Source organism: Salvelinus alpinus, chromosome 9 (assembly GCF_045679555.1).
Source record: "Salvelinus alpinus chromosome 9, SLU_Salpinus.1, whole genome shotgun sequence".
NCBI classification, from domain to species: domain Eukaryota; kingdom Metazoa; phylum Chordata; class Actinopteri; order Salmoniformes; family Salmonidae; genus Salvelinus; species Salvelinus alpinus.
Genome location: NC_092094.1, coordinates 51,966,232 through 52,399,879, shown reverse-complemented (window position 1 = coordinate 52,399,879; position 433,648 = coordinate 51,966,232). Strand labels below are relative to the sequence as shown.

The 433,648-nt window shown below is 43.4% G+C and overlaps 7 protein-coding genes and 1 non-coding gene across 35 annotated transcripts in view; 7 read left to right on the top strand and 1 right to left on the bottom strand.

The window, feature by feature from the left end:
* Window positions 1-24,114: 24,114 nt before the first annotated feature.
* On the top strand, window positions 24,115-77,386 carry LOC139584011 (phosphatidylinositol 4-phosphate 3-kinase C2 domain-containing subunit alpha-like). Its single transcript, XM_071415551.1, has 33 exons — window positions 24,115-24,206; window positions 34,940-36,183; window positions 43,831-43,931; window positions 44,635-44,795; window positions 48,439-48,559; window positions 51,628-51,739; window positions 52,273-52,352; window positions 52,493-52,556; window positions 52,839-52,985; window positions 56,192-56,216; window positions 56,388-56,637; window positions 57,909-58,031; window positions 58,563-58,730; window positions 58,905-59,013; window positions 59,400-59,542; window positions 60,777-60,965; window positions 61,215-61,308; window positions 61,417-61,511; window positions 67,187-67,367; window positions 67,898-68,002; window positions 68,925-69,017; window positions 70,479-70,608; window positions 70,738-70,874; window positions 71,321-71,490; window positions 71,950-72,106; window positions 72,668-72,777; window positions 73,312-73,519; window positions 73,736-73,860; window positions 74,205-74,322; window positions 74,673-74,754; window positions 75,138-75,247; window positions 75,476-75,601; window positions 75,785-77,386. The coding sequence occupies exons 2-33, from the start codon at window positions 35,029-35,031 to the stop codon at window positions 75,965-75,967; spliced, it is 5,172 nt and encodes a 1,723-aa protein (XP_071271652.1). The 5' UTR covers window positions 24,115-24,206; window positions 34,940-35,028; the 3' UTR covers window positions 75,968-77,386.
* A 1,149-nt stretch (window positions 77,387-78,535) lies between these two features.
* LOC139584010 (small ribosomal subunit protein uS15-like) lies at window positions 78,536-89,743 on the top strand. Its single transcript, XM_071415550.1, has 6 exons — window positions 78,536-78,656; window positions 82,783-82,831; window positions 86,636-86,714; window positions 86,974-87,143; window positions 89,038-89,138; window positions 89,667-89,743. The coding sequence occupies exons 1-6, from the start codon at window positions 78,544-78,546 to the stop codon at window positions 89,698-89,700; spliced, it is 546 nt and encodes a 181-aa protein (XP_071271651.1). The 5' UTR covers window positions 78,536-78,543; the 3' UTR covers window positions 89,701-89,743.
* LOC139531195 (small nucleolar RNA SNORA19) lies at window positions 89,286-89,413 on the top strand. Its single transcript, XR_011666297.1, has one exon. It is a non-coding gene; the product is annotated as a small nucleolar RNA SNORA19 (small nucleolar RNA).
* A 262-nt stretch (window positions 89,744-90,005) lies between the features above and the next one.
* On the top strand, window positions 90,006-94,205 carry LOC139584009 (protein phosphatase 1 regulatory subunit 15B-like). Of its 2 annotated transcripts, none has more exons than XM_071415548.1 (3): window positions 90,006-90,473; window positions 90,913-92,123; window positions 93,580-94,205. In XM_071415548.1, the coding sequence occupies exons 1-3, from the start codon at window positions 90,290-90,292 to the stop codon at window positions 93,817-93,819; spliced, it is 1,635 nt and encodes a 544-aa protein (XP_071271649.1). In that variant the 5' UTR covers window positions 90,006-90,289; the 3' UTR covers window positions 93,820-94,205. The 2 variants fall into 2 exon arrangements, with proteins under 2 accessions (XP_071271649.1, XP_071271650.1); XM_071415549.1 differs by having other exon boundaries at window positions 90,062-90,473; window positions 90,979-92,123.
* Window positions 94,206-98,843: 4,638 nt separating this feature from the next.
* LOC139530321 (NACHT, LRR and PYD domains-containing protein 12-like) lies at window positions 98,844-118,804 on the top strand. Of its 3 annotated transcripts, none has more exons than XM_071326618.1 (11): window positions 98,846-99,261; window positions 101,363-101,523; window positions 102,019-102,141; window positions 104,981-105,103; window positions 110,982-112,367; window positions 112,633-112,806; window positions 113,665-113,838; window positions 114,387-114,557; window positions 114,684-114,857; window positions 115,084-115,257; window positions 117,013-118,804. In XM_071326618.1, the coding sequence occupies exons 2-11, from the start codon at window positions 101,426-101,428 to the stop codon at window positions 117,038-117,040; spliced, it is 2,625 nt and encodes an 874-aa protein (XP_071182719.1). In that variant the 5' UTR covers window positions 98,846-99,261; window positions 101,363-101,425; the 3' UTR covers window positions 117,041-118,804. The 3 variants fall into 3 exon arrangements, with proteins under 3 accessions (XP_071182720.1, XP_071182719.1, XP_071182718.1); XM_071326617.1 differs by having other exon boundaries at window positions 98,846-99,304; XM_071326619.1 differs by lacking the exon at window positions 114,684-114,857 and having other exon boundaries at window positions 98,844-99,304.
* Window positions 118,805-136,932: 18,128 nt separating this feature from the next.
* LOC139584006 (pleckstrin homology domain-containing family A member 7-like) lies at window positions 136,933-300,671 on the top strand. Of its 20 annotated transcripts, XM_071415527.1 has the most exons (30): window positions 136,933-137,172; window positions 137,291-137,367; window positions 137,534-137,591; window positions 232,004-232,087; window positions 242,311-242,425; window positions 250,920-251,024; window positions 252,429-252,501; window positions 257,228-257,328; window positions 265,630-265,811; window positions 272,121-272,687; window positions 273,286-273,865; window positions 273,999-274,082; window positions 277,256-277,519; window positions 280,278-280,331; window positions 283,673-283,756; window positions 285,368-285,433; window positions 288,158-288,238; window positions 288,496-288,645; window positions 289,434-289,535; window positions 289,880-289,991; window positions 290,342-290,469; window positions 290,933-291,127; window positions 291,646-291,742; window positions 291,896-291,987; window positions 293,077-293,310; window positions 295,855-296,064; window positions 296,567-296,700; window positions 297,780-297,925; window positions 299,757-299,794; window positions 300,136-300,671. In XM_071415527.1, the coding sequence occupies exons 1-29, from the start codon at window positions 137,090-137,092 to the stop codon at window positions 299,777-299,779; spliced, it is 4,281 nt and encodes a 1,426-aa protein (XP_071271628.1). In that variant the 5' UTR covers window positions 136,933-137,089; the 3' UTR covers window positions 299,780-299,794; window positions 300,136-300,671. The 20 variants fall into 20 exon arrangements, with proteins under 20 accessions (XP_071271628.1, XP_071271627.1, XP_071271626.1 ...); XM_071415526.1 differs by lacking the exon at window positions 299,757-299,794 and having other exon boundaries at window positions 136,935-137,172; window positions 289,883-289,991; XM_071415525.1 differs by lacking the exon at window positions 299,757-299,794 and having other exon boundaries at window positions 136,936-137,172.
* Window positions 300,616-304,037, bottom strand: LOC139584008 (small acidic protein-like). Its single transcript, XM_071415547.1, has 5 exons — window positions 303,841-304,037; window positions 303,204-303,287; window positions 302,813-302,873; window positions 302,502-302,611; window positions 300,616-301,966 (listed from the first exon to the last, which is right to left on the bottom strand). Exons 1-5 carry the CDS (start codon window positions 303,892-303,894, stop codon window positions 301,772-301,774), a joined length of 504 nt encoding a protein of 167 aa, XP_071271648.1. The 5' UTR covers window positions 303,895-304,037; the 3' UTR covers window positions 300,616-301,771.
* Window positions 304,038-336,225: 32,188 nt separating this feature from the next.
* LOC139584005 (transcription factor SOX-6-like) overlaps window positions 336,226-433,648 on the top strand; it is a 153,377-nt gene continuing 55,954 nt past the window's right edge. Inside the window, exons 1-6 of one of the 6 annotated variants that reach the window (XM_071415523.1) lie at window positions 336,226-336,515; window positions 369,474-369,539; window positions 401,247-401,303; window positions 401,419-401,638; window positions 404,004-404,214; window positions 429,725-429,814. In XM_071415523.1, coding sequence (XP_071271624.1) covers window positions 401,420-401,638; window positions 404,004-404,214; window positions 429,725-429,814 — 520 coding nt within the window. In that variant the 5' untranslated portion in view covers window positions 336,226-336,515; window positions 369,474-369,539; window positions 401,247-401,303; window position 401,419. Of the gene's footprint in view, window positions 336,516-337,045; window positions 337,474-338,168; window positions 338,192-369,473; window positions 369,540-401,246; window positions 401,304-401,418; window positions 401,639-404,003; window positions 404,215-429,724; window positions 429,815-433,648 lie in introns of those variants that run through there. The other 5 variants (XM_071415522.1, XM_071415520.1, XM_071415524.1 and 2 more) reach the window with 5 other exon arrangements.

Genomic DNA, 433,648 nt, shown 5'->3' with positions numbered 1-433,648 from the left:
CAGAGCTAAAGTTCAAACTAGACACTGGTGCACAAGTAAACATTATTCCTCTGAATAAGTACCACAGCTTGACATCTGAATGCGAGCTACAGCCCACCACGTGCAGACTGACTGGTTATGGTGGTGAACAGCTCTCAGTAAAAGGCACATGCACTTTCAAATGCAAATACAAGGAAAGTGACATGATGTTGGACTTTTATGTTGTTGACACTAGAGCACCTGCAGTGCTAGTTCTTAAAGCATGTTTAGACATGGACCTCATCAAGCTAGTTTTATCAGTGACAGCACCAGTAGAGACAGACAATGTACTGGAGGAGTTTGCTGATGTTTTTACAGGAATAGGATTATTCCCAGGAGAATGTACCATTCACCTTGACCCAGACGCAACCCCTGTGGTCTACCCACCGAGAAAGATTCCCCTTGCTCTCCGTGCCCGTCTGAAGAAAGAGTTGGAGAGCATGGAGCAATCTGACATAGTCACCAAGGTTATAGAACCGACTGACTGGGTAAACGCCTTAGTGGTGGTGGAGAAACCACGCGCAGGCAAGCTCAGAGTATGTCTCGACCCAAGAGACTTGAACAAGGCTATCAAACGCCCCCATTATCCTTTACCGACGCTAGATGGCATCACACACAAGCTAGCGGGAGCACACTACTTCAGTGTCATGGACGCTAGATCAGGCTACCAAGCTCACAGAAGAGTCATCTAAGCTCACAACATTCAACACACCGTTTGGACGCTACAGGTTCCGTCGCCTGCCTTTTGGGATTATCTCAGCCCAAGACGAGTTTCAGCGAAAGATCGACGAAGTGTACGAAGGCCTCGACGGAGTTGTGGCAATTGTGGATGACATCCTTGTCTATGGTCAAACCAAAGAGGAGCACGACCGAAACCTCCGCGCAATGCTGCAAAGGTCCCGCGAGAGAGGAGTCCGGCTCAACCCCGAGAAGAACACAGTCCGCGCTACAGAGGTCAGCTACTTCGGACATCTTCTCACAGCGACTGGAATCAAGCCAGATCCACAGAAGATCTCAACCATAAAATAAATGGAGCCACCAAAGAACCGTGCAGAGCTGGAAACAGTGCTTGGCATGGTCAACTACTTAGCCAAGTTCGCACCCAGCCTCTCCAATGCTAATGCACCCCTGCGTCAACTGCTAAATCAGTCCAGTGAGTTTCTCTGGGACAAGCAACACGACATTGCTTTCCAGAATGTGAAAAACTTGATCACGAGAGAACCAGGACCAATCCTTGCCTACTACGACCCCGACAAAGAGCTCAGACTCCAAGTGGACGCGTCGAAGTATGGACTAGGTGCAGTGCTACTGCAAGAAGGAAAGCCCATCGGCTATGCTTCCAAATCTCTCACAGACTGTGAAATCAACTACGCTCAAATCGAAAAGGAGCTCTACGCCATTCTGTTCAGATTTAACGTTTCCATCAGTACATATATGGACGACAAGTCATTGTGGAATCCGACCACAAGCCCCTTGAGTCAATTATGAGGAAACCATAGCCGCAGCCCCGCCAAGGCTACAGAGAATGATCCTTCAACTACAAAAATACGACTTCACAATCACTCACCGTCCAGGCAAAGACATCCCTGTCGCAGACACACTCTCCAGGAAGTTTCTTACCTATAAGGACAGCAGCCTCAGTGAAGGCATGGACATGCAAGTGCACACTGTGTACAGCAACTTACCAGTTAGTGACACAAAACTGAAGGAGATCCAAGCAGAAACAGAAAAGGACTCGCAACTCGCACAGCTGAGGAAAGTCATACAGGATGGATGGACTGAGGGGAGGAGAAAATGCCCTCAGAGCGTCTCAGAATTCTGGAACCATCGTGATGAACTATCACAGATCAACGGAATAATTTTAAAAGGAGAGAAAATCATTATTCCTACCAGTCTCAGAGAAGAGATTTTGACAAAGATCCATGCTGGACACATGGGCATGGAAAAGTGCAAACAGAGAGCACGGGACATTTTGTTTTGGCCCGGAATGTGCAAACAAATAGAGGACATTGTTGGTAAATGCGCCATATGTCGTGAACGACGCCCCTCAAACACCAAAGAGCCAATGTTACCTCACTGTATCCCAGACCGACCCTGGCAGGTCGTGGCAACCGATCTGTTTACCTGGAACAACGAGGACTACATCGTAACAGTGGACTACTACAGCAGATACTTCGAACTCGACAATTTTCACAGCACCACATCTGCAGCTGTGATACACAAGCTGAAAGCAGCCTTTGCCAGGCATGGTATTGTAGAGACTTTAATATCTGACAATGGGCCCTGTTACAAATCAAATGAGTTTGAATCCTTCCTATTTGGCCCTGTCCGGGGGTTTCTTCGGATGGGGCCACAGTGTCTCCTGACCGCTCCTGTCTCAGCCTCCAGTATTTATGCTGCAGTAGTTTGTGTCGGGGGGCTAGGGTCAGTTGGTTACCTGGAGTACTTCTCCTGTCTTATCCAGTGTCCTGTGTGAATTTAAGTATGCTCTCTCTAATTCTCTCGTTCTCTCTTTCTCTCTGAGAACCTGAGCCCTAGGACCATACGTCAGGACTACCGGGCATGATGACACCTTGCTGTCCCCAGTCCGCCTGGCCTTGCTGCTATTCCAGTTTCAACTGTTCTGCCTGTGGTTACGGAACCCCTACCTGTCCCAGACCTGCTGTTTTCAACTCTTAATGATCGGCTATGAAAAGCCAACTGAGATTTATTCCTGATTATTATTTGACCATGCTTGTCATTTATGAACATTTTGAAAATCTTGGCTCTCTCTAATTTTCTCCTTCTCTCTTTCTTTCTCTCGGAGGACCTGAGCCCTAGGACCATACGTCGGGACTACCGGCCGTGGTGACTCCTTGCTGTCCCCAGTCCGCCTGGCCTTGCTGCTATTCCAGTTTCAACTGTTCTGCCTGCGGTTATGGAACCCCTACCTGTCCCAGACCTGCTGTTTTCAACTCTTAATGATCGGCTATGAAAAGCCAACTGAGATTTATTCCTGATTATTATTTGACCATGCTTGTCATTTATGGAAATTTTGAAAATCTTGGCTCTCTCTAATTTTCTCCTTCTCTCTTTCTTTCTCTCGGAGGACCTGGGCCCTAGGACCATGCGTCGGGACTGCCGCCCGTGGTGACTCCTTGCTGTCCCCAGTCCGCCTGGCCTTGCTGCTATTCCAGTTTCAGCTGTTCTGCCTGCGGTTATGGAACCGCCACCTGTCCCAGACCTGTTGTTTTTCAACTCTTGATGATCGGCTATGAAAAGCCAACTGAAAATTATTCATGATTATTATTTGACCATGCTTGTCACTTATGAACATTTTTGAACATCTTGGCATAGTTCTGTTATAATCTCCACCCGGCACAGCCAGAAGAGGACTGGCCACCCCTCATAGCCTGGTTCCTCTCTAGGTTTCTTCCTAGGTTTTGGCCTTTCTAGGGAGTTTTTCCTAGCCACCGTGCTTCTACACCTGCATTACTAGCTGTTTGGGGTTTTAGGCTGGGTGTCTGTACAGCACTTCGAGATATTAGCTGATGTACGAAGGGCTATATAAAATAAAATTGATTGATTGATTGATTGAATCCTTCACAAAAGCATGGGAGTTCACACATGTCACCACAAGCCCTCATTACCCTAAAAGTAATGGCCTTGCTGAAAAATCTGTGCAGATTGCTAAATCACTCATGGATAAAGCAAAAGCAGACAAGAGAGACCCCTACCTCAGTCTCCTTGAATACCGCAACACTCCAGTTGACAACTTCAAATCACCAGCCCAGCTGTTGATGAGCCGCAGACTTCGCTCAATCCTTCCCAGCACCAACCAGCAGCTGCAACCTGAGGTCGTCAGCTACAAGGAAATGCATGGAAAACGTGCACAGAGACAACAACAACAAAAGCGATACTACGACAGGTCAGCTAGACCACTGCCACCACTGATCGACGGAGAGTCAGTTAGAATCCAAGAGCATGGCCTCTGAAAGCCAGCAGTAGTCATCCAGCCAGCTGACACTGAACCTTCATATCACGTCCGCACCGCAGAAGGAGCGGTGTACCGCCGCAATCATCGTCACCTACTGAACACAAAAGAACAACACACTGATGAGATGAACTGTTCCCCTGAAAGAGAACGTGATGGACTAAACACACACACAGCACAACATACATCATACTTACCTGCAACACCACAAGAGATGTTGACTGACACAGAAGCATGCTCAGCATCATATCGCACAAGGTCAGGAAGAGAGGTCAAGCCCAGAGCTGTCCTAGACCTGTGAAATGTCAAAGGGTGTAGGCGGATCGCTGCCCTAAAAGAGTTCCAGACTGTAAACTTGTTATTGAAAGTTCACTTGAAATGCTTTGGTATTGTGTTTGAAATGTTAAGATGTATTTCTACTGTGAAAGCTGAGTTGCTGAGAATCCCTTGTTTGAAAAGTAACAGTATGTTGGATCATTGTTTCAGAGTCTATTTTGATTCAGTTGGTGTAGTATGCAATATAAATGGTTACTTACCTTGAGTTCAAACTGCAGAGCATATTTTCAAAAGAAACGCTTAGAATATGTAAACATTTTTCTTTTGTTTTAAAAGAAGGGGGATGTAATATTCATATGTGTAAACATACTGAATTATAATTGGATGCATTTTACCGCCGATGACTCTATGTACAGTACATAGGGCAGCAGTCTCTGAGGTGCAGGGTAGATTACTGGGTGGCAGCCGGCTAGTGATGACTGTTTAACAGTCTGATGGCCTGGAGATAGAAGCTGTCTCTCGGTCCCAGCTTTGATGCACCCTGTCTCCGCCTTCTAGATGGTAGCGGGGTGAACAGGCCGTGGCTCGGGTGGCTAAAGGTCCTTGATGATCTTCTTAGCCTTCCTGTAACACCGGTGCTGTAGATGTCCTGGAGAGCAGGTAGGTTGCGGGCGGGCGGTGCAGTTCCCGTACCAGGCGGTGATACAGCCCGACAGAATACTCTTGATGGTGAATCTGTAGAAGGGTTTATCATAGTCCAAAAAATTTATGCGTATGCACAGTAGTGTTCTAAAATATTGGACGGTTGGCTTTCATACTTTTCTCATTCTCAGTGCAGCTCAAGCAATTTCTCCAACTGGCAACACATTCAAATTAATAGAGGAAGCTTACTGGAGCAACACTGATTGGAAATATGCTTCTGTGCATCTCTGCTAAAATCTAGGTAAAAGATTGAAAGGAATGTGAGTCTTATTTAGTACATTTAGTTATTGCTTGCTTTTCTAAAGTCTACCAACCTTGCCAGCAGGCATGACAGCTAAAATAGTTATACAAGCTAACTTGATTGTTAGCCTGAAATGGCTTCTTGGTAGATAGGTTCCCAATCTCTTAACCTCATAACTATCTGGGCTAGCTAGAGCCTACTTAATAAAATTGCTAGGTGGCTACTAGTAGTATTTATTACAGAGAAACAACAACAGAAGTTTTTTTATTTTTTATTTAACAGGACAAATCTGACAAGGTACATGCCCTTGTGCCCTCTATTGGCATGACGCCACTGTATCCAGGTGTTGTAAGGCCTGGGCAGAGGAACAGGGACTCCTTCCATATAAAGTTGTTTTTGTCACGATTGTCATTATGAATGGACCAAGGTGCAGCGTGGTAGGCATACATATTCTTTTAATAAATGAACACCGAACAAAAACAACAAACTACCAAACGAAACGTGAAGCTAATAATAGTGCTGACATGCAACTATCCATAGACAAGATCCCACAAAGCACAAAGGGGAAATGGTTGCCTAAATATGATCCCCAATCAGAGACAACGATAAACAGCTGCCTCTGATAGGGAACCATAACAGGCCAACATAGACACACAAACACCTAGATGACCCACCCTAGTCGCCGGAAGCTCCGGACCATGGGTCGTCGCCGGAGGAACCGGACCGTGGGTCGTCGCCGTAGGAACCGGACCGTGGATCGTCGCCGGATATTCCGGACCGAGGATCGTTGCCGGGGACTCCGGGCCGCGGATCGTCGCCGGGGACTCCGGGCCGCGGTCCGGAGCCTCCCGTCGCAGGAGGTTCCGGACTGGGAACTGTCGCCGGAAGCTCTGGACTGGGACCTGTCGCCGGAAGCTCTGGACTGGGAACTGTCGCCGGAAGCTCTGGACTGGGACCTGTCGCCAGAAGCTCTGGACTGGGAACTGTCGCCGTAAGCTCTGGACTGTGAACTGTCGCCGTAACCTCTGAACTGGGAACTGTCGCCGTAAGCTCTGAACTGCGAACTGTCGCCGGAAGCTCTGGACTGGGAACTGTCGCCGGAAGCTCTGGACTGTGGAGGCGCACTGGAGGCCTGATGCGTGGGACCGGTACAGGTGGCACCGGGCTGATGACACGCACCTCAGGGCGAGTACGGGGAGGAGGCACAGGACGTACTGGACTGTGGAGGCGCACTGGAGGCCTGATGCGTGGGACCGGTACAGGTGGCACCGGGCTGATGACACGCACCTCAGGGCGAGTGCGGGGAGGAGGCACAGGACATACTGGACTGTGGAGGCGCACTGGAGGCCTGATGCGTGGGACCGGTACAGGTGGCACCGGGCTGATGACACACACCTCAGGGCGAGTGCGGGGAGGAGGCACAGGACGTACTGGACTGTGGAGGCGCACTGGGGATACAGCGCGTAGAGCCGGCGCAGGATATCCTGGTCCGAGGAGGCGTACTGGAGACCAGGAGCGCTGAGCCGGCACAACCCGTCCTGGCTGGATGCTCATTTTTGCACGGCAAGTGCGGAGAGCTGACACCGAGCGCACAGGGCTGTGAATGCGCACTGGAGACACAGTGCGTATCACCGCATAACATGGTGCCTGAACGGTCACACGCTCCTTAAAGCGAGTGTGGGGAGTTGGCTCTGGTCTGAAACCTGGCTCTGCCAACCACCCCGTGTGCCTCCCCCCAAAAGTATTTTGGGGCTGCCTCTCGTGCTTGCGTCTTAGTTGCGAACCCCGGTGTCGTCGTTGTTCCTCCCTTGCTGCCTCCATCTGCTCCCATGGAAGGCGATCCTTTCCAGCCAGGATCTCCTCCCATGTCCAGGATCTCCTCCCATGTCCAGGATGTCTGCTCCTCCTGGCCACGCTGCTTGGTCCATTTGTGGTGGGATCTTCTGTCACGATCGTCATTATGAATGGACCAAGGTGCAGCGTGGTAGGCGTACATATTCCTTTAATAAATGAACACCGAACAAAAACAACAAACTACCAAACGAAACGTGAAGCTAATAATAGTGCTGACATGCAACTATCCATAGACAAGATCCCACAAAGCACAAAGGGGAAATGGCTGCCTAAATATGATCCCCAATCAGAGACAACGATAAACAGCTGCCTCTGATTGGGAACCATAACAGGCCAACATAGACACACAAACACCTAGATGACCCACCCTAGTCACACCCCGACCCAACCAACATAGAGAATAAAAAGCTCTCTATGGTCAGGGCGTGACAGTTTTTGACTAAAATGAAAACGTATCAGTTTGTCACTTTCACGAGGTTGGAGTAATAACATGTTCAGCTACTTAAGACATTGGCTCAAATCTAGGTTGTGCCTATAGATTTCAATTAAAAGTACAACTAAAGGAAGAATTTTACACTTCTCTCATTGGGTGTGTTTGAGTGGATCACTTTTGTCAAGTCCTTCAAAGTGTGTCAAATACAGGCTTCAGCTGAGACTGGAATGATACAGTTGGACCCGTTGGTTGGACCACTTCCCAATTCAGCATCTCTTTGAACGTGTTCGAGCGGATCACTTTTGTCAAGATGGTCATTGCCTTTAAAAGTTTGTTTCATTATGGGGATACAAATTGTTCGGCTTGCGCAAACATGTTGACTGCATGAACTTTACAAAAGCCATGTGATCAAAGGTCATGAAGTTTTGACTGCAGCGACTGCAAGTTTCTGCAGTTGCTCTTCACCAACTTCATACTGCAGCTATCGTCTGCATAGTGTGAAGCTCTATTGTCAACCAATCATTAGTGTGTTTTTGTTAGACCTATGTGAAGGTGACCATATATATGACTGAAACAGGAACCAAATTTGTCGCGATTCATGTATATAGTGAATATATATACAAATTAATGTGACATTTGAGGCTCTCTCGCACTAATTGATTGTAGAATGAACACTGATTTCAGTTTGTGAGTGTGTGATATGGGGGTTGGAAAAGTTAATTTGTACATTATAAAGAAAAACTTTAATAAACAATGGCAACACTGTCATGTTGATCTGAGACTTGCTGTTGGAAAACTTTCAACTGTTGCAGATGCACCTCCCCTGACTTCGCTCCTTGACTCTCGTCTACAGTCAGTTACTTTACATGCTGACCAGACAGCACGCATGTTGATTTTGTCCACCCACACCAGACGTGATCAGGACGCACAGGTTGAAATATCAAAATGAACTCTGAACCAACTATATTAATTTGGGGACAGGTCGAAAAGCATTAAACATTTATGGCAATTTAGCTAGCTAGCTAGCTTGTTGTTGCTAGCTAATTTGTCCTGGGATATAAACCTTGGGTTGTTATTTTACCTGAAATGCACAAGTTCCTCTACTCTGACAATTAATCGACAGATAAAAGAGTAAACTGAGTTTGTTTCTAGTAATCTCTCCTCCTTCAGGCTTCTTCTTCTTCTTTGGACTTTATATGGCAGTTGGCAACCAACTTGAAGGTTCATTACCACAACCAACTGGACTGGAGTGTGGACCTCAGTTCATCTTTCAATCACCCACGTGGGTATATGCTCCTTAAAACCAATGAGGAGATGGGTGAGGCGGGACTTGCAGCTCGTCACAAATAGAACCAAGTTCTATGTTAGCGCCTGGCAACGCAGACGCTCGTTGACGCGCGTGAGCAGTGTGGGTGCAATGATTGAATAACGTATGTGTACATTTATTTTGCGGCGCGAGCGGTGTGGTCAGCATGTTAGCCTTACCACTCAAACGTGCCCATATACTTCTCAAACCTTGATCTGGTCTACAGTCTGCTTCACAAGCGTTACCGGAAGTCTAGTGATGTTGGGCCTCGGTTTAGAACCGAAAGTCTAAACGGGATCCTTTGGACGTCCGAACTTTGACGTCACTCCCACTGAAGTTGGCATTTAGGGTTAAGTATGGAACGCCATTTGGACGTTCCAAGGATCTCGGATACCACTAACCGTTTAGAAACTCTTTGCCAAGATGGTGCAGTTACAGCAGAGCCAAAATGCTTGTTTGATTGGTAAGGCGAAAGCAACCGACCGTAGACGCAATTCGATGAGTGTGGGAGGTGGATCTGCGATAGCCGAAAGTCGGACACTGATCAGGTTTTCCAACAGCAAGGCTCAGTGCAAACTGCAGTGTTGCCGTTGTTTATAAAAGTTGTTCTTTATCATGTTGAAATAACCATATCTTCAACCCTCATACACTCCCTCACAAACTTAAAATATATGTGTGTACATTGTACAGTCAATTGGTGAAAGAGAGACTCATATCATAATCATTTGGATCCAAGATGGCGTAGCAGCAGGACGTGTGTGTTTGTCTTTGTCTTATCCCGTGTCTTATCCCGTGTAAATAGCCAGTCTTTTTTGTATATATCTTAATCTCACTTTCTACCTACGAACTAAATATACTTTCCTGCAACCCGCCTCACCCAATGTGGTACGGATCTGCTATTTTTATTCCTTATAACTGGAACTTCCACCAGAAGCTAGCCAGCTAACTAGCTACTAGTCTTTGTTAGCCACAGCTAGCGGTCTTCACCTTTTTCTCGGTCACCAGCCAGCCTTAGCTCGGACAACACCTGCCAGTCTGCTCTTTTGCTGCTCTTTTGAGCCTATGATCACTCGGCTACACAGCTGATGCCCCCTGGACTGTTTCAATAATACGGTACCTCATTTTGTTACCTGTCGGCCCCAGCCTCGAACTCAGGTCCTGTATGTACCTAACTGACCCGCTCTGCCCATTCATCGCCATTTACTAGTTGTTGTCTTGGCTCTCCTGATCAACACCTGTAATTGCTTTAAGCCTCTCTCTAATGTCAATATGCCTTGTCTACTGCTGTCTTGGCTAGTTCTTATTGTTTTATTTCACTGTAGAGCCCTCAGTCCTGCTCAAAATGCCTTAGATAGCTCTTTTATCCCACCCCACACACATGCGGAGACCTCACCTGGCTTAATTGGTGCCTCCAGAGACAAAACCTCTCTCATCGTCACTCAACGCCTAGGTTTACCTCCACTGTACTCACATCTTACCATACCATTGTCTGTACATTATGCACTGAATCTATTCTACCATGCCCAGAAATCGGCTCCTTTTATTCTCTGTCCTCAACGCACTAGACGACCAGTTATTTTAGCCTTTAGCCGTACCCTTATCCTACTCCTCCTCTGTTCCTCTGGTGATGTAGAGGTTAACCCAGGCCCTGTAGCCCCCAGTTCCACTCCTATTCCCCAGGCGCAATCATTTGTTGACTTCTGTAACCGTAAAAGCCTTGGTTTCATGCATGTTAACACCAGAAGCCTCCCCCCTAAGTTTGTTTTATTCACTGCTTCAGCACACTCCGATAACCCTGATGTCCTCGCCGTGTCTGAATCCTGTTTTAGGATAGCCACCAAAAATTCGTAAATTTCCATCCCAACTACAACATTTTCCGCCGAGATAGAACTGCCAAAAGAGGCGGAGTTGCAATCTACTGCAGAGATAGCCTGCAGAGTTCTGTCATGCTATCCAGGTCTGTGCCCAAACAGTTCGAGCTTCTACTTTTAAAAATCCACCTTTCCAGAAACAAGTCTCTCACCGTTGCCGCTTGTTATAGACCCCCTCAGCCCTCAGCTGTGCCCTGGACACCATATGTGAATTAATTTCCCCCCAATTATCTTCAGAGTTTGTACAGTTAGGTGACCTAAACTGGGATATGCTTAACACCCCGGCCGTCCTACAATCTAAGCTAGATGTCCTCAATCTCACACAAATTATCAAGGAACCTATCAGGTACAACCCTAAATCTGTAAACACATGCACCCTCATAGATGTCATCCTGACCAACCTGCCCTCTAAATACACCTCTGCTGTCTTCAATCAGGATCTCAGCAATCACTGCCTCATTGCCTGCGTCCGTAATGGGTCCGCGGTCAAACGACCACCCCTCATTACTGTTAAACGCTCCCTAAAACACTTCAGCGAGCAGGCCTTTCTAATCGACCTGGTCCGGGTATCCTGGAAGGATATTGACCTCATTCCGTCAGTAGAGGATGCCTGGTTATTCTTTAAAAGTGTTTCCTCACCATCTTAAATAAGCATGCACCATTCAAAAAATGTAGAACTAAGAACAGATTTAGCCTTTGGTTCACTCCAGACTTGACTGCCGTTGACCAGCACAAAAACATCCTGTGGCGTACTGCATTAGCATCGAATAGCCCCCGCAATATGAAACTTTTCAGGGAAGTTAGCAACCAATATACACAGTCAGTTAGGAAAGCTAAGGCTAGCTTTTTCAAACAGAAATGTGCATCCTGTAGCACAAAAAGTTTTGGGACACTGTAAAGTCCATGGAGAATAAGAGCACCTCCTCCCAGCTGCCCACTGCACTGAGGCTAGGAAACACTGTCACCACCGATAAATCTACGATAATCGATCATTTCAATAAGCAGCTGGCCATGCTTTCTCACCTGGTTACCCCGGTCAACAGCTCTGCACCCCCCACAGCAACTTGCCAAAGCCTCCCCCATTTCTCCTTCACCCAAATCTAGATAGCTGATGTTCTGAAAGACCTGTAAAATCTGGACCCCTACAAATCAGCTGGGCTAGACAATCTGGACCCTCTCTTTCTAAAATGATCTGAGATCCCTAAAGATTGGAAAGCTGCCGCGGTCATCCCCCTCTTCAAAGGGGGAGACACTCTAGACCCAAACTGTTACAGACCTATATGTATCCTACCCTGCCTTTCTAAAGTCTTCGAAAGCCAAGTTAACAAACAGATCACCGACCATTTCGAATCCCACCGTACCTTCTCTGCTATGCAATCTGGTTTCCGAGCTGGTCATGGGTGCACCTCAGCCACGCTCAAGGTCTTAAACGATATCATAACCGCCATCGATAAAAGACAAGACTGTGCAGCCGTCTTCATCGACCTGGCCAAGGCTTTCGACTCTGTCAATCAACGCATTCTTATCAGCAGACTCAATAGCCTTGGTTTCTCAAATGACTGCCTCGCCTGGTTCACCAACTACTTCTCAGATAGAGTTCAGTGTGTAAAATCGGAAGGCCTGTTGTCCGGACCTCTGGCAGTCTCTATTGGGGTGCCACAGGGTTCAATTCTTGGGCCAACTGTTTTCTCTGTATACATCAATGATCAATCATCTTGCTGCTGGTGATTCTCTGATCCACCTCTACGCAGATGACACCATTCTGTATACTTCTGGCCCTTCTTTGGACACTGTGTTAACAAACCTCCAGACGAGCTTCAATGCCATACAACACTCCTTCCGTGGCCTCCAACTGCTCTTAAATGCAAGTGAAACTAAATACATGCTCTTCAACCGATCGCTGCCCGCACCTGCCCGCCCATCTAGCATCACTACTCTGCACGGTTCTGACTTAGAATATGTGGACAACTACAAATACCTAGGTGTCTGGTTAGACTGTAAACTCTCCTTCCAGACTCACATTAAGCATCTCCAATCCAAAATTAAATCTAGAATCGGCTGTCTATTTCGCAACAAAGCCTCCTTCACTGATGCTGCCAAACATACCCTCGTAAAACTGACTATCCTACCGATCCTTGACTTCGGCGATGTCATTTACAAAATAGCCTCCAACACTCTACTCAGCAAATTGGATGTAGTCTATCACAGTGCCGTCCATTTTGTCACCAAACCCCCATATACTACCCACCACTGCAACCTGTATGCTCTCGTTGGCTGGCCCTCACTTCATATTCGTTGCCAATGACTGCCGTTGGCTGGCCCTGTAAGAAATTGTAAATGATACTGGCAACTTGTTTTAACAACTTCTCAACACAAGCTATACTTGACACAACATGCACCCATCCCCCTCTATACCCCCACACTTCTTACCCTTATAATAACCACAGACCCACACACACTCCCCTCCCCCATGAACAGGCCCCTGCTAAAACAAACGCACATGCATTCTGCTCGAGGTTGAGACTCTAAGACAAAGAACTATGTTAAGAGCCAATGGAACGTCGACATCAGGCCCGGACAGGACTACCCACGACCCAGATTGACTTATCGGAAGGCCAGACTACAAGATCAACCTACTTTATTTGTTGCATATATAATCAGCACAAAATGTTTAGAGGTCTCTTTTCCGACGATTCCATACGAGTCAGACAGAACGGATCCGTGCTGCACGATTTCAAAGATATTTTTACCTGTGAATAAACTGCCTTATTATACAATTATCCACCTCGTCCTATGTCTCAACTTGATCTCCTGTCTCCAGTAAATGTTTTATCAACAAAACTTGGTATGTAGAGGATGGTTTGTTAAAACCTTTGAATTCGGTCCATAGAAAGTTGATGAGACAGGAGACGAGTTGGAGAAAGATTCCAGAAGGAGGGGTGACCTGTCCGCAGGAGCAATTCGGTGATTCAACTCGCCTCAAGAATACTGATCAAAGAGCTCGACAAATATAAGGTAAGCAGAACCTGTTAAATCGAAATCTGCATATTATATTATAGTCAAATACCCAAATTAAGATCAGTGTTTCTGAGGCTGAGTATGGATTACTGTTAAATTTTATGTGAAAACTGTCCGTAACCGAAGGCATTGTGTAAAGATATCTGCGAAGTATAAGATCAAGTCGTATTAGTAATCTGGAACTAGTTGAATGGTGCTTCAATTAGGAGTATCGGTGAGAAATCTAAGCTTGATGTAGTCTGATCAAGTCGTATTAGTAATCTGGAACTAGTTGAATTGTGTTTCAATTAGGAGTATCGGTGAGAAATCTAAGCTTGATGTAGTGTTGAAATGTAATGTAATCTGTTCAAGTCGTATTAGTAATCTGGGACTAGTGGAAATGGCACCCCACTAGGCGCATCGGTGAGAAAACTAAGCTTGACATTTCGGGATTCAAGTCGCATTAGTAATATGGGGCTAGTGGAAAAGGCACCCCACTGGGAGCATCGGAGAGAAATCTAAGCTTGAACTAGGAGTATAGGAATTAAACCTGAACTCTCCAAATTAATGTAACTGCTTGACCGTTTCACGAGACTGATTGTTAACTACTGTTATTCTACAGTAAGGCTGTGTTAAAAGTGACCGCTGAGTCAAAAAGTTTAGGCCGTTGTGAAGCTATTGCGCTGAAAGTTGACTTGATTTTTCCCTCTATTGCGCTGAAAGTTGACTTGATTCTTCCCTCTTGTGCTGTTGGTTTTGCCTTAAGGACTAGAAATCATTTGATAATTATTCTAGAAGCGCTAGGATATACTAATATATTGTCCCAAAAGGACACGTTTGAAATACTTTGGGAAAGTATTTAATTAATTAGTTGAATATGTGATAATAATATTTTTTGAGAAAAATGAGTCCTAGAATTAATTAAATAATTATTCTAGAAACGCTTGAATTTACTAACATATTGTTCCAAAAGGATATTGCCGAAATACTTTGGCAAAGTATTTAATTAATCGAAAAAGTGAAAAACAATAATAACTTTTGGGAAAAAGTTCCTAAAATCTTTATTCCAATTATTTTAGGAGCGTTTGAATATACTAATATATTGTTCCAAAAGGATATAGCTGAAATATTGTTGGAAAACGAAAAAAAAAAAAAATAGTATAGACCCAGACATAGCTTAACGACAAAATGGCCACGACCACCGTCCCCAAACACAAATTCAATGAATACTTAGATCAGAGAATAAAAGACAGAGCAGGGGGAAAAATACAGTATAAAACAATAAAAAAGGTGTGGGAAGAAGTGAGGCTAAAATGGACACAGGCAGGTTACCTTAGTGGAGCTGCCCCATCAAAAGGGCAACTCCTCACTATGGAGAAAGAATTAGAGGAAGCAGTGAAGGAAGGGATAGAGAGTGAAGTTGAAAGGAATAAGAACCACTTATTCACAAAGGAAGGTACAAAACATAGGGAGAAAGCAGAGGCAGAACTAAAAATAGGCACGTGGGTGATTGGAGAAATGAGAAGGGCACTCCCATACAGAAAACCTGACATGATGGGGGTGGTCACTGGAGCCCCAACTGACATCAAAGAGGGCATGTCCAACAATAATGACGCCCCACCTACCACCACAACCGCCCCATCGGCCCCAACCCATCTATACCCAGAACTGCCACAGGGAGAGAAAATAACACCACCTCCCTATTTTCTAAATCCATTTACCCACCTCCCTCAAAACCCTTTTCTGACCCCTGCTGTGATACAGGCACCGGTGTTTGTGGTGCATGAAGGACACCTAAAAGGTAGCATGACTTTGGGCATCCAAGAAGGGCAACTCGTGTGTGAAGAGAGGCCTGATCATCGAGAAAGGGAGGAAAGGGATAGAGCGCACACACAGGGACGTGGGGGGGGTTCGAACCCCGCCTCACTACAGGGACATGGTGGGTCTCTACCAACCTACCCACAAGGACGGGGTGGTGGGTCTCGAACAGGCCTTTTGAAGAGAGAAGACAGAGAGCTGATTCAGTTTTCTTCCACTCCAAACCCAGACTGGTTTAGAAGCAGAACACGGGGGGATAGTCAAATAGTCACTGAAGGGTCATGGTCGCCACCAGGACAATGCTCCTCTGGGGCCTCATTAAGAGGAAACCACAGCAAGGACGATGAAGGTGAGAACAGATTAGGACAAGATGAAGAGGAGGTGGAGCGAGATTACACACCAGACGGCTATCCGTCTACATGGGGACAACAACCAAGGAACATTGGACCCTGGGGGAGCTGTTACAATTGTAAGCAGACAGGACATATGGCTCGTCAGTGTCCATACCCAGTGACAGCGGCCCAAAACCAGTGGATGGCGAATAGGGGACGAGGATACGCCCCGAGACCGAGGGGAGGAGTCCGACCAATGATGTACCAACCACGTGCGGCCCTTCAACCCGCATACAACCACCCGAATCCAGACCCAAATCAGCAGCCACCTCCTCCCTTCCAGGGCATGTCTGACGAATATGCCCCATGGCCCTGAAGCTGCCCACCACTAACCTACACTCATCATTGACCTGGACTACTGAAGCATCAAAGGCTTTTGCACTCTTGAAAACAGATCTCTCAGTGGCAGCAGCCTTAACAGCACCTGACTACAAAAACAAGTTCCATCTGGATGTTTCTGAAAAAGAAGGATTTACATCATCCATCCTTTTCCAGAAACAAGAGGGGGAGAGAAGAGTGTTGATGTATCACTCCTCCAAACTGGACCACATTGAAGTGGGACAAACCACATGCTCCAGGTATGTGGCTGCAGTGGCAAAAGCTATTGAAAAAACAGCCCACCTGGTAATGTGCCATCCATTGGAAATCCACACCCACCATGGGGTTGCAGCATATCTGATGAGCAAAGAATTCACGTTCAGCGCTGAAAGAAAAACAAAAATCCAGAATAAATGCACACAATCACACATCACTTTTGTCAACACTGACAAAAACATGGCAGACGCACTCAATGCTGAAGAAGGTCTACCCCACTCCTGTGCAGAAAGAGCTGCACAAGAACTGAAACTGAGACCTGACCTGGGGAACGAACCACTCACTAACCCGGACCTATGGTTATACACAGATGGATGCTGCTATAGAGGAGAGGAAGGGAACATAGCAGCATACGCAGTGGTACAACAGCTTCCAGACGGGTCACACGTGACCTTGGAATCTGCCATCATCCCACAACCTGCATCGGCCCAACTGGCAGAAATCATAGGTTTAACACAAGCTTTGGAAAAGGCTGAAGGAAAGACTGTAAACATCTACACCGACTCAGCGTATGCTCATGGAGCAGTCCATACTGATGGACCACAATGGGTTAGACGCAACTTCAGCACCACAGGAAACCTTCCAATCAAACACAAGGCACAGCTGGAAAAACTGATTAAATCGGTCTCACTACCTGAGAAGGTGGCCATCATGAAGTGTAAAGGACATCAACAACTGAAAAAACAGAGTCAGCGAGGGAAATGATGCAGCTGATAAAGCAGCCAAGAAAGCTGGCAGATACACCCCGAGACAAATGGTACTACAGACCCAACCAGCTCGGACTGAGCTCACAAAGCAACACATAAAAGAACTCCAGTTCACAGCAGGACCCTATGAACACTCAGTATGGGGACAGAAAGGGGCCACCAAAGGACCTGATGAACTGTGGAGATGTCATGATGGCAGACTAGTGGCCCCAGCAAACCTCTGTCCAGAACTAATACGAGAAGCTCATGGGCCCACACACGAAGGCAAACTAAAGACTTTACAGAAGGTGTCCCACATCTGGTGGCACCCACACATGAAAGACATGACAGATTTATTCTGTGATAAGTGCGGCATTTGTGGTAGCCACAATCCAAAGAAACCATATCAAACGCCCATGGGTTCATACCCAGTCCCTAACGTTTGTTTTCAGGACAGAAGAATAGATTACACTGACATGGAGCCAGATAATGTGACATATGGGAAAAGGTACCTTTTGGTAATGGTAGACAGGTTTTCCAAATGGGTCGAGGCAATACCAACAGCACATGAGGATGCCAGGTCAGTCATTAAGTGGCTGCAGACTGAACTCATACCAAGGTATGGAGTTCCAAGGCAAATCCGATCCGACAAACGGGTTCCATTTCAGTAACCAACACCTGAGACAGGTGGAGGAAAGATTGGGTATTGTGCACAAGTTTGGGTTAGTGTACAGGCCACAATCTCAAAAGCCTCGTGAAACGCGCCAATCAAATGTATGTGCAGGTTTGAAGTTGATTTGGGTTGAAGCCCTGCCCCTGGCGTTGATGGCCATGAGAGCCTCTCCAGGTGTAGGCACCCATCTCTCTCCTCATGAGATAATGGCTGGAAGAGTCATGCCTGGTCCACCAAGGGAGGGAGGTAATATGCCCGCCCTTGATGTACAACAAATTGTAGTGTCTGATTATGTGAGAAAATTGACGGAACTTTCTGCAGCTCTCTCCACACAGATTCACAAGGTCCAAGAGGGGGAGCTGACGGGAGATCCGCCACCACTGAAGGTAAAAAATTGGTGACTGGGTGGGGTTAAAGTCCACAAGAGAAAGTGGCTAGAACCCAGGTGGACTGGACCATACGAAGTGAGGGAGGTTACTTCACACTCAGTCCAGGTCAAAGGTAAATCAGGCGCACCTTGGCACCACCTCACACATTGCACTCCAGCCCCAATCCCTTCTAGAACACTGACAGAAGTCAGAGCTGATTTAAACAGCTTAAATTCGATTCCAAATGAAGACATTCCTGACTCAGGGGATGCGGCATCAAACTCCGCCTCCCCTGAAAAAGGAACCTCGCCCAGTTAGAGGGACATTTCTCCCTCCCTGGGCAAGGCTAGGGATATCTGGCCCCTTATTTGTGATATTCCTACTGATATTTGGGGTGTCCCTGGGCACTTTCACATGGTTAATAGAATAACTATAACCGGATCCCCATGGATGTATGTCATGGACACTCTAGTCTAACTAGGTAATAACAGATAAAATAAAAAAATAAAAAAATCTAAAATTATAAAACAACAGTTAAAATAAGAAACTAATATGGCTCAAATTGAGAAGGTTGAATAGAGCGGGTGGAGAGCTGTGCAGAGAATGGACAGAAGATGGCAGTATTGCAGCACTCAACGGTCTCCCAGCCGACGGGGAGCCTGGTTGAATGCTGGTGACATAATTTTGTTTTTGTAGTAAACGTTTAGGTTAAGGGTTTCCGTGTTCCCAGAGATAAGATATCTTAAAGGAGTACACTTATATATATATTAGGAGGATTATTTTCTGAGTTTTATTTAGACAAGGGATTTTTTAAGATAAAGGGTTCTTTTAGTATGTCTAGATATAGTATGGAACACGAATGTAAGGAGGTGATGTAACCTTTTGACCTATCTTCATTGCATTTTCATGTGGTTTGATCACCCACGGGGGAATGTAGTGAGGATAATGAAATTGTGGTCATTTGGAATACTAATTTTGAGGTAAATTGATTATAATAGAGTTTATAACTCTTGACCATAATTGTAGTTTTAACCACAGAGGAGTCAGGTTTCTGTTTTTAAACATTGGCTATGACGGTTTTGAATGGGCTGTTATTGATTTGGTAATACAACAGAAAAAATCCCATTTGTCATCGATAATAAATGGGGGAAGATATGATACATTGAGGTGTGAACAGGAGATATTTTAAGCCTATAGGGCAGGAAAATACATAAGCATTTAAATATAAGAATATTTTACTAATCTTACCTAAGTCAATATTAAGAGTAGGTAAGGTGTACATTGTGGTCTAGGATAGGATTGGGGCCTATTGGATAATAAACTAATTAAAAATTAAAAATTACTAGCTAACAAATGGGTATAGAAGTTAAATATATAATCAGATAGAACAAATGAGAAACTGTTTGTTAGCCAAACTTGTATGTCCAGGATTTTATGCGTTACAGGTGAATTCAAGGAGAAGGTGATTCACTCGACCTGGGGGCATATCGCACTTGGAGGGTGAGACACACTGACACTGCCGAATGATCACAGAGTTAAGGAGAAGAACCGTTGCTAATAGAGCTCGGGGATCAACTCCTTAATGAAGAATCCCTGACCCCGACCTCTCAACACTGTGTACGTTTATAGAAGTGAAAGTGTTGCTTGATCTCTGGCTGATGATGTGTTCTCTGGGAGAGGGTGGGGTTTTTACAGGACTGCTTGTAGTCCTGAGCTGTCTGATTAGGATACGATGGGGATATTACCATCACAGTACTGCCAGTTCCAACGGACCAGGGTTCAGCCGGCCTCCTCCACCACTTCAAGACCAAGTCCCACACCACCACCTAAGCTCTCCAATCTGGTACAGGTAATAAATGTAAAAGACATCTCAGATAGTGAACAATTGGGGACTGAAACTGGTCATGAGGAAAGGGAGAATATGTGGTTGGCCTATATGAGATACACAGCTAAAACACTTAATAGAAAGGACTGTGTCGTATGTGGACATGCCAGACCTATTCTGGCTGCTCACCCATTTGCCCTAAGTAATGGGAAAGGTTGGATGGGCATATTGGAAAGTTTCTATTATAATAAGCCAAATTCAACCCTGTGTAAAACTCTGAGTCTTGTGTTCCCAGAAGTACCTCCCACAAGATACCATGGGGGGTTAAGGCATATGGGGGATATTACAGCTGTATCACTGGTACAGGTAGAGGTATAGACTATGGGAGGCTCCCTACTACTGCCTGCATCACTAATGTCACTATTAACTAGAGGTGTTGCTGATGTATGGTGGATGTGTGGACCTGCCAGGCGGTTGACCCCACATTTTGAAAGGAGATTCTCAGGGTACATGTGCTTTGGCCAGTCTGATAACACCATTGACTATTATTGAGGTTGCAGCTAACCACCTCCTGTGATCTGCACATGACACAAAGGCTCGGGGCCAACCCAGGAGACGCCAGAAACGTGACGCTCCTTGGTCCGAGAGTACAGATAACATTCACACCAACCTATTGGGTCCCAATAGGGGTCCCCCACGAATTCCAGACATTAAACAGGAATGATGGCCTGTGGCATTTATTGCCCATTATTGGCCCAGCTATTGTTGATGCTAAGCAGAATGCCTGGATCAATTATATCTACTATAATCAACAATGATTTGTTAAATATACCCACACAGTACTTGCGGGGATGGCTGAACGATTGGATGCTACCTCTCAAACCAGTAGACAAAATAGACTAGAACTGGACATGATTCTGGCCAACCAGGGAGGTGTATGTAAAATGATTGGAGAACAGTGTTGCACGTTTGTCCCTAAACAATACTAGTCCGGATGGGAGCATTTCAAAAGCTCTGAGTGGGTTGGCAAGGTTATCAGTGGAGATGAAGGGTCTTGCAGGTGTGGAGGAGAGTGGACTGTTCCCCTGGCTGGGTGGTTGGTTTGGTAAGTACACTACAATGATGGTTACTGGATTTCTGACTCTAGTTGTTGTTGTTTTTCTTATGCTCATGTGCTGTGCTGCCTGTATCATACCTTGTTTGAAGAAGTCTGTTACAGATGTGGCAAGGACCTCTGGTATGATGCCGTTGCTTGATGCTCCAGTTGGAGAGGCTGATACGGAATCAAGCTTTCGCAGGAGAGTGGGCCTGACAGAGGAGGACCCTTGGTTTGCTGTAGTAGAGGTTGTCGAATGAATAAAAAGTGATGTTTGTCCTCCCTGTTGTGAAGGTTTGAAGTTCCCGGGTGGCGACGAGCCCACCTGGTACAGGTTGTATAGAGGGATGGACCTGAGGGTTTAACATTTTTTTCGTTTTTTGGTTAATAATGTGTGATTTTGGACTCAACAAGGCTTCGAGGCGGTCAATGGCCAATTGGCAGCTACATCCCTGATGGCATTTCAAAATAGAATCGCGGTTGATATGTTATTGGCAGAACGGGGGGGGGTCTGTGCCATGTTTGGTGAGCAGTGTTGTACTTTCATTCCCAACAACACAGCTACGGATGGGAGTCTGACTGTAGCATTGGAGGGACTTCGTACCCTTAATGGTAAGATGAAACAGCATTCTGGAGTGGACACTTCTATGTGGGACTCATGGATGGATGCTTTTGGTAAATATAAGACGCTGGTTTCCTCTATCCTAGTATCTATTTCCGTTTTTGCGGGCATTCTTGTACTTTGTGGATGCTGTTGCATTCCATGTGCGCGCACGCTTGCTAGCCGTGTTATCACTGCCGCCATAGACCCTAATCAGGAAAGGGCCCAAATGTTCCCATTGCTTGATGATGGGGAAGCTGGACCTGTCTATCTATTTGAGGACTAAGAAACTTTTATGTCACGTCTCTTGTGAGACGTGAAGAGGGGGAATAAAACATTTCTCTTCTGACAAATTTTATCCCATAGCTTTGTCTTTTTTACTTTTATGTCACATCTCTTGTGAGACGTGAAGAGGGGGAATTAAAAATTTGTCTTCTGACAAATTTTAACTAGTTTATTCACGTCTATAAGACGTGAAGAGGGGGATTTGTAAGAAATTGTAAATGATACTGGCAACTTGTTTTAACAACTTCTCAACACAAGCTATACTTGACACAACATGCACCCATCCCCCTCTATACCCCCACACTTCTTACCCTTATAATAACCACAGACCCACACACACTCCCCTCCCCCATGAACAGGCCCCTGCTAAAACAAACGCACATGCATTCTGCTCGAGGTTGAGACTCTAAGACAAAGAACTATGTTAAGAGCCAATGGAACGTCGACATCAGGCCCGGACAGGACTACCCACGACCCAGATTGACCAATCGGAAGGCCAGACTACAAGATCAACCTACTTTATTTGTTGCATATATAATCAGCACAAAATGTTTAGAGGTCTCTTTTCCGACGATTCCATACGAGTCAGACAGAACGGAGCCGTGCTGCACGATTTCAAAGATATTTTTACCTGTGAATAAACTGCCTTATTATACAATTATCCACCTCGTCCTATGTCTCAACTTGATCTCCTGTCTCCAGTAAATGTTTTATCAACAGCCCTCGCTTCATACCACGCGCTCCAGCAGGTATATTTCACTGGTCATCCCCAAAGCCAACCCTTTCTTTGGCCGCCTTTCCTTCCAGTTCTCTGCTGTCAATGACTGGAACAAATTGCAAAAATCACTGAAGCTGGAGTCTTATATCTTCCTCACTAACTTTAAGCATCAGCTGTCAGAGCAGCTTACCGATCATTCCACATGTACACAGCCCATCTGTAAATAGCCCACCCAACCCATCCCCATATTGTTTTTTTCTCATTTGCACCCCAGTATCTCTACTTCCACATTCATCTTCTGCACATCTATCACTTCAGTGTTTAATTTCTAAATTGGAATTATTTCACCACTATGGCCTATTTATTGCCTTACCTCCCTAATCTTACTACATTTGTACACACTGTAAATAGATTTTTCTATTGTGTTATTGACTGTACATTTGTTTATTCCATGTGTAACTCTGTGTTGTTGTTTGTGTCGCACGGCTTTGCTTTATCTTGGCCAGGTCGCAGTGGTAAATGAGAACTTGTTCTCAACTGGCCTACCTGGTTAAATAAAGGTGAAATAAAAAAATGTAAATACAATTTTGTACATATCCACTGCATACATGCCATGCGGCAAAGTTGGTTCCTGTTTCAGTCACATTTTTGGTCACGTTCGCGTAGGTCAAACAAAAACTCCATAATGATTGGTTGACAATAGATCCTCCCACACTGTAGGTAAATGGCTGCAGGATGCAGTTTGTTAAGAGCAACTGCAGAAACTTGCAGACGACTACAGTCAAAACTTCATGATCTTTGATCACAGACAATATCCCCATAATGCAACAAACTTTTAAAAGCGATGACCATCTTGACAAAAGTGATCCGCACGAACACGTCAAAAGAGATGCTGAATTGGGAAGTGGTCCAACCAACTGTATCATTCGTCTCAGCTGTAGCCTGTATTTGAGATCCCAACGATCTCGGGTAGCACTAACCGTTTAGAAACTCTGTGCCAAGATGGCAATGCACAGCCTGTGTGTGTGAGAGATAGAGAGATATATTTTCTTGAGGTGACACAACTATTCCTAGTTATGTTATTTGAATAACCTACCTGGCATTCTGTTTGTTATTTTCTCATAGCTCTCAAGCTATCAATAAAAAAAAACAGACTAAAAATGGATCATACAAAATAAAATTGCTATTCATATTGTTTGGGAACCTGACGACAGTGACACAAATATCATGCATAAATAAATAAAAATATATGCAGAGATGTAGATAACTTCATCAATATTGTCCAGAGATCTTTCCTGCATTATTATTTTAGTGTATTTTATGCCACATGGTGACGCTGTTTCATCATTTTTTATTATTTTGGTGAAATGTGATCGAACTACTTCAACAGGAACTGACGTTTATCTGCGCGAGCGGGTGGATGGATGGAAAACAATTGCAGCTGCAGGAAAATGATTACAAACATCGTACCGCTCAAAGGTGAGAAATTATATTTATTTACCGGAAATATATGTATTTAAAAGTTAAGATACCGAGAGCTATTGGCAGATATCCGTAAGGTATTCGAGCCTTGCTCGTACTCAAAATCCTGCGTTTCTTCCTTCTTGTGTTTCACTTTGTTGGCAGGTCACTGAGTGCTTTAAATGATAGAACCAGTGATGCGCAAAGTTCTGTTCATCGAACATAAACATTTGACGCCTCGAGCACATTATTCCAAGACAAATGGCACGTAGTTATGCCACGCGTGTCCTCATTGATTCGACGTTGAAATATATAGATATATTTCTATGTCTATTTGAACTTATCCACTGAAGCCAAACTATGTTGACAACACTTTTATTCACTAATCAGTTCTAGCTAAGTTAGTTAGTCAACTTTCCCAAAAATGATCTGATGAGTCTTCAATTTACATGTGTGTACAACAAAGTCAAAGCAGGGAAATTATTTGTGGTAGAGGAATTCAATTGAGAGCTAGTAGGCTTCAAAGTGAATTCAGCTCGAGTCCGGTGTGCCTTATTTTTTTAAGCACTGGTGGTATACACTTACCCCAATGTAGGCCCCTATGTGGATAGTTGAGATAAATATGTGATCTGTAGCCCAGACTGTCGGAGAATGAATTTGTGCCAACGGAATGAAGTGTCGATGTTTGTCTCAATCAAGTCGCAAATCCAAAGCCCTTTCAACATCAAATTAGAAGTTGCTGAAGTTATTTTCCACATTCCCCAGTGAACATATAACTTAAACTTCTCACAGTCTGTAGTGTTGTTTTTTTGCTGTTGCTGACTGCCTGTTGCATCCTGCTTAGTTGTTATCATGGCTGCTGCTGATCAGGGGGTGAGCTTCCCAAAAACATGAAGATACTTTTTAGAATTACGATCATCATTCCTCCATTGCCTATCAATTATTTTAGTGCCAAAGATGATCTTTGTTTTTGGGGAAACTTACTTCAGTATAGTTTGTAGTGTACTACAGAAAGACTCCTTTGAGTGGTCGATATCTATTTGCCCACTCCCAGAGGGAAAGGCTGGATCTGTGTCTGTGAGAGATTTTGCAACTGGTAACCATGAGCATGGAAGTGCATATACCGGTATTGTACTGAGGTTATGACCTGACATTTGTAGTGGGGAGTTAGCCTATCATCAATTGCCACTTTGTTTCCTACTTTTACTTCAAATCGCATTTACATGGACAAAATTTGACATAGTTGTGATTAGGTTATTGGGACTCTACTGTCAAGCATGGACACTATAAAGTCTTGCCAGTTTCTTTTTATAGGATAGATGTTAATAATATAGCAGACACCTTTATCCAAAGTGTGTGGGTGGCCCCTGGAATCGAACCCACAATCCTGGCATTTCAAGCACCATGCTCTACCGACTGAGCCCTATGTTCTGTACAAGCTCTCTGTTCGACCCAAAGCAGCAGGAAGATCAGCATTTGAGATTTGTCCCAGTCATTGGCCATCATTGTACAAACTGAATCTATAAAAGCTATAAGCATGACTTGGTTACTTAGTCCTGTCTTAAAGATGTTATTTTGTACCTTGATCCGCTGCCCCGGTATGTCTGCTTCAGATTGGTAGTGGCGGCCTGCTACTTGCATTTTTATTAGGCAATTTGTAAAGAGACCATTCTACTCAATCCAGTGAACAAATTATCTCTGAAAGTTCCAAACTGACCCCTGCATCCTTAAATTATTCCAGTCAAGCAGACATTTCCACTGGAGAAGAATGGTAGTAGCTAGATCCCAGTATCGCCTGTCTTTTTAGCCCAAACTACTTTTAGGGGAAACGAACAATGTTCTCAGATCCGTTTAGAAGTCGTTAGGGGAATTTGGCCAAAAATTGTTTACAGCACCATGGATATATATATATATTTTTTTTACTTTGAGCTATTCCTATTCCTTTTCTCCAACTTTTTAATCTTTTTACCCATTGCCTTTTAAGGGCTTCTAAAACATGATGGCATCTCAGGTCAGGACCCTTTGTTCTGGGGATTAGGTTTAATGGCTGAAGGTTTAGCCTGTCTTCCTGTAGCCACTCATAGTAATATGTAGGCTAAATGTAAGAGACATTTGGGTACATTAAGTTTTGAACTCTATTGGTGAGTCATGTCCACACATTTTTATGGCATAGGCCTACATTCTCTCTTTCTTCTTCAATGACCCTTCATTTGAATGGGATGGGTAGTTCAAAGCTTCAAGATGAAAAATGTATATAGGCCTGATCCCTCACTATATGTAGCCTAGCCTATAACATTTACAGATACCATTGTCCACTGCATCTACTCAGAGTAGGGTTTAAGCTACTGTTTGAAGGGAAGACTGAGGTCAAAACCGGACACGCTGCAAATTTGAGGCAGGGTTACATGATGATGAAGAATCCAAAAAATGAATCCAGTACCACCACAGTCTGCCTACCTCTTTCCTTTACCCAGATCAAACTCAGTTGACGTCTGTCTGGCAGAATGTGGCTTCACTAAGCTGCTAGACAAATGTTTGAGCGCTGCTGCCGTTGGTTTTCCACCACCGGAATCTCTGCCCAGGCTCTGATATTAGCACAGCTGATAAGACACCCTTGGGCCATAGAGTACACAATGCTACAGAGAGAGAGTGAGAGACCCGCCTGGCTGCCTTACATGCCAAATTCCTCACACACATTAGTGCTAGGCTAGCTAGAGAGAGCCCGGGCTCAGCTAGCCTTCACCACAATGGGAGGTGGGAGGGAAACTCAGGAGAGGCCTGTGTCGCCTGATAGAAAGTATCTGACTGAGGGACTGGGTAGTGATAAGAATTTGTTTATTTTGTTTTAGATCTGTCGTTTGAGGAACTCGATAAATGCACACACATGTTGCCGGTTTCTGACAACACATAGTCCTGAAGATGTTCTACACCCACCCACCTGCACCATATTGCTGAGATCTTTTACAGAAGAGAACAAACTGTATTTTAAAGAGCTTTTGTAGATAAGAAATAGGCTATATCCAATATTTTAAGAAAGTCTTAAAAAAAAATTATACGGCACTGGCGTCATGGTAATATAATTTAGCCTGTGTCAGTGAAGTTTCTCATACGACATCATTTCATTAACTACATACCCATATCATTATGGTTGTTTGATCATAAACTGTGATGTCAGTTTTCACAAGAAACAATGCCACTAATGACATTGCCATTCCTTGCTGCTGTATGAGACAGACAATAATTTTCAATGAAAATGGCATGCAGTTGATGTGTGTTGGCCTACAGTGTGAACTGATTCTCGACTCATAACACACAGGCAAAATAAGTAGGACAAACGCAATACGCATAACAGTCAACCAATACATAGATCTGTATTGTAGCTACAGCCAGTCAAATCAATAAGGAGGAGGTTCTTATTTCGAAACACATTGTTCTGTAGTGTACAACCCATGTGACAGTCCTTGTGCTAGCCAGGCACACTAAACTTTAACAGGCCTTTTATGGACTCCCCTTTACCCTGACTGTGCATAATTTTGTAAGTGGGGTTGTCATGGATTTCTGAGGCAGCATGACTCAAGTAAATTTAAATTATTTTCCCTTTCCTCCCTGCTGTCGCTGGTCATTTCCATGTACAAGGACCCATTAGCAGAAACATGTGATATTTATAGGAGCATATCAAATTTGGTGTCAAATGAATGCCAATAGTGTATATTTTTGAGAAATGAAGGCATGATATGTTTTTCAACCATTTCCCACCCTAAAAATGTGGAATAAGCAAAGGCTTTGATTTCTGGTCACACAGATAGTCTTAAAAAAAATTAAGTCTTAAAAGGTATTAGAAATACACCAAGACACAATAATGTTGAAGTGAAGGCGCCTGCCAACTAATTTCAACAGCAAAGATACAGGTGTCCTTTCTAACTCAGTTGCAGGAGAGAAAGGAAACCACTCATGGATTTCACCATGAGGACAATGGTGACTAAACCAGTTACAGAGTTTAATGACTGTGATAGGAGAAAACTGAGGATGGATCAACAACATTGTAGTTAATCCACAATACTAACCTAATTGACAGAGTGAAAAGAAGGAAGCCTGAAAAGAAAAAAAATATTCCAAAACATGCATCCTGTTTGCAGCAAGGCACCAAAAAAAATCCAACACATCACTGAGTACCACGCTTCATATTTTCAATCATGGTGGTGGCTACATCATGTTATGGGTGCGCTTGTCATTGGCAAGGACTAGGGGTAAAAAATAACTTTAGGATAAAAAAATAAACGTCTGCTTTCCAAAGGAGATTGGGAGACAGTCACTTTTCAGCAGGACAATAACCTAAAACACAAGGCCAAATATACACTGGAGCTGCTGACCAAGATGACATTAAATGTTCCTGAGTGGCCGAGTTAGAATTCTTACTTAAATCATCTTGAAAGTCTATGGCAAGACTTGAAAACGCAAAATGGTTAGGCCTATATCGGTTATCGCGATATTTAGAGTAGCATATCGTAGAAAAGGTCTCCCCATATATCACCCAACCCTATTAGTTATAGTATTTTTGCTGCTAACAATTTTGTTTATGAATTATGATTAATGCAGCCCCCCGCACCTTTGATTCAGAGGGGTTGGGTTAAATGCAGAAGACGCATTTCAGTTGAATGCATTCAGTTGTACTGACTACGAGTCCCCCTTTTCTTTTCCAAAATCAGTAACAGAATGGCCAAAATCAGTAACAGAATGACTGCAATTGAATTGGCCACAATGGGAAATCATAGTCACAAACCACAGTTGCAGTACAGTAAAGTACAGTAAAAGTAGAGTATCGTTCAGTACTGTACAACATATTGATTCTCCTTGACCTGAGTGCTGCTTTTGACACAGTGAGCCATCAGATCCTCCTCACCGGGCTTGAGGGTCTGGGTGTTGAGGGCACCGCAATCTCCTGGCTACAATCATACCTCACCAACTGGACACACTACATCTCTCTCAATGGCCACACCTCAGCTGCAGTTGTACAGGTTGTCCCCCAAGGCTCTGTGCTGGGTCCCTTACTCTTCATCATCTACATCCTTCCCCCTTGGTCAGATCCTCCGTCACGTCAACCTTGACTTCCACTGCTATGCCGATGACACCCAGATATACCGTGGCACCAAATCCCTCCTCAACCTACCTCTGACCCACATTGAATCCTGCCTCTCTGCAATAAAAACATGGATACAACCAAACTTACTCAAGCTCAGCAGTGATAAAAACGGAACTCCTCCTCATAGGCACCAAATCTAGAAACTTCACCCTCACTGTCTCTCCCTCCCTCCATGCACACAACTTTGGAGTCATCCTGGACTCCCCACTCTCTTTTGACCATCACATAAGACAGACTGTCAAATCCTCATAATTCCACCTCCGCAACATTGCCAAAGTCAGGTCTTCCCTCTCCTGTCCTGCCGCTGAAACCCTCATACATGCGTTCATCTCCACCCGTCTTGACTACTGCAGGTCACTACTCTCCGGCATCAACTCAAGCTCCCTCCATAAGCTTCAAATGGTTCAAAACTCTACAGCCGGCTCCTCACCCACACTAAGTCCTGGTAGCACACCACCCCCCCTGTTGTGAACTCCACTGGACCCCTGTCTCCCAAGCATTCATTACAAGATCCTCCTTCTGACCTACAAAGCCCTTCACCACTTTGTCCCCCTTACCTTTGATCCCCTACAAACCCCCACACACGCACTCCATTCCACCACAGCAGGCCACCTTGCCCCCCCTTCATTATTATTAATAATAATAAAAAATTGTGTGTAGATCAGCTTTAATATTGCAGATAGATTGTGGCTTCTTTCAATGTAATTGTCTGCATTTCCAATCCCCCATATATTTTTTTGTGTATGTATTTTATATATATATATTACAGATTTTTGCCTTGTCAGCTCGGGGATTCAATCTTGCAACCTTTCGGTTACTAGTCCAACGCTCTAATCACTAGGCTACCTGCCGACCAGACCATGACGGACCCTCCACCTCCAAATCTATCCCGCTCCAGAGTACAGGCCTCGGTGTAACGCTCATTCCTTCGACGATAAACGCGAATCCAACCATCACCCCTGGTGAGACAAAACCGCGACTCGTCAGTGAAGAGCACTTTTTGCCAGTCCTGTCTGGTCCAGCGACGGTGGGTTTGTGCCCTTAGGTGACGTTATTTCCGGTAATGTCTGGTGAGGACCTGCCTTACAACAGGCCTACAAGCCCTCAGTCCAGCCTCTCTCAGCCTATTGTGGACAGTCTGAGCAATGATGGAGGGTTTGTGTGTTCCTGGTGTAACTCGGGCAATTGTTGTTGCCATCCTGTACCTGTCCCGCAGGTGTGATGTTCGGATGTACCGATCCTGTGCAGGTGTTGTTACAAGTGGTCTGCCACTGTGAGGAAGATCAGCTGTCCATCCTGTCTCCCTGTAGCGCTGTCTTAGGCATCTCGCAGTACGGACATTGCAATTTATTGCCCTGGCCACATCTGCAGTCCTCATGCCTCCTTGCAGCATGCCTAAGGCATGCTCACGCAGATGAGCAGGGACCCTGGGCATCTTTGGTGTTTTTTCAGAGTCAGTTGAAAGGCCTCTTTAGTGTCCTAAGTTTTCATAACTGTGACCTTAATTGCCTACCGTCTGTAAGCTGTTAGTGTCTTAACGGCCGTTCCACAGGTGCATGTTCATTAATTGTTGATGGTTCATTGAATAAGCATGGGAAACAGTGTTTTTAAAGCCTTTACAAGGAAGATCTGTTTAGTTATTTGGATTTTTACGAATTATCTTTGAAAGACAGGGTCCTGAAAAGACAGGGTCCTTCTTTTTTTGTTGAGTTTATATAACGTAGGTACATGGCGTAATAAAGCCGCGTAACATTTTGCGCTACACGTGCCTCACAGCATTAAGTGAAATAAATATTTTTTTATTATGTTTTACTGGTAATGGGGACATACGTAAATGCCAACAAAATAACTTTTTGATGTGTGTGTAACCTTTATTTAACTTGGCAAGTCAGTTAAGAACAAATTCTTATTTACAATGACGGCCTGGACGACGCTGGGACAATTGTGCGCCACCCTATGGGACTCCCAATCACAGGAGGATGTGATATAGCCTGGATTCGAACCAGGGACTGTAGTGATGCCTCTTGCACTGCGATGCAGTGCCTTAATCTGCTGCGTCCATGTGTGTGTGTTAACTATTTAACTGTACTAGAATGCTTACATTTTTAAATATCGGTTATCGGTATTGGCCAAGAATGTAATGTTGGTGCATCATACATACATACCGTTCAAAAGTTTGGGGTCACTTAGAAATGTCCTTGTTTTCCATGAAAACATACATGAAATGAGTTGTGAAATGAGTTGCAAAAGTAATATGAAATATAGTCAAGACGTTGACAAGGTTATAAATAATGATTTTTAATTTAAATAATTGTGTCCTTCAAACTTAGCTTTTGTCAAAGAATCTTCCATTTGCAGCAATTACAGCCTTGCAGACCTTTGGCATTCTAGTTGTCAGTTTGTTGAGGTAATCTGAAGAGATTTCACCCCATGCTTCCTGAAGCACCTCCCAGAAGTTGGATTGGCTTGATAGGCACTTCTTACGTACCATATGGTCAAGCTGCTCCCACAATAGTTCAATGGGGTTGAGATCCGGTGACTGTGCTGGCCAATCCATAATTGACAGAATACCAGCTGACTCCTTCCCTAAATACACTGCTCAAAAAAATAAAGGGAACACTTAAACAACACAATGTAACTCCAAGTCAATCACACTTCTGTGAAATCAAACTGTCCACTTAGGAAGCAACACTGATTGACAATAAATTTCACATGCTGTTGTGCAAATGGAATAGACAACAGGTGGAAATTATAGGCAATTAGCAAGACACCCCCAATAAAGGAGTGGTTCTGCAGGTGGTGACCACAGACCACTTCTCAGTTCCTATGCTTCCTGGCTGATGTTTTGGTCACTTTTGAATGCTAGCGGTGCTTTCACTCTAGTGGTAGCATGAGACGGAGTCTACAACCCACACAAGTGGCTCAGGTAGTGCAGCTCATCCAGGATGGCACATCAATGCGAGCTGTGGCAAGAAGGTTTGCTGTGTCTGTCAGCGTAGTGTCCAGAGCATGGAGGCGCTACCAGGAGACGTGGAGGAGGCCGTAGGAGGGCAACAACCCAGCAGCAGGACCGCTACCTCCGCCTTTGTGCAAGGAGGAGCACTGCCAGAGCCCTGCAAAATGACCTCCAGCAGGCCACAAATGTGCATGTGTCTACTCAAACGGTCAGAAATAGACTCCATGAGGGTGGTATGAGGGCCCGACGTCCACAGGTGGGGGTTGTGCTTACAGCCCAACACCGTGCAGGACGTTTGGCATTTGCCAGAGAACACCAAGATTGGCAAATTCGCCACTGGCGCCCTGTGCTCTTCACAGATGAAAGCAGGTTCACACTGAGCACATGTGACAGAGTCTGGAGACGCCGTGGAGAACGTTCTGCTGCCTGCAACATCCTCCAGCATGACCGGTTTGGCGGTGGGTCAGTCATGGTGTGGGGTGGCATTTCTTTGGGGGGCCGCACAGCCCTCCATGTGCTCGCCAGAGGTAGCCTGACTGCCATTGGGTACCGAGATGAGATCCTCAGACCCCTTGTGAGACCATATGCTGGTGCGGTTGGCCCTGGGTTCCTCCTAATGCAAGACAATGCTAGACCTCATGTGGCTGGAGTGTGTCAGCAGTTCCTGCAAGAGGAAGGCATTGATGCTATGGACTGGCCCGCCCGTTCCCCAGACCTGAATCCAATTGAGCACATCTGGGACATCATGTCTCGCTCCATCCACCACAGACTGTCCAGGAGTTGGCGGATGCTTTAGTCAAGGTCTGGGAGGAGATCCCTCAGGAGACCATCCGCCACCTCATCAGGAGCATGCCCAGGCGTTGTAGGGAGGTCATACAGGCACGTGGAGGCCACACACACTACTGAGCCTCATTTTGACTTGTTTTAAGGACATTACATCAAAGTTGGATCAACCTGTAGTGTGGTTTTACACTTTAATTTTGAGTGTGACTCCAAATCCAGACCTCCATGGGTTGATACATTTGATTTCCATTGATAATTTTTGTGTGATTTTGTTGTCAGCACATTCAACTATGTAAAGAAAAAAGTATTTAATAAGAATATTTCATTCATTCAGATCTAGGATGTGTTATTTTAGTGTTCCGTTTATTTTTTTGAGCAGTGTAGTTATGGCATAGTTTGGAGCTGTGCTTTGAGTCATTGTCCTGTTGTAGGAGGAAATTGGCTCCAATTAAGCGCCGTCCACAGGGTATGGCATGGCGTTGCAAAATGGAGTGATAGCCTTCCTTCTTCAAGATCCCTTTTACCCTGTCCAAATCTCCCACTTTACCACCACCAAATCACCCCCAGACCATCACATTGCCTCCACCATGCTTGACAGATGGTGTCAAGCACTCCTCCAGCGTCTTTTCATTTTTTCTGCATCTCACGAATGTTCTTCTTTGTGATCCGAACACCTCAATCTTAGATTTGTCCAGTGTCTGTGTTCTTTTGCCCATCTTAATCGTTTCTTTTTATTGGCCAGTCTGAGATATGGCTTTTTCTTTGCAACTCTGCCAAGAAGGCCAGCATCCCGGAGTCGCCTCTTCACTGTTGACGTTGTGACTGATGTTTTGCGTGTACTATTTAATGAAGCTGCCAGTTGATGGGTCTGTTTCTCAAACTAGACTCTCTAATGTGCCTTTCCAAATCATGTCCAATCAATTGAATTTACCACAGGTGAACTCCCAAGTTGTAGAACCATCTCAAGGATGATCAATGGAAACAGGATGTACCTGAGCTCAATTTCGAGTCTCATAGCAAAGGGTGCGAATACTTATGTAAATAAGGTATTTGTTTTTTATTTGTAATACATTTGCAAAAACTTTTAACTTTGTAATTATGGGGTATTATGTGTAGATTGCTGAGGAGCATTTTTTTTATTTAGTCTGTTTTAGAATAAGGCTGTAACGTAACAAAATGTGGAAAAAGGGAAGGGGTCTGAATACTTTACAAATGCACTGTATACAATGTCGGTATCAAATGTCTTAGAGTGATGGACTGTGCCTTCCCCGTGGCCTATGCGATGGATTAGTCCAAAGAGACAGGCACGAATCAGACAATTGTATTGTGCACCATAAGAAAAAAAATAAGGATTGCGACTGCTCGACTAAAGAAATCTCAATCTCGGTCGACCAACAGCTTATCGACCAAACAAACGACCAGTCGACTAAATGGTGTCAGCCCTAACGTGTATGGTTTGTTAAATGGTGTCATGTTTTTTTGCTTGGCATACATTTGAAAGTGAAAAAGTGAGTCTCGGCGTTACTCTGTTACTGTGGAATTGCCCCGCCCCCATGTTAAAGGACGGTGATACTGACGGATGTCAGTTGGTCTTGTGCTTGGATATTTGTACAAGCCACAGTCAAAGGTCCACTGGTGTTTAAAACACAGATATATCTTGGTAATAGATTTGAAACAGCCAAGCTGTAATTATATAGTGAGCAATACAAATGCATTAGTATCAGCTAGTTTATAGTCGTGCAGACGTTGCCATTAGCTATGGACATCGCTCTCTAAATGCAGAACAAATGCCTGTCAGACCACTTCATGGTTGTGCAATGTTCCTGGTGTTGTCTGTATTGTGACTTGTGGTCGTTTCCCATCCTCTCCCAGGTGTTTGAAGAAGCAGAACTCCTGTCTGACCTGTTGACACCAGAGCTGAACTACAAACTCTGCGTACATGGCACCCTCAAGTTGACACCATGGCCCAGATATCCAGTGGTAATGGGTTCAAGCTGGATGTGGCCCAGCCAAAGGGGGTTGTGGGTAAGGAGGAGGCCCTTCGTATGGAGGCGGAGGCCTTAGCGAAACTACAAATGGAGAAGAGACAGACGCTCCCGGCGACGACCTCTTCTGCTTCCTCACAAAACAAACTTCATCCTGCCGCCGCTCCCAGGCCTACTCCTTCCTCCAGCAACCGACCGGAGAAGGATCTCATCGTCTTCCCCGAGGCCAAGACGCAGGCAGAGAAGGACAAGTTCCGGGACATCGACGTCGACAAACTGACCAACCAGGAGCTAGAGAAGCTCCTGCTGGACGACAGCTTTGGGGCCAACAGCAGCAAGGCCTCGCGGCCCTCCTTGCTGCTGGGGTTCAACCTCAGCGCTTCTTACCCGGGGGGCTACGCCACCTGCAGCCCCTCGCCCTTCCACAGGGGCCAGTGGACGCCCTCCATGCTCTCCACGCCCTCCAGTTCGGGCGTGTCCACACCCACCCACCAGCAGGCTCCCATGTTCCCTTCTGCTCCGTTCCCTAACCCCGAAAACTTCTCCTTCCACAATGGCTTTTCACCGGCCATGCCGCCCTACATAGGCCTGCCCGGCCCGCAGACCTCATTCATGGCCTTCACTCCCATCCAGCAGCCCGGGGCCATGGTGTTCCAGCAGCCCACCGTCACCCTGGAGATGGCCAAGCTCTTCGACAAGATCCACAGTACCTCGGAATACTTGAAGAATGGCAGGTCGGCCAGCACTGACCTGGATTCTTCGTCGACCAGCGTCGCGTCCCTGGCGCCCAACCCACCACAACCTGCCGTGGAATCCCCTGCTTTCAGCCGCTTCGAGTGGCTGGACCTGGACCCACTCAACAAGCGCAAAGCCGAGGGCGAGGAGGGCTCCTCCCTGGCATCGCGCGGTACAGTAATGGTGGTGGGAGGGCCAGCTGGAGGGGACCCCTGGGATGCCGTGCTGCTCGACGAGACAGAGGGTGTGGCTGGTGGCAGCAGTCCACCCGTGGAGGTGACGGGTCAACTCGCGGGTCGCTCTCAGCCCCGGAGGTCGTCGACGGGGGCAGCGGTCACCAGGAACCACTCCCTTACCATCCCAGCATCCTCATCACAGCAAAAGCCAAACAATCAGGTACGTCTAGTCATCTAACGGTAAAAAGAATCGTACAATCTCTCTCCAAAGCAAATCTGTACACTACCACACTACAGCCTAAACAGGCAGTCATAACACAGCCAAAACAACCAAGTTCTACCATGGCTCATTCAAAATAACCCAACGTAATTAACGCCTAAACAAATGGGTACGATTGTAGCTGAACCAAAATATCAACAGGTTTATCAAAAGCCCAGCCAAAACAACCAGGTCAAGTCACACATCAATGACATCATACCGGCACTGCCAAAACATCCATTTTGGTTTCCAAAGCACATACCTTTAGCCAAGTAAACGTTCCACACCTCGCAATGCCCACACCTTGTGAGGGCGATTCTAAGCCAGCAGTAGCAGAAAATATTTTTGGTATTTCAAATTATTCTGGCAATTCTAACATATATAAAATGCTATGGGAGAAAGGTGTTTTACATTTGTATCACAAACAATACAATTTAAAAAAATGCGATTTAAAATTTTAGGACCTTTTTAGACCTATACATGCCTCCTGTATTACCCTATAATTTTTTAACCATACATGATACAGACAACATCTTGGTGACATTATACCCCTTATATTGTGTGCTCTCCAATATGGAGTATGTTTAGATTCTAAAATAAAAATGTTCACATTCATTTATACATCTCAAAACTGTTCTTTTATGCGTTTTTGTCATGACTGTCACAACCCTGTGTGTGTCCCCATGTGTGTCGACCAAGTCTGTCTGCCTCGCTACCAGGCAGCAGTACTTGGTGTTGGTATAGCCTAAGCAGGGACAAGATCATACAGCTCCCCAACATGCCCCACGGCGGACTCATCTGACAAGCCCCAGAGCGACTCAGTGTTGCCATGGCAGCAGGCGCTCTCATTTAGACCGAGTGTGAGACTGAGTGTGGCCGGGCGAAGCACTACTCTCAACCAGCGGGGCCAGCACAGAGTTACCTTCTACAGACCCAGTCACCCCTTATCGGTTTCCAGCCCCATAGTAATCTTTCATCAAACGTGTGTTTGTGGGCGGCTACAGTGCCTTCAGAAAGTATTCACACCCCTTCATTTTTTCCCCCACGCATGAGAGGAAGGAAACCGCTCAGGGATTTCACCATGAGGCCAATGGTGACTTTAAAACAGTTACAGAATTGAATGGCTGTGATAGGATGCATCAACAACATTGTAGTGACTCCACAATACTAACCTATATGACAGAGTAAAAAGAAGGAAGCCTGTACAGAATAAAAATATTCCAAAACATGCATCCTGTTTGCAATAAGGCACAAAAGTAAAACTGCAAACAAATATGCCAAAAATGAACTTTGTCCTGAATACAAAGCGTTATGTTTGGGGCAAACACAGCACATCACTGATTTTCAATCTGTATCATATTATGGGTATGCTTGTAATGGGCAAGAAATCACAAGTTTTTTAGGATAAAAATAAACGGAATAGAGCTAAGCACAGGCAACATCCTAGAGGAAAACCTGGTTCAGTTTGCATTCCAACAGACACTGGGAGACAAATTCACCTTTCAGCAGGACAATAAGCTAAAACACAAGGCCAAGTATACACTGGAGTTGCTTACCAAGACAACATTTAATGTTCCTGAGTGGCCTAGTTAGTTTTGACTTAAATCAGCTTGAAAATCTATGGCAAGACTTGAAATTGACTGTGATCCACAACCAAAAGAATAATGTGCAAATATTGTACAATCCAGGTGTGCAAAGCCCTTGGAGACTTACCCAGAAAGACTCACCGCTGTAATCGCTGCCAAAGGTGATTCTAACATGTATTGACTCAAAGTTTCACCATATTAAAACGAGAGTTCACTTCACGCGACAGGGTTTCGGTTAAAATGTGTTATAATGAAAGCAACAAAATAACAAAGGCTTTACAATGATGGTGAACACTTGGATACATCTTGGGGTTAAGTGGGTTATATTCTTCAAGGATGTAACAGGGAGTGCACAGAAGGATGTCAAAATGCTGAATTTTGGCGCTTTATCAAGTCTTTTAATATTAAAAATCTGTTCTTTCATACACTCTGTGGTGGTGGATAGATAGGCCTACAGAGTGACATATATGGCTAAAAGTAAACTCAGTGACTCAAGTCAATTATCTCAGTCTTCTCCACCCCTCATCTTTCACCCTGTTTAGCCACAACAAACAGGAAGTGCCTTGTGGGTGGAAATGGTAGTTGAGAGCCAGACACTAACGGAATCCTCTGAATCAGCTGATTTATGTCCTAGATGATAACAACAACCGCAACCTTTGTTGAAAAAGGACATTCCTAACCTCCACTGTGACATTATAGAATAGAGGAATCCCTAACTTTCTGATTGAAAGAGGAAGTCAAACTTTACTTGGTTCACTGGTTCTCCTGATGTAGCTTATGCTAGAGAGTGTAAAACTGGAAGAATTAAATTAAATTGTGTTTTTCATATGCGCCGAATACAACAGGTGTAGACTTTACCATAAAATGCTTACTTACCTTCCCTTTCCCAACAATGCAGAGTTAAAAAGTAAGGGAAGTTGCTAATAAAAATAGAGAAATAATAACAGCATAACTAACAATAGTGAGGCTATATAGAAGAAGTACCAGTACCAAATCAATGTGCAGGGGTACGAGGTAGTTGAGGTAATATGTACATGTAGGTAGGGGTAAAAGTGACTAGGCATTGAGTATAGATAACAAACAGAGTAGCAACAGCGTACAGTGCTTTCGGGAAGAAGTCAGACCTCTTGGCTTTTTCCACATTTTGTTACGTTACTGCCTTATTCTAAATTGGATTAAATCGTTTTTTCCCCGTCATCAATCTACATACAATACCCAATAATGACAAAGTAAAAACAGGTTTGTAAAATAAAAAAACATTAGAAGGGCCTTGGTCATCTCTGCAGCCATCCACCAATCAGGCCTTTATGGTCGAGTGGCCAGACGGAAGCCACTCCTAAGTAAAAGGCACACGACAGCCCGCTTGGAGTTTGCCAAAAGGCACCTAAAGGACTCTGACCATGAGAAACAAGACTCTCTGGTCTGATGAAACCAAGATTGAACTATTTGGCCTGAATGAGAAGTGTCACGTCTGCAGATAACCTTGCACCATCCCTATGGTGAAGAATGGTGGTGGCAGCATCATGCTGTGGGTATGGTTTTCAGCGGCAGGTACTGGGAGACTAGTCAAGAACGAGGCAAAGATGAACGGAGCAAAGTACAGAGATCCTTCATGAAAACCTGCTCAGGACCTCAGACTGGGGAGAAGTTTCACCTTCAAACAGGACAACGACCCTAAGCACACAGCCAAGACAATGCAGGAGTGGCTTTGGCACAAGTGTCTGAATGTCCTTGACTGGCCCAGCCAGAGCCCGGACTGTGCAGCGACGCTCCCCATGCAACCTGACAGAGCTTGAGAAGAATGGGAGAAACTCCCCAAATACAGGTGTGCCAAGCTTGTAACTTCATACCCAAGAAGACTCAAGGCTGTAATCGCTGTAAAGTACTGAGTAAACGGTCTGAATACTTATGTAAATGTGATATTTCATTTTTAATTTTTTTTTAAATAAATTTGCTGAAATTTATTTAACGGTTTTTGCTTTGTCATTATGGGGTATTGTGTGTAGATTGAGTGGGGGGGAATTATTTAATAAATTTTAGAATAAGGCTGTAATGTAACAAAATGTGGAAAAAGTCAAGGGGGGGACTGAATACTTTCCGAATGCACTGTGTGGAGAGTGTGAAGTTGTGAGTGAGCATGTGGACTTGTTTAAAACACACTTTTTAGCTTTGCTTTTCCTTAGGGTGTTTTTTAGCCGTTCAGTTTTTGTTTTAATTTTATTTTGATCCTCTTATGTAAGTTGTGTAGTAAATATTTCAGCTTTATTTAATAGTTTTTTTGTTTGTATTTTCCTGTAAAGCACATTGTTGTATTCCATGTCTTAAATGTGCTGTATAAATAACGCTTGATTTGATTTATACTACCGGGACATTTTGTTAGTCCCCACAAGGTCAAATGCTATTTATAGGGGGTTTAGGGATAAGGTAGAATTAGGGTTAGTTTTCGGGGTTAAGGTTAGGTTTTGGGGTTAGGGGGTTACCCAATAAGGTTACTTAAACGAGTGTGTGTGTTGGAGTCCAGTGAGTGTGCATTGAGTCAGTGTAAGGTTGAGGAAAGTAGAATAGACTCATGTCAATGGAAGTCTACAGTATTAGCAAACCACTAAAAACCTGGGCCAGTGAAGTGGGTACCATTCTAGGACTGTATATACAGGCAGCAGACCGGCACAAGCCTTGGACCATGAAGTGGTGTACTGTACCAGTTTAAGACAGACCCAAGACAGAGGAGCTGTTAAGCAGACCGGACCTGACTCAGAACAGTAGGGTGACTAGACCAAAGCCAACCAGAACAGATGAATGGTGTGAGTCACATGGGCCATACCCATCCCCTCAGGCTCCAGTACTCCTCCCCCCCCATTAAAAGCTGCTCAGAGGATGAAATGGAGAAAACAAAGACAGGCCTGTGTAACTGTACAGCCTGGTGTCTGTCCTGCAGGCTGTGTGTGTGTGTGTGTGTGATCATCTCCGCCTCATTGGATTATCTCTGCGTGTTTGTTTTCGATGAAAGGATCTTGTCTCAAAACACGAACACAGCTAATGCCTCTCACTCTTTTCCTGCCAACTGGAGACCTGGCTAGCTGGGATGCACAAGTTTTCTCTGAGAGCGAGAGATTGCCATCTCAGCCGTGTCAGAGCTACAAACACACTGATTTGTAGATATGTATCAGTTTTGTGATATTTTATGTCAAAACAAGAATGTGTTCGTCTCTGTAAGGGTTCTCCGTAAAATGGGTCGTGTTGATTAGGCAACGCAATGGAAAACGTTTTAAAACGCTTTGCGATGGAAAACAACAACAAAAAATGAGCATTTTCTTATTGGACAAGTCCAGGTAGTCCCTCCGTAGTTAAGTCCGTTTTCTTCCTTTTGGTGCCTAATGAACACAACCCTGATGCCTTTGCTTGTGGAGTGAAGTTTTTATAGGAACCGCAAAGCTGAGCAAAGTAGCTAATAAAATAATGCTAAATCTCCCGTCGTCGTTGTCTCTCTTTTTGTTCTGGCCACCGAAAATGACAAAACATAAAGAAGGCAAACTGATATGTTGCGATATATCATTAACGTTGTATTTCTCATGAAAGCAATTACAAATAGACGCAGTCATGACATCCTATTAACATAAAACATCTGTAAAGATGTGACTTTTTCTGAAAACAAAACTAACATTACATTTTTCCCCATGAAGTGTGTGTGTGTGTAGGCTGTGTCGTCAGTGGGTGTTAAAATGAGGTTGTGTATTTTAGATTTTTTTTTTTATATAAGGGTAGTTCCACGAAATGAGTCCCTTTAGGGTAGTGTAGCTTGTTGAACAAAAATGACCTGTGTTATTTCAGAAAATGTTTACATTCTGTCATGATGAGCACATGTTCAACTTAATAAAAAACCATGTTTTCCTATCGCAAGAGGTTAAATAAATCAGTGTCTGTAGTAAGTGCCAAGTAAAGTAAGTGATCATCACAATATTGACGATTTCATCTTAAATCAGCCATGAGTCTCTTTGTGACAGTGGGAATGTAAGCTCATTGTGGCCAATAGGGAGGACAATTAAATGCCAGCTTCACCAAAACATGTACATTGTTAAAAGATTTCTAGCCTGTCTATTTATGGCTAATAGGGTTGACGTGTTATGCTCGACCCATTCAGTTTTTCACCACGAAACACCAGAAGTTTGGGAAAAAGAGTAGAACACATGAAGTGTGTGTAGATCATGTTTAGATGGCTGTATTTTGCGTACGAGTCACTGAAGTGTAGAATGGGTCAAGAAGTGCAGTTACTTTGACAGTGGTAGCTATGCTGTGCAGTATGCCCCGAAAAGCTGTGCTATGTTGGTGAAAAATATTATTATAATTTTTTTTTCACTTTTCATACGTGCACTAGAAATCACACATTTGTTTTTGTTTTCAAATGTCTGCAACAAGTAACAACACACGAAAGTAACTCTGCATACCAGGCATTTTTGTAACCCTTCCCTATTCCCTCAGAGCAGAATCAAAGTCTTCCTCTGTGTGCATCGTGATGTCATTGAATTCCAACGCCTGTGTGTGCTTTTCTGCTGACTCACAGCAGACCAGGGAGAAGAGGCGGGATTTTAACTAGTAATTTCCTGTTGCACAGGAAACACATTCTTAGCCCCAACTAGTTAGTCAAATTATGGGGCGTTCCTCCTGCCAGTTCCCGGCAGCTTTTTCACTGCATCCAGGAATCTCTGAACTCAATTCCTAGAGGGGCCCATTTAGTGTGTGAATGTGTGTGTGTTTACCTTTTCCCCAATAGGAAAAATTCACTTGATGGGGATTCATTGCCTTCATATATCAAAATGTATCTGTTATTTTAGCTGCCTGCATACACCTCACTTACTTATATCAAAATGTGTCTGTTATTTTAGCTGCCTGCATACACCTCACTTACTTAGCACAATGCACAGGACTAATATAATCGAGCCTCCGTCAGTTTGTATAATGTGTAAATGTACACTCACCGGACAGTTTTTATTAGGTGCACCCTTCTAATACCGGGTCGGACCCCTCCTTTGCCTCCAGAACAGCCTCAATTATTCGGGGCATGGATTCTTCAAGTCGAAAACATTCCACAGGTTAGTTGGTCCATGCTGATGCGATGGCATCACGCAGATTGGATGGCGGTACACCACTGCCACCAGCCTATACCGTTGACAGCAGGCAGGATGGGTCCATGGACTCATGATGCTTATGCCAAATCCTGACTCTGCCATCAGCATGACACAGCAGGAACCGGGATTCGTTGAACCAGTCTATGTTTTTCCACTCCTCAATTGTCCAGTGTTGGTGATCTTGTTTTTAACTGATGGGAGTGGAACCCGGTGTGGTCGTCTGCTGCATCCGTGACAAGGATCGACGAGTTGTGCGTTCCGAGATGCCGATCTGCACTCCACTGTTGTACTGCGCTGTTATTTGTCTGTTTGTTGCCAGCCTATTAGCTTGCACGATTCTTGCCGTTCTCCTTCGATCTCTCTCACTAACGAGCTGTTTTCACCCCCAGGACTGCCGCTGACTGGATGTGTTTTGTTTGTCGCACCATTCTCTGTCAACCCTAGACACTGTCATGCGTGAAAAGCCCAGTAGGCCGGCCTTTTCTGGGATATTGGAACCAGCGCAACAGGCACCGGCGATCATACCACACTCAGTCACTTGTTTTGCCCATTCTAACGTTCAATTGAACAGTAACTGAATGCTTCGATGCCTGTCTGCCTGCTTTATACAGCAAGCCACGGCCTCGCGACTCACTTGTCTGTAGGAGTGATCCATTTATGTGAATGGGGGGGCGGTGAGTGTATACGTGCGTAGGTCCAATTAGGTGTTAAGGTCTTACTGCAATTGTACTTTTTGTATTTAATGTGTACCTTCCTAAACGAATACCAATTTAATTCCAGTTCCATATTAATTTAACACCAGTAAACCTATACACTTCCTCAATTGAGGTTGGCTCATGCACCTACTTCTTGTTTTGCTCACCATTTTGTCCCCTATGCTTTGTCTCATTGTCTCGCAGCACGATAAGGGAAGTGGGAAAGCACTGGCAAAGTACACTGCCCTGGAGGAAAAGGAAGCCCAGAACCTAGAAGTTGTAGCCTTCTGTGAAGACGTAGCAATGTAAGCTGTGTGTGTGTGTTCAGTATGTGTGTGTGTTCTGAGCACACACTTTAGTACTGTGTGAGTGTACGCAAAGGAGTGTGTGCACGCACAGTACTGTGTGTGTGCTGTAATTGCATGTTTGTGTGACTGGGTGTGTAGCCTCACTCCAGTCCTCTGGATGGAGTGATGATGTAGCTTTGCTCTGGAAATCGCTCTCCAGCATGGTGACATAACATCACCAACAAAGCAGTACACCATACACGCACACAGTGTAAAAGCTGCCCCATCTACCCCCATCCCTAATGGGAAAGCCATCGTTATAGACCACGAAGAGTCTTCACATGTAAATGAGAAGTATAGAGGCAATTGAGAGTAATCTCGATGACAGTTCAGTAAGCATCAATACATTAGTTCCTGAGTAATTATTCCATTCAGTAATGCTTTATTGGCAGAAAACACAGTACATGTGCAGCAAATATCACCAACAAGCAGAAGAGCTTTAGAAGAACTTTAGATCCCACAAGGAAGTACGGGAGGGGGAAGTTAAGTAGGAGAACTAATCACAGGAATTTAGTCAGTCCGTTATCTATTAGTTTATGCATGTGTAATAGGCCAGCAAACTTCCAGATTTGCAAACTAAGGTAATAAAAAGTAGAGAATCAATTCTATGTAAAGGTGACGTACTGGATTTCAATTGGCTGATTTTTATTAATTTTTTCAGACTGAGGTCAAAGTTTGCCCACGATGACCTCCACACCAACCCGGGGTACGTGCTGAGCGCGGTGATCCCCCAGAGGGACGGGGGAGGGGACAACGGCTGCAGCGTCAAGGTGTCCATCGAGATCTCTGAGTCCCAGGAGCCTGTCACCTTCACCTGCGACGGTAAGGACATATCACAACACCCTTACTAGGCGTGCTAAATTCTGATACCTCGGTTGGAGAATTCCAGGATTCAGGACCGAACACGTGGAGACACAATCCTCCAAATGGGATTTCTGGATAACCGAGGGATTTTGGGAACGTTTCTAAACTGTTGCAACCCTAACCCATACAGAGGTGCTCAGTGTCCTCAACCCTGGACCCTGGGTGTGCAGGCTGGTTGCTAAGATGCCTTTATAACCATAAAAGTAGGTTATTACTACATGCAATGACATCAAGGGGCCTCTTTAGAATGGAGCTCTCCCAGGTCTAATTAACCCAACTGCAAAAAAAAAGACAGAGCTCTTCAGATGACAGATAAGAATACTGGGCCAGAGGTCCAAAGGAGGAAGCAGCATTCGGGACAGATAGTTTTTTTTCTCCTTTTCTTTTTTTTGTGGAAACACGCCACATTCCCTCTCCTCACAAATAAAAGGTTGTGCCACTGCCCTGGAGCAGCTATGTCGGCCAAAGGGCTTCTCTATATTATGTTCACTCATTCGCCCACTGGGCTTTTGGTTTGATCTCTGGGGGTGCGTTGTCATTGGCTGACCCCAGGTTTGTAGCGCCGCCCCTGGATCCACCCCTCCAATGCCAGTCACTGATCTCTCTTGGCCTGGCCCCCTGTGACCAAGTTCTCTAATGGAGTCTGCTCTGAACTCCCTGGGTCCTGGCAGCGAATCAACACCAGCCTTTTGTGTGTGGATTCTATCTGTCCTTAATTGCTTTTTTATTTTAAAACCAAACTGGTATTGCTTGCTCGTTCCTGTGTGTGTGTGGCCAGTCCCACTAACCCAGTCTCTCTGTAACCAACCAACTGGTTATGCTGCCTCTTCTTTCTCATGTACTGTACAGCCAGGCCTGATTCGCTGTACAGTACAGATTCCCCCGATTGGCCACAATGGGGAAAAGCCAGGGTTGTATGTCGGCACACAGGAACAATGGCCTTCTCTCTCTTTTAGGAGGGGGGGGGAGTGTACGGGGGGGGTACAAGAGCAGGCTGAAAATATATTTTCTTTACCTCTTTCTTGTGTAATCTGTCGCGTTTCTCTCTCGGTCCTCAGGCAGGCCCCTCTGTTCTACTTCCACCTACATTCCACCAGCTTCCTAAATTTGGCGTGTGGAAAAATCTACCGGGGGTGAACAAAAACGCATTCCCAGATGACTCTTTCCCCAACTGCTACTGTTACAGCTTCTCTGCTCTGCTCTGACACTCTTACTGTATTTAACAGCCAGACAGAGCCGAGCTAGCTTCTGTTACCGGGGAGAAAAAAAACAATTAGTTCTTTCTTAGGCTAGAATCTTCAACTGCACGATTTAGGTTAGAGATTCCTTGCATACCTTGGCGTGGGGAGAGAGGAAACCCAGGGAACTGGCTGAGGTGGGTGTCTGGTGGCTTTGAGTGTGTTGGATGTCACCTTAGTCAAACCCCTCGTTTTTAGCTCTGTCTGCTGCAGTTCTCTGATCTGAAATGCCCCGCTCCCTTTGTCTTTTGATCTCTCTTGCCATCATACTCTCTCTCTCACTGTCTTGCTTTCCCTTATGTTCTCTCTCTCTTGCTATGTTGCTCTCTTTTTTTCTCTTTAAGTTCCTTTTTAAATCTGATGAAGAAGTAGACAGTAAAACGCAGAAATGGAGTTGTTTAAATTCCCTGTATTGATGATGAGAAATGCAGTTGTTCCTGTCCCTGTTGGTGCTGAGGTAATATGTCTGGGTTCTGCTTTGCCCTGGCAGGATCGCCCAGGACCTGGCCCCTTCCTGGCGGCTGATTGGATGTGAGCCCTCAATTGACGTCACTCATTGGCTGGGTATTCAAGTGCTAGCTAACGAGTTGCTAGAATCCTGCTGTGTTTCGAGACTAGTATTGTAATCATCGACACCAGTCCTGTCATAGACTGTTCTCCTTGCTACCGCAAGGCAAGCGGTACTGGAGCGCCAAGGCTAGGTCCAAGAGGCTTCAAAACAACTTCTACCCCCAAGCCAGAAGACTACTGAACATCTAATCAAATGGCATCCCAGACTATTTGCATTGCCCCCCCCCCCCCTCTTTTACACTGCTCCTACTCTGTTATTATCTGTGCATAAGTAACTTTAATAACTCTACCCACGTGTTTATATTACCTCAGTTACCTTGACTAACCGGTGCCCCCGCATGTTCTCTGTACCGCTGTATATAGTCTCGCTATTGTTATTTTACTGCTGCTCTTTAATTATTTGTTACTTTATTTCTTATTTTTGAGGTATTCTTCTTAAAACTGCATTGTTGGTTAGGGGCTTGTAAATAAGCATTTCACTGTAAGGTCTACACCTGCTGTATTCGGCGCATGTGACTAATAACGTTTGATTCGATTCTCCCGCTTTAGACCAGACCCAGCCCCTAAGCACCTATGTTGGTGTGCGTGTGTGACCACGCAAGTCGCAAACATTCCAGCACCATGTGTGAGTTCGTAGCGACACGCAAGAGGGCTTTTTTTCAGCACACACTCTCTGGAATGCCAGCCTGGTTCCAGATTTGTTTCTGCTGTCTTTCATCCTCCAATGACCATAAGAGGCAAGACAGCACAAACAGATCTGGCAACATGCTCCCAAAATGCCCTCTCTTCGGTTGTTGACCAGTTAGCCTGACAGGGATCCTTAGAAAGCCACCTCACAGCACCCACCCACTACCAAGATGTGACCAATCATAACGCACTCTAAATTCACCAATAGGCCTTCTAGTATTGTTTCCTTAATACTAAGTCCAGTCCATTCCTCTGTAGGGTGTGGGGTTGTTATTGCTGGAGAGCCCGGGGTGGTCTGTGTGTGTGTGCTGGCATCAAACGGAGGAGAAACCAAGAACCCCCCCCCCCCCACTTCTAGAAGTGGCAGAACAATCTGTTTTGTGTCAGGTTACACATGCGTACACACAGTCACATACACACGTTTCATTCTCCGCCAAATATTTCCCAGGAAACATGCCCATGTATACGAACATAAGGCTTTTCCAATAACACAGTATCGTAATGCAGCCTGAGATCATTCACTGAACCGTTTTAATTCGATTAAGATAGGGGAGATCAAATTAGCCTGGTCTCAGATCTGTTTGTGCCATCTTGCCAACTCATATACGCTCATTGTCACGCCAGTGACTAGGAGTGGGCGAGACGGCACATACAGATCTCGGACCAGGTTAGGTATGAATATAGTTTGACTTGAACCACCCACACTGTAATCCCATCTGAGAGGACCTTTGCGATATTGTTTTATGAAACTGCTATCTGGACAATTATTGACTCCTTTTTCCATGAGCGATAGTTTCTGACCGTTCCGTCGGGCCTCTTGGACTTGAAATCATCACTTTATTGGGTGGATCAGAAGCTCTTGATTCCTTGTTTATTGAGAATCTGGCTGCTTCTTCTTCTCCTACCTGTGGCCTAGAGGTGGACAAACGGCACCTTGCTTTATTAGTGTGGTGGTGTCCTTGTGTTCACCTGTCTAATCAATGATTTTTTCAAGGAATGGAGGAAGGAAGGATGCACTTTTAAAGAAATTGAACAGGAGACTTTGTATGCCATTGTGCTTGCTGTAACTCTCACTCACTCTCCCCACCTTTCTCCTCCTCCCTTAGTGAGTTCTCCTGTAGAGCTCCTCATCATGCAAGCCCTGTGTTGGGTCCACGACGACCTCAACCAGGTGGACATCGGCAGCTACGTCCTCAAGGTCTGCGGCCAAGAGGAGGTGCTGCAAAAGTGAGCACACACACACACACAAATGTAAAACCCTGGCCTCCACATTTCCCACAATCCTACACGCACACACACAACCACACACACACTGGCACACAACCCCACGCTGACACCTGCGTTTCCCACAATCCTGCCTCTAAGTGTCCTCTCGCCCTCGCAGAGAGAGGAGAAGAGGAGCGAGATTAAACAAGAATATCAACAAGCTCACTGCCAACATTCCTCAAGCAGGGAGCCATTTGTCTTTAATTGTGTTAGGGAAATGTTTCCTTTTGGCCATTTTGCCAGTTCTGTTGCAAAAGCAACAGTCAGGAGGGCAGGGGCTGCTTTTACTAATTAAGAACAGAGGGGTTGTGCAAAAGCAGGTTTTGTTTTAAAGACTTCTTTGGCATAAATACTCTTAGGTCAAGTGTGTGTGTTGGTGATGTGTCGGGTTGACTCATAACCCGCAGTTATATCCACTGGGCCGGGCAGGTTTAGGGTGGTGAAATATTGTGCGGCTGATGGGGTGCGTGGGTGACGGGCAGGTTGAATAAAGCAAACTCTGTATTATAAATGTGTCATTCTTGTGCAATTTATACCTAGGCTACATTGAGGTTTTTATTCCATTATTTATCTCTAGTGTTAGTGCGTAAGCCTAAACTTCAGGGCCTAACTGTATGCGTGCCAAATACATGGCTATTGCCAAGTGCTTTTGGGAACTTAGGCAGAAAATGTTGACTTCGATCCACTGAGGGGAAAAAATGGACAATGTTGGAGTTGAATTCAATTTAAAAAAAATTAAATACAAAAAAACTGGAAAATAGCGAGGTTGAAAATAAAGAGAAGGGAGGGCCAGAACAGTAGGCTAATGTTTGGGAAATATGTTGTGTGATTTGTGAGGTGCTATACAAATTCGACAGTCAGAAGACGGGGACTTCAAGTATGGTACGTCAAGGGAACTGTACTGTTCAGATGGGTTAAATGGAATAGTAACTGAAGTCCGGACGCTCACTGTAGGTCTATAACCTCTCACATAGCCTAATCTATTAACTTCGGCAGCATTAAGCAGTTTTTTTTCAGTAAAATGATACACCAAATGTACATTTTCACTCGAACAGGAGTGGAGAAATATTATTTATTTATTTCAGCATCTTGAGAGAATGAATGTGTGGTTAGGGACCGTCTGTAAAGTTGCTATCTTTATCAGCATCATAAAAGCTGATTTAGTATTACAACCACATAAAATATGCATCCAAGCCAAACTGAAATCTTATCAGAAACATGTTGGGTCATTTTCACAGCTTTTAATTCCCTTAAAAACCGGTCAAACGGATGTTTGGATGGAAACTCATTCCCATTTTTTTTGTTTTGTTATTGCATTTTCTCCACGGTTCTTCAACATCTTTGCTGCAGGAGAGAAGAAGAGATGAATGAGAAATTGACCAATGTCAACTAGATTGAAGCATGCGTTCTATCGATGTATGACATATTTTCTGGTGAGCAAGGGTTTATTTAGTATTCTAGGGCAACAAGTAATGAAAGAAGAGAAGCTGCATGTATCTAATTATAGACAAGTTGACTAACAAATAGTCTACCAAAGTGTTGAAAATTATAAGCAGAAAAATAGGCATATCTAAATTGAGCTTTAAAAAAATCCTGCACCCCCGACAACAAAAGAGTTTATTATTTATTTATTTATTTATTTTTACCCCCTTTTCTCCCCAATTTTCGTGGTATCCAATTGCTAGTAATTACTATCTTGTCTCATTGCTACAACTCCCGTACGGGCTCGGGAGAGACGAAGGTCGAAAGCCATGCGTCCTCCGAAACACAACCCAACCAAGCCGCACTGCTTCTTAACACAGCGCGCCTCCAACCCGGAAGCCAGCTGCACCAATGTGTCGGAGGAAACACCGTGCACCTGGCTCCCTTGGTTAGCGCGCACTGCGCCCGGCCCGCCACAGGAGTCGCTGGTGCGCGATGAGACAAGGATATCCCTACCGGCCAAACCCTCCCTAACCCGGACGACGCTAGGCCAATTGTACGTCGCCCCACCGACCTCCCGGTCGCGGCCGGCTGCGACAGAGCCTGGGCGCGAACCCAGAGTCTCTGGTGGCGCAGCTAGCGCTGCGATGCAGTGCCCTAGACCACTGCGCCACCCGGGAGGCCCTAGACAACAAAATAGTTTTGGTGCGGGCCTCAAGTTTTCACTTTATCACATATAGTCAGGCGGTTATGAATGGGTTATTAACAATTGCGGGAGGCTGCAGGTGATCAAATAGTTGACCCGCGTAGCACGTGTGTGTCTTTCTGTGTGTGTTGCTTGCATGCACTACATTTTTAGAGACTTGGGTCAGTTTCGCTTTGTGTCAAGCTACAAATTCCCCAGTGTGTTTATCTGTACTCTCCCGGCCTTGTCTGGTCTTGGCAAGCCCTCAGAAGGTCCTGGAATGTTTCCATTGCTCCCAGACCCTGCTAAGCATAGCATCTCTCTCAGGTCAGGTCCCCCTCTGGCCCTTTAGATTCATTGGAACTCTTTAACTTTTAAGTGGGTTTTAAGTGTTTAGTTCTAAGTTACTCTTGGGTTTAATGTCCTTGTGTACACCAACGGCCTTAACCGATGAATCTGAATTACTATGGCCTAGTTCCATTTGGCCTACTTCCTTACCATTCAACGCCATTGATTTGAAAGGTTAGATTAGGTGGAAACCAGATGACGGACGTTCCACCATAACCTATTGGAAGGCTAGTTGGAGCCACTACCATATTGCTGATTCGTCCCTTTTCCCATAATTTTAGATCTATGAACACCAAAAGGAAAGGTGGTAAGGGCTTGGGGCTAAGTGCTGAAACGGAACTGGGCTCATTCCTCACAATGTTCCGAGCATAATGCTATAACTGCTGGGTGTTGTTCATTTGGGCACGCAACGGGAAACCTTTGTAAACTTCTTGAAATAAAAACAAACTTGTGCATTTCTTATTGGACCAAATCCAGGTTGTCCCTTTGTTTCCTTCTATTTGGTACCTAATGGACAAGACCCTAATATCATATTTGACCTTAGACCCCCTGTGGCCCTGTGTCCTCTCCATAGTAAGCACAGCCTGGGCAGCCACGAGTACGTACAGAACTGCAGGAAGTGGGAGGCAGAGATCAAGCTCCAGCTGCTCTCCCAGAGCACCATGAGAAGGGATCTGGCACGAACGGTAAGACCTAACCAACCTACCAACCTACCAATCAGTGATGTAGCACTTTGATGTGTGTTTAAAGCTCAAAAGTAGAATAAGACCAGCTAAAGGTCAAAGGCCTGGAGGAAAGTTAATGAAATAGACAGATGCCTAGAAAAGAGAACTTCAAACTTGCAGGGACGGGCAGACTTGCAGGGAGACGGGCAGACTTGCAGGGAGACGGGCAGACTTGCAGGGAGACGGGCAGACAGGCTGGCTATCATAAATACCTCGTTAAAGCAAACATTCAAGAAATACTGACCTTATTGGTAAGACCGACACACGCCATTTGAAACCTAGCAGTGTCAGGCCTGTAAGTTCAAGGTTCTTCCTATATACTTCAAAAGCGTGTTCACTTCAACAGTGACGTCGTTCACGGTAAGATGCAATCATATTAAGACCTTTCATCAAAAGCTTGTCGAACTGCACTCCAGAAATGAGCCGACTTTGAAACCCTAGTGTGATTCGAGGGAGGCCGCAGTGAAATGTCATGGTTTGTTGTGTGCACGCAGGCGGAAGACGACACCTCTCAGGTGGACTTGGAGAGGCACTTGGGCCAAGTGGAGAGGCCGTTCAAGGAGAACGTCACCAGGTAGGAACATGCCTTTCTTTCTGCTCCTTATCGCGTCATCTTAGCCATTGTCTGAGGCCAAACATGGCCATCTAGAATTCCCGATAACGGCTGAGATTTCTGTGATTGGATAATTCGTTCTCTCTCTCTCTCTGTCTCAGACAAGGGCTGGCTGACTATCTGGAAGGCTATCACAATCAAGTCAACATCTGCCTGCAGAATGAGGTAGCTTATGAAGTTAATTCACATCTTTGACACTGCACTGAAGACCCTAAATGTTTCTGTGATAGCGGATGGTTGTGGTGTAAAATTGCTATCAGGCGTTGAGTAGTGGTTGTTCATTGTGTGTATAGTTCACACATGCTTGCGACAGGCCTATAAATTCCTGGATGACATGTGCTCTAGAAATGGCACATCTGTTTCAAGAATCACTTTTGAATTGTTGAGTAACTGAACAGAGATTGTGTACGCCCACACACACTTGACAATGACTTTGTTCCACCACAGAGCACCCAATATAAGACGGTGGATCGGGTGGTGCAGACAGTGAAGAACCTTTGCTGTGCCCTGGACGAGGTGGAGACGCAGGCCATCACAGAAGCAGTGAGAAGGGTTAAGCATTCTGTCAACCTCCCCAGGACACGCTCGCCAGAGGTGGGTCCAATGATGTCTAACCATCATATGAATATGTAAAGGCACAGTACCAGTCAAAAGTTTGGACACACCTACTCATTCCAGGGTTTTTCTTTATTTTTTATTTTTTCTACATTGTAGAATAATAGTGAAGACATCAACACTATGAAATAACACATATGGAATCATGTAGTAACCAAAAAAGTGTTAACTTCTCTAGGGTAGGGGGCAGCATTCGGAATTTTGGATGAAAAGCATGCCCAAATTAAACGGCCTGCTTCTCGGGCCCAGAAGATATGATATGCATATAACTGGTAGATTTGGATAGAAAACACTCTAAAGTTTCCAAAACTGTTAAAATAGTGTCTGTGTCTATAAAATAGTGTCTAGTGTCTGTATAACAGAACTGATTTGGCCAAAAGCCAGAAAAAATGTAGCACGCCAAATTCAAATATATTACTATAAAAATCAATCTTTCATGAAATCACACATGAAAGATACCAAATTAAAGCTACACATGTTGTGAATCCAGCCAACATGTCTGATTTCAAAAAGGATTTACGAGGAAAGCACACCAAACAATTATGTTAGCTCAGTACATAGCCACAGAAAAATACAGCCATTTTCCCAGCAAAAGATAGTAGTCACAAAAAGCAGAAATAGAGATAAAATTAATCACTAACCTTTGATCTTCATCAGATGACACTCATAGGACATCATGTTACACAATACATTTATGTTTTGTTCGATAATGTGCATATTTATATCCACAAATCTCGGTTTACATTGGCGCCATGTTCAGAAATGCCTCCAAAATATCCAGAGAAATTGCAGAGAGCCACGTCAAATAACAGAAATACTCATCATAAACTTTGATGAAAGATAAATGTTTTACACAGAATTAAAGATACACTTGTTCTTAATGCAACCGCTGTGTCAGATTTAAAAAAAAAACTTTACGGAAAAAGCACGGCGCTCAGATTTAACAACATTTCTCCGCCATGTTGGAGTCAACAGAAATACGAAATTACATCATAAATATTCCCTTACCTATGATTATCTTCATCAGAATGCACTGCCAGGAATCCTAGTTCCACAAATTGTTGTTTTGTTCGATAATGTCCATTACTTATGTCTAAGTAGCTACTTTTGCTAGCATGTGTAGTACACGTGTCCAAACGCTCGCGCAGATGCAGGCAAACGTCGGAGGAAAACTTCATAAAGTTATATTACAAGTCGAATAAACTGGTCAAAGTAAGTAGAGAATCGATCTTCAGGATGTTGTTATCATATATATCCAATAACGTTCCAACCGGAGCATTCCTTCATGTCTGTAGAAGTTATGGAACGCAAGGCGATATCATGAGGAAAGCGCATGACCAGGAACTGGCAATCTGCCAGACCACTGACTCATTCCTCTCTCATCCGGCCCCACAACACAGTATAAACTTCATTCAACGTTCTACCGACTGTTGACATCTAGTGGAAGGCGTAGGAAGTGCAAACAGATCCATATATTACAGGGAATTGAATAAGCGATGAGTTTAACATGGACCAGCCTCAGAATTCTCTTTTCCTGTTTGGATTTCCTCTCAGGTTTTTGCCTGCCATATGAGTTCTGTTATACTCACAGACATCATTCAAACAGTTTTAGAAACTTAAGAGTGTTTTCTATCCAATAGCAATAATAATATGCATATATTAGCATCTGGGACAGAGTAGGAGGCTGTTCAATCTGGGCACGCTATTCATCCAAAAGTGAAAATGCTGCCCCCTATCATAAAGAAGTTAAAGACCAAGTCCATATTATGGCAAGAACAGCTCACATAAGCAAAGAGAAACGACTGTCCACCATTACTTTGACTGACCTTCATGTCTTAATGTGGAAAATTTCAAGAACTTTGAACGTTTCTTCAAGTGCAGTTGCAAAAAACCATCAAGCACTATGATGAAACTGGCTCTCGTGAGGACCGCCACAGGAAAGGAAGACCCAGAGTTACCTCTGCTGCAGAGGATAAGTTCATTAGAGTTACCAGACTCAGAAATTGCAGCCCAGAGTTCAAGTAACAGACACATCTCAACATCAACTGTTCAGAGGAGGCTGCGTGAATCAGGCCTTCATGGTCGAATTGCTGCAAAGAAACCACTATTAAAGGACACCAATAAGAAGAGACTTGCTTGGGCCAAGAAACACGAGCAATGGACATTAGACCGGTGGATATCTGTCCTTTTGGTCTAATGAGTCCAAATTTGAGATTTTTGGTTCCAACCGCCATGTCTTTGTGAGACGAAGAGTAGGTGAACGGATGATCTCTGCATGTGTGGTTCCCACCGTGAAGCATGTAGGAGGAGGTGTGATGGTGTGTGGGTGCTTTGCTTGTGACACTATCTGTGATTTATTTAGAATTCAAGGCACACTTAACCAGCATGACGACCACAGCATTCTGCAGCGATACTCCATCCCATCTGGTTTGCACTTAGTGGGATCATTTGTTTTTCCACAGCACAATGACCCAACTCACCTCCAGGCTGTGTAAGGGCTATTTGACCAAGTAGGAGAGGGATGGAGTGCTACATCAGACGACCTGGCCTCCACAATCACCCGACCCCAACCCAATTGAGATGGTTTGGGATGAGTTGGACCGCAGAGTGAAGGAAAAGCAGCCAACAAGTGCTCAGCATATGTGGGAACTCCTTCAAGACTGTTGGAAAAGCATTCCTCATGAAGCTGGTTGAGAGAATGCCAAGAGTGTGCAAAGCTGTCATCAAGGCAAATGGTGGATACTTTGAGGAATCTTAAATATAAAATATTTATTTGGTTACTACATGATTCCATATTTACATTTACATTTTAGTCATTTAGCAGACGCTCTTATCCAGAGCGACTTTGTGTTATTTCATAGTTTTGACATCTTCACTATTATTCTACAATGTAGAAAATAGTAAAAATTAAGAGAAACCCTGGAATGAGTAGGTGTGTCTGAACTTTTGACTGGTACTGTATGTCTATTGGTTGGTCACTTCTACCACTCACTCACTCACTCACTCACACACACACACACACACACACACACACACACACACACACACACACACACACACACAGACATATTGATATATAGCTGTCAGACATACACATCTGTCTCACTGCAGCGAAAGGGCGTAGGATAGTTTAACAGGAGATGGAATTCTAGCAGTTATCATATCTGTGTACTTTTCTATCTCAGGTGGGCTCCAAATCCTCAGCAAATGGTGAGTGCTACAACAACAAGTCACATTTTTCACACACATCAAAAGTTTTACTCCGCAATATGACTTTGATCAGTCCATAATCACACACAGTGGGGCAATTCCTGCTTCCAGAAATCAACAACAAAAACAGTTCAAATCCTTTGCGCTAACGTAACCCTCTGACCCATCCAGGTCACCTCAGCCCCGTGGAGGAATGCATGGGCTTCCTGACGGATGCCGTCTACGACCTGGCCAAGCTTTACCTGCGCTCCTTCTGCCCCGCCGCCTCCTCTACCTCTTCCCCCGACCCCTCCAACTCCCAGCATGTCGAGGGGGAGTCTGCTGCGGAGGGGCGTGGCAGCAAGGAGGCCTCGGGCACCACGGACCATCTGCAGTTCACCCTGTTCGCCATGCACGGCATCCCCGCTGTCTGGGTCAGCAGGTGTGTGTAACCCCAGTCCAATATACCATTTTACGTTTTCTGGATTGCAGTAAGGAAGATACCTGAGACTATAGTTTCCACCTTTTTAAGAAGGACTTGGCCTCAGAATTGATACTCTTGTTGTCTTGCTCCTCCGTTGTTTCTCTCCGTGTCTTATTTCCCCCATCACGGTATCCAATTCCACCAAGGCTTTAATCTATTTATGGTGTCTTTCTGTCTGGAATAGACTTGAGCCAACCTTTCCATTCAGTGAGCATAATCTTGCACGACTTGGGGACTTGGGGAGTGGCACATTTGGCGACTCTCACTCCAGGGTTGTGTTCAATATGGTTCACAACAGAAAGCGTTGTAAAATGTAAAATGTTTTGCAACGGAAAACAACAATGTGCGTTTCTTATTGGACAAGGCTAGGTAGTTCCTCCCTGTTTCAGTCATTTTTTTCCGTTTGGTGCCGAATGAAAAAAGATCCAGGCTTGATGGGAGGGAGGAAGGTCCAAAATGCCACTGTAAAACGCCGTCCAGGACTCAAGTATTTTTATGGTAGGCAGACGACCGCTTCAAAAAGAGAGGATCTGGTTAATAACAGGCTGTTTCTTTCTGCCCGTCATCCATAGGGCCTCGTCCAAGAGCTATTTTTAGGAGATATGGAAAACATTTTTGAGCACCATACCAAAGGAGGTCTGAAAATATTTATCCCATAACACAAGGCCAGAAGTGTTCCCCTGAAAATGTTTAGTCCCGAACTAACAGCTACTCTGTGTTCCAAAATGATTGCATTGCTGGACTCGTCCCTCGTCATCATGGCTTGAGTGCTTTGCTCTTTTGTGGCTAGCGTCCTATGACAAACACACATGCAAACACACACACACACCATCTGTAGGCACAGTGATGCATCATGTCACCAGCGACAGTGGAGGCACGCATACCATGCTGTGTCGAAGCACAAGACTCATGGCATTGAGCAATAAGAAATATTTTGGAATCCCAAATGGTTCACTGCCTGGTATTGTGCTCATAAAATGCAATGTCTTTCATAATGTGAAAGACATGGAACTGTTTAAATAAGAGGAGCCAATTTAACAAAATCTGCATTTGATAAATGGTTCTGAGAGCTCTGTTAGTAGTGTATTAAAGAATGCACTAGTGTGGCTTAATTAGGTACAGAGGACGACTGTGTTTTATGGACAAGAGTCTATTCTCTCTGTGTACATGGATGGGAGTTTAACTTGTTCATTCATAATTTGTTCATTTCTTCCTCCCTTCTTTTGCAGCTATGAGAAGTACTATCTGATGTGTGCTTTGACTCACAACGGCAGGAACCTGTTCAAGCCCATCCAGTCCAAGAAAGTGGCCACCTACAAGAGCTTCTTCTACCACATCAAATGGGACGAAATGTACGTGAAATATAATGGCTAGTTATAGTAGTGTTTATGTTGAATGATGTGCCTCTTTAGGATCAAAATGTAGACTAGGGTCAAATGTTCTTCGCTTCTGTCATGCAGGCTCCAACACAACGTACATAGCATGACAATAATACAAACTGATAGCCAAGACATGATAACATTAAAGGCGAGGTCTGTTACCCATAATCAGTGTGTCGTTCAGCCTATCACTGGATACAATTACTAGTAATAGATAGCAGATTCCACTTGCAGACACTTTGATCCAAAGCATCTTGCAGGACAGTGAGGGATACTGTACTTGTTTTGTATGTGATCCTTGCGGGAATTGAGTCCTCATACCAACTGAGCCACAAACAGTATGATGATGATCTAAGAATATAGTCACAGGCTAGTGGGAATACAGACTCACAAGCTATGCACATTCATACTTATTCACTATTCTCACTCCAATCCCTCTCCATTTTCCACCATGATTCCCACTCCATTTTCCCCCCTTATTCTCACTCTGTTCCCTCTTTCCAGGATCAACTTTCCAATGGCGGTGGCCCTGCTTCCATTGGAGTCAATGCTGACTCTGTCCCTCTTTGGGGTCCTGAACCAGAACGCCAGCGGCTCCCCGGACTCCAACAAACAGCACAAGGGACCAGAAGTGCTGGGCAAAGTCTCCCTGCCCCTATTTGACTTCCGACGGTGATGCGCAACACATTTAGTAGTGTGGTTGACTGTGCAATTGCTGTTTGTGTGTTTTGTTGTGTTGCATGGCATTTGAATGAGTGTATTTCAAGAGTTGATTGTGTAAATAGCTGTCTGTTGGGGTGCTTTGTGTGTTGCTATGCATGTTAATGCTTACGCGTGTTTTTCCAGGGTGCTGGCGAGGGGAACCAAGCTGCTGTGTCTGTGGACCTCTTCTCAGGCTGCCTCTGCTGCAGCCGGGATCCGGAGGAAGAACCTGGCCGAGAGGATCATACTGCAGGTGACTCCACGACTCTACACAGCAATACTGTACCCATAGAAAATTACTAGAGCGCGCTTTCCCGTCCAAGTCGATGTTCTGCGATTTTCTTATGTGTAGGTCCTGTTCAAATGCAAATCTTCCCTCCTTTTTCAAAGCAATCAGTGATTCAACACAATTGGACAGGTGAAGCCAAGCACCTGTTCAATCATGTTAGATCAGTTTTAACCTCAAGCAAATTGAAGAAAAAGCTTTTTTTCTTTTAAAAGTACTTCAAACAGGCCCCAAAATCTCTCTTAAACTCCCCTATCTCAAACACATTTCCCATTTTGTGGTGTCCTAATGTGTGTGTACCCATGCACGTTTGTGTGTCTGCCTAACCATTCCGTGACCCCCCCCCCCTCCAGGTCGACTTCCCCAGCCCAGTGGTGGACGTGCTGTACGTTGGGCACCAGGAGAGCCCCTGCCCTGACCCCAACACCCTGGAGGAGCTGGACCCTGACCTGCGCCGCCGGGTGGAGAAACTTTGCAGCCGAGCCTCTACCTTCGGGTACTGTGTCTGTCGTCATGATATAATACATGAGTTATGATGACACAAACTGTTATGAACCTTCCTTCATAAGGCCCTACATATCACGATCATAATTATGACACAGCAGTTGTCACAAACCGTCATGGCCGCTAGTCTCTCACGGTTTATGACAACTGCTAGGTCATAATTGTGATCGTGATATGTAGGGCCTTATGAAGGAAGGTTCATAACAGTTTGTGTCATAACTTTGTCAATAGCTGACACCAGCTGCCATTATGACAACTGTTATGTCATTATTATAATGGTGTTATGTAGGGCCTTACGGAGGCTTTATCCCCAAATGACTCTCCAGTCCTCCCAGACCATAGATGGCTGTCTGTCCTCATTCCAGTGTCTGTTCCCCCAGACGTTTAACTGTGGGCATATAAATGCCCACTTAAACCCACCCCAGGCTGCCAGCCAGATTCATTACCCTTTTCCCAGCCTCCACAGAGAGCAATTTCTTCTAAAGCGCTAATCCCTTTACTTTCTCTGAGCTTTCTCTCATTTACTCCGATTATAACCACATGGTTTTGCTAGGGTGTATTTCCGAGTCCTAAAGGTTATCTCAGAACAAGAGTGAAGCTAACCTGAAAGGCTGTCCACGGCATAGTCTGTAGATCAGGGGTTTCCCAAACTCGGTCCTGCACCCCCAAACCCCCCCCCCCCTGGGTGCATGTTTTGTTTTTTGCCCTAGCACTACACAGCTGATTCAAATAACCAAGTCATCATCAAGCTTTGATTCTTTGAATCAGCTGTGTAGTGCTAGGGCAAAAACCATAACGTGGCACCCAGAGGTGTCCCCATGACCTATGCAGTAATATGCCATCAGAGGGGATGAGCATTATATGAGCTGTTGGTGGGGTTTGTGGCAAGAGAGTGCTGCACTGCCGTCTATCGTATAGCGTTCATTTATAGTGTTCATTACCACACCGTAGCAAAATGTTTTGCAACGGAAAACAAACACAAGCGCTTCTTACTTGTCAAGTATAGATAGTTCCAACCCATTTGACTTTGCTTCAGACCCTTTTTTTTGTTTTCGTGCCTAACTGAACATGACCCAGATGGTGATGACCATAAATTACGTATAGCATCTGAAGAAAGTGATTTCTAATAGGGTCTTTGTTGTGAGAACCCTGTCAGCGGTAGCAGTGGTCTATGTTCTGACTCACCGTATCACCCCCTTCTCTCTCCTCCTCCCTCCCACCCCCAGGTTGACGCGGGCTGACCGCCAGCTGCTGTGGGACCAGCGGCACCACTGCCGGGCTCACACCCACAGCCTGCCCAAGGTGCTGGCCAGCGCCCCCAGCTGGGACTGGGGCAGCATAGCTGAGATTCACGCCCTACTCCACAACTGGCCCTCACTCCAACCCGTCTGTGCTCTGGAGCTGCTCGACTCTAAGTACGTGTGGTGTACACACACACACACACACACACACACACACACACACACACACACACATAGAGGCAGACACACACACTCCTTAAGTTTGAGTGTGCAAAGCTAGAGTTTAAGCAGTGGTCAATAGAAACCTGCGGTAGATAAGTCGTATGTGTAAAGTGGGAGGTGTGCGATTTGACGTTTACGTGAGTATGTAGGTTAAAGGTCACACTCAAGTTTGACCTGCCTGTCTTGGTCTCTGTCCTGCAGGTTTGCTGACACAGAGGTGAGGAGTGTGGCTGTCAGCTGGATCGAATCCAGCAGTGATGACGAGTTGGCCGACTACCTGCCTCAGCTAGTGCAGGTGAACAGTCTGTAGTACACACACACATACACAGGTAAACAATTTGTTAGTGACCCTGAATGCTTTTCTCAACCACTTATCCTTTTCGTGTCCTTGTCGCTCTCTCAGGCGCTGAAGTTTGAGTGTCACCTGAATAACGCCCTGGTGATATTCCTGCTGTCCAGAGCACAGGGCAACGTCAACATCACCCTTTACCTGTACTGGTGAGTCTCCACCGGGCCCTAAAATTAACACTGGCCACCAGCCAAATGCGGGTCAATTTTTGGCATTGGCGGGTAAGAATGTAGAATTCACCAGCCTTGTTGGCAGGTGGTCACGCTCAGGGATATACAGTGCGAGCAGCTCATAAAAATAGTCACGTATGGGCACAAGTGCAAGTTGTGATTTATAGCTAAATAAATGCTGCAGTAGCTGTTTTCAAAGTATTTCTGCCATTTTGTTTCATATCTGGTAATGTACAAAGAAATCAGAATCCTAACGTTATAGCTATCCCACCATGCGAAGCAACACTGCCTGTCTGAGGGTCTGTGAGCACTGTGAGTGAAGTACACATAAAAATGTGTTTTTGGAAGCAATGCGCACAGGCATATTAGTTGGTCTAATTTACCCGAAAGTGAGACTTTGTCTTTGTGTTTCTTGGCTATTTACATTATGTTCACAAGCTATGGTTGCTTGTCAATGTTTGAGTTTGCTTCCACTGCTAGCAAAAAGTGACTGTAGGCCTCTACTAGTGAGATTCTTACAGACACATTGACAACCGGAGTGGGTGGCCCTGTTACCAAGGTAACCTTAAAGGGACAGCTGAACATTTTTGTATGATATTTTGGTTTAAAGACTCAGGTCACAGAGTATTAAAGTATTAAATCAAACAATATCACTTCTTACTAGTAATACATTTCTTGTTTTAGAAGCATGCTAATCCATAATTTATATACCTGTCACAGTGGTTGATAGACTAAAAAGTTAGTTTTAAGCCCTGGTCTACACATACTGAGGAAACTAGTGGTATAGCATAGTATAAAGCAGGGACCTACTGAGGAAACTAGTGGTATAGCATAGTATAAAGCAGGGACCTACTGAGGAAACTAGGGGTATAGTATAAATCAGGGACCTACTGAGGAAACTAGTGGTATAGTATAAAGCAGGGACCTACTGAGGAAACTAGTGGTATAGCGTAGTATAAAGCAGGGACCTACTGAGGAAACTAGGGGTTTAGTATAAAGCAGGGACCTACTGAGGAAACTAGGGGCATATAGTATAAAGCAGGGACCTACTGAGGAAACTAGTGGTATAGTATAAAGCAGGGACCTACTGAGGAAACTAGGGGCATAGTATAAAGCAGGGACCTACTGAGGAAACTAGGGGCATATAGTATAAAGCAGGGACCTACTGAGGAAACTAGGGGCATATAGTATAAAGCAGGGACCTACTGAAGAAACTAGGAATATAGTATAAAGCAGGGACCTACTGAGGAAACTAGGGGCATAGTATAAAGCAGGGACCTACTGAGGAAACTAGGGGTATAGTATAAAGCAGGGACCTACTGAGGAAACTAGGGGCATAGTATAAAGCAGGGACCTACTGAGGAAACTAGGGGTATAGTATAAAGCAGGGATCATCAACTAGACCCAATTTTTTGGGGGGGAGCCGATGGTCAGGGGGCCAGAACATAATTACAAATAATTTGTAGACCGCAAATTGGCCGCAAGAAGCCCAAACAGATTTAACATTTGACTAAAACATAAAACACATCATTTCAAACTTTGCTTACATTTGTATACAATCACATATCTATAATGTGTGGGATTAATTTGGAACAGATTTCCAAAATGAAAGTAACTTGGAGCTGTTTTCTTGGTGTTTTTACAGTCTTTTATGTACCAAGAAAATACAAATAAATAATTATTCAGAAAACTTGGTGGGGGGGGGGGGGGGGGTAAATAAAATCACCACCAGTTGGAGATCTCTGGTATTTGATTTTAATTATTTATTAGTATCCCCATTCGCCGACGGCTAATCTTACTGGGGTCCGACACATAACGAAAAATACATTACAGACACACTTTACAATTTACATACACTGCTGTTCAAAAGTTTGGGGTCACTTAGAAATGTCCTTGTTTTTGAAAGAAAGACACATTTTTCCCCCCATAACAATAACATCAAATTGATCAGAAATACAGTGTTAATGTTGTAAATGACTATTGTAGCTGGAAACGGCTGATTTGTTTAATGAAATATCTACATATGCGTACTGAGGCAACCATCACTCCTGTGTTCCAATGGCACGTTGTGTTAGCTAATCGAAGTTTATTCTTTTGAAAGGCTAATTGATCATTAGAAAACCCTTTTGCAATTATGTTAAAACACAGCTGAAAACAGTTGTTCTGATTAAAGAAGCAATAAAACTGGCCTTCTTTAGACTAGTTGAGTATCTGGAGCATCAGCAATTGTGGGTTCGATTACAGGCTCAAAATGGCCAGAAGCGAATACCTTTCTTCTGAAACTCATCAGTCTATTCTCGTTCTGAGAAATTAAGGCTATTCCATTCGAGAAATTGCCAAGAAACTGAAGATCTCGTACAACGCTGTGCACTACTCCCTTCACAGAACAGCGCAAACTCGCTCTAACCAGAGTAGAAAGAGGAGTAGGAGGCCCCGGTGCACAACCTAGCAAGAGGACAAGTACATTAGTGTCTAGTTTGAGAAACAGGCCTCACAAGTCCTCAACTGGCAGCTTCATTAAATAGTACCCGCAAAACACCAGTTTCAACGTCAACAGTGAAGAGACGACCCCGGGATGCAGACCTTCTAGGTAGAGTTGCAAAGAAAAAGCCATATCTCAGACTGGCCAAAGATTAAGATGGGCAAAAGAACACAGAAACTGGACGGAGAAACTCTGTCTAGAAGGCCAGCATCCTGGAGTCGCCGCTTCACTGTTGACATTGAGACTGTTTTGCGTGTGTGCCTTGAATTCTAAATAAAGCACAGACAGTGTCACCAGGAAAGCACCCCCACACCAATACACCTCCTTCATGCTTCACGGTGGGAACCACACATGCGGAGATCATCCGTTCACCTGTCTCATAAAGACATGGGGTTGGAACCAAAAATCGCAAATTTGGATTCATCAGACCAAAGGACAGATTTTCACCGGTCTAATGTCCATTGCTATTGTTTCTTGGCCCAAGCAAGTCTCTTCTTGTTGTTGGTGTCCTTTAGTAGTGGTTTCTTTGCAGCAATTCGACCATGAAGGCCTGATTCACGCAGTCTCCTGAGCAGTTGTTGAGATGTCTGGTACTTGAACTCTGTGACGCATTTATTTGGGCTGCCATATCTGATGCTGGTAACTCTAATGAACTTAGGTAACTCTGGGTCTTCCTTCCCTGTGGCAGACCTTGTGAGAGCCAGTTTCATCATAGCGTAACACCTTTTTGGTTACTACATGATTTCATATGTGTTATTTCGTAGTTTTGATGTCGTCACTATTATTCTACAATGTGGAAAATATTTCATTTTTTCATTTTTTTTCTTTTAAAAATTTTCTCCCCTTTTCTCCCCAATTTTCGTGGTATCCAATCGCTAGTAATTACTATCTTGTCTCATCGCTACAACTCCCGTACGGGCTCGGGAGAGACGAAGGTCGAAAGCCATGCGTCCTCCGAAGCACAACCCAACCAAGCCGCACTGCTTCTTAACACAGCGCGCCTCCAACCCGGAAGCCAGCCGCACCAATGTGTCGGAGGAAACACCGTGCACCCGCCCCCCTCGGTTAGCGCGCACTGCGCCCGGCCCGCCACAGGAGTCGCTGGAGCGCGATGAGACAAGGATATCCCTACCGGCCAAACCCTCCCTAACCCGGACGACGCTAGGCCAATTGTGCGTCGCCCCATGGACCCCCCGGTCGCGGCCGGCTGCGACAGAGCCTGGGCGCGAACCCAGAGACTCTGGTGGCGCAGCTAGCACTGCGAAGCTCTAGACCACTGCGCCACCCGGGAGGCCCAAAATATTTCAAATAAAGAAAAACCCTGGAATGAGTAGGTGTCCAAACTTTTGACTGGTACTGTACATGTAATTTACAAGTCAAAAATGGATGTAGCAACTACAGATTGTCCCTTTTTAAGTCTATCACAAAAAGTGTGCGAGTTTGAGTATGTGTCCATTATTTATTTATTCATCAGCATGAATTAGATTGAGCAATAAAAGCCCCACTTTTATTCCATAGGCTGGGAATAAAAGTAAAATCTTGTTTTGTATTTAACGCCACTTTAAATGTGTACATGACACTGCAACAAAATTTCCCCATGGGGACAATAAAGTAAGTAAGTAAGGGATCCGCACTATGCAGCTGTTGCCAGAACGCATTTTTCACTGGCTGTCAACTGGTTTCCAAAAATAATGATTGATTGGCAGCTTAAACTTCTTGAATTCAAACATTTATTGGGTTCAAATACACATTTAAATTTGTGATCATTCATCCACAACATCCACAATCCGTAAGGCGCAAATAGCTAAATGAGAGAGCAGCAGTGTGATTCACATCAATAATAAGTGATATCCGTATCGCCGTAGTCTACAACACTGCTGTCATCCTGACCTCCAAGCGTTTATTCAAGTTGGATAATCTTTGGATGCCGACAGCAGTCCCACCATTGGAAGACAGCTTGGACTGTAGCCTACAAAAGCCTATTCCTGCTCTTTTCCCGCGATCCATCAAACCCATTTGGTGTGTCATCATAGTAGTCTCTGATTTGTGGTCAGACTTGCTCAGGTGGAAGAAACTTAAACTCACGCCTTTTTTCAATGCTGATTTGAATGTCATTGAGAAAACAATGACAATTCTTTTTTCCGCAAACATCCTTTCTGAATTGAAGTAATCATCTACTTTTTCAAAAGTATCTGTAATCTGATTACAATATTTCTGCTGGTAATGTAATGGATTACAGTTAATGTTTTTTGTTGTTGTAATCACTTACATGTAATACGTTACTCCCCAACCCATAAACTCCCATGTATGGGCTTTCGAGTGGCGCAGTGGTCTAAGGCACTGCATCTCAGTGCTAGAGGCGTCACTACAGACCCTGGTTCGATTCCAGGCTGTATCACAACTGGCCGTGATGGGGAGTCCCGTAGGGCGGCGCACAATTGGTCCAGCGTCATCCGGGTTAGGGTTTGGCCGGGGTAGGCCATTGTAAATAAGAATTTGTTCTTAACTGACTTGCCTAGTTAAATAAAATAAAACCTGATGTCAGTACATACACACGACAAGTAGGTCACATGGGGGAGTGTCGTTGTGCCGTGAGGTGTTGCTTTATGTTTTTTTTAAAACCACATTTGCTGTTCACTTGCGTTTTATAAGAGGGAAGGGAGTTCCATGCACTCATGGCTCTGTATAATACTGTACGTTTCCTTGAATTTCTTCTGGACCTGGGGACTGTGAAAGTAGTGTTCTAGTAGTGTGTGTGTGTGTGTGTGTGTGTGTGTTTATAAAGCATAGTATATAGAATAGCATAGTTTGTGCATAGATATACTACAGCCTCTGCTAAGTGGTATAATGTAGACTTTTATGGAACAGGAGGTACCCGAAACTGATTTTTAAATGGGTGTCTAGGCTGGGAAACTTCATCCTTGTACTCCATAAACGCAAGGTCGCTGGTTCCCTCAAATGCTGCAATAGGTAGTCAGAAATATGAACTGAGACTTGTTCATTAGGGCACGGAATGGAAAACATTTGAAAGCATTTTGAAAAAGGGTTGTGTTCTTTCTTACAAGTCCGGGTAGTCCCTCCTGGTTTAAGTCAATTTTCTTCCGTTTTGTGCGTAATGAACACGACCCTGGTTTGTCCGATACCATTATCCTCCCCTCACTCTCCCCACCAGGCTACTGAGGGATGCGGTGCAGGACCCAGCGTTTGGCCGGAGGTACGACCAGGTGCTGGGGGCACTGCTTTGTCTGTGTGGGGCCGGCCTCCGGGCCGAGCTGGACAAACAGACCCGCTTGGTCACTCTGCTGGGGGCGCTGGCCGAGAAGGTCCGGCAGGCCGGGGGCTACGCACGACAGGTGAGAGGGCCAGGAGGCATTCGAGCACACACCGACAGACACACGCCAACAGATACACACACACACACACACACACACACACACACACACACACACTACTAGAATACTATCTACAATATCTCACGAGCCTCTAAAAGGGCTTGATAACACTTTATTTTACGGTCTGCTGTTGGGGCGGCAGGTAGCCTAGTGGTTAGAGCGTTAGACTAGAAACTGAAAGGTTGCGAGATCGCATCCCCCAAGCTGACAAGGTCAAAATCAGTCATTCTGCCCCTGAACAAGGCAGTTAACCCACTGTTCCTAGGCCGTCATCGAAAATAAGAATGTGTTCTTAACTGACGTGCCTAGTTAAATGAAGGTAAAATACAAATAAAATCTTGTTTTTAGTTATGGTCCGGACGTCTTGTTTAACTACTTATGTTAATTTTGGTACCAGTTATTTACCAGTTATGTTTAAGTGCCCATTTTTTACGTCATAATTTCAACCGTGAAGGCTTGACATTAATTAAACTATTTGTGTGTGTGTGTAGGTGGTGCTCCAGGAAGGTCTGGAGAGGGTGCAGTCATTCTTCCAGAGGAACAGCTGCAGACTGCCCCTCAGCCCCAGCCTGGAGGCCAAACAACTCAACATCAAGGTACGTCCATTGTCCAACAATGGAGACAGTGACCCAAAGCACGACCAGCCTGGTCCCAGGTCTGTTTCCTATGGTCATTGTCATACAAGACGGCACAAACGGATCTGTTACCAGCTTAAAGTTTGACCATACACTCAACAAATGCCCATTTGACCATGGGTTTACTTGTTTGGTCCGTCACTTACTGGAGGCTGACATATCAACTGATCAGCATCATTTCCTCCATTTCAACAACAAATGGCCATTTCACTATGACCCATACTGTAGTTGTCCAAGTGGCTGATCAAGCTGTCATAACCTCCACCATCCAAATGCTAACTGGCACTTAACCTACAGGTCACTTCAATTACTTCCTAGTTACCCCCCCCCACCACCTCTTGTAAGAGGCCATTGACTAGAATACACTATCTAGGCCTGTACATCTACTGTAAGTGTGTAAGAATGCAGGCATGCTCTTCCCTGTCCTCGACGGCTCCCCTTTTCCTTTCTGACTGAGCGTTGTGCTACGTCCGCACACCCCCGCCATGTTTCTCACAGCTGGGCAAGTGTGTGTGGGTGTGTGGATGCGTGTGTGCGTTTTGTATATGAGATGATCTGTATGTGTTGTTAGTGTGTGTTGTGCTCACCGGTGTATCTGACCCCAATCTCGTACCAGACAATCCAAGGCGATGCCCCCTCACTGAATAAAATCCTCCCCCCCTTTGTCTCCCAAAAGCAGGCCAGTGCTCCCATGGCCAAGGCAGGCTTGTATAACTAACCACAGGCACTCTCTCTTCTCTCTCCCCTTTCTATCCTCTCTCTCTTTCTTTTTCTCTCTCTCTCTTTTCTCTTTCTTTTTCTCTCTCTCCCTCTCTCCCTACTTTCTTTCTCCCCCCTCTCTCTACTCTTTCTCCCCTCTCTCGATCCCTCTCTCTGTGTACAGTCGTGCTCCTTCTTCAACTCCAATGCGGTGCCCCTGAAGCTGGCCCTGGTGAACGCTGACCCTCTGGGAGAGGAGATCAATGTCATGTTCAAGGTGGGAGGCTGGGCTGGGAGTGCAGTTTGGCCTTTTAAATCATAATAAATAAGAGGGGGGGACCTGATCCTAGATCAGCACTCCTAGACAGATTAGACTACTAGATTATTTTTCTGTGACGCCAGACTCAATGAAATATGCACTTCCAAGTTCCATGAACAAGCAATTTATCAGAGGTGTAATACTTAGTAGTCCTTGACATGTCACTGGAAATACCTCGACACATTTTCGAGCCGTTCTCTTCATGAATTAATGGACAGTTAGTCATTGCTTTGGGAGTGTTTGAAGCATGGAGGAATGCAGGAATACATTCTAAAGAGTTCCCTTGGTTTTGATTTGCTGCTTTAGGTGTCATTTTTTCCAACATAGAAAAGAGATCAGTTACTACACTCGTTTGCATCTTGTCTTTGGTTTCGTACTTAAAACAGCACCACCTGGTGGCATGACAATAACACAACATAGGGCTCTGTCAATAGAATGTGTAGGGAAGCCTTTACTTGACCAGACATTGACACATAGATGGAAAGAAACTCTGAATGAGAATAAAATAATATGTCTCTGTGGATGATAACTTAGGGGTGGCAGGTAGCCTAACGGTTAGAGCGTTAACCGAAAAATCTCAGAGCTGACAAGGTTAAAATCTGTTGATGTGCCCATGAGCAAGTCACTTAACCCTAATTGTTCCAGGGTCGCGTTGATAATGGCAGACCCTGGCTGCAACAAACACATTTCCATGTCACACATACATATTAATACGCATGAATACACGCTTGTACATCTGTGAAATAGGACAAATATAAGCACCCACCTAATTATAAATATTCTAACTAACGTGAGTCTTGGTCTGTGTGTGTCTGCCTGCGTGTGTGTGTGTCTGCGTGTGTGTGTGTGTGTGTCTGCCTGCGTGTGTGTCTGCCTGCGTGTGTGTGTGTGTCTGCCTGCGTGTGTGTGTGTGTCTGCCTGCGTGTGTGTGTGTGTCTGCCTGCGTGTGTGTGTGTGTCTGCCTGCGTGTGTGTGTGTGTCTGCCTGCGTGTGTGTCTGCCTGCGTGTTTGTGTGTGTCTGCCTGCGTGTGTGTGCGTGTCTGCGTGCGTGCGTGTGTCTGCCTGCGTGCGTGCGTGTGTGTGTGTCTGCCTGCGTGCGTGTGTGTGTCTGCCTGCGTGTGTGTCTGCCTGCGTGTGTGTGTGTGTCCGCCTGCGTGTGTGTGTGTCTGCCTGCGTGTGTGTGTGTGTCTGCCTGCGTGTGTGTGTCTGCCTGCGTGTGTGTGTCTGCCTGCGTGTGTGTGTCTGCCTGCGTGTGTGTGTCTGCCTGCGTGTGTGTGTCTGCCTGCCTGCGTGTGTCTGCCTGCCTGTGTGTGTGTCTGCCTGCCTGTGCGTGCGTGTCTGCCTGCATGCGTGCGTGTCTGCCTGCCTACCTGCCTGCGTTTCTGCCTGCCTACCTGCCTGCGTGTCTATGTGTGTTAGGTGGGAGAGGACCTGCGGCAGGACATGCTGGCTCTGCAGATGATCCGGATTATGGACCGCATCTGGCTTCAGGAGGGACTGGACCTGCGCATAGTCAACTTCAAATGCATCTCCACTGGCAAAGACAAAGGCACTAATACACACTAGAATTCACAACATACACATCCGGTTTACTAATTGTAATTCAATGCGTACTCATGCCGTGTCTGTAGTTGTGACGGAGTGTGTGTGTTGTGGTGCTGTGTGTGTGTATTGCCAGGTATGGTGGAGCTGGTGCCGTCCTCAGACACACTGAGGAAGATCCAGGTGGAGTACGGCGTGACGGGCTCCTTCAAGGACAAGCCCCTGGCAGAGTGGCTCCGCAAGTACAACCCTGCTGAGGATGAGTACGAGAAGGTAACTGTCTGACCTCTAAGCTTGACCCTTTAATCTTTGGACCCAGACTCCGACAGAGGATGAGGTTGAGAAGATGAACAAGTGGCGATATTATGATCTGTTTATTTCTCGTCTGCCTGCAATGTGCATGTTACACACAGGTTTTTCCTTTATCACTGCACTAATTGGCTGAGAAGTCCCAATTTCAGTATGCAGATCTCTAGTGATGATTCAGCTTATTAGAGGGAGAACCAAATACTGTAGGACTTTTTACACTGCGCTGAATCGAGCCAAGTCAAACTGAGCTGTACTGAGCCGGCCCGGTTACACATCCACCAGAGTTGCTGGGATCTTGCTGAAGAGTACAATGTTAAAAGAAAATATCTATGCCAGCGCAGTCTGGTTTGGGGCTGCACGATAGTGTGAAAATGGTATGTGTGTCTCACTCCTCCTCTCTGCCCCTTGAGGCGTCGGAGAACTTCATCTACTCGTGTGCGGGCTGCTGCGTGGCCACCTACGTGCTGGGTATCTGCGACCGCCACAACGACAACATCATGCTGCGCTCCACCGGTCACATGTTCCACATCGACTTCGGCAAGTTCCTGGGCCACGCCCAGATGTTCGGCAGCTTCAAAAGGTAAGCGCTGTTGCCTGGGGTGGTCTAGCAGTCTAAACATCTGCCTCCAATGCTAGCATGGGTTCAAATCTGACCCACTGCTCCTCCAGCGCACTCTCTCCCCTACCTTTTAACTGTTTCTCGCTAACCTATTCCCTCTCTTTAGTAAAAGTCAAATGTTTCCTCAGTACTAGGAGTAAAGCTTTATTGACCTGTAATGAGAAAATGTAAAGATACCATTTGTGCACTGTGCTTGCGCTCCAGACGGTGCCTGAGTGTCTGCTGGTTTTGGTCAAGTCTTTCAAATCAGTGTTCTGATTCAGACCTGTGCCAGACAACGTGTCATGTAGCCTGGTTACGCCAGACCGAACGCTCCCTATTTTAACCAGGCTACATGACACGTGCGTTTTTTTAAATTCTCCGTCTCCCATGTTTTAGTAAGCTTTTCTCTTTCTCTCTCTCCCCTGCCCCTTCTCCCAGGGACCGTGCTCCATTCGTGCTGACCTCTGACATGGCCTACGTGATCAACGGGGGAGAGAGGCCCACCAGTCGCTTCCAGCTGTTTGTGGACCTGTGCTCCCAGGCCTACAACCTCATCCGTAAACACTCAGGCCTCTTCCTCAACCTGCTCTCACTGGTAAGATAAGGCTCTTCAGTCAAGTCCTAGTCCTGGTTCCAGATCAGTTTGTGCTACCGCTATGGTTGTTGTCATGGTAAACATGACCATAGGAGTGGGCAAGACGGCACAAACAGTTGACGTGGAATAACTGCATTGGCCTTTTCTAGGAATTCACCTGGCATTTAAGCTTGGCATCACAAATAATTCACAAAAATGGAAACCAAGGTGCACAGGACCACTGTCAGATAGATAGATGGGGCACAAAGCGTGTTTCTAAATCGTTTTTTTTTTCTCAAAGTGTGACGTCAACTTGATGAGTTACTTTGGTGTTGCCTGGGTAATGCCCTTTGTTAGGCCTTGGTGATGGCCCTCTTCTTGGTCTAAGGAATTTATTGAGTGTACCGTAGCGATTCAAATGCTCTATTCTAGCCTCGTGAATCAAAGCTCCCTTGTTACAGTATGACCTTCTCTAAGTCATCGGTTTCTAATAGTCTTTTGTTAGTAAATCCTTTCGCTGTACATTAATGGATTGTAATTGTGTGTGTGTGTGTGTCTTTGTATGTGTGCGCAATTTGACAGATGACGTTGTCAGGCCTACCAGAGCTTACTGGAGCTCAGGACCTTAAGTACGTGTATGACGCGCTGCAGCCCCAGACCACCGACGCTGAGGCCACCATCTTCTTCACCAGGTACTGTCTGTAAAAGTGTGTTGTTTTTCCACCAAGTCTTTTATGAATAGCTTTGAACATGGTGCACCGCTCCTCTCTGAGCCCCTGCCACAGTCGTTATTCAGCCTCCCAATGCAAAAGGCACAAGAATACGTCCTCAAGCCTTACTATGTTTAGTAGCTTGAATGGCTTACGCTTGAACGACCGATGTGAAAAGGCGACCAGGAGCCACAAATGAAATATAACTTTTATTTTATTATTGCGTTTCAGCAGTGATAATGAATGCAGCGCTATAATTGATTTGCAACTAACGACTGCCCCACCATGCCCAGCTGGTGGCAGAACAATGTCATCACGAACGCCATAGAACTCCCAGTTGCAATCCTAAAACATTCATGTGAAATGCTACTATTTATCAATTTCTTCTTCCATTTACCTCCAGTCTCTTTTCGGTCATTTTCACAGAGGCAAAGCAGGAAACACAACTAATAGTGTATCATTCAAAAAACATACTCCCTTTGTCTTCACTCTCCCGCCCTCCCTCCCTCCCTCCAGGTTGATTGAGACCAGCCTGGGCAGCGTGGCCACCAAGTTCAACTTCTTCATCCACAACCTGGCCCAGATGCGCTTCTCAGGCCTGCCGTCCAACGGCGAGCCCATCCTCTCCTTCTCCCCCAAGACCTACACGCTGAAGCAGGAGGGACGCATCCGCGACGCCTCCATCTTCTCCTTCCAGAAGAGATACAACCCCGACAAGCACTACGTGAGTCTCCAACCATAGATGTACATGTGTTCATTGGTCTCACTGCTGCACTGACCGGGCAAAGCTGCCCTATAGGGATACCAGAAGAACACATATCTGGCATATCAAGAGTTTGAATAAATCTACATATCGAGAAGTCATAACATGAATGTCATTCTAAACAAGATAAGCTAAAACCCTATTTTTTTCCTCCCCCTCGTCTTCCTCCTCCTGTAGACGTATGTGGTGAGACTCCTGCGAGAGGGGCAGAGCGAGGCCCAGTTTCTCTTACGCACCTTCGACGAGTTCCAGGAGCTCCACAACAAACTGTGCATCCTCTTCCCTCTGTGGAAGCTGCCAGGGTACGCACACACGTGCACACGCACATTTTGGGAGAACCCACATTTTGTAGGTGTTGCTCATAGTACCTGAAGCTGTTTGGAAGTGGCATAGCAGCACCCTGTTCCCAAAAACACTTTGAAAGTATGCCATATATTACCTTAGAAAGCCAAAGGTAACCTCAGATTTTACAACAACAGTAATAATATTGAGAACGATTAGCATTTTTTTTTGTGCTTTAACTCGAAGAGCCTTACATTGTATGTGGGTGAAGCTTCCCTTCCACCCCCAAAAGTGTATCCCACACTTCTACTACAAATGCACCTCTTCTTGTTAGTGCACTAAACTTTCCCCGTCCCCTCCCTAGGTTCCCTAATAGGATGGTGCTGGGCCGTACACACATCAAGGACGTGGCGGCCAAGAGGAAGATTGAGCTCAACAGCTATGTCTACAACCTGTTGAGGAGCTCCACAGAGGTCACCCAGGTGATTGACACACACACACACACACACACACACACACACACACACACACACACACACACACACACACACACACACACACACACACACACACACAGTTATAAAAGCCCAACACACTCCATTTTCACTCATTATTTTGGTCACATTTTAGGATAGTCCATCTGTATGTGCTCTACAGATGGTCCTACTATCCGTTTGATAAGAAATTGCTTCCTACGGTTAGGGTTAAGTTTAGGGTTAGGATAAGGGTTAAGGTGGGTTAGAGTTAGTAGAAAGGTTACTGATTAGTCCATTTGTAGATGCTCTACAGAGTATCCAAATAAAGGGTTCCCAATATTTTCTCTCTCTATCAGTGTGATCTTATCTATACATTCTTCCATCCGATCGCGAGAGACGACAAGACGGAAGGATTCGAGGCGATGTCCAAAGCACCAGGTAAATCTGAGTCCTATTGTGTATATGTCAAATCACATTTTATTTGTCAAATGCGCCGAATACAACAGGTGTAGTAGACCTTACTGTGAAATTCTTCCTTACAAGCCCTTAACCGACAATGCAGTTAAGAAAATATTTACTAAATAAACGTGCGGGGTTACAGGTTAGTCAAAGTAATTGAGGTAATATGTACATGTAGGTAGAGGTAAAGTGACTATACATAGATAATAAACAGAGAGTTGCAGCAGCGTAAAAATAAATAAAGGGGGGAGGGGGTAAATACAAAAATAGTCCGGGTAGCCATTTGATTTGATATGTATAGCCATTTGATATGTATAGCCATTGTCGCAGCTACAGTTTTGAAAGAGTTAATTGTCCTGCAGATGCGCCACCATTGAGTCCCACCTTAGGCAGAGTGGAGGGGGAGGTGAAGCTGTCTGTTTCCTACAGGAACAGCACACTCTTCATCATGGTCATGCACATCCGAGACCTGGTGAGTAGGGTGGCTCACAGGGCCCAATCCTAACTAGCGCACAACTCAAATTTTTGGAAGTATAATTAATTGATACCTGTATCCTTAGCCCTACATATCTCAAGGGCCATTTATTTGCCCCTGATGGGATAAATACAAATGTATGGATTGAATTACATATGTGAATCCTCAGTTTGGCCTTAGTTAATGCTCCACTAAGCATGCCCATGTCCATCTGCCTGCTTATAGGTATCTGAGGAGGGGACAGACCCTAACCCTTATGTGAAAACCTACCTGCTCCCAGACCCCCACAAAACCTCCAAGTGCAAAACAAAGATATCCAGGAAGACCAGGAACCCCACTTTCAACGAAATGGTGAGTGAAATCAGTGTGGCACATTTTCATTAGGCCACCATAGAAAATTGTCATAGCTAACGGCTTTGTGTCCTGCCCGACTGTCACTTTGTAACTGTTCTCCTCATATGTCTTTGTGACGAATGCTAACTAATACAAATTGCTGCCAACTCGTGTTAACTGCTTTGACTACCTCCTCCTTAGCTGGTGTACAGTGGCTACAGCAAGGAGACCCTTGGGCTGCGGGAGCTACAACTGAGCGTGCTTAGTGCCGAGTCGCTGAGAGAGAACTGCTACCTGGGCGGCGTCACGCTCAAACTCAAGGACTTCGACCTCAGCAAGGAGACGGTCAATTGGTACAAGCTGACCGCCGTGCCCTACTTCTAGACGACTCCACCTGGGAACAACTCCACTTCTCACCTCTTCAAAAACTCCAGAGATACACCCATCACCCATATAAGGGCAACGGAACTGGCCACCCCCAGGGGGGGTGCTTCTAAACTCCACCCCCTTCCTCCTCAAGCTCACCTCATTCCCAACCTCTCTTTGACCCTGTCCAGAAACCCCTCCTACCCCCGAAGGCCGTTCATGTAGATCCTAAAGAATTATAAGCAATATGGTTGTAGCACCGACCTTTCAGATCTACACAAGTGCCTAAGGGATAGGGGCTAGGCTAGCGGTTGTTTCTGGGTGTGGGGCCTTTCTCTCACTCTCACTAATCATGGTTGTTTTCTCATCGTAGCAAACAATCTCCACTTATTTTGTTTGTTCCTAAACTATAACACGAGAGCTGTAATGTTTTGTACATTTTGACATTAGAGGACCAAAATGGCTTACTTTCAGAAGAGTATATATAGATTGACACATTTATTTTTTAAAAAGGGGCTCATTTTTACATTTAACTTTTTTCTACGTAGACAAATAGGAAGCGTCTGGTTTCCTGCTAAGCTAGCTGAGAATGTCTGGGGATGTGTCCGTCTCAAACCAGACTCCAGGAAAGAGAGTGATCTTGTGTTTCCCAATCACGTGCCAAAAGAACTGATGATGATGGCAAACCACTCTTCCAAAGGGGAACCGAACAGGGTGCCTTGTTTGTGTTCACAATCTCTACTACGCTCCACTTTAACCTTATCACAGTATATTTGATACAAATTGTGATACCCCAATTGAAAAAGAAATCTATTCTGTCAAATAATGTCAACAGTTCTTCCACTGTGAGCAGGGTTCAGGACGAGCATCAGGACTAGCATCAGTGTTGGAACGATCAGCTCCAACTTGTCTGCACACCACCATGTCTTTTTAATGGTAATTACTTGACTCCTTTTCGGGATTTGTATCACGAACACTCTTGTCGTGCATTTGATGGTGTAGGATAAGGTTGCCTCTAAACACTGATCTAAGGTCAGATGTTATATTGCCACCTATTTGTTTAAGGGTAGAATTTGGGGTGGGGTAAGCTGATCCTAGATCTGTGCTGTAGGGGTAACTTGACCTGGAGCCATATGGACAAAAAAAAGGGAAAGACATCCAGGGCAAGAGATACGCTGCTTCCTCTGAGCCAACTACAAAACTAAAGATGAAATAATGAATTTATCCTGGAGGGGTTTTAAAGAGAATATCAACAAAGACAAATAGTGACTTGATCCACTATTTTAATGACTGTAAAAATAAAATAAAAACATGCTGAGTTTGTATTATTAACATGGCCAGTTATTTATTCTTAATTGGTTACCTTAACCCGAATGAATCGGTGTGTACTGTAATCCCTTCTTTCCTAAAGCAAATTAAATGTTTTTTGAACAAAGACTGACGTTCATTGTTTTTTTGTTTATGTTGGCAAAGGGCCAATCGAATCAGTGATATTGATTGTCATTGATCATTGTATTTCTATGCACCTGATGGTCTCTTTTTCAAATCAAATGTCATTTGTCACTAAACCGGCGCTGAATACAACCGGTTTAGACCTAAAAGTGAAATGCTTACTAACCAGCAATGCAGTTAAGAAAAATACGTGTTAAAGTATTTACTAAAATAAATCTTCAGTAAAAAATAGAGGGAAAAAAAAATAAGAATTAAGGAGCAACAATAAAATAACAGTAGCGAGGCTATATTACAGGGGGTACCGGTACAGAGTCAATGTGCGGGGGTACAGGTTAGTCGAGGTAAAGTGACTATTCATGGCTAATAAACAGATAAGCAGCGTAAAAACGGGGGGGAGAACGATGCAAATAGTCCCGGTAGCCATTTGATTAGATGTTCAGGAGTTTTATTTAGCTGGAAAAGTCAGTGAAAAGCATTCTTATGACATAGCCCCCCAAAAACAGTACCACACATTTGACCGAAAATATAAGGGTGTTTGAGAGTGGTTGTTTCTCTAGCGCCATCGCTCACCTTTACAGCCAATCTAGTGGCGGGGCTGCAATTCAGTTGTCTGAAAACAGTGCGGGATTGTGGCTTTCTTCTACTCAAGCGCATCTGACGTAATTTCCCACGCAGGCGCAAAGTTGTTCTTTCAATCGCGTGGAGGCATTCATGTTCATTACGAATATTTTCAAAGAGCCGGATTATTTTGCTCCGTTCACCTAAGAGTCGTTCATTTGGCTCCCAAACGGCTCTTCGTTCAGTAATGCTTAGAAATTGCCCTAAAACCATGAACAAATTCTAAATCTGTAATTTAAAGCCTAAAACGTTGCTTACCGTTATATCAGATCGTGAAACGTGAGTTAAAATAAATGTTTACCTGATCAAATTAATAGATTGCCTGTAAAAAAGAAAAGAAAAACCACCTTCACCATATTGTTGCTGCACTGAGGAATTACCATCTTCAGACAATGTTTTTATAATTTATATCCAGATAATAGATATCTGGAGCTCAAAAATCAATATTAACAGCACAGAGTGAACAATGAGGTTTTGTTATAAAAATCTTTGATTAACAGTATGCAAATCAGTGAGCCAAATGAATGGCTCCCTCGGTTCCCAATGTTCACCAAAAGAGCTGTTCGTTCACGAACGACCCGCCGTCCAAGGCTCTCTCTTTCTCTACTGCTATTATGGGTCGCATGCACGCTCCCGGGTAAGCTTTATTTTCACCGTACAAAACAGCTTTTTAAACATCAGTTATGAAATATATTTACAATTTATGCAATGAGAATATATTGTGTACACATGACATCCAAATTGAACCGTCTAAATTGCCCCAGTCCCAATAAATTAAGAGTTTGAACATTGCCCCATTTAGCAAGCTAATTTAGCCGGCAACAAGCTAGTTACAGCCAGTCGTATAACTCTGGTTACTGCTAGCTAACGTAAATTAGACAACACACTTCCCTGCATTTCTGTGGGATGATGTAAAGTCAGAAAGCTGAAGTATCCACCACACAAACACTTTGTCACTAGCTTATAACGTTATGAGCTATCTAACTCCGTTTTTTCAATTTAGTCTTGTCTCAATGGTGCCATTTTAGCTAACGTTAGGGTGTTATAGTGGTAAAATAAACATTGCTTTTAGGGCTGAACGGAGCATACCAAATGACACAACAGACACTCAGAAGCACAGTGTGGTCAGATTTTTTACATTTAACCAGGTAGGCTAGTTGAAAACAAGTTCTCATTTACAACTGCGACCTGGCCAAGATAAAGCAAAGCAGTGCGACAAACACAACAGTTACACAGAGTTACACATGGGATAGACAAAAGTACAGTCAATAACACAATAGAAAAATGTAAATACAGTGTGTGCAAATATAAGATTAGCGAGGTAAGGCAATAAATAAGCCATAGTGGCGAAATAATAACAATTTAGTATTAACACTGACTAGAGTGATAGATGTGCAAGCAGAGATACTGTGTTGCAAAAGAGCAACCAAAAAAATATAGGGACTAGGTAGTTGGGTGGACTATTTACAGATGGGCTATGTGCAGTGATCGGTAAGCTGCTTTGACAGCTGATGCTTATAGTTAGTGAGGGAGATATAAGTCTCCAGCTACAGTGACTTTTGCAGTTCGTTCCAGTCGTTGGCAGCAGAGAACTGGAAGGAAAGGCGGCCAAAGGAGGAGTTGGCTTTGGGGATGACCAGTGAAATATACCTGCTGGAGCGTGTGCTACGGGTGGTTGTTGCTATGGTGACCAGTAAACTGAGAAGGCGGGGCTTTACCTAGCAAAGACTTCTAGATGACCTGGAGCCAGTGGTTTGGCGACTGATATGCCAGCCAATGAGAGCATACAGGTCGCAGTGGTGGGTAGTATATGGGGCTTTAGAGTGACAAAACGGATGGCACTGTGTTAGACTACGTCCAATTTGCTGAGTAGTGTTGGAGGCATAGGTCAATGGCAAAGCCTTTTCCAAAAATAGCACCAAAATGACAGACTCGACTGACTAACAAACATAAACTGGGTGTTTCGAGCCCTAGCTGAATGCTGATTGGCTGAAAGAACAGACTTTAGCCGTGGCATATTGGCCATAAACCACACCTCCTTCGGCCTTATAGCTTAATTATAATGGGTGGGTCTAATCCTGAATGCTGATAGGTTAAAAGTGCATTTCAGACAGTGTCTTTACCACAAGTTAACACCGGCTAAATCTATGACGTTAAAATGCCTATTTACTCTGTTCCATCTGACTGCGCAATCCACTGTCTCATCAGCCCAGGCAGGGAAGTTGATCTCCACTATTATAAAAAGCATGTAGACATTCTCACATAAATTTTAGACTTAATATTTAGTTTTTGACAGCGGAAATTTGTATAAACTGTCTGTCTCCAACATTGTTTCCATATTCAAATTTGGTCTCCAACAAGCCGGTGTTTGGAGGATATATTGGCATTGTTTGCCGGCCCTCCACGAACAACACCCGTTTTTCTTCCAAACACCGGCTTCTCGGACATTATCACTTAATTATACCATGGAGTTGTTAGCCAATGCTCTCTGATTGGCTTTAAGAGTGTTCTAAAGCGTGCATTATTTCCATATAACGCTTGGTATATTTGCACGGTAGAATTCAATGGCTATAGTAAAAATATATATTTTTTTTTAACTAGCTTTGGTTAGCTAAACTAGCGCGTTTGTTTGGTTACCATGGCAACTACTATAGCTATCTAAACTTGCTAGCTACTTCAGTGGATGTTGAACCTATTTCTTCAAGCAAGTGAGTAAATTTCTAGTGGCAAATGTGTTAAATTACAGCCATGGTATAAAAGGGATAATCAACTCGGGGCTCTATGCGTTTTCTGGAAAATAATACAACTGTACAATAATACATTCCGCTAGCGCGTTGTGGAACACACCTCCAACGTCGTTCATTATTTTCCATGGAACGCATCCCTTATGAAACTCATATCTCAAGAAAGGAATGTCCTATCAACATGACAGTTTCAGGGGTTATACAATAATATGAGCATGTTAAAATGGAATATAATGAAATACACATATGCAAATTTGATGTTAATTTATGCACATATTTAATGTTTGTATGCAATAAAATCATTGACAATTGCTAGGTTTCCATCTAATTGGTGACAGATTTTCATACGAATATTGTAAAACCTGCATAATGAAAATATACGCATTTCCCCACCAATGTTTCCACCAAATGGACAAAATGTAATTTTTCACTCAAATTTTCATTTCATTGCATTTTCAACTCCTCTGATAGTTTTGTCACAAAACTGTTGCATTAAATAGCAAATGTGCCTACTCTGGTCTTGGCACATGTTCTCTATCCAACAGCTCGCAGAACGTCTACATGATGAGAATATTATGGATAGGAGCAAGAATATCTTTATTTGTCAAATGGCAGTCAAGCATCGATCATCATGTCACCAGAATAAGACCCCCCTATTTATTGGAAAGGAGCATCAAGATCACCATGCCCTTTCACCACCCTGTGACGTTCATCCTAATTTATTTCATCTATAGCCTAATAAACTGCATGGTTTCTCGATTCATAGTTTCAATTGCTTCATATCAAATTATTCCTGAGATTTAAATTGATTAAAGTGAATTTTTGTTTCACCAAATCGTGCGAGAGAGGGAGTCTTGAGAAAACGGCCCACTCTCCCTCAGCTAATGTTAGCTAGCTAGCTAAACGGCTTGTTAGCCACCTACTCGCGGTAAACCTATGATCGTTTCAACAATTCAGCATGAAATCTTTATAGCAGCATATTAAAATGCTACCAAGAACCTGAGCTTTGTAGTGATAATACGTTTTTGTATATGGTCACAGTGTAGGTGAATGCTTGTTTGTTGCTTACATTCTCACTCAGCCGATTTTTGCGCTTGCTCCATAAAACTCCTTCCAGAAGTCAGTCAACGTCTTCTTCGAGTTGATACTCTAATAGTTTGATTGAACAAGATAACACCTACAGAAATTGACGAATGTGAAAGCAGTATTTTCAGGAGAGCCCGAAAAGTGGTTGTCAGAAGCGTCAAACCGCTCTGACCCCTCTGATTGAGGTAGCTCCCCCGAATCAGAGATGCTCACAAATGGTTTATCAGACAACACTGACATTTACACTATTTTGTTATTCACAACATATTAAGGAAGATTTTAGTGAAAAAATATTTACATTTCATTCAGTTAATAAAATGGTATTGTCTGAAGATAGCCTAGAATTATATACAGTATGCATATTCTCTAACTCTATCTTGGTTCGTGCAGGTGACTGTGACCTCCTCAGTCAGACCAATTGGCAGAACTGCTAGAATATGTTCTGGAAGTTAAGATGGGAGACATTGCTCAGTTTCTTGGTTAACCAGTCACCTGCAGGAACCAACCCTATGAGCAATGCCTATTTAGCTTTTTTATATAGCAGTATATAAGAGGACTGAAGGGACCGCCCTGGCGGAGCTTGTGACAGACTTGTACATGTGTTTGTTGCAACCTCTACAATTAACTGATAATAAATAGTGAGTCATTGAATATTGACTTCAGGTGTCCCTGGTGTTGAATTTCCACCACAATATCATGATTAATAAAGTGAGCACCAGAATCAAACCGTATTCCCGCTCAGCGTCCAGATTTTGTTACGTGAACTAACACCCTACTAACGTTAGTATTTGAGTCTTATCACCATCTCAGTCGGTTCATTGAATTTGTAGCCAACAATGAATTGCACCACACACACAAAAATTTCAACATGTTTGCTGCCAGTTTAGCTACTTAAAAATTGCCCAACTAATGTGAATGCCATTTCTGTTGCAGAAAGGGCTTGTCCCAGTCGGCGCTGCCTTACAGGCGAAGTGTCCCCACTGTAAGTACAACGGTTCATCAGTATTGTTGGGTCAATATTGGTCTGCTGTATACTATACGAGTGGATGTAGGCAGCTAGTGTCTACATAAGACTGGTAAGTAAGCCTTCAGTAATAAGGTGAGTGGACACCTACCTGATGGTAGGGAAGTCAAATGAATGGTCTGCTGTAGATATGGGTGTTCTTTCTAGTGCGCCCGGTTAAATTGTGCATAAGAGCATTTTTGTAATCTCAAAATGGTTCCACTAGTGAGAAATGTGTGATTATTGAAAAAATCTTGCTTCATTTACTATCATCCTAAATTAAGATATTGAATTATTACGCTAGTTTCCAGCATGTGGACAGTATGTGTTACTGCAAGCTGACGTTTTGACCACATTGAATTGGGGAGAATTGCACATCCTTTTTACTTCAGATTGGTGATGTTAGTAAAAGGTTGTAGTCAACACGACACAAGATCAATTGCATAATTCATATCTTTCATAATTTTGTCATATGCGCTGGAGATAGCAGGTCTTAGAACGCAGCTATCCTTTTGTGTCTCAAATGGCACAGAGAATTCTGGGCGGTCTCTGTAAAAGTCGCTGACCGCACACCAATACACAAACTATCACTCAAACAGCTGACCCTTTTTATTGTAAATAAGAATATAATGTTTTTAAACACTTCTACATTCATGTGGATGCCACCATGATTGTGGATAGTCCTGAATGAATCGTGAATAATGAGTGAGAAAGTTAGACTCACAAATATCATACTCCCCCAAAAATGATAACCTTCCTTGTTATTGTAATGGTGAGATGTTAGCATGTCTTGGGAGTTGTGATATTTGTGCGTCTGTAGCTTTTTACAGACGCACAACATTAATGTAGAAATGTTTAGAAACATATTATATTCTTATTTACAATAAAGGGGTTAGCTGTTACTTTTGTGATAGTTTGTGTATTGGTGTGCGGTCAGCGACTTTATTTATTTATTTATTTAAATACATTTTACCCCCTTTTCTCCCCAATTTTCGTGGTATCCAATCGCTAGTAATTACTATCTTGTCTCATCGCTACAACTCCCGTACGGGCTCGGGAGAGACGAAGGTCGAAAGCCATGCGTCCTCCGAAGCACAACCCAACCAAGCCGCACTGCTTCTTAACACAGCGCGCCTCCAACCCGGAAGCCAGCCGCACCAATGTGTCGGAGGAAACACCGTGCACCTGGCCCCCTTGGTTAGCGCGCACTGCGCCCGGCCCGCCACAGGAGTCGCTGGAGCGCGATGAGACAAGGATATCCCTACCGGCCAAACCCTCCCTAACCCGGACGACGCTAGGCCAATTGTGCGTCGCCCCACGGACCTCCCGGTCGCGGCCGGCTGCGACAGAGCCTGGGCGCGAACCCAGAGACTCTGGTGGCGCAGTTAGCGCTGCGATGCAGTGCCCTAGACCACTGCGCCACCCGGGAGGCACGGTCAGCGACTTTTATAGAGAGACCGCCCAGATAATATTCACATTTTTGGTGACTTCAGTATTTGCCTAGAAGAGACCACAGACCCACTCCAAAAGGCTTTCGGAGCCATCATCGACTCTGGGTTTTGTCCAACATGTCTCCGGACCTACGCATTGCCACAGTCAATCCCTGGATCTAGTTTTGTCCTGTGGAATAAATATTGGGGATCTAAATGTTTTTGCAATCGCAACAAATAATCTGCTCAGACCCCAACCAAGGATTATCAAACGCCATTATATAAATTCTCGGACAACCCAAAGATTCCTAGATTCCCTTCCAGACTCCCTCCACCTACCCAAGGATGTCAGAGTAAAAAAATCAGTTAACCACCGAACCGAGGATCTAAATTTAACCTTCCTAATACAACGGGTGGGTCTAATCCTTAATGCTGATTGATTAAAACCGCATTCCACAAGTTAGCACCGGCTAAATATCTGACATTAAAATGCCTATTTACTCTGTTCCATCCGACTGCGCACCGAGTAAATCGTGCCTCATTAGCTCATTGTTATGGATGTATCCAAATAAATGTCACTAGAGAACAGAGTAAACAAATGCAAATGCGGCTACTTTGCTGTTATTCTGGCTGCAGAATGTGACTAAGTTAGCCATAGTTGGCTAGCTAGCAAGCAAGGGATAAGAACGTTGCCAGCCAGTATGGCAATGGAACATTTAGAACAAACGGCTGGGTCGCGCCCATAGATACAGAACAAAATGACTGAACCGATAGAACGAACGAAGCCGGTGTTAGGAGGATATATTGGCACGGTTTGCCAGCCCTCGACTAACAACACCTGTGCCAATATATCCTCCAAACACCGGCTTTACGGGCATTATCACTTAAGAAATACCCTAGATGCAGTCGCACCTCTAAAAACAAAAATAATTTGTCACAAGAAATTAGCTCCCTGCTATACAGAAAATACCCGAGCCCTGAAGCAAGCTTCCAGAAAATTGGAACGGAAGAGGCGCTCCACCAAACTGGAAGTCTTCTGACTATCTTGGAAAGACAGTGCCGTGCAATTTCAAAGAGCTCTCACTGCTGCTTAATCAGCCTACTTTTCCAACCTAATTGAGTAGAATAAAAACAATCAAAAATGTATTTTTGATATGATCACAAAGCTAACTAAAAAGCAGTATTCCCCAAGAGAGGATGGCCTTCACTTCAGCAGTGTTGAATTCATGAACTTCTTAGACGAAAAGATAATTAGAAAGCAAATTATGGACTCCTCTTTGAATCTGTGTATTTCTCCAAAACTCAATTGCCCGAGTCTGCCAAGAACTGCCAGGACCTAAGATCAATGGAGACAATCAAGTTTTTTAATCACGTATCTCTCGATACATTCACAAACATAGTCATGGCCTCTAAACCTTCCAGCTGCATACTGGACCCTATTTCAAATAAACTACTGAAAGAGCTACTTCCTGTGCTTGGCCCTCCTATGTTGAACATAATAAACATGTTTATAAACAACATCCCTTTCCTCCGGATGTATACCAAACTCACAAAAAGTGGCAGTAATAAAGCCTCTCCTCGAAATGCCAAACCTTGACATGGATCAGCCTATATGGAATCTCCCGTTCCTCTAAAAAAAAAAAAAAAAAAAGCTGGCCTTCCTGAAGACAAATAATGTATACTAAAGGTTGCTGGTTCAAATCCCAGAGGAGGCAAGGTGGAAAAATATGCCGTTCTGCCCTTGAGCAAGGCAGTTAACCCCCAACTGTTCCCCGGGCAGAATGACACCCACCTGTCTTGATCAATGAGATGATTTTGGGAAAAATTATGACAGCATGTATATTATTTGATTTGTGCATATTGGAAAGAATAAATTAAACAACTCCACATTTTCTGATTGCCTGGTTTCATGGGCAACTAGCCACAGGAGTTTATAAGCCACCGGAGCCTTCTGAAATTATTAAGGAAGTACTGCTAAATTTAGTTTGGTGGAAATTCTTCTGTAATTGGTGAGTATGGAGCCAATAATTACCTCCGTACGGGAGCTTCACACACCGAGTTACAGAATGTGGCTAGGTGTTACAATGGTTGGAGCTTAGATTGCTCATTTCCTGGTCTGCTCGCTGAACCCAGACTCCAAGTGTATATGAAAAGGTTTGTCAATCCAGGCATGGATGATGTCAGTGTACTCCTTATAATCGGGAGTAGCTATCCTTCCGAGCCTGGATTAAGGTACATTTTCATATCTGTTTGCGGTCTGGGTTCTGTGAGGTGATCATCGGATGAAAAGTCAGCCCTCCTCATCATGCTCCGGCCTTCAATGGCATAACACTCTTATGGTGTTCTCTTCCAGTGGCTGAAGCTGACATCTGATGATGTCAAGGAACAGATCTTCAAGCTGGCCAAGAAGGGATTGACCCCATCTCAGATTGGTAAGTGCAACAATAGCAAATACCAGCTGACGGTCCATGAATGAGATAGCTTTATCTATTCATTGTTGTTGAATTGTCATCTTTGGGTGAGTTCTGAATAAAGCTGGATTTAGGCTAACAGGGGTCCCTGTCTGTTTTCTCATGGGCAAACTGCTTTGGTGTCATGCCAAACAGACAGGTATCCAACCATGATTAAGGTAATTTCTCTTGACTGTCCAGTTGACTCTGTGTCCCTTCCTTCCTCCCCCTCTCTGTCCAGGTGTCATTCTGAGGGACTCCCACGGTGTGGCCCAGGTGCGGTTTGTCACCGGCAACAAGATTCTGAGGATCCTCAAGACCAAAGGCCTGGCTCCAGATCTTCCCGAGGACCTGTACCACCTCATCAAGAAGGCTGTGGCTGTCAGGAAGCATCTGGAGAGGAACAGAAAGGTGAGCAGGCTCACATAACATGGGCCCTGATGGGACACTTTGAAAATACATCCTTCCTTGAGTTAGGCTAATGACTGATCTAATATGGCTTGATGGGTGAAATCTAGTTGTGACATTTCAGTGTTTACTTCAAGGCAGGGAGGAAGGTATTTTCATAAGCTGTATTTTATTCAGAACGCTGTCCCTTTAAGTGAGGTAGCAACCTTTCGGTTACTTGCCCAACGCTCTAACCACTAGGCTACCTGCCGCCCGTCCAAGATAATCCATCCACCTTACAGGTGTGGCATATCAAGAAGCTGATTAAACAGCATGAACATTACACAGGTGCACCGTGTGCTGGGGACAATAAAAGGCTATTCTAAAATGTTCAGTTTGTCACACAACACAATGCCACAGATGTCTCAAGTTTTGAGGGAGTGTGCAATTGGTATGCTGACTGCAGGAATGTCCGTCAGAGCTGTTGCCAGAGAATTGAATGTTTAATTCTCTACCATAAGCCTCGTCCAACCTCAGTACAACCTACCGGCCTCACAATCACAGACCACCTGTATCGTGTGGGCGAGCGGTTTGCTGATGTCAACGTTGTGAACAGAGTGCCCCATGGTGGCGATGGGGTTATGGTATGGGCAGGCATAAGCTACGGACAACGGACAAAATTGCATTTTATCGATGGCAATTTGAATAAACGGATACCGTGATGAGATCCTGAGGCCCATTGTCGTGCTATTCATCCGCCGCCATCACCTTATGTTTCAGCATGATAATGCACAGCCCCATGTCGCAAGTCTCTGTTCCCAATTCCAGGAAGCTGAAAATGACGTAGTTCTTCCATGGCCTGTGTACTCACCAGACATGTCACCCACTGAGCATGTTTAGGATGCTCTGGATCAATGTGTACGACAGCGTGTTCCAGTTCCCACCAATATCCAGGAACTTGGCACAGACATTGAAGAGGAGTGGGACAACATTCCATAGGCCACAATCAACAGCCCGGTCAACTCTATGCAAAGGAGATGTGTCGCGCTGCATGAGGCAACTGGTGGTCACACCAGATACTGACTGGTTTTCTGATCCACGCCCCTAGCTTTTTTAAGGTATCTGTGACCAGCAGATGCATGTCTGTATTCCCAGTCATGTGAAATCAATAGATTAGGGCGTAATGAATTCATTTCAATTGACTGATTTCCTCATATGAACTGTAACTCAATAAAATCAATGAAATTGTTGCATGTTGCGTTTTATATTTGTGTTCAGTATATTTACATCTGATGGCCGAAGTGACCCCCATCGCACAATCGTCAAAAGTAGGCCGACCGATGTAAACACGTTTTTGTCTCTCACAAGATGTGTTAAGCTTTGAGCCATATCAGGGACAGCCCGGTCAACTCTATGCAAAGGAGATGTGTCGCGCTGCATGAGGCAACTGGTGGTCACACCAGATACTGACTGGTTTTCTGATCCACGCCCCTAGCTTTTTTAAGGTATCTGTGACCAGCAGATGCATGTCTGTATTCCCAGTCATGTGAAATCAATAGATTAGGGCGTAATGAATTCATTTCAATTGACTGATTTCCTCATATGAACTGTAACTCAATAAAATCAATGAAATTGTTGCATGTTGCGTTTTATATTTGTGTTCAGTATATTTACATCTGATGGCCGAAGTGACCCCCATCGCACAATCGTCAAAAGTAGGCCGACCGATGTAAACACGTTTTTGTCTCTCACAAGATGTGTTAAGCTTTGAGCCATATCAGGGACAGCCCTCTCCTGTTTGGGTCTGGTGTTTTTGTACTGCATGTGGGGATGAGTCATGTGTGCACTCTTTAAGAATAGCTTGTTAAGATACTTTGTTTCTAGAGATGCTAATGTCTGTACCCCTGTTTTTTTGCAGGACAAAGATGCCAAGTTCCGCCTGATTCTCACCGAGAGCAGGATCCACAGACTGGCCCGTTACTACAAGACCAAGAGAGTACTTGCTCCCAACTGGAAGTAGTATGTACCAGTAAACACAATTACTGCTCTTTTGTATGGCAAACATAGTCTGCCATACTTAATTAAGCTCAAATTGCTTCATAACATGTCCATTATATTACTGTACCAGACCTCTGTCTATGCCATTTAATTTGGTCGCTATGACTCCTGCACAATTCTATGTCCTGCTCTTTGTCCTGTAAGAGCTGAGATATTTCTGTTGTGCCAGAGGAATGCTGGAGGTCAATTATCAGAGTGGCTGCACTGCCAACTCTGCCAGTCCCCTTCATATAGCACTGTATTATACACTCTAACCATGGTTTATTTCCGGGTTGTCTGATCTTGGGTCAAATATAACCAATTAGAATGTGAGTCATTATTTAAATAAATAAAATGTTGAAGTGAGGTGCCCTGATTTGTGTTGTAAATTGAAATGCAAAGCAGTTATTTGTATTCTCTTCATGCTTGGTTTGGTGGTTCACTTTTGGTTTGTGAGAGTATTATTGCGTTTTCCTGTCTCTAATCATTTCCTTTATGTTTCTTCTACAGCGAGTCCTCGACAGCTTCTGCTTTGGTGGCATAATCATCATCACGCTTTGGATAAATAAATAATTGGGATTCAAATATTTATTTGTCTTGTATTTATTTAATGAGGACATTTTTGAGAAGAATTTGTATGTCTTTATGTAGCCGTTTCAATGAATTACATGTCGGCATAATATGGACATGTAGTGGGAACTTCTATTTGTGTTATTGTGACGTCATACGTTTATTTTAAACTGAACTAAAGACGAAACCAAGGGGAATTTACTGGAACTTTCCATGCGTCACTGAAACACGTGAGTGGAGGGAGCGTTTACAATGAGGAGGAGGTACTTGGATGTGACTGACGCTTACCGTGTCCAATCACAGCATGATATGACGACGCGAACTTGATTATTTAAGGATAGTGTCGTCGCAATCGTTCCACATTCACTCTACTACAACATCACAACTGAAAATATGCCTGCACTACTAGTCAACATTTGAGATATTTTATATACGTAGAAAGTAATACTTAAGGGGGAAATGAAGCCTTTTCATACAGTACGACAACTGACGAGGGAGATTAATCTAGTTGTTTTCGACGAGCGATATCAGAATACGTGAGGATAATTCTTCGAATCATAGACATGGCTCGAGTTAAAATGGCATCAAGTGGCATCAATTCTTCTACGACTAGTTCTCATCGAACTGCGATGGAGAGGTTTGGCGACGGTGGTATGGCACTCCTACCGTGGATCATGCATATACTGACCGTACTGTGGGAACAACTACGGTTGTTGGTCCATGTCATTTACTACAGTTTCTTGTCAGGTACAGTAACGTTCATTTCCATGTGTAACTCTGTGTTGTATGTGTCGAACTGCTTTGCTTTATCTTGGCCAGGTCGCAGTTGCAAATGAGAACTTGTTTGTCAACTAGCCTACATGGCGAAAAAAAAAATGGATAAAGAAAGCTCACTTCCTTTTGTATGTGTGGGGAAATGTGACCCTGGTCGCACGGATTGTAACTTGTTTTGACCTGGTACCGTAAAACAGGCGACAGTAACAATATAACAAGTTCATTAATGTCCTTATTTTATAAAACATTTGGAGGGGAGAATGGGTTGGTAGCCTAGTTATTGTCCAAATAACAATACCGGACAAAGAACCACTTACCATATTTGGTATGACATGTCAACAATTTTTGTACATTGTTTAATCCATACAGTCTATGGGTTAACCAGGCACTTTTTTTCTTTTTTCTTCAACAGTTTTCCATATGTTCAGGTTTGAAGTTCACCTAAGAATCGACTCTGTCTCTGGAAATTCCCACACAGGGGCCTTTCTGTCCAGCCTACAGGCTGAGGTGATGTACTGCAGTTTGGTGGACGACTTTGTGTCCCATGCCATGATGGATAGCGATTATGGACTTTACCTTGGACACCACCCCAGCTGGAAACTGGGCTTTCCAGGTGACTGTAACCTGTTAGTGAGCAGCACTGATTGTAGCTCCAGCTTGGATGAAATGTCTCGCAACAACAAGGAGAAAGCGTTTGACTTCAAAACCAAACATGACACCACCGAAGATGATCTGAGTGTTTACTGGGGTAAAGAGGATGACCGAAACATGGGAGCGTTTGACAGTGAGGACAGTAAAGCACTTTGCGAGTCCCTGGCCATCTCCAGCGACCCTTACAAGCCCTTCTCTTTCCCCCTCTGCAATTCAAGCTGCTCCAATATGGGGGAAACAAAAAATGAAGATCAAGTTGGAGGCGGCCTCGACTGTAACTTGTCCAGCCGGCCGGGTGAAGAACTTCAAGAGACCCTCGGTGGCTTGAACATCTGGACCAGTCGTTCAGATAGCGAAAGCAGCTGGGGGAGTTCTGATGGTTCGTGCGCAGACCTGGACGAAGAGGAGAGCGAGAGGCTCTGGGAGCTCTTCACCAGCCCCGTCGACCCATACAACCCCCTGTGTTTCACGGCATCTGTAGCCAGCTCAGTCCCTCACACAGACAAAACACTTACACACTCCCAGGAGGCTGAAAGGGCCTCAGTCCTGACCTCATGTTCTTCTGACATCATTGACAGTGAGACCCCTGGCCCTTCCTCCTCTGAGGATGACACAGAGGAGCAGCTATGGAGGTCCTGCTCCCAAAATGAAGACCCTTACCACCCTCTGAACTTCCGTGCCTGCCTCCAGAGTTCCCCTACAACCACAGAGCCACCTGCCTTCAGCACTGGAGACCCACGCACCCCACAGACCTGTCCCACACAGACACCACCTGGCCAGGGTAAGCAGAGGGACGTTGTGGCCAAAAGCTTCCAAACAACCAGGCACACAAAGCCTTGTCTACCCAAGAGACAGTTAAATCAGCATTACCACCCAGCTACTACACTAGTGCCCTGGAGGAGACCTGAAGCTAAAGTAACAGGAGGACAAGGACAACCTCAGGAGGAGAAGTTCAACCACCCTCTGAAAAAGGTTATTAGTTTTCCATGTTATACATCCCTCAGTCTATAGTTCTAGTTTTACCACCTTAAAAATGATACATGGCCATCACATCGCCCATATAAACATTTGCAACCAAACATTATGTACTATTAATAGCTCAAGTTTACATATTGGCTAAACACGAACAAACAAGACATGCAGTTCATAATACTTGAATATTAGAAACTTAATATTAGTAAGGGGGAACCACTTATTTACTCAGAAATACAAAACAAATATATAAAATGGGTAATTCCACACTAGCGGGAGCGCAAATATTTTTCCGATATTCTAGATTGTTTTGGCAATTTTCACAAACTTAATTGGGCGAGAAAGGATGTTTGATATGCTTCTTCCATTTGTATCACAAACTGTTTTTGAGAGAATCATGAATGGCCATTTTAGGCCCTTTTTAGACTTATACATGCCTCCTTTAAGACCCGTGAACCGACAACAACTTGGTGTCATTTATACTCCTTATAGTGAGCTCTCGAATATGGATTATGTCTAGATTCTGAAAAGAAAAAAATGACATGAATTTATTCTACATTAAATATGAATATCTCAAAGCTACACTATTTTGATTTAGCTAACTTTTGACATTGTTTAGAACAATATTCTCTTTAAACATGTCACATTTCCAGAGTGGGCTCTCTGGTACTTCTTAATGTTATAATCCATTTTATACATAGAAAATGAAGTTATAGGTCATTAACCAATCACAGCCCTCCTTTAGGATTGTGAATTCAGCAAATCACCAGCAGATGAAGCTCACTTTGAATCCATTTACCACTCACTGTGTTTGTTGGTGATGCTCATGAAATGTATCATAACTTCAGCATTAGCAGAGAGCCCCTTCTGGAAATGTGATGTACTTGTAGAGTATATTGTTCCAAACGATGTCTTAAAATGAACAAAATAAAAGGGGTAGTTTTGAGATTAATATTTTTAATGTTGAATAAATGTAAACAACTTCAGAATCCAGACATACTCCATGTTTTAGAGCGCACTATAAGGAGTATAATGCCACCACGATGTCTGTATTATGTACAGATTGTTTGGGATACAAATGTAAAAAGCATGTTAAACAGCCTTCTTCCCAATGAAGTTTCCATGTGAGAATTGCCAGAACAATCTGAGTTACCAAAAATATATTTCCTGCTCCCGTTAGTGTGGAATCGCCCTAATGTAACTTGTAGTATAGTTGATGGTGAGGTCAGTCAATGACTTATCTACCTCGTACACATTGTAGGCTTACTTATGTGTTAACCCAAGCCCTTGTTTATTGTTGTTAAGCAACAGAGGTTGTAATGACTAAACCTGTCATGTGATGCGAGAGTCATGAGTCAGTGGAGAGTTCACTTCCAGTTAATGTTGCGTGACTGTCTCCCAACACTGCAGTCAAATGCTCTCATCTGACACGTGTGTACCTGTTTGTGTATTTTAGGTGCGGTTCTCACCACTTGTCCAGGTCCATGTGATGCATACTTGGCCCTTTGCCCGGAAGATGTCTCGCAAAGGACCCTGGGAGGAACTAGCCCGCGATAGAGACCGGTTCCGAAAGAGGATCTGGGAAACGGAGCAGGCCATTGGTTACTGCTTCAGTAAATCACACAGAGACACGATTCGGGCAAATTTGCTAAGCACTTCAACATCAGCCCATTCAATACCAGTCCATGAGCTCTAAATGTTTTACCATACCTTCCTAATGAGAACTTTTGATTGGTTGCGATGCAACATATGGTTTTAGGTCAATTATAATGAAAAGATGGTGGTCCTAGGCCAATAGGATTTGGCATCAAATTCTACCTGCACTGTACCTCAACACTGTTGCACTGATTTTTATATTGGATATAGTTATTAACCTCATGAATGTATGTAATGTTCTTTTGTATGCCTTACAATGTAATTTATTAATGCCCTATTGTGCTTGTTTAAAGTGTTTGAATTTGTACCATTTTGAAATGTTCATCTTTATCCAGATAAGTGGTGTATTTAGGACTAAAATAATTCATTAACAGATGGTATTTGTGATCATACTGTAGTTAATAAACAACCTGTTTGACACCATAACTATAATGGTCTGTAATTCATCTTTGGATTTGGAATTTTCAAAAGCATACAAATGTGAGATTGGAACTTTGGAAAGCCCATAACTAAATGTCTTGAATCAGAATTAAACTTCAGTTGGTGTGATTATTTTAGTGGGAGGTATACTTTGACCCTCCTGTGTGAGGTCAACCAAACCTACATCTCTGTCACTATAGCTACACAGAAGTCGGATCGTGTCAATAACTTGAATGAATGTGTCACATCTATATTTAATGCCTTTTGTGGGCACGGCCGTTCCATGTAAAGGCAGAAGGCTTTCGGTCTCAGATTGTAGTGATGTGCCTACAAAGCAGGGAGGGTGTGGTCACCTGGGGAGTGTTCAGTGGAGTGAAAGTTCACAATGCTGCAGATAGAAATGTAATGTATAGAGCTGACATGAGTCCATTAATCTCCACAATACCAGGCTGTCAGTATTTTCTGTATAATCTTGCAGAAAAGTCCCTTCATTCACTTCAATATTCACCTATTCTCCACATAAATCTAGTTGCCTACCTATTTTCACACTATGCCCCATAGGCTGTGTTTACACAGGCAGTCCAATTCTGATCTTTTTTCTACTAATTGGTCATTTGATCATTTGCTCATCGAACATCTCATTCCAAAATCATGGCCATTCATTTGGAGTTGGTCCCCCCCTTTGCTCCTATAACAGCCTCCACTCTTCTGGGAAGGCTTTCCACTAGATGTTGGAACATTGCTGCGGGGACTTGCTTCTATTCAGCCACAAGAGCATTAGTGAAGTTGGGCACTGATGTTGGGCGATTAGGCCTGGCTCGCAGTCGGCGTTCCAATTCCTCCCAAAGCTGTGCAATGGGGCTGAGGCTTTGTGCAGGCCAGTCAAGTTCTTCCAAACCGATCTTGACAAACCATTTCTGTATGGACCTCGCTTTGTGCATGGGGGCATTGACATGCTGAAACAGGAAAGGGCCTTCCCCAAACTGTTGCCACAAAGTTGGAAGCACAGAATCATCTAGAACAGGTATTCCCAAACTGGGGTACGCAATGCCGTTGGGGTTATGCCAAATAAAAATGTGATTCACATTTTTTTTTTTATATATATAGATATTTATACCCTACCGTTCAAAAGTTTGGGATCACTTTGAAGTGTCCTTGTTTTTGAAAGAAAAGCATTTTTTGTCCATTAAAATAACATCAAATTGATCAGAAATACAGTGTAGACATTGTTAATGTTGTAAATGACTATTGTAGCTGATTTTTAATGGAATATCTACATAGACGTACAGAGGCCCATTATCAGCAACCATCCCTCCTGTGTTCCAATGGCACGTTGTGTTAGCTAATCCAGGTTTTTCATTTTAAAAAGGCTAATTGATCATTAGAAAACCCTTTTGCAATTATGTTAGCACAGCTGAAAACGGTTGTTCTGATTAAAGCAATAAAACTGGCCTTTAGACAGGTGTGTGCCTTTCCAAGTCATGTCCAATCAATTGAATTTACCACAGGTTGACTCCAATCAAGTTGTAGAAACATCACAAGGGAGATCAATGGAAACAGGATGCACCTGAGCTCAATTTCGAGCCTCATAGCAAAGCGTCTGAGTACTTATGTAAATAAGATATTTCTGTTTTTTATTTTGAATATATTAGCAAAAAATTCTAAAACTTGTTTTCACTTTGTCATTATGGGGTATTGTGTGTAGATTGCTGAGGATAATTTAAAAAAAAATCCATTTTAGAATAAGGCTGTAATGTAACAAAATGTGGTAAAAGGGAAGGGGTCTGAACTTCCCGAATGCACTGTATGTCTGTCTGGCGTTGCAAAATTCCGGGAACTTTCAATAAATTCCTATTTTTTTACGGAATCAGAAGGGAAAAAGCAGGAAATCTGGAATTCTCCAACCAGAATTTCTGGGAAACCACAGAATTTATTGAACGTTTTTTGCAACCCATGAGCAGCCAGAATAGATCCATCTTCCTGTAGAAAGGTGATCTTCTCCTTGCCCATTTCCTTTCTTTTGAACACTGTTCCCCTGAGTGACCAGATCATACTACATGCATGCGGTGTATTTTCCGATAGCATTAGGAGAGTTTGACTTATGGGGTTAAAGAGGCCTGAGTCTACTGGTGGAATCAAGGGCTTTGACAGATACATGGTTGAGCCCAAACATTTCTGGGGGTCTGATTGAGACATGGACCGGAGGCCTAAGAGAGTCATGGGGTCCGGAGGAGGATTAATATTGTCCTTGGTCCTCCTGTGTGTATATCCTAAGGCTGCAAATTCTGAGTGTGTGACATGGGACAGGAGCTTGGGTTTTGTTTCAGTGTTAGCCATTGAGGCCTGAGGTTTTTTGTTGAGTCCATCCTAGTGGGAGCTTTCATGTCGCTCCTCTCCTCACTGATTTTAAACATTGAGGACACTAGTTTGGCTAGATCTTTGATGTCCAGTTCAAGCTGCCTACTTTTCTTCTGTTTTCGCTCTCTTATTCCTTCAACACAAGTTTCTCTTCCAAGAGCAGGAACATGTACAGAAAGAGTGGTCATCCCTGCCTTAGTCATTGGGAGTGCAGAGACTTTTGATGATGAAGATAAGTAGAATTTGACACACTGCCATCACAACCAATGTCACTGCTACACAGAAAGTAGACTGGCAAAATGGCTTTTACAAAGTACACCAACGGTCGGTTAGTTACAATAGTTTGGCCCAGGTGGTGACCGTCTTTCCCGGTCAGGGTTCTGCTGAGGTCCTGCTCCCAGTCTGCTCTCTGACCAATACAGCATTCTATCTCTCATCACCTTTGTGTGCATAAGACATGCTTTGTGTTATGTCCTGATTCTCTACCTCAGGGGTTCAGCTCGAGACCCAAATTAGGAATGAACTGTCTTCCAACAACCCAAATTAAGAAGAAACAGTATTTATTATATGTGATTATAAATGCATAACTTGCGACCCACCTCTCACATACCCAGGGCCCACTTTTGGGTCCTGACCCATAGTTTAAGAAACCTTGCTCTACCCTGCTCTGTGCACCAATAGCACCCCTCATTTAAGCATTGGATTGAGTCGTTTTATTTTTCCATTCTGGTTTTGATTTAAAACCCAGCAAATGCATATGATTTCTGATGTTTCTGGTTAAAAAAAGCACTGAACATTGTCTTTTTCAGTTTTTTATACATATATGTTTAAATACCAAGGAACTACCAATGCTCAACGCTAAACTTTTGGGAAGGACCCCTATATCCTTAAGAACCTTAACAGTATTTAACTAATTAAGAACTCTTTGTTTGTTTTACAGGTTACAGAGTGGGTTGTGTAGGAGTGAGCCCTTGACTCCCATGTATCATAGACGGTGTTCAGACAAGACAGTTGTGTAATCCTGTGTGTGTGTGTGTGTGTTTGTGCCAATCAGCAGATTTCTGAAATGCTGACAAATTATAAATGTGTTAACTGTTAAAATATATATATAGTGGCAGACCAGGGGGTTGGGTCAAAACGTTTACACAGATCAGACCCGGACAGAGTAGGATTAGCTCGGTTTCAAAGGTGTTTATTAAAATAATAAATCAAAAAGAAAAGGATAGGTCTCCCCCATGAGACCCTCTCCGGGATACCGTCTTCTGGGCTCTGGGTCTTGCTGTATCCTGTCGGGATCAAAACTGCACTCACTCCTGTTACCTCTGCAACCACCTCCAACTATACGGGAGTCCTTTCTTCCCCCACTCTCTCTTCTGTGTGCTGCCCATTCTGGCAGCTTTATGGGACTTATACAGCTGGTAAGCAAATCAGCCCTTGATTATTCACCAACTCCCCATCAGCCCCAACTAGTCCTGGCCGGAGACCCCGTCGAGACCTGGCACGTCCAGCAGATGGAGCCATCGCCTCGTGATGTAGGTCAGATCCGTCTGTCACCAGGCCTCGACGAGTCTCCCCCTGGTGGCTATATATATATATATATATATATATATATATATATATATATATATATTACCAGTCAAAAGTTTGGACACACCCACTCATTCAAAGGTTTTTCTTTATTTTACAATTTTCTACATTGTAGAATAACAGTGAAGACATCAAAACGATGAAATAACACATTTGGAATCATATAGTAACCAAAAAGTGTTTAAACAAATCAAAATATATATGTTATATTTGAGATTCTTCAAAGTAGCCACCCTTTGCCTTGATGACAGCTTTGCACACTCTTTGAATTCTCTCAACCAGCTTCATCTTGAATGCTTTTCCAACAATCTTGAGTAGGTTTGTCCAAACTTTTGACTGGTACTATATTTATATATATTATATATTTCTTTATAATCTAAAACAATAAATAAGGGGAACGCTCTCCTTTTCACCCCCTCACCCCTGTTCTTCTCTCTTCTTCTCTGCTGTCCTCTCCTCTCTTCTGTTTCCTCACATACCCCTCTCTTTTTCTCACCATCCCCTCCCAATATCAGTCAATCATGGATCTGAACTATGATTTCCTTTAACTAAAGGTTGACTGAGCGAAATGAAGTTGCCACAAGCAACACCGCAGATATTGTGATGAGCGAGATGCAATACATCTGCGCATGCGCACATATTCGATTCACGCTGTTACAACGTGCGAGCCAACGGACTAAAACAGCGGAGACGTTAACCCGGTAGGTCACTGTAAAAGGTTTTCTCCATACATAAAGTGGAACAGGTTTTCTGTGCGCTCTACTTTGCTGGTGTTTTACAGTGCAGCGCTGTAGCAATACTGCTCTCTAGTGTACATTCAAGAACATGGTTCAAACTTAGTTTGGAAACAACAAAAACAAACAAACTCTTAACTTAACCAAAATGAGCCACAGAAAGTATTGTAGCCGCCATTGTAGTAGTCTTATTGACACTGTATCGTGTTTTCAGAGTTTATCCAATGTTTGTAGTTTGTGAAAGAAGTCAACTTAGCCATAGCTGTGTGATGGTGTGTCTTTATTGTGTTGACAGCTCACTCATGTCAGGACATGAAGTGCAAGCAGAAGCATAACTTTCTCTCCGGCTGACCAGGCAGGATCCATTTTAAGACGGCAGAGAGGTAATGGAAAACATTGAAAGCTAGCCATAGAGAAGACAACACAGTAAGTACAATTATTTAGTTGACAGAAACAATAAACATTTAACCGATCACTGTTCGACGGAGTAGGCTTCCGGGAGTAAAGGCAGTATGGTGTCACGATTATTAGAAGTGATTTCTCTGGATCACTTTTTTTTTTACATAGTCATGATGTGGTTGTGTGAACATTTCTGTTTATTATAATTAACTTAAAAGTCCTGAACAGTCAGAATCATGGATGATATTACAATGAAACCAGATTAAAAAATGGATGACCACAGTATGGAAAATTGCTTATTGCGTAATGCTTATTGGGAATCGATGTGACATCACATTTAGCCACACATTTTAAGAGTATTAATACACCAATGGAAATCTCAGAAACCCATAACTAAAATATTGCATCATTGCGTCAGATGCTCGATTAAAGTGATAGTTCCCCCATATTACAAAATGACATTCCAAGCTTAATTACACCCATCACATACCTTCCTCCTACAGATAACCATTAACTTCTGGTGTAGACCCTCAGCTATGGCACCCCTCATGTCTCTAGCATAACTGATGTTTAATATTATTCAATGTTTAGAAATCCAAACCCCTCATGTCCCTCTGATATTTTAGGTAGAAATTGTACACCAATATTGAATTGTAAAAGCCTGTTATATGAAATTAATTGCCCTTTAATATAGACCAGATGGAGAATTCAATAAATCTGATTTTTTAAAATATATATATGAATAAAGACTTGCTAAAGTTCCAAAATTCAGCATTTTGACATGTCTCTCCGTCAACCCTGTGTCACTTCTAGGAAGATTTTAACACATTTAATTCCCAAAATTGTTCAAATTTCACCATCATTGTAAAGCCCTAGTTATTTTGTTGCTTTGACAAAGTAATTTCTAAAGATTTTTCTTTATTTAATGTGATTAGTGATTCATTTACATCTGTTCCTAATTTTAAGGTCAACACTGTTAAGTAAACTGAACTCTCCTTTTAATATGGTGAAACTATTCCTTAAAAAAAAAAAAATCCAAATAAACATCAAACATCTAATAGCCAAATCATAGTGTAAAAGCAGGTGAGCTGGTTTTACTCTTTTTGGCCATTTTCTGGTGTTAAACTGAGTGGGTCGAGCATGCCACGTCAACCCTGTTACCCATAGATAGACAGGCCAGTAGTGTTTTAACAATTTGTAAAAAATTATGCATTCAATTGCCACTCCCTGTTTGTTGCACACAACAAGATCCATTCTCTCTGTCACAAGGTGATTTATGGCTGATTTAAGATTAAATCGTCAAACTTGTTACGGTCAACCCTGTTACTTTATTTGGCATTTAAAAAGGTACTTACTATAGTATTTAAAAAATTGTTTAACTTAGAGATAGAAAAACTTTTTCTGAGGTTGAACATGTGCTCTTTATGACAAAATGTTAAAATGATGTGAAATCAAAAGTTTTCTTTGACCAAGTTACACTTCTCAAAAGGCACCGAATTGGTGGAACAACCTGGCTAGCTTGATAAAACAGTGCTGATAATTTCATTTTGGCTAGCTAACTAAATTGTACAGCCAGCTTTTTGTCTGGTTATTGTAAAAGCATCAACATAAACAGTTAGATTTTTTTTTTAATTGTTGAAGTTTGTGAAACTATATGATGTAATGTATGACAGGGTTGGATGTTGCGTACAATTTTAATCTTGTTTGCGTTGCTTTGTGTATCAACACATTTGCTTGAGATGATCAAGACATTGCGTCCAAGTTGCTTGACATAAACGTTTCAAATAACGGTCAATCCTTTAGCTCCCCGCCAACTCAGACTGGTCCTTCAGCCTAACTGAAAGTTAGAGATGAGAGAAAGGGACATTTTCTCAAATTCCGAGCAATTTCATCTGGAAAAAATATTATGGGTGATGTTTTGGTCACTCAAAGTGCTATTTTACTTGGGAAATAGGAAAACTGTGCAGGACCTTTAACATTGTTCATTTGTGTCTGTATGTATCATGGTAGTTATTTGACACAGCCTGTGTTTGCCACTAACTGTGTGGTGTGTGTATAATGTATGATGTCTGCGTTCGTTCACAGGTCAGCTGATATGGTCAGAAGTTAGTCCTGGACGGACTTGGTCTGTCCCATAGGAAAGGGGGCATGGCTTGCAAAACAAGTCTCTCTGGGGAGAGAGAGGAGGCCTCCACCTCCAAAATGAGTGTCCTTACAGACCACCCCACACCTATTGAAGCTAAGAGGTTAGAGAAGAATGTTTGTGCATGTACTTTTTTGGCATATTCACATGACACATACACTGTATGTTGACACTACAGAGATTGATAAGAGGGCGCACTTGCCAAAAATCCTGTTTTAGCATGGGCAGTGTTATTGAAGGCTTACACCATTTTAAAGTAGTCAACATGGTGGGATTTCCTATGGGTAAATCACAGAATTCCATCCAGGTCAGCAGGAGGGATCAGCCAATGAATTCTACTCTTGAGCAAACATTTCAGCACTGCAGGTGGCAGTAAATCACAAACCTTGGCTTTATCTGTGTTCAGACTATACACACACTCCAGCACAGTAGGTAGCATATGTATCCTCAATGGTGCTCCCCATGCTGTCACAGAATCGATAAATGGCAAAGGTAGGAGGTGGGCTCTCTTTCAATCTCTATAGTAGATACTCACACACGTTTCAGACAGCCCTACATCATCTGCATTGGTGTCATTGAGATGCACTGTTTTTTACAGGTTGAAGCAGCAGCGAGAAGAGATAAGATCAGTCTCACCTGTGCCCAGCTGTGTGTCCATGAAGAGTGATCGGTCTATGACGCAACCAATGAAGTTCTGTGATGAAGCGTTTACAGATCAAAGGTGAGATGCTAGCTTTATAGTTACCCTCAATTCTTCTAATTAAGCACAAATGATAACATACACAAAACCCATATCTGAGAAGATCTATGTGTACACTTCCAGGTAACCCTTGTTTAGTTTATTTCTTCATGATAACTTCCTGCAATACATTTTACAATGGGACAGAGAGACAAATGTGCAGTTTTATAGCTAAGCTCATGCTATTTTACACATTTTGCCATGAGGCTGCAAAACGTTAGCTAATTAAAGCTAAAATAAAGGTGTGTTGACTGTGATAAAGGCATTGGATTATGAGCTGCCTTATTTGATAAATTAACACTTGTAGTAGTCAGTGGCATGGTGCGTATAGACATCGAAGCACAGTGACATTATGCCTCAATGCGGTCATATTTGTGGCTTATTGGGGATGTGGCTTTCATTTCCTTTTGGCCACCCATCCCATCAGAATGAATGTCATTCCAGCGCACTGCTTGCTATGAATTCTAACTGATAGTGTTAGCATGTTTTGGGTAAAAAGACAAACACACACATACAGTGGGGAGAACAAGTATTTGATACACTGCCGATTTTGCAGGTTTTCCTACTTACAAAGCATGTAGAGGTCTGTCATTTTTATCATAGGTACACTTCAACTGTGAGAGACGGAATCTAAAACAAAAATCCAGAAAATCACATTGTATGATTTTTAAGTCATACTTTTGCATTTTATTGCATGACATAAGTATTTGATTCATCAGAAAAGCAGAACTTAATATTTGGTACAGAAACCTGTGTTTGCAATTACAGAGATCATACGTTTCCTGTAGTTCTTGACCAGGTTTGCACACACTGCAGCAGGGATTTTGGCCCACTCATCCATACAGACCTTCTCCAGATCCTTCAGGTTTCGGGGCTGTCGCTGGGCAATACGGACTTTCAGCTCCCTCCAAAGATTTTCTATTGGGTTCAGGTCTGGAGACTGGCTAGGCCACTCCCGGACCTTGAGATGCTTCTTACGGAGCCACTCCTTAGTTGCCCTGGCTGTGTGTTTCGGGTCGTTGTCATGCTGGAAGACCCAGCCACGACCCATCTTCAATGCTCTTACTGAGGGAAGGAGGTTGTTGGCCAAGATCTCGCGATACATGGCCCCATCCATCCTCCCCTCAATACGGTGCAGTCGTCCTGTCCCCTTTGCAGAAAAGCATCCCCAAAGAATGATGTTTCCACCTCCATGCTTCACGGTTGGGATGGTGTTCTTGGGGTTGTACTCATCCTTCTTCTTCCTCCAAACACGGCGAGTGGAGTTTAGATCAAAAAGCTCTATTTTTGTCTCATCAGACCACATGACCTTCTCCCATTCCTCCTCTGGATCATCCAGATGGTCATTGGCAAACTTCAGACGGGCCTGGACATGCGCTGGCTTGAGCAGGGGGACCTTGCGTGCGCTGCAGGATTTTAATCCATGACGGCGTAGTGTGTTACTAATGGTTTTCTTTGAGACTGTGGTCCCAGCTCTCTTCAGGTCATTGACCAGGTCCTGCCGTGTAGTTCTGGGCTGATCCCTCACCTTCCTCATGATCATTGATGCCCCACAAGGTGAGATCTTGCATGGAGCCCCAGACCGAGGGTGATTGACCGTTATCTTGAACTTCTTCCATTTTCTAATAATTGCGCCAACAGTTGTTGCCTTCTCACCAAGCTGCTTGCCTATTGTCCTGTAGCCCATCCCAGCCTTGTGCAGGTCTACAATTTTATCCCTGATGTCCTTACACAGCTCTCTGGCCTTGGCCATTGTGGAGAGGTTGGAGTCTGTTTGATTGAGTGTGTGGACAGGTGTCTTTTATACAGGTAACGAGTTTAAACAGGTGCAGTTAATACAGGTAATGAGTGGAGAACAGGAGGGCTTCTTAAAGAAAAACAAACAGGTCTGTGAGAGCTGGAATTCTTACTGGTTGGTAGGTGATCAAATACTTATGTCATGCAATAAAATGCAAATTAATTACTTAAAAATCATACAATGTGATTTTCTGGATTTTTGTTTTAGATTCCGTCTCTCACAGTTGAAGTGTACCTATGATAAAAATTACAGACCTCTACATGCTTTGTAAGTAGGAAAACCTGCAAAATCGGCAGTGTTTCAAATACTTGTTCTCCCCACTGTATATAGTATCAGTCAAGTTGACACACCTACTCATTCAAGGGTTTTTCTGTATTTTACTATTTTCTACATTGCAGAATAATAGTGAAGACATCAGAACTATGAAATAACACATTTTACTACACAATCATGTAGTAATCTAAAAAGTGTTAAACAAATCAAAATATATTTTATATTTGAGATTCTTCAAAATAGCCACCCTTTGCCTTGATAGCTTTGCACACGCTTGGCATTCTCTCAACCAGCTTCATGAGGTAGTCACCTGGAATGCATTTCAATTAACAGGTGTGACTTGTTAAAAGTTAATTTGTGAAATTTCTTTCCTTCTTAATGCGTTTGAGCCAATCAATTGTGTTGTGACATGGTAGGGGTGGTATGCAGAAGATAGCTCTATTTGGTAAAGGACCAAGTCCATATTATAGTAAGAACAGCCCAAATAAGAAAAGAGAAACGACAGTCCATCATTACTTTAAGACATGAAGGTCAGTCAATATGGAACATTTGAAGAACTTTGAACGTTTCTTCAAGTGCAGTCACAAAAACCATCAAGCGCAATGGTGCTCCCCATGTTGTCACAGAATCGATAAATGGCAAAGGTAGGAGGTGGGCTCTCTTTCAATCTCTATAGTAGATACTCACACACGTTTCAGCCAGCCCTACATCATCTGCATTGCTGTCATTAAAATGTACCGTTTCTTACAGGTTGAAGCAGCAGCGAGAAGAGATAAGATCAGTCTCACCTGTGCCCAGCTGTGTGTCCATGAAGAGTGATCGGTCTATGACGCAACCAATGAAGTTCTGTGATGAAGCGTTTACAGATCAAAGGTGAGATGCTAGCTTTATAGTTACCCTCAATTCTTCTAATTAAGCACAAATGATAACATACTGATTAAGGAATTTGTTTCCTACAGTGGGGAGAACAAGTATTTGATACACTGCCGATTTTGCAGGTTTTCCTACTTACAAAGCATGTAGAGGTCTGTAATTTTTATCATAGGTACACTTCAACTGTGAGAGACGGAATCTAAAACAAAAATCCAGAAAATCACATTGTATGATTTTTAAATAATTAAATTTGCATTTTATTGCATGACATAAGTATTTGATCACCTACCAACCAGTAAGAATTCCGGCTCTCACAGACCTGTTAGTTTTTCTTTAAGAAGCCCTCCTGTTCTCCACTCATTACCTGTATTAACTGCACCTGTTTGAACTCGTTACCTGTATGAAAGACACCTGTCCACACACTCAATCAAACAGATTCCAACCTCTCCACAATGGCCAAGACCAGAGAGCTGTGTAAGGACATGAGGGATAAAATTGTAGACCTGCACAAGGCTGGGATGGGCTACAGGACAATAGGCAAGCAGCTTGGTGAGAAGGAAACAACTGTTGGTGCAATTATTAGAAAATGGATGAAGTTCAAGATGACGGTCAATCACCCTTGGTCTGGGGCTCCATGCAAGATTTCACCTCGTGGGGCATCAATGATCATGAGGAAGGTGAGGGATCAGCCCAGAACTACACGGCAGGACCTGGTCAATGACCTGAAGAGAGCTGGGACCACAGTCTCAAAGAAAACCATTAGTAACACACTACGCCGTCATGGAATAAAATCCTGCAGCGCACGCAAGGTCCCCCTGCTTAAGCCAGTGCATGTCCAGGCCTGTCTGAAGTTTGCCAATGACCATCTGGATGATCCAGAGGAGGAATGGGAGAAGGTCATGTGGTCTGATGAGACAAAAATAGAGCTTTTTGGTCTAACTCCACTCACCGTGTTTGGAGGAAGAAGAAGTATGAGTACAACCCCAAGAACACCATCCCAACCGTGAAGCATGGAGGTGGAAACATCATTCTTTGGGGATGCTTTTCTGCAAAGGGGACAGGACGACTGCACCGTATTGAGGGGAGGATGGATGGGGCCATGTATCGCGAGATCTTGGCCAACAACCTCCTTCCCTCAGTAAGAGCATTGAAGATGGGTCGTGGCTGGGTCTTCCAGCATGACAACGACACGAAGCACACAGCCATGGCAACTAAGGAGTGGCTCCGTAAGAAGCATCTCAAGGTCCTGGAGTGGCCTAGCCAGTCTCCAGACCTGAACCCAATAGAAAATCTTTGGAGGGAGCTGAAAGTCCGTATTGCCCAGCGACAGCCCCGAAACCTGAAGGATCTGGAGAAGAGCTGTAGGGAGGAGTGGGCCAAAATCCCTGCTGCAGTGTGTGCAAACCTAGTCAAGAACTACAGGAAACGTATGATCTCTGTAATTGCAAACAAAGGTTTCTGTACCAAATATTAAGTACTGCTTTTCTGATGTATCAAATACTTATGTCATGCAATAAAATGCAAATTAATTACTTAAAAATCATACAATGTGATTTTCTGGATTTTTGTTTTAGATTCCGTCTCTCATAGTTGAAGTGTACCTATGATAAAAATTACAGACCTCTACATGCTTTGTAAGTAGGAAAACCTGCGAAATCGGCAGTGTATCAAATACTTGTTCTCCCCACTGTATATGTTCATTAACCAATTTAATTATAATAAAGCAAACACTCTGTCCATTTCTAAGAATTTAGAAATTAATCAATAGCGTTTATTCTCGAGAGAGCTCTGACGTGCATATACAAAACCGTTCTTTTTATCCCTTCTATTACTAACGCACATACATACACACTAATCTGGATTATATCCTGAAGTCTCACCACAGTTTATTACCACTTAGCTGACAGTTCCAGTCCCCCCCCAGATACGGAAAACCTAGATTTTTTTTTTTTTTCTGTCTTCCCTTATCTCCACAGAGTTATAGCTTAGTCGGTTCAAACATAGGTGAATGATCCATTTTTAGTTTTCTTTAGGTACACACAGACATTCCTTTCTCCCCCTGTACATGCTACATAACCTCTAATCCTAATGGTTAAGTTTCTGGGTGGAATTATTTAATCCTTTATCTTAAACCTTGATAAAATATCTTAACACATACACAAAACCCATATCTGAGAAGATCTATGTGTACACTTCCAGGTAACCCTTGTTTAGTTTATTTCTTCATGATAACTTCCTGCAATACATTTTACAATGGGACAGAGAGACAAATGTGCAGTTTTATAGCTAAGCTCATGCTATTTTACACATTTTGCCATGAGGCTGCAAAACGTTAGCTAATTAAAGCTAAAATAAAGGTGTGGACTGTGATAAAGGCATTGGATTATGAGCCGTCTTATTTGATAAATGAACACTTGCAGTAGTCAGTGGCATGGTGCGTATAGCCATCGAAGCACAGTGACATTATGCCTCAATGCGGTCATATTTGTGATGTGGCTTTCATTTCTTTTTGGCCACCCATCCCATCAGAATGAATGTCATTCCAGCACACTGCTTGCTATGAATTCTAACTGATAGTGTTAGCATGTTTTGGGTAAAAAGACAAACACACATATAGTATCAGTCAAAAGTTGACACACCTACTCATTCAAGGGTTTTTATGTATTTTACTATTTTCTACATTGCAGAATAATAGTGAAGACATCAGAACTATGAAATAACACATTTTACTACACAATCATGTAGTAATCAAAAAAGTGTTTTATATTTGAGATTCTTCAAAGTAGCCACCCTTTGCCTTGATGAAAGCTTCGCACACTCTTGGCATTCTCTCAACCAGCTTCATGAGGTAGTCACCTGGAATGCATTTGAATTAACAGGTGTGCCTTGTTAAAAGTTAATTTGTGGAATTTCTTTCCTTCTTAATGCGTTTGAGCCAATCAATTGTGTTGTGACATGGTAGGGGTGGTGTACAGAAGATAGTCCTATTTGGTAAAGGACTAAGTCCATATTATAGCAAGAACAGCCCAAATAAGCAAAGGGAAACGACAGTCCATCATTACTTTAAGACATGAAGGTCAGTCAATACGTTTCTTCAAGTGCAGTCGCAAAAACCATTAAGCGCTATGATGAAACTGGCTCTCATGAGGACCGCCACAGGAAAGGAAGACCCAAAGTTACCTCTGCTGCAGAGGATAAGTTCATTAGAGTTTACTGCACCTCAGATTGCAGCCCAAATAAATGTTTCACAGAGTTCAAGTAACAGACACATCTCAATATTAACTGTTCAGAGGAGACTGTGAATCAGGCCTTCATGGTCGAATTGCTGCACAGAAACCACTACTAAAGCACACCAATAAGAAGACGATACTTGCTTGGGCCAAGAAACACGAGCAATGGACATTAGACCGGTGGAAATCTGTCCTTTGGTCTGATGAGTCCAAATTTGATATTTTTGGTTCCAACCACTGTGTCTTTGTGAGACACAGAGTAGGTGAACGGATGATCTCCGCATGTGTGGTTCCCACCGTGAAGCTTGGAGGAGGAGCTGAGATGGTGTGGGGGTGCTTTGCTGGTGACACTGTCTGTGATTTATTTAGAATTCAAGGCACACTTAACCAGCATGGCTACCACAGCATTCTGCACCGATACACCATACCATCTGGTTTGCGCTTAGCGGGACAATATTTTTTTTTCAAAAGGACAATGACCCAACATGCCTCCAGGCTATGTAAGGGCTATTTGACCAAGAAGGAGAGTGATTTGAGTGCTGCATCAGATGACCTGGCCTCCACAATCACCCGACCTCAACCCAATTGACATGGTTTGGAATAAGTTGGACTGCAGAGTGAAGGAAAAGCAGCCAACAAGTGCTCAGTATATTTTAAATGTTTTATTTATTTAACTAGGCAAGCCAGTTGAGAACAATTTCTTATTTACATTAACGGCCTACCCCGGCCAAACCCTCCCCTAACCCGGACGACGCTGTGCCAATTGTGTGCTGCCCTATGGGACTCCCGATCACGGCCGATTGTGATACAGCCCGGGATCGAACCAGGGTCTGTAGTGACGCCTCTAGCACTGAGATGCAGTGCCTTAGACCGCTGCACCACTCGGGAACTCCTTCAAGACGGTTGGAAAAGCATTCCAGGTGAAGCTGGTTGAGAGAATGCCAAGAGTGTGTAAAGCTGTCATCAAGGCAAAGGGTGGCTACTCTGAAGAATCTCAAATACATTTAGATTTGTTTAAAACTTTTTTGGTTACTGTAACATCTGCTTCCAACTCGCACTCTCAAACACCTATATCCCCTGAAAGCAGCTCACTCTCCAGATCCCAATCACCTGAATTCTAATCACCTGTTCACACACCTGTATGTCATTATCACACACTATTTAGTTCAGTTCTTTGCACCACATCACTGTGAGGTATTGTTTGTTTTGTGACACACATCTTTCTGGGTTTCCAGTGATCTACTCCTCACGTGTATGATAGTTTTGGCTTGCCTCACTAACGATGCCTTTTTGCCTATTCCCTGCCTGTACTTTCGGATTTCCTGTTATCAACCTAATGCCTGATCTCCCGGACTACGTTACTAGACTTTCCCCTGCCTATACTGCTGCCCTTTTGGACCCCTGTGTATGACCTTCTGCCTGCCCCTGGACCCAGCTACCTGCCTCCTCCTGTGGTCCTTCGCAATAAACACCTGCTGCGCCCTGCGCTTGAAACCAGCTCTCTGTCTCCCCTCGTGTTCATTACAGTTACTACATGATACCATATATGTTATTTCATAGTTTTGCTGTCTTCACTATTATTCTACAATGTAGAAAATAGTAAAAATGTATAAAAACCCTTGAATGAGTAGGTTTGTCAACTTTTGACTGGTACTGTATGTAAATTAGATTTCTGTATTTAATTTAATACATTTGGAAAAGAAATCCTAAATGATGTTTTCACTTTGTCATTATGGGGTATTGTGTAGAAAAAAAAAGATATGAATCAATTTTGAATTCAGGCTGTAACAAAACAAAACAAAATGTGGAATAAGTCAAGGGGTATGAATACTTTCTGAAGGCACTGTAAATACATAACGTTTCACGCCCCCCGATGGACAGAGTGTATAGTAGGCTGCTGTTGTTAATAGCCTACATTATCTCGTTTTCATCCAATACAGCATGTCAGATTGCGCATTGAGCTTTGCTAGACATGCTTTGTGCCCAGCCCGTGTGATCCGTGATTTCCGTAATCAAGACACACACAGAACCTGCAGCACTCCGATGTGAATGGCTGATCAATTGTGCGCGAGTGTAGAAATCATGAGGCATATCAGCCTTAAAAAAACCAGTACTTTGTCCCTCTTTTTAATGCTTTTGCATGATTTTTTTTTATTTGACTACATCTAAAGTGGTGCCCCACCTGATAGAAAAGCCCTGGGGCAAATGGTAATTGTTATTTTATTAGGATCCCCATTAGCTGTTGCAAAAGCAGCAGCTACTCTTCCTGGGGTCCACACAAAACATGAAACATAATACCGAATGACAGAATACAGAACATCAATAGACAAGAACAGAATTACATAAAAAACAAAATTAACAAACTATCTAGGTCAAATAGGGGAGAGGTGTTGTGCCGCGAGGTGTTGCTTTATCTGTTTTTTGAAACCAGGTTCGCTGTCTATTTGAGCAATATGAGATGGAAGGAGGTTCCATGCAATAAGGGCTCTATATAACACTGTACGCTTTCCTGAATTTGTTCTGGATTTGCCACCACTACATTCTGAGTCAGGCATCTTAGGCATACAGACAGGTGTATATTTTTTCAGAGGAACCAATTGCTGTTTATTCCAGCTGAAAACAGTGTTTTCTATTTTTGCCTTTGACAGGCTTCAACAGGAGAGATCAGAGTCTCCTGTCCTCAGCTGTGGGTCTATGGCAGAAATCGACGACAGGCTCAAATCCAAGCTGAAGAGAACGTTTCAGTGTGTGTTTGAGGGGACAGCACAGCAAGGAAACCCTACACTTCTCAATGAGATCTATACAGAGCTTTACATCACAGACAATAACAGTCTGAGGGATGTCACAGAGACAACCTCAGTGGATGTGCTGCTGACAAACCTCATCGAGGGGAATCTGCTTCCTAATGCTCTCCTCTGGATAACATCCCGACCTGCAGCAGCCAATCGTATTTCTCCCGACTGTGTTGACCAGGTGACAGAGGTACGAGGGTTCAATGACCCACAGAAGGAGGAATACTTCAGGAAGAGAATCCATTCTCCGAACCTGGCTAGCAGAATCATCACGCACATGAAATCATCAAGGAGCCTCTACATCATGTGCCACATACCAGTCTTCTGTTGGATTGCAACAACTGTTCTAGAGAGGATGTTGGGTGGTGCAGAGAGTGGAGAGATCCCCAAGACTCTGACACAAATGAACCTTCACTTTCTGATCTTTCAGACGAGGTTAAGAAACAAGAAATATCCTGGGAGAAGTGGGACAGATCCAGAGTGGAACACGGATAAAGAGATGATTCTGAAACTGGGCAAACTTGCCTTTGAACAGCTGGAAAAGGGCAATCTAATCTTCTATGAGGAAGACCTGAGAGAGTGTGGCATTGATGTCAAAGAAGCATCAGTGTACTCAGGAGTGTGCACACAAGTCTTCAGGGAGGAGTGTGGGCTGAACAAGGGGAAGGTATACTGCTTTGTGCATCTTAGCATTCAGGAGTTTCTCGCTGCTTTATACGTGTTTCTCTCTTTTGTGAACAACAACAGAAATCTAATGTTGAAACAGCAATCCAAGTCCACACCTACAATCGACCTCTACAAGAGTGCCGTGGATCAAGCCATTCAGAGTGCCAATGGACACCTGGACCTGTTTCTCCGCTTCCTTCTCGGCCTTTCACTGAAGTCCAATCAGACTCTCTTAAGAGGCCTACTGGTACAGACAGGAAGCAGCTCTCGCACCAATGAGGAAACGGTTGAGTACATCAAGGAGAAGATCAGGGAGAATCCCTCATTGGAGAGATGCATTAACTTGTTCCACTGTCTAAACGAGCTGAATGACCATTCTCTAGTGGAGGAGATCCAAAGCTACCTGAGCTCAGGAAGTCTCTCTGAAGATCTCTCTCCTGCACAGTTGTCAGCTTTGGTTGTTGTGGTGTTGACTTCAGAAGAGGAGCTGGATGTGTTTGAGCTGAGAAAATACTCCAGATCAGATGAGGGTCTTCTGAGGATGCTACCGGTGGTCAAAGCCTCCAGAACAGCTGTGTGAGTACTGCCATACAGTACCGCTCATCATACATAGATCAGTAATAACCAAATAAAGATGCACTCACAGATCAGTTGGGAAAATAAGACCATTTGCATAGAGCAGCTTGAGAAAGCCTTATTAGCGATATTGCATGTAGTCATATTTTCAAACATAATATAGTATGGACATTTCCATAATCATTTTATACATTTTAGTTTCTAGCTGCTCTAGAAACAATACTAATTTGAAGCTATACTAATTTGAGTTATCATTTTTCCTCAGGCTAACTTACTGCTACCTCACTGAGAGATGCTGCAAAGCCCTAGCCTCAACTCTCAGCTCGACCTCATCGGGTCTGAGACAGTTGGACCTGAGTAAAAATGACCTGAAGGATTCCGGAGTGGCACTGCTCTCCATTGGACTGGGGAGTCCACAATGTAAACTTGAGTCACTGAGGTAAAGTCATTTTTGTCATTCACTGCTTCGTCTTATTTGGGACATTATATTCTTACACACTTTAACCGCAATTTCCACTCTCAGTTCCTTGCGCTGGATCAGTGTATTTAAAAAAGGGGGGGCTGAAATGATTTAGCCTCCATTTCAATCCTACTTATTAGGAAATGCTACAGAACGAGATTTGGGTCTTGGAGGCGTGCTTTGATGTGGGTGTCTCCTGTGTGTGTGTTTGCACATGGGAAGCATTTGTACATCACTTGGCCAAAACAGTGCACAGTTACGGTCACTCACCCTTCTAGACAACCTGAAACAGTCTAACCAGATCTTGTGTCTCGAAGTAGCCTAGGCCAACTTCTTCTGCCAATTAGCTTCAGCCGGCTGGTGTGTGACTGTGGCAAAGTTGGTTAGACTTTGGATAGCCAATCTGTGGGGCTAGTTAGGGACCGTCGATACATTTCACAATGTAAATGGGACAATATTTTCATGTTGCACGCCTTTTAGTTCTCTTTAAATGCTTTCAATATTTGCATATTCATTTCTACAATTTATAGTTGGTTTGAGGTTTTTAAGTCATTGAAATTTGGAGCTATTGAAGTTTGTAAATATTGGTGATTACTTGGATGCTGCCAGCATGTGGGCAGGATTGAGATAAACCCAACCCAAGGAAAACCGTTTTACGTACCCTTCATTTTGCAAATCTCTGTTTTGCACTAGACTGGCTTTATGACCAAAACAACTATATTTACACTTTGTAGTCAATTTTGACACTAGAATAAATGTTTGATATTGATGCCAAATATGCTGTTTTCAACCAAAGAAGTTGGTTTTTCAATTGTCACTAACTATTTCTCTGTGCAGGCTCTCCGGTTGTAGAGTCACTGGGAAAAGCTGTGCTTCTCTGGCTTTAGCTCTGAAGTCAAACCCCTCCCACCTGAGAGAGTTGGATCTGAGTGGGAGTAATCCAGGAGACTCAGGCGTGAGCCTGCTCTCTGCTGCACTAGAGGATCCACTCTGTAAACTGGAGACACTGAGGTGAGTGTTGGTCCCATTACAGCTCAATGATACTCAACACACAATGGTCGATCTTTTGACAGTAAGGAACCTCTTGAGACATGATATAATGTCATTCCTCAGAAAGTGACACATTGCATCGCTGTGCCACCAGAGACTCTGGGTTCGAGCCCAGGCTCTGTCGCAGCCGGCCGACGCACAATTGGCCTAGCGTCGTCCGGGTTAGGGAGGGTTTGGCCGGTAGGGATATCCTTGTCTCATCACGCAGGTGTACAGTGTTTCCTCCGACACATTGGTGCGGCTGGCTTCCGGGTTGGATGCGCGCTGTGTTAAGAAGCAGTGCGGCTTGGTTGGGTTGTGTTGTGTTGTGTTTCGGAGGACGCATGGCTCTCGACCTTCGTCTCTCCCGAGCCCGTACGGGAGTTGTAGCGATGAGACAAGACAGTAACTACTAACAATTGGATACCACGAAATTGGGGAGAAAAAGGAGGGTAAAAAAATAAATAATAATATTTTTAAAAAGTGACACACATAGCAGACACAAAGAGCTATCCTCCTCCTCCCTGCAGGCTATCACGTTGTAGTGTCACAGAGGAAGGCTGTGCTTCTCTGGCTTCAGCTCTGAGGTCAAACCCCGCGAACCTGAGAGAGCTGGACCTGAGCTGCAATTATCCAGGTGACTCAGGAGTGAAACTGATCTCTGCTTTACTGGAGGAGCCACACAAACTGAAGACTCTGAGGTGAGTGTTGGGGCCATAATAGCACAACTGTGAATAACTAGAAAAACTAGAAAATCATAGGTGTGCCCTGCCTTCATTGTGTAGCGCAATGTTGAAATGTATTACTCTCGCTCTCCCCCCCACAAGGCTGAATACCTGTAAACTTACTGAGAACTGCTGTCAAGCTCTGGCTTCAGCTCTCAGCTCAAACTCCTCTAGTCTGAGAGAGCTTGACCTGAGTAAGAATAAGCTGCAGGATTCAGGAATGACGCTGCTCTGTGCTGGACTGGGGAATCCACACTGTAAACTGGGGATGCTAAAGTAAGGTCTCCTGTCAGAGTTACAGTACATCCGCCTTGGTTCTTAATACAGCAGCTATTCACAATAGACCACAAACGTCCCTATTTTGTATCTTATGATGGACACCTCAAGTACAAACCTATGTGATAATAAAACATATTTTGATGTAAACTTGCAAAGAAGAAAATATATGCTATATTTCTCTGTGTGGCCTGAACTGAAGAATGAAAGGATCATTTTATTTTAGGCTGTCGGAGTGTGGATTCACAGACAAAGGCTGTGCTTCTCTGGCTTCAGCTCTGAGGTCAAACCCTTCACATCTGAGAGAACTGAATATGAGTTGGAACTACCCAGGTGAATCAGGAGTGAAGCTGATCTCTGCTTTACTGGAGGATCCGTACTGCAAACTGAAGACACTGAGGTGAGTTCTCACCCGGCCACTGTGAAGAGGGTCTGTCTGGGTGACATTCCCTCAGACCTTTGTTGGCATTACAGTTGAAGTCGGAAGTTTACATACACCTTAGCCAAATACATTTAAACTCAGTTTTTCATCATTCCTGACATTTAATCCAAGTAAAAATTCCCTGTCTTAGGTCAGTTAGGATCACCACTTTATTTTAAGAATGTGAAATGTCAGAATAATAGTAGAGAGAATTATTTATTTAAGCTTTTATTTCTTTCATCACATTCCCAGTGGGTCAGAAGTTTACATACACTCAAAGAGTATTTGGTAGCATTGCCTTTAAATTGTTTAACTTGGGTCAAACGTTTCGGGTAGCCTTCCTCAAGCTTCCCACAATAAGTTGGGTGAATTTTGGCCCATTCCTCCTGACATAGCTGGTGTAACTGAGTCAGGTTTGTAGGCCTCCTTGCTTGCACACACTTTTTCAGTTCTGCCAACAAATGTTCTATAGGATTGAGGTCAGGGCTTTGTGATGGCCCCTCCAATACCTTGACTTTGTGGTCCTTAAGCCATTTAGCCACAACTTTGGAAGTATGCTTGGGGTCATTGTCCATTTGGAAGACCCATTTGCGACCAAGCTTTAACTTCCTGACTGATGTCTTGAGATGTTGCTTCAATATATCCACATCATTTTCCAACCTCATGATGCCATCTATTTTGTGAGGTGCACCAGTCCCTCCAGCAGCAAAGCACCCCCACAACATGATGCTACCACCCTCGTGCTTCACGGTTGGGATGGTGTTCTTCGGCTTGCAAGCCTCCCCCCTTTTCCTCCAAACATAACGATGATCATTATGGCCAAACAGTTCTATTTTTGTTTCATCAGACCAGAGGACATTTCCCCAAAAAGTACGTTCTTTGTCCCGATGTGCAGTTGCAAACCAGTCTGGCTTTTTTAATGGTGGTTTTGGAGCAGTGGCTTCTTCCTTGCTGAGCGGCCTTTCAGGTTATGTCGTTATAGGACTCGTTTTACTGTGGATATAGATACTTTTGTACCCGTTTCCTCCAGCATCCTCACAAGGTCCTTTGCTGTTGTTCTGGGATTGATTTGCACTTTTCGCACCACAGTACGTTCATCTCCAGGAGACAGAACGCGTCTCCTTCCTGAGTTGTATGACGGCTGCGTGGTCCCATGGTGTTTATACTTGCGTACTATTGTTTGTACAGATGAACGTGGTACCTTCAGGCATTTGGAAATTGCTCCCAAGGATGAACCAGACATGTGGAGGTCTACAAATGTTTTTTTCTGAGATCCTGGCTGATTTCTTTTGATTTTCCCATGATGTCAAGCAAATATGCACTGAGTTTGAAGGTATGCCACAGGTACACCTCCAATTGACTCACATTATGTCAATTAGCCTATCAGAAGCTTATAAAGCCATGACATTATTTTCTGGAATTTTCCAAGCTGTTTGAAGGCAGTCAACTTAGTGTATGTAAACTTCTGACCAACTGGAATTGTGATACAGTGCATTATAAGTGAAATAATCTGTCTGTAAACAATTGTTGGAAAAATTACTTGTGTCATGCACAAAGTAGATGTCCTAACCGATTTGCCAAAACTATATTTTGTTAACACGAAATTTGTGAAGTGGTTGAAAAACGAGTTTTAATGACTCCAACCTAAGTGTATGTAAACTTCCGACTTCAACTGTATATTTCAGTCAGTGGGTCTATATTGTTTTCCCACTGTTCCTCTGTTTACTCCATTAGATTAAGTCCATGGGCCAGAGACTGGTGACAGAACTGGAGGACGGAAGGGCATCCCAGCCCAGCAGAGCGGATGTGTAGTTACTGTTATTGGGAAACTTGCTTTTCAGAGCCGGAAAGCTGCTTTCACTGTCCAAACAGGAGGAAACAAAATAGCCTGTATGGATCTCAGATCTCAGTGGCAGATGTCCTGAATATCACATCCCTATTCTAATAGTGTGTACTTAGGTGGGACCAAGTCTTTGTTTTACAAGTCACAAGTAAGACTCAAGTCCCAAGTCAAGACAGGAAGCCCGAGTCAAGTCAAGACCGACAAGTGTCAAGTCTCAAGTCCTAAACTTTGAGTTTTGAGTCTTAAACAAGTCATAATGTGCTCTTCACCAAATGTAATACCATTTCATATTTTTAACAAGAGTAATAGTTAGTATATTACATTTACGCAAATCATGAACGCTTTAAAAAATATATTTATTACTTTCCAAATAAACTTTATATTTCCATGGAAATACATGGGTAGCCATAATAAAGACCCCCCCCCCCCAATAGCGATCGACTACCGAGGATCGCTATGGGGCGCAATCGAGCGATGTAGGCTTGTACACACACACACACACACACACACACAGTGTGTGTGGTTACAGTAGGCTAACATATGTCAATGGCTTTAGGAACAGCAGTAACACCAGGCAGGATTTAGGCTACCAACTGCCTAGCCAGTTGTAGCTCAATCTTGGGTGCAATGATCACGTTCCCGCACTGACTGACTGTGTGGAGGCTCATTGATTTAACGTTACGTTAGCCAACATGTTACACTGGCAAAGTTATGAATGATATAGCTGTCGGCTATATTAGCCACGACTTACCGTTCTTTGTGCAGCTTCAAATGTCGAACAAAGTTGGAAGTTGTTGCGCCTCTGTCTGTCATTTTCTTCCCGCAGGAGGGTATCAAGTCAGTTCGAGTCAAAAGGCTCAAATCCAAGTTAAGTCACGAGTCATTGGTGTTAAAGTCAAAGTCAAGTTGCAAGTCATCATATTTGTGACTCGAGTCGAGTCCACACCTCTGGTACTTAGCCTGGGGAAGTACACACTACTTCTGCTAGTACTCTGAGACACTTTATGAATACTGGCCCGGATCCTCCTCGGCTTCATCCATCTTCTAAAGTAATGAGGATTCAACAACAACACAATATAACAAACACTCACCCATTGGTCATATGACCCATTGTATAATGTAAAATACAGAGTGTACAAAAACATTAGGAAAACCTGCTCTTTCCGTGACATCGATAGACTGACCAGGTGATTGACGTCACTTGTTAAATCCACTTCAAAATCAGTGTAGATGAAGGGGAGGAGACAAGTTAAAGAAGGCTTTTTAAGCCTTGAGACATGGATTGTGTGCCATTCAGAGGTCGAATGGGCAAGACAAAAGATTTAAGTGCCTTTGAACGGGGTATGTTAGTAGGTGCAAGGCACACTAGTTTGAGTTTGTCAAGAACTGCAACGCTGCCGGGTTTTCCCACGCTCAACAGTTTCTTGTGTGTATCAAGAATGGTCCACCACAACAAAGGACATCCAGCCAACTTGACACAACTGTGGGAAACATTGGAGTCAACACCTTGTAGAGTCCATGTTGAGGGAAAAATGGGGTGCAACTCAGTATTAATAAAGTGTTCCGGATTTGTTGCACACAATGTATATAATGTGTTTTTAAAATTACTCTAGTGTTATTATGTATTTTTGTATGGTCAAGCTTGTGTAATACAAATTGAATCTATTTCAATGTACACCTATCCTTTAAGTTTCAATCCCTTTTCTATCCACATTCACTGAGCCCCTCAACCCAGGTTTAAGTGATTACACAAACTCCTCAGCTTCCAAGAGCATGCCTTCCATTGTGTCAACTGTCAATGGAAGCAACTTCAGCAAGGGCTGTTATACTAGTAGTTATTGTGATAAAAATAAATATTGTAATGCACATTTAAGTAGTAGAAGGGTTTTGCCTGTTAGTGCAGAAATTATTATTTTGGGTTAAAAAAGAAAATCACTCCAGGCCGCGTTTGAACGTCTTAAACTAGATAGAAAGTATGTATGGACCTACACGTTTTCAAATAACTGCCCTTTTTCTGGCCCGCAAATTGCTTTTGAAGAACAAATCGAAATCCCGATATCGCCATCGAGCCAATATTAATGCGCAACTGAAAATGCTAAACTGATCCGAGGTCAGCGTCTAGGGGCATCTACATCAGGTGCAGGGCGACTGGCATGACATATAAAGGCCAGCAGAGGGGATCAGAGTAACACAAAGGGGTTGCTTCACTTTCAATAACCAACAAGTGAAGCGCTACATAACAGTAACGTTCCCTAGGTCTTTGCTAACGGCTTATAAAAACAGCCAGAAAATAGTAGAGTGCAGTTTATTTTAATTAGAGAGATGGTGTTTTCTACAGACACAGTTCTGCATCAAACTATCGGTGTTAGCGATGTGGTAGAAAGGGTTTACTTGGGCTGTGGTGCACTATGAAGGAAAAGGTTCCTTCAGGGCTGCTGGGAGATTTCACTGTTACGCAAGTTGCAAGTGCTTCCATGGAGCAAAGGCATGCATTATTCACACTACATTTACATAAAAGACAATAGGGAAGTGTGTGCCGAGAGTGTGTGTGTGCATGCACGCGTGTGTTTGTGTGGCTATTAAATTCTCTGAAATGCTTTTGCCACCCGAGCATCTAAGTAAATACCGCCAAAGGTTTTGTTGATGCGAAGTTGTGGAGGTGGGCTAAGGCCCCCAGACTCTCCTGATATCACTAGCTTCTATACCAAGCTGTCCCATACTGAACCCTACCCTGTACTAGAATGTTGATAGTGTAGAAAATCAACGATTGGATAATAGAGAATCCACATCTACCAAACAGGTCTGTCTCTCCCCCTCTCACATTTTATTATTTTCTCTCTCTCTCTCTCGGAGGTCCTTGCAGAAGCTTGTCCAAGCAATGGCAGACTTTGCGATTTTATTAAACAAACAGTGCCTGGATTAGTTCTGGATTACTTCAGCAGGAAACAAGTTTCCTATAGATTGAATAGTGATTATAAGATTCATGTTTTAATTATTCATTTTCCTGAATGCAATGTGCACTGGTTTGGATAAAGTTAGATAGTATCATCATTTCCCAACTGATTCGATTGGCCATCATATAACGTAATCATGCACCATTCAAACCATTCGTGCCGTATTGAGAAATACTTGCCTGACAAATGTACAGTAATTATACTTTAAGTGACAGCCCTCTGGCCCAACCAATCAACCGACTCTGTTTCTAACAAAGGACTGCACGCCAACTGCCCCAGCTAATCCATAAACACGTTTCAGACAAGTAAAAGACACTACAATGACTGACTAATTAGCAGGTAAAAGAGCAAGATGGAAAAGTAATACACTACGTCCAGCATAAAGGCACACTCCATCTACTGCGAGCGGTCCTTTTGTTGAAGCCCACAAATGGACCTGACTTTCATTTGTCTTGGATGTGTGATGTCTTGATGTGGAGGCACAAGCTCACTATACAAGTGCTGCTTTTAGTCGAATTAAAAGCCTTATTCTTTTTACTCACACACATTCATTTTCCCTCTTTTCTTCTCTAATTGATGGACACCGTGTAATGGAATCCAGGCAGCAGCCAGACAATACGCGTGCTGACTTTTGTTACAAAGGTTCAAGAGCTTAAAAAAACCTGTAATGTTCTGGAAAACCTTTCCCAAGAAGCTAAATGATTGAGTGCTCTTCATCCCTAGCACAGGGATTCTACAGTATATGTCATTCTATGATCCCTTGCCTGAGTCCCAGATCTGGTTGTGCTTGGCAAGACAGCACAAACCGATCTGAGACTCAGACTACCTCATCACATGTGTATTGTATAATAAATATAGTATTTTATACACAGTAAAAATACATATTTGTACATACATACTGTATTCCCATTTTATACTAATGATATCTAAAGAGACCTCATCCCTAGAGTCGTACTACGTTATTGTCAGGGACATACAGTATACGATTCACAACTTCAGGATATTTGTCTCTTCAGTGAGGGTTGGGGGGGGGGGGGGTAAAAAAACCGGTTAGTCGCTCTCGTTTCCTGATCCTGTTCCTAGTGTCAGGTGTCATGTGTGTTTACCTTCAGACAAGCATTTGCCTTTACAATGTTGGTTGTCTTCAGCACTTCATCTCTCCTAGTCACCCCCCCCCCTGCTGCTCTACCTCATGACAGCAGGGACTCACCTTTAAATACAACGGAATTCCAGCAGTATCGGAATGGAACCAGGATGATATGCAACTGACATTGCATTCACCTTTTTCCAAATAACTCAATGCAGATAAGGGGTCAAACTAAAGACCTGAGGGAACAACTCCACAAAACAGTATGATACATTATTATTCACAATTGATAAAAACAAATGTCCTGCAAGCACCCACAGGCCAAACTGAACGATCTACAATTATGGTGCGCTTCAACTGCATGTTCATTTCCCAGGCAGAAAATTGCTCCGTGTTGCAAACTAGGCCCAGCGGTGAAAAAAGTACCCAATTGTCATACTTGAGTAAAAGCAAAGATACCTTAAAAGAAAATGACTCAAGTAAAAGTGAAAGTCACCCAGTAAAATACTACTTGAGTAAAAGTATTTAGTTTTAAATACCTAAGTATCAAAAGTAAACGTAATTGCTAAAATATAAAAATTCCTTATATTAAGCAAACCAGGTGGTATAATTTGTTTTTTTATTTACAGACACTCAGATATAATTTACAAATGAAGCATGTGTGTTTAGTGAGTCTACCAGATCAGAGACAGTAGAGATGACCAGGGATGTTCTCCTGATAAGTGTGTGAATTGGACCATTTTCCTGTCCTGCTAAGCATTCAAAATGTAACGAGTACTTTTGGGTGTCAGGGAAAATGTATGGAGCAAAAAGTACATTACTTTCTTTAGGAATGTAAAAGTAAAAGTATCCATAAATGTACTGAACAAAAATATAAAGCGCAACACGCAACAATTTCTAAGATTTTACTAAGTTACAGTTCTCAAAATATATTCATTAGGCCCTTATCTATGGATTTCCTGACTGGGAATACAGATAGGCATCTGTTTGTCACAGATACCTTAAAAAAAGGGAGGGGCGTGGATCAGAAAACCAGTCAGTATTGGGTGTGACCACATTTTGCCTCATGCAGTGCGACACATTTCCTTTGCATAAGAGTTGATCAGGCTGTTGACTGTGGCCTGTGGAATGTTGTCCCACTCCTTTTCAATGGCTGTGCGAAGTTGCTGGATATTGGAAACTGGAAAGTTGATCCAGAGCATTCCAAACTTGCTCAATGGGTGAAATGTCTGAGTACGTAGGCCATGGAAGAACTGGGACATTTTCAGCTTCCAGGAATTGCGTACAGATCCTTGCGATATGGGGCTGTGTCATTATCATGTTGAAACATGAGGTGATGGAGATGGATGAATGGCACCACAATGGGCCTCAGGATATCGTCACGCTATCTCTGTGCATTCAAATTGCCATTGAGAAATTGCAATTGTGTTCATTGTCCGTAGCTTATGCCTGCCCATACCATAACCCCACCATGGGGCGCTCTGTTCACAACGTTGACATCAGCAAACCCTCTTGCCCACATGACACCATACACGTGTTCTGCGGTTGTGAGGCCTCAAATCTTGAGACATCTGTGGCATTCTGTCACACAACACAGGTGCACCTGTGCAATGATCACGCTGTTTATTTGGCTTCTTGATATGCCACACCTGTCAGGTGGATGGATTATCTTGGCAAAAGAGAAATGCTCACTAACAGGGATGTAAACAAAATTGTGTACAAAATTTGAGAGAAATAAGCTTTTTGTGCTTACGGGAAATGTCTGGGATCTTTTATTTCTGCTCATGGAACCAACATTTTACATGTTTCGTCTATATTTCTGTTCAGTGTAGTGAAGTACAGATACCTCAGAAAACAACTGAAGTAGTACATTCAAGTATTTTTATGTAAGTACTTTACACCACTGACTAGGCCTAATCTAAATGACAAATGAGTTTAGCCAAATGTTTTAATGTCCCACTAAAGGATAGGATGCAGAGACATGGGTGAATATGAAAGCCTCTCTACCTAAATTCCCATGAGGGCAGCTCATTGGGCTCTGCTGAGGATCGAGTGTGTGTGTGTGTGAGTGAGTGAGGATTAGATACGTCACTGTTGAGCTAAGCGTTATTCTAATGTCCACTGTACAGTGTCATGGATGAGGGGGTCGGCCCTCTGTCCCTTAGTTGAGCCACAACAACAAGGATGTAGAACACACACACACACACTTTCATTGGAAGACTTTGCCTTCCGTTGCTACCATAACCTCTCTCTGCCCTTGATCCCATCTCGCCGTGTCAGGCGTTTCTCTTGTTGTTGCGCCTGTGTGAATGCTGCTGCCCACTGCAACCCAACAGGGGAGAGGAGAGAGGAAATCAAAAGCCACAGATTGCCTCGTCTCAACTCATTCACACAGACCGCAACACAGGGTAAAGGTTAGAAGACCTTTTTGTACTCACCCTGCCTTTAATTCACCGGCACTGGGGAAGGAGAGAAAGTGAGACACAGAATAAAAGGCTGAAAGAGTTGCTATGTACTCTGGGATTCAGTCATGTAGCACCAGTGAGCTGTTGCTAAGCAATGACCTCAGCTGTGAGAATCAGAGAATGACAAATGGGAGGGGAAAAAAAGTTGCTTGGGATGATAATGATATTTTGGACTATTTTGTCCCAATTATCTCGAGAGCTCCAAAGTCACGTTGCGTTTACAAAGCCAAAAAGCAGGGCAGTTGGACCTTTTCATTTCCAGACTTTGTTTCATCAGGTTGCATGTGTCACAAACAGTATGATGGAAAAAGCAAGTTACCTTGTCCTCACCAACAAGCTGACACAGGCCTTCTCAATTAGATGGCCTCATGCTTCCTGACACACGGCTAAAAACAAGCGGTTTGTCTTTCTAGGCTGTGTTCTCTGGGCTCTATGTACAGTACTTAACTGTATATGGCCAATTGAAGGAATAGAAGAAGTTAACACTGTTGTGTATATTCTAACGCATGGGAAATTCATAGTATACCACAGAATTGTTTTAAAGCAAACATAAAATTCACAGGAGGTGACAATAATTGTGCCGTGGATATACGGAAAGAAAGCACAATACAATTCTTATGACTTGCCTAGGGGGGCATGTAGCCTACTGTACATGTCTTTATTTTATTGTTATCTTTTTACCCCTTTTCTCCCCAATTTCGTGGTATCCAATTGGTAGTTACAGTCTTGTCTCATCGCTGCAACTCCCGTACGGACTCGGGAGATGAGAAGGTTGAGAGCCGTGCGTCCTCTGAAACACGACCCAACCAAGCCACACTGCCTCTTGACACAATGCCCGCTTAACCTGGAAGACAGCCGCACCAATGTGTCGGAGGAAACGCTGTACACCTGGCTACCGTGTCAGCGTGCACTGCGCCCGGCCCGCCACAGGAGTCGCTTGAGCGCGATGGGACAAGGACATCCCTGCCGGCCAAACCCTCCCCTAACCCGGACGACGCTGGGCCAATTGTGCGCCGCCCCATGAGTCTCCTGGTTGTGGCCGGCTGCGACAGAACCTGGACTCGAACAAGGATTTCTAGTGGCACAGCTAGCACTGCGATGCACTATTGTACATGTCTGCGTGTAAAGAAACAAACATCCTTTATTCCTTGACAGGGGGGCCACAAGACAGGGCTAACATGAGGGGCCATGAATCAAAAAATGGTTGAGTCCCAAATGGCACCCTTTCCCTATGTAGCGCTCGACTTTTGACCAGGGCGTATATGGCTCTGGTCAAAAGGAGTGCACTATGTAGGTAATAGGATGCCACTTGGGACGCAACCGATGTCTCACACTATGTCTCATTGTGAAAAAGACCTGTTGTCTCACCTACTGCTCATTCCAGGAGGAGTGTGTCACCAAAATGTAGTCCAGTAAGCTATTTTAATGATACGATATATAGGCAAATAAGTCTGTGTGAATGTTTCTCCTCAACTCTCTATGATTCTAAGTTGCAGGGATGCAAACTTGTGAGGGCCCAAAAAGGTGACCTTTTTTGTTGTTGCACTGAAACATGCAAAAAATCCCTGCTAGGGGGAAATGCAGGTTTTAACTAATTAAACAACAAAGAATATGATCTACATGATCAGTCTCTGTGTGTAAAATAAAAAGTGGTTAATGTTAACCTAACTCACAGCTAAAAAAATGTAAAGAAAGCAATCCAATGTTATTTGTTGCCGAGACTTTACTACAAATGACACTCAAGTCTTGAGAAAAAACAATACACTAATATTGCAGTTAGCCATGACAGCCTTTATAACAGAACGCTTGTGACCACACACATCTAAATATCACACTTGGGGAAAAAAACATCTTGAAGTAGAAATAGAATGAAACAAACAGGCATTCTATTGCTGCTCTATTATAGTGGCCACTATAGTAGACATCGATCAAGTGCACATGGCTACATGTGTGCAAAAATAACATTCACTGAGCAAATAAATATATAATCCCCCCTCACTCACACACACACACACACACACACACACACACACACACACACACACACACACACACACACACACACACACACACACACACACACACACACACACACACACACACACACACACACACACACACACACACACACACACACACACACACACACACACACACACACACACACACACGTGTTACTGTCAAGTTCAACACAACAAAAACAATATCTTTGGGCTACACTGCACATTATTACATTGTACACTTTCTGCCTGTGGACATCTGTTCTACAATGTGCCAGCAAAAGTGAGAAAGAGGGCAAGTGTGTGGTGTTCCTTTCACCTCTATAGTGGCATCCAGCATAAGCCAGGCCCAGCTCCAGCTACACTTGATCCCTGATTCCACTTGTTTAACAAGCAACAACTCATTTTCACCTAATTCTCTCATTCTGAATATTAATAACCACATACTGTAGAGGGAAAACATTAGTTAACAGATAGTGGTTAGTTCGTTAGCTAGTTAACATTTCACACAGATTGCCAGGGTCCAGTAAGCAACTAACACGTTATAACTTGAGGAACCGCCACCAAAGAGTCATCTACCAGTTAATACTATGGCGAATTGGTTAGGTTACTAATGTCAGCTCATCTGATGTTGTAACGTTAGCTAGCTAACGTTAGCTGTCTGACTTTAGCTGTCTCACACCATAAACTCAATTATTTGATCAGATGAGTTGGCTAATGTTGCTCAACATTTCTCTGGCTAGCTAACGGAGAATTAGATCCAGCTAGCAAGATACTAAATAACAATGCTAATACTTGTTCCACCACACTTTCTCCCTCGAATTTCGCCGAAAGGTGACTAGTTTGCATCCCTGAAGTTGATGCATGCGCAGAGGATCTGGGGGGTACGTAGTGTGTGAATAACAGCTGAGAGTTTTAGAAGAAGGCCTATTGAATTTACAGTATCTCATTCTATTCCCAATTTATCCTTTCAAAAAAAATCGGGCAGCTCTTCATATTACTGTGCTCTGAGATAGTTTGATTTGCTTTGCATGTCACACTGAAATTGTAAAAGATAAAGTTTTTGCATTGTGTCAGATTCCTGTTTTGGGGAAATGTTGAACTTGAAACATTTACTGGAATGAAAGAGCAAAATAACATCTAAGGAAGTGTTTCTATGTGCAGTTGGCAATTCAGCCCCTTTTTATGCTTGAGACATTTGTGAGAAAAACTAATAGTAACCATTGTGTCATTGGATGCCAATAAACAAGTTGTGAGGATCATGGCACATTCTCACATTCCCGATGTTGTGCGTGAATGTGTTAGTGTTTGTATTAGTTAATGTGTTAACCTCTACGAAATCGGTGTCCCCCCCGCGGGATGGTTGAGCTAACGTAAGGTAATGTGATTAGCATAAGGTTGTAAGTAACAAAAACATTTCCCAGGACATAGACATATCTGGTGTGGGCAGAAAGCTTAAATTCTTGTTAATCTAATTGCAGTGTTCAATTTACAATTGCTATTACAGTGAAAGATTACCATGCTATTGTTTGAGAGTGCACAATTATGAGCTTAAATGTATTAATAAACCAAATTAGGCACATTTTGGCAGTCTTGATACAACATTTTGAACAGATATGCAATGGTTCATTGGATCAGTCTAAAACTTTGCACATACACTGCTGCCATCTAGTGGCCAAAATCTAAATTGCGCCTGGGCTGGAATAGTACATTATGGCCTTTCTTTTGCAAAACACATATGTTTTTTTCTTTGTATTATCTTTTACCAGATCTAATGTGTTATAGTCTCCTACATGAATTTCACATTTCCCCAAACTTCAATGTGCTTCCTTTCAAATGGTATCAAGAATATGCATATCCTTGCTTCAGGTCCTGATTTGGGTATGTCATTTTAGGTGAAAATGTTAAAGGGTCTGATCTTTAAGCCCTGTTTTTAGTCATTTTTCATATCCTGCCATAGTAACCATGTTTTCAACCGTTTCACCTGCAGCAGTCAAGTGTGTCAATTAAATGTTTGAGGAGTGTGTGTGTGTTTCTTCAAATTTTTTATTGGCGGATCGCAACCAATTGAAAGGTGCATACACCGCCACCTACTGTTCTGGAGTGTGAGGCCGGTCACAACCTCCCTATTCATCTATTTCTCTTATCTAGCCCTGTGTTCCTGCCTACTGTACTGGAGTGTGAGGCCGGTCACAACCTCCCTATTCATCTATTTCTCTTATCTAGCCCTGTATTCCTGCCTACTGTACTGGAGTGTGAGGCCGGTCACAACCTCCCTATTCATCTATTTCTCTTATCTAGCCCTGTGTTCCTGCCTACTGTACTGGAGTGTGAGGCCGGTCACAACCTCCCTATTGATCTATTTCTCTTATCTAGCCCTGTGTTTCTGCCTACTGTTCTGGAGTGTGATCATTACACTGTGACACAAAAGGGAAGGGGAAAAGGGATGACAAAATGACAAACTACCAACTAACCCGACACCCATTAAAACCTCACCACTATTCCACTACTTGGCCCTATCTGATCCTACACCAGGGACGGCAGCCTGGGACGACAGGACACTATCGCTCAACACAGCTTGTAACTCTTCTGCAGTAAAATCTCGTGCACCAAATACTTCTCTGCAGCTGCCACTACCACAGCAATGTATGTGATTTGCGTTCTACTTCTGCGGTACAGATGATAACCATGGCTATGAACGTTAACAAGCCAAACTTACAAAAACATGTCATTCCTATCACTCTCTATTGGGCCTCTGCCGACTCACAGGGATCCTCTTAGGATTCCTCACCCTGGACGCCATCTTCTTCTACCACTCTCCTGGCAACCTCAACCTACCTTTCTCACACCGGACACCTCTGATCTCCAGCACCATGGGTACCCATTCAGTTAACACACACAACTTTTCCCACCAATACTACACATTCCTTTGTCTCATGTTCTCCTGGACATTTCTCACATCTAGGAATCTCCATCCTACACACTGCTGCCACATGACCATAAGCTTGGCACCTAAAACACCGTAATGGGTTCGGGACCAAAAAGCTCTCGTGCGTTAACATACACATCCTACCTTCACTTTGTCACTTTAAAGACGTCTGCATCAAAACTCAGCATGACAAACAAAGTGTTTTCTCTGTTTCACCACGCTCTCCACCGGGTCAACATTCCCCAACCTCTTCTCCACCCATACTGACACCCTATATGGATCAGCTAGAGGGCAAAAAAAAATACATCTCACTCCCCCTGGGTCAGAATCATCCTTGTCATCATCGGGACAAGGCCAGAACTCTGCGGTTTTCACCGCACCTGCCATCGCAGGTCATATTTGGTACTTAAGGCCAATCTTCCTCACCACACCGCTTCCCTCTACACTCAGCTCCTTACCTTCTTCCTCGCTGTCCATTTCCACCTCTCCATGCTCTTTCCGCTCCTTCATCCGCTATAATAGCAAACCGTTCTTGTATCTTGAATTTGCTGCCATGTCACATCAACTCCAAAAGCTCTACAAGCCGCCTTTACTCCTCGCGGCCTCATTGTGTGTGTTCAGAAGGACTGGCTAATATTGTAGGCCTCTCCCACCAATTTGAGTAGATTTAACTCCGGTGTAGTGCCAACTCATTTGAGTGGGAGACGGGCAATTGCTAGTTGGAAGCAAGGATAGGGTAGAGCATTCGTTTGATACAGTGAGGTCCAAAAGTATTTTTTACAGTGACACATTTTATGTTGTTTTGGCTCTGTACTCCAGCACTTTGGATTTGAAATGATACAATGACTATGAGGTTAAAGTGCAGACTGACAAGCTTTCGTCTGAGGGTATTTTTAACAGCTTATAACCCCAAGCCATAAGACTTCTAAACAAGACTGCTAAATAGCCATACAAATGGCTACCCAGACTATCTACACTGGCCTTTTTCTGCACTAACTCTACCCACACACTGGACTCTAACCACCCACACACTTACACATACTTACACCCAGGGGTGAAAGTAGATTTAATGTCTTACCGTTATGGGACACCCAAGTGTGCCCACACATACTTTATACTGCAAAAATGACAGGATGGCCTACTCTGCTGACACTAACAACAGATCAACAAAAACCATGTTGTCAGATCCATATAATTGGCCTAGGAAAAGTGGAGACAAAAATACAATATATAGTCCATCTAACCCAGGGGGAGGAAACGATGGTCCAAAAATAAACAAAAGTGAATATGAACACACTGGGGATATGGCCGATGTTCTCCGCGGGTGCCAATAAGACTGTTTGCTCAATTAAATTAAGAATTTTGATAACTAAACGACAGATTGGAGACTTTTCATTGTCATGTCTTTCCACCAACAGCCATTTGCTTTCCAAACAGTTTTTCCGCAATTGTATTTTTAAATATCGCGACATGTTTGGCTGGGTCCCTCTGCTTTTCACTGACAGTCGCAACTCAACAATCATCTATTTTGGTATTTGCAGCACACGCTGCCCCAATTGCTGGCACTTCCGACTGTAGGCTATAGACAGGATTAAGCTAATTAGGCTATAGAATTTTGGCAATTTACTTTAAGGAAAGCTTAGCTTCCCCCAGCCTTCTGGACTGACATGCAGTAATATTCAATAATGGTGTTAATAGCCTATAGTTTTTTGGGCAGGTTGTATTAATTGTGATAGGCTCACGTTTTACCGGCACCCACACCATTTCTTTTGCCGGGATGCCGCACCAGACCGCCTTACTTTCACCCCTGCTGACATCTCAACACACACACTCCCTGTATATAGCCATGTTACTTTCTACTCCCTATATAAAGGCCATGTTACTTTCTACTCCCTATATAAAGGCCATGTTACTTTCTACTCCCTGTATAAAGGCCATGTTACTTTCTACTCCCTATATAAAGGCCATGTTACTTTCTACTCCCTATATAAAGGCCATGCTACTTTCTACTCCCTATATAAAGGCCATGTTACTTTCTACTCCCTATATAAAGGCCATGTTACTTTCTACTCCCTATATAAAGGCCATGTTACTTTCTACTCCCTATATAAAGGCCATGTTACTTTCTACTCCCTGTATATAGCCATGTTACTTTCTACTCCCTGTATATAGCCATGTTACTTTCTACTCCCTATATAAAGGCCATGTTACTTTCTACTCCCTATATAAAGGCCATGTTACTTTCTACTCCCTATATAAAGGCCATGTTACTTTCTACTCCCTATATAAAGGCCATGTTACTTTCTACTCCCTATATAAAGGCCATGTTACTTTCTACTCCCTATATAAAGGCCATGTTACTTTCTACTCCCTATATAAAGGCCATGTTACTTTCTACTCCCTATATAAAGGCCATGTTACTTTCTACTCCCTATATAAAGGCCATGTTACTTTCTACTCCCTATATAAAGGCCATGTTACTTTCTACTCCCTGTATATAGCCATGTTACTTTCTACTCCCTATATAAAGGCCATGTTACTTTCTACTCCCTATATAAAGGCCATGTTACTTTCTACTCCCTATATAAAGGCCATGTTACTTTCTACTCCCTATATAAAAGCCACAGAACTTGTTCTCAACTAGCTTACCTGGTTAAATAAAGGTGAACTAAAATAACAAATAAAACAATATTTCACCCATAGAGCATGTTTGACGTGTATGACAACGTGTTCCAGTTCCCACCAATATCCAGGAACTTGGCACAGCCATTGAAGAGGAGTGGGACAATATTCCACAGGCTACAATCAACATCCTGATCAACTCTATGCAATATGTAAAGGTAATGTGTCGCACTGCATGATGCAAATGGTGGTCACACCAGATACTAACTGGTTTTCTGATCCACACCCCTCCCTTTTTTAAGGCATCTGTGACCAACAAATGCCTATCTGTATTCCCAGTCAGGAAATCCATAGATTATGGCCTAATTTATTTATTTCAATTGACTGATTTCCTTGTATGAACTGTAACTCAGTGAAATATTTAAAATTGTTGCATATTGCGTTCATATTTTTGTTCAGTATATTTATATTTTTGACAACTTTTACTTTTACTCCACTACATTCCTAAATAAAATGTGTACTTCTTACTCCCATACATTTTCCCTGACACCCAAAAGTACTCGTTACATTTCAAATGATTAGGCAAGACAGCAATATGTTCCAATTCACACACCTATCAATATAACGCGTTGTCATCTCTACTGCCTCTGATCTGGCGGACTTACTAAACACAAATACTGCGTTTGTAAATTATGTCTGAGTGTGCCTCTGGTTTTCCGTAAATAAAATACAAAATACAAGAAAAATGTGCCGTCTGGTTTGCTTAATATAAAGGAACTTGATGTATAGCATTTCCTTTTCACTTTTATTAAAGTATGACAATTGAGTACCTTTCCCACCACTGTGCTTAAGTACATTTAAAATCAAATGCTTTTACTCAAGTAGTATTTTACTGGTTGACTTTCACTTTTACTTGTGTACTTTTCCCACCATTGTACTTGAGTAAAAGTAAAGATACCTTAATAGAAAATGCCTCAAGTAAAAGTGAAAGTCACCCAGTAAAATATTACTTGAGTAAAAGCCTAAAAGTATTTGATTCTAAATATACTTAAGCATCAAAAGTAAAAGTATAAATCATTTGACATTCCTCATATTAAGCAAACCAGGCGGCACGATTTTCTTGTTATATTAATTTATGGATAGCCAGAGGCACACTCCGATACTCGAGGGGCACACTCCGACACAAAGATCATACCCCCAAGCAATGTTCCCTCTAATTGTTTTCCTCACTGAGCAAATTTCAGTTCTGCTGAGCGCAAACTTGAACGTTGTGAAAATTCTGTGCAACTTCCAGCACGCGTTTACTGTAAACACTGAAGCTGTATCCGCTTTAAGTTAGTTTTAACAGTGGTCAAGTAGGCTACTGTGGCTATTTGATCATAATGTAGGCCTACCAGAGTGGCCTACCGTAAAAAACAATGGAGAAAATGCATCCCATAACATTTTAACATGGAAATAGCTGTTCTATCATTCAGCCTACAGTAGCAACCAATGTGTGGTGTTCAATGTAGGCCTACATTCCATGAGACTTTGAAAAAAAAAAAAACATGCATGGCTTGACATGAACCTGTTTATCCACTTGTCCTTCAGACAAGGAGGTGACTGAAAATGTTGTGTTGTTTGATGCAAAAAAACACTATACAAAATTAAATGCATTATTATTCCCATACCATTATTACAGAGAATCAAACAAATGATGCTACCCTCTGCCTATTGGCTACTTAGCTTATTCAAACCTGTCTCAAAAACACTGTCCCTTTAAGACAAAAAAAAGCTTTTTACCTGACTCGCTTTTCAAAGTCTAAAAATGTATATGATTTGTGCTCTTGTAGGAAGCAATCACTTCCTTATTGCTGACGACAAATGATATATAACTGGGCTAATAACCCACTAACTAGCAAAGGGTATGAACAAAATGTGCAGACGTGGCTACATGCAGCTCTCACTTTGATCTCAAATCAAGCGCATATACTCACAACCGCTCAGTCTGTAAACACAGTCCAGTTCAATAAATGGCACAGATCCATATATGGCAATGGTCTATTTGCATATAGGCCTACTGCAGCTCTAATTGGTTATGCCGCACTGGTCTGTGTAGAGTATGGGCTGAGTAGTTTATTTAAAAACAAAATGATTTCACCTTTATTTAACCAGGTAGGCTAGTTGAGAACAAGTTCTCATTTACAACTGCGACCTGGCCAAGATAAAGCAAAGCAGTGTGACAAAAACAACACAGAGTTACACTAGGGATAAACAAACGTACAGTCAATAACACAATAGAAAAATCTGTATACAGTGTGTGCAAATGAAGTAAGGAGGTACGGCAATAAATAGGCCATAGTGGTGAAGTAATTACAATTTAGCAATTTAAACGGGAGTGATATATGTGCAGATGAGGATGTGCAAGTAGAAATACTGGTGTGCAAAAGAGCAGAAAAACAAAAACAAATATGGGGATGAGGTAGGTAGTTGGTTGGATGGGCTATTTACAGATGGGCTGTGTACAGCTGCAGCGATCGGTAAGCTGGTCTGACAGCTGATGCTTAAAGTTAGTGAGAGAGATAGAAGTCTCCAACTTCAGTGATTTTTGCAGTTCGTTCCAGTCATTGGCAGCAGAGAACTGTAAGGAAAGGCGGTCAAAGGAGGTGTTGGCTTTGGGGATGACCAGTGAAATATACCTGCTGGAGCGCGTGCTACGGGTGGGTGTTGCTATGGTGACCAGTGAGCTGAGATAACCTAGCAAAGACTTATAGATAACCTGGAGCCAGTTGGTTGGGCGACGAATATGTAGCGAGGACCAGCCAACGAGAGCATACAGGTCGCAGTGGTGGGTAGTATATGGGACTTTGTGGACAAAACGGATGGCACTGTGATAGACTGCATCCAATTTGCTGAGTAGAGTGTTAGAGGCTATTTTGTAAATGACATCACCGAAGTCAAGGATCGGAAGGATAGTCAGTTTTACGAGGGTATGTTTGGCAGCATGAGTGAAGGATGCTTTGTTAAGAAATAGGAAGCCGATTCTAGATTTAATTTTGGATTGGAGATGCTTAATATGAGTCTGGAAGGAGAGTTTGCAGTCTAGCCAGACACCTAGGTATTTATAGTTGTCCACATATTCTAAGTCAGAACCGTCCAGAGTAGTGATGCTAGTCGTGTCAATACAATAGAATCCTACTCCGATGCATTCTGCCTACAACAAAATCTCTTGCATAGTTTGTTTTGTTTCGGTATGTTGCATTGAAAGTGGCTAATGTTGTGTTGATTTGATCACAATTGTCACAGTAAAGGGAAACGTTGATAGTGTTAACAGGGAAAGCTCTAGAACAGTGGTCACCAACCTTTTCTTAATCAAGATCACTTTGAGTCAAAATGCAAGCCGAGATCTACCGGTCAGTAAGCTATAGGCCCAATATATTATCACTGCATATTGGCTTTGCTTGAATTGCCCTGCCAATGCATTGTTGTTTGGGACATTGAAAAAAAATATTATGTTTCAAAATTAAGCCACTTCCAACGTCTTTTTGAGAATTTGGCAGTATATCCAACTGGCTTCACAACCGCAGAACACGTTCCCTGTTAACACTATCAACGTTTCCCAACGTTTCCCTTTACTGTGACAGGACGTCAGTACGTTCAAGCCCTTTTTTGTGCAATTCATTTATTGTTTAGTGTTGTGTAGTAGTTTTGCCGGCGTGCGTCCCACTTTTTATAAAAAATGTGGCCCCACAAAGATTTACATGCTAACAAGCACTAAACAATAAATTAATTGCACAAAAAAGGGCTTGAACGTACTGACGTACTGTCCGCACGAGTGACAGAACACTGAGCTAATCATGGCGCAACTAGAGAACATTACCAACACCTATGCTCCATATTTTCCGCTGGCTGCCCCACCACCACAGAAAGCACTGAGCTAGGCTGAAACACCTGCATTTTGGATCTGCCTTCCTCAAGAAAGCAAAAAAGAGACCATGTTTGTATGCGGCTTTATTAACTCAATGATTTTTTATTTATATTTTTTACATTGTCTGCAAACTGATATGTGACATGTAGTAATGCTAAAATAACATGCAAAACAGGTAAGCGACCGGTTGGTGAGCACTACTCTAGAAGATTTTGTGAAGTACAATCTAGTGCTTCTCTATGTGGGCTGATATTTCTGTGAGGCAGTCCCGGGAGAGCTGCGCAGTAGTCTCGGTGCCAGTGCGCACATGCAGTTTAGAGGGAATGTTGCTCCCAAGACATGCTAACCTTGCACCAATAACAGGGGAAGTTAACATTTTGTTGGTGGGAGGGATGATATTTACAGAGGCTCAACTTTCACTGGGGAAGGGGAGGACATGTCCCCACATTTTGAAATTGCATTTTTGTCCCCCCCCCAGTTTTATCATTGGAATGTGATACAAAACGAGGCAACGGTGTGCTTTAGGACCCTGTGGACGCCTCCGAGAAGGTCGGGTAGGCTGTTTGGAGTGTTTATCCGACTGCATAATAAATAAAAAAAATGATGTCCCCCCCACTTCTAAAAACAAAGTTGAGCCCCTGGATAAGTATGCCTCTAACTTTCTCACTCATTATTCACGATTAATTCAGGATTATCCGTAATCATGGTAGCATCCACATTTGTCCAAATATTTTTGGTTCCCTGCATAGAGTTGATCAGGCTGTTGATTGTGGCCTGTAGAATGTTGTCACACTCCTCTTCAATGGCTGTGCGAAGTTGCTGGATTTTGTCGGGAACTGGAACATGCTGTCATACACGTCCATGCAGAGCATCCCAAACCTGCTCAATGTGTGACATGTCTGGTGAGTATGCAGGCCATGGAATAACTGGGACATTTTCATCTTCCAGGAATGATGTACAGTTTCTTGCAACATGGGGCTGTGCATGATCATGCTGAAACATGAGGTGATGGCGACGGATAAAAGGCACTACAATGGGCCTCCAGAATCTCGTCACGGTATCTCTGTGCATTTAAATTGCCATCTATAAAATGCAATTGTGTTTGTTGTCCATAGCTTATGCCTGCCCATACCATAACCCCACCTCCACCAAGGGGCACTCTGTTCACAACATTGACTTCAGCAAACCGCTCGGCCACACAACACCATACCACGTGCTCTGCGGTTGTGAAGCCAGTTGGATATACTGCCAAATTCTCAAAAAGACATTGTAAGCGGCTTATGGTAGAGAAATGAACATTCCATTCTCTGGCAACAGCTCTGGTGGACATTCCTGCAGTCAGCATGCCAATTGCACACTCCCTCAAAACTTGAGATATCTGTGGCATTGCATTGTATGACAAAACTGCACATTTTAGAGTGGCCTTTTATTGTCCCCAGCAGAAGGTGTGTAATGATCATGCTGTTTAATCAGATTCTTAATATGCCACACCTATCAGGTGGATGGATTATCTTGGCAAAGGAGAAATGCTTACTAACACGAATATAAACAAATTTGTGCACAAAATCTGAGAGAAATATTATTTTTGTGCACACGGAAAATGTCTGCCATCTTTTATGGGACCAACATTTTACATGTTGCATTTATATTTTTGTTCAGTATAGATTGCAATGCACCGATTGCCTTGGGGACCCTGCGTTAAATAAGAACATGCCTCTGAAAAACTATTTTGAGAGCAATAATTGGCTTACACGTGTAACTACAAAACCTTAAATTAACCAAAGCCGCTACTCTAGAGCTCCTTTTTGTTTCCAACTACGTGTAACTTTCATTCAGTCGGCAGACAAAAGTAGGCTACTCAGAAAACGTACTTCTCCGTCAACTGAGTAGCCTAGCTGACAGCCCTCCCCTTTATTCGCCTCTTCGCCCTGGCGGTGATCATTGGATTTGAGTGCCCTGGAGACTCCATGAAGAGGGAATGAAATAGGACTTCATACCGGGATCATGGCGGCGCCGCTCGGGCGGGAGACCTTACCTGAGCACTGGTCCTACGGTGTCTGCGGAGATGGCAGGGTGTTTTTCGTTCAGTGAGTCGGATATGTGCTTTGGCGAGGCGAAATGTGGTCGTTCTTTTTTGGCTCTTTAAGGAGAGTTCGATTGGCTAGTGTTTATTTCCTCTTAACAGGTGTTTTGTCTTTCTGGCAGCGATGAAACGAACACAACTGCTTGGCTCCATCCGAAAACGGGCGAACCTGTCAATTCCGGACACATGATACGGTCAGGTATGCATGCATTCGTATCAGATTATTAATGCTGTTTGGCCTACTTCGCAGAAGAGCGGGTTTCTTTTGTGCGTTATTGATATACCGGTAGCCTAATGATGCACGAAACTTTCAGGGAATGCGCCTACCCTCGAAGATAACGCGCATTTTTACTCGCCCATTGCAGATTTACCTCGAGGATGGGAAGAGGGTTTCACGAACGAAGGGGCCAGCTACTTCATAAAGTAAGTCAAAGCAATTGAATTCGACTATATTATGTTGTGGCGAAGTACCTGAGCGCACTACTGCCGTTGAGGTTACTAGGGGAGCAAAAAATATGGCTCATCTAGCCTACTGACACAGGTGTGTGTGTTCATAGGTTAAAATACTTCAGTTACAGTTGTTTTTCAACTAGCCCGATAATGGACTAAAGGAACCTAACGTTACTCTTTAGTCCAGGGATCTTACATGTTCTGTTTATAGGCGAATTGGCTCTGGAAGCCAAAACAGCCAAATACTCTATGTAAACGTGAATTGATTCTCAATTGTGGTATGGTTCTAGAAACATAAATCCCTCTACTTTCATATCACATCAAAATAATTTCACAAATGCAAAATACTTACTGACTGTACTCAGTGGCGATTTTAGCATGTCAGTCTTGGTGGGGCAAAACAAAAAAAATTGGGGAATCATTCCAGCAAAGCCACTACACAACACCAAACAATGCATTGGTTGCACTATAACGATGACAAACGGTGCCCACAAACTGTTAGGGCCTACATAAAGCTGTCCCAACAGCAGAGCCGAGTCCCAACACCTTACCACTGCTACACCTGTCTTTCAGCAGAGCCTTGTCTGGAAGCGAAACAGTTCATTCAGCCTCATTTACTGCCTTAAAAAAAAGCATAGCTGATATGGCGGACTTGCTTCAACAAATGTAGTTTCTACTGACAATTGAGATGTACAAATTATGGCATAAGGGGACGACAAGCGGATAAGAGGCAATCTAATTAACGAGCAACCGATGACTGACGTAGTCAATATAACTATTTGTTCAGCACTTTTTGAAATGTACAGTGACAGATTTCAGAACATGGGCCGTCAGACACAACCGTAGGATAAATAAAGGGGGCATATAAGCAGACAATGAAAGCTCTTACAATATTCAATGATTACATTTCTCTAAAACATGTTATAGGCTATTTGTGCACCACCAAGTTAGAACAGTAGGTGAAATTAAGAGGTGAAAATAGACCAAATTATTAGGGTGAGGCACATGGGCTACTAACTGCTTACTACACAACATACACTTCGTATTCATTTCTTAGCTACAGTATACATTTCTCCCTTGCATGTTACACCATTTATGTAGCAGCATACAATACATTTTTGGACTCACCTTGTGAAGGTGGCACAGCGGTCCTTTTGTAGGCACATTTTGTCATCAAAGTCTGGCATTCTCTGGATTTATGGTGGGAACTCTGGGAGAGAAAAAACCCCACAGCCACTCCATTGAATAGCAGGCTAACGTTAGTGGTTTCTTTGCAACTCTTAGCCACTGATTCCTTCCAAACAACTCGTTGTTGAATTTGCGATTTCCAACTTGTTGTGTAATGTTTATGTACAATGGCCGATGAGCACTGATACGTTTTATCTATAATTTCTCTTCATTATTTCTCATCATATGACAAGGATTAAAAAGGATTTTCCAGTAGATTGTCGACTTGATGACAACTGATGATGACTGCTAGCTAAGACTTTGAAAGTAAGATGTTGACATCAGTCCAATCAAAGCTACTGTAGATAGAACGTGATTTGATGTCATTCTATCTGTGGCCAATAACCTTGAGCCTTCTTGGATGGGCACTTCTAATATAACTCTACGGCAGAACCCAAGGGGCTAACAGTTTTGAGCTCTAACCTTAGAATTGGGGATGACGTACTGTCCCATGAGTGACAGGAAACGGAGCCAATCATGACAGAAAACTGAGCCAATCAGGCGCAACGCTCTGTATTTTTCGGCTGGCTAGCCCCACCACCAAATAAAGCTCTGAGCTAGGCTGAAACACCTGCATTTTGGAGCTGCTTTACTCAAGAAAGCAAAAAAGAGACCATGTTTGTATGACATTTAAAATAAAAAAAAGATTTCACCCCATGCTTCCTGATGCAGCTCCCATAAATTGGATTGGCTTGATGGGCACTTCTTATGTACCGTACAGTCAAGCTGCTCCCACAACAGTCCAATAGGGTTGAGATCCGGTGACTGTGCTGGCCACTCCATTATAGACAGAATACCAGCTGACTGCTTCTTCCCTAAATAGTTCTTGCATAGTTTGGAGCTGTGCTTTGAGTCATTGTCCTGTTGTAGGAGGAAATTGGCTCCAATTAAGCGCTGTCCACAGGGTATGGCATGGCGTTGCAAAATGGAGTGATAGCCTTCCTTCTTCAAGATCCCTTTTACCCTGTCCAAATCTCCCACTTTACCACCACCAAAGCACCCCCAGACCATCACATTGCCTCCACCATGCTTGACAGATGGTGTCAAGCACTCCTCCAGCGTCTTTTCATTTTTTCTGCATCTCACGAATGTTCTTCTTTGTGATCCGAACACCTCAAACTTAGATTCGTCTGTCCATAACACTTTTTTCCAATCTTCCTCTGTCCAGTGTCTGTGTTCTTTTTACCCATCTTAATTGTTTCTTTTTATTGGCCAGTCTTAGGTATGGCTTTTTCTTTGCAACTCTGCCTAGAAGGCCAGCATCCCGGAGTCGCCTCTTCACTGTTGATGTTGAGACTGGTGTTTTGCGGGTACTATTTAATGAAGCTGCCAGTTGAGGACTTGTGAGGCATCTGTTTCTCAAACTAGACACTAATGTACTTGTCCTCTTGCTCAGTTGTGCACCGGGGCCTCTCACTTCTCTTTCTATTCTGGTTAGAGACAGTTTGCGCTGTTCTGTGAAGGAAGTAGTACACAGCGTTGTACCAGACATTCAGTTTCTTGGCAATTTCTCACTTGGAATAGCCATCATTTCTCAGAACAAGAATAGACTGACGAGTTTCAGAAGAAAGTTCTTTGTTTCTGGCCATTTTGAGCATGTAATTGAACCCACAAAGGCTGATGCTCCAGGCACTCAACTAGTCTAAAGAAGGCCAGTTTTATTGCTTCTTTAATCAGAACAACAGTTTTCAGCTGTGTTAACATAATTGCAAAAGGGTTTTCTAATGATCAATTAGCCTTTTTAAAATGATAAACTTGGATTAGCTGACACAACGTCCCATTGGAACACAGGAGTGATGGTTGCTGATAATGGGCATCTGTACGCCTATGTAGATATTCCATAAAAAATCTCCCGTTTCCAGCTACAATAGTCATTTACAACATTAACAATGTTTACACTTTATTTTCTGATCAATTTGATGTTATTTTAATGGACAAAATTTGCTTTTCTTACAAAAACAAGGACATTTCTAAGTGACCCCAAACGTTTGAACAGTAGTGTATGTATATGTGTATATATATATAATATATATTTGATTTTTAACCAAAAAGTGTGCTGCTCAAACAGGTGGGACTCTGCCCCACCTGCCCTGAATGACGGGTCACCACTGACTGTACCTCTGTTTTAGCAGTTGCGCCCGACAGCATTTTTCAGCGACAACACTTTTGTGGCATCTGCCTTCCTACATACAGGTGTCAAGGAGACGCAGCTAGCTAATTAGCACAGGTAGTCAGATCTGTTTTCTGTAAACAAGCGCTGTAACATGGAGATGTGGCTGTGTGGGAACCCATAATCCTAACCCTATAAAGGTGTGTATCAATTGAATTTTTTTTATTGAAAATTATTTCTTGCTGATATGAAAGATTAGATCCTTATGCTTCCAAGACTGTACCGCAAGCGATGCGTGTTAATGTTCAGACCTAGCGCCCCGGGGCTCTGAACAAAACTTCCCCCGTACGGAAGACTCCTTCTTCCAATGACTCTTACGTGTAATGGACCTGAGAGTCGTGACCAAGGGCTAGTATACAACGCACCCTCTCTTGTTGACTTGGTTGTGCATTGAACACTTGCGGCTATTGTTTGACTATCTGGAAAATTGGTTGTTCAATATCACAGCTACTGCTTTAGTCTGCAAAAAATGTTGCGCGTGTTTGACAATCTGATTCGGGATGTTTTCGACATCTACGACACTTATGATCTTGACACTTATGATCTTGACGTGAGGCTCGACGTGTTATCGTGTACCTCTTCGCTATTAGTTTCAGTAAGGTGTATTAGGCTACTGTCCATTGTCGATTTACACACTAGTTGAGATTTCACACGTTGATTTCCCCCAGTTTATCTTCAGCTGTCAGTGTGACTCAATATATTGTTTTATTTCTTTGTGTTCCTTGGGACATTGCATTTCTGTGGAGTTTTCCTATGTGCTATGATTTACATACAGCTGTTATTGTAGTATTGTGAAGGCCCAGCACTCTTGATACCTATAAAGGGAGTAAATGTAAACAATGTAGCTCAGGGCATTTGCATGCTATTTGCTAATGTCGGTGTTCAATGAAGTTCCTTTTCCAGTGTCTAGTGTCTGTCTCCACTCTAAAATGTGACCTTTTATTTAACTAGGCAATTCATTTAAGAACAAATTCTTATTGTGCACCGCCCTATGGGACTCACGGCCAATCACGGCCGCTGGTGATACAGCCTGGATTCGAACCAAGGTGCAGTGCCTTAGACCGCTGCGCCACTCGGGAGCCCCAAGCTCCTTGCCAGGAGTGCAGAGCATCACAACTGTGACCTGGCAGCATGTCGTGTTATGATTCCAGATAACACTACTGTAACATAGGGTCTGCTGTTATGTGACATAATGCTATTATGCAACTCAGGACTACTGCAGGATCAATACTCCCTGGTGAAATGAATCCTAGTGAGTGACTTCAGTATAGTTGGCCTGTCTTGCCAGCATTTAGACTGTGTGTGTGTATGTATGTATGTATGTATGTATGTATATATATATATATGAGACTCCAATAATGAAAGATGCAAACTTCAGAGGCCTGGACCTCACCTATAGCTCTCTTTTGACATCCACCCACCTGTGTTGTCTTCAAACTATTCCTCCCTGGGAGTTTGAGCTTTGTACAGCCTCATCTCTGGCCACACAACTGCCGTACGAGTGGGAACCTTGTGGAAAAATAACAAGGTGAAGTATAACACCATTCCAACCCAATATCCTATTCTAGTTGTGGGGAGGACTATTTCCAAAGGTTATGTTTCTGTAACATCTCAAGGGCTCAAACAGTGTTTGTTCTGGCCGGCACTGCTACTGACTGGCTGAACATGTTTTCATATTTGTTTTACAATATCAAAGAGCTCTCTCCAATGGAATGTGTTTTTCATTGTCTTTGGACCCTCAGTTCTGTAATTTACGACCTCCCCCTGTGATCTGAATGTCCACTTAAAGTAACCGTTATGCCGTTAGATCGGTGCAGTCTGTTTTTATCGTGTGTGTGTGTGTGTGTGTGTGTGTGTGTGTGTCTTAATCCGCCCCATTTCTTGTATGCTCTCATAACACAACCCCACTCTCCCCCCTCAGTCAATTTACTATTGTCCATTTTTGGCATTCTCTTCAGAGACATGAAAGGGAAAGGGGGATACCTAGTCAGTTGTACAACAGAATGCCTTCAACTGAAATGTGTCTTCCGCGTTTAACCCAACCACTCTGAATCAGGGAGGTGCGGTGGGCTGCCTTAAATCGACATCCACGTCTTCGGGGCGCTCGGGGAACAGTGTGTTAACTGCCTTGCTCATACCACAGACATGGGAGAGTTCTGGTGAAATGCCCTCTCACTGTGTTTCTCTCTCGCTCAGGAGTAGTGTGGTCTAGCCTGGTCCCAGGTCTGTTTGTCTTGTCTCACCAACTCATACGGCCAATGTCAATCAATTAGGTGCAAACAGGCCTGGGACCAGGACAGGGACAAATGTTTGTTGTTTTGGCTCTGTACTCCAGCACTTTGGATGATACAATGACAGAGAACAAATAATGAACACTAATTGTAATACAATGAAAAAAATAAACACGACCTAAAGCATAGCTACTTTCTTTAGATACCTAATCTGTCTTTTCTCCGGATTTGTCAAGCCAACTTTCTATGTCAACTACCTGAATGGGAGCTGTGTGCTTTAAGTGGAAAGAACTACTGAAAGTATACCCACTTTTTAGACCACCAAAACACAAATCTCCCAGAGGCACTCAAGTGAAAGAAAAGAGCATGTACCCACCTGTGCATTCACAATATCTCACCGCATATTCTAACCGTCTTTATGTGCGTCACCAAAACGCAGCCATCCGAAACCCCATTCTTTCTACTTACTAACACATCAACAAAACAGACTGAGCTCAAAGATGATGATGATGAATTCATTATGGAGATAGGAAGGCCAAATGTGTGCCTTATCTGTGCCTCTGGCTGTTTGCATTGGGCCACATTTCATATCCGTCTCAACTGTTACTCCTCCAGACTCTTATTTGCCTGGGGTTTGTGGTGAATAGTCCTGCTTACGCTCCAGGGGAGGGTCCACACACACATACGTCACATACACCCCCTCCTCCCTTTGGATGTCAGGGGCTACAAATGGGGGAGGGGGGGTAGCTTGCTCGGAGCCCCTTCAGGAGTCCCTTGAGCCTGCTATCGTGCGTGCGCTGCAGGGGCAGAGCGGGATCAAATCCTAGGGATGAAAGAGGAAAACTAGGGGATAAACCCCTCGCAGGAATGTCAGAGGGATCTTAACTCCGGCTGTGCCTATTGGAGGAGGGATGGTTGGTACAGAAGGACTGGGGGGGGGATGCAGATGGCCCAGCCAGGAGTGAGTAGCAGATGTCAGGGCCAATCTCTAATGAAAGATGGCACTTCTAGCCCCCACCCCCACCCCCTAAACCCAAGTCCTCTTAGCCTCCTCCTTTAGCCTGTTAGCAGATCTGAAGGCACTGGGTAGGTGGGAGCAAGTTGGTAATGGCTCCACTTAGACCTCCAAGGGGCTTTGGAGAGCTGTATGGGTCTTTCTACAAATAATTGGGCCAATGTGTGACATTGGGATCAACATTTCAAAATGGTTTGAAATAAAAATGATATATATAATTTTTTTATGCAGTTCCACATGTGTACTTATTGGAATTAAAGTGAACTTCTGCAAATTGGCCCATAACTCCACCTATACAACAACATAGGCCTAGGTCTATACATTCTTTAAAAAACCTCTTAAGGATCCCCGTAGGATCGGTGGGACGGTTGTTGCTAATGTGTGTAATGTGACTAGAATGACGTTGTAAGCAGTGGCGAGTTTAGCATGTAAATCTTGGTGGGGCAAAAAAGAAAACAAAAAAATGTGGGATGCATGCCAGCAAAGCCCCTATACAACACAACACTAAACAATACATTAATTGCACTCTAATGGTGACAAACGGTGCCCACAAATTGTTAGGGCCTACATAAAGCTGTCCCAACAGCAGAGTCCCTACAGCAGTCCCAACACCTTACCACTGCTACACCTGGCTATCAACAGAGTCTTGTCTGGCAGTGAAACAGTTCATTCAGGCTTATTTACTGCCTTTTAAAAGAACATCGCTGATATGGCTGACTTGCTTAAGCAAATGTAGTTTCTACTGACAATTGAGATGTACAAACTATGGAATAAGGGGACAAGCGGATAAGAGGCCATCTGTAATTTCGATGAAGACAATAATGAGCGAGCGATGACGGAAGTCTTCAATATAACTTTGTTCAGCACGTTTGAAATGTACAGTGACAGAATTCACAACATGGGCCGTTCTTAAAGGGTTCTCTCTGTACACCAAGTCAGAACCGTAGGATAAATAAAGAGGGCATATAAGCACACAATGAAAGCTCTTATAATATTTGATTACATTCTCTAAAACCGGTTAGACTTCATGTGCAACACCAAGTTAGAAAAGTAGGTGAAATTAAGAGGTGAAAATAGACCAAATTATTAGGGTGAGGCACATTGAACGCCGTTTGGGTGTTTGTGTGTCAAAAAAGATACACGTGCAAGCCAAACGCCACCACTACTATCAGTAGCACTGTCAAAGCTGTACAAAAAAAAGTCTGCAAACAAGCACATACGGCCACGAACGATGTGTTTACAATACCGCCTTGGTGAAAATAGACCAAATTATTAGGTTGAGGCACATGGGCTACTAATAGCTTACTACACAACATACACTTAGTATTACTTTCTTAGCTACAATATACATATCTCCATAGCATATTACATAATTTGTGCAGCAGCATAACGTTACAAGACATTTTTGGACTCACCTTGTGCTGTGCTCATTTAACAGGAAGGTGGTGCGGCGGTCCTGTGGGCAAATGCTGTCATCAAAGTTGGGCATTCTCTGGATTTATGGGGGGAACTCACAGCCACTCCACTGAATAGCAGGCTAATGGTTGCTTTGCAATGCTTGTAGTTAGCCACGGATTCCTTCCAAACCACTCATTGTTGAATTTGCGATTTCCAACTTGTTGTGTAATGTTTATGTCCAATGGCCCATGAGCACCAATACGTTTTATCTATAATTTCTCTACATTATTTCTCTTCATACGACGAGGATTGAAAAGGATTTGCCAGTAGATTGTCCACTTGATTCATGATGATGACTGCTAGCTATGATTTTGAAAGTAAGATGTTGACATGATCAGTCCAATCAAAGCTACTGTACATATAATGTGATTTTACGTAATTTTGTCTGTGGCCAATGACCTTGAGCCTTCTTGGAAGGGCTCTTCTAATGTAACTCTATGGCAGGACCCAAAGGGCTTAAATGTTCGATGTCTACCCTTACTAAGGACTTAGACTTGGCCTGTGATGGAGTGTCGCCATGAGTGACAGAACACTGAGCCAATTACGGCACAATGCTCCTATTTTCCGCTGGCTGCCCCACCACCACCACAGAAAGCACTGAGCTAGGCTGAAACACCTGCATTTTGGAGCTGCCTTACTCAAGAAAGCAGAAAAGAGACCATGTTTGTATGCTGCTTTATTTACTCAATGATATATATCTTTTTTTTAAACTTTGTTTGCTAACTGATATGTGACACTTATTAATGCCAAAATAATATGCAAAACAGGCAAGCCAATGGTTGTAAGTAACAGCAAACTTTCCAGGACAGACATGTCTTATATGGGTAGAAAGCTTAAATTCTTGTCATTCTAACTCCACTGTCCAATTTACAGTAGCTATTACAGTGAAAGAATACAGTGCTATTGTTTGAGAAGAGTGCGCAACAAAACTTTTATCCCAGCAACTGGTTTGATACATTCACCTGTAGGATTCACCTGTATGATTCAAATGTAGGAACTGGGTGCCAGACGTGCTCAATGGGAGTGAGATCCGGGCTCTTCGCTGGCCATGGCAGAACACTGACATTCCTGTCTTGCAGGAAATCACACACAGAACGAGCAGTATGGCTGGTGGCATTGTCATGCTGGAGGGTCATGTCAGGATGAGCCTGCAGGAAGGGTACCACATGAGGAGAAGGAGGATGTCTTCCCTGTAACGCACAGCGTTGAGATTGTTGTCATTGCAGGCAATCTCAGTTCGATGATGCTGTGACACATCCCAGACCATGACGGACCCTCCACCTCCAAATCGATCCCGCTCTAGAGTACAGGCCTCGGTGTAACGCTCATTCCTTCGACGATAAACGCAAATCCGACCATCACCCCTGGTGAGAGAGAACCACAACTCATCAGTGAAGAGCACTTTTTGCCAGTCCTGTCTGGTCCAGTGACGGTGGGTTTGTGCCCATAGGCGACGTTGTTTCCGGTGATGTCTGGTGAGGACCTGCCTTACTACAGGCCAACAAGCCCTCAGTCCAGCCTTTCTCAGCCTATTGCGGGCAGTCTGAGCACTGATGGAGGGATTATGCGTTCCTGGTATAACTCGGGCAGTTGTTGCCATCCTGTACCTGTCCCGCAGGTTTGATGTTCGGATGTAACGATCCTGTGCAGGTGTTGTTACACGTGATCTACCACTGCAAGGACGATCAGCTGTCCGTTGAGTCTCCCTGTAGCGCTGTCTTAGGCGTCTCACAGTACGGACATTGCAATTCATTGCCCTGGCCACATCTGCAGTCCTCATGCCTCCTTGCAGCATGCCTAAGGCACGTTCACGCAGATGAGCAGGGACCCTGGGCATCTTTCTTTTGGTGTTTTTCAGAGTCAGTTGAAAGGCCTCTTTAGTGTCCTAAGTTTTCATAACTGTGACCTTAATTGCCTACCGTCTGTAAGCTGTTAGTGTCTTAACTACCATTCCACAGGTGCATGTTCATTAATTGTTTATTAATTGAACAAGCATGGGAAACAGTGTTTTTAAAGCCTTTACAATGAAGATCTGTGAAGTTATTTGGATTTTTACGAATTCTCTTTGAAAGACAGGGTCCTGAAAAATGGAAGTTTCTTTTTTATGCTGAGTTTAGAACACCCCCCCCAAAAAAAGCTTCCAAAAATTGTAAAAGAAAAAGTAGGCCATTGCCTCTATTTTTTTAAGGCCTAGATATTCAAATCGGTATTATATTCTAAAATATGTGAGAATAATGTTGACATTCCCTGACTAAATAGATTGGATGGCTGCATGGAGAATTTTCGATCACCTATGTGGCTGACGCAGGTACACATAATAAATCCATGAATAGAGGTAGCATTAATCTCACCGTTATTTTTATAATGAGAAAGTGACCAAAAACGAGGTTCCTTTTTTTTTAATGTAAGGATTTGTATGGAAAGCCAAGTTGAAGCCAACATTCAATGTTGTCATCCTCACTGCACGTGGTTTTACCGAAGCAGAGTAGCGCAACACCCTTCAATTAAAGCGGTGTGGAAACCAACGAAAGTGGCCACATCTCTCACAAAAACAGATTCAAAAATGTAGTCACTGATAATTATAAGGGAGCAGGAGAACTTATAAATTGGCTACAATAATTGCAAGGAGTTTTCAAGCACCAAATTGACAAAGTCCGATTTTTCAAGTTAGGCCTATTCCAGTACTTGCATTTCTGAGCTCCAAGTTCAAGTAGGCTACTTCAAGCCCCTTGTGTTGTTTAACGTTGCCGGTGTAACATGGAAAACAAAATGTTTTTGTCATTATTTCATTACCAGATCATCATTGTGAATAAGCCCACGAGGCTATGTAATTTGTAATTATTTCATTACCAGATCATCATTGTGAATAATCCCACTAGGCTATATAATTTGTCATTATTTAAGGGATAATGCCAGAGAAGCCGGTGTTTTGGAGGATATATTGGCACTGGTATTAGGCCCGAGACAATGTTAAAGCTAACGAGACCCTGCTGTAAATCAAGCAGACAACAGATGATCAACCTCAATTCGCTAGCGATATTAGATCCAACGTGGATCCAGGCACCATTGTCTTCACCGGCATAACGAATGAGACACCATAATATTCTGTACATTCCTCGCAAATGCATTTTTCCCCCCAGCACTTGGGCTGTTGTTGCATTGCATGCACTCACGACAGCTGTTCGTCACTTGCCTGTCATTCTGATAATTCCTTCCTGGTGTGAAAATATCACTGTGTAATTAAACAGCTCAACACCAGATGTAATACCACAATTATTATGCATTATTGAAGAACCATGTTAATGACAGCTTCAATTTAGGTTTTAAGTATCAACTATCTTTCTGTTAGAAGTATTAGGTTTTTCAATTGCATTTATTATTTTGGATTTGTGTGCCCACAAACTGTTTTCACCATGTAACAAGGAGACACACAAAGTTATGTAGTTACAGTGCATTTCTGACCGCTAGATCCAGGAGTCCTACAGGGTTCAATGTCTAATTTAACTGATTTAATGCTTAGTATGTGATATACTGACACCTTACACTGCCATAAATGCAAGGACAGAAAAGTACTGTTTTATGTCACACGATTTTGGACAAATCCGTCGAGACACCAACCAAAGGTTTAAAATCAACTCGTGAATTTGATTGAATATAGCTACGATCCCCTATATCTTTATATCAAACAATTATCAATGACTTATCAACCGCTGTAACAAGTTTAACTACGAACAGTGTAACTTCAGAACGGTATATTTATTACTAAAATTGCTTGATCAAACCCACTTGACCTAAAGCCGTCAGTCGCTCTGGGCGTTCAGGATGCAATATACAGCTGTTATGCATATAACAAATAACCACATGTAGCATCTGCACTGGGATTCGATAGCATGCTGCTGCCACCTGCAGCGCTAGAGCAGGGAATTGCCAGGGACCTCATGATACGATATTATCACGATACTCATGTGCTGATACGATGTGATATTTCAAAGACGCAACCCTAGCTTAACATCACACTTGGGTGGCTGGTCTTGACATAGAAGTTTACACGAAACATTGTTCTTTGTAATATTGTCTTAGATGGACTATTTACATACTTTAAGACTTTATATTCCTCGTATCAAAAACAAGGCAACATTTTTCTGGCGCTCTGGCCTTGACTGTGGAGAAAGCCACCGTGCGTCATGACTGCCTCCTGTGAGTTTGACCGGTCAGGCAAAGAGGAGCTGTGCTAAGCTCTTTACGACTACGCCAAGTATTGTAGAAGTCTTGTGATATCAAACAGGCTAAAACCATGTGGTAACACTTGTTGTAAAACATTTCGATTCTACGTTGTTATGACACAAATTGTTTTAAAGCGTAATGTGACATTACAACGAAGAAGTTACCGCTAACAACGAGCACAACCCCCCCCCCCCCCGACATCATTGCTGCACGCGTAATAGAACATCACAGTATCTACTGCAATTTTTCCCCCACCATTTCCCCCCCCCACCCCAGCTCTGCAACAATAACATTGGTGGTGGGGCAACGTGGCGCTGTTTACGCCTTCTGCGGATTCCACCATTAGGTCAGTAGTCTAGTGGTAGCCTAATGCTAGCTATTTGAGTAAGATTGATTGTTTTGTTTCAGTGTCATATACCTTTTTTAGGTGCCCATATGGGCTTACCAATAACGACATGTTGTATCATTATTATGCCACGTAGAGGATATGCAGGGCTTACGCTAACTAAGATTTATTTAGTAGGCCTGTGGAAAAGCCACGAGTATATAGGGTCAGCTTGCTCCAGCTCTCTTTTGTTACAGCTAGGATACAAAGGACTTTGTTTCGTCTCGTAGACAGTGGGTGTCCCAAATGGGATCCTACACCCAATGTAGTGCACTACTTTTGTCCAGGGCCCGTAGGGTTCTGGTCAAACGTAGTGCACTTTATAGGGAATAGGTTGCCATTTGGGATAAATACCATGGCTAGTTCAAAGAGCAGCATTTTTGTGGCAGCCAAAGAAAGGGCGGTTAAGATGATGCTCTGTAAGCAATAGTTTTTTTAAACTTTGGGCTCAAAACAGGCAAACTGAGTTAGTTTGCTCACTGTACCGCATTTTTGTTCTTTGGAAATGTCAAACCAAGGACGGTCTCCATGCACAGTTGTGGAATGTTTAATTGTTTTAGTGGAACTTTCTTTTGACAACTCTTCGTTGCAACTCAGTTATTTGACAACAGAGGGCCTATGGACCAGCCATTTCTGCTGTATACCATCTATCTATCCATGTATTGCCTGTCTGGTAGCTGGGAGATTGGAATATATCTCTGGTAGTGTGAGTGATTAACCTATAGAGGAGTCACCGGTAAATCGTCTGTCTTACTCTATGAAAGAAACATCGGCTTTGGAGTCACAAATACTGTGTCATTGTTCAGTGTGATGAGCTGTGTGTTTTTGGAAGGAATGGTTTTGTATTCAGTTGCTGCCTGTACTGCACTCGGCAAAACAAATCAACACGCACCGCATGACTGTCTGGATTGGCACCAACTTGAGTAAAACTTGAATATTTCTATTTTCTGTTCAAAAAGAAAGTATGAAAGGAGGGAAGGTGGGAAAGAGGGGTTCGGTGTCCTTGGAAAGAGTGATCATTTTTTCTCTGAATCAGAGCTTCCCAGTGGGCTAGTTGTGCTGAGGCTGCTTGTTCTCGCCCCTCAAACACTCTCACACATATATATATATATATATATAGATATATATATAGATATATATAGATATATATATATATATAGATGGCACACACACATATATATGGCACACACACAGTGGCAAGAGAAAGTGTGTGAACCCTTTGGAAATACCTGGATTTCTGCATAAATTGGTCCTATAATGTTATCTGATCTTCTAGGTCACAACAATATTACAAACACAGTCTGCTTAAACTAATAACACACAAATAATTATACATTTTCATGTCTTTATTGAACACACCGTGTAAACATTCACAGTGCAGGGTGGGACAAGTATGTGAACCCGTGGATTTAATAACTCGTTGACCCTCCTTTGGCAGCAATAACCTCAACCAAATGTTTTCTGTAGTTGCGGATCAGACCTGCACAATGGTCAGGAGGAATTTTGGACCATTCCACTTTACAAAACTGTTTCAGTTCAGCAATATTCTTGGGATGTCTGGTGTGACCTGCTCTCTTGAGCTCATGCCACAGCATCTCAATCGGGTTGAGGTCAGGACTCTGACTGGGCCACTCCAGAAGGTGTCTCTTTGGTTGGAGCCATTCTGTTGTTGATTTACTTCTGTGTTTTGGGTCGTTGTCCTGTTGCATCACCCAACTTTCGGTTGAGCTTCAGTTGGCGGACAGGTAGCCTAACATTCTCCTGCAAAATGTCTTGATAAACTTGGGAATTCATTTTTCCGTCGACGATAGCAAGCTGCACAGGCCCTGAGGCAGCAAAGCAGCCCCAAACCACAATGCTCAATATAGACAAGAAAAATACAATAATTTGTGTGTTATTAGTTTAAGCATAATGTTAGTCTATTTTTGTGACTTAGATGAAGATCAGATCAAATTTGATGACCAATTTATGCAGAAATCCAGGTAATTCCAAAGGGTTCACATACTTTTTCTTGCCACTGTATATACAGGCATATACAGTCTGTCTGTGAGAATAAGGGATGCAGGGAGTTTCTGCTGTGACTCAGCTAGGTATTTCCAAGGTTGAGAGGAGAGGGGGGACAGCTGAGCTCATAGCAACCCAGTGGAGAGGAGGCTTGGTCAGGTCATAACCTCTACACCAGGGTTTCCAAAACTCTGTCCTGGTGCCCCACCTGGGTGCATGTTTTGGGTTTTTGCCCTAGCACAACACAGCAGATTCAAATAATCTATGCTTGCTAATGAGTTTATTTGAATCAGCTGTGTAGTGCTAGGACTAAAACCAAAACGTGCACGCAAGTGGGGCACCAGGACCAAGTTTGGGAAACTTCGCTCTACACAACCTCTGCTCTCTGAAAAAGACAAGACTTCATAGTTGATATTTTATATTAGAAGGGTATTTGCATTAAAAGAGGGAGAATAACCAGGGGAATACCTGTTAAATGTTTCCTGTAACAAAGAGTCCGTCCCAAATGGCGCCCTATTCCCTATGTAGTGCACTACTTTCGACCCAAGGCCTATAAGCCTCTGGTCAAAAGCAGTGCACTTTATTGGGAATAGGAACATTCAGTCCGGTGCATTTAGCTGCAAAACGACTCAATCACTTCTTGAATAGAAAGAGGTTAGGGATCAGTGAGGTTGTGACACTGATGGAGCGTCATTGATCCCACATTGTCTAGGGAGAGATGGACGTAAGTGAACGAGAGGGGATTCCAAAAAAATGGAGAGAGGGAGAGAAAGAGAGAAGGCTGGATTTGAAGAGGAGTGGAGTGGGTAGGTGAGGAGAGTTGAGGATTGCAGGTGCAAGGGGAGCTGAGGAGGTAGTGCCTGTGTCCAAATACCCATACTAGCCTCATAAATAGTATGCGGAGAAAGTGTGTTATAGTGTGTGAAATGTAAAAAAACAAAGTGCTCAACGTGTCATCTAATGTGTGATTGCATTGATTCCTGCCATTCCTTCGTTTTGGTACAGCGCGTCAATGTATCTGCTTATCAGCTGTTGTCAGACACGTGAGTCAGAAAAGACGACTGAATTCTGCTAGATCAAACGCCGAAATGAGTATGCAGTTTAAGTAAGTGGTACGCTAGTATGGATATTCGGACACGGACAGTGAGAAAAGAGGAGGGGGAGGAGAGGGCAGTAGAGGAGGATAGATGAAAAGATAGGGGAGGAGGGGGGTGAGTGACTCACTGTTTCTGTTGCCTGACTCACCGGGTCTGTGTTGTGGTGCTGAGCTCGGGAGGTTATTCAGCACTACAGGCAAATTATTTACTGTTTGTGTGTAAGGGGGGGGCATGGGCAAACCATATCAGACAACCTAACCTGAAATCACAACCTGAAGGTACATGCTACTGTACTGTTTGCTGAAGCTAAGATGAAAAGCATGCAGAGCACGTCAAGCCAAATATCGGTACTGTAATGGAATAGTGTTTATGTTCCCAACGGACTACTGTACTATGTACTGAACTATTTACAGAAAGCCTTGCTGCATCTCAGTTTGTTGAAATGTGTTTGACCAAGTAAAAAAGCCCTGATTCATTCATGCCAATGAGCCAATTGAAACATGCTCCTGTCATGGTGTCATTGACGCCTATTCTTCTTATATCCCAATAGTTTGATGGGTTTGCAACCCAAATGGCACCCTATTCCCTATATAGTGCACTACTTTTGACCAGGGTGGTAGGGTATAAGTGATGCACTATATGGGGAATTGGGTGCAGTTTGGATAATGATAGCCCTAGCATTCACGAATGTTAGCAGATCGTTGCTCTGCTGATTGATGAACACTTGTTTCAGATAGAGAGCTGGACAGTGTGTACTGTAGGTATGTGCTCAAGATCTTTACACACACACACACACACAGTTACCAAGGATTCTAGAATATCTTCTCTGGTTGAAAACAGCCTCTTGTCCTTGACTTGGTCGACAGTTCTTTCCTGTGTGTGTGTGTGTGTTCGTTCAAGCTTTTGTGTCAGTATATCTCAGTACACAGTGCATTCGGGAAAGTATTCAGACCCCTTGACTTTTTCCACATTTTGTTACGTTACAACCTTATTCGAAAATGGATAAAAAGCAAAAACTGGTGTTTAGACATTTTTGCAAATAAAAAAAATACAAATAAAAATGTCCGGGCTCTGGCTGGGCCTCACAAGGACATTCATAGGCTTGACTGGAAGCCACTCCTGTGTTGTCTTGGCTGTGTGCTTAGGGTCGTTGTCCTGTTGGAAGATTAACCTTCGCCCCAGTCTGAGATTTTGAGCGCTCTAGAGCAGGTTTTTATCAAGGATCTCTCTGTACTTTGCTCCGTTCATCTTTTCCTCGATCCTGACTAGTCTCCCAGTCCCTGCCGCTGAAAAACATCAACACAGCATGAGGCTGCCACCACCATGTTTCCTCCAGACGTGACGCTTGGCATTCAGGCCAAAGGGTTCAATCTTGGTTTCATCAGACCAGAGAATCTTGTTTCTCATGGTCTGAGAGTCTTTAGGTGCATTATGGCAAACTCCAAGCGGGCTGTCATGTGCCTTTTTACTGAGGAGTGGCTTCTGTCTGGCCACTCTACCATAAAGGCCTGATTAGTGGAGAGCTGCAGAGATGGTTGTCCTTCTGGAAGGTTCTCCCATCTTCACAGAGGAACTCTGAACCCCCCTTTGTTCAGGGACACATTATTTCATTTCTGTTAGTCACATGTCTGTGGAACTTGTTCAGTTTATGTCTCAGTTGTTGAATCTTGTTATGTTCATACACATATTTACACATGTTAAGTTTGCTGAAAATATACGCAGTTGACAGTGAGAGGATGTTTCTTTTTTTGGTGAGTTTATATCTGAATACTTTACAGTACCTGTCAAAAATGCCAAGAGTGCAAAAGCTCTCATCAGGCAGGGTGGCTACCTTGAAGAATCTAAAACTAAAATATATGTTGATTTGTATAACACTTTTTTTGGTTACTACATGATTCCATATGTGTAGTTTTGTCTTCACTATTATTCTACAATGTAGAAAATAGTAAAAATGAAGGGAAAAACCCTGTAATGAGAAGGTGTCCAAACCTTTGACTGCTACTGTACTTTGAATGTATGTGAAAATAATTGATAGTATTTGAACCGAGGCGTGGGTGTTTGTACTGATCCCAGTATATCCCTAGCCTGGTAGTGCTGTCGTGACAACGGCCCTGGGTCCCTCGTGTCTCTGTGTGTGGTGCGAGAGGCAGCACAATGACGCCGTTGTTGCCTGCTGGGGTCTCTGGTAGCAGCGGTGGTGTTGTACACATTCATTTGGATGCTGCCCCACTGGAGACTTGTTTGAGCCCTCAAACTCTCTGTGTGTGCAGTGCACTAATGATAAAAACACTTCTTTAGAATGAGATGGGATTCTCGATGCTGAAAAGTACAAATCCAACCTGACCCCTTAAAAAGTATGTTTGACTGGGGCCCGTAGAGCATTTCGTAAACTCGACTGCAAACTTAAAATGGAAGTCTTTCATCTTCAACGTTGTCCTGGGGCAAGTTACCATTTTAGTCTTGAGTGTTTTAAATGCATCTGGACGAATCATTTATCTCTTGGAGGATGAATGTATAAAGAATGTAATATATTTGATAGAGAACTTGTTTTATCACCTCTGTTTGATAATACACAAGTGTATTGTTGACAGATAGGGCTAGTTTTGTTGGAGTTTTTTTTGACCAGGACCCATAGGGTCTGATCAAATGTAGTGCACTATACAGGGAATAGGGTGCCATTTGGGATGCTGCCTTAGAATGACTTATTTTAGTTATTTGACTGACTGACAAGGTCTTGGGTGGGCAGAGAAAAGAGTGGACTACAATATACACTGAACAAAAATATAAACACAACATGTGAAGTGGTGGTCCCATGTTTCATGAGCTGAAAAAAAAAGATCCTTACACAGGTGCACCTTGTGCTGGTGGACAATAAAAGGCCACTAATGTGCAGGTTTGTCACACAACACAATGCCACATCTTTCGCAAGTTGAGGGCGTGTGCAATTGGCATGCTGACTGCAGGAATGTCCACCAGAGCTGTTCCCAGAGAACGTAATGTTAATTTCTCTACCATAAGCCGCCTCCAACGTTGTTTTAAAGAATTTGGCAGTACGTCCAACCGCCCTCACAACCGCAGACCACGTGTATGGCGTCGTTTGGGCGAGCAGTTTGCTGATGTCAACATTGTGAACAGAGTGCACCATGGTGGCGGTGGGATTATGGTATGGGCATGCAATTTGAATGCACAGAGATACCGTGAAGAGATCCTGAGGCACATTGTCATGCCATTGATCAGCCACCATCACCTCATGTTTTGGCATGTTAATGCACGGCCCCATGTCGCAAGGATCTGAACACAATTCCTGGAAGCTGAAAATGGCCCAGTTCTTCCAGGGCTTGCATACTCACCAGACATGTCACCCATTGAGCATGTTTGGGGTGCTCTGGATAGACGTGTTTGACAGCGTGCTACGGTTCCTGCCAATATCCAGCAACTTCGCACAGACATTGAAAAGGAGTGGGACAACAGTCCACAGGCCACAATCAACAGCCTGATCAACTGTATGTGAAGGTGTCGCGATGCATGAGGCAAATAGCGGATACTGACTGGTTTTCTGATCCACACCCCTACTTTTTTTTCTTTTCTTAAGGTATCTTTGACCAACTGTATTCCCAGTCATGTGAAATCCATAGATTAGCGCCTAATTTATTTAAATTGACTGATTTCCTCATATGAACTTTAACTCAGTAAAATCTTTGAAATTGTTGTGTTTTTATATTTTTTTTTATGGCCTTTTTAAGGATAAGTGTGTTTGTGTATTTTTTGTATATATCTCACACCAAACAAAGCCCAGATGTCAGAGAATAATTGGCTTTATTTCTTATGTTCACCCAGCTATCTGGTCTTGTCACCCTGCGTACACCTGTCTCACCGCGCTCGCACAAGCTCAGTGTGGGATCTTTGCACGTTGTCTCCGGGCTGGGCGCGGTTGTTTACCATGTTGGGAGCATGGCCAGGTACGAGGCCCTGCATGTGTCGGTGTGTGTTTTACGCTCAGTCGTGTGTGTGCATCTGATAAAGTAATGAATGATAAAGACTATTGCCACTTAGTGTTTTAGTTAAGTCTACCTTTTTCCTACAGGCAATATGTTGCCGGGTGTGTGTATGTGTGCAAGTAAATGTATAATAGTAAAACAAAGAACGTTTGGACAATCGTGAACTTTTTCGCCAGTCCCCACAAGGGAAAAAGGCTATTTTAGGGTTAGAATTAGGTTTGGGGTTCGGGAAAGTAGGATTTTGAATGGGGATCAATTGTTTGGTTCCCACATATCCACAGATGTTCCATCAATATTGTAATAACCAGCAGAGCTGGTATTAGTAGTGTGAAATTCATGCTTTTAACATGTATTTGCGGGTTGTTAGGTGTGTAGAACTTGACAGCCATGGTATGATACACCTTTGCACTCTGTTACAATAGCATTGTGTAGGCTACTGCATCTATCAAGAATGCTAAGAATGGATGCTGATCCGGAAAGAAGGGTTACCAAAATATACTGTTATTCTATATTCTATGGTTCAGTCACTAACAACACGTTACACCAGGGCTGTGCGTATCAACATTGCTGTGAGTTTAGTATTTTGATCAGGAACACTTGTTTTATAGTATACATCAAATTGTTTTCAGGGGTGACAGTATTAGTCCAATGGGCCTTTTGTAACTGCTTCCTGTCTGATTCTCTATACACACACACACACACACACACACACACACACACACACCTTCCTCTTCGTCTCTCGCTGCCTCCCTCCTCATTTAAAGTGTAATTCCAATTTTGTTCACTCTTCTATGTTCCCTCTACTCACTCACTCACTCACTCACTCACTCACTCACTCACTCACTCACTCACTCACTAGTAGAAAACCAAATCAACATGTGCATGCACTTTGGCTTTGCTCTCATGGCCTGCGGTCATGTGGGCCGCAGGCCATAGAAATAGAGTTACTAGAGGGTTCAAAGCCCCTCCCTCATACCACTTGAATAGTAATTCCCATTCTAGTAATTATATTTCTATGGGGGGGGGTGGATGTTTCCAGTTCATCATTACATGACTACGTCTCAAGTGGCACCCTATTCCCTATTTAGCGCACTACTTTTGACCTGGGCCCATAGGGCATGTGACTTCTGCTCAGCGAGATTTATTCCATAGACAAACAAGAGGGGCTCGTCTGACCATACAGAGCACAGATAGTGGAGGAGGACACACACAAAGGAGGGATTGAGGAAGTGATGGAGAGATGGCAGATGGATGCAGTGTTGTGGCCCAAACATCTGTCCAGTGTCCATGCTGCACCATGGGAGACAGTAGGCATTCTGTTACCCAAATGACAAGTGACAAATAGTGCTTGGGCACAAAACCATTAGCATTTTGAGTCTGAGTGGAAAGAGAGAGAGAGAGAGGGTGTCATGTGAGAGGACAAAGACTGAGGAAGAGACAGAAGACAGAGGATGAGAACGCAAAACAGAGGGAGGGGATGAGAGGGAGGACAAACACTGCATGGGACTTAGAGGATGGGGAAAAAAGAGTGTGGGAGACGAAAACAGAGGGAAGGCTACATGGGAAATATTAGACTAGTTTGTCCTCTAAGGCATAGTTGAGGGATGGGGACCTGCTTTAGCTGTGACCCGGGTAGAGACTCGGGTCCCGAGCTGGTTCCCGTCAAGCGTCACGTCACCCGGCCAAGACGAACCAAGGCTATCGCTAGCGTAGATAGATGGGATCTGATATGCAACACCAGGTAAACATAGAATACTTCACCTTTTTATATACGTTCCTTATGTTGGCACCTAATTCAGTATTTTGTATTTTTATATATATATTTTTTCTAATTTGGTTTTGCCGAACCCTAATAGCAGGGTTTTGTTCCTTAGGCACCAAACGGAAGAAAACAGACAAATAGGTAGGTCCTATCTGGACTGGTCCAATAAGAAACGCTCATTTTTTTATACAATTTTTTACATTAAACTTAACCCAGTAGTAGTGTTAGACACAGTATAAATGAATTGATATTGTCCGGGCAGCGAGGCGAATGAACTGCTGCATTACAGCTTGTTACATCACGCCTGGTTTGTTTTGCGGTGTAGCGGTATGACCCGTCGTACATCACACTCCACAGGAACTGACATCTGCTTCACTCTGTTTTAACAGCACATGTACACAGTCAACCGCGCGCACAAACACATACATGCATGCATTCATACATACAGTCAATCGCACACATGCACACACACACGCACCCTAACGGCATCCGCCGAAAGCAAACATTGGCTTCATTCGGGGTGACAGCACTTTCCCCAGTCCCACTCGCCCAAGCCAGCCCATAAAACAGGTGGATACCCTCTCATCGTAGCAGTCTGATAGACCATAGATGGATAGAACAGACCGCATTATCCAAGCTGTGATTTGATTATCTGTCCAACTGCCGTTTTGAATGGGATTCAGTTGAGTCAAGAAATGTTATTCTTTTGAAAATGTGGATCAAATGGCTCATTTTAACAGTTATCTTTTTTTAGTGTGACACAGATATGGCAATGACTCTGGTAAATTATACAGCAATGTTGGTTGGGCATCGCTATGAGACTGATCTTCAGCTATGTCTACAGTTTCTGTTCAGAAAAACTTTAACATGCAAATCATTGATGACAAGGGCCAGATTCCTTCGAACCAGGGTTGTCAAACTCATTCCATGAAGGGCCTAGTGTCTGCAGGGTTTTGTTTTTCTTTCATTTAAGACCTAGACTATTATTATTTTTACTAATTAGTGACCTTAATTAATCAATCAAGTATATGGGAGGAGCGAAAACCGGCAGATACTCGTCCCTCTGTGGAAGGATTTTGACGCGTGCGTTAAACCATCAAACTGTGTCAAATGTATAACTTAGATTTTTACAATCAAACAATTGCTGCTACTGAACATAGCTGCAGATTACTGGATTCAATATATATGCAAAGACAACGCAACACTGCCAAGCTAGTGATAAGAAGACGTCCCTGCGGATTCCTGCCTGCCTCTTAAGGCTGACGTCCCATGGCGCTCATTTGATTATTAACTTCGCTTCCACGTACTGTGCTATTTATTCACCATCAAACAGTGGGTTGAAATGAAATTCACAACCTTACTTTTGTTTTATCAACTCCACGATATCAGGAGGAGGAAATGAGCCTTTTATACATTTTCATTCAGATATGAGAGATGGAAATTAAATTGAAATCGTTTTGACTGTTGGAAGGCAATACGATATGGATTACCCAAGGTATCTGAGGACGATTACTCTCCTGGGTGTTGTGAGTTCTTAATCTTGTTTAGCGACGGGGCACAGGACCAGCGTCCGACCATGTGTCATCAGTCTTTCGGTGGGGTCACTGAGGTTGTGTGTCTACCGCGTAACCGTGTGTGTGCTGTTTGTGTGTTACTTTCTTATGACGCAGGACAATTAAGTGCTGGTAGTGGCAGTGTTTAAGTGTTATTCGACATCCACAGACGCAGAGACGCGATAGTCCGGCATCCCGTTGTGACATAGCTACGCGGCTCACGCGGCTCTGAAACCACCATCCATGGGAGACGCACAGCCCGAACGCGCAACTCCGGCACCGCGTACGCATCGTCTATTCATTTGAATGTGTTGACAGTTGTCCGGAATTGCTTGAGCCGCGCTAAGAATTTGGATCGTATGAAAGCCAACAGCCCGATATTCTAGAACACTGCTCTGCCTCCACGTTTTGGACTCTGATAGGCACTTAAAAGTGTAAAAACCAGAGGCCTGTTCAGCAGGGTACAGCATTGTGGAATGTTCCGATTTTTAGAAATGTAATGTGTGTAACAAACCTCTCTTTTCTGACATGTAGAATAAGGAATCACCTCAGCTCCATTCATGGCGTGACATTTCAAGCTGCAAGGTTCCACACCGTTTATGCCCCTGAGGTGTCTTGACTGTTTCTCAGGCTCACTGACGTGGGATCACTGTTGTCTCTGTGGAACTCAGGTTACACTGTAGTGCTGCCCTGGCATTTCGACGCTCCTTTTATACCCGCTGTAAACTGTGTGTGTGACGAAGAAGATTCCATTTGGTGTCACACTGTCTAGGACGTACCCACTATATTTCTACCAGAGACTGGGAAGCTGTGGTTCCCCCTCTTTGGAGGACTGCTTGTAGTAAAACTAACACTTTTTCAGGAACTCTTACATTTAAAACGAACCCTTGAGAACTGACTAAATAGGTGTTGGAAAAGCATTTTGAAGGACCGGCCAGCAACACCACAGGTGCCGGAGCTGGTCCCCTGAGCCGGGGGGGGGTTGAGAAATTCAGAGATATAGCCGATGTAGAATGGCTATGTCCCAGTGTGCCAAGTCACATGCCTACTGTACGTCCTTGACCCTGATGTAATGTCTAAGGAACCATAATCCAACGTTACCACAATGGTTTCTGTGTGAGAAACAGCTCGTTGGGCTCAGTTGCACACAGAACCACCACCAGGAGTTGCTGTTGACTTTCCTGCTTTACAGCAAAATGTGTGAAGAACATTAAGTCTTAGTAAGATAAATCTAGACCTTCTCAATGAAAAACACGACTCTGAGTACTACAACGTTGGGTTGAATCTCTTATCTTTACACCAAACACCCACTTCCCTAAGAACAACCTTGGTTTTTTCCCTTATTGTTTGATGTAGGAACACTTTGTTCTCGCCACGTTTTTCTCCCGTGGCAGGTCCTCTTGAGGCACCTCTCTCTGTCACTTTAGATCTCTATCGGCTATGGGCGAGAGTGGTTTGATATATTTGGAAAGGATGTGAATTATTCAGCGGCGAGGATTGAGTTAGTGGTCCCTTAGCTCGCGCTTTTACTGTAAAGACCATGTCCGTGAAGTCTAACCGTGAAAGACTTGTTTTTCATTCGTGTCTGGATTGCCATATGTAACGTTGAGTTTGTCACAGGAAACAATCTTTTTTTTAACCCCCCCCCCCCCCCACATTAAACTGGTTACATGTCACAGTCGTTTGTCAGTTTCCTTTGCAGCTCAATATGAACCTCTCACTATAATCTGCTGTAGTCTCATGCGTGGGCACTGGTTGGCTGTTTTCAGCATGTACATCATGCATATAAAATGTTGGCTTTTTCTATAGAAATAGATCCTGCCTCTCGCTAAATAGTAGAAAGCAGATTATTCAGTCGACATTCCTATCGGTCCTACAAGATGGCGACATCTATATGAACGCAGCTGCCACTTCATTAAAGCCGTTGGCCGTATGACTCCCTGATAAAATAAAGGTTAAATAAATAAAAAAGTCCAAAATAAACATCAAGGCCACTAGCATCTGGCAACACAGTTTGGTTTGGGTCGGCACGTGTGAGAAGTGTAATGTGGTCTTGTGGAGAGGAATCATCAACTCAGCCATCCACTGTCAGTGACTGTAAAGAAAAGATGGCTTGGAACAACGCCACCACACGCTCGTCACTCTGTGTATCAACCAGTCTGTCAGCCAGCCTGTCTGTCGGCCAGTCTGTCTAGCAGTCAGGCACACAATCGGACTGTGCAGTAACAGCAAAGCCCTGTCTGTTTGGCTGAATCGGTTTAGAGGGAGAGGAAAAAGCAGTCAATTAGCAAAGGGACTACTTTTGACCTCCCCGGGGTGTATTGTAATGGTAAACCTCGCTCTGTTAGGCAGTGAGAGCAGCCGGTGTGAGGTGAAACTAAACCCAGTGTATTTTGGCCATTTTACACATTGTTGTTGCTCTTTTAGTCCTGAGGCTCAGTTAAGGGGATATTTGAATGTTGTCAACTAAAACTGAATAAAGGCTACTGCATTTCTTTCGCAGTATGGCTTGTCTACCTTTGCAGTTAATATTATACAAGTCTATAGAGGCAATGCCAGAAAGAATAGTAACAGAACATTGTCTGTGTATTGTTAGTTGACCTCGCATGTCGTAGTTGCGACTTAGGTTATTTATGAATTGATCCTTTTAGATGTCCTTTAGAGGCGATTGCATGTGACTGTTCCTATACCAAGCTGGTCCTTTGAGTGTACGAGGAGACATTTAAAGCAGAGTTGTGACGGGACACCTCAAAGTTTGAAAACAATTATTTTGGTTTTTGAACTACAGTAGGTGAAGTGGATTTACATCCGGTAATGGAATTACGGTAACGGAATTATATCGTGGGTCCCTGATCTGTACTATATAGAAATGCATGATTCTGGATATTAATATCATTTTCTTCATGGTGATGTATCCTGAATAGGTACACAAAGATAGAAATATGCAATATCCTTATTTTGCATATTTTGGTAATATTCTACACGCTGGCTATTAATGTAATGAGCTCCGCCCCCAAACAAGACCACATTTGGTTGGTCTGGACCAGACCAAATCTGAACCAATCACAGAAGTCTGTTTTCACAAGTTTGCACATTACGGCTCAGTAGAGAACACTATAGTACAGTAGAGTAGATATGTTTAGTAGAGCACAATACAGTACATTATACTGTACTCTAGTGTGCTCTACTGTATTGAATTCCACTGTACTCTACTTTTCTTCACTGTACTGTTCTCTACTGTACTGTGTAGTCCAAACTTGTGAAACATAGACGTCTATGATTGGTTCAGATTTGGTCCGGCCAGGGCGGACTGACCAAATTGTCACGCCCTGACCTTAGAGAGCGTTTTTACGTCTCTATTTGGTTTGCCCGTGTGATTTGGGGTGGGCATTCTATGTTCTTTAGTTCTATTATTTGTATTTCTATGTTTTGCCCGGGTAGGGTTCTCAATCAGAGGCAGCTGTCTATCGTTATCTCTGATTGAGAACCATACTTAGGTAGCCCTTTTTCCCTCCTTTCGTTGTGGGAAGTTGACTTTGTTAGAGGCATCATAGCCTATGTTATGCTTCACGGTCGTTTCATTGTTTTGTTGGCGACATTTACCTAAATAAACAGAAATGTACGCTCACCACGCTGCACTTTGGTCTCCTTCAGTCGACGGCCGTGACACAAATATCCACTATTTTTCAACATCCGTGGATGGCCGGTGTCAGTTTGTGACTATATGATTTCCCATTGTAGCCAATACAATTTTGGTAACAGAATTACTGGTTTTACTAAAATAAGCAAAATTTACAGTCGGGGAAAGTTGAAAGGGGAAAGTGCGTTGGAGTGATCACTTTGGCCGGATATGATAACATTATTGCACTGATGCATTGCAAATAGTTGCACCGCCCAGACAGAGATGAGCACCGTGAAAAAGAAGATCCAAAGGAATTGACAACCATTAGAAAAATGGAAATGACTTGCAAACCACTTGAGCAATGAGGCTGTAAGAGATGCGCAGGGTAAGCGGCATTTACTGTTGAAGTGCTACATTTTACATACGAGTTGTGTTATTTTTTTAATTATGTACTGTACATGTATTATTTGCAGATGTCACTGACAATAAACACACACTGAAAGCCACTGAATTGTCTTGCGTTACCACCTTTATTAATAGGCCTACAGCGTTCAGTAGGATGCGTTGCTCGGTTGATTGACAGGTGTACTGTAGAACGATAAACTTTCACCTAGTGTGGATGCTCACCAATGTGGGTTAGAGTCTGGACTTCTTTTAAAATATCTGACTTTTACTGAAATACTGCCATCTGTAAGATGATAATGAGTGTTCTTGACTTTAGGGCTGGCACAATTACCGTATGACCGCGTAACTGATGGTTATGGATGAAGATCGTCATAAAAATGTAACTGTCATAACTGTAAAAAGAAGGGGAAAAAAATATTAAGGGTGTGTTGCACCAACATGGTTTAAAGTATTCTAGGATTAGAGCTAATTTAGGTTTGTAATTAATCAGAGATGTGTTGCACCACTTAATTTTAACTCTGGATCAGTAAATCGATGATTTAACATTTTTAAACTATGATTAGTGACATGTTAGACCAATATAAGAGGTATTTTGTGAGTTGAAACGAAGTAGCTAGCCGATTTGACAAATGAGGCCACAACGTTGCTGTTCCTTGATAAAATAATAACAATGTAACGTTAGAACTACTGCGACTCCATCGTGAAAGGTTCTCCTGGGTTGGTTGATTTGAAATAAAATCCGTTATTTGCCAGGACTAGACAGAAAATGTATTTGTTAGCTATTGTAGCTAGCTAGTTTATAAACCAAGCTAGATATCATAAAATATTATTGTCATTACTTAACGTTATTTAGCCATTTTATTATTTGTCCGCTAGCCACCTGATCATGGCACTATTGTCAGAGCTGATGGAGGAATTTAGTAACGTAACTGTTACTGGATGATCAAAAGACAGACAACACGACTGTCAAAAAGAAGGAAGCCACCTGGGCCCTTTTTATGTGACGGATTTAATGGATCGACACGGATTAAAGAGAAGAGGGACCCAAATGGGATGAAAGCGTGCTGAAAAAAAAATGAAAAAAAGCCAAAGCCAAAAAGGATGCAGCAGAGAAGACACAGGGGCTATTTCAGACCGGAGGGGGAACTCTGTCCAAGGGAGTTTGAGAAACAAACGCCTCACAAGTCCTCAACTGGCAGCTTCATTAAATAGTACCCGCAAAACACCAGTCTCAATGTCAACAGTGAAGAGGTAACTCCGGGATGCTGGCCTTCTAGGCAGAGTTGCAAAGAAAAAGCCATATCTCAGACTGGCCTATATAAATAAAAGATTAAGATGGGCAAAAGAACAGACACTGGACAGAGGAACTCCACCCAAGAAGGCCAGCATCCCGGAGTCGCCTCTTCACTGTTGACATTGAGACTGGTGTTTTGCGTGTCCCATTTTTAATGAAGCTGCCAGTTGAGGACTTGTGAGGAATCTGTTTCTCAAACTAGACACTAATGTACTTTGTCCTCTTAATCAGTTGTGCACCGGGGCCTCCCACTCCTCTTTCTATTCTGCTTAGAGCCAGTTTGCACTGGTCTGTGAAGGGAGTAGTACACAGCGTTGTACGCTATCTTCAGTTTCTTGGCAATTTCTCGCATGGAATAGCCTTCATTTCTCAGAGCAAGAATAGACTGATGAGTTTCAGAAGAAAGCTCTTTCTTTCTGGCCATTTTGAGCCTGTAATCGAACCCACAAATGCTGATGCTCCAGATACTCAACTAGTCTAAAGAAGGCCAGTTTTATTGCTTCTTTAATCAGAACAACAGTTTTCAGCTCTGCTAACAATTGCAAAAGGGTTTTCTAATGATTAATTAGCCTTTTAAAATGATCAACTTGGATTAGCTAGCACAACGTGCCATTGTAACAGGAGTGATGGTTGCTGATAATGGGCCTCTGTACGCCTATTTAGATATTCCATAAGAAATATGCTGTTTCCAGCTACAATAGTTATTTACAACATGAACAATGTCTACACTGTATTTCTGATCAATTTGATGTTATTTTAATGGACAAAAAATGTGCTTTTCTTTCAAAAACAAGGACATTTCTAAGTGACCCCAAACTTTTGAATGGTAGTGTACATGTAGGTAGAGTTATTGAAGTGACTATGCATAGATAATAACAGAGTAGCAGCAGCGTAAAAGGGGGGGCAATGCAAATAGCCTGGGTAGCCATTTGATTAGACGTTCAGGAGTGTTATGGCTTGGGGGTAGAAGCTGTTTAGAAACATCTTGGACCTAGACTTGGCACTCCGGTACCGCTTGCCGTGCGGTATCAGAGAGAATAGTCTATGACTAAGGTGGCGTGTCAATTTTTAGGGCCTTCCTCTGACACCGCCTTTTCCTCTGTAGTGCCTTGTGGTCGTAGGCTGAGCAGTTTCCATACCAGGCAGTGATGCAACCCGTCAGGGTGCTCTCGATGGTGCAGCTGTAGAACCTTTTTGAGCATATGAGGACCCATGCCAAATCTTTTCAGTCTCCTGAGGAGGAATAGGTTTTGTCGTGCCCTCTTCACGACTGTCTTACTGTGCTTGGACCATGTTAGTTTGTTGGTGTTGTGGATGCCAAGGAACTTGAAGCTCTCAACCTGAGAATGGGGGCGTGCTCGGTCCTCCTTTTCCTGTAGTCCACAATCTTCTCCTTTGTCTTGATCACATTGAGGGAGAGGTTGTTGTCCTTGCACCACTAATCGCTGTTCTGATGTCCGGAAGCTATTTTCGGTCATAAGAGACGGTAGCAGCAACATTATGTACAAAATAAGATACAAACAATGCGAAAAAACAAACAAAATAGCATGGTTGGTTAAGAGTCCATAAAATGGCAGCCATACCCTCCGGCGCCATCTCACCATTGCATAGGGCTAACGTTTGCCAGGTTATCTGATGGGACAAGCTATAATGTAGCGTTCTATCATGTGCAAGTTAATCTACTATTTTAATTGGCTGATACTCTTTTTGAGACGGAGAAACTATTTACATTTTCTTTTAAACTGTTTCTAATATTCGCAAGTATGGCCCCAGGGAGGCTCTGACAAGAAGATCAGGATGTAGAAAATTTGCCATTTTCTCTATGGAGCCACAGAAATAATAAGTGAAAGTTGAGTCCAAATCTCCAAATTCTCATGCTATTGTTGCAGAGTCAATGCTCTTGGATTTGGGATTTTAAGCCATATTACAACAGCAACTCAACAGGCTGATTGTAGCACAGCATACAGGCTGATTGTAGCACAGCATACAGTCTGACACCTCTCTCGCTTTCTCACGCATATCATAACCAAGTAGGTGCTCTTTGTTCTGTTCAACAAATATCTCTAATTTGTCAAATTGTCCTAATAGACGTATCAGAATCTCATCTAATGTTAGGTTCAGAGACCTCATTTGCCCATCACTAGGTTTAACCTCCTTGTCACGCCCTGCCGTAGAGAGCTTTTTATGTCTCTATTTTGGTTTGGTCAGGGTGTGAATTGGGTGGGCATTCTATGTGCATTTTCTATGTTTTGTATTTCTTTGCGTTTGGCCGGGTGTGGTTCTCAATCAGAGGCAGCTGTCTATCGATGTCTCTGATTGAGAATCATACTTAAGCAGCTTTTTCCCACCTGTGTTTTGTGGGTAGTTGTTTTCTGTTTTGTGTCTGCACCAGACAGAACTGTTTCGTGTTGTTCCATTTTGTTATTTTGTCTCAGTGTTCAGTTTAAATAAATAATCATGAACACTTACCACGCTGCGCTTTGGTCCGATCCTTCTTCATCCGACGACCGTTACACTCCTGTCTTGACTGGATGAGGAAATGATTATATTATTACAATTGAACCTTTGATCAAAACATCCATCCTTTTGGGACTTTTACTAAGCGTATTCAGAAACATGTTTCTGTATCGTTCAGCAGTCAAACGTTTTGTTTCAGTATTCAAGTGAATTTAGCCAACTTAGTCATTCTTTGAGAGACATGAAACAAGTATTTCCTAAAATGTAGAACATGTCAAAGATTGTCATATGTGGCATTTGTGTCATAAATGTAGATGGTGAATTTAATGGACACTTTCACATGAAATGACCCTGCCCTGAATTTACTTATGTCACCATTACTTGGTGACTTTTTCTGGTAGCTATTATGTAAGGGATAAACACAGACGTTCTGTACATTACCTTGGAGCTGAGTCCCTTTACGGAGTTCATTTTTCCCAAGGTAATATACAGAATGGAGCCATTTATCCCGCTTTTACCACAGTTGCCAAAGAAAGCAATACTAATTATTTTTTCATTTTTCTAAGCAAATTCATACTTTCATCTTTTTGTTGCTAGTGACGCAACCAAGTTGTTCGTTCTATATGTTCCATTAACATGCTCGCTGGCAACGTTCTTATCCCTTGCTTGCTAGCTAGCCAACTAGCAATGGCTAACACAGTCAACACCTCTACAGCCAAAATAACAGTACAGTAGCTGCATTTGCGTTTGTTTAAGCTGTTTTCTATTGACATTCATTTGGATACATCCAAATGAATGATGATGGCCGATATTGCCTGGCATAGCTAGAACATTTTTCCTTCTCGTCAGGACACTTGACACTGTTCATTACGAGGAGATTTCGTTTATGGGCTCCCGAGTGGCGCAGAGGTCTAAGACTGCATCTCAGTGCTAGAGGCGTCACTACAGACACCCTGGTTCGAATTCAGGCTGTATCACAGCCGGCCGTGATTGGGAGTCCCATAGGGCGGCGCACAATTGGCCCAGGGTCGTCCGGGTTTAGCCGGTGCAGGCCATCATTGTAAATAAGAATTTGTTCTTAACTGACTTGCCTAGTTAAATAAAGGTTAAATTCACGAAGCTAGCTAAATAATTTGTTGCTAGCAAACCTGCCAATATGACAACTGAATTCAAAAATATCAGTTGCTGACAAAAGCTGGTCGAACTACACTGAACAAAAATATAAACGCAACATGCAACAATTAAAAATATTTTACTGAGTTACAGTTCATAGAAGGAAATCTGCCAACTGAAATAAATTCATTAGGCCCTATGGATTTATGGATTTCACATGACTGGGAATACAGATATACAGTACCAGTCAAAAGTTTGGACTACGTTTTTCTTTATTTTTACTATTTTCTACATTGTAGAATAATAGTGACGACATTAAAACTATGAAATAACACAGATGGAATCATGTAGTCACCAAAAAAACAAATTCAAATATATTTTATATTTGACATTCTTCAAAGTAGCCACCCTTTGCCTTTGCTGACACATGCACATTTGTGGCCTGCTGGAGGTCATTTTGCAGGGCTCTGGCAGTGCTCCTCCTGCTCAAAGGCGGAGGTAGCGGTCCTGCTGCTGGGTTGTTGCCCTCCTACGGCCTCCTCCACGTCTCCTGATGTACTGGCCTGTCTCCTGGTAGCGCTTCCATGCTCTGGACACTACGCTGACAGACACAGCAAACCTTCTTGCCACAGCTCGCATTGATGTGCCATCCTGGATGAGCTGCACTACCTGAGCCACTTGTGTGGGTTGTAGACTCCGTCTCATGCTACCACTAGAGTGAGAGCACCGCCAGCATTCAAAAGTGACCAAAACATCAGCCAGGAAGCATAGGAACTGAGAAGTGGTCTGTGGTCACCACCTGCAGAATCACTCCTTTATTGGGGGTGTCTTGCTAATTGCCTATAATTTCCACCTTTTGTCTATTCCATTTGCACAACAGCATGTGAAATTTATTGTCAATCAGTGTTGCTTCCTAAGTGGACAGTTTGATTTCACAGAAGTGTGATTGACTTGGAGTTACATTGTGTTGTTTTAAGTGTTCCCTTTATTTTTTTGAGCAGTGTATAATAAGTAACTAATAACAGTTAAGGTGGGCCTTTGCGCCACACACACACACACACACACACACACACACACACACACACACACACACACACACACACACACACACACACACACACACACACAGGGGGCTGGACTGAATCATAATGTCAGTGGGTGTGATGGGCCAGTGTGATGACGCCTCTGAGCTTATCAGTGTCCAACAGCAGCCTTTCTCCCCTCGCCTTCTCCCCTTGTCCGCTGTCAAGGTTACATCCAGCAAGGTATTTCAGGAATGCCACCCCCCAGCAGACCCTGGTTGCGTCCCAATTGGCACTCTATTCCCTATACAGTTTACTACTTTTGACCAGGCCCATAGGGCTGTCAAAAGTATTTGCTTTATAGGGAATAGGAGGCCATTTGTGACAGCCCCGCTCTCTCTCTCTCTCTCTCTCTCTCTCTCTCTCTCTCTCTCGGTCGCCATCTTACTCTCGCTCTAACTCGATCCTTCCCCGCTCTCACTCTTACTTCATCCCTCCCTCCTTCCCAATCTCTGTTTCTTTGAACAGGGGTGTGTGTGTGCACAGACATACCCCCCCCCCACCACCACCACCACCAAAAAAGGTCTACTGAACCAGATACTTCTTCAGACTAAACACACACACACACGCGTCTTCTCTCACTGCAGCGGTGAGGTAGGCCCAGCACCTATCCATCTCAGTGACAGATATGTTCCTTGCAACTGGACTACAGCAGGATGACATAATTGTAGTGAGAAATGCTCCAAAATGTTTCCAAGGTGAAGTTTGCCCAATCCTAACCTTAACCACGGTGGGGCAAATGTCAAACAAAGATCAGCGTCTAGACTAGAGGCAACTTCACCCTACACCACAACATAGATTCCGCAAAAAAAACACTTCTGTGGAATCACTGAGACCAAACCCAAAGCTACATTCATAAGCTGTCCTCATACATACTCAGAATATGTCAACATTGCATTGATACTACAATGTGGGGATTCTCAGTGCTCTTGCTATGGGAGAGTTTGAAATGACCCTCTGTTGGGCCAAGGACCAATCGTTTCCAATAGTGTCCTTCCATTGTCTGTAGTGGAGAACTGATGGGCCTATTGGCTTTGGTTCAGTCATCGAATGATGAAGCGGAGATAAAACACAGTCAATCAGTCCTCTGCACCTAATCAGTTCTCAACAGTCCTCAGAAATCGGCCACACACCAAAGCAACAGTGTTCAATTCATTCAGAAGTCACGCGGTGCTACTATAAACAATTGTTAAAAAAGCAGTTACCAAATTTATTGGTCACATACACATGGTTAGCAGATGTTATTGCGAGTGTAGCGAAATGCTTGTAATAAAGACGTCGGTGTCCGTGACGTGGCTGGTTTTTCCTTTGTAATCCGTGATTACCTGTAGACCCTGCCACATACATCTCGTGTCTGAGCCGTTGAATTGTGATTCCACTTTGTCCCGATATCGACATTTCGCTTGTTTGATTGCCTTGCCGAGAGAATAACCACTGTTTGTATTCGGCCATATTCCCAGTCATTTTTCTATGGTTAAATGCGGTGGTTTGCGCTTTCAGTTTTGCGCAAATGACGCCATCTATCCATGGTTTCTGGTTAGGGTATGTTTTAGTAGTCACAGTGGGTACAACCTCTCCAATGCACTTCCTTATAAACTCACTCACCGAATCAGCGTATAAATCGATATTATTCTTTGAGGCTGCCCGGAACATTTCCCAGTCCGCGTGATCAAAACAATCTTGAAGCGTGGATTTCGATTGGTCAGACCAGCGTTGAATATTTCTCGTCATGTATACATCCTGTTTGAGTTTCTGCCTATAGGACAGGAGGAGCAAAATGGAGTCGTGGTCAGATTTGCTGAAGGGAGGGCAGGGGAGAGCCATGTATGCATCGCGGAAGTTAGAGTAGCAGTGATCCAGTGTATTGCCCGCACGAGTGCTACAATCAATATGCTGATAGAATTTAGGTAGCCTTGTTCTCAAATTTGCTTTGTTAAAATCCCCAGCTACAATAAATGCAGCCTCAGAAGATATCTATGGTTTCCAGTTTGCATAGAGTCCAGTGAAGTTCTTAGAGGGCTGTCGTGGTATCGGCTTGAGGGAGGATCTACACGGCTGTGACAATAACCGACGAGAAGTCTCTTGGGAGAAAATATGGTTGGCATTTGATTATGAGTAATTCTAGTTCAGGTGAACAAAAGGACTTCAGTTCCTGTATGTTGTTACGATAACACAATGAGTCGTTAATTATGAAGCATACACCCCCGGCCCTTCTTCTTCCCAGAGAGATGTTTATTTCTGTCAGCGCAACGCATAAAGAATCCTGGTGGCTGTACCGACTCCAACAACATATCCCGAGAGAGCCATGTTTCCGTGAAACAGAGTATGTTTCAATTCCTGATGTCTCTCTGGAAAGCAACCCTTGCCCGTTATTTCGTCTACCTTGTTATCTAGAGACTGGACATTGGCGAGTAATATACTCGGAAGCGGTGGGTGGTGTGCACGCCTCCGAAGTCTGACCAGGAGGCCGCTCCGTCTACCTCCTTCTGCGGCGATGTTGTTTTGGGTCGGCCTCTGGGATCAGATCAAATGCCCTGGGTGGTGATGTGAACAATAGATCGGCTTCGGGAAAGTCGTGTTCCTGGTCGTAATGTTGGTAAGTTGACGTCGCACTGATATCCAATAGTTCTTCCCAGCAGTATGTAATAACACGTAAGATTTTCTGGGCTAACAATGTAAGAATAATACATAACAAACAATAGTTTCCCAAGGACTAGAAGCGAGGTAACCCTCTCTGTCGGCGCCATCTTATACAAGACTGGCTGACGCTACCTAGCTAACCTAGCTTGTTAGCAAGATATGTCAAGTTAGAATGCGGTCCTTGGCTAACCTGTTATTGCTATTGAGCTAACTAGTTAGCTGTGCAAATTATATGTATTTTAGGACTGGATTGCTAGCTATTCTACCCAGGACCAGGTGTAGAGTTAAATCCACTGTGTCAGGGAATTGCAAGGAGGTAAAAAATTCCTTGTGATTCTGAATTTAAGCAATCTGAGGAGCGGCGTTGGAAAAGAAAGTAAAGCATATCTGCTTCCTGGATACCATCTTCGTAATACGTCTAAGAGAAGATTAATGCTCTCTCTAGCCTTCCAGGCTTTCATTAGATGCATCCCAAATGGCACCCTATTCCATATGCACTACTACTTACCAGAGCCCAATTGGTAATGGTCAAAAATTGTGCACTATGAAGGGAATAGGGTGTCATTTGGGACTCAGCCATGGAAACCAAGACAAGTGAAACATTTGCTTATCACCACCATTTGAATCCCCTCTCAATACAATAGTCTGATGGTTATCATTTGAACTAAATTAATGCCTTTCGTCAGGGAGAGTTTCTCATACTGTTGGATGAAGGACAGAAATGAATCTAATCCAAATGGATTGCTCGTCTCTTATATAATCGTTTTCTAATTCCGTTAAAATTTGACTGCATCCCAAATGGCACCCTGTCCGCTATATAGAACAATACTTTTGACCAGGGCCCATAGGCTCTGGTTAAAAGTAGTGCACTATATAGGTAACAGGGTGCCATTTGGGTTGGACCCGGTCTCTTGAAAAACATACTGTACTCATATTGTATTGTCATATAAACATTCTTAATTGACGCAGGTAAATTCTGTTACATTGTCTTCTCCACTCTTTTAGGGAGCCTGGGTTTTATTTTATTTTAGTCCAAAAATTGGATTCCCACAGACAAAGTAATGGCCTGACTGTTGGACTCAAATGTATATGGGCCCCGAGTTCTGAATAAGGAACTTTTAAAAGTAATGGCTGCCAGTTTCCAGGTCCTTTTTATGATTGAAGAATAAAATAAACAATCTTTGCTAAACTTGTTGAATATACGTTTCTGATTGGCTAGAAGGGCATTCTAGAATGAATATTAGAACTAGATAACGGGACAGTTGGAAAAGATATCGGAACACCTTGAAATCATGACGCTATATGCTCCTACACATGCAGACCGTCCTTGCTACAAAGTTACAGAAAGCTAAACCAACAATCACACAAACCGAAATTAGATACATTGTAAATGCAGGTGCAACGAGGAAAAACTTCCAGCATTGATTTGTCTTTCAGATACGTTTTTTTGAGCATCTGATGACCGAACGTGGTGAGTGATGAGCATGAAATTCTTCAGTCCCTCTGTTGCAGTAATGACGCAAGTGGCGCTATGCTGTCAAATCCACGTTTCTACTCTGAGCAAAAATATAAACACAACATGTAAAGTGTCCCATGTTTCATGAGCGAAATAAAAGATCCCTGAAATGTTCCATATGCACAAAAAGCTTATTTCTCTCAGATTTTGTGCACACATTTGTTCACATCCCTGTTAGTTTGCATTTCTCCTTTGCCAAGATAATCCGTCCACCTGACAGGTGATTAAGAAGCTGATTAAACAGCATGCTATTTACCCAGGCGCACCTTGTGCTCGGGACTATAAAAAGCCACTTAAAAATGTGCAGTTTTGTCATACAACAAAATCCCACAGATGTTTCAAGTTGAGGGAGTGTGCGATTGGGATGCTGACTGCAAGAATGTCCACTAGAGCTCTTGCCCGAGAATTGAATGTTCGCTTCTCTAGCATAAGCCGCCTCCAATGTTTTAGAGAATTTGGCAGTACGTCCAACCGTCCTCACAACCACAGACCACGTGTAACCACGCCAGCCCAGGACCTCCACATCCGGGGTCTTCACCTGCTGGATCGTCTGAGACCAGCCACCCGGACAGCTGATGAATCTTGGGGTTTGCACAACTGAAGAATTTCTGCACATACTGTCAGAAACCGACTCCGGGAAGCTCATCTGTGTGCTCGTCGTCTTCACCAGGGTCTTGACCTGACTGCAATTTGGCGTCGTAACCGACTTCAATGGCCACTGCCACGCTAGAGAAGTGTGCTCTTTGGGGATGAATCCCAGTTTCAATTGTACCGGGCAGATGGCAGACAGTGTGTATGGCTTTGTGTGGATGAGCGGTTTGCTGACGTCAACGTTGTGAAGAGAGCGCCCTGTGGTGGTAGGGTTATGGTATGGGCAGGCATAAGCAACAGACAGCGAACACAATTGCATTTTATAGATGGCAATTTGAATACACAGAGATACCCGTGACAAGATCCTGAGGCCCATTGTAGTGCCATTCTTCCACCGCCATCACCTCATGTTTCGGCATGAAAATATACAGCCCCATGTCACAAGGATCTGTACACAATTCCTGGATGCTGAAAATGTCCCAGTTCTTCCATGGCCTGCATACTCACCACACATGTCACCACCCGTTGAGCATCTTAGGGATGCTCTGGATCGACATGTACAACAGCGTGTTTCAGTTCCCGCCAATATCCAGCAACTTCGCAGCCATTTGAAAAGGAGTGGGACAACATTCGACAGGCCACAATCAACCGCCTGATCAACTCTATGTGAAGGGGATGTGTCGGGCTGCATGAGACAAATGGTGGTCACACCAGATACTGACTGATTTTCTGATCCGTGCCCCTACCCTTTTAAAAATAAAGTTATCTGACCAACAGATGTACAGTACCAGTCAAACGCTTGGACACACCTACTCATTCAAGGTTTTTCTTTATTTTTACTATTTTCTACCGTGTAGAATAATAGTGAAGACACCAAAACTATGAAATAACACATGGAATCATGTAGTAACCCAAAGTGTTAAACAAATCTAAATATTTTAGATTCTTCAAAGTAGCTACCGTTTGCCTTGATGACTGCTTTGCACACTCTTGGCATTCTCTCAACCAGCTTCACCTGGAAGGATTTTCCAACAGTCTTGAAGGAGTTCCCACATATGCTGAGCACTTGTTTGCTACTTTTGCTTCACTCTGCGGTCCAACTCATCCCAAACCATCTCCATTGGGTTGAGGTCAGGTGATTGATGGAGTGCTGCATCAGATGATCTGGCCTCCACAGTCTCCTATTTGGTCAAATAGCCCTTACACAGCCTGGAAGTGTGTGTTGGGTCATTGTCCTGTTGAAAAACGAATTATATTCCCACTAAGCCCAAACCAGATGGGATGGCGTATCGCTGCGGAATGCTGTGGTAGCCATGCTGGTTAAGTGTGCCTTGCATTCTAAATAAATCCCTGACAGTGTCACCAGCAAAGCATCCCCACACCACCACACATGTGGAGATTAGCCGTTCACCTACTCTGTGTCTCACAAAGACACGGCGGTTGGAACCAAAAATCTCAAATTTGGACTCATCAGACCAAAGTACATATTTTCACCAGTCTAATGTTCATTGCTCATGTTTCTTGGCCAAAGCAAGTCTCTTCTTGTTATTGGTGTCCTTTAGTAGTGGTTTCTCTTCAGCAATTCGACAATGAAGGCCTGATTCACGCAGTCTCTTCTGAACAGTTGATGTTGAGATGTGTCTGTTACTTGAACTCAGTGACACATTTTTTGGGGCTGCAATTTCTGAGGCTGATAACTCTAATGAACTTGTCCTTTGCAGCAGAGGTAACTCTGGGTCTTTCTTTCCTGTGGCGGTTCTCATGAGAGCCAGTTTTATCACAGCGCTTGATGGTTTTTGCGACTGCACTTGAAGAAATGTCCTGCATTGACTGACCTTCATGTCTTAAAGTAATGATGGACTGTCATTTCTCTTTGCTTATGTGAGCTGTTCTTAACATAATATGGACTTGGTCTTTTACCAAATAGGGATAATTTCTGTATACCACCCCTACCTTGTCACAACACAATTGATTGGCTCAAATGCATTAATTTGTGGAATTTCTTAACTTTTAACAAGGCACACCTGTTAATTGAAATGCATTCCAGGTGACTACCTCATGAAGCTGGTTGAGAGAATGCCAAGCGTGTGCAAAGCTGTCATCAAGGCAAAGGGTGGCTACTTTGAAGAATCTCATATATATATATATATTTTTCGATTACTACGTAATTCCATGTGTGTTATTTCATAGTTTATGTTTTCACTATTATTCTACAATGTAGAAAATATTAAAAATACAGAAAAACCCTTGAATGAGTAGGTGTGTCCAAACTTTTGACTGGTACTATTTGGTATAGTTTTATCTAAAAAGGATAACTTAAAAAAAAAAATGTTTCACCTTCCTCCTCTGAGTAGCTTCCACTGGTGGACATTTTCTGTTTGTGTGTGTGTGTGTGTTTCCGATTTCGCTGACGACCCTCCCACTCTGTCTGCCGTATTCTTTCTCTCAGCTCTTGTTTTCCATAATAGGATATAGGTGGGTGGAGCTGGGAGGGTCGTCAGCGAAATCGGAAACACCTGAGTTTCGGTTGTGTCCCAGGGATAAATACACCTTTCCCTCATACATCGAGGAGACTCTCCACACAGACACACTGTTGTTGTTTTTTTGGGGCATTTTGGGACTTTGTGTTAATTTATTTTGGCACCTCTCAACACCCCTCATTATCACCATCTATGCACGCATCCACTTACTTTCACTACTGACTACACACACCATTGTTACTTTACTTTTCGTTCGTAATAGTGAGAGAGAAACTGCATGTGCCAGTATGTTTTTTCCCCTTCTATTTATGTGTGTGGGCAGAGCAAGATCACAGGTAAAGACTGTCCACCTGCTTCTAGACAAGGGGAGAGAGAGACAAAAAGAGAGGGAGGGAGGTAAAGAGGGAGTGGGTAGGCAGTGTTTCCTCTCCCTGATGAAATTGGGCTGGAATTGAGTTTCATAAAAGCAAACAGCAGGAGACAGAACCTCCCTCCCTCCCATTCTCACCCTAGTCTCGACGGCACAGGAGCATGACGTAACCACACTATTACACCAGTCTCCTTCGGAGAGTGCTGCTCTCTGCCCTACACAAATAACCTGTATCTATCAATCGGTCTGTCTGCCATATTGTGTCAGACTTACTCTGTCATGTATGATACATAACAGGTGGGTGTTTGAATTGCCTGAGGCCGCTGATTCAATATGCTCTCTGAGTAACACTTAGACAAACAAGACTGTTGGATCGTTCAAGGAACTATGTACAGGTTAGAGGTCGACCGATTATGATTTTTCAACGCCGATACTGATTATTGGAGGACCAAAAAAGCCGATACCGATTTAATCGGCCGATTTAAAAAAAAATAAAAAAATAAATAAAAAAAATAATAATAATAATATACAGTGGGGAGAACAAGTATTTGATACACTGCCGATTTTGCAGGTTTTCCTACTTACAAAGCATGTAGAGGTCTGTAATTTTTATCATAGGTACACTTCAACTATGAGAGACGGAATCTAAAACAAAAATCCAGAAAATCACATTGTATGATTTTTAAGTAATTAATTTGCATTTTATTGCATGACATAAGTATTTGATACATCAGAAAAGCAGTACTTAATATTTGGTACAGAAACCTTTGTTTGCAATTACAGAGATCATACGTTTCCTGTAGTTCTTGACTAGGTTTGCACACACTGCAGCAGGGATTTTGGCCCACTCCTCCCTACAGATCTTCTCCAGATCCTTCAGGTTTCGGGGCTGTCGCTGGGCAATACGGACTTTCAGCTCCCTCCAAAGATTTTCTATTGGGTTCAAGTCTGGAGACTGGCTAGGCCACTCCAGGACCTTGAGATGCTTCTTACGGAGCCACTCCTTAGTTGCCATGGCTGTGTGCTTCGTGTCGTTGTCATGCTGGAAGACCCAGCCACGACCCATCTTCAATGCTCTTACTGAGGGAAGGAGGTTGTTGGCCAAGATCTCGCGATACATGGCCCCATCCATCCTCCCCTCAATACGGTGCAGTCGTCCTGTCCCCTTTGCAGAAAAGCATCCCCAAAGAATGATGTTTCCACCTCCATGCTTCACGGTTGGGATGGTGTTCTTGGGGTTGTACTCATACTTCTTCTTCCTCCAAACACGGCGAGTGGAGTTAGACCAAAAAGCTCTATTTTTGTCTCATCAGACCACATGACCTTCTCCCATTCCTCCTCTGGATCATCCAGATGGTCATTGGCAAACTTCAGACAGGCCTGGACATGCACTGGCTTAAGCAGGGGGACCTTGCGTGCGCTGCAGGATTTTAATCCATGACGGCGTAGTGTGTTACTAATGGTTTTCTTTGAGACTGTGGTCCCAGCTCTCTGCAGGTCATTGACCAGGTCCTGCCGTGTAGTTCTGGGCTGATCCCTCACCTTCCTCATGATCATTGATGCCCCACGAGGTGAAATCTTGCATGGAGCCCCAGACCGAGGGTGATTGACCGTCATCTTGAACTTCTTCCATTTTCTAATAATTGCGCCAACAGTTGTTTCCTTCTCACCAAGCTGCTTGCCTATTGTCCTGTAGCCCATCCCAGCCTTGTGCAGGTCTACAATTTTATCCCTGATGTCCTTACACAGCTCTCTGGTCTTGGCCATTGTGGAGAGGTTGGAATCTGTTTGATTGTGTGTGGACAGGTGTCTTTTATACAGGTAACGAGTTCAAACAGGTGCAGTTAATACAGGTAATGAGTGGAGAACAGGAGGGCTTCTTAAAGAAAAACTAACAGGTCTGTGAGAGCCGGAATTCTTACTGGTTGGTAGGTGATCAAATACTTATGTCATGCAATAAAATGCAAATTAATTATTTAAAAATCATACAATGTGATTTTCTGGATTTTTGTTTTAGATTCCGTCTCTCACAGTTGAAGTGTACCTATGATAAAAATTACAGACCTCTACATGCTTTGTAAGTAGGAAAACCTGCAAAATCGGCAGTGTATCAAATACTTGTTCTCCCCACTGTATATATATATATTATTTTTTCAAATGACAATTACAACAATACTGAATGAACACTTTTCTTTTACCTTAATACACTGCTCAAAAAAATAAAGGGAACACTTAAACAACACAATGTAACTCCAAGTCAATCACACTTCTATGAAATCAAACTGTCCACTTAGGAAGCAACACTGATTGACAATAAATTTCACATGCTGTTGTGCAAATGGAATAGACAAAAGGTGGAAATTATAGGCAATTAGCAAGACACCCCCAAAAAAGGAGTGATTCTGCAGGTGGTGACCACAGACCACTTCTCAGTTCCTATGCTTCCTGGCTGATGTTTTGGTCACTTTTGAATGCTGGCGGTGCTCTCACTCTAGTGGTAGCATGAGACGGAGTCTACAATCCACACAAGTGGCTCAGGTAGTGCAGTTCATCCAGGATGGCACATCAATGCGAGCTGTGGCAAAAAGGTTTGCTGTGTCTGTCAGCGTAGTGTCCAGAGCATGGAGGCGCTACCAGGAGACAGGCCAGTACATCAGGAGACGTGGAGGAGGCCGTAGGAGGGCAACAACCCAGCAGCAGGACCGCTACCTCCGCCTTTGTGCAAGGAGGTGCACTGCCAGAGCCCTGCAAAATGACCTCCAGCAGGCCACAAATGTGCATGTGTCAGCATATGGTCTCACAAGGGGTCTGAGGATCTCATCTCGGTACCTAATGGCAGTCAGGCTACCTCTGGCGAGCACACGGAGGGCTGTGCGGCCCCACAAAGAAATGCCACCCCACACCATGACTGACCCACCGCCAAACCGGTCATGCTGGAGGATGTTGCAGGCAGCAGAACGTTCTTCACGGCGTCTCCAGACTCTGTCACGTCTGTCACATGTGCTCATGTGCTCAGTGTGAACCTGCTTTCATCTGTGAAGAGCACAGGGCGCCAGTGGCGAATTTGCCAATCTTGGTGTTCTCTGGCAAATGCCAAACGTCCTGCACGGTGCTGGGCTGTAAGCACAACCCCCACCTGTGGACGTCGGGCCCTCATACCACCCTCATGGAGTCTGTTTCTGACCGTTTGAGCAGACACATGCACATTTGTGGCCTGCTGGAGGTCATTTTGCAGGGCTCTGGCAGTGCTCCTCCTGCTCAAAGGCGGAGGTAGCGGTCCTGCTGCTGGGTTGTTGCCCTCCTACGGCCTCCTCCACGTCTCCTGATGTACTGGCCTGTCTCCTGGTAGCGCTTCCATGCTCTGGACACTACGCTGACAGACACAGCAAACCTTCTTGCCACAGCTCGCATTGATGTGCCATCCTGGATGAGCTGCACTACCTGAGCCACTTGTGTGGGTTGTAGACTCCGTCTCATGCTACCACTAGAGTGAGAGCACCGCCAGCATTCAAAAGTGACCAAAACATCAGCCAGGAAGCATAGGAACTGAGAAGTGGTCTGTGGTCACCACCTGCAGAATCACTCCTTTATTGGGGGTGTCTTGCTAATTGCCTATAATTTCCACCTTTTGTCTATTCCATTTGCACAACAGCATGTGAAATTTATTGTCAATCAGTGTTGCTTCCTAAGTGGACAGTTTGATTTCACAGAAGTGTGATTGACTTGGAGTTACATTGTGTTGTTTAAGTGTTCCCTTTATTTTTTTGAGCAGTGTATAATACATCAATAAAATCAATTTGGCCTCAAATAAATAATGAAACATGTTCAATTTGGTTTAAATAATGCAAAAACAAAGTGTTGGAGAAGAAAGTAAAAGTGCAATATGTGCCATGTAAAAAAAGCTAACGTTTAATTTTAAGTTCCTTGCCCAGAACATGAGAACATATGAAAGCTGGTGGTTCCTTTTAACATGAGTCTTCAATATTCCTAGGTAAGAAGTTTTAGGTTGTAGTTATTATAGGAATTATAGGACTATTTCTCTCTCTACCATTTGTATTTCATATACCTTTGACTATTGGATGTTCTTATAGGCACTTTAGTGTTGCCAGTGTAACAGTATAGCTTCCGTCCCTCTCCTCGCTCCTAACTGGGCTCGAACCAGGAACACATCGACAACAGCCACCCTCGAAGCAGCGTTACCCATGCAGAGCAAGGGCAACAACTACTCCAAGTCTCAGAGCGAGTGACGTTTGAAACGCTATTAGCGCGCACCCCGCTAACTAGCTAGCCATTTCACATCGGTTACACCAGCCTAATCTCGGGAGTTGATAGGCTTGAAGTCGTAAACAGCTCAATGCTTGAAGCATTGCGAAGAGCTGCTGGCAAATGCACAAAATTGCTGTTTGAATGAATGCTTACGAGCCTGCTGCTTCCTACCATCGCTCAGTCAGACTGCTCTATCAAATCATAGACTTAATTATAACATAATAACACACAGAAATACGAGCCTTTGGTCATTGATATGGTCGAATCCGGAAACTATCATTTCGAAAGCAAAACGTTTATTCTTTCAGTGAAATACGGAACTGTTCCATATTTTATCTAACGGGTGGCATCCCTAAGTCTAAATATTGCTGTTACATTGTACAACCTTCAATGTTATGTCATTAATTATGTACAATTCTGGCAAAATAATGACGGTCTTTGTCCATTTATTCCTAACTTCACACAGTTCGCAACGAGCCAGGCGGCCCAAACTGCTGCATATACCCTGACTGCTTGCATGGAACGCAAGAGAAGTGACACAATTTCCCTAGTTGTAAGAAATTCATGTTAGCAGGCAATATTAACTAAATATGCAGGTTTAAAAATATATACTTGTGTATTGATTTTAAAGAAAGGCATTGATGTTTATGGTTAGGTTTGGTGCAACGACAGTGCTAAATCATCACACATTTGGCGAAGTAGGCTGTGATTCGATGAGAAATTAACAGGCACCGCATCGATTATATGCAACGCAGGACACGCTAGATAAACTAGTAATATCAACCATGTGTAGTTCACTAGTGATTATGTTAAGATTGATTGTTTTTTTATAAGATAAGTTTAATGCTAGCTAGCAACTTGCCTTGGCTTCTTGCTGCCCTCGCGTAACAGGTAGTCAGCCTGCCATGCATGCTCCTCGTGGAGTGCAATGTAAGGCAGGTGGTTAGAGCGTTGGACTAGTAACCGGAATGTTGCAAAAATGAATCGCCAAGCTGACAAGGTAAAAATCTTTCGTTCTGCCCCTGAACAAGGCAGTTAACCCACCGTTCCTAAGCCTTCATTGAAAATAAGAATGTGTTCTTAACTGACTTGCGTAGTTAAATAAAGGTGTAAATTATTTATTTTTAAATCCGGCCAAATCGGTGTCCAAAAATACAGATTTCCGATTGTTATGAAAACTTGAAATCGGCCCTAATTAATCGGCCATTCCGATTTAATCGGTCGACCTCTAGTACAGGTAACTGCTAAAAGCATGGAAACACTTGCGTAAATGAGGGATACAAAGTACATTGAAAGCAGGTGCTTCCACACAGGTGTGGTTCCTGAGTTAATTAAGCAATTAACATCCCATCATGCTTAAGGAAAGAATGCTGGGCAGGCCATTATTTTGCCTACCATGGCTATGCCCCCATAGGATGACAATGCCCCATCCACAGGGCACGAGTGGTCACTAAATGGTTTGGTGAGCATGAAAAGGATGTACAGTAAACCATATGCCATGGCCGTCTTAGTCACCAGATCTCAACCCAATTGAACACTTATGGGAGATTCTGGAGCGGCGCCCGAGACAGCGTTTTCCACCACCATCAACAAAACACAAAATGATGGAATTTCTTGTGGAATAATGGTGTCTCATCCCTCAAATAGAGTTCCATTCACTTGTAGAATCTATGCCAAGGTCCATTGAAGCTGTCCTGGCTCGTATACCCTATTAAGACACTTTATGTTGGTGTTTCCTTTATTTTGACAGTTACCTGCACTGTATGTAGTAGGGTTATTAAGCTAACCCAATTGTCCCCTGGGATGTATTCATTAGTCACCCCGTAGTAAAACATTTGCATGGATTCATGTTCAGTTTGATGTCCTACTGCCCCAAGTGGATGTTCACCAGAACGACCCTGTTAGATTTTATCTTGGGAAATCCATTTAGTGGATATGAATGCAGTGAGCTAACTTCCTGTTTCTCGTGTCCTCCCTTGCTTTTGGCACTGCTGAATTCCGTCCCAAATGGCAACCAATGAATTCCTTATATAGTGTCAAATCAGTGTACTACAGTACGTAGGGAATAGGGTGCCATCTGGGACGCAATCCATCCAGTACCAAGAGCAAGAGCGGACATGAGCAAGAGGAAGTTAGGTCATTGTATTCACATCCACTAAATGGATTGAGTGGATATATTCAGGGGCGTGGAGTGCTCTGAACACTGCAGCTCGAAATAGAATTATCAGCTCCATTCATTCTGTCTGACAGACAATAGTTTGTGTTCTGCAGGACACATTTCCACCTGAACATCCTTCTGACCAGTCCCCTGCGTTGTCATTTTGCCCCGGCGTATTCAGTAGAACATGGACACTGAAAGATCCACTGTTCCACCCATTTGCACAGTTCATTACAAGTATAAAGTATTGAACTTTTACTATACAATAGGACAAAAAACATCTGGACTTGCAAAATGATTATGTTTCAATAGTTAGGCATAGGCTCTTGGACAAAAATGACTATCGTCAACCAAAAACTATATCCACTTTCTATCAAATCTATGTCCTCAAGCTATAGTCCTTTAAACAAATCAGGATTTTACAGGTCGGTACATTGACCTATACAGAAACGGTCAGTTTTCCCAGATTTGGGCTGTGGTGGTCACTCCCTTGTTGAAGTGGAGTTGTGTACTGGCACACGACCAACACTGCTGCCAAGACGAGGTAGAGTAGTATTGGTCTATCTGTATCTATCTGTATCGGCCCCCCTCTTCTTGTTTTGCACTCACTCTCACTGTTTTTCTAATTCTCTCGCACTCTTTCTCTCTTAGCAGTGCATATCCTGCCAATGAGCATGAGGCGGGAAAAGGAGAGCAGCCTCTCTCTCTTTCTCTCTCTCGCTCTCTCTCTCTGACACCCCCCCCCTCTTTCTCTCTCCCAGTCTGTGTGCTCAGTCGCTCAGTGCTGTTGTCATGAGGCTCGGGAGCCGGGCGGAAAGCCGGTGCTGAGGGGAGAGAGACTAGTTTCTAATTAGTAATGACTACCTCAGAGATGTATTAGAGACAGCGCCAGAGAGATGCAGCCAAAACTGTCCGGACCTACACGTAAGGGACAGTGGCGATATGGGATAGAGAGAGACTGGACTACCGCTATTCACCACAGACTGAGGAGATACGCATTGAATTGATCCAGCTAGTACCAGAGACAGTGAGGATCCACTGTAGAGAGACCGGGGAGAGACTGGGATTTAGTGTCAGAGACCGTGGGGGATATTGCTCGCGTTGACATACCCGTTAAAGAGATTGAAGACTTTGCCGATACACGCTGACGACCTCGCACGTAGTTTACGTGTCAGATTGTTGGGGATACCTGTTAGACACTAGGGAGGGGCATCCGAGACTCTTGACTTGACTGAATGTTTTGGTTAGAGGCTAGAAGTAGACACGTCTCCCCAGTGATGTCAGGTGGGGTCAGCCACACCCCTTTCCTACCCTGCTGAGAATTGTTGTGGGGCCTGGGAAGGGGCTAGGATTTTGGGGTGTCTGGATGACGGCACAGGTGTGTTAACCACACCAGTGCGTTCCTCTCGCTCTATACTATCTGCTCTCTCGGTCTCTCCTTCACTTTCCTTCACAGCTTTGACCCTATCTCTCGTTCTCTCGATCTATCCGTCTATCCCTCCCTATGGATAAGTTAAATAGAGCAATAGCAGAAGAGGCTTTTTAAAGTAACTCCACCACAATAAGTCTTAAGAGGGCAGGTCTGCAGCAGCTATAGAAACCGAAGCAACAGCCGGTAGCCGCAGTAACTGAGTGGATTACCAGAAGCATCATGTGGAGCCAGTCGGGATACTGCAATCACTTCCCTCACCCCGGACATCCCTTCTACCACGCACCCTCCTGCAGGTGTGTGCTACTTCTAATAGACCAATCCTGCTCTATTTCTGCCCGCTTTTTATAGCCTCGAAATACAGCAGAGGTGTTCCTTTAGGGTAGAGTGTTAGTGCCAGTGGTGTTGTGCATTTTTTCACAGAACGTTTGCTGCAGGGATATTTGGATCAGACATGGTTGCTAGGTAATCTCAATGTGATGTTGTTTTAACAAAGTGGTTTAGCTTTTGTTGTGGAGTCCTTCTTGGTTTGTAGAGGACAACATGTCTCTGAATAGGCTGTTTGTTTTGAGATGGGGGGGGGGGGGGGCGATTTAAACACATTTGGAATGAACAATGAGGCTAGCAGAACAGGCTGGTTTAGATTGGGTGATGTTGTTCCTGGCTGACTGAAGTTGAGGAGGTTCTGCGGTTTGTGGTGGAGTAGAGCCAGGAGAACAGGCTGATTTGGGTTCGGTCATTGTCACAACGCTGTGGGTGTGTGCTATTGAACGGCTGGAGGGACTTGTTTAGGAAGTACTCAAATTACACGTTGACTCTTTGGGATGTCCTACAAATAGTTGGCAGAGCCAATGTGCTTATTATATGTTACCCTTACGGTGGTTCATATTTGTCACCCATGTTGATATCGGAATTCCCATGGATATGCCATGATTTGTTAATGAATCTTGTAGTGTTAGATGCTTGCTATTTGCTAGTTCTCTAAATTACACGTCATGCTTTCTCATAGCATCACTGTTGACTCCACATGCTAGCACAGTTTCACCGCATAGAAATCGGGAATCATTGCACAAACCCATTCCCAGGTTTGATGGAAAGCTCGGAGATTGGAGTCTTTTTGAGGTAATGAAAATGACTCCTCCTCGTATTCGAGAAACGTCCTATTTCCCAAATAAAAGTTTGAAAGGCTGAGATATCGTCACTGTGGCTCTCTATTCCCCCTCCAGCCATGACGACATCATTACATTTATCACACTGTTGCAGATGTGCCCCGCTCTCAAATGAACACCATCAATTCTCATCACCAGAGGGGTAAAAGACTGACACACACACATTCCTCAGCTGCCAGATAACAATCTCTATTCTCTATAGACCTCTAATAATTGAATATCACCACGCTTATGGTTATGTATTATGTAGTAGCAATACAACTCGCTAACAACAGTTCGGGTGGGCCTCCGCGCTACAACAAACGTACGTCTTGGATCTTACAGTCTACAAAAATAAGCTGGCGTCTACTATCTTCCGCAAGTCGCATAGTAGGAACACACTTTTACGCGCAGACAGTAACCGTTCGGTACACCATAAGCAGAAATTAGAGTCAATTCCTAAAACTTTGACCTAACTGTAGTACAGACATAGAGTTCCGTCGCAACGCTAATATGCTCACCAGGTTCCTGCAACACGGGTGTACGTGTCATTGAACAGGCCTATACATGCATTGTACTGGAACATCCTCAAAAATGATCAAAATCTAGGAGAGTTCACAACATTTTCCCTTCGCATTTTTTGTTGTTGCCGTATGCACAATCTATCCGATTCCGTTACGCACAGCATGCAGCTACCCAAGAAGCGTGACACCCAGGCCCGCCCAATGTCAATTACAAGTGTGGCCACTGTGACAAGGCGACCAATACTAAAAAGAACAGGTAAAGTCTACCAAATCCAAAGGTTCCTTAATTGTCGGACCACAAATGTCACATACATACAGTACATTCTCAAATGCATCTGCGGGCTGCTTCTATTGGTCAAACTAAACAAGCATTGAAACTCTGCATCTGAACATAAGCTGCTATTCGTAATAAGAACACGGACCATGCTATTGCGCACCACTGCATAGATGCCAACCATGGGTCACCATCCTCCCTGCACTTTGTAACCATAGAACACAAACACTTTTTTCCAAGAGGAGGTGACCTACATCAACTAAAACAAAAAGAGGCATTCTGGCAGTACTCCTTAGACCAGAGATCATCAACTAGATTCAGCCGCAGGGCTGATAAAAAAAATTCTGGAGCGGATGGTCCGGGGGCTGGAACATAATTACAAATAATATGTAGACTGTGAAAAAAAAATAGCTCAGAAAACTTGGGGGGCCAAATAAAACCACCCACGGGCCAAATTCGGCCCACGGGCCGCCAGTTGGGGAACCTTGCCTTAGACACTGTGGATCTTAAGGGACTCAACAATGATTTTTCACTGTCCTTGTTTCAATAATGCCTTGATTTTTTTGTGTCTCTGGATTCACAGACATCCAAATATCACCTATGTACACTACCGTTCAAAAGTTTGGAGTCACTTAGAAATGTCCTTGTTTTTTAAAAGAAAAACAACTTTTTTGTCCATTTAAAATAACATCAAATTGATCAGAAATACAGTGTAGACATTGTTAATGTTGTAAATGACTGTTGTAGCTGGAAACGGCAGATTCTTTTATGGAATATCTACATAGGCGTACAGAGGCCCATTATCAGCAACCATCACTACAGTGTTCCAGTGGCACGTTGTGTTAGCTAATCCAAGTTTATAATTTTAGAAGACTAATTGATCATTAGAAAACCCTTTTGCAATTATGTTAGCACAGCTGAAAACTGTTGTTCTGATTAAAGAAGCAATACAACTGGCCAGTTGAGGACTTGTGAGGTGTCTGTTCTTAACTGACTTGCCTAGTAAAGAAAATAAATAATTTAAAGTCGTTTTTCATTCTGTAATCTGATGACAATTTTTTATGGTAACGTAACTGATTTTGTTAGTTTTTTTTGTAATCAGATTACATGTAATCAGTTACTCCCCAACACTATATATTGTTGGATATAGTGAATATACACCGCGTACAAAACATTAGGAACACTTTACTAATGTCAAGAGTGTCAAGAGTTCCACAGGGATTCTGGCCCATGTTGACTCCAATACTTCCCACTGTTGTCAAGTTGGCTGGATGTCCTTTGGGTAGTGGACCATTGTTGAGACAGACGGGAAACTGTTGAGCGTGAAAAACCCAGCAGTGTTGCAGTTCTTGACACACTCAAACTGGTGTGCCTGGAACCTACTACCATACCCACTTCAAGGGCACTTAAATACTGTATTTTGTCTTGCCCATTTCCCCTCCGAATGAGACATACACAATCCATGTCTCAATTGTCTCAGGGCTTAAAAATCCCTCTTTAACCTGTCTCTTCCCCTTCATCTACACTGATTGAAGTGGAATTAACAGGTGACATCAATAAGGGATCATAGCTTTCACATGGATTCACCTGGTCAGACTCATGGAAAGTGTTCCTAATGTTTTGCACTCTCAGTGTATTGTTCATAGAACTCTGCTATTGTTGGGTGGCATTGCTGGTGGTTGATGACTGAGCTCAGACTACCAGGTCAGTCACCCCTTTAGTTCACTGGGCTGAGTAGTTCAGTCCATAGAGCAAAACCAGGAAATAGCCTTGAGCACCAACTAACCACCAAGCTTGATCAACTCCCAATCATTCATTCTCTCTAGGGCTGTGTACCAAATGGGACCCTATTTCCTATATAGTGCACTGTTTAGGGAATAGGATGCCATTTGGGATGCACTGTTTACGGCCTCATTGGTAGCAATCTGACTCACATCTTGAACACAATACGACAGATCAGGGATGGGGAACTGGGCCGTTTGTAGGCCCGTGGATAAATCACCCCTCCCCCCTGTCGGTGTCTCAACTGTTGAGCGTTGGAGTGGTAGAATACACAATTTGCAATCTCGAAATGTGGTTGTGCATCAGCAGTTTGCCTATTTTGCCATGTCAGTCACTGACTGTCACTCAATTAGCCCATGTCTAGCCAGCTATCTAAGCCTGTAGTAATCATGGGTCGTGTTACCGACCGGGAGGCTCCCATTTAGTTTTTTTTAGTCATTGTCACTCAGATATCATATTCAAAATGGCAAACAATTATCTCCGCCCCATGGCAAAATGAGTAGGATTGCAGGAAATTAGCTGTAAAACGGCTAATTCTACTCTCCGCCTCATGGCAAAATGTGTAGAATTGCAGCAAACTTGTTTAAAATATATATATTTTTCTCTACAAAATGTGTAGAATTGCATGAAATGAATATAGAATTGCAGTAAACATAGATTTTTTTTCTCTCCACTCTCAAGAGGGGGGCCACTAAAATGTTTTGCTCCCAACAACATTTCACTTAGGCCCTCCAAAAGACTAGGGCCGGCTCTGACTGCATGTGTGGGTATGGATGTGGGTATGCAGACGTGCAAGCCATTGCAGTCCCTTATGATGAGTTCCGATTTTTAACCGGGACCTGGCTGACTTAGTTTAATCATTTCCTCACCTGTCAATTAAGTGCATCGTGACGCAGATAGCCTCCACCCCTTCTCGACTCTCTCTGTTTACATAGAGATGACACTGTGTCACTGGCTGTTTGAGGAAGTACTTAGGAAACGTCTGTCATTTGGGCGCCTAATCCTTAGACTGAAGAGCCCCATTCAGACACGGTGAGTGTATTTTAAGTACACACTAATCAAGAAGGTTTGTGTGATTTGTGTATTTGGTGTGTTGCGTTTTCTATTCTTAAATATGGTGTAGTGTGTTCATGCCTATTATTGTGTGTGTGTCTGCTAACTTTTGTATGTATCTGTACAAGTAGTTTTTGTATCAGGCAGTACTCCAGCAGCATTTGTGCTGTGGTCTCAGCACTGTAAATGGATTGGTCTTGATGTCACAGCAGGGGTGTGGAGGGAGCAGATTGTCTGGGAGCCTATGCTCATCCCTCTGTCACAAACACGTGCACACACACACACACACACACACACACACACACACACACACACACACACCTTAATAACAATGCCTCAACCTGCTATCCAATATGATGCAGTACAGGAGTAACCAGAAAGCCAGGGGATCGCCCTATCCATTCACCATCTCTCACGTCTGAACCACAAAGTTGCAGTGATAACCTGGTAATCTCGCCTCCTTGCTCCCTTTTGAAATGGGCAACGTGTGTCTTGAATGAGGTATAGAACTCAGAACGAAATCTATTACCATGGTACTGGTGTGATTTTTAGAGCATTTGAGGGGTTTTGTCGGGCTCTGCCATTGAATATATTCCTATTTGTTGGAAATGTGAGTTTGGTTCGAGACAGTTACTGATGCTGTGCTCTTTGCCAATGTCTCTCTGAGAGAATCAGCCTGGCAAAAAACAAAGCAGACGGAAAGCGAAAGAAGAGAAAAGACCAACCATAGTCTCTTGTGACAGATTTGGTTCTAGGTGCGGAGATTACGAGAATGACACTTTGTAAGTGCTCCATTTTGTGAAACTAGTTGTTTGCCCAGCTGTTGCTGATTAACATTGAGTGATGGGAGAAAAAAAATCAATAGTTTCATATCGCAATATTATTTTTGGACAATATTATAATGATATTATCTGCCATCTGTCCGGCACAATTGAAACCGGGGTTCAGAACACTCCAGCATGCCAGAGGCCATCGAAGGTGAGTGGTTGCCCATTCAAATCTGTTACGACGCCGCTACTGCAGTCAGGTTAAAAACCCGGTGAGGATGAAAAGCACGCAGATAAGCTTCCCTGGGATGGTTTCTGACAGTTTGTGCAGACATCCTTCGTTTGTGCAAACCCACAGTTTCATCAGCTGTCCAGGTGGCTGGTCTCATAAGATCCCGCAGGTAAAGAAGCCGGATGTGGAGATCCTGGGCTGACGTGGTTAAATGTGATAATTTATTTCAGCTCATGAAACATGGGACAAACACTGTACATGTTGTGTTTATATTTTTGTTTAGTACAAATTTTTAGCTACTGTAGGTAGCGTTAGCTAGCACTAGTTGGCGGTACCTGCACCTTGCACTAGTTGGCGGTACCTGCACCTTGCACTAGTAGGTGGTGATGTAAAGTACTTAAGTAAAAATTCCCCAGAAAACTACTTAAGTAGTACTTTAAAGTATCTGTACTTTACTTTACTATTTATAGTCAACTTTTACTTCACTACATTCCTAAAGAAAATAATGTACTTTTTACTCCATACATTTTCCCTGACACCCAAACGTACTTGTTACATTTTGAATGCTTAGCAGAACAGAAAATGGACCAATTCACACACTTATCAAGAGAACATCCCTGGTCATCCCTACTGCAGCTGATCTGGCGGACTCACTACTATCTGTACATTTGAAATGATTCATACTTTTACTTTTGATACTTGAGTATATTTAACACCAAATACTTTTACTCAAGTAGTATTTTACTGGGTGACTTTCACTTTTACTTGAGTTGTTTTCTATTAAGGTATCTTTTACTATTACTCAAGTATGACGATTGGGTACTTTTTCCACCACTGCTAGTAGGCTGTACCTGCGCTAGTTGCCAAAACGCCGGTATTTTTCATCCTATAACAGTAGCTTGTTTTCCATACTTTTAAATAGTGAGTCAACATGTTTCAGCACTTTAATTTCCCTGACTGATCAAAACTCGCTTACTGCCGCTCTCTCGTCTCTATGCAGCAGACAAATAGTAAGCAATTTGTTTAGAACATAAAATCTCAATAAAATCGTAATATTGAATTGCAATACAAACGGAATCGTGACAATCTCAATGCATATCGTATCAGACGTATCATGATAACGTCATATCATTCGGTACCTGGCAATTCCCAAACCACCATGTTGTGTGTGGCACCACTAACATTTTCAATCTCCTACATCGTAACTTGAGCCAATGTTGACGTTACTCAAATTGCGCTGAAATGTCGTTCCGTAGGAGGAAGATGACGACGTTCAAACTGGGGACACTCCTGAGTTCACAACAAGTGGGAGCCCCCCCCCCCCCTAAAAGTCCTGAAAGCTGCTGTGACTGACCACGAATGTAATCTGTGGTACCAGGCTTCAATTTCATTATGTCGTCTGTGCCATGCTACACTGGGATTGAGAGGATCAGAGATGATCTAATACACTGACCCAGCTGTGGCACGTTATTCCTCCTCCATCTCCTCTTTTTCCCTCCCATCTCAGTCTGTTTGGATGGTTTCCTCTGCTGTTTAGACATTATTTTAATTAGATGCGCAGTGCACACCATCCCGGACGGTGCTGCGTTTTCTTTCTCTGGTTCTTCTCGCATGGACTTTGCTGCTTCAGCAAACCTGTTGAAGGAGCAAAACCACCAGAGCCGGATTTTTAGAAAGGACCAAAGGCCCGTTATCTGTTCCGTTAGCTACGGAGGTGAGGACGCAAGATGCTACCCAACTGTGTGTGGAGTATGTGCTCCTGCGTGGGTCTCAGGCCAAGCAGGTAGGACCCGGAGAATGCCCCATGTAGCTTTAATACATACCATTTAGGAGACTCTTTCATCTGCCTGACATTAGTGAGTGCATACATTGTCATATGGGTGGCTCCAGCAGGAATTGTACCCATGACCCTGGCGTTGCTAGTGCCATGCTCTACCAACTGTGCTGTTTTACATGGAAGTTGTTATTTGAGTCAAGAGCCAAAATGCCAGTTGCTGTGCCATGGATCCTGTGAGCTGTGGATGTGGCCAGTTGTACTGTCGGAAAGGTTTGTAGTGAGGTTTCCAGGGCACGGGTAGATGCTGGGATGAGCATCCTCAACAATCTGCACGCAATACACAATAATGATGAAGCGAAAACAGGTTTTTAGACATTTTTGCAAATATATAAAAAATGAAATATTACATTTACATAAGTATTCAGACCCTTTGCTATGAGACTTGAAATTGAGCTATAAAAAAAAAACATTTTTTCCCCCCTCCATTGATCATCCTTGAGATGTTTCTACAACTTGATTGGAGTCCACCTGTGGTAAATTCAATTGATTGGACATGATCTGGAAAGTCACACACCTGTCTATATAAGGTCCTACAGTTGACATTGCATGTCAGAGCAAAAACCAAGCCATGAGGTCGAAGGAATTGTCCGTAGAGCTCCGAGACAGGATTGTGTCGAGGCACAGATCTGCGGAAGGGTACCAAAAAAATGTCTGCTGCATTGAAGGTCCCCAAGAACACAGTAGCCTCCATCATTCTTAAATGGAAGAAGTTTGGAACCACCAAGACTCTTCCTAGAGCCCGGCCAAACTGACCAAGAACTCGATGTTCACTCTGACAGAGCTCTAGAGTTCCAGTATGGAGATGGGAGAACCTTCCAGAAGGACAACCATCTCTACAGCACTCCACCAATCAGGCCTTTTATAGTAGAGTGGCCAGATGGAAGCCACTCATCAGTAAAAAGCACATGACAGCCCACTTGGAGTTTGCCAAAAGGCACCTAAAGGAATCTCAGACCATGAGAAACAAGATTCTCTGGTCTGATGAAACCAAGATTCAACTATTTGTCCTGAATGCCAAGCGTCACGTCTGGAGGAAACTTGGCACCATCCCTACGGTATTGCGTGGTGGCAGCATCATGCTCTGGGGGTGTTTTTCAGCGACAGGGACTGGGAGACTAGTCAGGATCGAAGCAAGGATGAACGGAGCAAAGTACAGAGAGATCCTTGATGAAAACCTGCGTGTGCACGTGCGTGTATGTGTTTAAAGACCTTACAGAACTGTATAGGAGAATACAGGAATACTGTAGGTCTCACTTTACTCCAGAATGTCTGTGTGGGCACCAGCACTGTAATCCCAGCCTAATCTGAGATGTCTTTGTGTGCAATCAAAGAATCCACAATGGGACCTCTAAGAACGGAAATCCAACGGCACTCAGTCCAAATCCCCCCACCACGGGGAAATGGACCGGGCACACTGGTATTTGTCAATAGGAGTGGGACAGGCTCATGTGATCAGATGGGAGGGTGGGAGAAGAGAGCGAGATAGCTTTAAACCCTTTAACAGTAACATGATTTAGGATGGTGTGTGTGTGGTTGGTCGGTTGGATGCAGCAGAAACACTGGCACCCAGGCAATTGTGTTGTTTGACACTGCTGTCCCAACTTAATTTTTAAAACGAGACAGTCTAAACAAATCCTTCCAATGTATTCTTACTCAACCCACACTAGAATATGGATACGAGACAAACTCCTTCTATCCCAACCCAGTAGACATGGTAAATCAGGAGTAGGCCGGAACACAAACAAGACCGATTCTCCTCAAGGGGCTCTGTGGGTAGCCTGGATTCAAGTGTTCGCCCGCTCGCATATTTGGGAATAATGTGCCTTTGTATGCAGACATTCTGATACTCCACGGGTGGTGGTGCAAAGACAACGGCTTGTCTCTGCTCCACATTTTCCACTGTCTGGCTAGCAATTTGTCTTAAATTGTTTTCATTAATAACACAGATTAATTGGACTTGGAGTTATGAAGTGAACTAGCAAAGTCATTACAGCAAAGCAATAAGCAAACTCTGATCTGATTGGTTAAATTCAAGGGGGAAGCCGTTTTTAATCACATTGAAGATTAGTGCATATATAACTTTGATATTGCCTAAATAAAAAGCCTATTCTGGTGTTTTTATGTTGTGCTTGTAATGGTAGGAGAAATGTTGCAGGGGGATGCTGTCTGATAATGTTTTTGATCATTTGTAACAGGGTGACATTTTTTATTTGCTTTTTTAAATTGAAAGAATAACAAGACCATGATTATTGGACGCCCGGTGTAAAGTGTGTGTGTACTTGTGTGCTTTTGCGTGAGGGGCTGCGGGTGTGCGTGCTAAGCCACAGCTTATAATTTATTTGGCACATCTTAAATAGTTAACTTATCTCCAGCTCAGGGCTCCAGCTATCTATTACCAAGAAGCACGATCAAGCTTCTTGGTTACAGCAGAGACAATCAATCCCCTACTAGAATAAAATCCCTGCTGCCTAAATTTGTTTTGTGCATACATTTTATATATATATATATATATATATATATATATATATATATATATATATATACACTGCTCAAAAAAATAAAGGGAACACTTAAACAACACAATGTAACTCCTTTATTGGGGGTGTCTTGCTAATTGCCTATAATTTCCACCTTTTGTCTATTCCATTTGCACAACAGCATGTGAAATTGATTGTCAATCAGTGTTGCTTCCTAAGTGGACAGTTTGATTTCACAGAAGTGTGATTGACTTGGAGTTACATTGTGTTGTTTAAGTGTTCCCTTTATTTTTTTGAGCAGTGTATTATTTATTTATTATTTTTTCCTTCAAATAAACAAATCAAGATATCTTTTATATTTGAGATTCTTCAAAGCAGCCACCCTTTGCCTTGATGACAGCTTTGCACGCTCTTGGCATTCTGTCAACCAGCTTCACCTGGAATGCTTTTACAAAAGTCTTGCAGGAGTTCCCACAAATGCTGAGCACTTGTTGGCTACTTTTCCTTCACTCTGCATTTCAACTCATCCTAAAAGGTCAGGTGATTGTGGAGGCCAGGTCATCGGATGCAGCACTCCATCACTCTCCTCCATGCTTCACGGTGGGAACCACACATGCTGAGATCATCCGTTCACCTACTCTGGGTCTCACAAAGACATGGCGGTTGGAACCAAAAATCTAAAATTTGGACTTTTCAGACCAAAGGACATATTTCCACTAGTCTAATGTCCATTGCTCGTGTTTCTTGGCCCAAGCAAGTCTTTTCTTATTATTGGTGTCCTTTAGTAGTGGTTTCTTTGCATCAATTCAACCATGAAGGCCTGATTCACGCAGTTTCCTCTGAATAGTTGATGTTGAGATGTGTCTTACTTGAACTCTGTAAAGGATTTATTTGGGCTGCAATTTCTGAGGCTGGTAACTCTAATGAACTCTGCAGCAGAGGTAACTATGGGTCTAGCATTCCTTTGGCGGACTGATGGATTGTCGTTTCTCTTTGCTTATTTGAGCTGTTCTTGCCATAATATGGACTTGGTCCTTTATCAAATAGGACTATCTTCTGTATACCACCCCTACCTTGTCACAACACAACTTAATGCTCAAACGCATTAAGAAGGAAAGAAATTCCACAAATGAACTTTTAAGGCACACCTGTTAATTGAAATGAAGCTGGTTGAGAGAATGCCAAGAGTGTGCAATGCTGTCATCAAGGCAAAGGGTGGCTACTTTGAAGAATCTTAAATATAAAATATATTTTGATTTGTTAAATTTTTTGGGTTAATATTTGATTCCATATACATAGTTTTGATGTCTTCACTATTATTCTACAATGTAGAAAATAGTAAAAACATTATTTTTTTCCTCCAATTTTGTGATTACGATCTTGTCTTATCGCTGGAGGTCCCCAATGGGCTCGGGAGAGGTGAAGGTTGAGTCACGCGTCTTCCGAAACATGACCGGCCGAGCCGCACTTAACAAGTGCTCGCTTAACCTGGAAGCCAGCCGGACCAATGTGTCGGAGGAAACACCATTCAACTGACGACCGCGGTCAGCCTGCAGGCACCTGGCCCGCCACAAGGAGTCGCTACTAAAGGACACCAATAATAAGAAGAGACTTGCTTGGGCCAAGAAACACGAGCAATGGACATTAGACTAGTGGAAATATGTCCTTTGGTCTGAAGAGTCCAACCGCCATGTCTTTGTGAGAAATTGCAGTCCAAATTGAAGCCCAAATAAATGCTTTACAGAGTTCAAGTAATAGACACATCTCAACATCAACTATTCAGAGGAGACTGCGTGAATCAGGCCTTCATGGTTGAATTGATGCAAAGAAACCACTACTAAAGGACACCAATAATAAGAAGAGACTTGCTTGAGCCAAGTAAAGCCCCCCCTGGCCAAACCCTCCCCTAACCCAGACGATGCTGGGCAAATTGTGCGCTGCATTATGGGACTCCCGCTCCCCGTCACATTTGGGAGGCCTGCGAGATACTGCTTTTGATTGCAGAGAGAGAGGCCTAATGCAAACCGTTGCTTGCAGCAGCGCTACTGCACTGTGATATCGCAAAGAATTTTATTAATTTTACTTATTGTTTTAACGGAAAACAACAGAAAACGGCTGTTTTTAAACGTTAAGAAAATGTGTCCATTTGTCACATCCCTAGCACACACACACACACACACACACACACACACACACACACACACACACACACACACACACACACCCATCCTCAGGAGCCTGTGCTGTTTCTCAGTATAAGCCCAAGCTTTCTCTCTGCTGCTGATTCTCCCTGTGTGACTTATGACTCATATGCAGTCAGGTGGGAACAATAGCAGCAGCCAAGCACACAGCCCCAAGCAGGGAGGTAGACACATGCATCAAATTTAGACAATGTCTCTTTTCCTCTCTGTCCCACGGTGCACATCCGCTCCCTACCAGGGATCCCCACATCTGTCCTCTGTCATGTCCACAACCATGACAATAGCTCAGCTTTAGTTTCATGGGGGCAGTTTGGGTCACTGTGCAAAGTGGTGGTAAAAACAACAACAAAAAGTTGGTTGGTTGGTAATTGCCATGGACCTCACAAAACAATATTTTCGCGATACTTTGGTGCCGATACGATATGTATTGCGACTAACACGACCCTGCTAGAACATAGTGTTCTGAAGACCTTATGCTTCTTAGCTTGGTGAAAGTGTCGTTGTCCTATGGATATTTTGCATACAACCTTCTCACAATGTTCTGAGACTGTTGCAGGATACTCAGCTAGCACATAATGTTCTGAGAACCCCATGTTTCTTTGGTGGGAAATTCAGTACATAACGTTTCCTTATGGTTTTAATTAAGTAGTGCTCTCAAATTGTTCCAAAAATGTTAAGAAACAACGCTCTTCTATGGGAATTTCTACAGGTTTCCTCGTGGTTCTATTCTATTAATAAAACGTTCCATAAAAATCACAAGAACACAGTCTTAACGTTCTAAGAATGTTATTTAAAAACATATAAATTCCGTTCTTGGTGTCAACAAAACTCTCTCTGTCCTCAATTTTGTTAAGTGAGTTAAGGTGTGCTGGCTGCGATCACTAATTGGCCACACCTGATCTTAATGAGTGCATGTTGCCTTAGAAATGGGGTCTTTTTTGAATAGACTAAAATGAACAGCTTTGTATGATTTAAAAAAAAACATGGCATGCTAGCTCCGTCCTGGTGGCGCCGTGGACTAATTTCAGGGATAGAGAAAATAAATGTGTTTGCATGATTAATGCCTAAGCAACGGAATTTCCATGTGTCCTATCTGTTCTTGGAGTTAAAAACAGTTAGCCCAAACTAAGCTAGCAGGGTTAAAAGTATTATTGAAACATGTTCTCAGATCGTTATTTAATTACCTTCAAATAACCTATCATTTCCGTTCTCAGAACGTTAATAAAACCTCCTTGGAAAACTTTTAGGGAACCATAGTAAAATGTTCTCAGAACCTCCCTGCAACATGCAAAGTAACGTTGCCAGATCAAGCAAAATGGTCACGAAAGTTATGGCTTCGTTCCCAGAACCAAAAACGTACGTTCCCACAACTTCCAAGGAACCAAATGTGCTAGCTGGGGATTCTGACGGGTCTCACTATTTTATATGTATTGCGATTTGATGTTCCAAACATTGCTCACTATTTGTCTGCTACAGAGAGACGAGAGATCATGAGAAAACAAGTTTTTGCTCAGTCAGGGAAATAAAAGTGCTAAAAACATGTTGGCTCACTATTTAAAAAGAAGATGGAGAACAAGCTAAAGGATGAAAAATACTGGCGTTTTGGCTCAGGTACAGTCAACTAGTGCTAGCGAATGCTCCCTACAGTAGCAAAAAATTATTTATATATTTATACTGAGTGCGCAAAACATTGACACCTGCTCTTTCCATGACAGACTGACCAGGTGAAAGCTATGATCCTTTATTGATGTCACTTGTTAAATCTACTTCAATCAGTGTAGATGAAGGGGAGGAGACAGTGCACTATATAGGAAATAAGGTCCCATTTGGTACACAGCCCTAGAGAGAATGAATGAGTGTGATTTGATCAGGCTTGGTGGTTGGTTGGTGCTCAAGGCTATTTCCTGATTTTTCTCTACGGACTGAACTACTCAGTGACCTAAAGGGGTGACTGACCTGGTAGTCTGAGCTCAGTCATCAACCACCAGCAATGCCACCCAACAATAGCAGAGTTCAATGAACAATACACTGAGAGTACAAAACATTAGGAACACTTTCCATGAGTCTGACCAGGTGAATCCATGTGAAGCTATGATCCCTTATTGATGTCACCTGTTCATTCCACTTCAATCAGTGTAGATGAAGGGGAAGAGACAGGTTAAAGAGGGATTTTTAAACCTTGAGACATGGATTGTGTATGTGTGTCATTCAGCGGGTGAATGGGCAAGACAAAATACAGTATTTAAGTGCCTTTGAAGGGGGTATGGCAGTAGGTGCCAGGCGCACCGGTTTGTGTCAAGAGCTGCAACTCTGCTGGATTTTTCACGCTCAACAGTTTCCTGTGTGTATTAAGAATGGTACACCACCCAAAGGAAATCCAGCCATCTTGACAACTGTAGGTACAAAAATAATATAGCAATATGCAACTGTATCAACCCCCCCACCCCCCCCCCATTACTTATTTTTAATAGTACATGGCATGTGGTGTCTAGTTCTTATCATGGGGTGAGAAATGTGGTACTTGACATTGGTGAGAGAAATGAGTAATGAGATACTGTATATCAAAATTACAAGGCATGGTCATTTCACGATATTGTCCACAGTGGCTGGCATCTTTATGCCCGGTTACCTCACCCACTTTGCCTCTGCAAAACAGTCGGCCACGAGAGCCAACATTGGATTGATAGTGGCACAAGACTTTGCCAAGCAGCAGACCTTTTGTAATGAGTTGAAACCTAGCCCTGACCTTCTCAGTACCAGCCCTCTAAATGCCACCCCGTACCTCTAATATGGCCATTACCTATTGTGTTGACATGATGTGATAACTGGACACCAGGGTTAGGGTAAACTGCTTGTTAATTCAGAAAGTAAACAGTTATTCACATTTTCCTCAATGCTTTTCTACATGAAAAACAAATCTAACTGGAATTAGATTATTTTTCTTCCTGTGTTGACTGAATTGAAATGGAGCTGTCCCCGACCATGCTGGACACGCATAACAAAATGCAACTGTATCTAGTGGAGTGGGGTGGCTATAAATGTAGCTATACACGTTCCATCCTTTTTATAGCATATTCATTCCCACTATACCTAGCCTGGGAGTCTGGATGGGTAACTCAACTTTCCAGTCTGAAACTTAGGCACAGCTCGATAACAGATCCTAGGTCAGTCTCGGTGCTCTGTTGTTGTCCTGTCCTCTAATGCTCTCGCACTAGCCTTCGGGCAGTTCAATCTCCAGTGGCTGGTCATGGGTCAGTTTAGATGCCTTGCCATCTGTTACGCAATGCTTTAAACAACCAGCAAGGACTGAACGTATGAATGGGACAGAGATACCATGCTGCTTCCCAAATGGCACCCTATTCTCTTTTTGTAGTGCACTACTTTTGAACAGGGCCCATAGGGAAAGGGAATAGGGTGCCATTTGGGATGCTGATTAGTAGTGTTGGTGGTAGTTTGAAAGTGAGTGTTAAAAAGAAGAAGAAGTAATTCTAGCAATATAGCAACAAAAAAAGGTGCCATCTTTTGGAGGAGATTTATGCTGTAAATGAACCACGTAAAGCAGTTTCAGACGTACTCAAAAGCGCTGTGCACATACGAGCCGTGATCGTTCGTTTACATACTGTATAGATATGAGCTCTCGCTAGGCAACATTTTGAATTTGAATGCACTGTGTGATGACTTCGTTTAACTGTCAGAGCAGTATGGAGGAGCTGTGTCGGGAACGTTGATATGCCACGTTTGTTTAGTTGATTAGTTTTAATGCTTCCCCAAAGCAGTGCATTTGGATGTCATCTCCTCTGAGAAATGCCTCCCCCCCACCTTCTCGCAACTGTTATTGCTGAGTATAATAAGGCTGGTAATTGCCAGGGACCTCACAAAACGATATTATCACGATACTTAGGTGCTGATACGTATTGCAATTCTTATGACCCAGCTAGCACATAATGTTCTGAGAACCATATGTTTCTTAAAGCTAGGTGAGAGCGTGCGTGGCGGTCCTATGGTTATTTTACATACAACCTTCCCACAACGTTGTCTCCAGACTGAAACCCTGCTCTCCAGTCAGCGGGAGGCCAAGCCAGTCGCCGGTCTAGAACTGTTTTATACCGTGTTTATACAGTGACTCAGACCTGTTTGGAGGAAGCAGAGCATATGTACTAGTAAACACTTGAACCTCTTTCACCAAAAGGGCACTTTTCAATATCACTGCTCCCCGAGGTCTTGTTTATTATAATCGATGACATCAAAAAAAATGTGTATCCATCCGTATGTACGGCCACATCACCGATCGCCATGGCAACAAGTGTCCCAGAGCAGCCTTTGGAGAGAAGGAAAACAAAAAGCCACGGCTGGCCCCATGGCGTCACCGATGGCAACTGAGACGTAGGACGCACTACAGCTGTCGTATATAGGGTGATTGGCGAAAAGGCTTTGCGGTTTCTTTTTCCCGATGGTGGCTGTGGCATATTATCCCTGATGTCTCCCTAACGGGCCCCAATCAAGACAGCGCTGCGTCTCAAAGGGCACCCTATTTCCTATATAGTGCACTTCTTTTGACCTCAGCGTTTTGGGCCCCGGTAGAAAGTACTGCACTATGTAGGCAATAGGGTGCCATTTGGGCCACAGATTGAGCATCTCATCAGGGCTGGAGAATCACAATCCACCAGCATCTCTCTGCACAGCTGCAATTAAGTCAGAGCGCTGCCCCCTGTCTTTCTGAGAGGGAGGGGGGAGAGGCACGGAGGGGGAGAGTGAGGGAGAGAGACGCTAAGGGGGTGGAGGAGAGGGAACGGGGAAAGGATAGAGGGAGGGGGAGGAAGAGGGGAGGATGGAGGGAGGGAGAGGGAAAGCAAGTGATAGTCAAATGGATCGAGAGAGGGTTGAGGTGGGAGATGGGGAAGGGAAAAGCAAGGCATAAGCGGTAGGGAGAGAGACAGAGAATGGGGTCTTAGACAGGCGTACACAACAAGCAGTCAATCTGGAGAAAGAGACATTGAGAGAGGAAAAAGTATCGTCTCACTTTCGATTCAATATGTATCATGTCAAACCATGGACGAGACAGAGACTACTTTTTTTGGGGACAAACGATTTGATGAATCTCTTTCCTGGATAATCTTGTCATCTCGATGACCTGCAGGAGTAGCCTAAAGCATGTCTGATCAACAGCACATTTTAACCTGACATGCGTCACTGCTATGTTGTAGATAAGCCAGCTAAATTGTGAGCGGTCTAAACAAACAGTGTAAACACTATGGTCCAATTGTCACACTGAGATTTTCCCACTGAGCTGTGTGACCGGATTCAGTTACCCAGTTCCACATTCTCATGTTATTGCGGTGTTTATTCGAATACGGTGTCCTCATCTCTATTCTGTTTTCACTACATATCAGTGTTTTGTTTTCACTAGGATTGTCCGTGCTGATCTGGGGTTAGTTTACATTTACATTTTAAGTCATTTAGCTGACGCTCTTATCCAGAGCGACTTACAAATTGGAAAGTTCATACATTTTCATCCTGGTCCCCCCGTGGGGAATGAACCCACAACCCTGGCGTTGCAAGCGCCATGCTCTACCAACTGAGCCACACGGGACCACAGTTTAGAATTTCCCCCACTATTGGTTAAGGTTAGGATTGGGGGAAAGGAAGCTGGTCTTACATCTGTACATAGGGGGGAACTTTGCCTCAGCGTGACAGATCAGATAAGAAATGACAAGGTAGATGGCACCAACGGCCCCCGGTCAGAAGTACTGCACTATATAGGGAACAGGGTACCATTTGGAACGCAGATACATTGTCTGTCTGAGTGCCATGTAAATCAATGTCTACTCTCAGGGTCACGTCCTTATGAGCCTGTTTAAATAGAGGGTGTTTGACATAACGGAGGTGAGTTGTACCAGTGGAGTGGGAGGGAGATGGACGTTTAGATGAAGTGAAGTGATGCTGTTAATGTTGTTTATGTTTTGGATGTCCGTCAATGTCATAGTTTGAAGCCCAAGGCAAATTTCCACATTGTGTGGACAGGTTTTCTATTTTTTTATTACATTTTTCTGCTCTACTCTAACGTTACTCCTCATCTGTTCTAAGCAATTCATCTGAAACAATTCATTGTGTTTACTGAGGGGACTACAGTTGTCTTTGCATAGTTAGTAAAAAATGTTATCTGCCATGTTCTTCCATCCCCTCGAATTTTACAAGACCACCAACGCCATCCTCTTCATCCCTCTCATGGAAGCCAGCTCTCCCCATCTCCCTCATATGATTGGAAGCCAGCTCTCCCCATCTCCCTCATATGATTGGAAGCCAGCTCTCCCCATCTCCCTCATATGATTGGAAGCCAGCTCTCCCCATCTCCCTCATATGATTGGAAGCCAGCTCTCCCCATCTCCCTCATATGATTGGAAGCCAGCTCTCCCCATCTCCCTTATATGATTGGAAGCCAGCTCTCCCCATCTCCCTCATATGATTGGAAGCCAGCTCTCCCCATCTCCCTCATATGATTGGAAGCCAGCTCTCCCCATCTCCCTTATATGATTGGAAGCCAGCTCTCCCCATCTCCCTCATATGATTGGAAGCCAGCTCTCCCCATCTCCCTCATATGATTGGAAGCCAGCTCTCCCCATCTCCCTTATATGATTGGAAGCCAGCTCTCCCCATCTCCCTCATATGATTGGAAGCCAGCTCTCCCCATCTCCCTCATATGATTGGAAGCCAGCTCTCCCCATCTCCCTCATATGATTGGAAGCCAGCTCTCCCCATCTCCCTCATATGATTGGAAGCGCTTCACAGTCGTTTTAGTGCCGCCGGGCCTCTAAGAAAACTCCAATTTGGGTGATGGATTGTGTCATTGTCCTCCATAAATATTTATAAAGGAGCTAATTTCCAAGACAGCTAGCGCTGATAAAATGGAGACGCTTGGCGTGGACTCACAGGAGACACCGCTTTGGGAGAGACATACAGTTGGAAGTTTACATACACCTTAGCCAAATACATTTAAACTCCGTTTTTCACAATTCCTGCCATTTAATCGAAGTAAAAATGCCCTGTTAGTGCAGAATGGTGTGTTTTTTTTTTTTTCACTGCTAACTGTCATTTTTACTCAGACATTCGGAACAACACAAATAAATAATCATAACATTTCAAATATAGAAAATAAAAATACATACAAAAATAAGACACAAATATCAAAAATAAGTGACAAATAGAAACAAATTTGTGTTGATTTGGCACTCGAGCATCAATACATTACCCATCCCCCAACACTGTCAACCAAGAGTCAAGACTAAACCAATTCACCTTGGTGGTGTGCGGACTGGTTTTGTATTATTCTTAACGATTTCGCACAAACCAGAAAAAATGCAATAATATGTCTGTGAATCTATATATTCACAGTATTATGATTGAATTGTGGTTTATTTGGTAGCATTTTGTAGTGTGACTGATTTTACTAATTGCATTTGTACTGTACAAAGTTAGAGGTGCACTATTTGATAGATTCCCGGAGATTCCTGGAGGAACCGGAGGAAGCCAAGAATAGGTCAGTAGCCTACAGAGTAATATGCCAAGAATACAAAATGCGGAATTTATGTAGATTTTGTAAACAATTGTTTTGAGAACTTTCAAATGTACTAACAGGTTCATGTAGAATAAACAACCATTTACATAATACCATAGAAGCGGTGTTCTGCTAATATAACAATGTGCGTTGCCATTCCCACCCGATACAGATACTGTGCCTATCTGCATTTTGTCTGATGGTATTGGGGCTGCCTTGGCAAACATGTGATCGTACCTTCCTGTGTGGTGTCCCGTACACAACAGGAGTGCCCTGATCCTGGTGCAGAATACACAGGGTTTCTCCCTCCCCTAATTGACTGATACCAGTCAATTTAACAAAACCCCCCAAAAATACAATGCAAGTAAAAGTTGTCTATTATAATGTTAATGCCGAATGCCAGGTCTCTCTCCATTTTCGATTTTAGACAAGTCTCCAAGTGCTGGCTCCATAAATGCATCTGCGAACACATACACAGTCACTGTTCTATTAACAATGGCAGTAGGGATATCTGACAAATGAACATATCCTATGTTGAAACCTAATTCTGGTCTCCCCATCGACGACCGTTGGTGAGCAGGCAAGAGGTGAGGCTGGAGGTGAGGTCTTTGCCAGCACCCCATTGATGGGCATGGCAGCGTAGATCAGCTCCTCTCCCCTCATTAGACACTGGTCGGTCCCACGCAAACACACAAAGAGCACTGATTTACGTTATCAATGGTGGTTATGATTAGCATGGTGGAACCAACCTGATCGCTGCATCACATTTCCTATTTCACTTCAGATACAGTGCCGTCAAAGTATTCACACCCCTTGACTTTTCCCACATTTTGTTGTGCTTCAGCCTGAATTGAAAATGGATTTAATTTGGATTTTGTGTCAAAGTGGAATTATGTTTTTAGAAATGTTTAAGTTAATTAAAAATAAAAGCTTGCATGGACTCTGTGTGCAATAATGTTTAACATGATTTTTGAATGACAACTTCATCTCTGTACCCCACACATACAAATGTAAGATCCCTCAGGGAGAGCAGTGAATTTCAAACACAGATTCAACCACAAAGACCAGGGAGGTTTTTCACTGCCTCGCAAAGAAAGGCACCTATTGGTAGATGGGTAAAAAAGCAGTCAATGAATATCCCTTTGAGCATGGTGAAGTTATTAATTACATTTTGGATGGTGTATCAATACACCCTGTCATGACAAAGTTACAGGCATCCTTCCTAACTCAGTTGCTGTAGAGGAAGGAAACTGCTCAGGGATTTTACCATGAGGCCAGTGGTGACTTTAAAACAGTTTAGAGTTGAATTGCTGTGATAAGAGAACTGAGGATGGATCAACAACATTGTAGTTAATCCACAATACTAACCTACTTGACAAAAAGCTTATTTCTATAAAATGTTGTGCACAAATTTGTTTACATCCCTGTTAGTGAGCATTTCTCCTATGCCAAGATAATCCATCTACCTGACAGGTGTGACTTATGAATAAACTGATTAAACAGCATGATCATTATACAGGTGCACCTTGTGCTTGGAACAATGAAATGCCACTCTAAAATGTGCAGGTTTGTCACACAACACAATGCCACAGATGTCTCAAGTTTTGAGGGAGCGTGCAATTGGCATGCTGACTGCAGGAATGTCCACCAGAGCTCTTGACAGAATGTTCATTTCTCTATCATAAGCCGCCTCAAACGTCGTTTTAGAGAATTCGAGTGTCACGTGGTGGCGGTGGGGTTATGGTATGGGAAGGCATAAGTTACGGACAACAAACACAATTGCATTTTATCTATTTGAATACACAAGAGATACCGTGACGAGATCCTGAGGCCCATTGTCGTGCCATTCAGCCGCCGCCATCACCTCATGTTTCAGCATGACAATGCACCGCCCTATTGTCGCAGGGCTCCGTACAAAATTCCTGGAAGCTGAAAATGTCCCAGGTCTTCCATGGCCTGCATCCTCACCAGACATGTCATCCATTGAGCACGTTTGGGATGCTCTGGATCGACGTGTACGACAGCATGTTCCAGTTCCCGCCAATATCCAGCAACTTCGCACAGCCATTGAAGAGGAGTGGGACAACATTATAAATGCCACATTGAACAGCCTGATGAACTCTATGCGAAGGAGATGTGTCACGCTGCATTGAGGCAAATGGTGATCCACGCTCCTACCATTTTTTAAAAAGGTATCTTTTACCAACAGATGCATATCTGTATTCACAGTCATGTGAAATCCATAGATTGGGGCCTATTGAATTTATTTAAATTGACTGATTTCCTTCTATGAACTGTAACTCAGTAACATCTTTGAAATTGTTGCATGTTGAGTTTTCTTTTTGTTCAGTGTAAATACAAAGTGTTTTGTTTGGACCAAACACAATACGTCACTGAGTACCACTTTTCATATTTTCAACCATGGTGGTGGCTGAATCATGTTAAGGGATCTGCTTGTCATCGGCAAGGCCTAGGGATTCATTTTTATAAAAGAAACGGAATAGAGCTAAGTAGAGGCAAAATCCTAGAGGAAAACCTGGTTCAGTCTGCTTTCCAACAGACACAGGTGACAAATTCCACCTTTCAGCAGGACAATAACCTAAAACTCAAAGCCAAATATACACAGGAGTTGTTTACCAAAATGACATTGAATGTTCCTGAATGGCCTAGTTACATTTTCAAGCCAATTTAAGTCAAAACTGTATGGCAAGACTTGAAAATGGCTGTCTAGCAATGATCAACAACCAACTTGACAGAGCTTGAAGAAGTTAAAAAAATAATAATGTGCAAATATTGTATAATCTAGGTGTACAAAGCTCTGCGAGACTTGCCCAGAAAGACTCACAGCTGTAATTGCTGCCAAAGTGGATTAATAACATGTATTGACTCAGGGGTGTGAATACTTATATCAATTTGATTTCAATATGTGGAACGAGTCAAGGAGTATGAATCAAGGTTTGGAACTGGTTCACGGAACAGAACCGAAAACCGGAAAAGGACAAAATCATTTGATACACGGAACCAGAAACTAAAGTGATCTATACTGTTCCGGAACGTTACTGATATTTTAAAAGCATGGGCACTTGTTTATATCCGCACTAAATGGTGAAGTCATTTAATTTCAAGTTAAATGTTAAAAAGTCAATTTCAGAGGTTTTAAAAGGAACGCCATAAATCGGTACTTTTGTTTTGGTTCGAACTCGAAGCCCCTATTCCGCACATTAGCTTGGGTCCTTCGACAGGTCATGCAAACCATAGAACTTTGGCTGTGGAGGCATGGTCAATCCTATATAAGGCCCTTGATCCTTTGAACGGGTTGTGGCAATGAAACAGCGGAGACCCATTCAATGAAGGGAAGCAAAGTGGGCGGAGGGGCGATTTGCACGTGGAGCTTGGCAAAATGGGGTATGATTTGTTGACATGCTTGTAATCCAAACCCAACCCTGGTTTACTCCCTTTTAGATTAGAATTACTTTATGACCAAAATTATCCTATTTACACTTTGTAGTCAATTTTGACTCATATCTACGCCTCATAGGCTGTTTTTAAAGGGATTACTTGCTTTTTAGGGGCACCAATAAGAAGAAGAGATTTGCTTGGGCCAAGAAACACGAGCAATGGACATTAGACCAGCGGAAATCTGTCATTTTGGTCTGATGAGTCCAAATTTGAGATTATTGGTTCCAACCACCGTGTCTTTGTGACGCAGAGTCTGTGAACGGATGATCTCTGCATGTGTAATTCCTACCGTGTAGCATGGAGGAGGAGGTGTGATGGGATGCTGTATCGCTGCAGAATGCTGTGGTAGCCATACTGGTTAAGTGTGCCTTGAATTCTAAATAAATCACAGACGGTGTCACCAGCAAAGCACCCCCACATCATCTGGTTTGCATTTATTTGACCAAGAAGGAGAGTGATGGAGTGCTGCATCAGATGACCTGGCCTCCACAATCACCCGACCTCAACCCAGTTGAGATGGTGTGGCATGAGTTGGACTGAAGAGTGAAGGAAAAGCAGCCAACAAGTTCTCAGCATATGTGGGAACTCCTTCCAGACTTTTGGAAAAGCATTCTAGGTGAAGTTGGTTGAGAGAATGCCAAGAGCGTGCAAAGCTGTCAAGGCAAAGGGTGGCTACTTTGAAGAATCTCACTTTTTTGGTTACTACATGATTCCATATGTGTTATTTCATAGTGTTGATGTCTTCACTGTTATTCTACAATGTAGAAAATAGTAAAAATAAAGGTGTAGTAGGTGTGTCAACTTTTGACTGGTACTGTATGAAAGGTTATGTGAAAATCTATGTAAAACTTCATGTGAAATATCATCACATGTGAAGTGTTCCAAAAACACATGGTTTCACATGTACAAAACATGTGGAAATGTCACACGTGAAATCCTGATTTTTCCATAAGGGTCTTTCCCATTTTCCATTCAGTCCATCAATGTGATGTATTTATTTATTCTTAATCTCCCTCCTCCCTCTACCTCCTCTCCTCCATCTTCCCCCCACACTCTATCACTTTCTTTCAAACCCACCATCTGTCCCCTGTCACTTCCCTGGACCAGGAAACTCTGAAAAGACAGAGAAATGTTATCAAGCTATGCAGAAGGAAGATGAACAGAACCCTAGTTCTTTATGCAAACCTTCCTCTCTCTCACACACACACACACACACACACACACACACACACACACACTTTACTCCTGAGATAGCTTTCCCTAATCCTCCCTCCCTCAGTAGTCTTACAGTTGGGGGGAAATATCTCATTTGCAGTGAATGCATAACCTGCCATGTGTAGACTAGACTGGGTTTTGGAGTCGGCGTAGGCTCTTCTCTAACGAGTCTTAATACTGCTCAGTGCTCACCGCACTCATCCCAATCACACAACGCCACAACGCTGTCTCTCTGCCATCAGTGTTTATGCTAATGTGAATATTTGTATTATCTCCAAGTGGGTTTAATGGAAGCGAATCAGGCACGGAGGCATCTTCCAAAATGGCCACGTTGATTTGTGCGTGGACAAGGGTCGAACAACCAGCTCTCTAATTTCCATAGCTATCGGAGAAAAGAATTGTGCTCATCAGTGAACCAGTCCAACTCCAGGGGAAGTTTGAGTGATTGAGGAAACGCTTCTTAAAGTGAACTTGCTAGAGTGTTGAAGCTAATTTGGTTGATTTGAGAAACTTTGCTTAAAGTAATACAACTTGCCGAACTCATTTTAAGTTAACTTTACCAAGTGTTTTAAGTTAATTTCCTCCCATGAAAAACTTAAAGTAAGCACATAAGCTTGACCTTGCTAAAATTTGGCAAGGAGAAATTCTCTTGTTATGTGAACTCAATTAAGTGAACAAGATGAGCAAAGATGAGCAAACACCTCGCCACCCTGCAAAGATTCATGTGACTGGCTCACATGAGGAAGCCCTGGGCTCTGAGTCCATTTTAGACATCAGTTGAATGGTGTTTCTATATTTTTAGTTCTCTGCCTGAATGTCCGGCAGATTCTTTTTTTTTTGTTGACCGGGCAATTTTAGTTTTTACTTGAGTAAACTTGACCTATCCTGATACTCACCTCCGTTACCTTGACCTTGTTTGTGTTTTGACACTGACACCCAGAGGGAAGTAGTGGTATAGTGTAAACTATAAATCACTCACACAAATGTTCACGCAATGTTAGCAGGCCTCTAATGTTAGCGCTGGAGCTGTAAAAGCAGCTGTTTCCCTCTACATCCCAGTCGCACACATACACAAGTCGGTTCTCCTCCAATGTATTGCAGTTTAACAATGCGAATATGCGGTAGTACATCCGATTTGAATGCATTTTGGAATGTGTTCTGAGACAGTGCCGACAGTTCAACGGAGGGTCAGGTCCAACCTGTTCATTGGAGGAGACTGTCGTCTATTTCAGGCTAGCTGCTGCCAAGCCTGGAGACAGAGCAAGAAAAGTCCAATGGAGTAACTATAGGTTAGGTCCTTGTACCCTCTCAATCCAGACCAAGTTTATATTCTTCTCTACTCTAGACAAGTTCCTTCCTGCTTCTTTCGTCTATGAGTCTGTTTGTAATCCACAATGTTTTGGAGACGAGACACACTTATAAAAAATGTTGCCCTTATTTTACCAGGTAAATTGACTGAACACATTCTCATTTACAGCAATGACCTGGGGAATAGTTAAAGGGGAGAGGGGGGGGTGAATGTGCCAATTGGAAGCTGGGGATGATTAGGTGGCCATGATGGTACGAGGGCCAGATTGGGAATTTAGCCAGGGCACCGGGGTTAACACACCTCTACTCTTACGATAAGTGCCATGGGATTTTTAGTGACCACAGAGATTCAGGACACCCATTTAACGTCCCGTCTGAATGACTGCACCCTACACAGGGCAATTTTCCTCAATCACTGCCCTGGGGCATTGGGATATTTTTTTTAGACCAGAGGAACGAGTGCCTCCTACTGGCCCTCCAACATCTGAGGCATATGTCACAAAGCCAGCTAGACATATTTGGGATTTTCTAAAGATGGCTATTTTCAGTTAGCTTCATAGTCCTACGAAGTTGGATACTGATTAATCACCTGCCATTAGACCGCAGACATACTTATTTGGTCTGTGAGTTTGTACATAACCAAACAACATTTTGGGGTCACGAGACACCTGAACTTCAGATCTCTTGCTTGTTTTGGTGGCGTCAGCACACCGTTGATAAACATATCACACCAGCTAGACAATGGGAGTTGGAATACACAAACCTCTCAATGCAAAATGGCCGCCTCAGTGTCGGCACGTTCCGCTATCAACAGCATGTTGCACGAGGTTGTCGCATCATAGCCAGCAGGCACTCCATGCCAGGTGTGTCAGTGATGCCTATGCCCCGACTATGCCCGTTATCACTGGCATGGTGTCGATGCCAGGCTGTCACCAGAATTGAGTGCCCCCTTCCCCCTCTCTTGTGCTGGAGATGCCCTTGTTGTTCAGGGCCACAGTGAAACAGGAGAGGGGACACTGGTTACAAGCTGGCCAAACAAAAGCTTTCCTGTGTGCCACAATGCCAAACACCACTTTAATCGATCAGGCTGCTGGGTTAGGGTTAGGCTATGACGTCAATCCCTAGGCTGAAAGCAATCCCACAAGTTATACTTCCTTTATCGAAAGGACAACGGAGATAGTCGAGAAAATAGTAGAGACTAGTTAGTTTGGTATAGAGAAGAATATGGAGGCTTGGTAACATGGCGAGATGAAGGAATACTGTGTGTGTACAGCACGTGCATGTGTCTGTGTTTGTGTTTGCGCGCACATTGCTATTGTGGATGAGAGCAGAGCAGAAGACGAATTTCCGTCGTAACAGATGGCCAAGTAAAGTTTGAAATTGTGGATTCAGATGAAAGGAACAAACTGACCATTAGCTTTTCCTGTTCTCTGCAACAAAGGCTTTTTGAAGTCACCGCCAAGACAACCTCGTGATATTTATTTGAGGTGAACACCCAAGTACCTCTGAGGGGCCCAGTCCTAAAGGATTTGGAGTTTGCTGCAAAACAAATTCCCCAAAATAGCACCTCAAATATGATTTTTCAGAAGAGGCTTGTTACAGAGGATATGGTCAAATGGCCGTATAATGGTGCGTGTGTAGCAGTCAAATGGCCCATGCTCATCCTGCGTGGTTAATAACCCTCATTAAAGTGATTTGTGCCGCCAGACACAGATAGAATTCTACACACAGCCGGCCCACACTGATAAATGGGCCTGCTTTCTCCATGTGCCAATACCCATAGCTTTCTCTGACGTTCCCATTCTGGTAGGCATCTGTAGACTTTAGTTTATCTCATAGATCTGATTTTGTTTTATGGCAGTTCTGCGTGCGTGTGCACTACGCATGTGCCTGCGCTCTATACGGGGACGTGAGACCGTGGTAGTTTGGAGCAAGGCTACGTTGTGTCACTGCCTCCCACTGTAGTGCCTCTCACAGTCGTACTGGGAAGCCAACGAGGGAGACAGAGGGAACGAGAGAGCGAGGTGTGGGTCAGATAGGATTCCCCCCATTCCCTCCTCCCTATGACAGGACCTAGCTACTGGGATAGCACATTACCCCCCCCCCCCCCTTCCCGCTAAACACAGGAATAGCTCATACACACCCACAGACCAGCAGAGTGAAAGCCAGAACCGTAGCCATGTGGAAGCAGGTAAAAGAGTCCAGTTTGATTTAACCCTTAACTTTCATTTAACCATTTTAAAAAGCTCTGCGTTTTGTAAGTGCTCACCATTCCAGCAATCTAGGGAGAGCGAGAGGCAGAGAGAGAGAGGGGGCAAGGTGGAACTGAGCTATTGGGATACTGAGGCGACATTGACCGAGGGGGCAATGCCCGAGCTGTAGGAGCTAACTGCCTAGTGGCTCCGGCTCTAAGGAAACAAATGGAAGCAGCTCTGAAACAGCACTAGAACTGTAGTTACTGTCATAGTTCAGCTGAGTTGCAGTTTTTATTCGGAGGATGTAGCAGGAAGTCGCTTTGGTGAGCTTGGGCTTTGCTTGGATATCATATACATTATTGTAGGCGATCTTCAGAGGGTTGTGCAGTGCAGCTACACAAGCTAATTATTGATCTATTTCGATAGTACAGTCAGGTGTGGAAGTGCTAGCTTTAGCTGGGATTTGATTGAGATTTTAAAGAGATAAAAGAGGTAGAGTTCTCATTTAGGTGACAAAAATGTCATTGAGGAAGAGGGAATGGCTTCAGTGAGCTTAACTGTGAAATAAAGTTGACACTTGCTTTACTAGGATGCACAGTAACCTTTTAACTTTTCTTGGAGGTGTGTAGGTTTTTATAGTTTTGGTAAATGTTGTACATAGGGCTGTGAAGATAATTGAATTGTTGATTCATTGTAATGCAAATGGTAATAATGGCGCCGGAGGGGATGGCTGCCGTTTTACAGGCTACTAACTCTGCTATTTTGTGTGTTTTTATGCAATTGTTTGTAACTTATTTTGTACATAATGTTGCTGCTACCGTCTCTTATGACTGAAAATAGCTTCTGGATATCAGAACAGTGATTACTCACCTCGAACAAAGATTATTTTCTTTAATGAGTCCGACGCGAAGGATATACAGTTTCACCGAGTCGGGGCTGAACGACGACACGGATAATATTCATTTGGCTGGGTTTTCCGTGTATCGATAGAACAGCTATGTCTGGTAAGACGAGGGGTGGGGGTGTGCGTCTATTTGTCAATAACAGCTGGTGCTCGATGTCTAATATTAAGGAAGTCTCGAGGTATTGCTCATTTGAGGTAGAGGTACTTCATGATAAGCTGTAGACCACACTATCTACCATGAGTTTATCTATATTTTTCGTAGCCGTCTATTTACCACCACAAACCGATGCTGCCACTAAGACCGCACTCAACAAGCTGTATAAGCCATATGCAAACAAGAAAATGATCATCCAGAAGCGGTCCTCCTAGTGGCCGGGGACTTTAGTGCAGGCAAACTTAAATCCGCTTTACCTAATTTCAACCAGAGGGGAAAAAAACTCTAGACCACCTTTACTCCACACACAGAGACGGATACTTAAGCTCTTCCTTACCCTCTATTTGGCAAATCTGACCATAATTCTATCCTCCTGATTCCAGCTTACAACCAAAAAGTAAAGCAGGAAGTACCAGTGACTCGCTCAATACGGAAGTGGTCAGATGACGCGGATGCTACTCTACAGGACTGTTTTGCTAGCACAGACTGGATTATGTTCCGGGATTTATCCAATGGCATTGAGGAGTATACCACCTCAGTCACCGGCTTCATCAATAAGTGCATTGACGACGTCGTCCCCACAGTGACCGTACGTATATATCCCAACAAGAAGGCATGGATTACAGGCAGCATCCGCACCGAGCTTCAGGCTAGAGCTGCCGCTTTCAAGGAGCGGGATAGTAATCCGGACGCTTATAAGAAATCTCGCTATGCCCTCAAATGAACCATTAAACAAGCAAAGCGTCAATACAGGACTAAGATTGAATCCTACTACACCGGCTCTGAAGCTCGTCTCATGGCTTGCAAACTATTACAGACTACAAAGGGAAACCCAGCCGTGACCTGCCCAGTGACACGAGCCTACCAGACGGGCTAAATGCCTTTTTATGCTCGCTTCAAGGCAAGCAACACTGAAGCATGCATGAGAGCACCAGCTGTCCCGGACGACTGTGTGATCAGGCTCTCCATAGCCGATGTGAGCGAGACCTTTAAACGGGTAAACATTTACAAGGCCGCAGGGCCAGAAAGATTACCAGAGCGTGTACTCAGAGCATGTGCGGACCAACTGGCAAGTGTCTTCACTGACATTTTCAACCTCTCCCTGACCGAGTTTGTAATACCTACATATTTATTATCTGTGCATAGTCACTTTACCACAAACTACATGTACAAACTACCTCGACTAACCTGTACCTCCACACATAGCCTCGTTATTGTCTTTCTTTTAATTTTTTACTTTATTTAGTAAATATTTTCTTAACCCTATTTCTTAAAATTCATTCTTGGTTAGGGGCTTGCAAGTAAGCATTTCAAGGTAAGGTCTACACCTGCTGTATTCGGCACATTTTGATTTGATTTAACAGTTATTTAATTAACAGTTGTAATTTTAGTTTCCTTTTTTTTTTACCTTGCAAAATGCATCTTTGAAATTGACATACCAAAAGTAATACAACACAGCTTTGGTGACACCCCTATCTTAAAAACAACTGATTTGACAGCTTTTAACATTTGAACTGTTCCACTCTGCTAGGAAAATGATTATGGGCTATTGCTGCTATTTGACAAACTATTAAATTAACTTAAATATAAAGTTGAATGCCCCCTTCACCTAAAATGAATGTATTAAGACATTTTCTTGTTTTTTTAGTTGACATTTATTGCCCGTAATTGTCACTGTTATACGATAATTGTGCCAGCCCATATCATGCGACTTGAAGGGAGTTGAGATGCATTCCTTACGTTAGCTGTAGTAGTAGTTAGTCGTACTGTACTTGTAACGGCAGCCTTCCTCCTCTTCGTCTGAAGAGGAGGTGTAGCAGGGATCGGACCAAGACGCAGCGTAGCTCGTGTTCAACATGTTTTTTAATAAACAAGACGAAACTGTGAACACTTACAAAATAACAAACGTGGCAAACCGAAACAGCCCTATCTGGTGCAGAGAAAACACAGAGACAGGAAACAACCACCCACAAAATCCCAACACAAAACAAGCCACCTATATATGATTCCCAATCAGAGACAACACAAAACATCTGCCTCTGATTGAGAACCATATTAGGCCGAACATAGAAACAGACAAACTAGACACACAACATAGAATGCCCACCCAGCTCACGTCCTGACCAACACTAAAACAAGCAAAACACACAAGAACTATGGTCAGAACGTGACAGTACCCCCCCTCCTGAGGTGCGGACTCCGAACGCATCCCCTAAAACTCTAGGGGAGGGTCTGGGTGGGTATCTGTCCGCGGTGGCGGCTCCGGCGCTGGACGAGGACACCACTCCACCATTGTCTTTGTCCCCCTTCTTAGCGTCCTTTGAGTGGCGACCCTAGCCGCCGACCTTGGCCTAGGAACCCTCACAAAGGGCCCCATCAGACTGAGGAGACAGCTTAGGACAGAGAGGTAGCTCAGGACAGAGAGGTAGCTCAGGACAGAGAGGTAGCTCAGGACAGAGAGGTAGCTCAGGACAGAGAGGTAGCTCAGGACAGAGAGGTAGCTCAGGACAGAGAGGTAGCTCAGGACAGAGAGGTAGCTCAGGACAGAGAGGTAGCTCAGGACAGAGAGGTAGCTCAGGACAGAGAGGTAGCTCAGGACAGAGAGGTAGCTCAGGACAGAGAGGTAGCTCAGGACAGAGAGGTAGCTCAGGACAGAGAGGTAGCTCAGGACAGAGAGGTAGCTCAGGACAGAGAGGTAGCTCAGGACAGAGAGGTAGCTGGTAGCTCAGGACAGAGAGGTGGCTCAGGACAGAGAGGTGGCTCAGGACAGAGAGGTGGCTCAGGACAGAGAGGTGGCTCAGGACAGAGAGGTGGCTCAGGACAGAGAGGCGGCTCAGGACAGAGAGGCGGCTCAGGACAGAGAGGCGGCTCAGGACAGAGAGGCGGCTCAGGACAGAGAGGCGGCTCAGGACAGAGAGGCGGCTCAGGACAGAGAGGCGGCTCAGGACAGAGAGGCGGCTCAGGACAGAGAGGCGGCTCAGGACAGAGAGGCGGCTCAGGACAGAGAGGCGGCTCCGGACAGAGAGGCGGCTCCGGACAGAGAGGCGGCTCCGGACTGGAGGGCGGCTCCGGACTGACGGACGGCTCTGGCGGCGCTGGGCAGACGGACGGCTCTGACGGCGCTGGGCAGACGGACGGCTCTGACGGCGCTGGGCAGACGGACGGCTCTGACGGCGCTGGGCAGACGGACGGCTCTGACGGCGCTGGGCAGACGGCGGCTCGGGCAGGCGGGCGGCTCAGACGGCGCTGGGCAGGCGGGCGGCTCAGACCTGCTGAGGCGCACAGTAGGCCTGGTGCGTGTTGCCCGGAACTGGTGGTACCGGTTTGTAGACACGCACCTCAAGGCTAGTGCGGGGAGCAGGAACAGGGCACACTGGACTCTCGAGGCGCACTATACACCTGGTGCGTGGTACCGGCACTGGTGGTACCGGGCTGAGGGCACGCACCTCAGGGCGAGTGCGGGGAGAAGGAACAGTGCGTACAGGGCTCTGGATACGCACAGTAAGCTTGGTGCGTGGTGCCGGAACTGGTGGTACCGGGCTGGAGACACGCACCACAGGGAGAGTGCGTGGAGGAGGAACAGAGTTCTGGAGACGCACAGGAAGCCTGGTGCGTGGTGTAGGCACTGGTGTTATTGGGCTGGGGCGAGGAGGTGGCGCCGGATATACCGGACAGTGAAGGCGTACAGGAGCTCTTAAGCACCGAGCCTGCCCAACCTTACCTGGTTTAATGCTCCCTGTAGCCAGGCCAGTGCGGCGAGGTGGAATAGCCCGCACTGGGCTGTGCTGGCGAACCGGGGACACCATGCGTAAGGCTGGTGCCATGTACACCGGCCCGAGGAGACGTACTGGAGACCAGATATGTTGGGCCGGCTTCATGGCACCTGGCTCGATGCCCACTCTAGCCCGGCCGATACGTGGAGCTGGGATGTACCGCACCAGGCTATACACACGTACAGGAGACACCGTGCGCCTTTCCGTACAACACGGTGTCTGCCCGTACTCTCGCTCTCCACGGCAAGCCTGGGAAGTTGGCGCAGGTCTCCTACCTGACTTCGCCACACTCCCCTATAGCCTCCCCCCAAGACATTTTTGGGGTTTCTTCTCGGGCTTCCTGGCCAGCCGTGTTCCCTCATAACACCCATTTCCCCTTCGCGGCTGCTTCCGCTCTCCTAGCTGCCTCCACCTGTTCCCATGGAAGGCGATCCTTACCAGCCAGGATCTCCTCCCATGTGTAGCAACCCTTTCCGTCCAACACCTCTTCCCAAGTCCATTCCTCCTGGTACCGCTGCTGCCGCTGCTGCCCGTTGCTACGCTGCTTGGTCCGAGATTGGTGTGTGGTTCTGTAACGGCAGCCTTCCCTCTCTTCACGAGAAGAGAGGGTGTAACAGGGATCGGACCAACACGCAGCGTAGCCAGTGCTCAACATGTTTAATAAAACGATAAACAGTGAACACTTAACACGATACAAAATAACAAACGTGGCAAACCGATACAGCCCTATCTGGCGCAGAGAAAACACAGAGACAGGAAACAACCACCCACAAAATCCCAACACAAAACAAGCCACCTATATATGATTCCCAATCAGAGAGAACACAAAACATCTGCCTCTGAGAACCATATTAGGCCAAACATAGAAACAGACAAACTAGACACACAGCATAGAATCCCCACCCAGCTCACGTCCTGACCAACACTAAAACAAGCAAAACACACAAGAACTATGGTCAGAACGTGACAGTACTGTAGTTGTACTGCCTAGTTGAACTGTATATTTAGCTGTATTGCAGTTTCATGTAGCTACATTAAAGGGATAGTTTGAAATTGTGCAATTATGCAATTTTTTTCTACTTACCCAGAGTCAAATTAATTAATGGATACCGTTTTTATACAGTACCAGTCAAAAGTTTGTACACCTACTCATTTCATGGCTTTTCTTTATTTTTACTATTTTCTACATTGTAGAGTAACAGTGAAGACATCAAAACTATGAAATAACACACAGGGAATCATGTAGTAACCAAAAAAGTGTTAAACAAATTCAAAATATATTTTATATATATATATATATTTTTTAAGTAGCCACCCTTTGCCTTGATGACAGCTTTGCACACTCTTGGCATTCTCTCAACCAGCTTCATGAGGTAGTCACCTGGAATGCATTTAAATTAACAGGTGTGCCTTGTTAATTTATGTTATTTCATTCCTTATCAATGCGTTTGAGACAATCAGTTGTGTTGTGTCAAGGTAGGGGTGGTATACAGAAGATAGCCCTATTTGGTAAAATACCAAGTCCATATTATGGCAAGAACAGCTCAAATAAGCAAAAAGAAACGACAGTCCATCATTACTTTAAGACATGAAGGTCAGTTAATCCGGACAATTTCAAGATCTTTGTTTCTTCAAGTGCAGTCGCAAAAACCATCAAGCGCTATGATGAAACTGGCTCTCATGAGGATCGCCACAGGAAAGGAAGACCGAGTTACCTCTGCTGCAGAGGATAAGTTCATTAGAGTTACCAGCCTCAGATTTCAGCCCAAATAAATGCATCACAGAGTTCAGGCAACAGACACATCTCAACATCAACTGTTCAGAGGAGACTGCGTGAATCAGGCCTTCATGGTCAAATTGCTGCAAAGAAACCACTACTAAAGGACACCAATAAGAAGAAGAGATTTGCTTGGGCCAAGAAACACGATCAATGGACATTAGACCGGTGGAAATCTGTCCTTTGGTCTGATGAGACCATATCATTTTTGGGGGGGTTTCAACCGCCGTGTTTTTGTGAGACGCAGAGTAGGTGAACGGATGATCTCCACGTGTGGTTCCCACTGTGAAGCATGGAGGAGGAGGTGTGATTGTGTGGTGGTGCTTTGCTGGTCAGACTGTCAGTGATTTATTTAGAATTCAAGGCACACTTAACCAGCATGGCTACCACAGCATTCTGCAGCAATACGCCATCCCATCTGCTTTGCACTTAGTGAGACTATCGTTGCTGTTGCTAGCCTGGCTCCCACTGTATTTGACTCTTTGTGTAATCCAACCTAGTGGACTCACTCATCATACATGATACTCTGTAGTCCTTGGCAGGGTTGTGTGTGTGTGAATGTGTGCACGTTCACTTGTATGTGTACATGCAGTTTACTTGTGTGTGTGTAGATGTAGGCTACATGTGTGTACGAATGTGTACATGCTGTATGTGGTGTGCGTGTGATGGTTGTGTGTGGAGGCTTGTATATCCAGTCCTAACTACCCGACTCTTGAAATCAATCTGTGCCTTTAACAATAGTTCAAAGTCTGCGTTAAAACAGTTTTCTTTTGGAGGAGAGTGCTGGTGTTCTGAGTTTCAACTTCTGATGACACCGGAGCCTCTTCATCTCTTTAACAAAAGCCAGCGTGTGGGATGGAAGGATAATTATTAGCTGTATTATTCAGAGCCTACATAGCAGCTCCACTCAAAGGGCTACTTTAAATGTCTGTCTATGCCATCACGTACGCAGACACCCACATCGCATTACACACACCAACTTATATACACACACATTGATACCCACACAAACGAATGCCTGTACACACGCGCATACACACGTATACATGGACAGACAGACGGACCGACTCATGCGTGCACACACACACCCACCCACCCACACCTCTCCGCACTTTGAATGGGAATGACCTCGCTCTGTCCCTCAGAATGCACCAACCGCCCTCCTTTTTCTCCCTCCCTCCCTCCCTCCCTCCCTCCCTCCCTCCCTCCCTCCCTCCCTCCCTCCCTCCCTCCCTCCCTCCCTCCCTCCCCTCTATCTGTCCCTACATCTGTCCTCCGCCCTGCATTTCAAACACATTTCATCTGGAAACCTTTAAATAGACCTGACCTTTTTGACTGAACACACACCCACTCACCAAATAGATGTTTTGAAGCAATCTGTCTTTCTCAGCGCGGGGCTCTCGCAAACCTGCCAGCTGTCTCACGCCAGTAGATACGGAGACAAATGTCTCCACTTAGGATTGGGTGAGACGTCAGTGAGAGAGGAGGCTGCATCCCGAAAGTTACCCTATTCCCTATTTAGTGCATACATTTTGACCAGGACCATATGGGCACTGGTCAAAAGTAATGCACTATTTAGGGAATAAGGTGCCATTTGTGACGTAACCAGCTGTTCAAAGCCAACATATTTAGCCTTTGATACACTACATGACCAAATGTATGTGGACACCTACTCGTCAAACATCTCATGGCAAAATCATGGGCATTAATTAATATGGAGTTGGTCCCCCATTGCTGCTATAACATACCACTCTTCATGGAATGCTTTCCACTAGATGTTGTAACATTGCTGTTAGGACTTGCTTCCATTCAGCCACGAGTATCCGTGAGGTCGGGCACTGATGTTGGGCGATTAGGCCTGGCTCGCAGTAGGGGTTCCAATTCATCCCAAAGGTATTCGATGTGGTTGAGGTCAGGGCCCTGTGCAGGCCAGTCAAGTTCTTCCACACCGAGCTGACAAACCAATTCAGTATGGTCCTCGCTTTGTGCACAGGGGCATTGTCATGCTGAAACAGGAAAGGTCCTTCCCCAAACTGTTGCCACAAGGTAGGAAGTGCAGAATCGTCTGGAATGTCATTGTATGCTGTATCATTCATATTTCCTTCACTGGAACTAAGGGGCCTAGCCCAAACCATGAAAAACAGCCCTAGACCATTATTCCTCCTACACCAAACTTTACAGTTGTCACTATACCTTGGGGCAGGTAGTGTTCTCTTGGCATCCGCCAAACCCAGATTCGTTCGTCAGCCTGCCAGATGGTGAAGTGTGATCATCACTCCAGAAAATGCATTTCCACTGCTCCACTTTACACTTTACACCACTTCAGCCGACCCTTGGCATTGCGCATGGTGATCTTAGGCTTGTGTGCGGTTGCTCGGCCACAAAAACACATTTTATGAAGCTCCTGACAAACAGTTATTGTGTTGATGTTGCTTCCAGAGGCAGTTTGGAACTCGGTAGTCAGTGTTGCAACCTAGGACAGACGTGCTAAGCGCTTCAGCACTCTGCGGTCACTTCTCACTAAAAGACACATGACAGCCCGCTTGGAGTTTGCCAAAACGCACCTAAAGACTCTCAGACCATGAAAAACAAGATTCTCTGGTCTGATAAAACCAAGATTGAACGCTTTGGCCTGAATGCCAAGCATCACTTCTGGAGGAAACCTGGCACCATCCCTACGGTGAAGCATGGAGGTTGCAGCGGCAGGGACTGGGAGACTAGTCAGAATCCAGGCAAAGATGAATGGAGCAAAGTACAGAGAGATCCTTGATGATATCCTGCTCCAGAGCGCTCAGAACCTCAGACTGGGGTGAAGGTTCACCATCCAACAGGACAACGACCCTAAGCACACAGCCAAGCCAACGCAGGAGTGGCTTCGGGACAGGTCTCTGAATGTCCAGCCAGAGCCCGGACTTGAACCCGATCTAACATCTCTGGAGAGACCTGAAAATAGCTGTGCAGCAATGCTCCTCCTACATGGGGACAACGATCGTACTTTTTGGAGAAATGTTTTTCCTCCAAACAGAACGATGGTCATTATGGCCAAACAGTTCCATTTTTGTTTCATCAGACCAGAGGACATTTCTCCAAAAAATAGGATCTTTGTCCCCATGTGCAGTTGCAAACCATAGTCTTGCTTTTTTATGGCGGTTTTGGAGCAGTGGCTTCTTCTTGCTGAGCGGCCTTTTAGGTTATGTCGATATAGGACTCGTTTTACTGTGGATATAGATACTTTTGGACCTGTTTCCTCCAGCATCTTTACAAGGTCCTTTGCTGTTGTTCTGGGATTGACTTGCACTCTTCACACCAAAGTACGGTCATCTCTAGGAGACAGAATGTCTGCTTCCTGAGCGGTATGACGGCTGCGTGGTCCCAAGGTGTTTATACTTGCTTTCTCTTGTTTGTATAGATGAACGTGGTACCTTCAGGCGTTTGGAAATTGCTTCCAAGGATGAACCAGACTTGTGGAGGTCTGCAATTGTTTTTCTGAGGTCTTGGCTGATTTCTTTTGATATTCCCATGATGTCAAGCAAAGATGCACTGAGTTTGAAGGTAGGCCTTGAAATACATCTACAGGTACACCTCCAATTGACTCAAATGATGTCAATTAGCCTAACAGAAGCTTCTTAAGCCATGACATCATTTTCTGGAACCACTGGAATTGTGATGCAGTGAATTATAAGTGAAATCTGTCTGTCAACAATTGTTGGAATAATTACTTGTGTCATGCACAAATTAGATGTCCTAACCGACATGCCAAAACCGTAGTTCGTTAACAAGAAATTTGTGGAGTGGTTGAAAAACGAGTTTTAATGACTAAGTGTATGTACTTAAGTGTATGTAAGTGTATGTACTTAAGTGACTAAGTTAATGACTAAGTGTATGTAAACTTAACAACCTAAGTGTATGTAAACTTCTGACTTCAACTGTAACTTCTCAAAGTATTGACATGCAGGACCGCTGCTGTCGCATGCTTTTCTCTGCCATTTTTCCAACTGCTAACGATGATGACATAGTGGTGGAGCGTCATCTCTAAAATAATTGATTCCTTGACTCCTTGAGTGTCAAGATTAGATTCCGCTAGGACTCCACTCCTAAGTTTCAGTATTTTTGGAATGGTGGAGACTGATATGTTGCCATACTTCCGAGAACAGAAACACTTCCATCTTTCTTAGCGAGCTAGCGAGGGATGGAGAGAGAGAGGGGAGGGGCACCGTATAGGCAAGTCGGCAATCAGGCAGACAGTCAGAACCGTGCACTAGGCCTGTCTATCGGCAATCAAAACCTCAATCTTTCAATGAAATGCAGTATCTCGCAATTTCCTGGCTTGCAATGTCAAGCAACTTCAGTCAAGCAACTTCAGTCAAGCAGGTCCTATCATCAATGAATAGGCTAGGATATTGAGATGCAACACTTCGCTCTCCCATTCACACACAGTATCTGCACATGTGTACGGGTTCACTTCACTCTGTTCTGTGCGGTAGCTAGGGCACATAGACCCACTATGCTGTTTACGTTCTGTGTCTACATAAAAAAACACATTGTTTTTTGGTTATGGATTTTACTTGAAAATAAGGATCTCAATTTTGTTTAAACGTTCACACCACTACTTAGTGAGCAGCGCTTGCTGATGTTAGATGGAGACACTACTACTACTACTACTACTACTACTACTACTACTACTACTACACACATATAAACACATGCCTTTGCACACACACACATTCTAAGAGGTCAAGTCACCTGCATTGGGATGGGGTGGGCATAGTAGCCAAGTAACCAACATTTGTTTACATGAATGTTTACCTCCCTTGATGTGCCAATCAAGACTTGAGTGTCCTTACGTACCTCCTCAGCACTGTAGGTAAATACCACAGTGTACATGGAGAGGGTTGAGCTCAGCGCTAAAGCCAGTGTGGAGTGGGTTATTTCTCTCACCATGCTGGGTGGTTTTTGAGAGAAAGCAGACGTTTTTCTTAGAGGGATGTTATGTGTTATGACGCAGACTGAGTCCGCTTCACCTGTGTCTCTGTTTAGGTACTCCCACAACATGTTCAAAGCCAGATAATAAGAGTTAACATTTATGTAGTCTTACTTAATACCCCAAACCAGAAACGAACAGAAACAACCCAAAATACCAAACAGCTGCCCATTAAAAAATACCAGAAACAACCAGAAACTACTGTAAACAGCTAGCCTCAAAATACCAGGAACAACCGAAAATACCATAAACCACTCTAAACAGAACTCCAAAACACCAGAAACTACTATAAACAGCTACCCTCAAAATACAGGAACCTACTAGAAACAACCCCAAAATATCCAAATCAATGTTCATTGGTCGCGTACATAGATTTGCAGATGTTATCTCAGGCGCAGCGAAATGTTTATGTTCCTAGCTCCAGCAGTGCAGTAATATCTAATATCCCCACAGCATGATGCTGCCACCACCATGCTTCACTGTCCTCCAGATGTGACGCTTGGCATCCAGGCCAAAGAGTTCAATCTTGGTTTCATCAGACCAGACAATCTTGTCACTCATGGTATGAGAGTCCTTTAGGTGACTTTTGGCAACCTCCAAGAGTGCTGTCGTGTGCCTTTTACTGAGGAGTGGCTTCCGTCTGGCCAGTCTACCATAAAGGCCTGATTGGTGGAGTGCTGCAGAGATGGTTGTCCTTCTGGAATGTTCTACCATCTCCACAGAGGAACTCTGGAGCTCTATCACAGTGAACATCGGTTTCTTGGTCACTTCCTTGACCAAGGCCTTTCTTCCCAGATTGCTGCAAAAACTTTATGGTACACTTTATGCTTCGACACAATCCTGTCTCTGAGCTCTACGGACAATTTCTTTAACCTCATGGCTTAGTTTTTGCTCTGACATGCACTGTCAACTGTGGGACCTTATATAGACGGTTGTGTGCCTTTTTTACAAATCATGTCCAATCAATTGAATTTACCACAGGTGTACTCCAAGTTGTAGAAACATCTTAAGGATGATCAATGAAAACAGGATGCACCTGAGCTCAGTTTCGAGTTTCATAGCGAAGGGTTTCTGTTTAATTTTTAATACATTTGCAAAATGTAAAAAAATAAAATAATCATGTTTTCGTGTTATCATTATGGGGTGTTGTGTGTTGATTGAGGAGGAAATTGTTTATTTAATCCATTTCAGAATAAGGTTGTAACGTAACAAAATGTGGAAAAAGTGAAGGGGTCTAAATACTTTCCCGAATGCTCTGTATGTTAGACATCGTGGATAAGAATGGCCTGAGATGGTGTGGTGGGAACAGCTGTGCTCTAAAACGTCTCTGGTGGTCCCAAAGAGATCCCTACAATATTATTCGAAAGAGTTAACCGTGAATTTAAAGTGGATTCAATATACGTTAACGTGGAGGGAAACAGACAGTTTACATTGTAAAGGATTGGAACCATTTGTCAATGGGCTTTTCCATGACTGTATTGGATGGGTCACATTATAATTGAAAAGTTAGGAGCAGGCAAAAACAGTGATTTCCCTGTTGTAATCAAATCAAATAATTGTATTTGTCACATGCACCAAATACAACAGGTGTAGACATTTCTGTGAAATGCTTACTTACAAGCCCTTAACCAACAATGCAGTTCAAGAAATAGAGAACATATTTACTAAATAAACTAAAGTAAAAAGTAAAAGTAACACAATAAAATTACATAACAATAACGAGGCAATATACAGGGGATACCAGTACCGAGTCAATGTGCGGGGGTACAGGTTAGTCAAGGTAGTTTGCACATGTAGGTTGGGGTAAAGTGGTTATGCATAGATAATAAACAGTAAGTATCAGCAGTGTAAAAACAAAGGGGGGGGCGGTCAATGTAAATTGTCAGGGTGGGCATTTCTTATAGCTTGTTAAGGAGCCTTTTGGACCTAGACTTGGCGCTCCGGCACCGCTTGCCGTGTGGTAGCAGTGCGAGAACAGTCTATGACTTGGGTGACTGGAGTCTTTGACCATTTTTTGGGCCTTCCTCTGACACCGCCTAGTATATAGGTCCTGGATGGCAGGAAGCTTGGCCCCAGTGATGTATTGGGCTGTTCGCACTACCCTCTGTAGCGCCTTATGGTCAGATGCCGAGCAGTTGCCATACCAGGCGGTGATGCAACCAGTCAGGATGCTCTCGATGGTGCAGCTGTAGACATTTTTGAGGATCTGGGGACCCATGGCAAATCTTTTCAGGCTCCTGAGGGGGAAAAGGTGTTGTCGTGCCCTCTTCCCGACTGTCTTGGTGTGTTTGTTGGCGATGTGGACACCAAGGAAACTCTGGACCCGCTCCGCTACAGCCCTGTCAATGTTAAATGGGGCCAGTTCGGCCCGCCTTTTATTGTAGGCCACGATCATCTCCTTTGTCCTGCTCACATTGACAGAGAGGTTGTTGTCTCTGACCTCCTGCTTAAAGGCTGTCTCATCATTGTCGGTGATCAGGCCTACCACTGTTGTGTCGTCAGCAAATTTAATGGTGTTGGAGTCGTGGTTGGCCACGCAGTCATGGGTGAACAGGGAGTACAGGAGGGGAATAAGCACGCACCCCTGAGGGGCCCCAGTGTTGAGGATCAGAATGACAGATGTGTTGTTGCCTACCCTTACCACCTGGGGCGGCCCGTCAGGAAGTCCAGAATCCAGTTGCAGAGGGAGGTGTTTAGTCCCAGGGTCCTTAGCTTATTGATGAGCTTTGTGGGCACTATGGTGTTGAACGCTGAGCTGTAGTCAATGAACAGCATTCTCGCATAGGTGTTCCTTTTGTCCAGGTGGGAAAGGGCAGTGTGGAGTGCGATTGAGATTGTCATCTGTTGGGACTGTATGTGAATTGGAGTGGGTCTAGGGTTTCCGGGATGATTGTGTTGATGTGAGCCATGACCAGCCTTTCAAAGCACTTCATGGCTACCAACGTGAGTGCTACGGGGCGGTAGTCATTTACCTTCGCATTCTTGGGCACAGGGACTATGGTGGTCTGCTTGAAACTTGGGTATTACAGACTTGGTCAGGGAGAGGTTGAAAATGTCAGTGAAGACACTTGCCAGTTGGTCAGCGCATGCTCGCAGTACACGCCATGGTAATCTGTCTGGCCTTGTCCTGTTGCTCACATCGGCTACAGAGTGCGTGATCACACAGTCGTCTGGAACAGCTTGTGCTCTCATACATGCTTTAGTGTTGCTTGCCTCAAAGTGAGCATAAAAGGCATTTAGCTCATCTGGTAGGCTTGCGTCACTGTGCAGCTCACGGCTGGGTTTCCCATTTTATTGTCTGTAATAGTTCGCAAGCCCTGTCACATCCGACGAGCGTAGTAGGATTTAATCTTAGTCCTGTATTGACACTTTGTCCGTTTGATGATTAGTCTGAGGGCATAGCCGGATTTCTTAGAAGCGTCCTGATTAGAGTCGCGCTTTTTGTAAGCGGCCGCTCTAGCTTTTAGCTCTGTGCGAATGTTGCCTGTCATCCATGGCTTCTGGTTGGGATATGTACGTACTGTGGGGATGATGTCGTCAATGCACTTATTGATGAATCTGGTAACTGAGGTGGCATACTCCTCAATGCCATTGGATGAATCACAGAACATATTCCAGTCTGTGCTAGCAAAACGTGCTAGCAAAAAGTCCTGTAACGTAGCATCCGCGTCATCTGACCACTTCCGTATAGATTGAGTCACTGGTACTTCCTGCTTTAGTTTTTGGTTGTAAGCAGGAATCCGGAGGATGGAATTATTGTCAGATTTGCCAAATGGTGTGCGAGGGAGAGCTTTGTATGCGTCTCTGTGTGTGGAGTAAAGGTGGTCTAGAGTTTTTTTCCCCTCTGGTTGCACATATGGGCCCTGAGACTGGCACTGGTTGTTTACAAGTAATACACTGAGGTCATCCCAAATCGTTGCAACATTACATTTGCTGTTGAATTTGATGGGGATCTGTGACCACGTCGCCATTGTAGCGCATGGCTGAAAAATACTGTGGAGGGTGGGTGCCACTGCCATCCCCTGGACAGCACTATTGCTAAATGACTATAAAATTATTAATTCCTGTTCAGCCAATATCGCTAATACTTATGCTTATCTGCATAGACAGCAGTACAGACTTTTCTAAGATAATTGTCTATGCTAAGGTAGACCCCAGTAGTGTCCTCTGAGACATACTCGTATCTAGAGCACAGTGTGTATTTTCCTGTGTGAAACATAACTCTGCTTGCGTCCCAAATGGCACCCTATTCCATATTTAGTGCATTACTTTTAGTGCCATTTGGGATGCAGGCATCTGTCAAGACAACTAACAGCACAGCAGCCTCTTCACACGTCCCTGTGTGTATTGGACTCGAGTGCTTTTTCCCCTTCCTTAACCAGGAAGTGAGCTCTTAGCCGTCACTCCACATCAGCTCCTACAGGGACAGGAACAGGGACAGCAGCAGCTCAACTACAGGGATTTGATGGAGGGATTATATTGGGAGGGTGTTGTGCGATGTGTGCCCTATAAAGGCTTGTTTTTAAGTCACTTGGACTGTGTCCCTAATGGCAAACTATTCCCTGCATCGTGCACTACTTTTGCCCAGAGCTCTATGGGCACTGGTTCGAAAGTAGTGCACTATATAGGGAATGGGGTGCCATTTGGCATGCATCCTTGGTGGTGTACGCAGGGCCTAACTGGTTACATCCTAACCCCTGGAAGAAGAGGAATGCATTAGAGCTTCCTGGTACTCTGGGATATCTGGGGACGAAGCTCTGCAAATTGCAACTTTTGTCAGCGATCTCCAAAAAAAGATCCAAATCTGCCTTTATGTTCTGAAAGGGACTGACTTAACCTACATAGCAAGCAACAACAAGACGTGTTGAAGACTAACTGAACTTAGTATGTATGTGCGATTGGCTTTGCGATATCAGAAGATGCTACACAAATTTCTTCCCTAGTTATTTTGTGATGACAACACTTGACTATGAGATGTCAACACTCGCTGGTTCGGGTCCCCCGAGTGGACTGGATGGTGGATATGTCGATGAGCCCATGAGCGGGGCACTTCACCCTGATTGCTCCTGTGTGCTGCTCTGGATGGGAGCTTCTGCTAAATGACTAAGATGTAATGCAAATGTTGAGCGGTTTCACTGCAGGTGGATTGTATGTTTTTTTTTTAATTCATTAAAATATAAACTTCACTGATTCACTTAGCGTCAGTTACACACTTTCATAAATGAAACACTTGTCGTCAGCCTTATCGTAGGCAGTCAACTTTGACCATGACTTTGATTTTCCAACTCACCCTCACTCTGCAAGCTCCCACGAGATGAGAGTCGAATGTTGTTGCCTGTGTATAGTTGGAAAACATTGGGTGCCGTTTACCTTCAAAGTGTTTCCAAAGCAAAGCGTTATTGACCAGCCCCCCTGCCACCACCCCTCTTTGTTTATCCCCTTGGCAATGGAATTTACACCCCTGATAGAGGGCCCTGGTGTGTCCCAAATGGCACCCTACTTCCTATGTAGTGCAGAAGTACATATCGGGAATAGCCTAGGGACGCAGGCCCCAGGTTGAAATCAATGAAGGCCTTGCCTGGCCTGGCCTGACCGATCTCTCTCTCTCTCTCTCTCTCTCTCTCTCTCTCTCTCTCTCTCTCTCTCTCTCTCTCTCTCTGTCTCTCTGTCTCTCTCTGTCTCTCTCTGTCTCTCTCTGTCTCTCTCTGTCTCTCTCTGTCTCTCTCTGTCTCTCTCTGTCTCTCTCTGTCTCTCTCTCTCTCTCTCTGTCTCTCTCTGTCTCTCTCTCTCTCTCTCTCTGTCTCTCTCTCTGTCTCTCTCTCTCTCTCTGTCTCTCTCTCTCTCTCTCTCTCTGTCTCTCTCTGTGTCTCTCTCTGTGTGTGTGTGTGTCCGGAATTTAGTGCTGAGCCTGACACTTTAGGACCAGATCATACGAGCTGTCCAGGACGGGGGCCACCGCCACCCCACACATTCTACACAGTCCTGAGAAAGTCAGGGGGGCGAGACTAGGGGGTTATTTGGTGCTTGAATTCCACTACGCCCCTAGAGAATGATCCGCTTGTGTCTACATGTGAGCGGAAGGGGGTGAAAATCCAACGCAATGACCACAGACTGATTCGATAGCCAGGGATGCTAATTTTGTTCTACTCTGTTTTTCCCCCTCTCTCCTCCTACCTCCATTCCCCACCACTGTTCCCTCGCTCTTCTCCTCTGTTCCTCTCATAGCCATAACCAGAGGACCACGACGTTCCGGCACCCCGTGACGGGACAGGAGTCTCAGGAGAACGTTGGTTTTATCCTCCAAAAACAGTGAGTGACTAATCTACTTTTATCTACCCTTTGTGCAATGAGAACTTTTGGGTCTCAGAATATCGCTGGAATGCTAGTTGGTAATGGTCAGTAACAGACCTGTGGCCTCTCAGGAATGTCAATGGCGTACATCTATTTGTAACTACGAGTGTGCAAACCTCAAACGCAGCCAATGCCGAGCTTAAGTATCTGTATTCATTCAGCGTCTCAGACAAATATCAATCTTCAAAGTAAATCCAACTGTGTATTATTTCAAGACTGTGGATAGGAGCCTAAGGTTTGTGGCGATGGCCAGATATGTCAAGGTATATGGAGCAGGGAAACAATCTATGGATTAATGGAATAGTGGTAAAAGCCAGAACTGTTGGGAAAGCTGACATTTGGGAAAGTTGGCTTTGTTGGAGTATAGATATGTAGTTGTTGTTTGGTGTATACAGCATTGGGTGTGAAGTAAAAGGCAACGCCAGTGTTGTTTAGAAACTGAGATTATGGAACAGAGTGGTACATTAACCCAAATAGGATGTTCTTTCTCTCAGTCCCTTTGTGGATCATCAAGGTTGGAAGGGTGGACCATTTGCCCTCTCAAATGTCAGAGCCTGGTCTCCAGATTCCACTTACCCTTAGCTGGCCTCTACCAGGCCATCTTAACCCTGACTGTATGAACCAAATGGCACACTGTCAGTACAGCTATGATTTACCACCCTAACTGCTCATGAGTTGTGACCTACAAACTCTGGTATATAAGTCTAGTGTTATAGGCGCATGATCTGCACATCTTGAAACCCCCTTAAAATCTGCCAGATTTAGAGTTTAGCTCAGAGTACTGGTGTGGGATGACACAACGCAGCGCATCTGTCCATCTCTTGCTCTAATTTCTCTTTCTCTCTTTGCGTTCTTCTGTCTTCTCTCTTTTTTTTGTTGCTCTGCCCTCAGAAATTGTGTGCAAGGAGATTCTGAAAAAAATGACCAGGTTTTTCTTAATTCCTGGTTGCATCATTCCCAGATGGAAGATACCCTCCCAGCTTATCCCCTCCAGATTCTGGGAATCCTCCGACCAGGATTTCTGAAAAACCTGTGAACTTTGGGAAAGGAGACTAGCACCATTGGTAGAACCTTGTAGTTGGTTTTACTGAAGATTTTCTATTATATTGACAAGATAGTCAAGTGACCGCTCTAACAACGGGGTGGCAAGTAGCGTAATGGTTAGAGCGTTGGACTAGTAACCGGAAGGTTGCAAGATCCCCAAGCTGGCAAGGTAAAAATCTGTCGTTCTGCCCCTGAACAAGGCAGTTAACCCGCAGTTCCTAGGCCGTCATTGAAAATAAGAATCTGTTCTTAAATGACTTGACTAGTTAAATAAAGGTAAAATAAAAATAAATAAAATAAAACTTCTATTCGATCAAATAAGCTTCACATAGAAAATTTGACACTCTCATTGACCTCTACAAATATTCCTCACTTCATGGTCTTATTTTTTGTGGACAGATTTTGGACAGAGTAAACCCTCTCTCTTCACCTCTTCCTCTCTGGTTGTTGCTTGTCAGAAGTCTTCACTCTTCCTGTGCTCTAACCTTAAATGGGGGACCAAAGATGGGTGAATTTAGACTACCTTTGGTTAGAACAAAGTGCCAGTTTTCCCCCTCCTGTGTCAGGGTCCAACACTTTGGCCCAAGATGACACAGATTGTAAATGTTGTGCACAGAGTCATTCCGTGAAAAAGATTTTGGATTTTGTTCCTCAACACAAAACTACAGTGACAAGCATGAGTTCATACAGAACTTTCTTATTTCTTGAATTTCTCATTGCATCTACACACTGAACTGGCTGCTCATCAACATAAAATCTAAACAGCCGTGGAGCAAATAACACGGACACCACACACTCACCAACGTAGAGCTCTGTTCTCTATCACTACCTCGCTCCATATCTCTCTCCAATCTGTCTCACGTTCTCTCTCTGGTAGTCGCTCCATCTCTCTCGTTCCCTCTTTCTCCCTCTCTCGGATCTAGCTCACTCTTGCTCTCTCCTGTGTCTGGCAGATAACAGGAGAGCACATTCCCCTGCTATGTTCTGATGGATCCGTCTCATTAACGGCTACAGTATGTGGGCGTGGAGGCCCATTTGAGCCGCGCAGATAATGTGTCACGGCCACTCAGCATGCACACTCTCTAGTACTGCATACAGAAGGAACAGGCCAGAGGTGTGTGTGTGTGTTTGTGTCGGTGGGTGCATTGTGTAATGAGTCTCAGTGCAGCTGCAGCCTTGAAAACGTTTCGGGGAACTAGGCAAGCTATAATGCCGCAGCCATGAGAATTGTGGGATACAATGTAGCCTAGCACTACCTGTAGTTTGGTGAGCGATTTACAATCAGTGCATTCAACAAAAGTAGGTCAAACTACCACATAGATCACAGGCGTTGCTCTGTCTTGCACTATACTAGGGCTAGTCCAGGATTTCCGTCAGGAAAATGTGGCGCCGGACAATGTGACCGGGAAGATTTTAATTTGCCGGCTATTTCAGAAATGTATTGGACCTCTATATACAGTGGGTGCACAACCCGTTAGGGTGACCACCCACAGTGCTCAGAATGACATATCACATTTAGATTATGGTAATTCATCTTAACAGAACATGCAACTCGTGTAATGAAGCAGCCAATAAAACAACATTTTCAAACATTTGCTAAAATATAATTCCCAGGGAAACTCCCATTCTAAACAGCGCACCTGATAGCAGGTGACAGAGATGAAAATCTCTGTTAGAAAGTGGGGGACTCTAAAGATGCAACCACTAGGATGGGTTGCTAATATGACCCGGACTGTTCCTTTGGCTTCTGGACAACGAGAGAAAGTTGATATGAAAGCCAATAGAGCAGGAGAGAAATGCTGGTTTCAATGGCATACGAGGAAGTCTTTATGAAATAATTGCCTCCACGTTTCTATGGTCGGATTTTCTGTCGGCTACTTTGAATCAATATGAAGTAAAATGTTCAGGTTTCAAATAATTAAGCACAGTATATGTTTTCAAAATGCGTACTGCCTCCAGCTCACACTGCAAAGTGGTGGGTGACAAGCTGATAGCCTTCCCTACCGTCGCCTATGCACTTGAAGCTCGCCTCCCATTCGTCATTCAATTACCATTTGAGAAATAAAAATAGTTGCTATTTAAGATACGACTGTGGCCGTATCTTGCTACTGCATGTAAAGCCGGCAGACAGGCATCGAGGCATTCAGGGACTGTTAGATTGAATGTGAGAATGGGCAAAACGAGTGACCTAAGCAACTTTGAGCGTGGTTTGATCGTCGGTGCCAGGCGCCGGTTCCAGTGTCTCAGAAACGGCCGGCGCTCTGGGCTTTTCACCCACGACAGTGTCTAGGGTTTACCGAGAATGGTGCGACAAACAAAACATCCAGTCAGTGGCAGTCCTGTGGGAGGAAACAGCTCGATGATGAAAGGTCGAAGGAGAATGGGAAGAATCATGCAAGCTAATAGGCGGGCCACAAGCAATGGCGCAGTACAACAGTGGTGTGCTGAACAGCATCTCGGAACGTACAACTCGTCGGTCTTTGAACACGTATGGGCTATTGCAGCAAACGACCACACCGGGTTCCACTCCTATCAACTAAAAACAAGAAGAAGCGGTTCCAGGGGGCACGCAATCACCAACACTGGACAATTGAGGAGTGGAAAAACATTGCCTGGTACGACGAATCCCGGTTCCTGTTGCGTCATGCGGATGGTAGAGTCAGGATTTGGCTAAGCAGCATGAGTCCATGGCCTGGTGTCAACGGTACAGGCTGGTGGCGGTGGTGTAGGGAATGTTTTCCTGGCACACGTTAGGTCCCTTGATACCAATTGAGCAACGTTTCCATGCCCCGAGTAATTCAGGCTGTTCTGGAGGCAAACGGGGGTCCGACTCGGTACTAACAAACTGAGTGTATAAGATGACAGTACAGACCCACCAAATTTTTGGCTTTTTTCAATATGATGTGGAGACTGCTGATGAAGTGCAAATTACTTCACATAAGACATTCAAATCTGGACCTCGAAGCCAGTTCCACTGTTGATTTTTAACTCCTCCCCTCTAATCAAGGACTGATTTAGACCTGGGACGCCAGGTGTGTGCAATTAATCATCAGGTAGAAGAACAGAAAACCAGCAGGGATCTTGACCTCTGCTCTGGGCTCAGATGCCTGGTATAGTCTTTAGATCACATATCCTTGTTCCAGCACTGCTTTGATAGAGGCACCACCTAACAGATCACCATCAAAGCCGAGTTGAAACCTCATCTAAGGTCTTATAATATTGCCTTGGGGAGACTGGCGTCTAAAGGGAGACTGGTGTCTAAAGTGAGACTGGCTGGGCCTCTCAGACTCAGGAGTGGCTAAAGTGTCTAGGCTTCACACCTTATAAGAGGCCACACGTTTTCGCCTCTTATTTTTTTATATCAGGCTGGATTGGCGTCTCGCGTCGGTGTCCGGTCTGACTGCCTGCCTGACTGCCTACCTGCTTGTCCGTCTGTCTGCAACTTCTTCTCTCTTTTTCAATCAGTCTATTACTCCTCTCTCTCCGTATCTCAAACAGTTATTTGCTGATTCTTAACTGCTCTCTCTCTCTCTCTCTCTCTCCCCCCTCATTGCTATGGTATCTGGTGATGATGGGCAAAGCTACGCTAGCAATGTGATGACTCGCTCACAAGAGGGATCGCTGACCCGCCGGGCAGGGCAATGCTTTTGTTGACTGTCGCCATGGCAGCGACAGGGTGGATTTCAAACACCTGGACCACAGGCAGACAGGGAATGGGGAGGGAGAGCAATGAGTGTGTTTCCACCTCCACAAGGCCTCACGCTGAGTATTTATACACACGCTTGCTCTCTGGATAGATCAGGAATGGGGTCGTGGATGACTTTTATGTGGCGATATTGTGGTACTCCAGAACCAAAGAGGCATTTTGAAGCAGTTTGTTGTCTCCTTTTAATGTGATGATCCTTCTATACCTTCCCCTAAACTACTCTGTACAGTATCTAGGCCTAACATCACGTCCCCAAACACACCAGATTTTTTTTTTTAATTGCCACTGTCTATCCTAATGACGTCCCCTATTTGGGTGCACTACACTACACTACAAACGTGACCACAGTGCTTTTCTCCTCGCTGCACGTCAGTCTGCCCCTGAAGGGAGGCGGCAATGAGAGCCAAAGCCAAAAGCCCTTATAGCTGGTTATCATTTTCTATATTTGAAATGCACCCTGGTAACTGTCGTTTCCACTAGCCATTCTGCACTAGCCATTCTGCTAAATAACCAGCTAACGAATTCAAAGAAGGTTTTGGAGGAAATGACAACACCTTAGGGAAGTTGAAAATAAGCTAAAACCTGTGGGAAAGAATATCCCTTCAAGGCCCTTATTCCAGGGTGACAACTCTCAGGAGGCCCAGAGTGATGATAATAACCAATGTGCTGAAAAGCTGGCTGTCGCTGCCTAGATTGCCTGGCAGAATGCCCTTCGTAAGTGCCAGTCCTTGGCTGTGTCCCAAATGACACCCTATTCCCTATGGCACTACTTTTGACCAGAGCCCATAGGGTTAGGGTAAAGGTTAGGGCTCTGCTCAAAAGTAGTGCACTAGGGTGCCGTTGGGGATGCGCACCCCTTAAGTGTTTTCTTCCCCTCTCATGACGACAAAGTAAATGTCTGAGTCAGAGATGGAGAGGCGAGATCTGCGTTACCAGGTTTCTGTACAGCGAAGCGCTGAGGAATTCTGTGTGTGCAGATGTATAGATTTGACTATTTGTTTCTTGTGTTTATGGAAATGAAGGGTTACGTGAGTCTCCTTGTGCATTTGTAGATTTAGTTTCAGTGATTATATTAGTTTCTGTTTCACATCGGATAATGAAGTCGTATTTTCATTTTATTTTATTTGTTTTGCCTCCATTTCAGTCACTATTATTGATTGAGCCTTTAGTTTTTAACACTTATCTTCTAGTTTTAGTAGCTTCAAAGGTTTTGCTTGATTGTTCATCTATGGCAGTGGTATTCAAACTGTTTTAGCGGGGGCCCCATTTTTTCCCTCCAGAATTTCTGGCGACCCCACACAACCCCACCTCAAATCTAATGACACAACCTTAAAATGGGAACATTTAGATTTTTACATAAACACAATTTTGGATTCATTGTATTTTAATCTCTTATCATTTTTTTTAATTTTTTTTTATGAATACCACTTTTTTTACCATTTTGTCTTTTAGGTCATAATGAATAAGATTGTATGGACCGATTCTAGATCAGCACTCCTACTCAAAGACGCTTTGTGGATAGGGGCCCAGAGCGCAGTGCGGGAGGAGGTAATGATTTCTCTCAGGTGATGGCCTAGTTGGCTAGCCGCCCACAACCTCGCATCACTTCCTGACAGATGAGTTGGCTCTATCCATATCCTATGAGAGAAACCCCAGAGGAGTGTCTGTGCGTCTGTCTATAACATGAGCTGGTCAGTATGTGTAGGGAATCCTTTCTAATGCAGCTTTTTTGAAAGATATTACGTAGTAGAACTGCAGAAGTGTTGCTCTCCACTTTCTGGGGGACCGAGTTTTGAAATCAGTGGAATTAGACTATGATAGCTAAGGAGATGGAGAAAATGATGGCGTTTGATTGCAAAATGCAGAGGGATTCGAAAAGAGAACACACAGAAGGCTGTTGTATAAAACACCTGTCTCCGGATTACATCTTCAAACTAAGGGCAACCATGGCATCCGTGACAGAGAGGGAGAAGCGTATACGGGTAAGATAATCTTGCTAGCTACCTTTTCAGATATTACTAATTTTTAATTTTGTCAGAAAGTCGTTTTCATTTCAAGTTAAAGTGTACTGTTAGCTCGCTAGCTAACTTTACGTGTCTGTGTAGTAATATTATTCATATCTCAGACCCATTTGCATTGCTAGTTATAGCCTAATGTTAGGTAGCTAACATTGAACCTGGTTTGTTAGCTACCTGCAGATTCATGCAGGGTAGTAACATTATGAGTTGGGATTATGGTTCATTGTTTAGCTAGCTATCTAGCTACATGTCTTAGAGACTCTACTATCCAAGTAAACATTTCAATAGAATGTTCATGATGTCACTACGACAACTGTTGATAGACGTAGCTGGTAAATATCATATCGCTCTGGCTATCTACTCCGATTTCAGAGCACTCTCTTCTGAGTGTGCCAGAGTGCAGAATAACTGACAAATTTGCGAACACTTAACACCCGTTGAATATGGCCGGTGTCAGGAAACGTTGGCAAAAAAGCGTAATTAAATTGTTGCCAGCAGTACAATTACAGTCACCAATGCATAAAAACAGCCTAAACAGCTCTGCTAGGGAATGTAAAATGGTCAGAGTGAGCTGTTCTCTCATTTGTGTCTGGAAGTAGCTAGCCAACATTAGCCAGTTAGCTTGGGTGCTTGACTGCTGTTGTTAGTTCAGAAGGCTCAGATCAACCCTACTCCTCGGCCAGAGAGTCCAGTGTGACCTCTGAACGCTCCGAGAGCGAAGCGCTCTCAATTTACAAACTGACAATCTGACAACGCTCTGAGTTTACGAACGCCCAGAGCACACTCTGGCACTCCAGATTGAATGTACTAACATACTCGTAGTATACACCAGCCTTTAGTCTTGAAATCTTTGGTTGTTTAGTGCATGACCTCACATGTGAATCCTTAGAGATGGGTGGGGCTAAGGCTTAAGAGGGTGTGAACGATGCTGAATGGGTGTAGACAGATGAAGAGCTCTCCAGTTGGTACCAAAACATGCAAAGGACATTTCCGCAAATGTGAGGTTACAAGTTTATCAACGTTCAAAGCATAATTATGATATACCATTTTCTAGCTCTGAGTCTACTTTTATCCAATGTAAAAAAAATAAAAAAATAAAAAACATAATTTCAAATTTTGCTACATAAGATCGAGCCGGTCCGTCACATATCTGGAAATCCTTGTGATTTAGTTCCTTTATTGAGAAACGGTGTGTGTGCTGTGCTCTGAAACGCTCCACTATAGAGATCTAGCCAAATTACCTATTAATCCTTGGAGCATGCACACACACACACGCACGCACACAAATCCACAGCAGTGCACCCTCATTCCTGCCCTCGAACATCCGACAGCTACTACTGCGCTCTGGAATGGACAGAGCGACAAATCACATTAACAATGGCTGGACACAGACATGGTCGGCCAACACTGGAATCACTTGGAGCTCATTTCCTATTCATACAATGTAAATCTCACAGTACAGCGTGGGCAAGAGAGGGAGAAAGAGGGAGAAAAATGTTGGAGCTCTATCAATCAGGTTCTTGGTCACCTCCCTGACCAAGGCCCTTGCTCAGTTAGGCAGGGCTGCCAGCTCTGGGTAGAGTCTTGGTGGTTCCAAACTTCTTCCATTTAAGAATGATGGAGGCCACTGTGTTCTTGGGGACCTTCAATGCTGCACACATTTTTTAGTACACTTCTCCAGATCTGTGCCTCGACACAATCCTGTCTCAGGGCTCTACGGACAATTCCTTCGACCTCATGGCTTGGTTTTTGCTCTGACATGCACTTTCAACTGTGGGACCTTATATAGACAGGTGTGTGCCTTTCCAAATCATGTCCAATCATTTGAGTTTACCACAGGTGGACTCCAATACAGTTGTAGAAACTTCTGACCCACTGGAATTGTGATACAGTGAAATAATCTGTAAACAATTGTTGGAAAAATGACTTGTGTCATGCACAAAGTAGATGTCCTAACTGACTTGCCAAAACTATAGATGGTTAACAAGACATTTGTGGAGTGGTTGAAAAACGAGTTTTAATGACTCCAACCTAAGTGTATGTAAACTTCAGGCTTCAACTGTATACAGTAGCAAAAATGGCTACTAACCTGTTTTCACTTTGTTATTATGGGGTATTGTGTGCAGATTGCTGAATAAAAAATAAAAAAACAATATTAGAATAAGGTAACAAAATGTGGAAAATGTGAAGGGGTCTGAATACTTTCCGAATGCACTATGTATTGGATAATGGCTTTTTTGGGCTTGGGCCCATTCAATTTCATTAATGTAGGGCTCATAAAATGTATTTAATATACGGCTCATTAGGCTCAGGTAGTATCAGGTTTGAATTTTCATGCTGATCAAAGCTCTAATAAAATCCAGACATATTTATTTGCTTTGTAATGCTTTTGAATGACACTTCTGGTTTTGTCGGGAAATACCAGGTTACCCGGGAGAAAAGTGATTTATTCTCAGCATGGAACCTTTGTAAAATACTGGAAAAATATTAAATCATAGCGTGAACTAGATTTGCGGAGTTTGATGAATTGCACTGCCCCGTGGGTAACCTTTGTGTTGGGAGCGGCAATTTATACATTCGACTTCAATTGAACTGCCACTCCTGTCCACACAGGGGTCCGCATTTGCACACCTCCCGTGAAAAGTGTCCTGTGGATGCAGAGATTTCGGAGTCCGTGGGGACATGTGCAGATTGGAGCGGACGCTCGATATTGCATCTTTTTGTTTCAGCGAACCTAGCGGACGAAGCGGAAGGTGTAAATTAGGTTTAAGGGTAGAGGACCCCCGTCAGAGAGGACAATGAAGAACCTTTTAGATTGATTCCTTTCTGATGAAGTCAACCTGTGCTCTGACTTTTAGTAATAATGATACATTATTCGGCATGCCCATATATTTATTGATATTGAGTGCAAGGATTGCTAACCTGGGCCTGTGTTCATAAAGCGTCTCAGATCAGGTCCCCTCCTGTCCATGTAATCTTATTCATTATGGCCTAAAAGGCGAAACTGATCCTAGATATCAGCACTTGTTAGGAACATGGGCCCTGAGGCTTGAAAGAGAGCTGTTCTGGTGAAAGTGCAGACAAAAGGGCTCATCTCCACAGAACACCATTCTGTCCTTGGCCTCCAGGGTGTGTGCTCAGTCAACGGAGTCGTGTGTGTGTGTGGAGTCGCATCCTCTACCGGGTGTCTCAATGACACTCTGTGCACACACACACACACACACACACACACACACACACACACACACACACACACACACACACACACACACACACACACACACACACACACACACACACAGTTTGTCTCTCTCGCCAGTATGTCTCTCTCAAGGTGTCTTAATAGACACACACACACACCCGGTCATGTCTGCTCTGTGTGACCCTGTGCTGCTGTCTCTGTTTCTCACCAGGCCCGGCGGCCGCATGTCAAACCCCCAGCAAGCCGACCTGCGGCCCTCCAGCACCATCAGCGAGGCTTCCACTGCCGTCACCACCTCCACCGTGGACACCACCTCGGGGTCAAAGGTCAGTCCCAAAACCTTATTGATTTATTCTCTCCCAATCCTTATTCTCTCCCAATCTTTTTGAAGCACGAACGATACGGAGCGTTTCTGTTTTAGTTTCTGTCCTGGCCTTCCTGTATTATACCTATGCTAAAAAATGTATTCTACTGAGCCATTTACTTGTCTTTAATTATTTCTTATTGTAGCATTGCCAAGAAGGAACGCGTAAATAAGCATTTCGCTGGACGATGTATACCATGTCTATCCCGTATATATTACGATAGCCTTGTCTATCGACGATGATTGACTGCCGTTGTTGATGGTGACGACATCGTGACGTGACAGACGATGGATGGTTTAGTCTATTTGAACTTGACTGGCGCCGCACAGTAAAGAACGGAGTCTCTTAAAATAACGTGGTGATCTTAACTGACCTAAGACAGATAGTTTTTACTAGGATTAAATGTCAGGAATTGTGAAAAACATTGAGTTCAAATGTATTTGGCTAAGGTGTATGTAAACTTGCGACTTCAACTGTATATCCTCTATAACTATGGCAGTAAAACTAGTTTAGTTTACCTTTTTAGGTACAACATACACATCTTTAAGTTGTACCTAAAAAGTTGTTTATCTACTGTATGGCAGTGGATAAAAATTAGCTGGCTGTGGCAAGCTACTCACCATCAAACCACAATGCCTACTCTCTCTCACATTGTGACCTAGGGCTGAATAATGTTCAACCAGCAGCTCGTAGAGCGCCCTCTTCAGGAAACCATTCAACTTTCTTTTTTTCTTTTTTTTTTTATGACTGCAAATGAGCATACGTATTTGTTTATTCTATGTACTGTACCAGTCAAAAGTTTGGACACACCTACTCAATCCAGTGTTTATCTTCTTCTTTTTTTTTTTTTTACCATTTTCTACATTGTAGAATAATTAAGACATCACAACTAAGAAATAACACATATGGAATCATGTAGTAAAAAAAGTGTTAAAGATATCAAAATATATTTTAGATTCTTCAAAGTCGCCACCCTTTGCTTTGACAGATTTGAACACGCTTGGCATTCTCTCAACCAGCTTCACCTGGAATGTTTTTCCAACCGTCCTCAAGGAGTTCCCACATATGCTGAGCACTTGTTGGCTGCTTTTCCTTCACTCTGCGGTCCAACTCATCCCAAACCATCTCAATTCGGTTGTGGTTGGGTGATTTGTGGAGGCCAGGTCATCTGATGCAGCAGTCCATCACTCCCCTTCTTGGTCTAATAGCCCTTACACAGCCTGGAGATGCGCAAACCAGATGGGGTGGCATATCGCTGCAGAATGCTGTGGTAGCCATGCTGGTTAATTTTGCCTTCAATTCTAAATAAATCACAGACAGTGTCACCAGCACACCACCTCCTCCATGCTTCACGGTAGGAATCACACATGCGGAGATCATCCGTTCACCTACTCTGCGTCTCACAAAGACACGGCGGTTGGAACCAAAAATCTAAAATTTGGAATCATCAGACCCATTGGACAGATTTCCACCAGTCTAATGTCCATTGCTCGTGTTTCTTGGCAAGTCTTCTTCTTATTGGTGTCTTTTAGTAGTAGTTTCTTTGCAGCAATTCGACCATGAAGGCCTGATTCACGCAGTCTCCTCTGAACAGTTGATGTTGATGTGTCTGTTACTTTAACTCTGTGAAGCATTTATTTGGGCTGCAATTTCTGAGGCTGGTAACTCGAATGAACGTATCCTTTGCAGCAGAGGAAACTCTGGGTCTTCCTTTCTTGTGGCGGTTCTCATGAGAGTCAGTTTCATCATAGCGTTTGATGGTTTTTGCGACCTCACTTGAAGAAACTTTCAAAGTTCTTGAAATTTTCCCTATTGACTGAACTTCATGTCTTAAAGTAATGATGGACTGATTTTTTCTCTTTGCTTATTTGAGCTGTTCTTGCCATAATATGGACTTGGTCTTTTACCAAATAGGAATATCTTCTGTATACCACCCCTACCTTGTCACAACACAACTGATTGGCTCAAACACATTAAGAAGGAAAGAATTTCCACACATTAATTTTTAGCAAGGCACACCTGTTAATTGAAATGCATTCCAGGTGACTACCACATGAAGCTGGTTGAGATAATGCCAAGAGTGTGCAAAGCTGTCAAGGTAAAGGGTGGCTACTTTGAAGAATCTCAAATATATTTTGATTTGTTTAACACTTTTTTGGTTATTACAAGATTCCATGTGTGTTATTTCATAGTTTTGATGTCTTTGCTATTATTCTACAAATGTAGAAAATAGTCCAAATACAGAAAAACCCTTGAATGAGTAGGTGTGTCCAAACTTTTGACCGACACTGTATATAATATCGGCTCTTTATCTGTGGAATAAAGACCGATCCAAATATTTCTGGGAATGGCTAATATCTGCCGACAGTATTGGTCAACCGATTTATCGGTCGGGGACTATATATAGGGAAAAGTAATTAACGACTGGCATTAGGTGATGATGAATGGCTAGGGGGGCTGCTCTCACACACCTTTGACCAAGCCTCCATTAAAAGCCACCAGACAGTGGAGAGGAGGGGGGCTTCTGTCTGCCCGTAGGAGGCTGGATTAATTAATGTCGCAGACCTCAGAGGGGGAAAGTTAGACGTGTGGCTCTTACGGAATTAGACGTGGACTGTGTGTTTATGGAATTGTGCAGGTTGAGGGTGAATGTGACAGGGCAAGAGTGTGTGTGCGTTTGTGCGTTTTGTGTGTGTCAAGTGTAAAATGTGTGCTTGTTTGTGTGTCAGGTGTATGACGAATGACAAGTTGTGTGTGGCTCAACATAACAAGCTCGGGGCCTTCTCTCCAGGCTCTACTGTGACCCCGGCAGAACAGTCAAGCCCATTTCATGCCGCAGGTGGGATACACCTGATCCTCACCCCCCCGCCCCATTTATAACTTGAAAGGCGATTCACTACCTGACTTTCACTTTGAAGACTGGTCTTAGTGGCATTCCTTCCCCATATTCCTTTAAGGCTTTTGCGTAAAGCCAAGAGAACAGGCTACTGTAGCATTAGCATGAAATGAGCTCTCTCTCATTCCTTTCTCTCGCTCTGTCTCGCTCTCTCTCTTTTGCTCCATATCTCCCTCTCTTTGGCAGAGGATGGGAGAGCACACACACACACACACACACACACACACACACTGCTTCTCTTTCTTAGGCACACACACACACACACCACTAAACAGAGGTAAATCATGTCCACCCCATCAACAGGTGGACCCAGACTATGATTGAATGTGGCACACCGGGAGAGGATCGGGCATCCATCACACTGGGGCTCATCAGTTACCATGATGAGAGACCACAGCTTTTCGCCACCGTAACCCTATTCCCTTTATAGTGCAGTACAAAAGTAGTGCACTGCATAGAGGATAGGGTGCCATTTGGGATGCAACCCAGGTGATCCCACCCCCTCCCTCCATAAGGGATCAAGCAATATCTTTTGCTTTACTGATGAACATCAGCACTAAACCGCTGCATCAGTTTCCAGAAGCATGAGTCATGCTTTTCCTCTCTGTTACGACATTAAGACAACAACAACAACAACAAATCAGTGCGCCAGAACAGGTATTCATTACACTTTTGTTTCGTCGCTCGCATTCCTGAAAATAAGCACCAATGTGTCTGTGCCAGACGGTTCCCATATGCTGTTGTCAAAGAGATGGTTCCCAAGTCTTTGTCAAAGAGATGTCTTCTCTTCAAACTCTTCAAGGCAGTGTGACGGTACTGTCACCACATAGTAAATTGCAGACAAATACATACTGAAACAGACTGTAAATAGTATGTAGCGTGTACGGTGCATTTGGGGAAAAGTATTCAGACCCCTTCCTTTCCCCCGCATTTTGTTACGTTACAGCCTTATTCTAAAATGTTTTTTTTTTTATATATAAAAAAAATCTCATTAATCTACTCACAATACCCCATAATGACGTAGCAAAACAGGTTTTCAGACATTTTTGCAAATGTATTAAAACAGAAATACCTTATTTACATAAGTATTCAGACCCTTTGCTATGAGACTCGAAATTGAGCTCAGGTGCATCCTGTTTCCATTGATCATCCTTGAGATGTTTCTACAACTTGACTGGGGTCCACCTGTGGTCAATTCAATTGATTGGACATGATTTGGAAAGGCACACACCTGTCTATATAAGGTCCCACAGTTGACGGTGCATGTCAGAGCAAAAACCAAGCCATGAGGTTGAAGGATATGTCCGTAGAGCTCCGAGACAGGACTGTGTCGAGGCACAGATCTGGAGAAGGGTACCAAAACATTTCTGCAGCATTGTCTGTCCCCAAGTGGCCTCCATCATTCTTAAATGGAAGAAGTTTGGAACCACCAAGACTCTTCCTAGAGCTTGCCACCTGGCCAAACTGAGCAATCGAGGGAGAAGGGCCTTGGTCAAGGAGGTGACCAAAAACCCAATGGTCACTCTGACAGAGCTTTAGAGTTCCTCTGTGGAGATGGGAAAACCTTCCAGAAGGACAACCGTCTCTGCAGCACTCCACCAATCAGGCCTTTATGGTAGAGTGGCCAGATGGAAGCCACTCCTCAGTAAAAGGCACATGACAGCCCACTTGGAGTTTACCAAAAGGCACCTGAAGGACTCGCAGACCATGAGAAACAAGATTCTCTGGTCTGATGAAACCAAGATTGAACTATTTGGCCTGAATGCCAAGCATCATGTCTGGAGAGAACCTGGCGCCAACCCTACAGTGAAGCATGGTGGTGGCAGCATCATACTGTGGGGATGTTTTTCAGCGGCAGGGACTGGGCGACTAGTCAGGATCGAGGGAAAGATGAACAGAGCAGTACAGAGAGATCCTTGATGAAAACCTGCTGCAGAGCGCTCAGGACCTCACTGGGACAAAGGTTCACCTTCCAACAGGACAAGGACCCTAAGCGCACAGCCAAGAACACGCAAGAGTGGCTTCGGGACAAGTCTCTGAATGTCCTTGAGTGGCCCAGGCAGAGCCCGGACTTGAACCCGATCCAACTTCTTCTGGAGAGATCTGAAAATATCTGTGTAGCGACGCTTCCCATCCAACCTGAAAGAGCTTGAGAGGATCTGCAGATAAGAATGGGAGAAACTCCCCAAATACAGGTGTGCCAAGCTTGTAGCGTCATACATAAGAAAACTAGAGGCTGTAATTCCTGCCAATGGTGCTTCAACAAAGTACTGAGTAAAGTTTTTTTTGTCATTTTTTCCCCCCATAAATGTATTTTAAAAATTCTAACCCCGTTTTTGCTTTGTCGTTATGGGGTATTGTGTGTAGATTGAGGGGGATTTTTTAAATATACATTTTAGAACAAGTCTGTAACATAACAAAAGGTGGAAGAAATGAAGGAGTCTGAATACTTTCCGAATGCGCTGTCTATAGCCTTTCACTGACAAAAACGGAATCTTACATTAGAGACACTAGTGTATGGTGTGATATACAGTAAGTGCCAACAAATTACATTTCTGTTGGCACTAATATCACTCCCATATTTCCACGAGTTTACCCGGCCTTAAAATAGACTATATTACACTACGTAGACAAGGGAATCTGTTTTGACAGCTCTGCTGCCGTTTTAGTGTCTACCTTCCACGCTTGGTCAGCAGTGGTTCTTATAATCGTGTAATTAGACACCTTTTTTTATTTTCTTCTTCCCACCAGCTGTAGCGCCAGCGCCCCCGAGCTTCCGACAACGCCGCTAAAGCACTTGTAGCCGTCACATCCCGCCAGTTAAACCCCTCAGCCGTAACACCCTGCTCAGGTTTGGGATAGAAATGATGGGAGTCTGTGTGTGTGTGTGTGTGTGTGTGTGTGTGTGTGTGGGAGGTGGTGTGTGTGTGTGTGTGTGTGTGTGGGAGGTGGTGTGTATGGGAGATGGTGTGTGTGAGGGAGGTGGTGTGTGTAAGGTACAGGATACGTCACGGCCTGTAGTGTACTCTATACACACACACGGCTTGCCTCACGTCATATCACTGACATGCCAGGGGAGTTGAGTGGGGCTTTGCTAGGTGATTTGTGATGTTGATAGGCTCGTTTAACGCTGCAATTAAGGTACTGGAATGACGAGTGTTGCAGTTTAGCGAGGGGACGGAGAGCGACCACATGACGTCGAGCACTGACGTCAGAGGTGTCGGTCAACGACGCCCCCCCCCCCCCCACATGTCGTACCGCGGTCCATGCTGCATAAATGATACGCTTCGCTCCCTTTTCTTCAGTGGTTCATTACAGTACTGAGTAGTAGGTTATAATTCAGGTCATAGGGATGCATGCATACACAGCTCCACGGAGGTAAATCACGTCCACCCCATCAACAGATGGACCCAGACTATATTTGAATGTGGCACATTCCATTAATGCGTCGGTGTGTGTGTGTGTGAATGCATTTGAGGAACTTTAAGCATGTGAATTGCTGTCCGTCTGTCTGTGTTTGTATGTACTGTATGTATGACTTGTGGCTGGTGCGTGTGATAGGGCTGACCCTATTTGGTCGACCGAGATCTCTTTAGTCGAGCGGTCACTATTTTAGTTTTTTTTTCATGGCGCACAAGACAGCTGTCTGATTCGCACCTGTGTCAGTGGACTAATCCATTGCGGAGGCCAAGGGGATGGCACAGTCCATCATTCTAAGACGTGATACTGAAATTGTAAATGGATATTTTATCCCCAAAAATAATGGTACAACACTAATAGATCTAATATTACTTTATAACAAATGCGATTTCCCCCGCGTTGGATACGGTTGCTGTCCGTGGTTCTGAAACAATCTTCAGTGCGCCCTAGAATATGGGGCCTTTCCCTATGTTACTATGTGCATAATAGCAAAGTTAACCAGCGTGTTGGGGTTGAGAGCAATGCAGCGAAGGCAGCAGAGACAAGGAAACAGCCCTTGCCTTAGCCTAATTGTCTAAGAAAATTGAGGAGAGAGGAAATTAGGTCTATTTTCAATCGCCTAACCATTAAATGTGCCTGGCTCTATAAATCATCCACATACACTACCAGTCAAAAGTTTGGACACCGACTCATTCAAGGGTTTTTCTTTATTTTGACTATTTACTACATTGTAGAATAATAGTGAAGACATCACAACTGTGAAATAACACATATGGAATCATGTAGTAACCAAAAAAGTGTTAAACAAATCAATCGCTTTTTGTATTTGAGATTCTTCAAAGTAGCCACCCTTTGCCTTGATGACAGCGTTGCACACTCTTGGCATTCTCTCAACCAGCTTCACGAGGTAGTCACCTGGAATTTCAATCAAGCGTGTGTCTGTCTATATATGGAAAAATACGTATTTAAACATTTCAACCCGTCGATTGGTCGAAAGAATAGGATGACTCTGTCGACCAAGATTATTATTTTTTTAGTCAGGGACAGCCCTAGAGTGTGATGTGTGTGTGTGTGTGTGTATGTGATGTGTGTGCATACGTGTCTGCGTGTTTCCATGAATGTATTGTGTCTGTATGTTGGTAGCGTCAACCTTGCATTTGTGTGTGTGCGGCGCATGCGTGGTTGATTCATGGCCCTTACCCAGCAGCTGTGTCTCACTAATGGCCGACGAATCGATCTTCACCAACGGAGGGGATCACACAGACACACACAACCCAGAGGGCATCATTCAGCCTCCACAAGCTGTCCTGTTGACGGTTACCTCTATAACATAAAAATAACATGAGCTGGCGCACACCCAGAAAATAGTTTGTGTGGAGGTGCTGACTAACGGCGAATAAACTATAAACTATCAAAATAAAGAAAGTCAGTGTCTGACCCTAAATACCAATGAAGTTGCTGGGAGATTACACGTGGAGTGTGCGACTCTCTTTATTTTGATCGTTTATAGGCTACCTCTATAACCTCATCAGCTGTAACTATATGCTCATGATCACTACCGCTGTAGACCATTACCAGCAGCTAATGGGCCCTAACGGCCATGTCAGACCTAGTTGAACTCTCACCTCCTGGTTAGTAGGAAGAGCAATGGGCTCACCCACCCCAGCACCCCCTAAATGGTTCCTCCCGAGGTGTATTACTATAAAACTCATGGGAGTAATTTTTTTTCTTCACTCGTTATTTATGTGGGTGAGAGTTTGGCTTATGGTAAACTATTCTCCCAAATATTCACAAATTTTTCGCTTGCTTAAAAATCTAACTTCATTTGATTGCATTGGGTCAACCAATCAGAACATAATGTAAAATGTGTGACGTGAAACTTAAAAAACTTTACGAGCAAACAGCATTTCTTCTTTTGTATCATGCTACGTATTCCAACTCTCCTACAAGAGACCGTCGTGTACTGGCATGGCCGCGTGCACCTTTTTAGTTGTCTAGTCAATGAAATCAATCGATCTGTGTCCCCTTTTCAAGTATGATTTTGAAATTGAGGATAGAACAGTAGAAGCTAAATTGTAAGGGCTGGTGAGGTCAAAGTTGAAATAACTAACCAGTATGCTGGATGTGTGTGTCCTATAGGGCTCCAGGTCCAGTGGGAGGGTGCACAGTTTTGGGAAGCGAGAGCAGTCCATCAAGAGGAACCCCGATGTCCCCGTGGTGGTGAGAGGATGGCTCTACAAACAGGTAAGCAACACATGCACACACAACACATACACGCACACACGTATGCGTACCTACACGTACAAAGGCGCACACACCTAATACGACTAATGAAACTTGAAATGCGCACACACACACTCACACGTATGCATACCAACACGCTCGAAGGCACATACGGCTAATGAAACTTGAAACGCGCGAACGTACACACACACACACACACACACACACACACACACACACACACACACACACACACACACACACACACACACACACACACACTGTCTATCAGGGTTTCCCAACCCCTAAGGAGAGGTTTGGGAAGTACTTGCATAGGCTGCCATGGCAACAGAGGTCATGGACACATCACATGGACATGAATTGGGTTGCTTTTCAAAAACAGGATAGAGCTCATTGGTTGATAGGTATCTGTAGGACAATACTGATTGGCTGATAGTGGGACAAGCAAGCCAATGGAGATGATAGACATGGGTGTGCAGGCTGTCAGTTGATTGGTCGACAGGAACTCTGATTACAAAGCTCATCGGTTGACACAAAGGGCTGCGGAATCTACAGGATACTGTCGATTGGTTAGTAGAGACACACAGAGACTCATAGAATAGAGCTCATTGGTAGATAGGTGTCTGTAGGACAACATGATTGGATAAACTGGTAGCTGGGTGTATGGAACATATTGTATACGTTCTTTTGTACACAGTCCCAAATGACACCCTATTCCATATATAGTGCACTACTTTTTACTTGAGCTGGTCACAGGTAGGGCACCAAATAAGAAGTAGTGTGTACCATTTGGGATACACCCAGTGTCTTAATGAGCTCCAGGGTTGACCTTTGAACCCAGTTTATGTCTGCCAGGTAGATGGATGTGACTTTGCCCTCGCTGGAACTGGGAAAATCCAGCACTGTCACATTTTTATAAAACTCTAAGAGAAAAGAGAAGCACAATGCAAATATCTTTAACTGACAGACACGCATTATCGGTGGAAACACACAAACACCCACACAGAAAGACACGCTCTTTCTCTCTCTCTCGCTCTCGCTCTCTCTCTCGCTCTTTCTCTCTCTCTCTCGCTCTCTCTCTCTCTGGCACCACACACACTCACTTCTGAGGGAACGCTATTCAAACACCAAATGAGTTTCCTCCAAAACAAACTCCCTATCATGACAATGGGGACATGAACACGCTCTTCCTACCAGGGAAAAGATTCAAACAGGCAGCACTTAATTACTGTGTGTGGCGTGTGCGTGTGTGTGTGTGCGTGTGTGTGATCTGTTTTGAAGTGTGTTTTTCCCTTCCGTCTTTCATCATTCCCCTGGCTGCAAGTGTGTTTGAAAAGCGATGGCAGGCATTGCGGGGCCAATAAAGGAGTGTAGGCCTGACTTCTCCTTCGCCTTCTTTTGCAGGACCGCTCTGGAATGAGGCTTTGGAAGAGGAAGTGGTTTGTGCTGGCTGACTACTGCCTGTTCTACTATAAAGGTGAGATGGTTTTTGTGTGTGGGGGTGTGTGTGTAGGGGAGATGCGACGTGGTATTTTCGTGCTGTAAGTGTAGGCTTAATGACTTCATAGGCCTGTTTCCTCTGCCGCTGACCTGGCACCAAGATGTGAGCGTAGGACAGTTTTGTTTTGTCCACTGTTAATACACCCCCCCCCCCCCCCCCCCCACCAAAATAAATTATGTTTGTAAGTCAGCGGTAAAGTTTTCAAGATGGACTACTTCCAGTACAGAGCAAAACTGGGATGATGATGATGTGTTCAAATCAGATCAACATGTCCTATTGGCTGAGATAGAAGAGAGGCCAAATTGGAGAACAACGGAAGCTATTTATAGTCAAAGTTTCATAAAAGGGCCTTTCTCGAGACTAGACGGCAATCTGGGATCTTGGCTGGGCCTTGTGAGTGAAAGGGTTTGCCGAGCGAGCCTGGAAATAAACCACACGGATACTCATTACACTTTGTACTTTGGTTTAATCTCACCGTGTTTGTTCTTGCCACATCTTGGCGACGCCAACGAGCGCTCATCATTCCAGACCCCTGGTAGTCTATGGTTGAGTCCCAAATGGCACTCTGTGCCCTGCTTAGTACTATACTTGTGGTCAAAAGTAGTGAACTATACAGAAGTAGTGCACTACTCCGAGAATAGGGTGGCATTTGGGACACGGCCTCTCCTGATCCCCAGCCACTGTCCCACATCTGAACCATTCTCAATGTTGCCTTAACGTTAGGAGAGAGTTAGGAGAGCGTTATGTAAGAGATTGGAACCAGAATGTCTGGAGTTGATGAGGGAGCCAGAGGTTTAATCAGTGGTTAATCTGATGTGTGTCCCGAGGTCTCGCTCTTCATTTTTCTCTCGCCTTCACTATCTCTCCCTGTGTCACTCTCTTGCTGTCTAACCCCCTCTCGCTCACTTACTCTCTTTCACTTTTACTCCTTCCCCCGCTCTCTCACCCTCTTCCTCCATCTTTCTCTCTCTCTCTCCCCTCTCTTCATCTTCATCCTACTCCCATTTTACTCCATCAAGTCTCTTTCGGCCGCCATCGACTCTTTCCCTGTTTCTCGCTCTATTAATCTGTTCATTTCTCTGCGTTAAGGTGTGTATGTGTGGGCAGATAAAAGGACGAGGCCCCATGTGGAGAATTTCTCCTCCAAAGCTCCTTGAATTTATTTTTAACCAATTACTCTTTAATCCGAACCCCCCCCCCCACCCCCGCCTTCACTTATCAACCAAACATTCCAATCCACCACACACACGACCACATGTTTTCACACACACACACACACACACACACACACACACACACACACACACACACACACACACACACACACACACACACACACACACACACACAAATTCTAGCACTCTGTCACAATGTGCAGCGGTGGAAACAGTCCCCCCATGAGAGTTGTCCCTTTTTATTTATAGCGGTGTGAGCTAATTAAGATATGACCAGGCTCTAGTGTCAGAAGGGGCACACAGTGGCATGACACTGATGCCAAACCGGGCAGAGGACGGCCGTGGTATGAACCCGGCCAATGCCAACTGGATGGGCGGAGAGCGATTTAGTGGAGTGGCAGTGTAGTGCCAGTTTGGGTGGCAGTGTAGTGCCAGTTTGGGTAAGGGGGGGGTTAGTGGTTTGGCAGAGTACTGCCACATGGGTGTCGGAGGAGGGGAGTTTTTTTTAACTATCCAAAATGATTAGTGGGTCGTAAGTGACATCTCTCTCCCACCCCTCTCTCTCTATGTATCTCTGTTTCTCCTCTGTCTATCTCTCTCTCTCAATTCAGTAGACTTTCTTGACATGGCAAGTTAAATGACTTACATTGTCAAAGTAGACATATAACAAAAAACGGCAATAAGGCATCAATAATAGTAGCAGTTGTGGAAATGGGTTTTCAATTAACAGCAGCTACAACAACGATATGAATGAAAATAACAATACATTAAAGCAAGTAGTAGACCAGTCTCAACATGACGTGGCGTGAAAGCCTAAACAAAACTAAATGGGAAATATTATTGACGTTGCACTTTTCACTGGCTTCTCCTCAGGTTGTGGCCTAAGCTGCACATTTTGCCTTTTCACTCAATAAATATTGGATTAGATTTTATAGTTTCAAATTCTTTGTACCGAATGATCATTTTGGGAAAGATTCTCTTCGGTCTGAGTATTTGTCACAGTGGAATAGAAAATGCAGCTCTGTCTCTACCTCTCCCCTGGAGCAGAGTGAGCACAGCCTGTCCTCTCTGGGCAGCCAGGTTTGTCTGTGACGACCAGTCTCTATAGCCAGACTGTTCTCACGGAGTCTGTAGCTAGTCAGTGTTTTCCTCAGTTCTTCTATTAGTCACAGTGGTCAGATAGTCTGCCACCATGTTACTGTCTGTTTAGAGCCAAATAGCATTGAAGCTTTCTTTGATTTTTATATTTTGCTTTTTGCTTTGATCATTTGGTTGAGCCAGATTTGAGTGCTGTCCTGAGACTCTATGGGGTTGGTTTGGGTTAGTGAACTGAGCCTCAGAACCAGCTGACTGAGGGAACTCTTCTCTGGTTTAATCTCTTGACATTGTAGGGTTGTGTGATTTAAATGTTTTAGGGTCACTTGTTTTTAGATGGTTGTCAAATTTGATGGCTGTTTTTTCTATTCGAATAAGGAGGGGGGGGGGGATTGGCCCAATTCTGCTCTCACATGTGTTATTTTTTTTGTATTTCTTTGCACTTGCAATACAGTCTTACAAAACTCAGCATGCAGTATTTTGATTGGATTTGTCCCATTTGCTGAATTCGAGAGTGGACCCCATACTTCACGACCCTTTAGAGCAATTGGTTCTATTTTAAAGCATAGAATGCTTTTCTTCCTTTGTCTCTCAGCTGTGAATGCTACCTGTGAATGCTACCTGTGAATGCTACCTGTGAATGCTACCTGTGAATGCTACCTGTGAATGCTACCTGTGAATGCTACCTGTGAATGCTACCTGTGAATGCTACCTGTGAATGCTACCTGTGAATGCTACCTGTGAATGCTACCTGTGAATGCTACCAGTGAATGCTACCAGTGAATGCTACCAGTGAAAGCTACCAGTGTCGCTGATATTTAGTCCTAGATACGTCTCATTTTTTTGGTGTGTTCTAATAGAACTGTGTCCAAATAGAATTTATATTTGTCATCCTGATTTCTGGACCTATTTTGGAATATCATCATATTTGTGTATTTTTTTAGGTTAAGAACCTGTGCCGATGATCTAGATGCTGCTGTAAGCCCTCCTTAGCGGCAGACAGCAGCACCAGGTCACCTGCGTACAGCAGACGCTTGATTTCAGCGTCGGGTAGGGTGAAACCAGGTGCTGCACATTCTTCTACTGTTTTTTTGCCAATTCATTCATGTAGATGTTAAATAGCGTTGGACTTATTGAGCAGCCCTGTTTCACTCCACGTCTGTTTGCTTGTTGCCAATTTGACCTGCACGTTTGTTTTTAGTGTACATTTGATTTAATAGCATCCTATGATTTCCCTCCGATACCACTTTGTATTAGTTTATTAAAAAAATACCTTTGTGCCGAAAAATGTGTAAATTTTGCCTTTCCAATCTGGCTTCTGCTCAGGACGTTGTGTTCATCAAGGAAATTAAGTAGTCTGCTATTTATGATACTGCAGAGAATGTGCTGTTAACGCAAATTCCTCTAATTATTTGGATCAAATTTGCCTTCATTTTTATAGATTGGTGTGATCAATCCTTTGTTCCAAATATCGGGGAAAATACCTACAGTGAGGATAATGTTGAAGAGTATAGCCAGTTTGAATATGTAGTCTGTATATTTGATCATTTCATTTAAAATATCGTCCGCACCACAGGCCTTTTTGGGTTGGAGAGTGTACAGTTAATTATTGTTCTGTAATTGAGGTATCCATAGGATTCCTAATTGTAATTGTTCTTGTATATATTGTTGTATTGTTTTGTCTTTGTTGTATTGTCTTTGTTATATTGCTGTAGAGGTTTGCAAAGTGATTTCTTCACATATCACCATATTGGATAGCCAATTTATTTAATTTATCCCAGTTCTCCCAGAAGTGGTTTGATTCTATGGATTCCTCAATTCCATCCAGGTGATTTCTAATGAGCGGGTGTTTTTTTGTTCTTAGGGTTTGTATTGCTTCAGTGTTTCCCCATATTGAAGGTGTATATTTTTGTTGTCTGGTTCTCTGTGTTTTTGATTAGATATATTTCTCAATGACTTTCTTAGATTTTTGTAATCATTATCAAACCATTTTTCATTCTCTATTATTTTTGGTTTGCTGTTATGTTTCTTTATATTAGCCAAGGAGGATAATTTGTCAAATATAAAGTTTTTTTCCAAACTTCCAAATGTACACCTTCATTGCTGTAGGAGAATGTTGAGGCTAAAAAGTTGTCCAGGAGAGATTTGAATTTTTAGGGTACTAATTGCTTTTATGGTAGATTTCTGTACTGTTTGCACTCCATCTATAGACCTGTTTAGTGGCATGTCATTTATTGGGCCGTGATGCTTCATGGTTGTGTTCCGCTCTTCTCAGATGCACTGTGATTTTACTGTGGTTGAGCTCTCTTTTCTTTCTCTCTTTTCTTCCTCTCGATTTTCTATCTCTCTTTCTCTCTCCTGTCTTGTCTCTCCTGTCTTGTCTCTCCTGTCTTGTCTCTCTTTCTTTCTTCCCCCCTCCCCTCCCTTAACAGACAGCAGGGAGGAGTCAGTCCTGGGTAGTATTCCTCTACCCAGCTACGTCGTCTCAGCCGTGGAGCCCGAGGACCACATCAGCCGCAAGTACGCCTTCAAGGTAAGACTCCGAGTTCGCCTCTCAACAGGTCTTACGTGTAGTCTTTTTAATGTGTATTTTTTTGGGGGTTCATTTGATTCATTTGACTAATGTAATATTCTACGGCTTTATGTTGTCTCTGTTTAACTGTTTTATATTTGTAAGCGACGCAACGTTTATGCCTACTGTTAAAATATAACTAGCTTTATTGCTTTTATTACTCACCAGCGTCTTGTTGACTGATAGATTATGGACTGAATATGATTTGGTTCTCTGCTTCATATTGACTTCCATTTGACCAACCGCTGGCTTGGAGGCATTGCATCACCGTGAGGTCACTATGCTCACAGGGAGAATTCTGTCAATCAATGATTGAGGATATTCTGGATAATAAGCCAATCAGATGTTTAATTGCATCCATCCTCCCTTTCTATTGGCTATTGAGGATTTCAAATCAAATCGAATTTTATTTGTTACATGTGCCGAATACAACAGGTATTGAATAGCTTACAATCCCTTAACCAACAATGCAGTTCAAGAAATAGAGTTAAGAAAATATTGACTAAATAAACTAAAGTAAAATCAAATAAAAAAAGTAACACAAGATAATTACATAACAATAATGATGGTACAGTATATACAGGGGATACCTGACAATGCATAGATAAACAGCGAGTAGCAGCAGTGTAATAACAAAGGGAGGGAGGGGGTCAGTGTAAATAGTCCGGGTGGCCATTTTATTAATTGTTCAGCAGTCTTATGACTTGGGAGTAGAAGCTGTTGAGGAGCCTTTTGGACCTAGACTTGGCTCTCCGCTACCGCTTGCCGTGCGGTTGCAGATAGAACAGTCTATTTTTTGGGGGGGCCTTCCTCTGACACCACCTAATGTATAGGTTGTTGATCAAATTGGATTCTCTGTATTGGTCGCTTTTTAACTTTCTAATTTGCTTGTCTACTAAATGAATATATCCATGTTTTTTTATTAGAAAGGTATTTTCTCCACAATGCCTCCAACCGTAGGTTTTCTCTACAGACATGTTATAGGTATAATACTACACTATGTCATTTAAGACTCCCCGCCTATGCCATAGAGCTACTGTGCCTTCCGAAAGTATTCACACCCCTTGTTTGTTGTTAAAAAAAATAGGGTTAATATAAATTTAAATTTGTCAATGATCTACACAAAATATTCTGTCAAAGTGGAAGAAAAATTTTAACATTTCTATATAAGAAAAAAAAGTATATCCATGTTAGAATCATCTTTGGCAGTAATTACAGATGTGAGTCTTTCTGGGTAGGTCTCTAAGAGCTTTCCACACCTGGATTGTGCAGAATTTGCCGTTTATTCGTTTCAAAATTCTTGAAGCTCTGTCATTGGTTGTTGATCATTGCCAGACTACCATTTTCAGGTCTTGCCATAGATTTTCAAGTAGATTTTAGTCAAAATTGTAACTCGCTCACTCAGGAAAATGTATTCTTCTTGGCAAACAAATTCAGTGTAGATTTAACTTTGTGTTTTAGGTTATTGTCCTGCTGAAAGGTGAATTAATCTCCCAGTGTCTGGTGGAAAGCAGACTGAACCAGGTTTTCCTCTAGGATTTTGCCTGTGCTTAGTTCCATTCAGTTTCTTTTTTATCCTGAAAAACTCCCCAGTCCTTAAATATTCCAAGCATACCCATAACATGATGCAGCCACCACTATGCTTGAAAATATGGAGAGTGGTACTCAGTAATGTGTTGTATTGGATTTGGCCCAAACATAACAGTTTGTATTCAGAACAAAAAGTGAATTGCTTTGCCACATTTTTTGCAGTATATTACTTTAGTGCCTTGTTGCAAACAGGATGCATGTTTTGGAATATTTTTATTCTGCACAGGCTTCCTTTTTTATACTCTGTCAATTAGGGTTAGTATTGGGAGTAACTACAATGTTGTTTATCCATCCTCAGTTTTATCCTATCACAGCCATTAAATTCTTAAAACTGTAACTGTTTTAAAGTCACTATTGGCCTCATGGTGAAGTCCCTAAGCGGTTTCCTTCCTCTCCAGCAACTGAGTTAGGGTGGACGCCTGTATCTTTGTAGTGACTGGGTGTATTGATAAACCATCTAAAGTGTAATTAATAAATTCACCATGAAAAAAGGGATATTCAAGGCATTGGAAAACCTCCCTGGTCTTTGTGGTTGAATCTGTGTTTGAAATTCACTTGTCGATTGAGAGACCTGATAATTGTATGTGTGGGGTACAGAGATGAGGTAGTCATTCAAAAATCATGTTAAACACTATTATTGCACACAGAGTGAGTCCATGCAACTTATTATGTGACTTGTTAAGCACATTTTTACTCTTGAACTTATTTAGACTTGCCATAACAAAGCGGTTGAATACTTATTGACTCAAGACATTTCTGATTTTCATATTTTATTCATTTGTAAACATTTCTAAAAACATAATTCCCCTTTCACATTATGGGGTATTGTGTGGAGGCCATTGAAAAAACATCTAAATTTAATCCATTTTAAATTCAGGCTGTAACACAACAAAATGTGGAAAAAGTAAAGTGGTGTGAATTATTTCCGAAGGCCCTGTATACAAGTGACAGAGACTGTGGTGCTAGCTGTATATCTGTTGGTTCTAGATTACCCACATCTTTCTCTAATGTCCTCTGCTAGTGGTTTCATTCCCACAGGAAGCCAGTGTGGATCCGTGACGTTTCCTTTCCGCACTACATATACAGCCTTGCCTCTGTTGTCATGCAGAGCCAATAGGGGTTTAGGTTTCAGTCTATTGACTGTATGACAGACGGTAGGCCTGGCTGGTCGTATAATATAGGCCAGTCAGTGACTGATACAACCAGTCGGTCTCCTAGTAATGTAGGTTTTCTTTTCCTGGTTCAAAAAGGGGCGTAGGTGGTGGGCGTGGCCGGGGTCGGCCCGTCGGCACGGCTGGATTTTAGTGAACTTTTCAGTGGCCCCAATCTTGCCGGTGTGGAGAATTTCCTGCAATATCCAATTTCCTGCAATTGTACAAATTTCTCCATGGAGCTGAGAGAAAATGTAGCAGTTTTAAAGAAGATTTCCTGCTATTCTATGCCTTTTGCTGTGGCTAATGCTGTGTTCTATCGCTCAAACATAATGACAAAATCAATTCTCCCTGACTGTCTAGCTTTTATTTTGGTTATTGTTAGTTTTCAAAGGTTATATTATAAGAAAATATATAGGTCATTTTTTTCATACATACTTTATCTTCATTTAGTCGTTTCAGTTTATACTGAAAGCATTTATTTTTACACTGTTTGGATTTAGGTGGCCAGAAAAAACGCTCAAGGATTTCAATGGCAGAAAAATCCCTGTAATGCCTCCAATCTCCGCCCCTCTGGCTGATGACATGTATTCAATGTTATTTCAATGTTGATTCAATGTTTCCTCCCTAACCAGACCACCCTGACCCTAAAAAGGCAGTGTTTCTCAACAGTAGTTCTACGGTTGCGTATGGTTTCTAGCCCAATACAAGAACACCTGATTCTACTCTATTCCTAATCACCGAACCCCTTCATTAGTTAAACAAGGTGTGCTTGTGTTGGGCTGAAACGAAACGGTGCAGTCTTGGTGTTACCCAGCAAGGTTGCAAAGTTCTGGTAACTTTCCCCCAAATTCCTAGGTTTTCCCAGAAGTCCCAGTTGGCCCGTAATCAGTAGGGGATACGCAGGAAATCAGGAATCCTTTTCTGGAAAACTTGGGAAATTTGGGGGAAAGTTACTGGAATTTGGCAACCCTAGAAACACTGCTGTCCAGTTGTCCTGTTATAGTTTCTTCCTCATCTGGTGGTGTTTTTTGTTGTTCACTTTTCACTCTACTGTTGACTCAACTGATGCAGTGAGAAAGGCTCATAGGACTCAGTTTGCAGTTACACTCTAGCAGGCCAAATGTAATTGAATGCAGAGTGGAGATTTTGGCTGGCGATTTTAGGATTGACTGTGGAATGGCTCGGTAATCTACTCTAAGCCCTTATCAGAGACACAGGTTATATTTGAGCTGCTGCACTCTTGTGCAATCTGTCACACTGCCATGCGTGTGCGTGTGCGTGCGAGGCGGAGGGAGAGGCAGGGGTCAATTGAGAATGGCTAGCTTGTGTTTCCTACTCCCTGAAACCGAGATTATGTTACTGCCATGGAAGAGTTGGGAGAATGTTAGGAGGACTGCCCCCCCCCCCCCCGTCGATACCTGTAACCCTACCCTGTCAGGACCACTCTCCAGTGTCTTTCTAGAGTGGTGTGTGTGTGTTTTATTTCACCTGTTTAGTTTGTTTGTGCTGCAACCATTCACCACTACAGTGAGTTAGTACTGTTTTTCGTCTGACTACTTCATCCCAAAAGATGTTTCCCCATGGTTAAAACCTCACTTTCCCAGCCCGCCCCTCCACGGTGGAGCCAACCAATCTAGCTAGAAGGCTGGTACCCCCCCACCCCTATTCGCTGAACTCTGTTCCCTCTCTTGTTCCTATTGGTGGGCTGCCTCGCTGGGACCCTGCGAGTGTGCGAGGTCGTCCAAATGAAACCCAAGTGCACCGTCCACTCATAAATAGGTACTGGCCTCTCGACCACTTGTACTACAGCTACTGCTTTTGCCTTGTCATTTACCTTCAGTGTGTGGTTGGAAAAAGGCAAAATATATACAGCGCCGTGTATATTTGTTATGGTTTGGAGCATGTTTTGAGAGTGGTGTGCCTTTTGGACGTGGTTGTGGTTTCCCTCCATTTTATCTGTCTTCTCTGTCTTGTATGATCTCATTCACTCGTGCCTCTGGTTATGTGTGTCAGCTCAACTCTGCTTTGCCTCATATCCAGCATGCCACTCGTGGAGGTAGATCGATTGATTTCATTTAAGTGGAATAAAAAATGTTCCTCCTCTTATGCAGTCTATTTCGGAATGCACTTAAAACCTTCTAGCCTGGTCCCAGATCGGTTTCAAATGAAACGTTTCTTTATAGAGCACATTTCTCGCAGGGGATGCATTTCCAAGGTGCTTAACTAGTGTTTGTGCCGTCTTGCTCGAGGATGTGAATATTCTGTATAATAACTTTCTTAACGGCTGTTCGAGGTTATAGCCTGGTGCCAATTCTGTTTGTGCCGTCTTGCTGACTCCTATTTTATTTTTTCAAATTTAACCCGAAGGGGATAGTCGAGCAGTAGGAGTTGTCAAGACGGCACAAACAGAATTGGCACCAGGCTAATAACCTCCCAACAGTCGTTAAGCAACACTTGGTATACAGAATATAGTTCCTATTTCCATTATGCCAACGGTTTCCCCAAAGCAGAAAGGATTTTCGAGATCGCGGATTCCAGAACGTACCGTGCGAGTCGTGCGTTCATTCTGAGCGTTTATTGCTGTAAAAGTATTTCCACGTGAGAGTTCGGGGGTCTGTGTTATCGCAGCTTGGAGGCCAGGGCTACCTCCCAAATGGCACCCTATTCCCTACATAGTACACTACTTTTGATATGACTCTGGTAAAAAGTAGTGCACTGTGTAGGGAATGGGGTGCCATTTGGGCCAGGCCCCCCCAGGCTTATCTGGAAAGCACAATAAGAAGGCTTTGAATAGACGGGACAAAATAAAAAAGCCTGCGTGTCTGAGAGGGGCTGGGGAGAGGAATAAGAGGACTGCTGCTATTGTTAGCCTTCCTGTCTGGGAGTACAGGCTGGCTATTTTTGAGGAGGAGAGCCGAGGGGGAGGGAGACTTGCCCAGGGTGAGCAGTGTGCATTCTCTGTGGAGGTGTGGCGGTCACACAGTGCACTGAATATCCCACACAGCCTCTTCCCTGCTATGAGGCTGTGGTAAGGAATGTTATAAGAGACCAGGCACTGTCTGCACATTCTTACATTGGTCTGAAAAGGCAGGGCAGGTATTGGATAATTACAGTGACAGGGTAGCTGTCGGGATAGGTTGATAGATGGGGTGGGTGCGCGCGTGTGTATGACATGCACGTACATCCGACCATGATATAGAACTATATTAGAGAGCAGCTTGTCCAGATCGCTGGAGAGTGAGTGAGGGGTGATTAGACAGCTGATTAACACAGCAGCAGTCTGACCCCCCCCCCGCGCGTGCGTGACCTTGCCAGTAGCTAAGTCGGGCCTTCTGCTGCTACACTCTAGTGTACGGAGTATGGTGAAGCTGCCTCTAGATGCTGATCTCAGGTCAGTTTCCCCACTGATGGTTAAAGGTTAGGGGGAGCTGATCCTAGGTCTCGGGGCAACTTCATCCTGTTCCACAGTGTACGCTACAGGCCGAACCTTAGACCAGCCAGGGAGGAGATTTAAACACCTCCCCAGGGGGTAGAGGCAGCCTTCTGGCCCGACCTTCTCCAACCACTGCCTGGGGCCAAGAGGCTTACTGTTACACCCGGCCATCCTGCAGGAGCACGGTCTGTCTGTGTGTTTGTGGGAATACATGTGTGCATGGATGTGTGTACACCACAGGTGGCCGGCGGCACCTTCATTGGGGAGGACGGACTCGTAGTAATGGCTGGAGCGGAATCAATGGAATGGTATCCAACACATCAAACGTGGTTTCCATGTGTTTGGTGGTATTTCATTCCAGCTATTATTATGAGCCCGTCCTCCCCTCAGCAGCCTCCTGTGCTGTACACGTGTGTGTATAGTGTTGTAGGGGTTTTCACGCCACGAACAACACCCATGCCTCAACTTGAAAAGCCAGGTTTGTATCAAACGTCGAGTTGGGCAAAATCAAAAAAAGATGCCAACACTCAAATGAAGAAATCACACCCATTTCACACCCGCTTGGCAATCTGTTACCTTGCTTTGTCTAGATCCAACTAAAACCCATGAGTCCCGAATGGCACCCTATTCCCTACACAGTCGACTACATTTGACCAAGGCCCTGGTCAAAAGTAGTGGACTAATAGGGAAACGGGTGCCATTTGGGATTCTTGGATTTTAGTTGGATCTGGACTCTGATAAGACAAAAAGGCAGGTGTGTATTCATTAGCACACACTGTAGCAAAACGTTTTGCTACGGGAGAAAGGGAAACCAGCGTTTCTTATTGGACAAATTCAGGTAGGTCCCTCTCCATTTCTGCCGGTTTGCTTCAGCTTGGTTTGCTAGTGAATAGACCCCGTATAGATTGGCTCTCATTTGTTACATAATGGCGGTGGCATGAGTGATTGCCTCAATAATTGCCTTTTGCAGTGCTAGTGATAGCGTTCTCCGATCTAACGAAAGCTGCCTCTTGAAATATTGGTGTTGCTTCTTCATAGACTACAATCCAGTAATTACCCCCAAAAGGAATGGGCTGGTGGAAGGAAAATGGTGGAGTCTCCCTCCAACCGTGCTTGCGTCAAACCAATGCTTGTAAATACATGAGAGGGAGTGAACGAGTGAACACTTCTGGGTGAAGGCTGGGAGAATCTTAACTCGGCCATAGAGATTTGGACTGCGTGCTGATTCTCCATCCTTCTCCCAAACGAATGCACTTGCGTACTCACTGGGATGGATTTTAAAAGCATTGGAATGGTGTATTCGTTGACTATTGTAGGGGGGTTTCCACCATTGTTAAATCCATGATGGGAAGTGTGCAAGTGCACACTTTGGGGAAAAGTGTGGAGAATCAGAACACCTCATAGAGACAAGCATAAGACAAGTATGTATAAACAATTATAGAGTAGGCCTAGTACAAACAATTCACGAGCATGTTGAAAATAGCAATGTCATGGTTGAAGTTCTATCACAATGGCTCCTTCTATGCTTGCTTGTTGTTGATTGGCTTACACTGCCCTCTGTCGTGGGTTGGATTGGACCTTTGCATTCTTGTTATGTCACTCATGCTACTGTGTCTATTGGTCGGTATGGATGTTTCTCTCCTTCTCCATTGGCTGGAGTACTCTGTCGCTTCTCTCTGTTATTCTATTGGCTGGCCTCTTTTGTCTCTATTTGGCTGGTATCTCTGTTTTTCTATTGGCCAACACAGATAGGTCTCTTTTCCTATTGGCTAATGCTGATTTGACTCTCTATTTTGTTCTCTCTATTGGCTGACTTGAATGTGTTTGTGTCTCCATGGGCAGACATGTCCCTATTTCTCTTAATTGTTCAACACTTCTCTATCCATCTCTTTCATGGTTGGGGTCAATTCAGTTCTCAATTCATTTCATTGTAGACCATTTTTTGTTTTTGAATTACATTTAAATTCACCTGAAATAACTGAATTCAAAACTCAGTTGACCCCAACCCTGCTATCTACCCCATTGGCCAGACACAACGTCCATCACTCTTCTTCAGTCTGACACTCCCTCTCTCCTCTCCCATAGGCCAACCACATGGGCATGCGCTCGTACATTTACAACCGGAGCACTGTGATTGACTCGCAGGCGGAGCACGGCGGCATGCGGACGTACTTCTTCAGCGCCGACACGCAGGAGGACGTGAACGGCTGGGTGAAGGCCATGAACCAGGCGGCGCTGATGCAGAACCAAACCGACAGCCTCAAGAGGTAGGTGTAGTGCGAAGTTAGCCCTAGACACTGGTCCTGGGTCAGTTTTGCATTACCGCCGCCAAAGGTTAAGGTTCGGATCGGGGACGCAACGGTCGTCAAAATTGATAAAGGGTCCAAAATCCATTTCTGATAAATCTAACGGCTGCGTAATGGAGTAAGATACTCAACTCTTATAGATCAAAAATAAATAAAAAATCCATCAAATAATGGATTTATATTGACTGTATTATAGCAAATGAACAATGAGAGACAGGGAATGAATGGAATCCAGACATTTTGGTGTGACTTCAGGTGTTCAATTTAATGTGAAATATGACATTATTTCTTCGTTAAGTGAATCATGCCAACTTTTTTAAACCACATATGGCCCTTTTCATATGTTTTGCTATTATATTGCTAGAAATATAACGTTTGAAAAATAACAACCAATTTGCATTTACATATAGGCACAAATTGATAAATGAGCATGAAATGACTCTTTATCCAACCAGCTCTTTCTAAGTTACCACCCAAAAGAGAATTTGTACCCCACATGTCATCTAGAATATTAAACAAGGCAGAAATGTTTCGTACTAAAATGTCCCCACATGTTGTGAACATCGTCTCATTAGAATTAACCAATGCATATTTTTTCGACAGTAGGGGAAAGATCAAAAATTGCGCGATTGACGCAGATATCTGCTTTCTTTTCTGAGTGGCCGACGTTATTCACATTATCATCTAATCAAACATCAACAGGTTTCCGTCCCACGGAGTGGAACACTTACTGTACGTGGACCGTTTTGTCTTCTCTCGCCATTTAGTTGCCGTGTCAGTGCGTTTAAGCCCCGTCGATATATCAACATTGATAAACACCTGGGTCTAAACTTTTTTGACCTTTCGGACGATGCCCCCCATTCCTTTTGAGACATCGTTTCACACTTTCCCCAAATAGTAAAGGCCAGGAGAAAAGGTGGTGTGCACGGGTAACCGTACGAATATTGTCCGTTTCTATTTTGAGAGTAATCGGTGAAGTGGCAATTAGTTGACAAATAGATGATCCACTTCTCAAACACAGCCAAAGGATGGCGAAGAGGTGTAATTCTCAGATGGGCCGTGCTACTGTACGTAGGGGAAAGTTCACCATGAAGCCAAGAGGTACGCTGCCTCGGACCTGACCTCTCTGTCTGTCAACCTGCCACTCCAGACCTGGGTCATGTACATGTGAAATATTGGAGGTTTGCTTGATTTAGCTTTAACAAATTGAAGGGGTAGCGTTGAGTTTGCACTTTTGGGACTGTTCAGTTGGTTATATTTTATTGGGCAATTACCCATCTGACCGAGATTGTATTGTGAATGGTACATGTAACTTAGCTGTGGCAATTCTGAAGTGTGTGTGTGTGTGTGTGTCTGTCTGTCTGTCTGAATATATCTGTCTGGGGAGAGAGATGAGTTTCCTTGTGTTTGCCATTCTGTCAGTCTCATTGATAGGCAGCGCTGAGAAACAGAGCTGCAATCTCTAGGGCTATTTGTGTGTGTGAGCGCTTGTGCATGCCTGTGTGACCTTGCAGCAGAGAGTGCATTGTGATGCTGTGTCTGTGCCAGCCTTGCTCCATGATGCCACTCAGCCTGCTCTCAGATTGCATTGGTGCACACACACACACACAATAGTACAGTTTCACAGACTTTATGACAGATGCCTAACTATGCTGTGAGAAGGATGGCGAGAAAGTGAATAACATAGAGAGATGGAAGAAGAGAGTGATGGTGGGAAAAGCGATGGACAGACTAGAGAGAATAATAGACGGGGGGGGCTGATGAGAGACCGAGAGAGATGTCAGCGAGAAAGAGGGGGATATGTGGAAGAGAAGAGGGGGTGAGAGACACACAGACGGACAGACACACAGACGGACACGGGCAGACGGATGGGGATGGATGGACACACACAGACAAAGAGACGGACGGACAATACGGACACGGACGGACGCACAGACGGGCTGTCCATCCGTTCGACAGGCAGAGACAGACACGGACGGATAGGCGGATGGATACGGGCAGACGGACAAACACGGACAGACAGGCGGACGGGCAGGCAGACACGGACACTGACGGACAGACAGTCACTCCCGACAAACAGTTATTGTGCTGACGTTGCTTCCAGACGCCATTTGGAACTCGGTAGTGAGTGTTGCAACTGAGGACAGATGATTTTTATGCGCTTAAGCACTCGGCGGTTCCATTCTGTGAGCTTGTGTCTCCTACCACTTCTCCGCTGATGCTCCTAGACGTTTCCACTTCACAATAACACCACTTACAGTTGACTGGGGCAGCTCTAGCAGGGCAGAAATTTGACTAACTGACTTTTTGGAAAGGTGACATCCTGAAATAGCCGAATCCACTAATTTGAAGGGGTGTCCACATACTTTTGCATATATACTGTATATGTGTGAACGTGTATTTTGGGTAGTAGCCTAGTAATAAAATGTGTCATGCAATATTGGCACACTACACTTGTGATAGACCAAGCCGAACAAAAGTGAACCTTCAATTTGGAGGTTTCAAATGTCCCTCAAGGGCCAAGTTGACCTATTTTATGAAGTGCCATTGGTTGGTGGATTTAAAGTCTAAGATCTTTGATAGGCCGATGCAGAATTTGTTAGCGGAAATAATCTCTGCCAGCTGGTCTTGTTAGCACAGTGTGCCAGGTTATCTCATGGGAACAGCTAACATGTAGCGTTGTATCACGTGCAACTTCGTCAACGATGATGTAGATTTTGAGACGGTTTAACTTGTTTTAATGTTTCCAAGTATGAACCCAATATGTTTGCATTCATTCTGTCTATATCTTATATATTTTATATCCCAATATTTATCACATTTTGCCCCTAGTTTTCAACGGACACAAAGCCTCTGACCACAGTTCCACTAAATGAGATACCCTAGTCTAGACAGCAGACACAGCATGGAGGCCTCGGTCTCTGTTAGTTCCTGTAGCGCAGTGAAGCGACCTGTCACACGCCTGCTATGTGTGTAGACCCACCTGGTTTGACAGGAAATCGGACTCCTTCACAACACCACCGCTACCTGGGCCTCATCAATCTCTGTCTGATACACACTGCCTCGCTCTCTCTCACACAGTCTCTTTCACTATCAATCTTGTCTGTCTTTGTCTCCGTCCGTCCGCCCGTGTGTGTCTGTCCGTTCGTGTCTGTCTGTGTTTGTCCGTATGTGTCTGTCTGTCCGTGTCTGTCCGTCTGTCTGGGCAGACAGACGCGGGTGGAAAACTAGGGGCAAAATGTGATAAATATTGGGATATAAAATATATAAGATATACACAGAATTAATGCAAACATATTGGGTTCATACTTGGAAACATTAAAACAAGTTTAAAGTTAAACAGTCTCAAAATCGGCATCATCGTTGACGAAGTTACACGTGATACAACGCTACATGTTAGCTGTTCCCATGAGATAACCTGGCACACTGTGCTAACAAGACCAGCTGGCAGAGATTATTTCCGCTAACAAATTCTGCATCGGCCTATCAAAGATCTTAGACTTTAAATCCACCAACCAATGGCACTTCATAAAATAGGTCAACTTGGCCCTTGAGAGATATTTGAAACCTCTAAATTGAAGGTTTACTTTTGTTTGGTTTGGTCTGTCACAAGTGTAGTGTGCCAATATTGCATGACACATTCTTTACTAGGCTACTAACGCTAAAAATACACGTTTTCAGTATATATGCAAAAGTATGTGGACACCCCTTCAAATTAGTGGATTCGGCTATTTCAGCCACACCCGCTGCTGACAGATATATAAAATCGAGTACACAGCCCTGTAATCTCCATAGACAAACTTTGGCAGTAGAATGGCCTTACTGAAGAGCTCAGTGACTTTCAATGTGTCACTGTCATAGGATGCCACCTTTCCAAAAAGTCAGTTAGTCAAATTTCTGCCCTGCTAGAGCTGCCCCAGTCAACTGTAAGTGGTGTTATTGTGAAGTGGAAACGTCTAGGAGCATCAGCGGAGAAGTGGTAGGAGACACAAGCTCACAGAATGGAACCGCCGAGTGCTGAAGCGCATAAAAATCATCTGTCCTCAGTTGCAACACTCACTACCGAGTTCCAAATTGCGTCTGGAAGCAACGTCAGCACAATAACTGTTTGTCGGGAGCGTCATAAATTGGGTTTCCGTGGTCGAGCAGCCGCATTCAAGCCTAAGATTACCATGCGCAATGCCAAGCGTTGGCTGGAGTAAAGCTTGCCACCATTGGACTCTGGAGCAGTGGAAACGCGTTCTCTGGAGTGATAAATCACACTTCACCATCTGGCAGTCTGATGGACAAATCTGGGTTTGGCGGATGCCGGGAGTCGGCTACCTGCCCGAATGCATAGTGCCAACTGTAAAGTTTGGTGGAGGAGGAATAATGGTCTGGGGCTGTTTTTCATGGTTTGGGCTGGGCCCCTTAGTTCCAGTGAAGGGAAATCTTAATGCTACAGCATACAATGACATTCTAGACAATTCTGTGCTTCTAACTTTGTGGCAACAGTTTGGGGAAGGCCCTTTCCTGATTTAGCATAGGTAAAGAAGGTCTATACAATGTTTAAGTTTATCGTACAGTGTGGATTATTATTATTTTTTTAAGAGCCTTCTGTTCTTTTCATATAGCTGTCATGTTCCTCCATTATCATCACTGTCAGGTGGGGTATACGGGTAAGGCAGTTGACAGAATCTTCGGGGTACAGTAACCGTGGGTTTGAGGCCCCCTCGCGTCAAGCGTTTATGTTAAGGAGAAAAAAAAGTTCACTGCTGGTCCTCGATGCTCGACTTTATATAATGCATATGTGACGAAGTGGATGATTATTCTAATGCATATAAAACGTTTAGCCTACAAACAAATGAAGTGTTTGTTACTGCCATTTGAATGCACAATGTTAATCATTGTGCATTCAAATAACAGTAACATTATGCTACTATATTCGGTATGTGAGGCCTACGTAGAATACTAAATAATCATTAATCGATCTTGTGAGACGTTGATTCAGCTTTGATCTAAACTTCACTAAACAAGCACCGTTCTGAGAGGTGGCGGAGCATCGCTCTGGGAACATTACAACCCTGTAGCCTTTGTGTTGGTCAGCAAGAGACACTCCATGAAGCTCCTCATTAAATAGATTTCTCATCTTCATTTACAATGGTTTTGATTTCCCTTCGAAACAGACTATCGCAGCAAATGCAATTCAACATTTCAAAGGTGAAAAACGATCCGTCCTGGGATTCGAACTTTGCCGCAAAACGCCCCAAAATGACCAGGAGCCATACTCACTGACACTGTGAGCTGTTCGTCCAGATAAAATCTAGTGCGTGTTTCAGTAGCTTAGAATAGCAGACCGTGCCGTTTTCACTTCTGTTAAGGACGCTTTCATGACGAAGTGTTCAGTCACATCCAACTACATCAACATTTGGAATTGGCAGATGCAAGAGTTTGTCCCAGGAAATAATCATGTCCAGCTGGTCTTGTTGTCATAAGGCTATAAGTGCGCCAGGTTTTCGGGATGGGAAAAACTAACATGTAGCCTACTATCACGCAGGACTATGTCAACGATTTTAATGTTCAGAAGTATGGACCCATCAGATTGAGCCACGCCGCTAAATGATCCCACTGTGTGCTGCATACTGTACGTTTATCACCCTGTGTGTGTGGGATGTGTGTTATAGCCAATCAATTCACTGTGGCTCTTATGACTAAACGGTCCTGGAACGCTGTATTTGATGAATGAGAAGCTCATATCATCGGAGGGAAGTGATTGTGTCCATCGTCGCGAATTTGACTGCTCATTCCCGCCAGTCCATTAGACAGTACCCCTGAGCTATTTTTAGCACAAGTGGCTGTCAGTTTAACTAGCCTGAGAGACCCAGGAGGCTAGGCTACGCTAATTGCTAACGCTTAGTAGCCCAGTTCTCTTCATTTAGATGGAATTAGCCTGATTTTCCCTGTAGCTGAGGCTATGTTCCTATATCCTATTTTGATGGGCCTTTCATTCATGTTAGGCTATGCTAATGTTAACACTTCACTTGGTTGTGATTGGCGATTATGAAGGGATGAAATAATGATTCTCTAGTAAATTACAAAAAGTAATTTCTAACATTAACTCCTGTTAGAGATTAGAGGTATGAAAAATGAGGAAACAAAATAAGTGGGAAAGTTACTGTAATTTTGCTACCCTAGTTACTGTCCTGATACAATGGCAATGTCAATAATTCTGTTGTTCCTATGTGTTGAGATAGAGAGCCAAAACATCTTACCGTTCTGTTCCTTTCCTAGGCCGTCGGAAACATCGGAGAAATCGGAAATGCCCAACACGTCAGAACGCAAGGGGGTCCCCCAAACCAACCACGTCAACAACTACACAAAGACCTCACGCGAACCCCGAGCCGACCTCCATCTCCATAGCGATGGAGTGGTCCTCGAACCTGCCGATATCCGAGAAACCGAGGAGCGCCGTAGCTTCCGGAACGACACACTCAATCCCATCACTTCCAAGATTCCTTCCCTCGGCGGCGGAAGCGTGGAAATTGAAATGGACGCCGTCCCTCCTAGCAGTCTCCCTCCCCTTCCCTCCCTACCTCCAGACTCCGCCTCCGCACCCACATCCGCGCCCCCCTCCAGGGCGCCATCACGTGCCCCGTCGCGCGGCGCCTTCACCCTGCCCCCCGGGGCCTGTCTGAGGAACGGAACACCCACTCCAGAACCCAACGGGATGGGGACGGGGACGTACCAGAGGGCCACGCTGGCCCCACAGGTGGTTGACACTCAAAGGAAGGTGCAGAGGAGGAGCGCCCTGGAGCAGGTGGAGCACTGGGTCAAGGTGCAGAAGGCCGAGCACAAAGGGTAAAGGTCATGGTTCACAGGTCACACCGCCACTCGTCTAGGTGTTTATCACTGTGCATTCAAATGGCATATAATTACAAACACATAGACACTCATATCTTGAGTTCAAACACATTGGCCTACTCTTATAAGCATTTCGTTAGACAATGAGTACCATACGTATCCCGTACATACTCTATTACTAATACAACTTTAAACTTATACACGTGCACAGCATGAGTATTCACACTCGCATATGTTTATTGTGGTGCATATTCAAACACATACTTTACCACACACACACACACACACACACACACACACACACACACACACACACACACACACACACACATTCTACTAGGTAAGCGGTTTCAGTGTTTAGGTATGGTTGATATACTGCAAGTACATCATGGGGCTCATAGCCAATATCTCCCTCTAGTGGGGTTCTTGGAATAATTTACGCATAGCGTCACTCAAAGCCTTATAAGGCTTACGTTCAGCACAGTACTCCGACCCTGCTAAGCCAGTCAAATGTATATCAGCAACACAATGATACAAAGTTCACAGCCTTGCTTTTGTCTGACCTCCGGCCTCTTCCCTGTTCTCTTTCCCATAGCCCCCCCTCGAGAGGGGGCACCCTCCCCCGTCACAGCCCCCCGACTCAGCCCAAGTTCATCGGCCTGGAGGCCTACCAGACGCTGCCAAAGACCCCTCGCCGCAGCCCCCCCACCGCCGCGCGCCAAGGGGAGTACAAATACGCACAGGACCGCCTCAGCCACTTCCGACTCGGACCCTCAGACCCCCAGGGTACCTGCGCCAGGGACGGGGGTGGCATCGGTGGGCCTGGCACCGTGTGGCAGCTCTACGAGTGGCAGCAGCGCCACCAGTTCCGCCACGGCAGTCCCACCGCCCCCCTCTACACACCTGCCCCGGACTACCCCTTCGGGCCCAGGCCCCCCTCCACGGTGCCCCCCTCGGCCCAGCGACCCAGTTCTGAGGTTCCCCGCTGTGTGTCGGTGCCCCCAGACCCCTCCGACATCCTCCCACCGGGCCCCCAGAGCTCCAGGGCCCTGTCCCCCCCACGGAGGCCCCACACACCCGTTAATCGGGTGGTGGTAATGCCCCGGGGGGAGAGAGATGCACTGGACGTGCCGGTGGCTGGGTCCCCCCGAAGAGCCAAGTCTCAACTACTCAAGGTAAGACGAAGGGGAAGGAAACTTGAATGTGTCATAGCAGGTTTATGTTAATTTTTCTGAAAGTATTTTGTGGAGGTAATAATGGCAGATTAAGACTGTTAACTGTAGTGTGTGTGTGGGTTGTGTTGGCCAGGCTGCCACCATCGAGAGACGGTCCATGCCTCCCTCCAACTACATCACACACACGGTCAGCGCTCCCAGCCTTCACGGGAAAACGGTATGGAGTCACACACCCAGTCACAACCCAAGCATGTTGTTTTAGATTACGACATGAAGTCAAAGATCCAGTGTTTCTTGAATAACATGGACACTTTGCAATTAGCTTAATTTACAGTACTTTACAAGGATGGGATGTGAATCAGCAACATTTCAGGTTTCCGATATACACTGAACAAAAACACAACATGTAACAATTTCAACGATTTTACTGAGTTACAGTTCATATAAGGAAATCAGTCAATTTGAAATGAATTCATTAGGCACTAATCTATGGATTTCACATGACTGGGAATACAGATACAGTGCATTTGGAAAGTATTGAGACCCCTTGACTTTCTCCACATTTTGTTACGTTACAGCCTTATTCTAAAATGTATTAAATTGTTTTTTTCGCTCATCATTCTACAAACCATACCCCATAATAACTAAGAAATTTCTGTATTAAAAATAAAAAAATAAAAAAACTGGCTGGGCCACTCAAGGAGATTCAGAGACTTGTCCCAAAGTCACTGCTGCATTGTCTTGGCTGTGTGCTTAGGGTTGTTGTTCTGTTGGAAAGTGAACCTTTTCCCCAATCTGAGGTCCTGAGCGCTCTGGAGCACGTTTTCATCAAGGATCTCTCTGTACCTTGCTCTGCTCATCTTTTCCTCGTGCTGCAGTGCTGCAGAGATGGTTGTCCTTCTGGAAGGTTCTCCTGTCTCCACAGAATAACTCTGCTGCTCTTTTTTTTCTTGTTCACCTCCCTGACTAAGGCCCTTCTCCCTCGATTGCTCAGTTTGGCTGGGTGGCCAGCTCTAGGAAGAGTCTTGGTGGTTCCAAACTTCTTCCATTTAAGAATGATGGAGGCCACTGTGTTCTTGGGGACCTTCAATGCTGCATACATTTTTTGGTGCCCTTCCCCAGATCTGTGCCTCGACACAATCCTGTCTCTAAGCTCTACGGACAATTCCTTCGACCTCATGTCTTAGTTTTTGCTCTGACATGCACTGTCAACTGTGGGACCTTATCTAGACAGGTGTGTGTCTTTCCAAATCATGTCCAATCAATTGAATTTACCACAGGTGGATTCCAATCAAGTTGTAGAAACATCTCAAGGATGATCGATGGAAGCAGGATGCACCTGAGCTGAATTTCGAGTCTCATAGCAAAGGATCTGAATACTTATGTAAATAAGGTATTTATGTTTAGAAATGTTTTATAAAATAGTAAACATTTCTAAAAACCTGTTTTCGCTTTGTCATTATGGGGTGTTGTGTGTAGATTGTGAGGAAAACCATTAATTTAATATATTTTAGAATAAGGCTGTAACGTAACAAAATTTGTTTAAAGTCAATACCTTAAAAATAGATAGGGGCGTGGATCAGAAATCCAGTCAGTATCTGGTGTGTCCGCCATTTGCCTCATGTTGCACGACACATCTCCTTCACATAGAGTTGATCAGGCTGATTGTGGCCTGTGGAATATTGTCCCACTCCTTTTCAATGGCTGTACGAAGTTACTGGATATTGTTGGGGACTGGAACATGCTGTTGTACACTTTGATCCAGAGCATCCCAAACATGCTCAATGGGTGACATGTCTGGTGAGGATGCAGGCCATGGAAGAACTGGGACATTTTCAGCTTCCAGGAATTGTGTACAAATCCTTGCAACATGGGGTCGTGCATGATCATGCTGAAACATGAGGTGATGGCGACGGATAAAAGGCACGACAATGGGCCTCCAGAATCTCGTCACAGTATCTGTGCATTTAAATTGCCATCTATAAAATGCAATTGTGTTCGTTGTCTATAGCTTATGCCTGCCCATACCATAACGCCTACACGACGCCATCTGCCCAGTACAGTTAAAACCGGGATCCATCCGTGAATCCAGCGTGCCAGTGGCCATCGAAGGTGAGCATTTGCCATCTGAAGTCGGTGAGGATGCCGAACTGCAATCAGGTCAAGACCCTGGTGAGGACGACGAGCACGCAGATGAGCTTCCCTGAGACAGTTTCTGACAGTTTGTGCAGAAATTCTTTGGTTGTGCAAACCCATAGTTTCATCAGCTGCCCGGGTCGCTGGTCTCAAACGATCCCGCAGGTAAAGAAGCCAGATGTGGAGTTCCTGGGCTGGCGTGGTTACACATGGTCTACGGTTGTGAGGACGTAATGCCACATTTTCTAAAACTATGTTGGAGGCGGCTTATGCTAGAGTAATTCACAATAAAATTTTCTGGCAAACGTTCTGGTGGACATTCCGGCAGTCAGCATGCCAATTGCACGCTCCCTTAAAACCTTAGACATCTGTGGCATTGTGTTGTGTGACAAAACTGCATATTTTAGTAGCCTTTTTATTGTCCCCAGCACAAGGTGCACCTGCACCTGTGTAATGAGCATGCTGTTGAATCAGCTTCTTGATATGCCACACCTGTCAGGTGGATGGATTATCTTGGCAAAGGAGAAATGCTCACCAACAGGGATGTAAACAAATTTTTGCACAACATTTGAGAGAGTTAAGCTTTTTTGTGCGTATGGAACATATCTGGGATCTTTTATTTCAGCTCTTGAAATATGGAACCAACACTTTACATGTTGCGTACATGTTTTTGTTCAGTGTAGATACAGATATTTGAATGGCTGCCGTGTTGGTATCAAAAGTTCCACAAAAAAACACTTGGAAAGAGGATTGCGTCCTAATCTGTAAAATGTAAACACAACTGGAAACGCACGTTTTTTTTGTCATGTTATTGACACAAGTGTTACTTTAGCCACCACTCCTGCACCCTTTTACTAGCTAACTAGCTCTAAATAACTTCAGCTAGTTAAATAATTAAATAACCTGGCTAACTGTGGGGTGAAACATTTTAGCTAGTTAGCTACTGTACAGCTTTCTTTGCTAGCAAGCGTAACACTGCCTCCAAAACTGGTGTCTCCACTACTATTTACAGTTAGACTTTTGTGATGTCTCCACTTTCCCTAGCGTTCCAGTAAGATTGCATTGTTTGAATGTAAATGGCATTGAACGTTTGGTGCTAACATGACCGACCAGTTCTACCTAACTATATAGATTCTATACAGCTCTGAGTATCTTTGCTAACCGTTGAGCACTCTGTCTGTGTCGGGGTGTTGAGTTAATTCCCCCATTCCCTCCCTCTGTCCCCCGAGGGACTCACTACTGTTACACAAGCAGCCTGAGGAGCTCACCCTCCTGCTCATTCAGCTCCGAAGGCATCAGGCAAAGATGGCCGCCGCGCGCCACCACACGCTAACCCAGCTGCAGCACTTCAACTACACCCCTTCTGGCCCCCACTTCCTCACCACCAAAAACAACCCTCTCTTCTCCTCCGGCCCTTCTTATCTGGGGCCCTTCCTAGGCCCCTCAGGCCCCATGGGCCACGGCAGCAGCAGCCAGGTGGGGGCCCCCAGTACGCCTGGTCTTCTTTACCCCACCAATGTGAGCTCAACCTGGGCATGGCTGTTTGTGAGCGTTGGCCTGTGCTGGCTGGCCGCCATAGTCCATTTCTATGCTTTTTGATTTGTTTCATTATTATAGTGTCTTGCATCTTCAAGATGCCCTGCCCAAGTGAGCTTATAAAACACACTATCCACAGTAGCAAAGAAATGAATCATATACGCACGCAGAAATTATACTCATTCATATACGGTGCCTTGCAAAAGTATTCAGACCCTTTGGATTTCTTCACATTTTGTTGTGTTACAAAATGGGATTAAAATTGAAATGTCATTTTTTTTGTCAACAATCTATATAAAATAATCTCTAATGTCACAGTGCAAGAAAAAGTATTTTAAATATTAATAGAAATGAAATAACTAAAATATAGTATTTGCATAAGTATACAGCTCCCTGAGTCAACACATGTTAGAAACACATTTGGCGTCGGTTACAGATGTGATTCTTTTTGGGTAAATCTATAAGAGCTTTGCACACCTGGATTGTGTAATATTTGCCCATTTATTCTTTAAAAAATTCTACAAGCTCTGTCAAGATGTTTGGGATCATGGCTAGACAACCATTTTCAAGTCTTGACATAGATTTTCAAGCAGATTTAAGTCAAAACTGTAATTTGGCTACTCAGGGAAATCTACTGTCTTCTTGGTAAGCAACTCCAGTGTAGATTTGGCCTTGTGTTGTAGGTTGTAAAGAAGACTAAAGCAGGTTTTCCTCTAGGATTTTGCCTGTGCCTAGCTCCATTCTGTTTCTTTTTATCCTGGGAAAAACTCCCCAGTATTTGCTGATGTCAAGCACACCTACCAACATATTGATGTAGCCACCACTATGCTTGAAAATAAGGAGATAGTTACTCCGATGTGTTGGATTTGCCCCAAACATAAGGCTCTGCATTTAGGCCAAAAGGTGTATTCCTTTGCTGTGTTTCTTTGCTGTATTACTTTAGTGCCTTTGCATACAAGATGCATGTTTTTGGTATTTTCATTCTGTATATTTCTGTTCTTCTTTTCACGCTGTCACTTAGGTAATTATTGTGGAATCACTTCAATGTTGTTGATCCATCCTCAAGTGTTTTACCATCACAGACATTGAACTGTGTAGCTTGTTTTAAAATCACCGTTGTCCTGATGGTAACATCCCTGAGCAGTTTCATTCCTGTCCTGCAGCTCAGTTCAGAAGGACGACCGTGGCTTTGATGTGTCTGGGTGGTTTAATATACAGTATAATCCACAGCATAATTAATAACTTAATGTCTGATTTGTTATTGTTACCCATCTACCAATCAGTGCCCTTCTTTATGAGGCTTTCGAAAAGCTCCCTGGTCTTTGTAGTTGAATCTACGCTTGAAATTCAAAACTTGACTGAGGAATCTTACAGATGTTGTCTGTATGGGGGACAGAGGAGGACTTAGTTATTCAAAAATCATGTCCACTGCTATTAGTCTATCTAACTTATGTGATTTGTTCAGCCAAATTTGACTCCTGATCTAATTTAGGCTGAATACTTATGCAACGACTATATTTTAGTTATTTTTTTCCTGAATGTATTTATCTAAAAGAAGATGTAATATTTCTTCCACTTTGACATTCATGTATTTTGTGTAGATTGTTGGTAAAAATTGACAATTAAATCCATTTTAATCCCACTTTGTAATGGAATAAAATGTGAAGAAATCCAAGGGGTCTGAATACTTTTGCAAGTCACTGCACATGTATACATTCAAACGAAAAAGAAAAAGAAACTAAAAACTAAACAGAAACCTGCTATTTCAATGATGTAGCTTATCTTGACGTACAGTATCTTCCATGCTTTGAAAACAAAATTTGCAACCAGGAACACTTATTTTCTAAATAACCATTTCAGTTTCTCTTCGTCTCTAAACCCAGAATAGTTCTGGTTTCAGTTGTTGCATTTTATCAAACAAGACTTTAAGGCCGTAGCAGCCTGTAGTGGGGGTTTTTGCACTTCAAGTTAGGCTGTGTAGCGCCGGATTGTGTGTTAGCATGTCGTGTTGTGCTATAGCTTCAGTGCAGTCATCCCAGACTAAGACTGTCTGGTTGGCTTTAGATACAGTTCCATTTTTTTTTTTTTATCTGCCTGGACTTTGATGTCTCTCGCTCATTTTCAGTGTTTTTTTATAAAGTTTGTTTGGCTGAGATGTTGCTAGTTTGCTTCAAAGTGGAGCCGTTTTTGGGCTTGTGATCTTGGAGCGGCTGCTTGTAGTGTGCTTCCATTTTGTATGTGCACGTCTTGCATCTCTGGTGGTATAACATTGAGAAGCTCATAATAAATTAAATGTGCCAATGCAAACATTTTCTCTCTCTCTCTCTCTCTGTGTGTGTGTGTGCATGCGTGTTTTGGATGACAACATTAACGTTTTGCCCGTTTTGATATTTTACTCATCTTATAACAAGCCTAACAGATGGCAATCATCCAAAAGCATATTCTTGACAATAGGCTTACAATCATCTCACCCTTAATTCCTAATCCATTATGGATCATTATAAATGATTATAGTAGAACGGACAAGTAATTATTATTACACATCATGGTAGATTTGACGTTAATGAGTAGCGCTATATAATCATATGTATTATCAGTGACTCATTCGGCAACTAATATCCACTATACAGTTAGATCTATAATATGGAAGCGTATACCTGTCAAAATCCTGTACGCTGCCATACTGTAATGCCGTAAAGCTTTGATTGACTATTCTTTATCTCTCCACTCCACCCCGAAGGTTGACGATACGTACATGCAACTGAAGAAAGACCTGGAGTATCTAGACTTGAAGGTGGGAACGCTCTCTCTCTCTCTCCTCCTGTTTCCCTTTTGTTATCTCCTCATCCCTCTCTCTCCTGTGTTTCCCCCTCTCGTGTAGGCCTACTCAAATAGAGTAGGGTGAAGTTGCCCCTAGGCACTGATCTTGGATCCGTTTTTACATTTTCCCCTACAAATGGTTAAGGTTAGGATTGGTGGAGGGGAAGCTGATCATGGATTTGTACCTAGGGGAAACTTCACCCTGGAGCTAGGCCTAAAGCCTGGCCAAAGCTCTCTAACATTAACACACTCACCTTACTACTCGCTGGATGACCAACACACCCTGCATCTCAGGGTGGAGCTGAGAATGACACGGCATAAATGGGGATGAACAAAACGTCAAACTTGGTAAAAGAACAAGCGCACAGGATGTTTTAAAGAAATGTATGCGTGAATAACTAGCTTACTAATATTTACAAATGTTGGAGTACTGAGGAATAAATGGTGAGCAAATGGTTTGTAAATGCCTAATAAACTGTTTATTATGGACCCTTAAAGTGTTATCCTAGGAGGTAGCTGGTCCCAGCACAGGCAGCGTGGTCCCCTGGTCTTCTGGTCCCAGTGATGCTTAGCAGGGAGGGGGGGAGAGACACACACACTGATACATGTACTGCCAGTTTATTGATATGTTGGCTCTATATAATACACTGTGTGTACAAAACATTAGGAACACCTTCCTATTATTGAGTTGCACCCCCTTTTGCCCTCAGAACAGCCTCAATTTGTTGGGGCATGGACTCTACAAGGTGTCGAAAGCGTTCCACAGAGATGCTGGCCCATTTTGACGACAATGCTTTCCACAGTTGTATCAAGTTGGCTGGATGTCCTTTGGGTGGTGGACCATTCTTGACACAGCGTTGCAGTTCTTTACACAAGCCTGGCACCGAATGCCATACCCCGTTTAAAGGCACTTAAATATTACCAAATCACCCTTTGAATGGCACACATACACAATCCCATGTCTCAATTGTGTCAAGGCTTTGAAATCCTTATTTAACCTGTCTCCTCCGCTTCATCTGATTTGAAGTGGATTTATCAAATGACATCAATAATGGATCATCTCTTTCACCTGGTCAGTCTATGCCATGGAAAGAGCAGGTGTTCTTAATGTTTTGTATACTCAGTGTATGCTGGTTACCAAGAAAACATTGAATTTCCTGAGTGGCCTAGTTACAGTTTTGGTTTAAATCGCTGTCTAGCATTGATCAACAACCAACTTGACAGAGCTTGAGGAATTTTATTGTAAAATTCAGGTGTGCGAAGCTGTTAGAGACTTACTCAGAAAGCTGTAATCACTGCCAAAGGTGATTCGCTGCCAAAGGTGATTCGCTGCCAAAGGTGATTCGCTGCCAAAGGTGATTCGCTGCCAAAGGTGATTCGCTGCCAAAGGTGATTCGCTGCCAAAGGTGATTCGCTGCCAAAGGTGATTCGCTGCCAAAGGTGGTTCGCTGCCAAAGGTGATTCTAATGTGTTGACTCAGGGGTGTGAATAATTATGTAAATATGAGATTTCTGGGGGGAAAATCTAATAAATGTACTACAATTTAAAAGTTTTCACTTTGTCATTATGGGGTATTGTGTGTAGATGGTTAAAAAAGATACATTTCAGGCTGTAACAACAAAATGGGGAATGAAGGCACTGTACATACAGTGCATTCGGAAAGTATTCAGACCCTTTCCCTTTTTCCACATTTTGTTACGTTACAGCCTTATTCTAAAATGTATTAAATCATTTCCCCCTCATCAATCTACACACAATACCACATAATGACAACGCGAAAACAGGTTTAAATTTGAGAAAATTTATAAAATATAAAAATCAGAAGTACCTTATTTACATAAGTATTCAGACCCTTTGCTATGAGACTCGAAATTGAGCTCAGGTGCATCCTGTTTCCATTGATCATCCTTGAGATGGTTCTACAACTTGATTGGAGTCCACCTGTGGTAAATTCAATTGATTGGACATGATTTGGAAAGACACACACCTGTCTATATAAGGTCCCACAGTTGACAGTGCATGTGAGAGCAAAAACCAAGCCATGAGGTCGAAGGAATTGTCCGTAGAGCTTAGAGACAGGATTGTGTCGTCACAGATCTGTGGAAGGGTACCAAAACATTTCTGCAGCATTAAAGATCCCCAAGAACACAGTGGCCTTCATCATTCTTAAATGGAAGAAGTTTAGAACCACCAAGACGATTCCTAGAGCTGGCCGCCTGGCCAAACTGAGCAATCGGGTGAGAAGATCCTTGGTCAAGGAGGTGGCTAAGAACCCGATGGTAACTTTGACAGAGCTTCAGTGTTTCTCTGTGGAGATGGGAGACGTTCCAGAAGGACAACCATCTCTGCAGCATTCCACCAATCAGGCCTTTGTGTTAGAGTAGCCAGACGGAAGCCAGTCCTCAGTAACAGGCACATGACAGCCCGCTTGGAGTTTGCCAAAAGGCACCTAAAAACTGACCATGAGAAACAAGATTCTCTGGTCTGATGAAACCAAGATTGAACTCAGATCTTTGATCTGAATGCCACGCGTCACGTCTGAAGGAACCCTGGCACCATCCCTACAGTGAAGCATGGTGCTGGCAGCATCATGCTGTGGCAATCTTTTTCAGCGGCAGGGACTGGGAGACTGGTCAGGATCGATTGAAAGATGAATGGAGCAAAGTACAGCGAGATCCTTGATGAAAACCTGCTCCAGAGTGCTCAGGACCTCAGACTGGGGGCAAAGGTTCACCTTCCAACAGGACAACAACCCTAAGTACACAGCCAAGACTATGCAGGAGTGGCTAGAGATCCTGGTTCGAGTCCAGGCTCTGTCGCAGCCGGCCGTGACCAGGAAACCAATGGGGCGGAGCACAATTGGCCCAGCGCGTCCGGGTTAGGGGAGGGTTTGATCGGCAGGGATGTCCTTGTCCCATCGCGCTCTAGCGACTCCTGTGGCGGGCCGGGCGCATGCACGCTGACACGGTCGCCAGGTGCATGGTGCTTCCTCCGACACATTGGTGTGGCTGGCTTCCGGGTTAAGCCGGCATTGTGTCAAGAAGCAGTGCGGCTTGGTTGGGTCGTGTTTCGGAGGACGCACGGCACTCGACCTTCGCCTCTCCCGAGTCCGTACGGGAGTTGCAGCGATGAGACAAGACTGTAACTACCAATCGGAAACCACGAAATCGGTGAGAAAAAGGGGTAATAAAAATAAATGACATAACAGTTGGTATACAAACGAGTATATTCAAATGAATGGTCAAATTGCTAACTTGCTCATAGCGAACGGCAGCCATTTTGTAACAGTGGCTCTCCATCTCCTATTTGACACAGATCAAAAGTTTAGAGCCGTTCATCCTCACGGCTCACAGTGTGCTACTGCACTGCACCGCCGGGCCTCTCGGGCCACTATGGAACGTAAGAACTGTGGACACACTGTATGTGTGTGTGCGCATGAGCGTGTATGTATACATGTTTACGAGGGAGACCATCCCATCGCTTAAAAACACTGTTTCTGTGTCCATGGCTGTGTGTGGGCACTGGCTTGGCATTGACCCCTCTGTAACCCCTGACTCTCGGCTCCTTTGTGATGTGATTGGTGGTCCTGGCCTGGGATGGCTCTGCAGTGCGTGTGCTGTGGTGGCTGTGGTTGGTTCGGGGGTTGAAAAGCTAGCTGGTTGCACCATCCTCCTGTTGATCTATCAAACATATATCCTTGATATATCCCCAGTACAACACAGCATGTTTACCCTAAACCCAGTTGGTTCAGAATATACTCTAGGAATTCCAAACAATATATATTTCTACAAATCTATGTATTTCCAACACTGGGAGTATTGTAAGGAGTAGCCTAGCAGTGTCTCATTCCATTTTTAAAATTGGTTTGTTGTCCATCTTTTTGTGATACAGGGACATGAAAATCTATGGAGATAAAATAAATGTAACCAATGGGCATTGTCTTGAGTGGCGTTCATGCAAAGAGCTTCTTTGTCTCTGTGTCATATAGGCTGCATTTGTCAATGGCTATTTTCTTACTTTCTCTAAGTCATCATGGTTGGTTCACGGTTGGTTTCCTCATTGTGCTTTCAGTGTAACTTTTTAGTATCATCAACAGCCAATATCCCTACCAGAACAGGGGCCAGTTTATTAGGTACACCCTAACCATCTATTACCGGGTCGGACCCACTTTGCTTCCAGAACAGCTAGAATTATTCGAGGCAGGGAAACGTTGGTCAATTGGTATCAAGGGACCTAACGTGTGCCAGGCAAACATTCCCTACACCACCGCCACCAGCCTGTACCGTTGACACCAGGCCATGCTGCTTAGCCAAATCCTGACTCTACCATCCGCATGACGCAACAGGAACCCGGGATTCGTCGTACCAGGCAATGTTTTCCCACTCCTCAATTGTCCAGTGTTGGTGATTGCGTGCCCCCTGGAACCGCTTCTTCTTGTTTTTAGCTGATCGGAGTGGAGCCTGGTGTGGTCTTCTGCTGCAATAGCCCATCCATGGCGAGGACCGACGAGTTGTTCGTTCCGTGACGCCGTTCTGCACACCACTGTTGTACTGCGCTGTTATTTACCTGTTTGTGGTCCACCTGTTAGCTTGCACGATTCTTGCCATTCTCCTTCGACCTCTTTCATCAACGAGCTGTTTTCACCCCCAGGACGGCCGCTGACTGGATGTTTTTTGTTTGTCGCACCATTCTCGGTAAACCCTAGACACTGTCGTTCGTAAAAAGCCCAGTAGGCCGTCTGTTTCTGAGATACTGGAACCGGTGCGCCTGGCAACGACGATCACACCACGCTCAAAGTCGCTTAGGTAACTCGATTTGCCCATTCTCACATTCAATCAAACAGAACCGGTATGCCTGTCTGATTGCATTATATAGCAAGCCACGGCCACGTGACTCACCGTCTGTAGGAGCGAACCATTTTGGTGAACGAGGTGGTGTACCTAATAAACTGGCCACTGAGTGTACACAGAGAAACACTATTTGAACATGTATTTCTTTTCTGGTCCCAAGGTGGTTGGAAGTCAGACGTTGAAAGAAGCAACGAGACCTGTCAGAGTAGCCGAGAGTGACGTGGATGTGAGTATGAGCGAGAATCACAGCGGAGCAGTTTTCCGCATTGCTCACACATGCACCCCCACAAATGCGCACACACACACTCACTCACTCACACACACACTCGCTCTTTCTCTCTCCCACCCCACAACCCTCAACAACATTTTCACTCCATCTCCTGTTCCAAAGGACATTTTGAGTTTTAGCTTCAAACTTTTCTGGAAGGGTAGGTACAGAGATGAGACTGATACACTGACTACCATAGACCCTTAAAACTTCTTATGGCTGAGATCCCGCTAACGGGATCGATATGACAACAGTCAGTGAAAGTGCAGGGCGCCAAATTCAAACAACAGAAATTTCAATTTCATAATTAAAATTCCTCAAACATACAGGTATTTCACACCATTTTAAAGATATACTTCTTGTTAATCCCACCACAGTGTCCGATTTCAAATAGGCTTTACGGCGAAAGCACCACAAACGATTATGTTAGGTGAGTGCCAAGTCACAGAAAGACACTTTTCCAGCCAAAGAGAGGAGTCACAAAAATCAGAAATAGAGAGAGAATTAATCACTAACCTTTGATGATCTTCATCAGGTGACACTCATAGGACTTCATGTTACACAATACATGTATGTTTTGTTCGATAAAGTTCATATTTATATCAAAAAAATTGCAGTATACATTGGCGCGTTATGTTTATGTTCAGTAGTTCCAAAAACATCCGGTGATTTTGCAGAGAGCCACATCAATTTACAGAAATATTCATTATAAATGTTGATGAAAATACAAGCGTTATACATGGAACTTTAGATATACTTCTCCTTAATGCAACCGCTGTGTCAGATTTCAAAAAAGCTTTACGGAAAAAGCAAACCATGCAATAATCTGAGTACGGCGCTCAGAGCCCAAACAAGCCAAAAAGATATCCGCCATATTGTGCAGTCAACAGAAGTCAGAAATAACATTATAAATATTCACTTACCTTTGATGATCTTCATCAGAATGCACTCCCAGGAATCCCAGTTCCACAACAAATGTTTGTTTTGTTCGATAATGTCAATTTATGTCCAAATTCCTCCTTGTTGTTAGCTCGTTCAGCCCAGCAATCCAACTTCATGACGCACGAGCAGACAAAGTCCAAAAGTTCCATTAGTCTGTAGAAACATGTCAAACGAAGTATAGAATCAATCTTTAGGATGTTTTTAACATAAATCTTCAATAATGTTCCAACCGGAGAATTCCTTTGTCTGTAGAATTGCGATGGAACAGAGCTCGCTCTCACGTGAACGAGCGTCACGAGCTCAAGGCATTCTGCCAGACCTCTGACTCATTCCCCTCTCATTCGTCCCCACTTCACAGTAGAAGCATCAAACAAGGTTCTAAAGACTGTTGATATCTAATGGAAGCCTTAGGAAGTGCAACATGACCAATATCCCACTGTATCTTCAACAGGGAATGAGTTGAAAAACGACCAACCTCAGATTTCCCACTTCCTGGTTGGATTTTTTCTCAGGTTTTTGCCTGCCATATGAGTTCTGTTATACTCACAGACATCATTCAAACAGTTTTAGAAACTTCAGAGTGTTTTCTATCCAAATGTACTAATAATATGCATATATTAGCAACTGGGACTGAGTAGCATGCAGTTAACTCTGGGCACCTTATTCATCCAAGCTACTCAATACTGCCCCCAGCCATAGAGTGAGTGATACAAATTTAATACATCTAATAAAATAATAATAAAATAATAATAAAATAAGAGTCAACTAGGATTTAGTGGGCTATTTACCTCAACTTCAAGAGAAAAATGTATGAGGTCGTGAGTCTTTCAGTTCTATATTAGCATTTTTTAAAATCAATTTGTTCTCCTTTCAGAGTGTAACTACTCTAAAAGGAGTTGAAGAGTGTAGCGTTGACAGCTCCGCTCATTTGCCCTTTAACAATTTATAAGGAGGCCAGGGTTTTTCCTATCCGCACTGAATATTTCATGGCGTCAAATAAGCAATATTACTGCGCGTGAAGTCATCACCACAAATAAATGATGCGTTCAACAGAATGGCAAATGTTTTGTGCCTTTCGAAAGATACCATGTGACTTAATCTAGCTATTTTCTCTCGTTTTCAAAACCACAAACAATTATTATGCAACTGTATGTAACAGCTTTAATTTGATGGAATACTATTTGTTCACGTCGAGCGGTTGTGTTTGTGATCTTTACTATCCTCCTGAGATGACCGTTTTCCACAAATTGAGAAATGAAAATCAGTTGATCCATCCTTTGTCATGCATGGGTTTCTAACTGTGTGTCCCAAATGGCACCCTGTTCCCTATACATTGCACTCCTTTTGACCAAGGCCCCAAGTAGTGCCCTGTATAAGAACTAGGGTGCCGTTGGTGATGCACCCTTAATCGGGGATTAATTAGGAGGACTCAAAAGGGTAGCGTGGGATGTGGCGTATTTGCGTAAAGGGTTTGCTCTGCATAATTATCAGCTAATGAGACAGGAGAGAGGGATACGGACACACTTACACAGGTAGACTTGCAGGCACGTACACACACACAAACAGGTGCGATGCGAGAGGGGGAGGATATACATGTACATGGAGGAAAGTGACGCGCACACACACACACACACACACACACACACACACTGTAGGAAACAGTAGGAAAGATTGGTCTGTAACAGCCCTGTCTCTCTCTCTCGCTGTCTGTCTGTTTCTCTATCTGTCCCTGGCCTACAGGTTAAACTCAGTCGGTTATGTGAGCAGGACAAGACCCTGAAGGATCTGGAGGTCCGGATCAGCTCACTGAAGGACGATAAGGTACTGACACTTCATCTCTGTACTCATCTGTGTCTCACTGCATTTGGGTCCGTTTGAATTTATCAGCCAAGAAATCAATGTCAAGTCAATGTGTGAGGTAAAAAAAAGAAATTTAGTCCAATTTAAAGGGTTTTATTTTATGTTTTTTCTTCCACTTTGACAAAATTGACATCATTGTGTGCATTTCCCGAGTTTAACTGAAATTGACCTTGACCCTGCTGTCTCTGATATTGACCTCCTAACCCCTGACCCATCAGGACAAGCTGGAGTCGGTGCTGGACGTGTCCCACCAACAGATGGAGCTGTACAGAGACCAGGCGACCCACCTGGAGAAGATAGCCTACCAGCAGAGACTCCTACAGGAGGACGTGGTGCACATCAGGGCCGAGATCTCCAGCGCGTCCACGGTGAGATCATCAGACACATCTGAACTTTAAGCCTGAGCCTTACCCATGCCCGCAATGTTTAAGCCCTGCCCTACCCTGGCCCGATTGCTTCTGCCAAATTTAAGGCCCCGGGCCGAAATCAGAAATAACTTATTACATTAGTAAATCCATTAGCTGCTCTTCTCTGTCTGTCACTGGCTCGCTGCGCACGGGTCGCTCTGCATGCGCGCTGCTCATGACGCCTCGGGGAGTCTGTGAGTATCCATGGCAACGGCTCCGCTTGCTCTGCTCGGTGAAGAGACATGAGAGAGCAGTTAGCTGTTAGCTTTCGTCACTCTAAACTCCGACAAACCTCAAGGAACGTTATTATTTTCTGTGGAATGATCTCTCCTTCTCTTGTATTATGACGAGGTTGAAGCACTGTGTTATGATCTTAGTCAGATGTGACTGTATTGCCTAGTAGAGCACGAGCAAATGACTTCAGAATGTTACTGATCAATTTAGTGATGCCCGAGCCCTGCCCGTACCCTGGTTATTGATGAAAAAACAGGTCCCACCCGGCCCTAACCCGATCTACGTCGGGGCCCCGTTGGAGCTCGGGTCGGGTAGCAATCCGTCAATCAAATGTATATATAAACCCACTTTCAGCAGATGTCACAAAGTGCTTATACAGAAACCTAGCCTAAGACCCTAAACCGCAAGCAATGCCGATGTAGATGTATGGTCTTCTGTGTGGTTCTGGCCATCACATTCCACTGTATATGTTTACGGAAACTCTGTCTTCCCCTGCTGCCTCATGTTATATGTAGGAGATGGCCCGGGCCTGGGAGGACTACAGCAGGCTGGAGAGCTCTGTGGAGCAGTTGAGGGCCGTGCTACAGGCACACATGAACCACAGCGCCACCCCTCAGGTCAGAGCCCGTACTGCACCTCAGTGCTGTGCAGTGCTGCTATTCCACTCGATGGGGACAATGTCCACAGGCGTAGACGTGAACAGAACATAGAGTTGTTATTCACTGTTTTGAAGCGTGTACTGTAGATGGGGTGGGTCTACTGGGAAAAGCCTGTTTGTTGTGTGTGTGTGTGTGTGTGTGTGTGTGTGTGTGTGTGTGTGTGTGTGTGTGTGTGTGTGTGTGTGTGTGTGTGTGTGTGTGTGTGTGTGTGTGTGTGTGTGTGTGTGTGTGTGTGTGTGTGTGTGTGTGTGTGTGTGTGTGTATAGCACAGTAGGAACCAGCTAAGATGTGCGTGTGTGTAGCAGGAGAAAACCGAGATAAAGCGGGAGCTGTGGAGGATAGAGGATGTGATGGCAGGACTGAGCTCCAGCAAAGCAAACTACAAGATCACAATCGACTCGGTGCAGAACCCAGGTGGGAGGAATCACCAACTGTCCAGACATCCACGCCCACCCACTGTGTTTTACCATATTTTACTCAATTAAATTCAGATCAAACAACTTTATTCATCCCCTTGGGGGAATTCCTAACTACAAAACACTACATGGGAGACAAACGACTATGGTAGTTTTCCATAGCAAAAAGACGAATCTAGTCTCTCCATACCATGTACTCGTGTTACGAAACCAACTGCACCAAACTACCTCCATATCCTAACACTTAACCATGACAGACAAACAAGCACAGAGGTCAGTCATACCTTCATTTGTCGCCTGTGTGTGAATTTGCACATCTTCATTTGCCTGTGTCTTTCTATTCTCCAGAGAGGAAACTAGTGGCTTCAGTGTCGGACCCTGAGGTGCCTTCGCAGAGCGCGACGCCCCCCGTAGGGGAGGTTAGGCCCCCTCCTCGCAGCTCCTACACACTGCCTCACAACCCCGTGCCAAAATGGGTGAGTGGCAGTTGAGTTTGTAAATCTGGGTTTGCTGGGGGATGTAAACCTATACATGGACCACAGTGGGTTAATAATAACAGCAGTTAGTCCTGCGTTAGAGTGGATGTGTTCCATCAAAGTCAAGCTGTCAAAAGTGTGTGGGTTTGGAACTACTGTGCAAAGCGATTCTTTTTTTTTTTTTTAAGTAAATGAGTTGAGAACACTTGACCGGTGCTGTGAAGGGTCAGAATACATAAAACACATTTAACAGTAAAGCTGAATATGAAACCTAGATAGCCCAGAGTAGAATGACTCCCTTCTAATCAGGGGTTGTCTGAAAGCGTTACCAGCTGACAAATCCTTGATTCCTCCCGCTTCAAGGTCCTTCCCCCTCAGGTTTCTTCCTCCAATGAGCTTTGAGGTACTTGACAATAAGTACCAATTGTGACTGACTTCCTGTATGGGTGTGGCTCTGGTACAGGCAGAAGATGAGGCTCCTCCCAGACCACCCCTGCCCAGCCTCTACGATTATGAAGACCCGCCCCCCGCCATCCCACCCCTCCCCAAAGAGGCGTCGGTGGTAGTACGACACACGTCGGTTCGCGGGCTCAAACGCCAGTCAGACGAGAGGAAGAGAGACCGAGAGAGCGGAGGGTGTGTCAACGGAGACTTTAAAGTCAGGACAAGCCTTTTATTTACACTTATTTTGTTGTTTATTGTTAAGACGAGCCTTTGTTGTGCTACGAAGGTGTGTGCTGCGCGTACAACAGTGCTTTTATCGGGTACCGTTTGTAAAGTTGAACGGTCCATTGCGGGCACTTACGGTATCAACAAAAACACTGCTGTTTTCAGCTATCGCCATCGAAGCCGGTTTTACAGGGCGATATCATACTGTCACTCAGCCGTGTTAACGCCCTCATCATTGAAATCCTACTGACCCATGTCACTTTGAGGAGATGCGAAAGGCTGCATTCTATTCCAAAAAGCTGTCCAACATAGCGGGAATGAGTGGCTAACACACCTTTCCAGTCGTCTCTGAAGGAGAGGGAATGAGGGTTGAGGGAAAGGCAACGACATTTTGAAATGGAATGCAGCCTTTACCTCATTGAGAGCAAGATGTATTGTATTGAGTAATAAGTTGCCTCAAACCTCGCTGATCTAGTTTGTGACAACTGCAGTATGATTGCGTGTCAGGTGGAGCTGCGGTCATACCTGAGTGAACCAGAACTGCCAGGGACGGGCCAGAGCAGCACAGGGTCTGAGGGGGGCTACCAGACCCTCCCAAACAAAGGTATCATCAGCTAGCCTGCCATTCAGACCAGTGTTATGCTGACATTCCACTCTTTGCCACTCCGTGTCTCTTCAGGGCAGTGGTGCTGTGTCAGAATGGGTTTCCCCCCCCAGGCATACCACAACAGTGTTTCCTGTTTCCTGTCCATAACAGGTCTGTCGGGCTCATCGCCGAGGCTGAACCAGTCCAGTAACATCTCCTCCTACGTGACCCTGAGGAGAGGGGCGGCCGCCTCTGCAGAGACGGTGAGTCACCAAACAGAGCCTGCTCTGGTCAAAAGGAGTGCACTATGTAGGGAATAAGAAGGGTGAGTCACCAGTCACGGCACAGGGGAAGGAACGAGACATGAGCTTTATCCAAATCAATCAATCAATCAAATGTATTTATAAAGCCCATCAGCCGATGTCACAGAGTGCTGTACAGAAACCCAGCCTAAAACCCCAAACAGCAAGCAATGCAGGTGTAGAAGCACGGTGGTTAGGGAAAAACTCCCTAGAAAGGCCAGAACCTAGGAAGAAACCTAGAGAGGAACCAGGCTCTGAGGGGTGGCCAATCCTCTTCTGGCTGTGCCGGGTGGAGATTATAACACCCTATTTGCTATGTAGTGCACTACGTTTGACCAGGGTCTATAATTCTCTGGTCAAACGTAGTAGACTATGTAGGGGATAAGGTGACATTAGCCATGCAGTGACCTCCTCTTCTTCAGGAGAACATTCACCAGACCGATTGTCTGTCTGCACAGCACTGGGCCGATTCGTTTTTTTTTTGCCTGCTGTTTGTGCGGTGTGTTATAGGGACCACTCTCCGTTGGCAACTTCTGGCTGTCATAGAATCGGTTTGCAAATTACGTCCGGCACTCTGTTCAGAGGTCCGCGGAGGCTCGACAAACCTACCGGTCTGTCCTTTACACACACACTACAAACACCACAGAGCTATGGAGCGTACGCCTAACTCGACTAACCTGGGAGTTTCGTTTAGTACTTTATCCTGAGACTGAAGAGGAATTAGTGTTGAGGATTCATTGTTGTTTTTCTTTCTTCCTCCTTTCCTTTTCCCCTCTTCATATCACACCCCTATGTCACTACTCATCTCATCTCTTTCACTGTGTTTCTCTCTCCTCCTATCCTTATCTCTCTCTTTCTCTCCTATCCTTATCTCGCTCTCTCTTTCTCTCTCTCCTTTTCTCTTTCTCTCTTTCCCTCTCTCTTTCCCCCTCTTTCTCTGTCTATCTCTCTCTCTTTCTCTCTCTCCTTATCTCGCTCTCTCTTTCCCTCCCTCTTTCCCTCTCTTTCTCTGTCTATCTCTTTCTCTCTCTCTCACACTCTCTGTCCCAGGAGAGACCTAAGAGTGCTTTGGAGCAGCTCTACTCCTCTGGCCAGCAGCCCCAGCCTCTGGCCCAGGCCCCCCGGGGCCGCATGAGCGCAGAGGAGCAGCTGGAGCGCATGAAGAGGCACCAGAGGGCCCTGGTGCGCGAGCGCAAGAGGAACCTCAGCCAGGGAGAACGCCACTCCAACACTGCTCATCGTACCTCCTCCACCAGGGCTCTCTCCTCCACTGACCTGGGCTCAGTACGTTACCCCCGCAGCAGAAGCAGGGACCACTGCCACTGTCGCGCCCCCGCCGAACCCCCCACATAGGCGCCGCCGCAAATGCTAACATGCTAACATCCCCTACTCACCCTCTCCCCCATGTGTAACCAATGGCACTAACATGAGTAAGCGTTAGCATCGTGCTAGCACGCTAAGGGCCAGTGGGACTGGATGGGACAAAGCCGTGGCTGGCTGGGCTATAGAGCGGTTGGACTGTGCGTGGTGGAGGCTGCTTGGGAGAGTAGGGGAGGGGATATCTGTCAAAGATGGGACTGTGAGACAGAGCTGTTCCCCATATTAAGGTGTATGGGTTGAGTTTACCTGATCACTGGTGCCCCCGTGTGGTACCTCACTGACACACACTGAATGTATATCAAGGAGAAGAAGAGGGGGACTGGCTACAGGCATAGCTCTGCCTTCCCTCTCTCTCTGTCACGAGAAAAGAAAAGCCCATTCATTGTACATTTACACTACATGTACATTAGTATTTATTTACTGAAGGATATTTTCAGTAGCCTATACATTTGTAAAATTATATTTTATAGAGATTTGATAAAATGGGATGGGGAAATGTGTACCATATTTGAACAAATCAACTCGGTGGGAAGTGGCACAAATCATTATCAAACCGCCCTCCTTCCTCCATCTTTCAAATGATATGAATGGAATGAAATCAAAGTGCCTTTTAGTTCCTGGTGAATAATCATTCCTCTTCTCACAAAATTCACCTTCAGCCTCTTTTCCCACCGTGTTTGTCTTATTGCTATGGCTACCACAGAATCCCATTTAAATCAGCTTTCAGATAGTTGTCTTACGTCTGTTTGAGGTTTCTTGTGCGTGCCAACCTAGGAGAGTCAACCTTACGAAGGCTAATTAACCATCTAATATATTATCTAACACACAATCTTAACCAGATTGCTGTGTTCATCAATACCCTGAAACTCCTTACTACATTTGCCATCGACCCTTGTGTTCCCAAGCTCCTACTAACATTTGGCAATACGTAGATCAACTCCTGCTGGTTACTAACTTTCATTTTGTAACGCTTCGCCATAATAGCCAGAGATTTTAGGCTCCCTCTTTTTGGTCATTTGAATTTATTTTATTCCACCATGACACACTAAACAGTCACTTATTCGCAGCATTTGGTTTTTAGTTTCTGCCACATCGACATTATCACAGCTTTTTTTTTTTTTTTTTACTACAACAAAGACTTTTGTACTTAACCGTGGTTGATCGCTACAACGACCTACTTCTACGGTCAAGGTCATAGTGAGAGAGTATTAGCCTATTTGTTCTGCTTCACTGCAAATGAAAGGACAGGAGAGGGGAAAAGTAAAATGGCTGCCGCCAGCTTACCGTCAAGGCAGGTGTAAATTCCACCATGTTGCTTTTACCCATCCCAATTGATTTATTTTTAGCGGCGAGGATGAACAAAAATTGCACAGAGAAAGGAAGTCACTAGAGACACTAGAGAATGCTAAATTATACTGAGAGGCAACGCACAGCTCCTTCACGCCTGTTCTTTTCCGTTGTAGAGATTTGCGCTCAAGAATAAAATAATTTTGCTTCAACAAAAAAAAAATCACCTCTGGCTGTGTGTTTCCATTTTGGCGGGGGTTTGATGAATATGTATGTATGTATTTTCCCAGGGGGGGTGTGGTTTTCCTCTGTCCGGTGAGCACAATAACGCATGTGATGCACTTTCTCCTCACATCATGGGAGGCTTACACGCACTGGAATGGTAATGATGCATGCATGGGTTTGAGAGCTAGGACACACACAAATACACTCATACAGTACAAACCGATATTTACTCACAACACAAATGCGTTTATGTATGTGTTTGGAAAAGCAAATGTGTGTATGTGTGAGTGTGTGGTAACAGGTTAATCAGTATCCTTTTGGTGGTTGGTATTTTATGTTGCTGTCATTAATCTAATAATAAAATCCTCTTTCTGGTAATCCTGGAAACAATTAAATGCAATGAAGTGGCTGGTGGTGGAATGGAGACGCCGTAGGGACTTCCTATGGTGACAGTGCAGAAGCCAAGAAAGACAAGGTTTCGGATGCATGGTCCTCACTCCTCAAGACTTCATTTGTCCCTGCAACACAGAAGCTGTCCGTCCTCATGGGACTAGGATTTGTGCTGTGAAATCAGCTCCAGATACAATATACCTTACATTACGTTTTTTTCTCCGGGTTCTACACAGGGTGGTCCAATCTGTGCTGGTGTTGTGTTGTCTCTTAGTGTGAAATAATAAGTAAAAAATACTTTTTATTTTGCCTCTGAAAATCAACCAGATGAAGTAACTGTTGTGTTTGTCCCCCCCAGTGGTCAGATAAAGTAACTGTTGTGTTTGTCCCCCCCAGTGGTCAGATAAAGTAACTGTTGGTTGTCCCTCCACTAGTGGTCAGATAAAGTAATGGTTGTTTTCCCACCCAGTGGTCAGACAAAGTAACTGTTGTTTGTCCCTCCACTAGTGGTCAGATAAAGTAATGGTTGTGTCTGTCTCCCCCTAGTGGAGGCAAGAGCAGGAGGACTTTGATTTGCAGCTGGAGCAGAAAGCTCAGGTGGAAGAGCGACAGGTTGCCGAGGGCCAGAGCGACGAGGGGCGGAGCGAGCTGAAGGAAAAGAGGATCCAATCAGACGAGTGGCTCTCGGTGATGGCCATGCCCATGAGGGAGATGGACATGGAGCCCCTCGACTACGACCTGGATCTCAGTCGTGAGGTACGTTCGCCGATGGCCAATCAGGATCTGGCGCCGAATATTCTCCTATCAATACTCTCCATTATTGGTTGAATATTACATCTGTACTCAAGTGGTTTAAAGAGAAAGTTCAGTATTTTAAAACTTAATGTTAGGTGGTTTCTGAAAGTAGTCTATGGGCCTGGAGAAACTGTAATCCATGCTTGTTTTGTTTTTTTATTATAAAATACGGAACTTCCCCTTTAATATTATGCAGTCGTATATGGTTTGAATTCGAGGAAAGACTGTAGCCTGCTGCACTCATACTACTTCCCATTCACCACATACAATGAACTGATGCTTTCAACTACAATCACATAACCTTGCCTTTACGGAGCCTCGTAACTATACAGAACCGCAAAGTATACATTTATCTAACCCCAACAGTGTGACCACCTAAACAGATGATTGGTGTATATTGTTCTAAGCCTGAGTACGGATTGGTTGGTTGACTGGACATCTTCACTATGATTGGTCTATGTAGCTTTCCAAGCCCCGAAAGGTGTCTATCCCAGAGCGCTATGTGGAGTCAGACCCCGAGGAGCCTCTGAGTCAGGAGGAGATGGAGGATCGTCAACGCAGAGCAGAACGCATCAAAAACATCCTGGCCAAATCCAAGTACTACTGACTTAGTTTCAGCCATTCAGTTCATGTTGATACAATGAGGATGATGACGGCGATAATAATATATTTGTTTTATATCAATGCTCCTTATTGAGAAAAGGGTAACACTTTATTTGGATAGTCCATCTGTAAATGCTCTACAGCAGGGATCATCAACTAGTTTCAGCCACGGGGCCGTTTTTTTTCTTGAGCGTATGGTCAGGTGGCCGGAACATATTTCCAAATCATTTGTAGACCGCAAATTGACTGCAAGGAGCCCAAACAGATACAACATTTGACTAAAACAGGATGATTTCTAACCTTGCTTACATTTCTATACAATCACATATATCTCTCTATTATGCGTGGAAATACTTTGGAACAGATTTCCAAAATTAAAATGACTTGGCGCTGATTTGCTGTTTATTATTGTTGTTTTTACAGTCTTTTATGTCTCGGGCCGGGCCGCCAGGGGAACCCTGCTCTACAGATTATAAGCATAATTTCAACAGCATGTCTTGGGCCTTTCAGTAGCAACAGTATATCACATCATTTTCAACAAGGTAGTTTATAGTCCATCTATGGATGTTCAGCAATCTGTAGATCATCAGCAGCATTTTAACAGAATGCCTTTAGTCCTTCAGTAGCATCTCCACTGTGTTTCATCATTACAACATCCAGATGACATGTTACTGATCGTCTGTAGATAGTTTGTAGAGCATCTACAGATGGACTATCCAAAGAAAGTGTTACCTAGAAAGGAAAACATTAACGGTATCGCAAGCATCATAATGCCCCATCTCATGGGTCCCTGGATCCTGTGTTGGGTGAGCTGTGGCTGATTTGATAAAAATGTACGGATTAAAACATGGGTTCTGACTTGAACCTTAAGCAAACTACAAAAGCTCTAGAACCCATTACAAAAAAAGCTGACGCAATAATCACCTGTGTCCTAAATGGCATCCTTTTCCCTACACTCTTGGTCAAAAGTAGTGCACTATATAGGGAATAGGGTGCCATTTGGGACGCTGATTTCCTTTGTTTCGGTCTCTCTTTTCCCTGGTGTGTATTTCCCTTCCCACCTTGTGTGTCAGTTTTCAGAACATACACCCGTCGTCTGGCGTGTCTGTCCCACTGAACTTCACTGATTTGGACTTAGCCATGCAGCAGCAGGAGAGGATCATGACTGTGTCCCACGCCTTGGCCTCGGAAGCCTCCGTTAAAAGCAAGCAGTTCACAGGTCAGCTCATACATGCACATGCTTTAAACACGCACACTGCAAATGTGCATACCGCCCAGTTCACACACACTCATAGGTGACTCTATGTGTACAGCGCACATACACACACACACACACACACACAAACAAACAAACCCTTTTCCCACTGAACTGGCCTACAGTATCTTTAATCCCATCATAACCATGAATTCTTTCATAAAACTCTCCCAATTCTAAATTGGCGTGAACAGAGACTCCTTTAATATTCCTATGCAGTGCCTTCGGAAAGTATTCACAGCCCTCGACTTTTTCCACATTCTGTTACAGCCTGAATTTAAAGATGATTAAATTTCCACAAAAAAATTGTCATTGGCCTACACACACAATACCTTATAATGTGAAAGTGGTATTATGTTTTTAGAAATGTTTACAAATTAATTACAAATGAAAAGATGAAATGTCTTGAGTCAAGTATTCAACCGCTTTGTTATGGCAAGTCTAAATAAGTTCAGGAGTAAAAATGTGCTTAACAAGTCACATAATAAGTTGCATGGACTCTGTGTGCAACTATTGTGTTTAACATGATTTTTGAATGACTACCTCATCTCTGTACCCCACACATACGATTATCTGTAAGGTCCCTCAGTCGAGCAGTGAATTTCAAACACAGATTCAACCTTCGCAAAAAAGGCCACCTATTGGTAGAAAATTTAAAAAGCTGACACTGAATATCCCTTTGAGCATGGTGAAGATATTAATTACACTTTGGATGGTGTAGTAATACACCCATTCACTACAAAGAGACAGGCGTCCTTCCTAACTCAGTTGCTGGGGAGGAAGGAAACCGCTCAGCGATTTCACCATGAGGCCAATAGTGACTTTAAAACAATTACAGTTTTAAGAATGTAATGGCTGTAATAGGAGAAAACTGAGGATGGATAAACAACATTGTAGTTACTCCCAATACTAACATAATTGACAGAGTGAAAAGAAGGAAGCCTGTAAAGAATAAAAAATATTCCAAAACATGCATCATGTTTGTAACAAGGCACTAAAGTAATACTGCAAAAAATGTGGCAAAGCAATTAACTTTTTATTGCACAAATGTTGCACGATCCAGGTGTGGAAAAAGCTCTCAGACTTACCCAGAAAGACTTACAGCTGTAATCGCTGCCAAAGGTGCTTCTACAAAGTATTGACTCAGGAGTGTGAATACTTATGCAAATGAGATTTCTGTACTTCATTTTGAATAAATGTGCAAATATTCCTAAAAACATGTTTTCACTTTGTCATTATGAGATATTGTGTGTAGATGGGTGAGTTATTTGTATTTAAAAAAAATCCATTTTGATTTCAGGCTGTAACACAACAAAATGTGGAATATGTCAAGGGGTATGAATACTTTCTGAAGGCACTGTAAATATCAGGCAGGAAACCTAAGCTATCACTGTGCTGTTGATATATAGCCTCCCTTCAGAGAATCCAAACTAGTTCACAGGAAATTATTTAGACTTACTATTATGTGTGAGGCAGAGCCTGCATCCTGATTCTCCCTTGTGCACTTGCATACTTTCTCGTATGGATTTATCAATGGTGGAAACTCCCTCCAGCCAATGCTTACATCAATTCTATGACACTTGAGTATGCAAGTGCACACAGTCTGTGAAGGGTACAGCACACTCCGGGGTGAAGTTTCCCTAGGTACAGATCTAGGATCAGCTTTCCCTCCCCCAATCATGACCTTAACACACTAGTGGGGAATATGCTAAACTGACCCAAGATCAGTGTCTAGGGGCAACTTCACCCTACAGCACAGTAACCGGACCCTCTCTCATTGTCCCTGGTTGTGCAGAGAGCGAGATGCTGGGGAGATGAACAGATCTAGTGAAGGTACACCGCATCTCCTCTGAGTGTCGTGACCTTAAGATGCCTCTGTGATGTTTGTGGTGGCATAACTGTAGTCTTTAGGTGTCATTTCTGCTCTCACGAGATTGGGTGTTTTGGTGGTTGCTTTTCTGAAGTGTGGTGGCTTTTCGCGTCCAAATGTTCTTGGCTCGTGTGTTTTGAATGTGGAAAGGTTTTGCCTCATTGTTTCCACACGAACACGTTTGGATAATACTTGGGCCTTTTAGAAAGATGGTTTAACTATAGATTGAAGACATCAAAGAGTCTTTCACAAAGTCTGTATTTTCAATGTCATGAGTGTTATCCTCCCCCCTTCCTCATTTCAGCCAAAGCTCAGCTGAGCTCTGACTGACCGTTGACTAACAGACGCCAACAGGACCTCCGTGTGGATGAAAACTGTGGAGTTCACTGACAAAAGTGAAGTGATTTTGTATTAGGCTTTTTATTAGCGCTAAAACAAGATGCTTTTTTAAAGAACCAAAAGGAGTTATTTGAAACTGAGCATTTGAAACCACACTGCGTGTACTTAATGTTAAGGTTGAATTGGAGTTGTTTTTACATGCTTTTGCACTTTTATGGCGTGTGTGTAATTATTAACACCTACTAGTTTTTGCAATGGAGAATAATTAGCTGTTTTTTTGCAGTGTGGTCTATATTTTCAACAGAAATTAAGTTCAAAGCAATGTTTTCTAAGGTTGCAGATAGGAATATTTATTTTGAGTAATTAAAGAACCTTGCACCAAATGTTACTTTTTGTAGCTCAGCAATGCAACCTAATGCTTTGGCCAATCAACTGTATTGTGTCATTTAAAAAGGAAAGAAACCATACTGGTGTTTTATTGAAATAAAGGTTTTAACAAAACATGGTGTCTGTCTTTCTCACTATTTATGTTATACTCTCCATGTGGATTCAATGTGTCATAAATGTCAAATGAACTCACCAAAAAATAGAAACAACATGCAACAATTTTACTGAGTTACAGTTCATATGAGGAAATCAGTCAATTGAAATAAATTCATTAGGCCCTAATCTATGGATTTCATGACTGGGCAGGCCTATCAGAATGAGTTTTTCCCCACAAAAGGGCATTATTACAGACAGAAATACTCAAGTTTCATCAGCTGTCCGAGTGGCTGGTATCAGACGATCCCGCAGGTGAAGAAGCCGGGGGTCTTGGGCTGGCGTGGTTGTGAGGCCGGATGGACGTACTGCCAAATTCTTTAAAACGACTTGAGACATATGGTAGCGAAATGAACATTCAATTCTCTGGCAACAGCCCTAGTGGACATTCCTGCATGCCAATTGCAACTGCACATTTTAGAGTGGCCTTTCATTGTCCCCAGCACAATGTGCACCTGTGTAATGATCACGTTTGTTGATATGCCACACCTGTCAGGTAGATTGTTTTGGCAAAGGAGAAATGCTGAGAAATAAGCTTTTAGTGCATATGGAACATTTCTGGGTTCTTTTTCACCTCATGAAACATGGGACCAAGACTTTACATGTCACGTTTATATTTTTGTTCAGTGTAGTTGAACTATTTCCTCATCTATTTTCTCCCCCAGAATTCAGAACCTGAGAGAACTGTGGCACTTCAGTTTGTCATTAAGTACCTTTTATTACTGATGGTGAGAATGAACAGGACTGTAAAAGAGCTATCGAGCCAATAGGTTCAACCCCGTTTCATTCAATACAACTTAATTAAAGATTTTGCTTCATCTCAAATCCATTAAACACGTCAGACCAGTCCCTCTTCCGGTTAGGAATTCCTAAAAAACAATGGGAAGAATCTGTCTCAATCGACGATTACGTCACCTGCTACTCAGCATTGAAACATAAAAATAAAAAAAACATTCTTAAACCACGAAGTTACCAAGTATCTAGTACTTCAGAGACAAAAGAACGCATTTACAAATCTGTGGTTCGACATAAGAAAAAGTAATTTTGTTTTTCGCCCATTCTTAGGATGACTTCACAAAGGCCATTTTGTGTTTGTCTTCTACGCTGGGCTCTGCCCTCCTGCCGTTTGGGCTCTGTGAGGGGGATTTCTCCGGTAACTCCTGGTTTTCCGAAGGGCTGTCTGGGGCTTTGGGACTGGCTGGTTGCTCTGCTTTGCTTTGGCTCTCTGCAGGTGGGGAAGGTGGGGCTGGGTCAGGCTGGGGGGGAACAACAGAAGAGAGACAATATCTGAAGCCTGGGGCAACACACAGGTGTGTACATGACATTGACTGTAGCAATCATGCCTCTGACTTGAGCCAATCACAAACAGTCTTACAGACAGAGCAACACATTTTGATGTCGAGGAACTTAATCTGCTGTCATTAATCTTACATGCAATTGAAAATATACAGGTCCAATAAGAAGCACGGCCCCTAACTAAGATCATCCATCAATCAGTATTACATCACGGTCTAATCATGCCATTCTAGCCTCACCTAGCTGTAACAGGCCAGGGTTGTGTTCATTAGGACAAACGTTTTGCAACAGAAAAGGAAAACAAGCGTTTCTTAGTACCTTGCGCTTCAGCCATGCAACACCATAGGTTGATGTCAGAGCCTCTATGCATCAGAATGTAACAATTTGTCGGCCATCTTTGCTAGGACCAGTTCTCAACCATCAACAGGAACTTATGGCAGAAGTGGCATGCACGCTCTGTATCGATGTTCAACCCGTCTCTCCATGATCTCTCACCTCACTGAAGCCCAGGCCGACGTGTCTCCTGTTTCTGCCCGACAGCTTCCCGTCCAGCCCCTGCTGGTACTGCAGCTCCAGCTCAGAGTTCATCCTCCTGTCCTCAGCCCCTGCAGAGGACAAGCTAGTGAAACACCAATCATACCCAATACAGTGCTATCCGGACCGAAATAGTACTGTATTGGTATGGGATAAGATTCGATTAAATGGATACATCCCTAAGTAAAGGATGATCGAGCGGTGTAGAATAGAGTTGTCAAGATACCAGTACCATGACAACCCTAATACATAATTCAAAGAGGGTTCCTCACCACTGCGCACATGGGATGTTGCCTTGTGATCTCCAATGACTAGGCGTCCAGTGTGCTCTTTCTGCAGAAACAAAACACAGTAAACATTGGGTTCTGTTTCTCCTTTGACAAAGCTGTATGGATAAGGTGTAGCCTACAATAAAATGGTGGCTCAATCTAATACTGGAATAGAGGTAACAGTCACAAGAAAAACATTTGTCCAGCACCAGATGTTTTACAGATTTGTTTTGCCCTAAACTGGCATACTTGATTCAACTAGTCAAGGGCTGGGTGATTCGTTTACATTGAGCCAGGTGTGTCAGTGTAAGGGCTACAACAAATGTGAACACCTAGTGGTCCAGAGGAAAGGGGTGGGAAACCTTCTACTAGTCTACATAGAACATGACCAAACCTTCCCTGCACCCATCAACCGCAAAAACTTCTGCTTTCTCTCATTGTCCCCCAGATCTGCAGCTTCCCATGGTGTAGGTCCATCCTGCAAGAAACCAACACCGAATTGGCTACAGTACACAACGAATGGGATCCCAGAATATAGTCTAGGTCTATTGCACCGTAGCCTCAAAGATCAAACTGCCAAATTAGCTCAATCACATCTTAATCTAACGTTAGCTAGTTACATCATAGGCCGAGTAGTAACAACATTGAGTTGATTCGTTTATCAAAAATACATCTCTAATTATTGCCTGTCTGGCGAGCATAATGACCTGTCAATCTGGCCACCTAACATGGTGACTAAGTTAGTTAAAAACTAACTAACGTTACTAACGTACAGTAACGTGGCTATCTATACTAGGGGTTGTTAACAATTAATTAACTAAGTTGGCTAGCTGTTTTACCAACGATTTTTATAACTGGTTTTACTCTGTAGTTATGGCTTTGTTGGGTTAGTTATGAGGACGCAAACTGGCTGCATAGCTAACGTTGGCTACATGCTTCTCTTTGCTGAAGCCAACAAGACAGGCCTTGCTAGCTACCTGAACCGCAAGGTAGTCACGTTCAATGACTAGCTAGCTATACAGTTAACCTACATCACTTGGAGAGCCAGGTCTTTTTGTCCCGTGTCGATTCCCTGGAGAACTCATTTTCACAGCAATGCTTCAGCTGGCTAAGTCAAAAATATTGACATAGCCGTTCAGACTGGCTAGCTATGCTACTGTCAACAAATATCAAAGACCTGTGGCTGCAGTGTGTGAACCCGACCGGAACAAAGCAATTCGAACTTCCGGCTGCAGTGCTTTGATTTTCTTTACGTTTTTATGGCAGACTACACCTATTGGTGTATTGCCGCCACCTACTGTACAGGGTATTGAAACAAAAAATATTCCTTTGCGGGAAGAGGGGTTGGTGATCCGAAATAATACAAAAAATATATCAAACAACCATCCCACTTCTTCAATCACATTCAAATCAGAACAGGCTCAGGTGCATGTGAGGACAGAGCATTCATCAACAGGATTCCTTGTAAAAACGGCAATGTGTTTATCCTACCTGAAAGGCTGCCACATCTTGTAACTTGTCATACTATCGCTTTCCTACAGTAGGTAGCCCAGAGCCATCTCCTCGTGATATTCCTCTCTAGTTTCATAATTCATTGATTAGCAAATGTTGAATCAAATGAAATGGTATTGGTCACATACATGTGTTTAGCAGATGTTATTGCGGGTGTAGCGAAATGATTGTGTTTCTAGCTCTGACAGTGCAGTAACAAGTAATATCTAACAATTGCACAACATATACCCAATAGACACAAATCTAAGTAAAGGATGGAATTAAGAATATATAAATATATGGACGAGCAATGTCAGAGCGGCATAGACTTAGATACAGTGAATAGTATAGAATACAGTATATACATATGAGATGAGTAATAAAAGATATGTAAACATTATTAAAGTGACTAATGTTACATTTATTAAAGTGGGCAGTGATTTCAAGTCTATATATATTTATAGACTATATGTTTAACAGTCTGATGGCCTAGAAGCTGTTTTTCAGTCTCTCGGTCCCAGCTTTGATACACCTGTACTGACCTCGCCTTCTGGATGATAGCGGGGTGAACAGGCAGTGGCTCGGGTGGTTGTTGTCCTTGATGATCTTTTTGGCCTTCCTGCGACATCGGGTGCTGTAGGAGGAGGGCAGGTAGTTTGCCCCCGGTGATGTGTTGGGAAGACCGCACCACCCTCTGGAGGGCCTTGCAGTTGCCGGGGGTGCAGTTGCCGTACAGTTACACCTACCTACGGTGCAGTTGCCGTACAGTTACACCTACCTACGGTGCAGTTGTTATAGGCTGCTAGCTAACCAACATCAACTAGCCCACAAAGTTTTTAGATTTATAACAATAAACAGTGAATGTTTGGAGTTATTATGCTTGAAAGTTGCTATTATCTTGGTGCTTAGAGCCACACAATGACTTTTCCCAGTGGCAATAAGACTCCTGAATGATGCCTTTCATTAGTAGGACCAGCAGGTGCCCACTAGCCTACAGCAATTTCTTTCAGCAAACAGTTCAGATGAAAAATGATTAGTTAGTACACTTGCAGTTCAATTGCAAAATTACTGGTCATAAAATAACAGATTTTAGATCGGATGATGATGTAGATCAAACCAGATGAGTTCAGAGGAGAATTAACGTCCTTTGAGTGAATTTACTGGGGTAAGTAATAACAGCCAGAGTTGATTATCTTGTTATGGCACAAAAAGTGAATGCTGATGGAAAAACAAAATAAACACATTTTCATTAGATTAAGAGAGCAAAGATGACACCTATTCCCCACAGCACCATGCGGCCACATGAATCATGATATGTTCTCTTTCATGGTAATTTCTTTGTAAAACAACAGAGATACTGTGGAAAACAACGGTCATAAAATTAATTGATGCATTGCTGAGGGATTCCTTTGGTCATAGTAACCTCTAGTGGTCAAGGTAAAGAAGTGCAATCCCTACCAAGGAGTATGAATTGGTGGTACATGAGCGCACGTTTTAGTTTTAGCCCAGCATTATCACACCTGATTCTAATCAAGGACATGATGTTTGGTTAATTAGTTGTTTTTTATTTATACTGAAAAGTATGCAATGGTTAATGTTTCAATAATATCTGTCTCACAATTCTCTTATCACCCTGACAGACATTCCAAAACAAACGACCACGAATTCAAATCAAGTCAAATTTTATTTGTCACATGCGCTGAGTACAACAGGTACCGTGAAGGTACCTTACCGTGAAATGCTTACAAGCCCTTACTAACAATGCAGTTAAGAAAATATTTACTAAATAAAATAAAAAAGTAACACAATAAAATAACAATATTGAGGCTATATACAGGGGGTACCGGTACAGAGTCAATGTGCGGGGGAACAGGTTAGTCGAGGTAATTTGTACATGTAGGTAGGGGTAAAGTGACTATGCATAGATAATAAACAGTGAGTAGCAGCAGTGTCAATGCAAATAGTCGGGGTTTTGCCATTTTATTAATTGATCAGCAGTCTTAGGGCCTGGGGTAGAAGCTGTTAAGGAGCCTTTTGGACCTAGACTTGGCGCTCCATTACCGCTTGCTGTGCGGTAGCAAAGACAACAGTCTATGACTTAGGTGACTTGAGTCTTTCCCAACTTTTTGGGCCTTCTTCTGACACCGCCTAGTATATAGGTCCTGGATGGCAGGAAGCTTGACCCCAGTGATGTACTGGGCCGTATGCACAACCCTCTGTAGCGCCTTACGGTCGGATGCCAAGCAGTTGCTATACCAGGCGCTGATACAACCGGCCAGGATGCTCTCGATGGTGCAGCTGTAGAACATTTTAAGGATCTGGGGACCCATGCCAAATATCTTTTCAGTCTCCCGAGGGGGAAAAGGTGTTGTCGTGCCCTCTTCACAACTTTCTTGGTGTGTTTGGACCATGATAGTTTGTTGGTGATGTGGACACCAAGGAACTTGAAACTCTGGACCCGCTCCACTACAGCCCCATCGATGTGAATGGGGGCGTTTGGCCCTCCTTTTCCTGTAGTCCACAATCATCTCCTTTCTCTTGCTCACGTTGTTTTTTTCTGTTATTGTATTAATTTTTTTTTAATGTTGAGGGAGAGGTTGTTGTCCTGGCAACACACTGCCAGGTCTCTGAGGCTGTCTCATCTTTGTTGGTGATCAAGCCTATCACCATTGTGTCATCAGCAAACTTAATGATGGTGTTGGAGTCGTGCTTGGCAACGACTCCAACACAAAAGGAAAATAAAGGCATGTTTGAGAATTCCCATCTTTAATAACGTGAAAACATCAACACCATACTTTGAACAACAGCCATGTGAGTTTCCTCACAGAGTAGGACTTTGGTTTCCTACAATACTCTTAACTGCTTGATCATAACATCATCATTCAAATAAAATAAAACCAAACTTTATTTACAAAGAATGTTTTACAAATATAAATATCTGAAGCCTACCACATGAATGATCTAGAATTGATTTTCTTTCCTAACAGTGTTGTCCATATCCTGCCTTTTTATAACCAACTCCTGATAGATCTCTGTCACAGACGATGGCGTCAACGAACGTGGTAGCCTCACCTCAAGCACCTACAAAACTCTGCAGGTTTCCTACCGGAGAGAAGGAAAGAAAGACACCGACTAAGAGGGAGACATGGAGGGGTCTTAGTGAGATTGAGATGCTGGGCGACCCGTCCTCCATTACCGAGGATACTACTCGCCGTTGTTCAATCATTAGTGAATAAACTTGACGAACTCCTTCCAGAGGGACATCAGATGCTGCAACATACTCTGTTCTTCGGAGACTTTCCTTTCCACTGACATCCAAACAGATGATATACAATCAGCGGGTTTTACAGTTCATCGAGCGGATAGGAAGTGGGCTCTCTCTGGCAAGAACGAAGGCGGTGGTGTCTGCTACATGACCAAGTGGGGTGATGGAAACATACAGGAACTTGTGAGCTTCTGCTCTCCCTACTTGGAATACTTGGTCATTAAATGTCACCCTTTTTACCTTCCGAGAGAGTTCTCAGGGATTATCGCCACAGTGTACATCCCGCCCCAAGCCGACACCAAAAATGCTCTCAAAAATGATTTTCATTGAACGCTGAACAAACTGAAGAACGCTTACCCAAATGCAACATTCAATGTCGCGGAGGTCCTTGCTCCCAAATTACTATCAGCACATTGACTGTCCAACTCGCGGAAATTCCACTCTTGACCACTGATACACGCCTTTTCGATAAGGTTATAAGGCTCTCTCCCGTCCTCCTTTCGGCAAATCTGACCACTACTCCATTTTTCTCCTCCCCGCCTACAAACAAAGACTTGAGGGAAGTTCCTTCTAGTGGTCAGGGGCCTCATTTATAAAACTGTGCGGAGGATTCACATCAAAAGGTGGCGTACGGAAGAAACAAAGAAAGTGCTTATGCACAAAAATATTCTGATTTATGGTTTCCCTTTATAAATCACAATCAACTCCAGATTTGGCGCACATGAGCGAGCGTCTTGTCCCACCCTTTTAACGCCCATAGTTGCCTATAAATAGTCAGTGAAACGCCCCTAATTAATATTCATCCATACTGACTGCATGACGACAATGATGGCAAATCCCGACAGAAAAGCTAAAAAAAAGACATTTCACCCAGTGTGAAACGGAAGTTCTTGTAGGGGAGGTTGAAGCAAGAAAAAATATATTGTTTGGTGGACACAGTGTGGGCATTACAAATACCAAAAAGGCGTTAGAGTGGCAGCATGTGTCGGACGCTGTGAATGCTGCTGGCTCAGAAGGTCGGTCCCTCTCAAAAATAAAAAAGAAGTGGTCCGACATAAAAGTGGAGGCCAAAATTCGCATATTCTTACACAGACAAAGTGTTTGTGCCACGGGCGGGGGAAAGGGGACACCGGAGCTCAAACCCCTTGATGAGCGACTTGCCGGTGTTATAGGGGAATCCCTCCTGAGTGGAGTAGTGTCGGAGGGGGACATGCAAGACACACCGGATGATCCAGGTATGAGATTAGTATTCCCTCGTTTGAAAAGAGTAAACCAAATGCATTCAAGTTGTGTTTAAACATTCATTTATACAAACAATTGTGACATTTTCTATTGTTTTTAGTCGCTGTGTGTTCCAGCGGGGTCGGTGGTGTTGCAGCTGAGCAGGAGCTGAATGAGCCCAGCCCTGGCTCAACCCTCCAGCGGCCGTGTCCTCACAGATGCAGTCCTGCAAACGCAAAGAGACACCATCGACGCTATTAACAAGGTTGCCAAGGAGTTGAAGTGGGACAGGCATGGCTTGGTTTCTGCGGGTGCTTCTCTGTAGAGCTGGGCCCACTACAGCACAGAGATCCAAGAGAACAGCTCTTGGTAATCGGAACCGGCTCATAAGCCACTCATCATCATTGGCTAGTAAATCTAGCCTGGTCTCTGAAAATTCGCTCTCTCCGAATTCTTCCATTCGCCAAATCTTCCAACAGTGCCAAAGCAGCCATTGTGTGTCATAACGCATTGTAATTGCACGCCTTTTTATACTCACCCATTTGATTGTCAAAGCTACCCAAATTGTGTAACACCTTCAGTTGTGGTAATAAACCTGATTGTAACTGACAATGACAGGGCCATTATCACAGTGACAGTTCTGCGCAACGAACATGTGATAACAATATATGAAACTGTGCACTCCTATCTGCCTGACTGAGGCATCGAAAACGGCATCAGTTGAAAGTAATTTGTCCTACTGTTCACCTTATTATTCATGAGAATACATTTCATAACATGCAAGTATTGTTTAATAATTACAGATACAATTAAATATGATTCCCAATTAAACTGTACAACATATTTGAGGGGTTCTTTTGCAAAAACAGATATCTCCGTTTGTATTTATTATCCTAAATCATGTTTTTTTTGTGTGTGCATTCCAGGGAACCCTTCATATATAATACGTGTGTCACGCCCTGACCTTAGAGAGCCTTTTTATTTCTCTATTTGGGTAGGTCAGGGTGTGATTTGGGTGGGCATTCTAGTTTGTCTATTTCTTTGTTGGCCTAGTATGGTTCCCAATCAGAGGCAGCTGTTTATCGTTGTCTCTGATTGGGGATCATACTTAGGCAGCCCTTTTTCCCACCTTCAGTTGTGGGATCTTGTTTGTGTGTAGTTTCTTTCTGCACTGCATATAGCGTTACGTTCGTTTTATTTTTTTTATTTTTTTGGGGGGGGTGTCATTTAAAATAAAAGGAAAATGTACGCCTACCACGCTGCACCTTGGTCTCCTAACAACAGACGTAACAACGTGAGAGGTAATATTTTGATTTATTTTACACAATATCAATTTCAAAGTGTTTCTCGAGTTTCATCCTTCTGCCATCGCAATCGCAGTTTCTCATTTCTCCAGTTTATGTGCGTACGTATGGGTCAAAGTGTCCGTGGAGGACCGCGCAGTCTCCCGTCAAGTTTGTTTTTTATAAATCCCAAAGTTTGCTTAGAAAGTGGTGTACGCTTTCTTTTGTGTCTACCCAATGTTTATAAATGAGGCCCCAGGTCTGTACAATGCTGGTCTGACCGATCAGAATCCATGCTCCAAGACTGTTTTGATCACGTGGACTGGAATATGTTCCGGGGCGCCACTGGGGATAACATCAATGATATGCTGACTCAGTCCCTGGATTCCTAAAAAAATGCATAGATGATGTGATTCCAATGGTGTCTTTTTACAAAACTCGAATCGAAAACTGTGGATTGATGGTAGCCTTGTCGGGAAACTGGAGAGAGATGCTGCTTATAAAAATGACAAGGTGACCGCGGACAATTGTATGGTTAAACAGTACAAATATGACCCATGCAGATCGATCAAGATGGCGAGACACAAGTCTCGGGACAAAGTGAAAGAGCAATTCAGAGGGTCGGACACAAGGTGTATGTGGCAGGGGCTTCTAACGGTCATGGATTACAAAAAGAAAGCCAGTCATGTCGCGGACAATGGACGAGCTAAACACATTTTTCTCATGCTTCGAGCATAACGACTCTGAGCTGCCTGAGGACATCGAGGGCTACGTGCTTACGGAGGACGTATGTAAGTCATTCAAGCATGTTAACCCTCGCAAGACTGCCGGCCCAGACGTTATCCAGTCGTACCATCAGAGCATGTGCAGATCAGCTAGCTGTTGTGCTTTCTGACATCTTCAGTCTCTCTCCAGATCAGGCTATTATCCCCACCTGCTTCAAGATGTTCACTATCCCCGTGCCCAAGAAAGGGTAAGTAATTGAATTGAATGACTACCACTCACTTCCGTTATCATGAAATGCTTCGAGAAGCTAGTCAAAGACCACCTCACCTCCCTCCTACCCGAGACACTCAACTCTCTCCAATTCACCTACTGCCCCGTCAGATCCATGGATGACGCAATCGCCATTGCAATGGACACTGCCCTCACCCATCTGGACAAAAGGAATGCATGTGTGAGGATGCTGTTCATTGAGTACAGCTCGGCCTTCAGTACCATAGAGCCCTCCACGCGCACAACAAAGCTCACAGCCCTGGGACTGAACTCCTCCCTATGCAACTAGGTCCTGGACATATTGACGGGTCGTCCCCATGTGATGAAGGTAGGCATTACCTCCTCCACACTGATCCTCATCACGGGGGCCTCACAAGGGTGTGTCCTCAGTCCCTTCCTCTACTCCCTGTATACCCACGACAGCGTGGCCTCACACAGTTCCAGCTCCATTAGTAAGTTCGCTGACGATAGTAGTAAGCCTGATTACCAACAACGACAAGACGGCCCACAGAGAGGAGGTAGGCACTCTGACAGCGTGGTGCCAGGTAAACAACCTCTCAAAACAAAGGAGCTGATTGTGGACTTCAAGAGGAACCAGGCTGGGCATGCCCCGATCCTCATCAACAGGGCTGCCGTGTAGACGGTCAAAAACGTCAAGTTCCTCGGTGTGCACATCTACACATCTCTGAGGAGCTGAAATGGTGAAACCACACGGACACCGTGGTGGAGGCACATTTTGCGACTCATCAATCCAATTTGGCCTGTCCCCGAGGGCCCTCGCAGTGCTCTACAGGAGCACCATCGAGAGCATACTGTCGGGCTGCATCAGAACTTGGTATGGCAACTCCACCGCCATTGACCGCAAGGCTCTACAGAGGGCGGTACTCTCAGCCAAACCCCCCAACTGACATGTTACCCTGCCCCCCACCCCCCAATGGACATTTATCATTGTTACAGTTGTAAATCTGTATATTTGATTATTTTCATTATTGTTTCATTCACTTTTCACTCCCCCCCCCTGCTGCTCCCCCTATGAATGTTCCCTCAGGAACATTCTACTGCCCCCACCCCCCAATGTTTGTAGATATTTATATATTATAATTTATATTCACTTCTCCTTTTGACCTGTACTGTTGGAGCTCGGGGCTTAAGAATTTCATTGTACCCTGCAATGAATGTCCAGGTTCACTTTGTGTCTGAAACGTATCCTCCAGACAGCACAGTAAAATAATGTCTCTCCTGTGGGAGTCGCTAGATTTTTAAGGCTATATTTGTGTCTGAAGATTTCCTGCAGGACCCACAGCTAAAAGTTCTCTCCTGTGAGCCAGTAAAATAACAGTTAGATTTCCCTTATGGTTGTTGCTTTTCCCACAGTCACCACAGCGAAATGTTTTTTTGCCCTCGCAGCACCCTCAGAACCCTGACTTACTGCACCTTTGGGGAGGAGTAAATATGAACTCCATAATGTCAGCCTCCAGCCCTTGAAGCTGCCCTAACTCCTGAGTGGTCCTGACTTCCTCTTTAATCTCTATGGGCTCTGGGTTCTCCATCTCGAGACAGGAGTTCCACTCCTTCTGCTCACAGTGCTGCTGCACAGGGCTATCCTCCTCAGAGACAGTCAGAGAGAACTGGAGGGAGTCTATTCTACATACACTATATACACAAAAGTATGCGGACACCCCTTCAAATTTGTGAATTCGGCTATTTCAGCCTCACCCGTTGCCGAAAGGTATGTAGAAATGAGCACCCATCCACACAATCTCCAAAGAAAGAGCTCAGTGACTTTCAACGTGGCATAGGATGCCACCTTTCCAACAAGTCAGTTCATCAAATTTCCGCCATGCTAGAGCTGCCGCGAAGTGGTAGGACACAAGCCCACAGAACGGGGCCGCCGACAGAAATTGTCTGTCCTCGGTTGCAAACACTTACTACCGAGTTCCAAACCGCCTCCGGAAGCAAGGTCTGCACACAAACTGTTCGTCGGGTTTCCATGGCCAAGCAGTCAATCACAAGCCTAAGACCACCATGTGCAATACCAAGCATTGGCTGGAGTGGTGGTGTAAAGCTCGCCACCATTGTACTCTGGAGTAGTGGAAACGTGTTCTCTGGAGTGATGAATCACGCGTCCCCATCTGGCAGTTCGACAGACGCAACTGGGTTTGGCGGACGCCAGGAACTCTCCCTGCACGAATGCATAGTGCCAACTGTAAAGTTTGGTGGAGGAGGAATAATGATCTGGGACTGTTTTCCATGGTTCGGGCTAGGCCCCTTAGTTACATTGAATGGAAATCTTAACGCTACAGCATATAATGAAATTCTAGATGATTCTGTGCTTCCAACTTTGTGGAAACAGTTTGGGGAAGGCCCTTTCCTGTTTCAGCACGACAATGCACCAGTGCACAAAGCCAGGTCCATACTGAAATGGTTTGTCGAGATCGGTGTGGAAGGACTAATCGCCCACAATCAGTGCCCGACCTCAATAATGCTCTCGTGGCTGAATGGAAGCAAATCCCCATAGCAAAAGTACCAACATCTAGTGGAAAGCCTTCCCTGAAGAGTGGAAGCTGTTATAGCAGGAAAGGGGGGACCAACTCCATATTAATGCCCATGATTTTGGAATGATATGTTCGACTAGCAGGTGTCCACATGTAGTGTTATCTCCGCTGTGATGTGATCCGCAGCAGTTTTGGTAGCTGGTAGCTGGTCATTCTCCTCTTTAGATTGCTCTCCTCCCGGTAATCCGCTACCCCTTTCTCTCTCTACTGCCCCAAAATCTCTATATGGCAGCTTATTAACAAATACACAAAAAGTGTTACAGAATCCCCCTGCCTAGGGCGCTACAGGACGCTATGTCACTGTGTTTTGTGCGCATTTGTTTATTTGCTTTCTGGAGCCGCACCAGTCGAGCTTTGTCATCCTCACCCCTTTTCCCCCTCGGGTGAGAGATCGATATCTCATCCAGCTCGTGCCTTCAGACAATTGGACAACAGCCATTTGTCTCGCCTCTAGCTATGCAGTCTCTCCAGGCCCTGATTGCCTAGCCATCCTGACCCAAGCTCTCCAAGTGAGTAAATATTGGCTGAACGGCCTTTTTCCGGTCTGTGAGCGTGGGTGGACTTGTGTACATGGGATGCTTGAAGAACACGTACGTTTGTGTCACTACTGTTACTGGACGTGTTGTGGAAGTGTGTACTACATCCTGTATGTGCCAAAAGTTGATATTAGCTCTTCTTACCATTTATGTTGCTTATTCGGGTATAGCTTCTCTGTGTTCATTGAATGTTATTAGGTGACATGTTTATTATTAGCATGAGTTGTGACTCTTGTGTTACTATGTAATGCATGGTTATTAGATACAGTCCATTGCTCCAGTTGTTCTATTCATTATCATTCCTTCATGCATAGCTTATCCCATTCTATTGCACTCTGCACATATCTATGCAGTGCATTTATCTCCTGTACAGCATATTCATTATCTCTCAGTCGCTGTACCTTTTACAGAACAATCCCCATGTACATCCCCATGTTCGTCTTCCTCAGTGTGTGTAAATAAAGTTCCCTGTGTTTCTCAACTCTTGGACTGCCTTATTCCCCTCTAACCGGGGGTGGTGTCAGTGGGCCACAAACCAGTAGAATAAGTAGAGCCAGGTCGCTCTCTTTCACATAGACTGTAGTTTAGCCATTTTCAGTGGACTGAATGTGTTAAGTTCACTGTGTCTGGCACAAAATCAAAACAAACCTCGCTCCAATTGTAGGTCCTTGTTGTCTTCCTCTTTAGTGTTTGTCGGCAGGTAGCGAGCCCCAACACGGACAACCGTGCCGCCAGCTGGGTAGATAAAAGCAAACATGTTTTTTGAAGGGTGAGATGGTGAATGACAGTGTACTGATATAGTGTACAGTTGTGGCCAAACGTTTTTAGAATGACTCAAATATTAATATTGACAAAGTTTGCTTCTTCAGTGTCTTTTGATATTTTTGTCAGATGTTACTATGGAATACGGAAGTATAATTACAAGCATTTCATAAGTGTCAAATATTGACTCTGCAAAGAGTCAATATTTGCAGTGTTGACCCTTCTTTTTCAAGACCTCTGCAATCCGCCCTGGCATGCTGTCAATTAACTTCTGGGCCACATCCTGACTGATGGCAGCCCATTCTTGCATAATCAATGCTTGGAGTTTGTCAGAATTTGTGGGTTTTTGTTTGTCCACCCGCCTCTTGAGGATTGACCACACGTTCTCAATGGGATTAAGGTCTGGGGAGTTTCCTGGCCATGGACCCAAAATATAAATGTTTTGTTCCCCGAGCCACTTAGTTATCACTTTTGCCTTATGGCACGGTGCTTCATCATGCTGGAAAATGCATTGTTCGTCACCAAACTGTTCCTGGATGGTTGGGAGAAGTTGCTCTCGGAGGACGTGTTGGTACCATTCTTTATTCATGGCTGTGTTATTAGGCAAAATTGTGAGTGAGCCCACTCCCTTGGCTGAGAAGCAACCCCACACATGAATGGTCTCAGGATGCTGTACTGTTGGCAGGACTGATGGTAGCGCTCACCTTGTCTTCTCTGGACAAGCTTTTTTCCGGATGCCCCAAACAATCGTAAAGGGGATTCATCAGAGAAAATGACTTTACCCCAGTCCTCAGCAGTCCAATCCCTGTACCTTTTGCAGAATATCAGTCTGTCCCTGATGTTTTTCCTGGAGAGAAGTGGCTTCTTTGCTGCCCTTCTTGACACCAGGCCATCCTCCAAAAGTCTTTGCCTCACTGTGCGTGCAGATGCACTCACACCTGCCTGCTGCCATTCCTGAGCAAGCTCTGTACTGGTGGTGCCCCGATGTTTAATTGCTATATTGTAATTACTTTGCCACCATGGCCTATTTATTGCCTTACCTCTCTTATCTTACCTCATTTGCACACACTGTATATAGATTTTTCTACTGTATTATTGATTGTATGTTTGTTTATTCCATGTGTAACTCTGTTGTATGTGTCGAACTGCTTTGCTTTATCTTGGCCAGGTCGCAGTTGCAAATGAGAACTTGTTCTCAACTTGCCTACCTGGTTAAATAAAGGTGAAATAAAATATATGTAAAAAAAAAATGCAGCAATATCCTTGCCTGTGAATACCTTTTTGTGCAAAGCAATGATGACGGCACGTTTTTCCTTGCAGGAAACCATGATTGACAGAGGAAGAACAATGATTCCAAGCACCACCCTCCTTTTGAAGCTTCCAGTCTGTTATTCGAACTCAATCGGCATGACAGAGTGATCTCCAGCCTTGTCCTCGTCAACACCCACACCTGTGTTAACGAGAGAATCACTGACATGATGTCAGCTGGTCCTTTTGTGGCAGGGCTGAAATGCAGTAGAAATGTTTTTGGGGGATTCAGTTCATTTGCATGGTAAAGAGGGACTTTGCAATTAATCTGATCACTCTTCTTAACATTCTGGAGTATTTGCAAATTGCCATCATACAAACTGAGGCAGCAGACTTTGTGAAAATTAATATTTGTGTCATTCTCAACTTTTGGCCACGACTGTACATAGCGTACAGCTGAATCATGGAATAGCCCATGAACTGCATATTTTCTATCTGTATTATTGTCTGTAAATGTCTTTGTCTATGCTTGATTATGTATTTTTAATTATGTGCACAGAGCTGCAAGCAAAATGTCCCCATGGGTATAAGTCATTCTCTTATCTTCCATACAGTACATTTTTGGGGAAACTGTCTCGTTCTGAACTATCTCAACTGGTTAAATAAAGGTCAAATAAAATACATTTCCCTGCATCTCATAACATCTGACATCATGACCTCAGTATCCTCCATGGTAGGGGTTACTAGTTGCTCATAATTGCTGTTAACCTCTCCATGATAAGGTATAGCCAGCAGCATACCACCCTGCATCCCACTGCACTGCAGGCTTGCTTCTGAAGCTAAGCAGGGTTGGTCCTGGTCGGTCCATAGATGGGAGACCAGATGCTGCTGGAGGTGTTGGAGGGCCAGAGGAGGCACTCTTTCCTCTGGTCTAAAAAAATATCCCAATGCCCCAGGGTAGTGATTGGAACATTGCCCTGTGTAGGGTGCTGTCTTTCGGATGGGATGTTAAATGGGTGTCCTGACTCTCTGTGGTCACTAAAGATCCCATGGCACTTATCGTAAGAGTAGGGATGTTAACCCTGGTGTCCTGGCTAAATTCCCAATCTATCCCTCATACCATCATGGTCACCTAATCATCTCCAGTTTACAATTGTCTCATTCCTCTCCCCTGTAACTATTCCCCAGGCCGTTGCTGTAAATGAGAATGTGATCTCAGTCAACTTACCGGGTAAAATACAAAAATATATATACTGTTGAAGTCGGAAGATTACAAACACTTAGTTTGGAGTCATTAAAACTTGTTTTTCAACCACTCCACAAATTTCTTGTTAACAAACTATAGTTTTGGCAAGTCGGTTCCAACAATTGCTTACAGACAGATTATTTCACTTATAATTCACTGTATCACAATTCAAGTGGGTCAGAAGTTTACATACACTAAGTTGACTGTTCCTTTAAACAGCTTGGAAAATTCCAGAAAATTATGTCATGGCTTTAGAAGGTTCTGATAGGCTAATTGACTTCATTTGAGTCAATTGGAGGTGTACCTGTGGATGTATTTCAAGGCCTACCTTCAAACTCAGTGCCTCTTTGCTTGACATCATGGGAAAATCAAAAGAAATCAGCCAAGACCCCAGGAAAACAATTGTAGACTTCCACAAGTCTGGTTCATCCTTGGGAACAATTTCCAAACGCCTGAAGGTACCACGTTCATCTGTACAAACAACAGTACGCAAGTATAAACACCATGGGACCAGGCAGCCGTCATTCCGCTCAGGAAGGAGACGCGTTCTGTCACCTAGAGATGAACGTACTTTGGTGCAAAAAGTGCAAATCAATCCCAGAACAACAGCAAAGGACCTTGTGAAGATGCTGGAGGAAACAGGTACAAAGTATCTATATCCACAGTTAAACAAGTCCTATATCGACATAACCTGAAAGGCCGCTCAGCAAGGAAGAAGCCACTGCTCCAAAACCGCCATAAAAAAGCCAAACTACGGTTTGCAACTGCACATGGGGACAAAGATCGTACTTTTTGGAGAAATGTCCTCTGGTCTGATGAAACAAAAATGGAACTGTTTGGCCATAATGACCATCGTTATGCTTGGAGGGAAAAGGGGGAGGCTTGCAAGCCGAAGAACACCATCCCAACTGTGAAGCACGGGGGTGGCAGCATCATGTTGTGGGGGTGCTTTGCTGCAGGAGGGACTGGTGCACTTCACAAAATAGATTGCATCATGAGGAAGGGAAATTATGTGGATATATTGAAGCAACATCTCAAGACATCAGCCAGGCAAAATGGCTTAAGGAAAACAAAGTCACGCTATTGTTGTGGCCATCACAAAGCCCTGACCTCAATCCTACAGAAAATTGGTGGGCAGAACTGAAAAGCGTGTGCGAGCAAGGAGGCCTTTAAACCTGACTCAGTTACACCAGCTCTGTCATGAGAAATGGGCCAAAATTCACCAAACTTATTGTGGGAAGCATGCGGAAGGCTACCCGAAATGTTTGACCCAAGTTAAACAATTTAAAGGCAATGCTACCAAATAGTATTTGAGTGTATGTAAACTTCTGACCCACTGGGAATGTGATGAAAGAAATAAAAGCTGAAATAAATAATTCTCTCTACTATTATTTTGACATTTCACATTCTTAAAATAAAGTGGTGATCCTAACTGACCTAAAACTGAATTTTTACTAGGATTAAATGTCATGAATTGTTGGTGTATGTAAACGTCTGACTTCAACTGTATATCCTTACATGAAAACAACCCCTTTCTTTAAAGGTTCTGAAGGACTTCTTCGGGTAATTTGAAAGTACATTCAGTAAACACTTTGATGCATTTCAAAAGAACAACCCCCATTCACATGCTAATTCCAGGAAGAGCTAGAACATTTTCAAGTGTCTTTCTGAGAGCGCGGCCCTCTTCCCATATTTAGAAACCCCATTCACTGGAGTTTCTAACATTCCTCTGACCTCCTCTGACCTCCTCTGAGGAGGTTAAGAAGTTTGATAAATGTTTACTGTGTTTTAGCTCATCAGGGTTCTTAAAATACATTACTAGATAAAGTAGTAAAATGTATTAGAAATACATCAAAACGCAATCATGTTGATGTAAAAAGCCCCTGCCAACTAATTTGCCTATCTGAAATATTGCCTCGTGTCTTATCATTCTGTTACCAAAAACTCACATATCTTTAAGATATTTTTTAGCTTCTCTCCCTCATGAGGAAGAAGGATTATGAAAGTTCACAGAAGTAACAAGTAAAGGTAGACCTACCAATTAGTTATAGGGTTTTCACTGATAACAATTTTGATGAAGTGATTAAAACGTGTCACTCTGTTACCAAATCGGTAACAGAATGACCGATAAAATCTGTAACAGAACGGCAGCAATTGGGCACAATGGGAAATCATCGTAGTCACAAACCACAGTTGCAGTAGAGCACAGTACAGTAGAGTATAGTACAGGACAGTAAAGTAGAGTACAGTAAAGAAATGTATAGTTCAGTGGAGTAGAGCACACTAGAGTAGAGTACAGTATAATGTATTGTACTCTACTTTGGGACAGAGTGGAGCAGCGGTCTAAGGCACTGCATCCCAGTGCTAGAGGCGTCACTACAGACCCGGGTTCGATCCCGGGCTGTATCACAACCGGCCATGATCGGGAGTCCCATAGGGTGGCGCACAACTGGCCCAGCGTCGTCCGGTTTAGGGGAGAGTTTGGCCGAGGTAGGTCGTAAATAAGGATTTGTTCTTACCTGACTTGCCTAGTTAAATAAAGGTTAAATAAAATATGACGAGACATATCTACTGTACTGTACGGAACTCTACTCTACTGTGCTCTACTGTATTGCACTTTACTGTGCTCTACTCCACAGTGCTCTACTGTACTGTGCTATACTGAACTATACTTATTTTCTTTACTCTGCTGTACTGTACTCAACTCTACTCCAGGGGTTCTCAAACCTTTTGGGGCCGGAGTCCCCTTTTGTGATAGCAAATTCATCAGGGATCCACAATTCAAGTGAGATGAAAAATAACATACAAGGAGTTTTACTATGACTTCGTCAGTGCATGTCCGGACAAACCAAGTCTCGGGCCCTGGGAAGAGAAAATGTTGCAGTTTTCAAGCTAATTTCCTGCAATTCGACACATTTTGCCATGAATCAGAGAAAGAACTTAGCCGTTTTAAAGCTTAAATTACAGTGCATTTACGCTACCGTTCAAAAGTTTTGGGTCACTGAAATTTCCTTGTTTTTGAAAGAAAAGCAAATGTTTTTGTCCATTAAAATAACATCAAATTGATCAGAAATACAGTGTACACATTGTAAATGACTATTGTAGCTGGAAATGGCTGATTTTTTATGGAATATCTACATAGGCGTACAGAGGCTCATTATCAGCAACCATCACTCCTGTGTTCCAATGGCACGTTGTGTTGGCTAATCCAAGTTTATCATTTTAAAAGCTAACTGATCAGAAATAGAAAACCTTTTTGCAATTATGTTAGCACAGCTGAAAACTGTTGTTCTGATTAAAGAACCAATAAAACTGTCCTTCTTTAGACTAGTTGAGTATCTGGAGCATCAGCATTTGTGGGTTCAATTACAGGCTCAAAATGGCCAGAAACAAAGACTTTCTTCTGAAACTCGTCAGTCTATTGTTGTTCTGAGAAATTAAGGCTATTCCATGCGAGAAACAGCGCAAACTGGCTCTAACCAGAATAGAAAGAGGAGTGGGAGGCCCCGGTGCACAACTGAGCAAGAGGACAAGTATATTAGAGTGTCTAGTTTGAGAAACAGACGCCCCATAAGTCCTCAACTGGCAGCTTCATTAAATAGTACCCGCAAAACACCAGTCTCAATGTCAACAGTGAAGAGGCGACTCCGGGATGATGGCCTTCTAGGCGGAGTTCCTCTGTCCAGTGTCTGTGTTCTATTGCCCATCTTAATCTTTAATTATTTTGGCCAATCTGAGATATGTCTTTTTCTTTGCAACCCAGGCCAAATGTATTTTATTCTGTTGTTAGTAATATTCATAAAAAATACAAATACATATATCTGTCCGTGGACCCCCTGCACCCCACTTTCAGAACCTCTGCTCTGCTTTACTCTACTCTGCTTTGGTGTACTGCACCCTACTGTGATGTCCAAACTTAGACATAGACATACAGGTGTATAGGATTTGGACAAATTTTGTCTGGTCTGGACGGGTCTATACGGACATGCCTGGTGCACTAAACTGTTGAAGTACAGTGCGTTTCCACATTTTGTTACATTACAGCCTTGTTATAAAATTGATTTAGTTGTTTTACCCCCTCAATCTACACACAATACCCCATAATGACAAAGCAAAAACAGTTTTTTAGAAATTGTAGCAAAAAAAACCAAACAACGTAAATATCACATTTACATAAGTATTCAGAACCTTTACTCAGCACCTTTGGCAGTGATTACAGCCTCGAGTCTTCTTGGGTATGACGCTACAAGCTTGGCACACCTGTATTTGGGGAGTTTCTCCCATTCTTCTCTGCAGATCCTCTCAAGCTCTGTCAGGTTGGATGGGGAGTGACGCTGCACAGCTATTTTCAAGGCCTCTCCAGAGATGTTGGATCGGCTTCAAGTTCGGGCTCTGGCTGGGCCACTCAAGGACATTCAGAGACTTGTCCCGAAGCCACTCCTGCGTTTTGGCTGTGTGCTCAAATCAAATCCAGTTTCATTGGTCACACACACATGGTTAGCAGATGTTATTGCGAGTATAGCGAAATGCTTGTGCTCCTAGTTCCGACAGTGCAGCAATATCTAACATGTAATCTAACAGTTCCACAACAACTACCTAATACACACAAATCGAAGTAAAGGAATAGGAATACATACATATTATCACGTTTCATGTAAGACCCAGATGCAGACAGTGTCGAAGTAACAAAAGTGTATTACTAGTACAGGGGCATGCAAAATGGCAGGTCAAGGGCATGCAGAGGTCAGTAATACAAATAGGGTGCAAAAGGTCCAGAACGGCAGGCAGTCTCGGCGTCAGAGCAGACATGGGTCAATAATCCAGTGTGGTGTGGCAAGGTACAGAATGACAGGCAGGGTCAGGGTAGGCAGAATGGTCAAAACCGGCAAAAACTAGAAAACAGGAACTAGAACAGACAGGAGCAAGGGGGGGTAGGTTTCACAAAAAACTAAACGAACTGGCAACAGACAAACAGAGAACACATGTATAAATACACTGGGGATAATGGGGAAGATTGGCGACACCTGGAGGGGGGTGGAGACAAGCACAAAGACAGATGAAACAGATCAGGGTGTGACACATATAAATATATGGATGGGCAATGACAGAGTGGCATAGGCAAGATGCAATAGATGGTATAAAATAAAGTATATACAAAGGAGATGAGTAATGCACGATATGTAGACATTATTAAAGTGGCATTATTAAAGTGATTAGTGATCCATTTATTAAAGTGGCCAATGATTTCAAGTCTGTATGTAGGTAGCAGCCTCTCTTTGTTAGTGATGGCTGTTTAACAGTCTGATGGCCTTGAGATAGAATCTGTTTTTCAGTCTCTTGGTCCCCAGCTTTGATGCACCTGTACTGGCCTCGCCTTCTGGATGGTAGCAGGGTGAACAGGCAGTGGCTCGGGTGATTGTTGTCCTTGATTATATTTTTGGCTGACATCGGGCAGGTAGTTTGCCCCCGGTGATGCATTGTGCAGACCACACCACCCTCTGTAGAGCCTTGCGGTTGTGGGCGGTGCAGTTGCCATACAAGGAGGTGATACAGCTCGACAGGATGCTCTCAATTGTGGATTTACATTTTACATTTTAGTCATTTAGCAGACGCTCTTATCCAGAGCGACTTACAGTAGAGTGCATACATTTTATAACATTTTTTTACATACTGAGACAAGGATATCCCTACCGGCCAAGAGCAGACGCTCTTATCCAGAGCGACTTACAGTAGAGTGCATACATTTTATTACATTTTTTTTTACATACTGAGACAAGGATATCCCTACCGGCCAAACCCTCCCTACCGGCCAAACCCTCCCTAACCCGGACGACGCTATGCCAATTGTGCGTCGCCCCACGGATCTCCCGGTTGCGGCCGGCTGCGACAGAGCCTGGGCGCGAACCCAGCCCAGCCTGGGCGCGAACCCAGAGACTCTGGTGGCGCAGCTAGCACATTAGACCACTGCGCCACCCGGGAGATATTTATAAACGTTTGTGAGGGTTTTAGTTGACAAGCCAAATTTCTTCAGCCACCTGAGGTTGAAGAGGCGCTGTTGCACCTTCTTCACCACACTGTCAGTGTGGGTGAACCATTTCAGTTTGTTCGTGATGTGTACGCAGAGGAACATAACTTTCCACCTTCTCCACTGCTGTCCCATCGATGTGGATAAGGGGTGCTCCCTCTGCTGTTTCCTGAAGTCCACGATCATCTCCTTTGTTTTGTTTACAAAGGGTTATTGTCCTGTTGGAAGGTGAACCTTCGATACAATTTGAGGTCCTGAGTGCTCTGGAGCAAGTTTTCATCAAGGATCTCTCTGTAGTGGCCTCCCGATGTGGCGCAGCGGTCGCAGCGGATGATCCCAGGCTGTGTCATTACCAGCCGTGACCAGGAGTCCCATAGGGTGGTGCACAATTTTCCCAGCGTTGTCCGGGTTAGGGGAGGGTTTGGCCGAGGGGCTTTCCTTTGCTCATCGCGCTCAAGCGACTCCTTGTGGCGGGCCGGGCGCCTGCAGGCTGACCTCGGTTGTCAGTTGAATGGTGTTTACTCCGACACATTGGTGCGGCTGGCTTCCGGGTTAAGCGAGCAGGTGTTAAGAGGAGCGGTTTGGCGGGTCATGTTTCAGAGCACACATGACTCGACCTTCGCCTCTCCCAAGCCCGTTGGGGAGTTGCAGCGATGAGATAAGATCGTAATCCCAGATACTGAAAAACATCCCCACAACATGATGGTTTCTTTAGACCAGACAATCTTGTTTCTCATGGTCTGAGAGTCTTTAGGTGCCTTTTGACAAACTACAAGCGGGCTGTCATGTTCTTTTTACTGAGGAGTGGCTTCCGTCTAGCTTCCGTCTACAATAAAAGCCTGATTGGTGGAGTGCTGCAGAGATCATTGTCCTTCTGGAAGGTTCTCCCATCTCCACAGAAGAACTCTGGAGCACTGTCAGAGTGACCATCAGGTTCTTGGTCACCACCCGGACCAAGGCCCTTCTCCCCCAATTTCTCAGTTTGGCCAGGCGGCCAGCTCTAGGAAGAGTCTTGGTGGTTCTAAACTTCCATTTAAGAATGATGGAGGCCACTGTGTTCTTGGGGACCTTCATTTCTGCAAATATTTTTTGGTACCCTTCTCCAGATCTGTGCCTCGACACAATCCTGTCTCGGAGCTCTACGGACAATTCCCTTAACATCATGGCTTGGTTTTTGCTCTGACATGCACTGTCAACTGCAGGACCTTATATAGACAGGTGTGTGCCTTTCCAAATCATGTCCAATCAATTGAATTGACCATAGGTGGAATCCAATAAAGTTGTAGAAATATCTCAAGGATGATCTTGCTTTGTCATTATGGGGTATTGTGTGTAGATTGATGAGGATTTTATTATATTTAATCAATTTTAGAATAAGGCTGTAACGTAACAAAATGTGGAAAAAGTCAAGGGGTCTGAATACTTTCTGAATGCACTGTATGTCGCGCTGAGAGAGTTGAATGGAGACGAACGGAGTCAGTCAGTCAGTCGTGCTAATGAGCCCTCCCCAGGGCATGCGAGGTTGGTAAACAACAACGTAGCTAAGTATTTAGCTGGTCTTTTGAAGAGCGACAGTCGGCTCATAGCTTTGAGGATTGAGACTCTTGCAACAGTTAAAAGGTATTAAATTAGGAGCCATGCCAAAGTCAGACAGGCCAATCATCAGACAGGCACCCAAACGCGGCTTTTGGGAGGGAAATCTACCATAGTGGCGGTCAAGAGACGCAAAGGAAAAGTAGCAGTGGAAAAGGATGGAGACATGTGGAACAAGGAGTCCGAGAGTGAAAGTGATAAGGATTTTGCTGAAAATGTAATTCCAAGTTTGTTGTCGTTGAAGAGATGGCTGGAAGTCGGTTATATGTTTTCCCGATGAAGCTAGCAGTAATGAGGGAGACGGGGCGTCGAGGATGATTGGCGTCAAGTACAAACAGAATGAAACATACTCCAATAGCTCTGGAGGTGAATTGGAAGAGAGTAAGGATCAAGTACCTGAGGTGGCAGGTGTGGTAAAGATCTCAGAGCTCGAGCCTCACTCCAATGGTCAAGATAAAGATTAATCTAGTCCAGTTATTGGAGAAAGTGGACCTCTGCCTTTTGGATGACCCATATGTGATGTCAGGGTGAAAAAAATAGTTGGGTACTGTTGAATTGCTGAAGGTAACCCAAAGTGGACTTGTGATTATTTTTTGTGTTTCTTCTGTCCAGAGGGAAATACCTGTTACTTGCTTTGCTCTCAGGAACAGGGTGCCATTTAAAGGAGTGGTTACTGGTGTGGAGGTGGATCAACTGAAGTTGAAGATTCCCGGTGTCTGTGATGCCTTGCTGTTTGGTTCGCAGACCCGGTGGCGAGCGTGGTGAAACAGAAGAGTCACTGTCAGTCCTTTACCTGACAAAGTCATGTTAGAATATATCAGTTATCGCGTAAGAGCTTTTGTTCCGAACCCGCAGCGGTGTTTCAGATGCCAAGCTTATGGTGGTGATCCAGCAGTGTGTAGGAGTGAGATTCCTAGATGTGAGAAGTGTGCAGGAGGACATGGTACAAAGGAATGTGTAGTTCCGGCAAAAGAAGCGGTATGTGTTAACTGTGCGGGTGCCCATGTTGATGGGGATCAGAAGTGTCCGGTGTGAGAGAAGCAGGTTGAGGTTGCCAGGGTCAGAGTAGTACAGAAGGTGTCGTATGCTGAGGAAGTGAAGAGAGTGGAGGAAGATGGGTCAAGGTTGAGGGATCAGCCTACAAATGAAATCTTTAGTAAGGTTGGCTTTTTAGTGTTCATTGCGACTTAAATCACATAAAATAGGTGTTGTGCTGGCAGCTGCAGAGAAGTACTTGGGTTTACAAGATTTTAATGCAGAGGGGTTACGGGCAGAGATGGGCAAAAATTACAAAATACAATTACAAAATACCATAAAGATCAATGTATCAAAATAAACTACAAGATACTTGTATTTTGAAATGTATTTAATGAAATTAAAATACAGAAATACATTTGCAAGTAGCCAGTCCGAGCAGCAACAACATTCGCAGTAACAGTTACAGAAACGTTTTACTTGCTATGACTGATATGTTGTTTTTTATCTACCTTAGTTGAATGCACTGACTATAAGTCACTGAAAGGCTGGTCATGGCTCACATCAACACCATTACGCAGGAAACCGTAGACCCACTCCAATTCGCATACCGCCCCAACAGATCCAGAGATGATGAAATCTCAATCGCACTGCCCTTTCCCACCTGAACAAAAAGAAGGAACACCTATGTAAGAATGTTGTTCATTGACTACAGCTCAGCGTTCAACACCATAGTCCCCACAAAGCTCATCACTAAGCTAAGGACCCCTCTGGGTCGAGAGTTTCAAGTTCCTTGGTATCCACATCACCAACAAATGATCATGGTCCAAACACACAAAGACAGTCGTGAAGAGGGCACAACAACACCTTTTCCCCCTCAGGAGACTGAAAAGAGTTGGCATGGGTCCGAGATCCTCAAAAGGTTCTACAGCTGCACCATCGAGAGCAACCTGACCGGTTGCATCACCACCTGGTATGTCAACTGCTCAGCATCTGACCGTAAGGTGCTACAGAGGGTAGTGCGCACGGCCCAGTACATCACTGGGGCCAAGCTTCCTGACACTCCAGTCACCCAAGTCATAGATTGTTCTCTTTGCTACCGCCCCGCAAGCGGTAACGGAGCGCCAAGTCTAGGACCAAAAGGCTCCTTGACACCTTCTACCCCAAGCCATTAGACTGCGGAACAATTAATCAAATGGCCGTGCGGACTATTTACATTGACATTGACTACTCCCCCCCCTTTGTTTTTTTGATTTGATAAGAATGTCTACTAAATGACCAAAATGTAAATGTATATGTGAAAAGGAACATGTGAAAATCAACATACCAAAATTAACTGCAAAGCACACTGGGTATTATTATTGGCCTTGTTTTGGGGTCATGTCTAGATGGGATACAGTTTAACCTTATTCGCCTAACCTGCTACGTTAATTCTCCTAGTCTGTGCTACAGGACAGCATTGATCAACAACCGGGAGCGAGTGGCTTATTTGATCAAATTTAAGTGTCACAATGATTAGGTTGTTACGAGTGTACTGATATAAGTAGTACACGTGACATCCCGGCAACTTTGAGAAAAAACACTTTATATCGGAGTTATGCCTGGTCGTCACTAGTTACCACAGCCACAAAGTCATAAACCAATACTATTTCTACAATTTCTCTTCTTAAAATGTGATTTTAAACCTAGATTAACCACACTGATAACCTTATGCTTAACCCTAACCTTAAATTTAAACCAAAAATCACCTTTTTGTTTTCATGAATTAACTAGTGGAAACCATTGTGCCTGTTGTCCACACGGGTATCTGTTCTCTCATTGGCTAGAATGGTCCCACCTGATCTCGCCTCCTTCCGACTGCCTTCCATTTTTTTAAGACTTTTATTTTCATTGTTAGTGGCCACTACAGTATCTGGTCAATATAATGGATAATCTGTGCTGCAGGACAGCAGTGATCGACAAGCGGGAGCGAAGGACACTGTGCCCCGTGTTGTTGTGTTGCCAGGTTGCAGCTCAAACTCTCCCCATTGAGCAGTAGACTGTATCACGGTGACATCCAGATGGTTTCAACCAATATTACAAGTTATTTCTGTGGGATCAAGTGAGATTAAACAAATTGGCCACGTAGCTACCACAAGCGACGTGATACAGCTGCCGTGTGGGAAGCAACAGAGGGAATTGCACCTTGATACAACACTGTTGCACTGGTCATTCATGCAGCTTGTTGTTTTGTTAGCTAATTGGCATGTCACAGTGACATGCAGATGGTGACCAATACTAAAAGTCGCCTATCGTATTAGACATCACTTACTAAACTTTAACTAGCACCAAGCTACTGTTGTTGCAAGCTAGCCAGCATTAACTTTAGCAGGGGGGTAGCCTAGTTATTATGCCCATTCTGTTGCAAAACGTTTCATAAATGGAAGCAAACGAAACCGGAAGGGACCTACCTAAATTTGTCCAATGGAAACTCTCCTTTTAGTTGGACTAATGATTACACCCCTGGGAAGGGCTCATCAGGAAGACTAACTGAACCGAATTCAATCGTTTCCACTCGACTCTCAGCTGCGTGACATATGTCATCAATTTGGGCACCAGGTGTGTCCGTATAGCCTCTCCCGGTCTGGAACAAACACATTTGGTCTTGTTTGGGGGCAGAGCACATTATAATACTAGTCAGTGTGTAGAATAATACCCAAACATGCAAAGAAGGATATTACATTTTTCTACCTTTGTGTACCTATTCAGGATACATCACCATAAAGAGAATGCCATTTATAATTATGCATTTCTGTATAGTACAGATCAAAGATTCATGGTGTCATTCTGTTACGGGCGTTGATCCACTTCACTTACAGTAGTTCAATAACCAAAATAAATGTTTTCAAACCCAAGGTGGTATATCATACCTGACACCTCATTCTTTCTGCAGACATTTTTTTAAGATGAGTTCTGAGTAGATATTTAAGTGTGGTCACAAAAAAACAGGGACATTTTACTGTCATTCTGTTACAAAACTTGCACTGCTCCTCAAGTAAGTATTTCAAAAGTATTTAAACTGTTACCATGGAATTCAGTGGAGGCTGGTGCCTTGAACAATTGAGGAGGATGGGAGACCCACGGTATAGGCGCGGAACGCACAGAGACGACAAAGGGTGTTAAAACTAACCAAGCTTCTCAACACATAGAACTCCCCCATAATTCTCTGCGGCACAACCCCAATACAACACACTATGTTCATTCTCTGATCCTAATCCTATGATTGGATGGACAACATGTCAGTTCACACTGCAAAAGCTTTGATTGGTTGGAGGTCGTCCTCCGGAAGTGGTCATAATTACCATGTAGGTCTATGGAAGGGGGCGAGGCCTACAAGCCTCCTAGGTTTTGTATTGAATTCAATGTAGCCAGAGGAAAACGGAAGCTAGCTGTCCTCTGGCTACACCCTGGTGTTACCCCAGAAAGTGTTGTTAAAGGTACTATAGACCTTCATTGCAAACAGTGTGTTTTAAGCAATTATTTGGTGACTTATGAATATCTTTAATATATTTTTTATTTAGTATAGTTTTTAATGTTTCACTATTTTAATTTCACTGAGGAGTATAATCCTCCCCTTCCTCCTCTGAGGAGCCTCCACTGGTGGAATTGCCCTACTACTCGAGCAGAGCATGGGTGGGGCCTCAAGCGAATCAAAAAAAGTCATTACTAGAATTATTTTTTATTTATTATGCTGTGATCATGAGGCCCTTTGATGTGAGGCCTGATGGAAAGTGCACGCCTTCTCAACATGACAATGGTTGAAGAAGATCAAGGCATGTTTGATCCATCTACATGTTTTTTCCGGCACATTATTGTAGGGAAAACTTCAATTGTTATGACTCTTGTCATAAATTATTCTCTTTTCTGGCCATGAACAGCTACGCACTCATTGGATTGGTGAGACTTAGAGAACAGCCATCCTGCGCCTTGTTAAATAATGTATTGATCTGTAATCTTTTGCATAACTTTTTCATAGCGTTAACTCTGTCATACTATTTTCTGCTCTGCCGCACAGTGGTTTTCGGCTGATGGTGCATAACACATTTGAGTGGTATGACAGCTGTCCTCATGAGCTCTCAAGATGACTTTAAACCTCATGGCGATAGAAAGATATGTGTTATTTTGCCACAGCATCCACTAACTAAGCATAATGACTTCCAGGTGTGTGCAGCTTGCCTTGGTGCAAAGCTGGTGTTGAGTGGCAGTGTTGGTAGTGATTGCTATGTCCTGCTCAACCTGGGACAAAGTGCTGTTAACCAAGCCACTGCAGGACTGTTCTGTGACCTTACAATTGTTGAAGGATCTATGCGTTTAAATGCCCGAAGGAAAAGGTACTGTTCTCCGGCCCTCTCAACCTCGTCTTGACTATTTCAATCATCAACATCTGCTCCGGTTATGGATGCATGTGCAAAGTGGCACGCAGAGCAGCTGTGGTAAGCCAAGTGAACAACCACTATGCCTGTAGCACTGTAGCCTTCTACCTCTGCATGTTTGTAATGCAGCTGCTGCCATTCATCTATTGTCTAACCTCTATACTACTACAAGAGCAAACTATGTCCTTTCACTTGTCTCAGCAATAGAGTATCCAGCATGTCACATTGCTGGTGTTGCTCATGTTGCCTCCATATATCAACCCTGTTGTCTGTATACTCCGTAACGAAGTGGTGAAGAATGCACTGTTCCGTCTCAACAAAAGCAGGTGCAGACGGCATTTCAAAACAGGCAGGTGCAGACGGCATTTAGGAGGAGAAAGATTGGGAAGAGGAGACCGCTTGGGAGGAGGGGAGTGTTCGGGAGGAGTGGAATTCGGGAGGAAAGGTGCGATGCCTCTGGGAGAGAGAGGAGAACTACAGAGGGATGGCGTGGGGTTGGATGAGAGCAGGAAAGTGTAACCGGAGCCCTCTGTCCCTCCTCCTTTTCCCCCCTGCCTCAAATTGAGGTGTGATTTAGCAATCTTGCAGAGTCAGAGGAATGTGTCTCATAGTATATTGCATAGACGCCGTATCTGACAGATCTGGCATGAGAGATTGGTTAAACTCTTAAATTGGTTAGGGTGAAATTTTGTTTCTGGAATCTTTTAAATAATAGATTTTTGTAGGATATTTTCAACATTTACAAAACGTTGTATTTTTTTACTTGATTGCCTCTGCCTTTCTTAAGTGTTTGTGATTGAACAATTTCATGTAACATATTGATTGGTGTCACTCCACATATAGAGTGCCTTTTGGGTTGTTTTGTAAAGTGTTTTGTAAAATATTTATTTAATCTAAGTTTAACCTTCTGTCATGAAGTGCACATTTAACTTCATAACAAACATGTTTTCCCATCTCAAGAGGATAAATTAAGAAAAATGACTATAAAAGTTGACTGTTGATGGTAATAGGTTTGACGATTGGAAGCTTGTTGTATGCAACAGTAGTAGTGCTAATCACATTAAATAAGTGATTTAAATAATTTATACAAAATAAATAAAGAATTTCTTCAGAGATAACTAAAATAATTAGGGCTTTACAATGGTGGAAACTTGGCAAAATCATGGAGTGGGACAAACATGACGAGGTACATGCCAAAATGTGGATTTTCGGGGGGAAAAAATCATTTATTTGAATGAAAACATTTTTAACATGGTTTAGTTAGAGCAGATTTATTTGATCCAAATGCCAACTTGAGTGTTTGATCAAAATGTAAACACATAATGTCTGAGGGACATAAAAGGAACTCAATTTGTGAAACGACCCATTGAGTGAAATGTTTCATTAGTAACATGTTTGAAATGTGCTTCTCTGTTGTTATAATACTTTACCACTTGCCATTACTTTTATTGAGTTCATTAATGTGCTTGATTCAGCAAGAAAACTACTGCATTCTGACATATTTATTTTTATTAGTGTGCTTGCTGAAAGCACACTACTGTTATTCCCCATGTTTTTTTTTTTTAATCCAGAAGCTCTAGCTCTTAAACTGCTTGTAGAAAATTCCCTTCACATACTGACTTCCACCAATCACCCCTACCAGTTTCCTGCAGGGGCAGGACTTCCTTCTCCAACACACCTTAAGTAGCCTCACCTGCTTCTAATCAAGGCAGCTGGGAGATGCACGGATGATGGCGGAAACGGATGTTATGTTTGAAACCGACAATGCGTCGTGTGAAGATGAGAGCACGGCGAGTGAGAATGAGTGGGGTTACAGTGGTGAAAAAGAAAGAAAACGAGAAGTAAAGGTGTTGGGAAATCCAAACCTAGTCTAGTTTTTAGTTAGAGTGAGGGTTTTGGCCCAATGCTACCTGGGAGATCTGTTGGACATCTCAAGGAAAATCTGGGATGCGTCGGTGAGAGTAACAAGAAGTGGTCTTATTTAGATTTATTTTGTGTGTCTGCGGAGCAGAAGAAGCTCGCTTTGTGCCTGAAAAAGATATCGGAGTGGAATATTTTGTGTATGGATTTTCGAAGCAGGACACCTATCAAGGGGCGGCAGGTAGCCTAGTGGTTAGAGCGATGGGCCAGTAACCGAAAGGTTAATAGATCGAATCCCCGAGCTGACAAGGTAAAAATCTGTCATTCTGCCCCTGAACAAGGCAGTTTACCCACTGTTCCTAGGCCGTCATTGTAAATAAGAATTTGTTCTTAACTGACTTGCCTAGTTAAATAAATAAAAAATATTCAAAGGGGTAATCTCATGGAGTGGTGGCTCATGGAGTCCAGTGCATTCGGGAAGCTACTCCTTAACTTTTTCCAAATTTTGTTATGTTACAGCCCTCTAAAATGTATTTAAAAAATATATATATATTCTCACTGCCCCCTTTCTTAAATGGAAGAAGTTTGGAACCAACAAGACTCTTCCTAGAGCTGGCCGCCCGGCCAAACTGATCAATCGGGAGAGAAGGGCCTTTGTCAGGGAGGTGACCAAGAACCTGATGGCCACTCTGACAGAGCTCCAGAGTTCCTCTGTGGAGATGGGAGAATCTTCCAGAAGGACAACCATCTATGCAGCACTACCAATCAGGCCTTTATGGTAGAGTGGCCAGACAGAAGCCACTCCTCATTAAACATGACAGCCCACTTGGAGATTGCCAAAAGGCACCTAAAGTCTGACCATGAGAAACAAGCTTCTCTAGTCTGATGAAACCAAGATTGAACTTTTTCACCTGAATGCCAAGTGTCACGTCTGGAGGAAACCTTGCACAATCCCTACAGTGAATTATGGTGGTGGTGGCAACAGCATCATGCTGTGGGGATGTTTTTCAGCGCCAGGGACTAGTCAGGATTGAGGCAAAGATGAACGGAGCAAAGTACAGAGAGATCCTTGATGAAAACCTGCTCCAGAGCGCTCAGTACCTCAGACTGGGGCGAAAGTTTACCTTCCAACAGGACAATGACCCTAAGCACACAGCCAAGACAACACAGGAGTGGCTTCGGGACAAGTCTCTGAATGTCCTTGTGGCCCAGCTTGAGCACGGACTTGAACCCGATCAAACATTTCTGGAGAGACGTGAAAATAGCTGTGCAGCAACACACCCCATCCAACCTGACAGAGCTTGAGAGGATCTGCAGAGAAGAATGGGAGAAACTCCCCAAATACAGGTGTACCCAAGAAGACTCGAGGCTGTAATCGCTTCCAAAGATGTTTCAACAAAGTACTGAGTAAAGGGTCTGAATATATATGTTAATGTCATATTTCCGTTTTATATTTTTTATAAATTTGCTAAAAATCTAAACCTGTTTTGCTTTGTCATTATGGGGTATTGTGTGTAAATTGGGGGGGGAAACAATTGAATACATTTTTGAATATCCTAACAAAATGTGGAAAAAGTAAAGGGGTCTGAATACCCTGTTACAGTGAGATGTTAGCATGTCTTGGGGCTATGATATTTGTGCATCTGTAACATTCTCACTAATCATTATTCACAATTCCATTCAGGATTATCTGTAATCATGATAGCATCCACATTAATGTAGAAGTGTTTGAAACATATGCTATGCTTATTTACAATAAAAGTGACTTCAAAATTTCCCAATACATTACTGACCCTTCATTTCTATTGGGCACAAAATAATCTCAAACACAACCAAAACTAAAACACAAATTAATCCAACTAATGTGTAGTCTTAAAACTTGATGTGTTCATTCTGTGCTATGAATATGGGACGAAATTCTTAACTTTGTACTACTTTAATACACATATGTGACAATGGCATACCAAGAAAAATACTTGAACTTTGTCACGGCCGTCTGAAGAAGAAGGTGGCCAAAGCGCAGCGTGGTAAGTGTTCATCATTTATTAAATAAAAACTGAACACTGAAATACAAAAAAACAACAACGAGAACGACCGAAACAGTTCTGTCTGGTGCAGACACAAAAAACAGAAAACAACTACCCACAACACACAGGTGGAAAAAGGCTACCTAAGTATGGTTCTCAATCAGAGACGATAGACAGCTGCCTCTGATTGAGAACCACACACGGCCAAACAAAGAAATAGAAAGCATAGAAAAATTAACATAGAATGCAAGACATAGAATGCCCACCCCAACTCACGCCCTGACCAAACCAAAATAAAGACATAAAAAGGATCTCTAAGGTCAGGGCGTGACAAACTGACACATATGTGAATTTGTCCCAATACTTTTGGTCTCCTTAAATGGGGGGGACTATGTACAAAAAGTGCGGTTCACGGTTCACCCGATATGGATGAAAATACCCTCAATTTAAAGCAGACAGTCGGGGCTTTAACTTCAGTCATTATATAATTTCAAATCCAAAGTGTGGATTACAAAGCCAAAACTACAAAACGTGTCACTGTCCCAATACTTTGAGCTCACTGTATATTCATATGTTTGGTAATGGTTATTTTCTAGCCTGTCACGCCTAATCCCGCTCCCTCTCTCCAGCGCTCGAATTCGCAGGTCTACCACTGCGGAGCCAGGCCCAGCCAATCCGAATTCGTTTTTCTCCACAAAAGTGCTTCATTACAAACAGAAATACTCCTCAATTTCATCAGCTGGTCCTGGTGGCTGGTCTCAGACAAGGATAGGGGTTAAGGTTAGACTTTAGGGTACGGTTAGACTTTAGGGTACGGGGCGTCCCAAGGATTCCAGATTGCATTGACCGTTTTGATACATCTCCCAAGTATACTGGCAGCCAGTAGTTACTGGCAGTCAGTGATCGTAGACACACTGGTGAGCTTGAGCTGTCTACGTTTACCACAGGGTGGCGTAAGAGTAACTGCATTTTTGTCTGCAATTTTACCAGGCATATCTTTAAAAGGCACTCATATTTAAAGTTTCAACTCCAAAATGTCCCTATCAATAGTCTAGTAATCCATCATCTTTGAAGGAAATAAATAACCCATGTCTCGTATTTTAAGATTTGATTGAATAGGTTGACAACCAAAAAGCCTACATGTCCGTTTTTAATAGGCTACAATTAATTTTCCAATTTATATGAATATCAAATTAATATAAATTCGATAATTGCTCATGGGCTATAGGTTGATTTACAAATGCTTTGATCGTGAACATGCATGCATTTTGGAATATTTTTCTTATTCGTTAAGATACATTGTTCTGAAATGTTACTAATTTAGAATATAGCCAAACATTTAATCATGTAATAGCCCTTTCATTCTATTAAAATAGGGCTATAATTATTCAACAGACATTTAAGCAACAATGTGGTCAACATGTCATGATATTCTTAATGCTTGATAGAATTACATTTGGATCCAAAAGTGAAACGCCTTAATTTGTTTATCTTTTATAAACAGCGTCATACAAAGTAATTCATTTAACAAGTCACCCGGGAACCAATATTTGTTTTCGATACCCGCTCAACGAATGTGTGCCATGAAAGGCATTGACATTAGACAACGCAAGTTTGGTTGCATTGACGTTGCTAAAGTGGTGGTAGTCTGATTTCCTTGACAAATCGTTTGGTTTATATAAGAAACAGATTATACACTTCGCATATTAAAAATAACCAACATCAAAACTTGTTTTACTGAAAGCAAACGAGTTCTGCACTGTGGTCGTTGTATTTTAAAGCAAACAAATGATCATTATCATTATATAAATTCCAATAGACCAATTTATAAAACCTGACACACTCTCTCTTGCTCTCTCTCTCTCTCTCTCTCTCTCGATCCTTCTCAATGTTTTCATTGTCAGTTTCTCTCGTTGCATCCATTAGGGAGAAGGAGTACTCTCCGTGCACGACAACAGTGAACACTCACTCACTTCGCCTCACTTTCAAATTGTTGCACGATGGGAAATGCTTAAAATAGTTATGGTAGCCAAGATTGACTAGCTAACAAAGTTACCAAAGAGCCTCTCAAGAGAACCTCACTTCGCGCACCAGAGTTTTAAGTGGCCCATGGCCACACAAGTTGCCTGTATTGCTTTCTCCACTGATACAGACAACATTGTCCTTTGATAATACAACGTGATACCCACAGACTGGATACATCAAGCCAAGGTAAGAATAGCCCTATTGCTATATCCGAACATTTATATTAATGTGGTGCTTTTGCTGTGGCTGTTTGTTGCTTCCCAATGTGTAGCTTAAGTCCCTGCATCATAGGTTATTAAGAGGTTATTAATGTTTTGTCATTGAGATTGATAGGCTACTATGCCTACACTTACATGTTATTTTAAAAGGGAAAATGTCAATTGAGGCGAGTTTGGTCAGTGAACAAATTACACGTAGCCTAATGATTCTGCAACATACGCCTATTGTATTTGTCATTGCATATTACATTTACAAAATATTGTGCCTACGTTGTGTTTCAGTCTGAACTACTTTGCTAAACTAAGTGTTATCAAATGCTTATTGTAAAACGATGTCTGTAGCTTAAAGTGATATAATTCCGTGCACGCTGGTTTATGTCAGCACGTTTCACTGTAATAGGCCCACAATCCGTTTAATACAAGTCGTTTTTTCTGCATTCCCCATTAACTTTGCGAGCGAGCCCTGCAGCTTGAAGATAGCTGCCTGTTGGTATTGTAGGCTATTTTAATAGGAGGTAGTTTCACGTTCGTCCACATAGTGGTAGCCGGCTACTATTCATCGAAACGACGTGCGCTTTTCTGGCCACAGGGCCACCACCTCAAGTGTAAATGCTGAGCCTTTCGGAGTTTGTTCACTGTGCGCTCGGTTTACTTCGGCGCCATGTCCAAATCAGAAAGAATTTTATTCAGTTCTAATCAACTGGAAAATGGGAATATTGTCGACGGTGCTGAGTAGGGGATGTCTCTCTCACAAGTTTACTCTCTCTCGGGTCATGGAAACTGACCTTAAAAGAATGCGTGGTGAGTCATAAATTAAAATAGACGTAACCCTTCGTTCTAAAACGGATCCATTGGGAGACAATACAGAAGAAACAAGACGTTGGTCCCAGCGAGAACACGGTGCAAAGAAAGGGGAACTTCTTGAAGTAAGTTGTTCTCAATTGGAATTCTGATTGCCTAGGCTATAGCCTACATTGAACATTAAACATTTTTGTGAACGTTTTCAAGTTGAAAACAGCATGTAGCGTAGCCTATAGACTAGACTACTTGTCTCTATATCTTTTCTTTTGACTTTGCTGTTATTATAGATGATTGCCAATGCAATAACTATTATGGTGGACAATTACGAAATGTCATTTAATTGATTGTCATATGAACGTAGCGATTTAGGAGGAGCGTTTATTTCGTCATGCTTCACACACTTCGACTGACATTTAGAACTGTACGTTCTGCCTTGCACTTAACAGTATGGGCTTTTTGTAGGCTATCTTGTGGAAGAGTGAACGTTTCGTTGAGGTTTCGTGGGGTGAACTTAATGATACGTTTACATGTCAGGGTGTAGGAGGACAAGGCGCACTGAAGCATCATAGCCTTTCTGGAAAAGCGAGATAGGTCATCACTTTAGGGAGTTTCCTAAATTTAGTTCTCAGATAATGCGTCTCGGAGTGCTGCACGCCCGGTGATAACGTTTTGAAAGAGAGCCCTCGCACGCACTGGCGATCAAAATGAATTCACGTGCCAGTGATGCGGTTTTAAAACAACTAAAAAGGAAATTCACTGGATTGTGGTAATATCCAGGATCAGTGCCACACAGATTTCTTTGTTTTATCCCTCTAACTTGTTGACACTGAGAGTGACATCCAGGTAAGAAGGACACACAACGTTCCACCCCATTTTTCTACTAATTAATCTAGCATATAATTGAAATGGAGCAGCCTTATTGCTATTTGGACACATTTCAAATCCATTATCTCGAATTTAAATAGTGCCTATATTCTTCATCTTAAGTGTAATTGTCTGTGCTCTCTAGCTAGCCAATTGAGAAGCACATTCCCGTTGTAAGCGAGAGTGTCTGTTTGAAAAACAATCCGACGACGGGAACCTTCGCGGGGGTGAAGTTGATCTCGTATGCCAATTTGTTTTGAGCAGGTGCTGTGGGTTAAAGTTTCCTCATAAGGTAAAGTGGCATTAGAGTGCAGTCCACGTTCAAATGGCAGACTTATAAATAGGCAGCCAATTCAGCACATTGTCCCGGGACGTGCTATCCACTGTCTGAGCAACCATACAGTCGCGGCGCACCTGTAGCTCGCCTGGATTTAGTTATGGACCGTTCATTTGTCGTTTCAGCGGTCGTTTCTTATATGATCTGCGCACAAATACAGCCGTCCTCATCATTCACACTAAACCTTTACATTATAGCCTATTAATTATGTCAGTCCCATCAAACACGTTCATATAGGTTAGCCTTGTAACTGCCCCCAAGTGTAGGCTAACATGTCCAACTATTTAGGCCTATTAAAACACATACCTAATATGATAAATACCTTCAAGAAGTAATACAAAAAAACACAATAAACCGTGCATTGAGAAAACTGTGACTCATTGTCATTTCATAATTAGGCTATGATTAGCCCCAGGCCTGGAACTTCTTGATTTTAGGGGCAAGTCCATTTTCCTTCAAGAGGTTCCCAATCTGCCAGGGCACCAAGGTCATCTGCAAGGGTACCAAGACCATTAACAAACATAGGCAATTGATTTGATTGGTTTGAAAACTGAAAAACAGTAGCTATTCTGTTAATTAAGAATAACATAAGTGCATGTAAATGTACATAAATAGTTAGCCTACATGTCAAAGTGTAGGTGATAGACATTGGCTACAACCTGTCATGTCCAGACTTATGCTGACATGAGGGAGGCGCCTGAAAATAAATGTTATAATAACCCATTCTTGAAAATATTGCATCTGCTTGAGCTAAACCTTACCTCATGGTATATTTAAGCAATAATGAGACTTTTAATTGTATATACAGTACCAGTCAAAATTTGGACATACCGACTTATTCAAGGGTATTTTCTTTATTTTGTACTATTTACTACGTTGTAGAATAATAGTGAATACATCACAACTATGAAATAACACATATGGACTCATGTAGTAACCCAAAAAGTGTTAAACAAATCCAAATCTATTTTATATTTGAGATTCTTCAAAGTAGCCACTCTTTGCCTTGATGACAGCTTTGCACATTCTTGGCATTCTCTCAACCAGATTCACCTGGAATGCTTTTCCAACAGTCTTGAAGGAGTTCCCACATATGCTGAGCACTTGTTGATGTCTTTTCCTTCACTCTGCAGTCCAACTCATCCCAAACCATCTCAATTGGGTAGAGGTTGGGTGATTGTGGAGGTCAGGTCATCTGATGCAGCACTCCATCACTCTCCTTGGTATAATAGCTCTTACACAGCCTGGAGGTGTGTTTTGGGTCATTGTCCTGTTGAAAAACAAATGATAGTCCCACTAAACGCAATCCATATGGGATGGCGTATCGCTGCAGAATGTTGTGGTAGCCATGCTAGTTAAGTGTGCCTTGAATGTTAAATCAATCACAACAGTGTCACCAGCAAAGCACCCCCACACCATCACACCTCCTCCTCCATGCTTCATGGTGAGAACCACACATTCAGAGATCATCCGTTCACCTACTCTGCGTCTCACAAAGACACGGCAGTTGGAACCAAAAATCTCAAATCTGGACTCATCAGACCAAAGTACAGATTTCCACCGGTCTAATGTCCATTGCTCGTGTTTCTTGGCCCAAGCAAGTAATTTCTTCTTATTGGTGTCCTTTAGTAGTGTTTACCATGAAGGCCTGATTCACACAGTCTCCTCTGAACAGTTGATGTTGAGATGTGTCTGTTACTTGAACTCTGTGAAGCATTTATTTGGGCTGCAATTTATGAGGCTGGTAACTCTAATGAACTTATCCTCTGCAGCAGAGGTAACACTGGGTCTTCCTTTCCTGTGGCGGTCCTCATGTGAGCCAGTTTCATCATAGCGCTTGATAGTTTTTGCGACTGCACTTGAAGAAACTTCTCAAAATTTTCCAGATTGACTGACCTCCGTGTCTGAAAGTAATGATTGACTGTCGTTTCTCTTTGCTTATTTGAGTGGTTCTTGCCGTAATATGGACTGGGTCTTTTACCAAATAGGGCTATATTCTGTCTACCACCCATACTTTGTCACAACACAACTGGTTGGCTCAAACGCATTAAGAAGGAAAGAAATTCCACAAATTAACTTTTAACAAGGTACACCTGTTAATTGAAATGCATTCCAGGTGACTACCTCATGAAGCTGGTTGAGAGAATGTCAAGAGTCTGCAAAGCTGTCATCAATGCAATGGGTTGCTTCTTTGAAGAATCTCAAATATATTTTGATTTGTTAACTTCTTATGGGCAGGTGCGTTCCACCCTGGCCAACATCCGGTGAAATTGCAGAGCGCAAATTTCAAATTACAGAAATATAAATATTTAACATTCATGAAAATACAAGTATTATACATCAAAATAAGATTAACTGCTTGTTAATCCAGCCGCCGTGTCAGATTTCAAAAAGGATTTACGGCGAAAGCACACCATGCGATTATCTGAGGACAGCGCCCCGCATACAAAAACTTGAAAAACATTTTTCAACCAGGCAGGTGCGACACGAAAGTCAGAAATAGCGATATAATAAATGCCTTACCTTTGAAGATCTTCTTCAGCTGGCACTCCGAAAGGTCCCAGTTACATCACAAATGGTCCTTTTGTTCGATAAAGTCCTTCTTTATATCCATAAAAACTCAGTTTAGCTGGCGCGCTTCATTCAATAATCCACCGGTTTCCCTCCATCAAAATGCATACAAAATTAATCCCAAACGTTACCAATAAACTTATCCAAACAAGTCAAACAACGTTTATAATCAAACCTCAGGTACCCTAATACGTAAATAAACGATACAATTTAAGACGGAGAATAGTATGTTCATTACCGGAGATAAATAACAAAGAACGCGCTTTCACCCACGCGCATGGAAACACTACAGCCAAAATGGGAGCCACTTAGAAAAACTTCAACTTCTAGCTAATTCTTCCAAAAACCAGCCTGAAACTCTTTCTAAAGACTGTTGACATCTAGTGGAAGCCCTAGGAACTGCAATCTGGGAGGACTTCGCCTCATAATAGACATGAAAGCCATTGGATACAGTGGAAGGCTGAGTTTCTTTTTTTTTTATGGTGTGTCCTCGGGGTTTCGCCTGCCATATCAGTTCTATTATACTCACAGACATCATTTTAACAGTTTTAGAAACTTTAGAGTGTTTTCTATTCATATCTACCAATTCTATGCATATCCTAGCTTCTGGGCATGAGTAACAGGCTGTTTACTTTGGGCACGCTTTTCATCCGGACGTGAAAATACTGCTCCTACACAAGAGAGGTTAAATACTTTTTTGGTTACTACATGATTCCATATGTGTTATTTCATAGTTTTGATGTCTTCCCTATTATTCTACAATGTAGAAAATAGTAGAAATAAAGAAAATCCCTTGAATGAGTAGGTGTGTCCAAACTTTTGACTGGTACTGTATATATATATATACTGAACAAAAATATAAATGCAACATGCAACAATTTCAATGATTTTACTGAGTTACAGTTCATATCAGGAAATCAATCAACTGAAATAATCTATGGATTTCACATGACTGGGCAGGGGCACAGCCATGGGTGGGCATAGGCCCACACACTTGGGAGCCAGGCCCACCCACTAGGGAGCCAGGCCCAGCCAATCAGAAGGAGTTTTTCCCCACAAAAGGGCTTTATTACAGACAGAAATACTCCTCAGTTTCATCAGCTGTCCGGGTGGCTGGTCTTAGACGATCCCGCAGGTGAAGAAGCCGGATGTGGTTTTGGGGGGGCGTGGTTACACCTGGTCTGCGGTTGTGAGGCTGGTTGGACGTACTGCCAAATTCTCTAAAACGATGTTGGAGGTGGCTTATGGTAGAGAATGATCATTTAATTATCTTGCAACAGCTCTGGTGGACATTCCTGCAGTCAGTATGCCAATTGCATGCTCCCTCAACTTGAGACATCTGTGGCATTGTGTTGTGTGACAAAACTGCACATTTTAGAGTGGCCTTTATTGGCCCCAGCGCAAATTGCATCTGTGTAATAATCAGCTTCTTGATATGCCATACCTGTCAGGTGGATGGATTATCTTGACAAAGAATAAAATGCTCACCAACAGGGATGTTAACAACTTTGTGCACAAGATTTGAGAGAAATAAGCTTTTTGTGCTTATGGAAAATGTGCGTGTGTGTGTGTGTGTGTGTGTACAGTGTGTGTATGTGTATGTAAATATATATATATATATATATATATATAACTTAAGATGCAATTTGGTTTGTGATTGTTTTATATGATATTTCCGACACAATGGTTATTATATATATTTTTTAGATTCTCTGCACTTGGCCTTCAATACACTTTGCTTTTCAGCTTTTTGTCACCAGAATATATCAGAACTTCAAAATCATTGAAACAGTTTTTGAGGTTCATTCTATAGTGCTAAGTGACTTGTACATTTTTAAGGCTCAAGTTGTCTTTTAAGAAAATATATGATAAATGCTGATGTCAAATGAGTTGCTATTTGCAGCAGAGTGAAAGAGTAGATCCTGTTAGCTTTCTCTTTCATCTAGGGTGACATTCTCTTGGCAATAGGAAAAGGGGCAAACGGTTGCAGGCGACTTACAGGTGAGGGTGTTTGACAGCTGAGAGAGAGGGGGAGAGAGTGAGAATGTGAGTTATGGACTACTTAGAGATTGGTACAATTGGCTGCACTCATTAGCAGCTTGCCTGCAGCCTTGCTGATGGTTATAACCATGGTAATAACATAGAAATGGCCACAGGTGTATTTCATTAAGACACAATAGTCTTCATAGTGACTAAAACACATTTGTTAATGAATACATATTTATTAATGTTACTAGTTTTTTCATCCTTATTCCGACCCTGTTCTTTTGTTGTAATTTTGTTTGGCTTATCTTTATTAGATTAAGCGCATCCTGCTTCTAAACACAATACATGTATTATATTTGTATTACTTAAATTACGTCCACATTTGCACTTTTCCCCTCTGCATGTTGTTTTGAGATTAAAGGTGTCATTCAGAAAGCTTTATTCTTGTTAGTGACAGAGCCAGAAAGTCATAATTATTGGTTGTTGAGCTCTTTCAAAGGACACCAGCACCCAAATTGGACATGTGTTGTACAAACAGACATTAAATATTTAGCCGTAAGTATTTCTCTCCATCTCGTAAGTACATATTAGCCAGCCTATACTTATCTGCGGCTGTACGACACACCCAAATTGCAGTCTTGCTGCTGAAAAAGAAAGGTTGAAGCTCTAGTGAATGAGCACTTGAAGTACAACGGCCTGTACGTTCTTCAACCACAATGCCAGTTGAGGGTGGATTGAATTGCTTTCTATTTTCCCTCCACCATATAACCTTGGAACCCGATTTCCCATTTTGCCAGTTTTCTTTTTCCTGCTCACTTTCAATGGCTGGAATGACCTATCCTTTTGTGGGTGCTGCTCTTCAGAAGTCGGATCTTAATTTGATCATTCCGTTGCAGGAGAACCCTCTGCAATGGAGGAGATGTAAAAACTTTAGTGTATTGGAGGTTTAAAAGAGAGAGCTTTGTATTAGAGGTTGACCGATTATGATTTTTCAACGCCGATACGATACCGATTATTGGAGGACCAAAATAAGCCGATACCGATTAATCGGACGATTTTTATATATATTTTTAACTATGACAATTACAACAATACTGAATGAACAATGAACCCTTTAATTTTAACTTAATATAATACATAAATAAAATCTATTTAGTCTCAAATGAATAATGAAACATGTTCAATTTGGTTTAAATAATGCAAAAACACATTGTTGGAGAAGAAAGTAAAAGTGCAATATGTGCCATGTAAAAAAGCTAACGTTTATATTCCTTGCTCAGAACATGAGAACATATGAAGGCTTGTGGTTCAATATTCCCAGTTGTTCAATATTCCCAGTTAAGAAGTTTTAGGTTGTAGTTATTATAGGAATTATGACACGTCAACTGTTTCTCTCTATACCATTTGTATTTTCTATACCTTTGACTATTGGATGTTCTTATTGGCACTTTAGTATTGCCAGCCTACTCTCGGGAGTTGATAGGCTTGAAGTCATAAACAGCGCTGTGCTTCAAGCATTGCTAAGAGCTGTTCGCAAACGCAGTAAAGTGCTGTTTGAATGAATGCTTACGAGCCTGCTACTGCCTACCACCGCTCAGTCAAACTGCTCTATCAAATATCAAATCATAGACTTAATTTTAATAAACACACAGAATTACGAGCCTTTGGTCATTAATATGGTCAAATCCGGAAACTATAATTTCGAAAACAAAACGTTTATTCTTTCAGTGAAATACGGAACCATTAATCATAGCTACAGTTGCAGCCGGCTGCAACAGAGCCTGGACTCTAACCAGGATCTCTAGTGGCACAGCTAGCACTGCGATGCAGTGCCTTAGACCACTGCACCACTCGGGAGGTCCGGATAACCTGCTTTCTAAGTACACCGACCGAGAAGATCCGACCCAGGCAAACCAAATCTTTTTTAATATAGCAAAGCTGTCGGTGAGTCGGGCGGCGTTGATCTGTCCCAATCCAACGGACAGACGTCAAACTCAACTCCCCGGCCCATAGGAATCTGGACACTCGCAAGGCGTAGGAGATTGGGGAGGCAGTCTGGCCACCCTTCATCTATCCGAGAAGATCCGATCCAACTATCAAACAGCTTTGCCCTGCTTGAGACAGACCTACCAGCCCCCAGGAGTCAGCATGGATCCTGGGTGTATACCAACAGCCGGCTGCCGCCCAGTGGCCCCTCCCCCATGACCACCACAGTTCAGCAGGTTGGTGACTCAAAACAGAAGGGTCTCGGGCCATCCTCCACCTTCCTGGGGTTTCCGACGCCATCCTCTGTGGCTGGTGCGAAGAGTCAGGCTAGCCTGGCTTGAAGCCTCCATCCCCCCTGTCCGAGGCCATCCCAAACCGCTCCCCCTCTTCGTTCCCCATCGGATTCCATCATGACCACCATCATTGTGGGCAGCTCAATGGTGAGAGATTTTGGCCTGCCTACGGTCTGTAGACCGACCAAGGTCCACTGTCACCCAGGAGCCTGTGTCCATGACAGGAAGTCCCTCTTCTGGCCAACTACTCCAATATTGACACCATCGTCACTCACGTAGGTTTTAACAACCTTCGTTTTAGGCAGTCTGAGGACTACAAAGAAAGTCAACAACCTGCTAGCACAGGGAAGATAATTATCTCTGGCCCCCTCCCGTGCTACTGATAGGGTTTTGAACTTTTCAGCCGACCCGTTTCACTACACGAGTACCTGAAGAAACTTTGCAACGACAGGAATGTCTCTTTTTGTGACAACTTTGATTTGCTGTGGGAGCAACCGGCACTTTTTAAAAGAGATTGGATTCACCCTAACCACAGGGGTTCCAGGATTATTTCCAGTAACATCGCAAACTGTTTTTGAGACTGACATACAGGGTCTGTATGGTAGTGCTCCAGTTCTCTCTGTCAGAATATGCAACAGAGGACTTGGAAAGCATATTAACTCCTGTAGAAATGGCACTATAGTTATTGTGAGTAACCTAATTTATGTTCCTTTAACTCCACCTCCTGGTGAGTTCATACAAACTGTCATCTCCTACCATTCTGATAGATTGGAGACTGTCAGAAAACGTGGTAGTAGCGTTAATCATTTGTTTGTTACTCCATTGATTACCTCGAGGCAGATGCCTCAGGGGCAGAGTGGCCCACACATTGTGCTTTTACATGTTAGAGCAATCACTAGTAAAACCTTTCTCGTGAATGACCTCATTACTGAGCGCAAAGTTGATTGCATGTTTCTCACTGAAACATGGCTGTCTTCAGGCTGTAGTGCCACTCTTATTAAGGCCTCCCCCCCGGACTACAGCTTTTCATACTCTATCAGAAAAGTTTTTTTTTTTTACTAATGATCTCAGCTGTAAGGACATTTCGTTTGGCGACTTTGGGTCTTTTGAGCATCATGCTATACTGTTTAAATGTCAGCCATCAGTGCTGGCCAGAACCCTGTATAGGCCATCAATGCACTTCCCCACTTTCTTTACTGATTTCTCTGAACTATTGTCTATTGTCCTTGAGAACTATGATAAAATCATTGTATTGGGCGATTTTAATATTCATGTTGACAAAGAGACTGACTTCAAGGCTATTGAATTTATGAATCTTTTGAGCTCTATGGACTTTATCCATAACCGCGGCCATACTTTGGACCTGGTTATTACCAAGGGGCTTTTTATTGACATATCCTCTATTGTTGATGTTGCTTTATCTGATCACCACTGTGTGTTTTTTTACTACCTTTTTGCCCATAGCACAGGGTAATACTGAACGTGTTATTAAGAAATGCTACCTTACCTCAGATGTTGCTACAGATTTTATTGAATGTAGGAACCTATTCTGCCTCCCTCTTGTGATGATTTAGTTGATAACTTTAATAGCAAATAAAGGGCAACCATTGATGCCATAGCTCCAGTATGGTTGAAAAATGCCCGATCCAAATGGAGAGCCCCTTGGATGAGTGAGGAAACAAATCAATTAAAGAGAAATTGCAGTAAAGTAGATAAAGTCAAAGTTGCAGGTTCGTTATGATATTCTGAGAGCAACTTGGCATATGTACAGTGCATTCGGAAAGTATTCAGATCCCATCCCTTTTTCCACGTTTTGTTACATTACACACTTATTCCCCATTTTTTTTAAACATCTCATCAATCTACACACAATACTCCATAATGACCAATCAAAAACATTTTTTTGGGAATATCACATTTAAACAAGTATTCATAGCCTTTACTCAGTACTTTGTTGAGGCACCTTTGGCAGCGATTACAGCCTCGAGTCTTCTTGGGTATGAAGCTACAAGCTTGGCACACCTGTATTTGGGGAGTTTCTCCCGTTCTTCTCTGTAGATCCTCTCAAATTCTGTTAGGTTGGATGGGGAGTGCTGCTGCACAGCTATTTTCAGGTCTCTCCAGAGAGGTTGGATCAGGTTCAAGTCCGGGCTCTGGCTGGGCCTCTCAAGGACATTCAGAGACTTGTCCCGAAACTACACCTGTGTTGTCTTGGCTGTGTGCTTAGGCTCATTGTCTTGTTGGAAGATGAACCTTCGCCCCAGTCTGAGGTCCAGAGTGCTCTGGAGCAGGTTTTTATCAAGGATCTCTCTATACTTTGCTCCATTCATCTTTCGCTCGATCCTGACTAGTCTCCCAGTCTCTGCCGCTGAAAAACATTGCCACAGCATGATGCTGCCACCACCATGCTTCACCATGGAGATGGTGCAGGTTTCCTGCAGACATGACGCTTGGAATTCAGGCCAAAGAGTTCAATCTTGGTTTCATCAGACCAGAGAATCCAAGAGGGCTGTCATGTGCCTTTTACTGAGGAGTGGCTTCTGTTTGGCCACTCTACCATAAAGGCCTGATTGGTGGAGTGCTGCAGAGAAGGTTGTCCTTCTGGAAGGTTCTCCTGTCTCGACAGAGGAAATCTGCAGCTCTGTCAGAGTGACCATCGGGTTCTTGGTCACCTCCCTGACCAAGGCCCTTCTCCCTCGATTGCTCAGTTTGGCCGGGTGGCCATCTCTAGGAAGAGTCTTGGTGGATCCAAACTTCCTCCATTTAAGAATGATGGAGGCCACTGTGTTATTGGGGACCTTCAATATTGCAGAAATGTTTTGGTACCCTTCCCCAGATCTGTGCCTCGACACAATCCTGTCTCGGTGCACTACGGACATATCCTTCGACCTCATGGCTTGGTTTTTGCTCTGACATTCACTGTCAACTGTCTGACCTTATAGAGTTAGGTGTGTGCCTTTCCAAATGATGTCCAATCAATTGAATTGACCACCGGTGGACTCCAATCAAGTTGTAGAAACATCTCAAAGATGACCAATGGAAACAGGCTGCACCTGAGCTCAATTTCAAGGGTCTGAATGCTTATGTAAATGAGATATTTCAGTTTTTTTTAATGTTGAATTCATTTGCAAAAATGTATAAAAACCAGTTTTTGCTTTGACATGATGGGGTATTGTGTGTAGATTGATGAGGATTTAAAAAAATGTTTTATCCATTTTAGAAAAAGGCTGTAACAAAATGTGGAAAAAGTCAAGGGGTCTGAATACTTTCCGAATGCACTGTATCAAGGCAATTAGAAATACCAGACCGGGCTAATTTTTCTAAGTTGATCACTAATAATCAGAATAGTATGAGTGTGCTCTTCTCGACCATTGATGGTCTACCCCCGCAAACCTATGTGAACTTTCCTCAAAATCTAAATGTGATAAGTTTGCGGCATATTTCAGAGATAAGATAACAAACATTAAGCTAGGTATCAGTCAAGCAAGATGAGAAGTTTTATGATATGTGCCCTACCCTAACACGCAAAGGCACTATAGATTTATTTTCCCAGGCTGACGCAGACATGCTCAGGAAAGTGATCACAACTTAAACCTGCCTTCTCGATCCTATCCCCACCACCTTCTTCAAAACTGTTTTAAGTGCAAGCTATTGTTAATCACAGACACTTTCCTCACTGCTAAAAACTGCTATGGTGAAACCCTTTATGAAGAAAAGTAATCTAGATTTTCAGCTGTTAGCACTTTTTGGCTAATCTCCAACCTTCAATTCTTAAGCAAAATTCTGGAGAAATTGGTTTTCAGACAGCGAAATGATTTTGTGCCAACTGTATTAAAAAATAAATAAATCCTATCTGGTTTTCGTGCCCACCACAGCACAGACACAGACTTAGTTAAAGTGATACATTATCTTATAGCGGACATAGATGCCAAACAGCTCTCTGTACTCTTGGATTTAAGTGTTGCATTCGATACTGTTGACCATGATTTCCTTCTGGACAGACTGGAGAGGTGGGTTGGCCTCCACAGATAAATTATTAGACTGTATTAGTGATGTAAATACTTGGATGGCTCACAACTTCCTCCAACTAAATCAAGACAAGACCGAGGTACTTATTGTTGGAGCCAAAGCACAGAGCGAGAATCTGGCCGCACATTTTAATTCGCGGGCAATAAAGATAAAACACCAGGTGAAAAAACTAGATGTCATTTTAGATTCTGAACTCAATTTCAAATCACACATTAGGAATGTGACAAATAGGTTTTTACGATCTGAGGAACATTGCCAAGGTGCAGCCGTTTCTCTCTCAGGCTGATACAGAGAGACTCGTCCATGCTTTTATTACAAGCAGGCTTGACTACTATAATGCTATCCTGTCTGGTCTACCCAAGAAAGCCATTGGTCAACTGCAAAACGTACAGAATGCTGCAGCACGGGTACTGACCAAGACCAGACAGTGAGCACAGATTACCCCTGTTTTAAAGTCTCTGCACTGGCTGCCTGTGAGTTTTAGAATACATTTTAAGATTCTTCTATTGGTTTTTAAATCAATCCATGATTGTGCACGATATCAGACATGCTTTTAAGTTATGTACCCAGTAGGTCCCTCAGGTCCTCTGGTACTGGTCTTTTAACTATCCCAAAGCCTAGGACCAAGAGGCATGGAGAGGGAGCCTTTAGTTATTATGGCCCCAGCCTCTGGAATAGACTGCCAGAGAACCTGAGGGGGGCCCGAAACGGTGGACATATTTAAAAAGATCTTAAAACACATCTTTTTAGCTTTGCTTTTCCTTAGGGTGCTCTTTAGTCATTCAGTGTTTGTCATTATTTTGTTTTTTATCCTCTTGTGTTTGTTGCGTAGTTAATTGTTTTTATTCGTTTTTTTCCTGTGAAGCACATTGCATTGCATTCCATGTCTGAAATGTGCTGTATAAATAACGCTTGATTTGATTTGATGAACAGGCTTCTGAAGTTTGTAATTTCCACTTTGAAATGTCAGACTTGATTTTCCCTTACGAAAAAATATATCAAACCCTGCAAAAATGTCCATGAATTATAATCCCTAAATTCACATGTCCTGTTGCTACAGGATTATTTTCCTGCTGCAGCAAACTGGCTCAAATGAAGATGCTGCTCCCCCACCATCCAATTATAAGTCTGAATGGGATCATACCTGACAAACCAGTAATAATGACAACCCAAACTGTGGGCCCCCTTCTGCAAGAGTCACTTAAGTGTGTTTGCGCCTCTCTCCCCAAATGTACTTTGCTATTAGACATCGTACACGAACATGCCCCTTGAACTCACCACAGCAATCAAACCAGTACTTCCCCGTTCCCCAATGTATAGCAGTAGTTCTCCTGCGTCTCCAGTCGCCAAAACATTTATTTCTCCTTTTTGTGATCCCCTTATCTCTCTCCTTCACCCCCTGTCCTCCTTTGAAAACATTGAACCCATGGTCATCTTGTCTTTAAGGGAATCCTCCAATATATTCTAAGCATTCCTGAAGCTAACAGTGGCAATGGGCTGTACCTGCAGGCTGCAGCATAGGGTGAATAAAGCAGTACTTTTGAGTGAGTGGTTTTAGACAACAGGCCTCAACAAAGGACCGTGGCAGTATCAACACAACTTTCAAATCGTGACTTCCACCACCACCCAACAGGGAGAAAACCACTGGATCGGCAGCCGTCTTAATCATCCGTTTATTTAGGCTTGTCAAAGATAATACCTGGAGGATTCCATGTGAAGCCCACAGGAAATGACATCATGAGCCAGCAATGAAGGAACCCAAAGCCAATCCAAAAAATACAACTAATAATCTTACCCTACAAGGTACTGCTGGTTTTCTCTTCTACCTGATAATTAATTGCACCCACCTGGTGTCCCAGGCAGGTCTAAATCAGTCCCTGATTAAAGGGAATAATACACAAAAAAGCAGTGGAACTGGCTTTGTGTTCAATATTTGAATTTGAGGAAGATCTAGAGGCACTCAAACACCCTCCGAGAACCTGCCCATTCAATGTACTGTATCTCCCATTGCATCCAGCTTGGCCAGGCAACACATAGTCTGATGCTTGCATGGGGTATGCAAAATAGATCAGTGTCCCATGTTTATATTCGCCACTGTACTGTCTGTAACTCCCATCACTGTAACTTTATTCGTACGTTTTTTTAAAGACTGAATCGTTGTAAAAGAGAAACAACATAATTCTGCTTGAGCTTTTCTCGATCGTTCGATGACTGACTTCTAAACGTTGGTGGTACAGCCAGAAGGACATGTCAAGGAGCTGTCCTCTGGATGTACACTGCAGGTAAACTGCTGACCTTTTTTTTGGGGGGGGACTCCTTAAAAGCCAATGGAGTGCTGACTTTTGGATCAGTCTCCTTGGTTTTAGCCAATGGAGTGCTGACTTTTGGATCGTTGACAGAGTGAGATGGCCTAGTAGTGACTGACACTTGTGCTTCAGTCGTTCCTCTTATTGCACTGCAGCAAATTCTTTGTTTATTATGAAAGCCTTGAGGATTTACCACAGCGGGAAAGAACACCCGCTAGGCTAGCAGTTTTGCTGACGTCCAATAGCTCTATTACTCTCTCTCTCCCCCCATTTACTTCCTCTTGTAATGTTTCAATGTTTTTCTATCCCTCCCTCTCTTGTCTTTCACTTTACCTTATTTCATCTTACCTTGTTTTACATCAGAGATTTGTTAGTTTAGTACGTGCATTAAAGCCTTAATTAACCTTAATTAGGAGGTAATTGGCTAATAATACCTCTAGCTGTTTAGAAGGGAGAAGGCGGCAGCAGGTTTAGTTCCAAGAATGTTGCTTAGCGTCTTCAACTACTAGTCCATGCAATCGTAAAGGATGAGACCTGCAACATGAATGGGTTATGAACAGGTTCTAAAAGAGACTATGAACAGGCTATGAATGGTCTCCAGACCAGGAAGCTTACAATCCCCGAAGCTGTCTTCCACGAGCGCCCCCCCAGCCGCAAGGACGCACCAAGGGAAACTAGGAAAATATGAACACTTGACTTGGATCGAAATGGAAAACAAATCATAATGAAGTTAAGCCTGGCTTTCTTTCTGGTGTGTCAAGGGAGGAAAATGGCCTTCCGTCACGAAACAAAAGACGCGCTATGGAAGAAAGCTGTGAACGAGTTACCGTATGAAATAACAAAACAGACTAGCTTTTGTTAGGCTCCACTCTCACACATTTCATTGTGTGCTTTACGCACGGTCAAAAGGCTGACACCAGACGTGACGAACAAAAGGGTGAGACGGTGTTGATGCTTGTCTGTCTGCGCCACATTGCCTCTAGGTGGATATGTGTGTCACCTCGAGTTCTCTTGGGTCGCTGGGTCACGTGACCTTTGGCTCGATCATTTCACACCACAGTGTTGACCACCTGCGAGACTGTCTAAGAATTATTACCAGTTATCATGTTTTTGCTAGTGTTACTACCGTTTGTGTTTAAGAGCATACCGTTAACAGTGGTTTGCAAAAATGTTGAGTTAAGAGCTTGAGTTCATGAATGTGTTCCCAGAATCCTATTGGCAGAGCTGGATTTGAACCTCCAATCAGAGTAAAGTGCACACTTAACAAACGCCTTGACTCTTTCATCAGATCCTGTGATTTGTTCTCCGTGGTATTGACGTACTGTACATCTACAGTTTGTCTTATTCTGGATGGGGTTGAAAAAGGGAAATGTGCTGAAATGTTGTGGTGAGGGTTTGAGGTTTGGCCTCCCATGCAGTTCCCATGAGCCTCTCTGACAATCTGAAAGGGCTGCTGAAACTGGCACACGCCACAGACGTACAGATGCACTGGCATAACACACTTGCCCTCATACACGCACGTATACATAGCACACGCACACACACTTGCACACACACACCCAAGCAGGGTGTACTGTATGTATTGATATGTGTCACAGTATGTGGTCATGTCGAGATGTTGTGTAGCATATTTTGGTGCCTGGATGAAATGCTCCAGCCTTCAACTCCCATGAGCCCACACTTCACCACTCTCACAGAGGCTGCTACTAATGGGGCGTGGCGGCAACGCTCGGGGTGTGAGGCCTCCGAAATGGGTGTGTGGTCGGACCGCCAGGGGAAGGACAGTGGTCCCATCCACCCATGACCCTATAGCCGACGCTAATTGGTCGGTGGCCAGCAGCTGTTGACGCAGGCTGTTCCCGTGGTTTCCATTTTGGAGAGAGGCCTTTAATCAAACTGTCGTCATTATGAGGTGGTGGTGAGAGTTGGGCCCACAGTAAGACTGGCTCTGTTTTGAGGCCTGGGAGGGGGAGTGAGGCCACAGGGAAAGGGATGGGGCCCACAGTAAGACTGGCTCCGTTTGGAGGCCTGGGAGGGGGAGTGAGGCCACAGGGAAAGGGATGGGGCCCACAGTAAGACTGGCTCTGTTTGGAGGCCTGAGAGGGGGAGTAAGGCTACAGGGAAAGGGATGGGGCCCACAGTAAGACTGGCTCTGTTTGGAGGCCTGAGAGGGGAAGTGAGGCCACAGGGAAAGGGATGGGGCCCACAGTAAGACTGGCTCTGTTTGGAGGCCTGAGAGGGGAAGTGAGGCCACAGGGAAAGGGATGGGGCCCACAGTAAGAATGGCTCTGTTTGGAGGCCTGAGAGGGGAAGTGAGGCCACAGGGAAAGGAATGGGGCCCACAATAAGACTGGCTCTGTTTGGAGGCCTGAGAGGGTAAGTGAGGCCACAGGGAAAGGGATGGGGCCCACAATAAGACTGGCTCTGTTTGGAGGCCTGAGAGGGGAAGTGAGGCCACAGGGAAAGGGATGGGGCCCACAGTAAGACTGGCTCTGTTTGGAGGCCACAGGGAAAGGGATGGGTTCGGGAAACTCAGAATAGAAATGCACTAGTACGCTTTGATTGACAACCCTGAAATCTCTCCATGTGAAATACAATTGAGCGTTACGAGGTGTATAACATGGTATTCTGTGTTTTAAGAGTCCAACCATGGGACACCGTTCAAGAGACAAGCAATGATGTAGCGTTAAAACTTGTATTAGGCTATATGTTTCTCTCACATGCCTTATTTGTATACAGTATACTGTACAGCCTTCTTTAAGCAGGAATCCTATTCGCTGGGCTGCTGAGGCATACTCTTTCTGGATGATGGATTATTGAAGAGGGGCTTTGGCACCGGTACTGACTGGGCTTGACTGCTGCAGGACTGCATGTGACCTCATGTAATCTAACACACTGTATACGATATGACCGATAGCAGTTGAGGTTCACTGACAAGAGTTTCTCAAACCCTCCTCTCGTCTCGCAACTGTAGCGGTGTGTACAGCAGCCCATCTGAAGATAATTACAGACATTTCACGGGACCCACCTGTTGTGCTGTCAGCACCGCTAACGCAGCCCTCATGCTACCAGGCCTTTCAGCAGTAACCGCAACGCTGGCCTTGCGTTAGCATTCGCCATGAGATGGGCACTAACCAACTCACCTACAACCACAGAGTTGTTAACCCAATGAGTCCCACCTTAACGCTGGCGAGTTTTGGACTTCTAACCCTTTTTAAGATACAGGCTGTGATTAACGGTGGCTGAGCTACACCGGTATTTGTGACCGGTTTTTGGCCCGGGGTCGAGTCTTTTTACAAAAACTTCTGTAATGTTAGAACGGTTTGAGCAACAAACTATTAAAACCTATCGATGAAAAGCTGAGACTCCCACGAACGCACACATGTTGCTCTATGGCGCTCACAAGCTACACAAGATTCGGTAGAAGGTAAGGGGTTCTTCTACATAGAAGATCATAGGGAATCCCAGGACATAGTGTCTGAAATGTTATAATGAGCTCACAAAAAACTCAAAACTCCACACGGTTGTCACTGACTAGTTGGATATTCATTTCCCAGTGAGGGGGGGGGGGGAATTTGTGAAAATTGATGATTGCAACTGTTTATGTCAAAGTGTTTTGTGTTTTAGTTGTAGCCCTGGTTGTCCTGAAAAGAAAATGGTAAAACACTTCACTGTGAGTTCTAACGAAAAGCCGAGTCAGTCTCGGGACTGATAGGGTTATTAAGGGAGATTGGTCGGTCTGGCTTGCCGGACTTACGCTGATTTAGAAGCAAGTGTAGCCAGAGGAGAATAACTTTTCTCATGGCTCCCAACTTATTGTTTCCCTTTGTAAGGGCCTCCCTTCAGTAGAACTGGAAAATAGCTGCCTCAGCAGGCTGTGGTCATGTGTAGTCTCCTTTTCGCAGAGCTTACACGGTGTCCCCCTTTTTAATACGGCAAATATAGGCTGGCTTGTGATGTCAATTGTTATTGCTGGGTGCGTGCTGTAGGAAATATCTCATTTGCTTTACTTAAGCTCTTGTCATAAAGGCGCTATTTATTGTGGCACCCATGGCCTGTTTGTTAAAGTGTTGCTGGCTCTTCTCGTGCCATACGTTGTTAAAGTTCATGTGTGTTTCTACCGCGCCAGCGTGCCGCCGGTCTCAATGCACAATGGACTCTGTGCCTGTTTTGTTCACGGTGCACACCGGAAAAAGGTTAAGTGCCAACCTTTTTATGAGACAGATTTGTGAATAAGAGCAGCCATGGAAGCCGCCATAGATGATTGTATGTTCATGTGCTCGTTTGTCAATCGCGTAACACACTTCTATAGTTGGGGGTCCAGACGAAAGAGAATAATGACGAGTGCTTTCGATGGTGTCGAACAACTTTAAAAACACATACACCCGCTTTCTGACAGGCAGGTTTGTCATGGGCGATTGACAGCCCTCCCCCCCGCCAAACAGCCAATCAGGTTGTCATCTCTCTTCAAGTTCTAAGGCGATTGGTTGTGATTCAGAGTTCGTCTTCTTTCGAAAAGGAGAGAACTCACCGCGTTGCACGTGCACAATATTAGGATCCGTGGGAGTGACGAAGGTAGCTGAAGCAGATAGGTTGTGGATCAATATGTATCTTTCTATCTTTCTTTGCTTCTTTTCTAACCATGCCTTCTCAAGCACAACCATTCCTGTTTAACCTCCTCAACATTCTGCTGAATGTGCATTTCACTTGATTAAAGCAGTGGTCAGCACGACAGAAGCCTATCTCTGGAGAAAAGGTAGACGAGACAGTAAAGAGACAATGAAGATCCGATTAAACAGCTCTCACCCTTTTCCTGATCTAAGAAAGCAGCTTCAGCAGCCCACTGTGAAGACGAGGAGAACTTTTGGAGTGAGCACGTTTGTTGGACATTTCCTGACTTAAAGGAAAACACCACTCAAAAACAATCTTCTGGTATTTGTTTCATTAGTCCACATGTCAGCAACAAGTTTTCAAGATATGGAACTTTAAAAATACAGAAAGTGTCACAGTGTGATGCGTTTTGAATCATATGAAAGTAACTTGTGGCAAGTTGATGCAAAACGCATCATCATGATGATGTGGCAAGTTACAATTTGCTTTTGATAAGTCCTATATCTTGAAAACTTGATTTTTGACACGCAAAACATTTCGGGACTGTATCAACAGGGGACCAATGAAAAACAATACCTAAAGATCGTTTTTGAGTAGATTATTCCTTTAAGAGAGACTAGTCTAACTCCCCCATCTCAATTCCACAACACACTGTACACCCCCTTCCTTGAGTTCCATCATACGATAGATTTGTGTTTCTCCACTAAATCATTTCCCTCTCTCGTAGATTAAGCCCCCCCTCCCTTACCGTTTCCCACTGGATTCATTTACTTTTACGCAGGCAGCAATTAATTATAGACCTGAGCTGGCCTTGTAAATGAAAGCACGCCAGTTGCTATGTTAATTGCCCTGACAGTTTAAATAGTTGGTGGGGCCATGACACAGTCGACATCAGGTTGATGCTGTGCAACCGTTCAATACAGTGCTGTCAAATCTTTAGAGTTCTGATACTGCTCTGGGATCAGTCCCCTTGGTTCTGTGTTTTGTCGCCTTCATGGGTTCTTACGATATCTCCACACAGGTCAGGTCTTTGTGTTGTTCTCTCTCCGACTTTGTAAGTTCAGGGCCGCCAGAAAACTTACGGCGAGGCGGCATTTGCCACAGCACTTTCCAATCAGGTGTGGCAGCTCCACACCACTTCAAATCTATCGACGCAAAGCATTAAAAAGAGGGGCAAAGTGCCTAATTTTTTTTTGATTTGCCTCATGATTTGTCAACTCACGTACAATTTCTCTATCTTTCACATCGGTGTGCTGCTGCAGGCTCTTTGCTTGACCAATCAGATTCACAGAAATCGCAGGTTGGGCGGGCCGGGCACAACGCACAAAGCTCAAGGCATGCTCGCCACTTTCCTCCGGTATTTATTTAGCAAGCGTGATAACACATCACTCCCGACAGACAAAAGCAAAAACTCTTACATAAAAGTACCTGCGTATACACCTAAACATTAGCGATCTGATATGCTGTATTGCATGGAAACACTACTATTTTTCAGATTTGATCAACTGTAGGCTACTAACAACAGCAGCTGCATAGTCTACTATGTGTTGTGTTTGTTCCTTGTATAATGACAAACTGGGGCGTAGGTTTAACTACTTTTAATGAACATATACTTCAGCTAGAAAACTCCTTGTTTAGCCATGCAAGGCATTCTTCAACCAGTCGATTCAGTGTTAACCAGGTCTTTTGTGAGCCAGCACCATAGCATTTCAGTCATGCAAGGCATCCCTTACCTTGTTCCCCTCATGAATGTGTCGACTTGGGAGTTTTCATCCATACTGACATCTGGGTCGTTTTCAGTAGGTACGAAACGAAAGAAAGCAGCCCGAAACGGGGAGATACTATTTGATACCCATATAAAAAAGGCTTATTTTCTGAAAACATTTTGCTACAGTTTGTCCTAATGAACACAGCCCTGGTGTATTTATAGCCCATTTGTTTGTGAGAAAATGTGAATGGGAAAAAATGTGGTTTGTATTCAAACTTGGGCTGTCTAGGCTACCTAGAACTTTTCAATCCAAAATGATTAACTGGAATGCATCAATAAACACACTAGCTGTTTTTTTTTTTTTAATTAGGCCTGTGATGTGTGTGAGTTTTATTGTCCAATCATATTGCTTTCTCCATGTCTGTGCATAGGAACCCTCCCTAGGCCTTCTTTGAAATATAATTCATATAAACAAGTACAAGGCTGCTGCAGTTTGACAGGAGTTTCATCTTCCTCGAGGCCAGGAGTTTTTCCAGGATTTAAAAAAAAAACATGTGACCTGATTAGAAAAACTCACGTCATACCGTATAAGGTCCAGAGTTTTACCTGGTTAGGTTACCAGATCAGGAAAAACTATGGGCCCCAGATTATTTTTTTTCTTTTTACACCTGACCACTCTGGGACCTGTGGTATATATCTCTTTTGGTAGTGTTATGACTGTTGAACTTTTCATTTACGGTCTCTACGAGTTCATAGGTCTGCCTTTCGGGGTCTGTCAGGGGTCTGTTTTCCGAGAACTCTGTCTAGGCCCAAGAAGGCACTTCTTCTCACGATAGGTATTTTCATACGACGACCGTCGGGCTCCTCGACTCCCTCGCAGGGCCTCCTTTCTTCTCTCTCACGCAGTGACGTGTTTGTGCATACCAACAAAAGAAGAGAAATCCTATTCACGGCTCCCTCTGACATTCACCCTTGTTTTTACAACATTCAGGGAGAGTTTGCAGAGTGGAACAGGCTTTGTCTCGAAAACCGGGAAACAATGGCAGCGAGCATAATGTAATCTTGCCTAAGTGTACCGAGCGAGGGTGAGGTTGAGACTGATGTGTTGCCACTTGCCCCCTTTCCCCTCACCTCTGCAATATTTCATGTTAACGACGGCTTCAATAATGCTTGTTGTCAGTTAAGTCGATTCAGTGTTAACCGGGTCTTTTGTGCGCCAGCACCATAGCATTTCAGTCATGCAAGGCATCCCTTACCTTGTTCCCCTCATGAATGTGTTGACTTGGAGTTTTCATCCATACTGACATCTGGGTCGTTTTCAGTAGGTACGAAACGAAAGAAAGCAGCCCAAAACGGGGAGATACTATTTGAACCCCATATAAAAAAGGCTTATTTTCTGAAACATTTTGCTACTGTTTGTCCTAATGAACACAGCCCTGGTGTCTTGGAACCCCTTATATTGGGGGTTGCATTCTCAATGAGTGAAAGAGTGGCTACAAAAACAAGGCATCAACCAGAACATTAGAAAGGTACAGTATCGTTCCCTGGGGTACAAAAATCTAAAAATACACAATGTACATTCAGAGGTACACAATGATCTCACATGGTACCGTTTGGTACCTTTTACGGTACATGTGCGGATAAAGAGTATAATGGTACCCCATTTTTGTACCCCATATTTTGAATATAAAAGGTACAATCGTCACATTCTCACTCTCAAAAAAAGGGGTACAATGTGAAGGTACATTTCTGTTTACCAGGGTACAAATAATTTTTGTGTACCCTCAATACCCTCAATAGCCACCATAAGGTACAATTATGATTTTTTTGCCACCTAAAATAAACGAATGGCTTTGTCACTGGGGTGGTACTGAAAAAGGCACATTTCCATAATTATTATCATCATCATAGTTCCCAACATGCTCTACTACAGGTAGATAAAAAAATATATATACTAATTCAAACTTTTGGAATTACAAATCACTTTGCAGGCCAGCATAATGTGACTTGCAGGTAGGGCTGCAAAATTCTGGTAAGCAGGGAAACCTTCAACCAGGATTTTTTGAAAATCTGGGAATTTTTGGGAAATTACCGGAATTTTGCAATCCTACTTGCAGGCCTGATGTGGCCTGTAAACCATGAGTTTCAGGCCACTGTATTAGGGTACAAATAGACCTCAAAAGGCCTTATGAGATATGTAATGTATTGTCATTGTTTCATTTTAATGATAATATGTGCCTAGGAACTCACTTGTTGAAGGCCACAGGACTGAAAATGAATGAATTCAACAACCATGTCTCTGTCACTAACAAATAGGCAAGGTATCCAGGGAAATTATATTGCAGGCGTGGCTTAGTGGGTGTGGTTTTCAGATAATAATTTTGTGCCACCTGTGAGTGGAAGTGTTGTACCAGTTTAAGTGGTCTATGGTAGAGGTACATTTCTGTCACTTATAAGGAACAAATGGCTTTGTCACTGCTGTGGCAATATATAAAGGCAAAAAGCATGCTTGTGTACATGTGGAGAAAGGTACTACCTGAGGTATGAACTGGGGTAGAGGTCGACCGATTAATTAGGGCCGATTTCAAGTTTTCATAATAATTGGTATAATAATTTTTGGACGCCGATTATATTGCAATCCACAAGGAGACTGCGTGGCAGGCTGACCACCTGTTACGTGAGTGCAGGCAGCAAGGAGCCATGGTAAGTTGCTAGCTAGAATTAAACTTAACTTATAAAAAACCAATCAATCTCAACATAATCACTAGTTTACTCCACATGGTTGATGATATTACTAGTTTATCTAGCTTGTCCTGCGTTGCATATAATCAATGCGGTGCCTGAAATTGTGTCACTTCTCTTGCGTTCAGTGTAAGCAGAGTCAGGGTATATGCAGCAGTTTGGGCCGCCTGGCTCGTTGCGAACTGTGTGAAGACCATTTCTTCCTAACAAAGACCGTAATTAATTTGCCAGAATTTTACATAATTATGACATAACATTGAAGGTAGTGCAATGTAACAGCAATATTTAGACTTAGGGTTGCCACCCGTTCGATAAAATATGGAACGGTTCCGTATTTCACTGAAAGAATAAACGTTTTGTTTTCGAAATGATAGTTTCCGGATTTGACCATATTAATGACCTAAGTCTTGTATTTCTTCATGTTTATTATATTATAATTAAGTCTATGATTTGATATTTGATAGCGCAGTCTGACTGAGCGGTGGTAGGCAGCAGCAGGCTCGTAAGCATTTATTCAAACCGCACTTTCCTCCGTTTGCGAGCAGCTTTTCGCAATGCTTGAAGCACATCGCTGTTTATGACTTCAAGCCTATCAACTCCCGAGATTAGGCTGAGTGCCTATAAGAACATCCAATAGTCAAAGGTCTATGAAATACAAATGGTATAGAGAGAAATAGTCCTATAATAACTACTACCTAAAACGGCTTAACTGGGAATTTTGAAGACTCATGTTAAAAGGAACCACCAGCTTTCATATGTTCTCATGTTCTGAGCAAGGAACTTACACATTAGCTTTTTTACATGCCACATATTGCACTTTTACTTTCTTCTCCAACACTGTGTTTTTGGATTATTTAAACCAAATTGAACATGTTTCATTATTTACAGTTGAAGTCAGGAGTTTACATACACCTCAGCCAAATACATTTAAACTCAGTTTTTCACAATTCCTGACATTTAATCAGAGTAAAAAGTCCCTGTCTTAGGTCAGTTAGGATCACCACTTTATTTTAAGAATGTGAAATGTCAGAATGATAGTAGAGAGAATGATTTATATCAGCTTTTATTTCTTTCATCACATTCCCAGTGGGTCAGAAGTTTACATACACTCAATTAGTATTTGGTAGCATTGCCTTTAAATTGTTTAAACTTGGGTCAAACATTTCGGGTAGCCTTCCACAAGCTTCCCACAATAAGTTTGGTGAAATTTGGCCCATTCCTCCTGACAGAGCTGGTGTAACTGAGTCAGGTTTATAGGCCTCCTTGCTCGCACATGCTTTTTCAGTTCTGCCCACCAATTTTCTATAGGATTGAGGTCAGGGCTTTGTGATGGCCACTCCAATACCTTGACTTTGTTGTCCTTAAGCCATTTAGCCACAACTTTGGAAGTATGCTTGGGGTCATTGTCCATTTGGAAGACCCATTTGCGACCAAGCTTTAACTTCCTGACTGATGTCTTGAGATGTTGCTTCAATATATCCACATAATTGTCCTTCCTCATGATGCCATCTATTTTGTGAGGTGCACCAGTCCCTCCTGCAGCAAAGCACCGCCACAACATGATGCTGCCACCCCTGTGCTTCACGGTTGGGATGGTGTTCTTTGGCTTGCAAGCCTCCCCCTTTTTCCTCCAAACAGAATGCTGGTCATTATGGCCAAACAGTTCTATTTTTGTTTCATCAGACCACAGGACATTTCTCCAAAAAGTACGATCTTTTTTCCCCATGTGCAGTTGCAAACCGTAGTCTGGCTTTTTTATGGTGGTTTTGGAGCAGTGGCTTCTTCTTTGCTGAGTAGCCTCTCAGGTTATGTTGACATAGGGCTTGTTTTACTGTGGATATAGATACTTTTGTACCTGTTTCCTCCAGCATCTTCACAAGGTCCTTTGCTGTTGTTCTGGGATTGATTTGCACTTTTCGCACCAAAGTACGTTCATCTCTAGGTGACAGAACGCGTCTCCTTCCTGAGCGGTATGACGGCTGCGTGGTCCCATGGTGTTCATACATGCGCACTATTGTTTGTACAGATGAACGTGGTACCTTCAGGCGTTTGGAAATTGCTCCCAAGGATGAACCAGACTTGTGGAGATCTACAATTTTTTTTTCTGAGGTCTTCGCTGATTTCTTTTGATTTTCCCATGATCTCAAGCAAAGAGGCACTGAGTTTGAAGGTAGGCCTTGAAATACATCCACAGGCACACCTCCAATTGACTCAAATCATTTTCTGGAATTTTCCAAGCTGTTTAAAGGCACAGTCAACTTAGTGTATGTAAACTTCTGACCCACTGGAATTGTGATACAGTGAATTATAAGTGAAATAAACTGTCTGTGAACAATTGTTAGAAAAATTACCGAAACTATAGTTTGTTAACAATACATTTGTGGAGTGGTTGAAAAACAAGTTTTAATGACTCCAACCTAAATGTATGTAAACTTCCGACTTCAACTGTATTTGTTTGTATTTGAGACTAAATTGATTTTATTTATGTATTATTTTAAGTTAAAATAAAAGTCTCCATTGTTCATTCAGTATTGTTGTAATTGTCATTATTACAAATTCTTATCAGTATCTGCTTTTTTTGGTCCTCCAATAATCGGTATCAATATCGGCGTTGAAAAATCATAGTCGATCAACCTCTAAGCTGGGGTACAATTATGTACCTGTAAATAAAAGTACAAAGGAGGACCTTACAGGCTACTGCCCCTGTGACAAGTGGCTGTACCCCTTTAGGAACAAATCTTATCCTTTCTTTCTGAGAGTGTAGCACCGTCAGTGAGTGCTCAGTGGATCCACTGACCTAAGCTCGTCATTTCCGGACCAATTGACCTCTATTGTAGTTTAATTGACCGCTGCTGTAAAACAGTATCTGAGTAGTGCTGTGCTTAGTACTGCATTGACAAAGCAACACCGAAGCTCAGGGGCTGCAGGTGTTATCGATATGCTCTCTGTCTCACAGTGTCTCTTTGTCTACTATTGAATGTCTGTGTTTTTTTCCTGAGCAGAATTGACAACTGGGATGAGACAACACATGGATGTTTTGGTGTGCCGGCAATGTACTGTATTCATGTGTTTGTCCAACTGCATGCCTTGCACCATGTGTGTATTTCTCCACATATTTACCCTGGTTGTACCACTGTACCGTCTTTCGTTGGTCAATGTCTCTCTCTTGACTCACGAAAGGTATTATCTCACAAACTACCTGACATTTTGCCAAACAGGTTCATAGCTACCCTATAATTGAACCATTTCCAGATCCTCACTCAAACAGGTATGTTCTATAGCTGCTTGAATATTCGCCTAGCATGGACAGTAATATTTGACAGCTGATAGAACACTTGCCAAACAGGTAGCAACCTTTCCCCAGTTCTTAGGAAGGGCTTGGGACGTGTATGTGTGGAGGGGAGAGACTGGTTGTCGGTTTGTCTGTGTGTATGTGTGTGTGTGTGTGTGTGTGTGTGTGTGTGTGTGTGTGTGTGTGTGTGTGTGTGTGTGTGTGTGTGTGTGTGTGTGTGTGTGTGTGTGTGTGTGTGTGTGTGTGTGTGTGTGTGTGTGTGCATTATGTGCACAGGAGAGTGTGTGTATGTTTGTGTGGATCCTTACTTTTTGCCCAATGCTCCCACCAGCTGTGCCGGAGTTGGACTGGATGGGGCCCAGTAACTCAATGATCTGGTGGATGTTCTCTGAGGAGAAGGCCTGTCTTTTGTTATTCTGGTACCTCTGTGTCAGACCTCTGTGTTTTCCTGAGCAAATGTATAGACCTCAATTAATTAGGTTATCATAACAGGGTCGTGAGCCTCTCACCCTCGCCTCGGACAGAGCACGGACAGAGCACTGACCTGCACAGTGAGATTTATTTAAACACACATGTACATGAACGCACATGGGTCGGCAGCGTAGCCTAGTGGTTAGAGCGTTGGACTAGTAACCGAAAGGTTGCAAGTTTGAATCCCCGAGCTGACAAGGTACAAATCTGTCGTTCTGCCCCTGAACAAGGCAGTTAACCCACTGTTCCTAGGCCGTCATTGAAAATAAGAATTTGTTCTTAACTGACTTGCCTCGTTAAATAAAGGTAAAATAAAACATGAAAACACGTGCCTGCAAGCACACATGCAAATGTCTTTGAGGCTGAACACGTCTTTTGAGCATGTCGCATGCCATATACTGTGAAATTAAGGTACTTATGTTAAGAAGTGTGTGCGTGTGAAGTGTGTGTGCGGGCTAGTGCACATACGTACGTGTGTGTGTGTGTGTGCTCTAATGTGCACACGCATGTGTGTTAAGTGTGTTCCGTGGCTTGTTCTTGTCCTCTCCTGGGTAGCCAGCTGTCTTTCTGATTACCCAGCATCCTCCAGGTGTTGAGGCCACCAGCTGCAGATGGGAGAGTGGCGAGGGTGTGTGGACCGGTGGAGAAAAAGAGAAGGAGAGAATGGAGAGCTAGAATAACTGGTTCTGCAGATATCTGGAACGTGTTCAGACGAGCTAACGAGAGAATGTGAACGGACCTTGAGAGATCCCGACCTAGTGTAAGGTTTTTTTTAAAGGTGGGTTTGACTCTGTGGTATTATGGAATAACTTATGGGGTGGCAGTGGCTGTTCTGCAACTGACTGTGAAACAGTCAGAAACAGGCTCTGGGGTGAAGTTTCGCTTAGGTACAGATCTAGGATCAGCTTCCTAGATCTGGGTTGTTTGGTTGACCCAGCTGCTGGGTTGCAGGCGTTGGGTCACTTAGTTGGATTGTTTTCTTTATTGGTGCTACGTGTAGGTTATTGAGACATGACCCAGCAGGTCAGATCAGAAGACTGGAGGCGTAGTTTAGTAGGGGCGTGGCTTTCAGATGGTTATTTTTAGCCACCCGTGAGAGTAAATGTCCTACCTGTTCATCTGTTCTGTTGTACTGTCATCAAATGTTAAGGTTGAACATTGACGTTTTTGTTGCTTCAATGAGACTTACAGAAGTGTATGAGTTTTCTGAAAGCCTATGTAAATCCCATTGTTGGGATACAATAAGGTGAAATACTTAAGTGATAATGCCCTCGAAGCCAGTGTTTGGAGGATATATTGGCACCGGTATTGTTAGGCCCGAGACTATTTTGAGAGCTGGCTTCAAGGGCATGATCACGGTTATTGTTATTTTTATTTCCCCCCCCCCCCCCCCTTTTCATATCAAATTTGTGATCCAGTGTCTCATCGCTGCAACTCCCAAACGGGCTTGGGAGAGGCTAAGGTCGAGTCATGCGTCCTCCGAAACATGACCCGTCAAACCCGCCCGCTTAACCCAGAAGCCAGCCGCACCAATGTGTCGGAGGAAACACCTTTCAACTGACGACCAGGGTCAGCCTGCAGGCCCGCGGCCCGCCACAAGGAGTTGCTAGAGCACGATGAGCCAAGTAAAAAAACGATGCCAGCTGATTCATGATTTCAACTGGTTGAAAAACACTGCCTGCCTGTCTGTCTCGTCCTGACTCCCGACACGTTCATTACTATGGGACAACTGGAGATTGAATTTGAATATTGAAACAATGTTGCAAATGTCGGAGAGACAGACAGCAAGGTTTATACAAATCTCCGCTGTTGAAAACTGAATGTTAGTGTAAAAGAAATGTGAGATAATGTCTAGATGCTTTTTATAGTAGAGAACAAGTTTATAAATTGCTTATCTGATGAGACATTGGATTACGCAGTCAGATGGAACAGAGTAAATAAACATTTCAACATCATAGATTTAACCGTGGAATAGACACCGGCTGGAATGCGGTTTTAACCAATCAGCAATCAACCCACCCATTGTATAACTTGTTGTAATATGTAATAAATAATCTTAATATTATAGAAGATTGTGTGAAATGCATTTTTTATAATCTTTGGGGGGAATTGAGGTATGCATGACATGTACTCTCAATAAGATCTAGCTGAAAGCCACACCTGTAATAAACCACGCCTCCTGGAAATACTTTAAGGATTATATTCAAAAAGACCATTGATAGTAAAAGAAATCTAATGATTGTTAAATTATCCCATGTTTGGGTAATCCTTAACAACCCAACTGGCTGCATCAAAATTAACCCTGTGTGTGTTCTGTCCAATATAAACCCAGTGCTGGGTTACCAAATAACCCAAATTGTTAGTTTTATAGAGTAGCGGCAACTTTACTCTATTCCATGGAACAGGGATATGAGTGGATGATTCTAGCTCAGTAGTGGTGTTTTCTGCTGAGTCATTGTTTAGTAGGATAAGGGTTCTGGTTGTTTTTGTTGGAAATGCTCTTAATTGTACCCTCTTACACACACGCTCACTCTCTCTCTCTCTCTCTCTCTCTCTCTCTCTCTCTCTCTCTCTCTCTCTCTCTGTGTTATGTTCACATGCCATTTTCGTTCAATTTTGTCCTGACTTCATCCTACCAAATTATTGGGTTCACATCTTTAGTATGTACAGTGCATTCGGGAAAGTATTCAGATCCCTTGACTTTTTCCACATTTTGTTACGTGAACAACCTTATTCTCAAATGGATTAAATAAATGTTTTCCCTCATCAATCTACACACAATACCCCATAATGACAAAGAGAAAACAGGTTTTTAGAAATGTTTGCAAAAAAAACAGGTATTTAGAAATGTTTGCAAAAAAAAAAGTATTCAAATCTTTCGCTATGAGACTCTAAATTGAGCTCAGGTGCATCCTGTTTCCATTGATCATCCTTTGTAGTAGAAACATCTCGATTCAATTGATTGGACATGATTTGGAAAGGCACACACCTGTTTATATAAGGTCCCACAGTTGACAGTGCATGTCAGAGCAAAAACCAAGGACAATGCCCCCATTCACAGGGCACAATGTAAACCATATGCCATGGCCGTTTCAGTCACCAGATCTCAACACTTATGGGAGATTCTGGAGCTGTGCCTGAGACGGCGTTTCCTACCAGCAAATGATTACATTTCTCGTGGAAGAATGGTGTCGCATAATTCCAATAGAGTTCCAGACACTTGTAGAATCTATGCCAAGGCGCATTGAAGCTGTTCTGGCCCAATGCCCTATTAAGACACTTTATGTTTATGTTTCCTTGATTTTGTCAGTTACTGTACCTGTAGTTTGGTCTCAACAGACACTGCTCTAAGGTGAGAACATACAACATATCAGGTTAAAGGCCCAGTTCAGTCAAAAAAATGTATTTGACTAATTTCCACAATATGAGTTGGAATAATACTGTGAAAATGATCAATTGTGAAAATTATGATATAATGCCCTTTTAGTGTAAGAGCTGTTTGAAAAGACCAGCATGTTTTGTTGGGATGGAGTTTTGACTTCACCAAGCGGTAAATTATTTAATAGACCAATAAGAAAGAGAGTTCCAAACCTCTCGGCCAATAACAGCAAATTTTCAGTTTTCCCCTCCCCACTCAGACCACTCCCAGACAGTCCTAGGACAATTCTTGCTTAAGAAATTGCTCTTTGCTAAGAAACTATTTGTTTCTTTTTCACAATTTTAATTCAAAACAATCACAGTAAGGTACTTAATTGTTACCCAGAAATGAGTTGTTATCGAGATTAAAAACATTTTGCAACGGAAAGCAAAAAGTCCTGTTTTCTCCTATTAGGTGTCTAATGAGCTGGTCTGTCCATTTTCTTACCTGTTACCGTCGTCTCACCCTTACTGGGCCTTGAAGTTTTCAGGCAGCAGCTTTATTGTATTTATTTGTTGCCGTCGTGCCACAAACCCAGGTAGTTAGGGATGCTTGTGGATCTATTAAGATTGACCGTAGTAACTCACGGTAACTGACAGTCACAGGCAGGAGAATAGGCTCTTTAGAAGCTAAGTAGCTAGTGAGCGATCTTTCTGTGTCCCAAATGGCACCCTATTCCCTATGTAGAGCACTACTTTTGACCAGGGCCCATAGGTTTCCTGTCAAAACTAGCTCACCGCATAGGGGATACGGTGCCACCGCCTTCTTCTCCCTCCCAAGTTTACGAGGACAAAATGTCCTGCCTCAGCAGCGTCAACAATAATCAGGTAAGGACAAGGCTTCCAACTTCAAAGCTGCGTTCAATAATCGTGGTTGTGTTTCCGGGTTTGTGTGCCTGCATACAATGTGTGTTATTGTTCATGTGGTGCCGTGTGTTGCACCATTACGTTACACTGCCTCTCCCACATATAGGCTCTCTGTTGGATAGACAGCAGGTATAAAACGCACATTGCATGCCTATATGCAAGGGAGGGGGGACGGAAATGCACAGCACTATGCTAGAGATGGAGACGTAAGATAACCAACTAGAATATGCGTCATTTATTAAAGATGCCCTGACCTTTTTGTTTTTAGGGGCACACACTGAGCGAATCGTGATCATTCACACAGAACCTAATGAGATATTTCTCATTACAATCAAAACAACAGCAGCTTAAGTGGCAATTACGCGTGGACTAGAGGTCAGCGCTGTAGCCTACAGCACATCTACCAGTGTCAGCGTGGGTTCGAATGTGACCCGCTGCCTTCATAACACACTCTTCTCCCATCTCTTCTCTGTCCAATAAAAACATTTGTGGGAATTCACACTCCATGAAAACTGAATACATAACATTGGCATTTATGTGTGCAAGATATGACCTTGTAATCATTACGCTGTCCATATGTGTTTACATTTCCCTCCCCCTTAATCGCAATGTAATGATGACCTCTTGTTTTTGCTGTTTTTTCAGGTGACGTTCATGAATCCAAAAACTGACCCATAAGTGAGCTGAGGGTGTTGAAGTCTCTCTACTGCGGTAAGTGTTAAGGCTATTCTAACTTCTACTGTGGAAGACATCATTTTTAAGAGAGAGTTCACTTTTTTGAAGTTAAGCTTATTCTGGACGTTGCTAAATAATCTGCTAATTCATTTTTGAAACGGTTTGGAGGAAATCGACAAGGCCAAAGGGAAGTAGAAAATAAGTAGAATTTTTTATTATTATTCCCCCCAAAAATTTGACCCTAAATATTTGTATTGTGTTTAATGACAGCGTATTTGCTTAGAATCTCACTTGGCGAAGGCCACAAGACAAACCAAGTCTCTGTCACCTAACAAATACAGTCATGGTTGGTAACTCAAATAAAGCTTTACACTAAGCAGTGTGTTAATCTAACACAGACAAGTGTGGACCCATATGGACCTGTGTTTAAATTTCACTCTGTCAGTGTTTAACACTGGAGAATTGCTGTGTCCACATGGATTCTGTTTGGAGTCATTTGTTGTCGTAATCACCTCTGCGTGGTGAAGGAACTTTCTAGATCCTGACGCAACTTAATTCATTAATAGAGTGTTTTTGTTCTATGAAAATGTCTTGCAACTGGCGAGGTGATATCTTGACATCTGATAGCGGATTTATGTTCTCCGAGGCGTACTTTCAAGGCATGGGATGTTTTTCCACTATAATTCTGATTGCAAGAAACACAGTAACATATACATAACTCCTCTAGTAATGCAAGTTAGACATTTATTTCATTGTTCCTAGAAGTCTGAGGGCATACAACGCTAGTACATTTCGTTATGGTGCTACATGAGGTTCGTGATCTACCATGGGGAAACATCCTTTTATGAATGTTAGGTTTGGGCGATATACAGTTTATTCCATATACCGTGGTATATCGAAATACCGACGATATGAATTTCAATACCCTCGCTGGGGGGTGCGTGCTACGCTTCTGCTTGTAACTATAGGTTTAGTGTAACTATAATAAATCTAAGATGTGTCAAATAAATGATATCTAGCTCAGGGCTCCAGCTATGCATTTGGTTTGCTAGCTAAGTAGCTAGATGGCAAGATCAAGCTTCTTGGTTACTGCAAAGACATTCCATCCCCTCCTGGATCAATTTTAATTTATGTATAACCATGGTCACACTCCAACACTCAGAGGCAGTAGGGATGAGCAGGGATGTTGACCAGTGTCTTGATAAGTGTGTGTATTGGATTTTCCTGTCCTGCTAAGCATTCAAAATCTAACGAGTACTTTTGGGTGTCAGGAAAATGTATGGAGTAAAAATTCTCTTTTTGTTTGTTTGTTGTAAACTAGTGAAGTAAAAGTAATAAAAAATATAAATAGTAAAGTACAGATACCCCAAAAAATGACTTAAAGTATTTTTATTTAAGCGCTTTACACCACTGGTAAATAAAGGTGAATTCTGGGAGGCAGAATTTAAAGAGGAGTCTAATTATAGTATATGCCAGTGCTTATTGACAATAGATGTGATGCTAGTATATTTATCATTGAAAGTAAGTACAGTCCATTCATAAAGTATTCAGACCCCTCAACTTTTTCCACATTTTGTTACGTTTCAGCCTTATTCTAAAATTGATTTAAAAAATGTTTCTCATCAATCTACAAACAGTACCTCATAATGACAAAGTGAAAACAGGGTTTTATACAAATGTATTCAAAATAAAAACAAATACCTTATTTACATAAGTATTCAGACCCTTTGCTATGAGACTCGAAATTGAGCTCAGGTGCATCCTGTTTCCATTGATCATCCTTGAGATGTTTCTACAACTTGATTGGAGTCCACCTGTGGTAAATTCAATTGATTGGACATGATTTGGAAAGGCACACACCTGTCTATATAAGGTCCCACAGTTGACAGTGCATGTCAGAGCAAAAACCAAGCCATGTGGTCGAAGGAATTGTCCGTAGAGCTCCGAGACAGGATCTGGAGAAGGGTACCAAAACATTTCTGCAATATTGAAGGTCCCCAAGAACACAGTGGCCTCCATCATTCTTAAATGGAAAAAGTTTGGAACCACCATGACTCTTCCTAGAGTTGGCCGCCCGGCCAAACTGAACAATCGGGGGAGAAGGGCCTTGGTCAGGGAGGTGACCAATAACCCGATGGTCACTCTGACAGAGCTCCAGAGTTCCTCTGTGGAGATGGGAGAATCTTCCAGAAGGACAACCATCTCTGCAGCACTGCAACAATCAGGCCTTTATGGTAAAGTGGCCAGATGGAAGCCACTCCTCAGTAAAAGGCACATGACAGCCCGCTTGGAGTTTTCTAAAAGGCACCTAAAGACTCTGACCATGAGAAACAAGATTCTCTGGTCTGATGAAACCAAGATTGAACTATTTGGCCTGAATGCCAATCGTCACGTCTGGAGGAAACCTGCCACCATCCCTACGGTGAAGCACGGTGGTGGCAGATTCATGCTGTGGGGATGTTTTTCAGCGACAGGGACCGGGAGACTAGTCAGGATCGAAGGAAAGATGAACGGAGCAAAGTACAGAGAGATCCTTGATGAAAACCTGCTCCAGAGCACTCAGGACCTCAGACTGGGGCAAAGGTTCACCTTCCAACAGGACAACGACCCTAAGCACACAGCCAAGACAATGCAGGAGTGGCTTCGGGACAAGTGTCTGAAAGTTTTTGAGTGGCCCAGCCAGAGCCCGGACTTGAATCCAATTGAACATCTCTGGAGAGACCTGAAAATAGCTGTGCAGCAACGCTCCCCATATATAAAAAAAAAAATCTGTTTTAGAATAAGGCTGTAACGTAACAAAATGTGAAAGAAGTCAAGGGGTCCTTCTGTTTTGGTTGGTATTTATTAAGTAAATAATAAAGGAGAGAATTTGATTATTTATCATATTCTTCCTCTGTGATTGGCTAGTCACTCTTGATGTTTCATTGCTATACACAAATATTCCTCATGATGGAGGTATAGAGGCTTTCATATTCTTCCTCTCCAACCGGGAAAGCGTTGTACCTGTACATTATATAATTGAGCTTGCGCAACTAGTGCTTACTAAAAACTATTTTAGTAATATTACCACCTACAGACCTTTGGAACAGCGATGGGAACCCCATTAGCTCTAACTACACACATTTCTTAATGGGGAAATTCTAATTGGATTGAATTTATGAAAATAATCCTTCCAAAGATTATGTGAAATATTCAACCCGCTATATAGACAATTGATTTATGATCTGGAGGGGTTCTGAAATGTAAAAAATTAACGTTTTATGCTTTATGCGACATCTTTTTGAGTGCTGGCCCATCACGCCTTTTTGCTTATCTGAACAAACTGTACCTGACTGTTTGCGTGTCAGTTAGTTTGCCTTCATCGTTTACATACAGGGTTCCTTTGATAGCTTCCCTCATACGGTTGTAGACCACTACTCTGGTCAGTGTGTTTCTCTGTATTCACTCAATAGGAGCATTCAGTATGATGTAAAAAGGCCTCTTTTAAAGACACACAGGCAGGCAACACTCCATGAACCTTTCAGCGCTCTGTTACAGTATGCCCTTTAATGGACTTTATCTCTGTTCGCAATAAAGAATCAAATGTCGCTGCAGTTAACACTAGCCCAAATTAAGACCGGCAATACTGAAGTCATAGATTTAAATGGTTTTGCCAGGGGGATAGGAGAAACATATGAAATGTAAAGATGGGAGAAGTTAAAGGAAAGGTGGCAAATGGTTAATCGCACTTTTAAAGTAATTATAGTTGTAGTAATAGTTGTCTTCGTGTCAGAGGGGGAGGGAGTTTACAGTATACAGTAGGTCATCGGGTACCTGATCCTCATTGGCCCCTAACTTGGGCAGGCATTACTGATTTACTGTTTGGTGATAGGCTAATACATGTCTACTTTGTTGGCTAGGGCAGGGAGCTCCATTTCAAAGGCTTTGTTGTTAACGAGGTGTGCGCTTCATGTTGTACTCCTAGCCATACTACTTAACTCATTCATTGAAATCACTTGAGTCAAGTTAAAGTCACCTCTATTTCTTTCAATTTGGTTGAGAGGCCTTTGAGATTGTCTACACCTGGAGAAAGTCTTGAAGGGCCGTTATGAATGAGAGTTAAAGGAATAGTACACTCTAAAATCAAAGTTTGTCAGATGTTTTCAAACCTCCATCGTAGTCTAATGTCAAGATGAGTTCCCGTCCCAGCCCATTGGTTAACGAGATGCAGCTTCAACCAAAATGTATGGAAAACATAAGCACCGCAAATCTGGAAAGAACACGGTGCTTATCTCTTCCTTTCATTTTGGATTTTGCCACATTTGGAAATGCACAGGCCCAGGATGGTTGTCTGAAAGAACCATTAACCTATACAGACCTATCCTAGATCTCACTGTCTCCACATTTGATGTTGTTTGAAGTACAGAGCTGAGGCATGGCGGAAACAAGACCACTTCAGTTTTAAATGCATCAATCGTCTCCAAATCCTAATTTTATCAGGTTTAGCGGGAAACTTAAAATTAAATTATCGTATCTTTTTAAGATGCCAATTGCTTTTCCAATTGAATTACACGGCGGGAAGAGGACAAAAATGAAGGCTCATAACACAATTACAGAGTATGAATCCTGTCATGACAGACATCAATTCACGGTTTCTTCCTGACCGACCAGCTCGATTCAGTCTTATGTAGCAAAATTTGAAAGTGTGTTTTTTACAGTGGCTAAAAGTAGAGACTCCGAGCTGGAAAATGGAATATCATACACTGCAGTTGAGGAACAACGAGAAAGTAATTCTGCTTTGAAAGTTGATAAACTTGTAACTCCACTTTTGAGAAAATGGCCTGTGAATATTTTGGTACACCTACTGGAGAGCTCTTCTTTGTCTACACCCATTCAGCATCGTTCACACCTTTTTAAGCCGTAGCCCCACCCACCTCTTTAAGGATTCACAGTGTAGGAAACAACCAAAGTTTTCAAGACTAAAAGTGGTGAAAGTAGTAGAAAAAAGTAGTTGTAAAAATAAACTTCATCTAGTCCTTGGCCTATATCCTGATTTGACTTTGGTGCAGGTCATGTTGTGCTTCACATTACCCACTCTGGTAAGTAAACACACACTATATCAAATAAAATTACAGAAGGTGTAAACAGTAAAGTGAAATGGTTACTTGCATAGTGAAGTATTTTGTTTAGACCTGTAGCTAGCTAGCTAGCTAAACAATGAGCCATAATCCCCAACTCTAAGGCTGCATTCAAAACAATTGGGAATTTGGGAATTAAACACACTCTGACTGGGAAAAATGTATTTGAATGGTCATCCAACTTGGAATTCCACTAGGCTTGTCGTCCACTAGAGCTCCTACACAGATCATACACGTAACGTTGGCTAGCGAGCCAGCCGGCTAACATTAGCTAGCTACCTAACAGTACGCTTTAACTTGAAATGAAAATTACTTTCTGACAAAATTAGAAACGTATAATATCTGAAAATCTAGCTAGATTCTTACCCGTATACATGGTTGAATGCTTCTCCCTCTGTCACGGATACCATGGTTGCCCTTAGCTTGAAGATGTAATCCGGAGACAGGTGTTTTATACAACAGCCTTCTTTCTGTGTTCTCTTTTTGGACTCTACGCATTTGGCAATCATCTCTCTGCTTCCACCGGGCATTCCACTGATTTCAAAACTTGGTCAACTTCTTGCGTGACGACACCATTTCTACCCCACCATTGTCATCAGAAGACTCTATAATGTCTGGTTCAATGAAAAAAGTTTTTAACTAAATCAGGGATTTCCTCATTGTCTGATTCCTTTTCAGAGTCAGAGAGAGTCAGCATGGCACGATCATTCTCCAGAAAGTAGTCCATCACAACATGTCCATCGCAACATTTTCCCCCTGAGCTTTGTCGGTAGGGCTATTAACTTCAGGGCAGCAATGTCGAGAGCAGTAGCAAAACTTGTTAGGTTCTTCATGATATTTAAAAAAAACAGCCATAGACAGGATTATCCACACATACACATGCAGCTCATGTTATAGACAGAAGCACGCTACATGGCAGACCAATCCAAACTCAGCTCTTGGCATGTCCAGCCCATCCATTATCTCTGCCAGAGATAAACCAACCAGAGATAAACCAAAACAAAATTCCGCATTTACAGATGGCATACAAATTTGGGTTATGTAATCATTGAATCATGGAATGGCGCCCCCCAAAGGTAATAACTTGCCATTGCGTTGTCCCACATAAGCTTTTAAATCACAATGAATAGGATAACATGGACATCCTACTATGAGAAGGTTGGTACATGTACGGCCTCCGTTCTTGCAAAGTCAGATCATGTTCCTGTGTCCCTACTCCATGGGTCTTGGCAATGCACTGGTTAAAGCTATGAAATGCCCTTTAGTCCATCCTTATTAGATATAACCCTTTTTCCACTAATGGCGTTATTTGTGTTATTTGTGCATTCATGGCAAATCAAAGTTCATTGAATCTTGACAGCATTCATCTGTTTTTTAGGAAGGACACAAGGAACTCCTTACAACTGTTTGTTTGGCAATTTGTCTGTCTTGAAAGAACTGTATCCCTCCTGGGCTGCATCCCAAATTGGACCCTATTCCCTACATACTGGACTACTTTTGACCAGAGCCCAATGGGCCAGGTCAAATGTAGTGTGCCATATAGGGGATAGAGTGCCATTTAGGATGTGGCTATAGTGTTCTTTCAAGACAGACAAATGGCCAAACAGTTGTAACTATTGCTATCCCCATTGCTATTCCCCATTCCCTATATAGTGCACTACTTTTGACCTCACCTGAGCACTATGGGACATAGTCAAAAGTAGTGCATTCTACAGGGAATAGGGTACCACTTGGGACACATCCTATATCCCTCCTGGCTTCTCAGTTGTTAAAGCGTAGCGCTGTCTATAAAGACAGTCATTTCATCAGAGTCAGAGAGAACTGACCTGGCAAGTCAGCACCCTTTTGGATGGATTTGTGGTAAGCTAATGAGCTAACAAGTTAATGAGGCCTCTAAGGTTGCTGCTTTGGCTCGCTCCAGGGTGAAGTTTCCCCTGGGTACAGATCTAGGATTAGCTTCCACTCCTCCAATCTTAGCCATTAGTGGGGGAAACTCAAAAATGTCCCAAGATCAGCGTCTAAAGGCGTCTTCGCCCTACCTCCCGGTGTGTCACCCTTAAAACCAAACGATATACTGTGTTCTACTGAGTGTTCTACTGAGTGTTCTACTGAGTGTTCTACTGAGTGCCCTCCACATCCTTCTACTTTGTCTTTCCATTTTATCCAACCGAGGTGCGTCAATTAGGTTGCCAACTGAATGAAGAGAAATTTCAGCAACTCTTGGTGGACAGTAGAAGTTGATGAAAGTGCTTCTTTATTGTTCAAAGTAAAGCCAGCGTGTTTCGGTCATTAGCCTTCATCGGGATTTTTTATTGGTATTTGGTCAAATGCAAACTTGGTAACAAGACTCGACGAGTCTTCCTCAATGCTGGTCAGGGTGGAAGTTCAGTTCAGTTATCATTTTGCATCGGTTTGACTTGGAGGTTATGTTATAGGCTCTTTTTAAATAGAGGCCACACAAATAAAAACATATTTCAATTGAAATGCCTTGCAAGTCTGTGGTGATGAGGGACCCATTTAGCTGGCAGTGTGAATGAGTATCAGATGTCTGCGCTAGCTCAAGAGGGAGTGTGTGTGTGCGAGTCCGTGTTACTATCCCGCCTGAGGTCCATATGGTTCTGTTTTGAATGCGCACATTGGTTGCAGATGGAGAGGCTATAGGTTGGGCCCGGGATGTGGTTCCTAACTTAGGCTGGATCAGCAAGCGGCTCAGAGCCAGTGAGAGAATCCACCAGCCTCATCCCACAGCCTCTTCACAAAACCACCAGCTCTATCCCTCTTTCACTTATATTACCATTGAAATTAGGCCTGTTCTAAATATTATCTCCTTCCATTTTATCCCTCCGTTTATGAAGGACTGGAGAGAAGAAAGGAGCCACGCGGCTTAGTCACTTTTTCCCCCTCTCGGCCTCCAAACCACAAGCGACGGCAGCTTCCCCTAGATTAGTACTTTTGTCTGTTCAAAAACCACTGTGGCTTTAGGGCGATCCTCCTTCCATGAGGTCATGCAGTGAGAGATGGGGTGATAGAGGGAGAGATATATAACTAAAAGGAGGTGGAGGGGGAGGGTGAGAGTATGACTGGAGCGGAGAGTTGGAGAACGGAGTAAGGACGTACTGCTTACTGTACCAGTGTTCGTGGCACAAAGTATGTTGTTGTGCTCACTGCCATGCCAATTGATAGGAGCAAATTGTCATCATCGTCTTTATCGTCATCACCATTGTCATCACCATTGTCATCTCCATTGTCATCACCATCGTCTTAATCGTCATCATTGTCATCATCATTGTCATCACCATTGTCATCATCATCGTCTTAATCGTCATCACCATTGTCATCATCATTGTCATCACCATCGTATTAATTGTCATCAACATTGTCATCATCGTCGTCTTTATCGTCATCACCATTGTCATCATCATCGTCTTAATCGGCATCACCATTGTCATCATCATTGTCATCACCATTGTCATCACCATCGTCTTAATTGTCATCACCATTGTCATCATCATTGTCATCACCATTGTCATCACCATCGTCTTAATCGTCATCACCATCGTCTTAATTGTCATCACTATTGTCATCACCATTGTCATCATCGTCGTCTTTATCGTCATCATCTTCATGATCTTCATTATCATCATTCCTATCCTCAGTGATGACTGATATCCTTCGAACATCCTTCCTTGCTTCGCCCCTCTCTCATCCTCTCAGATTTCTTCAGATGCACAGTGACATATGTCATAGTACACATATCTCCCCAAGGGGGGACTCAGACTCTCGCCATACTGAAGTGGATGCATTTAATCTGTGTCACTCTTCTTCAGAATACACTATGTACATTCTGTGATCTGTACCAAGGCAGTGTCAAAACACGAAGGCAGGAGATTGTATTTGTTTTGGTGAAATGCTCTTTCCATTCGGTTAGTGCAGTGTTTCACCTACCATTGCATGACGGTTCTTTTGAACCAGAGAGCCTAGATGTTGCTTTGGGGGCCTTTGCGCCCTGTCTGTTCAATTAAACTAGGGAGGACTGTGTGTGTGTGTGGTGTGTGTGTGTGTGTGTGTGTGTGTGTGTGTGTGTGTGTGTGTGTGTGTGTGTGTGTGTGTGTGTGTGTGTGTGTGTGTGTACACGTAGTGTTTTTTGAACCGGTCACGGAGTGTGTAACTAAGAATTATCTAATTAATTTATCCTCCTACTGGATCAGAGTAGATTGAGAACAGGACAGTTGACAAGGCAAATAGGCTCTCTTTCTCGTCTTTTTCCCCTCTCTTCTTCACTATGGAGTTTCCACCAACTAAATATAGACCTAAGAACTTGAACTTAACCCCCGTAATCGGTAAGTAATCCTTACACTATTCCAATAGTTCTCTGAAAGTTCACCTGACCTGTGGGCTAATATGGTCTTAACATTAGAACCGCCTGGCCTTTGAGCCTATAAGTACCCGCTACAGAATGTTGAGAACCTTTCCGGGCGTCTCCTTTAGCATACTGCATCAGTTGCATATCAACCAGCAAGGTACGCAAACATAAGCACCAACGCATGATAAATAGTGCATAAACAATTGTAAACCATGAATTGCATGAATAAATATTCATGGAAATATATCCATGTCAAATTATAACAATAGTTGCTTAGATATACTTGACTCTATGTTTTGTATAATTCTACAAATTCCTAGTGAAAAATGTATGCCTAAAACCAATTTTGTACACTTTCAGTCTATGACACATCAACATTCTAGCAGTCTAATAAATACATTTCATATATGCTATCAGAAGAATAATAATTTGGTTCCTTTTATAAAGGTCTTAGGTAACATTTAAAATACAACAAAAAAAACGATTCCAAAATAACTTAATAGCATTTTCATTAGTTTGTTACTCTGTGCTGTAAGTAATAACTAAAAACGACTCATTCAAGTCCATCACAAGTCTTTTATCAATTTGTTTTGGCAGGTCTAAAGAAACATTGTGGAAATTAGAAAATACAGTACCAGTCAAAGGTTTGGACACACTTACTCATTGTAGAATAATAGTGAAGACATCAAAACTATTAAATAACACATATGGAATGATGTAGTAACCAAAAAATGGTTAAACAAATCTAAATATATTTTAGATTCTTCAAAGTAGCCACTTTGCCTTGATGGCAGCTTTGCACACTCTTGGCATTCACAGCTTCATGAGGAATGCTTTCCCAACAGTCTTGAAGGAGTTCCCACATATGCTGAGTACTTGTTGGCTGCTTTTCCTTCACTCTGCGGTCCAACTCATCCCAAACCATCTCAATTGGTGTCACGATCGTCTTTACGTGGAAGAGAGGACCAAGGCGCAGCGTGATACGAATACATCTTCTTTTATTAGAGAAGATGAAACACGAAACGAACACTTTTACAAAACAACAAACGACCGTGAAGCTACAAAACGAAAGTGCAGACACAAGCTACTAACGTTTAGACATAGACAATTACCCACAAATACCCAATGAATATGGCTGCCTAAATATAGCTCGCAATCAGAGACAAATGAACAACAGCTGCCTCTAATTGAGAACCAATCTAGGCAGCCATAGACATACAAACACCTATACAAGACACTGCCCCATTAAACATACAAAACCCCTAGACAATACAAAAACACATACATTCCCCATGTCACACCCTGACCTAACTAAAATAAGAAAGAAAACAAAGATAACTAAGGCCAGGGCGTGACAATTGGGTACAGGTCGGGTGATTGTGGAGGCCAGGTTATCTGATGCAGCACTCCATCACTCTCATTCTTGGTCAAATAGCCATTACACAGCCTAGAGGTGTGTTTTGGGTCATTGTCTTGTTGAAAAACAAATGATAGTCCCACTAAGCGCAAACCAGATGGGATGGTGTATTTCTGCAGAATGCTGTGGTAGCCATGCTGGTTAAGTGTGCCTTGAATTCTAAATAAATCACTGACAGTGTCACCGGCCAAAGCACCCCCACACAATCACACCTCCTCTTCCATGCTTCACGGTGGGAACCACACACTTCGGAGATAATCCGTTCACCTACTCTGCGTCTCACAAAGACATGGCGGTTGGAACCAAAAATCTCAAATTTGGACTGATCAGACCAAAGGACAGATTTCCACCGGTCTAATGTCCATTGCTCGTGTTTCTTGGCCCAGTCTCTTCTTCTTATTGGTGTCCTTTAGTAGTGGTTGCGTCAGTGGCCGTTGGCCTAACTTGCTGACTGCCAAGCAAGAGGAAAGAGAGAGAGAGAGAGGAGAGAGCAAGAAAGAGAGGGAGACGAGACATCAAGGGTTGAATTAGGATTTTGAAGTAGTGGGAACATTGTTTTTTTTTAACGTCCCAGGGTGACATTTTCCTCACCTGTTCTGTGTGCAAACAAGTGAAATTATAATATGCTGTAACCTTCCTCTGACAATATCAGTGAGGATGAAGTTTGGTATTCACGCGGTACGCGTAATGCAATCGCTAGCTGCAGTATCAGATCTCCTGTTTATTTAAAACGTTACGTTTACTCACATTGCGTGTAGGTTTGCTAGAGGAAAATGCCCCCCCCCCCCTCCCTCATGCTTGCTCTGTATGCCACTGTACCCTATCCTATGACATAGTTCTCTTTATTCCCTCCCAACTGAACCTTTGGATGCCATGTGAATACGCACCAGTAGTAGTTTTTGCGTGTTAATTTTTATCTCACTGGTCAAGTCTCACTCCATGTGTACACCTCGCTCTCCTGTTTGACCCACAGAACCCGTGCAGCTACAAAAAATGTCACCATGTCATGTGGACGACTTTTTTCAAATCCGATCAGTCTTCCGTGTTGATTCAACGTCATCACATAGATTATTTTGGGGTTGAAATGACGTGGAAACAATGTTGATTCAACCAGTTTGTCAGTGGGGAAAGAAAAGGGTAGAATGGAGGGAGAGTATGATAAATGGACCACAGGATTAGACGGAGCTTGTGTCCCAAACCGCACCCTATGCCCTACATAGTGTACTACGTTTGACTAGAGCCCTAAAGTAGTGCACTACATGGGAAATAGGGGGTCATTTGGGATACACGGGGAAACAGAAGAGCTCCACACTAGCCTGAGCACTGCCCTGTGCACCCCTGGTACTGAACTGACTGTAAAACAAACACAGAACAGATATATCTTTGAGATTAGGTAGGCAAACGGCTCTGGCGTGTATAAGCTTAGGGAATAAATTATTGTGACGCTCCAGGTTGTTTCATACACTGCTCACTGTACCGTGACTAGTAATTCATAATATTATATTATTAAAGGGAAAGTTCAGCGATTTTACATATTTAGATATTTAATTACCTTGGAAAGCAGTCTACGGACAAGAAGTGACTGCTTTCAAGATAAGGAAACAGACATCTAAATATGTAAAATAGCTGAACTGTCCCTTTAAGTGGTTTACTGTTGTACTATCTACTTAATAGACACTATCAAATAAAATAGAATTTTATTGGTCACATACACATGGTTAGCAGATGTTAATGCGAGTGTAGCGAAATGCTTGTGCTTCTAGTTCCGACCGTGCAGTAATATCTAACAAGTAATCTAACAATTTCACAACAACTATCTTATATACACAAGTGTAAAGGAATGAATAAGAATATGTACATATAAATATATGGATGAGTGATGGCCGTGCGGCATAGGCAAGATGCAGTAGATGTTATAGAGTACAGTATATACATATGAGATCAGTAATGTAGGGTATGTAAACATCATATAAAGTGGCATTATTTAAAGTGACTAGTGATACATTTATTACATCCAATTTTTAATTATTAAAGTGGCTAGAGATGAGTCAGTATGTTGGCAGCAGCCACTTAATGTTAGTGATGGCTGTTTAACAGTCTGATGGCCTTGAGATAGAAGCTGTTTTTCCTGCCACCACACTCCGAGCGCCCTCACCTCCTCCCTGTAGGCCGTCTCGTCGTTGTTGGTAATCAAGCCTACCACTGTAGTGTCGTCTGCAATCTTGATGATTGAGTTGGAGGCGTGCAAGGCCACGCAGTCATGGGTGAACAGGGAGTACAGGAGAGGGCTGAGAACGCACCCTTGTGGGGCCCCAGTGTTAAGGATCAGCGGGATGGAGATGTTGTTTCCCACCCTCACCACCTGGGGGCGGCCCGTCAAAGTCCAGGACCCAGTTGCACAGGGTGGGGTCGAGATCCAGGGTCTCGAGCTTAATGACAAGTTTGGAGGGTACTATGGTGTTAAATGCCGAGCTGTAATCGATGAACAGCATTCTTACATATCAATAACCATCTATGGTTAACGGTGAATAGGTAGTGGTAAATGAGCTTTGACGTATGGTCATTTATTTTCCTCCGTCACTAACACAAAAGGTTTTGGGGGGTATAAATCATATAAACACACACACACACACACACACACACACACACACACACACACACACACACACACACACACACACACACACACACACACACACACACACACACACACACACACACACACACACACAGGAGAATTGAATCTACTCAGGGTTGGCTAATATATGGTGGTCGCCTAGGGACAAGCTGTGAGTGTTAGTAAACCACGCTTGACTAATGAACTGCTTAATACTACTACATGTCTAGAACCTCGATAGAGAAGCCAAGTGGTAGTGTTGCATTACCCGGACCACAAATGCCCCTGGAAGAAGCGGTTGGATCCCCCGTTCTGACACTCACTTTCTCTGCTGTATCCATCTCCTCTATTTCCCCATCTTCATATCTAAACTAAATCTTTCAATACAATTTGAAAATACCTTAAAAATAGACATTTCTTTTTTTTGACATGCACAAGAGAAGCCTTCAGTGAACGGATGGAGAGAACAATAGAGTCTGACGAAAGAGAGCAGCGTGACGGATTGAGGGATGGGTTGAACAGAGTTGTATCGGAGAGAGAGAGGCCGATTTGAGCAGAGATGCTGTACACAGTTCAGTGCAGTTCAGAGGTAAAGACCAGTTCAGCCCGTTATCATCAACATGGTGGCATAAATGCCAGCAAACAAAGTGCTTAAGAACGTCTTTCTTCCAAGGAGGAGTCCCAAATGGCACTCTATTCCCTATGGGCCCAGGTCAAAAGTGGTGCACGACCTAGGGAATAGGGTGCCATTTGAGACGCAAGTCCATCTATGACATTCCTCACATCTCGCCAAGTCCATGAAGGCCGGAGAGGAGATTTGTTAATATGATTAACTTTAATTTGATAGAAATCCCAACAGCTGTAAGTCTGTTGCTCCAGTCAAAGAGTGAGTCGACAACAAAGACGGAGCCTATTTATACGCATAGTGAAACACAGGTGTTACTCAATACACAAAAGCCGTATTTTCCTTGTGGGACATGGGAAATATTTTGATGAAACAAGCCCTTGAGACTTTGCTGATGTTGATGGTGATTTCAGGTTTTAGCCCCATGTGAATAAAAAGGCTATGATTAGCTATATTAGCGCCTTCCTTTCCCTATACAATGTCCGTGGCAACATGAGACAATGGCTACCTTGTGTAGGATGGATTGGCTTACCATTTTAATATTTACTGTACACCTCTCAAAACCAGGCAGGATTTAAGTGTTTTGTGTGTGTGTGTGGGCGTGGGCGTGTTTGTGGGGGTAGATCTATCTGTGTTGTATTTGAGGGTGTGTGTGTGTTTGTCTGTCTGTACTGTATGTCTATGCTAACAAATCTAAATGTGTGTCTGTGCCAGCCTTTTGCGTGATGCCCCATAATAAACATTTAACGTGTCCCACAGACAGACAGACAGACAGACAGACAGTGTGGTGGAGGCGGGGACAGCAGCGGGGGACGGGGGCCATACCATTTCCTGGCCTGATACCTCTGAGGATTAGCTTGCATTCTGACAGCTGGCCATGCCAAGGGAACACTGCTGACGTGCCTGCAACCCGACAACAACTGCTCTGGGAGGGGAGAGAACAACAGTTTAAGGGGCTACGGTCTCTTCTCTGATTGCTACCCCCAGCATTCCCTGACCTCCCTCCCCTCCTCCACTGCCCTCAAGTCATCCAAGCGCTATTCTAACTCTGCTTACATACACCATCAGTGAATTTGCATCATCATCTACTCTCGCTCTCTCCTCTCCGTCTGCGTTTTAGCCTGTGACTGGTGATGAAGAGGGACTCTGTTTGGAACCTGAGCTTGTTTCCCAGTGAGTCTCCTCTCCCCTGTAAGAAAGTGTGTGAGACACCTCTTCTTGGTAGAAAGCAGTGTCCTATTCTAACGCTATGGGCCTGTATTCACTCTAGCCCTGATTTTTCTACCCGTAGTATGCATTTATATGTCTTGGACTGTCAGACTGGTTCTGTAGCAAGGTCCTTTAAACACACATCGGTCTCCCCAATTGTGTATCGTGTTCCCTGCTAAGCCTGTGACGCTCCTCGCGTCAAACTATTCATTCCCAAACTAAGTTCATTATTTACTGTATAAAAACTAAAACAAATGTACAACGTCTCGAATCGGAGAGCCGAGTTAAATCGGGCGACTATCTGCGGACGTTATGCTTTCACGCTATTCAATAATTTAATACAGATTTTTTGTTGTTTCATCTCCAGTCAGAAAGAGGTTTTGTGGTGAATAATACAGATGTTTGACGCAAACGGACTTAGGAGTGTCATCGTGTTATTTTTTCCATGGAGAACAAAGCGAGCGGAGAGCTAGGAGACAGCCTGGGACTACAATGAAGGTGTATTCCCAATCCAGTGAAGACCTGTTGTCAGTCTTAATCTAGGATTTTGAGGTTTAAGTGCCTCTAGAGCTATCGAAAAGCCAGCTGTTTGTATGCTTGTTGCAGATTATCTCAGTACTATTAGATGCACCCGTAACATGGATTTGGCTCCAGGTTAATATACAGAGTGTGGTGAAAAAGTGTAACCATCGCTGTAGTATCGCCATTGACCTTACATTTGTGTTGTCATGGTCATGTAATGCTTGTGTTTTCCACATAGGCTATACAAATAACAACACAAAGCCATAACCTGATTTAACTCAGCAGCAGTGAGAATGAACATATTTCCACTTCAGTTATCTGTTGCCCTCTCTTGACTGAGTGGGACGTGGGTCCTCTGTGGCCTCTGTGGCCTCTGTGTGTGTGTGTGTGTGTGTGTGTGTGTGTGTGTGTGTGTGTGTGTGTGTGTGTGTGTGTGTGTGTGTGTGTGTGTGTGTGTGTGTGTGTGTGTGTGTGTGTGTGTGTGTGTGTGTGTGTGTGTGTGTGTGTGTGTGTGTGTGTGTGTGTGCGTGTGTGTGTGTGCGTGTGTGTGTGTGTGCGCGTGTCTGATGACAACAAATGCAAAATGCACCACATAACATCTTTGATTTAGCTTCACAATGAACACTTCGTGATTATTCTAACTTTAGGGAGATGTCTAATGATTTGTTGAAGCTCACTTTGTCTGGTCTTTAGCCTCGGGGCTAATGCAGTCTCTCTGAAATATGTGTGGAGGCAGCTGTTGCAATCGCACGCTGACAGCCTCCCGATCACTGTCTATACTCACGCTCTCGTCTCTATATCAGTCGCTAAGACCAAATTGAATTAGCTAATAACACATTTACCATTCTACCACATTATAGTACAGACTCGGCTATTACTCTAATCAAATAATCATGATGACATTTTAGACTCTCGTTTGGAAGTGTTTTTTTGCTAACACCACTTGGCTTCTATATTTATATAAGCCGTTTGACTCATTGCATTTACATTTCGGTCAGTAGCAGACGGTCCATAAAGGTACCTCTGAGAGAAGGCAAGGCTTTTGTAGTGGTAGAGTAATAGGATTGTCCCCTGTTCACTCCCACTGTTAAGTTAAGTTCTCCCAACGGGCTTAAACTTGTGTAACGTACTTAATTGTGTATCCGAGTTGGCGTTGTGTTTAGTTTAGTTTATTAGGACTCCCATTTAGCTTCTGCACATGCAACAGCTACTCTTCCTGGGGTCCTCATAAAACATGCAAATACATAAAAATTTGCAGTACCAGTCGAAGGTTTGGACACACCTAGTCATTCAAGGGTTTTTCTTTATTTTTAATATTTTTGACATTGTAGAATAATAGTGAAGACATCAAAACTATGAAATAACACATATGGACTCATGTAGTAAACAAATCAAAATATATTTTCTATTTGAGATTCTTCAATGTAGCCACACTTTGCCTTGATGACAGCTTTGCACACTCGTGGCATTCTCTCAAATAGCTTCACGAGGAATGCTTTTCCAACAGTCTTGAAGGAGTTCCCACATATGCTGAGCACTTGTTGGCTGCTTTTCCTTCACTCTGCAGTCCAACTCATCCCAAACCATCTCAAATCGGTTTGAGGTCGGGTGATTGGGGAGGCCAGGTCATCTGATGCAGCACTCCATCACTCTCTTTCTTGGTCAAATAGCCCTTACACAGCCTAGAGGTGTGTTTTGGGTCATTGTCCTGTTGAAAAACAAATGATAGTCCCACTAAACGCAAACCAGATGGGATGGTGTATTGCTGCAGAATGCTGTGGTAGCCATGCTGGTTAAGTGTGCCTTGAATTCTAAATAAATCACTGACAGTGTCACCAGAAAAGCACCCCCACACCATCACACCACCTCCTCCATGCTTCACGGTGGGAATCACACATGCGGAGATCATCCGTTCACCTACTCTGCATCTCACAAAGACACGGAGGTTGGAATCAAAAATCTCAAATTTGGACTCATCAGACCAAAGGACAGATTTCCACCGGTCTAATGTCCATTGCTCGTGTTTCTTGGCCCAAGCAAGTTTATTTTTCTTATTGGTGTCCTTTAGTAGTGGTTTCCTTGCAGCAATTCGACCATGAAGGCCTGATTCACACAACACAGTCTCCTCTGAACAGTTGATGTTGAGATGTGTCTGTTACTTGAACTCCGTGAAGCATTTATTTGGGATGCAATCTGAGGCTGGTAACTCTAATGAACATATCCTCTGCAGCAGAGGTAACTCTGGGTCTTCCTTTCCTGTGGCAGTCCTCATGAGAGCCAGTTTCATCATAGCGCTTTATGGTTTTTGCGACTGCATTTGAAGAATCTTTCAAAGTTCTTGAAATGTTCCATATAATTTCTGTATACCACCCCTACCTTGTCACAACACACACATCACAAAACGCATTAAGAAGGAAAGAAATTTCACAAATTAACTTTTAACAAGGCACACCTGTTAATTGAAATGCATTCCAGGTGACTACCTCATGAAGCTGGTTGAGAGAATGCCAAGAGTGTGCAATACTGTCATCAAGGCAAAGGGTGGCTACTTTGAAGAATCTCAAATATTAAATATATTTTGATTTGTTAAACACGTTTTTGGTGACTACATGATTCCATATACGTTTTTTCCATATGCGTTTCTACAATGTAGAAAATAGTAAAAATAAAGAAAAACCCTGCAATGAGTAGGTGTGTCCAAACTTTTCACTGGTACTGTATATATTTGTAAAACTTGAACATAAATATACACAGAACAAAAATATGAACGCAACATCTAAAGTGTTGGTACCATGTTTCATGAGCTGAAATAAAAGATCCCAGAAATGTTCCATACGCACAAAAAGCATATTTTTCTAAAATGTTGTGCACAAATTTGTTTATATCCCTATTAGTGAGTATTTCTCCTTTGCCAAGATAATCCATCCACCTGACAGGTGTGGCATATCAAGAAGCTGATTAAACAGTATGATTATTACACAGGTGCACCTTGTGCTGGGGACAATATCAGCCAACTCTAAAATGTGCAGTTTTGTCACACAACACAATGCCACAGATGTCTCAAGTTTTGAGGGAGCATGCAATTGGCATGCTGACTGCAGGAATATCTACCAGAGCTGTTGCCAGAGAATGTTATGTTAATCTCTGTACCATAAGCCGCCTCCAATGTTGTTTTAGAGAATTTGGCAGTACGTCCCTCCGTCCTCACAACCGCAGACCACGTGAATGGCGTCGTGTGGGCGAGTGGTTTGCTGATGTCAACTTTGTGAACAGAGTGCCCAATGGTGGCGGTGAGGTTATGGTATGTGCAGGCGTAAGGTACGGACAATGAACAGAATTGCATTTTATCAATGGCAATTTGAATGCACAGAGATACCGTGACGAGATACTGAGGCCCATTGTCGTGCTATTCATCCTCCGCCGTAACCTCATGTTTCAGCATGATAATGCACGGCCCCATGTCGCAAGGATCTGTAGACAATTCCTGGAAGCTTCAAATCTCCCAGTTCTTCCATGGTCTGCATACTCACCTGACATGTCACCCATTGAGCATGTTTGGGATGCTCTGGATCAACGTGTATGACAGCGTGTTCCAGTTCCGACCAATATCCAACAACTTCGCACAGCCATTGAAGAGGAGTGGGTAAACATTCCACAGGCCACGTTCAGCAGCCTGAACAACTCTATGTGAGGCAAAGAGGCAAATGGTGGTCACAGCAGATACTGACTGGTTTTGTGATCACCCCCCTGACTTTTCTTTTAAGGCATCTGTGACCAACAGATGCATATCTGTATTCCCAGTCATGTGAAATCCATCGATTTGGGCCTAATTCATTATTTTGAATTGACTGATTTCCTTATATGATCTGTAACTCAGTAAAATCTTTGAAATTGTTGCATGTTGTGTTTATATTTTTGTGAGCTCAAAGTATTGGGACAGCAACATTTTTTTGTTGGTTTTTTGGCTCTGTAACTCCAGCACTTTGAATTTGAAATGATAATGTCATTTTGGAGTCACTTCTATTGGAAATAACAATATAATATGTTTCTAAACACTTCTACATTAATGTTGATGGTTGTGGTTACGGATAATCCTGAATGATTTGTGAACAATGATGAGTGAGAACGTTACAGACACACAAATGTCACACCGCCAAGACACGCTAAACTCTCACCATTACAATAACATGGGAGGGTAGTCTTTTTTGGGGGTATGATATTTGTGCGTCTAACTTTCTCACTCATCATTATTCATGATTCTTTCAGGTTTATCCGTAATCATGGTAGCATCCACATTAATGTAAAAGTGTTTAGAAACATATTTATTCTTATTTACAATAAAAGTTACTCCAAAATGACACAATACATTATTTACCATTCATTTCTATTGGGCACAAAATAATCTGAAACACAACCAAAACAAACAGCAAATGCATCCAACAAATTTGTAGTCACAAGCTTGATGTATTCATTGCATGCTATGAATATGGGACCAAATACTTTTTACGACATGAATACACATATAAGTGAATTTGTCCTAACACTTTTGATCCACTAAAATGGGGGACTATGTACAAAAAGTGCTGTAATTTATAAACGGTTCAACCGATATGGATGAAAATACCCTCAAATTAAAGCTGTTTGCACTTTAACCTCATAGCCATTGTATCATTTCAAATCCAAAGTGCTGGAGTACAGATCCAAAACAACAAAACATTTGTTGTCTGTCCTAATACTTTTGGAGCTCACTGTATATAAAATAAAATACTTATATATTGGAAAGACACCAAGACACAACAAATATACTATTTACACACTATTTGTATATTCATATTCTTATATACAGTTAAATTATAGGAGAGTGATACAATATGTTTTTTATCCGTTTTTTTTAAGCTAAACTTGCTTTTTGCCTGAGGTACCTCTGGTGGCAGAGCATTCCACCATGACATGGCTCTATACATAACTGAGCGACACATTAAATCTGTTTTTGTTCTGCGTACCCTGAAGAAACCCATAGTGGTATGTCTGGTGGGGTTTGCATGTCTGTTCAAAGTGTATGCAAATAGATTATACAAGTGGTTAGGCATTTTCAACGCACAAAATGTTTCTGGAAAAAAATCTAGAAGAGAAGTAGTCAATTTCTCTTCAACCCTCAACCTCAATGAAAGACTTTCATGCACGTTGTTGATGTTAGTTCTGGGTGTACAGTTAAGGGGAAGGAGTGCTGCTTTGTTTTGAGCCAGCTGCAACTTGTGTTGACTTTTGAAGCCTCTAAGGGACGTATGGGACAGTTGGGTGTGTACAGTCCCAGTACCAGACAGAGCATTATACTGCACAGGCCTGCACACACACATGAGTGTGTTCCAATGCCAAGAAAGATAAAAACGCAAGGGAGAGTGTTGGTCAATAAGACCACTCCTGAATTCGGGGGGTCTGCGGTTTAGGTTCAGCCTGACTTCGGGAGAACTAGCACAGAGAGACCCCTGTATCAGAGGGCATGTGTGAGTGAGGAAAAACGAAGGATTCAGTAATTAAACCTTTTCAAGGGTTCCATTCTATTTTCACTGAGATTTTCCTTTTAGAAGACTATGAATCCACATGCTGGTGCCAGACCAAGGTGTCCATTTGATGTGATTCACAATTTCAGGCTATGCACACTTTTAAAACTAGAATAATACTCATAGAAAATGTGTTTTGAAATGCAGAACAACAGGATACACCGTCTCGGGTGGGTAAAATTAGGTTTCGAAATAGAATTCGAACTTGGCATCCCTGAGGGCCAGAGCAGTTTTGTCTTTTAGATTACAATTAATAAGATACCGTGGTTGGGGGGGGGACCTGATCCTAGATCAGCAGTCCTACTCTGAGATGATTGACACAGCCCCGGGTTTATTACAATACACATACAGCACTCTACATAGAATGTGGACTTTGCTACCAAGTATTGATTCAGCAGCCATTCACTTTCCCCTGCCACCCATCCTGCAAGCTGTCAGCTTTCAACACACTGTCGACCAGGCCCTCCATTCACTAGGGGCCAGATGAATTGGTCCTTGCGATAGGTCGGAACTCCTTTACCAATAAGGTAAATACATAGAGGTCCCATTTAAACACACTGTTGACTATACACCAACTTTCCATTGACCTATAGAATGATGAATGCAACTCCTGTGGTTTCTAAGTGTTTCATTGACCTATCACCAAATGCACAATATTCGAGCAATTGACGTATCCGCCATACACAATATCCGCTTGCTTCACAAGTTCCTTCAATGTGTCATGAAAGCACCCCCAGTTGCATCTAATAAAATGCCACAGTGCAGTGTATCTGTAGTGTTACTTGTAAGCCGCCATGCAGCTACCCAGAGAGTCACCCCATAATGGACACAGTGCTAAAGTACATTTCCTCCAGCACCACCCCCTTCCCAGAGAAATCCATTTATGGGAATAGAATGTCAGGAAACACAACTGCTTTTCTTGTCATTAGGGCGCTAGCTTTCAAAATTGACCCGTTTTCGGTGCGGCTGATTGGTTGCTAGTGAATTTTTGTATTTCGGGAGAATTTAAAGAATCTCTGTGGAGAAAGCCGGGTCTGTGTGTGTGTGTCTGCATTCCAACGTATGTGAATGACAGTAGCCTCTGTTTGGGCCTCTCAATTACCATTTAACGAGGGACCAAACGGACTAATGGGCAACTTATGGATCTGGGCTGCATCCCAAATGGCACCCTGTTTCCTGTATAGTGCACTGTAGATGGGGAAAGTAGTGCGCTATATAGGGAATAGGATGCCATTTGGGATGCACACTCAGACACTCTGAGTTTTTATTTTCTGACAACAGTTTGAATTGTGGTGTGTTCCGCCTCCTCGTTAATTCACATAGAAGTAGCCCGTTTCACTGTTGCGGACAATATGTTTTAGGCTTTACTGAGCCGGACAAACTTCTCTTGAGGAGAGCCCAAGCAATTCCCCAATTTTTCCGCAGATCAAGTATGCAGACATTTGCGCGGTCTTACACAAACTTTTCCCCCGTGGCACATTTTCTGGCTGGCGCTCGCATTGCCTTTGTTGTTTTCCTTACAAATAATAACTTTGGACATGTGTGCGTTCCTATCAAAGTAAGTGCCTTATTTTCTGTATATCGTGTTGTCATTTCTACTGTAGCATACGGTATGTATGTATGTATGTATGTATGTATGTATGTATGTATGTATGTATCTATGTATGGAGCATAATGTATTTACAGTTTTATTCACGTTCAAGTACTGGTGACAAATAATGCATTCCGATTATTGCATACATATTTTTGTATTTTACTCCTTTTTTCATGAACTTGTCTCACCGCTGCAACTCCCAAACGGGCTCTGGAGAGGCAAAGGTCGAGTCATGCTCCCTCCGAAACATGACGTGCCAAACCGCACTTCTTAACACCTACCCTTAACACCTACCCTTAACACCTGCACCGAAGTGTCGGGGGAAACACCTTTCAACTGACAACTGAAGTCAGCCTGGAGGCACCCAGCCTGCCATAAGGAGTAGCTAGAGCACGATGAGCCAAGTAAAGCCCCCCGGCCAAACCCTCCCCTAACCCGGACGACGCTGAACCCTGTAAAATAGGTTGTACTGATTATGATGAGCTAATGCTAAGTTATTTGCCAGCTATGTGTGGAGCCATTTTTGCTGAGATTATACAATGCATTCTGGGTGTCACATAATCGTATGTCAGACCAAAGATGTTATAATGAGGTGAAGGAATGGTTCACTCATCTTTCGAGTAAACTTCCGGAAGCGAATGAAGGGAAGTGAATGATCGTCGACGACACACCCCCTTCAATATACATACTGCAAACAGACCAAACTCATCTTGTCTCCTCTTCTCATCTTTGGTTGACGCGGAAAAAAAAACATTGTTGCGCGCCCAAACTACCCATTGTCGGATTACTTTACATTTTTAGAGAGTGTTTTACTCAATTATTTCGATTAGTTGTAAATAGTAGTTGCTTTTAGCTAATTCATATTGTGGTTTCTGTCAGCCAAGAGTTAGCTAAATATGACCACTTGTGTTACGTTTCCTCAGTTAGCGCTAGGACTAACGTAGCCTACATGTACCGGTTTGGATGACTATGTTATGCTGTTGCTCCTTCTGTGAGTGTCTGAACATTGCATCCAAAAATAACCTGGTCACATTCAGGACATATGTTTGTAAGGGTTGTGTTTGTGCAACAGGTTTTTATCCGACCAGTTCAAACGCTTACTGTTGCGTCAATCAAAACTGGACGTTCTAAATAAGCGTTCTAATCACACCGGTTTGAGTGTACGTTGCAGAGACCCCTATAGAAGGATCACACCCGTTTGTTAGCACGTGTCAAAGGGTTAATAAGGCTTACACAAACGTTGGAGTTCCTTAAGTGCCTATGCATATCCAATGTTGAGATAGTTACCACTTTATAATATTTAAATAATGTTATAAATGTTATATTCAAATATGTAATGAGAAGGAATATTTTTATTTGCAGTGTACAAATTTATCAGGATGAACATAAATTACACCCGTGAGAGTAAATGTAATTCCTGTTCATGTTATGTTTGTACACTGCAAATGTAAATTTGCCTTCAATATTTTAATATACAATTAAAAACATTATTATTTAAATATCATTAAGTGGAAACTTTCCCAACATTGGGATAAGCGTAGGCACTTGAGGAACTCAACTTGTTCAAGCCTCATTAAGCTACAAAAGTGTCAGTTCTCAACCTTAAGATGTGTTGACAATACAATAGAATAGATGAACCGGAATGACATTTACTCTCACAGGTGGCCAAAAAGAACTGAAATTCACACCACTACTAAGCCACACCTCTAGTATTTTGACCTGTTGGATCATAGCTCAATATCCCAACTAAGTGACCCAACTGGCTGGGTCAAAAATAACCCAACTTGTTTTCTGTCCACTATTTACCCAGCATTGGTTGTTTTTAACCTAACATTTTTTGTGTGCTTATTGGGATTGTCCAGGAGACCAAGAAGATCCAGAAAGGTCTCTTTCTCTCTTTTTTGTGACTTATTTTTCTTAATTCTCTTTCTCTCTCTCTCTCGCTCTCCTTTCTCTCTCTAGCTCCCTTTCTTTTTGGCATTTCCCATTTCCTCAGCTCCCTTCAGCGGGAATTGCTGGAGATTTTACACCCAATTGGGCGAATCAGAGGCCTTTATTGCCGCCCTCATCACTCCACAAGTGGCAGAGGGGACTCTGGCTGCTGAATGGTGTATTGTGTGCTGTTTTCCTAAGAGGGGCCCTCGCTCTACCTCTCATCTGTCACGGACAGGTCCTTCTGCCTCCACGCTCCACAATGGCCTATTGTTTCTCCGGAATAGTCAGGTTTCGATGTTCCAGGAGAGGTAGTGAATGATGAACTCCTGCCAAATTCTGATCCCATTTTCTTTCGCTTGAGCTCACGAAGGAATTATAAATAACCCTCAACTTTCTGGGGGGAGTAAAAATGCTCCACTGTCATCCTCCTCCGGAAAACAACGTCCATTGATATTGGTTGGGCGAGTGTGTTTTTGGAAATACATTACCCAAAAGGCTTTTATACATTTTCTATGGTGAGAGATGGAAGAAACTACATTAACCAGAAGCACCCCTAATGTAGAACCGTGAGTAGAAAATATGCCCCCTTGGCCTTATTATGGAAAGAAACTACATGCAGCTATTTTGTATCCAGCAGCTAAATTAGATTGAAAGACTGTTTTCTTTCAGCTACTTGTTTTTGTGGAATATCAGTTAGCCATTTCCTCATCATGACTAGTGGTAAAAGGCATATGTGATTGACATGGTCACACAGTGTCTGATCTGTTTCCTTATCAATCTTGAAAACTCTTGTGTCATGGAGATACAATACATTTGCTACGTTGGCTCGACTTTCCGAGAAAAATTCTTAGACACGAATGCAACTTCGAGAGAAGCAATTTGATTTTGATACTCTAATAGTGTGTAAATATTGGCCTGGAAATGTGTAGTGGTCGTTCGGGATGTTGCCCTAGGTTGGCCAAGTCGGTTTGGAGCCACATGACCGGTAATCATGTGAAAAAAAATGAATAGCGTGTATTGTTAGAACCACTGTCTCATCATGGTCTCATCAGAGTCTCTCCAGGAAGCCAGAGTCATTCTTTTGTTGGGCTCCCAGCGGGAACATTCTCTACTTCAGGGAAAATGTCCGCCACCGCCTCGACTGTATTTACTCAATTTCTACATTCCTCTCCTAAGGCTTCCTCCAGGCATCTCAAACTGTAGTAATGTTTAGTTTACAGTGAAGTAAAGGATGATGTCTCTGGGGGTTTCTCTGTCTCTTTCTCTGTGTGCCTCATCAGATGTATAGTAACAGCCATTGCACCAAGGTAAGTTGAGTAGAGGTGTGTGTGTGTGTGTATGTGTGTGTGTGTGTGTGTGTGTGTGTGTGTGTGTGTGTGTGTGTGTGTGTGTGTGTGTGTGTGTGTGTGTGTGTGTGTGTGTGTGTGTGTGTGTGTGTGTGTGTGTGTGTGTGTGTGTGTGTGTGTGTGTGTGTGTGTGTGTAGATGGGAGTGTACTTCATTCATGCTCCTTTGTGTACAACTATTGATTTTCTGTTCATCTTTCATCACTTCTAGACAAAAGTATGTGGGCACCGCTTCTTAGACTTGCTTTCAATGAGAATGGCATTCTCATTGGTCGCACAAGAAGTTACATATTGCAGCTTTAAAACTTTCACTGAATGTTTCAATAAAACTGCTAGCATATTTGTGATTAAGCACAGATAGGACACGTGGAAATTCATTTCCTTAGGCATTAATCATGCAAACATGTATTTTCTTATTATGAAACGGCATCAGGGAGATTCAAACCTACACTACATTACCAAAAGTATGTGGACACCCGCTCGTCGAACATCTCATTCCAAAGTCATTGGCATTAATATGGCGTTGGTCCCACCTTTGTTGCTATAACAGCCTCCACTTTTCTGGGAAGGCTTTCCACTAGATGTTGGAACATTGCTGCGGGGACTTGTTCCATTCAGCCACAAGAGCATTAGTGAGGTTGGGCACTGATGTTGGGCGATTAGGCCTGGCTCGCAGTCGGCGTTCCAATTTATCCCAAAGGTGTTCGATGTGGTTGAGGTCAGGGCTCTGTGCAGGCCAGTCAAGTTCTTCCACACCGATCTTGACAAACCATTTCTGTATGGACTTCACTTTGTGCACTGGGGCATTGTCATGCTGAAACAGGAAAGGGCCTTCCACAAAGTTGGAAGCCCAGAATCATCTAGAATGTAATTGTATGCTGTAGCGTTAAGATTTCCTTCACTGGAACTAAGGGGCCTAGTCCTCCTTCACCAAGCTTTACAGTTGGCACTATGCATTGGAGCAGGTAGCGTTCTCCTGGCATTTGACAAACCCAGATTTGTCCATCACTTCACTTTTGGCCTACCACTTCGTGTCTGAGCCGTTGTTGCTCCTAGACGTTTCCACTTTACAATAACAGCACTTACAGTTGACCGGGGCAGGTCTAGCACGGCAAAAAAAATTACGACCTGACCTGTTAGAAAGGTGGCATTCTATGACGTTGCCACTTTGAAAGTCACTGAGCTCTTCAGTAAAGCCATTCTACTACTAATGTTTGTCTATGGAGATCGCATGGCTGTGAGCTTGATTTTATACACCTGTCAGCAACGGGTGTGGCTGAAATAGCCAAATTCAATCATTTGAAGGGGTGTCCACATACTTTTGTATATATAATGTATCTGCAACGGTTGGGCTCTTCATTGATGGCCCTTAATGTAAGCCTGAGATAATTTGAACGGAAGTGATGAAAAATTGTTATTGTTAGATGACCATACTGTCTGTTTGAGGACTAAACAGCAATGCATTCTTGCTATCATATTTTTTTTTTCTCTGCTTTATCGAACATAAACCAAACCCTTGCCTCACTCAATTATACTGGGCCTGATATTGCCAATGGAGATTGCTATTTTCTATGATTGGGTCTGGCTAATGCTAACTAACTACACACGGTCTGTTGGTCTCGTTAACACTAACAAACAGCTCAGGGTCTGTTGCGTGATGATACTATCAGTGGCAGCGATTTTATGAGGTCCAGGCATTCCAGGCCATATGAAATATCAGTTCCAAGAAGCTAGCTAACTCTTAAGCTCCCATGAACACAGCAGGTGGCAATATTGTCAGCTAAATATAGGCCACCTTCTTTCTTCTCTCCTTTTTCCTCAACCCCTCTGCCCCCCCCCCCCCCCCCAAATCGATAAGCAATACGCTTATCGATTCGCTTGGTGTGTTAGCCGCTGAAGGGTTGTAGTAAATTTGGATTGTTATCCGGAGTCAGGGGATATATGGGTCTAGATGTGAACTCTTATTATCTGTCTGTCTGTCTGTCTGTCTGTCTGTCTGGCTGGCTGGCTGGCTGGCTGGCTGGCTGGCTGGCATCTCTATTCTGTTATGCAGGGGGCGTGAAAGTTCATATAGCTAACTCTGACTGGTGGGCCAGACTCTCTGGTTCCTTACATGAAGCATTGTGATATTGTATTGAATGGCATTGGGAGATGGCGCATACTACTGTGTTTGTTGTTGATTGTGTACAGTTTTTATGCTAGCCTATGGGCCTGGGTTCAGTGTGTATTCCATATCAGTTGCTTACTAACCTTTGCCTGCTCATATTTTTGTTTTATCACATGATGCACATCAGATGATGTCATAAGTGTCTCCAGATGATGTCATCAGAAAGACTTATCTTTTTCTATCTTTTTAACTACAGAACATAGAACCCGACATTTTCACATTTTCACACCACATTGCGGTGGTGCTGGAGATTATGCAGTTTATGTTGAAAAAGTGTGAATTTTCCCTTTTTAAATTTAAATGTAGCCTTTCTTTAACTTGGCAAGTCAGTTAAGAACAAATTCTTATTTACGATGACGCACCTACACCGTCCAAACCCAGACGACGCTGGGCCAATTCTGCGCCGCCCTATGGGACTCCCAATCACGGCCGGTTCTGATACAGCCTGTAGGGAGTGAGCATGATAGCAATACAGAGGAACACAGTAGATGGATTTGGTGGGGTAATTAACCGATGCTATCGTCAGTGTCACGGTCGGGTCAGGGCTGGCGTCAGATGGCTTCTTTGCAAGGACGGCCGTGTGACTTCATGCAAGGAGCCTCTCCTGTCCAAGTTTGGCTTTGTTCACAATCACACAACCATTTCACACCCCTTTGAACGCACACACACATGCAAGCATACACATACGCACACAAACACACACAATGCTAGTGCTGACCCTGCCCCCTCTCTCCAAAGTTTCTTTTCAGAACGTATGATGTATCATTTTCTCCAGTTGACAGTCACAGAACGTCCACCTCTGATCCAGTGTATATGCTTCTAGACACCTGCTACTGTGGGACACCTTCTACCCTTTCCATTTTGTTCACTTTCTTTCTCAACTTTCCTCTCCCCTTCTTTCTCTGACTCTCTCTCTCTCTCTCTGACTCTCTCTCTCTCTCTGACTCTCTCTCTCTCTCTCTCTGACTCTCTCTCTCTCTCTCTCTGACTCTCTCTCTCTGACTCTCTCTCTCACTCTCTCTCCGTTGTAGATATTTGAGTAAGGGTTGGATTTACGTGTCAGAGGGCCCAAGAGACAGAATAGTTCAAAGATAAACCGTCCTGCGTGATTTATGGATTGCTAATGCTGTTCTACTTCATAGAATCTTTGGGCTTGATTGTCTTCGGCGTGAAACACAACTCTCATGTTCCCACTTTATAATCCCATTTGGCTTGAGGCCCAATTCGCCACCCTTCTCCCCAAGTGTGCGCTTGCACACTCCCTGTCATGGATTTGATATCATGTGATCGGTGTAAGCGTTACGCCATTGTTAAATCCATGACAGTAAGTGTGCAAATGTACACTTTGGGAGAAGAGTGGAGAATTTGCATGCAGCTTTTGTATTGGCAGTCAACACTTAACAATAGTTTTGAGGGGGTTTGTGTGTAAAGTAATTGCAGCAAATGATTTATTGACTTGGCACGGTCAGGTGGTGGCATGAGGCCTTGCGTTAGGAAATATAGGTTTACACAGAAGGCCACTTGAATCAAGCCCACTGTATTTTCTTGATATTTCATTACTTTAACAGAACATTTCCTAAAAGTTCAAACATGGTTACATTACATTTAATTTCAAGTTTGGTAATGTTCTAGGGACGTTCTCCAACTGGTTTGACATTGGGAATGTTCTCAAATAGTTCAGAGAACTTTAAGAAACAATGTTCTTCTGTGTGAATTCCAGTACTTCAGCGTTAAGGTTGTCAAATTGTTCAGAGAACGTTAAGAAAACATTCCATAAAAAAAACACAACAAAACTTTAATGACAATCAGAGAACGTTCAAAGAATATTATTTCAAAACGTATACATTCCATTTTCAGCATCAACAAAACTCTCTCTATCCTCTATCTTGGTAAGTGTGTTCAGGTGTGTTGGCCGTGCCCAATTATTGGCCACACCTGATCTTAATGAGTGCTTGTTTCCTTATAAAATGGGTTCTTTTTGAATAGACAAAAATTGACAGCTTTAATTAATTAAAAAACAATAACATTGCATGCTAGCTCCAACCTGGTGGCGCAGTGGACTAATTCCATTGATACACAACAGACAATTATAGTTTTGAATATCCCTAATGCCTTTCACAATAAAAAATAAATGTGTTTGCATGATTAATGGCTAAGGAAATGAATTTCCATTTGTTCTATCTGTGCTTAATCCCAAATAAACAGTCTTATTGAAACATTCAGTGAAAGTTTTAAAGCTGCAATATATCACTTTTTGGGCGACTAATGAGAATGTCATTCTCATTGAAAGCAAGTTTAATAAGCTTTTGATCTTTTCTAAGCACGCTATTTCTATGCTTCCCGTTCCTAAGTTTTGTTTTTGCGTCTTTTACTTTCGGTTTTGTACACCAGCTTCAAACAGCTGAAAATACAACATTTTGGGTTATTGAAAATATATTTCACAGCGGTTTAAATGGTACAATGATTCTTTACATTATGCATTGCTTGTTTTGTCACAAAGTGAAATTAGGCGAACAATTCGAATTTTAGCAACCAGGAAATGGCAGAGTGATTTCTGTTTATTGCACCTTTAACGAAGTTATTCAAAAACCTCAAAATAACCTATAAATTCCATTCTCAGAGCATTAATAAAATGTCCCAGAAAAACTTTTAAGGAACCAGAGTAAAACGTTCTCAGAACCTCCAAAGCAACCAAAAAATAAACGTTCCCAGAACAGGCTATATTTTCCCTTCTGTCTCAGAACGTTTAAAAAACATACAGTTTTACCGGTCAGGAAACATATGACTTTGTTCCCACAACCAACGTGAAACCAAAAACGTACATTCCCACAACTTCCAAGGAACCACATGTGCCAGCTGGGCTGTCTAATAGATTCTCCTATCTCAAATGGGTATGGGTGTTCGGTGTGGGTGGGTGGATGTGTGTGGTGGTGGGGGAGGGCACTGGAGAAGAAGACAGAGAAACCCCTCTGCACAGCAGTGCTTTTAAATCCTGATGCTAGTTTTGGCAGGAACAAGTAGTTTTATAAAAAAACAAGTGTAAAAACCACACACTAGAAAGACTTGATTTGCAGTGTAGTCGTGATTGTCTTCCTAATGATGGACCTCAATACTCGACTTCTAGGAATCAGTAGGCGATGGAGTCACACCACTGATAAAACCCATATCAGAGTTTGGGTCTTTATCTCCATGCGATCTGCCATCAGCAACATCAGCTTAATCCAGGAAGTCTTCCTGTGGTTCACAATTTCTTTCTGTCTTTCTCTTCCAGTATGAGAGCATTCTATCATCCTGTCATCCACCCTAATCCTGGAATTCAATTATAGAGGTTGTTTTGGGTTTTTCCCAGCGGGTGCATATCTGTTTCAAGATTGATACACTGTAGATATGCCTGAATATTGTGGAAATTCATAAATGTTTTCCCTCTCCCTGTTTCCTTATAGAATGATGTCTTCCAAGCGAGCCACACCTCCGTTTCCCCCGGCGACAGAGGAAGAGGAAGCGATAGGTCAGGACAGTGTGGGCTGGGCCAATGAGGACAGAGAAAGCCATGACCAGCCAGTTATGCCCCCTCTGCACGGCAAACCCCTCCCAGAGGAGCACCAGCCAATCAGAGACAGCCAGCCCGAGTCGGACTGGGAGAGTATAGGCCCTACTCAGACAGTGAGACACACACAAACACACGCACTCTCCGTCAGATTGACACACTGTCACTGTCACTGAGCTATTACAGAGGAATCTTCCTCTTTAAGACAAATGCCTCTTGGAACAGTTTCAAGGATGTCTTAAGATGTCGCTGTTTGTCAAAGCCATCTAAAGTTCTTGGAGATCCCCCCCCCCCCCCCCGCTCTGTAAGAGGAGGATAAAACATACAGGAATAAACTTCTCGTCAGGCCACCTGTGCTAGAGTGTCTACTGATGGACAATGTGCATTTAATACCAAACAGTATTGTTGCGTCCCAAATGGCACCTTATTCCCTATATAGTGCACTACTTTTGACCAAAGCCCATAGGATCTTATGTATCAACATTTGAATTTGTGTTTTTTACCCTGGAGTAAAAGTGCACCCATTCAGCATCGTTCACACCCTTTTAAGCTTCATCCCCATCCATCTTTTTAAGGGTTGATCTGAGCGTTCTGTCCTAACAGCAGTCTAGCACCCAAGCTAACTGGCTAAAGTGGGCTAGCTAATTACAGACACAAATGAGAGAACAGCTCACGCTGACCATTTTACTCGCCCTAGCAGAGCTGGTTAGGCTGTTTTTATGTTATCCAGAGTGTTGCTAACTGCAACTGTGCTGCTGGCAACAATTTAAGAGCGAATTTACCAAATATGTCTATCAACAGCTGTCGTGTCACAGTGACATCATGAACATTCTATTGAAATGGATACTTGCATAGTGGAGTCTTTTGTTAAGACATAATCCCAACTCATGATGTTACTACCCTGCATGAATCTGCAGGTAGCTAACCAACCAGGTGCAATGTTAGCTAACATTCGGCTATAACTAGCAAAGCAAATGGCTCTGAGATACAAATAGTATTACCACACAGATCATTCATGTAACATTAGCTAGCGAGCCAACAGTACACTTTAACTTGAAATGAAAATGACTTTCTGACAAAATTAGAAACGTGTAATATCTGAAAATGTAGCTAGCTAGATTATCTTACCCGTATACATGGCTGGACGCTTCTCCTTCTCTGTCACGGATGCCATGGTTGCCCTTAGTTTGAAGATGTAATCCAGAGACAGGTGTTTTCTCCATCTCTTTAGCTATTATACTCTAATTACACTGATTTCAAAACTCGGTCCTCCAGAAAGTGGAGAGCAACACTTATGCAGTTCTACTACGGGATATATCTTTTTTAAAGCCGTGTTAGACAGGATTACCTAGACATACTGACCAGCTCAAATAGACAGAAGCGTGGCAGACCGGTCCGAACTCATTATCTCAGCCAATCATGGCTAGCAGGAAGTTTACTGTCTTTTTCTGTGGCTAAACCAACTAGGCTCGTAATTTAACATTGTATTCATATTTACAGATGGCATAAATATGTGTTATTAAGGCACATGAAAGTTCACATGTTCCTGAAGGCATTTCTGCCCAAAAGAAAACGCATTTTGATAAAAAAAAAGTTCCGGTACTAATCGCTCTCCTGTGAAGTAGTGACGCACGACATACGCCTAGTTTCCTGAAACGAGTCACATATGTTAGCTGATGGAAGTTCCTTCAATGTCACAAAAACTCATAGTCCTACAAAAAGCATGGCTGAATCACTCGCCCCAAATGGCCATAGTCAGTCCTGTGGGATTATTTGATGTAGGGTCAGAGTTAGTTTTTTTAACCTGAAAAGGACAGCTATCTCCATGTATGACAGTTGTAAAATGTACCTCTCACCCTTGCCCCACAGTATGTATGACCTGTGTCATTCTTCTGTATTGAGTTGCATTCGTCAATCACAAGATGGAGGGAGGGGATATCCGTAACCGTGTTCTTGGTACAAGCCCGAAGGGGACAGTCTTTGTTGCGAAACCGCTGAGTTATGTTGTCTGTCCCAAATGGCACCCTAGTCCCTATATAGTGCACTACTTTTAACCAGAGCCCTATGGCTAGTGCACTACATAGGGAATAGGAAGCCATTTGGGACATAGATCTCAACTTGACCTTTCCCCACTGCCATGCCAGTCCCTCTGTGCCAAGGTGTCACTCTCTGGCTGCCAATACAGAGATTTGCAACCTGGTCCGAGTCTAAATTCTGCTGTAAGAAGATGATCGCCATGATTTAAGCAACAATTTAAACAACACCCACAGCAACAACAACCACAGACATTAGTCTAGGGATATCAATAGAGAGGTGATGAAAAGTTAAAAGTTGTTAGAGAAATAGATTGTAAGTTACACTTAACTTTGTGGTGAGTGATTAGTTGAAATAATGGCCATAAGCTACTAAAGAAAAGTGAAAAAGTCCTAGTATTGTCATTCCACTAATTCCAAAACACCCCTGTTTTATTTGTTCCTATAGGACAATGCTAGTAGCAAGGGCTGTTCCTTGAACTCCTACCGGAATAACACTATATCTCCACCAAAGCCTGAGGAGTGTTCCCAGGATTGCGGCGAGCTGCTAGGCGGATCCGCCTTCAGAACACCGGAACGCCGCAAAGGAAGCCTGGCCGACGTGGTGGACACACTGAAACAGAAGAAACTAGTAGAGCTGACAAAGACAGAACAGGATGGTAGGAGATCTCCCTTAACCCCCCTCTTCTCTATGTGTGCATATGTGTGTGAACTCTCTTGCACATGTGTGTGCTATGTGTGCGTGCGTGCATGCCCGCCTGCGTAAACACAGTATGTTCAGCCTTTACTTTGTGTCCATATCCTCTTCGGAGGATCTTTTGAACCTTTCAATGAGCGACAAATTCCCCCCACCCATACATCATAGATCTGTGAGAAGTGAAACCTCACATCAGGCTAGTGGTTGACTCCCATTGCATGCCCCTGCATGCGCCTATTCCCCAAAGCTATGGAGTTCTATCGACTCTCTGTACTGTTATGCTACACATTGTAATTGTCATGATATCACAGGCCCCACTGATCTTTCGTATTAAATGCTTCACTTTATTTATATAGTGAAGTGTAGAGTAGTGATCTCTAGAGCCGGATAGCCAAAGGCATCGCAGCTTTTTTTGCAATGTCTTCTGTACTGTAGATCAGGGTTTCTTAAACTATGGGTCGTGACCCAAAGTGGGCCCTAAGCATGTAAGAGGTGGGTCGCAAGTTATGAGAATGCATCTACTGTATAATTAAAACCAATTTGTTCTTCATTTCGGTCAATGGAGGACGATTTGGGTCAGGGAATTTTTCCATTTTGGGTCTTGAGCTGAAAAAGTTTAAGAACTCCTGCTGAAGTCTTTTTACTATGAGTGAACCGTATTCGTGTGTGTGTTTTCAAGTTTCAAACTGTATTCACCACGTGCACAGGATACAACAGGTGTAAAACAGTACAGTGAAATTCTTACCTTGAGATCTCTTTCCCAACAATGCAGTGATGATGATAATAATAATATAGATCATATTTTTTTTAAACACACAACAACAAAAAAACAAGAATGGCGATGTGAGTTCGAAACATGAGAATTCCAGGATATACAGGTCAGTGCCAGTACCATATTCAATGTGCAGGGGTACTGGAGTGGTTGAGGTGGGTTTATACATTAAAAAGTGACTGGTAGTAGTGTTGCACGGTATACCGAGACTTCTGTACGTTTTTGATACTAGAACATGAAAACGGCGATATCACCCTTTTAGCGTGAAAGCACTGTGCCTGCTCCACTTAGCCTGCGCGGGAGTCTGGGCTGGATCATGTTAGCTCCCCACTCATGCTGCACAGAAGTTAACACACTTGAATAATGCGACACGGAATGTAGAAATGTTGAAACGGTTCATTACTGTTCGCAAAACAATGTCCCTACAGCCTAGAACACTTTACAAGGCAAGAAGATACCGATACTGCTTTATAGACTAACTGTTTTTGCTAGCTTACAACTGAAGCTATCATAAATTCACTACCCTGGCACTTTGTTTGTGATAATATGCAAACAATAACACAAAATATGCTGATTTCAAAGCTGATTGCCACCAAAACTTTATTAATTAACTTAATCGGTCTCTTGGCCTCATTACTGGTTAAAGAGACAGCGCACACTTTTATAAAATAAGCTACTTCTATGCAAATGTGGTTAATCAGTACAATAAAATAAGTCCCAAATGGAAGGGAAACAGATTGTCTTCTGTAGCCCCATGAAATCAGCCAAAACAAGCTCCATAACTCAATGAATGCTCACACTCCTATTGAATATGCATTCATGTGAATAGGCCTAGGTTACATCTCGAATTACCCAGTTCATCAATAGAGATTTACCATTCAAATAAATTATTAGCATTATGTTCTTATGTAGTTAGATTGGTAAATGCAAAGTCAAATTGATTGTATGATTGATTCATTAATGCATACATGGCTGTCTCTGAAAAATGTTGATGTAAAAAATGTGACCCACGGCCTCGATTCGGTCTTGTGTAGCAAAATTAGAAATTGTGTTTCTTACATTGGATAAAAGTAGAGACTCAGAGCTACAAAATTGTATATCATAAACTGCAGTTGAGGAACAATAGGAAAACAATTCTGCTTTGAAAGTTGATACCCTCTTAAGCCTTAGCCCCACCCACCTCTTGGGATTCACATGTGAGGCCATGTGCTAAACAGAGTGAGTATGGTATTGTAGTAAACAACTAAAGATTCCAATATTAAAAGTGGTGAAAGTAGTAGCCTACAATAAGGGAAAAACTCCAGGTAAAAATACACTTTATCTAGTCCTTGACCTATATCTTAATCTGACTTTGAAAGTGTCCAGTTACAAATATTGTATACTTATTAGATGATGCTTACCCAGACACTTGTCTAAATTGATGAGTCATGTGAAATAAATACTATAACCACACTCCAGGCACTAAGTGAATGGGGCACTAGACTTGCACACATGTTCATGAAAATGCAATAGAGGGCCGTAATCACCCCCAGACACACCTGGCTAACTTGATTGGTCATGTAATCATTCTCTTATGAAGTGGAATATTTTGTTTAGACATGTAGCTAGCTAGCTAAACAATGAACCATAATGCCAACCCATAGCTACAGTACAAACGGATTGTCATAGCTAGCCACTATGCATGCAATGCTGGTGTATGAATCTGCAGGTAGCTAACTAACTAACAATGTAAATGGATTTCTGAGATACCAAAAATGAATATTAATACACAGATCATACACATAACGTTAACTAGTGAGCCAGCAAGCTAATGTTCGCTAGCTAGCGATCCCCATGACTAACATTATGTCTTTCAAAAAAGCCGTGGTAGCAAGGATTATCTACACATACTGAGCATTGAGTATCGTGATGGTATCGAGAATCATGATACTAAACCTGGTATCAAAGTCAAAATTATGGTATCATGACAACACTCACTAACTGGTCGTAGGATAGCCATGTAAACAGAGTTGAAAGTGACTGATAGCAGGAATATATAAATACTTATGGTGTTATACTAAAGGTAATATATACAGTGCCTTCAGAGAGTATTCATACCCCTTGACTTATTCCACATTTTGTTGTGTTGGTCAGGGAGGTGACCAAGAACCCAATGACCACTCTGACAGAACTACATAGTTCATTGACTGAGATGGGAGAACCTGTTAGAAGGACAACAGTCTCTACAGCACTTCACCAATCTGTGTTTTATGGGAGAGTGGCCAGACAGATGCCACTTCTGAGAAAATGGCACATGACAGCTGGCCTAGAATTTGCAAAAAGGCACATGAAAGATGCTGAGAGCATAAGGCAAAATATGTTGTGGTCAGATGAGACAGAAATGTTACTCTTTGGCCTGAATGCAAAGTGCTATGTCTGGAGAAAACCAGGCACAGCTCATCAACCATCTAACACCATCCCTACCATAAAGCATGGTGGTGGCAGCATCATGCTATGTTTATGCTTTTCAGTGGCAGGGACTGGGAGACTGGTACGGATAGAGGAACAATGAATGGAGCAAAATGCAGGCAAATCCTTGATGAGAGAGCGCAAACGACTTTAGACTGGGGTAAAGATTTACGTTCCAACAGGACAATCACCCCAAGCATACAGCCAAAAGCAACGCTGGAATGGCTTCAGAACAAGAATGCGAAAGTCCTTGAGTGGCCCAGCCGAAGCCCAGACTTGAATCCCATATAAAATCGGTGGAAAGATTGCTGTTCACCGCCAATCCCCATCTAACTTAACAGAGCTTGAGAAAATCTGGAAGGAAGAATGGGAGAAAATCCCCAAATCCAGATGTGCAAAGCTGATACAGACATACCAAAGATGACTCAAAGCTGTAATCAAAGGTGCTTCTACAAAGTTTGGACTCAGGTGTGAATACTTATGTAATTGAGATATTTATTTTTCAATACATTTGCTAAAATGTCTAAAAATATGTTTTCACCTTGTCATTATGGGGTATTGTGTGTAAATGGGTGAGATTTATTTTATTTTATTTAATGCATTTTGAATTCAGGCTGTAACACAACAAAATGTGGAATAAGTCAAGGGGTATGAATACTTTCTAAAGCACTGTACGTCCTGAATGGCTTGGAGCTCGCCCCAAGTGATAAGCTGGGCTGTCCGCACCACTGTCTGTAGGGCCTTCCGGTTGCAAGCGGTGCAGTTGCCATATCAGACGGTGATACAACTAGTCAAGATGCTTTCAGGTGCAGCTGTAAAAGTTCCTGAGGATCTGAGGGGCTATGCCAAATTGTTTCAGCCTCCTGATGTAGAAGAGGCATTTCCATGTCTTCTTCACAACTGCTCTGGTGTGAGAAGACCATGTTAAGTCCTCAGTGATGTGGACACTGAGGAACTTCAAGCTCTTGACCCTCTCCACTGCGGCCTGTTAATGTTGTGTTGTCTGAAAACTTGATGATGGAGTTGGAGTCGTGCATGGCCACGCAGTCGTGGGTAAACAAGAAGTACAGGAGAGGGCTAAGCTTACACCCTTGGGGGGCCCCCGTTTTGAGGGTCAACGTGGCAGAGGAAGTGTTGCCTACTCTCAGCACCTGGTCGGCCCGTCAGGAAGTCCCGAGTCCAGTTGCAGAGGGAGGTTTTCAGTCCCAGTTTCCCGAGCTTGGTGACGATCTTGGAGGGCACTATGGTGTAGAACACTGAGCTGTAGTCAATGAATAGCATTCTCACATAGGTGTTCCTTTTGTCCAGGTGTGAAAGGGCAGTGTGGAGTGCAATAGATTGCATCATCTGTGGATCTGTTGGTGCGGTATGCAAATTGGAGTGGATCTAGGGTTTCTGGAATAATGATGTCGATGTGAGCCAGCATTCTCACATAGGTATTCCTCTTGTACAGGTAGGAGAGGGCATTATGGAGACCAGTTGAGATTGCATCGTCTGTAGATCTGTTGTGGCAGTATGCAATTTGGAATGGGTCTAGGGTGCCATGACTAGACTTTCAAAGCACTTCATGATTACAGATGGTAGTGCTACAGAGCGGTAGTTGTTGTGGCAGGTAGCCTTAGAGTTGTTTGCGGCAGGAATAAAGGTGGTCAGTTTGAGACATGTGGAGATTACAGACTGGGACAAGGAGAGGTCTGAAAATGACCATGAAGATGCCTACCAGCTGGTCTGCGCATGCTCTGAGAATGCGCCCTGGAATACTGTCCAATCCCGCGGCCTTGCAAGTTTTGACCAGATTGAAAACCTTACTCACATTGGCCTCGGAAAGCAAGATCACCCAGTTCTCTGGGACGGTGGGTGCCCTCGTGCAGTGTTGTTTTTGTCAAAACTTGCATAAAATGCTTTGAGTTCGCTGGTAGAGAGGCGTCGTTGGATTGGTCACGACTAGGTCTACCTTTGTAATCTGTAATGGACTGTAGCCCCTGCATGCGTTGAGTATTGTAGCCGGTGTAATAGGATTCCGCCTTGTTCCTATATTGTCCTTTTGCAGTTCATTAAGCGCCAGCTTGTTGTTCTCCTGAGGTGGAATATATACAACAGTCACGATAACAACCTCTTGGGAGGTAGAACGGTCTGCATTTTACCATCAGGTATATACTAATGGAGAGACATACCCCCTCTCCCTCTCGATTTCCCTGAATCCACTGTCCTGTCCGCACGGTGGCTGGAGAATCCATCACTCTTTTTCAGTGAGTAGATAAGATGTTACTGAACACTTCTAAATTTAATCCTGATAATGCCATGATTAAGAAATGAATGAATCATTAATAACAATGAGTGAGATGCCATTCAGAGGCTACAACAAAACATGCTAACCTCTCACCATTACCAATAACAGGGGAGGTTAGCATTTGGGGGGGATATGATCTTTGTGCCTCTGTAACCTTCTCTCTCATCATCATTCACGATTCATTCATGATTATCCATAATCATGGTAGCATCCACTTGGATGTAGAAATGTTCAGAAACATCTTCTATTCGTACTTACAATAAAAGTTACTCCAAAATGGCACACGACTTTATTCACCATTCAGCTCATATCAGACAAATCATAATCCAAAACACAACCAAAACAAACCGTAAATGCATCCAACAAATTTGTAGTCACAAGCTTGATGTAGTCATTGCGTGCAAGGAATATGGGACCAAATACTAAACCTTTGACTACTGTAATACATAAAGGGCTTATTTTTTTGGCAGATTTATGAAAATACCCTCAAATAAATAAATAAATAATTAATGCAGTAATATCTTAAATCTACTCTCCAAATACATATGGAGGGTGTATCAAATCAACCAATCAAAATCAAGTCAAATGTATTTGTCACATAATGTTTATGTACACGAGCAGTTTATGGTCTCACCTAGCGCTGTGGTGGTCACAAAAAAATGTCAGCCGGTGATGGTCAAGCAAATAGCTGTCGGTCTCACGGTGATTGACCGTTAATTAATGTAAACACATTTAGCATCTCCTGGCATCTACACAGCCTACAAGCCACTGATGCAGACCTTTGGAACATCTACATTTTAAAAAGTCTAATAAATCCATGTAATATAGCTTACACCTTCAGAATAAATCAATTATTTATTTTAGACAGGTCTAAAGAAACATGCTATTTCAGAAGAACAGAATAGCATACTCTGAGTTGTCCTTATGTTAGGTCCTGATCTAACTATGCCATATGGTTGTGGGCTACACTAGTTCATTTATTTACATTTACATTTAAGTCATTTAGCAGACGCTCTTATCCAGAGCGACTTACAAATTGGAAAGTTCATACATATTCATCCTGGTCCCCCCGTGGGGAATGAACCCACAACCCTGGCGTTGCAAGCGCCATGCTCTACCAACTGAGCCACACGGGACCATTTATCAGACAAGATGATAAATTTGCTTAGAATTCCGTGGCATTATTTTACATTATTTTATAGTTTGAAGAATACAATTGAACATATTGAACACAATTGAACATATAAAATAGAAAGGATATTTTCAAACGATTTGAGGGAGTGAGCACATTTGGCTATTCTGAGTTGAGCGGTTAATGAAGAAATATGTACTCCTTTATGTTTAATTTAGAGTTATTCAGGTAACTTTAGTGGTTCTACAAACGTTGGGCTATATGTTTTGATTTTTAATACATTGTAAGGCTGCATGATGCGACTAATGATGATTTGAAAAAAGTCGCTTGAAAGTCATGAGCTCTGCTTTGTTTTTTTTGCGCAGACTGTACACACTTCGTCAGTCGTCTGTCAGGTTTTGGCCAGGACTGTTCTGGTTTTTTGTCACTAGATGTCCCCATTGCACCTTTTTTGTACCTTTTGTTTTTCCCTTGCTCTAATTATTGTTTGCACCTGTATGTCGTTCCCTTGTTAGTATTTAATCCCTGTGTGTTCCTCAGTTCCTGGCTCAGTGTTTGTATGTTAGCACCCAGCCCCAGCCCAAGCCTTGTTGTGAACATATATTTTTCTCTTGTTGGATTTTCCAGAGGTTCTCTGGTTTTGTTCTTTTGTATTTTGGATTAGTCTTTTAAGGTTTGTTTTTCCCTTGCTGTTTTTACCACTTTGTGGATTTCTTTGTATTTTGGATGATATCTATTTTTTATTAAACCACCATCTCTAGTACTGCTGTGTCTGCCTCATCTTCTGGGTTCTGCCGATTTAGTGACTGTTTCTCGCACCGGGTCCTGACATCGTCAGTTGATAATTCCTCGAATTTCCCCTTTGTGTGGCCATAATGCACCCTAAAAAAATCCATGCCTTTTGCAGCCCTTCTCCCTGAGTGCTGTTTGCTCCAAAGCACCTCTCATCTCACTCACATGGCTTTCCAACACGTGATCGTGTCTTTCTCACAGGCTACAAGTGAAGACAGACACATCCGGGATGCAACTGCGCACATCCTTATCCAATTCCGAGGTGCATATTGAAGATATTGAAAGAACTGTCCACATTTACTTTTTGTCAGCCAACAAGATGAGTAGCCTAATGGACAGCAAAAGCACTAGCCTTTGTCAATCTACTATCCCCCATTGTACAAAAGTTTACCTACTCTATTCTGTGCGAGAAATAAATACTCCAAACATACTCTGGGACAGTTGTGGGATGCGATAGATCCCAAATTAATACAACCACTAGCATCCCAAAAACTTTTTTACGCAATGAGGCTGACACAACAGATCAGAACGTTTAGCTTAAAATGTTGATAAACTATTAGGCTATTTCTTCACATTATAAGCACAGCAATGCGCACCCGGCAGTAGGCTATAAGCCTGAATGTTCCATCAGCGGGAAAACACCATTATCAAGAGTGACCGTAAATGCGATTATGCATGTAATGCTTTTATGATAAAGGTGCATTTTTATGGTTAAAATGATCTTCCCCAAACTTGAAACTCACATGCTGCTTATGTATGCCAGTTAGGCTCTACACCACTGGTAAAGCGGATTAATGTGCTTAACTTTGAAGTTATTTGGCCACTTTAGTTGTGCTACAAACCTTATCAAAACATATATAGGCCTATGGGCTAGGATACATGAGGTGTACGACTATGATTAGAAAACGTCACCAAAAAAAGGCATTGTTTCTTGCCTTAAACTGGGCATCCAGTGATAACATATAATTCACAAGTGATAGGCTAATATTGTCAACCATCAGACTATACTTGATTTAATCTTGTCTTTACATACTAAATAATATATGTGTGAAATTGCAGAGCCTATAGAAATGTTGGTCCACATGAGCTCATGGGCTCTCATGAAGTGTGTGATTAGATTTTCGATCACATTTGTATTGACGTCAGAGCGATTCGAGGTACAATAGAGTGCTGAGTACCAGGCAGTTAGCAAGTTTGATAGGTTACTAATGACCATCAGCAGCATCAGAGCTTTGGAGAAGCCGAATTACTTTGACTAGATGGCCACGTGGAATTTGACTCAAGACTGCCGGTGTGGCGGTAATACGGTCACCGGAACAGCCCTAGTCACATACACAGTTTACCGCAGGTATACAAGGTGCAGGGGAATGCTTATGTGCTATTTCCCTCAACAATGCAGTACATTCATCAATAATCAAGTCAAAAATAACAACTAGTGGAAGTAATAGAATAGGTCATATGCAATGTAATAATAGACTGTATTTATAAATATAAAGTGGGTAGTGAAGTCAATAGTATATATTAGAACAGCAGCTTTGACTGTGTGTGTGTTTGTGTGTGTGTGTTTATGGGTGTGTGTGTGTGTGTGTATCTACGTTTGTGTGTAAGGGTAATATACAGTAAGTATATTTTAATACTCGAAAAAGTAGTTAACAGAATTCTATGTGTAAAATTAAATGAATTCATATAATCAAAACACTAATGGTGAAATATACAGTAACGGTACGTTGTTGATAAATTTAAAAAAAACAGGCCTAATGTTTCACTCCTAATTAGTAAGACTGTCGTCCCCAGGGACCCACCAGTCACATTGATCGCACTGAGAGCACTTAGCCAAGGCAAAATGAATTAGAAAAACCAATAACCCAAACACTGTGTTGTAGATTAGGATTCAACCATCCATTGGCTACAAGTAACATCTTTCTGTTTTAGCTCCCTTTTTGAAGTTTGAGATCACGATGACATGAATTACAGCGACGATGCCTCAGGGCACTGTACTGTAACCGTTAGAATTTCAGTTCCTTCACTCGTACATGAAATATTGTTGATGATGTTGTATTTACATTTTTTGGCATTTGACCATTCCCATTGAGCTTAATAGTTGGGTTCATTTCATTCAATGTGTTTGGCTAAAGAGAGCAGGAGATCAATAAATCACTAATGCTGAGAGATGGATGCAGTCCCTTCTAAATGAATGCATTGATTGGCTCTGAGAACATCTCTCCACAAACTCAAATGCAGCCATAAACATATAGATCTAGATTGATGTGGATTGAAGTGCTGCTATGTACCGATCTCTTTACAGAAACACATTTCTCAAACTACTGTACTTTTGTATCCTTTTCTTTCTTTCTTTCTTTTTTCTTTTTGAAGGGTTCTCTTTTAAGAACAACTATTAATCATTGTAGACACCTACGCTACCGTTCAAAAGTTTGGGGTCACTTAGAAGTGTCCTTGTTTTTGAAAGAAAAGCACATTTTTTCCCCCTTAAAATAACAACAAATTGATCAGAAATACAGTGTAGACATTGTTAATGTTGTAAATGACTATTGTAGCTGGAAACGGCTGATTTTTTATGGAATATCTATATAGGTGTACAGAGGCCCATTATCAGCAACCATCACTCCTGCAAAACACCAGTCATTTCTACGTGACCCCAAACTTTTGAACGGTTGTGTAAATACAACAACTTGAAGGTGTTATTTCTATAAAATGTCAGTATGATGCTGTATTCTGATTTCAATTACTGTACAATCTTGTACTGTGACCACATATGGGACTCAGCCTTTAATGGAATTTGAACTCATAACCTCTTGGTCGCTAGCAAAGAGAAATGTCCTGCTATAGTGCAGCTACACCACCAGATCTGTGAGTGTGAAAGAGATATGGCCACATACTTATTGGCAAGAATGCACTTCTGCACTTTGCTAAAAGCTGCCCAGATTCAAGTAAATAATTGTCAAATTATCACCACCAACATAAAACTAGCAGTGCTCAGGGACACTTGACGTAGAGTATACATTAATTCTTTGGGGATTTGAACATTTTAGTTGGGAGTGCATCAATGTATCTGCAGTGCCACCAGGTTCATACGAATTGCATGGAACATACTGTGTATTAACACACTCTCAAAAAACAAGGGTAAGGTTAGGGTGTACTACATTGTCGTTACCTGGGGTACAACAAGGTAAAATGTTAACTTTACAGGTGCACAATGAACTCACATGGTACAGTTTGTCAACATGTAGGTATAATGGGACATTTTTCTACCTAATATTTGGAATATAAGACACGATCATCACTGCACTTTGATAGGTGGGGGCAATATACTGGGGGGGCTCATTAGCATATTTGGAGGTGTGGTGAAATATGTGTATTTGTGCCAACCGTCAGTGGAAGTGTTGTAGCAGTTTAAGTGTTTGATAGTTATGCCAATGCAAATCCTTTGATACTGTTCATTCTGCAAATGTTGTAAGATAATGTTTCGGTAATGAGCAGCACTAAGCTGCACCGTGAAGAGGTTTTAATATGAATGTTCCAGTAACTTAATGTCAACTTGTTGCTGTGAATTACTCATTTCTTAACTGGAAACTACTTGGCAGTAAGTTATTTTAAAAGTCACAGTAACTTGCTGCCACCAGCAATCTTGACAATAACCTACTGTGCCTTCACTGACTCTTCTGTTGACAACATGCACATCACTTGCTGATTGGCAGCATACTGTAACAGCACCAGCCTATCAGAAGATTGCAGGCGTGGCTCTCAGCTAGCTTTTTTTCGGTCTCCCATAAGGGAAGGTTATCCCAGTTAATATGCTCTGTTTATAAACATTAAGCTTGTACACTGTCAGTTCTGCAGCCTTGTTAAAAGGCTGACAAGTGCATGTGATACCAAAGAACCATACAATAGCTCATTTATGACTAGTCACCATGTAATTGTAATACTCACTTCCCTTCCAGACCATCAAGTCAGTGAGTGTGATGGATTAGCAATAACCCACTTGTAATTAGTTGACCATAAATTATTGAAAATTAAACATTAACTTTCTGTGAACCAACTTCCATTAAGCTACTAGAAATGCACAGTAACCTCTTCACAGTGCAGCTCTTGATTGTCACAAGTTTAAAAAAAGATTGCAGTACTGACAATGTCAAAAGAGGTGCTCAACCTTCATCAACATAATGATAAAACCACTTAAACTGGTACAACATTTCCACTGACGGTTGGCACAAATACAACATATTCTAGACCATGCCCCCACATATGCTAATGAGCCCCCGCCAGCACAATGGCCCACCTATATTTCAAAGTGCAGTAATGATTGTACCTAGTGGGAAGTGGGAATTTACCACATACGACTGGCAAAAATCCACTTGTATGACCCTCCAACTGTTAATTACTAGTAGGAAACATGTCTATCATCCCTGAGCTCTGAATTCTCCCACATGCTGACCTCTGACAAATGGTTGCAAGTTCAAATCCAGAGAGTATTTATGCACATTTAGGGCAAGATTCTATCATATCCACGCTAGTGGACACCCACATAGCGATTGTTTTGGAACTGCGTTAGAGCTGTCAAATCCACAAGTGTCTTCTGGCATTATACCTGAAGCAGAAATTGCCATTGGCTGCATAGAGCTGTGTTAAGGGAAATCCCATGTAGCCTTACAAGTTGGAACACTTGAATGTGATATGTAATCTACACCTAGAAATCCTCATTATTGTCAGCTATCGAGTGTTTACGCTTGATCTCATTGACTCTAGGCCTTAATGTCAAGTGTCCCTCTGCACTTAAACTTTTTAGTTGATAATCGCACAAATATTGACTTGATTCCGGGCAACTTTTATCGAAGTGCAGTAATATATTCTTGCCAATGAATCGGGCCTTTCACATGTGAAAACGTGTTTTTTGAACACTTTACATGTGAAAGCATTAGTTTTTGGAACACTTCACATGTGACATTTCCAAAAACACATGTTTTCACATGTGCAAAACATGTGGAAATGTCCTGTGAAGTCATGTGGCTTTTCCGTAAGGGGTGGTATACGGCTAGTAGTGGCCCTTGCAATGATTTTTCTTGTGTGGTCCAACAGACTCTCATATCTCCACAGCTAGTTTAGCCTAGGCTAGCTCTGCCTGCAGCCCTGGGTTGTGTTTCAAATGACACCCTATTCCATATATAGTGCACTACTTTGACCAGAGCGCTATTCCCCCCCTCATTGAAAATAATGCACTATATAGGAAATGGGGTGCCATTTGGGAGGCATCGCAGGCCTGGGGATCCGATCACAACATCTAATGGCTTAACCAGCTCGAGGGCAACATCAAAGGAGTCCAACTTCGCTTAACCCCTGTCTGTGACAATAGACTCATTGTGTGCTTCTCCACTTTGTTCTCTCTCAGCGATGATAGGCCATTTCAGCATCTCTGTCAATGCCACTCAAAACGCAGAGCGGGTTTTCCCTTGGCACTATTGTTCCTGGGATAGATAGAGGGAGAGAGAGAGAGTGTGTGTGTGTACATGTGCACTCGCGCAAACATGTGTCTGTGTTAGGGCTGATCCCAATTAGTCGACTGGTCGATTGTTTGGTCGTTAGGCTGTTGGTCGACCGAGATTGTTTTAGTCGAGCAGTAACAAATATATATATATTTGCACCAATCTCAGTGAACTAATCCATTACGGAGGCTTAGACTAAAAGCAAATTTATGCTTGATCCGAAAATGTGGTCGGAGGCTCCATATGGAGGGTGTGACGCAATTGCAGAGCCTCCAGAGGCATGCAGAGGCCAAATCGAACTCTGTACTGCATCGCCATCCGCCTCCCAAATGTTGTAACAATGTACAGGGCTCTGTATAGCTCCTCATTGACATGGTTGGTTGATGGTAGGTGGCGGCGGTGCTTCCTGTATAAACACAAACTCACTTCCTTGACAACAGGTCTGGACTGCTCCGCGAAGCGCAAGAAGTATGAATGCCCTGACTTCTGCTGAGGCCATATCCCCGTAAATGCTGCATGGCAAATGCAGACGTCGGATTGACCATGCGGCCAGATGCGCAATGCCCTTCTCTCTCCAGAATGCGCTCTCTCCCGCCAATTTGTGCACATTCATTGTTTCATAACTTCATAATGTGAATTCTTTGAGTTTGATTGATAGTGTATATCAATTCCCCATTACATATCAAATCAAATGTTATTTGTCACATACACATGGTTAGCAGATGTTATTGCGAGTGTAGCAAAATGCTTGTGCTTCTAGATCCGACAGTGCAGTAATATCTAACAGGTAATATCTAACAATTCCACATGAAAACCTAATATCTAACAAATTCCACAACAAAACCTAATACACACAACCTAGTAAAGGAATGGGAGGAGAATATATAAGTATAAAATATATGGATGAGCAGTGACAGAGCAGCTAAGATGCAATAGATAGTAAAGAATAGATAGTGAAGGATACAGTATACAGTATATACGTATGAGATGAGTAATGTGAGATATGTAAACATTCTTAAAGTGGCATTATTTAAGTGACTAGTGTTCCATTTATTAAAGTGGCCAATGATATCAAGTATGTAGGTAGGCAGCCGCCTCTCTGTGCTAGTGGTGGCTGTTTAACAATCTGATGGCCTTGAGATAGAAGCTGTTTTTCAAACTCTCTGTCCCAGTTCTGATGCACCTGTACTGACCTCGCCTTCTGGATGGAAGCGGGGTGAACAGGTAATGGCTCGGGTGGTTATTGTACTTGATGATCTTTTTGCCTTCCTGTGACATCGGGTGTTGTAGATGTCCTGGAGGGCAGGTAGTTTGCCCCTGGTGATGTGTTGTATAGACCGCACCACCCTCTGGAGAGCCCTGCGGTTGTGGGCGGTGCAGTTGCCGTACTAGGCGGTGATACAGCCCGACAGGATGCTCTCAATTATGCACCTGTAAAAGTTAGTGAGGGTTTTCAGTGACAAGCCACATTTTTTTCAGATTCCTGCGGTTGAAGAGGTGCTGTTGCAGCTTCTTCACCACACTGTCTGTGTGCGTGGACCATTTCAGTTTGTCCGTGATATGTACACCGAGGAACTTAAAACTTTCCACCTTCTCCACTGCTGTCCCGTTGATGTGGATAGGGGGGTACTCCCTTTTCTGTTTCCTGAAGTCCACAATCATCTCTTTTGTTTTGCTGACATTGAGTGAGAGGTTATTTTCCTGACACCACACTCCTAGGGCCCTCACCTCCTCCCTGTAGGCTGTCTCGTCGTTGTTGGTAATCAAGCCTACCACTGTAGTGTCGTCTGCAAACTTGATGATTAAGTTGGAGGCGTGCATGGCCACGCAGTCATGGGTGAACACGGAGTACAGGAGAGAGCTGAGAACGCACCCTTGTGGGGCCCCAGTGTTGAGGATCAGCGCCGTGGAGATGTTGTTTCCTACCATCACCATCTGGGGTCGGCCCGTCAGGAAGTCCAGGACCCAGTTGCACAGGGCGGGGTTGAGACCCAGGGTCTCAAGCTTAATGATGAGTTTGGAGGGTACTATGGTGTTGAATGCTGAGCTGTAGTCAATGAACAGCATTCTTACATAGGTATTCCTCTTGTCCATATGGGATAGGGCAGTGTGCAGTGTGATGGTGATTGCATCATCTGTGGACCTACTGGGGTGGTAAACAAATTGGAGTGGGTTTAGGGTAACAGGTAGGGTGGAGGTGATATGATCCTTGACTAGTCTCTCAAAGCACTTCATGATGACAGAAGTGAGAGCTATGGGGGGATAGTCATTTAGTTCAGTTACCTTAGCCTTCTTGGTAACAGGAACAATGGTGGCCATCTTGAAGTATGTGGGAACAGCAGACTGGGATAGGGATTGATTGAATATGTCCGTAAACACACCAGCCAGCTGGTCTGCGCATGCTCTGAGGATGCGGCTAGGGATGTCTGGACCGGCAGCCTTGCGAGGGTTAACACGCTTGAATGTTTTACTCACGTCGGCTGCAGTGAAGGAGAGTCCACAGATTTTGGTAGCGGGCCGTGTCAGTGGCACTGTATTGTCCTCAAAGCGAGCAAAGAAGTTGTTTAGTCTGTCTGGGAGCAAGACATCCTGGTCCGCGACGGGGCTGGTTTTCTTTTTGTAATCCGTGATTGACTGTAGACCCTGCCACATACCTCTTGTGTCTGAGCCGTTGAATTGCGACTCTACTTTGTCTCTATACTGACGCTTAGCTTGTTTGATTGCCTTGCGGAGGGAATAGCTACACTGTTTGTATTCGGTCGTGTTTCCGGTCACCTTGCCCTGGTTAAAAGCAGTGGTTCGCGCTTTCAGTTTCGCGCGAATGCTGCCATCAATCCACGGTTTCTGGTTTGGGAATGTGTTAATAGTTGCTGTGGGTACGACATCGCCGATGCACTTGCTAATAAACTCGCTCACCGAATCAGCGTATTCGTCAATGTTGTTGTTTAACGCAGTGCGGAACATATCCCAATCCACGTGATCGAAGCAATCTTGAAGCGTGGAATCAGATTGGTCGGACCAGCGTTGAACAGACCTGAGCGCGGGAGCTTCCTGTTTTAGTCTCTGTCTATAGGCTGGGAGCAACAAAATGGAGTCCTGGTCAGCTTTTCCAAAAGGAGGGCGGGGGAGGGCCTTATATGCGTCGCGGAAGTTAGAATAACAATGATCTAGGGTTTTACCAGCCCTGGTAGCACAATCGATATGCTGATAGAATTTAGGGAGTCTTGTTTTCAGATTACCCTTGTTAAAATCCCCAGCCACAATGAATGCTGCCTCAGGATATGTGGTTTCCAGTTTACATAGAGTCAAATAAAGTTTGTTCAGGGCCGTCGATGTGTCTGCTTGGGGGGGAATATATGCGGCTGTGATTATAATTGAAGAGAATTCTCTTGGTAGATAATGCGGTCGACATTTGATTGTGAGGAATTCTAAGTCAGGTGAACAGAAGGACTTGAGTTCCTGTATGTTGTTATGATCACACCACGTCTCGTTAATCATAAGGCATACCCCCCGCCCCTCTTCTTACCAGAAAGATGCTTGTTTCTGTCGGCGCGATGCGTGAAGAAATCAGCTGGCTGTACCGACTCCGATAGCGTGTCTCGAGTGAGCCATGTTTCCGTGAAGCAAAGAACGTTACAGTCTCTTATGTCTCTCTGGAATGCTACCCTTGCTCGGATTTCATCAACCTTGTTGTCAAGAGACTGGACATTGTCGAGTAGTATGCTCGGGAGCGGTGCGCGATGTGCCCGTCTCCGGAGCCTGACCAGAAGACCGCTTCGTCTGCCCCTTTTACGGCGACGTTGTTTAGGTTCGCCGGCTGGGATCCGATCCATTGTTCTGGGTGGTGGGCAAAACAGATGATCCCCTTCGGGAAAGTCGTATTCCTGGTCGTAATGATGGTGAGTTGACGTTGCTCTTATATCCAGTAGTTCCTCCCGACTGTATGTAATAAAACCTAAGATTACCAATGTAAGAAGTAAGAAAGAGGTAAGAAATAACACGTAAAAAAAAACAAAATACTGCATAGTTTCCTAGGAACGCGAAGCGAGGCGGCCATCTCTGTCGGCGCCGGAATTCATAGTTATACAATGTTGCAAGATCGCTAGCGCAAGTTTCGGAGCTGGACCCAACTTAATAGTTCATGCAATGTTTCAAGTTCATTGCAGACAGGCCATGTGTAGCCAATGTGATTTATAGGATATTTATTTTTATCAGGATATTTCTTACCTGCAGGCTGCAATGTTTTTATTTGTTGGCTTTATGTAGACTATTTTTACATAGTTGGTAATAGCAATATAAGTTCCTTTTTAGGTTTGTATCATTTTCATTTAGATTTGGATAGAATTTTGATTAACCACATGACAAGGATTTTGAGATATGAAGACGTTATTATAAATTCAATGAAACTGTTTCACGAAAATGTGCATATGAAAACAATAACTGGCATGCAGATTGGTAGAAATGGTAAGATAAATTGGTATTCAACATGAGAAAGGTTACCGACTCCTCGTGTAGCCTATTACCGGCAACTTCAGGAGAGAAATGGCAGAATCTGTGAAAGCCAGCAGGAGCTGGAGGAGAATAGTTGGGTCAGGTTAAGATCTCTGGCGCCCTCTTGAGGCATTTGTTTTATTTTATTAGTAAGCTTAAAGCATCAGACAAGCTCAATGCATATAGGTGATTTTATTCAAATGCATCTATATATGTCTATATATGGGAAAAAATACACGTTTAAAGATGCCGACCAATTGATTGGTCGAAAGAACAGACAAATCACGGTCTACAAAGATTTTTTTTAGCCGGGGACAGCCTTAGTCTGTGTACACGTGTGTGTGTTTGTCTTTCAGTGTATCCGGAAATAACTCTCTAAAAAGAGGTGTGCAACTATTCTGTCTAGCCTGCCTGACAATCTGTATAATTAAGCACTCCTATTCAGTCACCCTTTTGCTCGTACCCTTCTATTTCTTTACAACTGTACCAGTCATGTCACTAGCAGTTACTTTTCCTCACTTAGGATTCATTATGTTTCATAGACCAATCATCTTTTCTCATATCATAATCCTCTTTTCTCTTAAAGCATATCCCCATTTAGGTGTTACCTTATGGGCATTACCCGCCCCCCCTTACGAGTTGCAAAGGGCACCCTATTCCCTATGTGGTGCACTACTTTTGTCCAGGGTCCACAGGGCTCTGTTTTAAAGCAGAGAGTAAGTGTCATCTGAATGAACAGTAATCCTTTGTGGAACCCACAGTAACCCACATTCTAATATGTGAAGTGTGTGTTTGTGTGTTTGTGTGTGTATGCATGTTGGTGCTTGTGTGGGTGCAGGCAGGTGGTGGTAGTGGTGGTACAGTGGTAGGTAGTGGTGGTGCAGAGAGAATAAGGTCAGGCTAAGGGTTAAGCCTATAGGCTAATTATACAAGGTATTTGACTCGAGGCTTCGCATTGCCACTGCGTTTGCCCTTCTCTATAGGATTGGCAGCTTGCGTGTGTCTGTGTGTGTGTGCATACATACATTTGAGTGTGTGTATTTAACAAGTTTGTGTGATTGTACCTCTTCCCATCCTCCTCCACCTCTCTATATAGTCATCTGTTTCCCTGTTTTCCCCATAATGAAGAGGGATCTCTGCTGTAATGATCTGTGGCAGAGTGCCTTAACTACATCAAGCCACAGGATGCCCAGTAGCCTTTTCCACAGCTTGGCAGTTGGCCAAATGATCATATGGTCCTTTTGATAGACCTCATCCAGTCCCCCACACACCTCCCTGGAGTACCTGAGGTAGACCAGAACTCCCTCAAATACACCAAACATGTTTGTCTTTTTTTTAACAGTTTTTTTTACCAAAGACATTTTGTATCCCCCAATTGTCAAAGAGTAGCAGGCCTCCAATTCAGCATGTGGCATAAAATACACAACGTATAGTGGTTCAGAGTTTGTTTTAAAGAGCGGGAGGCTGTAACAGTGTCTGTGAGTGGGTTTGATAATCGCCCCCCATTACAGATGATATATAATGAACCAGCTGCTTGTGTGACGTTCTTGTCAGCTATTCTCTCTCTGTGCGTCCGGATGTCTTTCCAAGCCCCTCGGATGTCTTTCCAAACCCCTCGGATTCTCCCTGTTCGGATACGTCGACAGCGGTGGGGGCCCGTGGGCAGACATACTAGGTCGGCCTCTCACTCTCGAAAGCACTCAGCTGTCGACCCCAGCAAGAACCCCCCCCCCCCCCCCAACACCTCTTCTACCCCCTGTGAATCCAACCACTCCCACCCCAACCTCCTGTTACCCTATGCCCTCCCCCCCACAACAACACTTCTATTGTGTCTCCGCCTCACATGGTGTTGGGGATAGGGTTTCCTCAAATCACGACTAAAGTGCAAACCGAATCCAATGGACTTTTTGGATGAGTGCGGAGGGGTGAGGCATTCTGAAACATGACAGGGGTGAGACGTTCTCTTTCTTTTGAATTGTATTTGCACTGAGAGACTTCAGGTGCAAGTACTCTGGTCCTCTGGTAGCTCAGTTGGTAGCACAGGAGGTTGGTGGCACCTTAATTGGGGAGGACGGGCTCATTGACTTGTGCGGAATGAGTGGAACGGTATCAAATACATTGGGGGGAAAAAAAGGTTTTGCTCCGTTCCCAGGACTACCCGTACGTCAAATGTATGCACGCATGAATGTAAGTCGCTTAGGATACAAGCGTCTGCTTGTATACAGTCGGGTCTGAAATGATTGACACTCTTGACACCCATTTTTATCAAGGTCGTCAAATCATTTTGGACCCCACTGTATAAGTCGAGGCTGGGTTATAAGTTGACGGTTAAAAGCGTAGTATTAAGTTTCTTCATACTATAATTGGGCCACTGTACAACTGACGCCGGGACTGTCACACAAATAACTGAGGTCTACCCAGAACAGGATGAAGTTCATTTACTGGGGTTCGACTTTACAGGAGGTTCAGCGAGAAATGTACTGTACAGTATTAGAACAGATTTGCCTCTGTCGTGTAGACTATGGACTCATGTCAGCTCCATACAAAACATTTCTATCTGCAACTGCCAATGTAGCCGCACCCAACGGGAGGAAGCACAGCAGCCGTTTTACTCCAGGAAACTGTGTGCGCGTCCCAATTCCCCACATTTCTACTTTTCTGGGCACTTTTTCACTTCCCTTCATATACCAAATCCAACGGGTTTCAAGTGCGTACTTCGGGAGAACGAATTGGAACATGAAGAGAGTGGAAGTGGGTTGTGGGTCAGATGCTGGTCAGTTGATCAGGTCATACAGGCTAGTATGCTGCTACCCCCTTCAACCAGCCACCATCCACCCTCTCTGAAGGAGAAGCTTGCAGGCATTCTCCAACCATGGCCAACGTTTGGACCAGGGTGAAGTTCACCCAAGATGCTGATCCTGGATCAGTTTTGTATTTTTCCCACTAATGGTTAAGGTTAGGATTGGGGATGGCTAGCTGACCCTAGAGCTGTACCTAGGAGAAACTTCACCCTGGAGCCCGTGGCTGGCAGCTAGAACAAGAGAGAGAGGCAGAGCAGGTGTCATCTGACAGATGAAAATAGTGTCTCTGTAATGGACACGGCGCTAACACACACAACACACATCTGACTCGGACTCTAATGGTTTTACAGCACTGAGCTCTTGTAGTGGCTAGCTGGCTTCAGTACACACATTTACTTGAATCCTTAGGCTACTTGTGTGTGTGAGACAGAACAGAGCTGTGTGTGAAGTTTGGTTGCTATAGGTTTTGTGGCTGTATCTCGGGGGGAGCACTTGTGTGTGTGTGTGTGCGCGTGTTTGTGTGTGCGTGTACTGTATGTTAGTGACTGTGCTGTATGTGCTAAAGAGAGGATCTCTCCTTTCCTCTCTGGCCTCTCTTGTGTTTGGACATATGTTGAGTTTTATTTCACTCTGACATAAATCCTCCTGGCCAGCTGTTCAGCCCAGCTGCTCGCTCTCTCTCTCTCTCTCTCTCTCTCTCTCTCTCTCTCTCTCTCTCTCTCTCTCTCTCTCTCTCTCTCTCTCTCTCTCTCTCTCTCTCTCTCTCTCTCTCTCTCTCTCTCTCTCTCTCTCTCTCTCTCTGCCTCTCACTTCACTCTCTGTCCTCTCGCTTTACTCTCGCTCTCTCTCCTTCTCTCCTTCTCTCCAACTGCAGTGCAACATTGGGTACTGACCCCCCCCCCCCCCCCCCCTTCTGAACTAGGTATAGTGCATGTGTCTGATCCGCCCTCCTAAATACGAAGTGGACTAACAGTAGATGGTAGCTGAGCGAACGTTGTAAATTCGTTGCTCTACCCACTCCATTTGCTGTGGGCGGGAAGAAGAGTTGATATTGCTCATTCGTGTATATTGATTGATTTAGACTTGGGTGGGGGATCTCGATGGTTCTCTTATTTAAGCTTCAATGCTGTAGGTATCATGCATTAACCATTGGGAGGATAAAAAAAAAACGAACCTTAAATTAGCGTTTAGGACAACTGCATGCGTGCGTGCGTGCGTGTTTGCGTGCGTGCGTGCGTGCGTGCGTGAGAGAAAGCAAGGGAAAGAGAGAGGAGAGATATCATTCTTATCTTTCCAAGTGGTGACCTCATGCTAGGCTACTGTAGACAGTACAGGCTCGACTCCTAAACTCCTGGCAGTGTCCTCCCTCCATGACTGTTGACGCTTGCCTGCCGCACAACATTACACGCCTGGGGTTTCTGTTAAACACCATAAACACTTGCTTTTGGCACAACGCTGAGACAGCCAGGTGATAAAAAGTCTGTTTACACCAAACACAATCTCTGATACTTGGCTGGCTGGCTGGTCTCCACAGATTTACAATGACAGCGTTGTCTGTGTGGTTTAGCACCCAATAGAAGCACCGTGGGGCTTTCCTCCCACCTTATTCTCCTCTTTCTTCTCCTCCTCTTTCTCCTCTTCTCCTACCTCTTCTCGCCCCACTCACTCCTCTCCTTTCTCTTCGTCCTCTTCCCTTCTACTCTCCCTCTTCAATCCCCTCCTTTTTCCTCTTCTCCCTCTCTCCCCTTCTCCATCCTTCCCCTTCTCCCTCACTTCTCTGGACCTTGTTCACAAGTCGTTCATCATTTGAATATCCCCTCTATTAGGGGAAGGAGAGTGAGTGTGGAATTTTTATCCAGTCCCCAATCTAAACAGCACTTGATCCCCATTCTGTAGGGTTAAGAAAGGAGGGAGAGATAGAGACCCATCTAGGCTTAAACACATCATTTCCTCCTCTCTTCTCCTCTCCATTCCTCTGCCTCTTGCTCTTCCTTCCTCCTTCTCTTTTCAGATGTGTTTATCAGTTTGAGGGTTATACATCGTGGATAACCGTCACACACACATGCGTGTGCATGTAATGTACACACTGTAAAACTTCTCCCTTTCAATGTACAGCATTATACTGGCACCAGCTCAATACTGTAATGCTGTAAACGTACAGTGACATTCTCCCTAGTGCTGAGCGATTAACCACACTTTCGGTTTTTAAACAACTGGTTGGCCTAAGTCGGTTAAATTATTTGAATTCCTTTTCTTTTTCTTGTGAGCTCAATGCGCAAATTGCAGTTTCTCTAAAGATAAATCAGATCCCGCCTGAGCTGGGCGATGTAGTAGGGAGTTGTAGTTTTCAGCAGGCAAATATTCTACATAGTTTATTGGATCAAATGTGGTAATTAACTACAATGACCATAATCCTTTGCAAATCTACTTTTTTTACGCCTGTTATGGAGGAGAAGAAGAATGCACAATCGTGAGGGGATATAGAAAGCAGCTGTTGCTTCGTGAGCTATCTCTACCTGAAAATACATGATCTAAGTGATTGATAGTTGGTATTCAGCAGTCATAAAAGTATCCCCTATTTACTTTGAAGTACTACAAAATATAGAGATGCGATGACTTGGAATTCAATTATAAAGTCATCAAATAAAACAACTGTTATATACACAACTGAAATATTTTATTAAAGTAATGTGAATCAATGATGGTCAATAAGTGAGTAATGGGCAGTCACTACCATCATGGGACTTTTTTTTGTGTTACAGCATTCAACCCAAATAATCAAAACCGAAATCAGGGATTATGTTTTAATAATAGAAGCGGAACCGAAACCGACTTTAAAAAGCACTAATCGCTCAGCACTACTGAAATCAAAATGTAAGAAAAAATTACATTTGTACATAAAATGTATTTATTCAAATTGGTAACAACATGAACAACAAATTAAACAACAGAATTGACAATAGAAGTATAAACAGTTAACACATATGTAACCAAATAAGAGCATCGTTACAACACGAATTTAAAAAAGATATTGCGTGGGGGAGAGAGAGACAAAGCGAGAGAGGGAGTTGAAATTGGGATTGGGTACAATCCTAGATCTATGCTCTCCCCATTCAGTAGATTCTATCATGGTGACATCTCGATGGCTACCAATATTAGTTATTTATTATGTAGGCTGTTTTCCTACTTGAAATATAATATAAACAATTGGCCATTTTACTAGCTACTGCCAGCGACACTGTGTTACAGCTGCCCAGTGTGGCAAGCACCTTAGGTCGGCAGGCACCTCAATACGACACCGGTGCACTGGTCATTAGCATCGACTTTAGCGGCTTGCGAGTAGTTTAACGGCCCATGGCTTGGTTCATGTGTAGAATGCATCCCGTCAATCTGGGGAAAAAAACGTTGCAGCAGTAATAATATGGGTAATATCTTTTGAACTGCTAGAAACAAGCCATTTTCTCTGTAGTAATGGTAAAAACATAACGCTCACGAATCTGCGCTCAATTTATTCTCTATGGCACTAAGAGGTGTATCTAAAAGCTTATCATCACAACGATCATTATCTTCTTCTTTTTTCTAGGTCTCACAGCGAGATGTTTACGAGCAGACTGAAATGGCTTGTATCAACTTGCGCTAGCTATCTCAAATGTTAGCCATCTAGCTAGGTTAGCTAAGAAAACATGCAGTAATTCAACGTTGGCTAGCAATAAAGAGACGTATAAACAAGTCAAGGTACCTACCCACCAGCTGCTGAAAATATGCCGTTTCAAGAAGATATTTACAAAAATAGTCTGAGCTTCATGTGTCACCTAACAGCATGAGGTTGGTGCCTGAAACTGATCATTTGAATCTACAGTAGGCATAAGCTGTAATTTTTTACAAGATTCTTCCAATTACAGTTAATAACAGTACTTTTCAGCATTGTTCCCATAATATAGTGCTATCTACAGCATTAATGCTGTAAAACAACATGTACAGCATTTTACTGTGCATTTTACAGTGTTTTACTGTTGAGATTACAGAACAATCTTACAGTGCAGGTATGCACACACAAACACGCACGTTTCCCTCGTACAGCGTCGGATGTACGAGGGACGGATGTAGAGTAGAATTATTAGATTGTATTTTATTCCCTAAGTGAGTCAATAAATCCTCCCTCTAATTCTATTTTATGCGAAGCCTAGCAGACTGTGTGTGTTTCTCTCATAGTGAGGGAAAGACATTCAGTTTTGGAAATTCCCTGTTTTGAGTATACAGGGTGGGAAAGGCTTTTGGAATTACATTTTGAAAACCTCTTTTGTAAGCGTTTACGTTCCGCTGCTGTTTGTTATGGGCTGCAAATGGCACCCTATTCCCTGGTCAAAGGGAGTGAACTATGTAGGGAATAGAGCACCATTTGGGACACATCCATTGCCTCCCTTTGTTGACCGTTGTTCGTGTTGATCCTGTGCAGCATGAACTTATTCACAATAATCATAATCCAGTGTAAACATGCTAGGCTTTAATGGGACTGAATGAGGGTATGACTCAAATGGTACCCTATTCCCTATATAGTGCAATTTTTTGTTTTTGTTTACCAAGGCCCATAGGGCTCCAGTCAACAGTAGTGAACTACATAGGGAATAGGGTGCCATTTGAGACACAGTCTGAGTAAGTTGTGTTCCCCCGACAAGGGCCTCATGACCACAATAGCCTACACGCACAAACCTCTCAAACCAAACATTAAGCCATTCACAATGCTCATATGCTTATGAATGCTGGTCCTTTTGTTAGGATCAAGTCTCACAAATGAGCCATTGTCCACTTAACAATGTATTATCTAGAAAGCCTTTTGGGTTTCTTTGAAAACTGGAAGCGAAAAATGCCATCCTGACTGCTAGACTTCTCCGATCTCACTGAGGAATGAAACTGTTCTCATGGGGTTTACGACTGTGATAGGACCTCTGGAAGATAGACTCATGCACACAGATACACAAAAGCATGTATCCACGAACACACAAGACAGTCACACACACACAAACACACAAGCCTCTTAGGGGTTATGTCGGGTGAAAAGTTTAAAACTGGGTGCATCGAGATGAAGGCTAAGCACAATATTCTTGTCTTGCCTCAGAGAAACAAAAAAGTCCCATTGAAAGATTCAGAGTGGTGTATTAGTTCCCATTGCGTTCTGCTTAGGGTATAACATGTGCCTTGTTTGAAAGAACCAAGTTACTGACTTGTGTGGTCCTCTCTCCTTCCGTAGAGTCTACCTGTGTGGAGACACTTCTGTCCAGGGACTGGAAAGACAGGAGGGACAGACTGAATTCCAGCGAGCTCCTAGGTGAGGTCAAAGGTGAGACGGCTGTTATTCACGGGCTGCGTCCCAATAATATCTCCTTTCTCCTGAAATGTGCACTCGTTCACTACTTCCGACAATTCTAAAAGCATTGGATGGTGGAGGTATGGACAAGTGGGTGATGGTACTGGTAGGTCAGAGTTTAATGAATGGAATGGTGGTGTGATATATTGTATATCTTAAATGTATACCTACATTCAGATATACACTGAACAAAAATAGAAATGCAACATGCAACTATTCCAAAGGTTTTACTGAGTTACAGTTTATATAAGGAAATCAGTCAATTGAAATGAATTCAGTAGGTCCTAATCTATGGATTTCACATGCCTGGGAATACAGATATGCATCTGTTGGTCACAGATACCTTTAAAAAAGAGATAGGGGCGTGGATCAGAAAACCAGTCAGTATCTGGTGTGACCGCCATTTGCCTCATGCAGCGCGACACATCTCCTTTGCATTGAGTTAATCAGGCTGTTGATTGTTGATTGTGGCTTGTGGAATGTTGTCCTACTCCTCTTCAATGGCTGTGCGAAGTTCCTGGATATTGGCGGGAACTGGAACACGCTGTCGTACACGTTGATCCAGAGCACCCCAAACATGCTCAATGGGTGACATATCTGGTGAGTATGCAGGCCATGGAAGAACTGGGACATCTTCAGCTTCCAGGAATTGTGTACAGATCCTTGTGACATGGGGCTGTGCATTATCATGCTGAAACATGAGGTGTTGGTGGCGGATGAATTGTACTACAATGGGCCTCAGGATCTCGTCACGGTATCTCTGTGCATTCAAATGACATCGATAAAATGCAATTGTGTTCGTTGTCCGTAGCTTATGCCTGCCCATACCATAACTTGACCGTCACCATGGGGCACTCTGTTCACAACGTTTACATCAGCAAACCGCTCGCCCACATGATTCCATCTGCCCGGTACAGTTGAAACTGAGATTCATCTGTGAAGAGCAACGTTCTCATTTAACGTGTCTAGAACATTAATATGTTATGTCCTGATAACATTGTAACCACGTTCTGGGTAAGTTCTATTTGACATTAAGGCAATGGTATATTGGAAACATTCCTTGCACAACACAGGAACATTCCTATGAAAACGTTAGTTAATGACCTAATGAGCTATATGGGAACGTTCTCTAAAGCTGTGAGATAATAATGAGCCGTTACGAAATGGTCAACTGAAGTCGTCAGGATGTTGTGTCACGGTCCCCTGGAAGTTTTTTTTCTACTTCCCGCTTTGTCCCGGGGACGTCACCTGATGGTTGCAAAAAATGTTCTCCCCGCCCAATTTTTTTTTTGGTCATGGTCACCCTAGTTTGATTACCTATCACCTTTTGTTACTTATTGCTAAGCCCATCAAAGCCCTGATTGGTGAAACACTGATCCAGTCACAGCTCTTTGTATCTTGGCAATGCTTGGGACACCCACAGTGCTTTTAACATACATATTTGACCCACGATGACATTGTGTATGTTTATTCATACAGTAATTATTATTTAACATGTACTCACATGGGATTCAAACACACAACCTCTTGCTTCACAGTGTTGCGATTTTCCTGCTACGCCACCATGTCAATTAATGATTTCAGCTGCAGGCCTATTCCTACACTTTGCAGTTCAAAGTGCATTCTCAGCTCTGTTAAAAATACACTGAAGAAAAACTATGATGTTTATCACAGTGACTCGGGAATAACATTAAAACGGAATAATATGCCCCACCAATATTAGACAACTAACATGAAAACCCTCATTTAAATTTCTGAAATAGGTCAGATTAGAGAATAGTCAGATTAACTGGTTACTAAAATAGCAGTGCAGTTGGCACTCTTTTGCTGAGTGCAGAGATGCATTATAGGTGATGAATGTGTAGGGGACTTATGAAATTCTACAGTGTTTGTGGCGCAGCAGAAAGATCAGTATACCCCCAAATCCAGAGGTTGTGAAATCTAATCCCTGGTGGGCTGATATTGAAAATCAGTACTAAGTGATCATGCCAAATGTAATCATATTGTCATTGATGAAATATTTCTACACAGTTTTAGCTGAACAGTTTACCACTAACATTTAAACACCCATACCATTTAATTACTTTGCTTGTAATGGTTTGGGACACATGTGACCATCACGTGACAAAACCAACAGGGGACCATGACACAATGTCCAAAGAATGTCCTAAAAACATCCTCTGCAACCAACTGCAAACTATACAAAACCTCCCAAGAACGTTCAGGGGTCCTTCAGGAAACTTTTACAAATACAATATAATGTAAGAACTTCTTATCAAGACAGAAGATTTCTCTTCTTGCTTGGTGAAAGCTGTTACCAGTGTGCATGTATTTATCCATATATAGGGAAACAGTCTATCCACACACTCTGGTATTTCTCACAATTGGTTGAGCAGTAAACCTTTTCCTGTCCAGGTTGTAATTGTAACTTTGAGTACATGTTCAAAAAAGCTCTCCACTTTCTGTTTGTATGCGTCAGCAATAACTTTTACGAGCCTATAAATGAGGTGGGGTAAATGTACTTGGTATTTTTTTGGTATTGGTATTTTATTAGACGTTTTATTAGACTTTAGTGTATCTTTTGACGTTATCGATCATAGTCGGCTGATGGGAAAACGTATGTGTTATGACTTTACATCCCTTGCCATATTGTGAATAAAAGTTACCTGTCTAACAGAACACAGAGGGTGTTCTTTAATGGAAGCCTGTCCAACATAATCCAGGTAGAATCAGGAATTCCCCAGGGCAGCTGTCCAGGCCCCTTACTTTTTTCAATCTCACTAATGACATGCCACTGGCCTTGAGTAAAGCCAGTGTGTCTACGTATGCGAATGACTCAATACTATACACGTCAGCTACTACAGCGAGTGAAAACACTGCAACACTTAACAAAGAGCTGCAGTTGGTTTCAGAATGGGTGGCAAGGAATAAGTTAGTCCTAAATATAATAAAAAAACTAAAAGCATTGTATTTGGGACAAATCATTCACTAAACCATAAACCTCAACTAAATCTTGTAATAAATCATGTGGAAATTGAGCAAGTTGAAGTGACTGAACTGCTTGGAGTAACCCTGGATTGTAAACTGTCATGGTCAAAACATGTTGATACAACAGTAGTTAAGATGAGAAGAAGTCTGTCCATAAAAAAGCACTGCTCTACCTTCTTAACAACACTATCAACAAAGCAGGTTCTACAGGCCCTAGGTTTGTTGCACCTGGACTACCGTTCAGTCGTGGTCAGGTGCTACAAAGAGATACCTCGGAAAATTACAATTGGCTTAGAACAGGGCAGCACGGCTGGCCCTTAAATGTACACGGACAGCTAACATTAATAATATGTATGTAAATTTCTCATGGCTCAAATTGGAAGAGAGATTGAATTCATCACTACTTGTTTTTGTAAGAAGTGTTGACATGCTGAATGCACCGAAGTGTCTGTTTAAACTACTAGCACACAGCTCGTACACCCATGCATACCCCACAAGACATGCCACCAAAGGTCTCTTCACAACCCCCAAGTCAAGAACAGACTGTGGGAGGCACACAATATTACATAAAGCCATGGCTACATGGAAGCACCTGCCGATATGACTGGGCAATAATCAAGATGAGATAAAACTAGAGCCTGCGGGACTTGCTTTCTGGAGTGTGGTGTCAAATAAGCAGAGCATCTCTTTATGACGGACATACCTCTCCCCATCTTTACAATCATCGAATCAATATGTTTTGACCATGACAGTTTACAATCCAAAGTTATGTAGGCTTCTCAACTTGCTCAGCAGCCACATTATGCATGATCAGATTCA

Coding starts and splice junctions, on each gene's coding strand:
- LOC139584011 (XM_071415551.1), top strand. CDS start 35,029: ATGGCCCAGATATCCAGTGGTAATGGGTTCAAGCTGGATGTGGCCCAG. Junction 56,638..57,908: donor CCCGCTGTCTGGGTCAGCAG/GTGTGTGTAACC, acceptor CTTCTTTTGCAG/CTATGAGAAGTACTATCTGA. Junction 72,107..72,667: donor TCCTCAACCTGCTCTCACTG/GTAAGATAAGGC, acceptor GCAATTTGACAG/ATGACGTTGTCAGGCCTACC.
- LOC139584010 (XM_071415550.1), top strand. CDS start 78,544: ATGGCTCCCTCGGTTCCCAATGTTCACCAAAAGAGCTGTTCGTTCACG. Junction 82,832..86,635: donor ACAGGCGAAGTGTCCCCACT/GTAAGTACAACG, acceptor GTTCTCTTCCAG/TGGCTGAAGCTGACATCTGA. Junction 86,715..86,973: donor ATTGACCCCATCTCAGATTG/GTAAGTGCAACA, acceptor CTCTCTGTCCAG/GTGTCATTCTGAGGGACTCC.
- LOC139584006 (XM_071415525.1), top strand. CDS start 137,090: ATGGCGGCGCCGCTCGGGCGGGAGACCTTACCTGAGCACTGGTCCTAC. Junction 257,329..265,629: donor GCCGCAAGTACGCCTTCAAG/GTAAGACTCCGA, acceptor CCTCTCCCATAG/GCCAACCACATGGGCATGCG. Junction 280,332..283,672: donor TGGAGTATCTAGACTTGAAG/GTGGGAACGCTC, acceptor TATTTGACACAG/ATCAAAAGTTTAGAGCCGTT.
- LOC139530321 (XM_071326618.1), top strand. CDS start 101,426: ATGGCTTGCAAAACAAGTCTCTCTGGGGAGAGAGAGGAGGCCTCCACC. Junction 105,104..110,981: donor GAAGCGTTTACAGATCAAAG/GTGAGATGCTAG, acceptor TGCCTTTGACAG/GCTTCAACAGGAGAGATCAG. Junction 114,558..114,683: donor CACAAACTGAAGACTCTGAG/GTGAGTGTTGGG, acceptor CCCCCCCACAAG/GCTGAATACCTGTAAACTTA.
- LOC139584008 (XM_071415547.1), bottom strand. CDS start 303,894: ATGAGTTCTCCAGGGAATCGACACGGGACAAAAAGACCTGGCTCTCCA. Junction 302,874..303,203: donor GGTTGATGGGTGCAGGGAAG/GTTTGGTCATGT, acceptor TTGTTTCTGCAG/AAAGAGCACACTGGACGCCT. Junction 302,612..302,812: donor AACATCCCATGTGCGCAGTG/GTGAGGAACCCT, acceptor TGTCCTCTGCAG/GGGCTGAGGACAGGAGGATG.
- LOC139584009 (XM_071415548.1), top strand. CDS start 90,290: ATGGCTCGAGTTAAAATGGCATCAAGTGGCATCAATTCTTCTACGACT. Junction 90,474..90,912: donor TTACTACAGTTTCTTGTCAG/GTACAGTAACGT, acceptor TTTCTTCAACAG/TTTTCCATATGTTCAGGTTT. Junction 92,124..93,579: donor TCAACCACCCTCTGAAAAAG/GTTATTAGTTTT, acceptor TGTGTATTTTAG/GTGCGGTTCTCACCACTTGT.